General features: G+C 43.5%; 32 protein-coding genes across 70 annotated transcripts; 10 read left to right on the forward strand and 22 right to left on the reverse strand.

The window, feature by feature from the left end:
* Positions 1-24,428: 24,428 nt before the first annotated feature.
* Positions 24,429-25,431, reverse strand: LOC139565357 (hemoglobin subunit beta-1-like). The gene is made up of 3 exons (XM_071385628.1): positions 25,185-25,431; positions 24,736-24,958; positions 24,429-24,625 (listed from the first exon to the last, which is right to left on the reverse strand). Exons 1-3 carry the CDS (start codon positions 25,274-25,276, stop codon positions 24,497-24,499), a joined length of 444 nt encoding a protein of 147 aa, XP_071241729.1. The 5' UTR covers positions 25,277-25,431; the 3' UTR covers positions 24,429-24,496.
* Positions 25,432-26,201: 770 nt separating this feature from the next.
* On the forward strand, positions 26,202-27,162 carry LOC139565360 (hemoglobin subunit alpha). The gene is made up of 3 exons (XM_071385632.1): positions 26,202-26,464; positions 26,658-26,865; positions 26,975-27,162. The coding sequence occupies exons 1-3, from the start codon at positions 26,370-26,372 to the stop codon at positions 27,101-27,103; spliced, it is 432 nt and encodes a 143-aa protein (XP_071241733.1). The 5' UTR covers positions 26,202-26,369; the 3' UTR covers positions 27,104-27,162.
* Positions 27,163-31,479: 4,317 nt separating this feature from the next.
* On the reverse strand, positions 31,480-34,745 carry LOC139565353 (hemoglobin subunit beta-like). The gene is made up of 4 exons (XM_071385625.1): positions 34,613-34,745; positions 32,253-32,453; positions 31,854-32,076; positions 31,480-31,714 (listed from the first exon to the last, which is right to left on the reverse strand). Exons 2-4 carry the CDS (start codon positions 32,342-32,344, stop codon positions 31,583-31,585), a joined length of 447 nt encoding a protein of 148 aa, XP_071241726.1. The 5' UTR covers positions 32,345-32,453; positions 34,613-34,745; the 3' UTR covers positions 31,480-31,582.
* LOC139565362 (hemoglobin subunit alpha-4-like) lies at positions 34,239-35,182 on the forward strand. Its single transcript, XM_071385634.1, has 3 exons — positions 34,239-34,425; positions 34,636-34,843; positions 34,934-35,182. The coding sequence occupies exons 1-3, from the start codon at positions 34,331-34,333 to the stop codon at positions 35,060-35,062; spliced, it is 432 nt and encodes a 143-aa protein (XP_071241735.1). The 5' UTR covers positions 34,239-34,330; the 3' UTR covers positions 35,063-35,182.
* Positions 35,183-39,952: 4,770 nt separating this feature from the next.
* LOC139565354 (hemoglobin subunit beta-1-like) lies at positions 39,953-40,992 on the reverse strand. The gene is made up of 3 exons (XM_071385626.1): positions 40,752-40,992; positions 40,303-40,525; positions 39,953-40,149 (listed from the first exon to the last, which is right to left on the reverse strand). Exons 1-3 carry the CDS (start codon positions 40,841-40,843, stop codon positions 40,021-40,023), a joined length of 444 nt encoding a protein of 147 aa, XP_071241727.1. The 5' UTR covers positions 40,844-40,992; the 3' UTR covers positions 39,953-40,020.
* Positions 40,993-41,508: 516 nt separating this feature from the next.
* On the forward strand, positions 41,509-43,354 carry LOC139565359 (hemoglobin subunit alpha-like). The gene is made up of 3 exons (XM_071385631.1): positions 41,509-42,630; positions 42,833-43,040; positions 43,150-43,354. Exons 1-3 carry the CDS (start codon positions 42,536-42,538, stop codon positions 43,276-43,278), a joined length of 432 nt encoding a protein of 143 aa, XP_071241732.1. The 5' UTR covers positions 41,509-42,535; the 3' UTR covers positions 43,279-43,354.
* A 6,861-nt stretch (positions 43,355-50,215) lies between these two features.
* On the reverse strand, positions 50,216-51,628 carry LOC139565351 (hemoglobin subunit beta-like). The gene is made up of 3 exons (XM_071385622.1): positions 51,433-51,628; positions 50,997-51,219; positions 50,216-50,857 (listed from the first exon to the last, which is right to left on the reverse strand). Exons 1-3 carry the CDS (start codon positions 51,522-51,524, stop codon positions 50,675-50,677), a joined length of 498 nt encoding a protein of 165 aa, XP_071241723.1. The 5' UTR covers positions 51,525-51,628; the 3' UTR covers positions 50,216-50,674.
* An 11,926-nt stretch (positions 51,629-63,554) lies between these two features.
* LOC139565356 (hemoglobin subunit beta-1-like) lies at positions 63,555-64,561 on the reverse strand. The gene is made up of 3 exons (XM_071385627.1): positions 64,354-64,561; positions 63,905-64,127; positions 63,555-63,751 (listed from the first exon to the last, which is right to left on the reverse strand). The coding sequence occupies exons 1-3, from the start codon at positions 64,443-64,445 to the stop codon at positions 63,623-63,625; spliced, it is 444 nt and encodes a 147-aa protein (XP_071241728.1). The 5' UTR covers positions 64,446-64,561; the 3' UTR covers positions 63,555-63,622.
* A 1,603-nt stretch (positions 64,562-66,164) lies between these two features.
* Positions 66,165-67,179, forward strand: LOC139565363 (hemoglobin subunit alpha). Its single transcript, XM_071385635.1, has 3 exons — positions 66,165-66,455; positions 66,658-66,865; positions 66,975-67,179. Exons 1-3 carry the CDS (start codon positions 66,361-66,363, stop codon positions 67,101-67,103), a joined length of 432 nt encoding a protein of 143 aa, XP_071241736.1. The 5' UTR covers positions 66,165-66,360; the 3' UTR covers positions 67,104-67,179.
* Positions 67,180-75,849: 8,670 nt separating this feature from the next.
* LOC139565352 (hemoglobin subunit beta-4-like) lies at positions 75,850-88,517 on the reverse strand. Of its 2 annotated transcripts, XM_071385624.1 has the most exons (4): positions 88,374-88,517; positions 76,636-76,836; positions 76,237-76,459; positions 75,850-76,097 (listed from the first exon to the last, which is right to left on the reverse strand). In XM_071385624.1, exons 2-4 carry the CDS (start codon positions 76,725-76,727, stop codon positions 75,966-75,968), a joined length of 447 nt encoding a protein of 148 aa, XP_071241725.1. In that variant the 5' UTR covers positions 76,728-76,836; positions 88,374-88,517; the 3' UTR covers positions 75,850-75,965. The 2 variants fall into 2 exon arrangements, with proteins under 2 accessions (XP_071241725.1, XP_071241724.1); XM_071385623.1 differs by lacking the exon at positions 88,374-88,517 and having other exon boundaries at positions 76,636-76,947.
* Positions 77,938-79,108, forward strand: LOC139565361 (hemoglobin subunit alpha-4-like). The gene is made up of 3 exons (XM_071385633.1): positions 77,938-78,117; positions 78,594-78,801; positions 78,895-79,108. Exons 1-3 carry the CDS (start codon positions 78,023-78,025, stop codon positions 79,021-79,023), a joined length of 432 nt encoding a protein of 143 aa, XP_071241734.1. The 5' UTR covers positions 77,938-78,022; the 3' UTR covers positions 79,024-79,108.
* On the forward strand, positions 87,687-89,145 carry LOC139565358 (hemoglobin subunit beta-like). The gene is made up of 3 exons (XM_071385629.1): positions 87,687-87,828; positions 88,105-88,297; positions 88,400-89,145. The coding sequence occupies exons 1-3, from the start codon at positions 87,791-87,793 to the stop codon at positions 88,604-88,606; spliced, it is 438 nt and encodes a 145-aa protein (XP_071241730.1). The 5' UTR covers positions 87,687-87,790; the 3' UTR covers positions 88,607-89,145.
* A 1,562-nt stretch (positions 89,146-90,707) lies between these two features.
* On the reverse strand, positions 90,708-94,444 carry LOC139565364 (putative nuclease HARBI1). Of its 5 annotated transcripts, XM_071385640.1 has the most exons (11): positions 94,063-94,444; positions 93,689-93,759; positions 93,425-93,601; positions 93,273-93,334; positions 93,104-93,190; positions 92,975-93,016; positions 92,733-92,906; positions 92,618-92,653; positions 91,965-92,519; positions 91,575-91,686; positions 90,708-91,480 (listed from the first exon to the last, which is right to left on the reverse strand). In XM_071385640.1, the coding sequence occupies exons 1-8, from the start codon at positions 94,218-94,220 to the stop codon at positions 92,618-92,620; spliced, it is 807 nt and encodes a 268-aa protein (XP_071241741.1). In that variant the 5' UTR covers positions 94,221-94,444; the 3' UTR covers positions 90,708-91,480; positions 91,575-91,686; positions 91,965-92,519. The 5 variants fall into 5 exon arrangements, with proteins under 5 accessions (XP_071241741.1, XP_071241740.1, XP_071241739.1 ...); XM_071385639.1 differs by having other exon boundaries at positions 92,618-92,906; XM_071385638.1 differs by having other exon boundaries at positions 91,965-92,906.
* Positions 94,445-95,542: 1,098 nt separating this feature from the next.
* On the reverse strand, positions 95,543-96,419 carry LOC139565368 (hemoglobin subunit alpha-1-like). Its single transcript, XM_071385647.1, has 3 exons — positions 96,278-96,419; positions 95,962-96,169; positions 95,543-95,775 (listed from the first exon to the last, which is right to left on the reverse strand). The coding sequence occupies exons 1-3, from the start codon at positions 96,370-96,372 to the stop codon at positions 95,647-95,649; spliced, it is 432 nt and encodes a 143-aa protein (XP_071241748.1). The 5' UTR covers positions 96,373-96,419; the 3' UTR covers positions 95,543-95,646.
* A 1,196-nt stretch (positions 96,420-97,615) lies between these two features.
* Positions 97,616-98,569, forward strand: LOC139565365 (hemoglobin subunit beta). Of its 2 annotated transcripts, XM_071385643.1 has the most exons (3): positions 97,625-97,768; positions 98,004-98,226; positions 98,329-98,569. In XM_071385643.1, the coding sequence occupies exons 1-3, from the start codon at positions 97,677-97,679 to the stop codon at positions 98,455-98,457; spliced, it is 444 nt and encodes a 147-aa protein (XP_071241744.1). In that variant the 5' UTR covers positions 97,625-97,676; the 3' UTR covers positions 98,458-98,569. The 2 variants fall into 2 exon arrangements, with proteins under 2 accessions (XP_071241742.1, XP_071241744.1); XM_071385641.1 differs by having other exon boundaries at positions 97,616-97,768; positions 98,004-98,569.
* A 1,825-nt stretch (positions 98,570-100,394) lies between these two features.
* Positions 100,395-107,330, reverse strand: LOC139565369 (hemoglobin embryonic subunit alpha-like). Of its 4 annotated transcripts, XM_071385648.1 has the most exons (5): positions 107,233-107,330; positions 106,933-106,987; positions 104,652-104,751; positions 100,742-100,944; positions 100,395-100,615 (listed from the first exon to the last, which is right to left on the reverse strand). In XM_071385648.1, exons 3-5 carry the CDS (start codon positions 104,746-104,748, stop codon positions 100,487-100,489), a joined length of 429 nt encoding a protein of 142 aa, XP_071241749.1. In that variant the 5' UTR covers positions 104,749-104,751; positions 106,933-106,987; positions 107,233-107,330; the 3' UTR covers positions 100,395-100,486. The 4 variants fall into 4 exon arrangements, with proteins under 4 accessions (XP_071241749.1, XP_071241752.1, XP_071241750.1 ...); XM_071385651.1 differs by lacking the exons at positions 104,652-104,751; positions 106,933-106,987 and having other exon boundaries at positions 107,233-107,251; XM_071385649.1 differs by lacking the exons at positions 104,652-104,751; positions 106,933-106,987; positions 107,233-107,330 and adding an exon at positions 107,078-107,168.
* Positions 107,331-110,182: 2,852 nt separating this feature from the next.
* LOC139565367 (hemoglobin embryonic subunit alpha-like) lies at positions 110,183-111,057 on the forward strand. The gene is made up of 3 exons (XM_071385646.1): positions 110,183-110,322; positions 110,427-110,634; positions 110,831-111,057. Exons 1-3 carry the CDS (start codon positions 110,189-110,191, stop codon positions 110,957-110,959), a joined length of 471 nt encoding a protein of 156 aa, XP_071241747.1. The 5' UTR covers positions 110,183-110,188; the 3' UTR covers positions 110,960-111,057.
* Positions 111,058-113,149: 2,092 nt separating this feature from the next.
* Positions 113,150-113,962, reverse strand: LOC139565366 (hemoglobin subunit beta-like). Of its 2 annotated transcripts, XM_071385645.1 has the most exons (3): positions 113,824-113,962; positions 113,492-113,714; positions 113,150-113,389 (listed from the first exon to the last, which is right to left on the reverse strand). In XM_071385645.1, exons 1-3 carry the CDS (start codon positions 113,913-113,915, stop codon positions 113,261-113,263), a joined length of 444 nt encoding a protein of 147 aa, XP_071241746.1. In that variant the 5' UTR covers positions 113,916-113,962; the 3' UTR covers positions 113,150-113,260. The 2 variants fall into 2 exon arrangements, with proteins under 2 accessions (XP_071241746.1, XP_071241745.1); XM_071385644.1 differs by having other exon boundaries at positions 113,150-113,714.
* A 1,276-nt stretch (positions 113,963-115,238) lies between these two features.
* On the reverse strand, positions 115,239-115,844 carry LOC139564847 (hemoglobin subunit alpha-2-like). Its single transcript, XM_071384688.1, has 3 exons — positions 115,832-115,844; positions 115,617-115,729; positions 115,239-115,444 (listed from the first exon to the last, which is right to left on the reverse strand). Exons 1-3 carry the CDS (start codon positions 115,842-115,844, stop codon positions 115,331-115,333), a joined length of 240 nt encoding a protein of 79 aa, XP_071240789.1. The 3' UTR covers positions 115,239-115,330.
* A 7,198-nt stretch (positions 115,845-123,042) lies between these two features.
* LOC139564848 (hemoglobin subunit beta-like) lies at positions 123,043-126,449 on the forward strand (the record flags this gene model as incomplete). The annotated part of the gene is made up of 3 exons (XM_071384690.1): positions 123,043-123,246; positions 123,455-123,458; positions 126,382-126,449. Coding segments are annotated over 3 exons (276 nt in total), but the record flags the coding sequence as incomplete, so codon positions are not given.
* Positions 126,450-129,953: 3,504 nt separating this feature from the next.
* On the reverse strand, positions 129,954-158,137 carry LOC139565371 (KN motif and ankyrin repeat domain-containing protein 2-like). 2 transcript variants are annotated; one of them, XM_071385652.1, is made up of 13 exons: positions 157,928-158,136; positions 148,202-148,310; positions 138,094-138,163; positions 136,214-137,659; positions 135,698-135,904; positions 135,489-135,603; positions 134,620-135,378; positions 134,401-134,488; positions 133,909-134,128; positions 133,507-133,649; positions 132,924-133,124; positions 132,511-132,609; positions 129,954-132,395 (listed from the first exon to the last, which is right to left on the reverse strand). In XM_071385652.1, the coding sequence occupies exons 3-13, from the start codon at positions 138,131-138,133 to the stop codon at positions 132,339-132,341; spliced, it is 3,375 nt and encodes a 1,124-aa protein (XP_071241753.1). In that variant the 5' UTR covers positions 138,134-138,163; positions 148,202-148,310; positions 157,928-158,136; the 3' UTR covers positions 129,954-132,338. The 2 variants fall into 2 exon arrangements, with proteins under 2 accessions (XP_071241753.1, XP_071241754.1); XM_071385653.1 differs by lacking the exon at positions 148,202-148,310 and having other exon boundaries at positions 157,928-158,137.
* Positions 158,138-160,802: 2,665 nt separating this feature from the next.
* On the reverse strand, positions 160,803-201,691 carry LOC139565528 (dedicator of cytokinesis protein 7-like). Of its 8 annotated transcripts, none has more exons than XM_071385943.1 (46): positions 201,514-201,691; positions 198,608-198,692; positions 197,825-198,000; positions 197,413-197,481; positions 196,919-197,258; positions 191,422-191,507; positions 191,150-191,216; positions 190,782-190,931; positions 187,333-187,413; positions 186,878-187,034; positions 185,573-185,703; positions 184,499-184,592; positions 184,148-184,310; positions 179,189-179,306; positions 178,100-178,170; positions 177,854-177,992; positions 177,531-177,632; positions 177,338-177,424; positions 176,967-177,198; positions 176,548-176,712; positions 176,149-176,324; positions 174,449-174,550; positions 173,755-173,841; positions 173,102-173,197; positions 172,709-172,849; positions 172,358-172,471; positions 171,784-171,954; positions 171,484-171,623; positions 171,206-171,375; positions 170,582-170,730; positions 169,992-170,174; positions 169,724-169,850; positions 169,543-169,624; positions 169,146-169,377; positions 168,895-169,047; positions 168,260-168,519; positions 167,648-167,840; positions 167,416-167,559; positions 167,040-167,186; positions 164,644-164,769; positions 164,396-164,485; positions 164,036-164,272; positions 163,706-163,849; positions 163,506-163,612; positions 163,213-163,392; positions 160,803-162,312 (listed from the first exon to the last, which is right to left on the reverse strand). In XM_071385943.1, the coding sequence occupies exons 1-46, from the start codon at positions 201,561-201,563 to the stop codon at positions 162,270-162,272; spliced, it is 6,357 nt and encodes a 2,118-aa protein (XP_071242044.1). In that variant the 5' UTR covers positions 201,564-201,691; the 3' UTR covers positions 160,803-162,269. The 8 variants fall into 8 exon arrangements, with proteins under 8 accessions (XP_071242044.1, XP_071242042.1, XP_071242049.1 ...); XM_071385941.1 differs by having other exon boundaries at positions 187,327-187,413; XM_071385948.1 differs by lacking the exon at positions 174,449-174,550 and having other exon boundaries at positions 201,514-201,690.
* Positions 201,692-214,234: 12,543 nt separating this feature from the next.
* LOC139564908 (ELAV-like protein 3) lies at positions 214,235-234,514 on the forward strand. 15 transcript variants are annotated; one of them, XM_071384808.1, is made up of 8 exons: positions 214,238-214,704; positions 221,996-222,215; positions 222,390-222,493; positions 224,822-224,975; positions 227,455-227,680; positions 227,834-227,887; positions 228,283-228,321; positions 229,191-234,514. In XM_071384808.1, exons 1-8 carry the CDS (start codon positions 214,687-214,689, stop codon positions 229,516-229,518), a joined length of 1,143 nt encoding a protein of 380 aa, XP_071240909.1. In that variant the 5' UTR covers positions 214,238-214,686; the 3' UTR covers positions 229,519-234,514. The 15 variants fall into 15 exon arrangements, with proteins under 15 accessions (XP_071240906.1, XP_071240907.1, XP_071240909.1 ...); XM_071384796.1 differs by having other exon boundaries at positions 214,241-214,704; positions 221,996-222,236; positions 229,170-234,514; XM_071384800.1 differs by having other exon boundaries at positions 214,242-214,704; positions 229,170-234,514.
* LOC139564907 (glucosidase 2 subunit beta-like) lies at positions 234,396-244,426 on the reverse strand. The gene is made up of 18 exons (XM_071384793.1): positions 244,291-244,426; positions 243,737-243,886; positions 243,408-243,524; positions 243,186-243,281; positions 243,020-243,077; positions 242,754-242,871; positions 242,416-242,545; positions 241,997-242,081; positions 241,823-241,901; positions 237,883-237,966; positions 237,527-237,709; positions 237,330-237,420; positions 237,053-237,122; positions 236,743-236,832; positions 236,531-236,605; positions 236,317-236,416; positions 235,889-236,051; positions 234,396-234,988 (listed from the first exon to the last, which is right to left on the reverse strand). Exons 2-17 carry the CDS (start codon positions 243,834-243,836, stop codon positions 235,905-235,907), a joined length of 1,623 nt encoding a protein of 540 aa, XP_071240894.1. The 5' UTR covers positions 243,837-243,886; positions 244,291-244,426; the 3' UTR covers positions 234,396-234,988; positions 235,889-235,904.
* Positions 244,427-246,019: 1,593 nt separating this feature from the next.
* Positions 246,020-315,853, reverse strand: LOC139564906 (3',5'-cyclic-AMP phosphodiesterase 4C-like). 2 transcript variants are annotated; one of them, XM_071384791.1, is made up of 15 exons: positions 314,145-315,853; positions 277,611-277,814; positions 277,008-277,044; positions 276,755-276,825; positions 274,205-274,254; positions 273,668-273,780; positions 259,137-259,230; positions 254,048-254,220; positions 252,003-252,101; positions 251,710-251,874; positions 251,456-251,555; positions 251,044-251,198; positions 250,775-250,897; positions 250,496-250,678; positions 246,020-250,343 (listed from the first exon to the last, which is right to left on the reverse strand). In XM_071384791.1, the coding sequence occupies exons 1-15, from the start codon at positions 314,438-314,440 to the stop codon at positions 249,801-249,803; spliced, it is 2,406 nt and encodes an 801-aa protein (XP_071240892.1). In that variant the 5' UTR covers positions 314,441-315,853; the 3' UTR covers positions 246,020-249,800. The 2 variants fall into 2 exon arrangements, with proteins under 2 accessions (XP_071240892.1, XP_071240893.1); XM_071384792.1 differs by lacking the exons at positions 273,668-273,780; positions 274,205-274,254; positions 276,755-276,825; ... (1 more) ...; positions 277,611-277,814; positions 314,145-315,853 and adding an exon at positions 266,551-268,371.
* An 8,832-nt stretch (positions 315,854-324,685) lies between these two features.
* On the reverse strand, positions 324,686-338,114 carry LOC139564985 (ribonucleoprotein PTB-binding 1-like). Of its 2 annotated transcripts, XM_071384947.1 has the most exons (15): positions 337,754-338,114; positions 335,982-336,048; positions 335,367-335,836; positions 333,734-333,925; positions 333,501-333,621; positions 332,780-332,880; positions 332,581-332,652; positions 332,203-332,281; positions 329,950-330,128; positions 329,739-329,820; positions 329,498-329,628; positions 327,998-328,069; positions 327,713-327,844; positions 327,011-327,070; positions 324,686-326,908 (listed from the first exon to the last, which is right to left on the reverse strand). In XM_071384947.1, exons 1-15 carry the CDS (start codon positions 338,066-338,068, stop codon positions 326,774-326,776), a joined length of 2,208 nt encoding a protein of 735 aa, XP_071241048.1. In that variant the 5' UTR covers positions 338,069-338,114; the 3' UTR covers positions 324,686-326,773. The 2 variants fall into 2 exon arrangements, with proteins under 2 accessions (XP_071241048.1, XP_071241049.1); XM_071384948.1 differs by lacking the exon at positions 332,581-332,652 and having other exon boundaries at positions 337,754-338,113.
* Positions 338,115-338,656: 542 nt separating this feature from the next.
* Positions 338,657-353,916, reverse strand: LOC139565421 (non-receptor tyrosine-protein kinase TYK2-like). Of its 3 annotated transcripts, XM_071385753.1 has the most exons (24): positions 353,765-353,916; positions 352,978-353,186; positions 349,376-349,499; positions 346,907-347,039; positions 346,601-346,764; positions 346,012-346,396; positions 345,695-345,880; positions 345,259-345,416; positions 344,191-344,302; positions 343,870-344,053; positions 343,590-343,708; positions 343,174-343,347; positions 342,952-343,039; positions 342,555-342,682; positions 342,196-342,331; positions 341,668-341,819; positions 341,394-341,544; positions 341,172-341,263; positions 340,822-341,014; positions 340,470-340,588; positions 340,043-340,215; positions 339,810-339,927; positions 339,546-339,656; positions 338,657-339,454 (listed from the first exon to the last, which is right to left on the reverse strand). In XM_071385753.1, the coding sequence occupies exons 2-24, from the start codon at positions 353,162-353,164 to the stop codon at positions 339,314-339,316; spliced, it is 3,528 nt and encodes a 1,175-aa protein (XP_071241854.1). In that variant the 5' UTR covers positions 353,165-353,186; positions 353,765-353,916; the 3' UTR covers positions 338,657-339,313. The 3 variants fall into 3 exon arrangements, with proteins under 3 accessions (XP_071241854.1, XP_071241855.1, XP_071241856.1); XM_071385754.1 differs by lacking the exon at positions 353,765-353,916 and having other exon boundaries at positions 349,376-349,435; positions 352,978-353,095; XM_071385755.1 differs by lacking the exons at positions 349,376-349,499; positions 352,978-353,186; positions 353,765-353,916 and adding an exon at positions 347,258-348,160.
* A 3,681-nt stretch (positions 353,917-357,597) lies between these two features.
* LOC139565423 (hsp90 co-chaperone Cdc37-like) lies at positions 357,598-363,270 on the reverse strand. Its single transcript, XM_071385757.1, has 8 exons — positions 362,900-363,270; positions 362,371-362,652; positions 362,152-362,257; positions 361,954-362,069; positions 361,438-361,560; positions 361,173-361,355; positions 358,575-358,646; positions 357,598-358,392 (listed from the first exon to the last, which is right to left on the reverse strand). The coding sequence occupies exons 1-8, from the start codon at positions 363,008-363,010 to the stop codon at positions 358,252-358,254; spliced, it is 1,134 nt and encodes a 377-aa protein (XP_071241858.1). The 5' UTR covers positions 363,011-363,270; the 3' UTR covers positions 357,598-358,251.
* Positions 363,271-363,390: 120 nt separating this feature from the next.
* LOC139565426 (vascular cell adhesion protein 1-like) lies at positions 363,391-365,919 on the reverse strand. Its single transcript, XM_071385759.1, has 5 exons — positions 365,712-365,919; positions 364,892-365,158; positions 364,386-364,718; positions 364,014-364,265; positions 363,391-363,742 (listed from the first exon to the last, which is right to left on the reverse strand). Exons 1-4 carry the CDS (start codon positions 365,761-365,763, stop codon positions 364,015-364,017), a joined length of 903 nt encoding a protein of 300 aa, XP_071241860.1. The 5' UTR covers positions 365,764-365,919; the 3' UTR covers positions 363,391-363,742; position 364,014.
* Positions 365,920-366,948: 1,029 nt separating this feature from the next.
* LOC139565427 (intercellular adhesion molecule 1-like) lies at positions 366,949-371,221 on the reverse strand. Of its 2 annotated transcripts, XR_011672901.1 has the most exons (5): positions 370,638-371,220; positions 370,213-370,542; positions 369,772-370,008; positions 369,070-369,245; positions 366,949-368,379 (listed from the first exon to the last, which is right to left on the reverse strand). XR_011672901.1 is itself a non-coding variant. In XM_071385760.1 (4 exons), exons 1-4 carry the CDS (start codon positions 370,798-370,800, stop codon positions 369,133-369,135), a joined length of 843 nt encoding a protein of 280 aa, XP_071241861.1. In that variant the 5' UTR covers positions 370,801-371,221; the 3' UTR covers positions 366,949-369,132. The 2 variants fall into 2 exon arrangements, 1 of the variants encoding a protein (XP_071241861.1); XM_071385760.1 differs by having other exon boundaries at positions 366,949-369,245; positions 370,638-371,221.
* Positions 371,222-371,642: 421 nt separating this feature from the next.
* Positions 371,643-378,406, reverse strand: LOC139565424 (intercellular adhesion molecule 2-like). 2 transcript variants are annotated; one of them, XR_011672900.1, is made up of 6 exons: positions 378,158-378,406; positions 375,812-376,087; positions 375,387-375,716; positions 374,943-375,179; positions 374,256-374,431; positions 371,643-373,075 (listed from the first exon to the last, which is right to left on the reverse strand). XR_011672900.1 is itself a non-coding variant. In XM_071385758.1 (5 exons), exons 1-5 carry the CDS (start codon positions 378,207-378,209, stop codon positions 374,319-374,321), a joined length of 1,008 nt encoding a protein of 335 aa, XP_071241859.1. In that variant the 5' UTR covers positions 378,210-378,358; the 3' UTR covers positions 371,643-374,318. The 2 variants fall into 2 exon arrangements, 1 of the variants encoding a protein (XP_071241859.1); XM_071385758.1 differs by having other exon boundaries at positions 371,643-374,431; positions 378,158-378,358.
* A 4,803-nt stretch (positions 378,407-383,209) lies between these two features.
* Positions 383,210-390,465, reverse strand: LOC139565422 (vascular cell adhesion protein 1-like). The gene is made up of 8 exons (XM_071385756.1): positions 389,995-390,465; positions 389,186-389,461; positions 388,766-389,095; positions 388,309-388,659; positions 387,921-388,184; positions 387,496-387,825; positions 387,000-387,242; positions 383,210-386,208 (listed from the first exon to the last, which is right to left on the reverse strand). The coding sequence occupies exons 1-8, from the start codon at positions 390,056-390,058 to the stop codon at positions 385,982-385,984; spliced, it is 2,085 nt and encodes a 694-aa protein (XP_071241857.1). The 5' UTR covers positions 390,059-390,465; the 3' UTR covers positions 383,210-385,981.
* Between the last annotated feature and the right edge of the window lie 46,549 nt (positions 390,466-437,014).

The raw sequence follows: 437,014 nt of genomic DNA on the forward strand, positions 1-437,014 counted from the left end.
AGGCTACCTGCCGCCCAGCATGATTAAAACCCTTTGCTTGATACTGTTATCTATAATAAAACATTCGACATTAGAATCCAGTTTACTTTTAATAACCACCGCCAATTTATCTAAAGAGCTCTAGTGCGCCTAAAGTCGTTTTCCATGGCTTTGTTGCCGTTATATCAGTTCTAGCGTGTCTCAATAATGACCAATCTACACTGAACAAAAATATAAACGCAACATGTAAAGTGTTGGTCCTATGTTTCATGAACTGAAATAAAAAAATCCCAGAAATGTTCCATTTGCACAAAAAAACGAATTTCTCTCAAATGTTGTGCACAAATGTGTTTATTTCCCTGTTAGTGAGCATTTCTCCTTCACCAAGATAATCCATCCACCTGACAGGTGTGGCATATCAAGAAGCTGATTAAACAGCATGATCATTACACAGGTGCACCTTGTGCTGGGGGACAATAAAAGGCCACTTTAAAATGTGCAGTGCCACAGATGTCTCATGTTTTGAGGGAGCATGCAATTTGCACGATGACAACAGGAATGTCCACCAGAGCTGTTGCCAGAGAACTGAATTTTCATTTCTCTACCATAAACTGCCTCCAACAATTTGAGAAATTGAAAGCGAATGACAAGTGACTATTGCTGGTGGACAATTTAATGCGCTCAAATACTTTTAATCACGTTTGAATCACGTTTGCTTACAGTTCTATATGTACTGTTTAAGACATTTTTCTTTTTGATCAACGATGAGTTTCTGCTCGCTTAAAGTCACACTCGCAAGCGCTCAAGTTTAATTTGCGCTCTTGACTGGCCTGTGCACTCGCGGGACCGCTCCTCCGCTCAACTATTTTCTTCTCTCTCGACTCACAATGCAGAGGGCTCCGTATAGCTCCTCATTGACATGATTGGTTGACTGTAGGTAGAGGCGGGAGGTCCAGTATAAAACACAAACTCACTTCCTTGGCAACTTCCTTCACAACAGCTCTGCTTTGCTAACAAAGGAGTATGAAAACCCTGACGACTGCGGAGGCTGCATGGGGCAGTGCAGAGCCTTTTACCCACTAATGCCAGACAGCCTAAAATAATGAAAGAAAAACCTTAATGTAGCCTATAGTTATTAATTGCTCAAGAATTATACATTCATTGATTTTTAAATGTCTTGTTTTCTCTTTCAACCTGCCCGCCAACCACACTGTAAATCCTTATGCTTTACTAGCACAAATATATTGAGTAGACTGAACTTAAATATTTCCAAATGTTTGACACACTCAAACACTTTAAGTGCTACTGTCTGTTTATCATATATGCATAGTCACTTTAACTATACATTCATGTACATACTACCTCAATTGGGCCGACCAACCAGTGCTCCCGCACATTGGCTAACCGGGCTATCTGCATTGTGTCCCACCCACCACCCGCCAACCCGTCTTTTTACGCTTCTGCTACTCTCTGTTCATCATATATGCATAGTCACTTTAACCATATCTACATGTACATACTACCTCAATCAGCCTGACTAACCGGTGTCTGTATGTAGCCTCGCAACTTCTATATTCTCACTACTGTATATAGCCTGTCTTTTTACTGTTGTTTTAGTTCTTTATCTACCTATTATTCACCTAATACCTTTTTTGCACTATTGGTTAGGCAGGGGTGTCAAACATACGGCCCGCGGGCCGGAACCGGCCCCCAAGGAGGTTCGATCAGGCCCGCAGGATAATTTGAAAGTGGAAAAAATGCATAAAAGACATGGAATTAATATTTTTAATTCGCTGCAATTCATGGATTATCCGCTAAGGGGCGCACTCTTTCCATCAGAGTAGAAGACAAGCCGCATCACTGAGACAGACTGAAAACAGCAGACGGTATCAATGCGCCATCTGCTGCTTGTTACGACGTTGTTAATACCTTGGTCTCTACCTCTCCGCTACACCCTCATTAGCCAAAATGTCGTTATCCAAACGGAGAAAAGTAGATAAGGAGTGTAGAATTTTCAAAGAAAAATGGACCACGTCCTATTTATTTACAGAGATGCACGGAAAACCTTCGTGCTTGGTGTGTTTGCAACAAGTTTCGGTATTGAAGGAATATAATATTCGACGCCACTACGAGACTCATCACAGCGAAAAATATGACGGCTTGCAAGGACAACTGAGAAGAGATAAGATTAACGAATTGCTGGCGGGTTAATATTACTATATTTTTCAGTACCAATTAAAGTTTTGTGCCTTTGTACAATCAGTGGGATCAGTTGCAATGCATATTTGTGAATGATAAAAGTAAATTGCACATTTGTCTAAGGAAATATGAGGTGTTTCATGAAATGTTTTGTAAAAGGATAGTTCATTAAATTTCAATATTTTCCTAATGTTCTTGTGCTTCTTTACACCAAAACAAAGGAAAGACATGATATTTTGGTTATTTATAGCAGAGTATGGTATAATTTTAATGGTCCGGCCCACTTGACATCTCCCTAGGCCGTATGTGGCCCACGATGCGAAATGAGTTTGACACCCCTGGGTTAGAGCCTGAAAGTAAGCATTTCACTGTAACCTGTTGTATTCAGCGCACGTGACAAATAAACTTTGATTTGATTTGACTCAAAATTTGATGAGAAGTCATATGAACTTTACATTTTTAAGTTGACCTAAACAAGTACACACTTTTAAGTATTTATAACATATTATTTTTAAGTGACAGTAGCTTAGTTGTATAAGTGAATATAACAAAACACAGCTTGCACATTGAATATTTATTTGCTTGTAGATGCAACTTAAACGCAATTGTCACAAAACAAAACGTGATTTTTACAAGTTAGCATAACATTTGTTTTACTTTAAGTACCTTGAACTCAAATGATTTCACTTTCTCACACAAAGAAATTCTTTGAAACAACAGTTAAGTAATTTTGCACACAAACGTAATTAGTGCAATTTACATAAAAAATATACTTTTATTTTGTTACGTGATATTTAGTTGGCATTTGTAACATTATAATTTTGTGTTCAAATAAGGTAAACATATTGTGTGTTTACAACTTACCTTTTAATTGTCAACTTTGAATTATATACATTTGTTTAGCTGACTTCGCAATAAAAGTATTATCACCTTGCTAAATGTAAGTACTTATGTAGCACTCAAATATTATAAGCTACTTTGAAATTAGAGCAACTTTTTTGTGTTGACTTCAATGTAAAATATTGTGTGTCTTCAACTTACAACCTATTTATCTAATATGACTTTCAGGTTTTCGTCCAGCTGGCTTTGCAATAAAAATAGCCCAATTTAAGTGATATTTTTTTACTTCGATATTCACCGATTTTTGTTACATTATAATTTCATGGCGAAATACCCAGCCTAGATATGTCATGCCATGCAGCGGCTAGAGGATCATTAGCTAACGTTACTCATATTCACAAATGTAAATTTACAAACAAAAAAACACATTTTCTTACCTTACACAAAGAAATTGAACTATATTTTAAGACAATTAAATACTCTACTAACAAAAAAGCTGTTAGAATTATAAGTGTATGTACGTCCCTTAAGGTCCTTGTGTAATGTGATATTGTACCCCCTAGCCCAATTGTCCTTTGTATATTATTCATATATACTTGTGTTCCCACATGTACTTCCTGTATTGATTTGTTGTTAATAAAATAAAATAAATGTTTAAACAGCTAACGTTACTTGCTTCCTGCTAAGAATTTTCAGGGTTCGCCTGCAGCTTCTTGATTACTTCCATTGTACTTGCTCATTTACGATTACGTTGCAACAGCTAGCAAACGACAACGCACGGGACCGGATACGTTTTTGTTCTTATGATACGTAGAAAGCTAATTTGCCGTTCTGCATGTTTGCATGTTTATATAAGCGAATGTGATATGCGAGGTTCAGGCTAGCTAGATACAGCTAACCTGCTGCCCCACAGTAAAGGTAGCTGGATGGAATTGAAGGTTAAGTTTGTGCCCACCTCCAATGTGGTGGGACCATACTTTTTGTTGCATGTGGCCACCGACATCACTCAAAACAGCTTCACATTCACATATAATGAATATGCTTTAATTCGAGCATATGCATATTAATTTCATTACTACTTATTAAATTACAGGCTTGACATCACTCATCTTAATGTAATTGTTATTATGTTCTCTCTGGTTTTGCAGAAATTGATATGGCATCATCTCCCTTCAAACTTAGTGATCTTGGTGGAATTGAAAGGATGATACTGCCAGAATGTCCAGCCACTATTGACCAATTTATCATTTTACTGAGGCAGCAATTTGACATTCATTATGCCATTGACACTCAATTTCAAAACTCACAGTCTGATTCACAGTTTTTCAAGCTGACCTGCATTGATGATCTGCCAAACATGTGCACAATTAAGCTTGTGTTATTGGAGGATGCCATGACTAGCTTTGGGGTGTCATTGAGTAATCCACACTTAACTTCACAGCATCCAGGACAATCGAGTGACAACTTTGAGGTGCCAACCTTTTCACATGATCTTGAATTGTTACTGAGAGAGTGAAATCAAGGGTATGACCAATTTGGAAGACAACTGGTGTTAACCAGAAACCAAAGACAACCGATTTTGGATGGCGTGGCAAGAGCTATGTATCAGAGGAATGAGTATCCAAGTGAGTGTGACTTTGAAGATGCTGCAAAAGCCTTAGTCAACCGACATAAATGCCTTGCTGACAATGGGTCACTAAAAGGGTGGGAGGGATGGAAGAATGCCTTAAGTTTAAAGTAGGCAAATACAGAACGAAACTAGGCAGAGAAAGGTGTCCTGAGGTTGGTAAAAAACGTGCCCAAAAAAGGAAAGATCCAGAAGCACCACTAAAACACATTGTTTACTGTGGCCCAGTCAACCTCTCACAGTTCCCTCAATCAAAAGTTGAAGCAGATCAGGAAAAGCTAAGGACCGATATTGCTCTTGAGATGAAGAAGACACACAAAGACTTGGCTATAATCAATCGCTGTATGGAAAAGACATTTGCCCTGAGAAGACAGGAGATTCTGAACAGCAGTCCTGAAATATAGACAGTGGAGAATAGATGGCCGGCACTATTTCTAGAGTCAAAGGTATTGCTTTGGCCTGGTGGCAGGGTTTACATTTGTCGTGGAAAATCATTTTCAAATACAACGCTTACCAGAACTTTTAAAATCAAACATGCTCTTTATTACAACTGTACAGCCCACTGGCATGTCCCCGCGGAACACACCCCGCGGAACACACCCCCCAGAAGTCCATTTCCTATATTTATACACACATAGTATTATGTCCCTCCCCTATGCAAAGGAAGTTTCCTTTCTGAAGTCATTCCCCACCATCATCCTTTAGTTCAAGCTTCCTACTTGTTCACGCCCTATAACGCCATCTGCTTTCAATTAGTTTATAATGGTGGCTGTTCTCTTAGGCGCCTACATGTCTAGTCTCATGCACTTAAGGGAATCAGCAGACTATATATCTAGGTGTCCAATTTCCCTAGGCGCCTACGTGTCTCTGGTATGTGTCCTGAGTGGAATTTGTCAGACTATATGTGTCTGTTCTAGCATTAGTGTGTCCAGTTGCCCTTTGTTCTGCTCTCCCCTATCCTTAGTGTGTGCAATTGTCTTAGAAGTCTATTTTTAATGTTCAGCTAGCTTATGTTACTACTACAATCCCCCCTCTGGGGCTATTAAGCCACATAAATGATACAAATAAGACTATGGGATAGTAAATGAAAAAACCTATGATAAACAAGAAAATACAAAAAATAAAAACAAAGTGAAGCATATAAACCAACTAGACCAAACATCTCCAATATTCATAAGAGTAAAAGATTCAATCAGAAACATTAAAGAAAACCTAACTAGACCAAACAGTTCAACAACATCCTTACAAATAAGACAATCTCCTCTTTAACACATGGCACAGAAAAAAGGTTCTGGGTGATGGTTATGACCATCCTCATGAATTTTTGTACACCACTTGCAATAGTGACGCAAATGACACTTTTTGTGGACATGTATAAGTAAACATATATCTGAACTGGGTAATTGAACATATACATGGAAATCATCCTTACGAAAATCGTGACACGCATGACCAACCCCCCAATCACTTCATAGAGACAGTTAGGATTACCAAAGGGGCAGTCAAGAGGTCCTCCAACCGCATTGCAAGGCTTTCCATACTTATTGGTATAATTGCCTGGGCTTCCCGGTACAAAATTAATCACCACAGGAGAGTCATCTCTCATTACAGACATCTGTTTAACTGTTGTCTGAACCACAATTAACTTTACCAGGGGTATAACACAACAAACTACAATACCCAGAGTCAATAACCCTCCTTCCAACACGATGGCCATCCTAGCAAACATGGCTCCCCACTTTCCTAACGCTAGGACTAACCAATCCCATACAAGGGAGTCTAAACCAGTATTAGCCTTTACTTCTGCTCATAATCCTTTGAGTTTGTCCATAGCAATATTGGGAATAAAGGTGCAACAGTCATCCCCAAACATGACACAAACTCCACCCTTCTCCGCTAAGAGCCAATGGAGAGCCTGTCTATTTCGCCAAGTCATTTTACTGGTAGCCTGTACCTGTTCCCCCAACGCCGTTGGAGCCGAATCCGTATAGTTAATGAACATCTGTTGGTTATAATATATATAATTAATCCACTCTAAATTTTTATTTGGTGTCATCCACAAAAACATAGATTCAAATCCTGATTTAACTTCATCTCTTGCCTTGAACTCTCGAGGTACACCTCTAGGCTGGCCAATTGCATCAAGGTATACCTCAGGGTCTTCCTCATACTTCCTTTTAACTCTAGAATTAACAGAGTCATCGTGGGGTGATTTAATAATGGTAACCTGTTGAATTGTTCTAACTAAGACACAAAGACCAATCCATTCATTAGGCAATACATTCAACAATTTGTTTTTTCCACACATCCAGAAATTATCCGCAATACCTCTGTCTTGATTCTTTAGCATAGTGAGAGACGGTGCAACCTGAGTTGTGACCACACAACCCCTTTCTATTCATAATCAACCCTTTATCATTACTTTTACGAACTCCCACATTCTCTAACACCCAAATAGTATCACTTCTACTGTGGTGTTTCCTACATCAATTCCTTCGGTGTGGTGTCTGTAAAAACATTCATATTTTCCTTCAATCACGGTACCTCTGTCTAATTGAGGTACAGTTAATTCAGTCCTAATGTTATAGGCATCACAATCATTGTCTCCCAACATGGTCTTATTCAACATAGTTTTACCCCTAGTGCTTACCCAGAGCAATCCTATATTCTATGTCACACAAGGGAATAGAATACTTTCTATTGGTACAATGGTCCTTTTTCCAACTTACACAGTTTTTAAATGACAGTTCAGAAACTATTAAAAGATCAGACAAATGTGATTTTCTACACAAAATACAATTGTCCATTCTGTGTTTGTTTGTCATATACTTAGCCCATTTGGACCACTCGTTCTTCACTACTTCTTCTCGTGTGCTGTCCTTGAGTGGTTCTAATATATCTAATTCTGTCGCTTTTTCAATGTTCTTATCTTGAGGTAGATCATTAGAGTTTATCAGAAAGTTCCAAATGTCAGTAAAAAACTCTCCTGACTCTGATGTCTCAGGTTGCTTTGTGGGTACAGTGATCTGCTTGGTAAGGGAGGTCGATGTCATCTCAGTGGTAGCTACTGTGGTCGTCACAGCAGCCGCCACCCTTGTCGTTGTCACAGGTTCTTCCTGTTCAGGTGCAGGGGTAGGATCAATCTTAATGACCATGGTGCTACTCCCTTCGGTCACTGTTGTTCTTGTTATTTCAACTATTAATTCTTCACCTTCAACTGGTTCAATCTGATTCATGATGAGCACCCTCTCGTCTTTTTCTTTGATTAATGTCAGGTCACATCCTTTCGGATCCCAAACGACTTGTCCCTTTGTTTGGTGATGTGTCCATCCACAGAGTGCCATCTCCGGTAAGGGTTTGATCCTTATGATTGAGATAGACTTCAGTTCTCCAGCTTCTGTTATAAGTTGAGGTGGAACAGAGATTCAAACCTTGTCAGTCTTTTTGGATTGTTCGGCTGATTCCTTTCTACTCTTCCAGCTTCCACCATACATCTTGATTGTGCATTAGTCTGTTGTTTCTATACTAGCATTCACTGTTACTTCTGTTATGTCAATGTCATTATTCTTTTGTGGTTCTAACATCAATTGTCTGTAAAGAAGACCATTCAAAAGTTTGAAAGTCAATTGTGGGGAAATCCCCATGTTCTTCAGCTTGCGGGACTTTTCCTCCTCTTTCTTCACCTGAAGCTCCCTCCTCAGGCCGGACTTAACTTCCATCTGGAAGGTTTCAATTTTTAGGGAAAAGATGTTCTCATTCTGTGCCTTGTGAGGCCTCTCCTCCTCTTCTGGGTGCATTAGTCGGTGCACTTGTCGTATTTTGGCCTTCACTTGATTTGCTGTTTTCTTGGCTCCTCCCTGGCGTCTCAATCGTTTCCGCTGCTCCTGCTCCCTCCGGGCTCCCTCCTGGTGAATCAGCATCCTCTGTGTCCTCATCTCTATGTGGTTGTATCATTCTCTCTGTTGGGACTCAGCTGCAGTGGTTCAGATGGTACCACGTCTGGCTTCCTTTCACTTGGACGGCCGTTCTTGTTGCTTTGGCCACCTCATAGGGTCCTTCTCTCCTCGGTTGATCCCACTTCCTCCGGAACACTCGAACGTGGACTAGATCTCCTGGTATCACTGGGAGAGGTCCTTCTGGTCCCCTTGGATCATCAGACGCGGAACCTCTCGTCCTGGTTCAGGTTTCTGCCTTCTTTCTGTGAGGCATTCATACTTAGAGACTTATGGCCTCTGTTCTATGATTGCACCATACATCCTCTTACTTCCATCACTCATCACACAACAAACTGACATTCCATCTGAATCTGGCAAACCCCTCTCCTTCTGGTTTCCTAAACATAAGACTTGAAAAACAACAGACCAAACATAACAGTATTGACAATGTTATGTGTTATGCATAAATATATTAATGAAAACTGAAATCTGAGACCATGACAATTCCCACTCTCTCTTCACCTGACTCTATGCCTCCAGGATACTTTTCTGCTGGACTCCACAAAAATAAAAGCCCTAAAAAGCTTCCTCATGCTTCCACCCAGTCTTCCCCTTTTGGCCCCAGGTTCTGAGAGGTGTTCCCAAATCATGTCATTTTTTACTTAGTTTCCCATTTGCTCCATTTCAACTGATAATCATGTGCATAACCTACAATTAACATTATCTCTTCTTGAATTAATTCAACACTGTATATGCTTTCATATCAATCCCTTTAACATGTTTGTTTAGAGTATAATATCCTATCATCTATTCTTTTTCACATGATGCATTAAAAAATGAAACAAGTAGCCCCCAAACACAACCCAGTATGTCTAAAGTAGCCCCAAAACTCAACCCAGTATGTCTATAGTGAAATCTAGTCTCTCTCTCTCTCTCTCTCTCTCTGATTCCACGTCCTCTGTCATGGTGTTTTCAAGCTCACCCATTATTCAGCTGGACCTCACTTCTCGTGAGACTTATGCACCCACCAAAGAGAGACATGAAAATCTTTACCACTGCAGTGTTGTAAGAAGTATACCCCCAGCCTGGTGTATCTTGATGTACACTCAGTCTCCAGAATGCAGCCCAAGCCCTTCCATTTCTGGCTGTTCTTTTTTTTTTTTTTCCTGAGGACATACACACTAACACATGGGTTATTTCCTGACAACAGACTTTCTTCTTATAGCAAGATCACTAAATCTTAATATTTAAATAACAGCCTTATGTAAACATTCTGCCTCAATACCTGGCCTCCTGCCACAGAAATATTCATAATGATAATCAAATGATGGTCCCTACAGCAACTGCTGTAAAATACATTCTTAAAACATTCTCAAATCTTTTCTAATCAATTTAAAATAGATATCAGTCCCCCCTTAGGAACATATTCACAACCTTATGTTCCTCAAAACACAAATAAATTGACCAAACGAGAAAAAGAGAAAAAGAAATTACAATAATTGCACAGTTGCAATATTACCACTATTTGTAATGTAATTAAACCTGGGGAAAACGTCCATCCTTTTCAATCTATGCCAATGTTATTGTTGGTCTCTTTCTTCTACATTCTTGGGTATCATCGCACAACAGACTACCTTTATAGTCAATCAAACAATACAATTTATCATTACAATTCCAATGACATTATAAAACAAAAGAAACAAAAAACCTATAATCAAATATTCTGGAAGTCTTGTCAACCTCCTTGTCCCAGGATTAGATTCCAGAGCGGCCCTAGGCCTATTAAATTCAAACAGTGCTATATCTAAATAACTAAACAGTTATGTTTATTGTTTATACATTTTCCAACCCAATATTCAGGATAACAATCCTTAGTGTTTACTTTAACTCAAATTTGACCTGATCAATTCAATACACATCATCCCTTTAATAATTAACATTTATACTAAACACTTTTATTACCAGTATTATCTATTTTCCCAATAGCCCTTTTGTCTCAGTTTTTCTCACATGAGTGGCCTGGTAATAAAAGTTCAATACCCCAATTCCTTTAATTCATAATTCACCCTGGCCCATATCATTTCAACATGTCTATTATTTGATACAGTTCACAGGTCATCAGACACAGTTGTCCCTCACTATTCAGTCGATTAGGGCGGGTATGAGCTCCACACCCACTAGTGGTGATATTCTCTCCCATGCCCTAAAGCATTCTGACGTCACCTTTCATGACAACTCCCTTATTCTACTGGTGATCTCTCAGATGAATTACAGATGATGTAGTTATCAACAAAACCCTCACAGAAACCCACACTCCAACAAACCCTTTGGAGTAACTTACATCACTTTTTATATGCAGAATGAACAAAGCACATTTGTGTAATTACCCAAAGACCATAACCCCAAGGAATTGATAATTTTACCTATGAACACATGTTATAGCAAAAAACAAAAATAAAAAATAAACCTATCTGAATAACTTATTCAATTTAAGGCTACAACTCTTCATAATTTTCCCAGGGACATAATAGATTTTCAAAGTAATTATACATTTTGAATAGAGTCTTGTGTCTTTTAATCATTTAAAAATTAAATCCCACCTGTTCCAACAATTTCTAGTAAAAGGTGATCAGTCTTTCACAGGAAATTCTTAGGAATCAGGGCATTTTGACACCATTAAAATGTTTCCACTCCCCTGTCTTTAGGAACAACTTAAATACATTTTTCAAAAAACATTTCCATCCTTCTGCATACCCAAATTGAAACTGAAGTGGAAAAAGCCCTTCCAATAAACCTACTAATGTATATTCATTCCCAGTACATGGTGCACTTACTAGTAAACCATAGCCAATAGCACACAGGGACTGGACTCACTTATCCAGAACTCCATTTTTTAGCCTTATCCAGATATTTTTATAGCAGCTGACTTTAATTAACTGCTTTCCACAGTAATACAGTCTCCAATGATATTTTGACCAGAGAAGATTAAACCCTTTTTTTTCTGGAAAAGAAAGTATACATATCGTTAATTTCACAACGTCAGCTTTTAATCTGCAAATAATTTTTATTCCATAAACGTCTGAACATTTTTCAGAGAATGACGGTATAGAATGTCTAACAAATAAAATTCCATCTGTACTCTACTATATGTCAAGTCAAAACGTGATCTAATACTTCTTCTAGACCACATATAAACTGTAATCTCTATGAACCACTCATTGTTCGCTCAGAGACAATACACCGCCAAGTAAAAATTCCATTCACACTAACCTCAAACCGATTAGTTGTTTGTTATTTTGACAAGGAAATAAACTCTCGTATATTGGCATTTCCTGCTACCACACTAAGTTCTAGTGTCACCTTACACTAATTTTCCCCATAACCCGCTATATCCATATTCAAAACAGGGAGCTATTTTCTTATTTGTTTTTAGATATTGTCAATAGTTCTACTAATCACCCGCACGTCTGCGAGGACGAGTGGAACCACATTTGTCTTTTATAGTAATGTATTTTCTGAAGATAGAATGTTACCGGGTAATGGCGTCCCCCATTATCCAGTTTTTTCATATTCAATCCGAAGTCGGTAGAACTAATGTGCGCGTCTTTCAGTGACACCATGGCTTTTTAAAAACCCTCTATGCTAGGGAGAAACAATCATTTTTGTTTTCATGCCACTATTTATTCATTTATTTTTCCTAAATACTCCCATACACCTTTTATTTATTATTTTTCCGAGGTAGAGCTAATCTCCTTTCCAATTAATAATTCATTTGTCACATCACTTAATTTCTCTTATCAAAGCCTACTCTTTATAGTACAGACATTATTTCTGAATACTACAGAAGACTTAATGTCTTATTCTAGTACAGTACTTCAAATATCACTGTGTTTTTCCCTTTACAGATATCATTATTAATTCATTTTATCCGTTTGGTTTATTCTATTCTTATAGCTCTAATCAATTTTATGATTACATTTACATTACATTTAAGTCATTTAGCAGACTCTCTTATCCAGAGCGACTTACAAATTGGAAAGTTCATACATATTCATCCTGGTCCCCCCGTGGGAATTGAACACTCAACCCAGGCGTTGCAAGCACCATGCTCTACCAACTGAGCCACACAGGTCCACTGCCCGCTCCGTTAAGATCTCTATCTAACGTCTTACTATTACCTTTATTTATTTATTTTGTCTCTACTTTCTTACCTCTTCTCCATATTCTTATTGTTTGATCCTATGGTCAATTTACTAGTGAGTCAAGCCACCCCTGTTCTCCTTTTTATCCTGGCCACTCGATTTTGCACCGCTGTCTACCCTGCAGGCTATTTTTAGACCGTAGCTTCTGTAGACACAGAGTGTCTTTTCCTCTTTCTTTGTTTCACAGTACGTAAATTCTTATGTCCTGGATTTCACTATTTATCTTAACCTACCTAGATTCATTTTTAACTTTATAGTATAATTTCAATTTATTGGCGCTCCTACTTTCTGTTTTGTTACACACTTTTCTATCCGTATTTATACTATTCGGTTAACGCCTTTTTAAGTATTTTTATTTATTATTTGTTTTGACACCGTTTTTAGTAATTCTACTATGATCGCTTATTACTTTATCACATCAGTGTTTTTATCCTTGATTACAACTTATTTTTACTTCGATGTTTCTTAATTTCGTTCCCTCTATCTTAGTATTTAGAGGCACCCTTCCTCCACGTTCTACTCTGTCACAGGAAGACTGCGCACTCCTCCTCTGGACGCTCTGCCTAAACACACACACACAACTTGTCTTTCCTTCCCAATGTTCCTTTTATTATTTTTTTACACAGATCTACTCATTATTTACAACATTTTCATTCATACTTTTATGTTTCATCCGTTCATTCAATCCCTTTGTTTTTACCTCAAAACAACTTAGTCTTTCTTTATTGACTTAATTCACTTCCTCCTACATAAGCCTAGACTGCTAAGATTTCTACAATATGACGAGACTACTGTCTAATCGGATCAGCTTGTCTTCATATCCTATTCACCCCCCCAATACTGATCTTTTCTTCTATTATTAGAGTAGTATTGTGGCATGACCTACTGAATTACAAAACCTTGTTAGCTAGACAGAGCGGTTTTTTATTCGCAGGATTTCTTTTGCATTTGAACGCCGCACAATCGGGCCAACGTTTTTCCTGCACCTACATATTTCACCCGTACAGTCCTCCTTTCAGAGCGGAAACTATGAATATTTATTTAACTACTGATTTATGTTTTGACCGTATAAGTTACTTTTGCAGTTGAACGCCGCACAATCGGGCCAACGTTTTCCTACAACCTACTGATTTATGCTTTGACCGTATAAGCTACTTTTGCAGTTGAACGCCGCACAATCGGGCTAACGTTTTCCTACAACCTACTGATTTATGCTTTGACCGTATAAGCTACTTTTGCAGTTGAACGCCGCACAATCGGGCTAACGTTTTCCTACAACCTACTGATTTATGCTTTGACCGTATAAGCTACTTTTGCAGTTGAACGCCGCACAATCGGGCTAACGTTTTCCTACAACCTACTGATTTATGCTTTGACCGTATAAGCTACTTTTGCAGTTGAACGCCGCACAATCGGGCTAACGTTTTCCTACAACCTACTGATTTATGCTTTGACCGTATAAGCTACTTTTGCTCTAATGTTCAAAATGCCACCACTTATTCTTTTTACCATATCTTTAGATATGTGAATTGTTCTATTTACTTTTGAATTGTCCCTATATTTTACACAGCCAGCCTTCTCAGCCAGATGCACAAACAACCGCATCATTTAAGCTACACATTCGAACGGTCTGATCTGAACGAGCGCATGCATGCCCACTCTACATCTAACACAAGCAAAGTTCACAGCACCTATTCACTCAGTCTCTATACATGCGCATACATTTATATTTAATACAATTCCCCAAATTACACATACATGCAAATTCATTGAATTTAAAAGTTCTTTTGTATTTACTGGTTTCATTTTAGGAAATTTGAAAGAGAGACTTACGTGGCGCTCCTCTCGCTGAGACAGTATCTCTGAAGCAATCTTACACAAACATTTCAACTATTGTAAGAACTTGCTTACCGTCTAGTTGGGCGGCCACCCTTGTTTGCCAGATTGTCCAAAGAAACTATCTCCAGCCCTGAACGCCATTCCTCAGTCCCTGTCCCTCCTGGCTCAGCTCGCCAAATATGTAGTGGAAAATCATTTTCAAATACAACGCTTACCAGAACTTTTAAAATCAAACATGCTCTTTATTACAACTGTACAGCCCACTGGCATGTCCCCGCGGAACACACCCCGCGGAACACACCCCCCAGAAGTCCATTTCCTATATTTATACACACATAGTATTATGTCCCTCCCCTATGCAAATGAAGTTTCCTTTCTGAAGTCATTCCCCACCATCATCCTTTAGTTCAAGCTTCCTACTTGTTCACGCCCTATAACGCCATCTGCTTTCAATTAGTTTATAATGGTGGCTGTTCTCTTAGGCGCCTACATGTCTAGTCTCATGCACTTAAGGGAATCAGCAGGCTATATATCTAGGTGTCCAATTTCCCTAGGCGCCTACGTGTCTCTGGTATGTGTCCTGAGTGGAATTTGTCAGACTATATGTGTCTGTTCTAGCATTAGTGTGTCCAGTTGCCCTTTGTTCTGCTCTCCCCTATCCTTAGTGTGTGCAATTGTCTTAGAAGTCTATTTTTAATGTTCAGCTAGCTTATGTTACTACTACACATTCTGTTACAATGTCTAAAATAGTGGGAATAGAGGGTGAATGTGTGTGTGTGGGGGGGGGGGGGTATTGAGTTATTGTCATTCAGTAAGAGCCTGGTAATGTATAATCGCATTAAGTACAGAAGACTTCTGTGTCTTTAAAACAAATATTTAATCTACAGATATGTGCTGAGTTTCATCGCATAACTAATCATAACCTGCAGCGATCGTTCTTTGCTGCACTAGACCATCACACTGAACACTTGCTGGCTTTATCCCGGGAGGTGCAGGGACGTTCTCATTTACATATTTGGTCAGTTTCCTTGGTTCTGTGCGGACACTCCCCTATTTATTATTTTATTTTAAAAAATACCATTTTCCAAACCCCACCTGCAGTGTACATAACATTTGTTTGGGGTGAAATGGTAGTAAAAGGGATGTTGTCTCGATTAGTGATTGAGCCTATGGATAGCCATATTGGTTTAAAATCACAGTGCCTATATACTTTTCCCATTTGTCCTCTGCAAGTTGATTTATTAATGTTCTGTCTGTGTCCTTTTAGCAATCAAGGGATGTGAATGTCAGTGGAACGGCTGCCCTTCATTGTCTCCCAGCACTACCTCGTGAAAGCGACTCAGAGGTGTTCAAAACCTGCAAGGTTGGTTAATATACTTCAGGGTTATTACAGAGTTTAAGACTGCTCCTTTTAATATTGACGTGCCCAGAAATCACAACACATCTTCCGCATTGGTTGATCTGTATTTCAAACTCTTCCGGTTGTCATACTGTAGGAACGTGAGTCAAGAAATCCTGCTGTCCTCATTGGTCCAGTCTGCATACTTGCTATCATCTCTGATGATGAAGATGCAGTCTCCCTTCAGCCACACCAAGTCTCCATCATCCACGAAGATAGAGTGGTGATGCACAGCTTCCAATCCTGGCCAGATGCTTTTCTCGCTGTAATTGGCCTGGTTTATGCTCTACATCTGGATTACCCAAAACCCATGTCCAGCTCATTTCTATTCATTCAGCAAGTGTTCCTTAACGTTGATTGCGAAAAGCTCAAATCAAGTTTTGGCCTTGAAAAATAAACTGTAACCTAATTATAACCTGTTTTCAGGTCAAATGTGCCTGTGGTAAGACAACAGAATTTTTTTTCAATTTTTTTCTTCAACCTTAGAAAAGAGAACTTGGTGATTGTTGGACCAAAAAACAGTTGGTGTATGCTTTTTTTGTTATTTCCTTTCACGTGGGTTCTCTTGAAATGTAGCCAGAGGAACAAAAATTGACTGACAACTGTGAATCTCATGTGTTTGAAATGTTGTTGTGTTATTCTCCAATAATAAATAATATTAATTTGTACAGTTCAACATGAAATTTACACATGAACCTAAATTATCTACATGGAAGCACGCTGGGAGGGATTGGCTTGTGTGTTGTTGTCTTAGCAAGGAGGTAGGCCCAGTAAACTATGACTGTGCTTTTGTAGACTTTGTAAAAAATACATTGAATGTGTACTTTTGAAGGAGTTACATTTGTTTTACACAATAATATTTACTTCAGCTATTATGTTTGTTATAGGTTATATTGCCTAACCAACAAATACTCACAATCAGTATTTGAATTATCAGACGTCAATACTCTTATTAATTAACTTGAAGTCTTTAGACGTTTACAAAGCAAAGCATGATGAACCGCTAAATGGGTTGGCTTTGAACTTTGCTCCCTGGTTTACTTTGAGAGAACATGTCATCATGATAACCTCTACTTACAGTATTAATACTGAGCACATTCATATACCAGTCTATACAGTAATATACTCAGTCATCTGTCTGTGTTATAATATTGTGGTGTTAAGGGAGCTCATGGTCTCCAGGTACTACTTCAGGCAGTGTTAACAGCAGAGCTCCAATGATAATTGATTTTGGCATGTTGTGTGGCATCTGCCTGTTCGTTGCACAGCATAAAATTGTTTTCCACAGCAGGGTTAACTGGTGCATCTGAACATCATTGTTAGTAGGCCCAACTTCTAAGACACACCATACACATCATTTTGAAACTAGGGAAATGGAACAGTTAGGAAAGGGGTGGCTAGTGAGGTCTAAGTCAGTCTCTCTTCCTGCCTATCGTTCATTCCCCTCTTATGCCTTGTCATCTTACTTGCCTCCTATTGTCTCCTCCCACAACACACACCAGCCACATGTGGATACAGCCAGATAAGAAATGAAAGGGTGTCAAATGGTTGGTGAGATCTTCTCATGCCCTCTACTCTTTTGTCAATTTTTTATGCCTTACACAATTTGTCCTCCCTATAGTCTGCCATCAGACAGAGTAAATTGTGCTGATGTACTGTCCTCTGCAGTGACTTGTGTGCTGATCCTAGTCTGGCCCTCTATAACATTGTACTCTGTCAGTGCGTGTGGTGTATAGCTGGTAGACATGCTTACTCTCTGGCATGATGTAGGCAGAATTATGTAGGCACCTCAAAGCCTAACGGTGAGAATAATACAGATTGCTAAATGTAGTAATGCCCCAATTGGTTAGGGCCAAACCTATTTGAACGGTGACAGGGTGAAGATGGAGGCCAACTCAAAATGTTGTCAGGAGGCCTATATTCCCCAAATTATGGCGCAATTACAATACACGTTCAATGTGTGCAGGACATGGTCCTTAAGCTCCTGGTGTCCAATTCAATTTAGATTTTAAAACTGTTTTGCATCTGATCGAGGAAGTGGTCTAGTGTTGATTAAATGTAGCTTGCATCTGGGCATAAAAGTGATAAACCTGGTGTTAATTGTTCATTGGTAATTATTAGATTAGTTGTGTGTAAAGTGTTACTGTGGATGTCTGTCTACAAGAAAATGTGGCGTATGACGCCCTGAATTAAGAGTAATGTTTATGTTCAAGTCATATAACCTCTAAACAGTTAGCTGATGTCATAAAAAGCTGGTTAATTTGACATTTTGGGCGGGCATCTGGAAGGATCATCGGCCAAAGGCAACATCTCCTCTGTGATCATACTGCACTTTCTCCAAGTGTGTGTGCAGTAGTATACCTCACACACAGGCGGCTTACTTCCCGCCAAGGTTTGTACAATTAAGTATATATAATTTAAAGCTACATTGCATTAAGGAGCCAATTGTGAGCACGGAAATCTAATGTAGTCTCATTATTTAAGTTAGGGAGGAAATTTCCGGAGCCTGACGACGTAGCGTAGGTAACGTTAACATTAGATGAAGTCGGTTAACTTTTCAGCAGTTCATGTTGGCCAATTAATTTAGCTTCACTAGGGTAGGGGGCAGCATTCGGAATTTTGGATGAAAAGCGTGCCCAAATTAACCTGCCTGCTACTCAGCCGTAAAAGCTAGAATATGCATATCATTAGTAGATTTGGATAGAAAACACTCTGAAGTTTCTAGAACTGTTTGAAGGATGTCTGTGAGTGTAACAGAACTCATATGGCAGGCAAAAACCTGAGAAAAGATCCAACCAGGAAGTGGGAAAACTGAGGTTTTTTAGTTTATCAACTCATTGCCTATCGAATATACAGTGTCTATGGGGTCATATTGCACTTCCTAAGGCTTCTACTAATGTCAACAGTCTTTAGAACCTTGTTTGAGGCTTCTACTGTGAAGTGGGGGCGAATGAGAGGGGATTGAGTAAGGTCTCTCCCAGAGTGCCATGAGCTGACCATGCGCGTTCACGTGAGAGTTAGCTTGCGTTCCTTTGCAATTCTAAAGACAAAGGAATTCTCCGGTTGGAACATTATTGAAGAGTTATGTTAAAAACATCCTAAAGATTGATTCTATACATCGTTTGACATGTTTCTACGGACTGTAACGGAACTTTTTGACTTTTCGTCTGCACCTAGTGATCGCGCCTCATGAATTTTGATTACTGGGCTAAACGCGTGAACAAAAAGGAGGTATTTGAACATAAATGATGGACTTCATCGAACAAATCAAACATTTATTGTGGAACTGGGATTCCTGGGAGTGCATTCTGATGAAGATCATCAAAGGTAAGTGAATATTTATAATGCTATTTCTGACTTCTGTTGACTACACATTGCGGATATCTGTATGGCTTGGTTTTGTGTCTGAGCGCTGTACTCAGATTATTGCATGGTGTGCTTTTTCCGTAAAGTTTTTTTGAAATCTGACACAGTGGTTGCATTAAGGAGAAGTGGATCTAAAATTCCATGCATAACGGTTGTATCTTTTAGCAATGTTTATTATGAGTATTTCTGTAAATTGATGTGGCTCTCTGCAAAATCACTGATGTTTTGGAACTACTGAACATAACGCGCCAATGTAAACTGAGATTTTTGGATATAAATATGAACTTTACCGAACAAAACATACATGTATTGTGTAACATGAAGTCCTATGAGTGTCATCTGATGAAGATCATCAAAGGTTAGTGATTAATTTTATCTCTATTTCTGCTTTTTGTGACTCCTCTCTTTGGCTGGAAAAATGGCTGTGTTTTTCTGTGACTTGGCTCTGACCTAACATAATCGTTTGGTGTGCTTTCGTCATAAAGCCTTTTTGAAATCGGACACTGTGGCTGGATTCACAACAAGTGTATCTTTAAAATGTTGTAAAATACTTGTATGTTTGAGGAATTTTAATTATGGGATTTCTGTTGTTTTGAATTTGGCGCCCTGCAGTTTCACTGGCTGTTGACGAGGTGGCGTCCCACATACCCTAGTGAGGTTTTAAGGAGAAGTGCTGCTGGTTTTCATAACCTAGCCTAGTTAAATACAAAATGACCCGAATGGTAAAAAATTAAGAAAGTTATGTGTAATACATTACATGATTGTTATAATGTTAGTTGCGGAACATTGTGAAAACTCTGTGGCTAGCTTTAGCAAGCATGACTAACGGGTAAAGTTAGCTAGCTAGCCAACTCTGACGGATCAATGCACGTATAACAGGCTGACTACACCGCTGGCGTCGCGTGCGCGAGTGTTGCAAAATATATTTAGAAATCTATGTTATTCAATTATTGCACCCACACTGTTCGCACGCCAACGAGCGTCTGCGTTGCCAAGGGCTAAAATAGAAATCAGTTCTATTTCTGACTCAGATCGCACTGCAAGTCCTGCCTCTCCCATCTCCTCATTGGTTTGTAGAAGCAGGTACCCACGTGCCATCTCCTCATTGGTTATACCCACGTGGGTGACTGAAGACCTAATTTATGAAAGTTGCCAATCATAATATAAAGTCAAGAGAAGAAAAAGCCTGGAAGGAAGAGCGATGACTAGAAACAATTTGGTTGACCGTTTTATGTGTGGATTAATTGTCGGAGTAGAGGACCTTGGGCATTTCAGGTAAAATAACAACTCAATGTTTATATCCCAGGACAAATTAGCTAACAACAGCAAGCTAGCTAAATAGGACAAATTAGCTAGCTAGCTAAATTTCCATAAATGTTTAATGCTTGTCGACCTGTCCCCAATTAATGTAATTGGTTCAGAGTTTGTTTTGATATTTTAACCTGTGTGTCGTGATCGCGTTTGGTGTAGGGGGACAAAATCACGGTTTGGGTTCCGTGTAACGTTAACGTTGATAATTGGATGTTAAAATCCATCTGCCGTGACATGTGCGTATTTATTTGATGTTTTAACTGGTTGGCAGGCTGTCTCAACAATTAGCTAGCCTAGCTAACGTTACTTTGCAGAACAGAGACGCCTCTAGTTTATGTCAAATGCATTACTTGTCCACAGAGCTATGGGGACAATGTAAATGGTGTTTTGACTAATGTGTCAAATGCATTTCCTTTGAGAGTTAATGTTAAGCCTGCTCCTGGATTTGTTTTATTCCATGTTGGACCAACACACAGAACACTTGCTAGACCTATCCAGAGAAGCAGGGGAAGAAATGGACAGAAGATAGCTGCCATTCTGAATTTGTACAGCCAGGTATAGAAATTAAATCAGTAAGCAAAATTAATTGAAATGTTACATTTTAAGATCAGTGATACCCTTACACAAATATATTGTCACGTTCTGACCATAGTTCTTGTGTGTTTTACTTGTTTTAGTGTTTTCTTCAGGACGTGAGCTGGGTGGGCATTCTATGTTGTGTGTCTAGTTTGTCTGTTTCTATGTTTGGCCTAATATGGTTCTCAATCAGAGGCAGGTGTTATGTGTTGTCTCTGATTGGGAATCATATTTAGGTGGCTTGTTTTGTGTTGGGGTTTGTGGGTGGTTGTTTCCTGTCTTTGTGTTCTGCACCAGATAGGACTGTCTCGGTTTTCACGTTTGTTGTTTTTGTATTTTGTATAGTGTTCACGTTATCGTCTCTTTGTTCATTAAACATGTTGAAAACCGGAAGGAAGAAAACCGGTACATATATAGTTCATGTTTGTAATGTTTCTCTGTAGTAACCACGTGATGTGAACACAGATGAACTGTTGTCCTCGGATGTCTTCCAGCAATACTCCAAGAGGATGACTCTGGAGTGTTCACAACTTGCACAGTGGGTTGTTTGAGCGAGGTTGTTAAAATATTATTTGACCCAAAATAAAGAAGGGAGAAATTACTTGTGTCTTCATAAGAGTTTATTGTGACATGATAATAACATTTTCATGTTCTTTTTCACGAGGGAACATCCCAAGACCCTGCAGCCATCAAGAGACCAGCCGCCATCATCTCAGTCATTGATGATGATGGAGACGTAGCTGCTGTGCCATTCTATCCAGGAAGAGTCTACGTGGTCCTTGAGGAGAATGTGATTATGAAGGATTTCCAGTGCTGGCCTGATGCACCTGTATGTTTGTACGGGCTAATGTACTCACTCCAACATGGATACCCGAATTGCACGAAGAACATGTTTGGGTTTATACAAAAAGTGTTGTTAAACTTGGATGGAAACAGAATGAAGCCAAAGGTCCTTGCTTTGAAAAATCAACTGTAAAATACCAATACCAAAAAACATTTATGGCGCTAAACAATTGTAAATAGCTACGTTATCCTATAAGGAAAAGAGATTTAGGGATTAAAAAAAACTGAAGACGACTAAATGTTTTGTATGCAAATGGAAAATAAAATGTCTGCCTGCATTTGATTTGATCTGTGCCTTTAGTCAAACCAGTCACAGAAATGAGAAAGTCATGCAATACTATTGGCCTTTAATCTTAACATGTACAGAGATACAAGAGTAACTTGACTTCAGTTGGTGTAGAGTTTAATTGAAAGGGTTTCTGTTTGGGAAACCTGAACATTGGCATTGTGAAGTTAGCTTACAAATCCTTGTATATAGGAAGCTTTAGAGGCAATGGCCACAAATCTCACATTGCTGACGTCATCGTATGAAAAATGGCCGAGGTCCCAGAGGATGAAAATGGATAGGGAATCTTCATGGAGTTGTAAGGAGTGGTCGTTTGCAGACCTGTGTAGTGTTGTTCACCGGTACATATAAGAACGTTGGGGAAACAGCGTTCGCACACACTGTCTACTTGCATTTAGAACGTTTATATGTACACCTTAGTCAGGATTGAAGGTTTAGGACTGAAACATTGCGTGCATAAATACATTTTTTAATCTGCAAGTATTACTTTGTTTTGTAACATAATGGAGTGAAAATTGTCATGGAGGAAGAAATGTAAATTGTCAACATTAATCTTCATTTTAAACAGTTGAATGTAGTCAAGTTGTTAGACTGAAATGGATGTCGGCACGTCACTAATTCATTATTTTAATTTTAAAACCTTCAGCACAGCTTTTAATTGAATGGAAGCTACCACATCAGTTGAAAGTGTTAATTACAGAAGGAAGGGTCATTATACTGTGCTTATGTTTTAATAGTTAAGTTGATGGGGAATGTTGCAGTGTTACACAGTATTGAATTGATTGAAAGTTGGAGATTTGTTATCGGAGTCTTTTAAAAGTTATGTTCAAATGAGTCATGCTGTACAGAAATGGAATTCATCTATTGATGGATGCTAAAATAGATGAATCATGTTTGGTGCATTCATGTAATTAGAGATGTGTCTCTGAATACGCAGTGTTTTAAAGAATTATTATATATATTTTTTTTAACTGTTGTAAATCTAACTTGCTTTAGACTAGTTGACTGAAAGAACTTGGATTTTAAGAGTAGTTTTTGACCTAAAATGTTAAATTATTTGAGTTACTTAACAAAAAATATAAAGTTACACAGGACTAAAATGTGATACCATTTTTTTTTACTGTTTTATGTTTAATTTACTCAAAAGTTGTATGCAAACTTGAACATGTTGATTCGGTATTTGTTGAATGGACTCCAAAGAATAGAGTAATTAATTACAGTGATACAACATGAATGATTTAAGTTATTAATCAAGTGATATTAACATATACAATAGTAATATTACTTGGAATTGTAAGTAAGTTGTGCAAAAGTTACACAGTTTGGATACTTAAATAATTGAATTCACAGTGACATGATAGAACCAAGTTAAGTGACAAGTTGTTATGGCTTTAATGTTTTGAGTACAAACAGAACTTTACAACAACTTATTGTAGGGAGTAAAAGCAAGTTAATGGACAGACATCTTTTAAGTGTTCTGTACTCAAAAAAATATACTTCCACATGTTGCCCAGACCCCAAATATTTAGTAGATGTAGCTCAAACTACTATGTTTAGGTAACTCTGAAATTACCCTTAGTGGACAAAAAGTATTTAAGTGTGTGTTACACTACTAATCTACTTCATTAGCAAACTATGTTGAGCACAATGTACTTAAAATATTTCTCTACTTACTAAAACGTTTTGTGTTTAATCAACTTTAAATTGTGGCCCATTTGGGATCATGAGACACTTAGAGCTGGCTTTACTCAAACTATAACGTTGTAAGTAACTGTACTCTAGAATCCAAGTGCAGTGGGTTTCCACAAAACTGTAGAGTAATGATAACTAATACGGGTTTACAGTGCAGCCGCCCTTAATTCACACAATAGTCCATGACCCTAAACCATCCGTTCCCCATCGGTCAATGCCCATCTCTATATTGCCTAAATATTGATGTTATGGATTTTGTGGTGGAACTTTCCCCCAAAATTGCTTCCCCCCAATCCTAACACTAATGTTGTTTGTACAAATACGAATAGAGCAGTTTGTTTCGATGTCTTTATTTTCACTCAGGCAGGGATGTCAGAACATAATAACTTGTCTGGGGTGCATTTAGAAGTACCGACTGCCCATTGCTGCGACAACCACTTTCATGAACTTCTGCCAGGTTGCCTGGATTTCAGGAGTGAAAGCGGCTCCGAACTTGGCGGCAATGACAATTGTGAGGACGTCAGCCAACACCTGTAGACAAAAGACAAAGGAGGAAGATGTTAAATTAGACTGCTGTTTTTGTTTTACCTTTGTAATTAGACGTGTAGCCTAAAACATATTGCGCGAGACAGAAGGCATACCCTGAAATTTTCAGGGTCGACGAAGAGTTTGTTAGCGTGGGTCTCGCTCAGTGACTTGTATGTGGCCAAGATGTTGCCCATGTTCTTCACAGCTTTATCCAGAGCTCCACACACGACCTTGCCGTGAGCAGCAACTTTGGGGTTGCCCATGATTGCTGCGGGAGTGGACACATCTCCGAAAGAGCCGAAATAACGCTGAGTCCAGGGGTAGACGATCAGGACTCTGTCATTGCAAGAACACCGAAATATGTGGATTATTTTCAAATCTATTTCAATTATATGCCTAGTTAATAATCTAATATGCGCCATTCAAACTTAATATCAACTCAATATTAATAGTAGTGATAAGATAACAGGACAAGTATAATAGTGTTATAATTACTCATGATCATCTCCACTATAAATTATATTAGATGATATATTTGAATGAGGCTGAAGCCATGACCTACCTTGCCAGAGCCAGTGGTCCGACCTCATTGATATCTACTTTGCCCCAGACAGCACTGATGGTGCTCTTCTCGGCGTCTGTCCAGTCAACCATGTTGTCAGTGTTTTGTTTTCCGGTTTTGCAACAAGATTGAACAATGAATGTGTTGTGTAGGGAGACGCTGCATGCAACTTATATTTATGAGTGCTCTCCGCCCACTGGAGGCGGCGCATGTGATTGGCTCTGGAAAAGATCAGTATTGGCCAAGTGTTTAATGAGCGCTTCAGCTCTTGTACTTGATAATTCAAGCTAATTCCGGCCTACAATTTTGCACAGTTTCTTATCAACGACAATATTTTGCCTTCCTTTTTTATCGGGGTATTCAGACGGGTCCCGCCCATTTTAAGTGATTCATTTCAAGACATTACAAATGATAAGCAGGAATGTCCTGTAATATTTGCAGATAGGTGTGTACCCAGTTCCTCGCATGACCTCTGTCTTCCTCTGACTTTTTTCCGATCATCATTCGAAGTCCAAGCAACCTTTTAATTGGGGATTATACAACTTTAATTGAACAAATGTCAAATATGTCACCTTGAATAAATATTTTCTAAATTGAATGCAGGTCTTGAAGGTGGATTTGATTTGTACAATTTAATTTACTAAGGTGCATCGTCATTTTAAATAGCTAATTAACTAGCAATGAAATATTTATCTATTTTGGCAAAAGCAGCTTTAGAATTAGCCTATTGGAAATATATGATTGATTATACAGAAATATTTCGTTTATGCAACGAAATAAATTATTATTATTATTATGTATTATATTTATCAAACAAATTGTAAAATTGTTGACAGCTCTGGTACAATTTATTTCCATACATTGTTTCACAGTACAGTCAGAAGACGAAAACATAGGCAAAAATGTTTCAGAAAAACGTTAATAATGTATATTATTACAAACATAGCCCTCTGACATCTTATGGGAGGGCCTAATATAGAAATTCTAACTTAACATTTGATAAAAGCCAAGATAACGTTTCTTACTCTTGGATTTTGACCAAGATGGTTGCAGTGTAGGGGGAGTGTACCCTAGTAGCTGGGCGTGTCTGCCGCTCTACTTTAATATAAAGGACCTAGTTGTATAGGCAGTCATCTTCAGTTCATTTCTCGTAGCTTTAACACACGTCAATCAATAAGGAGCAAAATGAGTCTGACAGCAAAGGACAAATCTGTGGTCAAGGCCTTCTGGGGCAAGATTAGTGGAAAGGCAGATGTCATCGGCGCTGAGGCTTTGGGAAGGTAAGCCTTGTTAATGAAAGAATGATGAGAATGGTTGTGTTTAACCTGCTGACAGCGGCCTATGTGCATTTTAACATTAAGTCAACTACTTTCATTACATTGTAGACAGACGATGGGAGGAGTAAGATACGCATAATGCTTAAAAGTTAAGGCATCTAAATACGCCTAAAATGGTATACAAACTCATTTGCAGGATGCTGACGGCTTACCCCCAGACTAAGACCTACTTCTCCCACTGGGCAGACCTGAGCCCCGGCTCTGCCCCAGTCAAGAAGCATGGAGGCGTCATCATGGGTGCAATTGGTAATGCTGTCGGACTGATGGACAACCTCGTGGGTGGACTGAGTGCTCTCAGCGATCTGCACGCCTTCAAGCTGCGCGTTGACCCTGGAAACTTCAAGGTTGGCCCCCAGATAACCTATTGTCTTTATATTGATCACTCTCGACATCAACTCTGTCTGTTGCTATGGCTTAATTCGTTAATATTAACTTTTAAAATATACTTTTCAGATTCTGTCCCACAACATCCTTGTGACCCTGGCTATTCACTTCCCTGGGGATTTCACTCCCGAAGTGCACATTGCTGTGGATAAATTCCTTGCAGCTTTGTCCGCTGCCCTGGCTGACAAATACAGATAAATTGTAGTTCAGTTCCTGAGCTGTTGTTATCACAATAAAATAAACGGGCAATGAATTAAGTTATGTTCTGTTTTTGTGTCCTTATTCCACCATATTTCACCATCAAGGTCATATTTGAATGTTAGCAATACAACAGACTAAATACAGTAGATTCACACATTTAAAAAAAATGGAATGACAAAGGAATGAAGACATAATAAAATAATGGTGCTTTTATTTTTACTAGCTCTATGTTGTTTCCCATCATTTTGTCTAGCCTATCTAATACGTGTAACAATTATTTTGATGAATGTGGAGTAGTTGCTGAATGGGATACTACTAGAGTCAGCATAGGCACAATTTTGAGTATTTTGTCACTTGTATTGGGGTAAAATCAACGTGTAATTTGTAACAAGATAATTCAGAGAATGGTATTTAGTATTTTCAATGTAGTGAATTTGGTCCAAAATTGGGAAGTGGACTCGACTTTGAAAGCGAACACGTTGCTTAACTGAAAGTCCTGCGCAATCTAAAAAAATTACGTGTTGTTTGGTTGGCACAACTGCTGGGCTGCCGGCGTTTGGTATTTAGTTAGGTTGTTTTCTTTAAAAAGAGCAGTGTTGCCTGATGCTGGGTTATTGGTGCTGGGCTATTGAGATTTATAAAATGGGTGGTTCAAGCCCTGAATGCTGATTGGATAACAGCCGTGGTATATCAGACCCTATACCACTATGACAAAACATTTATTTTTACTGCTCTAATTACGTTGGTAACCAGTTAATAATAGCAATAAGGCACCTCGGGGTTTGTGGTATATGGCCAATACACCACGCTAAAGGCTGTATCCAGGCACTCCGCAATGCATAAGAACAGGGAACAGGACATAGCCGTTGTACAGTTGAAGTCGGAAGTTTACATACACTTAGGTTGGAGTCATTAAAACTCGTTTTTCAACCAATCCACACATTTCTTGTTAACAAACTATAGTTTTGGCAAGTCGGTTAGGACATCTACTTTTTGCATGGCACAAGTCATTTTTTCAACAATTGTTTACAAACAGATTATTTCACTTATAATTCACTGTAGCACAATTCCAGTAGGTCAGAAGTTTACATACACTAAGTTGACTGTGCCTGGAAAATTACAGAAAATGATGACATGGCTTTAGAAGCTTCTGAGAGGCTAATTGACATCATTTGAGTCAATTGGAGGTGTACCTGTGGATGTATTTCAAGGCCTACATTCAAACTCAGTGCCTCTTTGCTTGACATCATAGGAAAATCAAAAGAAATCAGCCAAGACCTCAGAAAAAAAAATATCCTTGGTAGCAATTTCCAAATGCCTGAAGGTACCACGTTCATCTGTACAAACAATAGTACGCAAGTATAAACACCATACCGCTCAGGAAGGAGACGCGTTCTGTCTCTTAGAGATTAACGTACTTTGGTGCGAAAAGTGCAAATCAATCCCAGAACAAAAGCAAAGGACCTTGTGAAGATGTTGGAGGAAACAGGAACAAAAGTATCAATATCCACATTAAAACAAGTCCTATATCGAACATAACCTGAAAGGTCGCTCAGCAAGGAAGAAGCCACTGCTCCAAAACCACCATAAAAAAAGCCAGACTACGGTTTGCAACTGCACATGGGGACAAAGATCATACTTTTTGGAGAAATGTCCTCTGGTCTGATGAAACAAAAATAGAACTGTTTGGCCATAATGACCATCGTTATGTTTGGAGGAAAAAGGGGGATGCTTGCAAGCCGAAAGAACACCATCCCAACCGTGAAGCACGGGGGTGGCAGCATCATGTTGTGGTTGTGCTTTGCTGCAGGAGGGACTGGTGCACTTCACAAAATAGATGACATCATGACGGAGGAAAATTATGTGGATATATTGAAGCAACATCTCAAGACATCAGTCAGGAAGTTAAAGCTTGGTCGCAAATAGGTCTTCCAAATGGACAATGACCCCAAGCATACTTCCAAAGTTGTGGCAAAATGGCTTAAGGACAACAAAGTCAAGGTATTGGAGTGGCCATCACAAAGCCCTGACCTCAATCCTATAGAAAATGTGTGGGCAGAACTGAAAAAGCGTGTGCGAGCAAGGAGGCCTACAAACTTGACTCAGTTACACCAGCTCTGTCAGGAGGAATGGGCCAAAATTCACCCAATTTATTGTGGGAAGGTTGTGGAAGGCTACCTGAAACGTTTGACCCAAGTTAAACAATTTTAAGGCAATGCTACCAAATACGAATTGAGTGTATGTAAACTGGGAATGTGATGAAAGAAATAAAAGCTGAAATAAATAATTCTCTCTACTATTATTCTGACATTTCACATTCTTAAAATAAAGTGGTGATCCTAACTGACCTAAGACATGGCATTTTTACTAGGATTGAACGTCACGAATTGTGAAAACTGAGTTTAAATGTATTTGGCTAAGGTGTATGTAAACTTCCGACTTCAACTGTATATTGGCCATATACCACACCCTTATTGCTTAAATTACCCAGTGGGTCAGATCAGAAGATTGGAGACGTAGTTTAGGGGTGTGGCTTTCCGATAATTATGTTTAGCCACCATGAGAGTTAATGTCATTCTTGTTAATCTGTTCTGTTGTGTAGTTATAACATGTTAAGGTTGAACATTCACTTTTTTTTATCTTCAATGAGGCTTAGAGAAGTGTATGAGTTCCCTAAAAGCCTATGCAAATCACATTGTTGGGATAAATACCACCTTATTATAATATGTAATACACAATCTGAATATTCTAGAAGAATGTTTCAAATGCAAACATTTTAAAAACTCTTAAATGTAACTAAATGTAATCTAAAATGTAATCTACATAATCCCCCAAAATAATGATTTATCATGAGAGGGCCAAAAACAATAGTAATACTGTATACTCCAAGAAATGTTAACATCTCCCCTTTCTGTTAAACGTAGTTATAAATTGCTGAGGTGTAGTCACTTTTGAGAACACAAGCTCAAGTACAAAGTACAAATATGATACAAATATGAAAACATTAAATATTTATATGATGTATTTCCTGTTCAACAAAACAGTATGAATAAGACTTCAAATTACTTATATGCTTTCTAAATATAGTATAATCAAATTTAAAATGACTAACTATAAGATTTCACCTTCCTTTTAACTGTACAATACATATTTGTATATACAATGTTAGAGAAAATGTGCATATTTTCTAAAGGTCTCTCTTGATCCAAATGTATTCCCCCATTGCTGTGAATGTCTCACAGAACTCTTCCTGAACTAATTAGGAATTCGACTTTCATCTCATTTTAATCTGGTCCATCTATGACAAACAGAAAGTGGTTTTCGTTTGAAATATATGAATTATTTAAGATTACTGTCTATCAATCGATCTCTAAATGTGCTACAGCGACGAGACCACTATATCATGTTACTTTATGATGTAGGGATTCCAGGTATATGCGTTGTTAGTTGTTAGTGGCTGTGACATAGTGTTCAGCCAGGAGTTGATGGACAGTGAATTGATGCAATAAATAATATATATAGGCCTTTTTTACCCTCCAATTCCGTTATATCAAATTGGTAGTAGCAGTCTTGTCCCATCACTGCAACTTCCATACTACAGATCCGAGTTCGCATGGCTCTCGACCTTCACCTCGCCTCTAGCACTGCGCTGTGCCTTAGACCGCTGCGCCACTCCGGAGGCCGCAATAATACTTGCAGCTCTATTTTGTATTTTATCGGATTTGTTTGAATAAAGCTCTGCATCAGTTGCCCTCGTTTTGCAAGACGGCGCGATCTGTCACATTGCTGTGGATAAATCCGGTGATGGTGAGGGCAAGGCTCCAAAATCATATTTTAAATGGATTGTGTTAGGCTACTCAAGTAATGTGTTGAAAATAATTTCACATGATTGGGCTATGACGTTTAAAATGTTGCTAAAAAGATTGACTTAAATGGGTTTTTAGGTCCAAAAATGGTAAAAGCATTTGTTGACAGTGGATTGCAGTCATTCTAAGGAAATACATATTTAAATATCTAAAACAAAGAAAATAAATATTTAAAAATACTGTAGTTGTCATATTACAATTAGCAAACATTATGTGATGGTCGGCAGGTAGCCTAGTGGTTAAGAGTGTTGTTAACCGAAAGGTCGTGCGTGCCATTGAGCACTTAACTCTAATTCAGCAGACTCTCTGGATAAGAGGCGTCTGCTAAATGTAAAACATGTGATCGTCTGTCCACGTTTTAGGAAATCATTTATTTTTCAAACTTGAAAATGTGTAGGCAAGGCATCGCTTATTTGAATCCACTGAAGGTCTAACTAGAACCCATTTGCCATCAGTGCAATTGCAGGAGAGCATTTACCATAAAAAACAACACTTCAAAAAGATAAATGCTTTTAAATGTATTTTATTATTTTCAGTATGTGTCGCTATGGCACAGCTTCCAGCCTAACAGACTGGAGTTGGAGTGTCATCTCTCTTCCATATTGATGCTCTAGTGGTACTGTCTGCCAAGAGCGGACACAACGACAGCCAGGAACTTCTGGAAGGCTTCCTGAATATCAGCACTGAAAACGGCGGGACCGAGCTTGGCGGCCACGCACACGGTGATGCAGTCGGCGAGGAGCTGTGGAGAGTGGACGGTAAACGAACCAGATGGAGAATGTAATATTGGAATAAGCTTTACATCGGCTCATAACGCTATTTAATTCAAAAGACAATTTATTTTTGTATTTTGTTTCAGTTTGCTAAAGTGTAATACTCACCCTGAAGTTATCGGGATCCACGTGCAGTTTCTCGGAGTGCATCACACTCAGTGCAGCATAGGTGTTCTTGATGTCATCCAGGTTCTGCACAGCTCTGTCCAGTCCGTGCATCACGGTCTTTCCGTGCTTGGCCACGGCGGGGTTACCCATGATGGCAGCGGGTGTGGACAGGTTGCCGAAGGTGCTAAAGTGTCTCTGAGTCCATGGAGACACGATCAGGAGTCTAAAAAGAAATAAAACAGGCTACCATTAAAATTATACTTCACAATCAATATGGTCTGTATCGCACCAAAGGTGAACACCGCGGTTTCCAACTACGCAATTAGTGCTAAATAGTCTAGGTAGCCTATTATCGTGTTATTATTTAATGATGTCTACATAAATATTATAAGAATGTACCTGGCCAGGGCCTGGGGTCCGATCTCATCCACGCTGATCTTTCCCCACAGGCCTACGATGGCACTGCGCTCAGCATCTGTCCAGTCGACCATGTTGACGTTTGTTTGTTGATTTCCGTTGGTACTTGCAAAATGTTACAAGGGATTCCTGAACTGTTTGTCTCCTGGGACTTCCAATTTATTGATGTTCCGTATCTCCGCCCTGAACAGAACACAGAAAATGATTGGATGAACGTCTTGAGGGGGCAAGGTCCTCGAGTGTGTCACATATCGTCATGGTGCCAACTTCATCCCACCTTTAAAGATAATGCTTGGTCATTTAGGCGTTGCCAAATTCAAATGATTATGGATGGAATAAACAAGTCATGATTAGCCTTCATCGGCATTTTTGTCAAAATGTAGTTATTGACATAGCCTTGTTCTGTTCAATGTTCTCTACATACTACATATAGTTCTTAATACCACAATTCATATTGTTTTAAGTTCAAAATAATATCTAACACCACTCAAACCAATGAAGGTTCGGAACTTTAATGCCAATTATCTCAGGATAGAACCTTATTTAGCACAAAATTATATTTTCATTTATCGTTGTAATATTCACATTGAATTGCAATATTATCTTTATAAAATGCTAATTATTGATGTAAGTGTTTATTTAGGGTCTCATTTAAAAAAAAGAAAAGCCTAGATTGGGAGTAAACTATTAAAGAAAGAGCATGACTCAATGTGTTTTATCTTCATATTCAGAAGGCCCCACCCATTTGAAAGTTCCATATTTCTGGTCTTTTTGAATGATTAATCGAAATGTCAGTTGGTGACTAGTCGTTTTATAGGCCTTCATCAGGGGAATTGATACGTTCTAACTGGACACCATTCAATGTGGATGTTAGCCTATTTCATTCAATGAAACTACAGCTTTTTGTTTAACTCCACTGAAATACAATGCACGTAACCTATATATTGTTACAATGTTTAGTGATAGGCCTAGGCTACGCTTTGCAACCAAAACAAAACCTTTCCGATTATCAGGTCTATACTTTGTCTCAGTATTTATGTGTTAATTGTGAATATTGACTACATAGGCCAAATTGGATATAAGCCAACACGTCTTGATTTGGTTGCTAGTTGCCAATCCAATCACGTTGCAACTATTTGTCAGTGTTGCGGAAGCTACTCTGAAAATATAATTTACCAGGTTAGCAATTACTTCACACTGGAAGAAGATAAGCTACACTAAAGCTACCCCTAAGAAAAATATAAAGGTACAATGGCAAAGTAGTTCACTATTCAAACTACTTCGTAAAAAATGATCATATGTAAATCTGAAATGTAATAGAGTAAAAACTGTAAGTCAGAGAACGTTGGGGTAAAATGTTGACAGTGTGTATTTTAGTCTATTAGCAGAAAAACTATGTTTCAAGTCAGAATTAGGCAGGTCTAATGCACCAAAAAAGTAAATGATTGCCTACTTCATCCATATTTTATTTTATTTAGCAAAAAAAGTAGTGTGTAGTTCCAGTAGTTAGCTGCTACATGGGGGGAAAAGTAGTTAACTACTGAAAACCCTAACTAGATTTCAATGTAGATCAACTCCCACCAAGCTACTGCTAAATGTAGTTAAATTACTAGTTGAACTACATGTAGTCCACTACTCCCCAACACTGCCTTGTGTACAGAATCACATATACTCACCAATGAGTATAGGCAATTTTAGACCGTTTGACTAAACCTTAACTGTAAAGAAAATATTGAGGTATTGAGTGTTTCAAAAACACTTTGTTATTCAATCTATATGAAATAAATACATGCAATGTTATGACAGCATTTTTACAAACGAAATCGATTATGTGCAATTGTCATATTTTGGCCATTACACGAAGTGGCTCAGTTCCATAACATATAAAAAAAAAACATGAATCATGTCTTGGAAAAATGCCCAATGAGGGGAGGAGCCGAGATTACATCGGGGTGTGCCTTTTCTTGTGCCTCAATAAAAACAGCCTCTGAGAAGTCTGTGCTCACACGCTTCTTTTCTCAGCATCTTCATTTAAGTGGGTTAACGGACAAGACGCAGCTATGAGTCTCTCAGCCAAGGACAAAGCCAACGTGAAGGCCATCTGGGGCAAGATCCTACCTAAATCCGATGAGATTGGAGAACAGGCTCTTTCCAGGTAATTACATAACGATGTATGATAAATTAGACTAAATTAGATAAATAGACTTGAACATGTATTCAAATTATTAACACAACTCCTCAGTCAATTATATGGAAGCTATGAATGCGTAGCCTATCTCAGCAAAAATATGGACGGGATTTCCGACCGTGTGAATTATTATTTAAGATGAATTTTGTCTCACCTGATTTCTAATGTCCACGACAGGATGCTTGTCGTCTACCCCCAGACCAAGGCCTACTTCTCCCACTGGGCTTCCGTGGCCCCCGGTTCCGCTCCAGTGAAGAAGCATGGCATCACCATCATGAATCAGATCGATGAATGTGTTGGCAACTTGGACGATCTCTTTGGTTTCTTGTGCAAGCTCAGTGAACTGCACGCCACCAAGCTGAGGGTGGACCCCACCAACTTCAAGGTAAGAGAAAAAGACACAAAGAACCCACAAAAAAATCTGAGTTTTTACCTGTGTGAAGGTGAAATAATCAATTTCCCTTTTGCTTTGCAGATCCTGGCTCACAACCTGATTGTGGTCATTGCCGCCTACTTCCCTGCGGAATTCACCCCCGAGATCCACCTGTCCGTGGACAAGTTCCTGCAGCAACTGGCTCTGGCCCTGGCGGAGAAGTACCGCTAAACTGTCATCAGAGCTACTAGCTCTCACAGTCTTATATCAGAATTAGACGTTCATCCATGTTTCTCAAACGTAATGTCCTTCCGATATTGACACACTGACAATAAAGCTAAATTAAACTCATACTGAGGTGTTTGTTTTTCATTTTCGTTATCCATAGGGGGCACAGGGGCACGTACCCCATCATATTTTTCCTCTTAAATAACGAAATAATGATAATAATATTTTTTCTCTGTAGTACTACTAGCCATTTAGCAATTGTATGAAGTTGGCTTTAGCTAGCTCAGATGGGTTCCCAATCTCCCAAACTCATAAATATCTACCAATAAGCCATTTCAGGCTATCAATCAAGTTAGAGAAGCAAGCTTGTCAAAATTCTTCAATTTAGGGACCACCCCACAGCCATCCTCACTTACTGTGTCCCCTCAGATCTTTGCGGTGCATGAAGCCCCTGCTCACATTGTCTTGTGATTTACAGTGCATTCGGAAAGAATTCAGACCCCTTTACCTTATCCACATTTTGTTACGTTACATATTTATTTTAATATCTATTAAATCGTTTATTCCCTCATAAATCTACACACAATACCCCACAATGACAAATCAAAAACAGGATTTAAGAAATGTTTGCAAATGTATTAAAAAAACAACAACAGGAGGAGTCGTGTAGGACCGCCAAAAAAGATGGCAGCATTTTAGAGAGCTCCTACCCGCATGCAAATATTGAAATTCAACGGCATACGCTTTCATTTGTGTCTTAATATATTGACTTGAAGTACAGTTTAATATAAAGATAATTTACATTTTGAAACATTTTAAAGTGGAGTTATTGGAATGTCGACACACGCTAAAAACGTATTCAAGCCTAACACACGGTTTTCACAGAAGGCCACATCGGCTAGCAAACAAACAGCAAGTCTTCCCGAACACCCCCACCGAGACATTGAAAAACACGTAAACCCAGAGAAATCGGTACATATTTAGGATCTATTTGAGCAAATCGGAAATTGAACATGATTTTGTTTGATGTTCCATCTGATTTCTCCACGATAAAAACAAGCAAGAGTCTCACATTCAATATGTACATAATGCATTTCAGAAAATTTCGTGCGTTTAAATTTCGTGAATTTTCGTTAGTTTTTGTGTGGCTTAATTCGTGAGAAAAGACACGAATTTAACCAGTAGGCTACACATAAAGCCATTGCAACAACCATATAGACGCGATAGTCTATATTTCATTTTTGTTCTTCTTTATGGCTAATTGAACGTTATGAATATACAAAAATGTTGTCTTTGTTTAACCATGTTTAAAAATGTGTCGTTGTATGGCTATATGTACTGTTTTAGACTTGCTGAACAGACATTTTGAGAAAAGACACACATTTACGTGCGACTTAATTCGTGTGATTTTTTATTTATTAATGCCAATGCTGTTTTCTATGCTTGATTTCGCTTAAAACTTTAATACTTTGGGATAGTGGTGCACTTGTAATCAGAAAGGCCCTTTTTTTCGTGTAGGCAACAGTACACGATTTTCTTCATAACCCATTTCATATTTCGTTTTCTTCATAATGCATTTATTACATGTTAAACAGGTTAATGTAAAATAATGAATTACGTTCATGTCAATCATGTTATATACTGTAACGCGTTTTTTTTTTTTTTTTTTTTTTTTTACCGTTATTTTACCAGGTAAGTTGACTGAGAACACGTTCTCATTTGCAGCAACGACCTGGGGAATAGTTACAGGGGAGAGGAGGGGGATGAATGAGCCAATTGTAAACTGGGAATTATTAGGTGACCGTGATGGTTGAGGGCCAGATTGGGAATTTAGCCAGGACACCGGGGTTAACACCCCTACTCTTACGATAAGTGCCATGGGATCTTTAATGACCTCAGAGAGTCAGGACACCCGTTTAACGTCCCATCCGAAAGACGGCACCCTACACAGAGCAGTGTCCCCAATCACTGCCCTGGGGCATTGGGATCTTTTGTTTAGACCAGAGGAAAGAGTGCCTCCTACTGGCCCTCCAACACCACTTCCAGCAGCACCTGGTCTCCCATCCAGGGACTGACCAGGACCAACCCTGCTTAGCTTCAGAAGCAAGCCAGCAGTGGTATGCAGGGTGGTATGCTGCTGGCGTTCAACCAGTTAGCAAGTCAAAAATGTCAGTTTCCTAGTACCGACTAGCACTTGAATGGAGTATTATGTTGGCTTCACATTCTCATGGGAAATGGGAAAATGGGAAGTTGAACATGATTGTGTTCAAGTGCTTTTGAAGTCGGAACAATTCTTAAACCAATAAGATTGGCAACATCATTTTCTAACTTCCAATTCCTATTCGGAGGGTCATTCAAGTGAAATTAGTAAGTGTAATAGACAACAGTAGGGTCTGGGTCGCGGCGTGTCCAGCCCTCATACCCATTCACGACCACCGCGGAGTGTCAGTATCCTACTAGGTGTCCGTTCAGTTAACTAGTAGAATTATTGTTTGTGAAGTAAGTATGGGGATTATTATTAAGGTTCTGGTCGTCTGAGATACCAACAGGCTATACAACAAACAATATAACTATAGAATTAAGAAACTAAAGTAAATAAAGTAATAATGAAATCAATGCAAAAACTAAAATATAACATTCACAAATGTTTGGTTGCTTTAAGACTAATAAGTCATGTCTACACAATAATATTGGAGCAGTTCCAATGTTTAGCCTAAATCCAATGTTTAGCCTAAATCCAATGTTTAGCCTACATCCAATGTTAGCCTACATCCAATGTTTAGCCTACATCCAATGTTTAGCCTACATCCAATGTTTAGCCTACATCCAATGTTTAGCCTACATCCAATGTTTAGCCTACATCCAATGTTTAGCCTACATCCAATGTTAGCCTACATCCAATGTTTAGCCTACATCCAATGTTAGCCTACATCCAATGTTTAGCCTACATCCAATGTTAGGCTACATCCAATGTTTAGCCTACATCCAATGTTTAGCCTACATCCAATGTTTAGCCTACATCCAATGTTTAGTCTACATCCAATGTTAGCCTACATCCAATGTTTAGCCTACATCCAATGTTTAGTCTACATCCAATGTTTAGCCTACATCCAATGTTTAGCCTACATCCAATGTTTAGTCTACATCTGTCTTCAGATTTATTTTATGGGTGATTTTTCCATTAAATACATTTCTTTCAATTTTGCACTCCACTCTTCCGATACATTTATTTGCTGTAGACATAAGGATATTCAACAGGTAGGCATTTTGAAACCGTTCAGAGATTATACCTCTCTGACCTTCTCTCCTACAGTACCAGCCCTCATGCTCTCTCCCCTCAACCACAGTTGGCCACCTTGTCATCCCCAGGTCCAAGCTCCAGAGTTTCAGGGCTCTGGAATGCCCTCCCTACAGCCATCCGTGACTCTGAGTCCATCATCATCTTTCAGTCCCGCCTAAGAACCCACCTCTTCACCATGTCCTATCCTTACCTCCCCCTCCACCATTCTCACACACACCTCTTCTGTTTCACACACTTGCACACACACTCACACATACGCGCAACACCTGCTCGCTGTCTCACTCACATACTCACATATCACACCCTTTCCTTCAAATCAAATCAAATCACATGTATTTATAAAGCCCTTCTTACATCAGCTGATGTCACAAAGTGCTGTACAGAAACCCAGCCCAAAACCCCAAACAGCAAGCAATGCAGGTGTAGAAACACGGTGGCTAGGAAAAACTCCCGAGAAAGGCCAGAACCTCGGAAAAAACCTAGAGAGGAACCAGGCTATGAGGGGTGGCCAGTCCTCTTCTGTCTGTGCCGGGTGGAGATTATAACAGAACATGGCCAAGATGTTCAAATGTTCATATATGACCAGCAGGGTCAAATAATAATAATCACAGTGGTTGTCGAGGGTGCAACAGGTCAGCACCTCAGGAGTAAGTTGGCTTTTCATAGCCGATCATTCAGAGTATCTCTACTGCTCCTGCTGTCTCTAGAGAGTTGAGAACAGCAGGTCTGGGATAGGTAGCACGTCCGGTGAATAGGTCAGGGTTCCATAGCCGCAGGCAGAACAGTTGAAACTGGAGCAGCAGCATGGCCAGGTGGACTGGGGACAGCAAGGAGTCATCATGCCAGGTAGTCCTGAGGCATGGTCCTAGGGCTCAGGTCCCCCGAGAGAGAGAGCATACTTAAATTCACACAGGACACCGGATAAGACAGGAGAAATACTACAGCTAAATCAGACCCCGACACAAACTACTGCAGCATAAATACTGGAGGATGAGACAGGAGCGGTCAGGAGACATTGTGGCCCCATACGAATATTTGACCAAATCACAGACTTGACTACAGGTAAACCTAGGTTGTGTAGGCAATCACTTTGACTATGTCTGCAAATAGCCTATTGATTTGGCTTCTTATGCTTTGCAATAATGGACTAAATCACAGATCGAGCACATCATTGCGCGCATGTCACACATCATGGAAACATTGAGGCAAAAAGTACATAGCCTAGTGGCAATATAAATCAATTGATTGAACATGAAATTGAGTTCAATATGATTGAAATAGCCTACATACATGGGCATATAATGGATATGTTTTAATACAGTCATCTCGGTTTTCATTTGAAGCATAATTGTATCCTACACTTGTTTATAACAATTGCAGATACTTCGGCTATTTTTTTTGTAGTCAGCTTCGTTCTGATGTTATCCGCAGTCACAGACAGAATCAAGATGTTTAGCAGAGATCTTCTGTAATTGAAGTGACGCGGAAGGGCAAAGAAAACATCTAGCCATGCACGCCGGCTGGTCTATTAGTGGTCTGTTAATGTTAAGAATTTGTCGTGGACTGTCCCCCCTCTAAAAAAAATACAATGGTTTGTGTCGATGTCTTTATTTTCACTCAGGCAGGGATGTCAGAACATAATAACTTGTCTGGGGTGCATTTAGAAGTACCGACTGCCCATTGCGGCGACAACCACTTTCATGAACTTCTGCCAGGTTGCCTGGATTTCAGGAGTGAAAGCGGCTCCGAACTTGGCGGCAATGACAATTGTGAGGACCTCAGCCAACACCTGTAGACAAAAGACAAAGGAGGAAGATGTTAAATAAGACTGACGGTTTTGTTTTACTTTTGGAATTAGACGTGTTGCTCTGATTGTTATGTGTGTAGGCTTACATCAGTAAAGCCTAAAATATAAGCCTATTTCTCAAGACAGAAGGCATACCCTGAAATTGTCGGGGTCAACGAAGAGTTTGTTGGCGTGGGTCTCGCTCAGTGACTTGTATGTGGCCAAGATGTTGCCCATGTTCTTCACAGCTTTATCCAGAGCTCCACACACGACCTTGCCGTGAGCAGCAACTTTGGGGTTGCCCATGATTGCTGCGGGAGTGGACACATCTCCGAAAGAGCCGAAATAACGCTGAGTCCAGGGGTAGACGATCAGGACTCTGTCATTGCAAGAACCCCGAAATATGTGGATTATTTTCAAATCTATTTCAATTATATGCCTAGTTAATAATCTAATATGCGCCATTCAAACTTAATAACAACTCAATATTAATAGTAATGATAAGATAACAGGACAAGTATAATATTGTTATAATTACTCATGATCATCTCCACTATAAACTATATTAGATGATATATTTGAATGAGGCTGAAGCCATGACCTACCTTGCCAGAGCCAGTGGTCCGACCTCATTGATATCTACTTTGCCCCAGACAGCACTGATGGTGCTCTTCTCGGCGTCTGTCCAGTCAACCATGTTGTCAGTGTTTGTTTTCCGGTTTTGCAACAAGATAAAACAAATTGTCTTGTGTAGGGAGACACTTTGTCTGCAACTTATATTTATGAGTGCACTCCGCCCACTGGAGGCGGCGCATATGATTGGCTCTGGTAAAGATTAGTATTGGCCAAGTGAGCGCTTCAGCTCTCGAACTTGATGACATCAATTCTAATAATTTATCTGTTAAACAGTAATGTTCATTTATTAGTTGTTACAGAATCAAGTCTGTAGGTTAGATCCTAAAAGCTGGAAGCATATGTAAATAGGCATATACAATTTTCTAGATTACCAACGTTTCAAAATTCGCATGATCACTATCTAAAACAGTTGTAATTTATCCAACTGATGCAAGAATAAAAGCAAGGTTATGGCAAAACGCTTCCGAAGATTACATGTCCTTCATTGCAGTGTATAAGGCTATACAAATGAAAAAATAGAAAGACGCAATCAATAAAAACAAATATGAATTAGGAACATGTGATAATTCCAGCCAATTCCGGCCTACTATTTGGCACAGTTTCTTATCTACGACAAAATGACGCCTGCCTTTTTTTTATCGGGGTATTCAGACCGTTCCGCCCATTTTAAGTGATTAATTTCAAGACATTAAAAATGATAAGCAGGAATGTCCTGTATTATTTGCAGATAGGTGTGTACCCATGTCCTCGCATGACCTCTGTCTTCCTCTGACTTTTTAAAATATATATTTAGCCTACCTTTAATTATTTAACATTATGTAGGATAGAACAAAGTTTGCGTCATAATCTAGGCCAATACAATTTCAAATAGCCAATGAACTATTAATGAAATAATTGTATATTTTGGCAAAAGAAGCTTTATCTTTTGAATTAACTTATTGGAAATATATGCTCGATTAGGCTACTCTGAAAGATGTCCCTTTATGCAACGAAAAAAAAAATAGTAATAATTATCTTTATAAAAAAAATAAAAAAATAGTTGACATCTTTTTCATCTGGTGCAATTGATTTAAATGCATTATGTTACAGTACATTCAGAATATAAAATTGTAGGCTACAAAAAGAAACAAAAAGTTAATTAGGCCCTAATGATGGATATTATTAGAAACATAGCCATATCTTATTGAAGGGTTTAATATGGAAATTCAAACTTAATATTTCATAAACGCCAAAATTATTATTTAACGTTATTTAGGATATAAAATCAAATTGCCAATTCACTATTAAATGAAATATTTGGCTATTTTGGCAAAAGCAGCTGCAACACAATATAATATTGGAAATATACGCTTGATTACACTGAAATAATACGTTTTATGCAACAAAAATAATAATCTTTATCAATCAAATTGTAAAATTGTTGCATCTGGTAGGCCTACAATTAATATGCATTGCGCAAAAGAACAAAATGAATGATGGATATTATTAGAAACATAGCCCTCTGACATCTTATTGAAGTTTTTAATATAAAAAGTCTAACTTAATATTTGATAAGCCACAAAAAAAGCTTAATATTTGATAAACAGATCTTACTGTTGGATTTTGACCAAGATGGTTGCAGTGTAGGGGGAGTGTACCCTAGTAGCTGGGCGTGTCTGCCGCTCTACTTTAATATAAAGGACCTAGTTGTATAGGCAGTCATCTTCAGTTCATTTCTCGTAGATTTAACACACGTCAATCAATAAGGAGCAAAATGAGTCTGACAGCAAAGGACAAATCTGTGGTCAAGGCCTTCTGGGGCAAGATTAGTGGAAAGGCAGATGTCATCGGCGCTGAGGCTTTGGGAAGGTGAGCCTTGTTAATGAAAGAATGATGAGAATGGTTGTGTTTAACCTGCTGACAGCGGCCTATGTGCATTTTAACATTAAGTCAACTACTTTCATTACATTGTAGACAGACGATGGGAGAAAAACGATATGCGTAAAGCTTAGAAGTTCAGCATCTAATACAAAGACCTATAATAGGAACTATTCTGTACCTTCCTTTGCAGGATGCTGACGGCTTACCCCCAGACTAAGACCTACTTCTCCCACTGGGCAGACCTGAGCCCCGGCTCTGCCCCAGTCAAGAAGCATGGAGGCGTCATCATGGGTGCAATTGGTAATGCTGTCGGACTGATGGACAACCTCGTGGGTGGACTGAGTGCTCTCAGCGATCTGCACGCCTTCAAGCTGCGCGTTGACCCTGGAAACTTCAAGGTTTGCCCCCAGATAACCTATTGTCTTTATATTGATCACTCTCGACATCAACTCTGTCTGTTGCTATGGCTTAATCCTTCAATATTAACTTTGAAAATATACTTTTCAGATTCTGTCCCACAACATCCTTGTGACCCTGGCTATTCACTTCCCTGGGGAGTTCACTCCCGAAGTGCACATTGCTGTGGATAAATTCCTTGCAGCCTTGTCCGCTGCCCTGGCTGACAAATACAGATAAGACCATCATGCAAGTCCAAAATTGGACTCCAGTTCCTGCTCTGTTGTTATCACAAAATAAACAGGCAATGAATGAAGTTATGTCCTCTGTGTCCTTATTCCACCACAGTTCACCATCAAAGTCATATTTGAATTTCATCACTATCACATCTAGATTGAATACATTGAATGAAGAAAGGAAGGGATTAAGTACTAAATGGTGCTTTAGGTCCACCATCCACTAGCTCACTATGTTATCCTCCATAACTTTGGTTAACCTATCTAATACGTGTAACATGCATATTGCTGACCTCATTTAATATTTGATGAATATGGAGTAGTTACATATAGGGGTTGGTAAACTGAATGGGCTATATGAAGACGGTAGAGGCACAATGAAAACCTATTCAGAGATGAACAGATATGTATTTAAAAAACTTTTAAAAATGACCATGTAATTTGCAGCAAGATACTTAATAGAATAGGCTATTTTGTATTTTCAACGCAGTGAATTTGGTTGGGGAAGTGAAATCGACTTTGAAAAACGAACACGTTGCGTTTTTCTGTATATACCACACCAGCCCAGCCTCACATTCAATTCGCGCATATATGTACAAAATGTATTTCAGCAGATTTCGTGCGTTTTTGTGCATTTTTGGGGTGGTTCAATTCGTTTGAAAATACACGAATTTCTGTGCTACTTAATTCGTGCGAAAATACACGAATTTCTGTGCTACTTAATTCGTGCGAAAAGACACGAATTTAACCAGTAGGCGACACACAAGCCGTTGCAACAACCATAGACGTGATCGCCTGTATTTATTTATTTTACGTTATGAATATATAGATATTTTGTCTTTTTTTAACCATTTAACCATAAGAGGTTATATATATATTGTCTTTATTTAATCCCTATTAAAACATTGTGGTTTTATGCCTATATGTACTGCTTTCGATTTTTCTGAACAGACTTTTCAGGATAGAATGAATGTAAGCAATGCATGATGGTTAATGGTGTTTTATTCGGTTGTAGTTCCATGTATTTCTTAAAAAATAAACGTGTAAACCATTTTTATTGAACAGAATGTAACTGAAAATACAATGGCAGCCTTGCCATTGTCCATCAATAACAAAACATTTTTTTTTCGTATAACATTTGGGGAAACGTATGCAGTCATTGTAGTCTTACATTTTGTTGGCCAACCAAAATTACCAAAATGTTAACCCGTAATAAGGCTAGGGTGGCTGAGTGTAAATACATGGCTCTGAGTGTAAGCACCTTTTCACTAGAAACGTTCTTGTGTTCAAATTACCGTCAGTGCGAAATAGCTAGAAAGCTTTCGTATTTCCACTTGGCTGCACCTACGGTTACGATAACGATAAATCAAGTGCAATACCTGCGTCGACCTGTGTCGAGCAGCAAAACACCGGAAAGCTTCTAGCCTACCGGAAAGTTACAAGAAGAACAAGAATAGTTACCTCATCCGGTCATGTGACACTCTGGATGCCCCCTAAAAGCAATTTCAACCGCTTTGAAAAATGACGCCTGGTAACCCCAAAAAAATACCAGGTGCATGAAAAGTTTGGACTTAGAATATTTTTTGAAAACCTCCATAAATCACTCAGGCCATTGACTCGAGAAGAAAAAACATAAAATATTTTCCAGAAGAAAAAACAGAATATTTTTTGAAAACCTCCATAAATCACTCAGGCCAGCACCCATTGATTTGGGGCGGTAGTATAGCGCTCCCAGAGCGGGTATGGAAGTCTGGATCCCCCCTAAAAGCATTTAAGGCTCTGTGTGTCTTTAAGCACCATACTTTTTCACTCCATCCTTGCTGTGTGTGTGTGTGTGTGTGTGTGTGTGTGTGTGTGTGTGTGTGTGTGTGTGTGTGTGTGTGTGTGTGTGTGTGTGTGTGTGTGTGTGTGTGTGTGTGTGTGTGTGTGTGTGTGTTCTCGTTTTTGAGATCGTATTAGGACCTCAACTTATATAATGTGTGTGTGTGTGTGTGTGTGTGTGTGTGTGTGTGTGTGTGAGAGAGCTTTTCTTTGACATCTGTTTAGCGAAATTACTGATTTACAGTTCATGAGGGTTGACCGATTCACACATTTAAAGTTTTGGAAAGATCTGACTTTTTTAAACCTTCGAAACAGCACCTATGACCCCATTTTAAGGCACTTCCGGTTGGCACAGGAAGCTATAAGTAAATACATATCCTGATCGGGGTATGCTTTTACAGAATCCTGTTTTAAGTCTATACGTTAAGAACGGACTGATTTACACAGGGTTGAATGCACTATATATCACAAACTGCTGGTTGGGTATGGCAAAACACTTTTAGGGTGATTTTATCACTTCCGGTTGCTCCAGGAAGCTTAGAATCAACACAGGTAGACCTCATAGTGGCTTGATGGATTGTCATTGAAGACAGGTTCATAAGACATTCATAACCCACATAGGCTTCAGGTTGAATTTAGGGGTGCAGGCAATGTGTTCCTATGGGGTGAGATGTCATTGTAAACTGTTTGATGTAAACACCTTCTTTTAACTGTTTAGGGTTAATGCCACACGGTCAATGTTAGGCTTGCACAGAGACCTTAGGAACGTTCCTGAGGTCAAATTGTGCTTCTAAACCTTAACAGTTCTCTCTCTGTCTCCCAAAAGCAAAAGACTTGAAATGTAGGTCAAGGGTCATCTTCTTGTCACTGTCGCTGCGCTCAGACCGAGCAAGCTACGGTCAAGCGGGGCATCTCGTTGAACTCGGCACAGCTATGGTGATGTCATTTTTAGTGGTGATTTCAGAATGCTATTTTGGTGGTTTTTCACTGTTGAAACATATTGCAAATGCACAAAAGTCAACTAGCAAGTCAGTGTCCATCAGCCAATTAGATATTTTCAGACACCAAACTGATACCATCTGACTCCAAACTCACTTTTTCCAACTCGTTTAGAAGCCAACTATCACATATTTCAGAGCAGGCCCAAAATTCACAGCGCCTTCCATTTAAACCATAATAAAACAAATAATACGTAGTTATGTTCTAGCTGCGGGTCCAGTTTTCACATTATGTTTAGCCCTATGTGAGGCGACCTCGAATCCCAAGTTTCGGCTCGATAGGTCATTCGGTGCCCGAGCAAAACCTTAATTGGTGCTGAAATTCCACTTTTTTCCATGCCTTGCTACGGGGTCCTTGAATGAGCTATCGGACAGAAATGTTGGGGTCCGTCTCTATGGGCCGAGCCGGTTTCAATGCACCTAGTCTTGCAACTCTGGGACTTTTCTAAATGTCACCATTTTGTAATGCTCAAAATGAATTGAAGTCAATGCAAATGCACCGAGGCTTTTTATCGGTCCGAGAACCTTCTAGAGCCACATAACTCACCGTGCTTAATTGACCTGAGCTCTAGAACAGGTTTGTAAAGTTTCAGAACTCTAGGTCTGACGGTTCTTTAAAAGTTCAAACAAAAGTAACTATTGCAGGCACTGTCTGCCTCTAAGCCCCTCAGTGTGTCACTCCATCCTTTCTGTGTGGGTGTGTAAATTTTCCCTTGAAATCTGATGGGATGAATGACTGATTTACAGTTCATGAGGGTTGCCTATTCACATATATTAAGTTTTGGAAAGATTTGACTTTTTTAACCCTTCGAAACAGCCCTTTTGACATCAATTATGGCACTTCCGGTTGGCACAGGAAGCTGAACCTAAACACATATCCTCATTGGAGTGGGCTTTTACAGAATCCTGAGTTTTAAGTCTTTAAGAACTCACTGATTTACATAGGGTTGAATGCACTATTTCTCTCAAACTGCAGGTTGGGTATGGCAAACACTTTTAGGGTGATTTAACCACTTCCGGTTGCTACAGGAAGCTTAGAATCGACACAGGTAGACCTCATAGTGGCCTGATGGATTGTCATCGAAGACAGGTTCATAAGGCATTATTAACCCACATAGGCTTCAGGTTGAATTTAGGGGAGCAGGCAATGTATTCCTATGGGGAGACATGTCATTGTAAACTGTTTGATGTAAACACCTTCTTTTAACTATTAAGGGTTAATGCCACACGGTCAATGTTAGGCTTGCACAGATCGGGAGGACCTTAGGAACGTTCCTGAGGTCAAATTGTGCTTCTAACCTTAACGGTTCTCTCTCTGTCTCCCAAAAGCAAAAAAATATGAAATTGAGGTCAAAGGGTCATTTGGGTCCTTCTTCTTGTCCCTGTCGCTGCACTCAGACCGAGCTAGCTACGGTCAAGCGGGGCATCTCGTTGAACTCGGCACGGCCTGGAGATAATGGCAATGCCATTGCAGGCTTTGTGTGTCTTTAAGCACCGTACTTTTTCACTCCATCCTTTTATCCCCTTTTCTTCGTGGTATCCAATCGCTAGTAATTACTATCTTGTCTCATCGCTACAACTCCCGTATGGGCTCAGGAGAGACGAAGGTCGAAAGCCACGCGTCCTCCGAAGCACAACCCAACCAAGCCGCACTGCTTCTTAACACAGCGCGCCTCCAACCCGGAAGCCAGCCGCACCAATGTGTCGGAGGAAACACCGTACACATGGTCCCCTTGGCTAGCGCGCACTGCCCCCGGCCCGCCACAGGAGTCGCTGGAGCGCGATGAGACAAGGATATCCCTACCGGCCAAACCCTCCCTAACCCGGACGACGCTAGGCCAACGGACCTCCCGGTCGCGGCCGGCTGCGGCAGAGCCTGGGCGCGAACCCAGAGACTCTGGTGGCGCAGCTAGCACTGCGATGCAGTGGCAGAGCTTCGAGACCCACTTAAAAAATGTTCGTCTGAACACACTGCAACTGGATCTGTAACTTTCTTTTTTTTTTTACTCCTTTTTGTGAACATGACCAATTTGTCAATGTACGATTTCTCTTAAATTACGATAGATAAATGTCTGGTTCTTTTTTTCCTGACACCGTATGCTTATGTACTTTGACGTGAAGCGGTCAAATTAGCACCCTACTTTACGTTTTTGACCTTTAATCCCAGAAAAATGGCCATAACTCAAAAAGCGTTGAGGCCTCGACGCCATCTTGTTCGGGGCCAACTGTCCATTACGTCTTCGAAATATTTTCCGTTTAGGAGAAAAGGCCACATGCATTTGCAATGTGCTTGTGCATTTGCAATATTATTTATTTTCCCTCTGTCGGGAATTTCCTAGACTGCGGAAAAATGACCAAAATGTGTTATTTTTATAAAACGGAAACCGAACGTCCGAGAGATTTAGTTTGATGACTTCCTGAAAGATCTCTCCCCCGCGCACGGCCCGACGCCGTCCGCGAATTTTAGAAACGTTGCAGGACGTCTAGTAAGGGACCTTACATTTGCAATGTGGCGTTTCTCACTAACCATATGGCGAGTGCTAAAATGTTCCCTTAAGGTATGGAAAGGCCTTGGAAAGGCCATAAGTGTAAGCCAACATAATTCATTATTTTACATTAACATGTAATACATGCATTATGAAGAAAATGGTGTAATTTAGGCTCCACGAAATATGAAATGGGTTATGAAGAAAATCGTGTATGGTTGCCTACATGACAAAAAGGCGTTCTGATTACAAGTGCACCAGTATCCAAAGTATTAAGCGAAATCAAGCACAGAAAACAGCATTGGCATTAATAAAACAATATTTCCCACGAATTAAGTCTTTTCTCAAAAATTCTGTTCAGCAAGTCTAAAACAGTACATATAGGCATACAACGACACATTTTAAAACATGGTTAAACAAAGACAACATTTCTGTATATTCATGACGTTGAATTAGCCATTAAGAAGAACAAAAATGAAATACAAATTATCGCGTCTACATGGTTGTTGCAACGGCTTGTGTGTCACCTACTGGTTAAATTTGTGTCTTTTCGCACGAATTAAGTAGCACAGAAATTCGTGTATTTTCAAACGAATTGAACCACCCCAAAACACCCCAAAAATGCACAAAAACGCACGAAATCTGCTGAAATACATTTTGTACATATATGAGCGAATTGAATGTGAGACTGTGTTGCATTATTTTGTAAGGAAACCAATATCTAAATATCTAAAAACAAAGAATATAAATATCTAAATATATTTAGGCCTATATATCCCTTTAAAATTCGCTAATATTTGTCCACGTTTTATGAAATCATTTTGATTTCAAACTGGAAGATATGTAGCCCTAGGTTTAGGCCTGTATCACTAATTTGAACCCTCTGAAGGCCTAACTACACTCTAAAAATAAAAGGTTCCTGAAGTACCCTTTAAGGTTTCTTCAAATTGAAACTGTTGGGGAACCCCTATAAGTTCTTTGAAGAACACTTTAAAAGGGTTCTTCAAAGAACCCCTTTTAATGGATCCTCAAATAACCTTTTGGGGTACATTCTTGAACTACCGCCCCTCCCCAGTTATTTTTCTCATTAATAATAATATCCATAACAATAACACAATATTTTAGTTCTCAGTGTTTATTATGATGTTAGTGGCAAAGCAGAATAAAAAAAATCTAAATATTTTGAAACTCTCAGCAGTGCCCCAAGTCCAATAGATATAACCTCTGGGCACTAAAAATGGCCCCCAAAAGGTTCTTCCAAGAACCCCATAAGAGGTGGGGTTCATCGAGGAACCTCTCTAGTTGGTGGGGGTTCGTGCAGGAACCTAACTGCCCAACTGAAACATTTGGATTTGAAAGGGAAGCAGGAGACGGCACTTATCTGAAAAATGTAAAGATCTCCTCAATTTAAGGTAAGGTTTGTCCCTTGTATGATCTAAATGTATATTGTTTTATGATGAGCTATCTTTTCATATTTGTGCAAATCTTTCTAAAACAGAAAATGGACGCAATTCAATGGATACCAATCAACAAAGAGGTAAGAATATGTAGGCTATAAGAATATGTTGAAGGCTTGGGTGCAGATTGTAAGGGTGCGAACTGGCGGCAGAGTAGTCAGACGCAGGAGAGAAATAGCTGTTTCCAACGGCTCAGTTTATTAACAAAACCCACCAGAAAACAGAATAAATCAAATAAATGGGTACATAACCCAACGCACACCAGGACAGACGTGCACAAGCACTTACAATAAACAATCACCGACAAGGACATGAGGGGGAACAGAGGGTTAAATACACAACATGTAATTGATGGGATTAACCAGGTGTGTTGGAAGATGAGACAAAACCAAAGGAAAATGAAAAGAGGATCAGTGATGGCTAGAAGGTCGGTGACTTCGACCGCCGAACGCCGCCCGAACAAGGAGAGGGACCAACTTCGGCGGAAGTCGTGACACAGATGGCGGATTGGTATTGGTATGTTATGCAGATCACATCTGCCATCCTCTTTCCTTGCTTCATCATTGAATATCCCATAGGCCTCTAGATTATGGACAAAGTATGTGTATGAAAACCATAATCAAAACAGTTTCTTTCATTCACATTCCCCAATTTTTAGAGTGAAGAAACCTTGTACCATCAGTACAGGAGAGCGTTTTCCATAAACAATACTTCAAAAAGATAAATGCTTTTAAATGTAGAGCTTCCAGCCTAACGGACTGGAGTTCTGAGCTTGGACCGAGCTTGGCGGCCACACACACGGTGATGCAGTCGGCGAGTAGCTGTGGAGAGTGGACGGTAAAGGAACCAGATGGAGAATGTAATATTGGAATAAGCTTTACATCGGCTCATAACGCTATTTAATTCATAAGACGATGTATTTTTGTATTTTGTTTCAGTTTGCTAAAGTGTAATACTCACCCTGAAGTTATCGGGATCCACGTGCAGTTTCTCGGAGTGCATCACACTCATTGCAGCATAGGTGTTCTTGATGTCATCCAGGTTCTGCACAGCTCTGTCCAGTCCGTGCATCACGGTCTTTCCGTGCTTGGCCACGGCGGGGTTACCCATGATGGCAGCGGGTGTGGACAGGTTGCCGAAGGTGCTAAAGTGTCTCTGAGTCCATGGAGACACGATCAGAAGTCTAAAAAGAAATAAAACAGGCTGCCATTACAATTATACTTCACAATCAATATGGTCTGTATCGCACCAAAGGTGAACACCGCGGTTTCCTACTGCACAATTAGTGCTAATATATCCTGGGTATAGAACGAGGTTTGTTTTGAGTTATTTAGGTAGGTAGCCTATTATCGTGTTATTATTTAATGATGTCTACATAAATATTATAAGAATGTACCTGGCCAGGGCCTGGGGTCCGATCTCATCCACGCTGATCTTTCCCCACAGGCCTACGATGGCACTGCGCTCAGCATCTGTCCAGTCGACCATGTTGACGTTTGTTTGTGGATTTCCGTTGGTACTTGCAAAATGTTACAAGGGACCCCTGAGCTTTTTGTCTCCTGCGACGTCCAATTTATTGATGTTCAGTATCTCCGCCCTGAACAGAACACAGAAAATGAAAAATGATTGGATGAACGTCTTGAGGGGGCAAGGTCCTCGAGTGTGGCACATATCGTCATTGTGTCAACTTCATCCCACCTTTAAAGATAATGCTTGGTCATTTAGGCGTTGCCAAATTCAAATGATTATGGATGGAATAAACAAGTCATGATTAGCCTTCATCGGCATTTTTGTCAAAATGTAGTTATTGACATAGCCTTGTTCTATTCAATGTTCTCTACATACTACATATAGTTCTTAATACCACAATTCATATTGTTTTAAGTTCAAAATAGTATCTGACACCATTCAACCCAATGAAGGTTCGGAACTTTAATGCCAATTATCTCAGGAAAAAAAGTTATTTAGCCCTACATTTTATTTTTATTTATCGTTGAAATATTCACAATGAATTGCAATATTATCTTTATTAAATGCGAATTATTTATGTGTTTATTTAGGAGGAAGCGTAGATTGTGAGTAAACTATTAAAGAAAGAGCATGACTCAATGTGTTTTATCTTCATATTCAGACAGACTCACCCATTTGAAAGTTCCATATTTCTGGTCTTTTTGAATGATTAATCGAAATGTCAGTTGGTGACTAGTCGTTTTATAGGCCTTCATCAGGGGAATTGACAAGTTCTAACTGGACACTACTCAATGTGGATGTTAGCCTATTTCATTCAATGAAACTACAGCTTTTTGTTGAACTCCACTGAAATACAATGCACGTAACCTATATATTGTTACAATGTTTAGTGATAGGCCTTTGTAAAAAATGATCATATGTAAATCTGAAATGTCATAGAGTAAAAATTGTAAGTCAGAGAACGTTGGGGTAAAATGTTGACAGTGTGTATTTTAGCCTATTAGCTTCTCTGGGATAGTTGGGAAGGTAGTGTCCCACTTGGCCAAAATCCAGAAAAAATGTAGCACGCCAAATTCAAATATATTACTATAAAAATCTATCTTTCATGAAATCATGCATGAAAGACACCAAATTAAAGCTACACATGTTGTGAATCCAGCCAACATGTCTGATTTCAAAAAGGATTTACGAGGAAAGCACACCAAACGATTATGTTAGCTCAGTACATAGCCACAGAAAAACACAGCCATTTTCCCAGCAAAAGATAGTAGTCACAAAAAGCAGAAATAAAGATCAAATTAATCACTATCCTTTGATGATCTTCATCAGATGACACTCATAGGACATCATGTTACACAATACATTTATGTTTTGTTCGATAATGTGCATATTTATATCCACAAATCTCGGTTTACATTGGCGCCATGTTCAGAAATGGCTCCAAAATATCCGGAGTAATTGCAGAGAGCCACGTCAAATAACAGAAATACTCATCATAAACTTTCATGAAAGATAAATGTTTTACACAGAATTAAAGATACACTTGTTCTTAATGCAACCGCTGTCAGATTTTTAAAAAACCATATGAGTTCTGTTATACTCACAGACATCATTCAAACAGTTTTAGAAACTTCAGAGTGTTTTCTATCCAATAGTAATAATAATATGCATATATTAGTATCTGGGACAGAGTAGGAGGCAGTTCACTATGGGCACGCAATTCATCCAAAAGTGAAAATGCTGCCCCCTATATCAATTAACACAAAAACGATGTTTCAAGTCAGAATTAGGCAGGTCTAATGCACCAAAAAAGTAAATGATTGCCTACTTCATCCATATTTTATTTTATTTAGCAAAAAAAGTCATGTGTAGTTCCAGTAGTTAGCTGCTACATGGGGAAAAAAGTTGTTAACTACTGAAAACCCTAACTCGATTTCAATGTAGTTCAACTCCCACCAAGCTACTGCAAAATGTAGTTAAATTACTAGTTGAACTACCAGGCACCAGGCACACAGTGGCAAGAGAATATTGTGAAATGTTATATAATGATGTTCATTAGAGTTGTCACGCGTGATAAATGGGACACTAAACGCTCACAGGCTATAATTACAGGCGGATATTGTGTTCATACAGGAATTTAACAGACACAGAGGCACTGAAATTTAGAGGAGGCTGGGTTGCAGAAAGTTATCATAGCTCATTTAATTTCAAACAAAATGGGGTGATTATTCTGATATGCAAAATACTTAATTTTGTAATGTTGAGGCAACACTCTGATGAGTTTAGCAGGCTTATCTGCATTGAGGCTTTTATAAATGGGATTAAGGTAGTGTTATGCAACATATATGCTCCCAACAAGGAGGACCCTGATTTTAATCATGAGGTCAAAGTTATACTGGGAAATATGGAGGGGCAGATTGTCCTTGCTGGAGACATCAACCAAGTGATGGACAATTTGATTGGTAAAAGTACATTTACAGGTAACTCCATGCCAAAGGATAGACTTGCAATACATATGCTAGCAGTGTATATGGGCCTTATAGATATATGGAGATTAGTCCATCCTAATGATAGAGAATATACTTTTTTCTCCCACTGTCATAAGACACACTCCAGAATAGATTTCTTCTTGATATCTAATTTCATGGTTAATAATGTGTTTGATTGCAAGATTGGGCCCATTGCCCTCGCAGATCATGCTGTTGTAGGGTTACATATTGATATAAACGCCTACATTTGTAGAAGGGTAGATTTAGTCTCAACACCATGCTGTTACAAGATGAGATATTTATCCAATCACTAGCAGATGATCTTAGATCCTTTTTTGAGATCAACATAGGCTCAACTGAAAATATTTCCACCGTATGATAAACCTCTAAAGCATATATTAAAGGGAAAGCACATGCATCCAAAAAGAAGAGTGAAGGGGCTGAAGGAGTAAAAATATTAGAAACTGAGATATGTGATTTGGAAAGGGATTTGGCAAGACATTTCACAGATAGCACATTTCAAACTGCCTGCAAATTGAAATTTCAGTTGCATGAAATGTATAACAAAAAGGCAGAATGTGCACTATTTAGACAGAACCAGTTTTTATGAGGGAGATGAGAAGACAGGCAGGCTACTAGCAAGACACCTAAAAATGCAGAACAAAGCAAATAATTTGTAAAAATCCAAATAACTTCACAGATCTTCATTGTAAAGGGTTTAAAGTGACTATGCATATACAGTTGAAGTCGGAAGTTTGCATACACCTTAGCCAAATACATTTAAACTCAGTTTTTCACAATTTCTGACATTTAATCCACGTAACAATTCCCTGTCTTAGGTCAGTTAGGATCACCACTTTATTTTAAGAATGTGAAATGTCAGAATAATAGTAGAGAATGATTTATTTCAGCTTTTATTTCTTTCATCACATTCCCAGTGGATCAGTTTACATACACTCAATTAGTATTTGGTAGCATTGCCTTTAAATTGTTTAACTTGGGTCAAACATTTCGGCTAGCCTCCCACAAGCTTCCGACAATAAGTTGGGTGAATTTTGGCCCATTCCTCCTGACAGAGCAGGTGTAACTGAGTCAGGTTTGTAGGCCTCCTTGCTCACACACGCTTTTTTAGTTCTGCCCACAAATTTTCTATGGGATTGAGGTCAGGGCTTTGTGATGGCCACTCCAATACCTTGACTTTGTTGTCCTTAAGCCATTTTGCCACAACTTTGGAAGTATGCTTGGGGTCATTGTCCATTTGGAGACCCATTTGCGAGCAAGCTTTAACTTCCTGACTGATGTCTTGAGATGTTGCTTCAATATATCCACATAATTTTCCATCCTCATGATGCCATCTATTTTGTGAAGTGCACCAGTCCCTCCTGCAGCAAAGCACCCCCACAACATGATGATGCCACCCCCGTGCTTCACGGTTGGGATGGTGTTCTTTCAGCTTGCAAGCCTCCCCGTTTTTCCTCCAAACATAACAATGGTCATTATGGCCAAACAGTTCCATTTTTGTTTCATCAGACCAGAGGACATTTCTCCAAAAAGTATGATCTTTGTCCCCATGTGCAGTTGCAAACCGTAGTCTGGCTTTTTTATGGCGTTTTTGGAGCAGTGGCTTCTTCCTTGCTGAGCGGCATTTCAGGTTATGTCGAAATAGGACTCGTTTTACTGTGGATATAGATACTTTTGTATCTGTTTCCTCCAGCATCTTCACACGGTCTTTTGCTGTTGTTCTGGGATTGATTTGCACTTTTCACACCAAAGTACACTCATCTCTAGGAGACAGAACGCGTCTCCTTCCTGAGCGGTATGACGGCTGCGTGGTCCCATGGTGTTTATACTTGTGTACTATTGTTTGTACAGATGAACACAGTACCTTTCAGGAGTTTGGAAATTGCTCCCAAGGATGAACCAGACTTGTAGAGGTCTACAAATCTTTTTCTGAGGTCTTGGCTGATTTCTTTTGTTTTGCCCATGATGTCAAGCAAACAGGCACCGAGTTTGAAGGGTGGCCATGAAATACATCCCCAGGTACACCTCCAATTTTTTATTTTTTTATTTAACTAGGCAAGTCAGTTAAGAAAAAATTCTTATTTTCAATGATGGCCTAGGAACAGTGGGTTAACTGACAAGTTCAGGGGCAGAACAACAGATTTTTACCTTATATTCGATCTTGCAACCTTTCGGGTACTAGTCCAACGCTCTAACCACTAGGCTAAAGCCATGACATTATTTTCTGGAATTTTCCAAGCTGTTTAAAGGCACAGTCAACTTAGTGTATGTAAACTTCTGACCCACTGGAGTTGTGATACATGTGAAATAAGTGAAATAATCTGTCTGTAAACAATTGTTGGAAAAATTACTTGTAGATGTTCTAACCGACTTGCCAAAACTATAGTTTGTTAACAAGAAATTTGTGGAGTGGTTGAAAAACGAGTTTTAGTGACTCCAACCTAAGTGTATGTAAGCTTCCGACTACAACTGTATGATAAACAGAGAGTAGCAGCAGCGTAAAAGAGGGGTTGGCGGATGGGGCGTGGCGGGACACAATGCAGATAGTGCAAGGGCCCTGGTTAGTCAGGCTTTTTGAGGTAATATGTACATGAATGTATAGTTAAAGTTACTATGCATAGATGATAATGATAAACAGAGAGTATCAGCGGGGGGGGGGGGGGGGGCACAATGAAAATAGTCCGGGTAGCCATTTGATTACCTGTTCAGGAGTCTTATGGCTTGGGGATTAAAGCTGTTGATAAGCCTTTTGGTCCTAGACTTGGCGCTCCGGTACTGCTTGCCATGGTGTAGCAGATAGAAAAGTCTATGACTGGGGTGGCTGGGGTCTTTGACAATTTTTAGGGCCTTCCTCTGACACCGCCTGGTGTAGAGGTCCTGGATGGCAGGAAGTTTAGCCCCAGTGATGTACTGGGCCGTACGCACTACCTTCTGTAGTGCCTTGCGTTCGGAGGCCGAGCAGTTGCCGTACCAGGCAGTGATGCAACCAGTCAGGATGCTCTCGATGTTGCAGCTGTAGAACCTTTTGAGGATCTGAGGACCCATGCCAAATATTTTTTGTTTCCTGAGGGGGAATAGGCTTTGTCGTGCCCTCTTCACGACTGTGTGTTTTTGGACCATGATCGTTTGTTGGTGATGTGAACACCAAGGAACTTGAAGCTCTCAACCTGCTCCACTACAGCCCCATCAAATCAAATCAAATGTATTTATATAGCCCTTCTTACATCAGCTGATATATCAAGGTGCTGTACAGAATCCCAGCCTAAAACCCCAAACTGCAAGCAATGCAGGTGTAGAAGCACGGTGGCTAGGAAAAACTCCCTAGAAAGGACAAAACCTAGGAAGAAACCTAGAGAGGAACCAGGCTATGAGGGGTGGCCAGTCCTCTTCTGGCTGTGCCGGGTGGAGATTATAACAGAACATGGCCAAGATGTTCAAATGTTCATATATGACCAGCATGGTCAAATAATAATAATCACAGTAGTTGTCGAGGGTACAACAAGTCAGCACCTCAGGAGTAAATGTCAGTTGGCTTTTCATAGCCGATCATTGAGAGTATCTCTACCGCTCCTGCTGTCTCTAGAGAGTAAAAAGCAGGTCTGGGACAGGTAGCACGTCCGGTGAACAGGTCAGGGTTCCATAGCCGCAGGCAGAAGAGTTGAAACTGGAGCAGCAGCACAGCCAGGTGGACTGGGGACAGCAAGGAGTCATCATGCCAGGTAGTCCTGAGGCATGGTCCTAAGGCTCAGGTCCTCCGAGAGAGAGAGAGAAAGAAAGAAAGAGAGAAAGAGAGTTAGAGAGAGCATACTTAAATTCATACAGGACACCTGATAAGACAGGAGAAATACTCCAGATATAACAGACTGACCCTAGCCACCCAACACATAAACTACTGCAGCATAAATACTGGAGGCTGAGACAGGAGGGGTCAGGAGACACTGTGGCCCCATCCGATGATCTCCGCCACGGCACAACCCGGGGGGGGGGGGGGGGGGGGGGTGCCAACCCAGACAGGAAGACTCAACCCACTCAAGTGACGCACCCCTCCTAGGGACGGCATGGAAGAGCACCAGTAAGCCAGTGACTCAGCCCCTGTAATAGGATTAGAGGCAGAGAATCCCAGTGGAGAGAGGGGAACCGGCCAGGCAGAGACAGCAAGGGCGGTCCGTTGCTCCAGTGCCTTTCCGTTCACCTTCACACTCCTGGGCCAGACTACACTCAATCATATGACCTACTGAAGAGATGAGTCTTCAGTAAAGACTTAAAGGTTGAGACCGAGTCTGCGTCTCTCACATGGATAGGCAGACCATTCCATAAAAATGGAGCTCTATAGGAGAAAGCCCTGCCTCCAGCTGTTTTCTTAGAAATTATAGGGACAATTAGGAGGCCTGCGTCTTGTGACCGTAGCGTACGTGTAGGTATGTACGGCAGGACCAAAGCGGAAAGATAGGTAGGAGCAAGCCCATGTAATGCTTTGTAGGTTAGCAGTAAAACCTTGAAATCAGCCCTTGCCTTAACAGGAAGCCAGTGTAGGGAGGCTAGTACTGGAGTAATATGATAAAAAATGTGGGTTCTAGTCAGGATTCTAGCAGCCCTATTTAGCACTAACTGAAGTTTATTTAGTGCTTTATCCGGGTAGCCTGAAAGTAGAGCATTGCAGTAGACTAACCTAGAAGTGAAAAAGCATGGATTAATTTTTCTGCATCATTTTTGGACAGAAAGTTTCTGATTTTTGCAATGTTACGTAGATGGAAAAAAGCTGTCCTTGAAACAGTCTTGATATGTTTGTCAAAAGAGAGATCAGGGTCCAGAGTAACGCCGAGGTGGTTCACAGTTTTATTTGAGATGACTCTACAACCATCCAGATTAATTGTCAGATTCAACAGAAGATCTCTTTGTTTCTTGGGACCTAGAACAAGCATCTCTGTTTTGTCCGAGTTTAAAAGTAGAAAGTTTGCAGCCATCCACTTCCTTATGTCTGAAACACAGGCTTCTAGCGAGGGCAATTTTGGGGCTTCACCATGTTTCATTGAAATGTACAGCTGTGTGTCATCTGCATAGCAGTGAAAGTTAACATTATGTTTTCGAATTACATCCCCAAGAGGTAAAATATATAGTGAAAACGATAGTGGTCCTAAAACGGAACCTTGAGGAACACCGAAATGTACAGTTGATTTGTCAGAGGACAAACCATTCACAGAGACAAATTGATATCTTTCCGACAGATAAGATCTAAACCAGGCCAGAACTTGTGTAGACCAATTTGGGTTTCCAATCTCTCCAAAAGAATGTGGTTATCGGTGGTATCAAAAGCAGCACTAAGGTCTAGGAGCACGAGAACAGATGCAGAGCCTCGGTCTGACCCCATTAAAAGGTAATTTACCACCTTCACAAGTGCAGTCTCAGTGCTATGATGGGGTCTAAAACCAGACTGAAGCATTTCGTATACATTGTTTGTCTTCAGGAAGGCATTGAGTTGCTGCGCAACAGCTTTTTCTAAAATTATAGAGAGGAATGGAAGATTCGATATAGGCCGAATTTTTAAAAATATTTTCTGGGTCAAGGTTTGGATTTTTCAAGAGAGGCTTTATTACTGCCACTTTTAGTGAGTTTGGTACACATCCGGTGGATAGAGAGCCGTTTATTATGTTCAACATAGGATGGCCAAGCACAGGAAGCAGCTCTTTCAGTAGTTTAGTTGGAATAGGGTCCAGTATGCAGCTTGAAGGTTAAGAGGCCATGATTATTTTCATCATTGTGTCAAGAGATATAGTACTAAAACACTTGAGTGTCTCCCTTGATCCTAGGTCCTGGCAGAGTTGTGCAGACTCAGGACAACTGAGCTTTGGAGGAATACGCAGATTTAAAGGGGAGTCCGTAATATGCTTTCTAATGATCATGATCTTTTCCTCAAAGAAGTTCATGAATTTATTACTGCTGAAGTGAAAGCCATCATCTCTAGGGGAATGCTGCTTTTTAGTTAGCTTTGCGACAGTATCAAAAATACATTTTGGATTGTTCTTATTTTCCTCAATTAAGTTGGAAAAATAGGATGATCGAGCAGCAGTGAGGGCTCTTCGATACTGCACGGTACTGTCTTTCCAAGCTAGTCGGAAGACTTCCAGTTTGGTGTGGCGCCATTTCCGTTCCGATTTTCTGGAAGCTTGCTTCAGAGCTCGGATATTTTCTGTATACCACGGAGCTAGTTTCTTATGACAAATGTTTTTAGTTTTTAGGGGTGCAACTGCAAGGTTAAATTGAGTTCCTCAGTTAGGTGGTTAACTGATTTTTGTCCTCTGACGTCCTTGGGTAGGCAGAGGGAGTCTGGAAGGGCATCAAGGAATCTTTGGGTTGTCTGAGAATTTATAGCACGACTTTTGATGCTCCTTGGTTGGGGTATGAGCAGATTATTTGTTGCGATTGCAAACATAATTAAATCGGTGTCCAATAGTCCAGGGTTATGAGGAAAAACATTAAGATCCACAACATTTATTCCATGGGACAAAACCAGGTCCAGAGTATGACTGTGGCAGTGAGTAGGTCCGGAGGCATGTTGGAAAAAACCCACTGAGTCGATGATGGCTCCGAAAGCCTTTTGGAGTGGGTCTGTGAACTTTTCCATGTGAATATTAAAGTCACCAAAAATGTGAATATTATCTGCTATGACTACAAGGTCCGATAGGAATTCAGGGAACTCAGTGAGGAACGCTGTATATGGCCCAGGAGGCCTGTAAACAGTAGCTATAAAAAGTGATTGGGCAGGCTGCATAGATTTCATGACTAGAAGCTCAAAAGACGGAAACGTCTGTTTTTTTTGGTAAATTGAGATTTGCTATCGTAAATTGTTAGCAACATCTTCGCCTTTGCGAGATGCACGGGGGATATGGTCACTAGTGTAACCAGGAGGTGAGGCCTCATTTAACACAGTAAATTCATCAGGCTTAAGCCATGTTTCAGTCAGGCCAATCACATCAAGATTATGATCAGTGATTAGTTCATTGACTTTAACTGCCTTGGAAGTGAGGGATCTAACATTAAGTAGCCCTATTTTGAGATGTCAGGAAGTCCAGGATCCAGTTGGAAAGGGAGGTGTTTAGTCCCAGGATCCTTAGCTTATTGAACACTGAGCTGTAGTCAATTAATAGCATACTCACGTAGGTTTTCCTTTTGTCCAGGTGTGAAATGGCTGCTGCTATGGTGACCAGTGAGCTGAGATAAGGCGGGGCTTTACCTAGCAGAGACTTGTAGATGACCTGGAGCCAGTGGGTTTGGCGACGAGTATGAAGCGAGGGCCAGCCAACAAGAGCATACAGGTCGCAGTGGTGGGTAGTATATGGGGCTTTGGTGACAAAACGGATGGCACTGTGATAGACTACATCCAATTTGTTGAGTAGAGTGTTGGAGGCTATTTTGTAAATGACATCGCCGAAGTCGAGGATTGGTAGGATGGTTAGTTTTACAAGGGTATGTTTGGCAGCATGAGTGAAGGATGCTTTGTTGCGAAATAGGAACGCCGATTCTAGATTTCATTTTGGATTGGAGATGTTTAATGTGAGTCTGGAAGGAGAGTTTACAGTCTAACCAGACACCTAGGTATTTGTAGTTGTCCACATATTCTAAGTCAGAACCGTCCAGAGTAGTGATGCTGGACGAGCGGGCAGGTGCGGGCAGCGATCGATTGAAGAGCATGCATTTAGTTTTACTTGCATTTAAGAGCAGTTGGAGGCCACGGATGCCATTGTATTTTCAGTTACATTCTGTTCAATAAAAATGGTTTACACGTTTATTTTTTAAGAAATACATGGAACTACCACCGAATAAAACACCATTAACCATCATGCATTGCTTACATTCATTCTATCCTGAAAAGTCTGTTCAGAAAAATCGAAAATATAGGCATAAAACCACAATGTTTTAATAGGGATTAAATAAAGACAATATATATATAACCTCTTATGGTTAAATGGTTAAAAAAAGACAAAATATCTATATATTCATAACGTAAAATAAATAAATACAGGCGATCGCGTCTATGGTTGTTGCAACGGCTTGTGTGTCGCCTACTGGTTAAATTCGTGTCTTTTCGCACGAATTTAAGTAGGACAGAAATTCGTGTATTTTCGCACGAATTAAGTAGCACAGAAATTCGTGTATTTTCAAACGAATTGAACCACCCCAAAAATGCACAAAAACGCACGAAATCTGCTGAAATACATTTTGTACATATATGCGCGAATTGAATGTGAGGCTGGGCTGTGTGGGGATTGATGTCCCTGCTGTAACTGGCCACATAACCGCACAAGGCCATTTATGGAACTATTGTGAAATGGGGCCATCTTGGGAACTTTCCCCCCAGTTGACTGCAGCGTACCAACCTTATTTGCTATCTTGTTGCTCTCTTGGGACAGACTCAAATCATAGTCTATAGTTTGCACACATATCTTTGTATAATTGTATTAAATATTTCAAAGAATCAGGACTCAAACAACCTTGTTTAACATGAAAATATGATGTAAGATGTCTTCAAGGTGTTACACCGTGTTGTCATCGCATTTCAGATTTGAAGGCAATTCATTATCAGTGAGAGAAGGCTACGTTTGCTTGGCAGATCTCAGGAGCTTGTTGGTATTCCAATAGGCCTATGTAGTAGCGGCCTATAAAACCAACAACGATGTTATTACCATTGTTGCTTTAGTAAACAGCTGGTTTATTCATTATCAATCGACAATGATCAAGAGCTCGTTCATGATTTTCAATTAATAAGATTTGACTGCTTATTTGACCAAATCACAGACTTGACTACAGGTAAACCTAGGTTGTGTAGGCAATCACTTTGACTATGTCTGCAAATAGCCTATTGATTTGGCTTCTTATGCTTTGCAATAATGGACTAAATCACAGATCGAGCACATCATTGCGCGCATGTCACACATCATGGAAACATTGAGGCAAAAAGTACATAGCCTAGTGGCAATATAAATCAATTGATTGAACATGAAATTGAGTTCAATATGATTGAAACACCCTACATACATGGGCATATAAAGGCTATGTTTTAATACAGTCATCTCGGTTTTCGTTTGAAGCATAATTGTATCCTACACTTGTTTATAACAATTGCAGATACTTCGGCAACTTTTTTTTTTTTGTCAGCTTCGTTCTGATGTTATCCGCAGTCACAGACAGACTAAACATCTTGATTCTATGTTTAGCAGAGATCTTCTGTAATTGAAGGGACGCGGATGGGCAAAAAGCATCAAACCATGTACTTCGGCTGCTCTATTAGTGGTCTGGATTACTCGTAGATGTGCAAAGGTTTTTAAGAGCGTTTTTAATTAAGAGCCACGTTACCAATGAGGCCTCTGGGAAACGACTCGGCTAAGTAGATTGTAGTAAGGATCATAAGGTTACGAAGGCTCTGGGAAACTCCACTTCCAAATAGGGTATAGCCTAAAATATTGATGTTAAGATGTTTGTGGTTGAACTGTTCCTGCTCCCCCCCCACCATATTTAAAAAAAACTAATACAAATACAATGGTTTGTGTCGATGTCTTTATTTTCAATCAGGCAGGGATGTCAGAACATAATAACTTGTCTGGGGTGCATTTAGAAGTACCGACTGCCCATTGCTGCGACAACCACTTTCATGAACTTCTGCCAGGTTGCCTGGATTTCAGGAGTGAAAGCGGCTCCGAACTTGGCGGCAATGACAATTGTGAGGACGTCAGCCAACACCTGTGGACAAAAGACAAAGGAGGAAGATGTTAAATAAGACTGACGGTTTTGTTTTACCTTTGGAATTAGACGTGTTGCTCTGATTGTTATGTGTGTAGGCTTACATCAGTAAAGCCTAAAATATAAGCCTATTTCTCAAGACAGAAGGCATACCCTGAAATTGTCGGGGTCAACGAAGAGTTTGTTAGCGTGGGTCTCGCTCAGTGACTTGTATGTGGCCAAGATGTTGCCCATGTTCTTCACAGCTTTATCCAGAGCTCCACACACGACCTTGCCGTGAGCAGCAACTTTGGGGTTGCCCATGATTGCTGCGGCAGTGGACACATCTCCGAAAGAGCCGAAATAACGCTGAGTCCAGGGGTAGACGATCAGGACTCTGTCATTGCAAGAACACCGAAATATGTGGATTATTTTCAAATCTATTTCAATTATATGCCTAGTTAATAATCTAATATGCGCCATTCAAACTTAATATCAACTCAATATTAATAGTAATGATAAGATAACAGGACAAGTATAATATTGTTATAATTACTCATGATCATCTCCACTATAAATTATATTAGATTATATATTTGAATGAGGCTGAAGCCATGACCTACCTTGCCAGAGCCAGTGGTCCGACCTCATTGATATCTACTTTGCCCCAGACAGCACTGATGGTGCTCTTCTCGGCGTCTGTCCAGTCAACCATGTTGTCAGTGTTTGTTTTCCGGTTTTGCAACAAGATAAAACAAATTGTCTTGTGTAGGGAGACACTTTGTCTGCAACTTATATTTATGAGTGCACTCCGCCCACTGGAGGCGGCGCATATGATTGGCTCTGGTAAAGATTAGTATTGGCCAAGTGAGCGCTTCAGCTCTCGAACTTGATGACATCAATTCTAATAATTTATCTGTTAAACAGTAAATGTTAATTTATTAATTGTTACAGAATCAAGTCTGTAGGTTAGATCCTAAAAGCTGGAAGCATATGTAAATAGGCATATACAATTTTCTAGATTACCAACGTTTCAAAATTCGCATGATCACTATCTAAAACAGTTGTAATTTATCCAACTGATGCAAGAATAAAAGCAAGGTTATGGCAAAACGCTTCCGAAGATTACATGTCCTTCATTGCAGTGTATAAGGCTATACAAATGAAAAAATAGAAAGACGCAATCAATAAAACAAATATGAATTAGAAACATGTGATAATTCCAGCCAATTCCGGCTTACTATTTGGCACAGTTTCTTATCTACGACAAAATGATGCCTGCCTTTTTTTTATCGGTGTATTCAGACCGTTCCGCCCATTTTAAGTGATTAATTTCAAGACATTACAAATGATAAGCAGGAATGTCCTGTATTATTTGCAGATAGGTGTGTACCCATGTCCTCGCATGACCTCTGTCTTCCTCTGACTTTTTTTTTCGATCATTCGAAGTCCAATCAACCTTTTTAATTGGGAATCATATCCAGCTTCCAACCCCAGAGTAGTCATATAACTGACTTGCCTCGTTAAATAAAGGTTAAATAAGAAATAAAAATGTGAAACACGTCACTTTGAATAAATATTTTCCAATTGAACGCAGGTCTTTGAAGGTGGATCTGATTTTTACAATATAATTTGCCAATGTAATATATATTAAATAACTCTACAATCAAATATATATATAGCCTACCTTTAATTATTTAACATGATGTAGGATAGAACAAAGTTTGCGTCATAATCTAGGCCAATACAATTTCAAATAGCCAATGAACTATTAATGAAATATTTGTATATTTTGGCAAAAGAAGCTTTATCTTTTGAATTAACTTATTGGAAATATATGCTCGATTAGGCTACTCTGAAAGATGTCCTTTTATGCAACGAAAAAATAAATAGTAATAATTATCTTTATAAAAATATAGTTGACATATTTTTCATCTGGTGCAATTGATTTAAATGCATTACATTCAGAATATCAAATTGTAGGCTACAAAAAGAAACTAAAAGTTAATTAGGCCCTAATGATGGATATTATTAGAAACATAGCCCTATGACATCTTATTGAAGGGTTTAATATGGAAATTCAAACTTAATATTTCATAAACGCCAAAATTATTATTTAACGTTATTTAGGATATAAAATGAAATTGCCAATTCACTATAAATGAAATATTTGGCTATTTTGGCAAAAGCAGCTGCAACTTTAGAATATAATATTGGAAATATACGCTTGATTACACTGAAATAATACGTTTTATGCAACAAAAAGAATAATCTTTATCAATCAAACTGTAAAATTGTTGCACCTGGTAGGCCTACAATTAATATGCATTGCGCAAAAGAACAAAATGAATGATGGATATTATTAGAAACATAGCCCTCTGACATCTTATTGAAGTTTTTAATATAAAAAGTCTAACTTAATATTTGATAAGCCACAAAAAAAGGTTAATATTTGATAAACAGATCTTACTGTTGGATTTTGACCAAGATGGTTGCAGTGTAGGGGGAGTGTACCCTAGTAGCTGGGCGTGTCTGCCGCTCTACTTTAATATAAAGGACCTAGTTGTATAGGCAGTCATCTTCAGTTCATTTCTCGTAGCTTTAACACACGTCAATCAATAAGGAGCAAAATGAGTCTGACAGCAAAGGACAAATCTGTGGTCAAGGCCTTCTGGGGCAAGATTAGTGGAAAGGCAGATGTCATCGGCGCTGAGGCTTTGGGAAGGTAAGCCTTGTTAATGAAAGAATGATGAGAATGGTTGTGTTTAACCTGCTGACAGCGGCCTATGTGCATTTTAACATTAAGTCAACTACTTTCATTACATTGTAGACAGACGATGGGAGAAAAACGATATGCGTAAAGCTTAGAAGTTCAGCATCTAATACAAAGGCCTATAATAGGAACTATTCTGTACCTTCCTTTGCAGGATGCTGACCGCCTACCCCCAGACTAAGACCTACTTCTCCCACTGGGCAGACCTGAGCCCCGGCTCTGCCCCAGTCAAGAAGCATGGAGGCGTCATCATGGGTGCAATTGGTAATGCTGTCGGACTGATGGACAACCTCGTGGGTGGACTGAGTGCTCTCAGCGATCTGCACGCCTTCAAGCTGCGCGTTGACCCTGGAAACTTCAAGGTTTGCCCCCAGATAACCTATTGTCTTTATATTGATCACTCTCGACATCAATTCTGTCTGTTGCTATGGCTTAATCCTTCAATATTAACTCTGAAAATATACTTTTTAGATTCTGTCCCACAACATCCTTGTGACCCTGGCTATTCACTTCCCTGGGGATTTCACTCCCGAAGTGCACATTGCTGTGGATAAATTCCTTGCAGCCTTGTCCGCTGCCCTGGCTGACAAATACAGATAAGACCATCATGTAAGTCCAAAATTGGACTCCAGTTCCCGCTCTGTTGTTATCACAAAATAAACAGGCAATGAATGAAGTTATGTCCTCTGTGTCCTTATTCAGCCCAGCCTCACATTCAATTCGCGCATATATGTACAAAATGTATTTCAGCAGATTTCGTGCGTTTTTGTGCATTTTTGGGGTGGTTCAATTCGTTTGAAAATACACGAATTTCTGTGCTACTTAATTCGTGCGAAAAGACACGAATTTAACCACAAGCCGTTGCAACAACCATAGACGCGATCGCCTGTATTTATTTATTTTACGTTATGAATATATAGATATTTAGTCTTTTTTTAACCATAAGAGGTTATATATATATTGTCTTTATTTAATCCCTATTAAAACATTGTGGTTTTATGCCTATATGTACTGCTTTCGATTTTTCTGAACAGACTTTTCAGGATAGAATGAATGTAAGCAATGCATGATGGTTAATGGTGTTTTATTCGGTTGTAGTTCCATGTATTTCTTAAAAAATAAACGTGTAAACCATTTTTATTGAACAGAATGTAACTGAAAATACAATGGCAGCCTTGCCATTGTCCATCAATAACAAAACATTTTTTTTTCGTATAACATTTGGGGAAACGTATGCAGTCATTGTAGTCTTACATTTTGTTGGCCAACCAAAATTACCAAAACGTTAACCCGTAATAAGGCTAGGGTGGCTGAGTGTAAATACATGGCTCTGAGTGTAAGCACCTTTTCACTAGAAACGTTCTTGTGTTCAAATTACCGTCAGTGCGAAATAGCTAGAAAGCTTTCGTATTTCCACTTGGCTGCACCTACGGTTACGATAACGATAAATCAAGTGCAATACCTGCGTCGACCTGTGTCGAGCAGCAAAACACCGGAAAGCTTCTAGCCTACCGGAAAGTTACAAGAAGAACAAGAATAGTTACCTCATCCGGTCATGTGACACTCTGGATGCCCCCTAAAAGCAATTTCAACCGTTTTGAAAAATGACGCCTGGTAACCCCAAAAAAATACCAGGTGCATGAAAAGTTTGGACCATAAATCACTCAGGCCATTGACTCGAGAAGAAAAAACATAAAATATTTTCCAGAAGAAAAAACCGAATAGTTTTTGAAAACCTCCATAAATCACTCAGGCCAGCACCCATTGATTTGGGGCGGTAGTATAGCGCTCCCAGAGCGGGTATGGAAGTCTGGATCCCCCCTAAAAGCATTTAAGGCTCTGTGTGTCTTTAAGCACCATACTTTTTCACTCCATCCTTGCTGTGTGTGTGTGTGTGTGTGTGTGTGTGTGTGTGTGTGTGTGTGTGTGTGTGTGTGTGTGTGTGTGTGTGAGAGAGCTTTTCTTTGACATCTGTTTAGCGAAATTACTGATTTACAGTTCATGAGGGAAGCTATAACTAAATACATATCCTGATCGGGGTATGCTTTTACAGAATCCTGAGTTTTAAGTCTATACGTTAAGAACTGACTGATTTACACAGGGTTGAATGCACTATATATCACAAACTGCTGGTTGGGTATGGCAAAACTCTTTTAGGGTGATTTTATCACTTCCGGTTGCTCCAGGAAGCTTAGAATCAACACAGGTAGATCTCATAGTGGCTTGATGGATTGTCATTGAAGACAGGTTCATAAGACATTCATAACCCACATAGGCTTCAGGTTGAATTTAGGGGTGCAGGCAATGTGTTCCTATGGGGTGAGATGTCATTGTAAACTGTTTGATGTAAACACCTTCTTTTAACTGTTAAGGGTTAATGCCACACGGTCAATGTTAGGCTTGCACAGAGACCTTAGGAACGTTCCTGAGGTCAAATTGTGCTTCTAAACCTTAACAGTTCTCTCTCTGTCTCCCAAAAGCAAAAGACTTGAAATATAGGTCAAGGGTCATCTTCTTGTCACTGTCGCTGCGCTCAGACCGAGCAAGCTACGGTCAAGCGGGGCATCTCGTTGAACTCGGCACGGCTATGGTGATGTCATTTTTAGTGGTGATTTCAGAATGCTATTTTGGTGGTTTTTCACTGTTGAAACATATTGCAAATCCACAAATGTCAACTAGCAAGTCAGTGTCCATCAGCCAATTAGATATTTTCAGACACCAAACTGATACCATCTGACTCCAAACTCACTTTTTCCAACTCGTTTAGAAGTCAACTATCACATATTTCAGAGCAGGCCCAAAATTCACAGCGCCTTCCATTTAAACCATAATAAAACAAATAATACGTAGTTATGTTCTAGCTGCGGGTCCAGTTTTCACATTATGTTTAGCCCTATGTGAGGCGACCTCGAATCCCAAGTTTCGGCTCGATAGGTCATTTGGTGCCCGAGCAAAACCTTAATTGGTGCTGAAATTCCACTTTTTTCCATGCCTTGCTACGGGGTCCTTGAATGAGCTATCGGACAGAAATGTCGGGGTCCGTCTCTATGGGCCGAGCCGGTTTCAATGCACCTAGTCTTGCAACTCTGGGACTTTTCTAAATGTCACCATTTTGTAATGCTCAAAATGAATTGAAGTCAATGCAAATGCACCGAGGCTTTTTATCGGTCCGAGAACCTTCTAGAGCAGGGGTGTCAAACTCATTCCACGGAGGGCCTAGTGTCTGCAGGTTTTTGGTTTTTCCTTTCAATAAAGCCCTAGACAACCAGGTGTGGGGAGTTCCTAACTAATTAGTGATGTTAATTCATCAATCAAGTACAAGGGAGGAGCGAAAACCCGCAGACACTCGGCCCTCCGTGGAATGAGTTTGACACCTGTGTTCTAGAGCCACATAACTCACCATGCTTAATTGACCTGAGCTCTAGAACAGGTTTGTAAAGTTTCAGAACTCTAGGTCTGACGGTTCTTTAAAAGTTCAAACAAAAGTAACTATTGCAGGCACTGTCTGCCTCTAAGCCCCTCAGTGTGTCACTCCATCCTTTCTGTGTGAGTGTGTACATTTTTCCTTGAAATCTGATGGGATGAATGACTGATTTACAGTTCATGAGGGTTGCCTATTCACATATATTAAGTTTTGGAAAGATTTGACTTTTTTAACCCTTCGAAACAGCCCTTTTGACACCAATTATGGCACTTCCGGTTGGCACAGGAAGCTGAAAGTAAACACATATCCTCATTGGAGTGGTCTTTTACAGAATCCTGAGTTTTAAGTCTATACGTTAAGAACTCACTGATTTACATAGGGTTGAATGCACTATTTCTCTCAAACTGCAGGTTGGGTATGGCAAACACTTTTAGGGTGATTTAAAATCGAATCTTTAGAATCGACACAGGTAGACCTCATAGTGGCCTGATGGATTGTCATCGAAGACAGGTTCATAAGGCATTATTAACCCACATAGGCTTCAGGTTGAATTTAGGGGAGCAGGCAATGTATTCCTATGGGGAGACATGTCATTGTAAACTGTTTGATGTAAACACCTTCTTTTAACTATTAAGGGTTAATGCCACACGGTCAATGTTAGGCTTGCACAGATCGGGAGGACCTTAGGAACGTTCCTGAGGTCAAATTGTGCTTCTAACCTTAACGGTTCTCTCTCTGTCTCCCAAAAGCAAAAAAATATGAAATTGAGGTCAAAGGGTCATTTGGGTCCTTCTTCTTGTCCCTGTCGCTGCACTCAGACCGAGCTAGCTACGGTCAAGCGGGGCATCTCGTTGAACTCGGCACGGCCTGGAGATAATGGCAATGCCATTTCAGGCTTTGTGTGTCTTTAAGCACCGTACTTTTTCACTCCATCCTTTTATCCCCTTTTCTTCGTGGTATCCAATCGCTAGTAATTACTATCTTGTCTCATCGCTACAACTCCCGTATGGGCTCAGGAGAGACGAAGTTCGAAAGCCACGCGTCCTCCGAATCACAACCCAACCAAGCCGCACTGCTTCTTAACACAGCGCGCCTCCAACCCGGAAGCCAGCCGCACCAATGTGTCGGAGGAAACACTGTGCACATGGCCCCCTTGGCTAGCGCGCACTGCCCCCGGCCCGCCACAGGAGTCGCTGGAGCGCGATGAGACAAGGATATCCCTACCGGCCAAACCCTCCCTAACCCGGACGACGCTAGGCCAACGGACCTCCCGGTCGCGGCCGGCTGCGGCAGAGCCTGGGCGCGAACCCAGAGACTCTGGTGGCGCAGCTAGCACTGCGATGCAGTGGCAGAGCTTCGAGACCCACTTAAAAAATGTTCGTCTGAACACACTGCAACTGGATCTGTAACTTTTTTTTTTTTTACTCCTTTTTGTGAACATGACCAATTTGTCAATGTACGATTTCTCTTAAATTACGATAGATAAATGGCTGGTTCTTTTTTTCCTGACACCGTATGCTTATGTACTTTGACGTGAAGCGGTCAAATTAGCACCCTACTTTACGTTTTTGACCTTTAATCCCAGAAAAATGGCCATAACTCAAAAAGCGTTGAGGCCTCGACGCCATCTTGTTCGGGGCCAACTGTCCATTACGTCTTCGAAATATTTTCCGTTTAGGAGAAAAGGCCACATGCATTTGCAATGTGCTTGTGCATTTGCAATATTATTTATTTTCCCTCTGGTGGGAATTTCCTAGACTGCGGAAAAATGACCAAAATGTGTTATTTTTATAAAACGGAAACCGAACGTCCGAGAGATTTAGTTTGATGACTTCCTGAAAGATCTCTCCCCCGCGCACGGCCCGACGCCGTCCGTGAATTTTAGAAACGTTGCAGGACGTCTAGTAAGGGACCTTACATTTGCAATGTGGCGTTTCTCACTAACCATATGGCGAGTGCTAAAATGTTCCCTTAAGGTATGGAAAGGCCTTGGAAAGGCCATAAGTGTAAGCCAACATAATTCATTATTTTACATTAACATGTAATACATGCATTATGAAGAAAATGGTGTAATTTAGGCTCCACGAAATATGAAATGGGTTATGAAGAAAATCGTGTATGGTTGCCTACATGACAAAAAGGCGTTCTGATTACAAGTGCACCAGTATCCAAAGTATTAAGCGAAATCAAGCACAGAAAACAGCATTGGCATTAATAAAACAATATTTCCCACGAATTAAGTCGCAGGTAAATGTGCGTCTTTTCTCAAAAATTCTGTTCAGCAAGTCTAAAACAGTACATATAGGCATACAACCACACATTTTAAAACATGGTTAAACAAAGACAACATTTCTGTATATTCATGACGTTGAATTAGCCATTAAGAAGAACAAAAATGAAATATAAATTATCGCGTCTATATGGTTGTTGCAAAGGCTTGTGTCGCCTACTGGTTAAATTCGTGTCTTTTCGCACGAATTAAGCAGCACAGAAATTCGTGTATTTTCAAACGAATTTAACCACCCCAAAAATGCACAAAAACGCACGAAATCTGCTGAAATACATTTTGTACATATATGCGCGAATTGAATGTTAGACTGTGTTGCCTTATTCCACCACAGTTCACCATCAAAGTCATATTTGAATTTCATCACTATCACATCTAGATTGAATACATTGAATGAAGAAAAGAATGGATTAAGTACTAAATAGTGCTTTGGGCGCACCATCCACTAGCTCACTATGTTCTTCTCCATAACTTTGGATAGCCTATCTAATACGTGTAACATGAATTTTGCTGACCTCATTTAATATTTGATGAATATGGAGTAGTTCCAGATAGGGGTTGGTAAACTGAATGGGCTATATGAAGACGGTAGAGGCACAATAAAAACCTATTCAGATATGCTGCCAAACATACCCTTGTAAAACTGACCATCCTACCAATCCTCGACTTCGGTGATGTCATTTACAAAATAGCCTCCAAAACCCTACTCAATAAATTGGATGCAGTCTATCACAGTGCCATCCGTTTTGTCACCAAAGCCCCATATACTACCCACCACTGCGACCTGTACACTCTCGTTGGCTGGCCCTCGCTTCATACTCGTCGCCAAACCCACTGGTTCCAGGTCATCTACAAGACCCTGCTAGGTAAAGTCCCCCCTTATCTCAGCTCGCTGGTCACCATAGCAGCACCTACCTGTAGCACGCGCTCCAGCAGGTATATCTCTCTAGTCACCCCCAAAACCAATTCTTCCTTTGGACGCCTCTCCTTCCAGTTCTCTGCTGCCAATGACTGGAACGAACTACAAAAATCTCTGAAACTGGAAACACCTATCTCCCTCACTAGCTTTAAGCACCAGCTGTCAGAGCAGCTCATAGATTACTGCACCTGTACATAACCCATCTACAATTTAGCCCAAACAACTACCTCTTTACCTACTGTATTTATTTATTAATTTATTTTGCTCCTTTGCACCCCATTATTTCTGTCTCTACTTTGCACTTTCTTCCACTGCAAACCAACCATTCCATTGTTTTTTTTTAGTTTTTATTTTACTTGCTGTGTTGTACTCACTTCGCCTCCATGGCCTTTTATATTTTTATTTATTTATACATATATTTGTTTGCCTTCACCTCCCTTATCTCACCTCACTTGCTCACATTGTATATAGACTTATTTTTTTTATTTTTTTTTCACTGTATTATTGACTATATGTTTGTTTTACTCCATGTGTAACTATGTGTTGTTGTATGTGTCGAACTGCTTTGCTTTATCTTGGCCAGGTCGCAATTGTAAATGAGAACGTGTTCTCAATTTGCCTACCTGGTTAAATAAAGGTTAAATAAATAAATAAAATAAAATAAATAAATAAATATGAACAAATATGTATTTTAGACCTACATGAATTAAAAATATTTTAATAACTTTTAAAAACGGTAAAAACAAAACAAGATACTTAATAGAATAGGCTATTTTGTATTTTCAATGCAGTGAATTTGGTTGGGGAAGTGAAATCGACTTTGAAAAACGAACACGTTGTGTTTTTCTGTATATACCACGCACTCAATCTGGATGTTCCGTGCCTCAACTTTCTTTCAACCGCGGCATTTTATAGTTTATTTTGATACATTAGTATTTAGGATTTTTTAAATTTTGTAATAATAAAGTATCCTTGCGCATCTCTGAACCTAAATGTCTGTAAGTTAAATGGTTTTACTATTTCGTACAAACATGTATTTTTTTATACATATGTGGAGATTTAGTCTAGTAGGCCTACTAGTAGGATAGTCTCTCGGGTTTTTGTTGCACGCCCTTTATCCTGATCGTTTTAACGCGCAGGCTTGGTTTTACCCGCAGGTTAGGCGCAGACGTAGCCTAACATATGGGGGAAAAGATTACACATGAAAGTATTTAAATTCATATGCAGTTTTGCACCGCAAACAGTGTACTCACTGTACACGTCAGAACCGTGGGATAAAAATAAATGGGGGATATAAACAGACAATGAAAGCTCTTACAATATTAGATTATTACATTTCTCTAAAACAGGTTATAGGTTGTTTGTGCACCACCAAGTTAGAACAGAAGAGGACTGGCCACCCCTCATAGCCTGGTTCCTCTCTTGGTTTCTTCCTAGGTTCCGGCCTTTCTAGGGAGTTTTTCCTAGCCACCGTGCTTCTACACCTGAATTGCTTGCTATTTGGGGGTTTAGGCTGTGTTTCTGTACAGCACTTTGTGACATCAGCTGATGTAGGAAGGGCTTTATAAATTTGATTGATTGTTGGATTGAACAGTATGCGAAATTAAGAGGTGAAAATAGACCAAATTATTAGGGTGAGGCACATTGAAGCCGTTTGGGTCTTTACCTGTCAAAAAAGATACACGACATATAACACTATTTGACGCATTAAATACAAGTTTAATTTGACACGTCAAATAATACAATTATATTATAGAATGTTGTGTGTGCTGAATTTGCACGCGCAAGCCAAGCACCACAACTACTATCAGTAGCACTGTCAAAGCTGTACAAAACAATTTGCCAAACAGGCAGAGATCAGGCCACGACCGATGTGTTTACAATACCGCTTTGGAGAAAATAGAACACATTATTAGGGTGAGGCACATGGGCTACTAACATCTTAATACACAACATTCACTAAGTATTACTTTCTTAGCTACAGTAAACATTTCTCCCTTGCATATTACATCATTTATGCAGCAGCATACAAGACATGTTTGGATTCCCCTTGTGAAGGCAGCGCAGCGGTCCTTGGTTGGCACATGTTGTCATCAAACTTTGTTAAAGTCTGGCATTTTCTGGATTTATGGTGGGAACTCGGGAAACACAGCCACTCCATTGAATAGCAGGCTAACGTTAGTGGTTATTGTTGAATTTGCGATTTCCAACTTGTTGTGTAATCTTTATGTCCAATGGCCGATGAGCACCGATACATGTTTTCTATAATTTCTCTTCATTATTTCTCTTCATATGACAATGATTACAAAGGATTTGCCAGTAGATTGTCAACTTGATGACAACTGATGACTGATGATCAGTCCAATCAAAGCTACTGTAGATATAACGTGATTTGATATCGTTCTATTTGTGGCCAATGACCTTGAGCCTTCTTGGATGGGCACTTCTAATATAACTCTATGGCAGAACCCAAGGGGCTACAAAAACATGTTTGTATGCCGCTTTATTAACTCAATTACATTTTTTGCCATCCTCTTTTCTTACCTCATCAATGAATATCCCATAGGCCTCTAGATTATGGACAGAGTATGTGTATGAAACCCATCATCAAAACAGTTTTTATCATTCCCCAATTTTTAGAGTGTAGAACCCATTTGCAATCAGTATAATTGCAGGAGAGCATTTTCCATAAAAAACAACACTTCAAAAAGATAAATGCTTTTAAATGTATTTTATTCATTTCAATATGTGTCGCTATGGCACAGCTTCCAGCCTAACAGACTGAAGTTGGAGTGTCATCTCTATTCCATATTGATGCTGTCGAGTGATGCTCTAGTGGTACTGTCTGCCAAGAGCGGACACAACGACAGCCAGGAACTTCTGGAAGGCTTCCTGAGTATCAGCACTGAAAACGACGGGACCGAGCTTGGCGGCAACGCACACGGTGATGCAGTCGGCGAGGAGCTGTGGAGAGTGGACGGTAAAGGAACCAGATGGAGAATGTAATATTGGAATAAGCTTTACATCGGCTCATAACGCTATTTAATTCATAAGACAATTTATTTTTGTATTTTGTTTCAGTTTGCTAAAGTGTAATACTCACCCTGAAGTTATCGGGATCCACGTGCAGTTTCTCGGAGTGCATCACACTCAGTGCAGTATAGGTGTTCTTGATGTCATCCAGGTTCTGCACAGCTCTGTCCAGTCCGTGCATCACGGTCTTTCCGTGCTTGGCCACGGCGGGGTTACCCATGATGGCAGCGGGTGTGGACAGGTTGCCGAAGGCGCTAAAGTGCCTCTGAGTCCATGGAGACACGATCAGAAGTCTAAAAAGAAATAAAACAGGCTGCCATTAAAATTATACTTCACAATCAATATGGTCTGTATCGCACCAAAGGTGAACACCGCGGTTTCCAACTACGCAATTAGTGCTAAATAGTCTAGGTAGCCTATTATCGTGTTATTATTTAATGATGTCTACATAAATATTATAAGAATGTACCTGGCCAGGGCCTGGGGTCCGATCTCATCCACGCTGATCTTTCCCCACAGGCCTACGATGGCACTGCGCTCAGCATCTGTCCAGTTGACCATGTTGACGTTTGTTTGTTGATTTTCGTTGGTACTTGCAAAATGTTACAAGGGATCCCTGAGCTGTTTGTCTCCTGGGACTTCCAATTTATTGATGTTCAGTATCTCCTCCCTGAACAGAACACAGAAAATGATTGGATGAACGTCTTGAGGGGGCAAGGTCCTCGAGTGTGGCACATATCGGCATTGTGCCAACTTCATCCCACCTTTAAAGATAATGCTTGGTCATTTAGGCGTTTCCAAATTCTAATTAAAACGGATGAAATAAACAAGTCATGGTTAGCCTTCAATAACACATGCGAACTCAATGATACAATCGAACATCATTTCAAAAAAGTAAAATGTATAGACATTTAATGGATTTTGGTTCCTTTAGCCATAAATGCTCTTTTAATTGATCGTTGTAATATTGGCATTGAATTGTAATATTATATTTATAGAATGCTAATTATTGATGTAAGTGTTTATTTAGGGAAAACCGTAGATTGGGAGTGAACTATTAAAGAAAGAGCATGACTCATGACTCAATGTGTTTTATCTTCATATTCAGACGGCCCCACCCATTTGAAAGTTCCATATTTCTGGTCTTTTTGAATGATTAATCGAAATTTCAGTTGGTGACGAGTCGTTTTATAGGCCTTCATCAGGGGAATTGATCAGTTCTAACTGGACACTACTCAATTTCAATATGAGCCGATTTCATTCAATGAAACTACAGCCTTTTGTTTAATTCTTCTGAAATAAAATGCATGTAGCCTACATGTTATTAAAATGCTTTGTGATAGGCACAGGCAACGGTTTGCTACCAGAACGAAACATTTCCATCGATTTTTCCATCTAACCTTTTGTAGGTTACAGAATGACATAGCTTATACTCACTCACCAATGAGTGCTGCAATATTAGACCTTAATATTAGACCTTAATATTAGACCTTAATATTAGACTAAACTTTAATTGTAAAGAAAATATTGAGGTATTAAGTGTTTCAAAAACCCTTTGTTATTCAATCTATATGAAATAAATGCATACATTGTTATGGCAACATTTTTACAAACGAAAGTATTATGTGCTAAGGTCATATGTTGGGCATTACACGAATTGGCTCGGTTGCATAATTATAAAGTAGAAAAAACATGAATCATGTCTTGGACAAATTCCCAATCAGAGGCGGGGCCGAGATAATATCGGGGTGTGCCTTTTCTTGTGCCTCAATAAAAACAGCCTCTGAGTTTTCCACGCTCACAAGTTTATATTCTTAGCATCTTCATTTAAGTGGATAAACGTACAAGACGCAGCTATGAGTCTCTCAGCCAAGGACAAAGCCAACGTGAAGGCCATCTGGGGCAAGATCCTCCCTAAATCCGATGAGATTGGAGAACAGGCTCTTTCCAGGTAATTACATAACGATGTATGATAAATTCTAGACTAGGTACATGTAGGCTGTTGAAATTATTAGCACAAAATTCCTCAGTCAATTTGGAAGCTATAAATACGTGGCCTAGACTCTTAGAAGAAAAGGTGCTATCTGGAACCTCATAGGGTTGTTCAGCTGTCCCCATAAGATAACTCTTTGAAGAACCCTTCTTGGTTCCAAGTAGAGAACCCTTTTGTTTCCAGGTAGAACCCCTTTGGGTTCCATGTGGACCCCTTTTCCCAGAGGGTTCTACCTGAAACACAAAAAGGTTCTACTTGGAACCAAAAAAGGCTCTAACTGGAACCAAAAAGGGTTATCCTATGGGACAGCCGAAGAACCCTTTTGGAACACCTTTTTCTAAAAGTGTATGTCGGCGAAAATAAGGGCAGGAGCCCCGAACGAATGATTATTTAAGATTCATTTTGTCTCACCTCATTGCTAATGTCCACGACAGGATGCTTGTTGTCTACCCCCAGACCAAGGCCTACTTCTCCCACTGGGCTTCCGTTGCCCCCGGTTCTGCTCCAGTGAAGAAGCACGGCATCACCATCATGAATCAGATCGATGCCTGTGTTGGCAACTTGGACGACCTTTTTGGTTTCTTGACCAAGCTCAGTGAACTGCACGCCACCAAGCTGAGGGTGGACCCCACCAACTTCAAGGTAAGATCATTTTTTAAATAAAATAACACAAAAAAAAATCAGAGTTTTTACCTGTGTGAAGGTGAAATAATCTATTTCCCTTTTCCTTTGCAGATCCTGGCTCACAACCTGATTGTGGTCATTGCCGCCTACTTCCCCGCCGAATTCACCCCCGAGCTCCACCTGTCCGTGGACAAGTTCCTGCAGCAACTGGCTCTGGCCCTGGCAGAGAAGTACCGCTAAACTGGAGTTCAGCTGTCAAGCTGTCATCCGAGGAATAATGTCCATCCAATATTGGCACACTGACAATAAACCTAACTGAAACTCATACCGAGGTGTTTGTTGTTTGTCATTTTAATTGTCTTACATTGTCTTGTGGTTTATATTGTAGGCTACATTTGGATTATCTTGTAGAATGGATTTGTCAAATCAAGTATAAAATAAAGTTAACAGCCTATTTCACAGTATTTCAAGGGCATTTCATAAAAATGATGCACTTCACACTAAATGTATATTTCTACTCCACCTTTGCATACACCTTGACATTAAAAAATCCCAAATGAATGTCCCTGAGACCAATATGTTGTGGGCAGACATTACTGTCCATCATGGACGTCACCAGGACCTGGCTTTCAGAGCTTTAGCCCGCTATGATTTGGGGTCAGCCCTGAATCTTTTGCGCAGCTGCAATGGTTTAAAAAAAAAAGTGTAGTCAACTGAATGCGCCACTTAGTTCATGGAGCTGTGCTTACTTGAAACCCCCGAAGTCATCCAACCATTGTAATTAGCAGTGTAGTGCTGCGGGTGCACAGCGAAGCGACGCTCTGCCACTTCTTAAAATGGTGATATGTCTCGCAAGATCACTTCATGATTGATTTGTATTCTACATAACAAACCGACTATAATAGCATGATAATGTCAGGCTACTGTTATACCAAAAACACCATGTCATTTCTTATGATAATTTAGGATGATTGTGCTGAAATGTTTTTTTTTAATTCTCATGTGGTGGCTGTGTTTACTCCGTTTGTTCTAAAATGTGATTAGTTAGGCCGGTTAGCCACCCTTACTTACATCATTCAAGAAAATCGAAATGCACATTCCCATGAAACTGATTGGGATCCAATGGTTGGCATGCATGCAGCATGGACGTTTCACCCGTGCAACGTGAAGAATTATCATTATCATCGACAGTGATGATGGCCTAATTTATAATAAGGTAGGCCTCATTTAGTGTTTTAATATTTAAAAAATTGAAAATTTTCCTTTAGCCACTTACAGTATTTGTAGGCATAGGCAATCATGCAGTTTGGATGATGCGTTGTATGTAGCCTACATTCTAGAATTATTTTATACAATAGGCTTCATGATGGTATGTGTTTGTAACTGATGATTCTAGCACCGTTTTGATTGGACAGCATCACTGCGCTGCTTTGAGACAAGGAACTCAGCTTGATAAATCAAGAAATCAATCAATGTCAGATGTTTGTTTTCACTGGATCTCCGTTTGGATGTTTGGTTACAATTAGACTGGGATATGTTCTCATGATCATTAGTTTAGTAATTGAAAGCAACGCAGATCTTCTATAAGCACACACATTAGGCCTACTGTATAGTCTACCCGATGAGCTTCCCTGATGTTTTCATGAACTTTCCAATACTGCTCTGATGCATTGCAGTCATTTAGTCTACTGATGCGAATACACATTTTACACTTTTCTCGTAGGCTAGTCACTTGACATATTTTTTACTGTTTAGAAATGTCATAAGGCCTACATCGTCTCAACAACAATAGAGCTGAAACCACTATTGGCTTCATTGACTTACTGAGACCACTTGTTGATAGATTATTTAAAATAGTATTGTAACAGTAGACCTAAGTACATAATAACCACATATGGCGTTAATGACCACAATCCATTGAATTATTAAGTGTTGATTCATTTATTTGGCCCTGGGGAGAGCACAGCGCATGGAAGAAAACACAGCGCTACAGAAAGGGGTCCTGGAAGTGATGCAGAGAAATTGGAATACATTTGCCAAATTTTATAATTAGGGTGAGTATTTGTAAAATGTGAAACTTTCGGAAAATGTTTTTTGCAGAACACCTTACAGAATCCTCTCATTGTCTAACCCCTGACACGATACCATTCTAAATAGCTTACAAACTCTTACAAAATAAAATATAAAGGGACCACCTTTTTTAAGTCCATACAGGCAAATTGGGACACCTTGATTGGCAAAGTGGGACACTTAATTCTTTATTGTAAAGAAGGATAAATTAAAGAGTATATGAGTAATTTCAATATTTTAATGATAAACTTAAATTATTCATACAAATTAAACGTATTAAAATATTTATTTATTTATTTTTGTGGAACATTAAGAATTATCATGTACAATAATATTTATTATAATCATTTTTCCTCTTCTTCTTATCATAATCATACCTGATTATAATTATATGATGTAGCCTGTATGTAATTGTATAGACTATAAATAAAATATAATGAACTTCATGTATCTGCTCCCGCTCTTCCCTCCCCATGCGCTTGAGGGCGCCAGAAAGCCTAGCATCACGCACTCCTGCCATCCATCACGCACACCTGCCTTCCCTCGTCACGCGCATCAGCGTTATTGGACTCACCTGGACTCACTTATCACCTGTTTATTTCCTCCCCTATATTTGTCAGTTCCCCGCTGCTGCATTGATTGTTTTTTGTCTTTGTTTTCTGTTTGCTAACGCTGTTCCTGTCTTGTTCAATGTCCGTTATTTATTAAATGTTACTCCCCGTACCTGCTTCGTCTCTCCAGGGAATGTTTTATTGTCACCAGAGTCAAATACCGCAAAATGAACTTTTTTATTATGGATATGAATATAGCTAGGATTTTTTTATGTTGGTGAGGTAATATCTTTCTAAGTAAAATGCAGCTATGCTATTTTTTTAGCAAGCTAGCTGATAGCAGATTTGAGGAAATATATGTTGTACATTTGATCCTATTTAGAAAATCGATTTCTGTTAAGAAAATATGTATTTCATAATCCCCAGGGAAATAAAATCTGCATTAAAATGGCCTAGAGGTTCCCAGTTTGACAGTATATATATATATAGGCGATAGGAATACTGCAACACTCTCCAAATGTCAATATTCTAAAAAGGTTAGGATAGAAACAAAACCACACCCTCGCCCTCCATTTGGCAAATCTGACAATAATTCTATCCTCCTGATTCCTGCTTACAAGCAAAAATTCAGCAGGAATACCAGTGACTCGGTCAATAAAAAGTGATCAGATGAAGCGGATGCTAAACTACAGGACTGTTTTGCTAGCACAGACTGGAATATGTTCCTCCCATGCCATTGAGGAGTACACCACATCAGTCACTGGCTTCATCAATAAGTGTATCGATGACGTCGTCCCCACAGTGACTGTACGTATATACCCCAACCAGAAACCATGGATTCCAGGCAACATCCGCACTGAGCTAAAGGGTAGAGATGCCACATTAAAGGAGCGGGACTCTAACCCGGAAGCTTATAAGAAATCCCGCTCTGACCTCGGACGAACCATCAAACAGGCAAAGCATCAATACAGGACTAAGATTGAATCGTAATACACCGGCTCCGACGCTCGTTGGACATGGCAGGGCTTGCAAACTATTACAGACAACAAAGGGAAGCACAGCCGAGAGCTGCCCAGTGACACGAGCCTACCAGAAGAGCTAAATAACCTCTATGCTTGCTTCAAGGCAAGTAACAAACATGCATGAGAGCATCAGCTGTTCCGAACGACTGTGTGATCACGCTCTCCGCAGCCGATGTGAGTGAGACCTTTAAACAAGTCAACATTCACAAGGCCGCAGGGCCAGACGTATTACTAGGATGTGTACTCCGAGTATGCGCTGACCAACTGGCAACTGTCTTCACTGACATTTTCAACCTCTCTATGTCTGAGTCTGTAATTCCAACATGTTTCAAGCAGACCACCATAGTCCCTGTGCCCAAGAACACTAAGGTACCTGCCTAAATGACTACCGACCCATAGCCCTCACGTCTGTAGCCATGAAGTGCTTTGAAAGGGTGGTCATGGCTCACATCAACACCATTATCCAGAAACCCTAGACCCACTCCAATTTGCATTCCGCACCAACAGATCCACAGATGATGTAATCTCTATTGCTCTCCACACTGCCCTTTCCCACCTGGACAAAAGGAACATCTATGTGAGAATGCTATTCATTGACTACAGCTCAGCGTTCAACACCATAGTGCCCTCAAAGCTCATCAATAAGCTAAGGATCCTGGGACTAAACACCTCCCTCTGCAACTGGATCCTGGACTTCCTGACGGGCCGCCCCGTAGGTAGTAAGGGTAGGTAACAACACATCCGCCACGCTGATCCTCAACACAGGGGCCCCTCAGGGGTGCATGCTCAGTCCCCTCCTGTACTCCCTGTTCACTCATGACTGCACAGCCAGGCACTACTCCAACACCATCATTAAGTTTGCCGATGACACAACAGTGGTAGGCCTGATCACTGACAACGACGAGACAGCCTATAGGGAGGAGGTCAGAGACTTGGCCGTGTGGTGCAAGGACAACAACCTCTCCCTCAACGTGATCAAGACAAAGGGGATGATTGTGGACTACAGGAAAAGGAGGACCGAGCATGCCCCCATTCCCTGTAGGGGAGCAGGTTGAGAGCTTCAAGTTCCTTGGCGTCCACATCACCAACAAACGATCATGGTCCAAGCACACCAAGACAGTTGTGAAGAGGGCATGACAAAACCTATTCTGCCTTAGGAGACTGGAAGGATTTGGCATGGGTCCTCAGATCCTCAAAAGGTTCTACACCATCGAGAGCATCCTGACGGGTTGCATCACTGCCTGGTACGGCAACTGCTCAGCCTTCGACCGCAAGGGACTACAGAGGATAGTGCGTACGGCCCAGTACATCACTGAGGCCAAGCTTCATGCCATCCAGGACCTCTATACCAGGCAGTGTCAGAGGAAGGTCCTAAAAATTGTCAAAGACTCCAGACACCCTAGTCATAGACTGTTCTCTCTGCTACCGCACGGTAAGCGGTACCGGAGCGCCAAGTCTAGGTGCAAGAGGCTTCTAAACAGCTTCTACCCCAAAGCCATAAGACTCACTTTAATATCTCTACCTACATGTACATATTACCTCAATTACCTCGACTAACCGGTGCCCCCACACATTGACTCTGTACCGGTACCCCCTGTATATAGCCTCGCTATTGTTATTTTACTGCTGCTCTTTAATTATTTGTTACTTTTATTTCTCACTTTAAGGTATTTTCTTAAAACTGCATTGTTGGTTAAGGGCTTGTAAGTAAGCATTTCACTATAACGTCTACACCTATTGTATTCGGCGCATGTGACGAATAGAATTTGATTTGATTTGCAATTACTTTGATTGACAATTACATCCCATTACTAAATATGTTGTAATGAGACACGGAATATCCTTTCTTAGTTTTTATAACTTTAACATTATTTACCTCAGAATCCTATGCAGTAGTGACCCGTCATTCAGGGCAGGTGTGGTAGAGCCCCACCTGTTTTATGCCACACATTTTTAACAAAAAAAAGATACACACCATCGGCCTCCACAATCCCCCGACCTCAACTAAAGTGAGATGTTTGGGATGAGTCGAACCGCAGAGTGAAGGTAAAGCAGTCAACGAGTGCTCAGCATATGTGGGAACTCCTTCAAGACTGTTGGAAAAGCATTCCAGGTGAAGCTGGTTGAGAGAATACCAAGTGTGCAAAGCTCAAGGCAAAGGGTGGCTACTTTGAAGAATATCAAATATATTTGGATTTGTTTAACACTTTTTTGGTTACTACATGATACCATATGTGTTATTTCGTAGTTTTGATTTCTTCACTATTATCCTACAATGTAGAAAATAGTAAAAAAAAAAAAAATCCTTGAATGAATGTCCAAACTTTTGAGCAATATTAGAGCTAATCATTCCAAGTCCACATGACTAATAACAATAACCTAATGGAAAATTACATCCCATAGATTTCAATATGATAACTTGAGGTTAGTTAATTTATTGTATTTACAAAACACTTTATGTCCTAAATGTTGAGGTGCCGCTTTTTGTTCAATAGTCATGCTGCTGGTAGCCTGTGTGATGAATTGATCCTTCACTTGATTGCAACTTGTGTATATGAACATCTTTGAGACAAGTCCGACGGCTCTATTGAACAAGGACAACCATAATTACTAGAGTTATTGTGCGATCTGCAATCGGCTAAACACAAAGGCCACAATAATTGCTACAAAACATGACTCCGTATATTTTTAGATCAGACAGCAGGCTCAAACAACCAATGACATCATTGGTTGAACTCTCCCAGGTGCAAAAATGAAATAAATACAGCTATAGCGCATAATTATGTCTGACACACCCTCTCATCACTCATAATTATGTAGTTTCCCTTTATTAAGAACATACATTGTAGATTAATAATATTACATTGTATTGTATTACACACTCTAAACTTATTCCACGGATCCCTTGGCCAAAATTAGTTGAATCTGTTGTTAGAAATACTGATTTGGTGATATGTCTGCGGACCCCCGCAGTACCTCCATGGACCACACTGGTTTGGCTTGATCCTCTGTTCCATATCTGGCCTACGGAAGCTCCACGACATGAACGTAAGATCTCATACTGTACGTTCTCTGGGGTTTCTGGTGTGCCCATAGAGAATGATAGAGGCCTCTAGTTGGCAAAAGGACGTTTAAGTATGGGAAGCGCCATTGAGGGCTTCCCCCATGCTTTTGCCATTTTAAAGTAGACCTAGTCAAAGTAGTCAACTGGGTGGTGATTCCTATGGGCTGTAGCCTCAATGGCGCTGCTGTCACAGACGCTAAAATGGCACAGATATGAAGAAGAGTCCTCTATCTATATCTATGAGTGTGCTTCTTTGATAACTCCATGGTATGCTTAGGTATCTCTTATATGAAAGTGTGAGAGTGCCCTCTGCTGGAGATTTGATTGAGGGGGGAAATTATCCAAGAACTGCTTCCGATAAAAAGAAAGCGCCACAAAGTTCCAGATAGTAACAGCAGAGGGCGCTACTAGATTTGTAATAGTAAGACCTAATTTCGCCTTGATGCGTGGCTGTATTGTACACATTTCTGACCATATTACAACTCTACTAATATGGAACTTATTAGGCCTATGAGAAACATGAAACGTGTCGTATCGGCTATTGAGGATCATTGTCAGTTTGCACTTGCCGACGAACTTACTTTAGTAGCCTGTAATCGTCCTTTATTGAAATTAGAGTGTTCTTAAATATCCATAGGCCTATACCCTACAGGCCAAATAGGCACAATCAATAAAGGAAGAGAATATGCCTAACTCCAAATCCTCCTTGCCAGTTTGCGGTCTATAACAATATGTTGCTATGAGTTAAATCATATTCAAGTGAGTGTGGTACTTGGGGCCCTTGTTAAAGTCATCGGCACAATTAACTTTACCAGGTACCAAGGCATTTTATCCAAAAGCCTGGTTGCCTCTGCCAAGAGGTTGACATTTGGCCACAAGTGGGTCTTTTATTTATTTATTTATATATAAAAAAAAATGATCCACCTTTATTTAACCAGGTAGGCAAGTTGAGAACACGTTCTCATTTACAATTGCGACCTGGCCAAGATAAAGCAAAGCAGTTCGACACATACAACAACACATAGTTACACATGGAGTAAACAAACATACGGTCAATAATACAGTGAAAAATAAGTCTATATACAATGTGAGCAAGTGAGGTGAGATAAGGGAGGTGAAGGCAAACAAAATATATATATAAATAAAAATATAAAAAAAGGCCATGGTGGCGAAGTAAATACAATATAGCAAGTAAAAACACTGGAATGGTTGGTTTGCAGTGGAAGAATGTGCAAAGTAGAGATAGAAATAATGGGGTGCAAAGGAGCAAAATAAATAAATGAATACAGTAGGTAAAGAGGTAGTTGTTTGGGCTAAATTATAGATGGGCTATGTACAGGTGCAGTAATCTATGTGCTGCTCTGACAGCTGGTGCTTAAAGCTAGTGAGGTAGATAAGTGTTTCCAGTTTGAACCCCATTGAAAACCTCTGGTTTGAATTAAAGAGGGCAGTCCAGTCCATAAGAGCAGATGAAGGATATCAAATGATCTGGAAATATTCTATATGGAGGAATGGTCTAAGATCCCTCCCAATGTGTTTTCCAATCTCATTAAACATTTGAGAAAAAGGCTACATTGTCGCTATCCTCGGATGGGGAGGGTGCTGGTACTGAAAACACGGATGCCAATAATGTTGACCCCTAGATTTTTATATGTTTTATTACTTGTATACTCTCTCTGAGCAATTATATTAGTAGGCCTATATGATGAGGAAAAAAAAGAAACCCGCATAATGCTCTTGCTAATATCACTGCTCTTTATTAAGCTTTACGTATCGGCCTCAAGGCCTTCGTGAACTAGAGAACTGATGTGCGAGTGCCTGATGAATTTGGAATATTAGTAGGTCCATAAAATAATATAATTGTCCCATTGTTCTTTAGCATACAATGTAGCTCAGTATTTTTTATTTTATACAGTATTTGGTGCAAATTGTATTTGTCACATGCGCAGACTACAACAGGTGTTAACTTTACCGGGAAATGCTTACTTACGAGCCCTTTCCCAACATTGCAGAGTAAGTAAGAAAAATGGGTGCCAATAATTTGGTCAAAAGTAAACCTTTCCATTCACATTATATTATCTCAGTAAAATCTGTGACGCTTGGCTTTACAGCCTACTAACACGACCCCGCCCATCGCTGTCTTTAGGGAGGAGTGTACTTTAAAAACGCTGCTCAAACAAAGTCTAAGTGCACCGGATTCCTTAACTTCAATTAAGAACCCTGTCAAAGCAACCTCATAGCCAGCAACATGGTTGAGTGGACAGACTGAGCGCGCCCCAATCCAAAGCATCTTCTCAAAGATGGACTACGATGACGTGGGCCCCGCGGCTCTTTCCAGGTAGGCTACCTTTAATACCCTATTTGATGTCAGCGTTATGGTGCCTTAAACACTGTTGCCTACAAATTATTGGAATTAGTCATGTTGTTAACGGTTTTCAAGGCGGGTTATTATTTGACATATGCGCTTAATTTACGCGTAATGGACATCTCCAAACGACAAAATCATTTATTTCTGTACGTTGAGTGTATGCATATATCACATACATATCAGTGTATGCATTTATCACGTATATTATTTCGACAAGTGTCTGGTCGTGTACCCCTGGACCCAGAGGTATTTCGGTAACTTCGGAAACCTGTACAACGCAGCTGCCATCCAGGGAAACCCAAAGGTCGCCGCTCACGGAAAGACGGTCCTGCAAGGACTGGTCCGGGCTGTCAAGAACATGGATGACATCAAGGCCACCTACGCAGAGCTGAGCGTGCTGCACTCCGAGAAACTGCACGTGGATCCCGACAACTTCCGGGTAAAGTTAAATGTTCTACTTCATACAAGGTACTTGCCTATCTATTATAATAGTGTGGCAGAATGGGTTTTCTTACATGTCCATGGCTCCTTTCGTTTGCAGCTGCTGGCTGACTGCCTTACTATTGTTGTTGCTGCGAGAATGGGTGCTGCCTTCACCGCTGATGTCCAGGGCGCTTTCCAGAAGTTCCTGGCCGTCGTGGTGAGCTCCCTGGGCAATCTAGAAGAAAAAGAAACGCACACCTATTTAGGCGAGGTGCTGGCTAGCGGAGTAGAAAACTTAAAAATAAAAGAGAGCCGCACACTTTAGGAGCTCAGATGCAAAAATATTTAATTTACCAACGTTTCGACAGGCAAGCTGTCTTCATCAGGGTACAATCACAGACACTGCGGGATGACTCGTTTATATATAGTGTCAAGACACACAGGTGTCTGTAATCATGGCCAAGAGTGGCCTAATATCATTGGTTAATTTCTCATATTAAAATGGCATAGAAAGAGCAACATACAATAAATACAAATGGATACGATCATAGACTCACTTAAGACCACACAAGCCTACAAACAACCACAATGGCAAAGTCACAACAATCACAAGAATGGCTTCAGATCAAAGTCCACGTTAAGACCGAAGGGAGCAAGGGTCTTTAAATTAAATATCCAAGCAGCTCCCTGGGCAAACAGTACCACTAGAGCAAACAGGACCACTAGAGCAAACAGGACCACTAGAGCAAACAGTACCACTAGAACCCCTCCACTCAGAGACGGACGACCATCAGAGGACCAACATTTGTTTAGAGGCACATGTTGTTCCTTCTACTAAAGCAAATAAAATCTTCCGCAAATGAATATTTTTGATCTGTGCCTTATTTTTCTTGCATGAACATCAATATGGTGGCACATATGGTAGACTATTATGAACTAAGTGTGAATATTGCCACCTTGATAATCAGATATTGATCATGTGTCCCGTGTGGCTCAGTTGGTAGAGCATGGCGCTTGCAACGCCAGGGTTGTGGGTTCATTCCCCACGGGGGGACCAGGATGAATATGTATGAACTTTCCAATTTTGTAAGTCGCTCTGGATAAGAGCGTCAGCTAAATGACTTAAATGTAAATGTGCAATATATACAAATATTTAGCAAATAACTAAAATATTTTCCAATGAACCACTGTCACGTTCTGACCATAGTTCTTGTGTGTTTTGCTTGTTTTAGTGTTGGTCAGGACGTGAGCTGGGTGGGCATTCTATGTTGTGTGTCTAGTTTGTCTGTTTCTATGTTTGGCCTAATATGGTTCTCAATCAGAGGCAGGTGTTTTGTGTTGTCTCTGATTGGGAATCATATATAGGTGGCTTGTTTTGTGTTGGGGTTTGTGGGTGGTTGTTTCCTGTCTTTGTGTTTTCGCTGCACCAGATAGGGCTGTATCGGTTTGCGACATTTGTTAATTTGTATCGTGTTAAGTGTTCACAGTTTATCGTTTTATTAAACATGTTGAGCACTGGCTACCCTGCGTGTTGGTCCGATCCCTGTTACACCCTCTCTTCTCGTGAAGAGAGGGAAGGCTGCCGTTACAACCACACTGACATGTTACATTAGCTGTGCGTGAACTAACCAATGCAGCTAATAAATACTACCTTGTGTTTAATGGTGCAGAATTGATACAATGCGTTTAAATGACATCAGGGGCCTGTTGCACAAAACTAGGATAAGGGATTAAGCCAGGATATCTTGGTGATCCTGGCTCAATTGATCCGTAATCCGGTTGCACTAAAGATGGATAGGGGGCAGGAGGATATGTTATGGTATAAATTACCATGGAGATTTATTCTGTGGAGCTAGCCTGCTCCAGACCAGGCTAAATTCCAGGATCTATTTAATCTCATCCCTAATGTCAGTCAGCAGTCACCACAAATGGAAACCAATAGTTATTTCACTGCTCACTATACATTGTTATCACATATAACTAGACCCACTGTTATTATTTAAACGTTTGTGATCATTAATTTCAATGATTTTGGATAAAAAATGATTTTTAGATGATGTTGCTATCATTAGATAATTTACAGTTTTCCATAGACTATAAGGCTATATATAAAATGATAGAATATTAGGGCCACAGAGGGGAAAAAAACACAAGTCATAATATTGTAACCAGTTGTTTTAAAGGAGGACAGTTGTTAAAATGACAGATGTGGGGCATTTCGTGAAATTGTACTTCAGTATGGTTTCATAAACAAAGACATGCTGATGTGCCAGAATATTAAGTATCACATTGTCATAAGTATCAAAACTGTAAAAACAATATGTAGCTTTTCTGCAGAAAGAACCAGCCTCATAAATTTATGACTTTATCCTTTTTCTTCAGTGTGGCCCTAGTACTCTGTCATATAAACAAATACACATTCCATATGAATATAAAAACACAATGTGTAACATTATGTTCCTTTATTGAATAAGGACAAAACAAAGCAGGTAAACCATCAGCTCCTTTCGAAACTGAAGTCACAGTGACTCTACAAGATGGAAAGCACAGAATCCAAGCATATTATACAAAATGATACATACACATTCAAAGGTCTGTATATAACACACCCTGCATGTCTGCACACTAAAATAAATGCAGGACAAATCCATACACATCAACTGAACAGACAAATGAATGGATGCAGTAGCCTCCCTGCAGCCTTGTATTACACACAGTATACCGCACAAACATCATAAGAGGCCAAATTCGTCAAAAAACGAACCCAAAAAAACCCAAATTCCTCTGCCACCGCAGGACATATTTAACCAAAATTGAAAGCACACATACTAACTAAAATAATTCAACACATATTGGTCCCTCAGCAGCCGACCACTGTCGTCATCAGGGAAGATTGCCGGATTGTCCCAGTCCATGGCTGGTGGCACTCTGGGGGCCCTCTCCTTCCTCAGGCAGGCCACATTGTGGAGGACAGCACAAGCCACAGTAATATCACATGCCCTAACAGGGCTGACCCTTAATTTGTGAAGGCAGTGAAAGCGTGCCTTCAGGAGGCCAAAGGTCATTTCAACTCTGGCCCTGGTCCTGGCATGGGCATGGTTGTAGGCCTGCTGTGCTTCCTGGGGGTCTGTGAAAGGTGTCAGGAGAAAAGGCTGGCAGCCATACCCCCTGTCTCCCAGCAACACACCAGAGAATTCACCTGTCAACACAAAATCTCATCATTACTACCTCATAAACACAGTGATATTCTTGACACAGCCATGATGGTTATAAATAGGGGTTGTGTGGCTTACCTTGTGATAGGCACTGATAGATTTCAGAGGCCCGAAAGATTCTGGAGTCATGGACTGAGCCAGGCCATTTTGCCACAACATTGCTGATCACACAGTCAGCATTGCAGACCATCTGAAATCATAAGATGAGGAATATTACACCAATCAATGCACATCACTGGCAATGCAGAGTGTTCGTCAATGGACAATATCAAAAAGTTATGTTCACCTGAACATTAATGCTGTGAAAGGATTTCCTATTCACAAAATCGGCCTGGGCACCTGAGGGGGCTTTTATCCTTATGTGTGTGCAGTCCACTGCACCAATGACATTGGGGAAACCTGTCACACAAAGTAATGAGTATCCTACTATGTGTTAACAGTTGTCCTGTAATTTGTAGATCCTCTTACCTGCAATCCTATAGAACTCCTCTTTGATGTCACAGAGTCTTCTGTGGCCAGGGAAGGAGATGAAGACATCTGCTAATGCTTTGATAGCCAGACACACACTCCTTATTGTGCGGCAAATTGTGGCCTTGTTCAGCTGTTCTGCATCCCCCACTGAGTACAGGAAGGCTCCACTAGCAAAAAAGCGCAAGGCCACACAAACCATTTGCTCCACACTCAGTGCATGGCTCCGTGCAGTGCGGTGCTTAATCCTGGGACCCAGTAGTCTGCATAGATACCTGATGCCATCTGCAGAAAACCTGTATCTTTCATATAGATGGTCATCAGGGAAGGCCAGTGGGTCCAACCGGTCCCTGAAGACCCTTTCTCGCCTGAAGGCTCTCCTCAGCACAAGTGCTTCTTCATCCACCACATCTCGCACGAATGGGCATGCCATTGTCAGAGCAGAAAGGAACACACAATTTTGGGCCTTCATATAGGCTAGTGGCCACACCTGGTGCTGGGGGGGTGGGCAAAAGAGGGCGATGCCTTATAACGATGACTTGGTTGTACTGATTGCTGGGAAAATAAAAAAAACCTTAGAAAGATGCCACCGTCCTGTGTGCTCACAATAAGAGCTCATATGTCATGGCTCACTTGACTTTACGAGAATATACCTAATTTTTATTTTGAGCTGTGTCATCTTCTTGGAGCTGGGGGAGGAAAGAAAAATAATGATTAATACATTTGTGTTACAGTTAGCATACAGTGTACATTGAAGGCATATCTCACCTCCCTCTCAAGTTTTTTTATTTCAAGGTCCAGTTTCCTAATTGTCCTCTTTTTTATTTCGGACTTCAGTGCAAGATTTTCCATCTTTTTCTTCTTGTACTGAATGTCTATGTCTGCCAGTTCTATTTGGCGCCGGAGGTGGTTGCCATACAACTTTCTGATAGCTTGTGAGCTCTGTGAACACAATACAATTAGCGCAGCTGGAATTTGGCAGGATGTGGTGTCCTTTTATTAATACGCACTATGTTGCCAGGCTGGTTTTCCCACTGTATAGCATCTGGGTCCTGTAAAAGAAATGAGATTTTTTGATTTTGATGAGGACTCCTCACCATTGTAGAGTAAATAGTACTTTCACAGTCTTAACATGATACCTCATGCCTTCTGGAATCCAGAGAGATGGTCTCCTCCTCATCATCGTCTCCATCATGTGCTGTTGCTGCTGCACTGGGGCCTTCACCCTATCACATTTAATCGGATTCATATTGAAGCTAGTAGACAAGACATGCCAGGCCTACAGTATGCCTTTGATGGAGTACTCACTGGATCAGCATCGTCTGGTGCTTGTGCTGGTGGCTCTAACAGGAACACAGTGCTGCCAGACACTGCAAGGCAATAGGTAAACCAAAGTCAGACAGTCCAAATTGATTCAATATGAATGTGGTTGTATCCCATGTAGAGATGGAAGGACATACCTTGAATGAAGCGGGTGGCATCTTGGGAGGAACCTATGCTCGTCTCTTTCCCCCCAGGGATCCCCTCTAAGACGGGCCTGCCTTTATTTAGCTCCAAGGCCATGTCCTCTGCTGGGGTAAGGTCAGCCTTTGGTGACCCACCACCCGTGCCTTGTCTGTGGGTATTCTTTTTCACTGCTAAAACAGTACAGACAATGTGTGAGCAGGCACCTTCTGGGTACAATATATGCTTGTGCTTTGTTAAATATTAGTCAGGGACCATACCATTCTGCAGAATGTTCTTGTATTTGATTTTGACCTGCTGCCATGTCCGTTTTGGCCCGTTCATGTTTAATCTACACACACACACACACACACACACACACACACACACACATTTAATGGAGTCACACTGCAAAAAATTACTTGGTATTTTTGTCTTGTTTTCAGTAAAAATATCAAAAAATGTATCATACCTTTATACAGTGTGATGGAGTTACTTTACACAATTTCACTCATATCTGCAGTGCATTTCAATAAAAAATTTAACCGTTTCATAATTACAGTACAACTGCATTTTTGGAGATGTGAATTAAATATTTGAATTGTAATTGTGATGTTTCAGCGGAGCGGTGAGTGTGTAATTGTGCACTACTTACGCATTCAGGCGGTCTGCAATACTTTGCCACGCTTTTTCTCTTTGCTTTATCACTGTGGCGGTGTTGCCTTTCTTCTTAATTATATCTTTTACCTCCTCGTATGCCTCCATGAGGATTTGTGCTTCCGACGGGGAAAAGTACGCGGCTCTAGTTGCCATGGTAAATCAGTTAATCTGTGATCTGTGGCGGGGTCTATTTGAGTGAGCCGTGAGCGCGCACCTATCCAGGATTGGTTTCACCTGGCTTAATGAATCCGTGTCTGCTCATCCTGGCTTGGTCTTTGTGCAACCAATTAAGCCTGGACGCACATGTTTTGGCTTCATTGAGCTCAGCTGAGTCATTTATCCCGGATGTCTTAATTCTACTTTTGTGCAACAGGCCCCAGGACTGCAATGATTCATTCTTGTTTAAACACACAATCATTTAATTCATAAAAGTTCAAGAGAACTTTTCATAACAGATCTGGTATTCAATGTTAGGTTCATGTATTAGTGTGGCAAGGAATTATTGCGTGATCGAGAGTTTAAACCGAGACTCCCTAGTTGCTACATCGATTTTGGGAATTAATAATATATACCCATTGATTCTTAAAGAATATAACTTGTAAATGCCTCATGAGCTCAGTTCAACTGTCGTACCCCATCAGAACCTAACATATAGGCCTAAGTTTGTTTTACTTTTTTACTCTGTTTGCAAACAAATTAAATGTAAACGGACACTGTATAGCCTGAAAACATGGTTAAAACTATAATTTTTGATATCATGGATAGTCAGTCCTTGCATCCATAGCTCTGTCTATGATTTTGAGAGTGGTCACATTTCTCCAGGCCCATCCCTCAGCTTTTTACCATAACAGACCATGACTGCTTTGTTATTGTTTCAATTAAGGATTCTAGCTTTAACCAGATCAACATGAGATACATTTTTATTTATTAATAACAATAAATCAGTTTGTCAAAAGAACCCTATAAAATACAAAATACATTTATCAGAGGAACCTCCTGTCCTTGCCAACTTTGAGTTTAGGAAATTGTATTAATAAATACTATCAATCCATTCATAATATATATATATATATATATATATATATATATATATATATATATATAGTTCTTAATTAGCCTAATTATATAATATATATTATTTTGTTATATCAAATCGTTTTTTCAATTTTGTTTATGTGGTCCTATGTCAAATAGTTTTTCAATCTTGTTTATCAATAGCAAGTTCTAAGCGAGCCATTTGATTAATCTATAGGCTACTATTTAAACTTAGTTCCACTTCTCTGATTTAGTTTTTTCACTTTTTAAACTTTTACTGCTAAATTCTCTGAGGACCGCTTTTTGTGGAAATGTTTTGCATATAGTCTCCATTTTCATTATGAATACCTTTTCGCAAAAAGCAACATATTTAATCATATCAGGTCATGTGCTCTACAACACAACTCATTAAAAACCAAAGAAAAGACCAAAAAACGTAATTATGCGCGTTTGAACATTTAATTATATTTTAGAACAGTACAGAGCTGAGCACAGTGCTGATCAATGCTGCAATCCGTCTGGTCTGATGCCTTCTGTCCACATCTTATCGGTACTTCTCAGACAGAGCCCGGCCCACCGCGGCCAGGAACTTGTCCATAGCCACATGAGCTTCGGGGTTGAATTCATTGGGGAACATGACAGCCAGCACCACCAAGATGTTGTGGGACAGGATCTACAGGACGAAAGGAATGGAAATTAGTACGCTACATGTTTTAATAGGCTATTTTATTTAATAATCTATGTTGTCCATTTCACTGTAAAGAGTACCCGATATATTTTAAATGCATTTTAACTATACATTTTCATTTGGTGTCAACGGTAAACAAATTATTATAAATAATGCTGTGAATGTCCTGACCTTGAAGTTAGCGGGATCAACACGCAGCTGGAAGGCGTGCAGCTCGCTGAGGGCGAGGAGACCTGCGTTGATGTCGTCGATGCTGGCCACGGCTAAACCGATGCCTCCCATGATGGTCCCACCGTGCTTCCTGACTGGGGCAGAGCCGGGGCTCAGGTCCTTCCAGTGGGAGAAGTAGGTCTTGGTCTGGGGGTACACAACCAGCATCCTGCACCGGAAGAAAAAGACATGGCAAGAAAGATGGAACGCTAACACCAAACAGTCTACATTTTTACTTCAAAAACAGCTATAAGATTAGCAGCACGACAGCCATTACCTAGACAGAGCATCGCATCCGATGTCCTCAGCCTTGCCGGCCACCTTGGCCCAGAAGGCCTTGACCATTTTCTTGTCCTTAGCGGTGAGACTCATGGTTGTCGTTAAAGACGATGCTGGAGTAGAAGTTCAGTGATGAGCTCTTACAAACGAAGGCTTTTTATATTAGCCGCGAGCCCCACCCAATGCAGACCCACCTCCAAGATAAACAAGATACAACATGCCTTTTGTTAATGTTCAATAGGCACAATCCCTATTATTTCATTTATTTGCTTATTTTACTGGACAAAAACACAAGTTGGTACAATCTTCCATACAAGACTTACAAAGACATTGTTAGCACCTTCTGAGCAACACACAATGTCAAACATAAAACACACAGGGTAGAGATGGATAAAAAAAAACATGAAAGAATACATGATTATCACAGTCATTGAAGTCTACAAAGTTATTTAGTATTAGAGATGTGTTGAGTTTTTTTTTAATGCTTGTAGTTTTCACAAGGGAGTCAGTCATTTCCATATTTTATTTCAATACAAAATAATTCAATATTCGTTCATTTATTTATTTCTCACTCTGGCTTTATGGTATTTACCCATTAAAGAGAAAAGTCGAATTGTATTGTCAATAGCTAAATTGCCTGTATCATAAGTAAGAAATAGAAGCCTGTATTCAGAAATATGGAAAAGTTGACAGTAGAGATGCATTACACCAAAATAGATTGGAATAGTGCAATTATAAAAAATAAATATTCAATGGGTTCGACCTTACTAGCACAGAATGAACATAGAGGTGAAATATCAATTCATTTGTTTAGAAATGTATTACAAGGATAAAAATGATGTAATATCTTAGTAGGCTATTTAATATACCTTAGTAATATATTAATATCGTAGTTATATCTTACTAATATCTGACTATAGGCATACACAGAGATAGTTGAAAAATGTTTCTCAGACAAAGTAGTTGAATCCCTACCAAGTTTAATAAATGTGCAATAGGCCTATACCTTCAGATATTAGGCATATTACACATGTATTTGCGTGTGTTGAGAATTGTATATTTCCCCACTATTTCGGGCTTATTTTTGTTAATATTTCTAATAATGTTAATGTAACAATTGTTATGTAACCTAATACTTAAATTAATGATTTCATAATTGATTTTAGGACAGTGTGTTATTGTCAAATTGCTTTAAAACATATATGGTAAACAGTAAACCTTCACATTATTATCTCAGTAAAATCTGTGACTTTTGTCTTATACAGCCCACTACCATGACCCCACCCATCGCTGTCTTTGGGGGGGGCGTTCCGATCCTTTTAAAAACGCTGCTCAAACGAAGACCAAATGTATATGATTCGTTAGCCTCTGTGAAAGAAACTTCAACAGCCAGCAACATGGTTCAGTGGACAGACTTTGAGCGCGCCACCATTCAGAGCGTCTTCGAGAAGATGGACTACGATGACGTAGGCCCCGCGGCTCTTTCCAGGTAGTGCGTTTAAAACTGTGGTCTACAAATTATTGGAAATAGTCATGTTATTATATTGTTATTATATTAGTATGCGCTTGTTATTATGATTTTCAAGACGAATTCGTATTTGAGACATGCGTGTAATTAACGCGTAATTGACCTTTCCAAATGACACATTCATTGATTACCATAAGATATGTGTGTATGCAGATATCACGTTTCTGTCATTATTGACTGTTTATTATTTCTACAGGTGTCTGATCGTGTACCCCTGGACCCAGAGGTATTTCGGTAACTTCGGAAACCTGTACAACGCTGCTGCCATCCAGGGAAACCCAATGGTCGCCGCTCACGGAAAGACCGTTCTGCACGGACTGGACCGGGCTGTCAAGAACATGGATGACATCAAGGCCACCTACGCAGAGCTGAGCGTGCTGCACTCCGAGAAACTGCACGTGGATCCCGACAACTTCCGGGTAAAGTTAAATGTTCTACTTCATACAAGGTACTTGCCTATCTATTATAATAGTGTGGCAGAATGGGTTTTCTTACATGTCCATGGCTCCTTTCTTTTGCAGCTGCTGGCTGACTGCCTTACTATTGTTGTTGCTGCGAGAATGGGTGCTGCCTTCACCGCTGATGTCCAGGGCGCTTTCCAGAAGTTCCTGGCCGTCGTGGTGAGCTCCCTGGGCAGACAGTACCACTAGAGCCCCCCCACTCAGAGACGGACGACCACCAGAGTACCAACAAGCGCTGATCATTTGTTTAGAGGCACATGTTGTTCCTTCTACTAAAGCAAATAAAATCAGCAAATTAATATTTTTATCTGTGCCTTTTTTTTCATGCATGAACATCCATATGGTGGCACATATAGCAGACTAATAGGCCTAATATGGTGATATGATAGGCTATGGGTGTGAATATCGCAAAAACCTTGTTAACCAGATATGGATAATGTGCAAGATATACAAATATTTAGCAAATAGACTGACATGTTACATTAGCTGTGCGTGAGCGAACCATATATAATGAAGACAAACGTGTGTCCAGAGATGCAGCATTGATACATTGAGTCAAATAAGAGCAGAGCTGCAATGATAAATTCCTGTTTAAACACACAATCGTCATCCATAAAGGTTCAACAGAACTTTTCATAACAAGGAATTGTTGAATGGTCGAGAGTTTAACCAGATCAAAATGACATACATTTTCATGTATGAATAATAATACATCAATTGGTCAATAGAACCCTATAAAGTACAAAATACATTTGTCAGAGGCACCTCCTGTCATGGCCAGCTGTGGAACCATGATAACCTTACATAAAGTGTTCAGATAGGAATCTATTAAAGTCATTAGATTACAGATTATTAAATCAATGAATTAATCAACCAATAATCTTAAGAAATTGAACAAGATATACTGTCTGTGTATTTCATTTTACATCGTGTATAAATGCAACATGTAACTTTTCACATTTTATGAAAACTAAACCACATTGGTTTATAAAAATGCATTAACAATATGTTACAATTATAGCATGATCAACAAAACCACTAGGTTATGTTTTACACGTTATGTACGTTTTATGTGTTACACGTTATGTACGTTTTATGTGTATAGGAAATGTGTTTAGGACATTTTAAGTGTATAGAAAATGTAATTAATAAATAATATCAACCCATTCATAATATATATATATATATATATATTTGAGTCCTTAATTAGCCTATTTATCTAATATATATTATTTTTGTATATCAAATAGTTTATGTGGTCTTATGTCAAATAGTTTGTTCAATATTGTTTATCAGTAGCAAGTTCTAAGCGAACCGTTTGATAAATCTATAGGCTACTATTTCAACTTTGTTCCCCTTCTCGAATTTTTTCTTTTTACTTTTTAAACTTTTACTGCCAACTTCTCATTAATAATATACTGATGAATCAATTAATTAATCAACCACTATTGCTAAGAAATTAAAGAAGATATACATTTTAAGTAGTGTAAAATTCGACATTTAACTGTTGACATTTTATGGAAACTGAACCACATTGGTTAATAAAAAAAATAATAAATAAATGTTATAAATGTAGCATGATCAGCCATTCAAAATCATTAGGCTATGTTTTACGTTTAAGTATTATAGACAATATCTGCTTATAATCTATTCATAATATTTACAAATAATATGCTGGTAGTCTATCAAATCCTTTTTCGATGTTGTTTACAAGCATTTCGCCCGAAATAACATCTGCTAAACATGTTTATGTGACAAATAACATTTGATTTGTTTGTATGTCAAATTGTTTGTTCAATCTTGTTTTTCAATAGCAAGTTCGAAGAGGGCTATTTGATTCATCTATAGGCTACTGCCGGTATTTGTACTTTCAGTTCCTCGTTACCACTTTTATATTTTTAGACTACCTACGAAACCTTTACTGCAAACTTCTTAGAGGACTGCTCATGGACATGCGGCAATGTTTTGCACTGTCTCAGTTTTCTTTATGAATACGTTTTAGCATTTCGTCAAGATTTTGAGAAATAGTTATTTCAGCCTTAAAAATAGCAGCGTATTTCATCAGATCAAGTCCAGACGCTACAACACGACTCATTAAAAAGCAAAGTAAAGATCAGATAACGTGGTTATGTGCGTTTGAACATTTATTCATAATTTAGAACAAGACAGAGCATTGAGAACATGCTGCCATATGTCTGGTCTGATGATGACCCATATTTTATCTGTAAATTTCGGCCAGAGCCAGGGCCAGTTCGGCCAGGAACTTGTCCACGGACACATGAACCTCTGGAGTGAAGTCAGCGGGGAACAAAATGGCCAGCATCACCCATATGTTGTGGGACAGGATCTACAAGAGGAAATAAATGGAAATTAGTTCGTATGCATCTTTAATGTAGGCTATTTTAGCCTATGTTGTCTATTGTACTGTAAAACGTAGCCGATTGAAATGTTATAAATATTATACTGTCCTCACCTTGAAGTTGGCTGGATCTATACGTATCTGGAAGGCGTGCAGCTCGCTGAGGGTGAGGAGACCTGCGCTGAGGTCGTTGATCTTGGCCACGGCTTCACCGACGCCTCCCATGATGGTCTTACCATGCTTCCTGACCGGGGCAGAACCGGGAATCAGGTCCGACCAGTGGGAGAAGTATGTCTTGGTCTGGGGGTACTGGAGTACTGCCAATTTTCATAGATGAGAAGTTGAAACACAAATGACTCGTTTTTAAACGTAAGGTTTAACATGTTCATGCCAAGACACATACACATTGAGATGTAAGGGGATGGACCTCGTTTCCCAGGTGCGATGTAACCGATGATCCTACCAGATGCACTCTTATTTACGAGCCAACTTTATAAGAGTGTGTTGTTTCCCAAACAAGCACATAGAGAGAATGTTCGCTAAGTGAGTTGATACTGATATATAAAAAAAAAAAACAGCGCTGCTCTCGGATCAGATTTCTCTCACCTTAACATGAGAATTATTCCACAAGAATACTGACGACGGATCAGCACCTAGAGAGAAATTGCCACCTATGGCTGCAAATAGGCTATTGAGGCGGCTTATTAGCCTATGCTTCACCAATAATAATGCACTAAATTACATATTGGGCCAATCATTGCTCACATGTTGTCACACATCATGAAACACATTGAGACAAAAATGACCTAGTTGCAAAATATAACTCAATTGGCTGAACATGAAATAGTTTCAATATGATTTAAATAGCCTACATAGGCCCATGTAGCCTATATGTCTTTCAATGCAGTCATCTCGGTTTATCCTTCACTTGTTTGTAACAATTGCAAATACTTCGGGAACTTCGTATTTTTTGTCGACTTCGTTCTGCAGTTATCGGCAGTCACAGTCAGACAGATAGCTTAAACATATTGATTATATGTTTAGCGGAGATCTGGAAGTAAACTGACCCGGAAGGACAAAAAAGCGTCTGCATCACTAGTAGATATGCTGTTTTCAAGAGCCACGTTACTGACGAAGGCTCTGGGAAACACCTCGGCTATAAAATATACATCGTAAGAAGGTTCTAACGAGGATCTTAACGCTAAGAAGGCTCTGTAAAACAAGACCCTGCTTAGTCACATATCTTATTAAGGTATTGGCAGATTGGGTGAAAAAAAAGAAAATAATATATTTTGACCCATTTACTTGGATAACATAATAGTTATCGAATATGAGTTCATCATTTTTTTTTGCTCAAAAGTAGTAACTTATGTGAACCAATATAAAAGGAAGTATCTAAAAATGATATCTGGAAATATATTGTACAGTATCCATTAATGTGTTTTCTAAATGATGAAATTACTTTTCTAACCTCGTCGTTAGGTCGTAAATAAAGTAATACATAGGTTGGGGAGATGAGGATAGGAGGCTCATGACTTTGCAGATCTTGAATAACCTACATCAAGATCACTCAATAAACGTATTTCTTTAGTTACTATCTATAGAATGGCTTTTGCGTAAAATTACATGAATGGAGAGAACCTAATTGAATTTAAAATATTCTTTGCGACGTATTAGTCAAATAAATGATCTCTTATTTTTTTGTCTTTTTTTTGTTCTGTTTATTACTGATGGTGTAGTTATTTATTTGGCCATATTGGGGGACAGACTTATGGGGCCAACGTATGACAGAGGTTTCGTTTGGTATATGTCTTATTTATTTGATGCGTAATTATCGTGAACACTGGGTTATAATTGGAATCATAATTTTGTATGATTTTATATGAGCGAGACTGATTTAGATTGACTAAAGTGAATACATTTCTAATCCTGACCCCGCAATTAATGAATATCAATAAAATGATTTACTTATCAGTTAATACCATGTTGCCCAATACATTCAACGTATGGAGATTTTTGTTGGCAAGAAAAGGGTGTTTCTAAAGGCTTATCAGAACAAGGCAACCAATTGTAGCTTTTACGCAGAGGGTGTAACTCATTCAGAACGGCAAGATAAAACGTGAGCCTATACTTCACTGATAAACAGCCCTTTAGCTCGGTCCCTTACAAGAAAGTCAACTTCTTTCTGTTTACCACATGTTGGAGTGACTGGGGATAATTTCCAATCGTTGTTATAGTAATTCACGAAGCTAGCAGTGAATAATATAAAACGACTGTTAACTACAGTTTACGTCTTGATGGTGTTTTTATAAGGTACTAATAAAACAGCCACATATTGCCGGTGTGAAACTTTTCCATAAGTCGACCTCAGTTGACGTTTGGAAATTTAGGCAGAACTATGATTATATGGTGTTGGTCGATAAGACCAGCTGGCTGGCAAGGAATGATAGATTACCATTAACGTTTTGCGGACCTTTGATGTCGTTTTTGGCATGAATCCTCCAAGTTTGATTCGTTCACTGGGTCGGAGGGATTCAATATAAATGAAAAAGCCCCAGTGCCCGACACTTCTCACTTCTCACAGATCAGAGGACACACACACAACACCTTCAACATGGTTGACTGGACTGTTGAAGAGCGGAAGCTCATCATAGAGACCTGGGGCAAAATCAAGGTCAAAGTGGTCGGACTCCTTGCTTTGAGATGGTCGGCTTATAATAATGCAAGGAAATAAAATATATTGATAATATATCATTTGACTGTTCTAGTCTTGTTTTATATGTGTGCGCAATTCTATGGATTAATTGAATTAAATGTATTAATATATACACTGCTCAAAAAAATAAAGGGAACACTAAAATAACACATCCTAGATCTGAATGAATGAAATATTCTTATTAAATACTTTTTCTTTACATAGTTGAATGTGCTGACAACAAAATCACTCAAAAATGATCAATGGAAATCAAATTTATCAACCCATGGAGGTCTGGATTTGGAGTCACACTCAAAATTAAAGTGGAAAACCACACTACAGGCTGATCCAACTTTGATGTAATGTCCTTAAAACAAGTCAAAATGAGGCTCAGTAGTGTGTGTGGCCTCCACGTGCCTGTATGACCTCCCTACAACGCCTGGGCATGCTCTTGATGAGGTGGCGGATGGTCTCCTGAGGGATCTCCTCCCAGACCTGGACTAAAGCATCCGCCAACTCCTGGACAGTCTGTGGTGCAACGTGGCGTTGGTGGATGGAGCGAGACATGATGTCCCAGATGTGCTCAATTGGATTCAGGTCTGGGGAACAGGTGGGCCAGTCCATAGCATCAATGCCTTCCTCTTGCAGGAACTGCTGACACACTCCAGCCACATGAGGTCTAGCATTGTCTTGCATTAGGAGGAACCCAGGGCCAACCGCACCAGCATATGGTCTCACAAGGGGTCTGAGGATCTCATCTCGGTACCTAATGGCAGTCAGGCTACCTCTGGCGAGCACATGGAGGGCTGTGCGGCCCCCCAAAGAAATGCCACCCCACACCATGACTGACCACAGGGTGCCAGGGGCGAATTTACCAATCTTGGTGTTCTCTGGCAAATGCCAAACGTCCTGCACGGTGTTGGGCTGTAAGCACAACCCCCACCTGTGGATGTCGGGCCCTCATACCACCCTCATGGAGTCTGTTTCTGACCGTTTGAGCAGACACATGCACATTTGTGGCCTGCTGGAGGTCATTTTGCAGGGCTCTGGCAGTGCTCCTCCTTGCACAAAGGCGGAGGTAGCGGTCCTGCTGCTGGGTTGTTGCCCTCCTACGGCCTCCTCCACGTCTCCTGATGTACTGGCCTGTCTCCTGGTAAACTTCAGGGTAAGATTTTGGAGTTGAAAAGACGTGTAAATATGAGTACTAATGGAAGTGCCTAAAACAAATTAACAATACGTTTTTCCTCATTGATTTAAATCCAAGAGAATACTGCTGTTGCAAATAAATGACTAACGTTTCAATCGTTTCCTTTTCCCATACTGCCTCACCATTGTTCTGGCCTTCACGCCAGACGTCCAAGCGGCCTTGCAGAAGTTCCTGACCGTGGTCGTCTCTGCGCTGGGCAGACAGTACCACTAGAGACATGTTCTATCGTGAAATACACATATATATTCTTATTATAGAAGACAGTTTGTATGAATAATAAAATATATTGTTAAGCACACATCCATCCTCTTCACTTAATTCTGTTTGATGGGCAGTAAAACAGGAGCCATTACAAAATGTAGCCACGCCTACTTTAACTCTTATGCCGTTGGCCTAAGTGAGATTGAGAAACCTCTCTTTGACGCTCGGGTCACGAGAGAGAGATTTGGTAAAATATCACATGCAGCAACGAATTCTTATCAATGGAATAATCATTATATTCATCAGTATTATGTTATTATTGTAATTATATCAAAACATTCCTTGTTTTCTAATACACTACCGTAGGAAAAGTAAGATAGTCTATCAGAAAATATGTTGCCCAGGTTAACTTTTACTTGCCTCAGGTAGGCGGAATTTGCATATACAGTATCAGCCAAAAGTTTGGACACACCTACTCATCAAGGGTTTTACTTAAAAAAAAATATTTTCTACATCAAAACTATGAACTAACACACATGGAATCATGTAGTAACAAAAAAGTGTTAAACAAATCAAAATATATTTTAGATTCTTCAAAGAGCCACTGTTTGCCTTGATGACAGGTTTCAACACTTTTGGTATTCTCTCAACCAGCTTCACCTGGAATGCTTTTCCAACAGTTTTGAAGGAGTTCCCACATATGCTGAGCACTTGTTGGCTGCTTTTCCTTCACTCTGCGATCCAACTCATCCCAGACCATCTCAATTGGGTTGAGGTCAGGTGATTGTGGAGGCCAGGTCATCTGATACAGCACTCCATCACTCTCCTTCTTGGTCAAATAGCCCTTACACAGCCTGGAGGTGTGTTGGGTCATTGTACTGTTGAAAAACAAATGGTTGTCCCACTAAGCACAAAACAAGATGGGATGGAGTATCGCTGCAGAATGCTGTAGTAGCCATGCTGGTTAAGCGTGCCTTGAATTCTAAATAAATCACTGACAGTGTCATCAGCCAAGCACCCCCACACCATCACACCTCCTCCTCCATGCTTCACGGTGGGAACCACAGATGTAGAGATCATGCGTTCACCTACTCTGCGTCTCACAAAGACATGGCAGTTGGAACCAAAAATCTCAAATTTTGACTCATCAGACCAAAGGACAGATATCCACAGTCTAATGTCCATTGCTCGTGTTTTTTGGCCCAATCATGTCTCTTCTTCTTATTGGTGTCCTTTAGTAGTGGTTTCTTTGCAGCAATTCAACCATGAAGCTCTGATTCGCAATGTCTTCTGAACAGTTGAGATGTCTGTTGATTTGTTTAACACTTTTTTGGTTACTACATGATTCCATTTGTGTTATTTCATAGTTTTGATGTCTTCACTATTATTCTACAACTGTCACGCCCTGATCTGTTCCACCTGTTCTTGTGATTGTCGCTTATTTTTCCCAGTGTATTTATCCCTGTGTTTCCTGTCTCTCTGTGCCAGTTCGTCTTGTATGTTTTCAAGTCAACCAGCATGTTTTTCCCCGTGCTCCTGTTTTCCATTCTCTTTTTCTAGTCTTCCCGGTTTTAACCCTTGCCTGTTTTTTCTGGACTCCGTACCCGCCTGCCTGACCCGTCTGCCTGCCCTGACATCGAGCCTGTCTGCCACTCTTTACCTCTTGGACTCAGAATCTGGTTATGACCTTTTGCCTGTCCACGACCATTCTCTTGCCTACTCAATTTTGGATATAAATAAACTACAAATACTCTAACCATCTGCCTCCTGTGTCTGCATCTGGGTCTCGCCTTGTGCCCTTATAACAATGTAAACAATAAAGAAAAACCCTGGAATGAGTTGGTGTGTCCAAACTTTTTACTGGTACTGTAGCTAAACGTTGGCATTCCAAATGGGTTTGAAGAGCAACGTGCTGTTCGGAAAAGCACCTGATTTACGCAAAGGCACTATTTAAACAAGACGAGTCAAGAGGACTTTAACATTATTATAACATATCGTTGCAACACATTAGGAAGTGAGTAGCGTTATCATTAGGCATGATGCAAATCCTGTAAGTAGGCCTATAATGTTTTCAATAAAAATGCAGATATAGGCTATTTTACTAGTTGCATTTGGTGACGAAATATGTTAATCGCGTTATGCTATGAGATAGGAAATAAAAAGGGTAAAAAGATATTGTGAACATAATAATCATTGGCTCACCTTTCCTCGTTATCTCTCTGGTCGAGAGAAGAGGAGGTGCGGAGGTTAGAGTAGCCTTCACAGTAGTTTCACCAGCGCCACCCGTTGAAAAGCAAGTGAGATATACTTCAATTATACATGTATCATGCAGGGTGTATTAGCTTACCCAAACAATCAATATTCTTCTTGACAAAACGTATTACTCCGATTTTATCCACGCACCTGACAAACGGTGACATGCTCTCTATAAGCTGCTACTACGGCTAGATATTGGTGAACAAAGCCTAAGCTCTCATGCAAAGCACACACATATGCATTTACCTCTTTTTAGGGAAATCTGAGTGACATCGCACGACGTGGTAAGGATTATAGAGGTTCAGCAGTTTGTGACTTGAACAATAGACCTGGCCTAACCATAGAGAAAATGTATTTCAATCAACCTTCAACACACCTTACCGGAAGACGTGCGGTGTCATTGTTGCCTTGCTGTTGCAGAGATAAGACAGCAATCTTGGCACTCAACCTTTGCCAACGAGATGTCCATCATCATTTGTTTGGTACCACCCTTGACAAAACAGGGTCAGATTAATGAGGAATACCGTCTATAATGACTTTGGTTGTTGTAGTAGGCCTATTTACTGAATGAATGAATTAATTTATGTATTATCCAATTAAGTTGAGTTTATTTTATTTTTACAGGGACATTGCACATTAATCAACGTTTCAGTGAAAGAGCCGGTTTTAGCCAGCCGGCTAATTTTCAACCGCAGTCCATGGGCAGGTTATTAAAAACAATTACAATATAGACAATCATTGAGCAGTGAGCACACGCAGAGCAACATAGGACAAGCAAGATGTAGCATACAGACAGAGCAACATAGGACAAGCAAGACGTAGCATACAGACAGAGCAACATAGAACTAAAAGCAGCAAGACAAAATTCATAAAAGCAACAAAGTGTTTCCACACCTCACAAGCTACAGACAACAGACAACATGGAAAGCGGCAATACACAGCTAAGGATTATGTTCACGAATCTGATTGACCTTTAGCCATGTCTTCATGCATTTTGTGAAAGTGTGGTGCAGTTATGTGTGTCTGATGGCAGTGTATTCCAGACATGGGAAGCTCTCACAGAGAAAGCGGATTTACTAAAGGTGCTTTTCCTTTTAAGGGAACTATACAGTCACCTCTCATGGCAGACCTTGACCTGCCATATGTTTGAGTTTTCTGTTTAACAAAAATACTGAGTGGAGGGGGAGCCAGGCCATTTAGGATCTTGAATACAAGACATGCGTCGGTTTATTGCACAAGATTTTCCCAACTCAGACGCTCATGCTTTCTAAGGATGTAACAGTGATGATGGCTATTGCGCTTCCTATCAAGCACTTTGAGAGCCTGTTTGTAGACAGACTGAATAGGTTTTAATGTTGTACAGCAAGCTTGGGCCCAACTAGTCAAGCAGTATGTTAAGTGGGGGAGTATCATAGATTTGAAGTACAGTTTTGCTACATCTGTAGTCAAACAATTTCGTATAAATCGGAAATTAGCTAGGTTGAATTTGGTTATTTGAATTACCTTTTTCACATGCTTTTTAAAAGAGAGGTTGGAATCAAGTATGATGCCAAGGTACTTAAAATCAGATACCACCCAGAGCTTCTCCCCTGACACATAGACATCTGGCTCAGTAGCATCTGTTGCCCTCTTTGTGAAGAACACGCAGACAGTTTTTTTCACATTGAGATGCAAACACGAGTCACTGAGCCACTTTGTAACCTGGACCATTACAGTAGTGAGTTCTTGTGCAGCTTGTTGTTTGCTCTTTGCATGCACATATATCACTGTATCATCTGCATACATTTGAACTTCAGACCCAGTACAGACAGAAGGCAGATCATTAATGTACAGGCTGAACAAGAGGGGCCCCAGTATTGACCCTTGGGGCACGCCCACATCATAGCTAAGAGTGGGTGACAGCTCATTGCTCACTCTGACACACCGAGTTCTGCCTTCAAGGTATGATTTCATCCATCTCAAGGCATCGGGGGAAAAGTTGAACTTGGACAATTTTGTGATGAGATTCATGGTTAACAGTATCAAAAGCCTTCCTTAGGTCCAGAAACACAGCTCCAACAACGCCCCCTTTGTCCATCTTGGACTTCACATTTTCCAGAAGAAAGCAGTTGGCCGTTTTTGTGGAGTGTTTTGCTCTGAAGCCAAACTGCATGGAGTGTAATGTGAAGGGGCTGTTGTTGAGGTGGGCAATCAGTTGTTCTGCTACACACTTTTCAACAACCTTTGACACCACAGGTAGTATACTAATGGGCCTGTAGTTACTCACGTCAGCAGGGTCGCCTGATTTAAAGATGGCCGTTGTTATGGCCGACTTCCATACCCTTGGAAACACCCCGAGACCAATAGATGTGTTGGTGACCTTAGTAATGGGGCCAATGAGTGACTCTTTGTAGTTTTAAAGAAAGGTAGAGTCCAGCCCAAACACATCTTTGACTTTAGAGTTCTTTAGTGAGCTAATCACCTTGTTCACCTTTGACTCAGAAACCTCCCTTATGATGAAGACAGGTTGAGCGTCATTCACTAGCACTGAGCCCAAGAAACCAATGGAGGGGTTCTGTGTCAGTACCCTGACAGAGTCAATAAAGTAGGAATTGAAGGCTATTGCTATTTCGACTGCATCCTGTGTTAGATTGTTATTCACCATGATTTCTATTCTTTTTGCAGTGTTACTATGGTCTTTCCCTGTTAACTTTTTTAGATTCCCCCAGATCAATTTAGAATTTCCCTTTGCTTCACCAATTAATTACTAAATTAATTAATTAATGATTACATCAACGAATTAATCAATGAATGAGTCAATAAAACAAATGAACGCCTAAATAGCCAAAAAATACTAATCAGACAAATTCCAAAGACCATTCCTTGTGCATAAAACGTCCAGCTGACAGTGTTCATTATATTATAAGAAGTATAAAAGACATTGTTGCATCATGCATAATGTAGCCTTTAGATTCATAACAATTTGAAACATGATTCTTCCGTTTTTCAGCACTGTCGTCATGACACTTACACATACTGTATATCCGTGCGTAAAGCGTCACATTTGTGATTGATCATAATGAAATAGCAATATATTGATGGTTATCAATATACTAATGGTTATCACCAAACTCTGACTTCCATCCAATGACTTCCAGTTGAAGGTGGAGCTAAGCCAAAGAGATCGTTAGAGACCATATAAATATTCCCAGTGTCCACTCTTATGGCACCAGTAGTATCTTGTGTCACAGAAACCGCTAGAATGAGTCTCACAGCCAAGGACAAACAGATCGTGAAAGCCTTTTTTGGAAAGGTGGCTGGCAAAGCAGAGGACATCGGAAATGAGGCTCTCTCTAGGTAACGACATCTTTATATATTGAACGGATTGTTTTGTAACAGAGTTATGCGGCGCATTTACTCACGTTAACTCATAATACATGATCACATGTTTTTATTTCCAGGACCCTGGTGGTGTACCCCCAGACCAAGACCTACTTCTCCCACTGGAAGGACCTGAGCCCCGGCTCTGCTCCCGTCAAGAAGCACGGTCTGACCGTCATGGGAGGCGTCCTGGATGCCGTGACCAAGATCGACGACCTGGCCGGTGGTCTTCTGAACCTCAGCGAGCTGCACGCCTTCACGCTGCGTGTGGATCCCGCCAACTTCAAGGTGACTAAATAACTTACTGAAGCAATAAAACGATTCACCCTTTCTCAAAATATCACAGCGGCAACCGTGTCCAAATGTGAGTCCTATGTATGTATTTTGTGAAGGTTCCAATTAAATCTTCAGAAACACCATATTTCGCATATGGACTAGGCCTAAACGCTTGATAATAATAACTATATTCCCTCTACATCTACAGATCATCAACCACAACATTCTGGTGGTGCTGGCCATGATGTTCCCTGACGACTTTACCCCTGAGGTGCACGTGTCTGTGGACAAGTTCCTCGCCAAGTTGGCCCTGGCGCTTTCCGAGAAGTATCGTTAAAAGGCGAGAAGATACATCCTCTCGGTTTTCTGTGTTGATCATAAATGTGCACGTGTTGTATGATATGAATCATGGAATAAAAATACCGCCATCAACAACTGTTTATCTTGATCGTTTTTATTTAAAGGGAAAGCCGATTTTGCAATGTTAACAACTGTGTGGCGAAAACAGCCAGGCCGTTTCTTTCTCACTCCAATGATTGGCATCTTACCATTCAAACAATTAAACCTGATCTAGGATAACTTTTAAAACATGAAAGTATTTGGCTTGCTCTAAAAGGATTTGGCTAAAAGCAAATCTACCCGCTAACTGGGCAGAAAAATAATGTCGCAGTATGATTGTTTTGTAAAGCATAAACGGAATTTCAATCTTACCCAGTTACATTTGAGGACTTTGTAGCATTCAGCCACGAAAGTATCAACAACAATTACATGAACTAACAAGGCACTGAACATCAAACATCAATTAAACATGACACAACGGAGCAGGTTTGGAGAACCCTGTTATAACATGCCTCTTCCAATTGCGACGTCTGCTTATGCCCACGCATGTTGTCTCAAGAACATTTTATATTTGTAATACCCTCAAACACCAAACACCTATTTTGTAATACCTCATTTCAAAATAGGCCATCATCACTGTCAATCGTGAATGAGAGTTATTAATGTTTTACCGGCGAAACTGCATGTGTATTCCAATAACTTGATAGATCTCAATCAGTTTCATGGGAATAGTCTTTGCATTTCGATCTTGTTGAATGACTGTTTAGAGCAGATGGTGTTAACAGACTAACGGCCTTTCCTGTATTTTGTTTCAATCTAAGCATATATCCTGTTGAGTTTTGGCGCACGATACTTTTTTTTTTTAACAAACCATTCTAAAATCTCATTAGAAATGATGAGGTGTTTTTGGTGAAACAGTAACATTAGTCTATAGGCCTATTATGCTATGCTATTATATTCGGTTCTGTTATGTAAACTAATAAGTCATCGTTATGTGATCTTACCAGACATTGATTCAGCTTTGATCTAACTTTACTAAACGAGCACCGTTGTGAGAAGTGATGATCTTCTATTAGTAATAATAGTAATAAGTGATTGGTAGGACTATTAGGCTTAGGCAACAGATCTAGATGAGTGTTATTGTAAACGATTGGAGTGCCCTTCATGGTTCCAAAAGGACAGCACCTAAATAAACTTAGGATTTGATTAGCTTGAACACATGGTTACAATATACCCTATTACAGAATAAAATCAAACAGAGGGGTAAATAATCAATTCATATCATTTATTTGCAAAGATTTAATCAATAAATCAATTGATCAAATAGTGATCATAAATCATTACTATGTAGAATTACAAGATGTTCGTTTTAAAACAGCCATAAAATCATGCTTTTGTGTGTGGTGTATTTATGCATCTCAATAAACTATAATCTAAATGCATTATTACTTCCAACTTGGCCCAATATACATTTCAATTTTCCGCCACGCCATAGCCTACCAAGCTAGAACATTTAACCTTTATTTAAACCAAGAGCCAATACAGGCTAAATATCTTAAGCAGGGCTACGGCAACTTCCAGGGAGGTCAGGCTCCTGGGCTTTGTGGCGGCCACTCTGGTTTGGGTGTCCTCGGCGTTGCGGTGACCAAGTGTTCACATATCGTTCTGGGTTCCAATGCGCAATAGCAGGTCGGTGGACTTTTATGAACATCAAGCAGACACAGTTAATTTAGATTTATTTAATTTTATATACGTTCTGATGCTTTTAACTTTTCACGCCTCCAACCGGCCTCCCCAGTGCACACATGTAATCTACAGTTCTTCATCATTAGCCAGAGAGAGGACAGGGAATAAACATCCATTTACCTACCTCTAGGCTGCTGTAGCCTACATATTTATTGGGTTTGTCATTCTAACGCTATTTATGGAATTTACCCCTCATGTATGTTGTCACAGTTCATATGTGTGAAATGTATTTTAGGACGATATTTGTGCTTTTGGTTGGACAGAGAATTGGGTGCTTTGGAGGCGTACCAGTATAAAGAAGTTGCACAACTTCTAGACATATTTTAACCACAAAAAAAGATGAAGGCCTATTGACGTGGACCTTTCATTTGTTTAAAATAGATGTTAATGTAGGCTATACATGTTGACAAACGAACACATAATGAAAGCGATGACAAATATGTTTTCGATTTAGCACTTTATTTTTCCTTCAGAATCGATACATCTGTTTTGAGACATGCAATGAAGGGCGCCGGATGTTGCTCTGTTTATGTTGACGCAGGCAACGGACGCTCTAGTGGTACTGTCTGCACAGGGAGCACACCACGATAGCAAGGAACTTCTGGAAAGCACCCTGGACGTCAGCGGTGAAGGCAGCACCCATTCTCGCAGCAACAACAATAGTAAGGCAGTCAGCCAGCAGCTGCAAAAGAAAGGAGCAAATGGACATGTAAGAAAATGCATTCGGGCACACTATTGAGAGTAGAATATGACCTTGTGAAGTATAAAATGATAACTCATTTACCCGGAAGTTGTCGGGATCCACGCGCAATTTATCGGAGTGCAGCACGCTAAGCTCTGTGAAGGTGGCCTTGATGTCATCCATGTTCTTGACAGCCCGGACCAGTCCTTGCAGGACCGTCTTTCCGTGAGCGGCGACCTTGGGGTTTCCCTGGATGGCAGCGGCGTTGGACAGGTTTCCGAAGTTACCGAAATACCTCTGGGTCCAGGGGTACACGATCAAACACCTGGAAGTGAATAATGGAATTATGAGTGACTGCATTAATCATATAATATGCACGAGGTTCAATGTAAATGTAGGTCTATTTTTAAGGAGGTATGAAAAAGAGCAAAGACCTGGAAAGAGCCGCGGGGCCCACGTCATCGTAGTCCATCTTCCCGAAGATGCTCTGGATTGTTTGGCGCTCGAAGTCTGTCCACTGAACCATATTGACGTTTGTGAGGTATCACTCAATATGATATGTACTGTTCATGCTACTGAAGGGACAGCTTATATACGCGTTTTGTCTCCACACCAAAAGCCAGCTATTGGTTTAGCAGTTTTGTGTGGGCTGGGTTAACAATGTTTTGTAGAAATTCATTGCAGTACCACACCAGCCCATTCATAGCCTACTGTAAATTACAACGACCGAAAGGAACAAACCACCAAGACAGGGACGATAGTTTTCATGTGCCTTTTATGCTCATTCATTAATGACCATCAATATTTATTACCAATTCATATTTGAAATGATTTAAGTGGCGTTGGTGGAGATGTGGACAGTTTAATGTCCCTGTGACTGCCGATGTATAGACAAATCATTCATACTTTTGTTTTCAATAAGTCAAATTAAGAAAAAAGTTCTGCCAAAAGCCGATAAAGAAAATATGTTGCCTGCCTTTTATTTTATTTTATTTAGGCCTAATAAAACATTAATTATTATTTATTTACTTTTGTAATAATTTATTTTCTTTTTATTAATCTACATTTTATGATGATAAAGCATGTTTTCATTCACAATACATTTATTTCTTATTGTCTTTTATTGAATAATATGACAATTACGATATCAAGATATGTGTGCCTATGTTTTTTCAAGCAAGTGCAAGTTTGAGCAATTATTTAAATAATGATTGTTGTATAATATTAAATGGTTCAAACTAACCTAAATGACCTATTGTAGTTATCTCTATAAGAGCTGGGCCATTATCATGTCAAGTTTGGGTGAGATATCTGATCCAAGACCAGTGCTTCTGGCTTATTGATTATTTCATGAAATAATAACCTGGTCTAAATACTGTTAATGTAGGCATCCAGAAGACAAACAGTAATGACTTATATCATACAAGGATGAAAGGTCATATAATTTATTTTATTTTATTTTCATTTCACCTTTATTTAACCAGGTAGGCCATTTACAACGACCTGGCCAAGATAAAGAAAAGCAGTGCGACAAAAACAACAACACAGACTTACACATAAACAAACGTACAGTCATAATGATTGTGTTATAATAATGATAGCCTGATAATGATGATCATAATAATGATAATGAAGGTGGTGGTTACATATTACCATAATAATTGCTATTACTATTAATGGCAATGTGGACCCACAGTGGAGTAGTGGGAGTTTTCAACTTTGTGGATAGTGGATATATTTGTGTAATTATTTCACTATCAATAATCTAGGTCTATCAATTAAATAAATAAGTAACTAAACATTAAAACACATATAGCCTACGATTAATCAGGACAGCAGGACAACAACGTTTCAGATTCGATCGGTAGGATTCCTTTATTGCATTTTTTCTTTTAAATTTGCACCCTACAAAGATTGTCAAGTGGAAATCTGTCTCATTGCTTAACGGTACTTCTCAGACAGAGCCAGCTGGGCCAGAAACGTGTCCGTGGCCACGTGCACCTCAGGGGTGAAGTCATCAGGGAACATCATGGCCAGCGTGTTGTGGTTGAAGATCTGGGGATGTGAAGGGAGAGCAGAAACATTATTAGAAGCATATTTCACGAGTATGTTTCTGAAGATTGAAATCCATACATTAAGCTATTACAGTATTCAAACTTCAACGGTTGCTAATGGAAAAAAGTTACTAGTGAGAAAGAAAACAAGGTCATTTTTACTATTTACTAACCTTGAAGTTGGCAGGATCCACTCTCAACATGAAGGCGTGCAACTCGCTGAGGGTAACGGAGAGACTCGTTGTTGCTTCAACTTCTTGACTTGCTGCCAACCAACTCAGTAAAGCTCACTGTTTCGGGGCTCTTTTTATGTATTGTCTGATCTGCCCAAGCACAATGCTGCTGCCCAGAAACCACCGCCAAAAGAGACCCGTTGGTTATCTCTTACCATAGCGTGTCATCTTAGTTGTTTACAACTCATGGCACACAGCCAAGTATACATAAAATAAGTCATGGGCGCGTGGCAGGGTTATTAAGCCGTTATTTTCTTCTTTCTTTTAGTGGATTTCTTATTATGACATTATTTTGAATGTTATGAATATCGCTGGCAAAAACAGAATAAACTAATGTTGAATGACATACTGACAGTAGAAAAGAGGAGCATATCTTCTTTTTAATGATGTCAACTTTACTCAACTCCTAATATTGAGCCAATGACACTCACTGGAGTATCTGACCTAGGCTTTGAAAAAGGACCCGCTAATAGGCTAGTGCCGCAAGTGCTGCTGGCTGCTGTTAAGCTTTCTTGACTTGGACATTCATTTTGCCAACCTTTGTTAATCGAGCTAAACAGCTGCTTTTAGTGAAAATGTGTTTGGAGTTTACACTTCCTCTTCCACCTCATTCCCAAAACATGGGCATGAATATGGAGTTGATTCCCCCTTTGATGCAATAACAGCCTCCACTCTTCTGGGAAGGCTTTCCACTAGATGTTGGAACATTGCTGTGGGGACTTGCTTCCAGTCAGCCACAAGAGCATTAGTGAGGTCGGGCACTGATTTGGGCTATAAGGCCTGGCTCGCAGTCGGCATTTCAATTCATCCCATAGGTGTTCAATGGGGTTGAGGTCAAGGCTCTGTGCAGGCCAGTCAAGTTCTTCCACACCAATGTCGATAAACCATTTCTGTATGGTATGGACCTCACTTTGTGCATGGTGACAATATCATGCTGAAACAGGAAAGGGCCTTCCCCAAACTGTTGCCCCAATGTTGGAAGCACAGAATTGTCTAGAAGGTCATTGTATGTTGTAGCGTTAGGATGTCCCTTCACCGGAATGAAGGGGCCTAGCCCAAACCATGAAAAACAACCCCAGACCATTATTCCTCCTTCACCAAACTTTACAGTTTATGCATTGGGACAGGTAGCGTTCTCCTGGCATCTGCCAAACCCAAATTAGTCTGACGGACTGCCAGATGGTGAAGCGTGATTCATCACTCCAGAGAACGTGTTTCCGCTGCTCCAGAGTCGGCAAGCTTTAACACCACTCCAGCCGAAGCTTGGCATTGCGCATGGTGATCTTAGGCTTGTGTGCAGCTGCTCGGCCATGGAAAGCCATTTCATGAAACTCCTGACGAATAGTTATTGTGCTGACGTTGCTTCCAGAGGCAGTTTGGAATTCCAGAGTGAGTGTTGCCACCAAGGACAGACGATTTTTATGCGTTATGCGCTTCAGCACTCGGTAGTCCCATTCTGTGAGCTTGTGTGGCCTACCACTTTGGGGCAGAGACGTTGTTGCTCCTAGACTTTACCACTTCACAATTAACAGCACTTACAGTTGACCAGGGCAGCTTTAGCAGAGCAGAAATTTGACGAACTGACTTGTTGAAAAGGTGGCATCCTATGACTGTGCCACTTTGAAAGTTACTGAGCTCTTCAGTAAGAACATTCTACTGCCGATGTTTGTCTATAGAGGTTGCATGGTTGTGTGCTCGATTTCAAACACCTGTCAGCAACAGATGTGGCTGAAATAGCCGAACCCACTAATTTGAAGGAGTGTCCACATACTTTTGTAGTGTACTTTTGTATATACAGTATAGTGTATCATTCACCTGATCATAAGACAAGATGTGGATTTTTCCCCCGCTAACTTACTGTGGGGGTCCTTGGGCCGCCGGTTTACCTGGGACACGGTCCCTGGGCAAGAACATTTAGAAGACCCCTGGCTCCTGGAGATATGGATATTGAATGAAAATGGGTGAACTCCCATTGAAAAGCAGAAGTCCACAAAACTTCAGACCTGGACGCATAGTCAGTAGGGTCAAAGCCTGTGTCACAATTTAAGCTTGTACTTTGTCAACATTTGGCCATACCACGACAACACAAGGATTCTCTTTAGACTGTGAAAATGTCGTGCTGAAAGGACAGCTCCGCTAATCGGTCAGGTAGCAGCATAGAGACAGCGATGGTCAGGGTGAACTTGGTGGTGCTGAAGAACAGCTCCACCAGTTAGTGAAATCTCACTGATGATGATGGCACACTTTGTCTCAGCAGCTACCAAACATTAGCTACTGTAATATTGTTTGTAGTGTCATCCTAATAACTATATTTATATGGATTCATTGAATTAAATTGATTTGTTTATATTATGTATCTTATAATATAGTTTGTATTTTCCAGGTGTCTTATTGTATATCTTGACACATATTGATGTGTCTTTGTCCTGTCTGTCCCGTGTAAATAGTATTCGTATTTTTCGTATACATTTCGTATATATTTTAATTTCACTTTCCATCTAGGAACTGAATATACATTCCTACATTCCGCCTCACCCAATGTGGTACGGACCTGCTATTTTTTTATACTTTAGAACCGTAACCCCAATCAGAAGCTAGCCAGATAACTAGCTACTAGCTAGTAGTCAGTTAGCCACTGCTGCGGTCTTCGCCCTTAACTCGGACACAGCCAGCTTCAATACCGGGCCAATACCTGCCAGTCTGCAAGCGCGATATCAACCCAGAGCATATAGGACTGCTTTTTCTCTACCACATCACCGGATTCCTGACGCAAGCTCTGGACAATTACACCGTATTATCACAGCTAGCTAGCTGCAACCGAGTGGCTACTACTGGCTAACACCTCTGTCCCGAAGCAAGCACCAGTTAGCCTTGAGCTAGCCTCGAGCTAGGCCCATCTGCCGGCTAGCCGAAGAGGTCTACCAGCGAACTCTTGGGCTACAATACCTCTTTTGCCAATTGGACTGGACCTTTTTTTTTTGCCGACACAGAGCCCTGCCAATCCATCACAACTGGTCTAAATCAGCTACAAGCTAATTTAGCCATTTTTTTGCCGCTGCTAGTAGCTTTTACCTTCTGCACAGACACCAGCCCTGTTATTAGCCTGGATATTACTCACCAATTTACCAGCATCGGACTGTCTCTCGACAACAACGCCGGATTCCTGCCGTAATCCCTGAGCCACTACTTCTGATCCTCACAGCTAGCTTGCAGCTAGCGCAGTTAGCGCCACTGCCACGAAGCTAGCACCAGTTAGCAAACACAATTCTACAATTCACAACCTCTCTTTCGCCATTCGGCTTGGATTCTCTGGATTCTCTGTCGACACGACCACGTCTGAGCAGACCCCCTCCGTCTGAGCAGACCACCCCCCGGGCTACTAACTTTAAACGCCGCGTGCTAGCTTAGTGGAGGCCTCCCTGCTCCATCTACGGCTGCCCCCTGGACACTATGATCACTTGGCTACATAGCTGATGCATGCTTGACTGTCCATTAATTCACGGTACTCCATTCTGTTTATTTGTGTTTTATCTGTCGGCTCTGTGCTTTAACTCAGGATCTGTGTGTAGTTAATCCGACCCTCTCTGCCTAGTCGTCGCCATTTTTACCTGTTGTTGCTGTGTTAGACTAGCACCCTGTTATTGCTGCTGTTATCTTACCTGTTGTTTTAGCTAGCTCTCCCAATCAAGACCTGCAATCACTTTATGCCTTATTGTATGTCTCTCTCAAATATCAATATGCCTTGCATACTGTTGTTCAGGCTAGTTTTCATTATCATTGTTTTGGTTTGCAATGGACCCTGTAGTTCCACTCTCGGTACCTCTGATACCCCCTTTGTCCCACCCCCCACACATGCGGTGACCTCACCCATTGAGACCAGCATGTCCAGAGATACAACCTCTCTTATCATCACCCAGTGCCTGGGCTTGCCTCCGCTGTACCCGCGCCCCTCCATACCCCTGTCTGCACATTATGCCCAGAATCTATTCTACCACGCCCATAAATCTGCTCCTTTTATTCTTTGTCCCCAACGCTCTAGGCGACCAGTTTTGATAGCCTTTAGCCGCACCCTCATCCTACTACTCCTCTGTTCCTCGGGTGATGTGGAGGTAAACCCAGGCCCTGCATGTCCCCAGTCACCCTCATTTGTTGACTTCTGTGATCGAAAAAGCCTTGGCCTCATGCATGTCAACATCAGAAGCCTCCTCCCTAAGTTTGCCTTACTCACCGCTTTAGCACACTCTGCCAATCCTGATGTCCTTGCCGTGTCCGAATCCTGGCTTAGGAAGGCCACCAAAAATTCTGAGATTTCCATACCCAACTATAACACTTTCCGTCAAGATAGAACTGCCAAAGGGGGAGGAGTTGCAATCTACTGCAGAGATAGCCTGCAAAGTTCTGTCATACTTTCCAGGTCTATGCCCAAACAGTTCGAACTTCTAATTTTAAAAATTAATCTCTCCAGAAATAAGTCTCTCACTGTTGCCGCCTGCTACCGACCCCCCTCAGCTCCCAGCTGTGCCCTGGACACCATCTGTGAATTGATCGCTCCCCATCTAGCTTCAGAGTTTGTTCTGTTAGGTGACCTAAACTGGGATATGCTTAACACCCCGGCAGTCCTACAATCCAAGCTTGATGCCCTCAATCTCACACAAATCATCAAGGTACCCACCAGGTACAACCCTAAATCCGTAAACATGGGCACCCTAATAGACATTATCCTGACCAACCTGCCCTCCAAATACACCTCTGCTGTCTTCAATCAAGATCTCAGCGATCACTGCCTCATTGCCTGTATCCGCCACGGGTCCGCGGTCAAACGACCACCCCTCATCACTGTCAAACGCTCCCTAAAACACTTCTGCGAGCAGGCCTTTCTAATCGACCTGGCCCGGGTACCCTGGAAGGATATTGACCTCATCCCGTCAGTTGAGGATGCCTGGTCATTCTTTAAATGTTACTTCCTCACCATATTAGACAAGCATGCTCCGTTCAAAAAATGCAGAACCAAGAACAGATATAGCCCTTGGTTCACTCCAGACCTGACTGCCCTCGACCAGCACAAAAACATCCTGTGGCGAACTGCAATAGCATCGAAGAGCCCCCGCGATATGCAACTGTTCAGGGAAGTCAGGAACCAATACACGCAGTCAGTAAGGAAAGCAAAGGCCAGCTTTTTCAAGCAGAAATTCGCATCCTGTAGCTCTAACTCCAAAAAGTTCTGGGATACTGTAAAGTCCATGGAGAACAAGAGCACCTCCTCCCAGCTGCCCACTGCACTGAGGCTAGGTAACACGGTCACCACCGATAAATCCGTGATAATCGAAGACTTCAACAAGCATTTCTCAATGGCTGGCCATGCCTTCCTCCTGGCGACTCCAACCTTGGCCAACAGCCCCGCCCCCCCCGCTGCTACTCGCCCAAGCCTCCCCAGCTTCTCCTTTACCCAAATCCAGATAGCAGATGTTCTGAAAGAGCTGGAAAACCTGGACCCATACAAATCAGCTGGGCCCCCCTATTTCTGAAACTGTCCGCCGCCATTGTCGCACCCCCTATTACCAGCCTGTTCAACCTCTCCTTCGTATCATCTGAGATCCCCAAGGATTGGAAAGCTGCCGCGGTCATCCCCCTCTTCAAAGGGGGAGACACCCTGGACCCAAACTGTTACAGACCTATATCCATCCTGCCCTGCCTATCTAAGGTCTTCGAAAGCCAAGTCAACAAACAGATCACTGACCATCTCGAATCCCACCGTACCTTCTCCGCTGTGCAATCCGGTTTCCGAGCCGGTCACGGGTGCACCTCAGCCACGCTCAAGGTACTAAACGATATCATAACCGCCATCGATAAAAGACATTACTGTGCAGCCGTCTTCATCGACCTGGCCAAGGCTTTCGACTCTGTCAATCACCATATTCTTATCGGCAGACTCAGTAGCCTCGGTTTTTCTAATGACTGCCTTGCCTGGTTCACCAACTACTTTGCAGACAGAGTTCAGTGTGTCAAATCGGAGGGCATGTTGTCCGGTCCTCTGGCAGTCTCTATGGGGGTACCACAGGGTTCAATTCTCGGGCCGACTCTTTTCTCTGTATACATCAATGATGTTGCTCTTGCTGCGGGCGATTCCCTGATCCACCTCTACGCAGACGACACCATTCTATATACTTCCGGCCCTTCCTTGGACACTGTGCTATCTAACCTCCAAACGAGCTTCAATGCCATACAACACTCCTTCCGTGGCCTCCAACTGCTCTTAAACGCTAGTAAAACCAAATGCATGCTTTTCAACCGTTCGCTGCCTGCACCCGCACGCCCGACTAGCATCACCACCCTGGACGGTTCCGACCTAGAATATGTGGACATCTATAAGTACCTAGGTGTCTGGCTAGACTGCAAACTCTCCTTCCAGACTCATATCAAACATCTCCAATCCAAAATCAAATCAAGAATCGGCTTTCTATTCCGCAACAAAGCCTCCTTCACTCACGCCGCCAAACTTACCCTAGTAAAACTGACTATCCTACCGATCCTCGACTTCGGCGATGTCATCTACAAAATAGCTTCCAACACTCTACTCAGCAAACTGGATGCAGTTTATCACAGTGCCATTCGTTTTGTTACTAAAGCACCTTATACGACCCACCACTGCGACCTGTATGCCCTAGTCGGCTGGCCCTCGCTACATGTTCGTCGTCAGACCCACTGGCTCCAGGTCATCTACAAGGCTATGCTAGGTAAAGTGCCGCCTTATCTCAGTTCACTGGTCACGATGGCTTCACCCACCCGCAGCACGCGCTCCAGCAGGTGTATCTCACTGATCATCCCTAAAGCTAAAACCTCATTTGGACGCCTTTCCTTCCAGTTCTCTGCTGCCTGCGACTGGAACGAATTGCAAAAATCTCTGAAGTTGGAGACTTTTATCTCCCTCAACAACTTTAAAAATCTGCTATCCGAGCAGCTAACCGATCGCTGCAGCTGTACATAGTCCATCTGTAAACTACCCACCCAATTTACCTACCTCACCCCCCATACTGCTTTTATTTATTTACTTTTCTGCTCTTTTGCACACCAGTATCTCTTCTTGCACATGATCATCTGATGATTTATCACTCCAGTGTTAATCTGCTAAATTGTAATTATTCGATTTATTGCCTACCTCATGCCTTTTGCACACATTGTATATAGATTCTCTTTTTTTCTACCATGTTATTGACTTGTTTATTGTTTACTCCATGTGTAACTCTGTGTTGTCTGTTCACACTGCTATGCTTTATCTTGGCCAGGTCGCAGTTGCAAATGAGAACTTGTTCTCAACTAGCCTACCTGGTTAAATAAAGGTGAAATAAAAATAAAATAAAAATATCCATGGACTCAGAGGTACTTTGGAACCTTTGGAGACTTAAACAGCGCAGCGGCTATTATGGGCAATAAAAAAGTTGCCAACCATGGCATCACCGTGCTGAACAGCCTCGAGCGAGCTGTGCAGAATATGGATGACATCAAGAACACCTACGTCGAGCTAAGCATTCTGCACTCTGAGAAACTTCATGTGGATCCCGACACCTTCAGGGTAAGATTTTGGAGTTGAAAAGACGTGTAAATATGGGTACTAATGGAAGTGCCTAAAACAAATTAACAATATGTTTTTCCTCATTGATTTACATCCAAGAGAATACTGTTCTTGCAAATAAATGACTAACGTTTCAATCGTTTCCTTTTCCCAACTGCTTTTCCCAAATTTATAAAATAGCCCTTCTACATCAGCTGATATCTCAAAGTGCTGTACAGAAACCCAGCCTAAAACCCCAAACAGCAAGCAATGCAGGTGTAGAAGCACGGTGGCTAGGAAAAACTCCCTAGAAAGGCCAAAACCTAGGAAGAAACCTAGAGAGGAACCAGGCTATGAGGGGTGGCCAGTCCTCTTCTGGCTGTGCCGGGTGGAGATTATAACAGAACATGGCCAAGATGTTCAAATGTTCATAAATGACCAGCATGGTCAAATAATAATAATCACAGTGGTTGTCGAGGGTGCAGCACCTCAGGAGTAAATGTCAGTTGGCTTTTCATAGCCGATCATTAAGAGTATCTCTACCGCTCCTGCGGTCTCTAGAGAGTTGAAAACAGCAGGTCTGGGACAGGTAGCACGTCCGGTGAACAGGTCAGGGTTCCATAGCCGCAGGCAGAACAGTTGAAACTGGAGCAGCAGCACGGCCAGGTGGACTGGGGACAGCAAGGAGTCATCATGTCAGGTCGTCCTGAGGCATGGTCCTAGGGCTCAGGTCCTCCGAGAGAGAGAAAGAAAGAGATAAAGAGAGAATTAGAGAGAGCATACTTAAATTCACACAGGACACCGGATAAGACAGGAGAAGTACTCCAGATATAACAAACTGACCCTAGCCCCACGACACATAAACTAATGCAGCATAAATACTGGAGGCTGAGACAGGAGGGGTCAGGAGACACTGTGGCCCCATCCGATGATACCCCCGGACAGGGCCAAACAGGAAGGATATAACCCCACCCACTTTGCCAAGGCACAGCCCCCACACCACTAGAGGGATATCTTCAACCACCAACTTACCATCCTGAGACAAGGCCGAGTATAGCCCACAAAGATATCCGCCACGGCACAACCCAAGGGGGGGCACCAACCCAGACAGGAAGATCACGTCAGTGACTCAACCCACTCAAGTGACGCACCCCTCCTAGGGACGGCATGAAAGAGCACCAGTAAGCCAGTGACTCAGCCCCTGTAATAGGGTTAGAGGCAGAGAATCCCAGTGGAGAGAGGGGAACCGGCCAGGCAGAGACAGCAAGGGCGGTTCGTTGCTCCAGAGCCTTCCCGTTCACCTTCACACTCCTGGGCCAGACTACACTCAATCATAGGACCTACTGAAGAGATAAGTCTTCAATAAAGACTTAAAGGCTGAGACCGAGTCTGCGTCTCTCACATGGGTAGGCAGACCATTCCATAAAAATGGAGATCTATAGGAGAAAGCCCTGCCTCCAGCTGTTTGCTTAGAAATTCTAGGGACAATTAGGAGGCCTGCGTCTTGTGACCGTAGCGTACGTGTAGGTATGTACGGCAGGACCAAATCGGAAAGATAGGTAGGAGCAAGCCCATGTAACGCTTTGTAGGTTAACAGTAAAACCTTGAAATCAGCCCTTGCCTTAACAGGAAGCCAGTGTAGGGAGGCTAGCACTGGAGTAATATGATCAAATTTTTTGGTTCTAGTCAGGATTCTAGCAGCCGTATTTAGCACTAACTGAAGTTTATTTAGTGCTTTATCCGGGTAGCCGGAAAGTAGAGCATTGCAGTAGTCTAACCTAGAAGCAACAAAAGCATGGATTAACTTTTCTGCATCATTTTTGGACAGAAAATGTATGATTTTTGCAATGTTACGTAGATGAAAAAAAGCTGTCCTTGAAACAGTCTTGATATGTTCGTCAAAAGAGAGATCAGGGTCCAGAGTAACGCCGAGGTCCTTCACAGTTTTATTTGAGACGACTTTACAACCATCAAGATTAATTGTCAGATTTAACAGAAGATCTCTTTGTTTCTTGGGACCTAGAACAAGCATCTCTGTTTTGTCCGAGTTTAAAAGTAGAAAATTTTCAGCCATCCACTTCCTCATATCTGAAACACAGGCTTCTAGCGAGGGCAATTTTGGGGCTTCACCATGTTTCATTGAAATGTACAGCTGTGTGTCATCCGCATAGCAGTGAAAGTTAACATTATGTTTTCGAATGACATCCCCAAGAGGTAAAATATATAGTGAAAACAACAGTGGTCCTAAAACGGAACCTTGAGGAACACCGAAATGTACAGTTGTTTTGTCAGAGGACAAACCATTCACAGAGACAAACTGATATCTTTCCGACAGATAAGATCTAAACCAGGCCAGAACTTGTCCGTGTAGACCAATTTGGGCTTCCAATCTCTCCAAAAGAATGTGGTGATCGATGGTATCAAAGGCAGCACTAAGGTCTAGTAGCACGAGGACAGATGCAGAGCCTCGGTCTGACGCCATTAAAAGGTAATTTACCACCTTCACAAGTGCAGTCTCAGTGCTATGATGGGGTCTAAAACCAGACTGAAGCATTTCGTATATATTGTTTGTCTTCAGGAAGGCAGTGAGTTGCTGCGCAACAGCTTTTTCTAAAATTTTTGAGAGGAATGGAAGATTGGATATAGGCCGATAGTTTTTTATATTTTCTGGGTCAAGGTTTGGCTTTTTCAAGAGAGGCTTTATTACTGCCACTTTTAGTGAGTTTGATACACATCCGGTGGATAGAGAGCCGTTTATTATGTTCAACATAGGAGGGCCAAGCACATGAAGCAGCTCTTTAAGTAGTTTAGTTGGAATAGGGTCCAGTATGCAGCTTGAAGGTTTAGAGGCCATGATTATTTTCATCATTGTGTCAAGAGATATAGTACTAAAACACTTAAGTGTCTCTCTTGATCCTAGGTCCTGGCAGAGTTGTGCAGACTCAGGACAGCTGAGCTTTGGAGGAATAATCAGATTTAAAGAGGAGTCCGTAATTTGCTTTCTAATGATCATGATCTTTTCCTCAAAGAAGTTCATGAATTTATTACTGCTGAAGTGAAAGCCATCCTCACTTGGGGAATGCTGTTTTTTAGTTAGCTTTGCGACAGTATCAAAAATACATTTTGGATTGTTCTTGGGGCGCGGCTTCATGCCAGACGTCCAAGCGGCCTTGCAGAAGTTCCTGACCGTGGTCGTCTCTGCGCTGGGCAGACAGTACAACTAAAGACATGTTATATCGTGAAATACACATATATATTCTTATTATAGAAGACAGTTTGTATGAATAATAAAATATATTGTTAAGCACACATCCATCCTCTTCACTTAATTCTGTTTGATGGGCAGTAAAATAGGAGCCATTAGAAAATGTAGCCACGCCTACTTTAACTCTTATGCCGTTGGCCTAAGTGAGATTGAGAAACCTCTCTTTGACGCTCGGGTGACGAGAGAGAGATTTGGTAAAATATCACATGCAGCAACGAATTCTTATCAATGGAATAATCAATATATTCATCAGTATTATGTTATTATTGTATTATTATATCAAAACATTCCTTGTTTTCTAATACACGACCATAGGGAAAGTAAGGTAGTCTATCATGTTGCCCAGGTTAACTTTTACTTGCCTAAGGTAGGTGAAATTTGCATATACAGTTTCAGGCAAAAGTTTGGACACACCAACTCATTCAAGGGTTTTTCTACATTTTTACTATTTTCTACATTTTAGAATAATAGTGAAGACGTCACAACTATGAAATAACACATATGGAATCATGTAGTAACCAAAAAAGTGTTAAACAAATCAAAATATATTTTATATTTGAGATGCTTCAAATAGCCACCCTTTGCCTTGATGACAGCTTTGCACAATCTTGGCATTTTTTTATTTAACCTTTATTTAACTAGGCAAGTAATTTAAAAACAAATTATTATTTATAATGACGGCCTACCGGGGAGCAGTGGGTTAACTGCCTTGTTCAGGGGCAGAACGACAGATCAGGGATTCAATCCAGCAGCCTTTCGTTTACTGGCTCGACACTCTAACCACTAGTCTACCTACATTCACTCAACCAGCTTCACCTGGAATGCTTTTCTAACGGTCTTGAAGGAGTTCCCATACATGCTAAGCACTTGTTGGCTGCTTTTCCTTCACTCTGTGGTCCAACTCATCCCAATTCATCTCAATTTGGTGGAGGCCAGGTCATCTGATGCAGCACTCCATCACTCTCCTTCTCGGAGAAATAGCCCTTACACAGCCTGGAGGTGTGTTGGGTCATTGTCCTGTTGAAAAACAAATTATAGTCCCACTAAGCCCAAACCATATGGGATGGCGTATTGCTGCAGAATGCTGTGGTAGCCAAGCTGGTTAAGTGTGCCTTGAATTCTAAATAAATCACAAACAGTGTCACCAGCAAAGCAACCCCACACCATGCTTCATGGTGGGAACCACACATGCAGAGATCATCCGTTCACCTAGTCTGCATCTCACAAAGATGAAAGGACAGATTTCCACCAGTCTAATGTCCATTGCTCATGTTTCTTGGCCCAAGCAAGTCTCTTCTTCTTCTTGATGTCCTTTAGTAGTGGGTTCTTTGCAGCAATTCGACCATGAAGGCCTGATTCACACCGTCTCCTCTGAACAGTTGATGTTGAGATGTGTCTGTTACTTGAACTCTGTGAAGCATTTATTTGGGCTGCAATTTCTGAGGCTGGTAATTCTAATGAACTTATTTTCTGCAGCAAAGGTAACTCTGGGTCTTCCTTTCCTGTGGCGGTCCTCATGAGAGTCAGTTTCATCATAGCGCTTGATGGTTTTTGCAACTGCACTTTCAGAAACTTTCAAAGTTCTTGAAATTTTCCACATTGACTGACCTTCATGTCTTAAAGTGATGATGGACTGTCATTTCTCTTTGCTTGTTTGAGCTGTTCTTGCCTTAATATGGGCTTGATCTTTTACCAAATAGGGCTAGCTTCTGTATATCACCCCTACCTTGTCACAACACAAGTGATTGGCTCGAACACATTAAGAAGGAAAGGAATTCCACAAATTCACTTTTAACAAGGCACACCTGTTAATTGAAATGTATTCCGTGTGACTACCGCATGAAGCTGGTTGAGAGAATGCCAAGAGTGTGCAAAGCTGTCATCAATGCCAAGGGTGGCTACTATGAAGAATCTCAAATATAAAATATATTTTGATTTGTTTAACACTTTTTTGGTGACTACATGATTCCATGTGTTATTTCATAGTTTTGATGTCTTCACTATTATTCTAAAATGTTGAAAATATTAAAAATAAAGAAAAACCCTTGAATGACAAGGTGTGTCCAAACTTTTGACTGGCCTATAAAACGAACACACAATTACAAAGGAATTGAATGTGAATTTCAACTTGTCTAGCAATGAGCTCCTATTTGGACGAGTTGGTGCTCTGACAAGAGGTGGGGTGCACATTGATAAGGGGATCTATCTCTGTCTCTGCATATCTCAAAGGAAACATGCGTCGGTTTTATCACAGTGTTCTGGTTCCACCCTAGTCGCAGTTAGCGTGGCAATGGCATTGTACGTATGTACTTCGATTCAGATAATATTTCCGTGATAGTGTGCCCTGCGACATCAGACATCAGAGTCACTTTCATTGTTTGACGTCAATTGGCTATTAATAGCATACATAGGCACATTCTGAATTTTTTTACCGTTTTGTAAGAAAGTCATGCTGATTGTTATTATCCTGTTCGTACCATGGGCCATACATGGGGCAATCATTGGCCAAACAATCTACATTTAATCAACGCTTTACTGTTTCACTTATTTATTTAACATTTTTGTATCACAATGAAGGTACATTTCGTAATTTCACATAACTCTTTAAAATCGACATACCAATAGACCAGCAAATCAATAAAAACCAATCAATCAATGGGGTCAACTGTGTCAAAATGTAAAATATGATTGATTCTTCTGAGGCAAAATCTATATTCTTCGGTGACATAGCTAAATCTAGAACAACATGTTAACAACTTACAACTTTACTTTACAATAGGCCTATGTGTCACATACAATAGGCATACAACTGGAAATCGTAATGGAACATTTTTAATGCACGAGGTAATGATTTAATAGACCAGATTCAAGTGTTTATAATGTTGATGACATTGGCAGCAGGCGATTTGATTTTGAAAAGGGGTTTATATGCAGCCTAAGCATTGCATTGCGCAGTGGATTTGGGTTATTTGCCAAAGTGGAAGTCTGCTTTTTTGATGGTTTTGTTTTTGTTGTTTTTGAGGGAAATTGGGGAAACAATAGTTTGGTCTCCAACACAAATACAGCTTACCAGCGTCCTCTGCTGGTCTGCTGCAGACACGACAGCGTGCGCAGCGGGCCCAAGAAATCTACGACGACACTAAATGCAACAGCGCGCTCTGTTGGTCAAATCATCCACAATTAGGCTACAGCTGGCTCTAGAAATGCACAATTTAAACACCTTGCCAAACGTTAATTGCGTGCCAGGTCCTGTTCAATACCCACTGCAGAGTACGCTAATAGCCTACTTTTATTATTATGATTATTAGTTTCACGGATTAGTCTAATAGCCTACGTAAGGGCAGAGGAACATTGTCTTGGAATGTATTATAATTACAGTATCATCCACGTTGTACTGAAGATTCAAGAAGGCCTGAGAGACTGGTCCAGTTTCTACTGTTACTAGAAACACACACAGAGACGATTTACGATGAAAGCTGATTTATTATTTTCTTCCAAAAACCCATAAAACCAAAATGGGGAAAAATACAAACTGAGCATTTTACAGAAGGCAAAAAACTAAAACAAATGTGCGAGTAGGTAAACCTATAGTTGTGAACAAGTAATACAAATATAAATGTATAAAAAAGAAAGTAAAACAAATATAAAACGTTATAAAATCCAATTGTTCAGGAAATCCTATATTAAAGGTGGGGGGAGGGGGGGGGGGGGATTGACGTAAAAAGAGAAACCCAAATTGAGACACCAATGAGCATACAAAACATTAAGAACACCTGCTCTTTCCATGACATAGACTGACCAGGTGAATCCTGCTGAAAGGTATGATCCCTTACTGATATCACTTGTAAAACCACTTCAATCAGTGTAGATGAAGGGGAGGAGACAGGTTAAGGAAGGATGTTTAGGCCTTGAGACAATTGAGACATGGACTGTGTATGTGTGCCATTCAGAGGGTGATGCAATTCCACATTAGGAAGGTGTCCCTAATGTTTGGTATACTCAGTGTATCTTTGTATTCTGCACTTCAATCCTTTTTAAATTATAATTTTATGCATCACTACTACTGTAGAATAATGTCATATATTATTATAATTTTGGTATACCTATATTACAATGCAAATTCTTCATTAGATCCATAGTCCATTCTGTCACTTTCTAGTTACCAACCAATCCAAAAAGGGTGACCACTGAACAGGAATGTGAACCTTGCCTACCCCCTTACACACCCTAGTCAGCACCCAACCACCCCACGTCACTCCTTCCCTCAGTACAACCACTCAGAAAACCTTTATTCAAGAAAATAAACAATCTTTCATTTCAGAAATGTAGTACCTTTATTGGAGAGTTAGAGTAGCTACCATTTCTAGTTGCCTTCTCATGAACATTACAACTGTTATTGACGATAATGCTGCTGTTACCAAATCTTTTGTTGTGAGTTATCTGTCTGGTCAATACATATTATTCACTTTACACTCAAATTGATCACCACAACATACAGTGTAACAACAGAGTTGTTATGAGGGGAAGATCTTTGGATAAAAATTGTTAACTGTTACGACTAAAATGTGGTTGGAAGTTAGCCGATAAGACCATACTTTTAAACAGAAACTTGATAAGGGTTCTGTAGGCCTCGTCAATGCTGTGTGTAAAGTTTGTCATCTGTTAACAGTGTTGGAGATCCATACCGTTACCTATGTGAAATTTGGATTGAATAAAAAGACACTATCAAAAATACTCGAGGGTAAATAAAGGTTGTGTAGAAATCTCGATTTATTGTGCTGAATTAAACTGGAGTCCTGTATCAGAATTGTTTTAGCACCAATCAGCCGACTGATACAATCGATAAAGGACACTTCAGAGAGATATGTGTATTTTAGAATGAAATGGGTGATTTTGTAGTTTTAGAATGATATGGGTGAATTAATAATTTTACAGTGATATGGGTGACTTTTGGCATTTCATAAATGATTGTGATGAGACACAACATATTCCTACTGTGTCATTGCAACTGATCGATTATCAATGATATATAGAATGACATATATTGCGTAGTACAGTAATAAGTAACAAATGCATATGAACAAAAAATAAGCTACAATAATGAACTACGGTAAAGTAATACAATCTTGCTTATCTAGCGGCAATAAAAAACACAAAATGAATGTAAGTGGGATTATTGCTGAGTTGAGCGACAGCCCCGAAACCTGAAGGATCTGGAGAAGGTCTGTATGGAGGAGTGGGCCAAAATCCCTGCTGCAGTGTGTGCAAACCTGGTCAATAACTACAGGAAACGTATGATCTTTGTAATTGCAAACAAAGGTTTCTGTACCAAATATTAAGTTCTGCTTTTCTGATGTATCAAATACTTATGTCATGCAATAAAATGCAAATTAATTACTTAAAAATCATACAATGTGATTTTTTGGATTTTTGTTTTAGATTCCGTCTCTCACAGTTGAAGTGTACCTATGATAAAAATTACAGACCTCTACATGCTTTGTAAGTAGGAAAACCTTCAAAATCGGCAGTGTATCAAATACTTGTTCTCCCCACTGTATATGTGAGTATAGCATCACAATCAATTCCTTTTTGTTTAAAGAAAAGATGCGTTAGGATCGTGTCAAGTGCTGGGTTTCATGCTGACGTGCACATACAGTACATACAGAGAGAACAGATAGAGAGAAGAGGAAAAAGACCATTACAATCACTCTCTCACACACAAATACACACAGACAGACTCACACAGACACACACACATATACACAGATATCAACACTTGTGGTGGAATGGTTGAGGAGCTGGTGGAAGCGGTGCTGCTAAATTCACCAAAAGGTATCTTACAGTGTGGTCACTTTGTTTCACCAGAGGGGGGAGAGGATCCCAAAAGAGGAGACTTTGGTGATACCTTGAGGGTAAAACAATATTGTAAATCACCACCTGTTGCACCCACAAGTGAGTGTGTGTTGTGTGTTTGTTTTTGTTCAAATGTTAACGTAAATTCTCTGTTTGACAACACTTACAGGGGAAGGAGGCTTGGCAAAGTTGAGGTGAGCGTAGAGAAGCACAGCGATGTCATTCTGACTGGCCTCCAGGGCTATGGACAGGGCTGAACTGCCATCCTAGAGGAGAGAGAGATAATAACCATAGGTTGGTTGCCAAAGAGAGACAGGGTGAGAAAGACAAGACAAAGTAGGTCAGGCTGAGGGAAGGATGAGAGACAGGGTTGGGAGCTGGTGCACAGAGCTGCACCGCCGAGAGCAAAATAGAGAGACAGAAGAGAAAGTAAAAACCAACAGTCAAAGACGCTGTATTGACATGGGAGACAGACTCATAGATACTGTTAGACAGAGAGTAGGGAAAACGAGGTGGGAAAACCACTAAGTAAAATGCTATGTAAAATCCTAGAAGTTTGGGAGCAGGCTTGTTGACTCACGTTATCAGTGAGGGTGACATCACAGCCTGGCATAGACAGCAGCTGACGAACGATGTCGACGTGGCCGTGCTCGCAGGCACACATGAGCGCCGTGGAGCCGTCGTCGTCGCGGATGTTGACCTGTGCCCCGCAGGAGAGCAGCGCCCGTACCATGTCCCCTCGCCCGTGACTCACTGCCAGCATCAACGCCGTCTGACCCGCCTAACAACATACAACAGTTACCCGTTAGGAAGGCCACGAGTTTTACCAGTCTCCTGACCGTGTGACCTTCTGACCTGGAAAAACTCCAGGCGGTAGTTATAAGAGCTGGCCTAACACCAACAGTCAGCTTTTCTTACACAAAATTACAAAACCATTGGAGGCAAGAAAGACATGTCCTGGCCCAACATAACCAATTGAGAATTTTAATTCCATCAGAACATAGATACAATGTGGAGCTATCAACAACATACATGCAAAGGAGCCATCTAACTGAAGTAGCTGAAATAGCCATTTTGTCAGGGGCTTGGGAGGGATGTCATTGGTCTGCCTGAGCTTGGCTGTGTGCAGGGAGGCCTACTGTCCAGCAGGGGGCATAGTGTACCTGGCTGGCTTTGGCGTTCACGTCTCCTGTGCGCAGCAGCTGCAGGACGGTGTGAAGGTCACTGTCAGAGTGGAAGGCAGCCAGAGCTGTCAGCATGATGGCTGTGTACCCGGCCTTGTTCTGCTTGTCAGCGTTGCACAGGCCTGACAGGGAGAGAGCGACCAGGGCCCGTTTATTATGGGAATTATATTCCTAAGCCATTTCACTAACAGTCATGCAGTACATGAAGGTTATACATACAGTCAATTGTATCTATGGCAGACCACAAGTCTGTGTTAGATTTACACATTCATACAGTGCTGATCCATGTACTGTACAAACAAACCAAACACTTACATGTCCACCATAAAAGTAAACCACTATTCTCTTGTCTGTAAACACACACATCCCCCAGTCACTCACCAGTGTCCAGCAGCAGCTTGACCACAGGGAAGTTGGAGTGGGAGACGGTGTAGTGCAGGGCCGTGTTGCCGTTGCCGTCGGCCATATTGACCACGAACTTCAGCAGCTGTGGGGAGACGGAGGAGAAGGTATCCATATAGGCCCTGACCATGGCAGTGTCAGCTGCCTTGTGACAGGACACACGAAGCCACTCCTGGAGCACCATGGTGTAGGCTGTCCTCTGGGGAGGGAACACACAGAGACCGGTCTCAGACTAACAACCAGACAGGACTGGTCAAAGTAACTCACACTGTTTATGATACACAGATGAATGTAGGCCTAACAGCTTTAACTTAATGGGATAACCCAGTATTGTAAAGTGCAGGAGACCTGAGTTAAAATCCCGCCGGTTACATGAACACAATCTTGTAGAAAGTGACTATATGAAATGACAAGTCACAGATGAAGTCATCTAAACTGGCATGGTGGGCAGAGTAAAAGAGAATAGCAGACCGCTGCTTGCTGGCTGAAAGCATTTGGTTCACCCAGGGCTTTCTGCAGGGCATGGAGAGATGCCATCAGGCTCTCACTGAACTCCAGTCTGACAGAGATGAAAGAAAGCACGGCAAATTCAAACACACACATACATACACAATATCATACTGCACTTGAAATCATTGATGGAATGACGAATCTACTGATTAGAGTTTTTAAATGGTTATGCTGGTTTACCTGGTTTCTTGATTGGCTGCTCCAGCAGCACTTGGGGCGTTTACAGGTGCTGGTGTCGAGGCTGATGATTGGACTTTCCTCTGCTGGGAGCTTTGTTCAGTAGCTGACGATTGGGTGGCCCAATGCTGAGGGGCGAGGTCAGTAGTTTGTGATTTGATGGCATCTAGCTGAACGGTGACATCAGTGGTATTTGATTGGGTGACACCCTGCTTTACTTCCAGGTTAGTGGCTTCTGGTTGGCATCTGGGTGGCTTGGGGGGTGCAGAACAGGTAGCTGCTGATTGGATGGTGCACTGCTCAGGTGTAGTGGGTTCAGTGCTAGTATTTATGGAGGTGCACTCCTGAGGGATGGGGTCTGGGACCGATGATTGGACAATACTCCCCTGACGGACACAGTCATTGGCTGGAGACGGGTAGGTAGTCTCAGTGGGGGCAGAGTCAGAGGCACATTGCTGCACGGCAGTGTACAAGGCTGGTGATAAGGTGGCTACATGCTGCAGTCCTATGCTTATGGTTGCTGATTGGCTGGTGCTCCGCTCAGAGGCAGGTTCGCAGGCTGGTGGTTGGACGGTAGTGGCTGGGAGCGGGGTGGCATGCTCTAGCCTTGTGGAGGAGACTGGGACTCCTGCTGCTTGCTGGTGCTGTCCCGCTGCAGACTCTGGTGCTTCTGGGAGTTTCTCTGTGGTCTCATGATATTCACTGGCATCACTCTCCTCTGAACTCTCACTGCTACTGTCGTCTGAGGAGCTGGACTCATACCTGCAGGACAGAACTGATCTATCACACACGTCAACTCACCATCTCTGTAGTGTAACATGAATACGCTGTTACACATAAGCAATGTCATACACTATCAATAACACACGTACCCTCCATTGACTCCAGTGAACTGCAGGTTCTTCTTGGTGGATGGAGAGCCAGGTTCTCCTTCTGCCTTATGTTTCATAATGGACCTTAGGGCGGTCTGGGGAGAGGCTGCTGCAGCTGGAGAGAAGGCCCAATGTTGCCACAATGTTATGTTACGTCAGGGAGAGTCAGCGGGAGGGTTAAGGTAAGGAGTCGTACGGTCCATAGCTACCTGGTGGGTCTTCTTGAGACTGGACGGTGTTTATGGCAGTGTGCTGGGTTGTCTCTCCTTCCTTCAGATGCAGCAAAGCCATCTGATTACCAATGGTATCAATGGCGAGGGCAGGATTAGTGACAGGCACAGAGGTGGACAGCTCACTTCTTAGGACCTCTCGGACCTGTTTGGAGGAGATGGCGATGGGCAGCTCAACAGCTGCATCTGGAGGAATGGAAAGGAAGAGGACAAAAGATGGAAGGTATCAACAATCAAAGAAAACACATGGTTTTTCAACCTAACAACTCATTGTTATAGAAAACATTTGTACATTTTACAGAAGCATATAGGGGGAAGTGCCTTGGTCAGGGGCACATCAACATCATCTTTCACCTAGTCGGCTCAGGGATTTGAACCAGTGACCTTTAGGTTACTAGCCCAACACTCTTAACCACTAGACTACTTGCCGCCCCATTTAAACCTACTTCATTTAATTTGATATCACTTGTAACTTATCACTGAAGTCAGACCTACCCTCTGGGCCCAGGGCCTGTGCATGTCCTCTTTGGGTTCCCTCCAGGACTATACCACCTGGAGGGAGGGAGGGGGAGCTGCACCCCTCTGCTCGGCGCAACGTGCCCACCCCCACCACAGTGGCTGGTTGCTCCAGCGTGTACACCTGGATTCCCACAGTTCTCTGCGCCCGGTGATGGGGCTGCTGGGTAAAGCTGACTACCGTTTGCAGGCTGCGTCCCTGCTGCTCCTGCCAGCTCAGACTGGTGGCCCTGACCGAGTGGTTTGCCTGGGGGGCCAGAGCCTGCCTCTCCCTTTGAGCTGCCTGCACCTGCTGCTGGGCAGCCTGCAGCTCCTGCATCGTCCTCTTCAGCTGGCCCTCCAGCTGGCCCACCTGGCTCTTCAGGGTCTCTGTCTCTGGCACCAGCCCCAGGTCCTGCTCCTTCACCCCAATGCCCACATCCACCTGCTGGCTGCCCCTCGCCTCCTCTGGTCCCACCCCAATGGTACGCACTTCCCTCTGCCCAGCCGGCCGCGCTCCACCCACGATCACCGTGTCCTCAATCTCACAGCCTGAGTCTGCCTGTGGCCTGGAGCCCTCAGGACTGGTGGGGGTGGTGGGGGACAGAGGCCCTGCTGCAACCCTGGTGGTGGCTCCAGCTCCAGAGCTCACCTCCTCTTCTGGGATGTCGATGTAGAGCTCCCCTCGGGGCCGGCCCACTCTGCCGAAGCCAAGGGTGTGTCCCAGAAACTTCTGACTCTTCAGCTGGACGCTTAGCTGCCTCTTCTCCTCCTCCAGCACAGAGATCTTCACCTGGAGCACAGGGATGGTCTTCACCTGCTCCTCCAGCTCCCGGATCTTCCTGAGAGCCACCGCCATCTGCTCTCTCACATGCTGCAGGTGGGCCGGGGTGGGCGACACGGGCGTGGACAGGCCGGAGCTCATGGGGGTGAAGGAGCCCGTTCCTCCTCCATGGGTGCGGTTGTAGCTGTGGGCGCTGCTCAGGGAGGTGGTGGATCCGGCCATGCTGTTGTGCATGCTACCCAGTGTGCTGGAGAACCTCCTGGGGGCCCCTTCTTTCTCTTCCTCCAATTTCCTGCGGGCGTCCAGCAGGGTCTTCTCCACCCGGGCCGTGCTGAAGCTGGGCCTCTGGGAGTGGGAGCTGTGTGGGTGGTAGCCCGGGGCGCAGTAGGAGAAGGATGATTGGCGGCTGTCCTGGCTGGTGTTGGAGCACAGGGACTCTGTGGAGGTCCACCAGGAGCCTGTGTAGCCATACCCCCGGGGGAGAGACCCGTAGCGGGGCCGGCGCTGACCGTGCACCTTCTTGATGGTGTTTCCCTTCTCGATGTCGTTGACATACTTGAGGAAGTCTAGGTCCAGACGATAGCCGTAGGGGGTCTCCACAGAGTAGGGCGCCTCCTGCTCCTTCCCATGCAGGGAGGGAGGAGTGGACGGGGTAAGCTTCCCTGCAGGGAACAGGAAATAGAGTTAAAACAAGCGGAAATCTGCCATCTAATCTCGGACTTAGACTTCAGAAAATAGCATTATCTCTCGGGGATACTGTGTGCTTGGGTATATACTCTAATAGTAGCTACACAAATTAGATAGAAACAAAGTTTAATAAATAAAGTAGTAGGTTATAGCCAGTCCTTGATTGGTTTAAGATATCTAAAGACCTTAGGTTGATCCAAGTTATTTTGAATGTTAAACACTTTAGGCCAAGACCAATTAAGTTAAATCCTGGACTGAGAAACTCAATTGAAATGACTTTTTAGTCTTAATCTGTGTCTGGGAAACAGTCCCTACATGAGAAATAGATTACGCACTCACATGATAGTTTGTGGGAGATGATTCAGTATTATGATGTTAAGAAATAGAAAGAGTAGAGTTAGGACCATACCTCCTGGGAAGCTGGGGTCCATGTGCAGCACCTGAGCCATGATGTCACACGTTCACCCACAAAACCTCACCTGGGGGGAGAGAAAGACACAGTCACACAAACCTATCAAACACTTCCACAACACATTCAGAAGAACTACTCCTAATGGAGCAACCCACTGTAAGATATTTGCCAATACATTGTACACAAATACCATAGATACACCAGCAGGGGAAAGGCCAGTGAAAAAAAGGTGAAATCTAGAACCTTAAAGGGTTCTTCGGTTGTCCCCATAGGGAAACCCGTTGAAGAACCATTTTTGGCTACAGGTAGAACCCTTTTCATTCAAGGCAGAACCCTTTCCACAGAGGGTTCTACATGGAACCCAAAAGGGTTCTACCTGGAACCGAAAAGGATTCTACCTGGAACCGAAAAGGGTTTTCCTATGTGAACAGCCAAAGAACCCCTTTGGAACCCTTGTTTCTAAGAGTGTAGGGTCACAATGACAACCCTTGTAGTTGAAGAGTCTCTCTTTCTCACGAGGGCAGAGTAGCATAAGCTGGGTTTGTATTGGTCAATATACTGCTTCTTTGTTGGGATGGCCTGAGAGTTTAATTGGTCATACTGTAGGATGGTCATATGGTGGGTTGGCTATATCTTAAAAATAAAGGAGAGCCGCACACTCTAGGAGCTCAGATGCAAAAATGTAATTACCAACGTTTCGACAGCCAAGCTGTCTTCATCAGGGTATAATCACAAACACTGCGGGATGACTCGTTTATAGTGTCAAAAGACACACAGGTGTCTGTAATCATGGCCAAGATCTAACATCTTGTGTATGTCCCTAAGAATCTCTGTGTAATATATTTAGCCTCAATTAGCCATTTCTCTGCCTGCTTATGTTCTTTCTGCTCAATAGCACATCTTTCTGCTCGATAGTACATCTTTCTGCTCGATAGTACATCTCTCTGCTCGATAGCACATCTTTCTGCTCGATAGCACATCTTTCTGCTCGATAGCACATCTTTCTGCTCGATACTACATCTTTCTGCTCGATAGCACATCTTTCTGCTCGATAGCACATCTTTCTGCTCGATAGCACATCTTTCTGCTCGATAGCACATCTTTCTGCTCGATAGTACATCTCTCTGCTCGATAGCACATCTCTCTGCTTGATAGCACATCTTTCTGCTTGATAGTACACCTTTTGTTTGTTTCTGGTTCTAATATTCTGAGGAGGAGAAGAGTTAGAAGGGGAAAGTTTCCTGGCAGCTTATTCCAGGAGAGAGAGGTTGGAGGCTGCCAGTTACAGCCTTATTAGGAATCATTTGTGAACACTAACAGAGGTTCTCGATTTAGGGTTTACAGACACTCTCGCCCTTTCTTTCTCTCCCACTCTTTTTCCATTTATTTTCCCCTCTCTGTTCCCTCTCTCCCTCAGTCTCTCCCTCAGTCTCTCCCTCCCTCCTCTTCCATTCTTTCTCTCCCCCTCTACTCGTCAGCTGACGATAAAGAGATTTCAGCTGACCACTGTCTCCCCTCATCCCCCTTCCCCCTCCTCTTGCTCCAATACACTCAACCCAAGATAGTACATTCACCACATTAAACACAATCAAGACAATGACCAATTGCACACTGGGATCGACACTGGGAAAACCAATGCATATTTCATGTTGTTGTGAATTTTCTTTCTATTAGCCTAGTAGACGTCTTGCTATTGGTGTACTAACATTTCTGTTTGAAAGTTAATAGTGATGGCCGAGCTATTTTTCTGACACCCTTTGCAGTTTCTGTTTGCTTGTGGCAAGAGGAAAGTGACATGCTGCCAGTGATGACATACTGCCCACAATGAAGGGTCTCTGATTACGTGTCTCCCCGGCTGCTAAATATTAACTTTCTAGGTCATTCATTTGTGGGAACTGGGGATGAACTTTTTCAGCATTACATTTCTTGCATTAGCCACTGGAGCCTCACCAGCTGAATCTGTAAAACAGACATCAAAAGTTTGGACTTGAATTGATTTTGTTCTCAGGGCATACTTAGTTCCTGCCCAGTTTTCTGTTCTGTTCCATCAGCAAGAAAGGAGTCTCTCTCTGCTCATTTCAATTTCTGTCTCTCCCCTCGCTCGTCCTCTCCCTCCCTCTAATCTCATGACTCTCGTCAGCGCCTGTTTATGCTCTTGCCCGTTTCAGGGAAAGTAGGGCACTTGGAAACGTTGACTACATTGACTTGGTATTTTTGAAGCCTGAATTTCTCTGTATACTGTAGCTCTCCCTATCTCTGTCTTTCTCACACTGATATGGCAACACATACAGACATGCACGCCCATGCACACACACACACAGATACGCACACACTACGTGCCCACACGAACCCCCCCCCCACACACACACACACATACATACAAACAAAGAAGGCAAACAATTTGATATGATCAAAAAGATGCTAATAAGATCAAATGTGACCTCTGCTAAATGGATGGCAGGACATGTAGTGTTAGTATCAAAGTAGTTGCAACAAGGGCCTCCCGAGTGGGGCAGTGGTCTAAGGCACTGCATCCTCTTTCATTCTTTCCCTCCCCCTAGCTGTGCCACTAGAGATTCTGGGTTTGAGTCCAGGCTCTGTCACAGCCGGCCGCGACCGGGAGGCCCATGGGGCGGCGCACAATTGGCCCAGCATCTTCTGGGTTAGGGGAGGGTTTGGCCGGCAGGGATATCCTTGTCTCATCGCGCACTAGTGACTCCTGTGGCGGGCTGGGCGCAGTGCACGCTGACACAGTCGCCAGGTGTACAGTGTTTCCTCCGACACATTGGTGCGGTTGGCTTCCGGGTTGAATGGGCATTGTGTCAAGAAGCAGTGCGGCTTGGTTGGGTTGTGTTTCGGAAGACGCATGGCTCTCGACCTTCACCTCTTCCGAGTCCGTACGGGAGTTGCAGCGATGAGACAAGACTGTAACTACCACAAAATTGGGGAGAAAAAAGTGGTGAAAAAAATATATATTAAAAAAATATATATATATTTAAATAAAAAGTAGTTTCAACAAATGCTTATGTCTGAGATGTATTGTTTAATGTGCATTTCCTGGTATGAGTACAGTATAAATGCTTATGTGAGCGTATCTGAAATATGGAATGTGAGTGTGTCAGATGTCTCTATGAGAAAGAACAGGAAGGTGGCATGTGTGTGTCATTGAGAGAGTACAGGAAGGTGGAGGTCTGGTTGACAGGGGCACAGTTGATGAGATATAATTAGAGTGTTCAGTTCAGCTACACAGCGTGACAAACATCCCGGCCCTCAGCAATTGACGACGGCCAAAACTCTCCTCTCCACACGCTCCTTCTCTCTCTCTCTTTCTCCTTCTCATACTAACTCTCAATTTAGTTTAATATTCCTATATTTTCCTACTCACGTCAAGTGAACACGTACTCTGTTACGGGCCGCTTTCCTCTCTCTCGCCTCTCTCTATTTAACGCATTGCCTGGTAATCCAATTCCTACCCTCCCCCAAACCTTCTGCATCTGCCTCTACAACAGTGTCTCGTTGGGTGTTTGTGTGCGTGTGTGTGCACATATGTGTGTGTGTGTGTGGTGTGAGAGCGTCTGTGCATGTGTTTGTACGTGCGCGTCCACCCGTAAGTGTGTGTCTGCCGTGTCTGTGTGCTCCACCATGTATGTGGGTGACCTTACTCCCTCTCTCTCTGGGCTGTAAACAGTGTTCCATTGAGATGACAGTGAACAGAGTCCAGTGTACCCCCCTGCTCCTCCTCAGCAGCACCAGCACAGCCAGCCAACCATTCTTCAGTGATACACTCCCAGACCCAGACCTTAACCTCCTCCTTTCCTCCTCCAGCCATTCTCTACCCTCCTCCAGGAGGAATGATTTGCCCCAGACTGATGCCCCCCTCCCCCCTCCCCACGTTCCAGACCAGCGGAAGTTAACATTGCCCGCCTCCAGGGTCCCCCCTCTGACTATTAAGATTAGAAATCAAGGGGAGAAAAACTCAGATCCTTCAAGCACAAAATAGGATGTGTCTCTGAGACTGCTGATGTCCTGTTGGATGCCAGAGAGTGGCTGTGTGATTGCTGCTTTGCTACTTTTAATCATTGTGACTTGTTGCAACATTGATACACCGAAGCACAGTCCCTCAATAAAAGCTACAGATGTCCCTCACCTGTATCAAAACGACATACCACATTTCTTACCACACATACACAATGCACATACAGTGGGGAGAACAAGTATTTGATACACTGCCGATTTTGCAGGTTTTCCTACTTACAAAGCATGTAGAGGTCTGTCATTTTTATCATAGGTACACTTCAACTGTGGGAGACGGAATCTAAAACAAAAATCCAGAAAATCACATTGTAGGATTTTTAAGTAATTCATTTGCATTTTATTGCATGACATAAGTATTTGATCACCTACCGACCAGTAAGAATTCCGGCTCTCACAGACCTGTTAGTTTTTCTTTAAGAAGCCCTCCTGTTCTCCACTCATTACCTGTATTAACTGCACCTGTTTGAGCTCGTTACCTGTATAAAAGACACCTGTCCACACACTCAATCAAACAGACTCCAACCTCTCCACAATGGCCAAGACCAGAGAGATGTGTAAGGACATCAGGGGTAAATTGTAGACCTGCACAAGGCTGGGATGGGCTACAGGACAATAGGCAAGCAGCTTGGTGAGAAGGCAACAACTGTTGGCGCAATTATTAGAAAATGGAAGAAGTTCAAGATGACGGTCAATCACCCTCGGTCTGGGGCTCCATGCAAGATCTCACCTCGTGGGGCATCAATGATCATGAGGAAGGTGAAGGATCAGCCCAGAACTACACGGCAGGACCTGGTCAATGACCTGAAGAGAGCTGGGACCACAGTCTCAAAGAAAACCATTAGTAACACACTACGCCGTCATGGATTAAAATCCTGCAGTGCACGCAAGGTCCCCCTGCTCAAGCCAGCGCATGTCCAGGCCCGTCTGACGTTTGCCATTGACCATCTGGATGATCCAGAGGAGGAAGGGGAGAAGGTCATGTGGTCTGATGAGACAAAAATAGAGATTTTTGGTCTAAACTCCACTCGCCGTGTTTGGAGGAAGAAGAAGGATGAGTACAACCCCAAGAACACCATCCCAACCGTGAAGCATGGAGGTGGAAACATCATTCTTTGGGGATGCTTTTCTGCAAAGGGGACAGGACGACTGCACCGTATTGAGGGGAGGATGGATGGGGCCATGTATCGCGAGATCTTGGCCAACAACCTCCTTCCCTCAGTAAGAGCATTGAAGATGGGTCGTGGCTGGGTCTTCCAGCATGACAACGACCCGAAACACACAGCCAGGGCAACTAAGGAGTGGCTCCGTAAGAAGCATCTCAAGGTCCTGGAGTGGCCTAGCCAGTCTCCAGACCTGAACCCAATAGAAAATCTTTGGAGGGAGCTGAAAGTCCGTATTGCCCAGCGACAGCCCCGAAACCTGAAGGATCTGGAGAAGGTCTGTATGGAGGAGTGGGCCAAAATCCCTGCTGCAGTGTGTGCAAACCTGGTCAAGAACTACAGGAAACGTATGATCTCTGTAATTGCAAACAAAGGTTTCTGTACCAAATATTAAGCTCTGCTTTTCTGATGTATCAAATACTTATGTCATGCAATAAAATGCAAATGAATTACTTAAAAATCCTACAATGTGATTTTCTGGATTTTTGTTTTAGATTCCGTCTCCCACAGTTGAAGTGTACCTATGATAAAAATTACAGACCTCTACATGCTTTGTAAGTAGGAAAACTTGCAAAATCGGCAGTGTATCAAATACTTGTTCTCCCCACTGTATCTTTGTGATCAGAGGAGGGTGACCATCATGGTTAGTAGGTAAGATACAGTAGGTTTAGTTCTGGAAGAAGACAGAAGTACTAGCCCTGAGAGTTAAGTCCAGAATTATTGGCACCCTTGATAAAGATGAACAAAAAAGACTATAAAATAAATAATACAAATATTGAGCTATATTGTATGCAGATGTTTTTTGGGAAAAATTATATTTTATACTAATACAATTGCTCAGAGAAAGAGAGGGGGCAAAATTATTGGCACCCCTGTTTTCAATTGCTTTCAATAGCTCACCTTGTGAGGATAATGGCACTGATTATTTTTCTAAAACGTTTTATGAGTTCAGAGAACACATTGGGAGGGATCTTAGACCATTCTTCCGTAACACATTTTTACAGATCCTTGATATCCTTCCTCTGCTCTTATGGACTGCCCTCTTCAATTCAAACCACAAGTTTCCAATGGGGTTCAAGTCCGGAGACTGAGATGGCCATTGCAAAATGTTCATTTGTGGTCAATTAATTATTTCTTTGTGGCTTCTGGTGTGTGCTTGGGATTACTGTTTTGCTGGAAGATCAACTTGCGTCCAAGTTTCAGCCTCCTGGCAGAGGCAACCAGTTTTTTGGCCAAAATGTCCTGGTACTGGGTAAAGTTATTTTGGATCTCAGTGCTGAGTTTGATACTATTGATCATAACATCCTTGTTGACCAGCTGGATAGGTGGGGGGGATCTCTGGCGTTGCCCTCGACTGGTTCAGGTCATATCTATGTGGTAGATGCTTCTCAGTGAGCATGGGTGCTTCAGTATCATCCCTAGCACCTTTTCACTATGGTGTCCCTCAGGGGTCAATTCTGGGTCCCATCCTTTTTTCCCTGTACATGCTCCCCCTTGGTGACATCATCCACAATAATAACATTCAGTTTCACTGCTCTGTAGATGACACAAAGTTTTATTTACCAATCAGACCCAGTGACCAAGCTTGCGTAGCTACCCTTCACAAGTGTCTTGCTGATATCAAATGTTTGATGTCTGACCATGTTCTCCAGCTCAATGATACGAAATCAGAGAGGTTGTTTTATTTGGTCCCCACCTTGCTAGAACCCAGATTGTAAATAACCTTGGTAATTTGTCGACCAATGTAAAGCCTAGGGCCAGAAACCTTGGTGTCTTCTTTGACCCTGACCTAAACCTTGAGCTGCATGTAAAGAAAGTTGTCCAGTCCTGCCTTTATCATCTAAGAAATATAGCTAAAGTCAACACTTTTATTTCAGTCACTGATCTGGAGAAAGTTATACATTATTTAATTTCCACACGCCTAGATTACAGTAACTCTTTGTATAAATGTCTCAGTCAGAAATCACTCCATCGTCTACAGTTAGTTCAAAATGCTGCAGCTCGGATTTTAACAAGCACTAAAAAATGTAACCATACCACACCTATTTTAGCTACCAGTGACTTTCAGAATAGATGTATTAATCACGTTTAAAGGAAATATTGACCCATTTTGAATGTTAAATCGTTTTTGTGTATCTCTGAGAGATATTCTATCGATTCCTGGGGTCATTTCATGTTTTCATGTGTATTTGATCTCTTGCCGTTCACGCAGGCAGAAAGACAGCTAATATGACATGGCATTGTGACCAGCACTCTCACTACGCTGGAAGTTAAGAGGAAAATTACATTTAACATTTACATTTAAGTCATTTAGCAGACGCTCTTATCCAGAGCGACTTACAAATTGGTGCATTCACCTTATGATATCCAGTGGAACAACCACTTTACAATAGTGCATCTAACTCTTTTAAGGGGGGGGGGGGTTAGAAGGATTACTTTATCCTATCCTAGGTATTCCTTAAAGAGGTGGGGTTTCAGGTGTCTCCGGAAGGTGGTGATTGACTCCGCTGACCTGGCGTCGTGAGGGAGTTTGTTCCACCATTGGGGTGCCAGAGCAGCGAACAGTTTTGACTGGGCTGAGCGGCAACTGTACTTCCTCAGAGGTAGGGAGGCGAGCAGGCCAGAGGTGGATGAACGCAGTGCCCTTGTTTGGGTGTAGGGCCTGATCAGAGCCTGAAGGTACGGAGGTGCCGTTCCCCTCACAGCTCCGTAGGCAAGCACCATGGTCTTGTAGCGGATGCGAGCTTCAACTGGAAGCCAGTGGAGAGAGCGGAGGAGCGGGGTGACGTGAGAGAACTTGGGAAAGTTGAACACCAGACGGGCTGCGGCGTTCTGGATGAGTTGTAGGGGTTTAATGGCACAGGCAGGGAGTCCAGCCAACAGCGAGTTGCAGTAATCCAGACGGGAGATGACAAGTGCCTGGATTAGGACCTGCGCCGCTTCCTGCGTGAGGCAGGGTCGTACTCTGCGAATGTTGTAGAGCATGAACCTACAGGAACGGGTCACCGCCTTGATGTTAGTTGAGAACGACAGGGTGTTGTCCAGGATCACGCCAAGGTTCTTAGCACTCTGGGAGGAGGACACAATGGAGTTGTCAACCGTGATGGCGAGATCATGGAACGGGCAGTCCTTCCCCGGGAGGAAGAGCAGCTCCGTCTTGCCGAGGTTCAGCTTGAGGTGGTGATCCGTCATCCACACTGATATGTCTGCCAGACATGCAGAGATGCGATTCACCACCTGGTTATCAGAGGGGGGAAAGGAGAAGATTAATTGTGTGTCGTCTGCATAGCAATGATAGGAGAGACCATGTGAGGATATGACAGAGCCAAGTGACTTGGTGTATAGCGAGAATAGGAGAGGGCCTAGAACAGAGCCCTGGGGGACACCAGTGGTGAGAGCACGTGGTGCGGAGACAGATTCTCGCCACGCCACCTGGTAGGAGCGACCTGTCAGGTAGGACGCAATCCAAGCGTGGGCCGCGCCGGAGATGCCCAGCTCGGAGAGGGTGGAGAGGAGGTGAAAATGACTTTTAGATTGCGAAAACGTCAAACATACATGTCAGTTTTCAATACTGGGTGGCTAACTAGCTAACAAGCTAGGTAGCTATCCAGCCAACCCATAGAGAGATCATTGCATTGTGGGTTTTGTAGTCGACTTGAGATGCAACAGATTTCCAAAACGATTTTCACATTTCATGTTGCTACCAACCTTACTATAATGACAAAATGAAAGAAAAAAAATCACAACAAACATTGTTATCACATATTAGTGTTATTTAACACGGTAAATTATAGGAATTAGTGGTTTTGAGAGGATTTTTCCTTTAAGACGAGACTTGGTTTTGCCCAATCCTATATCTCAGATCTTTTATCTCCCTACGAGCCAGGACGCAGCCTGAGATCCTCTGGCAGGGCACTGTTGGCCATTCCAAAGTCTAGAGTAGATCCGGCTTGCAGATTCTGTGCCTCTTTTTAAATCGCTGCTACAGACACACTTTTATAAAGATGTATGATTTTAAATGTATGATTTTAGATTTTAGTTTGCTAAACGCCATTGGCACTTGGATTGGAACCAGTGCTATGTTCAGATGACATAAAAATAGAGCTCTTTGGCAACGCACACCAGTGCTGGGTTTTACATCTAAAGAAAGATGCATATGCAGAAAAGAACCCCATAGCTACTGTAAAATATGGTGGTGGATCTTTGATGTTATGAGGCTATTTTGCTTCCACTGGTCCTGGGGGTCTTGTTAAGGTCAACGGCATTATGAATTTTACCCAGTACCAGGACTTGTGGTTTGAATTGAAGAGGGCGCAGAGAAAGAAAATCAAAGATCCGGAAGGATTATATGTGGAGGAATGGTCTAAGATCCCTCCCAATGTGTTCTCCAAATATATATATTTTTAACAGCTCAGTGTCGTTATCCTCGCAAGGTGAGGTATTGAAAGGTATTGAAAACAGGGGTGCCAAACATTTTGAACCCTATCTTTTTGAGAACAATTGCTTTACTTGTTAAACAAAATCTCTTTCTCTGAGCAATTGTTTTAGTATAATAATATATAATATAATTTCCCAATTTCTTTGAGCATACAATATGTCTCAGTATTTGTATTATTTATTTTATAGTCAGTTTTGCTCATCTTTATCAAGGGTTCCAATAATTTTGGACCTGACTGTATGTCCAACACATTGTCTTTATTCATTGTCTTACCTCATTCACTGTCTTACCTCATTCACTGTCTTACCTCAAAGTAAGAAATACCTTGAATCCCACTACCCAGATAAAATCATGGAATTTTCCACCCACGTCTAAAATAGCTGCCTTTTATGTGATTGCTATTCTGCACAAGTTTGAGAATGGGAATGGTTTATGAATTAGGAAAAGAGGGATATATTTTCTGCTCCATTACCAGCTGCTCAGAGTGCTTCAGGGTTGGTCTCTCCTCCTCCCCAATCTCCTCAATCTGGCTTCTCTTCTCTCCTCTTTTTCTTCCCTCCCCTCTTTCTCACGGTCAGCACCTGAGCACAGCATGGAGGAAAATAATGAAAAGATATTAACATATATATTAAGAAATCATAACATCCATTTCATAATCCTACTGAGATAGAGATCCGAAAACAGAAAAGACCAGAAAGACCCACAAAATAAACTTGGGATAAATGCAACCAAGTTCCAAATGAAGCACATCATTGAGGTACCAGGTGAATCTTTAACCAGCCATCAAATCTCAAAACGTCCATGACAACTCTAACAGGTCCACCCCAGCCTCTCCAGAGGGCTACAAACAGGGATTACCCAATGTTTAGGCAGGTTACCAAGGACTGGTTACTGTAAGACTAAAACCCCCAGGTCTGCAGTAGAAAACCAACCCCAGAAACACATTCCACTGCTGCAGAGTGACAGCTCCTCATATGAAAAACATCCTTTCCATCTCACCACAAAATGCTAATCAAACTCACGAGTCGATGGACCTAATTTCAGAGCAACAACAGACCTCCATGCAGCTAGTGCCTTGAGAAAGCTTCTCATCCGTCTGAGTCTGAACCACAACAATACAGACTGCTGTATGGCTAATCAACCAAGGCTGGCTGGGAACCTCCCTGTCATGACACTGAGCAATGTTTTCATGCACTTCTTGACTCACACTCTTGAACCCGGTGCCATGTAACACACCCCTCTGGTTTCACAGGAACACCCAAACCAAATCATCAAATCAAATGTTATTGGTCACGTACACATGGTTAGCAGATGTTAATGCGAATGTAGCGAAATGCTTGTGCTTCTAGTTCTGACCGTGCAATAATATCTAACAAGTAATCTAACAATTTCACAACAACTTCCTTATACACACGAGTGTAAAGGAATGATTAAGAATATGTACATATAAATATATGGATGAGTGATGGCCGAACGGCATAGGCAAGATGCAGTAGATGGTATAGAGTACAGTATATACATATGAGATGAGTAGTGTAGGGTATGTAAACATTATATAAAGTGGCATAGTTTAAGTGACTAGTGATACATGTATTACATCCAAATGTTAATTATAAAAGTGGCTAGAGATTGAGTCTGTATGTTGGCAGCAGCCACTCAATGTTAGTGATGGCTGTTTAACAGTCTGATTGCCTTGAGATAGAAGCTGTTTTTCAGTCTCTCGGTCCCCGCTTTGATGCACCTGTACTGACCTCGCCTTCTGGATGATAGCGGGGTGAACAGGCAGTGGCTCGGGTGGTTGTTGTCCTTGATGGTCTTTTTGACCTTCCTGTGACATCGGGTGGTGTAGGTGTCCTGGAGGGCAGGTAGTTTGCCCCCGGTGATGCGTTGTGCAGACCTCACTACCCTCTGGAGAGTCTTACGGTTGTGGGCGGAGCAGTTGCCGTACCAGGCGGTGATACAGCCTGACAGGATGCTCTCGATTGTGCATCTGTAAAAGTTTGTGAGTGTTTTTGGTGATAAGCCACATTTCTTCAGCCTCCTGAGGTTGAAGAGGCGCTGTTGCGCCTTCTTCACCACACTGTCTGTGTGTGGATGGACCATTTCAGTTTGTCCGTGATGTGTACGCCGAGGAACTTAAAACTTTCCACCTTCTCCACTACTGTCCCGTCGATGTGGATAGGGGGTGCTCCCTCTGCTGTTTCCTGAAGTCCACCATCATTGTTTTGTTGACGTTGAGTGTGAGGTTATTTTCCTGACACCACACTCCGAGGGCCCTCACCTCCTCCCTGTAGGTCGTCTCGTCATTGTTGGTAATCAAGCCTACCACTGCAGTGTTGTCTGCAAACTTGATGATTGAGTTGGAGGTGTGCATGGCCACGCAGTTATGGGTGAACAGGGAGTAAAGGAGAGGGCTGAGAACACACCCTTGTGGGGCCCCAGTGTTGAGGATCAGTGGTGTGGAGATGTTGTTTCCTACCCTCACCACCTGGGGGCGGCCCGTCAGAAAGTTTGGACCAATTGGGGCGGTAAGCAAATTGAAGTGGGTCTAGGGTGTCAGGTAGGGTGGAGGTGATATGATCCTTGACTAGACTCTCAAAGCACTTCATGATGACGGAAGTGAGTGCCCCGGGGCGATAGTCGTTTAGCTCAGTTACCTTAGCTTTCTTGGGAACAGGAACAATGGTGGCCCTATTGAAGCATGTGGGAACAGCAGACTGGGATAGGGATTGATTGAATATGTCCGTAAACACACCAGCCAGCTGGTCTGCGCATGCTCTGAGGACGTGGCCGGGGATGCCGTCTGGGCCGGCCCAGATACTGTTACCCCAGTATCTTGCCAAGGCATCTCCACGACATAACCTATACTTACGCGTGATTTGCAAGGAATACAGCCAATATTCCCTATCTGCAAATCCATGTGATTTCAGATTCTTCCTGTCACAAATACGTGCAAGTTCCAGGAGATAAGCTGCATGATAATGGAGGTTCTTCCTTGTTCTCATACCTTGGCTTTCACTGCAACGCCTGGGACTTAACTAGTGCATTTCATTGTGGAGTTGTGGCCAAATGACGTCAGTCATTTCCATTTACAGAATGTCACATTATGAACTTTTATCTTACTCAGTCCATTGTTGAATACTTTTGTCATGGGACAGAGGGAGGGAAGGAGAGAGTGAGAGAAACAGAGCCTCATAGAGGAACGACAGTCAAATCACAATGAGCCATTCATTCAGCCCCTAGTTCCACAGCTGGTTCTAATATAGAGCTAGGAGGGGCAAAGAGAGAGAGAGAGAGACACACACGATCAACCCATATTTCCATACATAAATAAAATAAAGAGAGGGAGGGAGAAAGAGAGGCAGAGAGATGGCGAGAGAGACACATAGATAGATAGACAGAGAGAGAGAGATAGGAGAGAGAGAGAGACTGTTACAGCCAAGAAAATGAGCCTCAAAACAAACGTAATGGTGTCTGAGGCCCTGTTGTGGATCCAGACACTGTCAGAGAGCGGAAATACAAACAGGCCCAGTGATGACGAGCAACCAATGTCTGGGAGGTCTGTGTACATGTCTTAGACTCCTACTCTTATCAGTCATCACAAATCAATACAAATGTGATTCTATCATCCTAGAAGGCGTCAGTAAACATCACAATAGAGTATAATAACAGTGTAATAACTAGTCTATACAGACTATAAAATGTCATAACTAAACTAAAACGACATACACAGTATATACCAACATACACAGTATATACCAATGTGTATGTGGTGCACAGTGTTATGAGGTAGGAGGTAGGCTAATCAAACTTTTGTACTTTCTTGTTTTTGTGAAAGAGTCAAACAGTTCTGAAGAGATAGGTTAACACACACTCCCACGTCTGCACCCGCTACCCTTTCATCACACAGCTGAAAACACACACACACACACACACAGGCACAGATGCACGCGCACACACACACACACTCCAGGATCCTTTGAACCCATGGGACTCCCACAGATCCACAAACACAGCTGAATAATTTCAGTTCATTGTTTCAGGTATAAGCTCTGAAGAAACAAATGTGGAGGGCATACAGTAACTCTGTTCTCATCTTCCATCTAAACACGCTGGGAAATTGTAGTGGTGAGTATCAAATCCACCATGACAGTAGTAACCTTTCAACAGCAGCAGTGAGATGACGACATATATACAGTACACCCACTCAAAAGATATCACCATGCACAGGCACTCAACACCACAACCCCTCAACACCAGACCCCAGACTGGAAGAGGGCACATCGTGGGTCACCCTTTCTCACTGTTCATTATAAAGGCTATATATCATTGATGTGCCATTAAAATAGCTTATTGTGTGATTGCCTGAGGTCTGATGAAGAAAGGGTTACAGGAAAAGGAGCTCCATCTCTGTATTCCCTCAGGACCCAGAAACAACCCAGTCACTTCCTCCAAGCCCAGGAGAAAAAGTAACAAGGAAAGGGAAAATGAGACGGAGAGGGAGAAAGAATGAGGGAGTAAAGTAAAGAGAGAGCAGGAGTGGAGGTACAGTATGTGAGTGAAAGACGGAGAAAAGAAAGAGGGGTGGGGGTGTGGGTGAACAACAAGAGGGGCGAGACTGGAGTGGGGGAGAGAAAGAAAATAGGGAGGGAGAAGAGAATAACTTTTAAATGGAAACTTCTAGAATGAGAACACCATGACTGTTCTAAGATTTCGAATCCACCAGTATGAGTCATTGAAACTCCCAGCAGCCACACCACAATGTTGTGTCCTCTGCTCTTGCCAAAACAGGGCAGACATCACAGGGATTCAAGAGGAACTCTTGACCAAGGGTGAATTACGTTTCAAAAGACCTTTCTTCATCATCTGAACTTGATGCGCCTGTAAGATTACGATCATATCATATCAACATTCCACTTCTGGTTTAAGGATAAAAAGAGACTCACAATAAAAACCCAGCACACAAAGAGGCAGCACTTCTTGTTCCTAAATGAAGCTGAATGTTATTTTGTCAGCTTACTTATGATTGACCTCAGTCCAATGAGTATAATACCATGTAAAATAAACTGGAACAATACATGGGAAAATTGGAACTATTATGAAAACTATTTTGGAAACCAACAAATACATACATCATGCTGGTGTTACATTATTCACTGAAGGAGAAACCTTCATTACTCTTTCTGCATCTGCTGGGGTCTGCTGTATGTGACCTTAACTCTCATTCTAACAGATGGCTTAATTTAGCCAACTGGTCATGCGTTAATAACCAATGACCAATGAATTGCTGTCTCTACTCAGAAGTGGCAAGGATGGTAGCCATTTACCATCATGTGGTTACTTTACAAGTAAACCACTCTTTCTAGAACAAATGCCGTGCCTCATTCGCATGAAAAACAAGACTTTCACATGTGCATGAGGTGGACAGATGCTCTCATATGACCAGGGTATAACAAATGACTGTGGCCGATGTGCTTCTGAATAACTAATAGTGGGTTTGAACTAGGAACAGTGAAGACATATCAAATTTTTCTATTCAGATTTTATTTCATCAAATGCAACAACAGGTGTTGATGAACAGTGCAATGCTTCCTTACGGGCCTTTCCCAGCAATGCCAAGAGAAAAGAGAGAAATAATAGAAAAGTAATAATAAATACACAATGAGTAACGATAACTTGGCCATACTATATACACACGGGGTGCCAGTACTGAGTCATTGTGCAGGGGTACAAGGTAATTGAGCTAGTACATATAACTAGGAATAAAGTGACTAGGCAACAGGATAGATAATAAACAGTAGCAGCAGTGCATGTTATGAGTAAAAAAACAAAAAATAAAAAAAGGCAATGTTTAAAGGGTCAATGCAGATAGTTAACCAAATAGCTACCTAGACTATTTCAGTAAGTATTTAGCAGTCTTATGGCTTGGGGGTAGAATCTGTTCAGGGTCCTATTGTTTCCAGACTTGGTGTATTGGTACCACTTACCGTGTGGTAGCAGAGAAAACAGTCTATGACTTGTGTGGCTGGAGTCATTGACAATTTTTAGGGCCTTCCCCTGACACGCCTGGTATAGTGGTCCTGGATGGCAGAGAGTTCGGCCCCAGTGATGTACTGGGTCGTCCGCACTACGGCCCAGCTTTGCGTTCGGATGCCAAGCAGTTGACATACCAAGCGGTGATGCAGCCAGTCAAGATGCTCTCAATAGTGCAGCTGTAGAACTTTTTGAAGATCTTTTCAGCCTCCTGAGGGGGAAGAGGTGTTGTCGTGCCCTCTTCATGACTGTGTTGATGTTTTTGAACCATGATAGATCCTTAGTGATGTGGACGCTGAGGAACTTGAAGCTCTTGACCCGCTCCACTACAGCCCCGTCGATGTGAATGGGGGCATGCTTGGCCCTCTGTTTCCTGTAGTCTACGATCAGCTCCTTTGTCTTGCTGACGTTGAGGGAGAGGTTGTTGTCCTGGCACCACACTGCCAGGTCTCTGACCTCCTCCCTATAGGCAGTCTCATCGTCGTCGGTGATCAGGTCTACCACCGTCGTGTAGTCAGTAAACTTACTGATGGTGTTGGAGTTGTGCGCGGCTACACAGTCGTGGGTGAACAGGGAGTGCAGGAGGGGACTAAGCACACACCCCTGAGGGGCCCCTGTGTTGTGGGTCAGCGTGGCGGATGTGCTGTTGCCTGTCCTTACCACCTGGGGGCAGACGTCCAGGATCCAGATGCAGAGGGAGGTGTTAAGTCCCGGGGTCCTTAGCTTAGTGATGAGCTTGGAGGGCACAAGGGTATTTTGAATGCAGCGCTGTAGTCAATGAACAGCATTCTCTTGTCCAGGTGGGAGAGGGCAGTGTGGAGTGCAATAGAGATTGTGTCATCTGTGGATCTGTTGGAGCCGTATGCGAATTGGAGTGGGTCCAGGGTATCTGGGATGATGGTGTTGATGTGAGCCATGACCAACCTTTCAAAGCATTTCTTGGCTACAGATGTGAGTGTTACTGGGCAATAGTCATTTAGACATGTTACCTTGGCATTCTTGGGCACGGGGACTATGTTGGGCTGCTTGAAACATGTAGGTATTACAGACTGGGTCAGGGAGAGGTTGAAAATATCAGTGAAGCCTTAACCCAGCCAAGCTATGTAGCCTATGCCCTGTTACTGCAAGCAAATAGGACGACTGTTTTTAACATGAAGGAGGAGTAGGGTCTGGAGAGAAATAGTCTGGCCCATACAGCCAGGGAGTGGCCTTACTGCTTGACCTGGCCTCAGCCCTGCCTGCCTGCTCACATTAAGTCTGGAACAGGAGAAGAATAAACATCAGCATCACAGCTGCCATTGGTCATTGTGTTGACCCCTCCAAAAGGAAACTGCCTGGCTAAGGGTGGGGCCCAGGGACAGGAATTGCAACAGAAACAAAAGAAGAAAAACTGTATGCATTAGAGAGAGAGAGGTGGAAGGAAGAGACAGAGGGAGAGAAAGAGAGAGAGGGAAAATTCCTGTGCAGAACGGGAGGTAGAGGGATAAGGATTGATGGAGGCCAGAGAGGCAGTGTTCTGGAAGGATTTGGGGAAGGATCAGGGGAGACAGAGACGGAGACCAGAGTAGAGCTGTTAGTCCGGTCAGGCAGGGGAAAGCTGGTCAGACTCACAACAGTTTTGGGGTTAAAACCTCAGGTCAGTGGAGTCAGTCAGTGGTGGTCACATGCAGCACAGTGGGGCAACGGAAGGAAGTAGTCAAGCACTGAAGCACTGTTGATGTGTCTAAGTGACCCGTTCACCGGGATCCTCATTGATTGTTTCCAGACTGACTCAATGAGTGAAGTAAATTAGATAACAACAAGCGGGACTTAAACCACACCTATAGACATGGCAGGTATACACAAACACACAACAAGGCATTGGGAGGTTGTTGCGAGTCAGTGAATAGAACAATCCATCTTCCCTTTCGGAACGATTCATGTATTAAGAAGGATTGTTCCAGAGATTAGTCCAGCAGATAATGATGTCATGCTTCCTTGGACTCTACATGCATGATCAAGGAATATGTTGACTGAAAACGTTAAAGGATTTGTCTCTGGCTGTAGGTCTGGATAAATAAGTAGGGGTATTAACCCCCAACGGCCAAATCCCCCAATCTGGCCCCATTCTAATATCAGAGCTATGTCATCATCCCCTGCTATAGCTAAATACATCTGCACCTCTCCACAGCAATGAGTGATCAGCAGTCATAAGCGAGGCAATATAGCCTACAGGCTTTACAAAAACAGTTATTAATACTGATGGAGAATTTGGTGATAAGTTACTCTCATATTAAAGTAAAAAATATTGATATTCTATCAATAAAAAGGTGCACAAACTGTGATCCATTTTCCCACCAAAACAAGAAACTTATGTTGTGTGAAATTTGCATAAAACTATACATGATGTCCAAATGTGTATTTGAGCTGTGGCCTATTATACACCTTCAATGGCAGTAGGGTAAGGCTCAAGTATAACATGCCTTTCTGTGCAGAAGTAGAAGGCTTTCTGCTCACTGAATCAGTAACAATTGTTCATTGACTGATGTGATAGGACTAGTTCCCAGACTACACAAGAGGACATGAACTGTAAAATGGCAGAGTGAAATATACATTGACAGCCTACACGCATTAACTCACAGAGGGTCTGTAATTATATTCCACTACCTGACTCAAGGTGATAGGCAACTCTAAATTAATTGCTCATGTGTGTAACCATGGTTTCAGCTGAACAGAGGGGTGTCAGCAAGGGGACAGTCTGGCCCGCTACGACCTGTCCGCAAATTCGAATAAATCCAGACAATCACAGACATGAAGCTTCATGCAGGTTAATGGCGTAATTCCATTAGTCTAGCTAAATCATTTAAATGCCCAGCGTGTGGTCCACCGCTACAAATGGGCTTTATAACCTTGCATTCCTCCATTTGGAATTCCACTACAGCGCCCCTCGTTCCAAACGTTGTAATCGGGAATGTGGTCCTGGTCGGTGAGACCGTTAGGCTACGCATTCTATCCCCGCTGCTGTTGGCACGAGCATGGGATAACTCCAACTGGGCACCTTACATTCTAGGACACCTATGGAGACCTGTGTCGGTCACCTATAAAGTAGGCCTAGTCTGTGTGAAAGCAGGCTGCTATCAAGTGATCAATGATTGATCAAAGGACGCCATACAATTTTATGGGTCTATCTCACTTGGGTTGTAACCATCTTCTCCAAAGTTTAATAATGACCAATAGATAAACCGTGAAAATCATTAGTAGGCTATTAAGCCTACAGGCGTTAAATGTTCTTCCAGACACTGCTTCTTCTAGAGAGGAGGAAAACCCGATAGAATGAATTCAACCCTATAGCTTTTGAGGCAGACATCCGTTCACTGAACTGACCACCAGTCACGGACGGGCGGTTAAAGCAGACCAAAGTTAAGGGCAGAGTGGCAATGAGAAAGTGATGAACATCTGGAAGTAGGCTAATGAAAAGAGGAAGAATGGAAGGACCCACCCTCTCCCTGGAGTAACGGCAATCACGGGGTTTTCTTTAAATGAGGGTTTAATCTTAAAGTATTCAGGAATTCAACTTCAAAAGTTTCTTTGATTGAAGAAAGAACCTGATCGAAAAACGTTTTAGTTGAAGTTCCTAATTTTTACAAGTTTAGCCAAAAGAGTGAGGGTGGCAAGTTTCCAAATTGTTCCAGAACGCAAATATTAACTAAAGATCTTCTCTCCAATTTGAACAATAACCACAGTGAAAATGTGAGACCGCTCTCTCAGCTGTCAATAAAATTCAGCCAACATGACCTATTAACACAAAACGTCTCAGGGATAACACACGCGCCAGTACCCGATGCATTGTGTGCGCTCCCTCGAGGAGCGCATTATCGCCAATGATGCTCAGCCAAATAACCTACTATGCACGAGAACAAAACCACTCATTAGGCCATTAATACTTATGGTAATATTTAGGGAAAAGTGCACACGAATTCATACAAACATAACGCAGTTAAATAGGTAGAGAATGGGCAATACGAGACCCGTTACTTCTAGAAGTAAGACACAAACCGGGGAACGGATAGGACAAAAGAAATATTACGCAAGACACCATTTTGGACTTATTAATTGAGCAAACGTTAACATACAGGCTGCTGGGAATTAAGAATGTATGATCTTATCAAAAGGCTGTTGTACTTACCTATCCTTATAAATCCGTTCAGACGTCTTGGGCCAGGAGCGCTCACTGACATGGAGACAAAAACACCGCAGCCAAGCGGTTCAGAACCCCCTCCCTCCGCTCTTAAAGGGCCAGGAGAGCCTTTAGACCAGACTAGTACCTTAGGCTAGAAGCCCCATTCCACTCAGACATCTCTGCATATTCATTCAAAATGGTAAAATGTAAGAGTTGGAATAAGAGAGTCGTCGTATTAATGGCTCAGTGTGTCTTATAGAACTATAGCCCAATGCAAGGGTGACCTAAAGTCCGTCAGCATTGATTTCTTTCCATTCTTTAATTATTATTTTTTATCGGTGACTGCGCATGGGAAATATGGTCCCCGTAACATGACGTCATACTTTAGTCTCCCCTGGAATCTACCCGTGTCTTACAGAAGACTAAATAGTCGATTGGGGGACGTAAATGTGGTTACTGTTTTACAGAGAATGGATACACCACAGCTATATCACTGATTGATTAATGCCTAAAAAGGGTGGGTGTGTTTTTATTGTATAGCGTGTTACATATCAATAACACACACTACATCCATACAATGGGCGTTTACTTTGGCAGACAAACATTACGGCTACAATGTCAGGCACACAGGAAATTAATTGCACGATGAAAAATAAGAGAAAGGGGCGCATACTCCGACTTGAGCCGACATTAGGTTCAAATAGAGATCTGAGGGGTTCGCTCTGCATTGTCTGGCCAATAATTAGGTTGGTTCATGTCTGCAAAGATGCGTCCTGAGAGCCAGATGACTAAACCCGTTCAGTTTCTCCAGGATAACCCATCCACAGCCTATTCATTATCCACTCGAAATGGAACGCTACATCTCTTCTCATTTAAAAAATAAATAAAGCAATAATATGCCACATGTCAATACACATAAAAATTAGATACCCATCTGCATTATTAACACAATATACTACAGGCCTATAGCCTATCAATTAATAAACGAAGGTGTTTAATAATTGAGTTGTTTAAACATTTCCCCTGCTGGCTAAATCCAGTCCTGGGACTCATATTCCCAGGGTAGTAAAACCATGCGTCTAGAATGATTAACCCTCTCAAGGTTATATACAGTACAGTGCATTCGGAAAGTATTCAGACCCCTTGACTTTTTTTCACATCTTGTTACATTACAGCCTTATTCTAAAATGGATAAAATAAAATTCCTCATTCATCTACATTTTACATTTTAGTCATTTAGCAGACGCTCTTATCCAGAGCGACTTACAGTAGAGTGCATACATTTTATTACATTTTTACATACTGAGACAAGGATATCCCTACCGGCCAAGAGCAGACGCTCTTATCCAGAGCGACTTACAGTAGAGTGCATACATTTTATTACATATTATTATTTTTCTTTATTTTTTTACATACTGAGACAATGATATCCCTACCGGCCGAACCATCCCTACCGGCCAAACCCTCCCTAACCCGGACGACGCTATGCCAATTGTGCGTCGCCCCACGGATCTCCCGGTTGCGGCCGGCTGCGACAGAGCCTGGGCGCGAACCCAGAGACTCTGGTGGCGCAGCTAGCACTGCGATGCAGTGCCCTAGACCACTGCGCCACCCGGGAGATACACACACTACCCCATAATGACAAAGTGGAAACAGGTTTAGAAATGTATTTAAAATAAAAAACAAATACCTTATTTACATTAATATTCAGACCCTTTGCTATGAGCTCAGGTGCATTCTGTTTCCATTGATCATCCTTGAGATGCTTCTACAACTTGATTGGAGTCCACCTGTGGTAAATGCAATTGATTGGACATGATTTGGAAAGACACACCCCTGTCTATATAAGGTCCCACAGTTGACAGTGCAAAACTGAGCAATCGGGGGAGAAGGGTTTGGTCAGGGAGGTGACCAAGAATCCGATGGTCACTCTGACAGAGCTCCAGAGTTCCTCTGTGGAGATGGGGGAACCTTCCAGAAGGACAACCATCTCTGCAGCACTCCACTAATCAGGCCTGTGGTAGAGTGGCCAGACGGAAGCCACTCCTCAGTAAAAGGCACATGACAGCCCGCTTGGAGTTTGCCAAAAGGCACCTAAAGACTCTCAGACCATGAGAAACAAGATGCTCTGGTTTGATGAAACCAAGATTTTACTCTTTAGCCTGAATATCAAGCGCCACATCTGGAGGAAACCTGGCACCATCCCTACGGTGAAGCATGGTGGTGCCAGCATCATGCTATGGGGATGTTTTTCAGCGGCAGGGACTGGGAGACTAGTCAGGATCGAGGGAAAGATGAACGGAGCAAAGTACAGAGAGAGATCCTTGATGAAAACTTGCTTCAGAGCACTCAGGACCTCAGACTGGGGTGAGGGTTCACCTTCCAACAGGACAACGCAAGGGTGGCTTCGGGACAAGTCTCAATGTACTTGAGTGGCCCAGCCAGAGCCCGGATTTGAACCCGAGAGAACCTGGAGACCTGGTAATAGCTGTGCAGCAACGCTCCCCATCCAACCTGACAGAGCTTGAGAGGATCTGCATAGATCTGCAATACAGGTGTGCCAAGCTTATACCGTCATACCCAAGACTCAAGGCTGTAATTGCTGCCAAAGGTGCTTCAACAAAGTACTGAGTAAAGGGTCTGAATACTTATGTAAATCTCATATTTCTGTTTTTTTTTATTTGATAAATTTGCAAAAATGTATCAAAACCATTTTTTTTATTTGTCATTATGAGGTATTGTGTGTAGGTTGAGAAGGGAAAAAAACTATTTAATCTATTTTAGAACAAGGCTCTAACGTAACAAATGGTGGAAAAAGTCAAGCGGTCTGAATACTTTCCCAATATATTGTATATCAATCAGCACTGATAAAAGCAGACTGTTAAGATTGAGAGAACATTTTAATACAAAGCAGTACAAAAAAAAAAGAAAAGTGAATAAATAAAAAAAAGTTGTTATTTTCCTGACTGGTAAAAACAGTTTTAGACAAGCCTCGTGAAAACACAATAAACAGAGGAAATACAGTAGTTACAGACGTTGGTACGTAGGTGCGGCAGTGTGAATACAGTATAGTGCAATACAATAAAGGAGACACAGTCCAATACAGTAGTTAAAAAGACCTACATTATATGTTTCCACCAACCACAGGGTTGAAGATTCATTCCAGAACATGTGGAGTGTTTGTCAGCACAGAGGGAGAGAGAGAGAGAGGGGAGAGAGAGAGAGAGGGGAGAGAGAGAGAGAGAGAGGAGAGAGAGAGAGGAGAGAGAGAGAATGTCACTGCCAGTCTAGCAGTGCTTACCATGTGAACATCAGTGATGCAACAGTGTTTTTGGTCAGTTCAGTAAAAATAACATTTCACAGTGTCACCAGAGACCATTTGTAAGGCTCCCTCTCTTCCCAAAGCCACATCTCTCCAACCTACAATGTGTCCATTGTATGTTGATCTAGAGCAGGCGGGCCTCTAATGATCAAAATGTCATACTTCTTCATAATGAATTCCTGTCCTGATACAGGGTGTATGAAAGGGAGAAGTCAGTAGTGAAAGAATGTCAGTTATTTGGTATGAGGATCGTTGGTTACAGAACGACTCCCTGGGAACATTTAATGACTACGTCTGGCAGCAACTGGTCCCCCACCAAAATAATCACACACAAATTCACTAAGGCCACGAAACAGGCCTGCTAAACCACACAGTGTAACCACCCAGGCCCTTCCACAGCAAACATGACACATACACAAGCAAATGGAAAGAAGCCTATATCCTGTGCAGTCGGGGCAAGAAACACACTCAAACACAAACCTCCAAGCGCACACATTCAAACTCGGCCCAAAACAAACACGCAATTAGGGAAGCGCCTAGGAGCTGTTTTGGATTCTCCCGTTCAGGAAAAGCTACATTTAAACAGAGCGGAGATGAACAGAGAGGGAGAGGCATCCTTCTGGGTCCTCCTCAATGCAGAGAGACTCCACCTGAAAGCTGGTCTCTGTAAATGCCCAGGACAAAGAGAGATGGTCCAAACGACTATGTTTACAGTGCAGATAAACTTCCAGTATAAACAGAGGAAGCTTTTCCTATAGGAGTGTGAGAGACAGAGAGAATGGGGGGAGGCAGAGCAGAGCAGGAGAGGAAGACAAGAAACGAGTGAGTGAGGGGGGAGAGAGGTGGTATGGCCTGACACTGGGGGGGTTTGGAATAACAAGCTAGGGAGATGGAGGAGGATGGTGTGAGTGTTGAGGATCGACTGTTGGTGTGTGAACGGGGGTGGGGGAGACAGACAGACCAGTTGAAATCAAGAGTATGTCTCAAGCTCTCGGTTTCTTCTCTGTTGACGAGGTCTGCTGTGCTTCAACAGTCCCCCCGGCGGAGACTGGACCTACTGAAGGAATTTCTGTGAAGACATAAAAAGATCAAAAGACAGATTAAAATGTTGCTATCTGGACGAGGGTTTTGCAATGTGTGGATGAAGGAGCCTCTTAATTGCTGGTATGGTGTATGTCATTTTGTGTTCTGGCAGGTGTGGCTGTGCTGTATCTGGCTGTGATTAGAAATCCTCCAGCCCTCACATAAGACACGCAGCTGGCTCCAAAAACACCCAGTCAAAACCAACCAACAATGTGCTGACACTTTCCAAACCAGATCTGCTGAGATGATTGAAGCAGCAGCTGCATTGTGTGTGGATGAAGGGGTCCTACTAGTGGTACTCAGTGGGGCGTGATGCATGTTTGTGTGACTACGAGTATGTAAAGTGTCGAGTTACTACGGTGTTTTTCAAAGCAGAGGCTGGCAGTGGGGTGTTCAAATGGATTAGCTCACAGCGTGTGTGTTTGCATCTGTGTGTGTGGAAGACGGTGTCGAGTTACTATTGTGTAGGCTGTAGATGTCAGTGCTCTGTAGAGCTGGATGCGCTCATATTGTGTGTGTGTGTGTGTGTGTGTGCGCCTGTGTATTATGAGTGTGTGTGTCCATGCATGTTCAGTGTGTGAATCCAGTTTCTTGTACATAGACATGGAATCACTGGTCACTTTAATAATGTTAACATAATGCTTTACTCATCTCATATGTATATACTGTATTTTATTCTACTGTATTTTAGTCAATGCCACTCCGACATTGCTCGTCCTAATATTGACATATTTCTTAATTCCATTCTTTGACTTTTAGACTTGTGTGTATTGTTGTGAATTGTTAGATCCTACTGCACTGTTGGAGCTAGGAACAAGCCTTTCGCTACACCCGCAATAACATCTGCTAAATATGTGCACGTGACCAATACGATTTGATTTGTAACCTTTGTGTAGCAGACTGAAGCCCTGCAGCCGGCAGTGTCCTGTAGAGCTGGGGGATCTTGCGGGTGATGAGCGGTCCCAGAGACTCTTTCAGCTTATTGTAGTTCCTCTCCATTTCCTTGTGGTACTCTTTCTGGTCTGGACCAATCAGAGTCTTGTTTTTCCTCAGGGCATCCTCACACCTGCAGGAGAGGAAGGAACACACACACGGAGTGTCAAAGTCTGTTCACTGGGTTATTGAACCGTGTGTGTCAGACTGTATAGTCCATGTACAGACTTTGTAAGGTGTCATCACCTCTTAGTGAAGTCTTTAAAGCAGAGGCGTAGTTTGTTGTGATGACGGTACAGCTTGGGGTCATCGGGAATGTCAGAGAGAAAGACCTGGGCCACCTCCAGAGGGCCCTGCACACGAGAACGAGCGCGACACGAGAGAGACAGTTACGTACACGCTCCAGCATGTCAAACACACAAAGGGATATTACACACACACAGTACCTGGTTGACAGTGGTGCCCACGGAGCCCTGCAGCACCATCTGCAGCATCTTGGCGTCGGCAGGCTCCTGGTGGGTAGCGAAGGCCAGCTCCTGGGTCTTCTTCTGCATGTCCTCTATAGCCACCTCCATGGGCACCAGGATGATCTGGAGAGGAGAGGGGACAGCGAACATGATCATGAGCACTGCTTCACTGTGAGTGGATTAAGCTAGTGTTATGTACTGTAAAGCTCTATGAGGACCTGGAAAAACACTGCTAAATATAAATCATTTCACTGTTCACAGTGCTCACCATGTTTCACACTACAGTCATACATGTACACAGTGACCCACCTCCTCTTTGTGGATGACGTTGACGCGTGTCTTGATGTAGGGGAAAGCGTGGGACGTGGTGAGGATGGACTTGCGTTTGTACTGCTCGTGCAGGTCCCCGTGGGCGCGCCCGTCCAGGGTGAAGGGGGTGCAGTACATGAAAGTGCGCAGGTTGTAGTTCTTGTCGAAGTAGGTGATCCTCTCCTTCAGCTCGTACGTGTCGAAGAAGGGCTCCACGTAGGTGATCTGGAGGTAGGCCTGAGAGCCACGCAGATATACAACAAATAGATCAGTACTACGGGGTCATTCCTCAAGTCCCCATGTAAAAACCGCAACACAAACCTTCAGTCGTTTCTCTTTCTGAGACTTTGGGCCTTTTACCTTATTGGGGTCCAGCTTGTTCTTGTCCACATGGTTGGAGTCCTTGATTATCTCCACCACATCATCTCCAAACCGCTCAGCATAGAACTCCTGAACAAGATGTAGAGAGACATTCAAAAGACTGGTATCAGCTTATAACACACAACTCTGCAATGGTCCAGTGAGTTACAGAAAGGATCACTGATGTCTTCGGGTGTTATATAAATGATAATTTTCTTATCCTCCTCGTCATTCTCCTCAGACCGTACCTCTAGTCTGTAGGAGATCTCAGCCAGCTTGGTGATAGAGGGCTCCTTGTACACAAACTCCTGCTCATCCAGGTCCCCAAAGCGACAGCCGTAGAAGCCCACCCGGAAGTAGGTCCCAAACATCCTCTACACACTATAGAGAGGGGAATGGAAGACCGAGAGGGGGGGGAGGGGGAAGAATAGGAAAACAGAACACAGAGATTACTTTCAGAGTCACTTAGTCTAAACTGCCCTAAATTGACATGTTAATTTGGTCTAAGTTGTCCTAAATTTACATGTTAATTTGGTCTAAGCTGCCCTAAATTGACATGTTAATTTGGTCTAAGTTGTCCTAAATTGACATGTTAATTTGTTCTAAGTTGTCCTAAATTGACATGTTAATTTGTTCTAAGTTGTCCTAAATTGACATGTTAATTTGGTCTAAGCTGTCCTAAATTGACATGTTAATTTGTTCTAAGTTGTCCAAAATTGACATGTTAATTTGTTCTAAGTTGTCCTAAATTGACATGTTAATTTGGTCTAAATTGTCCTAAAACGACATGTTACAACCAGGGCTCCATATGCGACAACATATTTTGCTGTGTGACTTGGAGTTTAAATTTAGGAGTGCCTTCGTAAAGTATTCAGACACCTTGACTTTTTCCACATTTTGTTACATTACAGCCTTATTCTAAAATTGATTACATTGTTTCCCCCCCCTCAAATCTACATACAATACCCCATAATGACAAAGCAAAAAAAAAGTTTTAAAAATTGTTGCTAAATTATATAAAATAAAATAAAACGAAATATGACATTTACATAAGCATTCAGACCCTTTACTCAGTACTTTGTTGAAGCACCTTTGGCAGCGATTACAGCCTTGAGATTTCTTGGGTATGACGGAACAAAATAGGCACAGCTGTATTAGGGGAGTTTCTCCCATTCTTCTCTGCAGATCCTCCCAAGCTCTGTCAGTTTGGATGGGGAGCGTTGCTGCACAGCTATTTTCAGGTCTGTCCAGAGATGTTCGATTGGGTTCAAGTCCGGGCTCTGGCTGGGCCACTCAAGGACATTCAGAGACTTGTCCCGAAGCCACTCCTGCGTTGTCTTGGCTGTGTGCTTAGGGTCGTTGTCCTGTTGGAAGGTGAACCTTCACCCCATTCTGAGGTCCTGAGCGCTCTGGAGCAGGTTTTCATCAAGGAGCTCTCTGTACTTTGCTCTGTTCATCTTTGCCTCGATCATGACTAGTCCCCCAGTCCCTGCAGCTGAAAAACATCCCCACGGCATGATGCTGCCACCACCATGATTCACCGTAGGGATGGTGCCAGGTTTCCTCCAAACGTGATGCTTGGCATTCAGGCCAAAGAGTTCAATCTTGGTTTTATCAGACCAGAGAATATTGTTTCTCATGGTCTGAGAGTCTTCAGGTGCCTTTCTGCAAACTCCAAGCGGGCTGTTGTGTGGCTTTTACTGAGGAGTGGCTTCCATCTGGTCACTCTACAATAAAGTGTCATGTTGCAGAGATGGTTGTCCTTCTGGAAGGTTCTCCCATCTCTACAAAGGAACTCTGGAGCTCTGTTAGAGTGACCATCGGGTTCTCGGTCACCTCTCTGACCAAGGCCCTTCTCCCCCGATTGCTCAGTTTGGCTGGGTGGCCAGCTATAGGAAGACTTGGTGGTTCCAAACTTCTTCCATTTAAGAATGATGGAGCCACTGTGTTCTTTTGGACCTTCAATGTTGCAGAACCTTTTTGGTACCCTTCCCCGGGAACATCAGTGCTACCAATAACATTTTTTAATTTAGAGCCCTAGTTAAAACATTGAAACCATATGCTACCACAGCAACCAGTAAATACACCCCAGAGAGTTGGAGCCAGTCAATCTTGTGCAACTGTTTTACACAACTATGTATTGGTTAAGTGTGTGAAAGTGTGAATGCAATGCAATACCGTGGTTTGAATAAGTGTTGGGGAGTTTTATTACATTTCACTTACCAGTTAGGAAACATCATCCAGAAAGGACAGGAAAGGCAGGGAAACCACAGGAAAGAGAAATCAAATATTATTGTTTAAATGCATTTATAAACTGGGTGATTTGAGCCCTGAATGCTGATTGGCTGACAGCTGTGGTATATCAGACCGTATACCATGGGTATGACAAAACATGTATTTTTACTGCTTCAATTACGTTGGTAACCAGATTATAATAGCAATAAGGCACCTCGGAGTTTGTGGTATATGGCCAATATACCACGGTTAAGGGCTGTATCCAGGCACTCCGATTTGCGTCGCGCCTAAGAACAGCCCTTAGCCGTGGTATATTAACCATATACCACACCCCCACGTGCCTTATTGCTTAAATAAACTCAATATCCGTTAAGTTACACAAACAAACAGCATATTTAATTTACTTTACCTCCCATCCAGAACTCTGGTTGTAGATTTTGTTAAAGGCGTCCTGCAACTTTCCATGGACAATAGCCAGCTTCTTGAAGTCTCTGTTGGCCTCGTGGACCGGGAGTAGGATCTTATACACCTCGTTGATGGCCTCGTACATGGAAGCCTGCAGGGGAGATACAGTATGAAACAGTGAGAAGTCTACCTACAGCGCACTACAATTCATATATACTTTTTCAAAAACCTGGCTTTCTCTATGTGAACATACAGCTCTGACTATTTACTAGGTGGTAAGGCAAACGGATGCTGTGTAGGGCGTCCACTCAAAGAGAGATTCAAAAGCTATTCATCACGTATTTAAGGAAATCTCAATGCAAAGAAGATCTGAGTAATACCATGTGGAAGGAGGTTGCAGCTTGCTCCAGCAGCCCCACCAGCCCCAACTCGCTGAAGTACTTCCCCGCACAGATACCCTCCTCCTCCGGGGACAAGATGTCATCAGACACCGCTGACTCCTCCAGAACATTAGACGAGATGTGCTACAGCAGGTAAGGGACAGAGCAGTCAGGAAACGACTAAGGTTTTGAGGTATACTATAATGGACAGGAAAACACACACACTCCTGACCTGGAAGGTGACACAGCCAATGGGCAGGTAGCGGCAGTCCTCCAGCATGTTGAGGTACTCTGCCACCAGGGCGGCGCTGTGCACCAGGCAGTGGGCTGCCTCCGCGTGGTTCCCTCTCTCCGAGTGCTTCCCCGCCATGTTCTGCAGCCACGTCAGACGCAGGTCAGGGGAGTTTTGATAGCCCTTAGCAATCCTGAGGGTGGGGTGGGGTGGGGAGACAGAAAATCAGGTCGGTACATAGCTAATGTAATCCAAGCCGGGGCGGCAGGTAGCCTAGTGGTTAGAGCGTTGGGCCAGTAACCCGAAAGGTTGCTGGATCGAATCCCCGAGCTGACAAGGTAAACATCTATCATCCTGCCCCTGAGCAAGGCAGTTAACCCACTGTTCCCCACACGCTGAAGACGTGGATGTCAATTAAGGCAGCCCCCCGCACCTCTCTGATTCAGAGGGGTTGGGTTAAATGCAGAAGACACATTTCAGTTGAAGGCATTCAGTTGTACTGACCTGGTATCCCCTCTTACCCTTTGGATTTCTCTTTACTCCGTTTGTGGATGTGAATGTGTTTGAGAGAAAGTGGTTGTGTCGATGAGACAGCTGTTGTGTGTGTAATACCTGTACATGAGATCAATGAGCATCTCAGGGTCCTGCTGGTGCTCCTTCATCTTGACTGTGTCAGTCAGAATCATGTGCAGATTGAAGACCAGATCCTGGACCTGTTCTGGGAACGGGGAGTCCCGTAGCTCCAGGTCCTCCTCTGCGTAGGTCAGGATGGTTTTTAGGGAACGTCGGAGGTGCTCCTCGTTGAAGTTCTGAGATGTCCCCACCAGGGAGGACAGGGACATGGTGACCTGCATCTTCACCCGGGCAAAGTTCTACACCAGAGAGAGGATGAGTCAATACTCAAGACTACAGAAGGGATGTGACCAATACAGAATTCCACAACATGTCAGTTGATGGTGTTGAGACTGAACTGGAACCATCTTTACTTCTATTCTTATTGTTGTTGCATTGTTGACAGGTGAACCTGCAAGTAAGCATTTCATTATAATATATACACCACGTATATCCTGCGCATAGGACAAATATACTGGATTTGATTTGTATTATTGTGGGAAGATCTTAGACTGGAAATCCAAACTGAATTCACGCTTCCTTTCACTATTGTTTCACGTCATAACAGTTAAACGGAGTGTGAATGCAGTTTGTCTTTCCAGGCTATGACAAGCTTCTGTATGAGTGAGACTCACGTTGCCGATCTCAAAGTTCTGCCTCATCAGCAGGTAGAGGGAGGCGGAGGCTTGACTCCGGACAGAGCCCACACTGCTGCTGCAGTGGCGGAGCAGACGCAGACACAGGTCAGCACACAGCTCTGTGTCCTCCTCAAACAGCATCTCTGGGAACTACACACACGGGACACACAACACTTAATCCACACACACGAAGACATGTAACTTTGTGTGTGTAACTAACATACGGGCGTGCACACACCCACACACACCTTGAAGACCAGTCCCCTCTGTGTAGTGAAGCAGTGCTGCAGGAAGAGGGCACTCTGACTCCCTGCCATGCTGTGGAGGAGGACTCTCAACACTCCGCCCAAAACACTCTCCTTCAGCTCCGACGCCAGCACCGTCTTCACTATGATCTCCAGCGTGTCCAGGACGACCAGAGAGGCTTCAGTGGCCAGGTTTCCATCCACCACGGACTCCTGCTCCGTCTCCGCCTTGGTTCTGCAACGAAACAGGGTTTACAATCACTCAAGACACACACAAATCCGTACAAACGTCACTATACAACGTGCCTACACAAATACTGAACACAGACCGTTGATGACAAGTTCTATCAAGTCATTGGTCTACCTTCGGCATTCATCTGTGCATATGGCGGGGACCTACTTGTCGACTCTGTCTGTGTTCTGTCTCCAGTGAGTGACGTTCTTCCTCCATCTGACATTCTCATTGCCATATGGACTCCGCTCTGAACCAAAACAAAACATACGGACACTTGTAACAACCACAAAGGAACATTGCATGTAGAAAATCTCAAACACTACGATGGCCCATCCGGTGCTGGTACCTCTGCAGCGACGGACCATCTCCTGTCGGGCTCCGATGGTTCCCAGTATGGCCTCCTCTAGACGAGCCTTCATGTCCTGAGACTTCTTAAACGTCAGGCTGTTGATACGCTCCAGAGCCTTCTTCCCCTGGGACAACCAATCAGAGATGGAACGGTCAGAACAGCTATAATAGGATGTATTCAGGTCGGAGAGTCCAACAGGGGTAACAGGTGAAGGACGAGAGGTACAGCGGTCTGATCAGTGAGGGGGGACAGAAGTGGTGCCTACCTTGTACTCGAAGCAGGACACGGAGAGGTGCAGCAGGTCTAGCAGCCTGTTGATCTGCAGCACAGAGAGGTCTGACACCCAGCTCTCCAGCAGAGCAGCGTCTGCGTTCTTCAGAACCCACAGGAAAGACACCAGCAGAGTCCTACTGCACTCTGCCGACAGAGAGCTGCACTGACGACCAGCCTGGGAGAAAGATGAACGCCTACATTAGGGCTAGGAGTTTTTCCTGATGTCACTTTGAAACTATGTCACTTTGCAAACTATGTCACTTTGCAAACTATGTGGATGGGAAAGAGTGTCAGAGGAGCTCATGAGCAGTGAGCCATCTACAGGTAGTGAGGGGTAGTTCAGTATGGCGGCTGTCATTAGAAGGCATGCTGTACCCCCTCTGGTGTTGTCGATTTGCCCCATGCTGGTACTGTACCTTAGTGTGGAAGTGTACTACAAAGGATCTCAATAACAGAGGGAGGGGGAAAATGAGTTCAATCGTTACCAGGGTTACTGGAGTTACAAAAAATGCCTGAGATATGAAAGCCTGAGGCAGTAAGCTCCACACAGCAGAGGGGGGCTGATGGTGTCTCATTACTCACCACCGTGGGCATGGTGAAGTTGGGGGCTTTGGCATGCGGCAGCGGGGAGCCAGCGATCGCCATGGCGACAGACTGACTGATGGTTCCGTTGTCTGGTTCCCCGTCCTCTTGCATAGCGGGGGCGTGGCGGCCCCGGGCGGGAGAAGTGTCTGACAAACACAGGAACAAAACATACTGCTGATTCTATCAACCTAAGCGAGAATAACTAACTAGCATGCAATCTCCCACCTCCAATCAGGGTTTAAACAACGCCACATGGGCAGAGAAGAGGAAGATGATACTGGTTAACCTACAGCAGGGGTAGGCAACTAGATTAGGCCGCGGGACGATTTTTGTCGGAGCGGATGGTTGGGGGGCCATAACATAATTATAATAATTTATACACTGCAAATTGACCACAACTAAGCCCAAAAACAGATTGTATTTGAGAATAACAATAATTTCAAACCTTGATTACATTGAGACATCGTTTTCTTATTTGTGGGAATACTTGGGAACAGACTTCCTAAATTAATTCCTGGTGATTGGACAGTGTTTTATTACAACCTCCAAAAAACCTGCTGGACGTTTTTGGCACGCGGTCAGCCTGTTGCCGACCCCTGACCTACAGAGTGTCCTTCTCACCTGTGAAGTCATGGAGCTGGGGCAGGGTGTCCATGACGATGGGGATGAGGGGCAGGTAGAGCTGGGCGATGTGGGTTCGCATCTGGGGGTCCGTGTAGCGAGGGTCCGCATCATGACTGCACATCAGAGAGTGGACTGCACTGATGGCCTTCTTATGCAGGAAAAACACCCTGGCGGAGACTGAATGAGTCAGTACGTGCCGTGTGTGTCTAGTTGTGTGTGTGAGCTTGTGTGTGTGTGTGTGTGTGTGTGTGTGTGTGTGTGTGAAGCCTCCTCACCCCTCCGCATCAGGCTCCAGGATGAGGGATAGTTCAGTCAGCAGCAGGCCAGACAGGAAGTGTTGCTGTCTGAAGGGGACGGAGAGCTCAAACATACTGGCCACACCCTGGTCCTGGTGCATACTGGAGAACGCTGAACCCTGAGAGAGGGAGGGAGATGGATGGATGGTGAGAGGAGGGAGAGGAAGGACTTTCTAGCAAGAGTATTACTACAGATGTCTGCAGATGACAAAGTTGGCCCATGGTCAAGATCACTGTGTTGCCTAGTAATGAATGGAGCCTCCAGTCCAGTGGAGTTACCTGGGAGGTGGTGGAGGAGGTGGAGGGGGAGGGCGAGGCGGGGGGGCTGAGGGTGGAGCAGGGTAGGTTGAGGGTGACATAGTGTTCATGGCTGCACACGATGCGGGTGAAGTCCATTCTCAGAGCAGTCAGAGAGCTGGGGTTCTGGGCTGTGTGGAACTTGTTGGCGATCTGACACACACGCACACACACACACACACACACACACACACACACACACACACACACACACACACACACACACACACACACACACACACACACACACACACACACACACAGTTCAGGTATGTGTAAGACAACGTATTCAGGGACTGGTTGCAGTAAAAGCAAATGATGTCATGTGTGTTTGTCATTTGTGATGACTCGGTTGATGACTGACAGTGGGTGTAAATACTGCCTTGTATTGTGGCAGAATAGTGACACTGTCTGTATGCATGTTCGTACGTGCCTGTTTGTAGTAGAACCCGAAACTCACTATCTGAGAGTGGGTGAGTGGGTGTCTGTGTTTATCATTGGAGCAGATGACAGGACCTGTGTGTGTGTGTATGTGTGTGTGTGTGTGTGTGTGTACCTGTTTGTAGTAGGAGCGGATGAGGTTGAAGACAAAGCCACGGTCCATGAGAGACAGCAGGTCATTCAGGAAGAAGGCCAGACTGTTGTTTAACCTCTCCACAAGCTCCACATCCTGAGAGAGAGACAGGGAAGGAGGGCGAGAAAAGGAGGGAGAAAAAGGGAGGGAGCGAGAGAGAGGGAGGGAGAGGTATAGAGGGAGAGAGAGAGGAGGGAGAGAAAGTCCGTGATTAGAGAATATGGGAAGGGTTAAGAGGACAGAAGGTATACTTTGTATTCCCTAAAAAAGGGAAACGTGACTCCTATGTTCTGCAATTCCGTTCTAATGGCCCTTGGGTTGTGGCCACTGTACCTTGTGGTATCGCCCTGCTACATCAGCACTGATAGCCCCCACTAGAGCAGCGATGTCATCCACAAAGCGGTCTGGGAAGCGCTGGCGTCTGGGAAGGTCTATCCGGGAGGACAGGAACAGGTGGTGGGACATACTCTTCGTCTGGGAGAGGAGGAGAGAGAGGGAGGAAAAGAGGGATCACGGATTGTATCTAATTCTTCAAATGAACACTGGCTATGTAAAACATCATATTCCTTCACGCTTTTCTCTGAATGACAAATTTGACCAACTGTTTCTTGATTTACGGAAATCCATAAACGGCCTGTGTGATGAGGACGAGTGAGTAAGATCAAGATCTCATGAACGATGCCATACAGACACAACCTTCATTATCCTCGTCATTCAGATGCGTACCATGAGTTGGAAGAAGAACCAGGCCTGTTGCAGTGCTGCCTCCCTCACTGTGCTGGTGCTCACCACCCACTGTAGTGCCAGCTCCTCATGGAGCAGCTACACCAGGAAGTAAACAGGGTCAGAGAGAAACACCCAGGCAGAGTGCAGTACACCACGGTTAGCAACACAGAGGCTAACGCAGGAAAAGCTAGCTGAAATACGCAGGTAAAAATGTGAACGTGTGAAAATACTGAGCTAACACTAGCACCATACAATCTCTCATAAAAAGGTAGGGCTGTCTGCTAACAAACACAGTGAAAAAAGCTACTACTGCGCTAACAACAGGATTATTGTCGAACACTAACATGTGATAAATCCTGTCGGTAGCATTAGAGGAACATGAGACTCTAGACAGGTCTTATAATGTAGGCTTATTCTGGGAGATCCCAGATAACACACTTTACTCATACCTGGCTTTGATGACTGTGTCAACATTCAAAAGGTGATGCATTAAACAACTACTTATCTCGCTCTCACACACACAGAGACACACACACTTACAATATGAACTGATAAGCACCTGTGTGTGTGTTACACATACTGACAAACACAGAATGGATGAGGATGGACAAGGGTGTTAATATAGTGTTTTAGACAGTGTATGACAACGGTACCTTCTTGGCAATCTGTCTTGTTGGAGCTGAACAGAAGGTGGCGCTGTCCACAAAGGCAGACATGCGATTGCAGCCACGATCACTTGCCTGACAGAGTAGTGGAGCGATGGAAACACAGTGACGAAGACAAAGAGCAGGAGTGAGCAAGGTGGAAAAAGATGAATGAAAAATGTAAGAAATGTGATGGATGGCTAGAGGACTTCCTGGACTCAATTGACTAGCTTGGATAGAACTGACGTTAGCGCCAGTGGCGTTCAGATGTTCCATGCGGTTGATAGGATGAAATGTGATCCTAGTGGAAAGCATAATTGTGAATAACAAGTCGAGCTAAGCCAAGGAGGGGAAAAGGAACAGACCAATGACAGACAGACAGCTGACAAAACGGACCGTAGACAAACAGCGCAGCGCAGCAGCCACATAGGAGTGGAGGAGGGAAGGGCAGCGAGGAGGGTGGTGTTGGGTATGGGGTGAACATGGGGTTTGTTCTAGAGGCCAAAACGTTACAGAATGTTCACATAGAAATGTATCGGGTAGAACAGACTCATTGGCTCGTGTAGAATAGGGAACCATGTCCGCTCTAGTCATTATATTTCTCTCTGCAACGTTCTGAACAATTCTGGTTACTGAATGAACCGGCACCCATGGTGGAGAGGTAGGTAGGTAGTTGAAGGTAGGGAAGGAGGGTTGTTGGCACCTGCTTGAGCTCACAGGTGAAGTTGGGGTTCCGGCGTAGCACAGCTCTGGAGCCCCCGGGGGCATAAGCAGAGTTTACCCAGGAGTGGGAGCGGTCTATCCCCTGAACATCATATCACATCAGCCACCACACCGACACACAGGCAGCCACAGGCCATGGGGGGAGAGAGGGAGCGAAGGAAGGAAGGTTAGGGAGGGTGGGAGGGGTGGAGACAAGGGTCAAATTAGAGGGAGGAGAAGGAAGCAAGAGAGGGAGAGAGAGAGGAGGGGGGAGGGGAATAGCAAGGGATAGAACACAGAGGGACAGACAGACATAGGCACACCACAAGATTGCATAATTGGCAACAGCGGTGGAATCAACCAACATTTGGCACAAACAGACAGGAATCACAGGCATGCACATCAAGATACGACACCGGAGCGTCACTATGGGAGGACGAGGGGAGTCTGATTGTATGTTTATTCACAGGAAACACGTCGGACGGACATTCAGCGTACATTTAAACAGCCAGAATGCCATTTAACCCCAATTTGAGTAAGTGTCTATGTTTAGACTGGAAGAGGCAGCAGCGCTATCATAAGCACACAGATAACATATTCAGGAGTTCGTCACATAGTGCCTTTACTTCCCCAACTAGAGAAGAAACGGAACAGGTTGTATTTACAGTGCCTAGACCGGACAGAACAGGCTGTATTTACAGTACCTAGACAGGACAGAACAGGTTGTATTTACAGTACCTAGACAGGACAGGTTGTATTTACAGTACCTAGACAGGACAGGTTGTATTTACAGTACCTAGACAGGACAGGTTGTATTTACAGTACCTAGACAGGACAGGTTGTATTTACAGTACCTAGACAGGACAGAACAGGCTGTATTTACAGTACCTAGACAGGACAGAATAGGTTGTATGTACAGTGCCTAGACAGGACAGAACAGGTTGTATTTACAGTACCTAGACAGGACAGAACAGGTTGTATTTACAGTACCTAGACAGGACAGGTTGTATTTACAGTACCTAGACAGGACAGGTTGTATTTACAGTACCTAGACAGGACAGGTTGTATTTACAGTACCTAGACAGGACAGAACAGGCTGTATTTACAGTACCTAGACAGGACAGAACAGGTTGTATGTACAGTGCCTAGACAGGACAGAACAGGTTGTATTTACAGTACCTAGACAGGACAGGTTGTATTTACAGTACCTAGACAGGACAGGTTGTATTTACAGTACCTAGACAGGACAGGTTGTATTTACAGTACCTAGACAGGACAGGTTGTATTTACAGTACCTAGACAGGACAGAACAGGTAGTATTTACAGTACCTAGACAGGACAGAACAGGTTGTATTTACAGTACCTAGACAGGACAGAACAGGTTGTATTTACAGTACCTAGACAGGACAGAACAGGCTGTATTTACAGTACCTAGACAGGACAGAACAGGCTGTATTTACAGTACCTAGACAGGACAGGTTCTATTTACAGTACCTAGACAGGACAGAGGACAGAACATGTATTTACAGTACAGAACAGGTTGTATTTACAGTACCTAGACAGGACAGAGGACAGAACAGGTTGTATTTACAGTGTCTAGACAGGAAAGAGGCAATGTCTAAGATAGCTGTATTACCGGAGAGGAGCCAATGAGAGAACTCAATTCAATACCATTTGATTTGTATTGGAGGTAGAACTGACCTTGCTGCCGATGATCCTCTGCACCTCCTCGTCAGGTGACGTGGGGGTGCTGGCCAGGTCAGGGTTGGAGTTACTGATGCTCTTGGAGCGGGCCAGGTGCAGGGTGCTGGGGCGGGCCGTTGCCCTGGACAACGTGGCGTACTGGATGGGCAGCTCGTAGGCCGGGGTGGCACCCCCTGGTCAGGGAGAAGAGGAGGGCACTGATACCAAAATACACACTTATGCTCATTTTAGTAGTTGAGTGAGAATTCTCCAATCACAAGGTGAAATGAATCACACACAAGCACATCAGAGACATGGATAGATTAAAATACTCTTCCTTGAAAGCATTGGGACTACATCATTACAGCTGGTGTGGAGATATAGTGAATCTTCAGTGTATGCTGTTCCATTCCTCACCAGTAGGGGGCATGGCAGGCTCGGCAGTGGGCAGGTGGAAGCAGTAGTGGATGTAGGAGGCCAGCAGGTTGTTCCTGCCATGCTGGTCCTGGTTCCCCTCCAGGTTCTTATGGATCTGGTTGACCAGCAGGGACATGGCCTCGAACGCTGCACGGCCCAGGTTCACTGAGAGATGGGAATGGGGAAAAAGAGGCAGAGATCACACATGGGTTTGCACTTTTGGGACTGTTCCATTTATTCCATTGTACAAGGCAAGCTCAATCGAGCGTAGACGTAAATTATTTTTTAAATGTATCCTAGATCTGGGAGAAATATTTGACCAGGAGTGTTTCTGTGGGAGAGTGGGGATCTTGAAAGGGCGATGAGGGATGAGTCAATCTAAGATGGCCGTCCTCTGTAAAGTCGGCCAAGCCACTCACCGATCTGTCCTGCGATGACGGGCGGGTGGACGATGAGCAGGATGAGTTTGGAGAGCAGCTGGTGGAGGAAGCGGACGCAGGTGTCGAGTAGCGCCCCCCGCAGGCCGGTCATGCTGGCCTTCAGCTCACCCTCCACGTTGGCCTCACTGATGATACAGTCCTTCAGACGGAACGGGAACGAGTACTCCTCCAGGACGTAACACAGGGTGAAGAACTTATCCAGGTGGGGGTCCTAAGAAACAAAGTCACATTGGGGGGGGGGGGGTAATTCATTTAATTTACAATCCCATTGCCGAGAGTATTAGAGTAAGTGAGAGAGAGAGAGAAGTGTGGAGAGAGAGAGAGCGAACGAGAGAAGGAAAGAGAGTTACCTGAGTGTGAACTGAGGAGGCAGCTGTCACCTCCACATTGAACACCTGCTTGTGATTATCCACCCACTTCATGCCTGGAAGCTGCACCTGCAATACACACACATTACCTACATCAAAACTCAGCCACACACAGACTAAGCATACAAACTCGTGAGTTCATGAGAACTAAGCATGCATGTGCTCGCACACTTACGTCAGGGGTGAGGACGGAGTAGCTGGGTGGTGGTTTCTCCACAGAGACCGGCAGACTGAAGGAACCGGCCCGTAGGCGGCCATGTTGCATCAGAGGAATCCACTGTGGACACAGACAATGTAATGCACATTATTACATCACACATAAATAAAAGACACAGCACAGCCAATCACTGATGACACTTCTAGTGTTTCAAAGGCCTAAATATTAGTAGCTTGTAACTGAGGTATGTAATGGGTAGGGAGGCACCCTAACTTGGGTCCATAGTTTCCCCTGGTCAGGTAAGTGGAAAAAACCTCTGGGTCCTAGTGAAGCGTACTCACGGTGTATCCCACGGGGGTCTCCAGGGGCGTGTTCTGTTTGGGCTGACAGCTGATGTGGTAGAAGGTGAACAGGAGGTGGTGGTTGTCTGTCAGGTTGGCTGGAATCTTCATCTTCACCTCCTCATAGAACTCTGGAGACCTGAGGACAGAGAGAGAGAGAGATAGGTGAGAGAGGGAAGGGGAGGAGGAAATAGACAGAATGAGAGGAGTGTAACAGGAAAGGTGTGGAAGGGAACGGGCTCTTACTTGTCATGGTAGATGACGGGTGAATAAGCCTCTGTAAAGAACTCAGCACAGCTGGATTTCCCAAAGATCACCTATTATGATGAGAGGAGACCGTTTTTATTGGATCTATGCCCTTACACAAAACACCCTCCCGCACCAACTTTGTCCTCAGAGCATTCTTGATACACAAGGGAAAATGTTGAGTGTGAAAAACCCAGCAGCGTTGCAATTCTTGACACACTCAAACCGGTGCCTGGCACCTACTACTATACTCTATTCAAAGGCACTTAAGTATTTTGTCTTGCCCATTAACCCTGTGTGTGAATGGCACACATACACAATCCATGTCTCAACTGTCTCAAGGCTGAAAAATCCTTCTTTAACCCGTCTCCTCCCCTTCATCTACACTGTGGATTTCACAATTGACATCAATAAGGGATCAAAGCTTTCACCTGGTCAGTCTGTCATGGCCTAATGTTTTGTAACTCTGTATGTCCATAAAGGAATTTACCAGAATCCTTCTCAGAACTGCTACATAAATAACATGCCATACTAAATGAAATGTAAGGTTCCTTAGCATTACAGTTGGAAGTCTTCCAAATTAGGTCATTTATAATTGCTGGTTTCTAAACATCATTAATTGGATTTGACAGTTTTTCACATTTTATGGACTGGGAATATGTCCAATAGTTGTTTAGATGTCTCCACAGGGCTTCTTCAATGGATTAGGATATTGTTGCCAGGGTCCCAGATTAGATTAGCGTGTGTCCTAAAGGCGCCAATCGGATTAAGAATCCACTGCACTGAACAACACCACAGCTTTTAGACAGGAAGTTAATTCTGCAGTAAAACCCTCCTTCAGTTTGTTATAACCATCAAAAAGGTTGGCTGTTTCCAAAAAACAGGAACTAGGGTTACCTACCCCCAACTCAGTTAAACACACTAGACATTCTTGTAGAGTGACCTACTCTTGTGGGGCACATCATATTTCACAGCATCAGGCTTTTCTTTGTGAGGGGGACGCCATTGTCCTGAGAGCACTGTGTTACAAATCTGTAGAGGTTTCCTGTTTTGTGATTGGCCTGCTTCACCAGTCCACCAATCACTCACCGGCATGGCCAGACTGGGATCCTCTCCTGCCATGAACTGCACCTTGACAGCAATGTTCCTGACTGAGCCCTGCCGACTGCTGAAGTTCAGGCTCTGGGGGTAGATATACAGCAGGTTCCTGGAAGTGGAGAGGAGGAGGACAAGATGAGGGAGAAGAAAGAAATGTCAGTGAATTTGAATTCCCTAATACAACCTGGAAGGCATAGAGGGGTCATTACACTCTAGTTTCAGCTCAGCTAGCCTACACGCTGCGGCTGCCTGCCAACATATCCTACTAACTAACGCACGCACCACAGGGAACATGCATGGTCAAATCAATTCTATCTGGCATGTGACTACAAAAACAGAATATCTAGCCTAAATTAGAGGGTAGTATTAGGACATTGCTGCAGATTTATAACAAATCAAAAGATAAATCTTAACAATTAGGCCTATAAAGTGAGAAGGATTGGGAGAGAGAAACCATGTGTTTCGAGGAAGCATGTGAGTGACCTTCAACTCCTGTCCAAGTCAAACATGTGAAAGAACTTGAGAGCATACCAGTATATTCCAATCCAAAATGTTATTTACTTAGCAAGAACATTGTTAATCTATCTAGTATCCACACACTCACAAACAACACAGAGCAGTGTGACATTATATTGTCATGGTCTGATGGTCAGCCCAATATAATACTGTGCCTGGTTGCATAAAACATCTTAAGTGTTTCTCTTAAGGATTTACCTTCAGGAATAATGTCCCCTTACCTAAGATAATTGTTGAATGGCGCTGCATAGAGCCCCTCAAACGTTTCCCATAGGTGAGGGCATACTTAAGGGTACTTAATGGGTTTTTAGGACCGTTTGAAGGCATGTATGGCAGAAAAAGTATCTGGTTACCATGGAGACGACCTGATTACTGACTGAAGGTCTTGTCAAAGAGCATTTATTTTGGGAGATTGCAAAATAAAACATATACATTCAAAACAAATTGATTCAGAAGATAATAAAACAAGTTTATTTTAGTTACCTTTTTCTCAACTTGTTTCTATTCATTTCTAAAACGTCAAGCTAACTTACAGAGTAGGTAGCTAACTAGCCAGCTGGCTTTGTAGCCATTGATTATGCACCTTCCATTGTTTAGCTAAGTAGCTAGCTAGCTGGTTGATGTTTTCCTTTTGCAACCAGGGCAGAGGAAAACATTCACCTTCACAAATTCTGTTTACATTGAGATCCATACTGAATATAGCACTTAAGGGACCTCATGGGCACCATTAACCTTTTCACTTAATTTAAGAGAGAAATTCACCTTAAAATGTTTTGTAAATCTGACTTAAAGTTAAACTTGAGATGTTTTATGCAACCAGGACCTGGTCCATATCTACCAGGACAAACAGAGACTCAGTTGATGTTAATGTAGGTCATGTGTATTTGACACCTGGAGGCCTGACAGAGTTACTCCAGAGGTTGGGATGAATGCCAAGGTCAGCCTGACTAAGGCCACAGAGCTGATCTCTGATTGGACCACGACTGAGCTAATGTTTCACAGTAATTTTGAACATCCAATATAAAATAGTCGTATCATTACTGATATCCGATGTGAGATGAAAAAGATACTACAGACCTGAGGCACTTAGACATACAGCTGAGAAAAGGTACCTTTTTAACGACAACTGAGGAGTAACAACACCCTTAACAAAGCTTTAAGACAAACAGGCATAGGAAGGGGCACAGGGCGATTCTCACGAGATTTCGAGTCGATAGTCTCTCTGAAGAGACAAAGAAATAATCTCTCCATATAGCCTCTGTCCTCAGATCAGGATGAGGGCCACACTACTCTGCCTGCTGTGTATGGCCATGTGTTTAACAGGGATCCCAGCCAGCCCCGTCCGGAAGGCCCAGAAGAACAACCAGGCTGCCCCCATTGATGACATGAACGTGCTGATGTACGGCGTGCTGCAGTTCAGCGAGACCCTCCACCACGTCTACGAAAGCACCGATTCCAAATTTGCGCGGATTGAGAGGTCGCTGAGGAGACATGAGGAAAGGCTGGAGAGGCTGGGCCAGGAGGCAGGCCAGGCCGCAGAGAAGGAAAGACAGATGAGACAGGTGCTAGGAGAGATACAGGTGAGGAAACATACTCGTCCTGCTCTGACAAAGGTCTACTGTGAACGGAAACTTGCCAATTAAATTACTGAAATGTGCATAGATCTAAGTGTGCAGAGGCTTTTTATTCAGTAGAATTTGGATCTTGCACCTTAGCTACTCTGTCAGGTGTACATTAGATTTATCTGTTTACCGGAGAAAACACACCCAGTCAGACACCTCAAACTAACTCTGAAAGTGTCATCAATTGGTAGAGGGTTAAGCATCTAAAATGATGATCAATTTGTGAAATTCACTCCAGAGCGACAGGGCAGACAGAGATAACCCTGCTTTGCCAACAATCTGAAATCCCAGTCAGTCAGATAAGCTCTATTCCTCTGGGCTCCAACAGGGAGAGAGAACAGCTGAAAAGACACCATTGGCTATTTGGCTGAATGGGCCAATAACTGCCATGAACCGGAGCACTCAATTATCTGGCTAGCTATTCAACATAAACACAGAGCCATGTACATGTTCGTTTTGTTTACTCAATATAGATCCTAATGTTCTGAGAACAGAGAATGGCATTGCCCAGCCAGTGTATGTTGAGGCCAAGGCAGTTTGAGCAGCTGGTCTGAGATCAGTGGGAGGGAGAGGATTTAAAGCCAGATGCTCTTTTCCAAGGGCCAGATGGCTGGGCTGCAGTCAGAGGCTGAGGAGGCCGAGGGCAAGGTGGCCCGGGTGGAGCAGGAGGAGGGGGAGCTTAGGACCAAGGTGATCAACCTGGAGACATACCTTCAGAACTACCCCCCCAACAGCATACAGGAATTAAAGGTAAGGTACACTTCTCAATCACACACAGATTACGCCAAACAATCCAATGACAACACACTCAATCTGTTCTATTCCATTCATAAATTCATATGTGCGTGTGTGTTTTCAGGATAGGGCGTTAAAACACTCCAGTGTTCTGGAGGGCCTGCTAACATGGACACAGTTCCAAAAACAGAGCATTGAGAGTCAGAACCAACAGTTGACAAAGCTACAGAAACTGGTGTGTATAATAGCTGAACATAGTTTGGAAAATGCTAAATAGAATCTGCCCATGATTGATGTAGTGATGGACGCCGTGTTTGACTAAGTTTGCTTTGTTTATATTTCAGAGTGAAGCCAGGAGATAGCCAGTCCTTTGTCACATCACCCGATGGCTCCACTGAATCTTAACACCAGCTACTGTAGCTAATACACTCCATGACTTTACCCTGGTGCATAAATACCCTGCCTACTCATTCTACCATAATTCACACAGAACAAACATTCCCACCCAATAAAATGAATTACAAAAACATTATATATTTATACCACTGTATTATATTTCTGAATACATTTAATTGTGTTTAACACAAGCCCTTTTTTATTGTACATGTTCTTTATTTTAATTTTAATTCATTCTTACTGCTGTCATATTGTATATTTTGTGTGCAAATAAAAATCTGCAAATATAATTTCTGATCTGTGGTGTTTATGCAGCACATGACATGTAAAATCTATGTATGATCTATGACAGTGTTTGAGAGTCTACGTTGTGTGAGGTGTAAAGACTGACCTAATGGTGGTGTGAGGGGGGTAGACTGACCTGTAGGTGGTGTGAGGGGTGTAGACTGACCTGTAGGTGATATAAGCAGTGTAGACTGACCTGTAGGTGGTGTGAGGTGTGTAGACTGACCTGTAGGTGGTGTGCGGTGTGTAGACTGACCTGTAGGTGATATAAGCAGTGTAGACTGACCTGTAGGTGGTGTGAGGGGTGTAGACTGACCTGTAGGTGGTGTGAGGGGTGTAGACTGACCTGTAGGTGGTGTGAGGAGTGTAGACTGGCCTGTAGGTGGTGTGAGGAGTGTAGACTGGCCTGTAGGTGGTGTGAGGCGTGTAGACTGACCTGTAGGTGGTGTGAGGGGGGTAGACTGACCTGTAGGTGGTGTGAGGGGTGTAGACTGACCTGTAGGTGGTGTGAGGCGTGTAGACTGACCTGTAGGTGGTGTGAGGGGTGTAGACTGACCTGTAGGTGATATAAGCAGTGTAGACTGACCTGTAGGTGGTGTGAGGGGTGTAGACTGACCTGTAGGTGGTGTGAGGGGTGTAGACTGACCTGTAGGTGGTGTGAGGGGTGTAGACTGACCTGTAGGTGGTGTGAGGAGTGTAGACTGGCCTGTAGGTGGTGTGAGGAGTGTAGACTGGCCTGTAGGTGGTGTGAGGCGTGTAGACTGACCTGTAGGTGGTGTGAGGGGGGTAGACTGACCTGTAGGTGGTGTGAGAGGTGTAGACTGACCTGTAGGTGGTGTGAGGCGTGTAGACTGACCTGTAGGTGGTGTGAGGGGTGTAGACTGGCCTGTAGGTGGTGTGAGGGGTGTAGACTGACCTGTAGGTGGTGTGAAGCATATAGACTGGCCTGTAGGTGGTGTGAGGGGTGTAGACTGACCTGTAGGTGGTGTGAGGCATGTAGACAGGCCTGTAGGTGGTGTGAGGGGTGTAGACTGACCTGTAGGTGGTGTGAGGCATGTAGACTGGCCTGTAGGTGGTGTGAGGGGTGTAGATTGACCTGTAGGTGGTGTGAGGCATGTAGACTGGCCTGTAGGTGGTGTGAGGGGTGTAGACTGACCTGTAGGTGGTGTGAGGCATGTAGACTGGCCTGTAGGTGGTGTGAGAGGTGTAGACTGACCTGTAGGTGGTGTGAGGGGTGTAGACTGACCTGTAGGTGGTGTGAGGGGTGTAGACTGACCTGTAGGTGGTGTGAGGGGTGTAGACTGACCTGTAGGTGGTGTGAGGCATGTAGACTGGCCTGTAGGTGGTGTGAGGGGTGTAGACTGACCTGTAGGTGGTGTGAGGGGTGTAGACTGACCTGTAGGTGGTGTGAGGGGTGTAGACGTAGCGGGCAGGGAACTCCAGCACCTCCTTGGTGGGGCGCACCCTCGGGTCAGGGTAGGGCTTGACATGAAGCAGCTCAGGAGACAGGCAGTAGTGAGGAGAGTCTGGGGCAGGAGAGATGTCTATCTTCAACTGGGCTATGGACAGAAGGAGCAGGAAGAGAGAAAAACAAGGTTACACTAGTAAACATAAAATATATTCTCTATTCAGCCTGTAGAATTTGTGCAGGTGATTACATATAAACATTTGTATGCGTGTGCTGCGCATGTCAGTCAGAAACTTGTAGAGGTCTTCATCAATCAGCCTGTCCCCCTCCTATAGGTACCTGTGACAGGTCTCAGTCTGCGTAGGACAGAGGATGGTCTGCGCATGTCTGCCAGAAACTTGTAGAGGTCTTCATCACTCAGCCGGTCCCCCTCCTACAGATACATAGAGATCATAGTATATCGGCACACACACATTTGAGATAGGTTACAGTGACTATAACAAGTATTCATAGCCCATGGATTTCTTCACATTTTATTGTTATAAAGTGGGATTTAAAATAGAGAAAATACTCTGCAATGTCAAAGTAGAAGATAAAATCGTATACAAATATAAATTATGAAAAATATATCTTGATTAAATCAGTATTCACCCTGAGTCAACACATGTCAGAAACACCTTTGGCAGCAATTACAGCTGTGTGTCTTTTTGAGTAAGTCTCTAAGAGCTTTGCACATCTTGGTTGTGAAATATTTGGCCATTATTCTTTTCCAATTTCTTCAAGCTAATTGCTAGACAGCACTTTTTTTTTCACATTACATTTCACAAACATTACATTTTCGAGGAGATTTAAAGGGAGAGTACAAGATTTTGGCAAGCAAGCCATTAAACTCTGTTTTAAAATCACAATTGGCCTCATGGTGAAAACCCTGAGTGGTTTCCTTCCTCTCCAGCAACTCAGTTAGGAAGGATGCCTGTATCTTTGAAGTGACAGTGTTTTGATACACCATCCAAAGTGTAATTAACAACTGAATATCCCTCTTTGTGGTTGAATCTGTGCTTGAAATTCACTACGTGACTAAGGGACCTTACAGATAATAGTATGTGTGGGGTACAGAGATGAGGTTGTCAATCAGAAATCATGTTAAACACTATTATTGCACACAGAGTGAGTCCATGCCACTTATTATATGATTTGTTAAGCACATTTTTACTCCTGAAATTATTTAATCTTGCCATAATAAAGGGGGTGAATACTTAGATAACCAAGTCATTTTATTTATTTGTCAACATTTATAACATTTCAATCCCAATTTGTAATGCAACAAAATGTTTTTAAAAATCCTGGTGGGATGAATACTTATCATAGGCACTGTACACCTGGGTAGCACAAACACACAACATTCTGACTGACCTGTTTGAAGAAGTTGGTGACTGTGAGAGTGGCTGGACGGAAGGTGGCAAAGTTACACATGTCCTCTCCTACACTCATCCGCTCAAACCCTTTCTTCTTTCTCTCGTTCCATGTTCCATGGCCTTTCCGCTCTGACCAAAAGACAAGTCATCCGTTTAGAGATTAAATAACAATTATTACATACTTATTATGAAATTATGACACTTTTGTTTTTTCACTATTCAACAAGAAAGTTGTCTGAGGGTGACTGATGTAAGGAATTCCAACATGTATTTCGATGTGTATATTAAGAGAGAATCTGTCAGTCCCTCCAAGATTCTGTGATCGCATAGTTCGATACAAAATCAACCAATCAGCGCATATTATGCGAGAGCTCGCAATTTTGACCAATTCCCGCACTTTTAGCGCATAAAAGGGTCCAATCAAAAGCCGTTTCTTAAATTGTTATCAATTGCTGCACTGTTACCGTGGAAAATGGCCCAATCCAACCACACGTCAACAAAGTTTTCCCCCCCCTGGCCTGTCAGCGTATTCACGTGCAAAGATGATGGGTGATTGTTGATGGCTGACAGGCAGTACAATGAACAGAATTCAATCTCATTTGCCAACAAAAATAACAGCTAACGACCGTGCGAAACAATTCCCGAATGTTTTTGGAAACTAGAGAAAGTCAACAATCAACCGTCACTTCGAATCAGCAAAGCATATGAGAATGTCAGAACAGTTCCCACAGCAGCGGCAGATCACCATGACTGAAGTGGTAGCAGGGAAGACTGTGGCAAGCGCTGAACAAATCAAAGTGAGTGGCGTTTTACTCCGCTAACCTTGGCTTTAGTAGGGTGGTCGGCACTCTGCTCTCCACAGTCTGTCTATGGAGAGCGCTGCTCAAAGCACTGAGTGCAATTTGTCAGCATTGCCGTTTTAAACTCTCTGTAAAACTTAATACGGATTACGAAAGCACCATCTTTCTGGGTTAATTTTTTTGGGAAAATGTTTGTTCAGGAAAATAAACAGAATTGAGCACTTTAGATGTTTAACTGTTTTTGTATTATGTATTCTACTTAAAATCGTCCTAAAACTGAGCACATATGACTTATTGCGTTATATGAAATTAACGTGAAAAGAAAACGCCTCAAAATGTATCGCAGAATTTCAGAAAAGCTGCCGCAAAATCAAGCATGTTTGTCCGCAGAAATCCCAAAAGAATGTTGCGAAATCCTGGAGGGACTGATCTGTGTATGTGCTTGACATCCTAACTGTGATTAAACCAGGGGGCATTTGGTAGAGGTCAGAGGTCATAACTACCAGAGTCAGAGTCAGGGTCAGAGCGCTCCAGCCCCCCCACACTGCTGACGATGTTGACCAGGTGGATGGCTGTCCAGGCAAAGGGCATCCTGTACCTCCCCAGCCTGCTACACGACGTCTCCGCCTGCAGACGCAGCTTCTCCAGCTTCTCCTTGTGCTAAACAGAGAGAGACAGACTGACTGGTGGGGACTGTAAACCCGGATGTGATCTTGCTCTATCAAAGGCCTTGAGAAAAGGCCTTTGCTATGTGATACTGTAATATTTATATAATGTTTCAGAGTTTGTTGGACATTGAGCTTCAGAATAGGGAATTGCAAATATTGCAGTTGTCTGACTAGACAGAATTGAGAAATGCTGATGGCTAACCTGCTGGACAGAGTCCCATGTGCATGACCCCATGCACGCATGCAAAGAAAAGACCAATAGAAGATAGATACTATGAACTTACTGTTACCTTTGATGAGTCCGACTCTTTCATGACCATGTAGGGTTCACAGGATTCCCCTATGTCTCCCTGCTGAAGGACTTTCTCCAGCTGAAACACACACACACACACAAGACACGTGTGTAACGGTGAACATCGCTGACCTGACCATTATTTGCAAATGGTGCACACATCGTGCATGCACACACATTTCTAACGCAATATATGAAATGCAAATATTGGATGCATCCTCAGAATAACTAATGTCACATTCACTAGTTAAAGACAAATAGGTCGTTGCACTTCACTGTCACCTATGTGGCAAAGCTTACAGAACTTTATCTAAAGTAAATAAGTGATATAATGCAGCCATGATAAGGTATTGCAAAGTCACTTGGCATGAATCATTCTGGTGGCTGAAGGATATTCCACTGATTTGTCTGGGATGGTCTGCTCAAATACAGTTTACACAGCAAATTGGCCAGTGTTACCTTGTATTGACTTTTCTGTGTTACATAAGAACCCCAGTGTTGGTGTTAATACCCACAGTGTTGGTGTTAATACCCAGTGTTCTACTGCAGGTAGATTTTTGGAATTGTTTGTTTCAATTGATTGATTAATTAGTCTTATGCTACACTAATCGAATCTGTTAGTTGGATTTATTGCACCCGTTATTGAAATGATTGTTCCGGTTTAGATGGTTTAGGTAGTCTCACATCTTAGTCCTCCTGACCATGGCAGTCATTCTGAATGCAGGTTGTGGGTGAAAACATTTCAAAATGTCTCCACTCTAGCTGGATCCCAATGGAAATTACACCACTTTGCAAGACAGCATAATTTGACTTGCAAATAAAACGCAAAGAATACAAAGGAAAGTTTTACATCTTCCTAAGTCTGAGGGTGGTTTTAACCTTCCAGACATGGAATTGTATCAACTCACCACACAAGTCTTCTACTTGCGACATACATGCACTAAAGAGGAACAATGGGTACATATTGAAGATGCGCATGCTCATCCCCTGAATCTTTCATGTGTCTATTTTCAAAGGATAAAGCTGAGAACATTAAAGCAGCAATACGTAGATTTTTGGGCAACCCAACCTAATTCACATAGAAAAGTGTGTTGTAGATCTGTCATTCTCATTGAAAGCAACACTAAGAAGTGGTAGATCTGTTCTATGTGCGCTATTTCTATGCTCCCCGTTCTTAAGTTTTGTTTTTGCGTATTTTACTTTCAGTTTTGTACAACAGCTTCAAACAGCTGAAAATACAATATTTTTGGTTATAGAAAATATATTTCACAGCGTTTTAGATGGTACAATGATTCTCTACACTATACTTGCTTGTTTTGCCACAAATTGAAATTATGCGAACTTTTAGAATTTTTGCAACCAGGAAACAACTTCATAATTAAAAACACTATAACAATATAGAAGAAATTTAAATATATTCTACAAGAACCAATATCACATTTTAAAAACACAATCCTATGGAACAATCCATGGATAGCTTTTCAGAATTAACTGATAAATTGGTCCACATAGAAAACTAAATGCATAGAAACCGTAAATGACTTGGTAATAGGAGATACATGTATTTCCATTACAGAATTAAAAAGCAATTTTGGACTGACCAGTGTAGATATTTTCAAATACAACTTTAGTTTATTATCACAAAGTTTCGATTTGAAATCATTTGGACATCAGAGCAATCTTGAGGGAATCCTATTTGAGTCAGAAATTGATATTAATATGATAGGTAAGATATACAAAACCCTGCAGAGAGCCTATCCAAAATATAAATGATATTGGCACAAGATGGAGTGAATTTTGGAACATAACTAAATTACAGTTCATGAAAATGTACGCTTAATCCAGTATAAACTAATGTATAGAATTTACTATAGAAGAGACAAAATTCACAAATTCTACAGTACAACGGCAGAGTAATTTCTTAATTATACAACGGGTGGGTCTAATCCTGAATGCTGATTGGTTAAAACGGCATTCAAGCCGGTGTCTATTCCACAAGTTGCCACCGGCTAAATCTATGACATCAAAATACCTTTATACTCTGTTCCATCTGACTGCGCAATCCACTGTCTGATCAGCCCAGCCAGGCAACTTATAAACTTGATCTCCACTATAAAAAGCATCTAGACATGATCTCATATTTCTTTTAGACTAACATTTCATTTTCAACAGCAGAGATTTGTATAAACCTTGCTGTCTGTCTCTCCGACATTTGCAACATTGTTTTAATATTTAAAATTAGATCTCCTGCTGTCCCATAGTAATGAATGAGTCGGGACGAGACAGACACGCAGGCAGCGTTTCTATGCCAGTTGAATCAGCTGGCATCATTTTTATGGATATTTACAAAAAAAGGTCAATTGAAAAAAGGTCAAACGAAACGCAGCTAATTTGCAGTCTTTCCAGCTTCAGTTTGAAGTGATTGTGTTACTATAGCTGTGTTGTTGGCTAGCTCCTCTGAACAACAGTGTCCTGATGAGTGAGCACATTTTCTATGCCTGGCGAATTTGCGCATCATTAGGTCATTGTTATGGATGTATCTACAATAAATGGTCACTAGAAAACAGCTTAAACAAATGCAGCTACTTTGTTGTTATTCTGGCTGCACTTTTTTGACATGACTACAAGTTAGCCGTAGTTGGCTAGCTAGAAAGCAAGCAAGCAAGGGATAAGAACGTTGCCAGCCAGTATGGCAATAGAACATTTATAACAAACGACTGGGTCGCATTCAAAGATACAATGTTGTTGATGTTTGTGTGCGTCTGTACGCTGTCGTTTGTATGTGTATGTTTTGTAAAAAAAAATATATATATCGTACCAATTTTTGTTTTTGACTTGCAGGCCTGACGTGGCCTGTAAACCATGAGTTGCAGGCCACTGTATTAGGGTAAAACTAGGCCCTCAAAATAAGGCTTATAAAATATGTATTGTCTTGTCTTAAAGAATATAATTTTAATGATAACATATTCACTCGGGATCTCACTTAGTGAAGGCTACAGGACTGAAAATGAATGAATGCAACAGCCATGTCTCTGTCACTAACAAATACAGTCATGGGTGGTAACTCTACAACTCACATGAAAGGTAAGGCACACTGTGAAATATGCAAATAAGGCTTTACACTAAGCAAAGTGTTAATTTCACACTTAAAAGTGTGGACCCGTATTGACACTGGAAGATTGTTAAATTTAACACTCTGTGTTTATTTAACAGTGGAGAATTTGCTGTGTAATTCAGTTCACACCTAAAAAACATTGTGGAAGGTGGATAGAAGATAAAAGACTTTGTATCATTAAAAATGTTCACATGGACAGGATTAGGGGTTTTCTCCTGAACATGTGACCAGACCAAGAAAAAGTCCTACAGAGAGTCAGTAGTTTGTAATGTGACGTAGAGCCTCCTTGGATTCTCTGTATGTACCCCCCCTGGTGGCCCTATGCCCAGTACCTTGATGACCAGGAAGATGTCTGCAGAGGGGTACGTGATGGAGAAGATGGCTGAGCGGGCCAGGGTGGAGATGGCTGTGTGGGGCGTGTGGAGACGCAGCAAACCCTTCATCTGATCTGAGTTCAGGTCAAAGTGGAAGTCCTCTGAGATCTGAGAGAGGGAGGGAGATGAGGAAATGTACATCAAGGGATATTAATTAAGTTTTGACTCAGATTTAAAGCACAAGACCTTTCAGGCATACTGAGAGCTAGAATAATGTAATCAGTCAAAGCATGAGCTCAGCATGACATAAGCATAATATGATAATTCAAAAATAAACATGCTGTATATGTACACAGTCTAAACATTTCTAGAAAACTCATCGGTACCTTTTTCTTTTCCTTGACATCATAGAGAGCAAGAGTCCCAAATATTGGCTCAATTTCTATTTCAAATCTGTAGGGGGTACAAAAAGCACAATGTGTGTTTGGATGAGAAGAAAATATGATTGATAAATTAATAAAATGCCAAAATGTATTTACTATTGTGCTAACCTGAACCGTGACTCAGCACTTTACATTAGTGTGAAAAGGATATAAGTGAAAGAGTGACCGACAAGGATCATTTTAGGAACGATAAGGACAGAGAGATGGTCACTCACTTGAGGGACAGACACTTGACCATGATCCTCTGACCACAGTGTTCTTTGGGGACCTCTGGGACAGAACATCTCTCCACAGCCTCATCCTGTCAGACAACACACATAGCCGTGAGAAGATAAACACGACATTTACACAGCCAGACGCCATGGCAACGTGACACAGACACCACAGTAGTGTGTACACAGACATAACGAAAGAGGGAGAGAGCATGAGAAGGAGACAAATGGTATACCGGTATTGACGCACGGACCGGGTATGGGCGTTTACTTTACCTTCTATACGGTATTTGAATGTTTTGTTTGTTAAATTTGATACGCCGGTTGTAACGTCCATTTTTATAGTTTACTCCGCTACTTGAGTCATTTCTCCCCGCAGCTTTCCACACAGACCTAGCCCCTCCCCCTGTCACTCATGGAGCGCATTTGTTGTTCTTCGACCACAAGACACTTCAGTCTGCATTGTGTTCAGTGTTCAGTCTGCATTGTGTTCAGTGTTCAGTCTGCATTGTGTTCAGTGTTCAGTCTGCACTGTGTTCAGTGTTCAGTCTGCATTGTGTTCAGTGTTCAGTCTGCATTGTGTTCAGTGTTCAGTCTGCATTGTGTTCAGTGTTCAGTCTGCATTGTGTTCAGTGTTCAGTCTGCATTGTGTTCAGTGTTCAGTCTGCATTGTGTTCAGTGTTCAGTCTGCATTGTGTTCAGTGTTCAGTCTGCATTGTGTTCAGTGTTCAGTCTGCATTGTGTTCAGTGTTCAGTCTGCATTGTGTTCAGTGTTCAGTCTGCATTGTGTTCAGTGTTCAGTCTGCATTGTGTTCAGTGTTCAGTCTGCATTGTGTTCAGTGTTCAGTCTGCATTGTGTTCAGTGTTCAGTCTGCATTGTGTTCAGTGTTCAGTCTGCATTGTGTTCAGTGTTCAGTCTGCATTGTGTTCAGTGTTCAGTCTGCATTGTGTTCAGTGTTCAGTCTGCATTGTGTTCAGTGTTCAGTCTGCATTGTGTTCAGTGTTCAGTCTGCATTGTCAACGCAGCACATGCAAAAAAAATCTAATAAAATGTTATTGATAACATCTAATAACATGTTATTGATCACATACACATACTTAGCAGATGTTATTGCAGGCGTAGCGAAATGCTTACAATGACAATGTTGATGACAACGATGTGGTTTTCTATTTGCTTCTTAATATAAATGAACTAGTGTTCCAGAATTACACTGTTAGTTGGTGTTTCTTACATTTGCAAACAGCTCGTTTGTCTTTTCTAAGCAAGTTGGGCCTAAATTGTGTTAGTTGCTAATGCTAATCACTAGTTAGCTGGCTAATAAAATGTAGTGAGTCAGAACAAACGTAACTAGCTATACAGTCTGATAATACCAGTGATGGTGTAGACCTAAATCAGCATGTTGTCTGTGCAACAGTATCTTCTAAATCAAAGAGGAATAACCGAAGCATGAATGTTAGCTACATGAAGTAGCTAAAAGAAAATGTTCAACGTAGCCAAAGATTATAGGGTCCCCTAGGAAACAATTATCAACACTTTGATTTCTACTCTGTCACAATAACTCCTCCCTGGCATTTTCATTCAAACAACACTGTATTCAAAGTGCCAACTATCATATTCTAACTACAGAATTAGAATAATCATTCTATTTCCATGATTCCAACAGTTCCCAAGTGGCGCAGCGGTCTAAGGCACTGCATCTCAGTGCAAGAGGCGTCACTACAGTCCCTGGTACGAATCCAGGCTGTATCACATCCGGCCGCGATTGGGAGTCCCATACGGCAGCGCACAATTGGCCCAGGGTCGTCCGGGTTTGGCCCGGGGTAGGCCGTCATTGTAAATAAGAATTTGTTCTTAACTGACTTGCCTAGTTAAAAATATATATATTAACATAACATTTTTTTTTAAGTTCACACAAGTGCAATTGCAACATTTTGTAAAAAATAAGGCATAGATTGTTTGCCCATATCATGCAGCCCTATGTGGTTGTGTGGAAATGATCTCAAATGAGCGCAGAAATTGATGGAAATAAATGTTGGTTGAAGTTGAATAGAACAGTATAAAACAATCAGAATGGAGAAAGACTCATTGAAATCACTTAGAATGTACAGTGCATTTGGAGAGTATCCACACCCCTTGACTTTTGTTACGTTACAGCCTCGTTCTAAAATTTATTAAATTCCTCATTAATCTACACACAATACCCCATAATGACAAAGCAAAATCAGATGTTTTTACTTTTTATCAATTTATAAAAAATAAAAATCACACTTACATACAGTTGACGTCGGAAGTTTACATACACTTAGGTTGGAGTCATTAAAACTTGTTTTTCAACCACTCCACAAATTTCTGGTTAAAAAAACTATAGGTTTTGGCAAGTCGGTTAGGACATCTACTTTGTGCATGACACAAGTAATTTTCCCAACAATTGTTTACAGACAGATTATTTCACTTATAATTGACTGTATCACAATTCCAGTGAGTCAGAAGTTTACATACACTAAGTAGACTCTGCCTTTAAACAGCTTGGAAAAATTCCAGAAAAATGATGTCATGGCTTTAGAAGCTTCTGATAGGCTAATTGACATCATTTGAGTCAATTGGTGTGGATTTATTTCAAGGCCTACCTTCAAACTCAGTGCCTCTTTGCTTGACATCATGGAAAAATCTAAAGTAAACAGACAAGACCTCAGAAAAAAAATTGTAGACTTCCACAAGTCTGGTTCATCCTTGGGAGCAATTTCCAAGCGCCTGAAGGTACCACGTTCATCTGTACAAACAATAGTACGCAAGTATAAACACCATGGGACCACGCAGCCGTCATACAGCTCAGGAAGGAGACGCGTTCTGTCTCTTAGAGATGAACGTATTTTGGTGCGAAAAGTGCAAATCAATCCCAGAACAACAGCAAAGGACCTTGTGAAAATGCTGGAGGAAACACGTACAAAAGTATCTATATCCACAGTAAAACGAGTCCTATATCGACATTACCTGAAAGGCTGCTCAGCAAGGAAGAAGCCACTGCTCCAAAATCGCCATAAATAAAGCCAGACTACGGTTTGCAACTGCACATGGGGACAAAGATCATACTTTTTGGAGAAATGTCCTCTGGTCAGATGAAACAAAAATAGAACCGTTTGGCCATAATGACCATTGTTATGTTTGGAGGAAAAAGGGGGAGGCTTGCAAGCCGAGGTACACCATCCCAAATGTGAAGCACGGGGGTGGCAGCATCATGTTGTGGGGGTGCTTTGCTGCAGGAGGGACTGGTGCACTTCACAAAATAGATGGCTTCATGAGGAAGGAAAAGTAGAGGGATATATTGAAGCAACATCACAAGACATCAGTCAGGAAGTTAAAGCTTGGTCACAAATGGGTCTTCTAAATGGACAATGACCCCAAGCATACTTCCAAAGTTGTGGCAAACTGGCTTAAGGACAACAAAGTCAAGGTATTGTAGTGGCCATTACAAAGCCCTGACCTCAATCCCATAGAACATTTGTGGGCAGAACTGAAAAAGCGTGTACGAGCAAGGAGGCCTACAAACCTGACCCAGTTACACCAGGTCTGTCAGGAGGAATGGGCAAAAATTCACCCAACTTATTGTGGGAAGCTTGTGGAAGGCTACCCGAAACGTTTGACCCAAGTTAAACCATTTTTAAAGGCAATGCTACCAAATACTAATTGAGTGTATGTAAACTTCTGACCCACTGGGAATGTGATTAAAGAAATAAAAGCTTAAATAAAACACTCTCTACTATTATTCTGACACTTCACATTCTTACAAAAAAGTGGTGATCCTAACTGACCTAAGACAGGGAATTTTTCCTAGGATTAAATGTCAGAAATCTGAAAAACTTAGTTCAAATGTATTTGGCTAAGGTGTATGCAAACTTCCGACTTCAACTGTAAGTATTCAAACCCTTTACTCAGTACTATGTTGAAGCAACTTTACAGCTCGAGTCTTCTTGGGTATGACACTAGAAGCTTGGCATACGTGTTTTTGGGGAGTGTCTCCCATTCTTCTCTCCAGATCCGCTCTGTCAGGTTTGATAGAGAGTGTTCCTGCACAGCTATTTTCAGGGCTCTCCAGAGATGTTCGATCAGATTGAAGTACGGGCTCTGGGTAGGCCACTCAAGGACATTCAAAAGGCTTGTCCCGAAGCCACTCCTGCATTGTCTTGGCTGTGTGCTTAGGGTCGTTGTCCTGTTGGAAGGTGAACCTTTGCCCCAGTCTGAGGTCCTGAGCAGGCATTCATCAAGGATCCTTCTGTACTTTGCTCCGTTCATCTTTCCCTCATTCCTGACTAGTCTCCCAGTCCCTGCCGCTGAAAAACATCCCCACATCATGACGCTGCCACCACCATGCTTCACTGTAGGGATGGTGCCAGGTTTCCTCCAGTTGTGACGCTTGGCATTCAGTCCAAAGTGTTCAATCTTGGTTTCATCAGACCAGAGAATATTGTTTATCATGGTCCAAGAGTCTTGTAGGTGCCTTTTGGCAAGTTCCAAGTGGCCTATCATGTGCCTTTTACTGAGGAGTGGCTTCCGTCTGGCCAGCCTGCCATAAAGGCCTGATTGGTGAAGTGCTGCAAAGATGGTTGTCCTTCTGGAAGATTCTGCGATCTCCACAGAGGAACTCTGGAGCTCTGTCAGAAGGACCATCAGGTTCTTGGTCACCTCCCTGACCAAGGCCTTTCTCCCCCGATTGCTCAGTTTGGCCGGATGGCCAGCTATAGGAAAAGTCTTGGTGGTTCCAAACTTCTTCCATTTAAGAATGATGAAGGCCACTGTGTTCTTGGGGACCTAAAATGTTACAGAAATTGTTTGGTACCCTTCCCCAGATCCGCGCCTCGACAATCCTGTCCCGGAGCTCTAAGGACAATTCCTTCGACCTCATGGCTTGACACTGTCAACTGTGGGACCTTATATAGACAGGTGTGTGCGTTTCCAAATCATGTCCAATCAATTGAATTTACCATATGGGGACTCCAATCAAGTTGTAGAAACATCTCAAGGATGATCAATGGAAACAGGATGCACCTGAGCTCAATTTCTAGTCTTATAGAAAAGGGTCTTAATACTTATGTAAATAAGGTATTTATTATTTTTACTCAAAAACATAATATAACATCAAATACCCTAAAAACATACATTTTACAAATACCTTAATATTATATTTTGGCCATATCGCCCAGCCCTAGAGGCAAGATACGCAAACAGATGGTCACATGGCTGAGGAGAAGGCTATTTCATTGATGTGCTTCAATGTCTATGGTGGAACTGCCTGAATTTTAGAAAAATAATCTATATGTAATTAACTTTGATTTTTTTTTTTATATATAATTAAGTTTTGATATAGTTTCCGTAACTTTCTATTTTATAGCTATATCATTCTATACAAAGTCGGCTAGCACTTTAGCAACACATGCTGACAGACAACTGAGCCGAACAAAAGTGAATAGTGTATGGATGATAATATTATTATTTGGGACAGACCTCGTCGGGAGGAGGGAAGAGCCCCAGCAGGTCAGAGTGGCGCCCCTGCAGGCGGGCCTCAGCGTTGCGGCGGTCCATGTCCTCTGCAGCCGTGCGCTCTAGCACCGAGGGCAGCAGGGCGTCCGGCGACGAGTTCTTCAGGTCAAAAATACTGGAGGCCCAGCTACCCCGGGGTGTGTCATCCAGAGAGACTGACCGCCGCTTAGCATCGTCCTGGTCATCCTGGCGGTCAGTGGCCGCAGCCTCGTCCAGTTCAAAGGTCTGCTTAACCAGCCCTCGCTGCCTCTCCCTCTGGCGCTCAGAGTTGTGGGGGGTGTGGGTTGTACTGTAACGCTGATACCTACAGACATGACAAAATACATTATCCTCATCTTTAAATCACAGAGATAATGCACATCATGGGCACCATTGCAACCAAATCACTTGTAAATCAATGTGGATAAAGGAATGGAAAAGAGGGTGGCATATGGGACACATGATAGAGGGACACTCACTTCCTCTGAATGATCAACCAGTCATCTGTGTAGACACCCAAGGCATCTCTCACTCTTGGGTCAAATGTGCTGTGGGAAAAAAACACATGAATTATATAGTATGACATAAATATTACAATGGCATAGGAAAGGTACAGGGTGTTCTGCCTGTCCAGTAGCATGATAATGCTGTGTGTCAAGAAGTCCTAGTTATGTGAGTGAGCATGTGTGTGTCAGTCTTACACTCTAGATTCTTTTCTAGGCGGGGCACAAAGGAATTCAACGCAACATCCAGGCCCGTCTCCAAAATTGCCATTTGAAACGCAATGAAGCCAAACTCTTTTAGGCAGGTGGAAACTAAGCAAGGGGACATAATGCTAGGGGAAACACTGGTGTGTGTACTGTACATAATATGTGTGTTAGTGTGACTCACTCCTCCTCGGGCAGAGGGGGCTCCAGTGTAGTACACTCTCTGTCCTGCAGGAGGAGCTCCAGGTCATCTGGGGGGAACTCCATCAGCTGTCTGAGGGGGCAAGGCTCCGCCCCAGGGGCGTGGCTACTCACATACTCCTCATAGTCCACAGGCTCCACCACCTCTGTCAGCGGCACCTAACAACCAATCAATCAATAACACACAACAATCAATACCTGAGGTGCGTTCAGTGCGCTTGAACGTTTGCGGAACAGTTTGTACGGAACGACACGTTTTCTTGAACAGACTGAGATAGGTTTGCTCCGTTCGGTGGGTGTGCCTTGAAGCAATGAGTGACATATTTAAAGGGCAGAGGTGCATTTTGAACCTCAACTGGTCGTTCAGTACAGCACCGTTTCTGTTCAATTGAACGTTTTTTTTTAATGTACTGAACGCAGCCCCGGAGAAGCATTATATTCATACACCTGAACATTCCACCAGGATCACACAAGCCACAGGCCACACTGAGATAGTGAGCAAAGAAAAGAGATGGATAATATGAGTGATCAAGCCTACGTCACCTAGTTTGACACACTCGTTCGTATACATAGACACAGGCTCCACTTCAGTAAGAGCACTGCGGCGCTAGCCTTTTTATGCACAAATAGATGACATGCTAAGTGGTTGATGACCTCCTTAAGAAGTTGTTCGTTTCCAGAGCAGTAAATTCAACTCAACCATAGCAATTCCGTCCTCATCTTTGACCAAAAACAAGGTGATATACACACACACACTGCTACTTACAGGCTGGTGTGCTCCTCGTTTCTTGGACAGCTGAGGGGAGCCGTACTCTCTGGATACCTGCTTCCTGACCTCTGCAGCCACCGTCCTGACAGAGACAGACGGACAGGAAACGGTAGAGTTACACTCAAACAGGGGAAAAACTGTTTTTCATTCACAGCTGTATCTTCAGGAAGCCAAACAGAAACAAGTCTAGACATAATAAATACCAGAATGATTCTGGTAATCATTCTGTCAGTAGATAAAGACGGTTAACTTGAGGAGAACTGATTTGATGCCCAAACTTGCAAGCGCTAGCCTCAGATTCGTATGCAAATATGCTCCATAATCTAGATACTCGGCTAAAATCTCTCCAGCGAGGTGCCAAAAATCTAATTGCCTCCCCATTATCATGCACATGCAAATAAGCCAATTAACATAGGCTAAACAAAACCCTTGCTGCAGATAACCCAGAGTTAAACCTATTACATTTTGCTTATTGCTGCTTTAAACCATTATGAATATGTAGGCTACTCCCAGACGTAATGCTAGAAGTGTTTTATACATAATTATGTGCCTGCCTTAGATTTCATAATAGCTTTCCAGTTTTGACTTCTTATCAGATGTGAGCAGCCATGTATGCTATCCATTCTCTCCCCACTACCCAGTCCCCAGCAGCTGGTACTAGATACAGTGCTGAATGGCAGCAGCTGTTATGAATGGGAGTCAAGCCGGATCTGTGGGAGAAGAGAGGAGCGGTGGCTGGGCCTAGTACAGAAACCAGGCAGAGAGCCATAACTCTCTCACTACCCCTGGCCTGGGCCTTTATGGACCAATAGCAAATGGGAGGCTTAGAGAGGGGGACACAGTCAAACTAGGCCCCCAATCATCTCAGAGACACAGCATGCAGCCGCTCTTCCACAAACTTATAACGGACTGGCCATCTCATACTCTCAGACGATATATCTCACACAGACATGCACAGATACACACATAACGCTTCCGAAATTCCCTGGTCACGGTCGCGGTGGTCATACTATGTCTTCATTCCACACATTAAATGCTACTGCTCTCAGCTTCAAAAGGAGACCCTCAAATGTAATTTATCCCCATGACATACTACACCCCCCCCCCCCCCCCCAATCCCAACCCATCTCTCAGAAATAACTCTGCTACCCCAAATCACACAACCCTTTCAAGCTGGAACTCTACAACAATCTTTTGACAGAGGTGTCAGTCACAACAATGTTTGTGGAAGTGTTATTCTGCCGTTAAAATGTGCTACCTTCTCCAATCCCCACTTTAAACAGGATAAAGGAAAAGCTATCGCCTCCAAGGGTAATAAACGGAACACCCTGTCACACCCTTTCCTGCATCCTGAACCGATACAATGGACTGGCTCCCACTGGGGAGAGAGAGAGAGGACTGGACGATAACAGAGTTGGGGAGAGAGGTGAAACTGTAGCAATGATTAGGCCTAAGTTGTTGAATTCAGCACTCTACTCGGTTACTACTAAGTTAGGCTATAGCCTAGTAGTAGGTTAGCTGATACAATTTGAACTAGTAGGCTGCCAGTCAACATTCAGAGGGAACAGCACCATTCACCGTTAGCTAGGCTAACTCAATATGATAATCATGTGAGACTGAGAAATATACGTACATACCATGGTGAGTATAATAAGTATGGTTGGGCCAGTCGGAAAGTCCTAACACGAGATACAAGGTATGTGCCTGCTGTGGTGTTGTTGACTGTTTCGCACTGGACTGCTGACATTCCAACATGTCATTGAGATTTCCCTGTTGGTTTTGATGTGACATGTTCACCTGCATGTTGTGATGCTGATAGACATCTCTTATCACATATCCAGTCTGCTCTCAGGAGCCTCCAAGGGCCACTCACCCATAACATGAAGGAGGTTCTCAGATGATTCTACGAAGACTGCAAGGTGAACAGCTAGGCTAGTGATTTTATTCTGAAAGTAAGTATGTGTGTGTGTGTGTGTGTGTGTGTGTGTGTGTGTGTGTGTGTGTGTGTGTGTGTGTGTGTGTGTGTGTACACCTGCTATTAGCATGTACTACCATGTATTGCCTATACCCAACCACCTTACACCACACAATCAATTGCTTAGCATGCAGTTCCCTGATCAAGGCTTTGATGAACGCAAGTATGAACTTAACTCAGCAATGGTGGAACTGGGAAATGCATCATGTCATGCAAGGTGATATTACAGCTATAGGCCTGATCTAACTCTGTGGATAATAATAAAGATACTGTTATTTCCCATAGGAAAGGGGAACTCCATCTTGCCTACTTCTGTTTTCATTGTGTATCAGAAGAACTAGACGTTTCAGTTCCATCTACAGACCTACCCCCAGGAAGAGTTCTACACAGTATGACTTGAACTAGGAGTGACAGCACAGAGGATCAAGCTGAGTTCATTTGCAGAGCAACAATATTAGTGTAACCTAACCCACGCCTTGTTATCCCACAGGTCAACGGGAAAGCGAATTCAACGGCTGGTATGACTAGATAACTACTAATTATAGTTTTATATCCGTTTTACTTGGGTCTCCTCAAGATAATGTAAAATAAAGTAATTTAGGTAACTAGTAGCAAACATGTTTGATGGCTCGAGTGTCAGCCTACTAGCAAAAGGATAGCTGTGATCTAGTTCTATGTCTGTGCAACAAAGTAACAATCGCAAGGTATGAAAAATCGTTTTCGTTTTCTAAACAATGGCAGGATGAATGATAAATTCACATTTCATTCGAAGCCCATATGCTGAACAATAGACTCCGTCTGTCTCCGTTCCTATTCAGTCTGCGCGGTTTACGATCAGCGATACCCTCAAATCCTGCACTACCCGGTCTGTCCGTTATGTCACGCGAACTAGCTGTCCTACTGAGTACATACAAATGATGAGTCTCACCGATTAATTTTGTGAGCAAATGCCCTCCTCTCGTTGGTTGAAGATGCCATTTTGCGTCCCCATTTAGTGTAGTCTTCGAACTATTCTCTCTCTCACACACACACTCCTGCACTTCGATACTGTTGTTTTCCTGCTGGAGTTCGCTTCCTTGTATCACCACGCTACGGTGCCTATCCCAGTGGTCCTCCTAGTGGTTGGGAGCAGAAATACAAGGTTGTGTTGTATGGGATCGTCCGCAGTGCATTCAAAATTCTCACCTGACCGGTTTCAGTAACGCTGTCACGCCCGAGAATGGCCCATATCCTCAACAGTTAGGGTTTCATTACAGTGTGAAAATTGAGGAAGTTTGCTGAACAGCGAGACCTACTTTAGTTCAACATGTATACCAAGTGAAAAACACAACGTCAAAGCCCGTAGGTGTGTCATCTGTTGACAGTTTGGTGGTCCTAGCTACCTGTCAAAACAAAAGCAAAACACTACAATGAATGCATAAATTCATAAATCACACTGCATATATTACAGGCCTATAATACGGATATGAATCTGCAGTATGACATTTTTTTGTTACTATGCACCCATTGGTGAATTAGGAAATCTGCAATGATGCAAGTAGGCAGGTGCAACACAGCAGGCAGGTGGCACCTGAACATGGTCAATATTTTTTTAGCTCAAGGAGGTTGAAGAGGATGGTAGGCTATCAAGCAATGCAATCAGGAGAAAAGGTTGGGTAGTGAAGTACTAGGCAGCTAGGGATTAAAAAGGTTTATAGCCTACTGTTCAACTGCTAGGCTTTTTTGAGCCAATAGACCTAGGCCTGTGTCAACCAGACAGATGACTGTGGTCTGATTACTATTTTCCTCACCCGGCGGTCAACTAATCCAATTGATGAAAAAATAATCTGCCTTTTACCAGGGAGGGAGCCATTTCATTCGTCATTTGGTTAAGTAGATCTAATCCTGTTAATTCTGTCTGGCATGCGCCTACAAGGTCTATCTAAGAGGATGTGTACTGGCCCTATAATTCAGCGGTGCTACATTGTGGTGTGCTAATTTACACCTTTTAAAGCATTGTCTACCTCAATCATGTTGTGTGCTTTAGAATACTCTTCACACTACACAAGGATAGTGTGTTCATATTTTGGATGAATATGTATTATAATCATATGCCCATCCCCTCAAAAAGTTAGTTCCGCTGGATGTATCTCTACAGCAGCATCATATGTTTACCTCACATTCATATTCATAACATGCTCAAGTATTTCAGGTTTATTCCATTATCCCCTTTTGGAGGGAGTTTATGTAATATACTGTATCACATTTCCCACGCCAGCCAGGAGGCAAAATGCTGCCTCTCCCTTCAGCAAGTGTGCTTTACTAACTGTTGACCAGCAGAGGGAGATGTTCACCATGATTGTGAAGAAAAGGGTAGGGCCCAAGCCCCTTCTCTAAGAAAGGCGGGTCTTCGGATTCATGATTCTTTCTGATTTCTGATTTCGTGGTTCATGGTGCTCAACAGAACTAGCTAGTACTGTAGTGACAGATTCTGATTGTAGCGTTATGTTGCACTGTTTCTGATTTTCTTTGTGGCCTTTCAGTATATAGACAACAAACGTTGGTCTTAAGACCCAAAGGAGATGGCCTCCTTTCAAATGGAATCCAATTACTTACAATGAAGCAAATGAAAAGGAGGTACACCAAAGTTCAGGACACAATGTGTCCCCACAGGGTTGTCCCTGATGTCTTATAGCTGGTCCATCTTTCATCTCAAATTGAAATTAGCAGGTAACACTAAATGGGAAATGAATCAATGCATTATTGTATTTACATTTGACGTTTTAGTCATTCAGCAGACACTCTTATCCAGAGTGACTTACAGTTAGTGCATTCATCTTAAGATAGCTAGGTGGGACAACCACATGTCACAGTCATAGTAAGTACATGCTTCCTCAAAGTAGCTCTCAGCAAAGTCAGAGCTAGTAAGGTAAGTATTGTTTTATGTATCTCTCTCCATCCTTCTCTCCTTCTCTTATCGATCCTTCTCCACAGGAACCACTTGTCAATTTACTGTAAAACCACTCCCTCCGCTCTGTCTGCCTTCATTCCCCACCCCCATCTCCTCCATCAGTAAAGTATAACCAAATAGAGCTGCCTGCTGCAACCCTGCCCCCACCCCTCCTCACTCTCCCTCTGCCCCATGGTCCACCAATTCAGCACCAGGGAAAGCAGAGTGCCTGGCATGCTGCTGCAGGTACTCAGCTCCCGCTCTGCTCTGTCTGCAAGATGCCAGATGAATAATGGGGTGTATGGAGGTTTATGAAAAATGAGAGACAGAGATAGAGAGTGGGAGAGAGAGCGAGAGAGAGGGTTGGGGCGAGGGGGGGTGGCTGGTGTGGATAAATTAACCTTGTGTGACAGACAGAGGCTGGGGCTGTAGCAGAGGAAGGGATTTGTGTGTGCATGGAACCAGTCTCTCTCAGAGCAGAGCAGAGCAGGGTAGCAGGCAGGCTCAGTGCTAACAGCAGGCAGGAGTCTGGGCCAGAGACCATGTTAATGAAGACAAATTAATCTCACTTTCTCTCTCTCCTCTATGTAGGTCCACTGCTTCCACTACAATGCCCACACTAGCCATTTCTCTACCATGGTTGTCCTGAGAATGAAGAACGAAGAGTATTGCCCTACAAGGCGACACATGTGCATTAGAGATTGTGAGAGCCTAGGTATTGTATTTGTAATGTATTTTCTCAGGCGGTCAAGAGTCACTGAGCCAGACAATGTAGACCACTATGAGCTTCCATCATGACAACCAGACAATGTAGACCACTATGAGCTTCCATCATGACAACCAGACAATGTAGATCATCATTATCCTTTTCCCCATTGGTAAGTTAGAATACATGATTAACTGGACATTTAATTGGATATTATATAAAGCATCTTGCACACTACAATGCAGCCATCATTACCATCACGCATAGAGACACTGTCCAGACAAATCTATAAATATCACACTGATGTCATATTTGGGAATTAAATGTCAGTATCCAATCAAATCAAAGTTTATTGGTCGCGTGCACAGACTTGCAGGTGTTTTAGCAGGTGCAGTGAAATGTTTATGTTACTAGCTCCAACAGTGCAGTAGAATGTCTAGCAAATACTATACAAATACACAATAATCAACAATTTAATGAAGCGCTCGTATGTTTGGCAGTGACATTGTGGTGCCCTTGCATTGTGTTTGTTCGTATAGCACTGATTAATACTGTCAGTGGACAGTACCTACGCCTGGTCTATTCTTCCCACCTCTCTAGCCTCCTTCTTTCTCTCCTCCTTAGCCCTCCTCTGTTCATCGAAGGCTTTCAATTCCTAGACCGGCACTATTGTTCGAGTCGCTGCCCCTCCCCCACAGCCGAGAGAACCCCCACCCCCCACCCCTTCCATCCCTACTGCATTACCAAAGAACAAAAGAGAGCGTGTCAGACACCACCCACTGGATCTCTTTCACACAACAGCCCCCACCTCACTTCCAGATGGGCTTAGCTTTTTTTCAGGGGTTTCTCGCAACCCCAAGAGTCCTTCAAAATGGATGTCACTTCCCCTCCCCCCCAGAATCCACTCCTCAGCTGCCCGTCATCCACCTGCTCGCCCACCACGCGCCCATGCCCAGAGCACGCCCCATCTCTACCCCCTCCCCTCTACCTCTCCCTATCGGCCTGGGGGGGGGGGGGGGGGGTCCCATTAAAATAATTAACCACTTGCTCACTGTGGCCCAGCTCCAGGACATTACTTCAGCAGCCGTAAAAAGGCTTTTACCATATTAAGTGCTGAGGGAGAGAAAAGGAAGAACAAACCTCTAGTGTTTTTGCATATGAAAGCTCTCACAATTTAGCAAACCACATGTCGGGGGAAGAAAACAAACATGCGTAAAATACATGCTAAAAAGAGAGATGATTAGACGTTTTAATCAATATACAGAGATTCTGTATGATTGGCTACATGTATGAAACTAAAGCAAGAAACAACAAATGCAAAGAAATTATACAAAATAAGACAGGCTCATATGTCTATAACAAGTAATAAAGCATTACACCTGTTGACTATAAGTCAAGTGTTACCAAGGATGACATAATGGTATCACCTTCCCAATCACCTTCACAAGCTGAACACTGATGATGAAGGAATTACCCATCATGACAATAGCTATAATCAATAACGTTAAAGCAAATGTGCAGTAGTATCTCTTGCTGTCCTCTACTGAGGGGCAGGCAGATGCTTATTTGATTGTGTGACTCGAAAGACATCAACACGTTGCATCTTCAGGAGATTGTTTTCTCTAACCTCTACCCCTGGACTGACCCCTGACCCTCCAGGGAGCTAGAGGAGAGGTGCAGCACTAGGCCGCATCTGCCACCCCCACCGGACAGCTGTTAGAACTTTAATGGAACTTGTTCTACCATTAAGAGGGTGGGGAAGCAGGGGGGGGGGGGGGGGGGGGGGTCGGATAATCCCTGCTAAAATCCTTTCAAATCTGGTTAATTACTGTAGAATACAGAAATCTATATCCCCAGTTGCCAGTACACATCCCTCCACTTCTGTACTCCCACTCAGCAGATTTGGCTAATAGACAGAGAGCCATTTAACAAAGTAAATCATGATGCTAGCTAAATTATTTCAAAATGCAGTGCACTAGTACTCAGTATACACACAGAGGGTACAGGATATGTCGAACAACCTGGAGCCATAGCTTAGCCTTCAGTATATGTTGGATGGCGTTGAAGATGTGTGTTGGGAAATTGCGGTTGAGGCGTCACACTCGCCAACCTGAGCAGCAGCAGTAGAAGCTCCACTTTCTCCTGCCTTCATTACATGCATGGCTGCTTACATGGCTGTCACACTAACCAAGATTTATGTGGATATCCACAGTTCTACGCTCAATAATGCCTACCACAAGCCAGCCCTGTTGAAGGGTGTTTCATGGTGAAGGACATGCAGATTGTGGTACAGTATAATGCATGCAATGTGTTTACGATTCCCTCGACTGTACCCTCTATAGATTATTTTATCTGACCAAACCTTCATCCCCATTACCACCACCCCCTCCCAGTCCCTAAGGGTTCAAGCACCCAAATCAGTGTTAAAGAAAAGAGAAGAGGGCTGTGTTCCTCCCCCTACATCTGTCATAGAGAGAGAGGGAGGGGTTGTACTTGTGGGCTGTACAGGGGAACAATATCACACCATCTGTCACAAACCAACTGCTTCATCTCTGAAGGGATAAATACACCTCCTAAAAACATCTACCTTTAGATGATTACAGAGCATTAGTTTACTGGGGGCAACGGCTCCCCCAATCCCCTACAGTATACCCAGCAGACACTCTGTCTGCTTCTGCCTAACCACACCTTACCTCTAGTGTATCCATCCACCCAGCAAGCTGCACATTACACACGCACATAATAGGCTTCTCCATCATCAAAAATCTAGCCATTCTGTGCAAAAGGAACTAATTTAATTTCACAATATTCAATCAGGGAATTGAAATGGTGCTCGACACAATAAGGAAATATATGGAGAGTGTTTCTAGGAGAGTGCACAGAATGGATGTGAAAGCTTGATGAAAAGGAGAGCACATTGTGCTCAGAGGTAATGTTGAAAATGTAAGATGCAATCTGTTCATAACTGAACAGGGCTCTTTCATATTGAAATGATGCTGCTGCCTCTGCTGCCTCTGATACGGGAGGGTGGGCGGGGCTGGCGGATTCTTCTTGCTTCCTTAGCCGTCGCCTCTTTGTGACGTGCCCTTTCACAGTTCACACTGTCCAACTACGCCAAAGCCCTTGTTCAGTACAGAGCACTAAATGACCCTCCTAAACAATATTGGTACAAACATGTATGTCACTGATGATTAGCCTATGACGGGCTAAAGGAGATGCTAGTAAACAACAACAACATCAACAAATCACTGCACACTGCTTCTCAACCGAACAAGACAACAGACACCCCAGAAATTTCACTATGGGGCTGGCTAACAGAATGGGTCTGTATGGAGAGAACTCAGCTAAACCTCATATCCCCTATGGGCCATATGCCTCTCTCTCACTCTCTCGCAGTAGCATGTAGCTCGAGCCGCAATCTCAGTCATTCATATTTAATTCCAGTGGAGTTTCCGGCCGGACTAATGTGCTATTGATTTCAAGTCTCCTATTACTGGAGCTGGGAGATTGGCGTGGGAGAGAGGGATGGAGAGGGACTGATGAGAGAGGGTGAGGAGAAGGGAAAGGTGGAAGATGGAGAGGAAAAAGAGAATACCGTTGGGGGTGCTGTTGAGGAGCACGGACATGGAGAATCAGGATCGTATGTCTTCTCAGACTGACTGTGGTGTCTATTTTGGAGTTCTATTTCTCTCTCTCGTGAAATAATATTTTAGACCAAAGACTTCCATTAGAAACAGTGGAGGGAGAACGTTTGAGACAGTGAAAACAAAAGCGTTTTCAAAGATTATACTTTTTTTAAAGGCCTAATGCAGTTGTTTTTATATCAATATCAAATCATTTCTGGTTAACAATTAAGTACCTTACTGTAATAGATTTCCATTAAAATTGGCATATATATATATACTATTTCTCAAGCACGAATTTAGCTAGGACTGTCTGGGAGTAGTTTGAGTGGGGAAGGGGGGAACTGAAAACTAGCTGTCATTGACAGAGAGGTTTGGAACTCTCTTTGTTATTTACTGCATGGTGATGTCATCATTGAAAGCCCAAACTCCCCGCCCATGCAAACCTACTGATTAGAAGGTCCTGTGTAGATTGTATTTTCAACCAGCAACTATCAGGAAATAACATTGACTTTTTCACACTTTTAAAGTGTTAGTTTCATCAGCTGTTGTACAATATCATATAAAACAGAATTTTGACCGCACTGGGCCTTTAAAGTCAGAACTGTTACACAATATGAATAACAATGAGCTGAAGAAACACCCACACTCTTGCGTTATTGCATTTAGTTTAGCGTCTTAGTGATGGTGTTTGTATGTGACAGATAGACAGAGGAAAAGAGAGTGGGAAAGGGAGAAGAAGAAAAGAGAGAGATTGTCTAAGAGCTGGGTGTATTTAAGGTTTTCTCCCTGGATACCAACGCAGACGGGTCGAGATGAAAGATTAATAACCATCTATATTTAACGAGGTTTAGAGTAAAACATGTTCCTTACCAGAAAGGGTGGTCGCACTCACACCCACCCACTCCCACCTCCCTCCTCTAACCCCCCCCCCCCCCACACACACACACACGCACACACACACACACACACACACACACACACACACACACACACACACACACACACACACACACACACACACACACACACACACACACACACACACACACACACACACACACACACACACACACACACACACACACACACACACACACACACAAATACACAATGCACTATGACTTTTTGGGTTTGCACATTCACAATTAATGTAGTGTAATGCATACACTCCTACGCATGACAAAATATAATGCACTTACACGTTATGCACCTATGGCCCAAATTAACACAGAAGAATACACTACATTAACACTCCGGTTTGAAATCAAACACACACACACACACGCACACTCATCCAGAAGCTTGGAGAGCAGAATATAATCAATAAGTAAAAAGATGACAAGAGGCATCTAAGTTCAGAGTCTTCCTCCCACCAGCCAGTCTACTCTAATAATAGCCCAGAGACAACACATTGAGACAGATAGAGGGATAGAACTAGCCAGAGAGAGAAAGAGAGAGAGAGAGAGAGAGAGAGAGAGAGAGATGAAGAAAGGGAGAGAGAGAGCCCAAGAGAAATGCCAAATAATACATGCGGGGGTTGAATTAAGCCAATAGCTATTATCAACAAATGTAATTTCAAAGAGGGGCTGATTTAATTGTGGATCCATTCCTAAAAGCAGTAGCCCCCTCAGCCCTGTTACCATGAAACCCTGCATCGCCCAGAGCTCACCCCAGTAGAGAGACCACTATTAACCTGAGGCTGTCTGCTCCATCACTACCCATCCCCCAAATACACACACACAGGCATGCGCAAAACACCCACAAAACATACTCATACATGCATCCATTAATACATACTACGGCGTCATAAGGCAACCAAGGGTTGATAATTGAATCAAATGGGAGAGAAATAACTTGTCAGCCATTAAATAAATAACCTTATTAATGCAATGTGACCTTCATGTATGATGTAATGTAATCTTCATGTAATGAAGCGGTAATGTGTATTGTGATATATTGTGATGTAATACTAGTACAGGAAGTGAGCACATTATGAACTTAATGCATAATTGATTCAGACTTCTGGTTGTTCTGTCATTAATGTCATTGCCATTATCATGTGAAACTGAACACATTCCCAGTCCAGATTCCATTATTCTGTTAAAACAAAGAACTGGGATGTTTCTCAGTTAGGAGAACACCGCTAAAAGCTATTGACATTTATCAACCACAAAAAAATCACCAGTTTATATTAAAAAACTAACATTTGATATCCTCATGTAGGCATTTTGCACAGCACCTTTATCATTTGTAATTGTTGTTATTTATGATAATTTTCTCATTTGCAACTAGCAACAGTTATCATTAATGTGTTGATGCACTGTAGTGCCTGCTCTTGCAATTTCATTTATGGTTGATAGGAGTGTGATGTGGATACCGAATTAGAATGGTAATTGTTTAATCACAAGTACATCTTTTCAATGAATCTTAACACTGGCTTTTCTAATCCTCATATCATTTGGGGCCCAGCACTTGAATGTGAATATTCTGTTGAGTGCTTCACTCATTGGACATACCTGACATGACAAGAGAAGTGTCTGACTGATTCAATTAATAGGAGTGCCATGAAATGATCCATCTAAAAAGTGAATAGCTGAACTAGCTTTCAGGTTCTCTTCTATGAAATTGATGCAGAAATAAACAGTATAGTCAATGGCAATCTCATTTTAGTATACACTGACTGCATAGTAATGTATCTCCTACGAATGCAGAAAAACGACAGCATTCTATTTTCACCACCTAAGAGAGAAATTGATATATATCACATGAACATTGTATTTCAGAATCTGTGAACTTTACATACATATTAATAAGCTGCTCAAAATGTATACATTTCTCCCAGTGCCACCAAATATGCATTCTATATGGTTTCTGCAGACATCAAATCAGCACATTAAGCCAGCTATATGACTTAGAACAATAGAATGCCTGAGGGCTCCTTCAGAATCCCAACCCATGCAACAGGATTCCTAATCACCTCTACTGGCGAGAAGGGCCCCTAGAAATAAGAAAATAATCAGTAGAACAACAAAAGGTTTTCAGGCTAAAAGCAATGCTTGATCCTTTAATTCAGAGAGCTGTACAATAGGTGCTTGAGGTGCCCTCTCCTCCTACCCACAGGGAGGATTCAGCTGCAGCCTGCCCTGCTGCCAACCAGGGCCTTCTAATGAGGGACCGCAATTAAGCCTGTTTATTCACACTAAGTGTGAGCTGCAAATGCCAGGGGCTGCAGTCAGTTAAAAGACCTGGGCGCCTTTGTGTCACAAGAGCCGCTTTTATTCAGCAAACAAAGCAGAAAACACAACACACAAGCACCTAATGACAAAATCTGCCTCTCTAGCAGACACTCACATACAGTACATAGGCTACACACACACTTTCACACTTTCACACTTTCACACACGCACACACGTTCACACACACACACACACACACACACACACACACACACACACACACACACACACACACACACACACACACACACACACACACACACACACACACACACACACACACACACACACACACACACACAACCACGTACAGTACATACTGAATAGAGTCAGTGCTTGACAGAACAGTGAACAGTGGGGGCGGGGTTAAGACAGACTGACAGCGGGGCCCATCTCTATCCTCTTATTAACGCTTAACGAGTGCTTTCCTCATGCAATATTCATCTCCGCTAATATCATCCAAGCTCTGAGCTGAGCTGGCTACTTATGTAAGGCAATTATGTAAAATATCAGACAGGGCACACATTCACAAACTGGCTGGGCTGGGGGAGAGAGCTGCAGGACAAGGACAGAGAGAGGAAGAGAGGTACACGAAGAGAGAGAGAGAGGGTGGGATGGAGGGAGTGGAACAAACAGAGAGGGAGGGAGCGAGAGGCAAAAGAGCAGGAAGCTACGATACAATTATGTGGTGAATTAACATCTATTTCAACTCAGTGGAGCAGCTAAGATCAGCCTAGAGCAGCAGGCTTTAGACTAGTTCTGTTGTGTTCAGGCCAGGACCTGTAACCCACAAATACTATGGCCTACAACTGGAAAGTAGTATTGCTGACAACACTGTTTACATTACATTTACATTCGTTTCAGTATCTAGTCTAAATGTATATAGACATAGAAAACGTACATTACACATCTATAAGCATATCGTAAACATCCGCGGACATACTGTAGCTACATAAGGCATTATCACTCTCTCACACACACACACACACACACACACACACACACACACACACACACACACACACACACACACACACACACACACACACACACACACACACACACACACACACACACACACACACACACACACAGTCCCCTCTTTTATCGCCTACACACTCCATACTGTCCGCCTCTTATACGAGCATGTTCGTTTTATGTATGCAAATGTGAGAATATTGAAACACACATAGTGATACAAATGGATAGATATCCTGATATGGGCATCACGACTGTCCTCCACGGCAAAAATAGCATCCACACACTAAATGCAAATGCCTGCTACCTGCACAGTCAATGCCAATAATCATCCCATCCCCCTCCTGCTTCCCCCATCGTTTCTTCAAGGCGGCGACATCTAAGGACACATCAAGGTCAGTCTGGGAGAGGAAGGCAGGAAAACACACCATTGTTGTGGGAGAGTCACATTGTGCAACACCATGCACACACACTCTAACATCATACACAAACACTAAACACATAAGTAGTAATTTTACACATACAAAAATATAATCACACATCAAATCAAATCAAATTGTATTTGATGCACCGTATTACATGCACCGAATACAACAGGTGTAGAACTTACAGTGAAATGCTTACTTACAAGACCTTAACCAACAATGCAGTTTTAAGAAAAATAAAAAAGGGAAAATATAAGTAACAAATAATGAAACAGCAGCAGTAAAATAACAATAGTGGGGCTATATACAGGGGGTACCGGTACAGAGTCAATGTGCGGAGGCACCGGTTAGTCAAGGTAATTGAGGTAATATGTACATGTAGGTAGAGTTATTAAAGTGACTATGCATAGATAATAGACAGGGAGTAGCAGGAGCGTAAAAGAGGAGGGGGGGGGGGGGGAATGCAAATAGTCTGGGTAGCCCTTTGATTAGCTGTTCAGGAGTCTTATGGCTTGGGGGTAGAAGCTGTTAAGAAGCCTTTTGGACCTAGACTTGGCACTCCGGTACCACTTGCTGTGCGGGAGCAGAGAGAACAGTCTATGACTAGGGTGGCTGGAGTCTTTGACAATTTTAGGGCCTTCCTCTGACACCGCCTGGTATATACATATTAATTAACCCTTCAACAACAACAACCCCCTATGTATATATCCCCCCACACACACACACCACACACAAATGCAGTCACACACGCACCCTCAGGGTCAAGGCCCTATGGCGGTCTGTGGAGAAATAGGTCATTTGTCACACATCATGTCCTGGGGCAAAGGATGCATTATAGATGAGACCAAACAGTCTGTCTCAGTCAGCACTGCACTCACCACACACTCACTGCTGTGGAGGAAGGAGGAAGGAAGGAGGGAGGGATGGATGGAGAGATGACAACTCCTCAAAAGAAGGATGTTTCAGAAACATTGAGTACTATCCTGTCTAACACTACCACTGCCATGGCTGGGCTGTTTTTGTCTATACAAAACATGCCTATCTTTATTTTCAGAACATATTATATTAAATATAATCACAGATCAATTCAGGAGCCAAATCCAAATATTCGCATTTGACTCAATACTAGTCCCCCATCTGCCCTGCACATGACTGGAACAGTAGAGGAAAACATAGCCAATAGGAAGGCGTCCGTCATTCAACACATTAGTCAGCTTTGGTGATTTCCTGCTTTGTTATTGGCCACATATTACGCCCTGATTTTAATGGTTTGTCATTTTTGTTTGTTTGTGCTGTGATTGGCTGCATTAAAATGGTAGACGCCCTGTGTGAATGTACACACACAGTCCTTTTTTCACAAGGACAAAAGCTAAAACACTGATTTTGTCCAATACAGCCTCAAACGAGGGAAAATTAGGGATGAAGAAAAGACATGTAGAGAGAGTAGGGAAAGAGAGAGAGATGAGAGAGAAAGCTACTGTCTTCTGCTGCACCCATCTGTTCTGATAGTGCAGGTGGAGGCTCTATTCACTCAGCTCTGCATGTGTGTGTGGAGAGGGGGAGGCAGGAAGAAAGCAGAGAGAAGGAGGGAGTGGATGGATGGAGGGAGGGAGGGGGCAGTGAGATGGGAGGAGAAAGTGGGGGGGGGGCTCCTGGTGATCTCTCCTGAAGGGGATAATGGGAGAGGAGCGCATTGCAATGGCTGCCGTGTAGTACCCTCCCTGCACAATTAGCCAATCAGGAGCGCGCTCTGCCAGCCAGAAGGACGCATAAAAGAAGAACATTGCAGCAGAGGCACAGAAGGAGACTGCAAGAGGAGCTGGGAATATTACACACAGAACACAGCCGAACCATAACACCCTCCCCTGGACACACCCTGCTGGGGATCACTGCTTCTCTTTTTTCTGAACCGTCGCCCACGCCACTCGGAGAGAAAGCTCTCCCTCATCATCATCCTGAAGAAAACCCCTTTCTCCTCATTTTCACCCTACAGAGGACACCTACCAATCTCCAAGGGCTGAGATTCCCCTGGTGAACATTGTCTTTTTTCCTTTTTTCTTTTTTTTCTTTTGGATTTGGACACCGCCTCTCCACAGTAAATACACAGGCCAGCTAATATAAAGACCACAGATCATAGCATTGACTCAACCTACGGCTTGAAGACCTGCGAAACGAAGAAGGACCTAGATCACTCTCATTGTATGTCAAGAATGGTTACTGTACGTATGCCCCATTTTTCTCTTCTATTTGCAAGGATTGTGGATGTTGTAGCAGCAGCATGCATGGCATAGGCTACATTCTGGAGCGCAGACCCTTTGTTTTCCACTTGATTGTATTGTACACAAACATATATACATGCATGCATATAGCCCTATGTGTTAATACACATATTGAATATGATACAATATGGTATCTATGATAGGCTAGCTAGCTATAATACTGGTATAAACAAACACACATGTATTACACACAATATTCATAAGCTATAGTGGCCTAAATAGGCTTATACTACTGCTCTCTCGGTTATGGGATATTGTCTTGACAAGATTAACGATCGATGCTGGCAATTAGTAATGTCATGCTGAGCGATGCGCCACGGCTGCCTGCGCGAGGCTCCATCCCTGCCTGCATCTTCGACACTGGAGAGCAAAATGCTTTATTCTGCCATTTTATAGAGGACGATATATTTGCTTATCATAGGCCCACTAGGCTATATCAAAATCCATGGCTGCATTATTTGTATACACATTTTTCGATAAGGGCGTAGGGGGCAGAGGGTGCTGAGGCCGCGTGCGGCTGCTGCTGCTGAGCGGCGTAGAGAGTGGTGGGGGAGGAATGTCTTTCTCTGCCTGCCCTGCCTGGCACAGCACAAGGATGCTCGAGACGGATTTCTGAGACAAAACATGATGCCTCGGAGGCTGAGGGCCCATCGAGAGCAAGGCAAAGAAAAAGGGTCGAGTCACTCAGTGAGGGGGAGGGGGGATTACGGATACATTGGTTTGGATTGAATCAGGCAAGTCAAAATTCCTAAGGGTTCTTGTTGCGATGCAACTGAGAAAATGGGATGGACATTTCAGAGGCCGCGAAACGAGGGATGGCGACTAGCGTTTTCTTTTTTTACAAGCCCATTTTTACCCATCCGTCATAACAGTTCTTTTAAAAAGCTAGCGCCTATTTGAATCACGCCTGTTAAAGGGTTTATGTAGCCTTAGCATAGTTAAATTAGCCTAGCTCATAGCCGACGGCCGAATTGGGCGTGCCTCTGCTGGACTCGAGCGCATAATAATGGCACGCGCTGGCTATTGGTCTCAAAGCTTTCATCTCCAAACATCCTCTTGACTTAATGGCGCTGCCTCCAATTTATTCCTGTCAGCAGGTGGAATGATTTACCGTTGTATTGTTCTCATGGTTTATTAAAACTGGCGTGCAAGGAGCAAGCTAAATATATCAAATGTGATTAATTAACTACTTTTTATGCTCTATATTTATGCTTTATATAAAAGGCTATATATTTATCAGGTAGGCTTTATGTCTATATTCTATCGACTTAATTTACAGATTTTAATGACAGGTGCAGGTAGAACCCCATTTTCTATTTTAAATAATAGGCTGCTACAATATCCAAAGGGATATAATAATTTGTTGCAACCAAAAACCCAAATACGGCCATTTAGAAATGATACGCAATATAGGCCAACATAAATGATCGAATGACCATTCCATGGGACTTGGTAGCCTACTGCAATGCTCGTGTAGGCCCAAAATAAAATCTAGTAGCCCACATAATATAGCACGAGCACGACCATGTTTATAAACTGAAGAGCAGACTTATTTTGCAAGTCCTTAATCTTTGAGATCATAGTAATGCAATTATTTCAATCAATAGTCCACTTGATAATTACTTAGCCATATAGCCTCAATATGTTTCAGCTGTCCTTATTGAATAGTAGCCTATTTCTATTTCATCAGTGTTTGCCCGTGGAGCTGGGCTAACAGGCAGGCCCAGAGCCCAGTCAGCGTCATGCACGTAGGCCTATAGCTCCTGTCCACATGTTCCGCAGTCCTCCGTGAGCATTGCCTGTACTGCAGTGCCAAGCAAATAAAACAGTTGAGTCAGATAACCTTCCCGGGGCACTTCCGCGATTCAAGGACAAGGACAGCAGAGGCCACCAAGTGTAAACGAGCCTAAATAGAACTGACGCTATGAGTTTATAATATAAGATGTATCCTGTATTTACATGTATTGTCAAATTATTTCGTCTAGAAAATCAATCCACCATGGAGTATGACTGGAGGGCAAAATCAGGTTTAGCCTAAATAGATTTGGATTTATTTTGAAATACTCTATATTTACTTCTTCAAGATGGCCCATAGGGAACTGATATAGACTCGTAGGCCTACATAAGAATAAGAGACCTCAATTGCTATGTTGTCACGCAAACCATGCATGGTATAGCCTAGCCTACTACTGTCCTCGTAAATTGAGTAGCCATGGTCGTGGAAATAATACAGCACAAGGAAAATATCTACTAAACTGAGCGAAGATAATTTTATAGGCCTCATTTGATTTTTTCCCTCTAATATGTCCTAAGAATATATGTTGTACATTATTATTGTTATTATTATTATTATTAGGCGTATGATTGACTTACTGGAGCGAAATTATGTTGGCAATTGTGGCGTTCATTGTTCCGGGAGCGTCCTGCAGCCCCTGGCCATGACACAAAGCGCTACTGTTTACATTAATATTCATAGAGCTGCCATAGTCTCTGCGCGAAGAGAAGAGGAGGAACGGGTGGCTCTTTTGTTTGGTTGTTTCAATACCTTTATTCAGCAAAAAGGCGCTCGGGTTTGTGAATTCCTACAGAGCGCACATGTCTTGTTTTCACAAAATAAGGGGAAGGGGTAGAAGATGTTGCGTAATATAAATGCGAACATTTTTAAATGCGTGAAAAGAAGCGAATGAAGCATTTTGAAATGTTACAGAAAAGGCTTGATGGTTTGGACAATGCATTCTGGCCTCAAACGGAATCGCCTGAAAGCCACTCCCTACTTCAGCACTCTGGATAGCGCCCCTGGTTTCAACGAAAGCTACACACACAAACACACTCACAGGGAATTTGCAACATGTCTTACGTCTGTGTCATAAAATGCATTGACAAACGGGGAAATTATTTTAAAATATCAAATTTGTCTAATAATACACTGAAAGAAAATGATTGATATATATATATATATAGGCCTATTAAAAATGAGTGTTAGTGCAGAGCGTTAGTTACTGACTGTATGTAGGCTAAGGTTGTGAGTGTTGGGCTGTGACTTATGTTGTCCTGTTGTTTTACAGCTGCCACCATGATCCCTTTAAGCTGGAGAGAGTGTGGCTAATGCCTTTTGTTTAGGATAATCCTGTAATCTGTGTTATTTAGAAGGCCCATTTACAACCCCAGCCTAGAATCCACTTGCGATTCAGGCCTTCCAAAATAATGATTGATGTATATTTTAAAAACAAGGGTGAGAAAGAGAAAAAAGGCCTTTCTCTTGAGCTAAACCTTAGTTTAGTGAATTGCCTGTCTTTGGTGGTTCCATGAAATTAGATTTTCAAATGTATTTCCTCGTTTTCAAGTTACTCAAATGAGACTAATGCACTACCATTTTAGGCGGGTTGTATTGTGGTACAACAGTGTCTGCAATAGTGTTTTACTGATGAAAAAGAGAACCCAACAACTCCTAAATAACATGAAATATTCAGAACCTAGTATTTTCTGATGGTGTTGTTGCCAACAGGAAAGAACCTTTTTTAATTCTCTCTCTTACATTATCTCACTCAGAGATAGAGGTTATTTTCCACGACTCGCCCAGTACAGTGCGACTGCATCACCCATGAATGACTGTGTTGTCACCAGTGGTAGGACTAACAGGAAGTGTGTGTAGCAGTAATATAGTTCCCCATATCAGTGGGTAGATCAACAGAGGCCTCCTGACCTCCCATTCTTTGCTAAGAGAGAATTTGTTGTATTTATTTGTTACTGCCACAACCTGATTTATTTTCTCTTGGGTTGATTTACGGATAACAATCTTCCGAGCAATGTTTTTTTAATGCTAGGAATGTTCCTGAACATGAAAAGAGTCGATGCCAAGCACATTTGACATTATCAGAAGAATCTAATGACAAGTCCCTTTTTAGAATATAGAGAGCAGTCTTGACTCCAATGTTTGGACTCCAATGTATGGACCTGTGTTTGATTCCATTAGTACACTTAGGAACAATGAGGCCTAGCATGAGAATCTCAGTTCTATCTGAGCCCAGTCTTCTGGCTGATACAATTACAGTGATTTCCGTAAAGGGTAATCACATCACATGCTTTGACCTTTATCGGGACATGACAAAATCTGTCCTGAATACTGTATGTGGCAGACTGCTGCTTTTCCTCTTAGGACAAGTCTTCACCTTCCATTTGTAGGAAAGCAACAGCAGTCATGTATATAGACAAGGAGAAAGCCAATTTGAAGAAGACGACGCTGCCAGTATCTGTATTTACATTTGGGTCATGTAATGTTGCTGTGTATTGTAATTGAGCATTGTCAAGTGTAGGTGGTCTGTGTGCTGTGCTCGCTCCACTCGGAAGGCAGAGAGAGGAGAGGAGGTAGGGCTCTGGGCTCTTGTTTGCGTGCGAGTCTGGGTCCATGTGTAGGCGATGCTGATGATGCAGTCCATTAAATATTAAGGGAGATCTCTCAGGTCCTAGAAATAGAAAAAGAAAGGCACATCTAGTGCCGGGACAAGGAGAAGAAGAGCTGACCCAATCAACAGCAGAAATCTGAAAGTGTTGGGGGTTGTGTGTTTAATGCGTTTGTGTGTGGTTACTCTCTTTGTTGTCATTCATCATGATTAGCAACAGAATTAATGGACAGAATTAGCCTATCAGAGGGGGGCTGGTTGGGCATTTATCTATGACCTGATGGGTTATTGCCTACATCCTTGCCATATCAGTACTTGGATATTGTTATGGGTGTAGTTGATATTTTCTCCTAATTTCTTTGTAAAGGCTAACATGTTCTGATGAAAATTACGACTTGTTCTATTTGTAGCATCCTAAAAGCACTCTATTCTGTTTTTCTCATCCTCCTGCTTGTTGGCATGGAGATCTCAGGGTGATGTTAGATGTTGCTTGTGTCAGCCAGTCTCTCCCTCTGTGTCTCTGTGGCCAGTCTGAGCCTGGGAATTATATAACTTTAGAACTTGTCACTGTGGATGCCTGGACTGCTATTTCAGTTGACAAATCAAATTTGTTGGGATTCGGTGTCTTTCTGCAAAGGGCTGTAATATTTGGTCAGTTCTGTGGCAAATTCAGAAAATATTCATATTTCTTTTAGTTTCGGACGTTTGTGTGTTACATGGTGACACATATTAGATAGATACATTTTATGAATCTATTTATCATACCCATGTGGACTATTTGTTCTTTCCCATTATGCATGAAGGATGATCTTTTAACTGGGTATTGTAGAGCCTTCTGTCCATGTTCTGTTCCAGTGCAGTACATAGATCAGCAGATCATACTGCTCTAGTCGAGACCAAAGAAGCCCATAACATGTGTACTGTATGATGGATGGCTAGACTACTTTGCAGCAGCTCTCATGTGCTGCTTAGATATGTGTGTTTGCAGTGTTTTATTTTTAGGCTGTCATAATTCACTCCCTTTCCCTCTCCCTCTTCCTCTCCCTCTGATGTTCTCTCCCTGTCAATGTCAATTTGACTTAAATATATTCTCTGCTTCCGCAAAGCCATCGAATATTAATACATGGAGAAAAACAATATCTGCCCAACAGAGATGGATTATTTCGTTCTCTCTGCCTCTATCTTTCTGTCCGCGCACGCACGCATGCACCCACGCGCACGCACACGCACGCACACACACACACACAACCAGAAGTCAGTCAGCCATTAGCAACAGTCTTGAAGCCGCTGTTACCTGGGCAACATGGTTAAAGGTACAGCTCAAGGCAGAAATCAGGTTAGACAGAGGAGAGAGAGAGACAGAGAGAGAGAGAGAGAGACAGAGAGAGAGAGACAGAGAGGGGCATGAGCACGGAGGGGGGAAACAAGATGGGGGACACTAAGAGCTACAACAGGGCTTGGGGAATATCATCAAAGCAATGAATGCTTTTAGAGTAATATGTCCATAGCAGGGGAAAGGAACACTACTCAGTCTCCTCCATTAAGTTGAATGGATAAACATCAAAAGAAAACCCTGCCACGCAAAAGGGAAAATGACGAACATAGGCTATAACCAAAACAACAGACAAACAGTAGTAAAGCTGCTGGTAATATTGTATCTTACTCAAATCATTCTAGAAGCTTAGGCCACGCTGTGAGACCTCTGGAGCTTTGGCGGTAGACGCCTTATAACACCCACCAGTCTGAGACCTGCAGTCACCATGCCAGCCAGGCTCACAGATACCAGCTTGAATAATGGTACTTATTTAAACCACACTTTCCAGGTACACTATACCAGGAAATGGAACAGGGAGACAAAATGAATATTTGTATCAGTTTGGGTGGAGCCCAGGAGGCCAGTAGTACAGGGAGGACATCTTTGTACTAGCTTGTTTACACAGTCTGTCAAAAGATAGTTATATTCTAGACAGAATGGTGAAAAGGAGGAGCGGATGAATGGAATAGATGGAGCAGGGAGAGAGGGAGAGAAAAGAAAAGGAGAGATAGCGGGAAGTTTAGTTTCTGACCTGCACACACAGCTGTTCCATGAAGACAATCCCCTGTGGGTCAAATTAAGCAACATGGTGTACTCCAGAGCAACACACAATGACACCAACACACCTCTAGTGGGCACAAATACACACTCACTCATTCCATCCACTCGCACAAACAAGTTTGAGTCGGAGTCACAAACACGCACTTCCAAAAGAAAGTGAGCACACTAAAACCCAGAATGTATTTTTCCGGTTGAAACGTTCCATGTCGCTACATGACAGCCTTCAGAGACGTTAGGCCTGAGCAGATTAGACAATGTCACTTTCTCTTTTGTCTGCCATGTCAACCTCCCCATCCCAAAGCCCACTGCCCCACCTGCCCCACCACCACCAATACTTAGGACCCTGTAATGATGTAATGCTGTTTGACCCTGTGGCTGGATGGATGGATGGATGGAGGCTGGTGGATGGGAGGAGGAAACAGAGGAAAAAGGACTGTGACATCTGCAGGGCCAGAGGCAGCGAAAGAGAGAAAGAGCGGGGGAGGAGAGGGGGGGGGGGCAGGGAGGGGGTAGAGAGGGGTCTGTGTGTAGCCTACTGCTATCCCTGCCTCGCATCCTTCCACCCCCTCAGCTGATGTCTGACCTCTTCCCTAGCTGACAATGACAGAGCGGACATTCATTCAATGAGTCTATATTAAAGGCCTTCTAACAACACCCCACCATTACTCTACTGTGTGTTATTACTGCGGATGTATATTATTTGTACACAGGGTTCTATATTCTTCCTTTTCCTCAGCAGATAATCAGCACCATGGAAACCCAGGTGTCCAACGGTCCGAGCGGAACCAGCCTGCCTAATGGGCCAGTCATCAGCACCAACGGTGCCACAGACGACAGCAAGACCAACCTAATCGTCAACTACCTGCCTCAGAACATGACCCAGGAGGAATTCAAGAGCCTATTCGGTAGCATCGGAGAGATTGAATCCTGCAAACTGGTCCGAGACAAGATTACAGGTATTCATGATGCTTCAGCAGGTACAGTTGATGAATAGACAGACAAACAAAATAATATTCTAGTTGGAGGATAACAAATAATCACATTCAGCATATGTACCTGTAGGTACAGTTATTTTGGTGCAAAAACAGTTTCTAAAGGACCATTATCGATATCTGTTTTCAACGATTTAGGCCAGAGTTTGGGCTATGGGTTCGTAAACTATGTGGATCCCAATGACGCAGACAAGGCCATCAACACACTCAACGGTCTCAAACTGCAGACCAAAACAATTAAGGTAAGAGCACCTCTCCTTCCTGCTTTTCAACCTGCGCCACTCTCCATCTTCTCTGCTTCAATGCGCTGTGGAAGACCAGGAAAGGCAGGGAGCAACTCAAAGAAAGGGAGGTGGCGAGAGAGGCAGATGTGACAAGAGGGGAAGGAGGAAAAAACAGGAGGGGGTCGCAGGAACAAAGGAAGTGAGCAGAACAAGAAATGAGAGAGGGAGAGTGGAGAGAGGGAGAGTGGAGGTCAGAAAGCAAGGGGCTAGCAGCATGCAGAGGTGATTGTGATGGAAATGTAATCAGGGAGTCTCACTGTGGGGCACGGGGGTCAGTTCAGGCTCCCCCATCTGCCTCCAATCTGGCCTAATTAGGGGGCTTCTTTGTCCCCAATATGGATGGGGGGGAGGAGCGGGAGGGGGAGGAGGTGAGGGGGCAGATTAAACACTACTCCATCCGTCCCTCCGGCCCCCTCCTCCCACCTGATCAAAGTAAATCATAGATTGGGATAAAGTGCAGGCTTAGTTCAAATCAGACTTCTGAAAGACTGGGGCAGAGAGAGTCAACAGCATCAGGAGCTGGGTTGGGCTGTTGGAGTTATACAGACAGGTGACAAATCATATTGTTAATCATTATTTGTACAATATGTTTTAGTTACATTACTGTACAAATACACATATATTGTATTTAGGGGGCAATAATATCATTATTACTACTGTTAGTAATATAATATCAAAATAATTGGGCCGATATAAATTACAGAAAATGTATACATTTTATGGTTGTTATTAATATTGTTGTTAATGTTGTTATTACAATTGTTAAAATATGTATGTTTTTATATTATCAGGAGGGCTATTTTGAAAATCAATGATTATTATACAGCCATAAAACAATGACCAAGCAAATGTCATATTTCCACCAAAGCATTGTAAGATGGAGGGAGGGGGCAGGAGGAGTAAATGGTAGGGGGTAGCTTGGGGAACAGAATGCCAATGGCAGGATTAGGGGCCATATGGGCTGCAGGCACCATCTGTACTGTGGGAGAGACAGGGAGAGGGTTAATTATAGGGTAGCCTCCGCTACCCCTCTCCCATTCTCTAGCACCCCCAATCACTGCATCACACACCCTGTCCACGCGCACTCTACACAATACTGGAGTCCTGCACACTCACTGCACCATTTAGAATGAGTAGAACTTTATTCTCTACACTCAATGGGTCAAATACATCCATCGGCTATGTGTTGTGCGAGGCATGATAATACTCAATATTGTCTGGACATGTCAATCTAAATGTTCACTGTCACTAGAAATGTCCCATATTTATATCTAAAACACATTCATTCAAGTTATACTGTACTTGTATATGTGAGTATGAGTTTATATAATAAGGAGTGAATGTTTTAGTGAGTTGACAGTCGGGGATGCTGTCTTGTGATCTATTTATATTGTTTGCTGGTTGCCAGTGGAGCTGTTCTCCCTCGAGGCTGGAAACAAAGGAAAGAGGCAAGACAGGGAGGGGAGATCAGCCTATCTCTGGCAACACTCGCTCCTTCTCCCTCCATCCGAAACAAACAGACAGACCACTCACAACAATGCACTGACTCTCACTATCTATCATACTCTCTCACTGGCTTTCATACACGCCAACACATGAATATGTAGACGTTTTCATAATCAATCTAAGTCACACTATAGTCTCACCATAGAATACTAATGTTAACTTTGCACAACGGTGGACACAATCAGTCACAAAGCGTTCCAAAAAACAGTCACACACAGACAAAAAAAGACGAGTAAAATGAATATTCATGCATTGCTACAGGGCCAGCAGCATACCACCCTGCATCCCACTGCTGGCTTGTTGCTGAAGCTATGCAGGGTTGGTGTTGGTCATTCCCTGGATGGGACACCAGATGCTGCTGGAAGTGGTGTTGGAGGGCCAGTAGGAGGCACTCTTTCCTCTGGTCTAAAAAAAATATCCCAATGCCCCAGGGCAGTGATTAGGGACATTGCACTGTGTAAAGTGCTGTCTTTCGGGTGGGATGTTAAACAGGTGTCCTGACTCTCTGTAGTCACTAAAAGATCCCATGGCACTTATTGTAGGGGTCTTAACCCTGGTATCCTGGCTAAAATCACAATCTGGACCTCATAATGTCACCTAATCATCCCCTGTTTAAAATTGGATCATTCATCTATTCTCCTAGGTTGTTGCTGTAAATGAGAATGTGTTCTCAGTCAACTTACCTGGGTAAACAAATGACTATATGGTTTTATGTAAAGATATGGGAAACCTTTGATTTGATATCAGTGTTAAAATGTGTGTTTCTTTGATGTGTTGTAGGTATCGTACGCCCGCCCCAGTTCAGCTTCTATCCGTGATGCCAACCTGTATGTGAGCGGTCTGCCTAAGACCATGACCCAGAAGGACATGGAGCAGCTGTTCTCCCAGTATGGACGCATCATCACCTCCCGCATCCTGGTGGACCAGGTTACAGGTACAGCCTTAACTCACTTCTGGCAAAAACTGACCCCTACTCCAACCTACCATTAGCCTATTCTAACGTACCCCTGACCTACTCTAACATACCCCTGACCTACCCTAACTCTACTCTAACATACCCCTGACCTACCATAACTCTACTCTAACATACCCCTGACCTACCCTAACAGACCCCTGATCTACCCTAACATACCCCTGACCTACCCTAACTCTACTCTAACGTACCCATGACCTACTCTAACATACCCCTGACCTACCCTAACTCTACTATAACATACCCCTGACCTACCCTAACTCTACTCTAACATACCCCTGATCTACCCTAACGTACTCCAGACCTACCCTAACTCTACTCTAACATACCCCTGATCTACCCTAACGTACCCCTGACCTACCCTAACTCTACTCTAACATACCCCTGATCTACCCTAACGTACCCCTGACCTACCCTAACTCTACTCTAACCTACCCTAACTCTACTCTAACGTACCCCTGACCTACCCTAACGTACCCCAGACCTACCCTAACTCTGACCTACCCTAACTCTACTCTAACGTACCCATGACCTACTCTATCATACCCCTGACCTACCCTAACTCTAACCTACCATAACTCTACTCTAACGTACCACTGACCTATCCTAACTCTACTCTAACATACCCCTGACCTACCATAACTCTACTCTAACATACCCCTGACCTACCCTAACAGACCCCTGATCTACCCTAACATACCCCTGACCTACCCTAACTCTACTCTAACGTACCCATGACCTACTCTAACATACCCCTGACCTACCCTAACTCTACTCTAACATACCCCTGACCTACCCTAACTCTACTCTAACATACCCCTGATCTACCCTAACGTACTCCAGACCTACCCTAACTCTACTCTAACATACCCCTGATCTACCCTAACGTACCCCTGACCTACCCTAACTCTACTCTAACATACCCCTGATCTACCCTAACGTACCCCTGACCTACCCTAACTCTACTCTAACCTACCCTCACTCTACTCTAACGTACCCCTGACCTACCCTAACTCTACTCTAATGTACCCCTGACCTACCCTAACTCTACTCTAATGTACCCCTGATCTACCCTAACTCTACTCTAATGTACCCCTGACCTACCCTAACTCTACTCTAACATACTCCTGACCTACCCTAACTCTACTCTAATGTACCCCTGATCTACCCTAACTCTACTCTAACGTACCCCTGACCTACCCTAACATACCCCTGATCTACCCTAACATACCCCTGACCTACCCTAACTCTACTCTAACATACCCCTGATCTACCCTAACGTACCCCTGACCTACCCTAACTCTACTCTAACGTACCCATGACCTACTCTAACGTACCCCTGACCTACCCTAACTCTAACTCTAACCTACCCTAACTCTACTCTAACGTACCCCTGACCTACCCTAACTCTACTCTAACGTACCCCTGACCTACCCTAACTCTACTCTAATGTACCCCTGATCTACCCTAACTCTACTCTAACGTACCCCTGACCTACCCTAACTCTACACTAACGTACCCCTGACCTACCCTAACTCTACTCTAACGTACCCCTGACCTACCCTAACTCTACTCTAACATACCCCTGACCTACCCTAACATACCCCTGATCTACCCTAACGTACCCCTGACCTACCCTACCCTAACTCTACTCTAACGTACCCATGACCTACTCTAACATACCCCTGACCTACCCTAACTCTACTCTAACATACCCCTGACCTACCCTAACATACCCCTGATCTACCCTAACGTACCCCTGACCTACCCTACCCTAACTCTACTCTAACGTACCCATGACCTACTCTAACATACCCCTGACCTACCCTAACTCTACTCTAACATACCCCTGATCTACCCTAACGTACCCCTGACCTACCCTAACTCTACTCTAACGTACCCATGACCTACTCCATCATACCCCTGACCTACCCTAACTCTACTCTAACATACCCCTGATCTACCCTAACGTACCCCTGACCTACCCTAATTCTACTCTAACGTACCCATGACCTACTCTATCATACCCCTGACCTACCCTAACTCTACTCTAACGTCCCCCTGACCTACCCTAACTCTACTCTAACGTACCCCTGACCTACCCTAACTCTACTCTAACGTACCCCTGACCTACCCTAACTCTACTCTAACGTACCCCTGACCTACCCTAACTCCACTCTAACGTACCCCTGACCTACCCTAACTCTACTCTAACGTACCCCTGACCTACCCTAACTCCACTCTAACGTACCCCTGACCTACACTAACTCTACTCTAACGTACCCCTGATCTACCATGGACTTATCCTTACCTACTCTAACTTACCTCCCCCTAACCAACTGTAACCCTACTCTAACCTTTCCCATCTCGTTGGACCAAGTCAGAGTCATGACTCACCCCTCAGGTGCTAACATTAGCTTGCTTTCTGACCCCGGAGCAGGTATATCGCGAGGAGTGGGCTTCATCCGGTTTGACAAGCGGAACGAGGCGGAAGAGGCCATCAAGGGCCTGAACGGCCAGAAGCCCCTGGGCGCAGCCGAACCCATCACGGTGAAGTTCGCCAACAACCCCAGCCAGAAGACGGGCCAGGCCCTGCTCACCCAGCTGTACCAGACCGCTGCACGCCGCTACACTGGCCCCCTGCACCACCAGACTCAGCGCTTCAGGTACTGCCCCCACCACCACCCAATCCCTGCTCTGACCTGTCTGTCATCTGACCTGACACACCTGCCCTGCTGGAACGAGCACTACGGCGCTCGCTCATCCTATCTTCCTCTCTTTCTCTCCCTCTTTTTTCTTGACTTTCTTTTAAACTGCAGCCTCATCCCTCCATTTGGAAAGGGACCAGATCCAAATAACAGCACAAAACCAATGTAAGAGACCCCCAATGTATCAAAGCACAAATCAAATGAAAAGAAAGCAAAGTGCTCCAAACCAGTCAAATAACATAGTATCTACTAAACAAGATGAAGAAATTACATTTAAATAATCAGACAATGCAGATCTCCAACACACACACACACACACTTATCTGCACATTAACAAACTGATTTGCATAGTGCGTTGTTGTGGTTCGCCAAGGCTAGGACGTGCGCTCTGTGATGGGTTGCTGTTGGGATAGACAGAGTGCTCCTCTACAGTACAGTGATGGGCGCCCTCTGGAGGCCAGCTGGCAGAGGAGCAGGAGCTGCATGTGAAAAGGCCTTCCTCCTCTCAGACCTCACCACTAACGTCTCCACCCCCTTCATTTCTCCCTCTTGCGTTGCAGACTCGACAATTTACTAAACGCCAGCTACGGAGTCAAGAGGTAAATGCCAAAGGTGTACTTTGTCAAATAAAAAAGATACAAAAAAAATACATCCATGCCTAAGAACAAACCTCAAACAAAGTGACTGGAATACCACCTGCTGCCTTCACCTTGAAATGACAGATTATGCAAATATTCCCTAATTCCCTATTCACACTGCCCATTAAACAGAGAAGTTATGTAACAACCAGTCCAGACAGTATAACAAATCTAAATATGCTAAACAGTGTCTGGGGTTGTCTAACAGCAGGGTATTCTGGCATGGCTTTGTTTATAATCCTTTGGTTCTTTTGGTTTGATTACGTAATGGAACTGATGTGTGTGTATTTCTTTATGAACTAACATTATCAGTTTTGGTTTTACTTTAATGTCCCTTTTATTCCACCAGCATGGACATACCAGATTGCGTTTGCGTCTTCTTCTGTTTGCTCCAATTTTCCTATGATTTGATTGGAATTTGCTTTCATCCCTCTCTAGGTTTCTGTGTTTTGTTCAATATTGTGATTTCCGTTAAACATTGTGATTTCTGTGTCTAATTTTCGCAGAGGCTTTGGTCAGCAGAGACTATGACTAAAATATGCAGAGTGTGGGTGTTTGTGTGTCATAGAAGCACAGTGTGCTGTTTTGTGTGGAAGCAGGTAGTCTGGAACCACTGTGGTGCCCTGCCCACACATATATTTATCTATCTACTCACTGCAGAAAAAATGGGGATGGAGATCGATTGGGTCACCAGACAGACTCCATGCCCCTCCGACTTCCAAGCCTTCAGCGCATATCGTAGCTAGAATCATGGCCAGTATATAGAGAGATGATTGCTGTGTGGAACTTCAGAATGACACCCAATGTAGTTCTCCCTCTCTCCTTCCTAGGTTCTCCCCCATCACCATCGACAGCATGACCAGCCTGGCGGGAGTCAACCTGACCGGGCCCACCGGAGCCGGCTGGTGCATCTTCGTCTACAACCTATCGCCCGAGGCTGACGAAAGCGTCCTGTGGCAGCTGTTTGGGCCCTTCGGCGCCGTCACAAACGTCAAGGTCATCCGTGACTTCACCACCAACAAATGTAAGGGCTTCGGCTTCGTCACCATGACCAACTACGACGAGGCAGCCATGGCCATCGCTAGTCTCAACGGCTACCGCTTGGGAGACCGCGTGCTGCAGGTCTCCTTCAAGACCAGCAAGCAACACAAGGCCTGAGAGAGAGAGAGCTGCTAGCTGACGCCAGCTCCTTCAGCCAGCAGGAAGCGCCACTGAGCTCCCTGTTACTATCACTCTACATGGGCCTGGACTGAGTCTCTCTCTCTGATGCACACTCACCCACACACAGCCCTATACACATACATACACACACTATCAGACATGCACACACTATTAGACATATTTACACATACCAACATACACAAAGTCAGAGTTTCAAACAAATACACTAGTAGAGTTTTTCTTTTCTCTTTACACAACATGCTAGTCCTTCCCTACGTTTGCCTGGATTGAATTAGTGGAGGTGCGTTGGGTAGTTGGTCTCTGGGGGTGGGGGTAAGAGGCTTCGATGAGGGAGACAGTCTAACGAATGTGACAGAGAATGTGCGCTGAGTGCTTTGATTGAATTCAGGCAAATAATGACAAAAACTGCTGAAACAAAATTATCAAAAATCTAAAATGAACTACAAATATGTGCAATTTAAACCCCAAACTCTTACCCCACGAACTATCCCATTATCTTGCTGGAGAGAGTGTAGTCACTTTTTTTTTACACTTGGGCATTTTGAATCAGTGATTTTTTTTAGATCAAAGAAAATTTATTAAAAACAGTGTTCTCTTATATACGTATATTAAAATATAACTATATATTCAATATTTAAGGTGGTTATAATAGCCGAGTATGTAAGCATTTTCTAGAAACTTTGACTACTGTTTCCTGGCTCAACATTAGGTAGGTTGTGACTAGCTTTGGGGCAGTTTCTCTACCCTATTAAGGACAGATCCAATACGATTTAGGTTATCAAACTGAACAGATACTGGTCACAAAGACAAGCAGCCTGAAGGCCACCATAATTACACCCTCACTACACAACACAACACAGTCACACATCCGCCCTGTTAGGGGGAAAACAACACTAGAATACTGAACATCACTGACATCTAAGAATCGCCCTGTATTTTTTACTCTGGTTCTTCTATTCAGAGTAGAATGGATGGATTCCACCACAAACAGAGCTGTCTGTGTGAACAACGTAGAGCATTGTCCCAGCTAGTGTTCCCATGGAGACCGTGTTCATGTACAATTCTCTGAGAGACTAGGGACCGTGAGTTTAGAGCAGTCATTTCACCAAATCACAGAGCCACTTTACCAAAACACCCAACCAGATATAACACCCCTCCAAGGGAATGAGAAGGTTTTTACAATTCAGTGGAAATTTCTAATCACTCTCATTATAACCCTGCCTGCCCTGTCAAAATAGAAGAAACCAAGCCTGCAGAAACCAACAGTGACAAGTTTGTTTATCTCACATTGGAAACTCAAAAAACATTTTTTTGTTGATTTGCAACATCTGATCGGCACTATCACCTAGCTGGAATTTAAAAAATATCAACAAACCCATGAAAATAATTTATGACACCCCTTGATGAAAATATAACGACAAAATAGTCTTGGTGACTGTCTGTTAGAAACATCTGACAAGACGTTTCATGGGGAGAGATAGGATTACAATATAAAGACATCTGCATATAATAGATTAAATAAGGTAAAGTGTGTTCAAGACATTTTTGCTTTTCTAAATAACGCTGTGTTAGCCAAAGAGGACAACCATCTCTTTGAAAGGATTACTTTAGAGATAAATCTATTTTTATACATACAAATGAACAAGACCTTGTGCTGAATTTTTACAGATTCTTAAAACTCTGAAAAACTGGGACACCGCATGGCTGTATTTTAAGCCCTTTGATCTTTGAGAGAGAGGGAGGAGCGCGTGCATGCGGTGTATAGGTGGGGGTCGAGGGAAGGGGGCGATGAAGAAAAGTTCTCACACAACCTTACTTTTTCAACCACAACCTATAAACAAACTATTGAAATAGCAAAAAAAGAACATAAACAAAGACATCGGAATAGAACAAATACCCATCAGCACAAACCAATTCAATGATTAGGAATCAAACGTTACAGAGACAATTCTGCATTACTAATACTGCAATCTTTGAGTGTAAACTAGACAAACACATATCACTTTCTCTGAAGTTGCATACAGTCCGTGTTGCTTCAATGATTGTACAGTGAAGTGTTATCGCTTTCACAGGAGACACTTAAATCAGGCTGCAGTAAAGACAGTCAGTCAGGCCCCATGATTTGTCCTCACAGACATCTTGGGCTGGTTCGAAACAGAAAGGCTTGAAGTAGATTCTCAATAAAGCCTCCTTTCAATGCAAAGATGATTAGGTATATTTGAATGAAGATTTAGCCAAAGAATTTGGAATATGAGTGTCAATAAGAAATAATTCAGTCTATACTATTACTAACTGCTCCCCTGATAATTCTTCTATAAACCATTATCATTTATTGCATGAAGATCCCTTATCATTTTAAATCCCCATAGCGCTTGCAGAAATATCTGTTGTTCATATCAAATTATATCAGAACGGACTAATATCTTTTGGTTAACATATCTGTTGAGTAGATATAATTTAGCCCATTTGCACAGGTGCTTACCACAAACCTACAACAATGTAAACAAAGAATTCACCTTTCAGCAAAAACCACGACAGTTCCACACAAGTGTCTCTTGAACCTCAATACTGTAATACTCATACCATCCACTCACAATAGGAATCCAATACATCAGAGTATGACAGCATTGTTTCAGTTTAACCCTCAGCCTCTGTCTAACTCTGACCATTCCATTTCTTACTGTGCCCCAGTAGTATATTGGTGGTGTGCCAACCAAAACAAACATGAAAGGTCATACATTAACACCCTGTCATAATCTAACTCCACACCTCCCTTCCCTATTCAATCAGTTGTGCCCATACTCAAGAGAAGGTAGCACAGTAGGACTGATACAGCATCACTTTAAGAGACCAGATGTGAATCTTGGGAACAGAACAGCAAATAGGCCACGTTGTTGAGCTGCAGTTGAAGAAGTAGTCCCACTGGTGATATGGGGTAGAGTTCCAGCCCAGTTCCCCCACACCCTAGACTAACAACAGGCCCTAGGCCACACCCTAGACTAACAACAGGCCCTAGGCCACACCCTAGACCAACAACAGGCCCTAGGCCACACCCTAGACCAACAACAGGCCCTAGGCCACACCCTAGACTAGAGCAACAACAAACTGTCCCATCTTACACAGCCAATACAGAGACCCTCTTCTCTTCCCACACCTACGTATGGTAGAGAGCCAAGGACAATGGCAGGAGACAAATGTACTGCACCGCTTGAGCAACAATAAATAATCATCTAAAAAGACAAAAAAACTTTCCTATGGAACAGTAAGTGCAATGTGCTTTGTTTTTATATTGACTGAGAACAAAAAGATATATATATTTTTTAAAAGAAAAAGAAATTAAACATCACACTGAAATGGTTTGCGGAAAAGGCGGAAGGATCAAATGTAAAGAAATCTAAGTGTTAATGCACCGATTCATTAAAGAGAATCAAACAAGCACCGATGGAGAGCTCTGAAAATGTCCAGAATCCCAGCCCCGGATTAGTGCTCTGAACATGCAAGCTAAAACTAACCGCATATTATTATTGGGTGAATAAAAAGAGCAATTTAATTGAAAAGACCTTGAAAGGGATACTGTCTAATATATCATCAGTTTTAGCCCACGTCGATTTTAGAATATCATTTTTCCTGTAATTTATTGATTTTCTTTTACATATCAAGACTCACATGTTAACTTAGCGTATTTGTGTTGTTGACGTTACCATATAGGACACACATGGGTCCAAGATTTTATTTGGTTGCTTTGATTGGGTATTTTTTCTTTCTTCATTCCATTATTTAATTAGTTGCAGTTCTTAGTGTATGCAGATTTTAGACTTAGTTAGAACTTTATTTCAATCAAAACGTGTTCAATTGTGTTTGTAAAAGTCTGTGGTAGCTTTTGTTGCAACATAAATAATTTAAACAGAAAAAATTCAAGATAGCGCCAACAAACTTGTATTATTTGGGCGACTTTAAGCTTGTAGTTTTAACTTATTGTTAACTTAAAAACTATTTATTATTATTGCCTCGTATAAAGTATGTTTTGTGTATATTTATGGTTTATTTCATTATATTTGCAAGTTTAAAAGATTTTAAGTTTGCCAAAATTGTGGTTACATTTTCTTTCTTAAAAAGGGAACAAATAGATTAAAAAACAGCTTTAGAAGTACGATTTGGAAATGTTCTCCATAGTCAAAGAATGCACTGCTATATTTAACTAATTGAAGTGTATAAACATACATGCTGTGTGCTAGATGTTATGCCTTTACTGCCTGTGTTCTGTTTGTCTTGTTAAATGAAAACCTTTTGATTATTTAATCTAATCACAGTCTTGTTTTTCCAGCCACTGAGAACCCTGGGGAGTGTCAGTCAGGACATGGGCTGGGCCTGGGGTGTGGCCTATTGTAGGCTCCAGGGCGGAGCCTGGACCTTTGGCAGTGCCTGAGGCTCCATGTGCACTCAGCATGCTTTCCCTCCGACTGCTGATGAACAGAACTACTGTAGTTATTAGAAGGGACCATAGTACAGAACTCCAACATGACAGCTGAGTTATGTACAGTAGTTCCAACAGCAGCCAGGAGGAAAGCATCGTTGGGGGTTACTCGTATAGGAAAGGGGTCAGTGGTTCTTCTGTTTCTCGACCAACTGTATTTTGTGTCTATTTATTTAGAAGAGGGGACACAGAGTAACTTAGTGACGTTCTTCTTACAACATTTTCCTGGAATGGTAGAACAAATCAAAGGAGAAAATGATCAAAACAGATCTACTGGCATCAATGTATCAATGTCAGTAGGAAGATATCAAAATCTCATACTTCCAAACATGACCAAATGAACAATGACAAAATGTAACAAAGAAAATAAACCTTTCAGTTTAGTTTAGGATATTTATTACTGGGATTTCAGCTGAAGACGCTTGAAGACTTTTTCATGGAATTGTTTAATTATTTGTACTTTACATGCCAGAAAAAAATAAAAGGTTACAAATCTGAGTGACCCATGTTATTTTTACAAGATGGCATTGAGCGTTGTTGTCGTTTCCAGAGGGTAACAATGCAAAACCATTGATGCGCATATGACAAACTGCCCACCATCGTCATAATGCACATCATTGGCATAGTCATCTACTGTAGTATTAGAGCCAACAGAGCATAGTTAACATTATACTGACTATCCTGCTTAGATACAGTACAACTCTTGTTGATTGGCAAAGTAGAACACCGGAGAAAACGATTCAGCATATTCAAATTCTACTTCTTTTTTTTGTTAATGGAATGACTATTTTTGAATCTAATTGAATCACTAAACATAGACAAACAAGTTAAAGCAACAACAGACAAGTAGGAGTAAAGAACAAGCAACCATTTTGAATCTTCATCTTCCAGTTTGTGAATCCAGAGTGCAGCAGCTGGTTGTTGCAGAGCAGAACAGGGTGAGAGGCTAGCATGTAGTCCATAAAGAGAAACCTGAGAGAGAAATTACTATGTTATTTTATTTTCAAGCAGAAGTGACAAGAAATCCTCTCAGAAACAAAATGGTTTTGACCGCTTGGAAATGTTGCACAGTGCCTTACTTCTCATAAAATGTTTGCTTTTGCCATCGCGAAATTACCAACTTAAACCGTTTTTATGTAAAAATGATCAAATACATGTGCAAGGATGTCCTACCAAGTCAAGACTGGCTCCTTGCACAATGCAGGTCTTCCTTTGTCCTGTTAACATCTTCTGTTTCAGTGTCTTCTCATTTTCCTGCTTGCTTGTGCCTCCTTGCTTTTTGTACAGTAGCTAGCACTTTATTATTATTATTATGTATTTTTTTTTAAATGTAACCTTTAACTAGGCAAGTCAGTTAAGAACAAATTCTCATTAACAATGACGGCCGACACATATTTGCACTGTTTTAATTAAGCTACTCAACCAGATGAGGGAAGTAACCATTATCTAGATTGGCTCGTCCTACTAGGTGGACTTGAATGCCATTTATGTCAGATCTATTTGAAGATAAATGCAGCAGAAAGTTGACTATACACCCAAAACACTTCTCCCCTGCACAAATACAACTATGTGGGCTGGAGCCAACAGTTGATACAATGTTTCTAAGTTAGCTAGTGAGAGCCAAGCTCAAGACAGACATGCAGAGTAGAGTGATGATTGACAGACAACTTGAAGTTTAAAAAATGTATGTATTAAAACGATTATGAAGGTCATTTCCCCCCCAGTGGTTGTAGTCCATAATTGTAGGGTACATGATTAAACAATTACCGTGCCAGGCCGAACATGTGGATATCAACTTTTTATAAATACTGTACATGTAATTATAAAGTGCTCTACTGCTCTATAAGTCAAATGGGCCTGGCTTGTAGCTACCTGTTGGTGGGGAACGCTACAGCTCTGTGTGTCCGTGCAGGACTTCGTCCAGGCTGGCTGGCTCCTGGCACACAGCAGGGGTGGTGAACTCCATGAGGTACTCACAGCGACTGGGCTCTGACGTGGACGTCACCACCGTCTCCTTCCCACACGTCAGCTTCACCTGACCCACACAGAGGGACAACATTAACCCTTCACTATATTCACAGGACATGTAGTGGGTCAGCAGTACCTCAAGAGTAGCGACCTGTGCACTTAGTGTGCACAGATTGTGTGAATTATCATGCACATTCCCCCACCCAGCACCCCCGCACCGTATGAAACATGATTTGACTTAATACCCTTCATATGCTCTCAGCATATTAGACTGTCATAAAGGTCCAGCATTGGGCTGGGAGGGAAGTGGACTGGAGAAGATAGAGACTTACTGTGGTGGACCTGTTGGGTCCCTGCCAGCACCCCTGCCCATGGTCATACTTCATCACTGAGTATAAATTGTCTTCAGGACCAGCCCATTGTCCCCACAAGCTACAACGAGGACAGAGACAGAGAGAATGACCACTAACATTCCTAACGGTTTTAGAAGGACCACAGTCATTTGAACAGTTAAAGGCTCCGGTAAAATTAAGGAGGTTCTCTTACCCAAGGTTGGTCTCTGAACCCCCAAACTTAGGTTTCTGGGAGACCCTATTGAATGGACACAGCCTGTAGATGTACCTGATGAAAAAGAAGAGGGGCACAGTCTTAGATGTAATCTTTGGTAGACTCAAACAGTTTCACATTAACACATTATTTCTCTCACGAAGGCATAAACAAACTATGGGTATTTACAAAGATAGATGAAGTATACGTACTCGCTTGTGGATAATTCGTAGCACTGGCTGTAGAGGTATGCAAATTCTGCACTTGGCCCAAAGTCAAAACCAATCTCCTTCTCAAGATTCCTGCAGATCCAAATAAATTCAGGATCACAGATTAATGATTCACTTGCAGACACAGGGTACATTCATTTGTGTTTTCAAACCTAATAATACAACCTGCACTTGTATGCCTGTGTAGTGTTTGCATGTTGAGTATCATCATGAGATGTTTTTGTGTTGCAAGGACTAACATACAGTTGTTGCCAAAGCCAGCAGAGATTTTGCAACCACAATGCTTACTCACTTCATTTGATCGTCCACTTCCCGGAGAGCCCTCTCAGCTTCATCAAAATCATCCCTGGCTTTCTGGGCAGCTGAGGAACAAAGACAACGAAGCACAACCTCAAAAGGACAGACCAATGAGACATACAATTCCACAGCACGGAAAATCACAATTCAGACATTTACGCTTAATTTGATCTGAACCCCCTACTTTGTATATTCAGACAAACACAAATTGTGTCCCTGTTTAAGGTAGTGCGGGACTAAGCCCAGACTGTAAAACAGATGACTGTATGCACCATCAATAAGGCTCTGGGTCTCTGTGTCGTACGGTGGCATGGACACCTCATCGTCCTCTCTTTTCTCTGGGGTCTGCACGGTGGGAGGGACCTGATAATCAAACACGGGTTACGTTACTGGGACAACTGACCACCCAAGCCCTCCAATACTAGCCTAGTTCAGGCCCTTCCCCTCAAATGTGAGGATTGCCAACTACCTTCTCTTCTTCCTCCTCCTCCTCCTCGTGATCATCATCTTCCTCGTCGTCCTCCACATCCTCCTCCTCTCCAGCGTAATCCTCGGGGTAGTGGTCAGAGTCATGGTCAGAGACAAAGTCCCTGGTCTCCTCCTCCTGGGGGGTCTCCACTGGGGCAGGGGGGTCAGACTGGCCCTGAGACACCTACACGGTCACATCAACCAAATCACACACACTGATATAGCCCTTTAAAGCACATCTCACAAAGTGCTCGACAGTAACCCAGCCTAGACACCCAATCTGAGGCTCCAGGACACAGACCATTCTACTAAGATATGGAAATGACTGTGGAACATAAGTGTTCATGTGGTGCTGACCTCTGACAGGTACTTGTCTTTGATGCCGCTCCACACAGTTTCAAATGCAGACGTGTCCACTTTGTCTGCTCCTCCCAGCAATCCCTACGGGAATGGATTAGCAAATCAGAAAAAGGGTAAGACGTCTATCTTGAAATGATTTTTTTATTTTTATTATCTTAATAAGACATCTTACTGCACTGGCAGATCATGTGCTCATTTTAACCTACAAAGGCACGATACAAGTCAGAATATCTTGATACAAGACAAATGACCTTGATGTATTTTCTGGGCAACTCAAAACAAGTACATGCAAATGCTTTGGGTAAGCAAGATCATTTTGACTTAATTAATATGTCAATCTCTGTGAGTAAAATAAAAAGTGGTTCATGTGAACCTAACTCACAGCAAAAAAATGTAAAGAAAGCAATCAAATGTAATTTGTTGCCTAGACTTTACTGCAAATGACACTAAAATCCTGAGGGGAAAAAAACAATACACTAATATTGCAGTTAGCCATAACAGCCTTTAAAATATAATGCTTGTGACCACACACATCTATAGTTGAAGTCGGAAGTTTACATACACTTAGGGTGGAGTCATTAAAACTCGTTTTTTAACCACTCCACAAATTTCTTGTTAAACTATAGTTTTGGCAAGTCGGTTAGGACATCTCCTTTGTGCATGACACAAGTAATTTCCCCAACAATTGTTTACAGACAGATAATTTCACTTATAATTGACTGTATCACAATTCCAGTGGGTCAGAAGTTTACATACACTAAGTTGACTGTGCCTTTAAACAGCTTGGAAAATTCCAGAAAATTATGTCATGGCTTTAAAAGCTTCTGATAACTCAAATGATGTCAATTAGCCTATTTGGAGGTGTACCTGTGGATGTATTTCAAGGCCTACCTTCAAACTCAGTGCCTCTTTGCTTGACATCATGGGAAAATCAAAACAAAATCAGCCAAGACCCCAGATACATTTTCTTTTTTTTTTTAGACCTCCACAAGTTTGGTTCATCCTTGGGAGCAATTTCCAAACGCCTGAAGGTACCATGTTCATCTGTACAAACAATAGTACGCAAGTATAAACACCATGGGACCACGCAGGAAGGAGACATGTTCTGTCTCCTAGAGATGAACGTATTTTGGTGCAAAAAGTGCAAATCAATCCCAGAACAACAGCAAAGGACCTTGTGAAGATGCTGGAGGAAACACGTACAACAGTATCTATATCCACAGTAAAACGAGTCCTATATCGACATAACCTAAAAGGCCGCTCAGCAAGGAAGAAGCCACTGCTCCAAAACCGCCATAAAAAAGCCAGACTACGGTTAGCAACTGCACATGGGGACAAAGATCATACTTTCTGGAGAAATGTCCTCTGGTCAGATTAAACAAAAATAGAACCGTTTGGCCATAATGACCATCATTATGTTTGTAAGAAAAAGGGGGAGGCTTGCAAGCCGAAGAAATCCATCCCAACCGTGAAGCATGGGGGTGGCAGCATCATGTTGTGGGGGTGCTTTGCTGCAGGAGGGACTGGTGCACTTCACAAAATAGATGGCTTCATGAGGAAGGAAAATTAGAGGGATATATTGAAGCAACATCAGTCAGGAAGTTAAAGCTTGGGTCTTCCAAATGGACAATGACTTAGCATACTTCCAAAGTTGTGGCAAAATGGCTTAAGGAAAACAAAGTCAAGGTATTGGAGTGGCCATCACAAAGTCCTGACCTCAATCCTACAGAATAATTGTGGGCAGAACTGAAAAAGCATGTGCGAGCAAGGAGGCCTACAAACCTGACTCAGTTACACCAGCTGTCAGGAGGAATGGGCCAAAATTCACCCAACTTATTGTGGGAAGCTACCCGAAATGTTTGACCCAAGTTAAACAATTTAAAGGCAATGCTACCAAATACTAATTGAGTGTATGTAAACTTCAGACCCACTGGGAATGTGATGAAAGAAATAAAAGCTGAAATAAATCATTCTCTCTACTATTATTCTGACATTTCCCATTCTTAAAATAAAGTGGTGATCCTAACTGACCTAAGACAGGGAATTTTTACTAGGATTAAATGTCAGAAATTGTGAAAAACTGAGTTTAAATGTATTTGGCTAAGGTGTGTGTAAACTTCCTACTTCAACTGTAAATATTGCACTTGGGTGGCCTCCCGGGTCGCAGTGCTAGCTGTGCCACCAGAGATTCTGGGTTCGAGCCCAGGCTCTGTCGCAGCTGGCCGCGACCGGGAGGTCCATTGGGCGACGCACAATTGGCCCAGCGTCGTCCGGGTTAGGGAGGGTTTGGCCGGCAGGGATATCCTTGTCTCATCACGCACTAGCGACTCCTGTGGCGTGCCGGGCGCAGTGCACGCTGACCAGGTCGCCAGGTGTATGGTGTTTCCTCCAACACATTGGTGCGGCTGGCTTCCGGGTTGGATGTGCGTTGTATCAAGAAGCAGTGCGGCTAGGTTGGGTTTTGTTTCGGAGGACGCATGGCTCTCGACCTTCGAGTCCGTACAGGAGTTGCAGGAATGAGACAAGACTGCAACTACTACCAATTGGATACCACGAAATTGGGGACAAAAAATGGGTAAAATATAAAAAATATTGCACTTGGGAAACAACCTTAAAGTAGAAATAGAATGAAACAAACAGGCATTCTATTTTTGCTCTATTATTAGTGGCCACTATAGTAGACATTGATCAAGTGCACAAGGCTACATGTGTGCAAATATAACATTCACTGAGTAAAAACATAATAATCCCCCCTCACTCACACACAAGTGTTACTGTCAAGTTCAACACAACAAAAGCAAGATCTTTGGGCTACATTGCACATTATTACATTGTACACTTTATGCCTGTGGACATCTGTTCTACACAGCACAGCATGATACCCTTTGTTGGCATAATTGATCTATTTCAGGCAGATAGTACACCTGGCATACCCCTTTCATCCACTGTATTGAAAAAGTGAGAAAGAGGGAAAGTGTGTGGTGTTTCTTTCACCTCTATAGTGGCATCCAGCTTAAGCCAGGCCCAAGCTCCAGCTACACTAAGCTGTTTAACAAGCAACGCCTCATTTTCACCTAATTCTCTCATTCTGAAAATTAACCACATACTGTAGAAGGAAAACATTAGTTCGTTAACTAGCTAACATTTCACACAGATTGCCAAGGTCCAGTAAGCAACTAACGCGTTGTAACTTGAGGAACAGCAAGGAGTCGTATAACGTTACCAGTTAATACTATAGCGAATTGGTTAGGTTGTTAGCTAACGTTAGCTGTTGGACTTTATTAGCCAGCTAATTTTCACACCATAAACTCAATTATTTAATCAGTTAAGTTGGATAATGTTGCTCAACATTTCTCTGGCTAGCTAACGGATAATTCGATCCAGCTCGCAAGATCCTTAACAATGCTAACAATACTTGTTCTACCACACTTTCTACCTCACCTCAAACTTTCCAAATGCCAGTTGTTTTTCAGTTACAGCTCATGAAGTACGCTTCATCACCTTCTCACCCCCATCTCCGTGGTCAGGCTTCTCACCTACCTCTTCGATATCGTTCAGGAGACGCGCTGCTGTAAGTTAACTGGCCAACTGCCTTTCCACTCTCTTTCCAGAGTGCGCACTGATGCTGTAACTAGCAAATTGGTTGTCTTTTCTCTCTTCAATTGCGTGCTGCATTCTGTTGTTATGTGAAGGATTGGCTGAACCTTGGATACAAACAGTATTTCTCCAAACGCGCATCACTCGTTCGCATACAGCCAGTAGTCATCCAAAGCCACCCAGGCTTGTCTCATTGGATCTACACGAATCACATAGATCACCTATTTTGGATTCAAAACTGCGAATTTTGCCAAAAGGAGACTAGTTTGCATCCCTGTAATTTACTAGTGTGATAGAAATTATTATCTTGACTTGAGGAGGAAGATGACAGACATCTTACCTGAGTCTCTGTTTCTGTCAGAGAGCCATCTGAATCTGGATCCAGCTCTAGATGGGACTGCAGCTCAGCCACAGAAACACTGGGAATAACAAAAACACCGTATTAGTCACTCACTGAATCACACTGAAATATCTCGGAATATCTCCAACGCTGACAGTTACACTACACACTCACTAGCCATCTGCGTCATCATCCAGCTCCAGAAAAGCCTCAGCCATTCTAGTTTTGTCCTTCTCCATACGGATTAGTTCTTTTTGTTCTGAAACAGACAAAAATCAAATCAATCACATACAACTTAGAAAGAGAAATCTTCAACAGGACTTTTGTAATTGACTTCCAATTCATTAAGTTAACTACATCAAAGACGTATCTGACTTGGAGAGATGATTTGCACTGGGCATTTAACAACATTTAACAATATTTCTGTTTTTTTAACTATACCCTAACTATATGAATATACTTAAATATCTTGGTTTTACCAAATAGCACAAAAACACATTTTTTTGTGTGAAGAAAACAAATACATTGAGAGAATTGTGCATTGGTTAAAAGCAGAGAGATAATGGTTTCCAGTGTAATACCAGTGTACTTACCCTCCCAAGCCTTCAGGTGGAGCTCTTTAGCCTCTTTCTCTGGATCCTCCGCTGTTTCTTTCACAGTCCTCAGAGCCTCCACCTTCTCCTCCAGACCCTTCTTACTACCCTGAAGCTCAGTCAACTTGCCCTGCAAACACATGGATAGAAGTATTTACAAAAAACGTTGAAACATACAAAGTCTTGTCATTTCATGAACACGTTCAACGGCAAGGATTTATACCAATCCCTCTATATATGAAATGGTCTCTGTATAGGCCCTAGCCATGTCCGCTGCCTAATCAACCCCAAATACATCTACTACCCTTTTCACACCCTTTGGTTGGTTAGTCTCTTACCTGTTTGTCCTCCTGTCCCCTTTTAGCTTCATGTATCAGTTGTTGTTTGAGCATAAAGCCTTCCTTGGTGATCTCAGCCATTATCTGCAGACTCTCCCTCTCCTTGCGCCCCATCTCCCTAGGGGTCACACAGCCAACACAATCAGTCTTCACACACACATACTGGGCACACACTGGAGGAATCATTCGGCAACACAAAGGCCAATGTTAGTGTTGTAGTCAATATTAAATGTTTGCAGAATGCTGTACATTTTACTACTGCTCACCTGCAGGTGTTTTGACAAGTGGCACCACTGTTGTACTCGTCTGTCGTGTCACAGCAATCTGAGGAGAACACACTTCATCAGCACACAGCACTTACACACAACAACAAAAAACTCTGAGAGAACGGGACGACTGATCCATGGAAAGATACTGTGACCATGTCCTTACCACAGATGCCGTCGTTGATCCGGGAGGAAGGGATGAAGGTGGGTCTGAAGCCAGCATTGGTGCAGTGGAAGCTGCCGTTGGGGCAGGCAGCAGTACCTGTAGAAAAAATGCAAAGACATTCATTACAGTCAAGACCTTAGTGATAACTGTGCACAGTAGTGTGTAGTGTCTTGATAGTGGGTTCAGTCTGGCTTTATTGATGAGACGTGAGCAATACTGTACCTGGTTCATCTGAGCCATCCCTGCAGTCGCAGTAGTCATCGTTGACCCGGTCAAAGGGGATGGTGCTGGAGCCGTCCAAACAGGTAAAGGGCTTGTTCTCCTCATAGAACTGTCTCTCTGTCGGGATCGATGGGGACAGGTAAGGGTTGGGTACATAAGAGCAAATCTGAGAGACAATGCACACCTGCCAGGTTAAAATCCATGCTCACAATGGGATTCTGACAGCTAAAATAGCATAGACTGCAATAGACTTGGCCTACCTCACTGGCTGTGATAAGAACCATAACGTTATTTGTCTGAATTCGGGTTAGAATCAGATGCCAACTCACTAGATAGTGGTACTCCGCGTGGACGCTGGATCTCGACCGCTGCGCCAGTGCGTATCGCCAAAGCCAAGCTCATCAACAACAGTAGAAGCGCACAAGACATGATGCAGTATCAACGGGGCCCAGCTACACTTTCAGGAATTCGCGGCGCTCCTGCAAACACAACTCAAGGCATTAGACAATGTACTTGAACCCAATACAGCTAGTCCTCAGACACACCATCATTCACAACATTGAAACAGTCGGCCCCATATGAAACCTCTGATACATTGCGTTAGAACGACATTTTCAGAATCATTTAGTCATAATTCAATACATGTAAAGATAGGTAACGTTAACTTAGCTAAGTAACGTTAAGTTAGCTGATGGGACTACAGTAGTAGCAGCTAGCTATCACCGGTCTTGATTTAACGCGGTACAAACTTCCTTTTGAACAATATTTATGAATGTTGTATATGCAATAAAGTATCATGTTCACAATAAAATGTGAAAAAAATACTAAAACCCTTATACAAATCGTTATTTTCGAAGTAAAAATATGACTAATCATTCACTACCTCTCTTCCGCAATGCTTCAGGAAACGTCTCGTGCGCTCATGCACTGTAGTGTTTTTCTCTGATTGGACTACCTCTCGAATCCGACCTGTGATTGGAGAATACTTGTGGCGTGGTGCATGATGGTTAATGAGTCAGCGAGTCAGAGAGGGTGGAGAACCTCTTTTGACCATGTTATGTGGATTTGAGGTTGCAGACGTGTGTGTGTCTGTCAAAATACTTAGTTGTATAAAGTACACTTTTTTTCAGTTTGAGCCTAAAATGACATACCCAAATCTAACTGCCTGTAGCTCAAGACCTGAAGCAAGGATATGCATGTTCCAGGGACCATTTGAAAGGAAACACTTTGAATTTTGTGGAAATGTGAAATGAATGTAGGAGAATATAACACATTAGATCTGGTAAAAGATAATAAAAAATTTTTGTACCATCTTTGAAATGCAAGAGAAAGGCCATAATGTATTATTCCAGCCCAGGCGCCATTTAGATTTTGGCCACTAGATAGCAGCAGTGTATGTGCAAAGCTTTAGACTGATCCAATGAACCATTGTATGTATGTTAAAAATGTTGTATCAAGACTGCCAAAATGTGCCTAATTGGTTTATTAATACATTTTCAAGTTCATAATTGTGGACTCTCCTCAAACAATAACATGGTTTTCTTTAATAGCTACTGTAAATTGGACAGTGCAGTTAGATTAACAAGAATTTAAGCTTTCTGCCCATATCAGATACGTCTATGTCCTGGGATTTTTTCATTTTCTTCCGATCTCATGCTAATCACATTAGCCTATGTTAGATCAACCATCCCGCGGGGGGGACACCCCGTAGAGGTTGAGTAAATATACTTTTAAGTACTACTTAAGTAGTTTTTGGCCGATTCTGTACTTTACTATTTATATTTTTGACAACTTTTATTTCACTACATTCCTAAAAAGAATAATGTACTTTTTACTCCATACATTTTCCCTGACACCCAAAAGTACTCGTTACATTTTGAATGCTTAGTTGGACAGGAAAATGGTCCAATATATGCATTTATCAAGAAAAGATCCCTCTGATCTGGCGGACTCACTAAACACACATACTTAATTTATAAATTATGTCTGAGTGTTGGAGATAGCGCCTGGCTGTCCGTAAATGTAAAAAACAAGAAAATAGTGCCATCTGGTTTGCTTAATATAAGGAATTTGAAATTATGTATACTTTAACTTTTGATACTTAAGTATATTTAAAACTAAATACTACCATAGTACTCTTTTACTGGGTGACTTTCACTTTTACTTGAGTCATTTTCTATTAAGGTATTTTTACTTTTACTCAAGTATGATAATACGGTACTTTTTCCACCACTGACAATACTTCATAATTATAAGAGAGGTAGCTATGATCAAGGCAAGCCAAATAATTAGACAGCATAGCCTGAAACTGTCAGGCTGAAATGAGTCCATCAATTCCTGCGATGGGGTTTATCATATATATTGAGAATCCTCATGGTGTCAATGGAAGTCTCTGTAGCCCATTCTTACTAATCATTTAGATAGTCTTTGATAAACATGTAGGCCTACTCATACACTGATTCTCTCGAAATAAAAATATGGTGTGGAAGCATAGTATTCACATTCACTTTATAAACCACAATAAACCAGACTATTGAAGACCTTGACCTTTTAGTCTACTCCTTTTTTATAATCTCTGATACCATTATTAAGCACACACAGTAGCCACAGTATTTCTCTTTGCTTATATTATAAAAAATCTTCCTTTATTTGTAATTTTAACACACTTTACAGTACCGAACAGTGAAATAAAATAAAAATATACTGATATATAATTGTATTATATAGCTGTTTGCTTATTAAATGCATTTTATTCACAAAATAACACCTCAGCTCTCTCAGAAGAAAACCTTTCATAAAAATAATATAATAAAAAATAACTTGGACACATTTTACACATTACAGCAATATAATTTACAAATATTACAATCATTTCATGGTGTTTTTTCCATTTATATAATTTTCCTAACTTGTGAACAAGTAACACATGATTTAAAGCCCAGATAATTGTTCTCGGATGGAGTCTAATATGACAAAAGTGACCAAGAAGTGGAGGTGCTCATTTCAAAATGGCTACGCAATGTCTCTCTCAGAACCCTCTTGTTTTTTACCTCTCGCTTCACCCATACATATCTGTCAATTACTCACAATCACTCCTACATGGCATATTGATAATGAATAGTTTTCATTGATTATGACTTGAGCAATATGGAATGGGCAAACATGGAATAGCACAATAGAAAAAAACTAAGGCTTGAAACTAGGTCCAACGGAACCAGTGAGAGACATAACTACCAAATCCTCCAACAAACACATACTGTACCCACATATTACTTTAAAACCACATTGTCTACCCTACAACCTCCCTTAAAATAAAGTTCTGGTACAAAACATTTTACTTTTTCTGATGATTAATCTAATCCTGATTCATCCAATCCATCTAATTAATCAAATAATGAAATTTACACATTTCTCTGTGTGAGAAAAATGATAGCACAAAAGAGAAAGACAGAGGAAAGATGAGGACAGAAAAAGAGAAGGAAAGCGTGATGGTGTGGCCAGTAGTGTTTTACTGATTTAGTTATTTTCTTAAAACTAAACATGGTTAATTATAAATGATAATGACCTGAATACATTTCTAATTTACAATCCAACATTACAAAATATACAAAACAAGCTGTGATAATGCTAATAGTTATATTATCAATATGTCATTATAGTTTCGTTTCTACACCATCCACCAGAATGATACAAAAATAAAAACTGTACACAAACTGTTCAAAGAAAACACTTGTGGTATTTTCCATGGTTTTCTTTTCAATATTTAAAAAGAATGGCAGCAATTCATCAACAGAATAATTTCTTAATAAGAAATGATCGCTACAGTATTGTGTTAAAATGGCAATCAAATATTTATTTGTTTTTATAGCTCATGACCAAACAAAAAGCCAGATAAACAAAGCCGTATATCTTCAAAGACAGGGGGAAGCTTCATGGAAATCTCCTTCTCCAGGTACTGAGACAGTAACTTGGATTCCCATTCCAACAATTAAAGGCCTGTGCGGTGACACCGCAATGCTGCTCCAGCCAATCACAGAGCTGGACTGGACGGATCTCAGGCCTCTGTTCCATCAGGCACAGGCTGTTCTTTAGACGAGCTACGTTACCGACCAGCAGAAACCAGCTATACTTATGTTGTTGTTTTTTACCCTGTGAACAACTCCAAGTCAAACTGAGACCTATTCAAGCTGTGTGCTGATCAATCCTGTGACCATGACCTCATACAGCCAGGATGATGATTCTAGTGAGTGATGACACACAACACATGACAAGAGAAAGGTCTCTCTCTCTCTCTCTCAGTCTCTCTCTCTCTCTCTCTCTCTCTCTCTCTCTCTCTCTCTCTCTCTCTCTCTCTCTCTCTCTCTCTCTCTCTCTCTCTCTCTCTCTCTCTCTCTCTCTCTCTCTCTATCTCTCTCTCTCAGTCTCTCTCTCTCTCTCTCTCTGTCTCTCTCTCAGTCTCTCTCTCAGTCTCTCTCAGTCTCTCTCTCTCTCTCTCTCGTTATTTTCAACCAGAAAAAGTATTGTGAGAAAATATACTTACTTGACATCCGGTATGCAACAGTTCATGTTTACCACTCATTTGACCTGCATTCCCTGGAGCTAAATTGGCCTATTTATTGTGCCCTCGTAACTGACACAACACATTCTTAATATTGCCCATAAAATGTTCCTGTCCATATGCTGATGCTGGGTACATTGTGTATAGACACACAGACACTCACAGATAGAGGCATACAGACATGGTATAAATATACTAGGATATTTTGAATTTATCTTATAAATCTACATAGTGGCAGGTATGTATCCTGCATTTGACATTAAGGCAGAAAAGCTTAAAACGTAACAAGAATGGCTGTGTGTGACTGTCTGAACAGCCTCCTTTCTGGCCAAGCTCGTTGTTTCGATTCCCTCCAATCCTGAAATCACCCTGACAAAATCCTCTGTCTGCCCCGTCAAAGCATCTCTCCCCTCATCAGTTTCCAATCTGTTGCTTTGGTGACAACTGATGCAGTAAGCGAGAAGAGACTGGTGAATAAATACAGTGTGAGTGGGTAAGAGATGGAATGTGAATTTGTGCTGCTGATGATATTATCCTAATCCTTCAAACATATTTAGCAACAAACGATAATAAATAGAAAACAGGCAGAACATATACTCTAAAGTATCTCATGGCTTATCCTCAGAAAGTAAAAAAGTCAAATAATTTTCGTATGTAAAAACTGGAGAGTCCACAAGCAGCAGATGTGGTGGTGTAGTGGTAGTGACTGCTCCTTATATACGAGTTCTGAAACATCTCATCAACTTGAAAAGCAACAAAGGAAGACTTACAGCTGAAAACCTGTCACCACAGACACGGACTGATCATGTGACACACACACACACACACACACACACACACACACACACACACACACACACACACACACACACACACACACACACACACACACACACACACACACACACACACACACTAAATCATGAACAGTTATAATAGATCTTTGAACAAGAGACAATCAAAAATGAAGACAAAAGCAGACACTCCTGTCCCACGATGCATTGCTTCACGACAGCTTCATGTTTCAGGAGCTGGTGTTTCCAGAAAGGCACACAGCCATCTTGCACCGGTAGCACTTCTTCATAAAGGGAAAATGGGAAAATGGAGGCGGGACCCTCAGGTCCCCTCATCACAGCATCTTCCTTTCTTTATTAAACTTAATCCTCTCTTCTTTTCTCTCGCCACTCCTCCTCTATAGATAGATATCTGTAGTTTTCTTTCCGACAGAAATGGAAAATAAGTCACTCAGAAAAAAACAGAGTTCTTGTTGAATTCTAACAAACATGAACTAGTAATACTGACTGACACTAGTTAATACTCCATATAGAGATGGCTTTTTCCAAAGAGATTCGTTACCAATCAGAGTCCTCTAAACACACACGCACACATAGGCACGCGCAAACACACAAACACACACATTCTCGTGTGCAGACTTCAGAGTTTTTTCCCCCATGAATCAAAGTGTGTGAGTGAGGTGTGTTTGTGTGTGGAGGTGAGTTTGTGCATGTTTATGTGTGTGTGTTTCAGTTCCAGTGCTACACTGTCTTCAATGGCCCATTATTAATGCTTCTCTATGTTCCTCTTTGTCCTCATAGCTGTTCCTCATAGCATCAGCTATGAAACACCTCCAGCTCCCACTCCAAATCTACAGTTGCTGTGTAAATAGCTTTTCTTTAAGCAATATTATTTGTGTTCCCTTTTTGAAAAATAGATTTAAAGGTCTATTGTTTATGTAGTCTTATTTGATCTTGGGTTTTGGCCATTGGAAATAAAGGATGGACAACAGGGGCGTGGTGTGTGCATGTGGGGTGTGGCCAGGGAGAGAGGAGCGGGACTCATGTGTCATCAGCTGGTGAGGAGGAGTCTTCCTCCTCGCCGTCCTCCACGGGGCTTGTGTCAGAGTGTATCTCCACTTCTGACTGAGCTTGCTGAAGAACTCCCCTCTTCTCCACCTCCTCCTCCATCCCTACTTCCCCTTCCTCCTCTATGATGTCTCCTTCCCTTTCATCCTTTAACACGTCCTCTCCTTCCTCCTCTTCTTTCTTGTCTTCCTCCTCTCCCTGACTGCAGTCCAGCACCATGTGATTGGGGGTGGTTTTCCCCTCCTCCTCCTCCTCCTCCTCTTCCTCCTCCTCTTCTTCCTCCTCCTGTCCTCCCTCTGTGTCGTCATCCAAGGTGAGCTTGAACTGGAACTTGTCGATACAGGCGTTGAGCCTCTTGTCTGGGATTGGGGGTGGGGAGATGGGGCTCTGGGGGATGGTGCTCTGGTACCAGTCCCTGTTGTCCTCCAGAGTGTCCAGGATGTCCTGGGCGTCAGGGTGCACCAGGTCCCCCCACGTCTCCCACAGAGGGTGCACGATGTAGTCGATGAAGCCCACCTACAGCACACAACACCAGGAGAATCAAACACACTAACGAACATCACACTAATAACAAGCACATTACACGGCTAAGGAATTTGTGTAAGCAACATGAGATGACATTTATAAACATCAATCATTATTAAGAAAGCGTATATAAGTTTCCTAACCTGACTCTTCTCCACAGAAGCAGTGTGTTTGTCACACATGGGGCTGATCTCCATGCCTCTCTCCCTCTCCTTGTCCCCCTGTCTAAAGAACTCCTCCATGATGCGCTCAGTCCACTCTCTGTACACGACCAGGGGCTTGGTGGGGTTACTTAGGTCCGCACAGTGCACCATGTTCCTCAGCACCTGCAGACACACACATAAGGTCAGGTATCACCAGTGCACGGTAGGCGTTGTGAATTTTCTCCAGCTTATGTTTAGAGGTCAGAGGGGAAAGCTCACCTGGATGCGGTCATTGTAGTGGTCGAGCAGGAGCACTCCTGAACTGGTCACCTTCTTCGTCTCCACCATGGTCTTCAGATCAGCCAGCAAACTCATGTGCTTGGACATATCCGTCGCCAACACCTTGAGAGGTCAATTAAAGGAGGAGGTCAAACAAAAACATAAAAACCATCAGAAAATAACATTTAAATAACTCTTATAAGCCCCGCCCCTTACTGAGCCAGCGGATCAGCCCATTAGTGGGTGAGTGTGAGGGGCAGGAGCCTCACCATATCGATAACGAGCTTGCGCAGGCTCTGTCTCTGCCTCTTGCTGAGGTTCTGGAAGATGTCACAGTTGTCCTCGTGGAGCAGCTTGAAGCCCACGGCCAGGTGGTGGTTCTCCAGGACTGACTCATCGTTGTACATCAGAGCCAGCTCCGAGTCTGGGGGAGAGGACAGACAGAACACACCAGGTCAGTACAGAACACATACTAGGTCAGAGCACCTGTAGACACACCCCACTAGTACCGTTTTCACATTACAGTGCTGACTCTGACATTTTCTTTTTACGTTATCAGCTGTGCTACACTGACTAGTGAGCTGAGCCCAACTGAGATGTGGTTCAGGGAGCCTTATTCAGTTATAATGCAGTGTACTGTACAGCGTCCTGTCTCCTCCTATCTCCATTGTAAGGACTCACTGGTGTTGATGAGGAACTGGTTGGACACGCCAGGATGATCCACATCATGGATGGCAGCAGCAAATAACGCAGCCAGGATCTCCAGATCAGTGAACACAGCCTGACAGAGAGAGAGATAGAACACAGTGTAACCAATCACGTTTTAGAACACCCTACAGGACATGGATGTGCGATGGGAGTTAAAGTGCACCTGTGTGCTTCAAGTTCGTTGTTCTTAGACGTAGCCTCAGTGTGGGGTGAAATTTGGTTCTTACGTCCAGAGCCGGTGTGGACAGCAGGACGTGGGTGGACTGTGTGACGTCAGCGGCGTGGAGGCTGTTGTGGTAGGCCACGTTGGCATGGTAGTGGTCCTCCAGGGTCATAACGTAGGTCACAAACGTGTCGACAGGGATTCGAAACGTCTTCAACAGATCCCTCTCCTACAGGGAAGGAAAACAGTGTCACACAAACACTCCTATACACGTATTCGAACAGCAAAGTCTACATTAAGTCTGTATGACCACTCTTACTGAAAATCTAATGGATAAAACCACTGCTTTTCACCCACCTGGAAGATAGCGAACATGATGCAGCTGAGAGGCCTATTATTGGAGAACTCAGCCAGACGAAAGATATTAAGGCCCCACTTGTTCAAGTCATCCAGCTCCTGGTCAACAGACATCAGAAACAGAATCACCTTTATTTGCCAAGTAAATTTACACATACCCAGAATTTGACTTGACATATGACTCCATTTAATCCCTCCAGAGACTAATACAGATCAATAAATCAAAGCAATTCATTTTTGTCCACTCTAATGGAGATTGATTTTTTGGGCCGTATCGCTGAGGCCATACATGCCACTGTGTTAAATCCTGTTGTACCTTTGAGAGGACATTCTGGGGTATTCAATGATATCATGTGGGGGGTGTGACTTTGTACTTTCTCATCCTGTTTTTAAAAAATGGCTGCCATCTCAATTTAGCACATTTTATTTAAAAAAGAAAGTACATGTATGTAATTGGGTAATCATCATTTTTGTGAGTTTGATATTCAAATTGTTTCCAGTAAGTAAATACAGTACATGACCAAAAGTATGTGGACACCTGCTCTTGTCGAACGTCTCATTCCAAAATCATGTGCATTAATATGGAGTTGGTCCCCCCTTTGCTGCTATAACAGCCTCCACTATTCTAGGAAGGCTTTCTACTAGCAGTTGGAACATTGCTGTGGGAACTTGCTTCCATTCAGCCACAAGAGCATTATTGAGGTCGGGCACTGATGTTGGGCGATTAGGCCTGGCTTGCAGTCGGCGTTCCAATTCATCCCAAAGGTGTTCACTAGGGTTGATGTCATGGCTCTGTGCAGGCCAGTCAAGTTCTTCCATACCGATCTCAACAAACCATTTCTGTATGGACCTCGCTTTGTGCACGGAGGCATTGTCATGCTGAAACAGGAAAGGGCCTTCCCCAAACTTTTGCCACAAAGTTGGAAGCACAGAATCATCTTGAATGTCATTGTATGCTGTAGTGTTTAGCCTGAACCAAGAAAAACAGCTCCAGACCATCATTCTTCCTCCAGCAAACTTTACAGTTGACACTATGCATTGGGGCAGTTAGCGTTCTCCTGACAGCCGTCAAACCTAGATTTGTCCATCAGACTGCCAGATAATGAAGCGTAAATCTCGCCAATGGTGGCGTGCTTTACACCATTCCAGCCGACTCTTGGCATTGTGCATGGTGATCTTAGGCTTGTGTGCATCCGCTCGGCCATGGAAACTCATTTCATGGGTTTCCAGACTAAGAGTTATTATGCTGACGTTGCTTCCAGAGGAAGTTTGGAACTCAGTAGTGTGTTGCAACCGAGGACAGACGATTTTTACACGCTACGTGCTTCAGTACTCAGCAGTCCCGTTCTGTGAGCTTGTGTGGCCTACCACTTTGTGGCTGAGCCGTTGTTGCTCCTAGACATTTCCACCTCACAATAACAGCACTTTCAGTTGACCGGGGCAGCTCTAGCAGGGCAGAAATTTGACGAACTGACTTGTTGGAAAGGTGGCATCCAATGACGGTGCCACGTTGAAAGTCACTGAGCTCTTCAGTAAGGCAATTCTACTGCCAATGTTTGTCTACGGAGATTACATGGCTGTGTGCTCGATTTTACACACCTGTCAGCAATGGGTGTGGCTGAAATAGCCAAATCCACTAATTTGAAGGAGTGTCTACATACTTTTGTATATATAGTGTATCTGTGGAAAAGTTTGGTGAGTTTTCAGAGCAGTGTAATATATTTTACTCACATTAAATTAGAGCTAAATAAGAGCTTGTGTAAATATCCTGTGTTTTTCACCTACTGTACACATATTTACTGTAATGTAAAATTTTACAAATATAATATTCACCGCATCATAATATCCACTACAGTGCACATACAATAAAATAAATGTTGTAGAATGTTTATTTCACTCCCAAAAAAGAAATAATTCAAAAAGCTTTTTTTGGCTGGGTCTCAGCAGGATATGTCATTTTAAATCATCTTCGAAGTGACCGAGTGTTCATGTGTGAGTATGTGTAAGGGTCCACAGATCCCAGATCCAGTACAGGTATACAGTACCCTGGCCAGTGCGTCCTCCTGTTCCGTCTTGACTCCGAAGCGTGGCATGGTGGTGTTGATGGACAGGCTGGAGCTGTGTGTCAGCTTCTTCACTCCACTGATATGACACATGGGCTTGTCCCGCTCCCGCTCCCGCAGGGTCGGAGACGGGATCTCTACCTCATTCTGCTTATCTGGAGGAGACATGGAGGTCAGAGGTTAATTACAACAATTTAGAATGCTTGTTATAAGCATGCATTTATAACTTATTATTATAAAGGCTGTAGTGTGCTATATCTCTATAGTATGCATCATTACAGGGCTCACTTGTAAAGAGACCCGGGTCTAAATGACTGCCTGCACTGTAAACCCCAAGGCCTTTTTAACTCAAATACTTCTAGTAAGTTGAACTCAAAGTCATTATTACATAAAATGTTTATGTGGTACTGACTCAAAACGAAATCACATTAACTCAATTTTCTAAAGTTATGACAACAAATTTTAAAAAATCCCAGCATGCTCTACTGCAGGTTGATTTTTGGGAATTGTTTTTAATATCTGTGTTTTTGCATGTACATTGAGTGATTGATTGATTCATCTTATGTAAAACACAGTTAAATAACATACATTTTTCTAAACTAATCCAATAAATTAATTTGATTTTTTGCACCCGTTACAGAAATGGTTGTTCCAATTTAAATGCCTTAGGTAGTCTCCTCACACAGTTCCTAACCCTGGCAGTCATTATGAATGCAGGTTGTGAGTGAATACACAGTTCTACTGTTGGATAGCCTAACTCTGGCTGGATTCCAATAGGAATTACACATCACTTTGCAAGCCAGCATAAAGTGACTTGCAGGTAGGGTTGCAGAAGTCTGGTATATTTCCCAGGTTTTCCAGAAATCTGGGTTAGAAGATTGCTGGAAATCCTTCAACCTAGATTTTTTTGAAGGCCTGATGTGGCCTGTCAACCATGAGTTTCAGGCCACTGTATTAGAGTAAATCTAGGCCTCAAATGAAGGCCTTATGAGATATGTAATGTTTAATTATAATGATAACATTCAACTAGGAATTCACTTGGGGAAGGCCATAGGACTGAAAATGAACGAATTCAACATCCATGTTTCTGTCACTAACAAATACAGTCATGTGTGACGATTCCACAATTCACTCAAAAAGGCAAGGTACACTGGGAAATTATATTGGAGGCGTGGTTTAGAGGGGCCATCACTCTGATACAACTCAAATCAGGACCCCTACAAGCTCACAGTAACTCGATCAGTTTGATTAATAACTACAAAATCACTTTAAGTAATTGTACTCAGATATATTAAGTTTAACGCGTTTCCTCAAACGTTTTGAGTAATCAAATCAAATCAAATCAAATTTTATTAGTCACATACACATGGTTAGCAGATGTTAATGCGAGTGTAGCGAAATGCTTGTGCTTCTAGTTCCGACAATGCAGTAATAACCAACAAGTAATCTAACCTAACAATTCCACAACTACTACCTTATACACACACACAAGTGTAAAGGGATAAAGAATATGTACATAAAGATATATGAATGAGTGGTGGTACAGAACGGCATGGCAAGATGCAGTAGATGGTATAGAGTACGGTATATACATATGAGATGAGTACTGTAGGGTATGTAAACATAAAGTGGCATAGTTTAAAGTGGCTAGTGGTACATGTATTACATAAAGATGGCAAGATGCAGTAGATGATATAGAGTACAGTATATACATATGAGATGGGTAATGTAGGGTATGTAAACATTATATTAAGTGGCATTGTTTAAAGTGGCTAGTGGTACATTTTTACATAATTTCCATCAATTCCCATTTTTAAAGTGGCTGGAGTTGAGTCAGTATGTTGGCAGCGGCCGCTAAATGTTAGTGGTGGCTGTTTAACAGTCTGATGGCCTTGAGATAGAAGCTGTTTTTCAGTCTCTCGGTCCCTGCTTTGATGCACCTGTACTGACCTCGCCTTCTGGATGATAGCGGGGTGAACAGGCAGTGGCTTGGGTGGTTGTTGTCCTTGATGATCTTTATGGCCTTCCTGTGACATCGGGTGGTGTAGGTGTCCTGGAGGGCAGGTAGTTTGCCCCCGGTGATGCGTTCTGCAGACCTCACTACCCTCTGGAGAGCCTTACGGTTGTGGGCGGAGCAGTTGCCGTACCAGGCGGTGATACAGCCCGACAGGATGCTCTCGATTGTGCATCTGTAGAAGTTTGTGAGTGCTTTTGGTGACAAGCCGAATTTCTTCAGCCTCCTGAGGTTGAAGAGGCGCTGCTGCGCCTTCTTCACAATGCTGTCTGTGTGGGTGGACCAATTCAGTTTGTCCGTGATGTGTACACCGAGGAACTTAAAACTTTCCACCTTCTCCACTACTGACCCGTCGATGTGGATAGGGGGGTGCTCCCTCTGCTGTTTCCTGAAGTCCACAATCATCTCCTTTGTTTTGTTGACGTTGAGTGTGAGGTTATTTTCCTGACACCACACTCCGAGGGCCCTCACCTCCTCCCTGTAGGCCGTCTCGTCGTTGTTGGTAATCAAGCCTACCACTGTAGTGTCATCCGCAAACTTGATGATTGAGTTGGAGGCGTGCATGGCCACGCAGTCGTGGGTGAACAGGGAGTACAGGAGAGGGCTCAGAACGCACCCTTGTGGGGCCCCAGTGTTGAGGATCAGCGGGGTGGAGATGTTGTTACCTACCCTCACCACCTGGGGGCGGCCCGTCAGGAAGTCCAGGACCCAGTTGCACAGGGCGGGGTCGAGACCCAGGGTCTCGAGCTTGATGACGAGTTTGGAGGGTACTATGGTGTTAAATGCTGAGCTGTAATCGATGAACAGCATTCTCACATGGGTATTCCTCTTGTCCAGATGGGTTAGGGCAGTGTGCAGTGTGGTTGCGATTGCGTCGTCTGTGGACCTATTGGGTCGGTAAGCAAATTGGAGTGGGTCTAGGGTGTCCGGTAGGGTGGAGGTGATATGGTCCTTGACTAGTCTCTCAAAGCACTTCATGATGACGGAAGTGAGTGCTACGGGGCGGTAGTCGTTTAGCTCAGTTACCTTAGCTTTCTTGGGAACAGGAACAATGGTGGCCCTCTTGAAGCATGTGGGAACAGCAGACTGGGATAAGGATTGATTGAATATGTCCGTAAACACACCAGCCAGCTGGTCTGCGCATGCTCTGAGGACGCGGCTGGGAATGCCGTCTGGGCCTGCAGCCTTGCGAGGGTTAACACGTTTAAATGTTTTACTCACCTCGGCTGCAGTGAAGGAGAGCCCGCAGGTTTTGGTAGGGGGCCGTGTCAGTGGCACTGTATTGTCCTCAAAGCGGGCAAAAAAGTTGTTTAGCCTGTCTGGGAGCAAGACATCCTGGTCCGCGACGGGGCTGGTTTTCTTTTTGTAATCCGTGATTGACTGTAGACCCTGCCACATACCTCTTGTGTCTGAGCTGTTGAATTGCGACTCGATTTTGTCTCTGTACTGGGACTTAGCCTGTTTGATTGCCTTGCGGAGAGAATAGCTACACTGTTTGTATTCGGTCATGCTTCCGGTCACCTTGCCCTGGTTAAAAGCAGTGGTTCGCGCTTTCAGTTTCACGCGAATGCTGCCGTCAATCCACGGTTTCTGGTTTGGGAATGTTTTAATCGTTGCTGTGGGTACGACATCGTCAATGCACTTCCTAATGAACTCGCTCACCGAATCAGCATATTCGTCAATATTGTTGTTGGACGCAATGCGGAACATATTCCAATCCGCGTGATCGAAGCAGTCTTGAAGCGTGGATTCAGATTGGTCGGACCAGCGTTGAACAGACCTGAGCGCGGGAGCTTGTTGTTTGAGTTTCTGTTTGTAGGCTGGAATCAACAAAATGGAGTCGTGGTCAGCTTTTCCGAAAGGGGGGCGGGGGAGGGCCTTATATGCGTCGCGGAAATTAGTATAACAATGATCTAGGGTTTTTCCAGCCCTGGTAGCACAATCGATATGCTGATAGAATTTAGGGAGTTTTGTTTTTAGATTAGCCTAAAACCCCAGCTACGATGAATGCAGCCTCAGGGTGTGTGGTTTCCAGTTTACAAAGAGTCAGATAAAGTTCGTTCAGGGCCATCGATGTGTCTGCTTGGGGGGGAATATATACGGCTGTGATTATGATTGAAGAGAATTCCCTTGGTAGATAATGCGGTCGACATTTGATTGTGAGGAGTTCTAGATCAGGTGAACAGAATGACTTGAGTTCCTGTGTGTTGTTATGATGATCACACCACGTCTCGTTAATCATAAGGCATACCCCCCCGCCCCTCTTCTTACCGGAAAGATGTTTGTTTCTGTCGGCGCGATGCATGAAGAAACCAGCTGGCTGCACCGACTCCGTTAGCGTCTCTTGAGTTAGCCATGTTTCCGTGAAGCAGAGCACGTTGCAATCCCTGATGTCTCTCTGGAATGCTACCCGTGCTCGGATTTCGTCAACCTTATTGTCAAGAGACTGGACATTGGCGAGTAGTATGCTAGGGAGTGGAGCGCGATGTGCCCGTCTCCGAAGCCTGACCACGAGACCGCCTCGTTTGCCCCTTTTTCGGCGTCGCACAGGGTCGCCGGCTGGGATCAGATCCATTGTATTGGGTGGAAGGCAAAACACTGGATCCGTTTCGGGAAAGTCATATTCCTGGTAGGAACGATGATGAGTTGACGTTAATCGTATATTCAGTAGTTCCTCCCGACTGTATGTAATGAAACCTAAGATTACCTGGGGTACCGATGTAAGAAATAACACATAAAAAAACAAAATACTGCATATTTTCCAAGGAACGCGAAGCGAGGCAGCCATCTCTTTTCGGCGCCGGAAGTGACAGCATATTGGGGTTAACAGTGTGGATAAATGTTATATAACAATACATGCATTATACTGGTCAGTATTAACTAAAATATAACCCTCTTTCTAAATGGCAGCCGTATAGTGCACTACTTTTGACCAGAGCCACATACATAGGGCTCTGGTTAGTTTTCTAGAGGATAGAGGACTGAGGTGTATAAGGGATAGAAGACAGACAGAGACCCAGTCAGGAGTGCAGGTGAAAGGGGGGGTGTGTGACTCACCCAGGAAGGTAGTGGAGATGTATTCAGACACCTGGTTCCCTGAACGACTCATCTCTGACAGGTGAGATAGCTCCCGGTTCAACATCCTCTTAAACTGGGGGAGTAAACGGAGAGAGAGATGGAGAGAGGGATAGAGAGAGGAAGAAGGAGATGGAGAGAGGCAGAGCATGATATTATTACCAAGAACAGGAGAAGACAGAAGTTAGAGGTATTGCTTGAATAGTGTCCCTGAAATAATGTTAAAACTGGATTTCATACCATGCCAAAAATAGCACATCATACTCCATAAGAAAGGAAATCTGTACAAACCCCTTTTTAGCAAAATACATCTAACACATTGTTTTGAAAAACAAAACAATGGGGAGCAGGTAGCCTGGTGGTTAGAGTAAAGATATTTATAACTAACCCAACATAGTTCATCTGTGTCATTTTCAAAGCGCGCAGAACAAGCAAGGAGGTTGGCAGAGCCAAGCATGACCTAACAACATCCCATTGGCCCGTTCTAGCATGTCCTTGTGCAATAACTCAATTCGCCCTTGCACTCCTTGTAAACGTCATTTTTTTTAAACTTTGTCAAATTATCATGTCTACAAACTTAGTGCACTCTGTTCGAAACAGATTGTAGTTTTGGGAACAGAAAACTGTAGTGAGATCAGGCTTTGATGAGATTGGGCTTCGAAAAGAAAATCTGCATAATATCGTCCCAGTTCCAACTCGTGCCATACTCTCCCATACTGACGGCCGCCGAGCTTCCTCTCCTCACCATATATTGGTGGGGAGTGGAAATTCCAACCAGAGGCTTCAGATTTATACATCTGGTGAAACATCTGGCTCTATCTGTGGTTAGAGCATTGGGACAGTAACCGGAAGGTATCTAGTTTGTATCCCCGAGCCGACAAGATTAAAAATTGATCATTGTACCCTTGAGCAAGGCACTTAACCCTAATTGCTGGGATATACAAAACCTAATTGCTGGGAGTTGGGATATACAAAACAAACATTTCCAATTCACACATGCGCATTCAAGTTTTTATTTCAATCAATTTGGCACATTGTTTCAGGTATAAGTCGTTTCTTTTCAAAACTCTAAGTACAAACCTCTAACCTGATAACACTTGTAATGCCCCCTATCTTATGTTCAGAACCTTTCATTGTGCATTCATTGGAGTTGAACACATCTTTCACCCTTGAGTCACTCATGCAAAATCTGTTTTCCGTGAAATACCATGAGAACGTTTAGTTTAGTCATCAATACATCAGGCTCACCATAAAGTCATTTTAACTACCATTTTTAACTAACTAACTAACTAAGATACTTTCTTTTTGAAGTGCTTTTTGAAGTGCTGATAAAAATAATAGTAATTGTATTGTTAACAAATCATATCAAAAGTACAGTGAATATTGCATTTTGAAAAGTAGATACTTAGGTTGAATAAGCTTCCAAATTGAAGGAGTGATTTGGTGCAGTGAACAAGTGACTGTGAATTTGTTTGTTGTACTACTCAGTCAATTGAAGATGTACTTAGAGTTTATATTTTTGTGCTTAGACTGTTGAAAATGTACCACATACTTGTGAAAATTGCACCAACGTGATACGCACTTGAGTATGTGTGAAACAGAACAAATGATTATTATTAATATGAACCACTATACCTCATTCAGGATACAGGTCATACCAGTAAACAAAAACGAATACTGTACATCGGCTCTAACCTCAATCAAAAATGTCAACAATGTAGCAAAATATGAATTGTGTTTGATACTGATGTATCACACATCTACTGTAAAATAGTGAAATACAATTCCTAAAGAACACATGGGTTTACTATACAACATTCATACGGTACGGTATGACCTTGTCAACAGACAACCACTGCAGGAGCCTGACAAAGCAACAGCATGTTGGAGCAATGGTCGAAGAGCTGCCGTTTTTATACATCACATTCTGCGTCTGTTGGTGATGATGTCACACACCCTGCCTGCACAATGTCTGCTGGAATGCAGGTGAGAAAAAGACAACGCATGAATAGGATACATATGTTCCATATGGCTAAACAGAAAATGTACTGTTGCATAGACTTCATGTCGCGATATCTCAACCAAACATGAGCGGATCTTGAAGACTGGTATTGGAATGTGTTTTGTTACTAACAGAGGCAGTCACGTGCAAGCAGGCGCAGTGCGATTCGGACAAGTCCCCTCAGTCTGTGTCCTACTGACTGATCCTTCACACATAATAATCTCCATGGCAACCATAGAGGTTGCCCTAGCAACTGCCTCCTCACAGTCAGTCCTGCAGCATGATGGGAGTGAGGGAGGGAGGCGGCTGCTGCTTGGGTGACAATCTCAGAGACTAGGCAGGTGTCTCTGACCTTTCTCAAGGTCAATCCTCTCCTCTCCTCTCCATTCCTTTCCTCTCCTCTCATCTGCTCTTCTCTCCTCTCCCTTGTTCTCCACTCCCCTCCCCTGTGTTCTCCTCTCTTCTTCCCTCCACTCTTCTCTGCTTCTCTCTCCATCTCCTTATTTCTCTTACTCCTCTTCTCTGCTCTACTCCCCTTTCCTCTCCATTTCCTGCTCTCTCTTACTCACCTCTTTTACTACCTTCCCTCCCACTCTCTCAACCTTCCCTCTCTCACTCCTTCCTACTTCTATTTTTAATTACTCTCTCATCCCTTATTCCAGTCCAACCAGGTATTAGTGACAGTTCGACACGGTTAGAACAGTCAGGTCCCTTTCCCTCCGTCAGAAGCCACTACAACAGATAGATAGATAGATAGATAGATAGATAGATAGATAGATAGATAGATAGATAGATAGATAGTCATGATAATGCACCAGGTAGGTACTGTAGACTAGTTAGCCAGTCAAGCCCAGTGACACAGTTATGCTGCAGGATCAATCTCTCACCATCTCTCTCTCCATCTCTTTACTATATTGAGTCATAATCTGCCAACCAACACAACCCCAGTGCCAGGACACACAGACAGACGCCACACCACGCTACCGTGCTTCCTCATATGGCCCCCTGACTGATGGAACACAAGATGCCGGGGTGAAGCTGTGAGAGACGCAAAGGGGCATCATCAACCCTCTGATAACTGACTAACATATGGACACCCAGGGAAATGTGACATATATTGTAACAGGCAGGCTCTTCCTGCACTTCTTGTTTTTCAAATTACAATAGCAGTTTACAGTAATGCTCTTTGATGACAGCATGATGAATCAGCTTTCACAACCAACCATTCAATTTCACTTTGTTAATCAAAGTACTGTATATGCATGTATTTTGTGTTTGTTGCTAATGGTAAGGCTGTTGTTGGACTCTATCTTGTATCAAAACAAGAGTTGTCATATTGCAGCAGATTGCTAAAAACACTGTATGTAGAGAGATGGGGGAGTGGACCCAGCTAGCACATTTGGTTCCTTGGAAGTTGTGGGAGCGTCATTTTTTGGTTTCCCATTGGTTCTGGGAACGAAGCCATAAGTTTCCTGACTGGTAATACGTACGTTTTAAATAAAACTTTCTGAGAACGGAAGTGAAAATGTTGTCTGTTCTGGGAATGTAAATGTTTAGGTTGCAAGGAGGTTCTGAGAAGGTTTTACTATGGTTCCTTGAAAGTTTTCCTGGGCGTTTTAATTAATCTTCTGAGAACAGAAATTATAGGTTATTTGAAGGTAATTAAATAACGCTCTGAGAAGATGTTTCAATAAGACTTTTAATTACACTGCTAGCTTAGTTTGGGTTAACTGTTTTTAACTGTTTAGAAACTGTAACGATCGTCTTCCTCTTCTGATGAGGAATATGAAGGATCGGACCAAAATGCAGCGTGGTAAGTGTCCATGTTACTTTAATATAACAGAACACAAAAAAATACAAAAATAACAAAGTGAATGACAAAGAAAATCGAAACAGTCCTGAATGGTGAAACAAACACAAAACAACTACCCACAAACACAGGTGGGAACAGACTACCTAAGTATGGTTCTCAATCAGAGACAACGATAGACAGCTGCCTCTGATTGGGAACCATATCAGGCCAAACACATAGAAATACAAAACAAGGACAACATAGAACACCAGACATAGAATGCCCACCCAAACTCACACCCTGACCAACCAAAATAGAGACATACAAAGGATCTCTAAGGTCAGGGCGTGACAGAAACAGTTCAAAATTGCACACACATGTATTTTTTATTGTGGCAAGGTGTCAGTGAAATTCTAACCTATGATCTTACACTATGTATACAAAGGTATGTGGACACCCCTTAAAATGAGTGAATTCGGGCTATTTCAGCCACATCCGTTGCTGACAGGCATATAAAATCGAGCACACAGCCATGCAATCGCCATAGACAAACATTGACAGTAGAATGGCCTTGCTGAAGAGCTCAGTGACTTTCAACATGACACCAGAGCTACCCTGGTAAACTATAAGTGCTGTTATTGTGAAGTGGAAATGTCTAGGAGCAACAACGGCTCAGCTGCAAAATGGTAGGCAACACAAGCTCACAGAACGGGACTGCCAAGTGCTGAAGCGCGTAACGCTTAAATATCATTGGACTCTGGAGCAGTGGAAACACGTTCTCTGGAGTGATGGATCACGCTTCATCATCTAGTAGTCCGACGGATGAATCTGGTTTTGGCGGATGCCAGGAGAACGTTACCTGCCCAAATGCAAGGTGCCAACTGTAAAGTTTGGTGGAGGAGGAATAATGTCTGGGGCTGTTTTTCATGGTTGGGGCTAGGCCCCTTAGTTCCAGTGAAGGGAAATCTTAACGCTACAGCATACAATGACATTCTAGACAATTCTGTGTTTCCAACTTTGTGCAAACTATTTGGGGAAGGCCCTTTCCTGTTTCAGCATGACAATGCCCCCGTGCACAAAGCGAGGTCCATACAGAAATGGTTTGTCGAGATCGGCGTGGAACAACTTGACTGGCCTGCACGGAGCCATGACTTCAACCCAATCGAACACCTTTGGGATTAATTGGAACGCCGACTACGAGCCCGGCCTGCCCGACTTCACTAATCCTCTTGTGGCTGAATGGAAGCAAGTCCTCACATTACATTTACATTTACATTTAAGTCATTTAGCAGACGCTCTTATCCAGAGCGACTTACAAATTGGTGCATTCACCTTATGATATCCAGTGGAACAACCACTTTACAATAGTGCATCTAACTCTTTTAAGGGGGGGGGGTTAGAAGGATTACTTTATCCTATCCTAGGTATTCCTTAAAGAGGTGGGGTTTCAGGTGTCTCCGGAAGGTGGTGATTGACTCCGCTGACCTGGCGTCGTGAGGGAGTTTGTTCCACCATTGGGGTGCCAGAGCAGCGAACAGTTTTGACTGGGCTGAGCGGGAACTGTACTTCCTCAGAGGTAGGGAGGCGAGCAGGCCAGAGGTGGATGAACGCAGTGCCCTTGTTTGGGTGTAGGGCCTGATCAGAGCCTGAAGGTACGGAGGTGCCGTTCCCCTCACAGCTCCGTAGGCAAGCACCATGGTCTTGTAGCGGATGCGAGCTTCAACTGGAAGCCAGTGGAGAGAGCGGAGGAGCGGGGTGACGTGAGAGAACTTGGGAAAGTTGAACACCAGACGGGCTGCGGCGTTCTCACAGCAATGGAGGCTGTTATAGCAGCAAAGGGGGGACCAACTCCATATTAATGCCCATTATTTTGGAATGAGATGTTCGACGAGCAGGTGTCCACATACTTTTGGTCATGTAGTGTATGTTCTTAATCCATTGAATAAGTCTACTGCGCCACCAGGATGGTCTATTTTAGTCTATTAAAATCGACCCCATTTCAAAGGAAACAAGCACTCATTAGGATCAGGTGTGGCCAATTACTGGGCGCGGCCAACACACCTGAACACACTTAACAAGAGAGAGGATAGAGAGAGTTCTGTTGACGCTTTGAACGGAATGTATGTATTTTTCAATAACATTCGCAGAACATTCTTTGACCGTTACTAATGTTTTCTTGTGTTTTTTATGGAAAGTGTTCTTAATGTTCTGAGAACATGATTTTAAATTGAACCGTGAGGAAACCTGTAGAAAACGTTATGCTGAAGTACTGAAATTCCCACGTTGTTTCTTAACGTACTCTGAACTATTTGAGAATATTCCCCATGTTAAACCAGTTGGAGAACGTTCCTACAACATTACCAACATTATTATTAAATCTAACCATGTTTGCACTTTTAGGACATTTTTGTGCTGAGAATGTTCCAAAGCCAAGCAACTGTTCTGCAACATTCCCACAAAGTTGTAGGTAGGTTGTATGCAAAATAGCCATAAGACAACCACGCTCTCACCAAGCTCTAAGAAACATACGGTTCTGAGAACGTTATGTGCTAGCTGGGTAAGATGTTGTTGTATGTTTCTCAGTAAAGCACAGACAAGACAATGGTTCACGAGGGCACAGTCACTGCCACGGACAAGAGAGCTCGGTCAAAATAACAGGGTCAGTAGCTGGTTTGATAGAGACATCTGCTATCAACTACACGCTGCAACATTAATAATATCTCCGTAAGTCCTATCATGTCTCGGCCTCTCAAAGAAAAATACAAAACTATTCTGACATTGACTAAGATCACCGGACAACACTGAGATAAACACACACAGCATTGAGCTGAGATATCCTTCACTGACACTGACACTGAACCTGTGTGTGTGTGTGTGTGTGTGTGTGTGTGTGTGTGTGTGTGTGTGTGTGTGTGTGTGTGTGTGTGTGTGTGTGTGTGTGTGTGTGTGTGTGTGTGTGTGTCGATAATGGAGATGGACATCTTGTGATAAAGCAGGCTACCTGCTGTAACAATAGGACAATAAAGATTTTCTTAATAGGAATTTCTGTACGATTTCAAGGGAATATTGTCTGTGGTTTGAATGGAGGAAATGAGTCTCTAAGGTGAACAGTTTTGAGTTTATATCTTCAGGTTGAAGTGTACTGCAGCTGAGGTTTAGTGCTCTCAGCACCACGGGCAGCATGACGACACATTACAGGGGGAGTTTAGGGTTAATAAATTCTGAAAACTCAATGCCTTTTCCACTTCAGTGCCCACATGCATAAATAATGCATAGAATATGAAAACAGAGTTGCTGAGGGAAAATATAAACACACAGTCACTCAACATACATCCTGTTATGCCTGTCATCTTTAGGTCATCTCCTCCCTGTCCCAACTGGTCCCTGCAATCCACACAACTAAAACGCACACAACTGACATGGTTCTCTTTTCAACATGAAACTTCAACGGCTTAACAAAATCACACCTACTAAGTAGAAAGGACAGATAACAGCCTAAATAATGCACTAAACAGCAAGGGTGGAAAAATAGTTAATCAAAACAGCTATCCAAGATGGCTGTCTGTCTGTCTGGCCCGGTTCCCTTCCCCTCCCAGCCCTACCTGGTCCCACCATCCGATGAGCCAGGGTCTCGAGCAGGTCTCACAGAACAGGTCTACTAGAGGTGTCCTGCGCTCCGTTGCCATCCCAGACCCTTCCAGAACCCCTCCGGCAGCCGCACCTAGGTCCAGCTCCAGGTCTGGCCCTCCTCCCCTCCCCTGCAGCTGGCTGTAGCTGGTGGAAGAGCGGGGCAGCCGGTAGCCGCCTGGCACGGGCGAGGGGCAAGGGGACGGCGAGGCGGGGTCAATGGCCTCTACCACGCCCATGCTTAGGGTGACGGGGGGCGAGGGGCGCTTGCCCAGACAGGAGGACCGGTAGTGGAGCGGGCTGGGGGTGGGGGCGCTGCAGGTGTCCCAGCAGCATGAGGAGGGATTCGTCGTCAGCGTGTGGGCAGCGTGTAGGCCGCAGCCGGCCAGGCCGGGACACTCCAGAGCGACAGCTTCCCCCCGCCGAGGGTGGGGGGCGAGTGGTGGAGGGGGAGAGGGACAGGGTCCACTGGTGCTCACAGTCCGTCCCTACATGCAGTTCTCCTGGAAGCAGGCCACCCACCCAGTGCGTCCAGATATGGGCCCCAGTGTGAGGATGGTCCACAGATGAGGATGCCCTGCAAACGGCAGGCCGGGAGCCCCCTGGATCCCCAAGCTCCAGAGACTACATCTCATCCCAGCTGGTGAGCAGAACTGACCCAAATCAAACAGCAGAGTGGGGAGAGGGGGAGGATAGGATGGGAGAAGATGGAGAGTGAGAGGGGGACCGTCTGAAGGGCAAAGAGAGGCAATGGAGGAGAGGGAAGAGAGAAAAGCCAAGATGTTGTAATGAAAGATAGAAGGTCAGACAGACAGACAGATGGAGATAAAAGAGCACAGAGGAGCTTAGAAGGATGGCGGGATGGAAAGACGGTGATGACAGGGTGGGAAAGATGACCGTAGTATTGAGCGATGGGACAGAGGAAGAGGACAGAGAGTGACAGAGAGAGAGAGCAGGAGACAAATGGCAATGGAGAGAGAAAGAGAATGAAGGAGACAGAGAGAGAGAAAAATAGGGAGCCAGGCCTGTGATGTAGCTAGCAGACGGGTGATCAGGCTACAGAATCACAGCGGAGCTCTCGGTGTGGGGAAAAACAGGCTCTCTCCTCGTCTCCCTGCGTTGCGTCTACTCTGCAAAGTGCCCCTCCCCCACAGTGCACCGGATCCAGGGGCCGGGCCCAGTCGTCCTCCTGCTGCATCAGCCCCGTATGTGCCTCAGCAATGATCCCAACACACACACAGTCCACAGTCCTCCTCCCAGTAGCTTCCCCCGCAGTATCCCAGTCACTCCATCGTGTCTACCTGGGCTGGTTAAATTATGTCTGAGGTTGAAACTAATCCAAGAGCTTCAGGCTTCCCTTATTTTTCCTTCCTCTTTCCTTCCTCCGCCGTAGCAAAGCCCTGCTGCCTCCTGTAGCGCCGTCTCCCTGGATGCTGTAGACAGCCCTTGCAAGCTAATCAGCCAGACAGCATGCACTTGTGTGTGTGTGTGTGCATGCAGCCTGAATGCGCATGTGCTGCAGACAGCATGTACACCTGTCGGAAATGTGTGTGTGAGAGAGAGCGAGTACGAGGGAGGGTGTTCATATGTGTGTGTGCATGTTGGTGTGGTTTTGTGTGTATGTGTCTTTATGGCGCCCGTCTGCTCTTAAAGACCACAGCATTCTCTCTGCTTCTCTGTCAGCCAGGAGCACACACACACTCCCCCCTCTCTCACTCCATCTTTCTCTCTCTTGCCCTCTGTCTGTCTCTCAAACACAGGCATCCTTACACACATACAAATCCAAACTGCTGTCTTTTGCGTTCTGAAACAGTTGCAACATGCTACATTCCCCTCAGGGTGACAAGAAAAACAAGAATACCACACTGTCTCTTTTAGACACAACACTGTTGAAGGAACCTTGCCTCTTTTTAATTGGTCGCTTCCCGGACCACAAGCCTTGTGGTCAGAGTGGTGAGCCAATGAGTAAAAGGGAAGGGCAGACCCTGTTGTTCGATAGCAACCAAGGTTACAGCAGAGACATCAGCATCAGGACCCCTCCTCCCTCTTCTCCTGTGCTCTGTGTCTTCCATTCCCACCCACAGACCCCCCCCCCCTCTCTCTCTCTCTCTCTCTCTCTCTCTCACATTTTAAGCGGAACATCTCGCTGCAGCTCATGCATTCATGTGCAGGAATACACATCCGCTACAAACACAGACTCTAAACAGCAGTATACAGTATACACACATCACACATACCTTTGTACATATAGAGCATCTGACAAATCTTTTGGACATTCTGTGTACATGCACACATACATTCCCTTCGGCCTCAAAAGGACAATACACAAATCTCAAACATCACTGGGACTAACAGCTCCTGCGAGCCACAAGACTGTGATAGCCCACTGAGCTAAAAGCAAGACATTATCCTGGGGAGCTAACCCAAGTCGTCACATGTCAGACAAGGTTACTCATCACGAGAGTGTGGCTGACCGAACCACCTCTGTTACATTAGCTTGTCCAGTCCACAGTCCACATTCACACAGTTCAGTTCTGCCAAATGCAAACAAGCCTCTCAGACATGAATGAAACATACAGTATGGGAGACTGATAATAGTATTGATATTTAGTTATGCACAGTTGGACTAGGAAACACAAATACGTTGAGGTTGTGGTAGAGGGTATAGGAGAGGGGCATGGACAGATGAAGAGGCCAGGTGTAGTATAGGGTTGTGGTGTGTGTAGGGTAGTGGCAGTTATAGTCTAGGGTAGTGGTAGTTGGGGTAGTGGTAGTGGTGGTGTAGGGTAGTGGCAGTGGTAGTCTAGGGTAGTGATAGTGGTGGTGGTAGTGGTAGTGGTGGTGTAGGGTAGTGGCAGTGGTAGTCTAGGGTAGTGGTAGTTGTGGTGTAGGGTAGTGGTAGTGGTGGTGTAGGGTAGTGGCAGTGGTAGTCTAGGGTAGTGATAGTGGTGGTGGTAGTGGTGGTGTAGGGTAGTGGTAGTTGTGGTGTAGGGTAGTGGTAGTGTAGGGTAGTGGTAGTGGTAGTCTAGGGTAGTGGTAGTGTAGGGTAGTGGTAGTTGTGGTGTAGGGTAGTGGTAGTGTAGGGTAGTGGTAGTGGTGTAGGGTAGTGGTAGTGGTGGTGGTAGTGGTAAGGTAGTGGTAGTGGAAGTGGTAGTGGTGGTGGTAGTGTATGGTAGTGGTAGTGTAGGGTAGGGTAGTGGTAGTGTAGGGTAGTGGTGGTGGTAGTGTATGGTAGTGGTAATTGTGGTGTAAACTAGTGGTAGTGGTGGTGTAGGGTAGTGGTAGTGGTAGTTGTGGTGTAGGGTAGTGGTAGTGGTGGTGGTAGTTGTGGTGTAGGGTAGGGTAGTTGTGGTGTAGGGTGGTGGTAGTGGTGGTGGTAGTTGTGGTGTAGGGTGGTGGTAGTGGTGGTGGTAGTTGTGGTGTAGGGTAGTTGTAGTGGTAGTGGTGGCGGTAGTTGTGGTGTAGGGTAGTTGTAGTGGTAGTTGTGGTGTAGGGTAGTTGTAGTGGTAGTGGTGGTGTAGGGTAGTGGTAGTGGTGGTGTAGGGTAGTTGTGGTGTAGGGTGGTGGTAGTGGTAGTGGTGGCGGTAGTTGTGGTGTAGGGTAGTTGTAGTGGTAGTGGTGGTGTAGGGTAGTGGTAGTGGTGGTGTAGGGTAGTTGTGGTGTAGGGTGGTTGTAGTGGTAGTGGTGGCGGTAGTTGTGGTGTAGGGTAGTTGTAGTGGTAGTGGTGGTGTAGGGTAGTTGTGGTGTAGGGTGGTTGTAGTGGTAGTGGTGGCGGTAGTTGTGGTGTAGGGTAGTTGTAGTGGTAGTGGTGGTGTAGGGTAGTGGTAGTTGTGGTGTAGGGTGGTGGTAGTGGTGGTGGTGGCGGTAGTTGTGGTGTAGGGTAGTGGTAGGGGTGGTGGTAGTTCTGGTGTAGGGTGGTGGTAGTTGTGGTGGTAGTGGTGGCGGTAGTTGTGGTGTAGGGTAGTGGTAGTGGTGGTGGTAGTTGTGGTGTAGTGGTGGTGGTAGTGGTGGTGGTAGTTGTGGTGTAGGGTGGTGGTAGTGGTGGCGGTAGTTGTGGTGGTAGTGGTGGTGTAGGGTAGTGGTAGTGGTGGCGGTAGTTGTGGTGTAGGGTAGTGGTAGTGGTGGTGTAGGGTAGTGGTAGTGGTGGTGGTAGTGGTGGTGTAGGGTAGTGGTAGTTGTGGCGGTAGTTGTGGTGTAGGGTAGTGGTAGTGGTGGTGGTAGTTGTGGTGTAGTGGTGGTGGTAGTGGTGGCGGTAGTTGTGGTGTAGGGTGGTGGTAGTGGTGGCGGTAGTTGTGGTGTAGGGTAGTTGTAGTGGTAGTGGTGGTGTAGGGTAGTGGTAGTGGTGGCGGTAGTTGTGGTGTAGGGTAGTTGTAGTGGTAGTGGTGGTGTAGGGTAGTTGTAGTGGTAGTGGTGGCGGTAGTTGTGGTGTAGGGTAGTGGTAGTGGTGGTGTAGGGTAGTGGTAGTGGTGGTAGTGGTAGTGGTAGTGTAGGGTAGTGGTAGTGGTGGTGTAGGATAGTGGTAGTGGTGGTGTAGGCTAGTGGTAGTGGTGGTGTAGGGTAGTGGTAGTGGTGGTGTAGGGTAGTGGTAGTGGTAGTGTAGGGTAGTGGTGGTGTAGGATAGTGGTAGTGGTGGTGTAGGCTAGTGGTAGTGGTAGTGTAGGGTAGTGGTAGTGGTGGTGTAGGATAGTGGTAGTGTAGGGTAATGGTAGTGGTAGTGTAGGGTAGTGGTAGTGGAAGGTAGTGGTAATGGTGGTGCAGGCTAGTGGTAGTGGTAGTGGTGGTGTAGGATAGTGGTAGTGGTAGTGGTGGTGGTAAAGGTTGTGGTAGTGTAAGGTTGTGGTAGTGGTGGTGCGGGCTAGTGGTAGTTGTAGTGGTAGTGGTGGTGTAGGGTAGTGGTAGTGGTGGTGTAGGATAGTGGTAGTGGTGGTGTAGGATAGTGGTAGTGGTGGTGTAGGGTAGTGGTAGTGGTGGTGTAGGGTGGTGGTAGTGGTGGTGTAGGATAGTGGTAGTGGTGGTGGTGTAGGATAGTGGTAGTGGTGGTGTAGGGTGGTGGTAGTGGTGGTGTAGGATAGTGGTAGTGGTGGTGTAGGATAGTGGTAGTGGTGGTGTAGGGTGGTGGTAGTGGTGGTGTAGGGTAGTGGTAGTGGTGGTGTAGGGTGTAGGGTGGTGGTAGTGGTGGTGTAGGATAGTGGTAGTGGTGGTGTAGGGTGGTGGTAGTGGTGGTGTAGGATAGTGGTAGTGGTGGTGTAGGATAGTGGTAGTGTTGGTAGTGGTGGTGCGGGCTAGTGGTAGTAGTAGTGGTAGTGGTAGTGTAAGGTTGTGGTAGTGGTGGTGCTGGCTAGTGGTAGTAGTAGTGGTAGTGGTAGTGTAAGGTTGTGGTAGTGGTGGTGCTGGCTAGTGGTAGTAGTAGTGGTAGTGGTAGTGGTGGTGTAGGGTGGTGGTAGTGGTGGTGTAGGGTAGTGGTAGTGATGGTGTAGGGTGGTGGTAGTGGTGGTGTAGGGTAGTGGTAGTGGTAGTGGTGGTGCGCGCTAGTGGTAGTAGTAGTGGTAGTGGTGGTGTAGGATAGTGGTAGTGGTGGTGTAGGCTAGTGGTAGTGGTGGTGTAGGGTAGTGGTAGTGGTGGTAGTGGTAGTGGTAGTGTAGGGTAGTGGTAGTGGTGGTGTAGGATAGTGGTAGTGGTGGTGTAGGCTAGTGGTAGTGGTGGTGTAGGGTAGTGGTAGTGGTGGTGTAGGGTAGTGGTAGTGGTAGTGTAGGGTAGTGGTAGTGGTGGTGTAGGATAGTGGTAGTGGTGGTGTAGGCTAGTGGTAGTGGTAGTGTAGGGTAGTGGTAGTGGTGGTGTAGGATAGTGGTAGTGTAGGGTAATGGTAGTGGTAGTGTAGGGTAGTGGTAGTGGTAGTGTAAGGTAGTGGTAATGGTGGTGCAGGCTAGTGGTAGTGGTGGTGTAGGATAGTGGTAGTGGTAGTAGTAGTGGTAGTGGTAGTGGTGGTGGTAAAGGTTGTGGTAGTGTAAGGTTGTGGTAGTGGTGGTGCGGGCTAGTGGTAGTTGTAGTGGTAGTGGTGGTGTAGGGTAGTGGTAGTGGTGGTGTAGGATAGTGGTAGTGGTGGTGTAGGATAGTGGTAGTGGTGGTGTAGGGTAGTGGTAGTGGTGGTGTAGGGTGGTGGTAGTGGTGGTGTAGGATAGTGGTAGTGGTGGTGGTGTAGGATAGTGGTAGTGGTGGTGTAGGGTGGTGGTAGTGGTGGTGTAGGATAGTGGTAGTGGTGGTGTAGGGTGGTGGTAGTGGTGGTGTAGGGTAGTGGTAGTGGTGGTGTAGGGTGGTGGTAGTGGTGGTGTAGGATAGTGGTAGTGGTGGTGTAGGATAGTGGTAGTGTTGGTAGTGGTGGTGCGGGCTAGTGGTAGTAGTAGTGGTAGTGGTAGTGTAAGGTTGTGGTAGTGGTGGTGCTGGCTAGTGGTAGTAGTAGTGGTAGTGGTAGTGTAAGGTTGTGGTAGTGGTGGTGCTGGCTAGTGGTAGTAGTAGTGGTAGTGGTAGTGGTGGTGTAGGGTGGTGGTAGTGGTGGTGTAGGGTAGTGGTAGTGATGGTGTAGGGTGGTGGTAGTGGTGGTGTAGGGTAGTGGTAGTGGTAGTGGTGGTGCGCGCTAGTGGTAGTAGTAGTGGTAGTGGTGGTGTAGGATAGTGGTAGTGGTGGTGTAGGCTAGTGGTAGTGGTAGTGGTGGTGTAAGGTTGTGGTAGTGGTTGTGCGTGCTAGTGATGGTGGTAGTGGTGGTGGTGGTAGTGGTAGTGGTTGTACGGGCTAATGGTAGTGATGCTGTAGGGTAATGTTAGTGGTTGTGTAGGGTAGTGGTAGTAGTAGTGGTGGTGGTAGTGGTTGTGTAGGGTAGTGGTAGTAGTTGTGTAGGGTACTGGTAGTGGTAGTATTAGTGGTAGTGATAGTGGTAGTGGTGGTACGGGCTAGTGGTAGTGGTAGTAGTAGTGGTGGTGGTAGTGATGGTGTAGGGTAATGGTAGTGGTAGTGGTGGTACGGGCTAGTGGTAGTGGTAGTAGTAGTGGTGGTGGTAGTGATGGTGTAGGGTAATGGTACTGGTAGAAGTGGTAGTACCTTGTTGGATGCCATGTCACCGACGCTGCGGTGGGTCTGGATGGTCTCCAGCTGGTCCAGACACCAGTCTAACTCCGCCAGAGTCTCCCTTGCCATCTGCTGGTACGTCTCATCTACACACATACACAGGAGAGAAGACGGTGGCATTAATGTGCTGTATGTATTATTATAACCGGTATGACCTCAGCATTGATATAATATAGTGTATCATAATATAATGGTCTGTGTAATGGGTCATATTCTCTGCATCTGTTCTCTTGAACTGTATCAGCCAAATTGCTACATTTGTCATTTCTTAGAATTGTTCAGTTGAGACTCCAGATTGACACTTATTATTCAAATCATCTGCCGAATTAAATGCAGCCTATCGGTATCCATTATTGAGAAAGCCACAGGCCATGGTGCTGCAAATTCTCCTATTAATATCGGTGCATGAGTTTTTGGAAGCTTGAGTGCACACTACCAAAACACTGTGAGTTGTGTGGGAGAGTGTTCCCAATCAGTAGCGACTAAAGTTCATTTTAGCAGGAAACCTACCAGAGAGTGTTGCCTGGGGAACAGTGGGTTGGCTTGTCACTGGTGACCTCCTGTGGACAAATATATCATTACATCATCAGACGAAATGATAAAGCGCGCTCTCTAGTGGACTCTAAGAACATTACGGTTGTATAGGGCATGAATTGTGTAGTGTAACAACATAACAAAGGAAATAGATAAGCAAACATATTTAACCTCATCTGTATTATGGACAATAACATTTGTGAGGAATCATAAACTATTTGCATAGATCTGCATCGCAGTCTTTTGAAATATTGTTGAAGCCAATAATATTAAAAACAATGCCTCGTTTAAGCGAGGCTCTCTCAGCTCTCAGCTGTCTCTTCCTCTACATGGAGGTTCAACTTGCAGTCTAGTGAGGGAGGATTCTGTTTGGAGCTGAGAGCATCATGCTCACTAATTATGGTTCTAGATAATTCCACGGTGCATTGTTACTGCTTATATTGACGTACTGCTAAAAAGCCTGCCAACTCATGCTCTGCCTGTTTCTTGCATTACAAAGGAGGATATATTTAGCATTATTGACCACTTCTATCCTTGTGAATACCCAGTCAGTCAGGTAGTCAGGCAGTCAGTCTATCTGTCAGTCTGCTGGTCAGTCAGTCAGGTAGTCAGCCAGTCAGGCAGTCTTTCAGTCAGTCAGGGACTTCCACTGGGGACATGATGATCTCAGCAGAACACGATAAAGACACAATGTGATGAGAGTATTGCCACATTATAGCCTACTGATAAGACACAGTTCTGACAAAATAGAAGGAAGAAATGTCATATTTACTAAAACTACATATGAAGAGTTTAACTCAAAAACACTACATATCCATTTTCAGAAATGTTGGTAAATGAACTGTTATTGTTTAACGAAATAATGAACAGATTGTTGTTTTTTTCACTATCTAATCATGGCATTTGGTTGTTCAATGACAGACATGTATTTGTTTAAATCTATCACTTGATCGTTTCATTTCAGAGAAACAAATAATAATGTGTTTTTTTTTGCGAAATTCTATATATCCGCCTCATTCTCAGAGAAATAAGGAGTACTGTCAGGTTTTACACAGTCAAATGTAACAAATAACTACATTTTTTATAAAGAAATGTGCTAATGATACATTTCTGACATCAATATAATAAAAAATAACTATTATAATAATTCAATACAGTAATATGATATCTGTATATAAAACATTTACATTTAACATTTGAGTCATTTGGCAGGTGCTCTTATCCAGAGACGACTTATAGTAAGGCATTCATCTTAAGATACAGTAGCTAGGTGAGACAACCACATATCACAGTCAAATATACCGGACACAAACATTCCATTCCAGCTAAACAATGGATATATAGCGTTTTGCAAAAAAACACATTTCCATACACATCTAAAATCTATTAAGAAAACATCTGAGAACAGTAATATTTTCCACACACATGAAGGTACCCACAATTAATCATTCCTGATGAAAAAAACACAAGTGTGAAAAATTGGTTGATATAGAGTTTTGGAAATAAACTCTTGATATTCCAGAGAGAATAAGGACTGCACAGTTACAATATAGACACAGTGGGAGGATATCATTCATGCTTCGGTAGAGAAGAGAGATGTGACCACATTAAGAGGGGTTGAAAGGGTAACGTGGCACAGTTACAATATAGACACAGTGGGAGGATATCATTCATGCTTCGATAGACAAGAGAGATGTGACCACATTAAGAGGGGTTGAAAGGGTAACGTGGCACAGTTACAATATAGACACAGTGGGAGGATATCATTCATGCTTCGGTAGAGAAGAGAGATGTGACCACATTAAGAGGGGTTGAAAGGGTAACGTTGCACAGTTACAATATAGACACAGTGGGAGGATATCATTCATGCTTCGGTAGAGAAGAGAGATGTGACCACATTAAGAGGGGTTGAAAGGGTAACGTGGCACAGTTACAATATAGACACAGTGGGAGGATATCATTCATGCTTCGGTAGAGAAGAGAGATGTGACCACATTAAGAGGGGTTGAAAGGGTAACGTTGCACAGTTACAATATAGACACAGTGGGAGGATATCATTCATGCTTCGGTAGAGAAGAGAGATGTGACCACATTAAGAGGGGTTGAAAGGGTAACGTGGCACAGTTACAATATAGACACAGTGGGAGGATATCATTCATGCTTCGGTAGAGAAGAGAGATGTGACCACATTAAGAGGGGTTGAAAGGGTAACGTTGCACAGTTACAATATAGACACAGTGGGAGGATATCATTCATGCTTCGGTAGAGAAGAGAGATGTGACCACATTAAGAGGGGTTGAAAGGGTAACGTTGCACAGTTACAATATAGACACAGTGGGAGGATATCATTCATGCTTCGGTAGAGAAGAGAGATGTGACCACATTAAGAGGGGTTGAAAGGGTAACGTGGCACAGTTACAATATAGACACAGTGGGAGGATATCATTCATGCTTCGGTAGAGAAGAGAGATGTGACCACATTAAGAGGGGTTGAAAGGGTAACGTGGCTGACGGAATGCTACTGACTTGTTAGTGGGTGTCGTGACATTGGCGAGGATGGTGAAGTTGCTTCTTACAGTTCGCAGACTGGCCAACACCTGGGGGATGGACGGACGGTGGGTGGTGGGGGCGGCGGGGAGAGGGGCAGAGAGCGGAGCGAGACAAATTCACTACATACTCAGTTTAGCCCCTTTCAAGTTCTTTACTGCATGTTCTATCTTTAGGCAGGAAGGAGGAAGTGTACACCACTTCATCAACAAACTGCAGAGCTGGTGCTTACCTGAGCAAAAGGGGTGACTATGAGATCTTCTGCATGCCTGTAGAAAGAGAGATAGAACATGAACAAAGGAAGGAGATGACAGTCAGCAGGATAGATGGAGAGTTATCGCTGAAGTGTAACCTCTATGACAGTTTACATTAACACATATGGGATATATATGTGAACCAATGGTATCCATAGCCCTATCTGAATCTAAACCAAATGTTTTTGGTTCTGACCAAAAAACATCTTTCTGAAAGGGAAGCAGACCAAGACAAATTACACCGCTGTGAAGCGAAAAAGATTTGAGTATATACATTAGCATAATACTGCCATAATCATAAATGCCAAGTCGGCTGATTGTGATTGTATAGTGAGTAATGTATAGTGTTGCAGCAATCTGGAGTGTCAGTGAGGCTACTTTCACTCAGAGTGGTTTTAGCCATGTGGATTAGCCAAGGTGGTTTTGATGGCATGTGATGAACACAGGAAGTGGAGATTGTAAGGGGGTACATACTCACCATACCAGGGTTCAATTAGCACAATACTTTAGCTGGGCCTGGTGCAATGGAACCAATGGAATAGTCTTATAAGTTCAAACCCCCGCCCAGGGTTGATACTCACCCCTCACTGTTGATGGAGGAGTTGCGTGACATGTTCTTGGGGGACATGTCATAGTCGGAGTCTGATCGGTACAGGAAGGACTCCCTGCGCTCCCCGCGACTCCTGCACCCCTCTGTGGTGAAGGAGGGGTGCAGCCCCAGCACAGGACTCGCCTGCGAATCCATGGGGCTGCGGCCGGGCGAAGGACCATTCTCTGAGTCAAAACTGAAAGACAAAGTGAGAGAGACAGGAAAGTTGTCTGGATCAATGCTTCATTAAAGGCATTTTCCTGTGTTTTATATATATTTACACACTAAGAGGTTCGAATAAATCTGTGAATTTGTAAAAAATATGATAATGCCCTTTTAGTGTAAGAGTTGTTTATTAAAAAGACAGCCTGAAATTGCCTTTGAGGAGTCTGGATTTCCTGCTTATTGTCTCCTGATTCCGTGAAACCTCCAACCTCGATTTTGGAAAAACCAGTGAACGTATTGAATGTTCCCGGAATTTTGCAACCATAGGTGGGAAGAAGTTGTGGCCTGCCTGGTGACATCACCAGACGGTAAATTAGGTAACAGACCAATAAGAAAGAGAGTTCCAAACCTCTCTGCCAATAACACCTAGTATTCCTCTCCCCACTCAGACCCCAGACAGACAGAGAGACAGACAGACAGAGAGACAGACAGACAGACAGAGAGACAGACAGAGAGACAGACAGACAGAGAGACAGACAGACAGAGAGACAGACAGACAGAGAGACAGAGAGACAGACCTAGCAAAATTCTTGCTTGAGAAATTGCTCTTTGCTAAGTAGCTATTTTTGTATCTTTTTGACCATTTTAACTTAAAACAATCTCACCAAGGTACTTATTGTTATCCAGGAATTAATTGATATTGAGATATTTAAAACAATATATATGGGGGATTGGAAATGATGCAGACAATTACTTTGATGGAGCTACAATTTATCTGCAATATTAAAGCTGATCCACCCCACCCCAAAACATTTTTAAGAAAATGATGTGTTGAAGGAGAGACAGACATGTATAAACAAGAGTTCAGCCCAGGACAGCTGATCTGCATATACACACAAGAGCACCATAGCAATCTAGCGTTACAGACAACCACATGACCCCAAACACAAGATTAGGAATAATCTCAAAGAGATCCAGTCAAACGGAAGCTTAGTGAGAGTTTAGCCAAAGTGTACACAGAAACATACTTCTTTAGGTTTAGAGGGGGGTTTCTCTTTATGGAACCATGAATGTTTCTCCAGCTTCATCAACAATGAAAAGCACATCATGGAGGGAGATATTGTGAAGACACACACACACACACACACACACACACACACACACACACACACACCACAGGGCCTATTAACTGTGCATGGCTACTTGGACACCATGAATACCTGAGAGGAAGGTGGGAGTGAGACGACCGTCTGCGCTCTATACTGCGGTTGAGCTTCATACGGCGGAAAAACACGGAGTTCCCGTGTCCCCGAGTGTGGTCGTGATCAGGGGACACAGGTGAGTTAGCGGAGGGGACGTAGGGAGAGGTGGGGGTCAGGCTGGGCGTGGTCAACTCCTCGGGGGTTTCCCACAGATTCATCTGTCGTGTCAGCTTCCTCTGACTCATCTCTGGAAGCTCTGGGCACGACGGAGAGGACTGACGGAAGAAACCACCATCTCTCCCTCTTCTTCTCTCTCTCTCTCCCTCTTCTTCTCTCTCTCTCTCTCTCCCTCTTCTTCTCTCCCTCCCTCGCTCCCTCCTCCCTCCCTCCCTGCCTCCGTCCGGACCAGAAAAAACTCTGTCTATCAAACTTTGTCTGCTACTGCCAACACTTCAACCTCCCAATCGGTCTGTCAGTCACTCTCCCTCCTACGCTCCCCCTGCCCCCTGCCCCCTGCCTTGTTCCACGGTTCAGTAGCCCAGCTCACGTCCCAGACAAAGAGAGTTCTCCTGCACACACCAGCACAAAATCCTGCCAGTCAGAAAGCCCTTGATAACAGACCCTAATCCTATAGTTTTATTCCTGGTCCCAATCCTCAGAGTCCACGTTCAGTTGAAGTCTTCAAGCTTTGATCATGAAGCCCTGGAGTACTGCTGCATTGGCTCACTTCCTGTGTTCACCTCCACACCACTTTGTTCCCTGTTTCTCAGCAGCTTGTTCTTCCTGTGTAGGTTTGTTTTTGTTTATTCTGTCACTGAAGGGCGGCGGTGCAGCTGTAACCCACAGCCTCTCTCTCAGCTATCAGCTATCTGAACAGGGCCACTCTCAGGAGAGGGCTTCTGATATTTCACTAGCTCAGCTCTCACTCTCTATCGCTCTGTCTGAGTCCATATACTTTTCCTGTGTGTCCTCCTCCTGCCTCGCTGTCCTTGTCCTCCCCGACCAGGCCCCTCAGGGACACTGTGGCTGCCACTCTGCCCGGGCGTCTGCCCCGTGTCTCACCCACACTCACACCACCTGGAGGACACACCTTTTCTTCGCTTTCTCAGCCTGTTTTTTTCTCCATTACTTTCTTCACCTCCGCCTGCTTCAAGCGTGTGCTCTCTTTCTCTCTCCTTATCTCACTGCTCACCGTTTCTCTAGCAGCAACAGACCACCGGCAGTAGAGAGAGAGAGAGAGAGAGAGAGAGAGAGAGAGAGAGAGAGAGAGAGAGAGAGAGAGAGAGAGAGAGAGAGAGAGAGAGAGAGAGAGAGAGAGAGAGAGAGAGAGAGAGAGAGAGAGAGAGAGAGAGAGAGAGACAAAGTGGATGAGGATGGAGAAAGGAGTCAAGGAGAAAAAGGAGGGAAGGGCAGAGGAGAAGAGAAGGAGGAGTGACTCATGGCCTGTGGAACTGTTTACAAGAGCATGCATGATTTGTTTCCAAAACATTATTTTTTAACATCAACAGCCAAGCCAACAGCCAAGCTTCTTGACCTTTGCAGTACACCGAAAGACATAGGCCCACTGACCAAGTACAGAGCTACTACACAAACAGACCTCTACTCCGAGAAAATCATTTTGTGAAGTTTAAAATGTACTGTATCTGCATACACATCAGAGTGTGTGTGTATGTGTGTGTGTGTGTGTGTGTGTGTGTGTGTGTGTGTGTGTGTGTGTGTGTGTGTGTGTGTGTGTGTGTGTGTGTGTGTGTGTGTGTGTGTGTGTGTGTGTGTGTGTGTGTGTGTGTGTGTGTGTGTGTGTGTGTTTTTTCTGAAAAAAAGAAGAGAGACAAGAGAAGAGTTTATCTGCATGTATGCATGGAAGCTTGTGTATGTGCATGTGTACAACAGTGAGTTTGTGTGTATCTGTTTGTTTTTTCATGCTAATGTGAATCTTGTGTCATCCGTTTCTTTGTTTTTGCAGCAGCAGAGGTAAATCCCGGTGCATGAATTCTACATACCACTAGGCTGACTAGACAAGGCAGATAGCAGCACAAAGACTATCCACAGAGTAGAACACTATAGAGATGAGATGCCTTGTCAACCACCCATTTCCCCCTCCTCTCTCTCTCTCTCTCTCTCCTCCCACACTGTCACTGTCTGCTGTCTCTCAAGAGCCTTCCTTTCCCTTTCTGCCTCTCTCTCTCTCTGTCATGTGTCTCTCTTCCAGTGACTCACCCCAGAATAATGAAGGGAAAAGAAGAAGGCACCAGCAGGATGGTAGAGAGGAGCTCAGCTCCCATTTGTTTGTGGGGCACAAGGGACCCGCCTGAGCATAGCCCTCTCAAGTCACTCATGAACAGTCCTTTATGAAATGCGGGCTATGGGAACATTGCTCTGATCTGACATCTCTGACTGCTGAAGGATTCCTACTCATTGTGACGAATGCAATTAAAAGCTGCGGGGGGTCGATGCTTGTAAAAAGTCAATAATCAATTGATCAGTTATTAAGTAATAAAGCTGGACACAACATTTCAGTGTGAATTTTTGTGAACAAACACACAAACACAGTGCACATACGCGCGCACACACACACACACACACACACACACACACACACACACACACACACACACACACACACACACACACACACACACACACACACACACACACACACACACACACACACACACACACACACACACACACACCCTAACACAGTGTGATTTTCTACCGCAAACACTCCAGTATCCCTGCACATTGTCAATTTGGTATTGGCACTGTCCCTGTACATAGCTTCCTATCTTATTTGTTATTTATCGTGTTGTCTTTATCATATACAGTACCCGTCAAAATGTTGGACACACCTACTCATTCAAGGATTTTTCTTTATTTAATTTTTTTTTCTACATTGTAAAATAATAGGGAAGACATCAAAGCTATGAAATAACACATATGGAATCATGAGTAAGCAAAAAAGTGTTAAACAAATCAAAATATGTTTTAGATTTGAGATTCTTTAAAGTAGCCACCCTTTGCCTTGATGACAGCTTTGCACACTCTTGGCATTCTCTCAACCAGCTTCATGAGGAATGCTTTTCCAACAGTCTTGAAGGAGTTCTCACATATGCTGAGCACTTGTTGGCTGCTTTTCCTTCACTCTGCGGTCAAACTCATCCCAAACCATCTCAACTGTGTTGAGGTCAGGTGATTGTGGAGGCCAGGTCATCTGATATAGCACTGCATCACTCTCCTTCTTGGTCAAATAGCTCTTACACAGCCTGAAGGTGTGTTTTGGGTCATTGTCCTGTTGAAAAACAAATGATAGTCCAACTAAGCCCAAACCAGACGGGATGGCGTACCGCTGCAGAATACTGTGGTAGCCAAGCTGGTTAACTGTGCCTTGAATTCTAAATAATTCACCAACAGTGTCACCAGCAAAGCACCCCCACACCATCACTCCTCCTCCTCCATGCTTCACTGTGGGAACCACACATGTGGAGATCATCCATTCATCTACTCATCTCACAAAGACACGGCAGTTGGAACCAAAAATCTCAAATATGGACTCATCAGAGAGATTTCCACTGGTCTAATGTCCATTGCTTGGGTTTCTTGGCCCAAGCAAGTCTCTTCTTATTATTGGTGTCCTTTAGTAGTGGTTTCTTTGCAGCAATTCGACCATGAATGCCTGATTCACGCAGTCTCTTCTGAACAGATGTGTCTGTTACTTGAACTCTGTGAAGCATATATTTGGGATGCAATTTCTGAGGCTGGTAACTCTAATGAACTTATCCTCTGCAGCAGAGGTAACTCTGGGTCTTCCTTTCCTGTGGCGGTCCTCATGAGAGCCAGTTTCATCATAGCGCTTGACAGTTTTTGCGACTGCACAATTGTACGTATTGACTGACCTTAATGTCTTACAGTAATGATGGACTGTCATTTCTCTTTGCTTCTTTGAGCTGTTAACATAGATTTGGTATTTTACCAAATAGGGCAATCTTCTGTATACCACCCCTACCTTGTCACAACACAATTGATTGGCTCAAACGCATTAAGAAGGAAAGAAATTCCACAAATGAACTTTTAACAAGGCATACCTGTTAATTGAAATGCATTCCAGGTGACTACCTCATGAAGCTGGCTGAAATAATGCCAAGAGTGTGCAAAGCTGTCATCAAGGCAAAGGGTGGCTACTTTGAAGAATCTCAAATATCAAATATATTTTGATTTGTTTAAAACTTTTTGGGTTGCTACATGATTCCATGTGTGTTATTTCTTAGTTTTGATGTCTTCACTATTATTCTACAATGTAGAAACTAGTCAAAATAAAGAAAAACCCTTGAATGAGTAGGTGTGTCCAAACTTTTGACTGGTAATCTACATGTATTTAAAAAAAATGTTTTATTAGTTACTCTATTTTGATATTGGATTACTGCACTGTTGGGTAGAGCATGCAAGTTAAGCATTTCACTGTACTTGTGCATGTGACAATAAAACTTGAACGTGATTCCAGGATGGGATGACTGTGGACAGCTACTCGCTCTTTCATTATGTGATAACAGAACCCCTGGAGAGGATGACTGTGGACAATGACATGATGATCAGAGGTCTCACAGGAAAAGGGACGTGTGCCAGCTGGGTGACTCCTTCCTTTGTAAGATAACAACCCTCACAGCTCAATGAGGAGAGAGAGCGAGAGAGGAGCTGGCTAATTAAAATGTCAGTTTATCATGTAGCTCACCCATGTTTTTCTACTTCTTCCAGTTGGGAGGTGACGTAGCGTAGCGTCAACACATCTCACACTAGACACAAGCACAGTAATGGACACAGCAACAAGACGGCAGTTACTGCCAGTTCAAATTGCATGACTATTGGATATGTTTTCATTGCCATGGGAAACCTATAAACCATCTTCATCGCTTGAGCAAATACTATAAAATGCTCAGCTCAATGGTATAATGGCAGAGTAGGGACCTTTGTACTGGCAGGTGCTGTAAGCAGCTTGTCTTATTGAATTGATAAATCAAGATGATGTTCTATCTAGGCTTTTCTTGCAATGAATATTGCAGTGTATGCTGCTCCGTAACACTATGAGTATCTAAACCATTTTCCCTGCTCTGCAGCCATACTCCTAACCCTCCTCTCTATGCAACACATTTCTATAACAAAGGGGGAGAATTTGATTATATTCCATTAATAACGCGGCTTTGAAAGGCTTTGAAGCCTGAGTCAATGTGCTGATTAGTTTAATTAAACCTAAGAGTCTTTTTTTTTTATTTTTTTTTTAAATTTTATCCCCTTTTCTCCCCAATTTTCGTGGTATCCAATCGCTAGTAATTACTATCTTGTGTCATCGCTACAACTCCCGTACGGGCTCGGGAGAGACGAAGGTCGAAAGTCATGCGTCCTCCGAAGCACAACCCAACCAAGCCGCACTGCTTCTTAACACAGCGCGCCTCCAACCCGGAAGCCAGCCGCACCAATGTGTCGGAGGAAACACCGTGCACCCGCCCCCCTCAGTTAGCGCGCACTGCGCCCGGCCCGCCACAGGAGTCGCTGGAGCGCGATGAGACAAGGATATCCCTACCGGCCAAACCCTCCCTAACCCGGACGACGCTAAGCCAATTGTGCGTCGCCCCACGGACCTCCCGGTCGCGGCCGGCTGCGACAGAGCCTGGGCGCGAACCCAGACTCTGGTGGCGCAGCATAGCACTGCGATGCAGTGCTCTAGACCACTGCGCCACCCGGGAGGCCCAAACCTAAGAGTCTTTAAGGGACAAGAAAGATTTACACTCTCACTCCTTCCAATGAACCCCCCTCCCATTGATTATATATTAACAACACACTAGGAGCTTATGAGTGTGTGTGTGTGATGGAGAGCTGCTGCCACATCAGCGGTTTCCTACAGCACAGTCCTCTCTCTCTCTCTCTTTGAGAGGCTTGAGCTGCAGTTGGTCCGGCCCAGGCAGCCAGCATACAGCTCACATTCCCTTGTTGGGTGGGGAGGGAGGAAGGGATGGACGGGAGCTGGAGCCTTCATTTATTAAAGTCACTTTCCAAAATCGATCCCTCTATCCCACTCATTCTTATCCTCTCTCTCCACAAGTTAATGATTAACCTTCCCCAACCACTCCATCCCTCCATCCCTCATGCCTCCTCCCCCCGCTGCCCAGGCCTACCCTCAGCCTGAACGGGGGATGAGAGTGATTTCCTGCCTCCGCTTCCTTTTCTGCCAAGCACAGATGCTAATATCCACGTGCTATGTCAATCTCTCTCTGTGCATTGCCTCACCCAGGCGTTTAGCACCTGCCTGATTGCTACATGCGTGGGGGGAGAGTGGAGGGAGGGAGTGAGGGGGAAAGGAAGGGAGGGGCTACTTTTAAGGCCCCATCGTACAAACACAACTGTATTTATTGCTACGGTTGAATCCCAAACTGAATGTTGAATCAGCAACTGATCAGGCAGGGTAATAGGGCTTTTATTACAGAGCAGCTTTCACTCTGTTGCAGCAGAGCAGGGGCATGTGTCTATATCAGGCTAGAACGCCCATCACCGACTCAACTCAAAGCACTCAAAGCACACAATTTCAAATGAGATGGCCAAGCCAACATCAACACACCCTCTACTCTCACCATTTCTACCTGCCCCAGCATGCCCTCTGTTTCACGCCAGTGCACGGTGCCATGACACAGACCTGCCTGCCATGGCTGTGTTTTAAAGGCCAACATTTACACTGCTGCCCTGCCCAACTGCCTGAGCTCTGAGCCCTATGAGAAGAGGAGAGTTTTGGCCTGGCTGGAGCCTGGCGCTGCGCCACCCTTGGATCAGGGAGGGCATCTGGCCGTCCCAGCCTCACACAGAGCAGGGGGACACTGCAATGCAAGCAGGGTGGTCGGGGGTAGAGGACAGGGGGAGCGAAAGAGGGATAGAGAGAGAGAGAGAGAGGACAAGAGAGAGAGAGAGAGATAAAGGAGAGATAAAGAGAGTAGTTAAAGAGGAAGAGAGAGGGGATTCTCTCTACAGAGTGACAGGCTGGTCAGCTGGTCATCCCAGCGATGTCCTGACTGGCCGACCGGCTCCATCTGAGACAGAGAGAGAGCGAGAACAGAGGGAGAGAGTTCCCCCGTCCACTGTGCTGCATGCGGTCGGTCTGATAACAGCCAGAGGATTACAGAGCCATAATCCTGCCCACAGGATCAGCGACACCCTCCTGAGGGGCCTGACTCAGAGAGCTACTGTACTGGAGCCATATAGAGTTTTAGCAAGGCAGCAGGCAGGCACACACCTTTAAGCTTAAGGATGACATACTGTGTAGCTACAATTGATTCCTCAGACAATCACTCGGCCGACTGACCCTCGGTGGATAGTGGTGTCTTTCATTCAATCCAGAGATGCGCTCTAGTGCATATTCAGTCTCCTCCATCAAATGTAGTGTGAAGCCACAGGCTCACTACAGTGTGAAGGAATGATGGGTTCAAATACTATTCTGTACCACCACTCATTCATATATCTTTATGTACATATTCTTTATCCCTTTACACTTGTGTGTGTGTGTAAGGTAGTAGTTGTGGAATTGTTAGGTTAGATTACTTGTTGGTTATTACTGCATTGTCGGAACTAGAAGCACAAGCATTTCGCTACACTCGCATTAACATCTGCTAACCATGTGTATGTGACTAATAAAATTTGATTTGATTTGATTTGATTTAAATCTTTCAAATACTTTAAGCGTTTGCTTTAGCCTGCCTGAAGTGCCAGATGGGCGGGGTATGCAGCCTTTGCGACTATTCTATTAGTTCCATGGCACCAGGCAAGCTCAATCCAACCCAGCTAAAGCATTTCATATAATTACAATAGTACTTAAATCCAGGTCTGCTAGATTAGCACCTGGCAGCACTCAGAATCTATAATGCATTGTACAAATCCAGTGGTTGTAAATTTAACAGATCCCATAACACTGTATTACACAAGCACACCGTTCCCAGCCCCATGCTGTTCCTCCTCCTGTGTAGTTGTGTCTCTGTTGTCGTGTGGTTTTGTCCAGAACATCTGTATTCTCCCCCAAGACACCAATCCCACCGCATTACCATCACCACACCAGTTACTCCAACTCTCTGAGAAACTTTGTCGAGGTAGAGAATAAATCGACAGTCCTTTTTCTGTTTATCTTCCATCCTTAACTCTACCTCAACTCATTGTCTGCACGTCGCTGTGAAATATGCTTCCTCTGAACAAAACTTTGGCACAGTCTGATGAAATGACCATCAGGCTCACTACAGTGTGAAGGAATGATGGGTTCAAACAAGTTAACATCAGTTATGTTGACTGTTCCTCTTGTAATGGTGAACGATGTCTCAACTGTTACAGCGCCTTCAAAGTATTCACACCGCTTGACTTTTCCCACATTGTGTTGTGTTACAGCCTGAATTTAGATTGTGTGACACTGAATTTGTTTGATTTTGTGTCACTACACACAATACCCCATAATGTCGGTGGAATTTTTGGGGCGGGGACAACTGAAGAGAAAATGAGAAGCTGAAATGTCTCGAGTCAATAAGTATTCAACCACGTTGTTATGGCAACCTGAAATAAGTTCAGGAGTACAAATGTGCTTAACAAGTCACATATTAAGCTGCATGGACTCATTCTGTGTTCAATAATAGTGGTTAAAACATTTTTTTTATGACTACACCATCTCTGTACCCCAAACATTTACAGAGTTTAATGGTTGTGATAGGAGAAAACTGAGGATGGATCAACAACATTGTAGTTACTCCACAATACTAAAAGTGAAAAGAAAGAAGCCTGTACAGAATACAAATATTCCAAAACATGCATCCTGTTTGCAACAAGGCACTTTAGTAATACTGCAAAAAAATTGAAAATAAATGCTTTTTTTTGTCCTGAATACAAAGCGTTAAGTTTGGGGCAACTCCAACACAACACTTCACTGAGTACCACTCTTCATATTTTCAAGCATGGTGGTGGCTGCATCATGTTATGGGTATGCTTGTCACCGGCAAGGGAGTTTTGTTGGATAAAAATAAATGGAATACAGCTAAGCACAGGCGAAATTCTATAGGAAAACCTGTTTCAGTCTGCTTTCCAACAGACACTGGGAGACTAATTGATCTTTCAGCAGTACAATAACCTAAATCACAAGGCCAGATCTACACTGGAGTTGCTTACCAAGAAGACAGTGAATGTTCCTGAATGTCAGTTCAGACTTAAATCTGCTTGATAATCTATGGCAAGACTTGAAAATTGCTGTCTCGCAATGATCAACAAACTTGACAGAGCTTGAAGAATTAAAAAAATAAATGTACAATCCAGCTCTTAGTGACGTGTGTGTAGCTCTGGCCCTCAGTCTACTGAATCAGTGTCCCAGCCAGTCAGTGGGTCCCAGGAGGCTCGGCTCCATCGGCCCCATGCTGCCTTTAACCTGACCAATGACAGCTGACTGACACACCCACCACAGTTATTATACACTCTCCCTCTCCTGCTATCTCTCCTCCCTCTCTCTCTTTCACACAGTCCTCCGCTCGCTCCACTAAGCTTCCTAACCTTTTTTATGTAAATTATCCCTGTGGAACCAGGGGCTGTTTAGTGTAAAAGGGAAACTGTTTAAAACCGTGTCTCAAACATCCACATATTTTAGCCAGCATTACTGAACTGGAATGTCAGGGGGAGCCTGAACAAGTGCTTGGTTTAATGAGGGCTGCCTTCTTCAGAGAGAGACAGGGGGGGATGAGAGAGAGAGGAAGAGAGGGGCAGAGAGAGACTGAGACAGAGAAAGAGTGAGTGAGGAGGGAGGAGAGAAAGAGAGCAGCGTGTCTCTGTGTTTGGGGAGAGGAGCGGGGTCTCCATTGTGCCTTGTTTTGCAGCATGTGATTGGAGCCTCAATTAAACAGATGGGTAGAGTGACATGGAAACTGGTCCAGAGAGAAGACAGATGGAGGAACGTTTTCAATTGGTGTTTCTAATTCATTTGTGCCAGCCGCATCTAAACAAATTAGGAGTTGTAAAATTGTAATGACTTGCACTCAGCGCACAGAGATACGTCTATAGAGAAATACATGTTTTGGCATACAGAGAGCTAGAGGCTTATTCTGCGGCGATATTGATTTGCTCACAATGCCTAACGGAGTTCATCTCTCTCTGTGATGCACTGAGACATGCACTTCCAGGGGTGTGGGTGGGCACAACGTGGAGACTGGTGGATAATTGGATCAAGAATCAGGGGGATTCAACTCAATGAACTAAATGGCATCAGCACAAATAGTTGAACACAACCGAGTGACCAGCAGCAGCTCTCCTGGAAAGTGGATTCAGAGTCCAAAACAGGCATTAACCCAGAGGCTCGATCCTGATCCTGACCATATGTTGCATCTGATATATTTGTACTTCCGGCACAGTAAATATCAGTAATGTGTAAAGCAGCCATCCGCCCCGCTGTATGCAGCCCACACAAGGAGGGGTATTTTTAGCGGATCACCCTGTCTTTGAGATGGAGCGCGTAACTCCCTCTCTGCAGGCTGAGGCTGCTGGGCTCTTTTATTTTCATCCAAACTGGAAAGAGAGAGAGAGAGAGAGAGGGAGAGAGCGAGAGAGAGCGAGAGAGAGCGAGAGAGAACGAGAGAGAACGAGAGAGAGAGAGAGAGAGAGAGAGAGAGAGAGAGAGAGAGAGAGAGAGAGAGAGAGAGAGAGAGAGAGAGAGAGGGAGAGGGAGAGATGGAAGGAGAGAGAGAGACGGAGGGAGGAAGACAGAGAGTGTGAGTCATCGAGAGCTACCTTTGTGTCACTGTCACTCTGCTCCTCTTCTTCACCATCTCTCCCTCTATTCATTCCTCCCTCATCTAACCATCTCTCTTTTCTCCACTACTCTTTCTCTATCTATCTATCTATCTATCTATCTATAGACTGTATCTCACATCTCTTATCTCTTGCTTTTCCACCTCAATGCCGTCACATCAAAGCCAGTTTAAAAGTGAGATGCACACTAATACGGCAATCTTAGCAATCATTTAGTTAAACATATTTCATACCATGAAGATGGATTCTAGGGTGTTAAGCTGATATTACAGATAATTACTGATATAATGTGACATAATAAGAAGCACCGGATAAGAAGCTGTAGGAGGATGATATTAATGGTTCCGCTTTATGTGTTCTTAGAGGAATACAAATTGCGGAACAACTCAAATGTGTATTAACATCTCTTCCTTACATTAAGATGTTGGTATTGCTTAACAGTACAGTAGACCTATATTCACTTACAGACAAGATCACATTACAAATAGTCATAAGTAAACCAGTAATAGCAGAACAATAGTGGGAGCACAGTGATTATCCTTGATTGAGGTAAAATAGTCATTAGAGAAGGTAAGACTGGATTATCTAGTGGATTAATGTCCCTTTAAACTGCCTGCCCTCTCACAGGCTGAGACTGAGACTGAGACTGAGAGACAGAGAGAGAGACAGAGAGAGAGACAGAGAGAGAGAGAGAGACTGAGAGAGAGAGAGAGAGAGACTGAGAGAGAGAGAGAGAGAGAGAGACTGAGAGAGAGGGAGAGAGAGAGAGAGAGAGAGAGACTGAGAGAGAGAGAGAGAGAGAGAGAGAGAGAGAGAGAGAGAGAGAGAGAGAGAGAGAGAGAGAGAGAGAGAGAGAGAGAGAGAGAGAGAGAGAGAGAGAGAGAGAGAGAGAGAGAGAGAGAGAGAGAGAGAGGGGTGGGGATTGGCTGGTGTGGTAACTTGGCCTCCGCTGTCTGTCATTCTTATCACTGTTTTAATTAGTGTGTTTTCAGTCTTTTAAGTTATTTCTCCCTTTTTAGAAAAAAAACAACAACTAATTTTAGACTTCAAATGTTTCCTAAACTGGAGCAACATCAGAGCATGTTGTTTTGAGCAGCAGGTCTCCTACTTCAACCAATAACAATGTTGTCCCTACACCTGTCCATGGTCAGGACCAATCACTCACCTCTGTTTGGCAAGGTTAAGAAGCTCTAAAAGTCTGAATTCCTCAAATGGGACGTTTATTTTGGCATCGTCTTCCTGTCTTAAAGAAGATGCAAATATAGTTTTTAGGGCTTGCTGTATATTTTGGCTTTGAAGAAACTGGCGGTGGTGTATATCCTGCAGCCGGTGAATCTACCATTTCCTTTGTCTGTGTTCTTGGTAAAACCTCTACATCTGTGTCCACAATCTCTCTTTAACATTTGTCTCCTTCTCTACCACCATCCTGTCACTCAAGCTTCCTCATCCTCTTCCTCCTCCGTCTATCTTGTCTGCCATACAACCACACCTCTTTCACTATCATCATACCGTCCAGATTTCTCCTTGCTGCGATTGATGGATGTCCTTTTAATAGAGCTCAGCTGTGCGCTACATTCATGTAGATAGACATATTTCTCGTTATCTGTAATGAGAAGGGGATGAAGGAGACAGATAGCTTATGCTGTCTGGCCGTGCTTAATGCCTGGCTGGCTGGCTGACTGGCAGGCTGGCTGAGAGCAGATCAGACTGGAACCAGGGAGCAGAGAGCACTGGTAATTGATGTTGAAATGAAGGGATGATGAGAGGCTATTTGCTCATGAGACCTGAGGTATGGTCAGAGAAGGAGGAGCTCCAGTTCAACTAGAGACTCCAGAAGTATTGTAACACCCAGGCGGGCGGGCAGGCAGGCGGGCGGACAGGCGGGCGGGCGGGCAGGCGGGCAGGCGGACAGGCGGGCGGGCGGGCAGGCGGGCAGGCGGACAGGCGGGCGGGCAGACGGGAGGGCAGGCGGGCGGACAGGCGGGAGGGCAGGCGGGCGGACAGGCGGGAGGGCAGGCGGGCGGACAGGCGGGCAGGCGGGCGGGCAGACGGGAGGGCAGGCGGGCAGACAGGCGGGCAGGCGGGTGGGCAGACGGGAGGGCAGGCGGGCAGACAGGCGGGCAGGCGGGCGGGCAGGCGGACAGGCGGGCAGGCGGACAGGCGGGCAGGCGGGCGGGCGGGCAGACGGGAGGGCAGGCGGGCAGACAGGCGGGCAGGCGGGCGGGCAGACGGGCGGGCAGGCGGGCAGGCAGGCGGGCAGGCGGGCGGGCAGACGGGAGGGCAGACGGGAGGGCAGGCGGGCAGGCAGACGGGAGGGCAGGCGGGCGGGCAGACGGGAGGGCAGGCGGGCGGGCAGACGGGAGGGCAGACGCGAGGGCAGGCGGGAGGGCAGACGGGAGGGCAGACGGGAGGGCAGGCGGGCGGGCAGACGGGAGGGCAGACGGGAGGGCAGACGGGAGGGCAGGCGGGCGGGCAGACGGGAGGGCAGGCGGGCGGGCAGACGGGAGGGCAGGCGGGCAGACAGGCGGGCAGGCGGGCGGGCAGACGGGAGGGCAGACGGGAGGGCAGGCGGGCGGGCAGACGGGAGGGCAGGCGGGCGGGCAGACGGGAGGGCAGGCGGGCAGGCATGCAGGCAGGCGTAACACATGGAAGTGGGTGTGGACTGCATGGTGTTGTGAATGAGCAGTATGTCCAAAACAGACTGGATGTCTCCCACACTACATATCCCCAGACAGACTCACAATAGCATGGCTCAAAACACACAGGAACACATACGCTCAGCCAACATGGCTGTTCCATCGAGGAACTTACTCTGCATGGCATTCATAGTTTATGATTTAACAATAACATGGCAAATGCCTTTATACTGAGGTATTTGTTACCTACCTCCTAATAAAGACAGAATACAAAAAAATAGAATCACTTTTCCCCGAGAGAACTTGGTTGAACAAAGGCCAGTCCCATAGCGCTGAGTGAATACAACACACACTGGGGGAAATGTGAGAGCCTGTCGACAGTTTCAACTCTGAGGTTGCAAATACAACATCCCGATGGCAGAATGCTATAGTGACAAATGCTTAACCCTCATGACAAACATCTTTAGAAGATGTGCCATGCCCAGAGGGGTGCAAAATGAGGACATTACACACTCACTCACACACACACACACACACACACACACACACACACACACACACACACACACACACACACACACACACACACACACACACACACACACACACACACACACACACACACACACACACACTTTCAAATGCATATACAGCACACACACACGTATCAACACACTCACTGACACACAAACAGATGATCCAAACGCGAATGATCAATCCGCAATCTTCCTCCACTCATGCAACCGCAGCAGCCGGCACAGTCAATATCTTGCGTGCACACATTTAAAAGCAGAAAGGAAGCAGAAATAAAGCTCAACCAACACTGGAAGCTGAAGCTGGTTGGGTTTAATCTCATTACAGTTGGAGCCTTGGGCCTCCTGTCTCCTCTTCTCCACCTATTTATAGCCCCCTCACAGAGAGGAGGGTGGGCCCTGACATAAACTATGCTCCACTGGCTGGGGCTGATGTGGCCGGATTACTGACGGGCAACACAACCAATCACGGCTGGCTTGAGGTTCGGCTTCCTCTAATTTGAAGTGACAAAACGTGAGAGAGCCCCGAAATCATTCATGACAGCTGGGCCACGGTCTCCAGCCACAATCTCCTCCTCTCACCCTCTGTTTTCCTCTACTCTCTAGTCTGTCTACGCCCCCTCTCCTTGGAGTCTCCTGTCCTCATCCCACCTGCCCTCCACAAAAGGCTGGTCTCCAGTGTCACCCTGGATGACAGCAAACAGGGCCTAAACACACAACGACATGTCCCTTCATCTGTCACTGGGAATAAAACTCTCAGGAGCAGAACCAGAGGAAGAAGGGGTGTGTGTGAGAGAGAGAGAGAGAGAGAGAGAGAGAGAGAGAGAGAGAGAGAGAGAGCGAGAGCGTGCGCATGGCGTTAATGTCACCCTCAAAGACACCTCATTAGGCTGTTACTGTAGGTTATGTCTCTCAGCATGGCCAGAATTACACTGGAATATACTGTAGACTCCCCACCCTGACAGTTTTCACAGTAAGTGTATGTGCATAAACTACATAAATCTCCAGCGTATTTGCATATGTGTGAGTCTGTGTACGAGAGATGGGGGCAAGAGATATTTATGTAGTAGGATGGAGCTGAGAATGGACTGATACGGGTCAAGTGACAGAGAGAGAGAGAGAGAGAGAGAGAGAGAGAGAGAGAGAGAGAGAGAGAGAGAGAGAGAGAGAGAGAGAGAGAGAGAGAGAGAGAGAGAGAGAGAGAGAGAGAGAGAGAGAGAGAGAGAGAGAGAGAGAGAGAGAGAGAGAGAGAGAGAGAGAGAGAGAGAGAGAGAGAGAAAGCGAGAAAGAGAGGGAGAGAGAGAGTCAAGGCCAGGATGGCTCATCACTGTTGTTGATTCATTTGCCAGTGTACGAGTAAAACCCAGCCTCCAGCCTCCCTCCTCCATCCGCTCTCCACGAATCCCATTCCGGCTTCGTGCTGATGACCTGCACTGACCGCCACTCACAGTGCACTGCAGCATATAGTGCTGCTGCTGCATATGGCCGCGGCCCAAGAAACAGTCATGGTATTTTAAAGAGGATCCGGCTCTCAGACTGACAAGTCCAGTATCCACCGGGAATACCATGTCCAGTCCGCAGGGACCTTTTGACCAGCTAATAGCCTGGATGGTGGTGAGCAGGATTTTAAATATTTTAGTAATTTAGCATACGCTCTTATCCAGTGGGAATTACAGTAGTGAGGGCATACATTTTCATACTTTTTTCTATGGTAAGTCTCTAAAAGCTTGACACACCTGGATTGTGCAACATTTGCCCATTATTCTTTTCAAAATTGTTCAAGATCTGTCAAATTGGTTGTTGATCATTGCTAGACAACCATTTTCAGGTCTTCCCGTAGATTTTCTAAGCAGATTTAAGTGAAAACTGTAACTCGGCCACTCAGGAACATTCAGTGTGTTCTTGGTACTTGTAGATTTGGCCTTGTGTTTTAGCTTATTGTCCTGAATTCATCTCCCAGTGTCTGGTGGAAAGCAGACTGAACCAGATTTTGCTCTAGGATTTCCCCTGTGCTTAGCTCCATTCCGTTTCTTTTTTATCCTGAAAAACTCCCCAGTCCTTAACGATTACAAGCATAACATGATGCAGCCACCGCTATGCTTAAAAATATGGTGATTGGTACTCAGTAATGTGTTGTATTGGATTAGTCCCAAACATAACACTTTGTATTCAGGACAAAAACTTAATTGCTTTGCCACATTTTTTGCAGTATTACTTTAGTGCCTTGTTGCAAAGAGGATGGATGTTTTGGAATATTTTTTATTCTGCTTCTGTCACGCCCTGGCCTTAGTTATCTTTGTTTTCTTTATTATTTTAGTTAGGTCAGGGTGTGACATGGGGGATGTTTGTGTGTTTTTGTCTAGTCGAGGGTGTTTGTAGTGTCTAGGGGGTTTTGGTAGAGTTTATGGGGTTGTGTTCAGTGTAGGTGTCTAGGTATGTCTATGGTTGCCTGAGTGGTTCTCAATCAGAGACAGCTGTCTATCATTGTCTCTGATTAGGGGGCCATATTTAAGGCAGCCATAGGCATTAGCCGGGTTGTGGGTAATTGTCTATGTGATGTTGCATGTTTGCACTCAGTGTTATAGCAGTCACGTTAGTTTTGTTATTTTGTATTGTTTGTTAAGTGTTCTTCATTATTAAAAGGAAGAATGTATTCTAATCACGCTGCGCCTTGGTCCTCTCTTTCACCTATAGACGATCGTGACAGAATTACCCACCAACCAAGGACCAAGCAGCGTGGTAAACGGCAGGAGAAGCAGCAGCAGCAGCAGCAGCAGCAGCAGGAGAGGCAGCAGCAGGAGAGGCTGCACTATTTGGAGGAATGGACATGGGAGGACGAATTAGACGGCAAAGGACCCTGGGCAGAGCCAGGGGAATATCGCCGCCCCAAAGAAGAGCTGAAGGCGGAGAGGCGCTATTATGAGGCGCTAGCACGGCAGAGCGGCTGGAGGCCCAAGAGGCAGCCCCAAAAATTTCTTGGGGGGGGGCACACGGGGAGTGTGGCAGAGTCAGGAGTCAGACCTGAGCCAACTCCCCCTGCTTACCGTAAGGAGCCGGTCAGGGCGGAATTGGAGGTGAGCGACGCAGAGACAGTGAAGGAGTTAATGGGGAAATTGGAGGAAAGAGTTATGAGGGAGGTGCTGGTTTGGTGCATGAGGCACGACATCCGCCCGACTGAACGTGTCGGGGAGTTGATGTCACCGGGGACAGCTCTCCATACTCGGCCTGAGGTGCGTGCTAGCCGTCTGGTTAAGACTGTGCCAGCCTCACGCACCAGGCCTCCTGTGCGCCTCCCTAGCCCTGCACGTCCTCTGCCAGCTCGGCGCTACAGCTCTCCCAGCCATGCTTCCAGTGGAGAGAGGGGGCGTCGTACCGGGCAGGCACCGTGTTATGCGGTGGAGCGCACGGTGTTCCCGGTGCGTGTGCTTAGCCCGGTGCGCAACATCCCAGCTCCCCACATCTGCCGGGCTATGGTGAAGATCCAGCCAGGGCGGATGGTGCCAGCCCTGCTCTCAAGATCTCCAGTGCGCTTTCACGGTCCGGTCTACCCAGTGCCACCTCCATGCACCAGCCCTCCGGTGGCAGCCCCCCGCACCAGGCTGTCTCTCCGTCTCATCGCTACAGAGTCTCCCGCCTGTCCAGCGCTGCCAGAGCCTTCCTCCTCTCCAGCGCTCAGTCCAGAGGCGCCAGAGCCAATCTGCCCAGAGCTGTCTGAGCCGTCTGCCTGTCCAGCACCGTCTGAGCCGCCCGCCTGCCCAGCGCCGTCTGAGCCGCCCGCCTGCCCAGCGCCGTCTGAGCCGCCCGCCTGCCCAGCGCCGTCTGAGCCGCCCGTCTGTCCCGAGCCGTCAGAGCCGCCCGTCTGTCCCGAGCCGTCAGAGCCGCCCGTCTGTCCCGAGCCGTCAGAGCCGCCCGTCTGTCCCGAGCCGTCAGAGCCGCCCGTCTGTCCCGAGCCGTCAGAGCCTCCCGAGCCGTCAGAGCCGCCCGTCTGTCCCGAGCCGTCAGAGCCGCCCGTCTGTCCCGAGCCGTCAGAGCCGCCCGTCTGTCCCGAGCCGTCAGAGCCGCCCGTCTGTCCCGAGCCGTCAGAGCCGCCCGTCTGTCCCGAGCCGTCAGAGCCGCCCGTCTGTCCCGAGCCGTCAGAGCCGCCCGTCTGTCCCGAGCCGTCAGAGCCGCCCGTCTGTCCCGAGCCGTCAGAGCCTCCCGAGCCGTCAGAGCCGCCCGTCTGTCCCGAGCCGTCAGAGCCGCCCGTCTGTCCCGAGCCGTCAGAGCCGCCCGTCTGTCCCGAGCCGTCAGAGCCGCCCGTCTGTCCCGAGCCGTCAGGGCCGTCCGCCAGACAGGAGCAGCCAGGGCCGTCCGCCAGCCATGACCAGCCGGAGCCGTCGGCCAGTCCGGTGCTGCCCCTCAGTCCGGTGCTGCCCCTCAGTCCGGTGCTGCCCCTCAGTCCGGTGCTGCCCCTTAGTCCAGTGGGGTTATTATGGAGGGTGGCCGTTAGGAGGCCACGGAAGCGGGTAGTGACTATGGTGAAGTGGGGGCCACGTCCCACACCCGAGCCGCCGCCATAAGAAGGCCCACCCGGACCCTCCCCTTCGGTGTCAGGTTTGCGGCCGGGGCCCGCACCTTTGGGGGGGGGGGGTACTGTCACGCCCTGGCCTTAGTTATCTTTGTTTTCTTTATTATTTTAGTTAGGTCAGGGTGTGACATGGGGGATGTTTTTGTCTAGTCGAGGGTGTTTGTAGTGTCTAGGGGGTTTTGGTAGAGTTTATGGGGTTGTGTTCAGTGTAGGTGTCTAGGTATGTCTATGGTTGCCTGAGTGGTTCTCAATCAGAGACAGCTGTCTCTGATTGGGAGCCATATTTAAGGCAGCCATAGGCATTAGACGGGTTGTGGGTAATTGTCTATGTGATGTTGCATGTTTGCACTCAGTGTTATAGCAGTCACGTTCGTTTTGTTATTTTGTATTGTTTGTTAAGTGTTCTTCATTATTAAAAGGAAGAATGTATTCTAATCACGCTGCGCCTTGGTCCTCTCTTTCACCTATAGACGATCGTGACAGCTTCCTTCTTTCAATTAGGTTGGTATTGTGTAAATACAACGTTGATGATCCATTCTCAGTTTTCTCCTATCACAGCCACTAAAGTCTGTTTTAAAGTCACCATTGGCCTCATGGTGAAATCCCTGAGTGATTTCATTCCTCACCGGCACTGAGTTAGGAAGGACACCTGTATCTTTGTAGTGACTGGGTGTATTGATACACCATCCAAAGTGTAATTAATGCTTAAAAGGATATTCAATGTCTACTTTTTATTTATTTTTACCCATCTACCAATAGGTGCTCTTTGTGAGGCATCGGAAAACCTCCCTGGTCTTTGTGGTTGAATCTGTGTTTGAAATTCACTGAGGGACCTTACAGATAAGTGTATGTGTGGGGTACAGAGATGAGGTCGTTATTTAAAAAATCATGTTAAACACTATTATTGCACACAGAGTGAGTCCATGCAACGTATTATGTGACCTGTTAAGCACATTTTTACTCCTGAAATTATTTAGGTTTGCCATAAAGGGGTTGAGTACTTATTTACTCAAGACATTTCAACTTTTCATTTTTTATTAATTTGTAAAAAAAATAAAACATAATTCCACTTAGACATTATCGGGTATTGTGTGTTGGCCAGTGACAAAACATCTCAATTTATTTATTTTTTAATTCAGGCTATAACACAACTAAATGTTGAACAAAAATCAAGCAAAGGGTGTGAATACTTTCTGAAGGCACAGAACAGATGGACAGGACACTGTGACAAGACAAGCTGTGTTTACACTTTGATCTAACAGAGGTCAGGAACTGTATAAGTGAATCCTCTCTCCTGAGGCTGAGGGAGAGACCAAGCAGAATAGCGGTGTGCATTACCAGGTTCCACTGTACACCTAACAGTGGGCTGTATGGCTATACATCAAGGCTTCTCATACATTATGTAGAAACCTTGAGTGTTTTCAATAACCTTGTCAAGACGCTATGTCTTGGAAAGTGCTGCTCTATATTCCAAAGCCATACATTGCTGTTTGTGCTTGGATGCCTTTTGTGGTAGGATTTCTCAGAATCATGCCTATGCTTTAGCAATAGCAATGATTTGTTTTGCTTGCTACAGAGAATGAGTAAGGTGCTACGGATGTAGGATCTTAATTTGATCAGAGAAGCAAACGTTAACTTGTAGTGTATTCAAGGTTTAAAAAGGCTTCTAAAGTTTGTAATTTACACTTTAAAATGTCGGTCTTGATTTGCCCTGATGAAAAATGTATCAACCCCTTACAAAAAATGTCTATTAATTATAATCCACATAATAATTCACATTTCCTGTTGCTGCAGGATTATTTTCCTGCTGTAGCAAACTGGCTCAAATGAAGATCCTACATCTGTAGATGCTGCACTCATATATGCGTGCACATCCACCCACACAAACACTTACACACACACACACCAAACCCACAGACAGCCACCGACAATCAAAGTTGAAATATGAAGAAAAAAAGTATAATCAAATTCATGAAGCATTTCAAGCCAGTCAGTGTGTTTCTACGTCAAACATTATTAACTTAAAAATACTAATATGTGCAAAAATCTCAGGTTTAGTCACATCTATCTATAAATACCATAGCAAGTAGTACACTTTAACATTTCCTGGTGCCATCAACTAAACATATATTTGTGAACAAAATGTTATTTGTCTGGCGGTTATGTAAAGATGGTGAGTCAGAAACAGTTGCTTCCAGTTCAATTCCCATACAACCACAGCAGAGCAGAGCCAAGCAAGACCAAGACAGGCCAACGGAGGCCAATTTCTCCTCCATCTCTACACACACACTCACCATCTCTCTCTCTCTCTCTCTCTAGAGAACACAACCTCTCCGGCATTTCAAAATCAACACATTAATCATGTCATATGTCAGATGTGTTCTATTTTCTCAATCAGAATGTATTGCTAAATACTGTACATGGTGATATTATGGCAAAATGATCAACGTGTATTATTTCCAATCCAATAGGGAAAAGAGGACATATAGACAAGGCACGGCCATGTATTGGCTCTGCTGAAGCCAGAGAGTACAGTATAGTTTGATAGTCAGCCAGTGACATATTCTGCTGCCTGCGATGGCTGCCATCTGTCCTTCCTCTGTAAGCGGGACCCGGGATCGCCACCTTCTACTAATTATCCACTGAATTGGGAGATTGAGATCCTGCCAGTAATTCTGGGAAAGATGTATCCCATGGGGCCTGGTGTATTAGGCAGCAGAACGACAGGAAGTAAAACTGCCGTTCCCTCTGCCTGCATACTCTATACAGATAAACACAGGACTGACTCTCTCATGTCTGGCTGCATTTGCTGTGCTGTGGCTAGCCACATTCCATTCCCAGGTGATGTCATTCACTCAGTTCTGCCCTGATTCGTTGTGAGTTGCTGACCTAAATGAGGTACTTTCTCCACCTGTGTGTGTGTGTGTGTGTGTGTCTGTGTGTGTCTGTACGTGTGATCCCTTTTGTACCTTGCATTAGTTTTCCATTCTGCTCTGCTTCTTTCCGCTCCCGTCTCCAGTATGACTACTAGGTTATTGATGGATGGGAGATGTGCTGTGACATCCAGTCTCTCCTCTTCAGTCAGGCAGCCTCTCCTCTGAGAGAGAGCAGCAGACTCCTAAAGCGCACTCCAGGGGGTTGTCCTCTCACCAAGCTGCTGTTGCATCTCTGCCTGTGCCCCCCTGCCCACCCACCCGCCGCACCAGCATCACAATTTGACAATGGGATTGTGGGCCGCTACGCTTCTGCTGGGATTAGAGTGGTCTCTCTAGAGTGTAGAGTCTAGTAGTTCACTGGGTAACATGGGGGAGAAATAACTCTTCACACCTCTAAATTGCTGTGGAGTTTCTAAGATGGGGTGCTTGGCAGTGTCACACAAGGGAATTGAAATGATGAAATAATACTACAGGTCTCTCTCAGGAATATGACTTGGTCTCAGTAATAAAGGTGCAAGTTACTTACCAAGAAAACTAGAAAGTCAGGGACTGTAAGGTATTTTAAAATAGAAATATCTTTGAGGGTACATAAATATCACCCTGTCTAGACAGCAATTCTGTGACTCGAGTCCCGAATGGTACTGTCAAAGCATCACATTTCAGTGACACATGGTCACACATGTGAGGGCATCATGATCATTGATGCCCCACGAGGTGAGATCTTGCATGGAGCCCCAGACCGAGGGTGATTGACCGTCATCTTGAACTTCTTCCATTTTCTAATAATTGCGCCAACAGTTGTTGCCTTCTCACCAAGCTGCTTGCCTATTGTCCTGTAGCACATCCCAGCCTTGTGCAGGTCTACAATTTTATCCCTGATGTCCTTACACAGCTCTCTGGTCTTGGCCATTGTGGAGAGGTTGGAGTCTGTTTGATTGAGTGTGTGGACAGGTGTCTTTTATACAGGTAACAAGTTCAAACAGGTGCAGTTAATACAGGTAATGAGTGGAGAACAGGAGGGCGTCTTAAAGAAAAACTAACAGGTCTGTGAGAGCCGGAATTCTTACTGGTTGGTAGGTGATCAAATACTTATGTCATGCAATAAAATGCTAATTAATTACTTAAAAATCATACAATGTGATTTTCAGGATTTTTGTTTTAGATTCCGTCTCTCACAGTTGAAGTGTACCTATGATAAAAATTACAGACCTCTACATGCTTTGTAAGTAGGAAAACCTGCAAAATCGGCAGTGTATCAAATACTTGTTCTCCCCACTGTATGTCACTGTTTTAACTTATTTAGCAGACTACCAATCTGTATCTAAACAAACAAATCCACTTCCATTCCTCTCTCTAGGTATCCATAATAACAAGGCTATTCAGTTGAGTCATTAGGGCAGATTGCAGTACTATGGATTCTTGGAAGGGTGATGATTTAAATGGTAGCGCTGCATGAACAGATATGAAGTATTATTAACAGAGGTGTGACTTTAGGGGAAGCAGGAGTTGAGATAATGCACAGCACAATGGTAGTGGTGGGCAGCTCATCTCACCTGGGGAGATGGAGCGATGGAGAGGAGAGCGAGAGAGATTGAGATTCAGAAAATGCACGGTGAACAGAAGAGATAGTCTGCTATCTAGATCACGATGAACTCAGTGGACGAGAGGAGAGGGGGAGTGGGGAGAAGAAGAAATGAGAGAGTTAAGATAGAGGGAGGGAACAGCAGTGTGATTAACACAGCAGTTGGCAAGAGAGAGAATCTGAGAGGCATCGGGGATCTTATGAAGAGGACAGAACCACAGAATTGGGAGAGAAAGAGAGGAGAGAAAAGCCAATATTTCTACCATTTAACAGCGCTGAGGGGAGAGTAGACCAGTGCTGGGAGACTTGCTGTGATCGAAGTTAGCAATTACAGTGGACAAGGAGTCATATTAACAATATTATTATATAAGGAGAAATAGAAGAGTCGACAGGTCTTATCAAGAATAACAAGCCAGCTGAGAGGATGACGGGGTGTGGAACACCTGATATTCTGGAGAGAGAGAGAGAAGGGGGGAGAGAGAACGAGAGAAAAGGACAGGGAGAGAGAAATCACTGGAGACAGGTAAGTGGATTCAAGGCGCTTGAAGAGAAAAGAAGACGACTAACCGGAGGTCAAGTGTAAAACGCTGAATATCATAAAAGAGAAAATGTGTTGAGAGTCATGCAGACTAAAGAAGATAACCAAACAGCAAGGTTATAAATAGCTGATATGCAGCAGAATGTCCAATAGACAGACAGCAGGAGAGATGGAGGCTCTGGTTAGTAGAGATGATGGATCTAGACTAGAGAGAGAGGGAGAATATGGAGGAAGCCAGAACAGAGCCTGCAGGTACTTGAGCAGAGGACATAGTAATGAGCAGGAAAAGCTACATCTGGAGGGGCCCTGAAGGACCCCTGTTTTACTCAGTGGCCTGAGCTAGTGTGTAAAACAACCTGTTAGGTGTCAGTGGAGAACGCCTGAACGTCTGGCTTTTCTGGATCAGCCTGAGTGAACACTGAACAGATAGAGTGTACTCCGGCTGTATGAGCAGCCATCAGACACTAATTAGAACCAAAGGTTAACATGGAAACACACTGTATGTGCAGAGAAAAGCCTAACCTGCATCTGAACCAAACCGTTTACACTACATAAATGATAAAGGACAAATTATGGTTATCATACATTATGTATTGTTAGTATAATTCATGCACAGTACATGAACCGTATGTGCATATTGTCGTGGAAAATTGTAAGATTATGTTATAATGTTTGTATTACATTATAATAGTTGTTACATTCGACAGAATAGAGTCTTGTGTGTGTATTTCACTGAGGATGGGCCTCTATGAGATAGCACTGACAGAGGAGATTTACGATGTCTTTGGGTAATAAAGCCTAAAGAGCATTCCAGATAACATGAGCTAATGGTTCTGTTCTATGCCGTATCAGGGAGAGACGGTTCCTTTTCGGAGTGAGGGGGCCAGACACTGGTCTTTACAATGAGAACTGTTGACACAGCAGTAACTGTCTGCTATGTTTTATAGATATCTTTCATACAAATCTTAACCTTTGTGAACTGTTCCTAAGATCTGTGATTCGTCATGTAAGTTGAGAGGGGTGTATCTTGGCTATAAAAGATCTTTGTACTTTTCTGTTGGTACTTGTCAATGGTTCATTAGAGATAGTGCATCATTGAAAGTCAAAAAGGCCATTGCAAAGCTTATTATTATTAAAGATGGAGTTTAAGTATAACTCTGACTGGTGTGTAGTTTGTAACTCTCCTCATTTGGTAAAGCAGAAAAATGTCACCACAATATGTAGAATATATGGTATTTGTTGTTGAGTCTGTATATCGGCAGTATGGGAACCTCACAACGCAGCTGGATGTGATCACCTGCAGGTCTATCTAATTAGGTGCTAAACGATTATGGCAGCGAGCCAATCAGCAGTTACAAGAGCAACCACAGAGTTTAGCGCTCACTCCTGGATAGCGGCGGCATGGGAGTGTAACGATCGTCGTAGTGATGAGAAGAGGAGGACCAATGCGCAGCGTGGTAAGTATCCATTTTAATAAGAATACTAGAACAATGAACAAAAACAATAAACTGACAAACGACCGAGACAGTTCCGTATGGTGAAACACAGACACAGAAAATAACCACAAAAAACAAAGAAAAACAGGCTACCTAAATATGATTCTCAATCAGAGACAACGAATGACAGCTGCCTCTGATTGCGAACCATATCAGGCCAGACATAGAAATACAACACAAGGACAACATAGAACACCAGACATAGAATGCCCACCCACATCACACCCTGACCAAACGAAAACATAGAAACATACAAAGCAAACTATGGTCAGGGCGTGACAGGGAGGCGGAGGCGTAGGGAATGCCTCAAGCCGTAGGAGGGAGGGAGGGAGGGGTGGAAATGGTTGGAGACTCAGGCGAGTGAATGAGATACTTTCAGAGCACTGTGACTTATCCGCGGGGGGTTCAGAGGGCAAGGCTACAGAAATATCCCAACAGCACTCATAATGTATGTGTGGAGGTCATGTGCCGAAACATCACGAGTAATACCCATCAGAGGCTGAGGCTTTTTAGGTAAATTTAGCTATTATACACATCCATAAAACAAGTAACCATAGCAACAGGTTCCTCTTTCAGCGTCTGTCATTCTTCTGGTAACTAACTTTCCAGCATGTATTGGGCTTGGGACAGTGACTGATAGATTGAATGACTGTCATACAAAAAAGAGAGAGAGAGATAGAGAGAAAGAGAGAGCGAGAGAGCGAGAGAGCGAGAGAGCGAGAGAGCGAGAGAGAGAGAGAGAGAGAGAGAGGATGAACAGTCTGATACACATGGGGAGACACAGTCAGCCACTCAGACTCTATTACAGATAACATTATACAGCAAGGACAAGATAACTAGTTGAATTTGTAAAACATTTATGAAAGCAGTCTCTACTCAGGTTGACTCCAACTTCCACACACATGGTTGGTTTCCTCCACATGATGACCATGATGATCGACTGATGTGGTTTCCGTTTGCTATCACTGACATCTAAGCTATAACGTATGTATTTGAATTTTGCAGCACTATTTACTTATTAGCGTCGATGACCCCTATGTAAAGTATTCATGATGAGGACGTAAAGTGTTTGTTCAAGCCACAGAGATGTCAAAAAGCAGGAAGAAAAGATTATTACAGCACCGCTCTCTCCTGGATGGAATGATGGAACCGCTCTCTCCTGGATGGAATGATGGAACCGCTCTCTCCTGGATGGAATGATGGAAAATAAGATAAGGGCAGAGGGATCCTTCAACATAGCAACTGCATGTAAACATCCATTTACCAGTAAAGGTCTAAGCCTTTCGAGGGGGGTTCTACTAAGCTAACAAATTGAATTGTTTTAAGATGGTTATACCATGGATCATTTTTCTATTTGATTTTGAATTTTAGGACCCCTGTAGGTATAAAATGATTTTATTAAACTTGGCCTTACTGTTATTAGCCAATAGAAACGCATTGAATAACAAACATGTTCATATTCACACCACCCGATGTCACAGGAAGTCCAAAAAGATCATCAAGACATCAACCACCCGAGCCACTGCCTGTTCACCCCGCTACCATCCGGAAGGCGAGGTCAGTACAGGTGCATCAAAGCTGGGACCGAGAGACTGAAAAACAGCTTCTATCTCAAGGCCATCAGACTGTTAAATAGCCATCACTAGCCGGCTACCACCCAGTTACTCAACTCTGCACCTTAGACGCTGCTGCCCTATATACATAGACATGGAATCACTGGTCACTTTAATAATGTTAACATAATGCTTTACTCATTTCATATGTATATACTGTATTCTATTCTACTGTATTTTAGTCAATGCCACTCCAACATTGCTTGTCCTAATATTGACATATTTCTTAATTCCATTCGTTTACTTTAGATTTCGCAATAACATCTGCTAAATATGTGTATGTGACCAATACAATTTGATTTGATTTGATACATGGCAAAGCAGACAGTCCAAAAATAAATTAAAATGAAGATTGTTTTAAAGTCTGTATCTTAGAGCTTTAAGAAAGATCAGGATTTACATATATTTTTACACATAATTAACCCTTTATTTGTCACTGAACTACTTCCATATACGTATCCTTCCATCCAGTTTTTTAACTGGTACTTGGCTACCTTCAGACGAGTCTTGTGGGCATCCTATTGCTAAACAACCAACACGTATGTGTTTGTGAGAGTCTCACCTTTTGACAGTAGGGGTGCGTGGTTTAAAATCACTGGGGAAGCCAAGCCAGGGGAAAAAATACATAATACCACATATGTGTTGTGATAATTAACCTGTGAGTTCATAAGCCTTGCCACCGTGATATGTCGGCCTAAAGGCTGAGACAATAAGAAGACACAGTGGCAGAATAAATTCAACCACACCTTTGTTTATCACAAAACAGGAGAGCATCTGTCCAGTGAAGTCCACAAAGCATAATGCATGTAACAGACAGTTACATGACCTACAGCAGGGTCAAGCAAGTTAATGTTTCTGAAATATTCAGACAACTAAACAACTATTAATTTAGAACCATGGAGAGTTCCCGCAAGTCACAAAGAAAACAGGAACTGCCTCCACTATTCCAGCACCATATCAACTTCAACATTTCAACATCGTCAAATCACCTCTGCTTAGTCTAATACAGTGACAACTAAAAGATTAAAAAACAATTTAGTCCAATCAACGTAAGCTAAATATCAGGTGGCTGTCCATGGTACTGATTTCTGTGTATGTGCGTGCATATGTAGAAAAAACATGTTAACTCACCCAAATTGTACAGAAACACCAATGCCATTCTCCTTTCTTTCATGCTGCTGAAACAGTCTATGATGCTGTCATACAGTACACACTTTTAGTTTTTGTTGTCCTAGGCTACCTGGCTAAATTGCTTGCTCGCTAGCCTAACTTCCTTTCATGGGCAACAATTAGTCAGCTAGTTAACATTAGCCTACTACATCTAGCTACATATTGAACTTCCATCCTCTCAGGCCAGAGGCGCTGAATCTATTGATCAGAATCGGATCAGAATCGCCGTTATAATCAATGGCCAGTTTGGAGAATTAAGTAAAACTCCAAGTCCAAATCCCTATTTCCGTCCATGGCTAATTTAGGAAAGGGCCCATCTTAGCTAGCTAGCTAGCCACAAGAGCACAACAACACAGCAAGATGCAACAATTCAAGTTTGTTTCTGTTAATGGCATTTGGCTTGATGTGATGTGATTGGTGTGAAGCCAAATCCAAGCTGGCTTCCATTGACACTTTTTTTGGTGCGCCAGGACCATTCACAGTTGAGCTCACTCAGTTTATCAAGGCCAAATACTCCCTGGCTGCCCTTGCCTTCAATGCTACAGGTGGCAACAATATCATACACTTTTTGACCAGACCGCATCAGATAGATGGGCTACACATACAGAGACAGAGGGGCGCTGTTTTGCTCGGATACCTTCTCTCCGGTGAGATACATTCAGCCTCTTGTGAATTGATGGGAAATTATGAAACACAGAGAGATGAAATATACATTATTTGATATTTTTGGGAAGCCTGGCTTCCCTTGGCACCCATGGATACACGCCACTGCCTTTCAATGGTGTGGTCATATTAGTGTGTAGCCCAACTGTTCGGACTCTACAGACAGAAGTTGGCGCTTGGGGGGGTCAAATGGTCAAAGCGATCATTTTGCTAGGACTGTAGGAGTGGTCTGAGTGAGGGACCTAATGGGAGGGGCCTCATAGGATGGATATGTAACCTGAAAACTAGCTGTTGGTAGAGGGGTTTGGACCTCTCTTTGTGATTGGTCTATTAACTTATACCGCCTGGTGATGTAACCAGGCAAGCCAAAACTCAACCCATGCAAAACCTGCTGATTAGAATGTCCTGCATAGATTGTATTTTCAACCAGCAACTATCAGGAAATAACACATTTACAGTATTCCATTCATCAGCTGTTATACAATATTTTACTAAAAAATGGAAAAACTGAATTTTGACTGCACAGGACCTTTAGAAATGCAGGCATATGCCATCAACAGGACATCCGTAAGGGAATGAGCAGATGTGCGTGAATCTGTGTCCCCTTAGATACCATGGGCCTGAAGGAAGCTACACTAGCCCTGGGTTACAGAGAGGGAGAGCTGCCTGCTAGAGACAAACTGTCAGTAATAAAGCTTGATAAATCCAGAGAGGGGCCCAGGCACCCAGCTCACAACTTTCATTATTATTCTGATGTCAGCGCGGGGGGCGGGATATTGCTCGAATAAATGAAAAGAATGAAAATGGTGTGACTCCCCCCATCCCAACCCCCCTTCGATATGAATGTAGATAAAACAAGCCTTATTACCATCCAGACACAGCTAACACACCATCCTGCCACCGACACACAGACACACACACAAACACACACAGCCACACATGCACAAACACAATTGATTAAAAACAAACCACTCCCAAAATATTTATTCATACAAACGTTCGCATATTCATACATACGCTGTCCTAATTGCAGACACCCACAAACAGATGCACACCATTTCACTAATGACCTAAAGTGCACACTTAGACACAGACATATTTCTGACCTCACCCCAACCCCACCCAGCCAACTTGTCTCCACACAACCACCCCAACCCCACCCAGCCAACATGTCTCCACACAACCACAACCACCCCAACCCCACCCAGCCAACACCCCAACCCCACCCAGCCAACATGTCTCCACACAACCACCCCAACCCCACCCAGCCAACATGTCTCCACAAAACGACAACCACCCCAACCCCACCCAGCCAACATGTCTCCACACAACCACAACCACCCCAACCCCACCCAGCCAACACCCCAACCCCACCCAGCCAACATGTCTCCACACAACCACCCCAACCCCACCCAGCCAACATGTCTCCACACAACCACAACCACCCCAACCCCACCCAGCCAACACCCCAACCCCACCCAGCCAACATGTCTCCATACAACCCCCCCAACCCCACTCCCTGAAACCATGTTTCCCACCCTTAGCAACTAAGGTTACTTGTCAGTCACCCAGCGGTAATCGTCTATGATTGATTGAGAGATTCAAAGAGCTATCATTGTTAAGTAACATAATAGATGCAAAACATAGAATATTTACATTCATGCACTTCAAAATTAATGTTGTAACTTTGGCCCAGAGGCAATTAACTGCAGGGCAGTTTAAACCAAAAACATCTGATCTTTTCACATCAGATCTTTTTCAGAGCTGATCTGATTGGTCAAAAGACCAATTAGTGAAAAAAAATATCTGAATTGGGCTGCCTGTCTAAACGCAGCCTTACACTCACTCCCCCTCTCTCTCCATCTTTCTCTTTGCGCCTTGCCACCCACAGTAAGGGAGTAGGGTCAGACAGAGTTAGCCCTGCTGCACTAATGCTTGGACTGGCTGTGAGCTTGTCCTGGAGACTGGAATACAAATCAGGCTTTTCCACTCCAGTCAGTGTTGAGCTGGCCTTATTCCCAGGAGCCTGCCGTGCCGGCAGTCTGTGGCCCAGAAGAAACCTGACAGGAAGGAAGCTAGGACTGGGCACCCGGCTCCCCGCAGCCCGCAGGGGCCCATGACACCCACAGGACTCTGTTATTATTACTGTAATAATCACTGTCTTTACTGGACTACTGCTCTGGAAACCACCGATTTGGAGAGAGAGAGAGAGAGAGGGAGAAACAGAGAGTGAGCGGGAGAAACAGAGAGAGGGAGGGAGAAACAGAGAGAGAGAGGGAGAAACAGAGAGAGGGAGGGAGAAACAGAGAGAGAGTGGGAGAAACAGAGAGAGAGGGGGAGAAACAGAGAGAGAGGGGGAGAAACAGAGAGAGAGAGGGAGAAACAGAGAGAGAGAGGGAGAAACAGAGAGAGAGAGGGAGAAACAGAGAGAGGGAGGGAGAAACAGAGAGTGAGCGGGAGAAACAGAGAGAGGGAGGGAGAAACAGAGAGAGAGAGGGAGAAACAGAGAGAGAGGGGGAGAAACAGAGAGAGAGAGGGAGAAACAGAGAGGGGGAGGGAGAAACAGAGAGAGAGAGGGAGAAACAGAGAGAGAGAGGGAGAAACAGAGAGAGAGAGGGAGGGAGGCAGAAACAGAGAGAGAGAGGGAGAAACAGAGAGAGGGAGGGAGAAACAGAGAGAGGGAGGGAGGGAGAAACAGAGAGAGGGAGGGAGGGAGAAACAGAGAGAGGGAGGGAGGGAGAAACAGAGAGAGGGAGGGAGGGAGAAACAGAGAGAGCGAGGGAGAAACAGAGAGAGAGAGGAAGGGAGGGAGAAACAGAGAGAGAGAGAGAGAAACAGAGAGAGAGAGAGAGAAACAGAGAGAGGGAGGGAGGGAGGGAGAAACAGAGAGAGAGAGAAGGAAACAGAGAGAGAGCGGGAGGGAGAAAAAGAGAGAGAGAACCACAAACACTCCAACACACTCTTTCACGCCCACACACACACATTCAGGAGAAACATCTGGGGGTATCAGTGTGTCACATGGGAGGAACAGCTTGGAATAACAGCATGAAGGCCTGCCTCTTTTTCTCACTCTAGCTTTCCTACACACAAACACAAACAGTACACAGACACACACACACACACACATTCTCTCTTATGCTTCTGTGTTGAATACTGAAAATACAATTATACAACGTGTGAGTCAGTCAAACAGAGGTGGCGTTCAGATCTCCTTATTTCCCCCCTGTTCTTTCAACATTTGGGAAATAGCAGCTCAAGAGTTGCCAAAGAAGCCATCGTCATATTGATGAAGTTAAAGATTGATATTGGACTGGGAGGACTTTTAATTGTTGTGAGAGAAACAACAGTCAGATATAGATTTTTGTCTGACTTGGCTCATCCAATTACAATGGTTCATTAGGAAAGCTTTAACAGAGTATAGCTTTCAGTCCTGATGACGCTTTCCTGTGCGACCGTTACTATCTCGAAAAAAAAAACAAGTACTTATGTGGTAATTCTATCGCCATATTGGATTGAAGCATAATGCATCACTATTTCATAACCTGTGGGCTATGTCGTTGTGTCACTGTGGCGATCATAAAATGAAGCATTGTCAGTAATACCCAACCTAGCCTTGTCCAGAATCAAGCTTCCCTAATCAGAAAGCCTGTTGATGTCAATGGCCGTGATCGAGAGCGTCAACACCGTGATGTACCATGGGTAAACTGTGACGGACTGACTGACTGATATCCAAATAATATTGACTGGTTATTTAGGATGCAAGGTGATTTGTGGATCAGTCTGTCTCACCTCGCCTTTAACGTCAGCTCAAATCACATTGTATTTGTCACATTGTTTGTAAACAACAGGCGTAGACTAACAGTGAAATGCTTTCTTACGGCCCCTCCCCAACAATGCAGAGAGAACAGAGAAATAATAGAAAGAGAATAACACAATGAATAAATACACAAGGAGTAGCGATAACCTGGCTATATACACTGAGTACCAGGACTGACTCGATGTGCAGGGGTACGATGTAATAAAGGTTGATTCTGTATGTACATACAGGTAGGGGTAAAGTGAGGAGGCTACAGGATACATAATAAGCAGAAGCAGGAGCGTATGTGATGAGTCAAAAGAGCTGGTGCTAAAAGGGGTCAATGCAGATAGTCCGGGTAACTATTTGGTTAACTATTTAGCAGAGGCATTGTCGTGCCTTCATCACGACTGTGTTGTTGTGTGTGGACCATGTTAATTCCTTAGTGATGTGGACGCCGAAGAACTTAAAGCTCTCGATCCCCTCCACTACAGCCCTGTCGATGTGGGTGGGGGGGTGCTTGGCCTTCCATTTCCTGTAGTCCGTGATCAGCTTCTTTGTCTTGCTGACATTGAGGGAAAGGTTGTTGTCCGGGCACCAAACTGCCAGGTCACTGACCTCCTCCCTATAGGCTGTCTCATCGTTGTAGGTGATCATGTCTACCACCGTGGTGTCGTCAGCAAACGTATTGATGGTGTTGGAGTCGTGCGCGGTCCCGCAGTCGTAAGGTGAAGAGGGAGTACAGGAGGGGACTAAGCACGCACCACTGAGGGGCCCCCGTGTTGAGGGTCAGCATGGCGTATGTATTGTTGCCTACCCTCACCAGCCCAGGGGTGGCCCGACAGGAAGTCTAGGATCCAGTTGCAGAGGAAGGTATTCAGTCCCAGGGTCCTGAGCTTATTGATGAGCTTTGATGGCACTATGGTGCTGAATCCTGAGCTGTAGTCAATAAACAGCATTCTCACATAGGTGTATATCGGTCCACTAATACAGGACTAGTAAAGGCACTACTTTTGTGAGATTTTTTTCTTCATGTATATATAGTTTTTTATTAATATATATATATTTTTTTATTCTGTTGTTTCAGGGATGCTGCAGCACCCTCGACACCCCTACTTCCTGCAGCTATGTCGGCTTGTGTCAAGAACTGCAATGCTGCTGGGGTTTTCACGCTCAACAGTTTTCCGTGTGTATCAAGAATGGTGCACCACCCAAAGGACATCCAGCCAACTTGACACAACTGTGGGAAGCATTGGAGTCAACATGGGCCAGCATCCCTGTGGAAAGCTTCCGACATCTTGTAGAGTCCATGCCCCGATAAATTGAGGATGTTCTGAGGGCAACTCAATATTAGGAAAGTGTTCCTAATGTTTGGTATACTCAGGGTATGTGCATACTGTATTCTCGACATAGCTCATCCTATATAACTACTGCTGTACATACCTTTTTAGTATTTATACATTGAGCTCTAAAAGTATTGGGACAGTGACTTTTTCTGGGCTCTGTCCTCCAGCACTTTGGATTTCAAATTATATAATGACTTTGAAGTTAAGTGCAGACTGTCAGCTTTAACTTGAGGGTATTTTCATCCATATTGGTGAATAGTTTAAAAATGACAGCGCTTTTATACATAGTCCCCCCATTTCAGGAGACCAAAAGTATTGGGACAAATTCACCTATATGTGTATTAAAGTAGTATTCGGTCCCATATTCATAGTACACAATGACTACATCAAACTACTGACTCCACACATTTTCTGGATTCATTTGCTGTTTGATTTGGTTGTTTCAGATTTTTTTGTGCCAAATTGAAATGAATGATAAATAATGTATTGTGTCATTTTGGAATCGCTTTTATTGTAAATAAGAATAGAATATGTTTCTAAACACTTCTACATTCATGTGGATAATCCTGAATGAAATCGTGAATAATAATGACTGAGTAAATTCACAATAGCAGGGGAGTACATGACAAATAAACTTTTATACAATTTCTTGAAATGTAACATCCAATAAAAATTTAGCAGCTGGAAGCCCGCGTACCATTTTAGCCGTTTCGGGATAATACAAAAGTCCCCGGACCTCCAAGAAGGAGTGACAACAGCGTGATTTTGAGGTATGGCTACGCTACCGAGACTATAGCCAACCCAACCCAGGTCAGTTCCACCCTTCAGGGCAACAGAATCTGCTGGTTCTCATCTTAACATTTAATTTGATTCAATTCAATAAGAAAGATGATATCATACTGAGGCACTCAAGCACTGAAATGAGAACCACTGCCTGTAGGTGATGCACCTGACCTGTCCAGGTATGTTACATGGAGATTCCCGACCTCTATGTGAACTGTACCCATGGATGGCGTATCAGCTATGCCTACATTGCAAATAGCCGAACGTTTCAGTGGAAGATTATCTGAGTCAAGTACGCACGCACGAACGCACCCACTAGACCTTTGAATCCATTAGAAACGCGCAAAACAAATACATTTCTGTTATCTATATAATATGTTTGTCATGGTCATACAGGCCTAGGCTACTCTTAAAACGTTATTGATATTTTCCCTTGTTATTCCTGTTTTTGTGTGGGCGGGCGGGTTTACAGACAGTGCCAATCCGAGTGCTTAAACTCATGTTCTCTGACATGCCCAAGACGCATAAAGCATCACCACCGAGAACCCACGCGTCCCGCCTCCCAATACCAAACACCTCGTATCAGTTAACCCTTCCGGCATACTTTAACACAGAGCACCACCCACTCATTATTAGTGGCTCTATTTATGCATATGTACGGCGATTATAATGTTTGGAAATGTTTGTTGGATGCACGTCATACCGTCTATTTCCAACACAATTGCCGATGGAGGGGTTCGTGGTTCCTTGGAACGAGGATGGCCAGGACATCCGACACTTCCTAAGCCCCGGTCTGTCGCTCGTGTCCATGGCATTAGAGCGCTCTATCCCTCGGTGGTGATGGCGGTCGGTGTCGGAGTATCCCCGGTGTTTGATTTTGATGGGGGTCCGTGGCTGCCTCCAAAGATGTTGCGGAGGCTTTAGGGTCGCCTGCTCCCGGGGAACGGGGAGCGAGAGGGAAAGGCTCTTTTTCGAGCATGGTGGTGGTACTTCCATCATAGTGCAAATTAAAATATCCCTTTTATATCTCAACTTATTGACACAAATAATAATATGGCTATATATTCTTTGACTTCAAATGACTAACCTATTAATGTCCATCATTGCCACTTAATCGTAGCCTACCCTGTGTAATTGTGTAGACAAAAGTGACCAAGTCAAGTGCAGTCCGATGTTATATGTAATAGTCTAAATAATAACATTTAAATCTTTCGACCATTATCACAGTGGTACTGTCAGAGAGAATGTGACTAATTTCACCCAGAAAGTGTCTTTCTTTTTCCTACCGTTTATCCAATTAAATTCCCAACCAAAAGTTAATCTCTCTTCTAAATGTAAAACGCTTCCCTTGTTTTTTGCTGAGAGCTTCGCCAATCGTTAAAGTATCCGTCTGGTAGGTGACGATAGCCCCTCGCCGGTGCTTCCCCTGAAGTTTGACGCCTTGTCGTCCATTGCGCACTGGATCACTTTAGTTACAGAACAATGTATTGCTTTTATCAGCTCCTTATTGCAGAATCACAGACCGCTGGCTCCTGTGCGACGAGGGATATTATTGCTGCTCCCGACCGCACATGTCTGTTAAAGCTCGCTCGTAACCGTTCGGTCTCCAGCTGTAGCCATAAAAAGTAACACAGAATACCGTCGTGCATCTGGGACTACATAGGCTGAGCCGCACGCGCGGAGCCCACTGTCTCGACTTTCCCCTATATTAAAATGTTTGATGCAATTATTTCAGTTTGAGATTAAAGTAGACTTCGAGCAATAGAACATCTCCATTAATTACATAATTTCGGTTGCCTTTGGAGTTGTGGTTGTGCCTGTATCCAAAACCCACGCGATGTTATTTTCTTTGCCGCTCTTCTTCACACAATGCATTATCAAAAGCAAAAGGCTACCAGAAAAGCATTGCCTGTCGAAGTCCTGTAGTCGCTGCTTCCATTATCTGTCCATTGTCACGTCTGAACTCCAGATTGACGACAAATGTTACATTAACCATAACGCATCATCAACCCCTCCAGTCTCTCGCTCCTTTCTCGCTCTCTTTTTTCTCTCCAGCAAGCCCACACTCGCGGCTCCTGTCCAGTTGGTTTATGTCTTTGGACTGAAAGGAATTTAATAACGTATTAATATTTCCCTCATATTGACGATATTCTCTTGAAAAGCATAAAATCAAAAGAACTGATGTATTTTAATAGCCTACTAAATCGTCTTTCACCACTGTCTGCTTTCAGTGCACTGCCGACGTGGTCAAAAGTGTAAGCCGTAGTAAATGGATAACCACTTCTCACAAACGCGCTATTTGTTGTATCCGTTTTAGCTATTTGTCAGAGTCGTTCCACTGATGTGAGCTGTCACTTAGATTTCTCTGACCGTTTTCAGCATAATTGGATCATATCTAGACACGCAGGGTTGAAACCAAGAGCACTCTCAATGCAAGATGCGTTTGTAGAGCGCATTCACAACTGCATCTCATAGCATTAATCATATTATCATCTCATCTGCTGATGCATAATGATCAGGGATTCTCAGCTCCAGTTTTTATTAAATCTCCAGGCACCGTGCGCCATCGAATGAAGTATTTGTAATATCACATATGAGCACGTCTGCTTACCCATAAAAGCATTAAATAATTTTCTTTTTAATCTGCAGAAATGCTCTCACATCAAACATCTTTTTTTGTTTATCAGTTAGATATTCTACAGCTGTGGAGAGAGATGGCTATAGGCTACAGTAATCATTTAAAGTCCCAGTGCAGTCAAAAACGTGAATTTCTGTGTTTTATATATATACACAACATGACCAAAAGTATGTGGACACCTGTTTGTCGAACATCTCATTCCAAAACCATGGGCATTAATACAGAGTTGGTCCCGTTGCTGCTATAACAGCCTCCACTCTTCTGGGAAGGCTTTCCACTAAATATTGGAAATTTGCTGCGGGGATTTGCTTCCATTCAGCCACAAGAGCATTAGTGAGATCAAGCATTGATGTTGGGCGAATAGGCCTGGCTCGCAGTCAGCCTTTCAATTCATCCCAAAGGTGTTTGCCGGGGTGGAGGTCAGGGCCCTGTGCAAGCCAGTCATGTTCTTCCACACAGCTCTTGACAAACCATTTCTGGATGGACCTCACTTTGTGCATGGGGGCATTGTCATGCTGAAACAGGAAAGGGCCTTCTCCAAACTGTTGCCACAAAGTTGGAAGCACAGAATCGTTTAGAATGCCATTGTTTGCTGTAGTGTGAAGATTTCCCTTCACTGGAACTAAGGGGCCTAGCCCGAACCACGAAACACAGCCCTAGACCATTATTCCTTCTACCAAACTTTACAGTTGGCACTATGCATTGGGGCAGGTAGCGTTCTCCTGCCAAACCCAGATTCGTCCGTCGGACTGCCAGATGGTGAAGCGTGATTCATCACTCCCGAGAATACATTTCCACTGCTCCATAGTCCAATGGCGGCAAGCTTTACACCACTCCAGCCGAAGCTTGGCATTGCGCATGGCGATCTTAGGCTTGTGTGCGGCTGCACGGCCATGGAAACCAATTTCATGAAGCTCCCGACAAACAGTTATTGTGCTGACATTGCTTCTAGAGGCAGTTTGGAACTTGATAGTGACTGTTGCAACTGAAGACAGACGATTTTTACGAGCTTCAGCACTCGCCGGTCCCATTCTGTGAGCTTCTGTGGCCTACCACTTCACGGCTGGGCCGTTGCTGCTCCTAGACATTTCCACTACACAATAACAGCACTTACAGATTCAGGTTCAGAAAACTTTTAATGTCCTCAGAGGAAATTCATCTTGCAGCAGTCATAAAACATATCACATCTAAAAATGAAAATAAGTAGCAAAGGATATTTACAAACAAATATGCAGAGTAAGTGCAGTTTCATAGTGCAAGTGCTAAGTGCAATTAGTCCAACATCTTGGCTCTAGCGGGGCCGAAATTTGACGAACTGACTTGTTGGAAAGGTGGCATCCTATGACGGTGCCACGTTGAAAGTCACTGAGCTCTTCAGTAAGGCCATTCTACTGCCAATGTTTGTCTATGGAGATTTTATGGCTCTGTGCTCTAATTTATACACCTGTCAGCAACGGGTGTGGCTGAAATAGCCGAATCCACTAATTTGAAAGGGTGTCCACATACTTTTGCATTTATAGTGTGAGGTTGGAATAGTTCTGTGAAATTGTGAAAACGATGAAAATGCAGTTTAGTGTAAGAACTGTTTGAAAAGAACACCTGAAATGTCCGCCTGTTTTGTTGAGATGAAGTTTTGGCCTGCAGTATAAGTTAATGGATCAATAACACATAGAGTTTCAAACCTTTCAGGTTACATATCCCTCCCATTAGGCTCGTCCAATTAGGCCCCTCACTCAGACCACTCCCAGACAGTCCTAGCAACATTCTTGTTTGAGAAATTGTTCTTTGCTAAGAAGCTATTTTCGTTTCCTTTTTGTCATTTTTTTTTTTAACAGTAAGGTACTTAATTGTTACCCAGAAATGATTTGATATTGAGATCAGTGCACGTCATTCAGGGCAGGTGGGACATATTTATTTGGGGGGGCTTGCCTGTTTTGCATGTTATTTTGGCATTAATACGAGTCACATATCAGTTTTCAAACAATGTAAAAAATATAAATATATAATTGAGTGAATAAAGCCGCATACAAACATGGTCTCTTTTTTTGATTTCTTTAGTAATGCAACTGGTGTTTCAGCCTAGCTCAGTGCTTTCTGTTGTGGTGGGGCAAGCCAGCAGAAAATAGGAGTGTTGTGCTGTGATTGGCTCAGTGTCTTGTCACTCATGGGGAAACTAAGTCACCAGTCCTTAGTAAGGGTAGACATGGAAAATTCTAGCCCTCTGCATATAGTTACATTAGTAGTGCCTTTCCAAGAAGGCTCAAGGTCATTGGCCACAGATGAAATTACGTCAAATCACGTTATATGTACAGTAGCTTTGATTGGACTGATCATGTCAACATCTTACTTTCAAAATCTTAGCTAGCAGTCATCATCATGAATCAAGTCGACAATCTACTTGCAAATCCTTTTTAATCCTTGTCATATGAAGAGAAATAATGAAGAGAAATTATAGATAAAATGTATCGTGCTCATCCGCCATTGGACATAAACATTACACAACAAAGTTGGAAATCGCAAATCCAACAATGAGTGGTTTGAAAGGAATCAGTGACAGTGGCTAACCGCAAGCATTGCAACTGGGAAGTCGGGAATAAACGAGCTCAGACTGGGAAAATACGTTTTGAACGGTCATCCAACTCGGAATTGTCAATCTTTCTCCTTCTTTGATGACAAAATTTGCCCACGAAGGACCGCCGCGCCACCTTCCTGTTTAAGTGAGCACTTCACCACAACGTGAGTCCAAAAATGTCTTAAATGCTGCTGCATAAATGATGTAATATGCCAGGGAGATATGTATACTGTAACTAAGAAAGTAATACGAAGTGTATGTTGTGTAGTAAGCTGTTAGTTGCCCATGTGCCTCACCCTAATAATTTGGTCTATTTTCACCTCTTAATTTCGCTAAACGTAACTGTTCTGACTCAGTGGTGCACATGTAGCCTATAACCTGTTTGTGAGAAATGTCATCATCTAATATTGTAAGAGCTTTCATTGTCCCCTTTATTTATCCTATGGTTCTGACTTGGTGAACAGGGAAAATACTTTAAGAGCAGCCCATTTTTCTGCATTCTGGCGCTGTACATTTCAAAAGTGCTGAACACATAGATCTATATATATTTTCTTTATTTTGTTTAACTAGGCAAGTCAGTTAAGAACAAATTCTTATTTACAATGACGGCCTACACCGGCCAAACCCGGACGAAGCTGGGCCAATTGTGCGCCGCCCTATGGGACTCCTAATCACGGCCTGTTGTGATATAGCCTGGATTCCAACCAGGGTGTCTGTAGTGACGCCTCTAGCACTGAGATGCCATGTCCGTTTTAGCTCGCTCGTTAATGTTTCAGTAGAAACCACATTTGTTTAAGCAAGTCAGCCATATCAGCTATGTTTTTTAAAAAGGCAGTAAACAAGGCTGAATTAATTGTTTCGATGCCAAACAAGGCTCCACTGACAGCCAGTTGTAGCAGTGGTAAGGATTCACTCCATTGTGCTGAAAATAAATCTCTGCTGTTGGGACAGCTTTATGTAGGCCCTAACAGTTTGTGGGCACCGTTTGTCTCTGTTATAGTGCAATTAATGTATTGTTTAGTGTTGTGTTGTGTCTTGGCTTTGCTGGCATGCATCTAAAAAATGTGGGGGTATTTTCCCCACCAAGATTTACATGCTAAAATCAGCACTGATTGAGATAAAAACAACTACATTGGGCCTTTAATACAAAAATAATGGAACCTTGTATATTCACATTTTATAAGTCTGGATGCATTCTCCAAATCATAACCAAGATACCTGAGCCCTTTACCCACAGGACAAGGAATCTACACAGCATCGAAAGAATTCCACAGGGACGTTAGCCCATATTGACTCCAATGCTTCCCACCGTTGTGTCAAGTTTGCTGGATGTCCTTTGGGTGGTGGACCATTCTTGATGCACACAGGAAACTGTTGAGCATGAAAAACCCAGCAGTGTTGCTGTTACATTTGAGTAATTTAGCAGACACTCTTATCCAGAGTGAATTACATTAGTGAGTGAATACATTTTTCATTCTTATTCCCCATGGGAATTGAATCCACAACCCTAGCCATTCTCTACCAACTGAGCCACACAGAACCAGTTCTTCACACAAACTGATGCTCCTGGCATCTACTACCATACCCCATTCACAAGCACTTAAATCTTTTGTCTTGCCCATTCATCCTCTGAATGGCACACACACAATCCATGTCTCAATTGTCTGAAGGCTTGAAAATACTCCTTTAACCTGTCTCCTCCCCTTCATCTACACTGATTGAAGTGGATTCAATAAGGGAAATCAATAAGGGATCATAACTTTCACCTGGAAAGAGCAGGTGTTCTTAATGTTCTGATATGCTGATGAGGTAACATTATGAACACTACCATAGATACCTGCTATGCCGATGAGGTAACATTATGAACACTACCATAGATACCTGATATGCTGATGAGGTAACATTATGAACATTACCATAGATACCTGATATGCTGATGAGGTAACATTATGAACACTACCATAGATACCTGATATGCTGATGAGGTAACATTATGAACACTACCATAGATACCTGATATGCTGATGAGGTAACATTATGAACACTACCATAGATACCTGATATGCTGATGAGGTAACGTTATGAACACTACCATAGATACCTGCTATGCCGATGAGGTAACATTATGAACACTACCATAGATACCTGCTATGCCGATGAGGTAACATTATGAACACTACCATAGATACCTGATATGCCGATGAGGTAACATTATGAACACTACCATAGATACCTGATATGCTGATGAGGTAACGTTATGAACACTACCATAGATACCTGCTATGCCGATGAGGTAACATTATGAACACTACCATAGATACCTGATATGCTGATGAGGTAACATTATGAACACTACCATAGATACCTGATATGCCGATGAGGTAACATTATGAACACTACCATAGATACCTGATATGCCGATGAGGTAACGTTATGAACACTACCATAGATACCTGCTATGCTGATGAGGTAACATTATGAACACTACCATAGATACCTGATATGCTGATGAGGTAACGTTATGAACACTACCATAGATACCTGCTATGCCGATGAGGTAACATTATGAACACTACCATAGATACCTGCTATGCTGATGAGGTAACATTATGAACACTACCATAGATACCTGCTATGCCGATGAGGTAACATTATGAACACTACCATAGATACCTGATATGCCGATGAGGTAACATTATGAACACTACCATAGATACCTGCTATGCTGATGAGGTAACATTATGAACACTACCATAGATACCTGATGAGGTAATGTTATAAACACTACCCTATGAATACCGGCTATACTGATGAGGTAACGTTATAGACACTACCTTATAAATACCTGCTGGTAAGTGAGATAGGAATCAATGTGAATTATATGAGTTTACTAGATTCATGAAAAGTGACGATCCATTCAGACCAGCCTTACTGACTGAACTTTCGTAAATTATATTACATGCTGCTGGCGAAACAATGTGGAGGTTATTCACATTAGTCCTCTGAATATAGTGTATGCGTGTCTGTCTGTGAGAGAGTAAGAGATAGAGAGCCCAACATAAACCTGTGCCTGCTGGGTATTTGATGTTTTGGAATATTGATATTAAGATGATTCCGGAAAAGGAGCGCTCTCGCTCTTTGATGCATCACCAACACATGAAAGACTCCTCTATTTATATCTTGCCAAGAAAGCCCTGTGTCTGTCTGGCCTCTGTCCCAAGCTGTGTGTAGTGTAACGTAGTGTAGTGTGTGCACCAGGGAATTGGAGCTCCTCTTAGGGAGGCCCATGAAATATTAATCCACACCACTTTTCTGACAGTGAAGAATAATCTGGCATGGCCACTCACTTTGTGTGTGTGTGTGTGTGTGGTGATCACGTGTATCAGTAAATATGTGGTTGATCATTTGTACTGTAGGACAATGGGTGGTGGAAGGTAGTCCATACATGCTCATATGCCGATGGTGTCAGAATGGCCACCATGTGAATGCAGCCATGCATAAGAATGTAATAGATGTATTTTCCTCCAGCGGGGTATCTGATGTATTTTGTATTACATGGTCTGATACAAACCTAGAAATAACCAGTGTCTACATTTTATTTTTCTGCAACGCTGCAGTGGTGATGAAGCAGCGTGTTCATATTGGCTATGAGCCCGTTACCGACCTGCGTCCTCCTTTAAACTCCATTTGAACCTGCACTGCAGTGTCTCTCTGTGTGTGTTTGTGTTCCAGGGCCGAGGTGGGAAAGAGAGGGAGATGACGTGATATAACGTATTAGGAATGGGAGACCTTGAGGAGACTGTGGTTTACTTCGGGGACCAGCTGAGCAACATCTATGACTTTAAAGGCCAGATAAGTAGATTTAGGAGCTTCTTAAGACCATATTGATGAGGCTGGAGAGGATATCTGAGAGCAAAATCCAGTAGCTGACCCATCCACAAGGCTGTCCAATTTCCTCACTGCTGCTCTCCCATCTCCCCATCCACTGCCATGGCTTCTGTTTCAAACACAATTAGTAATGATGCTGATACTGCTTCTGTATGGAACATGGGCACTGGACACCACAGAAATGGAGCGTACATGGCAAAGCAATTGATTTTTATTTTAACTTTGGAACCAGACCCATTGGCCACCACATAGATTCCTGATTAATAAAACATAGCATGCAGCCTTACATTTTTCACTTCACCTACCAAAGCTTTTATAGTCAGCAATGCAAGCCATGTAGTGAAAAGGGGGGGGTCCAAGAGGTATTCATGCTAAAAACAGCTCCAGTATCTGAAAATTAGTGTGATTTGTAAACCCCCTAACAGTCTCTGGTTGATTGAGTGTTCAATTGTCATTTCACTATACTGATTATAAACAGAATTGATCCTGCATAATAGGCATACTTCATGTATGTAAGTGTAGCACAGGGAAACCATTGTTTTCTCTGCTGCTGATATTTACAGTGCAGTCCTCTGCTTTTCGTAGCACTTCCCTCCCTCCTGTATTTTGGAAAATCACAGGTTTCTGCAGCATTCAACAGCAACTGCGTGCGTGGGTGGAAATATGAAAGGCAGAAATCTAAATGTGTCTGACACACCGTCCACTGAGCCACGTTTGGTGGTTCCCCCAGAGCGCTCTGGTTACAGACAGCAGGCACCACAAGAGAGATTAGGGGCACTAAAAGTATCAACAAATATACAAATACAAAATGGGAGGTGAGCAGATTTATCATTTCCAATATGCTAAAATGATGCAACCATGTGAGCAACGTTCCATTTCTATGGTAACATTTGTTTCCTTTGTCATAAAATTGATATGAGCGTTCCATTTAAACCATATGAGAATGGTGTTCAGCCAATGTTCGCTGCCTAAATGTAAATCACAAACATTTCCTCTACATGGGATCTAATTTGTTTCACCTCAGTGCCCCCAGTCAATAACTGCTGCTGCTTCTAGCAGTTGTGACCAGGCGACAGTAACAGCCAACCAGTCACCTTGTAGCCTGATTACAGAATAGAGGACCTCTTCAGTCCCCCTTGTTTCTTACAGTAGAGGAGCTGATCAGTAAAACGTTAGGCCGTGGTGTGCCCTAACCCAACGGTTTTCACAAGTATCAAAGTGCTGATGGCCTTAACCTCATCAGCTCTTTTTCTGCTGTAAGACAAGGAAACAGTAAAGACATTTTATTGGACAAGCTCAGTTAGTAGTACTTCCGTTTCAAAACATTTCCCCCCTACTGTACAACCATGATGTCCACAATATAATGTACCCTAAACACCAGTCATAACTCCCCCTCCTATTACCCACTGACTAGTCAGAGGGAGAACTGGACAAAACTAAGAGTTAACCTTTCCACACTCATGTCAGTCTCTCCATTGGGATTTCTCTCCATTTCGTATTGACATTTATCCTCCTCGCCACAAAACGCACCGGTTTTGTGTTTATTGATACGAGTAGTATTTAAATCTTAACCTTTGGAGTTCATAAACACAGCCATGGCCCTGGGAGGCAGGCTGCGTCAGCCAGTATATGAATTGCCAGAGCCACGTTCACCAAGTCTAAAGTAGACTAACATCCTTCTCCATGTCTGTGCAACTCCAGGACTGTATTGTGCATGTGGGAGACGCTTTGTGGCCCAAGGCACAGAAACAAGAAAAACATAACTATCCTCACCCCCTAACAGCCATCCTACGCAGCAGTCATGACAGAAGACATACTTGGTCAGTTTGTATCTGTATTCTGAAGCCATCTATTGTATCATTGATTTACCTTGACAGTGGTTTCAAGGCAGCCAATGAAAATGTCAGTTGATGAATAGCAGAATTGGTTTAGGAAAGACTATTGAAACAGTCCTTGTGCATAGGGTAGACCTACAACCAAAAATGAGTGCTGGTCTGCATGCCAACCATCTGGTATTTGGAATTATGGGGTTTCTTTAAGCCAGTTGCATGAGTAGAGGACTCTAAATGTATTCATTTGACGGTTAATGATTATGGAGGTAGTGTTATAAATAACATGAACAACCCAAAGGGGTACTAGAGAGCCATAGGAGTAACAATCATTTATTTACAAGTTTGATCTGTGTTCCTCACTTATGAGAGAAGGTGGGGGGGGGGGCTCAGGTGTGGTGGCTGCATCCATGGCAACGCTGTCAACCAAACTTTGCAAGTCAGTGTTTTCCTGAGTTAACTGAGCATCAAAACGTAACACAAGCGCGGTCGAACACAGCCAGCATATTGACCATGTAAATGAACTAACCACAAAAAGATTAATTAAATAACATTTACTTGCTCCAAAACAGACACATATCGCAGTACAGATGACAGACAGCATGTATGAGGAAAAACAAAAGCAATCTTAATTCATATAGAGCAGCACCTATTGGTCAATACAGAACATGGGGAAATCTACCATTAGACAGGTGGCTGCACTTGGTAATGGTCACTAAAACACACAAAATATTGAGCAGCATATTCAATCTTAAAACAGACCAGAGGCCAAAGATATGATTGAGAAAACAAGAGTTTAGGACTCCGAGGAAATGATCAAGCTTTAAAGTATGTACTCGGCAAAAAACAATGGGATGTAGTCAAAAAGCCCACAGAGGGGAAGATGAGATGACAGAAAAAAAAGAAAACTTAAGGCTCAAGTGTAATTGCAGTTCCCATCAGAAGTCAAGAGGTAATGGTGATCACGATCAAAATGTCAACCAGATTATTCTTCACAGACTAAGAACTCAATCACTGACCAATCATAAGCTTAATTTCCATGCAAACCTTCGAGGCAGACCGAGTAAACACCTGTTAAGAGTCACTGGACACTCCCATCATAGTAACACTTCAGATAGGAAGTCAACTTCTTCTGGACTGGAAAACTGGATAAAAATTCTACAACCTGTTTCAGTTTGTCAACCATCAGTGTGAAACTGTCAAGCTTGATTTAATTTCAGTTTTGCCTGAGGATAAACAGCCCCCCCTGCTGGTCTACAGGGGAGGGACAGCCAGCCACAGGAGAGCCAACCTAGCCATGGCTCATTAATAAATGAAAGTACAGTTAATTAATGTTTAGGCTTGGTGAACAGAGGCCACTTACTGTTATAATCTGTAGATATTAAAGTCTGGATAAGGCACTGCTACCATCCCCTCCAAACGAACGAGAGCAAATCAGGTGCCATGGTGGTTGAGATGCAAATACTCAGCCGACAAAGAGCTCACGTCAAAACAGAATATACAAGATTCTGCAGAGAACAGAATGGGGGGTAAAAATAAAAAAGTGGTGAGAACAATAGAAATGCAACAAACCTGGAGAATTGTGACCCACCCGTGTCCTCCAAGTGCAACACCAAACATTCAGTGCAGAGAACGGGCTCCCAAATGAGATGGAGGGGTGGAAGAGTAAAGGGTTGAAAACAGCATATTCCAGACTAGTTTTTTGGTAAGGGGACAGTTTTTCCAAAGGACAAAAGACAAAGGCAGTACTGCTACACAGATCTACATGAATCGAAGGCCTGAATCCTGTCCAGACAGTCAGTACATAATCCCTGTAGGAGGAAGGAGCGTGAAGAAAAAAAACATCCCATCAAACTAATGAAATATATACAAAAATATTGGGAGGAAAAGCTTTTAAAAATAGAAACCCGTTGACACCATCACAACAGGAAGAAAAAACTAATACAAAATATAAAAATTTAAATAAAAAGCGCTCAGCCAACCAATGAAGGGAATACGCAGAGGAAAAAAAGACCTGAAATCAGATTTTACAATTATTTTCTTATAGTACAAGGTAACTCCCCATTTTTAAACAAAGGGATTTCCTGATAGAAAAAAATAAGACATTAAAAATCAAAGGATAAAACTTCATTTACAAGCACACTGAAATCATATATTTACACAAAAAAAAAACACATCAAAACTCCCATACACTGGCACGCATTGTTATGTCCTGATTAGCGACAGGCTGCAACCCCAGGGCCCTCCAGGGGGGGGGGGGGAAATCGCTGGCAGGAACACAAGTGAGAGACACTGGACCGCCAAGCCCAAAACCTAAAAGCTGAATGGAGGAGCTCCTGGGGGAAATAGAGCCATATCCTGGCTGTTAATTGGCAAATCGTACAAGAAGCTTTGATTGGTTTACATTAGAAGACACGCTTGCGTTTCAGGTAGGAGTCAGCATAGTGGCCCCCCAGGCCCTGGGAGTGTTGTCCCACGTAGCCCCCTTCTGGGCTGGGCTCTGGAGACGGGATCAGACGCTTGTGCCCACCAATGGGAGTCTAGAGGGGGCAGAGACATAACTACTGTAAATGCCATGGTGAAAAACGGGGACAGAACAGGAAATGGCAGACCAACCGACAATGACAAAGAGGCACACTGACCTTCATCCCCAGACCAGATGGGTACAGGTTAGAGTGGCTCACAGGAGGCATGCCCACAGCCTGAACAGACAAACAGTGTTCAGTGATCAAAACAGAACCACAATGCATTGGTCTCATCTAAAAAAGGCACAATATGTACGTTTTGATTTCCAGTAAAGACGGGCGGCTTGGGTCTTTGTGAGCGCAAAACTAAGAGGAACAAACAGGCACAGTACAGCCCGATCTATCCCTTCAACTTTGACACAGTCCACTCAAACAGAAAGATGCAATATCGAACATCCACATGTGACTTCACAGGATTCTGCTACAAAATCTCTGCAGGACACTCCTCCGCCATTTTGTTTGTCATCGTTCTGCCAGCATGGCTACTGTGGTTATGCAACAATGTACGGCTTCAAGCATATCAGATCATGTGTTGTCCGCATTCGTCTGAGTGGACCAAGGACACCCAGATTTAGCCAATAATTTGACTTAACATTTTCAGCCCAACTGTTACATAACGTTTCAGAACTTAGATTGTCCCCAACATGGGTGCTAGACTAGCCAACAGATGTCAAGACATCTCCGCTAAGTCTAAATAACAGAGGTCATCCTTTATATTTTGATCAGACACTCAATCCTCATTAGATCTGTTGATTACATTGGGAAGAGGCAGAGGAAAAGTCTAAGCAGCAGTGAGGGTGGGTGTCAGTGTGGGCCTACCTTGTTGAGATGGCTGGAGGGGAGGCTGCCGGGGCCGGGTGCCACCGAGCTGTAGTAGGAAGACGAGGGCGGGCTGGGGGGGTAACTATAGTGGGAGGAGGCCTGCTCACTGTAGCCGGGGTGACCAAACCGCTACGGAGACATTCATCAAGTTATTCTATGCTGCATGTAGTTACACATGTATATATAAAAATTCAAGATAACAAAGGAGAGTGGAAATTAAAAAGGCAAGAGATGCCACAGTTTGAAGGCTGGATGTGAAGTGGAGATGGTAGTGTCTCTTACCTGCTGCCCGAACCCTGCCAGAGCTCCAGTGTCCAGAGCCTCCTGCTGTTCATACAAATGGGCCAGAGGGTCCTGGGGAGAGAGGAGCCAGACGCCATTAAACCTGCTGCTCATGTAACCAAGTTAACACCTGTTAGTGATCCAATCCCGTTAGCGGGATCGATTTGACAACATCCAGTGAAATTGCAGAGCTCCAAATTCAAACCAACGAAAAATCAATTCACAAAAATATAAGTAATACATAAAAATAAAGCTCAACTTCTAGTTAATCCAGCAGCATTGTCAGATTTCAAAAAGGCTTTACGGCGAAAGCAAACCGTGCGATTATCTGAGGACAGCGCCCCGCTGGCAGGTGGCGACACAAGTCAGAAATAACGATATAATAAATGCCTTACCTTTGAAGATCTTCTGTTGGCACTCAAATGTCCCAGAAACATCACAAATGGTCCTTCTGCTCGATAATGTCCTTTATATCTCCAAAATGTCCATTTGGCGAGTTTGGTCAGAAATACACCGGTACCAACTCGCCCAACATGACTACAAAGTATCTAATAAGTTAACTGTAAACTTGGTCCAAACAACGTTCCTAATCCAACCTCAGGTATCCTAAAACATAAATAATCGATAAAAATTAAGACGGGATAAACTGTTTTCAATACCGGGATAAACTGTTTTCAATACCGGATAAAAACGTGAAGCGCGTTTCAGTTCACGCGCACCAAACAGTAGAATCCATCTGGAATGACACTTACAAAGAACAGCCGTACTTCATTTCTCAAAATAAAAACATCAAGCAATTTCTAAAGACTGTTGACATCTGGTGAAAGCTATAGGAACTGCAACCAGGTTCCTATTAAATAGGGCTTTCAATAGAAAACCAATGGGAAATACTATGACCTCAATTTTTCCCCCCTGGATGGTTTGTCCTCAGGGTTTCGCCTGCCAAATCAGTTCTGTTATACTCAGACATTATTTTAACAGTTTTAGAAACTTGTGTTTTCTATCCAAATCTACCAATTATATGCATATCCTAGCCTCTGGGCCTGAGTAACAGGCAGTTTACTTTGCGCACGCTTTTCATCCGGATGTGAAAATACTGCTCCCAATCACTAAGAAGTTATTAAGATCGTATCGTACTCTTACTCCACAGCTGCAAGCTTTTTGGTGGCGCATCTGGCTAGTACGTTGTCAAGCGGGCAGGCCCATGTTTGAGAGGCAGAGGACCCTAGGTTCAAACCATTGTGAGGACAGGGTAGCCAGACAGGAAGTGGTGCTGATAAGCAGGCCCACTGTTCTATCACACTAGAAAAAAGTCTATGCACTGACCACTGGGCAGCCAGGGAGGTAAAAAACCCACCTGTGGCCACAATGACCTTAACCAAGACAGCAGTGTCCTCAGATATCAAATAAACATCAATGACCAGGCATTCTATCACAACACATTAGCCATGCCAGGCACTAGGGCTGGACAGTAAAGGTTAGAGGATAAGGGGAACCTACCTGGTGTATTGGGGGGTAGTCTGGGGTGTAGGACTCCTGGTAGCGCAGCTTGTAGTTACAGAGGATGTTCTGTGTGCGCTGGTTGCCTAGCGCTGGTCTCTTCCTGTAAGGGTGGGGCCTGCAGTTGGCGCCTGTGTGAAGGACGGCAGGAATGGAAGAGGTGAAAAACCCTATGGGTCAGTATTGGGAAGAAATCAGAGCCAAACTTCACAGGCTGCAGACAGTAGGAAGGGCAGCTCACCTGAGGATGGGAACAGGCTGTGGACATTGAAGGAGTTCTGGGGAAGATTTACATCGTTGGGAGGGTGTCCTAGTATGGACATCTATTGGAGAAAACATTGTAAAAATAATAAATCAGAGGACTTGATGTTATGTAATGAGGCACAATGACTTGATCATCCCTGCTAGTAGGGACAATATTAAAAGTATACAGAGCATTTTAATCATCATACCCCAGGTGCTGTAAACCCCTCTGTCCCCATCACTCCACCCAGGTGGGAGATTGACATGCCCTGGAGAGTGGGGGAGGGGTTCTGGGAGAAGCTGGTGGGAGACTCTCTGCCCAGGGGGTGACCCATAGAGTGGAGGTTTATAGGGTCTGACTGGAGGCCCAGGGATGGAACCACACCGCCTGGGGACACGAGACAAACACCTTATTAATATAACACCCCATCACTACACTGTAGAGAGCCCTGAGATTACACTGAAAATCAATACAACACTAACAGTAAATAACCTAGATGTAATAAGCACAAGAGGTCGACCGATTATGATATTTCAACGCCGATACCGATTATTGGAGGACCAAAAAAAGCCGATACCGATCGGCCAATTTGTAATAATGACAATTACAACAATACTGAATGAACACGTATTTTAACTTAATATAATACATCAATAAAATCAATTTATCCTCAAATAGATAATGAAACTTGTTCAATTCGGTTTAAATATTGCAAAAACAAAGTGTTGGAGAAATAAGTAAAAGTGCAATATGTGCCATGTAAGAAAGCTAACATTTAAGTTCCTTGCTCAGAACATGAGAACATATGAAAGCTGGTGATTCCTTTTAACATGAGTCTTCAATATTCCCAGGTAAGAAGTTTTTGGTTGTAGTTATTTCATATACCTTTGATTATTGGATGTTCTTATAGGCACTTTAGTATTGCCAGTGTAACAGTATAAATTCCATCCCTCTCCTCGCTCCTACCTGGGCTCGAACCAGGAACACAACGACAACAGCCACCCCTCGAAGCAGCGTTGCCCATGCAGAGCAATGGGAACAACTATTCCAAGTCTCAGAGCGAGTGACGTTTGAAACGCTATTAGCGCGCACCCCGCTAACTAGCTAGCCATTTCACATCGGTTACACCAGCCTAATCTTGGGAGTTGATAGGCTTGAAGTCAGAACAGCGCAATGCTTGAAGCATTGGGAAGAGCTGCTGGCAAAACGCACGAAAATGCTATTTGAATGAATGCTTACGAGCCTGCTGGTGCCTACCATCGCTCAGTCAGACTGCTCTATCAAATCATAGACTTAATTATAACATAACACACAGAAATACAAGCCGTAGGTCATTAATATGGTCGAATCCGGAAACTATCATCTCGAAAACAAAACGTTTATTCTTTCAGTGAAATACGGAACCGTTCCGTATTTTACCTAACGGGTGGCATCCCATAAGTCTAAATATTCCTGTTACATTGCACAACCTTCAATGTTATGTCATCATTACGTAAAATTCTGGCAAATTAGTTCGCAATGAGCCAGGCGGCCCAAACTGTTGCATATACCCTGACTCTGCGTGCAATGAACGCAAGAGAAGTGACACCATTTCACCTGGTTAAAATTGCCTGCTAACCTGGATTTCTTTTAGCTAAATATTCAGGTTTAAAAATATATACTTCTGTGTATTGATTTTAAGAAAGGCATTGATGTTTATGGTTAGGTACATGTTGGAGCAACGACAGTCATTTTTCGCAAATGCCACCGCATCGATTATATGCAACGCAGGACACGCTAGATAAACAAGTAATATCATCAACCATGTGTAGTTAACTAGTGATTATGATTGATTGATTGGTTGTTTTTTTATAAGATAAGTTTAATGCTAGCTAGTAACTTACCATGGCTTCTTACTGCATTCGCGTAACAGGTGGGCTCCTCGTGAGGCAGGTGGTTAGAGCGTTGGACTAGTTAACCGTAAGGTTGCAAGATTGAATCCCTGAGCTGACAAGGTAAAAATCTGTCGTTCTGCCCCTGAACAAGGCAGTTAACCCACTGTTCCTAGGCCGTCATTGAAAATAAGAATGTGTTCTTAACTGACTTGCCTAGTTAAATAAAGGTGTACATTAAAAAATACAAATAAATAAAAGGCTAAATCGGCATTCCAAAATCACCGATTTCCAGTTGTTATGAAAACTTGAAATCGGCCCTAATTAAATCGGCCATTCCAATTAGTCTGTCGACCTCTAATAAGTACTGCCCAAATCCACTACATGTGTAAAGAACCTGCAATGGAATCACTAACAGAGCAGCAGGGCTAGCATAGCATGCATATGCTCAGCATCAATGTAGAACATTGCTGTATGTGATAAATAAGCCAAACTAGAGAAACGGCTACTAGTGAGTTGTATTGGCAATACAAATAGACTTTAGTCTTGCCAATAAAGAATTTTAAAATGAGATGAATAGAAGGCCAAACCTTGAGGCAGGTCTCCCAGCAGATGGACTCCCTGCTGGAGAGGCATAGCAGCCAGAAGGTTGTCCCCCATCAGTCCTGCCTGTAGGAGACATGAGTTAGACACACGCCTCAGTGACCCACAAGATGCTAAAATAGTCTACATATCCGATATTTACTGAACCAAAAATGGCACATTTCAGAATTATGTCAGTCAACAGAATTCACAGTAAAACACTTCAAAACCAAACCAGTTGCACATTAATATTACTAGAAAAGCACCACAAAAAGGCAGCAGCTTTCCCGAGGGAGAGCATTTACCAGCTTTGGTTTAGGGAGCAGTCTCTTCACGACAAACCTATATCTACCACGCACATCTACACGCGTTCAGTGATCACTCACACAGGGAAGTAGTCGATTCTCTTTATTGTGCAGCACCTGAGCCCAGAGAAGATGATTCCCCAAAAAGGCTTGCTGATAGTAGAGGAGAGAATAAAGTAGGAGAAGTGTGGATGAGAGAGACTAATGAACCAACAAAAGAGGGGAGAGGAGCTGGAGGAGAGGGAGGTGGTGAGTATGCAGGGCATGGTATGCAGGGTACCTGTTGAACTTGGGCCTGGTTCTGGAGGAGGAGCTGGAGCAGAGCAGCAGAGAGGGCGGGGTTAGCCAGCAGGGGCATGGTGGGAGCAGCACCAAGGAGACCTGCAGAGAAACCATTTGACCTTAAGACATGACAACCTATTCATTCACCATGCATTAAAAGGTGCAATATGCATCCCTGTTGTTAAAATTCTAATAGTTTGCCAAATTTCAGTTGTGACAAAACAAGCAAGTGTAAAGAATCATTGTGTGATCTAAACCGATGTGAAATATATTTTCAGCTGGTGTACAAAACCAAAAGTAAGACTCAAAAACAAAAACCTTAATGAGAAGCATAGAAATTGTGCGCATAGAAAATATCTACCACTTCTTAGACTTGCTTACAATGAGAAAGAAATGTGAGTTATAGGTCTGTCAATGTGAATTTGGTCAGGTCGGCAAAAAAGTTACTATTGTAGCTTAAAAGCACGTGTCAAACTCATTCCACGGAATTTCTACGGGTTTTGGCTCCTTTGTACTTGATTGATGAATTAAGGTCACTAATTAGTATAGAACTCCCCTCACCTGGTTGTCTAGGTCTTAATTGAAAGGAAAAAACAGCAGACACTAGGCCCACCATGGAATGAGTTTGACACCCCTGCTTTAAAGCTTACCCCCACACCAGGGTAAGAGACTCAAACCATACATTGTCTTCCTTTAGAAAATGGCATGTTCTTACTCACCTTGTTTCCTGCCCTGGGTGAGGGGGTTGAGCAGCATCTTGAGGGTGGCAGGGTTACTGAGGCCTGTGAGGATCTGCATGGCTGTGGGCTCAGGGAGGAGACCTTTCCCTCGGTTCAGGGCCTGTGGAGGAGGAAGGGGAGGACAGCCATTCAGAACAGTTGTTTTACCACAGTAACATAAGGGAGTACTAGTTCAAACATATGGTCTGGTGTGGCAACCAAGAAGTCTTTACCATGGTCTGGGCAGCGATGAGGGCAGCCAGCATGCTCCTTCCCGGGGGTCCAGGGGCACAGAAGGAGACGCGGATGTGGGTCCCACCTAGCGCCCTGCCGTCAGCCTCTCGCTGCACCTGCTCAGCCATCTCTGCCGAGGAGAACTCCAACATGGCAAACCGCCGGAAACTGTCATCCTGGCCCTGAGCCAACTGAATAAAGGACAATTAAGTTAAATATGCATTCAGTCCAAAACTAATGACTACGTTTGCCATTTAAATAGGTTTACACAGAATTCAAGTAGAATGATGGTAGACAGTAGGTGGGATTAAACTGAATCATGCCCAGTGGCATTCTGTAATATAAAGTAGAGCAAATACTTGGGACTTCATGTTCCCAAATCTTCTCTCCAGTTTGCCACAGCTACTACTGGAGTCTCAATGTTTAAAAGCAATTACCAATCAATTCTCTCCCGTTTGTCGATCTACAAAGGCAATAAACAATGTAACAAGACCAAGTGAGCTATGAAAAAAATTAAGAGCTGAGTTTATTCCTGAGTCTTAACCTGTCCAATAGTTAAATTGTCTCACTCACACTATTACGCAACAGTGTTCTGCCAGACCTCAAACTACTGTGCCCTATAGGTATATGAATGACTATGTGTGCTTGTGGTGCCAAAAGGACACTGCTGTCTCATTCCAGAAAGGCCTGTAGGGTCAGAGCCCTGTTGACTGACACCACCTGGGAGTCAGGTGGTCATCACCATAGAAACCAGCAATGCTCATTGCTATAGAAACAGAGTGGCCACAGGAAAAGCAGGTCAAAGGTGAGGGCTCGAAAGCCAGATTCATACAAAAATACTCCATCTATAGCCACGTGAACTGCCCAAGATCCTGTCATCACTACGGATGCCCCATGTTACATGATAACACAACCATCTGAACCTTGTAGCACAGCTACCTCAAACACACTTGCTCAGTGTAAACAAAAGCAGTTGCAGTGTTTCCCCTACATGCACATAGCAGCAGTCCACTGCAGTTTTTAAATCGTGGCCACCACTGAAACTGTAATTAATATATAATAAAAATATTTCAGGATGGTAAAACATTCAGTGTAAACCAGATATAAAGTATGTAGACAAGACAATGGAGATCTATATCTTTAAGAACTAACAATCAAAGTTTAAAAAAGTCCAGAACAATCAAAAATTCTGAAAATGGCATGGCATTGGCACTCAATTGATTTTGTTATACGTTTGAGTCACCCAGATAGCATAAGAAAAAAGGTATAAGCAATGGCAATGTGCAGAATTGCAGGAAATTAGCTCTAAAACTAAATGGTTTTTGAGGCCAAGAGGGCCTCTAATACCATGCCCACGTCAACTTTGCCACCGCTGCTTCAAAAAAAAAAGAAAACATAGGGGGAAACTTTCATGACTAACAAAGTATAAAGTGCCAAAGGTACAAGCAGGTATGTTCTGCTTGCTACTAGAGTATCCTGGAGCCACTCAGATACAAATTGAACTGAGAAAAGCTACTAGATATATATACTATTCATGAGTCAGATACACATGTTAAATCCTCTGAAAATATCAGTGCAAGTTTGCGTGCGAGGGCGTTGGAGTTCCTGTGCGCGTGTTCGCATGTGACTGACCTGGCAGAAGATGGGTGCGTGCGTGTCGGCCAGGGCATTGCTGAGGTCCTGGGCGGTCAGCAGGCTGGGGGGCAGACGGTCCACACAGAGACACCTGGAGTGCAACAGGGGGTAGGTGAGGGAGCCCACCTCAGTCCAGTGGACATACAGCATCCTGGAGCCCAGCTGCTTCCCCAGCAGCTCAGACTTAGCCCTAGCCGCAGAGTCCTTCTTCATGTACTCCACGAAGCCGTAGCCCTTGGAGTGGCCAGTGGAGGCACTGTGGACCAGGAAGCAGCGCTCCAGGTTGCCGAAGGGTCTCACCAGCTCCTCAAACTGCTGCTGGGAGAAAGCGTGGGGCAGGTTGGCGATGCACAGCAGCGAGTCGGTGGGCTGCAGCTGCACAGAGATCTCCCGCTCCCGCAACATGTGCTGGTGGAACTCTTTGATGGCACATTGTGCCTGCTCCCCATGGAGCAGTGTGACGAAGGCTGAGGGGGGAAGAGGAGAGAATATGAGCTAAGACTGTGAAAAACTATGTGGAAGGTTACATTGCTCAAAATAGGAAGAGAGTTGAGGAATGTTTGTCAAGCTCTGTCAGAGCCTGCTGCATCCAATTAGTCTTTTTTTACCTACCTGTTCCCTTGTATTTGTCCACAAAACAGTACTTCAAGTCATAGTTGCGCAACAGCTCATGTACCTCCTGAAAGGGAGAAATTGTGGTTAGCTACAATCAGTGTTCCCCCTATAATTTTTCCCACAGAACTCTCATGCTAATATTTTTAAAAGTCCTCCTTGGCCTGAGAATTTGTATGTTTTGAAGCTAATTTCCTGCAATTCTACACATCTTGCCTGGGCTTATGCAGTGTTCTTATGCCATCTGAGTGACACAAAAATGGGGGCCTTATGCCATTTTAGATTCTCCCCATCTAGTTTTTATTTTTGTGATTGTTGGTTCTATCATATTTTTGGGCATGGAAGCAACGATTTAGCAGTGGCAGCCCACCGCTGCTAAATTATTTACTTGACTTAAATGAATACCATTACCTTTATAATACATTAATGGGTTATTCTCCAACTACCACAGAACACGTAAAAACATAAATGTGATATTCCCAGATTAGTACAGGTCTACGTTTAACCATACAATGGTGTAGTATTGTAGGCATAAATTATGCTTAAAAATAAGTGTTAGACACTACAATCCCTTGAAAACATGACAAACTAATGTGATGTGTGAACATCACTAATCTAAAGCCATCTGTTGTGTAGCTCCATCTACATGTCTACTTTTATTCACTGACCTGCTGTTCCATTCATTGGGGGGGTCGAAGCATGCTGCTATCCGTTTTTTAAATGTCCAATTAGGGATAGTGTGACATTGGCAAGTGTTTTCCACAACAATATTTGAGTATACACCATCTGTAGTACCTAAATGCTCATCAGTATTGATCAAAACAATTTAAGATGATTGCTTGCTTACAACAGGTGTCTTTGCCAATAAGAAACAAAAGCAAAGTCATCACCAGCTATTGGGCAATGGTGGAAAAAAAGTCGCCCATTCACTGTGCTAGGAGAAATGTTGTTCCACAATGCTGCCTGTTCCACAAACGAATCGCAATGCTGTCTAGCATTTTCTGAAAGCGGCTACGTTGCCTCTACACCTTCAACCCTTTGTCACTGCTACTCACGTTCCCATCTCGAACTCCCAATATGCACCCAAGCAAACAATGAAACGCGCACAGGCCACAGTTCCCCACGAGTCAAGCATGTTCCAACTTTTTTTTAAACAAAATGTTCCAGGGCCATGAAATTGGTTTCAATGAGGGACATTAACTGAAAATAATTTAACGACAGACTTCTGAACCAGTCACATAAAATGCATGTCAATCCATAGCCTGACAATTACTGGTCAAAACAAAACAAACAGTTTTGCTAACGTTAGCAACTAGCATTGCCTTTCCGCACGAGGATTTTAATTCTGCACTTTCAACTTGTCCATCAACCACGCGCGATGTTGGAGTGGGCAATAGCAGTCAGGCGGTGAATAACCACCAAACATCACCTACCACGTAGTAGATACTTTGAGAACTCAAATAAAGTTTATTCGCGACATAATTAGGAACGACAATTAGTTCGCAAATCGTTGTTACTAGGAAACTATGCTAGCTAACGTTAAGATAAGCTAGCTAACTAGAATACATACATCACCAAGTCAGCGAACTCCGTTAAACTACTGGTAATATAGCTAGATGTCAATTTCATGGCAAGGGTATAGTTATTTATCTTTTACATAACGTTACTAGATTAACGAGCTGCATCCTGGGCTTGATCTGATGAAATTACTGACCCGCGTTAGATTTCTACGTTAACGCTTGTGAAAACTAAAAAAAGTTTAGGAAACTTACCTGATTGCTAACATCGGATGGCAGGTTTTTAATTATGATTTTCCGGCGATTGTAAAACTCTCGACGAGTTCTGTCCAAGCGACTCTCAATCTCTTCAGGGCTAAGCGTCGTCAACTCTTCATCGACCCTTCGCTGACACTCGTTGTCCGATGATGCATCCCCATCACTGGGCTCGAGTTCGGGATCCCTGGATACCCAATTCTCGTGTTCGACAGCGGGGTCATAGTTTTCGTGAAGTGTACGGCTAGCGAAATTGGGCCCTGCATTTGGATTTTCTTCTCTGGGAGCTGCGCTAACGGACACCGCGGCCGCCATCACCTTTGCTTGAAAGTTTTCTGAAACTGACAACACCTTCAGATTTGAGCAGTTTAAACAATACACACATGGGCGCAACTCGGTTTCTAATTGGACGAGAGGATGCATTTTTTTTATACCACGTCACGTCATGAGCGGGGCGGGTAGTTGTAGCTTGCCTGTCATAAATCAAAACCAGTGATGCCCACTGCAAATTCAACAAACCCACATGATCCAGTACATTGAATTGAATTACCGGTATGAACATATGGAGAAAATCACTATATAATTTCTGATTCAATAGAAGTTGAGGTGTTTGCATTACATTCAGCTGTGTATGTCGCTGATTGACAGGAAAATTGATTTTATTTGGAAAAGCTCAACTAATAGGGAAATTATTTAGGCATAAAATCAAATTAGCTTTCGCCTCGAGGCACACTGGACCTTAGCATGTTTATCATACCACATCTGAGTAGACAGTTTGCTCAAGTTGGCAAACAGACTTCCCTTAGCTTTGCACTCAACCCTCTTTTTTAAATAAATACACAATTGGTCATTTACATTCGGTGAAAGTGTTACAAATGATGAACTAACAATTCACAACCTGCATTTTTTGGGCTTTGGTCAAATTTATTAAACACAGTCAAGGGATACAAATGCTTAATTTTCAACATTCGCCCACTCAAACATTTAATACATACAAACATAAGGAAAAACATGATATGATACAATACAATCAGTAAATGTTTTATATTTACACCAATACAGAAATAAAGAGAAACTGTTGGTAATATACATGCCTCAATTGAAGTGTTATATTAATCATGTGAACATTATGAGTGACAAATCATGTGCAATGACAACTCCTCTCCTGTTCTGGATACTAAATATTTCATATGAATGGGATCCTCCAACTCGGGCTAAAAGGTAGAACCTAATTTGATCAGTCACGGAACCTGGACCCGGTTCTCCTCCCGAGACAGCACTATAGCTGCCATTCAGGGAATTTCACACCTAAAAAAATAATATCTGTCACATCAAAATAAAACAGGTGCCATCACTAAGGGCTCATCTATATGAATGAATGGATGAGAATTACTAAAAACCTGAGTTCCTATTTATTAATACAAAGAGCAGTCTACTCCTTCAGAACAGACAGAGGGCACTGTGGTTCAGGGTGTGGTGTAGACTCTAGAGTAGACTTATGTAGCAAAGTGCTGAGTTATACAGGAGTAAGGCCAGCTGGCCTGTGAAAAAGTAAGGTTCTCATTGGCTAATTTGGGCCAGCCGCACATTGGGTTGCCGTTCGTATGTCTTGCGAATCGCTTCGATGGACTCAATGAGGGATTTGAAAGATGGCCTTCTCGCAGGGTCAAAGTCCCAACAATGCTGCATCAACATGCGGATCTGTTGAAAACAAAGACAGGTTTGTTTCCCTAGGTGCATCTGGCTTACAGAAATAATGATGACTGTGTGAGTGTTTAGCTGTATGCTTTACCTCACTAGGACAGTCTCGGGGGCAGGGCAACCTATTGTGTTTCTCCAGCAGCTTGATCAGCACCATCACCGTCATCTGACCCTGCACGTTACCCATCATCTGAACGAACTTCTATAAAAAAAAAACACATACAAAACGCACACGTCACAATTAATACACTCAGCAAACCACACACTGACTGCATCATAATTATGTAAAGGGTTGGTGGCCTTGATTAAATGGATCATGCGGATTTAGATGGAGACAGAGGGTGTCATTTCGTACCACTGGAGGGCTCTGACGATATTCACCGTGGGTCAGGACCTCATAGAGCGTCACGCCAAAGGACCAAATGTCTGAAGAGAAGGAAAACTTGCTCTCCTTCAGACACTCAATTGCATACCTGTAAATAAAGTAAAAGTTTACTGTAAGACACCTTTTAATGCACACATCTGGACTCTAAATTAGCAGCCCAGAGCCCAGCAGGGAAGTAATTACTCAATGGCTCCAGGACTCACCAGAACACAGGACTGTCTCCATCCTCACGCACGCGGTAGTAAACATCTCCCTCTGGGATGTATTTGGTAAGGCCAAAGTCCCCGATCTTCACCAGATGCTCATTCTCCACCAGTACGTTCCGGGCAGCCAAGTCCCGGTGGATGTATCGCTTCGAGTGCAGGTAATCCATCCCCTTAAAAAGGAAAAAAAGCAGAAGGAGCAGAAGGAGAGATGAGGGAGACCAAGGTGAAAGAGAGTAGCGGTTAGAGAAGAAAATAGAGTACTTTAATCTATTGTTGTATAAAACAATACTCCAATATTGGATAGCAAATCTTTAACTTGAACCCAAACAGTGTACCTGCTACAGAACTAAACAGAACCCTAGAAGGAATCTAGATTACATATATCTTTATATTACCAGCCCCCCGTGCAGTGCTCTTGTCTCACCTGGCAGATCTGCTGTGCAAAGAGGAGGCTGTGAGCCAAGCCCAGGCGGTGTTTGACTAGGTACTCTCTGAGGCTGCCCAGCGGTAGAAACTCCATAATCAGCTGCACCGTCTGCCCTCCTGTAGAGACAATGAAACAGGCATTTCCAGCAGTCACTCATACATACAAATGCTACCCTACACATGTAAATGTGAACAGATGCTGGAAACCCCCCACACATGAACATGTCATATGTAGGAAGGAGCCAAGCAAGAAATGTAATAAACAAGCATTGTATGAAAATGAGACTGCCAGTCATATACAGCAGGTGGATGGCAGACAGGTGAGCTTGGCTGGATCACATGCCACTCACCCAGCTCAGAGCAGCAGCCCTTGTACTTGACTATGTTGCCGTGGTAAAGAGACTTGAGGATCTCAATCTCCTTCATCCAGCCTTCACGGAGATGGCTGCCTCCCTCATGCTTCAGGGCCTTCACTGCTACATAGTCCCCTGTCCCGTCGTTGGCTGGGTCATACACATAGAGAATCACCTTCCCAAAGTGACCCTGGAGACAAAGAGAGATCACAAAGCATTCTCTCAGTTAGAGGGAGGCCAGGGAATAATGTTTTACATAACGCTAGTAGATCACAAAGTACAACAGAAGATGAAGAGCACAGAGGTGTTTATAAGAGTCACGTTGTCCTGCGGGGAAATTAACTCACCTCTCCTAAGTCCCGGATCTTTTTCAAGTAGCGTTTGAGGAAAACGTTGGGGTCAGCGTCCGGGAGAGACTCCAGGGGGGATATGTCAGGATCTGATCAGAAACCAGGAGAGCAACATTAAAGCAACACTAATCAATCACAAAAATGTGGTCAATCTAAATGCTAGAGGAGGAAACGGAGAGAAACAGACTGTGATCCAAAGAATAAAAGGAGAGGACATACTCTTGATCTGTAGTTCAGTGAGCTCTCGAAGCACAGTGCGGAAGGACGGCCTCTCCCGGGGTTCGTAGGTCAAACACATGCTAATGAAGCTGGCCAGTTCCTGCGACGAGGCCTCGGTGAGGCGACTCCGCGTCTCGTAGAAACGCTCTTTCTGTTGGCAGGAGAGAGGTCAGGGGTCAGCATGAATCACAGGCATGGTAAGAGGATGGCAGATAAATGAGTTATGATTAGAGGGAGGAGAATTGAAGGGCAGTGACGATAGGGCCGTAGGTACCTCAGTGAGCGTGCTGCCACTCATGGGCAAATCTCCATTGTTGCAGATCTCCAGCAGTGTGGCTCCAAAGCTCCACTGGTCGGCAGCACTGCCGAATGGGGCACCGCTTGGCACACACTCCGGGGCGATCCATGGGATTCGCTCGACACGCTCTGTAGGGCATAGAGACAGTCTAAGTCAGACCAGGCTATATAATACCACTACATTCAGTAGGTTCATGAATCACATGGTCTCACAAGACAAACTAAATAACCTCTAAAGCCTTCCTGCTAAGTGTCAATATGATGGCAAGTGCAAGACAACCAGGAAGTGGGCCTCACAGCAACCAGGAAGTGGTTTGCATAGGGCTTCTTGTGACTCAATCTGATCTAAAAGAATGAAGACCAAGCAAAATCACCAGAGACGGAAATTGAGTGTTGACAAAATAACTCACTGTGAAGAGATTCTATTTATCATGTAGTGAGTGTTGCCCAACACGGAAGTGGTCTGGTAGGAACTAACTGTTTTATTGGTCAAGTAGGAACTAACCTTCTCTGGACAGCACGCTGAGGGCGATGCCTGGATCGCTCAGCTTGACGAAGGGAAAGGAGCCCTCCTCCAGACCACGGCGAGCCACCAGAATGTTTTTGGCACAGACGTTACCGTGTACCAGTTGTTTAGTCTCCTGCAGTAACCAGGTGGTAGAGGTAACAACATAAAGAACATTCAGGACACTCAATAGTGGGAGATGAGGGTTGGCAATACATTAACTATGGACACAAGGGTTTACAGTTTGAAACAGAGGGACTATCACAGAAGACAGGAGATCAACATCCTAAAAGATCACTGTTTCATACAATGAGTGAGGAGTAATCTTAGTTTGTTGTGAGGGTATCAGGCTGACTTACGAGGTAGCTCAGGGCACTGGCCAGCTGTTTGGCTACAGTAAATTTCCACTGAGGAGTGACCAGCGCCCTTTCCCTTCGCAGGAACACATCCAGAGGCCCAAACTCCACAAACTCCTCCACCATGATGTCTGCAGACAGGTCAAAGACAAGGAGTATTATCAAGGATCACACCACTCACTGTTAGAGATGACCGACACTTCACTGTATTGAGTCTAATTTAAAGGCTATGGTTTGGCTGAGAGTCAGGCTTGTGGTTGTACTGTACACCAGTCCTGTTGCCTAGTAATTCAAACAACCAATACAATTAACCTTCTGAGAGGGAAGTGTCAGTGCTGAAGAAGGAAGTTGCACAGCTGAAAGAGGAAGTGTGAGGTTGAGTAGTGCCATGGTGACTTACTCTCAGATCCTTTGACAGACACTCCGTGTACAAAGACCAGGTGACTGTGAGATACTTGGCTCATCAGACTGGCTGTTTCAAAGAACGCCTACGAGAGGACAGGAAAGAGGAAGGATTATCATGACATTGTAAACAAAGGTTCACATTCAACAGAGTTGGTAAGGTTACTCATCACGCAATCAATTCCTGTAAGAGGATAATGATACATTAATGGTAACTCACTAACGCTATGTCCTTGTGGCTCTGGTCCAAGATCTTAAGAACCACTCGGATCTCTTTGCGATCAGTAAGATTGTTGTTCCACTTGTCCTCCTCATCCTCCTCCTCCACTCCGCCCCACACCAACAGACTGCCCGAGTAGATGTTGGTCCTGGTCCCACGGCCCAGATGCTGCTCCTAAGCACAGGGACAAACAGACGTACAGGCATTTTAGAAGTACTGGGTACAAACCGGACAAAGATAGAGAAGAGCATCAGTGTTCAGTAGGGAAAATGTATTGGAATTTAGTGAAACTGGGAGGTACCGCTGCAAAGTGTTTCGCTACGGTGTGCCCTAATGAATATAACCCAGGTGAAACACACACAAAGGAGGGCGCTGACAGAGAGATGTATAGAAGAGAAGAATGCCCTCTCTCTCACCCGGGTGATCTCCTTGTCTTTGATCTGATGGAACCTCAGCTGAGTCAGACAGAGGGCCACAGAGTCAGGCTGAACACACTGGTCCGCACCCTGCCTCCTCACCAAGAGGTTGGACAGTTCTGCAGCACACAAACACTCATTTAAATACAGTATAGGAAAACATGGACACACAACACTTCCTTACAGAATAACATCTCTGTACATATGTTGAGCTGTTGTATGTTAGGGTCAGAACAACACCAATGCACATCTATAAAAAACACATCACACACAAACTAACCTGCAGGTCGGGGTAGGCAGCATTTCTTCACAGTGAAATTGTCCGTGCCAGACTTGAGCACAAAGGTCTTGAGGCTGTCGGTGAGCTCCTTGACACTGGAGAACTCCCGGTCCAAGCCTTCCAGAGCAAACACTGAACCACTATGCAGGATCCTGAACTGCTTGTGGATTGCAGCTTGTCCATCCTACAGGAAGCCAGCAAAGAGACACACATGCATCCAAATATAGAACTTCTACTGACATTGTATTGCTTTTTATATTTTTGGACTCTACATTTCCCATGTTCCTCGTCCTTCAGGGCTTGGTGTGGAGGCACTTTTACCTGACTCTTGTTTAGAACAGCTAATATGATGCGGTGGTAGTCGAGGACGCTCCAGCGCACAAGAAAGGCTCCCTCTGCTTCCTTCCTCAGTCTCTGCAGCACAAAGTCATCACTGAAAAAGACAGTCAGAATTGTAGTGGGAGCCATGGCTGGCTGGCTGGCTGGCTGGCTGGCTGGCTGGCTGGCTGGCTGGCTGGCTGGCTGGCTGGCTGGCTGGCTGGCTGGCTGGCTGGCTGGCTGGCTGGCTGGCTGGCTGGCTGGCTGGCTGGCTGGCTGGCTGGCTGGCTGGCTGGCTGGCTGGCTGGCTGGCTGGCTGGCTGGCTGGCTGGCTGGCTGGCTGGCTGGCTGGCTGGCTGGCTGGCTGGCTGGCTGGCTGGCTGGCTGGCTGGCTGGCTGGCTGGCTGGCTGGCTGGCTGGCTGGCTGGCTGGCTGGCTGGCTGGCTGGCTGGCTGGCTGGCTGGCTGGCTGGCTGGCTGGCTGGCTGGCTGGCTGGCTGGCTGGCTGGCTGGCTGGCTGGCTGGCTGGCTGGCTGGCTGGCTGGCTGGCTGGCTGGCTGGCTGGCTGGCTGGCTGGCTGGCTGGCTGGCTGGCTGGCTGGCTGGCTGGCTGGCTGGCTGGCTGGCTGGCTGGCTGGCTGGCTGGCTGGCTGGCTGGCTGGCTGGCTGGCTGGCTGGCTGGCTGGCTGGCTGGCTGGCTGGCTGGCTGGCTGGCTGGCTGGCTGGCTGGCTGGCTGGCTGGCTGGCTGGCTGGCTGGCTGGCTGGCTGGCTGGCTGGCTGGCTGGCTGGCTGGCTGGCTGGCTGGCTGGCTGGCTGGCTGGCTGGCTGGCTGGCTGGCTGGCTGGCTGGCTGGCTGGCTGGCTGGCTGGCTGGCTGGCTGGCTGTCTGTCTGTCTGTCTGTCTGTCTGTCTGTCTGTCTGTCTGTCTGTCTGTCTGTCTGTCTGTCTGTCTGTCTGTCTGTCTGTCTGTCTGTCTGTCTGTCTGTCTGTCTGTCTGTCTGTCTGTCTGTCTGTCTGTCTGTCTGTCTGTCTGTCTGTCTGTCTGTCTGTCTGTCTGTGTGTGTGTTACTCACTTCATTGGTCCATGGAGGCCATTGGTGGCACTGAGCACTACTCTGGGCGGAGCCACCTCGTGACACAGGTAGTGGTGTGCGTCTGCAGTAAGCCGGAAGTACCCGTCCAGGAGGGAGACGAAAGACAGAGCCTCAAGGCTGGAATTCATTTGAACCTCCTACACACATATAAACACATCATCCTCAGAAAACACCACCTACACACATTTCGCAGTCAGATACTCTGCTTCCATACAGACATACATCATATAGTAAGATGCAACTTCACACACACACACACAAACCTAACTTGAGATCTGCACACTTGACTTAGGTTTTCGCATAAATCATGCACTGTTGTCAATGGGGGATTTGCACAAAACATGGAGCTACGTGTGTGTATGTCAAGATAAGTTTGGGGCCCAACAGAAAGCAGTTGAGAGGCAGGTGCTCGAACCATAGAGAAGTTGTCCTGTTTAATGATGCTGACGTTGGCTCCAGTGATGGTGATGTGGGAGATTCCAGGGAAGTCGCAGAAAGACGTCCATGTGTCAGAGGATTTAGGTTCTTGCTGGAGAGGCGATTGCTTCACACTTTTCCGATTCCCTAAGTAATCGTTCCCAAAGTAACTGTTGGCCTGGGCCTAGAATGGATAGACACAATTTACAGAGCATCCCACAGAAGGCATACTACGAGAAACACACAAAGGCAACTCACAGTTTTAACTAGCAGTCAAAGAGCTTGATAGACATCCAATGAGACAGACAGACATACCTTCTGCACTGTGATCTTCCTCCACTGAATCCCCTTGGTACCAGACACCATGACCTCATGCATGGCCTGAGGACCAAAGTTCTCAGGGTCAGAGGCCCCGTGAGCGTGGCTGGTGTTGAGGTAGGAGCCGCTCCCGTCGCCCCCGTCCTTCCTCAGCTCCAGGTGGGCCGTGAGGAAGGTCTCGGTGCCGAAGCGGGGGGCTAGGTGCTCCAGAGTAGACAGGTATTTATACATGACCTCCTGGGAGCCCAGGCGTCCTACGTCCACAGTGTGCTCCTGGAAGGTCCTCACAAAGTCAGCAAACACACGCCGGATACGGATCTTCGTCAGGAAGTTGTCCCTCGCTATGTGTCTGGAGAAGGATCTCGGAATGCAGCGCAGGAAGCTACAGTATGGCAAGGGGAATAAGGAAGTAAATCAAAACATTACGGCTGTGTTTGTAAAGGCACTAGTTTCCCTATATAATGCACTAGTTTTGATAGTGAATAAGGTACCATTTTCAACACAGCCTCAGACTATAGTAATGTCTGAAACCTTGTCAAAGCCCTTCCTAAAGCAATGCACCCATCCCCTCTGACTCATGGCTTACCTGACAGACTTGGCCACTTCCTGTAGCGTGCAGCCTGAGCACAGGGCCTGGTGAGAGAGGTGCAGCACAGCCATCCCCAGACTCTCATTCTTAAAGCTACTCAACTCTTCTTTTCCTTGAGCATCCTCCATCGGCGTGACATCATTCACAAAATCAAACTTTGCCTAAGAGAAACAAAAGGGAAATGACTTATTTCACAATATTAAAATGTCCATGTGACAGGAATATTATGTTAATGCACACTTCCACAGGAATATATGAATACAAACACATTTTGGATAAAACACGCCTCATTCTGAAACTCACCTGGCAGAAGAGGTATTCCAGGGAGGTCATTTCTAGTAGAGGTGAGCCCCCGTGCTCTGTCCCTGACCGTGGGGCATATCGCGCCACTGACGGCTCCTTCTCACTCAACCCATGCCAGTTCCGAAAGTAAAACCTGGGAACAGAAAGAGAAAATTCCCTATATAAATATGCCTGTACGTAAAAGCATACAGTGCATCGTCGACCCATACAGACCAATTCTAACTCTCACACACACACACACATACACACTATAAAAACAGTTGGCTGGTATGCCCTCGCCCTTCTGAGCGGTCGGCTGTGAATGCCCTCACCCGCTAGCACAATTATACTGACTGGGATTTGGGTTCTGACCTTCCACAGGATGTTCATACAGAACAATGCTAATGCTTCTCTGGGTTCTGATCCTCCACAGGATGTCCGCTCAGAACAATGCTGATGCTTCTCTGGGTTCTGATCCTCCACAGGATGTCCGCTCAGAACAATGCTGATGCTTCTCAGGGTTCTGATACTCCACAGGATGTCCGCTCTGAACAATGCTGATGCTTCTCTGGGTTCTGATCCTCCACAGGATGTCCGCTCTGAACAATGCTGATGCTTCTCTGGGTTCTGATACTCCACAGGATGTCCGCTCTGAACAATGCTGATGCTTCTCAGGGTTCTGATACTCCACAGGATGTCTGCTCTGAACAATGCTGATGCTTCTCTGGGTTCTGATACTCCACAGGATGTCCGCTCTGAACAATGCTGATGCTTCTCAGGGTTCTGATACTCCACAGGATGTCCGCTCAGAACAATGCTGATGCTTCTCAGGGTTCTGATACTCCACAGGATGTCCGCTCAGAACAATGCTGATGCTTCTCTGGGTTCTGATACTCCACAGGATGTCCGCTCTGAACAATGCTGATGCTTCTCTGGGTTCTGATCCTCCACAGGATGTCCGCTCTGAACAATGCTGATGCTTCTCAGGGTTCTGATACTCCACAGGATGTCCGCTCAGAACAATGCTGATGCTTCTCAGGGTTCTGATACTCCACAGGATGTCTGCTCAGAACAATGCTGATGCTTCTCAGGGTTCTGATACTCCACAGGATGTCCGCTCAGAACAATGCTGATGCTTCTCAGGGTTCTGATACTCCACAGGATGTCCGCTCAGAACAATGCTGATGCTTCTCTGGGTTCTGATCCTCCACAAGATGTCCGGTCAGAACAATTGTTTTATTTTATTTCTCCTTTATTTAACCAGGTAGGCCAGTTGAGAACAAGTTCTCATTTACAACTGCGACCTGGCCAAGATAAAGCAAAGCAGTGCGACAAAAACAACAACACAGTTACACATAAACAAACGTACAGTCAATAACACAAAATAAAATAAAAATAGAAAAATCTATGTACAGTGTGTGCAGATGTAGAAGAGTAGGGAGGTAAGGCCCTAGAGGCGAAAATAATAAAAATTTAGCATTAATACTGGAGTGATAGATGTGCAGATGATGATGTGCAAGTGAGATACTGGGGTGCAAAAGAGCAAGAGGGTAAGTAATAATATGTGGATGAGGTAGTCGGGTGTGCTATTTACAGATGGGCTGTGTACAGGTGCAGTGATCGGTAAGCTGCTCTGACAGCTGATGCTTAAAATTAGAGAGGGAGACATAAGACTCCAGCTTGCATTTTGTTCCAATCATTGGCAGCAGAGAACTGGAAGGAAAGGCGGCCAAAGGAGGAATTGGCTTTGGGGGTGACCAGTGAAATATACCTGCTGGAGCGCGTGCTACGGGTGGGTGTTGCTATGGTGACCAGTGAGCTGAGATAAGGCGGGGCTTTACCTAGCAAAGATTTATAGATGACCTGGAGCCAGTGGGTTTGGCGACGGATATGTAGTGAGGGCCAGCCAACGAGAGCATACAGATCGCAGTGGTGGGTAGTATATGGGGCTTTGGTGATAAAACGGATGGCACTGTGATAGACTACATCCATCACAGAATGATGATGCTTCTCTAGGTTCTGACCCTCCACAGGATGTCCGGTCAGAACAATGACGATGCTTCTCTTTTCAGGGTTTTAATTTCCTTTTCCTCTTCACACACTTCTGGTCATATAACATGAATCTAGACTGGGAGTAAATCTGGGTGGAATAGTACTTGTGTTACTCCGAATGAATTATTTATTCCGAATGGTTATTTTGATGCACGCACCACATTCAGGTATTCTTGTTGCTGTCCACAATAAAAATCGACGTCAGAAATGTGCGTCTTCTTTCTTCGGACAAAGATAACACTCTGACTTGAGTGGGTGCAGTGTCCAGTTGCGCCTTTCCAAGAGCTCTGATTGGTTGGGAACGGCAGGGCTAACTAAGGTAGGCTGAACAGCCAAACTAACAGGACTCAAGGGAAAATGAAGGGAGTGTGAGGGAAATGTAGGTTGAAAGGAGGGGACGGGATGGCCTTTTTTAAACACACACACGCACACACTAACCTCATGCGATAATGGAGTGTCAGGCTTGTCTGCTCTTCTGGGTTGAAAAAATGGTTGGGACTGTACCAGCAGTGGGATTCAGGGTCATACATGGAAAACAGAACATGGCACAGTGGAGTGATACCTAGGGGGACAGATATATAGGTTACGCACACCTTGGATTCACCCTTTTAAAGACATACAGTGCATTCAGAAAGTACACTTTTCACTTTTTCCACATTTTGTTATGGTACAGCCTTATTCTAAAGTGGATTAAATAAAAAAAATGTCCTCATCAATCTACACACAAAACTCCATAATGACAAAGTGAAAATAGGTTTTTAGACATTTTTGCAAATGTAAAAACAAAAAACTCTAATACCTTATTTACATAAGAATTCAGACCCTTTGCTATGAGACTCGAAATTGAGCCCAGGTGCATCCTGTTTCCATTGATCATCCTTGAGATGTTTCTTCAACTTGATTGGAGTCCACCTGTGGTAAATTCAATTGATTGGACATGATTTGGAAAGGCCCACACCTGTCTATATAAGGTCGCCCAGTTGACAGTGCATGCCAGAGCAAAAACCAAGCCATGAGGTCGAAGGAATTGTACATAGAGCTCCGAGACAGGCTTGTGTCGAGGCACAGGTCTGGGGAAGGGTACCAAAACCTTTCTGCAGCTTTGAAGGTCCCCAAGAACACAGTGGCCTCCATCATTCTTAAATGGAAGAAGTTTGGAAACAGGACTCTAGGACTCTTCCTAGAGCTGGCCGCCCAGCCAAACTGAGCAATCGGGGGAGTAGGGCCTTGGTCAGGGAGGTGACCAAGAACCCGATGGTCACTCTGACAGAGCTCTAGAGTTCCTCTGTGGAGATGGGAGAAACTTCCAGAAGGACAACCATCTCTGCAGCAATCCACTAAATCAGACCTTTGTGGTAGAGTGGCCAGATGGAAGCCACTCCTCAGTAGAAGGCACATTAAATCCTGCTTGGAGTTTGCCAAAAGGCACCTAAAGCCTCTCAGACCATGAGAAACTAGATCCTCTGATCTGATGAAACCAAGATTGAACTCTTGGGCCTGAATACCAAGCATCACGTTTGGAGTAGAGGTCGACCGATTATGATTTTTCAACGCCGATACCGATACCGATTATTGGAGGACCAAAAAAAGCCGATACCGATTAATCGGACGATTTTTAAATATGTATTTGTAATAATGACAATTACAACAATACTGAATGAACACTTATTTTAACTTAATATAATACATCAATTAAATCAATTTAGCCTCAAATAAATAATGAAACATGTTCAATTTGGTTTAAATAATGCAAAAACAAAGTGTTGGAGAAGAAAGTAAAAGTACAATATGTGCCATGTAAGAAAGCTAATGTTTAAGTTCCTTGCTCAGAACATGAGAACATATGAAAGCTGGTGGTTCCTTTAAACATGAGTCTTCAATATTCCCAGGTAAGAAGTTTTAGGGGTTAGTTATTATAGGAATTATAGGACTATTTCTCTCTATACCATTTGTATTTCATTAACCTTTGACTATTGGATGTTCTTATAGGCACTTTAGTATTGCCAGTGTAACAGTATAGCTTCCATCCCTCTCCTCGCTCCTACCTGGGCTCGAACCAGGAACACAACGACAACAGCCACCCTCGAAGCAGCGTTACCCAAGCAGAGCAAGGGGAATAACTACTCCAAGTCTCATTTGAAACGCTATTAGCGCGCACCCCGCTAACTAGCTAGCCATTTCACATCGGTTACACCAGCCTAATCTCGGGAGTTGATAGGCTTGAAGCACAGCGAAGAGCTTCTGGCAAAACGCAGGAAAGTGCTGTTTGAATGAATGCTTACGAGCCTGCTGCTGCCTACCATCGCTCAGTCAGACTGCTCTATCAAATCATAGACTTAGTTATAACATAATAACACACAGAAATATGAGCCTTAGGTCATTAATATGGTCGAATCCGGAAACTATCATCTCGAAAACAAGACGTTTATTCTTTCAGTGAAATACGGAACCGTTCCGTATGTTATCTAACGGGTGGCATCCATAAGTCTAAATATTCCTGTTACATTGCACAACCTTCAATGTTATGTCATAATTACGTAAAATTCTGTCAAATTAGGCGGCCCAAACTGTTGCATATACACTGACTCTGCGTGCAATGAACGCAAGAGAAGTGACACAATTTCACCTGGTTAATATTGCCTGCTAACCTGGATTTCTTTTAGCTAAATATGTAGGTTTAAAAATATATACTTCTGTGTATTGATTTTAAGAAAGGCCTTGATGTTTATGGTTAGGTACATATTGGAGCAACGATACGCACCGCATCGATTATATGCAACGCAGGACACGCTAGATAAACTAGTAATATCATCAACCATGTGTAGTTAACTAGAGATTATAATTGATTGATTGAATGTTTTTTATAAGATAAGTTTAATGCTAGCTAGCAACTTACCATGGCTTCTACTGCATTCGCGTAACAGGCAGGCTCCTCGTGGAGTGCAATGTAATCAGGTGGTTAGAGCGTTGGACTAGTTAACTGTAAGGTTGCAAGATTGAGGTAAAAAGGTAAAAATCTGTCGTTCTGCCCCTGAACGAGGCAGTTAACCCACCGTTCCTAGGCCGTCATTGAAAATAAGAATGTGTTCTTAACTGACTTGCCTAGTTAAATAAAGATTAAATAAAGGTGTAAAAAAAAAAAATCCGATTGTTATGAAAACTTGAAATCGGCCCTAATTAATCGGCCATTCCGATTAATCGGTCGACCTCTAGTTTGGAGGAAACCTGGCACCCTACGGTGAAGCATGGTGGTGGCAGCAATATGCTGTAGGGATGTTCTTCAGCAGTAGGGACTGGGAGACTAGTCAGAATCGAGGGAAAGATGAACAGAGCAAAGTACATTGTTGATGAAAACCTGCTCCAGAGCGCTCAGGACCTCAGACTGGGGTGAAAGTTCACCTTCCAACAGGACAATGACTCTAAGCACACAGCCAAGACAATGCAGGAGTAGCTTTGAACATCTCTGGAGAGACTTGAAAATAGCTGTTCAGCGACACTCCCCATCCAACCTGACAGAGCTTGAAGGATCTGCAGAGAAGAATGGGAGAAACTCCCCTGATACTGGTGTGCCAAGCTTGTAGCGTCATACCCAAGAAGACCCGAGGCTGTAATTGCTGCCAAAGGTGCTTCAACAAAGTACTGAGTAAAGGGTCTGAATACTTATGTAAATGTGATATTTCAGTTTTTTTTTTATACATTTGCAAGCATTTCTAAAAACCTGTTTCTGCTTAATCATTATGGGGTAATGTGTGTAGATTTATGAGGAAAATAAACTATTGAATCCATTTTAGAATAAGGCTGTAACGTAACAAAATGTGGAAAAAGTGATGGGGTCTGAATACTTTCCCGAATGCCCTGTAAAACCCAGATTCCTGGAGTCATCAACTCAAACACACCCTTACGTGCCAGGCTGCCAATGTCCTCTAACATGAGCAAACAGAACACCACACAGCTAACCGGAGAGCCCTAAATTCTTTCTCAATACTCACACCAAATATTGTTTCTGTTTCATGAAAAAAATAAATGGCACTTGTTCTTACCCACAGTCTGCGCTGCAGAGATGGAAAGCTTCTCAGCTGTCACTTTACCCTCTGTGTGGGTCAGATAGCGCTCCCCTCCCTTGGTCCAAAACAGATAGACATGGACGCCTGGTCCCTGAGGAGGCTCACACTGGCCTGTGGATGACCCTGTCCTGGTACTCTTGGAGTGGCCACTTCGAGACATCATGGACCAGGCTGGGTCACTACACCTGTCCCAGGGAGGAAGTAAGAGAAAAGTATTTCACTGTAATCAATTACATGGTAACAAATCCAGAGAACAAATAAGGACATGCGTTTTATACTTTATACATGGGTTTTGTTAATATCAACAACAAAATGTATACTCAAATACAATGTAAGCCTTATTGTAGCGAGTAAGCACATCTGGATCAAATAGATTTGTTACCATGTAATTGTTCAGCATTATTACCATGTTCTGAGAACTCGCGATATGATCCAATATTTTCTAGTAAGGCCTTCCGGGTATTGCACATGAACATCAGTAAAGACGTAAATTTAACTATTAACATGACACGAAAATCCGGATATAATTTATCCAATGTTTCCACATCATTTTCTAAATATATTCTCACCAATACATTGATCACTTCGTCATCGAACTGATTGCTCACGGATATGGTGGAATATAGCCTTCTGTGTACTGTAAACAATTGTAAACCAGAGGCATAATGCCTACTTCCTATAATACTGATATAGTATGCTTTATCCGCCAATGCCGGGTATTTGTAAATTGTATTGCACATTTGTCAAACTACAGGTTTCTTACCATTTAGTTGCGTCCCTAAAACGTGTAGTTAGAAAATCCAATACAGGTTGAACCGAAGTCCACTCTTCGTATGATTTCCTAATGCGTGTTTCCCCTACTCCTACGCATTCCCGTGAAGCGCATAGATAGAGAAGTCAGCTACCAGACGAAAACACCGAAAGACACTTTTGGCCACTCCCCTTGAACCAGCTGTACTACAGTAGTCTTGTGGCATAGCTCAAATCAAGTCGTATTTATCACATGCGTCGAATACAACAGTTGTAGACCTTATCGTGAAATGCTTACTTACAATCCCTTAACCAACATTACAGTTCAAGAAATACACTAACGTTCAAAAGTTTGGGGTCATTTATACATTTATTTGTTTTCCATGAAAACATACATGAAATGAGTTTCACAATGAATAGGAAATATAGTCAAGATGTTGACAAAGTTATAAATAATGATTTTTAATTGAAATAATAATTGTGTCTTTCAAACTTTGCTTTCATCAAAAAATCCTCAATTTGCAGCAATTACAGCCTTGCAGACGTTTGGCATTCTAGTTGTCAATTTGTTGAGGTAATCTGAAGAGATTTCACCCCATGCTTCCTGAAGCATCTCCCACAAATTGGATTGGCTTGATGGGCACTTCCTACAGTACCATATGGCCAAGCTGCACCCACAACAGCTCAGTAGGGTTGAGATCCGGTGACTGCTGGCCACTCCTTATAGACAGTTATTAGTTATTGCATAGTTTGGAGCTGTGCTTTGGGTCATTGTCCTGTTGTAGGGGGAAATTGGCTTCAAGTAAGCGCCATCCACAGGGTATGGCATGGCATTGCAAAATGGAGTGATAGCCTTCCTTCTTCAAGATTCCTTTTAACCTGTACAAATCTCCAACTTTACCACCACCAAAGCACCCCCAGACCATCACATTGCCTCCACCATGCTTGACAGATGGCGTCAAGCACTCCTCCAGCATCTTTTCATTTTTTCTGCGTCTCACAAATGTTCTTCTTTGTGATCCGAACACCTCAAACTTAGATTTTCTGTCCATAACACTTTTTTCCAATCTTCCTCTGTCCAGTGTCTGTTCTTTTGCCCATCTTAATCTTTTATTTTTATTGGCCAGTCTGAGATATGGCTTTTTCTTTGCAACTCTGCCTAGAGGGCCAGCATCCCGTAGTCGCGTCTTTACTGTTGACGTTGCGGGTACTATTTAATGAAGCTGCCAGTTGAGGATTTGTGAGGCGTCTGTTTCTCAAACTAGACTCTAATGTATTTGTCCTCTTGCTCAGTTGTGCACCAGGGCCTCCTACTCCTCTTTCTATTCTGGTTAGTGCCAGTTTGCGCTGTTCTTTGAAGGGAGTAGTACACAGCGTTGTACGAGATGTTCAGTTTCTTGGCAATTTCTCGCATGGAATAGCCTTCATTTCTCAGAACAAGAATAGACTGATGAGTTCCAGAGGAAAGTTCTTTGTTTCTGGACATTTTGAGCCTATAATCTAACCCATAAATGCTGATGCTCCAGATACTCAACTAGTCTAAAGGCCAGTTTTATTGCTTCGTTAATCAGAACAACAGTTTTCAGCTGTGCTAACATAATTGCAAAAGGGTTTTCTAATGATCCATTAGCCATTTAAAATGATAAACTTGGATTAGCTAACACAACGTGCCATTGGAACACAGGAGTGATGGTTGCTGATAATGGGCCTCTGTACGCCTAACTCAGCAAAAAAAGAAACGTCCCTTTTTCAGGACCCTGTCTTTCAAAGATAATTAGTAAAAATCCAAATAACTTCACAGATCTTCATTGTAAAGGGTTTAAACACTGTTTCCCATGCTTGTTCAATGAATGATAAACAATTAATGAACATGCACCTGTGGAACGGTCGTTAAGACACTAACAGCTTACAGACGGTAGGCAATTAAGGTCACAGTTATGAAAACTTAGGACACTAAAGAGGCCTTTCTACTGACTCAAAAACACCAAAAGAAAGATGCCCAGGGTCCCTGCTCATCTGCATGAACGTGCCTTAGGCATGCTGCAAGGAGGCATGAGGACTGCAGATGTGGCCAGGGCAATAAATTGCAATGTCCGTACTTTGAGACGCCTAAGGCAGCGCTACAGGGAGACAGGACGGACAGCTGATCGTCCTCGCAGTGGTAGACCACGTGTAACAACACCTGCACAGGATTGGTACATCCGAACATCACACCTGCGGGACAGGTACAGGATGGCAACAACAACTGCCCGAGTTACACCAGGAACGCGCAATCCCTCCATCAGTGCTCAGACTGTCCGCAATAGGCTGAGAGGCTGGACTGAGGGCTTGTAGGCGTTGTAAGGCAGGTCCTCACCAGACATCACCGGCAACAATGTCGCCTATGGGCACAAACCCACCATCGCTGGACCAGACAGGACTGGCAAAACGTGTTCTTCACTGACGAGTTGCGGTTTTGTCTCACCGGAGGTGAAGGTCGGATTCGCGTTTATCGTCGAAGGAATGAGCGTTACACTGAGGCCTGTACTCTGGAGCGGAATCGATTTGGAGGTGGAGGGTCGGTCATGATGGTCTGGGGTGGTGTGTCACAGCATCATCGGACTGAGCTTGTTGTCATTGCAGGCAATCTCAACGCTGTGCGTTACAGGGAAGACATCCTCCACCCTCATGTGGTACCCTTCCTGCAGGCTCATCCTGACATGACCCTCCAGCATGACAATGCCACCAGCCATACTGCTCGTTCTGTGCGTGATTTCCTCCAAGACAGGAATGTCAGTGTTCTGCCATGGCCAGCGAAGAGCCCGGATCTCAATCCCATTGAGCACGTCTGGGAGCTGTTGGATCAAAGGGTGAGGGCTAGGGCCATTCCCACTTGAAATGTCCGGGAACTTGCTGGTGCCTTGTAGGAAGATGGGGTAACATCTCACAGCAAGAACTGGCAAATCTGGTGTAATTAATGGACAAAAAAAATGTGATTTTCTTTCAAAAACAAGGCCATTTCTAAATGACCCCAAACTTTTGAACGGTAGGGTAGGTGTAGACCTTATCGTGAAATGCTTACTTACAAGCCCTTAACCAACAGTGCAGTTCAAGAAATAGAGTTAAGAAAATATTTACTAAATAAAATAGCAAAAATAAAAAAGGAACACAGTAGAATTACATAACAATAAGAGGCTATATACAGGAGGCACCGGTACCGAGTAAATGTGCGGGGGGTACAGGTTAGTCGAGGTAATTTGTACATGTAGGTAGGGGAAAGTGACTATGCAAAGATGATAAACAGCGAGTAGCATCAGTGTCAAAACAAAAGCGGGGGTCAAAGTAAATAGTCCGGGTGGCCATTTGATTAATTGTTCAGAAGTCTTATAGCTTGGGGATAGAAGCTGATCAGGAGCCTTTTGGACCTAGACTTGGCGCTCCAGTAGCGTCTATGACGTCGGTGACAGGAGTCTTTGACAATTTCTTGGGCCTTCCTCTGACACCGCCTGGTATATAGGTCCTGGACGGCAGGAAGCTTGGCCCCAGTGATGTTTTGGGCCGTACGCACCACCCTCTGTAGCGTCTTATGGTCAGATACCGAGCAGTTGCCATATGAGACCGTGATGCAACCAGTCAGGATGCTCTCGATGGTGCAGCTGTAGAACTTTTTGAGGATCTGGGGACCCATGCCAAACCGTTTCAGTCTCCTGAGGAGAAAAAGGTGTTGTCGTGCCCTCTTCACGACTGTCTTGGTGTGGTTGGACCATATTAGTTTGTTGCACTAAGCATTATAATGCGACGGAAGACAGGTGATACGATCTTAGAATGTTTCTAATAAATCTCAATTCAATAACACCCTATCCTGACTCATGTAAACCACATCAGTGTTATTTTTAATAGCAAATAATACTCAAAGTGATTCTCCCATCAACTTAAAAGTTGATGGGAGGTGACACCTGCTGGTCAAATTAAGGAGAGAAAACAATGAGCAAAAAGGTCCTAAGGGGCAAGTACACTGGATTCAAAATGTCACATGTTGATATGATCCAATTTCAACCTCAGTTACTAGGCTATCCCACGTTACATCACTATGTATAATTCTATCACATCAAGAACTAAAATCCTGCCATGCCTATACATGTAGAACCAGTAGTGAGACTATTGAAAGAAAAAGAGAAAACAATGTTCCCCAGCAACTGAAAGCACATAAATACAAGGTAAACAACAGATTGGCTGGCTGGCACACACACACACCCAAAGAGACTATGTACAGGCACACACACGTTTAAGAATACAGCTTTACTAATAAGGCCCAAGCAAGAATTATGTTTAAAAAAAGAAAAGCATTCAGCAAGTGATATTGGTGTGATACTGTTGTCCACAAAGAGTGGACATCACCACAGAGAGGTTACATAGTTCCAAAGCGTTAAGGAGAAATTCATGAAAAAACACTGGGAGTAGCAATAGAAGTGATGACTACATAGATGAAAATATCATCATCGTAAAGTCAATTAATGTCAATCATTCTATCTTCTGTTCACCCATCTCCTTATTCAGCTCTTCATAAGTAGCGTCTTCCTCCTTGTCATCTCCCTCGTCTGCCCGTGAGTTAGGGACCCAGAGGCCAGAGTCAATGCATCTCTTCATGTGGACCTTAGCCTCCTGACGGGTGGGAACAATGACATTCAGAGCACCTGTTTATAACAACTTCAGGAAGTTTTATGTCACTATTCAGTGTGCCTTTACATTTTTAGTACAATGTATGTTGTCGTATGCTTGCCCTGAGCACGTGGAAGACAATATAACAAAAGAAACACAGGAATGGATTTGGTTTTGTAACCTACCGTTGGGTCCAGTTTAGTGATGACAGTCTGCAACATTGCAATGTCCTTCTCGTCAAAACATTTCTGCATCTCCTACAAAAAGGACAAAATAAACAAAATTATTTCACCTTTATTTAACCAGGTAGGCTAGTTGAGAACAAGTTCTCATTTACAACTGCGACCTGGCCAAGATAAAGCAAAGCAGTGCAACACAAACAACAACACAGAGTTACACATGGAATAATGTCCCAGTTCCTTGGGACGACAGAGGCAGATATTGAGATCCGGCTCGAAGGACCAATTGTTAAGAGAATTTTGTTCTCAAGGTTCATAACCCAATTTTATTATATTACTCAGTCTGCAAACCAGAATTTGTAAGATCCTGGTCGAATGAAACAGACGGAGCCCCAGCTGAAATTGTCAAAAAGGTTTATTCACGGAACGTTCTAAAGTCAAGAATACAAAACAATTCATTTTATACTGACTTCTCACGCCCACACATTCACAAAACCATACACACACACATACACACAAACATACGCACACACATACACACAAACAGACGCACACACATACACACAAACAGACGCACACAATGTCCTGCTACGCACACATTGTCTCACTACCCAGCCGACAGAGATTAGTGACCTTGTCCTTGACACGTAGTCCCTGTTCTCTCCCAAATCTCTAGTCAGGTCGTTACCAAGCTCAGACAGTCTGTGTTTATAATACCATAAAGACACATTGTCTTTACCCTAATTCTGACTAGGACTACACATTTACTGATTATGATTTTATACATTCTAATCACTTCCATACAATTATATGTTTCAGGGCGGAATATTCTAATCATTCAATTAACAGATAATTCTCACCTATCAAATAAACAAACATACAGTCAATAATATAATAGAAAAAGTCTATACAGTGTGTGCAAATGAGGTAGGATAAGGGAGGTAAGGCAATAAATAGGCCATAGTGGCGAAATAATTACAATATAGCAATTAAACTGGAATGATAGATGTGCAGAAGATGAGTGTGCAGGTAGAGATACTGGGGTGCAAAGGAGCAAAATAAATAACAGTATGGGGATGAGGTAGTTGGATGGGATATTTACAGATGGGCTATGTGCAGGTGCAGTGATCTTTGAGCTGCTCTGACAGCTGGTGCTTAAAGTTAGTGAGGAGATATGAGTCTCCAGCGTCAGTGATTTTTGCAGTTCGTTCCAGTCATTGGCAGCAGAGAACTGGAAGGAAAGGCGGCCAAAGGAGGAATTGGCTTTGGGGGTGACCAGTGAAATATACCTGCTGGAGCGTGTGCTACGGGTGGGTGCTGCTATGGTGACAAGTGAGCTGAGATAAGGCGGGCTTTACCTAGCAAAGACTTATAGACGACCTGGAGCCAGTGGGTTTGGCAACGAATATGAAGGGCAATATGAAGGGCCAGCCAACGAGAGCATAGAGGTCGCAGTGGTGGGTAGTATATGGGGCTTTGGTGACAAAACGGATGGCAGTGTGATAGACTGCATCCAGTTTGCTGAGTAGAGTGTTGGAGGCTATTTTGTAAATGACATCGCCGAAGTTAAGGATCGGAAGGATAGTCAGTTTTGTTTTACCAGGGTGTCTGGCAGCATGAGTGAAGGATGCTTTGTTGCGAAATAGGAAGCCGATTCTAGATTTAATTTTCAACTGGAGATGCTTAATGTGAGTCTGGAAGGAGAGTTTACAGTCTTACCAGACACCTAGGTATTTGTATTTGTCCACATATTCTATGTCAGAACCGTCCAGAGTAGTGATGCTGGACGGGCGGGCAGGTGTGGGCAGTGATCGGTTGAAGAGCATGCATTTAGTTTTACTTGCATTTAAGAGCAGTTGGAGGCCACGGAAGGAGAGTTGTATGGCATTGAAGCTCGTCTGAGGGTTAGTTAACACAGTGTCCAAAGAAGGGCCAGAAGTATACAGAATGGTGTCGTCTGCGTAGAGGTGGATCAGAGAATCACCAGCAGCAAGAGCGACATCGTTGATGTGTACAGAGAAAAGAGTCGGCCCGAGAATTGAACCCTGTGGCACCCCCATAGAGACTGCCAGAGGTCCGGACAACAGGCCCTCCGATTTGACACACTGAACTCTATCTGAGAAGTAGTTGGTGAACCAGGCGAGGCAGTCATTTGAGAAACCAAGGCTGTTGAGTCTGCCGATAAGAATGTGGTGATTGACCGAGTTGAAAGCCTTTGCCAGGTCGATGAGTACAGCTGCACAGTATTGTCTCTTATCGATGGCGGTTATGATATCGTTTAGGACCTGAGCGTGGCTGAGGTGCACCCATGACCAGCTCGGAAACCAGATTGCACAGCGGAGAAGGTAAGGTGGGATTCGAAATGGTCGGTGATCTGTTTGTTAACTTGGCTTTCGAAGACCTTCGAAAAAGCAGGGTAGGATAGATATAGGTCTGTAGCAGTTTGGGTCTATAGTGTCTCCCCCTTTGAAGAGGGGGATGACCGCGGCAGCTTTCCAATCTTTGGCTTCGTTAACTTGCAAAACCAAAAACAGAGATAGGGATGATGATTATGATGGAAGGACGGTGCTAAATGATGGAGGTGCAGCAGTAGATGTTCCGTACCTCAGGTAGGGACTCATACACCTCAGCAGGATCCAGTCCTCCGGGCCCCAGGCGTTTCTGTCTCTCCTCTTCTTCGTACTCCTTCATGGCCCTCTCGATGCGAATCTTGGCCCTGCCGCGCACCCTCTCCTTAAAGGACTCCAGCTCATCATTGAAGGCATCCTGATACTGCTGATCTGCAGTCTGAGAGAGGGAAATGTAACTGTCTATATGCTTTGCTATTGAGTGCAAGTGGGAAATGTATTACCTTTACACACAAACAAACCTTTATCTTGGCGAAGAACTGACGGAAGCAACCGCGGGGATCCACCTTTAGGCTCTTAGCCAGCTCCAGGACGAACTGCATCACTATGGTCTGGTGGGCCACCTGCTCCATCAGCGCTTTCTTCTACAGGAGGAAAACATCAACAGGACACTGACATTAACCCTTGTCTATGCTCATCTGTATCAAGAAAAGGAAACTGCATGTGTACTTCGTACTGAAGCATGTTTGGGCAAATAAAGAGGATCAGACGATCACTTACTAACCTACTTCATAACCTTCTCTACACCAGGATTGTGTTCATTATGCACCAAACGTAAGAAAATGGACTGAAACAGGGAGGGACTACCTGGACTTGTTCAACAAGAAACACTATCGTTTTCTGTTTCAAAACATTTTGCTACCCTGTGCCCTACTGAACATGACCCTGATGAGTGTCCTCTGGGGTAATGTATAGTGGATGAAATCCCTGATGGGTTATTAGAGGTGAGGTTTGTCGTATTACGGTTCTGCTCTCACCTCCTCCACCTCCAGGTCAATGCACATGATGACTAGGTAGTTGGCCGTCTCCTCACACACCAGGTGAGGGTTGTCTGATAGGTACTTCTGGCTGTCATCCCAGCGTTTCATCATACCTGACAACAGAGACAGAGACCATGGCCATGACAACTACCCACAAAGAATGGGGACAACAAAGAATGGGATAATGACTCTCACCAAAGTGTTTGATCTCTTTCTCATACTTCTCCACAAAGGTCTTGTGTTTCTGCTCTTTCTGCTCCTCGGTCTCCTCCTTCACATCTGGCTTAACGTTCATAACACTCTGGGAGGGAGGGGTAGAGAGAGAGAGATCGGAGTGGGGCAAGACAAGTGGCATCAGCAAATAACCATAACCTGCAGCCAGGGCGCACCAGTGGTTCCACACACTAAACCCACCTTGCTGAAGCCCTCCTTGCAGAGTGTGTCTACGCTCCATGGCATCTTCTTCTCTTCCCGCCGGTGGTCCTCCAGTTTCTTCTCCCAGTCTCGCTCCTCCTTCTTCAGCCTCTTCTCCTCGGCCTGTGCCTTGCTCAGCTCGGCTTTGGCATCGTCCGTGACTGAACTGGACAGATTCTTTGTCTTCTTCTGTGCTTCAGTCAACTTGCGCTTAGATTCAGCTAGCCCCTTCTCCAGGTCCTCACCAGCCTTTATGAACTGGTCCATTCGTTCCACACGCGCCTAGGTGATGGTGGGGAGAGGGGTCAGGACAAAGGGATCTCATCACGGATAACTAGATATACAACACATAACGCCAAATGTTATGTTTATCTTTCCATTGCGTTTATCTGCAAAAGCAGGCTGTTTACATAACGTAGCTAGCTAAAGCATCTGCAAATCTAGAAAGCTAGCTAACAATGTGATGATTAGCTAACTTACAGAGACCAAGTAGCTATCAAATGCATCCCTTTAATCGACATAACGTTACCTCATGTCTCCATTTGAAAAGGCTGGGTGTATCGATGTTTGGATGAGTGTCATCTTCATCATCTGAAACCTCAATGTGGTCCCACACGCTGTAGTCTATCCTACTTGTCATTCTAGCTACCTAGCTAGAAGGCTAAAATGTGCTTGTAGCAAGAGCACGTTAAAAGTGAAAATAATAGATTTGAGTCTAATGATACAACGTAACTAGCTAACTTAAAACCTTGTTAGAAATTATATCGGAAGCTAATATATTTACTATTGCTTAACAACAATAGTGCACAATATAGCTTTAGCTAGCTAAGGAAGAAACCCTGGAAGTTTCCGTTTAGACGTTTTCCACGTCTCTACGTAAATTCGTCATTGAAGAACGTCAAGGCAAAGGCATGTGGGTGGGGCATAAGATTTTTATAATTAAAAATATATATATATTATTTAGTAGATTTAATAATAATAGCCTACCATCATTGATAATAATAAAACCAACTGGCCATATAAATATACATTTGTCATTTTATTAGTGTTTTTATGACACATAAAAAAGAGAGAAAGAACATAAACAACAACGTAGATTTCCAAAATAAAGTTAATGGATAGCTTATTAAGGGATATAATTATTCACACTACCTCGCGTTCTAGGGTTCTCCACACTGAAAGTGAACTGTATACCCTACATATATATTTAAACACATCAAAGTATACGTTATGTTGCAATAACAACAAGAATCAATCATAACACAATAATATGCTACTATAAACTATTACATGACCAAAGTCTTTGAAAATGTAAGGCGATTCCTTTTTTTCCTGTGTGATGGTCTGGCTGACAATGATGACGCTCTCACACCTGTAACAAAACCGTGCAATTGATATTAGAGACAGACAATATCTTCCCTCTGCTAATCCCCCAAACGTGGACTTTTGTTTTGTAAAGCCAACACTCCACTGTGGGAAAAGTCACATACCTCCAACGTGGCCCGTTTTACCTTCAAGAGACTCCTCACATTACATACCAAATAAGATCAATGGCTTCTATAACAAGTATGATTGTAGAGAGTGCTAGTTCTATCCTCTAAATGTTTGCATTTAACAATGCCCCCTTCACTGTGTCCTCCTACCTTAAGACTTAGTCTTGATGATGAACTGCTTACTCTTCTTGCCAATCTTATTAGAGGAAATGCAGGTGTAGGTCCCTGGAAGCAAGGAGGAAGAGGTAAAAACAGGTTGGTCCTCCATCTTCTCTTTGGGATCTGAAGACTGCCAGCTGTACACAGGACTGGGGCTTCCTGTAGCCGTGCAGTTTAATGTGATTTCATCCCCCACACCGATGTCCAGGGTCTCAGCCTCAGGACTGAGGAAGGATGGGGGGTCTGAGGAAATAAGTACAAGGGAAAGGGATGGATATTGCATATAAACGAATACACAAACACAATTGGATTTCATTGTTTCTCATGAAACTATTAATGGTTGGGTTGAGTGAATAGACTCACAGTGCACAGAGACGTTGAGAGGCTCTGATGTCACTGAAGGAGGCGGTTGTGGTCCCTCTGGTCCCAAGTCCAGCTGAGCCACACACTTGTACTGGGCTCCGTTATCAGCTTTGGTTGGGGTGATCAGGAGGATGGAGGATACTTGGACAGGGGAGGCAGGGGTCAGATCAGAGAAAGAGTGGTTGTAAACTTCAGTCTGCCCTCTGTACCACCTCAGAGTGAGGTATTGAACGGGGGCGATGTTCTGGACATCACAGAGCAGCTGGTACTCTTTCCCCTCCAACATGGGACCAGTGTGGTTCGCTGAGCTGATAGTGACACTGTCTGGAGTCTCTGTGAAAGATCAGCTGGTTAGTGTGTTAAGCACAACACGTACATGTAGTAGTAGTCGTCACAAATAGAATTCATCATTATGAAGTATGGCCTGATGCATGTACTGCAGCCATGCTCTGCCTTTAATTGAGCTAAGATAAAAAGCCAGCTTTATGTAGGCCAGGTTGACTCACTGTAAAGGATGAGGTTGAGCTTCTCCTCACACTGTCTGGGTGCAGTGAAGAAGACTCCGTAGCAGATAGGCTCCTCGATCCAGTCGATCAGACTGTCCACCTTCCATTGGACAGCACGGTCCTGTTGGGTGTGTGATGCCCCGATGGCTGACTCCCAGCCTAGGACACGCACCGGGCGAGAGGCCTCACAGCTGACAGACACAGGCTCCCCAAACCCCACCACCACCCTGGAGGGTTTCAGCTCCAGAGAGCATCCTTCACCTGACACTGAGACATGGACAATATCATCTTCACCATCATCATCGTTACATTGTCTTCATCTGCATCATTTTCACAATCTTTTTCATTATCATCATGATCATCACGTAATCTAATTAGAAAGGTCTATTATTGCCGGGATATCCGCAACATTCATATTTGTTAAATAAAATCACATTTACAGATACAAAGAAAATGTTGCTTGCAGTGATTTGATTGTGTGACTTTAGCAGGTGTTTATGATCGGTTTGTATCACTGTGGATATAAGATTGGGTGGGATGCAGGTTCCACTTTGCCATCATCTCTGGGTTGCAAGTTTAATTTCAGTGGACAAAGCACAGGTAAATAATTCACACACTCATATGTGCAATATTATATAAGAGTATTTCGCCGAAGAGCTTTAAAACCATTTATGACCAATTCTATTGCCAAAATCGTCTTCAAACTACAAACTCGTCGATACAAAGGGGGCCTCTACTGCAGATGTCCCATAACCCTCGACTCCACAGAGAATAAGAAAATCTTATGAATAATATAATGTTGTCTCTTGCAACATCTTACCGGTGCAGAACATGCAAAAGGTTAGGATCCATTTTAGAAAGTAGTTTTCCATCTTTTTGCAGACTTTGATGAGGTCCACTATGGTCGGAGTTGAAAGGCGAGTGGAATTCCGACTTGGTCCTGCTTGGCAACTCCAAAGTGAACTGTGATTACTAACAAAAGCCCTCCCTCACCAAACGAGGGCTCTCATACCGTAGTCTGTGTCTGACTGCAGGGCCCCGAGGGGGAGAAGAGGGGGCTAAGGAAGTTTGACAGGCATCAAGGCCAGACCTCAATGGTAACTCATTAGGCCTACATCTCACAGGGGAAATTCTTCCTTTAATCATTTATTTGTGGTTTAGTTAGAATCTGTATTTTCATGTTCAATGAGAGTTAATATATCAGACCCATGATATATTTCAGCCCAAAATGTATTCCTACTCCTAGAATCTCAGCCTAGATCTTTTGTAGTTCTGTTCGCTGTCATGTATTGTTACAGCAGCACAACCCCAAGCTATTCAGATGACATCCCTTTTCTGTTTTTAGAAAATACCCATATAGAGTTCTGACTTCAGAATGGTGCTACGGTTACAATTTTCAGTTCTTTAATCTGAAATGAAACTTCAATGACCTATGTTAATTTGCCTCAAACTAAACAATTCCCGTGTGACTGTGGATTCATATACATAGGTGGTTTGAGAAAACTCACATTGCAGTTCTACTCTCTTTTCTGCAGGCATGTTTGATTCCCATGCGCACACTGCTTGGACACCCCATGCTTTGTCAAGACTCAAGCAGGTTGGATTGTTGGACTTGAGTTGTCCGGCATGTAGTGTGTAGGCCTCACACTGTGATCAGAATGTACCACCACTGCACAACAGCACCGGCCGTGACCAGGCTGCCAGAAACATTGCTCAGTAATTGGATGCTTATTGGGTGTATTTATAGAAGGCTCAGCTGCCAATCCTCAGTGTCTACAGTATGTCTACTCTGTTTTGTGTTTCTACGCTGTGCCTTTGTTTGTTGTGGAAGTACACTACTGTACACTTGTTTCTGAAAATGATCATGTGTGTATAATATAACATGTTTTTGCTCAAGGACTAAATGTGCTGGCAAATTGCCCTTATAAGTCTACACTGCAGCCAGGTTGTTATAGCAACAGTCAGGCTGCACACACAAAGTGTTTCTTGGCAAGGCAGAAGTCCCCTTCACCAGGATGAAGCAGAACCCGAAAGACACAAAAAGGACACACACTCAATTCTGAAAAAGGAAGTATTTATTTGAGCCACCGTAGGCAGGATAACAGATGGACTTTCATGCTTCGCTTTACATGGATCTTAGTTTGTAGTGATTAGTATGAATGTGTCAGTGTTACAGTGATGTATGAGAGAAATGGCATACAAAAGACAGTAGAGGAACATGTCACAGTGAAAGACTGGTCATTTCAAAACTTTAACTCAATGAGCATAGCTGGTTGATGTTGGAAAGTGAATGCTGTGTATGCATGGTAAACATCACCTGCATTGTCGATGCGAAACATTCAACCAATGTTGCAGCACTATTGAAATGGAAATTAAAGACGGCATGATTCTCACCTAAATATGTTGCAGTAGAGCAACGCCTGAAACTGAATCTAACACAATGCTGAGCCTGACAGTATTGACATTCCGAAGAGAGAACTAAATGTCTGAACGGAAGAGCAGTCAGATGGAAACACACACATCACAGGTCATATAAACATAAGCAAGCTGACAAAAATGTCTAAATAAAGCAGAGAATGAGTGTTAGTGACTGTGAAAGAGAGCATATAACAACATTCAGTGCTGAAATAAAATGGACAATATACACATAATTAGTTAGCGACACAATACACAAACATCACATGCAAAAAGCTAGTTAACATAGTGCAGCTCAAACAGTGTCCTGTGCACCTTACAAGCACCATTTCCAACTGTACCAATGCTATTCCAGCCCTGTGCAACGTGAACTGAACATACTTTGCACTTAACACTGTAACCATACCTTGAAATATCTAGCATGAATTTGTTTTAAAATTGTAATAAAAAATAAACACAAATCTCTAATTGTGATTCAACCTAAAAAGACAACGATTGAAGGACTGTGCCACTCCACTCGTCAAAACCGAGAATTGTTTCTACTAACACACAGTATAGCAACGTGTTAAAGGACCATGTGAGCCACCTATGGTGAGATATGACTGTGTAGCCTATTAAAATTCCTGAGATAGATAAAACACATTAGTGGCCTTTCTCTCCTCACAGCCCTGAGACTGTGTCCATGGGATTCATGTCGGTATGCATGTTCGCTTCCCTATGGTCCGCAGACATAGGTTGAGAAAGTGAAAGACAAACGATTAAAGCTATCATCAAACATACTGACAATACTGAGAATCAAGGGTGCTGTGACGGTAAACGAGAGAGATAAAGTGGAAGAATGTGGGCAGAGAACAAAATAACCAATAGTGAAGAGTGCCTGTGGCTCTTGGAATAGCAAACTTAAATCGGTTAAAAGGCTCTGGTATCACCATTTTAGAGCAACAAGAAAAAAAGCATTAGACAGGAAGTGATGCATTGCATGGCTCATTTCTCACTGTACAGTCACATAAGGTCACTTGGTGCTGTCATCGGACTACAGCGATCAGGCTAGCCTGTTTCCACAGCCGCTTTACCTGCGTGACAGAGACACAGTGGCTGTGAGAAGAGAGACTACATTCAGGCATGCTTGATGATAAAACAAATAATAAAACAGGACACACATGCATGTGAATTAATGATTTGTAGTGTGGCGCAACATGCTCACAGGCACACAACCCAAGACACATTCAAAACAACGCACCTGTCACGCCTTGACCTTAGTTTTCTATGTTTTCTGTATTATTTTGGTCAGGTCAGGGTGTGACGAGGGTAGGTATGTGTGTTTTTGTCTTGTCTAGGGTTTTTGTTTATCTATGGGGATTTTGTAAGTCTAGGTAATGTAGGTCTATGGTGGCCTGAATTGGTTCCCAATCAGAGGCAGCTGTTTATCGTTGTCTCTGATTGGGGATCCTATTTAGGTTGCCAATTTCCATTTAGGTTTTGTGGGTAGTTGTCTGTAGGTAGTTGCATGTATGCACTCGTTTGATTAGCTTCACGTTTTGTTAGTTTGTTTAGTGTTCTTCGTCAATAAAAGAAGAATGTATTCAAATCACGCTGCGCCTTGTTCTCATCACCATGACGAACGTGACAGCAACACCACATCCAAATGGCACAAAGCTATTGGTTGGAGAAGGCTAATAGAAAGCACTCTTTGGATTTATAAGCCATGCAGGATTGAAGCCATCCATCATAATAATTCAATAAACAACCATTCTTATTCATACAGTGTCTGTTGAGGAAGTCCTGCTGGTCACACTGGCGATAGAATTGCTCTTCCTCTGGCCTGGTCAGATGATGGAATTGGGACCTGCTCTGCGTTTGACAATGACATAGACAATCACGACCACAAAGGCCAGGCCCAGGCCCGATCCTATGATAGCCCAGAACGTTGTGCTGCCCCCTGTGGGAAGAGGGTGTGGTTAATGAGGGTTTATTTATTTGTTTGTGATGCACCACACAGACAGACACAAGAGCAAAGAAAGCCAGCACGACCACTACTATCCCTGCAGTGGTTCCACGACTGCCTGGAGAAACAGGAGCAATATTAGACATTTAAATATACTGTCAAAGGAGAAATTTATCAGAGCAGTCTATTTGGGAAATATTAAGAAAGAAACACATATTCATGGTACAGGAAAATTGGGTCCCACTTCACATGAAGTGTCCTGAAAAACATATTTCCATGGTAGCCAATTTCATATGTACAGTGTAGTTACAATGTAATAATTGCAAAGTAACAAAGTACTTGTTGTCACCTGATGTACCCTTAACAATGGACACAGTCTCATTCTGGTAAAGGGTAACATGAATGCCACTAGTAAGTGAGTGAAGGGGGAACGAGAGGGGAAGAGTGACGGGTAGCAGGTGAGAATAGACGCATTTGTGAAAAAGATAAGACTAGGTACTAAATAGAAACATGATCCTACCTTTAGGTTTGGGATTCACAGTGAATGTCTTGCTGATCTGGCCTATCTGATTGGAGGCAGTGCAGGTGTAGTTTCCTGGGACCTCGGACGGTGGGGAGAAAAGAGCTTCTTGGACATGTGAAGACTGCCAGCTGTACAGAGGACTGGGCCTTCCAGTAGCCGTGCAGTTTAAGGTGATTTCCTCCCCCACTCTGATGTCCAGGGTCTCAGCTTCAGGTCTGGAAAAGGTTGGGGGGTCTGAAGAATGAGGAGAAATAAGACAAGCATAACCAATCAACATGGACTGTTCCCATAAGATTCAGTGTTTGGGGAGGGTGAAATCATGAAATAACAGATTATTGGAAGACTCTGTTAAATATCATAGTAGGGTATCAGATCAAACAAAATGATCAGCTGTAAACATGAATGGAAGGATTGAAAATAAGACTAGAGGGAACTCACAGAATATAGTGAAATCAAGAGGTTCTGATGTCATTATGAGAGGAGGTTGTGGTCCCTCTGGTCCAAGGTCCAGTTCTGCTCTACATCTATACTGAGCTCCATCATCATCTCTACTGGGGATGATCATCAGAGTAGCTGACACATCCACTGGTGTCTTACTGAAGTCACTGTAAGTTACATTATCTAAGAGTTCATTCCCTTTGTACCACTTCACAACCAGGTTCTGTTGAGGAGCGATGTTCTGGATGTCACACTGCAGCTGGTACTCTGTCCCCTCCACCATGGGACCAGAGTGGCTCAGAGGAGGGATGGAGACGCTGTCTGGAGTCTCTGTAGAGGAGGTCAACAATATAAAAAACCCTCAATGCTGATATACAGTTAAATAGAAACATACCTTTCTGATTCACAAGGAGGAAAATACTCACTGTAGAGAATGACTGGAAGTACTTTTGAGGATTGATCGCCGTCACTGAGAGTGATGTAGCATTTAGGTTCTATTGTCCAATCAGTAAGGTCCTCCACAGTCCAGGTGACAACGTTGACATCTTGTTCAAAACCTGTACCTCCGAATGTGGCTTCCCAGCCCATCCCCTCATGGTCTGTGGATGATGTGCTGCAGTTGACTGAGACTGAGTCTCCATATCTCACCACCACTCTGGGAGGGTTGAGCTCAAGAGGAAAGGAGGCATGTGTAGGACCACCTACAGGTCAGAGCACATGACATGTGAACAACATGGCAATGATTACATGCAACCATAAAATAACACTGACATAACAATACAATGTCTGTCAATAAATATATATTTGATAGTATTTTTGCTGGTTTGTATTACAATCTCCCTGCTGACCAAGACAACTGGTTTGACTGTGGCCATACATTTCACTATCAGAGGGTGAGAGAAAGTTGCCTATTGCTTCTGCTTGTTGTTAAAAAACAATGTCACTCAGTCAAGTCAGGAACAAGGGAGTAAATGAATGAAACTTGTTTTAATATTGATAGTGCTCTAAGGCAGGGATTCCCAAACGTCAGAATGTACCACCACTGCACAACAGCACCGGCCGTGACCAGGCTGCCAGAAACATTGCTCAGTAATTGGATGCTTATTGGGTGTATTTATAGAAGGCTCAGCTGCCAATCCTCAGTGTCTACAGTATGTCTACTCTGTTTTGTGTTTCTACGCTGTGCCTTTGTTTGTTGTGGAAGTACACTACTGTACACTTGTTTCTGAAAATGATCATGTGTGTATAATATAACATGTTTTTGCTCAAGGACTAAATGTGCTGGCAAATTGCCCTTATAAGTCTACACTGCAGCCAGGTTGTTATAGCAACAGTCAGGCTGCACACACAAAGTGTTTCTTGGCAAGGCAGAAGTCCCCTTCACCAGGATGAAGCAGAACCCGAAAGACACAAAAAGGACACACACTCAATTCTGAAAAAGGAAGTATTTATTTGAGCCACCGTAGGCAGGATAACAGATGGACTTTCATGCTTCGCTTTACATGGATCTTAGTTTGTAGTGATTAGTATGAATGTGTCAGTGTTACAGTGATGTATGAGAGAAATGGCATACAAAAGACAGTAGAGGAACATGTCACAGTGAAAGACTGGTCATTTCAAAACTTTAACTCAATGAGCATAGCTGGTTGATGTTGGAAAGTGAATGCTGTGTATGCATGGTAAACATCACCTGCATTGTCGATGCGAAACATTCAACCAATGTTGCAGCACTATTGAAATGGAAATTAAAGACGGCATGATTCTCACCTAAATATGTTGCAGTAGAGCAACGCCTGAAACTGAATCTAACACAATGCTGAGCCTGACAGTATTGACATTCCGAAGAGAGAACTAAATGTCTGAACGGAAGAGCAGTCAGATGGAAACACACACATCCCAGGTCATATAAACATAAGCAAGCTGACAAAAATGTCTAAATAAAGCAGAGAATGAGTGTTAGTGACTGTGAAAGAGAGCATATAACAACATTCAGTGCTGAAATAAAATGGAAAATATACACAATTAGTTAGCGACACAATACACAAACATCACATGCAAAAAGCTAGTTAACATAGTGCAGCTCAAACAGTGTCCTGTGCACCTTACAAGCACCATTTCCAACTGTACCAATGCTATTCCAGCCCTGTGCAACGTGAACTGAACATACTTTGCACTTAACACTGTAACCATACCTTGAAATATCTAGCATGAATTTGTTTTAAAATTGTAATAAAAAATAAACACAAATCTCTAATTGTGATTCAACCTAAAAAGACAACGATTGAAGGACTGTGCCACTCCACTCGTCAAAACCGAGAATTGTTTCTACTAACACACAGTATAGCAACGTGTTAAAGGACCATGTGAGCCACCTATGGTGAGATATGACTGTGTAGCCTATTAAAATACCTGAGATAGATAAAACACATTAGTGGCCTGTCTCTCCTCACAGCCCTGAGACTGTGTCCATGGGATTCATGTCAGTATGCATGTTCGCTTCCCTATGGTCCGCAGATATAGGTTGAGAAAGTTAAAGACAAACGATTAAAGCTATCATCAAACATACCGACAATACTGAGAATCAAGGGTGCTGTGACGGTAAACGAGAGACATAAAGTGGAAGAATGTGGGCAGAGAACAAAATAACCAATAGTGAAGAGAAGCTGCCTGTGGCTCTTGGAATAGCAAACTTAAATCGGTTAAAAGGCTCTGGTATCACCATTTTAGAGCAACAAGAAAAAAAGCATTAGACAGGAAGTGATGTATTGCATGGCTCATTTCTCACTGTACGGTCACATAAGGTCACTTGGTGCTGTCATCGGACTACAGCGATCAGGCTAGCCTGTTTCCACAGCCGCTTTACCTGCGTGACAGAGACACAGTGGCTGTGAGAAGAGAGACTACATTCAGGCATGCTTGATGATAAAACAATTAATAAAACAGGACACACATGCATGTGAATGAATGATTTGTAGTGTGGCGCAACATGCTCACAGGGACACAGCCCAAGACACATTCAAAACAACGCACCTGTCACGCCTTGACCTTAGTTTTCTATGTTTTCTGTATTATTTTGGTCAGGTCAGGGTGTGACGAGGGTAGGTATGTGTGTTTTTGTCTTGTCTAGGGTTTTTGTTTATCTATGGGGATTTTGTAAGTCTAGGTAATGTAGGTCTATGGTGGCCTGAATTGGTTCTCAATCAGAGGCAGCTGTTTATCGTTGTCTCTGATTGGGGATTGTCACGAACGTCAAAGGGAGAGAGAGAGGACCAAGGCGCAGCGTGTAAAAAATACATCTTCTCTTTATTTAGGAGATGAACGAACGAAGCAAAACAACAAATAGACGACCGAGAAGCTATAACCGAACAAAATGCAAACATGCAACCTAGACACAGACACAGACACAGACCTAGACAATGACCCAACAAAAACCTGATGCCTATGGCTGCCTAAAATATGGCTCCCAATCAGAGACAAATGAAAGACATCTGTCTCTGATTGAGAACCACTCAGGCAACCATAGACATACCTAGAAACATTCACTCAACCATAGACATACCTAGAAACATTCACTCAACACAAACCCATACACTAAACCCAACACCCCCTTTTCCATAAAACCACCCGAAACGAGACGAAACACAAACATTCCCCATGTCACACCCTGACCTAACTAAAATAATAAAGAAAACAAAGATAACTAAGGCCAGGGTGTGACAGGGATCCTATTTAGGTTGCCATTTTCCATTTAGGTTTTGTGGGTAGTTGTCTGTGGGTAGTTGCATGTATGCACTCGTTTGATTAGCTTCACGTTTATTTTGTTAGTTTGTTTAGTGTTCTTCGTCAATAAAAGAAGAATGTATTCAAATCACGCCCCGCCTTGTTCTCATCACCACGACGAACGTGACATCAACACCACATCCAAATGGCACAAAGCTATTGGTTGGAGAAGGATAATAGAAAGCACTCTTTGGATTTATAAGCCATGCAGGATTGAAGCCATCCATCATAATAATTCAATAAACAACCATTCTTATTCATACAGTGTCTGTTGAGGAAGTCCTGCTGGTCACACTGGCGATAGAATTGCCCTTCCTCTGGCCTGGTCAGATGATGGAGTTGGGACCTGCTCTGTGTTTGACAACGACATAGACAGTCACGATCACAAAGGCCAGGCCCAGGCCCGATCCTATGATAGCCCAGCGCGTTGTGCTGCCCCCTGTGGGAAGAGGGTGTGGTTAATGAGGGTTTATTTATTTGTTTGTGATGCACCACACAGACAGACACTAGAGCAAAGAAAGCCAGCACGACCACTACTATCCCTGCAGTGGTTCCACGACTGCCTGGAGAAACAGGAGCAATATTAGACATTTAAATATACTGTCAAAGGAGATATTTCTCTGAGCAGTCTAATTTGGGAAATATTAAGAAAATAACACATATTCATGGTACAGGAAAATTGGGTCCCACTTTACATGAAGTGTCCTGAAAAACATATTTCCATGGTAGCTAGTTCCATATGTACAGTGTAGTTACAATGTAATAATTGCAAAGTAATAATGATGTACCCTTACCAATGGACACAGTCTCATTCTGGTAAAGGGTAACATGAATGCCACTAGTAAGTGAGTGAAGGGGGAACGAGAGGGGAAGAGGGACGGGTAGCAGCTGAGAATAGAAGCATTTGTGAAAAAGATAAGACTAGGTACTAATTAAAAACATGATCCTACCTTTAGGTTTGGGATTCACAGTGAAAGTCCTGCTGATCTTGCCTATCTGATTGGAGACAGTGCAGGTGTAGTTTCCTGGGACCTCGGACGGTGGGGAGAAAAGAGCTTCTTGGACATGTGAAGACTGCCAGCTGTACAGAGGACTGGGCCTTCCAGTAGCCGTGCAGTTTAAGGTGATTTCCTCCCCCACTCTGATGTCCAGGGTCTCAGCTTCAGGTCTGGAAAAGGTTGGGGGGTCTGAAGAATGGGGAGAAATAAGACAAACATAACCAATCAACATGGACTGTTCCCACAAGATTCAGTGTTTGGGGAGGGTGAAATCATAAGATGATAATAGATTATTGGAAGATTCTGTTAAATATCATAGTAGGGTATCAGATCAAACTAAATGATCAGCTGTAAACATGAACGGAATGATTGAAAATAAGACTAGAGGGAACTCACAGAATACGGTGATATTAAGAGGTTCTGATGTCATTATGAGAGGAGGTTGTGGTCCCTCTGGTCCCAGGTCCAGTTCTGCTCTACATCTATACTGAGCTCCATCATCATGTCTACTGGGGATGATCATCAGAGTAGCTGACACATCCACTGGTGTCTTACTGACGTTACTGTAAGTTACATTATCTAAGAGTTCATTCCCTTTGTACCACTTCACAACCAGGTTCTGTAGAGGAGCGATGTTCTGGATGTCACACTGCAGCTGGTACTCTGTCCCCTCCACCATGGGACCAGAGTGTCTCAGAACAGAGATGAAGACGCTGTCTGGAGTCTCTGTAGAGGAGGTCAACAATGTAAAAAACCCTCAATGCTGATATACAGTTAAATAGAAACATACCTTTCTGATTCACAAGGAGGAAAATACTCACTGTAGAGAATGACTGGAAGTACTTTTGAGGGTTGTTCGCCATCATTGAGAGTGATGTGGCATTTAGGTTCTATTGTCCAATCAGTAAGGACCTCCACAGTCCAGGTGACAACGTTGACATCTTGTTCAAAACCTGTACCTCCGAATGTGGCTTCCCAGCCCATCCCCTCATGGTCTGTGGATGATGTGCTGCAGTTGACTGAGACTGAGTCTCCATATCTCACCACCACTCTGGGAGGGTTGAGCTCAAGAGGAAAGGAGGCATGTGTAGGACCACCTACAGGTCAGAGCACATGACATGCAACCATAAAATAACACTGACATAACAATACAATGTCTGTCAATAAATATATATTTGCTAGTATTTTTGCTGGTTTGTATCACAATCTCCCTGCTGACCAAGACAACTGGTTTGACTGTGGCCATACATTTCACTATCAGAGGGTGAGAGAAAGTTGCCTATTTCTTCTCCTAGTTGTTACAACGCAAAAAAAGGAAACAATGTCACTTAGTCAAGTCAGGAACAAGGGAGTAAATTAATTAAATGTGTTTTAATATTGATAGTGCTCTAAGGCAGGGATTCCCAAACGTTTGCACTCAGACCCCCCTTCCAGCATTGGGGAACAACACGCGCCACCCTGTGCACGAGCCGCGTCTATTTCTATGGGCAAAAGCACTTTTCATTACAAAAACTGTTCACACCCCTCTTGTTGGCGAAGAGAAAATCATGCAGGTTTAAAGCTTATTTTCTGCAATTCTACACATTTTGTTATGAGGTCCAGAGAAAATTTAGCATTTTTATTCTATACATTTTGCCATGTCTAATGTGTATTTAAGTGACTCAAACATTACAACAAAATCTATGGGGCAAAATAAAAATAAAAAAAGTTTGCTGACATGTGTCCCGACTTTAAAAATAATTTTAAAAAACTCAGGCTTTCAATTTATTAATGTGGTTGTGTCACATCCTGACCATAGGGAGCCTTTATTTTCTATAGTAGAGTAGGTCAGGGCGTGACTAGGGATTTAGTCTAGTTTATATTTTCTATGTGGGGTTCTAGTTTGTTTTTCTATGTTGGTGTTATGGTATGATTCCCAATTAGAGGCAGCTGGCTATCGTTGTCTCTAATTGGGGATCATACTTAAGTAGCATTTTTCCATCTGTGTGTTATGGGATATTGTTTGGAGTTAGTGCACGTAGCATCTCGTTAGTCACGTTTGTGTCTTCATTTGTTTTGCTCTGTTCTGGTCTATATTGTTTTGGTGAGTTTCATTTATTAAACATGTGGAACTCTAGGCACGATGCACCTTGGTCCGACCATTATTACAACGTACGTGACAGGTTGAGAGTTGTAACAGTAGAATGCACAAGGTGCCATTTTGAAATGTGGTAGTATATGGGAAGTTTTCCTCTTATGTCATTCATTGACAGACATTAGATTTTTTCTAACATGTCAGTAATGTACAGTTGATCAACTAGCCCATGTTAGCTAGGTAGGTATGTTAGACTAACCAGCGATCTAAATCTTGTAGTTATCATGGCCATAATGTGTGCCTTGACCCCCAGGAGGCCCCCATTGATTTTGTTGACTCAGGTATCATATGAACACATTTAAGACATGGCTAAATTTGTATAATTGCAGGAAATTTGCTTTAAAACGGCAAATAAATTCTCCCCGCCCATAGCAAAATATGGAGCATTTTGAGGAAATTACCTTAAATGCTAAATGTTCTTTCTATCAACAAGAGGATTGTGAACAATTTGAAGTCATATGGGTCGCGACTTGCGAGGTGGAGGTTTGTTACTACGCAGATAAAGACTATACCAACCCAGAATTTTCCCGCCTAGGAAATTTGTGTGACCGGACCTTCTCAAATTGTAGTTGAGTACACCTGGGCTAGTTGATCTGGACATTTCTGACAAGTTATAAATAACTCTAAGGTATACAATGACTGACATGACAAGAGGAACTGATGATACACTACCCTATTTCGAACCTTGCATTGCACCCTAGGGGGACCGCCCCACAGTTTGGGAAACTGTTCTAAGGGACCGAATTCGAGAGAGAAAAACAATTGCTTTTCTTCCAAATGAATCTACCACACCCATCAATAGAGCTCTTTCTTGATCAGAGACATATTGATTCAGTGGGAGAGATTGGACTTGGACTTCAAATAGTCAAAAACAAGTTTACTATGACTTCCAGAAAGTTAATCATCATACCTGGAAAATACAATGAAATAGTAATTGAGTTGTTTAAACATAATGGGAAATTCATACGGTAACGGGAACAGCAAACATCTGTAGTTTAACAAAAAAGTAGTAACATCGATCTGTAGACCCTACCTGTAAACACCAACACACCGAGTGTCAGAAATCCATAAAGTCCTTTCACCATATTTATTTTATCCAGCAAATATATCCCAATGTTGACCGTCAGCTTGAAAACGTCTAACTCCGGGAATCGAAACTAAAAGCAGCAGCGCACACAAACGCTTTCCCACACGAGAACACATCCATCTGTCCATCCATGGGTTGCCATGTTAGGCTCAATTGCTAGCCAAATCATATTTAAAAAACCCTCCCCACAATGCCTGAGAGGAGTTGCCACATTTAGTCAATAAAAGCCTTTTCCATAACGTCATCGAACGAATTAAGAATGAATATCAACGTAACTTGTAATGATGTATGGAGCTAAATTCGGTTTTCCATCAAAACAATAATTATTGCGAGCTAACTTGACTAAAATGAATTTAAATATGGTGCAAGAGAAATTATAATTAGCCCTCCTTAAACTCGCCAGATATTTTTTTAGCATTGGATGTTGATTTAACTTGTTTGACTGCTATGATTAAGCAATAAGGCCTGGGGAGGTGTGGTACCATATATGGCCAATATACCATGGCTAAAGGCTACAATGCAGAGTGCCTGGATACCACAAACCCGCAGAGGTGCCTTATTGATATTATAAATTGGTTAACAACATAATTAGAACAGTAAAAAGTATTTTTTTTGTCATAACTGTGGTATATGGTCTGATATACCACAGCTTTCAGTCAATCAGCATTCAGGGCTCAAACCACACACTTAAAAAAAATATTTTGGGCAATTTTCTGGCATTTGTGACTTTATTATGTGCCAGATGTTAAGACTATAAACAGTTATAAATGGCCTATTTGCGAGATTGACTTGTCATTTCAATAGGCATAGGCTAGGCCTACTGACTAAAATCTGGGTTCATGACTGTAATGAAACTCTGCCATGGTTTGGTTAACTAGATGCAGGTAGCCTAAAGCCCCTGATTGAACTACATCTCATTTGAAATAGCCTAAAGTAGCCTAGGCAAGATGTAGGCAAGATGTAAAATGAACGATTTAGCAGCTTGCTTAGTTCAAATTGACAGACTAATATATTCAACATGAGTAGCGAGGCGATTTTGAGGTAAGAAGTGTTTCTGTTGCCCTGTTGGAACAGGCTAGTAAGAATGGGGTCGTAATTTCAAACACGGAATCAAATATTAATAATATGGATATGAACTGAATAGGCCTATGCTTGTCATTCAGTGTTTTATTTAGTTTTACTTGTAGCCTAATCTGACGGACTGTTACCTTCAGTCTAATGCATTCTAATAACAGCTGATCGGCAATTGCGATTGAACTGTGACCATGATCACAATTGATAACTTCCCATTTCATTAACTAAACATGGCCATTAAGAATTGCACACGGTTAAAACAACAATAAACTGAAGGTATAGGCTATTTATTAAAACCGTTTGCCAGATCTAGGAAGGCTACATAAGTGGCACAAATTGATTTGCAATGACTTCAGTGTTATAGTCATTGTATCAAATGCTAGGCTACAGTAGCCTACATAGACATAGAAATTAATAGGCTACATGATGGCCAACAGATACAAATGTAGGATATCATTTCCTAATTTAATATCAGTTCCATTGTGGTCTTTTTCCCTAAACAAAAGCATGCGAGGGAGTTCCATAACTTCCATTTAAATTTTCCACTGTGCATGCGTAAAACACTTTGCTTACTATGGTTTTAGATAAGCAAAGTGGACATTAGAATACAGTTTAAACAACTTAGCAAATTTGTTTAATGCGCTCTAGACCAACTAAAGTTGTTTTACTGTGGTTTGTTGCTGTTATTACTTGATGCGCATCAGTTGTAGCGTGTTAATGTTTTATAGAAAAAGGTTTGGAAATTGAACTCCATAATGACAATCTAAATAGCCTACCTACAACTGCTAGAAATTCAATTTCAATTCCATTTCCATTCAATTTCAATTTACGGGCTTTATTGGCATGGGAAACATATGTTAACATTGCCAAAGCAAGTGAAGTAGATAATAAACAAAAGTGAAATAAACAATACAAATTAACAGTAAACATCACACTCACAGAAGTTCCAAAAGAATAAAGACATTTCAAATGTCATGTTATGTCTATATACAGTGTTGTAACGATGTGCAAATAGTTAAAGTACAAAAGGGAAAATATCTAAACATAAATATGGGTTGTATTTACAATGGTGTTTGTTCTTCACTGGTTGCCCTTTTCTTGTGGCAACAGGTCACTCACGTGACTTAGCTGTCCACTGAAGCGCCCAGTCTCAACACACACACACACGCAACCCTCTCTGGCCCTCCCCCTCCCCCTCCCTACCACTCACTCACTCACTCAGTAACAGCTGCCTCACTGCCTGATAGTCAGCAGGTCACAGTGAATTAGGCTACATTTTCACGCGACATCGTTTTCAAAGTAGCCCAATTGTACGAAAACAGCGAACATGGCAACCCTGAATCACCGCCCTCATACTGGTGTTAGCAAGCCAGATACTGCTAAGTATCAACAGCCAATCCAGTAGGGGCTGGAAAACATGGTGAGCTTCGATTGGTTAATAGCAACGCGATGTCGCGGCGACAAAAGTTCAATAGTTCAACTTTCCCAAAGATAACCGGTATACAGACTTTCCACAATTTTTGTCCCGCCCTGTTCACGCTCCCTCGCCCTGCCCACTTCCCTTCATTGAAAATGAATGGGCTTTCGTTGTTTAATCGATGACGTACTTTCCAAAGCGCGCGTCGCAAAGGAACTGTTGCGCAAGATCAGAATGATGACCGGCTGTTTTGAAATCCTGTAGATTCCTCATATGACCAACGTACAATAAAAATAAAGTTATGCAAATCACACAACAAATCTTATGAGATAGATTATTTGAAATTAGCAAATTAGTGCGTGTTCAGGTCTCTTCTATAATTCATTAGGGCTAAGGCTATGATTGTTTTTCGAAACGAAAAGCCTATTTAAATATTTGATATATTTTTCACAAGTTACATTTTAAATACTCAGAGCATCATAAATTGATATGCAGGGGGCGCACAAAATTCACCCAAAAAATCCTGTAGTGTGAGGTATCCTAGGCCTATTGGGGCTATAAAAAGCCATAGGGGCCGCAATTACATTTTGTAACAGTAAACAAATATTTAAAAATATATAATTTACTATCTGAAAAGGACATTTCGACGTTTGTGTTAGATAAACCTATTTTTAGAGCAATCTTAACACATTTTGCTCAATTGTTTTTTCAGTCATTTTCACAATACAAGTGGCGATTTTATCATGTACATCTTGGGGGAAGTGTGATGGATGCCAGCAAAGCCACTACACAACACAACACAAAACAATACATTAATTGCACTATAACTATAACAGTGGCAAAAGGTGCCAACAAACTGTTCCTTCATAAAGCTGTCCCAACAGCAGAGTCCCAACAGCAGTCCCAACACCTTACCACTGCTACACCTGGTTTTCAGCAGAGCCTTGTCTGGCAACGAAACAGCTCGTTCAGCCTCATTTACTGCCTTTTAAAAAACATAGCTGATATGGCTGACTTGCTTAAACAAATGTGGTTTCTACTGACAATTGAAATGTACAAACTATGGCATAAGGGGACGACAAGCGGATAAGAGGAAATCCGTAATTTCGATTAAGACATTAATGATTTCTTAGTGACAGTATACATATCTCTCTGGCATCCTACATAATTTATGAAGCAGCATAAGACATTTTTGGACTCACAATGTTGTGATGTGCTTGAACAGGAAAGTGGCGCAGCGGTCCTTCGTGGGCAAATTATGTCATCAAAGAGAAAGATGCAATTCTGAGTTGAATGACCGTTCAAAACGTATTTTCCCAGTTTGAGCTGTTTCTTCCCTACTTCCCAGTTGCAATGCTTGCAGTTAGCCACTGTCACCGATTCCTTACAAACCACTCATTGTGTCACGATCGCCATGGGAAGAAGTGGACCAAAGCGCAGCGTTGTGAGCGTACATACTTATTTATTAACGATGTCGCCAACAAAACAATTAACATACTAACGAAACGTGAAGCCAACGTAGTGCTCACAGTCAACTAAAACATGGACAACTACCCACAAATACAGGTGGGAAAAAGGCTACCTAAGTATGGTTCTCAATCAGAGACAACGATAGACAGCTGTCCCTGATTGAGAACCACACCCGGCCCAACACATAGAAATACACAACCATAGAACATAGAACATAGAATGCCCACCCAAATCACACCCTGACCAAACCAAAATAGAGACATAAAACGCTCTCTACGGTCTGGGCGTGACACATTGTTGAATTTGCGATCTCCAAATTGTTGAGTAATGTTTATGTCGAATGGTCGATGAGCACTGATACGTTTTATCTATATTTTCTATTCATATGACAAGGATTAAAAAGGATTTGCCAGTGGACTTGATTCATGATGATGACTACTAGCTAAAATTGTGAAAGTAAGATGTTAACATTATCAGTCCAGTCAAAGCTATTGTACATATTACGTGATTTGACATAATTTCTGTGGCCAATGACCTTGAGCCTTCTTGGAAGGGCACTTGTAATACAGCTCTATGGCAGGACCCAAACGCCTGAAATGTTGGATGTCTACCCTTACTAAGGACTAAAGCTTGGCGATTGCGTAAGGTCCCCATGAGTGACAGAACACTGAGCCAATCACAGCGCAATGCTCCTATTTTTTGCTGGTCCGCCCCACCACCACAGAAAGCACTGAGCTAGGCTGACACACCTGCATTTTGGAGCTGCCTTACTCAAGAAAGCAAAAAAGAGACCATGTTTGTATGTGGCTTTATTAATTAACTCAATTATATGTATTATTTTTACATTGTTTGTAAACTGATATGTGACACGTATTAATGCCAAAATAACATGCAAAACAGGAAAGCCCCCACCCCAATTTATTTGAATATATATATATATATATTATTTTTTTTGTATTGTTTTTTTGCTAAAAATGTGGGTCTCAAAAAAGCCCCACCTGCCCTGAATGGCGGGCCGCCACTGAATACAACAACAATTAGCATAAAAAAACTCTATATTTTAATGATAACTCAAAGCAATATTATACAAAAGGTTTCTTAACACAGGAGTATTGACATGAGAGGACTGGGAAACAAAAGATCTCCACAGAAGTTTGTGTACACTACATACAGTGGCAGAAGGGGATCAGGGGAGATACTTTCTCTCCTAACAACCAGAGGACCAATATTGATAGAAAATCGATACTGACCATCCCTTTGTACAATTAATTGTTCTCTCCTTCCCTATAAGCCCCCCCCCCCCTTTGAAATCTATTATCCAGGTACTCTATGGGACCTTAAATGTTGAGGCACTCATTTTTACAGACTTCAATAAATACACAGTTCTATATTTTATATTACATACACAAAAGGTTTTGAGTTTACATGAAGTAGCCTAAAACATATGCATTTACATTGTAGTCACATACACTCACCGGCCAGTTTATTAGGTACACCCATCTAGTTCCGGGTCAGACCCCCTTTGCCTCCAGAACAGCGTGAATTATTTGGGACATGGATTCTACAAATCAAAAACGTTCCACAGGGATGTTGGTCCATGCTGACGCGACGGCATCACGCAGTTGCTGCAGTTTGGACGGTGATACACCACCGCCACCAGCCTGTATTGTTGACACCAGGCAGGATGGGTCGTGGGCGCCCGTTTCTGAGATACTGGATCTGGTGTGCCATGCTCAAAGTCGCTTAGGTCATTCGTTTGGCCCATTCTAACATTCAATCGAACATTCATTGTATGCGTTGATGCCTGTCTGCCTGCTTTATATAGCAAGCCACCGCCACGTGACTAACTGTCTGTAGGAGCGATCCATTTTCGTGAACGGGGTGGTGTACCTAATAAACTGACCGGTGAGTGTATATGGGCACCTTGTAATTAAAGTGTTACATACTTGTAACTGTATAACAAACCAGTATAACAGCTGTAAGTACCATGTAACAATGTAACAACCATGTAATTACAAAGGTTTTAGGCCACTCAATATGAAGTGGGACCTAAAAAGTATTGACATTACTCTTAAGCTCCAGGCTTTCTCTTGACTCCTGCATGTGATAATAATGGCTTGATTCAATCTGCTTACAGGAAGAGACAACAACACACCAACTGCCCCTTCCACACATTCAGAACTCACATGCAGTCAGGCATTACAGTGATGCAGTTAAAACACTGAACACTCCAGATGCAGTTCTGGGTGAGTAGGAGCAGTGTAGAGTAGTAACAGAGTAGCTCTGACCCCCAAATGAGACATGAGCTCCCCTAAATGAGCTCCCCACTGGTTTAAACCAGTTCAGGTTCTTTCAATCGCATTCATTCTCCGCCTGTCTGCCTCTCTGATGTCTGTTTTGAGCTTTGCAACAATGTTTCAACTGGGCCCTCACATGAGCTTGGGACAGACAGCTGTAGTTGCGTCCCATATTTCAGCCCCTTTTCAGGTGTCCAGATTTTTATATTTTTTCTGTCAATTTGTCAGCAAGACGCATCAATTAATTCAGGCTACAAGAGTGTAGGCTTCCTGACAATCGCCGAATGTCATCACACTTTTTGGTGTTATGTAACAGATGTCTCTTTCCCTTCATGAAACGGCGGGTGCACTGTTGGAAGCTAGAATTGTTTTGTGGACAAAAGTGCACAGGTAGCTTCCTTTTTGAAGTGATTTGTTTGAGAATCAGATGAACGCATCATGACTGTTTGTGCTCATGCCACATTAAAAGGTAATAATGTTTACCATTACAATACATCTTTACTATTAGTCCCCCAAATTATTTTTAGGAAGTCGCGTAAAAAAAATGGAGACCCCCTTAATGTCACGATATAATTCGTACTCTAGGGAAATAATACTTTTCACATGTAGGCTACATTAATTGGTTTCAGTGATCATTGTGTTCACAACCTAAAGAGGTTGTGTGCATATACTGTAGCACAGGAGGTTGGTAGCACCTTAATTGGGGAGGACGGGCTCGTGGTAATGGCTGGAGTGGAATTAGTGGAATGGTGTCAAATACATCAAACATGGTTTCCATGTGTTTGATACCATTCCATTCACTCTGTTCCAGCCATTATTATGAGCCGTCCTCCCCTCAGCAGCCTCCACTGTACTGCAGGTTTACACTCCAAGTTTCTTGTCACGAGCAAGACATCACATCCAGGCAAAGGGGACATTCTCACAATTTCAACCATGTGCTGCTCTTCAAGCAATTGCATAATGTGACAGAAATGACATTGTCATCAGACCATACTAAAAAAAGACATTCAAAATGGCATAACAATTCCCTTGTTGGTGTTTATGCAACACAAACCAGTTTTTCCAAAACCAGTCATATAAAACATTTATTTCAATTCAGCCAATTTCCAAAAAGGGATTTCACCTTGTCCATTTGCTGCCTCTTCTTGTCCTTCAGAGAAAACATCAGCTACACTTTGAATGTGTAGAATAGATCATAAAGCTTACACTAAAAACAGAGGTTATTCTACCTCATCAGGTTCTTCAGTAGAAGGGGAAATAGAGGGACTGATCTGTACTTAAAATCTTAGTGCTAAAGAGGAAAGGGAGTGCATATGAAGCATAGGGAGGTTGGAGGAGAGTCAGGAGACACTCCAAACTATCACAATCCAGACCTGAGTCTGCCAGCTGAATGAGTTGTGACCAGCCCCTCAACCACCTCAACCACTTGGTCTCTCACTTAGTCACTTAGTCTCTCAGCGGGGAAAGAGGACTCTTCATTCAGAGTGGCCCATCCCAATGGAACTCGTTCTCCTAGAAGTAGATGTTTGGCTGAGACAGTTTAGTCATCGGGAACGGAGTGTCCCGGCCGCCGTTCTGCGCTACGTTGCCGTTGGGCGTGCTGCTGAGCTTGGCCTTCTTCAGGCTGTAGCGGCCCATCTTGTTGTTCTTGTAGTAGATGGAGTAGATGAAGACGAAGATAACCGAGATGACCACGACCATGAAGGCCACGAAGCCCGCTATGAGGGGCAGGTAGTCCTCTGTGACGAGAGAGATATAACAACAAACACCCATTAATCCATCACACTCTGTTAACGTTCTGGCGCCTCCTCAGAGTGAAACATTTTCACCATCAAATAGAGAAGCATCAATACACTGATTTATCCTACTTCATCCAACAGGAAAGAATAAGCACGTATCACTTAACATAATATTACATGATCCCACCAGTCAGAGTAGATTTACAACATACCCTAAGAGTGGGGACATTGCTCAACTTTAACCTTGAAATAGTCCTCTACAAGGCAACAGTCAGTACTGAGCTAAACTGCCAAATATTCAACAACTTTACCCAACACTCTTCAATGAATGATGGATGATGCTCAGTTCTACCTAGCCTCACCAGGTGCCCTTCCCAAGGAGGTTGTTTAATGCGTGATCTTATATGTGCACAAAAATATACTGTCCCCTCATCATCTCATGTTTTGCAGCTTTGGTTCAAACTCCCTCACACAACAGAGATGTACTACATGTATCTGACTACAGAATGTGGCAGGAGGAGAGCAGTTCAGAAACCAGTAACAAAGCGGTATTGGATTGGTCAACGGGTAAAGGACATGTGAGAAAAACTGCATTGTTAAAAGTTAATAATACAATTTGTTCAGAGAACATTAATCAGTCAACCAAAGAATAGCAGACACAGAGAGAGAAAGGAGACCAGAGAGATGGGGGGAAGCAGACCAGCAAGAAGAAAACGTCCTACAAGACTTTCATAAACAGTAAATAATGGGTTAATAAAGGGTTTAATACAATTTAATAAAGGTTCCATTACCATTTAAAACCACCTCTACCACAATGAAGCTCGTCCCCACATCGTTGGTGGCGGTGCAGTTGTAGAACCCTGCCTCAAAGACAGTCAGGTTGCCTCCCGCCTCTCTGACATGCTTCGCTGGGTCATAGACCCACTTTATCCTGGGCTGTGGGTAACCCTCAGCCTCACACACTAACTCCTCAGGATAGCCCCTGAACACTGGTATCCTCACTGGCAGTCGAGATGCATTGATGCATGGCTTATCTTAGAGAGAGGGAGGGAGGAAAAAGGCAGGTGGTGAAAATATGACAACACATTTCTTGAATGAATTACTGCAGTGAAGGAAACAAACACAATTGTAAGTTTTTATTATTTTCTTCTAACATTAAAAGTCAGTGGAGTGAGACTTCACCGTAGAACATTAGGCAATTATGGAATGTGCTTCGAGACAATAAATTATCACACCTTATACAACGTTAGCATGGTTTGTATATATGAACAGTTCTCAGAAACTCACAGTGCACAGTAATGTTGAGAGGTTCTGATGTCACTGTAGGATGGGGTTGTGGTCCCTCTGGTCCCAGGTCCAGTTCTGCTCTACATCTATACTGAGCTCCATCATCATCTCTACTGGGGCTGATCATCAGAGTAGGTGACACATCCACTGGTGTCTTACTGACGTTACTGTAAGTTACATTATGTAAGAGTTCATTCCCTTTGTACCACTTCACACCCAGGTTCTGTTGAGGAGCGATGTTCTGGATGTCACACTGCAGCTGGTACTCTGTCCCCTCCACCATGGGACCAGAGTGTCTCAGAACAGAGATGAAGACGCTGTCTGGAGTCTCTGTAGAGGAGGTCAACAATGTAAAAAACCCTCAATGCTGATATACAGTTAAATAGAAACATACCTTTCTGATTCACAAGGAGGAAAATACTCACTGTAGAGAATGACTGGAAGTACTTTTGAGGCTTGATCGCCGTCACTGAGATTGATGTAGCATTTAGGTTCTATTGTCCAATCAGTAAGGTTATCCACAGTCCAGGTGACAATGTTGACCTCTTGTTCTAAACTTGTACCTCCGAATGTGGCCTCCCAGCCCATCCCCTCATGGTCTGTGGATGATGTGCTGCAGTTGACTGAGACTGAGTCTCCATATCTCACCACCACTCTGGGAGGGTTGAGCTCAAGAGGAAAGGTAACTACTGTAAAAACATACAAGAATGAAGACATCAATGTGAAATCCACATCAAATATAAACTGTTCTGCCTTGTGAGATAAGTGAGGGTTAATTAAATAGTGTGAGCACAGAGATGAGCTGGAAAATACCTTTTGACTTGGCTGTTGCTGGGAGGGTGGTCATAGTTCCTGGAGTTGAGGGTGCTGTGGAGAACATCGTTGGGTGTTGTTGTGGAGGTACATCTACTAGGACATGTATCTGCTTGGTGATGGAGCCCAGTCTATTTGTGACTGTGCAGTTGTAAGTTGCATTAGCTGTTACTCTGGAGATATAGAGAGTACGCAGGTGCCCCACAGTGGTCTCAATGGCATTTCCCTCTGCAGTGTTGTTGGTCCACCTCAGCTCAGGAGGAGGGTTCCCCTCAGCACTGCAGTCCAGAGACACATCACTGCCTGCACTCACCTCCACTGTGTCATTCCCTGGAAGGAACTCAGGAGCATCTGAGGAGAAAAGGAGGTGCTTTTAGACAGTTTTAAACGTATACAGTCGTAGAACTTCCCTCCTGGTCAGGGGTAAAGAGGCAAGATCGAGTATTGATGAACTCACAGTGCACAGTAATGTTGAGAGGTTCTGATGTCACTGTAGGATGGGGTTGTGGTCCCTCTGGTCCCAGGTCCAGTTCTGCTCTACATCTATACTGAGCTCCATCATCATCTCTACTGGGGCTGATCATCAGAGTAGGTGACACATCCACTGGTGTCTTACTGACGTTACTGTAAGTTACACTATCTAAGAGTTCATTCCCTTTGTACCACTTCACAACCAGGTCCCGTAGAGGAGCGATGTTCTGGATGTCACACTGCAGCTGGTACTCTGTCCCCTCCACCATGGGACCAGAGTGGCTCAGAGGAGGGATGTAGACTCTGTCTGGAGTCTCTAGAGACAAAATAGTTACATATAGTGAGAACAAAATAATAGTTTTCACTGACCAAACTCACTACAAGACGCAAAAGAAAAACAACCTACTGTATAGAATGACAGGGAATGTTTCCAAACACTGCTCTCCATCTTTTGTGGCGATGTAGCATTTAGGTTTTATTGTCCAGTCTGTCAAATATTCCACATTCCAGGTGACAACGTTGACATCTTCTTCTAAAGCTGTACCTCCGAATGTGGCCTCCCAGCCCATCCCCTCATGGTCTGTGGATGATGTGCTGCAGTTGACTGAGACTGAGTCTCCATATCTCACCACCACTCTGGGAGGGTTGAGCTCAATAGGACAGGCGGCATGTGTAGGACCACCTACCGGTCAGAGCACATGACAGAGACCATAATCAGCAAATTTGCATTCTCAAGCAGACATACTGTAGCTTTAAACAAAAATTATCCTATGTCTAGGACTAGAATGCAGAATGGTAAACTAACAAGAGGTTAAAATTAGTTGCCTTTTTCAGAAGGCAGTTGCTAATCAGTAATTGAAATATAGGAAAGACATTTTATAACGTAGTATATTGGACAAAGACATAACCATTGAGACACAAAAAAAAAAGACATTTTGTGTCATATGTCACATCATCTTCACTGCGAGCATACAGATTTTATTCGCTACTACATTGCCCTCTCCTGGTTATTCCAAAACGTGTTATTGGTTCTTAGTTTATCTCTCTGGCCACTATGAATTACGATCCAGTTATTGGGAATTTTAATGCGAACCAAGGCGGCTATTGTTCTTATCCCTCTTAACTGGAATGTCAAATATTTTAGCGTTATCTGTGTTCCTATTCTGCTTGAAATTCGTAAATCTTTCAATACCGGTATAACAAAACTAACTGTACCTGCCATCCAGAGTAGAAGTACGGGAAACCCAAGAAAAATCCGACTAAATATTATTTCACACATTTGATATTAAACTAATATTTTATTCCCAGAAAGACGTAGAAAAATGTAGGTATTCCTTGCGGTCAGCGTCTGATGTCCAAGTGTCCAGTCCCCACATGCATACTACAGCCCAACTCTTCAACAGGCGCAGCGGTCAGTTGTCTCACGTTATATTTTGGCTCTGTATTGAATTACAAGAACAGGACCGGGAAATAGTGAGAAGTCACGTGCTCTTTACTGGAAGGATTTCAGCCATCAAGCGCAAGAAACCGATCAATATAAACTTTGGGAATTTCCATGGAACAGGACCCGGCACCTCGTTTGGACTGTTTCATTCCGGAACCATTTTCCATGATGCGGTAGCTCTCTTGGCATGAACAATTATTTCCACTGTTTGTAATGTAAAAAGTATAATAAAAGCAATCAGAGTTCATTCAAGTTGCCTGCTCTGTATTTATCCTGCCCCCTAAAAAACGTAATGTGAAAACGTGCCTGATATTCTACAGTAAGAATTTATTCGAGTTGGGCCGGACCGGGTTTATGGTTTGCGAAACATTGTAGCGTCTACAGACCAACGCGTGGCCATTGCTGTGGTCGGAGAGAGAAGCGCGCCTGTATCTCATAGAACTACATTTGACATTCACTTTGTGACCTCTCTCTGCTCTGATAGATACGAGCCAGCAACTGTCATCTCTCCAGCGTTGCTCTTAATCATTTATTTCACCGCTGATAAATTGAAATACATTTGCCAAAATTATATAATTACTGTTGTCTGTTCAGAAAGAAATGAAACAATTCAGAAAACACCAGTAGTAGGCATATCATTTATCCAAAGAGGATCAATAGTTTTTATTTCTTTTTATAGCCTAGTTGTGGATTGTGTGTAGCCCAATCACAAGGCATGCCTATAGTCAGGGAACTAAAAAGATTGATGGAAAATGACAAGATAGTTACACGGAGTGGAACAGGGGAACCCAAGAGTAGACTCAGACGAGGAGACTGGGATGAAGTAACCAGTGTATTTATTGAAACACAGGGGGAAGATGGAGTGCAGGCCAGGGGAAGCTCGGGTGGGTTGCAGGAAACCAGGTGCGGAGGCTGAGGCTGGAGCGAGAGGGGTTGGGACAGGGTAAGCAGGTCCGGAGGCTGAGGCTGGAGCGAGAGGGGTTGGGACAGGGTAAGCAGGTGCGGAGGCTGAGGCTGGAGCGAGAGGGGTTGGGACAGGGTAAGCAGGTGCGGAGGCTGAGGCTGGAGCGAGAGGGGCTGGGACAGGGTAAGCAGGTCCGGAGGGGAATTCAAAGGAGTAGTAGAGTGGGGAATCCAGGACAGAGTAGCAGGATGACGAGATGTGGAACTGGAGACAGGGACCAGAGTCAGAGCGGGCGGAACTGTAGCAGAGAGGAAAACAGCGTCAGGCAAGGAAAACAGGCACAACAGGCTCTAACGGTAACAAACGGCGAGAAGCGTAGACTGACTGAGCAGAGATTACAATCTGGCAGAGTGGAAGTGGCAGGGCTGAGTATTTGTAGAGGTTTTGATTATGGAACAGGTTGCAGCTGGTGGGGATCTGCTCTGACTCCAGCACACCTGTCTCCGCCCACACAATCACACACACACAGGGAGAGAGTACTGGGGGAGTGGCGGCAAGTCAAGGAGACACAGGATGAGCAGTAGAGGGCTTGGCAGAAGACCCTGCTGTCGGAAAAAGCCCTAGCCTGGGCTACTGCTGTGTGGGATGCCCAAAGTCCCTGCTGTGCCAGCTACTCTACCTTTGCTGAAGAATTCAAGCGAGTGTTTCAAGATCCCACCAGGGGTCCTGACTCAGCCAAACAGCTCCTGACTCTCAGCCAAGGTGAGAGTCAGGAGCTGACTAGTGACGGACTATGCCATCCAGTTCCGCACGGTGGCAGCAGCGAGTGGCTGGAACGACGAGGCGCTCACAGTGTGTTTTTTGAAGGGTCTTTCCGACACCATCCAAGATGAACTGGCCACTCGGGAACCACCGGACAACCTCGAGTCCCTGATCAAGTTGGCTTTACGCATAGACCAGCGTCTGAGAGAGAGAGAGAGCTCAACCGTAGATCTCTCACCCTAGCTCCTATCGGTCCTAGCTCCGAGTCTCCACCTTTATCCTCGCTGACTCCACCGGAATCCATGCAGGTTGGACGCATCTCCCAGGCTGAGAGAGACCGTTGTTTGCACCTGTGTGTCGTTCCCTTGTTAGTATTTAAACCCTGTGTGTTCCTCAGTTCTTTGCTCAGTGTTTGTATGTTAGCACCCAGCCCCAGCCTTGTTGTGAACATATTTCTCTTATTGGATTTTCCAGAGGTTCTCTGGTTTAGTGCTTGTGTATTTTTGAGTAGTCTTTTGAGGTTTGTTTTTCCCTGCTGTTTTTACCACTTTGTGGAGTTTCTTTGTATTTTGGAGGATATCCATTTTGTGCCTCTTGGCTTTATTTTTGGACGTGGTGGATTTATATTCTTTGCCTGAAGATCTTGTCCTTTTATTAAACCACCATTTCTAGTACTGCTGAGTCTGCCTCATCTTCTGGGTTCTGCCGACTATTAGTGACTGTTTCTCTCACCGGGTCCTGACACAGATGTAACAAATATAGAGATTTAAATAGCAATATACATTTTTTGCTGAAAGGCTATATGCCTAATCATCTCAGGTCACCAGCTCACAGATTGACACCCACTCAACAGCATTAGGCAATGTGATGCAGTGTTTGTGTTCTTCCATTTTAAACAACATTAACAGTTCCATCAAATTTACATAATAAGTTATTTGTCTTTTAATTTGGTTGTGTATATTATTTATTTCAGGGGAACAGTTGCTCAATTGATTGCATCTATTTAATTTCAGAATATTTATATTCATATTTTTATTATAATTTTTCATAGTGTTGACATTAGCACCGTAGGGCGGAATCTCTGTGCATTCTAGAATGACCTGTTATTTCCAGTTTCTCTCTGCAGTTTCCTGTCTATTTATGAGACTCGTGGAAAGTACTAAATATCTTGATCATGTGATGTGTGCTCTGGTAGAGTTGATGCAGAACTGAGTGGTGAAGTGGTGATGATATAATCAGATGAGAGGGAGGTAGTGGGCGGTGGGATGGCTCCATCCACAAATAACATCTCTGTTGGCTTAGACAGTTAGAATAGAGATGTTGAGAACACAGAAATGCCTCACTATCTTATACACTATACAGGCTTTATAGCAACTCACAGGTGGGCAAGTGCAGGTGGGAAGAAACTCAAGAGCTCCGTCCAATCAAAAGGCGGATCTGCTACTCGTCTGAATAGGACCCTCAGTCTAGTCACAGTAGCAGTCTGGACTAATATAATGGAATTAGCTCTAGCCTTTTAGATGATTTCTTAGCCCTACATCATCCATCAGCCCAGGTCTGGTCTGTGTTTATAAGATACGGTGAGGATAAGTCATACCAGGGGATCAGAACAAGGAGTATTTACAAAATACCAGCTGCTGCTATTTCTAAGCAGAGCTCTAGACTTGAGTTAGGGTCAGAGGCTGTTCTAACTAGTTGTCAGAGGAAGGGGAGGCGAAGGGAGAGGAGAGACAAAGTGATATGCAGGGGAGGACTGGACTCCCCGTAAGAACAAACAGTGTCTTCTTGTTGCAAAACAAGCATTTGAATTCCAGTCATGTCTCCGACACGCTCACTATTCAATAGTGCTCTCATACTGTAGTGCTCTCAAGACATTCTGAGTCTGTGTTATATGTCCTGCATCCACATGTAAAGTTTCTATTCAATGTCCAAAAACGCTATAGAAAGTTCATACACAGACACTCAATGTGAACAATAGTATTCAATGTAAATGGATAGATCAAAGATATTGTTATTGACCACCAGCCAAAAGGAAACTTTAATCTCCACTCAGGGGCTCAGCGTATCTAAGCAACAAGGTCAAAGGCAAAGTAAATAGTTGCCAAATGGGACAGACATTTTCAGAGCTGTAGCTGAGGAAACCAAAACTCAGTTTTCCCCTCGCCCCCCTTTGTCAGCCCTGTGTATGTTTTGATACTTTTCCACCAGAGATCCTGTAGCTACCCTGTACGTGTACGTTAAAGCAGAGAGACCTGGAGGGAGTTGACACGTTGCATGTTGGGTCAGACCTCAAACATTACAGTTTCCTGTGGATCAAACATTTCAGTTTCCTGTGGATCAAACATTTCAGTTTCCTGTGGATCGAAGGTTCAGTTTCCTGTGGGATCGAAGGTTCAGTTTGCACCTCAGTGTACTCCGATGTTTCAGAGAGCGACATGTCAAACAAATGCAAATATACTAGAGGATATGAAACACAGTAGCTGTTCATCCCACACATGACTTCCCCTTAACATGATTCTTTCATTCCTTTTTTAGCAACTTTGACACCAGAACACATGGCAACAGTGCAGCCTTTGCAGGACAGTATATCCCTGCTGGCAACATAAAAAGAAGAGAGAATGCACCAGACAAATGAATACACTAACACAGAGGAAAACAGTACAGTGTGTTCAAGAAGGTAGAAATTGGGGAAAAGGAAAATGTTGGCACCCCCTTTACACTGTTTCTGAAATGTAGAATGTGGCCCCTTGTCCCTTGTGTCCCTCTTACAGTGTATTCATCTATTCACCCTTCGGCAGGCCTATCACATTCCATTCCTCTCTCCTCACTGTTTCATTGCTCTCTGTGCCCCTCAGTGTGTACATGTGTGTGTGGGTGCGTGCGCGTGCTTGTGTGTGTGCGCACAGTCAGTGTGTGTCCCACTCCAAGGCCAGCCTCTGAGAGCTTTGTAATGCCTTGATACAGGACACTGATGGCGTGACCTTGTACCCTGTTGACAAACTAAAGACCACGTCAGCTTTGGTGACCAGACTGTATTTTCTCACACTTCTGAGTACAGTCAACAGTCTCGTTGTTAACACAGTTCAGCAAGCTGTTTGAAAGTGTGAAAGATAGCAAGTAAAAAAAATGGTTACATTTTGTGGAGCACATTAAAACAATCTGGTTGTTGTTCGTTTAATCCCTGACGCAAACCTCTGAAATATGATTATGTAGAATACATGAGCTCAACAAACGCCCCTCTGTGTCTACACATTCTTCATGGGGATACTGGAATTTAGAAGCCATTCCCATATCTTGCCAATTAGAATTAGGATGAGTAAGTGGGTTGAGTACTCTCTGGGTAGCGGGTATTTTCCCAAACAGTATTTAGAGCTTTTGAAAGGGGGTTTCTAACTAAACACCCACAAGGATGATTCAGGATCTGTGAAACACATATTATTCTCAGAACACACACTCACAACCACGTCTGCACATGCTCTACGTTTAGTCCTGAGTTTTAGAAAGATAAAACAACCCTGACCTGTCAGCTGCCCCAGACTGGTCTCATAGACTAGACGTAACATAGTTAACGTCAAATCAAGGACACTCAAATTAGTTTGATATGTTATGTTTGGTACGGTTACATAAGATTGTAGGTTACTTATGACAAAAATGAAAGGATGGTAGGTGGGCGTGTAACGCGAACGTCTAGCAACCCAAAGGTTGTGCGTTCGAATCTCATCACAGAAAACTTTAGCTAATTAGCAACTTTGCATCAACTTACTACTTTTTAGCATGTTATTTAACCCTTCCCCTAACTCCTAACCTTGACCCTAACCTTAAGCCCTAACCCGTAGAGCTAGCCAATGTTAGTGTTAGCTGCCTAGCCATCTAGCTAACATTGGATTGGAATTGGAATTCGTAACATTTAGAAAATGTGTAACATATTGTACGAATTGCATTTCGTGCATATTCTATGAATTGCAATTCGTAACATATCAAACTAATTGTAACGCGTAACCTATCATACGAAATGGATGATGGAAGGTCCACAAATGAATACTTACCATACGAAACATAACATAGCTTACTAAATGGAGTGTCTCGGATTTACATAGAGAATAATATGAAATGCTCTGAGACCAGGTTGCAGAACGATGGCTGCCCAGAGGACTATAACTACTTCCATAATGATTCTTGCCTGGAGACTCAAACTGAATTCTTCCGCTGCTCTATGTTTGCTACATAGTGTACTACATACAGAATTTTCAAAACGCCGCTTTGCCCACGTGTGTTACGACTCTGGCTCAACCCATTGGTTTCTGGAACCAATCAGAACGGTTAGAATGTGATAGCGTTCTAGAAATCGTTGGGGAGGTACTCAGATCCAGACTAATAACAGAGAAGAAACTAACGTCTGTGGGCGTATCATTTGACTGGAGCAAAGAGTTTGGGTAGCCAGGCAATAAGGATTAATGATGACAACAGAACTGCAGTCTCGATCATCTGCAATGGTGTGATCGATATCAGCTAATCCTAGCTCAGTCACATACATGAATGTCCAGTCGGCCTACATGATTCACATGGCCATATTCTTATTCAAAGTTAACATGATTGCCATTAACATTGTCACGTTCTGACCTTTATTTTCCCTTGTTTTGTCTTTATTTAGTATGGTCAGGACGTGAGTTGGGGTGGGCAGTCTATGTTATTTGTTTCTATGTTTAGGTTTGTTCATTTAGCCTAATATGGTTCTCAATCAGAGGCAGGTGTTTTGCATTGTCTCTGATTGGGAGCCATATTTAGGTTGCCTGTTTTCACTGTTGGTTTGTGGGTGTTTGTCTTCCGTGTCAGTGTTTGTCGCCACACGGTACTGTTTCGGTTCGTTCACATTTGTTATTTTGTTATTTGTGTAGTGTTCAGTTTATTATTATTAAAACATGGACAATTACCACTCTGCGTATTGGTCCTCCGATCCTTCTCGCCTCTCCTCGTCAGATGAGGAGGAAGAGATAGACAGCCGTTACAAACATTTAAAAAAATGATTTTGTTCAAAGAAAAGTTAACCTGTAAATGTCATTTGACGTTGGTATGTCCTAGGGAGAGCACAAACGGTTGTTTTGGGCTTCTCTGACAGATTCGTCTTGGTAATAGTGATGGAGGCTGACGTGAGCCTGACATACCCCCATCCTGAGTCTTATGGACTAGACAGGTTTGTCTGCTCCAATAAGGCATTTTCTTTTCATTGACCAGTTAAATTGTGAAGTTTGGAAATAAACTTTTTTTTATATTGATTTGTAAATATTGATATTTACAAAATACAATTGCACATCTGAACCACCATCCTCTTCTGTAAATAAAAGTCAACTTCTGCACCGGATTCTGTCTGACCCCTGAAACTCTTCTGCTCTTACGCCTGCAAGGTCCCTATTTTACAATGATGTAAACGTTTTCTCCTGATCAATCTTTCTCTATCACTCGCCCCTCAGTGCTTATGTAAGTTAACAAACTTTCCTGGCCAAAACCAGTCACTTGTTTTCCCTGATTGGGTCCAATCTGGACTACATGCTGTATGTGCTCTGAGGAAAGGTATACTCTAACTCCATACGAACTGTTCTGGGAAGGATCCAACTATCCAGATGTTGCCGTTCTTTGTTTGCCAATCATCATGAGGAGTAATTCAGGGAAAAATCACTCACGGAGAGCACAATGTTAGCCAACACAATGTTTGAGTATTATAAATTAAAGATTGTTTGGCTGCGTTAACACAGGCAGACCAATTCTGATTTTTTTTCTACTAGTGAGTCTTTTGAGCAATCAGATCAGCTCTTTTGACAATTGGGCAAAAAAATCAGAATTGGACTGCCTGTGTAAATGCAGCCATAGAGCATAAACTTGGTTCTGTCTGAACTTTTAAGAATACTCGTATCACATGCTGATAACTAGATGTGTTTTTAATCATGCAATATACTAGAGTCATACTCCAGAAGGGTTTAGCCATTACTCCCCATATCCACTGTAATTTGGGTGGCCGTGGTTGTTAATTGCTCAATCATAGACTTCCCAGTCGGGATACTTAGAAGTCGTTATCAACGTTACTTCCACTTTTCCAGTCATCTTAAAAGAGAAAACATTCAACATATTAAGAAACACTGTACAGCAAATAGATGGGTGGGGAACTTTCTACACTCTAATGGACAATGGTCGAGGTACTTAAAACTTCTCTAGGGTAGGGGGCAGCATTCGGAATTTTGGATGAAATGCATGCCCAAATTAAACTGCCTGCTTCTCGGGCCCAGAAGATATGATATGCATATAACTGATAGATTTGGATAGAAAACACTCTACAGTTTCCAAAACTGTTAAAATAGTGTCTGTGAGTATAACAGAACTGATTTGGCAGGCGAAAACCTGAGAAAAATCCATTCAGGAAGTATTTTTTGGGTGGGTTTGTAGTTTTCTATTCAATGCCATTACAGTATCCATTGACTTAGGACTCAAATTGCAGTTTCTATGCCTTCCACTAGATGTCAACAGTCTTTAGAAATAGTGTCAGGCTTGTATTCTGAAAAATTAGGAAGTAAGAGCACTCTGAATGAGTGGACCCTAAAGTGTCACAGAGCTTTTTCATGTGCGAGACCGAGAGAGTGCCTTTCTTGTTTACCTTTTAAATTGACGACGTTATTGTCCGGTTGAAATTTTATCGATTATTTAGGCTAAAAACAACCTGAGGATTGAATATAAACATCGTTTGACATGTTTCTATGAACTTTACGGATACAATTAGGATTTTTTTGTCTGCCTGTTTTGACTGCGTTTGAGCCTGTGGATGACTGAAGAAAACGCGCGAACAAAACTGAGGTTTTTGGATATAAAGAACCTTTATCGAACAAAAGGAACATTTATCGAGTAAATTAATGTCTGCTGAGTGCAACCATATGAAGATCATCGAAGGTAAGGAATTAATTTGATCTCTATTTCTGACTTGTGTAACTCTTCTACTTGGCTGGTTACTGTTTGTAATGATTTGTCTAGTGGGCTATGTTCTCAAATAATCGTAAGGTATGCTTTCGCCGTAAAGCATTTATTAAATCTGACACCGTGGTTGGATTCACAAGAAGTTAATCTTTAAACCTATGTAAAATATGTTTTGTTTTCTGAATTTTTATAATGAGTATTTCTGTATTTGAATTTGGCGCCCTGCAGTTTCACTGGCTGTTGACGAGGTGGGACGCTACCGTCCCACATACCCAAGTGAGGTTAAGGAAATACAAGCAAAAGAACTGTCAGGAACCAGATAACAGACATGTCTATTTTACAAGGATATTGTAAGGACAGGAAGGTTAGGAGCCATGGAGCACAAAGAGTCTCCTCCAACCAGAGTCAAATCAGGAGTTGAGTCAAGAGCAGCAGAAACAGTCTAGTGATAGTTGATGACACTGACGGAGGATACAGCTCTCTTCCTGCTCTTATTTGTATCAGGGTCACTTAAGCCCAGTTGCTCTGGATAAGAGCGTCTGCTAAAAATTACATTTTTTTAAAAATAATTTCTTTTTTTAAAGTAGTCAACAGGATACAGAATATGAATGAAAGGAAATAGAATTGAATTCAGTGAAATTCAATGAAATCCAAATACCTCTTCTATTAAGGTTAGGGTTAGATCTTCGACATCAACATCAAACATGTTGTTATATACATATGTAACAGATGTCATCACACTTCGTAACTCTCTTGTGTTGTGTTTTTTTTTAAAGGGCTGTCCAGCCAGCAATCCCAGTTGATTGAAGCAACTCAGGTGTGCAGCAACAACAGTATGTTGATGGCTGTATATTTGTGATTTGCCTCTTGCATGTCAATATCAGACTGGGTATTTTGTAATCAAACGTCATAACAATAACAAAAATAGTACAAAATACAATAAATGTAAGTACCTCACGATAGACACATTAGATGTGCAGGACAACAGTATTTTGATGGCTGTAGATTCGTGATTTGTCTGTTAGCATGGAAATAACTGAATTAGCAGGGAGCTAATGCGACCATTACAATTAGAGCATGCTTATTAACTTGCTCTTACAGCAATAACATACAAAAGCACATCCAAGGAAGCCCCCAACATTTAACAGGTACCATACACACAAAATGCTTTATTTCAGAATGTGACCTACCGCATGTCAATATCAGACTGGGAAGAATTGAAGTTTGTGATCGCCCCCTTCCTTATTTCACTCTGTCATGCAGTTTAGTATTGTGGATTCACTATGTTGTTGATCCATCCTCAGCTTTCTCCTATCACAGCCATTAAACTCCGTAACTGTTATAAAATCACCATTGGCCTGATGGTGAAATCCTTGTGCGGTTTCGCTCCTCTCCGGCAACTGAGTAAGGAAGAACGCCTGTATCTTTGTATTGACGATTAACCTGTACCCCTCAGTACCGGTACCCCCTGTATATAGCCTCGTTATTTACATTTATTGTGTTACCTATTGATTGATTAGATTTTTATTTAGTAAATATTTAATTTACTCTATTTCTTGAACTGCATTGTTGGTTAAGGGCTTGTAAGTAAGCATTTCACGTTAAGGTCTACCTACCCCTGTTGTATTCGGCGCATGTGACAAATAACATTTGACTGGGTGTATTGAAAAACCATCCTAAACGTAATTGATAACTTCACCATGCTCTAAGGGATATTCAGTGTCTGCTTCTTTTTTTTACGCATCTATCACTAGGTGCCGTTCTTTGCGAGGCATTGGAAAACAACTCGACTGAGGGAACTTACAGATAACGGTATGTGTAAATTCAGGCTGTAACACAACAAAAAGTGGAAAAAGTCAAGGGGTGTGAATACTTTCTAAAAGCACTGTATAAGGTATTGTCTAATATACAGTAACTGCATTGCTTGTCGAGAAAATAGAATTGGCTCTTCTTATCACTAAGGAGTAAATTACCATTGTTTTCAGAGGAAGTGAGTGATATATTCTTTGGTATGAGGAAGTGTGACCTGTCAGTGTCACGTTCTGACCTTTATTTCCTTTGTTTTGTCTTTATTTAGTATGGTCAGGGCGTGAGTTGGGGTGGGCAGTCTATGTTTGTATTTCTATGTTTTCCTATTTCTGTGTTTGGCCTGATATGGTTCTCAATCAGAGGCAGGTGTTTTGTGTTGTATCTGATTGGGAACCATATTTAGGTAGCCTGTTTTGTGTTGGGTTTTGTGGGTGGTTATTTTCAGTCTTTGTGTGTCTGCACCAGATAGAACTGTTTCGGTTGTCACTTTTGTTGTTTTGTATTTTGAGTGTTCCCCTTTATTAAAATAAGATGAACAATTACCACGCTGCGCATTGGTCCTCCGATCCTTCTAACTTATCCTCCTCAGACGAGGAAGACGACAGCCGTTACAGTTAGATTCAATAAAACTCTCTCATGTTCTATGACAGTGGAATTTCTTTGAATTGCACTGAATTAAATACTACTCCCTGTCACTCAAACTCTAATTCTAATTCTACATCCTGTGGGTTATGGCTAATTCAATTCGAATTTCAACTCAACTCAATTCAACTCAACTTCAACTCAATTCCAAAATTCTGAATTGAGCCCCACCCTGAATCCTATAATTGAATGATCTCCTCCTGTATGTCCATCTTTCTGGATCCATCCTGAATGTGTCCCTTTCCCCTTACTTTTTGTGTTTGTCTTTTGGTCTTGTTCAGTAAGTTTCTATATTGTCTGAGCCGGTTTCCCTCTTTCTCCTTCACTTTCAGCATGTATGTGGTAAACCAATAAGGACCTGAGTTTCACAGGGAGAAAATATTTCATAATGTTACACTTCAGCCCCCGTTCCCCAATTCAGATTGGGCTGCCCTGAATATGAACAGCAGTATTATGGGTGGGAACTAGAGGGGCTGGCCCGCCCTACCGTACGTCCTTGCCGTCCAAATAAAATATTGAAATATTGATTATTTATTTGACCGAGACACGCCAGACAGAAAGACGCATCAATCTCAGATAAATAATTTGAATGAGCAAAACAGCTCCCCTCTGTCACGATATGTGTAGACCATGTATCTGATGCTGTCTGGACAAAATGAGTATGGCATGACATCATTTTTCTGTCCAGACAGCATCAGATAGTGTCGAAGCGAGAGGGCTCACTCTCACCAAAATCTTTGCTCAATAAGCCCAAGACATTTCTATGGGAATAATATGCAGACCTAAGTTTGTTGCCTGCATTCCCGCCTTTGGGAAAACGACTAGCATTGTTAGGGCGGAGACATGAGCATCTCGTCATTATATACAGATCTCTGGTTTCAGCCATTTGCGAATTAGAAAGTAGAATTGGTGGGTTCATGGTGCACTGTTTGGATGCTGGCTTCCCCTAAAGTAAATTGATGTTTTGCCAACATTATATAATGACTCCTGTCTAAATAAAATGACTCAAATTAATTTACATTTTCAGATGGGATTTTAAATGGGTGTCCTGACTCTCTGTGGTCACTAAAGATCCCATGGCACTTATTGTAAGAGTAGGTGAGTTAACACCGGTGTCCTGGCTAAATTCCCAATCTGGCCCTCATACCATCATGGCCACCTAGTCATCCCTAGTTTCCAATTGGCTCATTCATCTCCCCTGTAACTATTCCCCAGGTCGTTGCTGTAAATGAAAATGTGTTCTCATTCAATTTACGGGGTAAAATAAATAAAACAATTGTTAAAAATACATTTTGTCCTACGCCGAATTGTAGTTTAGAACACCTTTTATTGAACTGCTACAGAACTAAAGAAATATGGAACCTGATGAGAAGTATTGATTTTGATGTATGTTTAAATCCTTTCACAGTGTTTTTGATACTCACATGGATGACAATCCTGAAGATCTATGGTGGACAATAATATGCATTGTGAACAATAAGATTTGGAAGAGAAGATGTCTTCTGACTATAAAACAACTTTTTGTCACCTCAAACATTATTTTAAATAAATCAAAACGGAATTAAAAAGAAGAAAAAAGCTGGAGTATAAAAAACAAGCTGACGTACAAGAACTTCCTATTAAACATGTAAATCATGTTAAGTAGCCTAATAATGAACATATTGATGTGAAAACAGATTTGTATTTATTTGAACTAATCTGTTATGTTTGTAAAATGTGAGATCAAACTTCAATAAAGATTATTTGAAGAAAAAAAAGCAAAGGCTGGTGCTCTTGTTTAGTTGAATATTAACTTTTCGATTTTTATCATTTAAATTAAGATTTATTATTACATTATTATTGAAGTGAAACTGTTCCACGAAAATGTGCATATCAAAATAATCATACACATGTGCAACACGCTGGTAAAACCTGACAAAACAAGACGAACTGGCAACAGACAAACAGAGAATACAGGTATAAATACACCCAGAGGGGCAGATCCCGAGTGGACAGCCATACCCTCTGCCCAAGATGGTAGCGGGGAACAGGGGTCCGGTGGCGGTCCGCCTGTCATTGGTACCTGGAGGTGGTCTTGAGAAGAGCGGCCCAGGCTCTCTTCCAGGTACGGAGACAGCGACGAACAAACATCTGGGCAGAAGGTGTGTTGACCTCTGCTTCTTGGTCCGCTGAAGAGCGGGCCTGATAACCTAGGGAACACTCAAAAGGCGTGAAGCCCATAGCGGAACAGGGAAGGGTGTTGCGAGCATATTCCAACCACACGAGTTGCTGGCTCCAGGTGGTGGAATTAGTGGAGACGAGGCAGCGAAGAGTCTTCTCCAGGTCCTGATAGGCTCTCTCTGACTGGTCATTGGAATGGTGATGAAAACCAGAGGACAGGCTGGCCAACAACCCAATAAGGGTGCAGAACGACTTCCAGAACCGGGACGAGAACTGGGGACTGCGATCGGAGACCATGTCGACCGGCAGTTCATGGATCCGGAAGACGTGCTGCAGCATGAGCTGGGCCGTCTCCTTAGCCGATGGCAACTTAGGAAGGGGAATAAAATGGGCTGCTTTGGAAAACCGATCCACCACCGTAAGGATGGTGGTGTTGCCATCAGACGGAGGGAGGCCCGTGATGTAAGTCCAAAGATATATGGGACCAGGGGCGGTGAGGGACAGGAAGTGGTTGAAGGAGGCCAGCCGGAGCTTGACGCTGAGTCTTGTTCTGGGCACACACAGTACAGGCAGCAACAAATGCAGAGACATCAGGAACTATGGTGGGCCACCAAAAACGTTGTCGGACAAAATCCGAGGTTCGACGGGAGCCAGGATGATAGGTGAGTCTTGGGAATATTCCCATTCCAGAACAGGAGCACGGGCAGAGTCCGGGACAAACATCTGGTCAGCTGGGCCCCCCCTGAGGTCCGGCTGGGAATTCTATGCCTTGCGGACCTGACTCTCGATTTTCCAGACAATAGCAGCCGCTAGACAGGAAGTAGGGAGGATGGTCTCGGGGTACGAGGGTGTAGTAGCGGGGCTGTACAGACGTGAAAGCGCGTCAAGCTTCACATTCTTGGACTCCGTGCGGTAGGAAATTGTGAAATAGAAGTGAGTTGGCAGCCCTCTGTGATTCCCGAGAGAACTCGGGTGACATCAGGTTTACTTGAACATGTAAACTTCGGGGGTCTCCAGGATTCCTCGGAGGCGAGGTGGGAATCGAGGGCGAGCGAGGGCGACAGGGCTCAGATTCCCTCTCCCTCCTACGTTCTCGTAGCCTCCCATCGATCCGGATGGTCAAGGCTATGAGGGAGACAAGGTCCATGGGCAGCTCCCGGGCTACGAGCTCATCTTCGATCACCTCTGATAATCCGTGAAGGAATATGTCGAACAATGCTTCCGGGTTCCAGGCACTCTCTGCCGACAACGTGAGAAAATCCCTGTGTAGTCTGCCACACTACGGGAGTCTTGACGTAGCTAGAGCAGCTTACGAGCAGCCTCTCCCCCAGACAACGGAGAATCAAACACCTTACGTACTTCCGCCACGAACTCCTCCAGACTTAGGCAGACGGTGGACTGCTGCTCCCACATCGCCTTAGTCCAGGCGAGTGCCCTCCCGGACATCAGCGTTATGAGGTACGCTATCTTTGACCGGTCCAAGGGGAATGAAGAAGGCTGCAGTTGAAAGATGAGGGAGCACTGGGAGAGAAAGGCCCGGCAGGTTCCAGAGTCTCCAGTGTAGCACTCCGGAGGAGGTAAGCAGGGTTCTCGGGAAACTGGGGTAGGCTGGGAAGAAACGCCACTGGTGGCAGGGTTGCTGAGAGTCTTGGGGATTACTGGTGTGGCCCGCTGCCTAGTAGGGAATCTGTGGTATTGCTCCAGCAATGTATTGAACGACTGGTCATGGCATTCTGCCAGGGTATGGAGTCCCTCCATAACTCCTCGTGTCATCCAATGGTGGCTCCTTGCTGGGAGACATCGTTTTGGAGCTGGTCTGAGTCTGCTGGTTCAGTCATGGCTAGTTCGTACTAGCCATGACTGAACTAGCCCAGTTCTCAGATGATTTATTGTAAAAACGGGGCAGGCAAAGGGCAGGCAAAGAGCAGGTTGAGGACAGGCAGGGGTTCATGATCAGGTCAGAGTCAGGCAGGTACAGGACGGCAGGCAGGCTCGGGGTCTGAGCGGGCAGAGGTTCGTAATCAGGTCAGAGTCAGGGAGGTACAGGACGGCAGGCAGGCTTGGGGTCAGGGCAGGCAGAATGGTCAGAACCGGGAAAACTAGGAATCGAGAAAAAGGAAGACTGGAAAACACGCCGGTAAGACCTGACAAGACAAGATGAACTGGCAACAGACAAACAGAGAACACAGGTATAAATACACCAGGGATACATTGAGGAGACAGAGGAGACATTGAAAATTCTGGCCCTTCGGCTGCTGCCATAGAAGTGCCCATCCAAGAAGGCTCAAGGTCATTGGCCACAGATAAAATGATGTCAAATCGTTATATGTACAGTAGCTTTGATTGGACTGATCATGTCAACATCATACTTCCACAATCTTAGCTAGCAGTCATCATCATGAATCAAGTCGACAATCTACTGTCAAATCCTTCTTTTAATCCTTGTCATATGAAGATAAATAATGAAGAGAAATTATAGACAAAACGTATCGGTGCTCATCGGCCATTGGACATAAACATTACACAATCAAGTTTGGAAGGAATCAGTGACAGTGGCTGTGTGGTCCCAAATCTAGGATTAAGGGGCTCTTTCCAAGTTTAAAATGAAAAACATTCAACATTGGCCATGCTGTCAAAGAAGCATGATTTGTGCCGCGATCTAAACAACTGTTAAATCGGAGGACCGCCGTGCCACCTTCCTGTTCAAGTGAGCCGGGCACAAAAATGTGAGTCCAAAAATGTATTTTATGCTGCTTCATAAATGATGTAATATACTAAGGAGATATGTATACTGTAACTAAGAAAGTAATACGAAGTGTATGTTGTGTGGTAAGATGTTAGTAGCCCATGTGCCTCACCCTAATAATTTGGTCTATTTACCCCTCTTAATTTCGCCTACTGTTCTACTGTAGCCTATAACCTGTTTTAGAGAAATGTAATCATTGAATATTGTAAGAGTGTAACAGTCGTTTTCCTCCTCGTCTGTAGAGGAGCATGGATCGGACCAAAACGCAGCGTGGGTTGAATACATATTTGTTTATTAATAATAACGAAGACGGAAAAACTCTTAAACAAACTACAAAACAATAAACGACGTGAACAGACCTGAACTTGTGAACATATAACATGAACGCACGAACAGGAAGGAACACACGAATGAAATAAACGAAACGAACGAAAACAGTCCCGTGTGGCACAAACACTGACAAAGGAACAATCACCCACAAACAAGCAGTGAGAACAGCCTACCTTAATATGGTTCTCAATCAGAGGAAACGTAAAACACCTGCCCCTGATTGAGAACCATATCAGGCTAATTGAACATGAACCCAACATAGAAACACATAACATAGAATGCCCACCCAGCTCACGTCCTGACCAACTAAACAAAGACAAAACAAAGGAAATAAGGTCAGGAACGTGACAAAGAGCTTTCATTGTCTGCTTATATGCCCCCTTTATTTATCTTACGGTTCTAACTTGGTGTACAGGGAGAGCACTGTAAGAATGACCCATGTTCTGAATTCTGTCGCTGTACATTTCAAAGGTGCTAAACAATTATTTTGACTAACATTATGTCTGTCTTAGCTGGCTCATTGTCTTAATCAAAATTACGGATTGCCTCTTATCCGCTTGTCGTCCCCATAGTTTGTACATCTCAATTGTCAGTAGAAACCACATTTGTTTAAGCAAGTCAGCCATATCAGCTATGTTTTTTTTAAATGCAGTAAATGAGGCTGAATGAACTGTTTCGCTGCCAGACAAGGCTCCGCTGATAGCCAGGTGTAGCGGTGGTAAGGTGTTTGGACTGCTGTTGGGACAGCTTTATGTAGGCCCTAACAGTTTGTGGGCACCGTTTGTCTCTGTTATAGTGCAATTAATGTATTGTTTAGTGTTTGCCCCACCAAGATTTACATGCTAAAATCGCCTCTGATAACACCCACTAATTAGCAAGCGCGTGCACACAGGAAGTCCCGTGAAATAAACAGGCCGGCCTATAGAAACCAAATTCCCTTCCAACTGATTCATTCTGGAGCCGGCCCTGAATATGAATAAATGTCTGGCACATCAGCATGAGGTAAGCATTGGCTTGATGAATCAGAGGCTCATTCACCCTTTCCCCTTTTCTCTTTGCTTTTAGTCTTCCCCTCTCTTATCTTATTATGTCCTCTCCCCCTCCTCCTTTGTCCTTTACTCTCTATTATCTATCTGTTCTTTCCTACCAGTTCTATAGAATCACGGCCTGGATCTCCAGCTTTACATGAGGAGGGGTTGGGGGGGGGTAGTGATGGCTGTTGAGGGACAGGATATTACACCCCCCCCCCCCATTGCCTTCAGATTAATCACATGGTTTCAGGAAAGGGACCTCTCTCTCTCTGCTGAGTCATGGGAAAATGAACACTCATGCATGAAGAATTTGCTCTCTCCCATGTAGGAGTTAGCCCTCCTCCCTTTTCTCCTCCCTCCTCTCCTCCTCACTGACAACAAGCAGATCCAGCCAGCACCTCCTGTGTGGTAGAGGAAGCGCTCCATCATAAACTGCAGCTGCTGGCTGACTGGCTCTTATCATGTTATCATGTGACTGAATAAAGATAGACCCTGTAACTATGTGCGTGGGGGTGATATGTACAGCTGTGCCCAGAACAAAAATAGCCTGGGCTTTATTACCCCCATCAAGCCCAGGCAACTTCTAACAGGAGTCAAACTGCCTGACATCATACTGTGGTCATCTGGGAATGGTTAGTAGAAAGGTTGAATGGGAGGGTTCTGAATGATGGCAGCTCCAGCATGCAACTGTTGCTTGGCACTGCTTAATTAAACACAGAAGTCTGATGTGTTAAGTTTTATGGAAGTATGGACCTGGCTGTGCTGGGTGGTTTATGTTGAGTTTTTGTAGTGGGGGGGGGGGATTGTGGAGATTGTGGAGGAATTATAACAGATTGTGTAATGCATTAGGGGATAATAAAGCGTAAATATTTTCAGTCAAGAGACCTTTCAATATCATCTGATGATGCTGCTCCTAGGAGAAATTCCAGCCATGTTGCGTGAAATAATATATGCTTAAATTCACTACACTTCACTCACAGGCACACAAGCACCCAGGTGCACAAACAAGCACGCACACACCAGAGCCAGCGCCCGAAGGAATCAGTTGGATGGGCATTTGATTTCTATAGGCGTCCCGTTTTTCTGTATAATATACCCATAGAAACTCATTGGGCTTATTCAGGACAGATTTTGGCGAGAGTAGGTCCTCTCGTCTTCTCTGCTGAAACTAGCGAGCAAAACAGCGCCCCTCTGTATTACTACATCTAGCCCATGTATCTGAGGCTGTCTGGCCAGAAAATGTATGACATGCCATGCTCATTTTGTCCAGACAGCATCAGATACATGGTCTACACATACGGAGACAGAGGGGCGCTGTTTCGCTCGCTCTGAAATGTTATCTGAGATTGACGCGTCTTTCTGTCGACATGCATCACGGTCAAATAAATTATCAATATTTCAATATTTTATTTGGACGGGCAAGGAGGTATGGTAGGGCGGGCGGGCCAGGCCCCCTAGTGGCAGCCCACAACTCCGACCCTGGCACACACACAGACACGCACACACAGGTAATGTACATATTGTACAGTATACTGCTGTAGATGAACAATACAATGGTTATCCTGGTTCAGAGTCATGTCCTCAGTCATTGTAGTTGTGTTTCTATAACCACTAGATGGCAGCCTCTTATCATATCAAAGACCACAGCTAACCAGAAGCTAAAAAACCTTTGGCATTAGGGTGTTTATTTATCCTGGAGAATGATTGATGTTGTTTCTTATTTTCTGTCAGCAAGCTGTTCTACTACTTGAGAAAGGGGTGTGGTGGTGGGTATGGGGAAGAGGGAAGGTGGTTCTCACAGCCAACAGTCTCATGTATCTTACGGATTTTTTAAAAACTCAACAGTGGCGACCACATAGACCACAGACAATCACACTGAGGTCATGTATGTAACTAACCTCATGGGGATACAAATAGGTCAGAGCGCGCACACACACACACACACACACACACACACACACACACACACACACACACGCACACACGCGCACACGCGCACACGCGCACACACGCACACACGCACACACATGCAAGCACACATGCAGTGCACACACCCACATATACACACATGTAAAAATGGCTAAATCCGTCTGTGTGTCTCAGGCACACTGAGGTGGAGAAAAAGAGACGACACAGAAATAAGACGGTATACAACTGGGGCTCGGAGACATGATACTAGACAACACAACATCATGGTAGTGCAGCGGGTCCAGCGGCTCCAGGGGGCATGAGCATGGCCGGGGCCACAAACCAGACGAGACGGGCCGGAGGCCGGAGGGCGCAGGGCGGAGAGCAGAGAGCAGAGAGCGGGAACAAACTCCAGCCTCCAGACCGAGGAGCTGTTCTGTGAGAATGTGTCCATCTGCAGCATACGCTGGAGCCCGCCCAAAAGAAACAGACTAAAATTAAACCACAGCAAGACAGCCAAGCTCCATGTTTAAAGTACTCACAAACAGAGGATTACTGTGTTATTCCATCTGTAAGCTCTGAGAAATGGCCAATAATGCTGTCAAAATCCTACCACAATACAGCCAATGGTCTTGCTAAACAGAAGGTTGTCATGTACTGTAATAATACACTATTGTTGAGTATCTATCATAGAGCAAAACTGGGATTATATATGTTGTTTCTGGTCTGGACATAATGTAGATTGCATTTCAGCTCAGACTTTTGATCTTGATCTCTAGGACTTGTTGGGGGTATACATTTACTCTGACAGGTGGTGGGTTTCATTTGCAAGATAATGCTTTTTCTTCAACCACCCAGCAGCACCATATGTACAAACCACCCAGCAGCACCATATGTACAAACCACCCAGCAGCACCGTATGTACAAACCACCCAGCAGCACCGTATGTACAAACCACCCAGCAGCACCATATGTACAAACCACCCAGCAGCACCGTATGTACAAACCACCCAGCAGCACCGTATGTACAAACCACCCAGCAGCACCATATGTACAAACCACCCAGCAGCACCATATGTACAAACCACCCAGCAGCACCATAAGTACAAACCACCCAGCAGCACCATAAGTACAAACCACCCAGCAGCACCATAAGTACAAACCACCCAGCAGCACCATAAGTACAAACCACCCAGCAGCACCATATGTACAAACCACCCAGCAGCACCATATGTACAAACCACCCAGGAGCACCGTATGTACAAACCACCCAGCAGCACCGTATGTACAAACCACCCAGCAGCACCGTATGTACAAACCACCCAGCAGCACCATATGTACAAACCCCCCCAGCAGCACCATATGTACAAACCACCCAGCAGCACCATATGTACAACCCACCCAGCAGCACCATATGTACAAACCACCCAGCAGCACCATATGTACAAACCACCCAGCAGCACCATATGTACAAACCACCCAGCAGCACCATATGTACAAACCACCCAGCAGCACAAAATGTACAAACCACCCAGCAGCACAATATGTACAAACCACCCAGCAGCACCGTAGGTACAAACCACCCAGCAGCACAGTATGTACAAACCACCCAGCAGCACCATAGGTACAAACCACCCAGCAGCACCATATGTACAAACCACCCAGCAGCACCGTATGTACAAACCACCTAGCAGCACCATATGTACAAACCACCCAGCAGCACCATATGTACAACCCACCCAGCAGCACCATATGTACAAACCACCCAGCAGCACCATATGTACAAACCACCCAGCAGCACCATATGTACAAACCACCCAGCAGCACCATATGTACAAACCACCCAGCAGCACCATATGTACAAACCACCCAGCAGCACCATATGTACAAACCACCCAGCAGCACCATATGTACAAACCACCCAGCAGCACCATATGTACAAACCACCCAGCAGCACCATAAGTACAAACCACCCAGCAGCACCATATGTACAAACCACCCAGCAGCACCATAAGTACAAACCACCCAGCAGCACCATATGTACAAACCACCCAGCAGCACCATAAGTACAAACCACCCAGCAGCACCATATGTACAAACCACCCAGCAGCACCGTATGTACAAACCACCCAGGAGCACCGTATGTACAAACCACCCAGCAGCACCATATGTACAAACCACCCAGCAGCACCGTATGTACAAACCACCCAGCAGCACCATATGTACAAACCCCCCCAGCAGCACCATATGTACAAACCACCCAGCAGCACCATATGTACAACCCACCCAGCAGCACCATATGTACAAACCACCCAGCAGCACCATATGTACAAACCACCCAGCAGCACCATATGTACAAACCACCCAGCAGCACAATATGTACAAACCACCCAGCAGCACCATATGTACAAACCACCCAGCAGCACCATATGTACAAACCACCCAGCAGCACCATATGTACAAACCACCCAGCAGCACCATATGTACAACCCACCCAGCAGCACCATATGTACAAACCCCCCAGCAGCACCATATGTACAAACCACCCAGCAGCACCATATGTACAAACCACCCAGCAGCACCATATGTACAAACCACCCAGCAGCACAAAATGTACAAACCACCCAGCAGCACAATATGTACAAACCACCCAGCAGCACCGTAGGTACAAACCACCCAGCAGCACAGTATGTACAAACCACCCAGCAGCACCATAGGTACAAACCACCCAGCAGCACCATATGTACAAACCACCCAGCAGCACCGTATGTACAAACCACCTAGCAGCACCATATGTACAAACCACCCAGCAGCACCATATGTACAACCCACCCAGCAGCACCATATGTACAAACCACCCAGCAGCACCATATGTACAAACCACCCAGGAGCACCATATGTACAAACCACCCAGCAGCACCATATGTACAAACCAGCCAGCAGCACCATATGTACAAACCACCCAGCAGCACAATATGTACAAACCACCCAGCAGCACCATATGTACAAACCACCCAGCAGCACCATATGTACAAACCACCCAGCAGCACCATATGTACAAACCACCCAGCAGCACCATATGTACAAACCACCCAGCAGCACCATATGTACAAACCCCCCAGCAGCACCATATGTACAAACCACCCAGCAGCACCATATGTACAAACCACCCAGCAGCACCATATGTACAAACCACCCAGCAGCACAAAATGTACAAACCACCCAGCAGCACCATAAGTACAAACCACCCAGCAGCACCATATGTACAAACCACCCAGCAGCACCATAAGTACAGACCACCCAGCAGCACCATATGTACAAACCACCCAGCAGCACCATATGTACAAACCACCCAGGAGCACCGTATGTACAAACCACCCAGCAGCACCATATGTACAAACCACCCAGCAGCACCGTATGTACAAACCACCCAGCAGCACCATATGTACAAACCCCCCCAGCAGCACCATATGTACAAACCACCCAGCAGCACCATATGTACAACCCACCCAGCAGCACCATATGTACAAACCACCCAGCAGCACCATATGTACAAACCACCCAGCAGCACCATATGTACAAACCACCCAGCAGCACCATATGTACAAACCACCCAGCAGCACCATATGTACAAACCACCCAGCAGCACAATATGTACAAACCACCCAGCAGCACCATATGTACAAACCACCCAGCAGCACCATATGTACAAACCACCCAGCAGCACCATATGTACAACCCACCCAGCAGCACCATATGTACAAACCACCCAGCAGCACCATATGTACAAACCCCCCAGCAGCACCATATGTACAAACCACCCAGCAGCACCATATGTACAAACCACCCAGCAGCACCATATGTACAAACCACCCAGCAGCACAAAATGTACAAACCACCCAGCAGCACAATATGTACAAACCACCCAGCAGCACCGTAGGTACAAACCACCCAGCAGCACAGTATGTACAAACCACCCAGCAGCACCATAGGTACAAACCACCCAGCAGCACCATATGTACAAACCACCCAGCAGCACCGTATGTACAAACCACCTAGCAGCACCATATGTACAAACCACCCAGCAGCACCATATGTACAACCCACCCAGCAGCACCATATGTACAAACCACCCAGCAGCACCATATGTACAAACCACCCAGCAGCACCATATGTACAAACCACCCAGCAGCACCATATGTACAAACCACCCAGCAGCACCATATGTACAAACCACCCAGCAGCACAATATGTACAAACCACCCAGCAGCACCATATGTACAAACCACCCAGCAGCACCATATGTACAAACCACCCAGCAGCACCATATGTACAACCCACCCAGCAGCACCATATGTACAAACCACCCAGCAGCACCATATGTACAAACCCCCCAGCAGCACCATATGTACAAACCACCCAGCAGCACCATATGTACAAACCACCCAGCAGCACCATATGTACAAACCACCCAGCAGCACAGAATGTACAAACCACCCAGCAGCACAATATGTACAAACCACCCAGCAGCACCGTAGGTACAAACCACCCAGCAGCACAGTATGTACAAACCACCCAGCAGCACCATATGTACAAACCACCCAGCAGCACCATATGTACAAACCACCCAGCAGCACCATATGTACAAACCACCCAGCAGCACCATAAGTACAAACCACCCAGCAGCACCATATGTACAAACCACCCAGCAGCACCATAAGTACAAACCACCCAGCAGCACCATATGTACAAACCACCCAGCAGCACCATAAGTACAAACCACCCAGCAGCACCATATGTACAAACCACCCAGCAGCACCGTATGTACAAACCACCCAGGAGCACCGTATGTACAAACCACCCAGCAGCACCATATGTACAAACCACCCAGCAGCACCGTATGTACAAACCACCCAGCAGCACCATATGTACAAACCCCCCCAGCAGCACCATATGTACAAACCACCCAGCAGCACCATATGTACAACCCACCCAGCAGCACCATATGTACAAACCACCCAGCAGCACCATATGTACAAACCACCCAGCAGCACCATATGTACAAACCACCCAGCAGCACAATATGTACAAACCACCCAGCAGCACCATATGTACAAACCACCCAGCAGCACCATATGTACAAACCACCCAGCAGCACCATATGTACAAACCACCCAGCAGCACCATATGTACAACCCACCCAGCAGCACCATATGTACAAACCCCCCAGCAGCACCATATGTACAAACCACCCAGCAGCACCATATGTACAAACCACCCAGCAGCACCATATGTACAAACCACCCAGCAGCACAAAATGTACAAACCACCCAGCAGCACAATATGTACAAACCACCCAGCAGCACCGTAGGTACAAACCACCCAGCAGCACAGTATGTACAAACCACCCAGCAGCACCATAGGTACAAACCACCCAGCAGCACCATATGTACAAACCACCCAGCAGCACCGTATGTACAAACCACCTAGCAGCACCATATGTACAAACCACCCAGCAGCACCATATGTACAACCCACCCAGCAGCACCATATGTACAAACCACCCAGCAGCACCATATGTACAAACCACCCAGCAGCACCATATGTACAAACCACCCAGCAGCACCATATGTACAAACCAGCCAGCAGCACCATATGTACAAACCACCCAGCAGCACAATATGTACAAACCACCCAGCAGCACCATATGTACAAACCACCCAGCAGCACCATATGTACAAACCACCCAGCAGCACCATATGTACAACCCACCCAGCAGCACCATATGTACAAACCACCCAGCAGCACCATATGTACAAACCCCCCAGCAGCACCATATGTACAAACCACCCAGCAGCACCATATGTACAAACCACCCAGCAGCACCATATGTACAAACCACCCAGCAGCACAAAATGTACAAACCACCCAGCAGCACCATAAGTACAAACCACCCAGCAGCACCATATGTACAAACCACCCAGCAGCACCATAAGTACAGACCACCCAGCAGCACCATATGTACAAACCACCCAGCAGCACCATATGTACAAACCACCCAGGAGCACCGTATGTACAAACCACCCAGCAGCACCATATGTACAAACCACCCAGCAGCACCGTATGTACAAACCACCCAGCAGCACCATATGTACAAACCCCCCCAGCAGCACCATATGTACAAACCACCCAGCAGCACCATATGTACAACCCACCCAGCAGCACCATATGTACAAACCACCCAGCAGCACCATATGTACAAACCACCCAGCAGCACCATATGTACAAACCACCCAGCAGCACCATATGTACAAACCACCCAGCAGCACCATATGTACAAACCACCCAGCAGCACAATATGTACAAACCACCCAGCAGCACCATATGTACAAACCACCCAGCAGCACCATATGTACAAACCACCCAGCAGCACCATATGTACAACCCACCCAGCAGCACCATATGTACAAACCACCCAGCAGCACCATATGTACAAACCCCCCAGCAGCACCATATGTACAAACCACCCAGCAGCACCATATGTACAAACCACCCAGCAGCACCATATGTACAAACCACCCAGCAGCACAAAATGTACAAACCACCCAGCAGCACAATATGTACAAACCACCCAGCAGCACCGTAGGTACAAACCACCCAGCAGCACAGTATGTACAAACCACCCAGCAGCACCATAGGTACAAACCACCCAGCAGCACCATATGTACAAACCACCCAGCAGCACCGTATGTACAAACCACCTAGCAGCACCATATGTACAAACCACCCAGCAGCACCATATGTACAACCCACCCAGCAGCACCATATGTACAAACCACCCAGCAGCACCATATGTACAAACCACCCAGCAGCACCATATGTACAAACCACCCAGCAGCACCATATGTACAAACCACCCAGCAGCACCATATGTACAAACCACCCAGCAGCACAATATGTACAAACCACCCAGCAGCACCATATGTACAAACCACCCAGCAGCACCATATGTACAAACCACCCAGCAGCACCATATGTACAACCCACCCAGCAGCACCATATGTACAAACCACCCAGCAGCACCATATGTACAAACCCCCCAGCAGCACCATATGTACAAACCACCCAGCAGCACCATATGTACAAACCACCCAGCAGCACCATATGTACAAACCACCCAGCAGCACAGAATGTACAAACCACCCAGCAGCACAATATGTACAAACCACCCAGCAGCACCGTAGGTACAAACCACCCAGCAGCACAGTATGTACAAACCACCCAGCAGCACCATAGGTACAAACCACCCAGCAGCACCATATGTACAAACCACCCAGCAGCACCGTATGTACAAACCACCTAGCAGCACCATATGTACAAACCACCCAGCAGCACCATATGTACAAACCACCCAGCAGCACCATATGTACAAACCACCCAGCGGCACCATATGTACAAACCACCCAGCAGCACCATATGTACAAACCACCCAGCAGCACCATATGTACAAACCACCCAGCAGCACCATATGTACAAACCACCCAGCAGCACCATAAGTACAAACCACCCAGCAGCACCATATGTACAAACCACCCAGCAGCACCATAAGTACAAACCACCCAGCAGCACCATATGTACAAACCACCCAGCAGCACCATAAGTACAAACCACCCAGCAGCACCATATGTACAAACCACCCAGCAGCACCATATGTACAAACCACCCAGGAGCACCGTATGTACAAACCACCCAGCAGCACCATATGTACAAACCACCCAGCAGCACCGTATGTACAAACCACCCAGCAGCACCATATGTACAAACCCCCCCAGCAGCACCATATGTACAAACCACCCAGCAGCACCATATGTACAACCCACCCAGCAGCACCATATGTACAAACCACCCAGCAGCACCATATGTACAAACCACCCAGCAGGACCATATGTACAAACCACCCAGCAGCACAATATGTACAAACCACCCAGCAGCACCATATGTACAAACCACCCAGCAGCACCATATGTACAAACCACCCAGCAGCACCATATGTACAAACCACCCAGCAGCACCATATGTACAACCCACCCAGCAGCACCATATGTACAAACCCCCCAGCAGCACCATATGTACAAACCACCCAGCAGCACCATATGTACAAACCACCCAGCAGCACCATATGTACAAACCACCCAGCAGCACAAAATGTACAAACCACCCAGCAGCACAATATGTACAAACCACCCAGCAGCACCGTAGGTACAAACCACCCAGCAGCACAGTATGTACAAACCACCCAGCAGCACCATAGGTACAAACCACCCAGCAGCACCATATGTACAAACCACCCAGCAGCACCGTATGTACAAACCACCTAGCAGCACCATATGTACAAACCACCCAGCAGCACCATATGTACAACCCACCCAGCAGCACCATATGTACAAACCACCCAGCAGCACCATATGTACAAACCACCCAGCAGCACCATATGTACAAACCACCCAGCAGCACCATATGTACAAACCAGCCAGCAGCACCATATGTACAAACCACCCAGCAGCACAATATGTACAAACCACCCAGCAGCACCATATGTACAAACCACCCAGCAGCACCATATGTACAAACCACCCAGCAGCACCATATGTACAACCCACCCAGCAGCACCATATGTACAAACCACCCAGCAGCACCATATGTACAAACCCCCCAGCAGCACCATATGTACAAACCACCCAGCAGCACCATATGTACAAACCACCCAGCAGCACCATATGTACAAACCACCCAGCAGCACAAAATGTACAAACCACCCAGCAGCACCATAAGTACAAACCACCCAGCAGCACCATATGTACAAACCACCCAGCAGCACCATAAGTACAGACCACCCAGCAGCACCATATGTACAAACCACCCAGCAGCACCATATGTACAAACCACCCAGGAGCACCGTATGTACAAACCACCCAGCAGCACCATATGTACAAACCACCCAGCAGCACCGTATGTACAAACCACCCAGCAGCACCATATGTACAAACCCCCCCAGCAGCACCATATGTACAAACCACCCAGCAGCACCATATGTACAACCCACCCAGCAGCACCATATGTACAAACCACCCAGCAGCACCATATGTACAAACCACCCAGCAGCACCATATGTACAAACCACCCAGCAGCACCATATGTACAAACCACCCAGCAGCACCATATGTACAAACCACCCAGCAGCACAATATGTACAAACCACCCAGCAGCACCATATGTACAAACCACCCAGCAGCACCATATGTACAAACCACCCAGCAGCACCATATGTACAACCCACCCAGCAGCACCATATGTACAAACCACCCAGCAGCACCATATGTACAAACCCCCCAGCAGCACCATATGTACAAACCACCCAGCAGCACCATATGTACAAACCACCCAGCAGCACCATATGTACAAACCACCCAGCAGCACAAAATGTACAAACCACCCAGCAGCACAATATGTACAAACCACCCAGCAGCACCGTAGGTACAAACCACCCAGCAGCACAGTATGTACAAACCACCCAGCAGCACCATAGGTACAAACCACCCAGCAGCACCATATGTACAAACCACCCAGCAGCACCGTATGTACAAACCACCTAGCAGCACCATATGTACAAACCACCCAGCAGCACCATATGTACAACCCACCCAGCAGCACCATATGTACAAACCACCCAGCAGCACCATATGTACAAACCACCCAGCAGCACCATATGTACAAACCACCCAGCAGCACCATATGTACAAACCACCCAGCAGCACCATATGTACAAACCACCCAGCAGCACAATATGTACAAACCACCCAGCAGCACCATATGTACAAACCACCCAGCAGCACCATATGTACAAACCACCCAGCAGCACCATATGTACAACCCACCCAGCAGCACCATATGTACAAACCACCCAGCAGCACCATATGTACAAACCCCCCAGCAGCACCATATGTACAAACCACCCAGCAGCACCATATGTACAAACCACCCAGCAGCACCATATGTACAAACCACCCAGCAGCACAGAATGTACAAACCACCCAGCAGCACAATATGTACAAACCACCCAGCAGCACCGTAGGTACAAACCACCCAGCAGCACAGTATGTACAAACCACCCAGCAGCACCATAGGTACAAACCACCCAGCAGCACCATATGTACAAACCACCCAGCAGCACCGTATGTACAAACCACCTAGCAGCACCATATGTACAAACCACCCAGCAGCACCATATGTACAAACCACCCAGCAGCACCATATGTACAAACCACCCAGCGGCACCATATGTACAAACCACCCAGCAGCACCATATGTACAAACCACCCAGCAGCACCATATGTACAAACCACCCAGTAGCACCATATGTACAAACCACCCAGCAGCACCGTAGGTACAAACCACCCAGCAGCACCATATGTACAAACCACCAAGCAGCACCATATCTACAAACCACCCAGCAGCACAGTATGTACAAACCACCCAGCAGCACCATATCTACAAACCACCCAGCAGCACAGTATGTACAAACCACCCAGCAGCACCATATGTACAAACCACCCAGCAGCACCATATGTACAAACCACCCAGCAGCACAATATGTACAAACCACCCAGCAGCACCATATGTACAAACCACCCAGCAGCACCATATGTACAAACCACCCAGCAGCACCATATGTACAACCCACCCAGCAGCACCATATGTACAAACCACCCAGCAGCACCATATGTACAAACCCCCCAGCAGCACCATATGTACAAACCACCCAGCAGCACCATATGTACAAACCACCCAGCAGCACCATATGTACAAACCACCCAGCAGCACAAAATGTACAAACCACCCAGCAGCACCATAAGTACAAACCACCCAGCAGCACCATATGTACAAACCACCCAGCAGCACCATAAGTACAAACCACCCAGCAGCACCATATGTACAAACCACCCAGCAGCACCATATGTACAAACCACCCAGGAGCACCGTATGTACAAACCACCCAGGAGCACCGTATGTACAAACCACCCAGCAGCACCATATGTACAAACCACCCAGCAGCACCGTATGTACAAACCACCCAGCAGCACCATATGTACAAACCCCCCCAGCAGCACCATATGTACAAACCACCCAGCAGCACCATATGTACAACCCACCCAGCAGCACCATATGTACAAACCACCCAGCAGCACCATATGTACAAACCACCCAGCAGCACCATATGTACAAACCACCCAGCAGCACCATATGTACAAACCACCCAGCAGCACCATATGTACAAACCACCCAGCAGCACAATATGTACAAACCACCCAGCAGCACCATATGTACAAACCACCCAGCAGCACCATATGTACAAACCACCCAGCAGCACCATATGTACAACCCACCCAGCAGCACCATATGTACAAACCACCCAGCAGCACCATATGTACAAACCCCCCAGCAGCACCATATGTACAAACCACCCAGCAGCACCATATGTACAAACCACCCAGCAGCACCATATGTACAAACCACCCAGCAGCACAAAATGTACAAACCACCCAGCAGCACAATATGTACAAACCACCCAGCAGCACCGTAGGTACAAACCACCCAGCAGCACAGTATGTACAAACCACCCAGCAGCACCATAGGTACAAACCACCCAGCAGCACCATATGTACAAACCACCCAGCAGCACCGTATGTACAAACCACCTAGCAGCACCATATGTACAAACCACCCAGCAGCACCATATGTACAACCCACCCAGCAGCACCATATGTACAAACCACCCAGCAGCACCATATGTACAAACCACCCAGCAGCACCATATGTACAAACCACCCAGCAGCACCATATGTACAAACCACCCAGCAGCACCATATGTACAAACCACCCAGCAGCACAATATGTACAAACCACCCAGCAGCACCATATGTACAAACCACCCAGCAGCACCATATGTACAAACCACCCAGCAGCACCATATGTACAACCCACCCAGCAGCACCATATGTACAAACCACCCAGCAGCACCATATGTACAAACCCCCCAGCAGCACCATATGTACAAACCACCCAGCAGCACCATATGTACAAACCACCCAGCAGCACCATATGTACAAACCACCCAGCAGCACAGAATGTACAAACCACCCAGCAGCACAATATGTACAAACCACCCAGCAGCACCGTAGGTACAAACCACCCAGCAGCACAGTATGTACAAACCACCCAGCAGCACCATAGGTACAAACCACCCAGCAGCACCATATGTAAAAACCACCCAGCAGCACCGTATGTACAAACCACCTAGCAGCACCATATGTACAAACCACCCAGCAGCACCATATGTACAAACCACCCAGCAGCACCATATGTACAAACCACCCAGCAGCACCATATGTACAAACCACCCAGCAGCACCATATGTACAAACCACCCAGCAGCACCATATGTACAAACCACCCAGTAGCACCATATGTACAAACCACCCAGCAGCACAGTATGTACAAACCACCCAGCAGCACCATATGTACAAACCACCCAGCAGCACCGTATGTACAAACCACCTAGCAGCACCATATGTACAAACCACCCAGCAGCACCATATGTACAAACCACCCAGCAGCACCATATGTACAAACCACCCAGCAGCACCATATGTACAACCCACCCAGCAGCACCATATGTACAAACCACCCAGCAGCACCATATGTACAAACCACCCAGTAGCACCATATGTACAAACCACCCAGCAGCACCGTAGGTACAAACCACCCAGCAGCACCATATGTACAAACCACCCAGCAGCACCATATGTACAAACCACCCAGCAGCACCGTAGGTACAAACCACCCAGCAGCACAGTATGTACAAACCACCCAGCAGCACCGTAGGTACAAACCGTCCATCAGCTTTCTAACAACTGTTTACATCTCTATCTCTCTTTCAGGTGAAATATGTCACCGGAAATGTGCCTATCAATCATGTTTCCTGTCCTGTGTCCTGTTGAACCATTATTCAGATGTTTGTTTATATCAGTGAAGTGTTTGATGACAGGATAAGAATTGTGTATTGCCTAATGGTTTCAGTTAGAGGGAGAACACAATGACCACAACAGAGACTCTTTCTCATTCTCCTGTTCCTCTGCTAATAGTGATGAATATAAGGTGAATGTGAGAAACAGGAACATCATGTTAGTGTGTGTGTGTGTGTGTGTGTGTGTGTGTGTGTGTGTGTGTGTGTGTGTGTGTGTGTGTGTGTGTGTGTGTGTGTGTGTGTGTGTGTGTGTGTGTGTGTGTGTGTGTGTGTGTGTGTGTGTGTGTGTGTGTGTGTGTGTGTGTGTGTGTGCCACAGCCATCCTTGATTTCAGTTCTGTACCATTCATATTTCCTCTTCCAACCACTCTAAGGTTGTCAAGCACAACAACATGAATAAAACACTCCATTATAGTGGAGTCTGGCGGCCGATTGAGATGTCTCGTCCTTGTTTTAAAGAAGGGGATTAGAATTATAAACACGGGCTGACTGGAGTGACTGGGGCTCTGGGACTGGAGGGACTGGGGCTCTGGGACTGGAGGGACTGGGGCTCTGGGACTGGAGGGACTGGGGCTCTGGGACTGGAGGGACTGGGGCTCTGGGACTGGAGGGACTGGGGCTCTGGGACTGGAGGGTCTGGGGCTCTGGGACTGGAGGGACTGGGGCTCTGGGACTGGAGGGACTGGGGCTCTGGGACTGGAGGGTGTGGGGCTCTGGGACTGGAGGGACTGGGACTGGAGGGACTGGGGCTCTGGGACTGGAGGGACTGGGGCTCTGGGACTGGAGGGTCTGGGGCTCTGGGACTGGAGGGACTGGGGCTCTGGGACTGGAGGGTCTGGGGCTCTGGGACTGAATGGACTGGGGCTCTGTGACTGGAGGGACTGGGGGGACTGTGGCTCTGGGACTGGAGGGACTGGGGCTCTGGGACTGGAGGGACTGGGACTGCGGCTCTGGGACTGGAGAGTCTGGGGCTCTGGGGCAGAAGGGACTGGGGCTCTGGGACTGGAGGGACTGGGGCTCTGGGACTGGAGGGACTGGGGCTCTGGGACTGGAGGGACTGGGGCTCTGGGACTGGATCCCTTGTGGTCCTTATGAGGTTTCATACTGAGGAGCAGAAAGAGCCTAATGATGGAGCTATTCACACTAACGATTACAGCATGTACCCCTGTATGACACACAGAGATCTAAGATGGAGGTTTAATCTTACTGGTTTAATGATCCTCTCCCATTAGCAGGGTGTGGGGAGGGAGGGCAGTAAACCAAACCAGCTTTTGAGACAACACTGGCCATTGATTTTCTACAGTGGATAGATGTGCATCATTCAGACTGGGCGATACAGTAAGAGGAACGAAGACAGAGGGAGCGAGGCACCTCACTGAACAGCAGACCACCGACACCAGATACCCCACCATGGTTACAGCCAATAACCTAAGCCCATCATCCAGTGGCTGCAGACAGCTGGAAACCCAATATGAACATCACTAACCATCTGGAGAAAGGACAGTAGTGGACTTTTCACATATGCTTTAGAGCTGATCTGTGTACTGAAATACTGTCAAAATGTCTTTCAACTCCGTCACAGCCATGTACTGTATGTAACCCTGCAGATCACCTTTGTGAAAGGGAAAGGAGGGAAGGGAACTGTTTTAGCAGCTCAGTGGGAGCATGAAAGGGCTGCTGACCCCTTCCCCTCTCAGAGGCCCCCTGGGCACCATTAACGCCTTGAGAGGGGGGCATTTCCAAAGCTGGGTAAGGGTGGAGAATATACAGCATCTGGAAAGCATTATGCTGTTACTGCCCAGGGGTGAGACATAGGAGGAATAAGAGCAGGGAGAATGTGTGTGTGTGTGTGTGTGTGTGTGTGTGTGTGTGTGTGTGTGTGTGTGTGTGTGTGTGTGTGTGTGTGTGTGTGTGTGTGCGTGCGTGCGTGCGTGCGTGCGTGCGTGCGTGCGTGCGTGCGTGCGTGCGTGCGTGCGTGCGTGTGTGTGTGGTTTGTTTTTTACTATCCTTGTGGCGACTGCTTTTTTAGGCTGAGGGGTTAGGTTTAGGGTTAGGTTTAGTTTTAGGGTTAGGGTTAGGATTTTGGGGTAGGGTTAAAGTTAAGAGTTAGGGTTAGGTTGTGGGAAAATAGGATTTTGAATGGGAATCAATTGTTTGGTCCCCATACGGATAGTAAAACGTGTGTGTGTGTGTGTGTGTGTGTGTGTGTGTGTGTGTGTGTGTGTGTGTGTGTGTGTGTGTGTGTGTGTGTGTGTGTGTGTGTGTGTGTGTGTGTGTGTGTGTGTGTGTGTGTGTGTGTGTGTGTGTGTGTGTGTGTGTGTGTGTGTGTGTGTGTGTGTGTGTGTGTGGGTGTGTGTGTGTGTAGTCAATTACATTTGTGGGTCAGAGAATGTATGAGCAATTTTAAGAAGACAGAGAGAGAGAGAGAGAGAGAGAGAGGACGATGGAGGAGGCTGAGAAGGAGAGAGGGAGGGGAGATAAGGATCAAGGGACAGAGCGATAGTGTGTACATAGGCAGTGGGAATGTGTGAGTGTGTGACCTAGCGCCATGCAGTTTACTGTATGAGTCTTTGTTCCTGCTAGTCGTTTGAAGACTGGACCTTTTCACTGGGAGGCAGGATGTAGAGATCAGGAACCTTGGCAACAGAACAGTTCCATCTGGGCCTGGGCTAGAAACAAAATGGCTTTGTGTGAGTGTGTTAGAGAGAGACACCCTTATACCATCCTCACCCCCAGCCGGCCCGGCCCAGCCTCAGGCAGGGTACACGAGGTGCTCCCCCCTCATCAGTCGTCCCAGCAGCCCAGGCCCAGCCAGCTGCCCTGGGCCTGGGGAGAGGGAACAGAGTAGCTAATGGATCACACACAGCACCTGACCTTCACTGAGACACATGCAGACACAGAGCAGGTCCCACTCCAATCAGCAGCACCTGACTTTCACTGAGACACATGCAGACACAGAGCAGGTCCCACTCCAATCAGCAGCACCTGACCTTCACTGAGACACATGCAGACACAGAGCAGGTCCCACTCCAATCAGCAGCACCTGACCTTCACTGAGACACATGCAGACACAGAGCAGGTCCCACTCCAATCAGCAGCACCTGACCTTCACTGAGACACATGCAGACACAGAGCAGGTCCCACTCCAATCAGCAGCACACACTTCTATCATCATTTCAGGGAGACGGGGAAGCCAGCTGATTGAGAACAGATTGTGATACAACAGGTTACATAGGGGTTAAATGGGACAGGGAGGGACATTTGACGTAATACTCATAGTTCCTTTTATCCAAAGGAGCTATTGTGGGGATTTTGGGGGTTGTCAGGAAGATATCCTAGGTTGGTGAAAGGTTCAACATTGTCAGATACGAATGAAGCAGGCCCCAGGGAGAAGTAGAGCATGCTGGGTATTGGAGTATACTGATCCATATCTCTCCCCATAGGTCATAAGACTGATCACAAAGCAAATACTCCCCTAGTCTCCACTCACAGAGCAATTTACTGTTATGGAGCCATCTGGGATAAATGAAAAGAAGAGGGTTTCTCGGCCAACTCTGGAACTCGCTCCCCCATTTTGTGAGATTTTCCTGGCTGTGGTGCGTTCACACCCCCACCCCCTTGGAGTAATTTTTTAAGAGCTAGTCGAGCCTTTTCCATAACATGAGTACATGCTGTGCTAGGCCAAGTGCCCGCGGCACGCTAGAGACAATCGCTGGACGATAAACCTACCTCCCCCTACCCTAGCACCACCAGCTCTTTCCCCAGCCACCCTCCACTACCACCTCACAACCTCTAGTACTCTAGTCCTCTACCTCTCTCTGCCCATCTCTCTCCTCCACTCCCTCACTCTCTGCCCCCCCCCCCCCCGCATCACTCTCCACCCCCTCCCTCTCTTCCACATACTTATTTTCTCAACCCCCCTCTCTCTCCTACACCCCCCCCTCTCCTCTCCTCCCTGCCATCCATCGCTTGGGCTGATATTGAGCATGCATTTCACAGACACTCCCTTAGAGACCGGTGACCTCATCACTGGACAGGAAGTCAGGGGCTCGTGTTCCTCCTTTTGTGAAAGTAATCCCACACTCAATATTTTATTCAGGAGGGAGTGGAGTGGAGGAGTGGAGAGTGGTCTGGCGGAGGGAAGGAGGGGGTGTGGAGGAGTGGAGAGTGGTCTGGCGGAGGGAAGGAGGGGGTGTGGAGGAGTGGAGAGTGGTCTGGCGGAGGGAAGGAGGGGGTGTGGAGGAGTGGAGAGTGGTCTGGCGGAGGGAAGGAGGGGGTGTGGAGGAGTGGAGAGAGGTCTGGCGGAGGGAAGGAGGGGGTGTGGAGGAGTGGAGAGAGGTCTGGCGGAGGGAAGGAGGGGGTGTGGAGGAGTGGAGAGTGGTCTGGCGGAGGGAAGGAGGGGGTGTGGAGGCCCCTAACTCAGTTGATTCTCAGTAGTGCTCACTGCTCATGACACATCATCATGATCACTTGACTATACTTATAGACTAGAGCTTTAACTGCATTGAAACCACAGGAGGCTGGTGAGGGGAGGACGGCTGATCATAGTGTCTGGAATGGAGTGAATGGAATGGTATCAAACACATGGACCATGTGTTTGATACCGTTCCATTTATTCCATTCCAGCCATTACTATGAGCCTGTCCTCCACAATGAAGGTGCCACCAGGAACCAAAAGGAACCAAAAGGCCCCCTGTGAAAAGCATTTCTAGATCCAGGTCCGAGTAGCTGAACTTTCACACCTGGTCTAGACTGGACTGCAATGTGACAGTGGAACAATGTTGAAGAGGAAGGACTGAAACAGGAAAGAAAAGAGAAGAACGATTCGACATAGAGAAGTTGTAAATGAAGCACAAAATATCAAAAGGAATGGAGAACAGATCAGTCTGATTGGTTAGACACATGCTGTAGGCTACTGTATCTCTCTGTGAAAACCCACGTCAATATGTCGTAAAAACATGGAGACAGAGAGACAAACTGACTGGAAACTTCTGTCCCTGATGAATGAATGGCGGTTTATTGCTGCCAGGGTGCTATTGCTGTATTCTGATGACATGAAGGAAACGCCTAGGCAAGGCTGTAGCTGAGCTGATTCAACTCTACAGCTGCTTCTCCTCAGGCAGCAGCAACAGGAACAGACCCACCTGCCCTGCTGCCTTATACACAGAGGAGGTGTGGGGGTAGTCATCAGCTCTTTCTCTCAGGGGGCCCTACTGTGGACTAGGAAGATCACACACATACGTGCACACGCACACAGACATATATGCACGTGCACATGGACACATATATACATGAATGCACACACAAAACACACACACACACACACACACACACACACACACACACACACACACACACACACACACACACACACACACACACACACACACACACACACACACACACACACACCTTTGACAATGTGAGTATTTTTACTGCATTCTGGAAAGATCCTCTGTCTTCTGGACAAGAAAACCATTCCCCATTTAGAGAAACGCTCGACCTGTGAAAAGAAAGATCATTCCAATCCATTCCAATTTCTAAGTGATTCTAAAGAAGGAATGGAAAGTACCTGACTCCCTGTTGGACTTCATTGTTGCCTTTGAAGTGGCAGCAGTGGGTCCGCACCAGTGTGCACATTAGATTAGAGTAGAATAGATTATTAGTCACATTACATTTACACGACCAAACTCTTAGATTTCAATAAACACTGTCTGTAAAGTCTATGGAACTAATTGGTTATTATGATTTTGGCTACGATTTACATTAGTGGGAGTATTTATTTTTGATGTAAGTATCAATATATACATTGCAATGGTTCGGCCTATTTAAATACACGGAGCACACCAAACATTAGGAACACCCTCCTAATTTTGAGTTACACCCCCCCCCCCATCAATAAGGGATCATAGCGTTCACCTGGATTCACCTGGTCAGTCTAAGTCATGGAAGGAGTGTTCTTAATAGTTTGTAGACTCAGTGCATGTTACTTTATCATCAGGTCAAGCCCTACAAGATGACCTTTCCTTTTACATTTCTCACAATAAGTTTTACCTAAGAAAGAAGATAAGAGAGTGAAAAAGAAAGAGAGAGAGAAATGGAGCGGGAGAGAGAGAGAGAGAGAGAGAGTAGTGAGAAAGCCCATTTTTGATCCAGTGTGTTTCATCCAGCTGGTATGTGAGAGCTGCGAGCAGACATTCACGGCAGATCGATTCAGCACTGGGGGGCACAAGCATCAGGATTTTGAGGCTAAACTTTGCACGCACAGTCACTCACAAGAACAAAGTCAAACTGACACATACACTCACCTATCATTTATATTTCACAGACACACCTGCATTCCCTCCTTCCCTCAGTCTCCAGGACAGTCATCCCCAGTGAGTCTGTACATGTCTGTTACCGCCAGGTCTGGCTTTCCGCTGACGGTGCACAAACACACACTGTTGCTCCAGAGGGGTGTGTTGGGGCCTGGCCACTCCCGGCCCACACGACACAAAGACAGCAGCGCTGCCAGAAAGCAACACACAGCAGCTCCACAGAAAAGGAGAAAAACAGACAGAGCAGGCCAGGGAAAGAGGGGGGCAGAGAGGAGAGGGGTGGGGGTGAATTCACTGAGGAGGCTGTGGAGTCTGAGCACTCTGCCTGCAGGGACATTGGTGGGTCTGTGCCCAGATGTGAGGGAGGGAGGGAGGGAGGGAGGGAGGGAGGGAGGGAGGGAGGGAGGGAGGGAGGGAGGGATGGAGGGATGGATGGATGGACACAGAAGTGACAGTAAGATCCAGTGTGTCTGAATCCCTGCCAATCCCTCCAGTCATTCTCCTGGTGCTGCTCTGCTGCCTCTACAACAAATCTCTTATGTTTCCAGGACATTTCATTCCCCACCCGCTGCTGATTCTGGCACACACCACCTTAGGGCCTTCTCACATATTATAGTGTTGGACACACACTCTTAGTACACACCACGCACGCACACATACAAACGCACGCACGCAAACGCACGCACACACACAGCGAGTCAGTGGAACATAAGGCAGCAACAACACATACTCTGTCATCCTCTATCTCCCAGAGATATGCTAATTAGCAGTGACACAGTCGTCCAGTGATAAGGAAGTACTATAAATGTCATCAGTTACGCTCTCAACCAGCCCTTTCTGCATTGTACTCGATGTGGAGTCCCTGTAGTTTGATAGCATCTCTCTCTCTCTCTCTCTCTCTCTCTCTCTCTCTCTCTCTCTCTCTCTCTCTCTCTCTCTCTCTCTCTCTCTCTCTCTCTCTCTCTCTCTCTCTCTCTCTCTCTCTCTCTCTCTCTCTCTCTCTCTCTCTCTCTCTCTCTCTCTCTCTCTCTCTCTCTCTCTCTCTCTCTCTCTCTCTCTGTGCCATGATTCATGCTGTAGTGAAACAGGACATTTAGATAAAATAACTGCTAGGAGACCGGGAGGACATTCACAGATAAACTATGAACATACTCCTTACACAATAAGAACATTCAGATAGGAACTGCACTCACTCACTGACACTCAGTCCAAGATGGTGCCTCGTCCTCTGTTGGCCAAGTGGAGAGTCTGTGATTAGTACGTGTTTACATCATTGGTTAGAAATCTAATGATGCAGTTACTGCCATAAGATTGTCCAATTAGCATAGCCCCTCACTGTCTAATTATATATCAAACCTTTATTTAACATGGCAAGTCATTGAAGAACAAATTCTTATTTATAATGACGGCCTACCCCGGCCAAACCCGGACAATGTTGGGCCAATTGTGCACCGCCCTACGGGACTCCCAATCACGGCCGGTTGTGATACAGCCTGGATTCGAACCAGGGTGTCTGTAGTGATGCCTCTAGCACAGATGCAGTGCCTTAGACCGCTGTGCGCATTATCTCACAAGCTGAAAAGCGTTACCTCAAAACTAGGTCAAGGAAAAATAGCACATAAGATGAAGTGCTTGCCAAGGGCCAGAGTGATACTAAAGTGTTACAGGGATGAAATAATCATCAAGAGAAAAGGGGGTGATGGAGTGAGTGAGGTAGGGAGGGAGGGAAGGATGGAGGGAGGGCAAGAAAGAGAGCATGTAACTGTGAGAAGAGGAGCAGGGTCAAGGGGGAGATTGGGAGTGAGAGATAAGCAAAGGTGGGTGGGCGTCTGGTGGCTCCAAGGTCACAGAGGTCAGCCAGAGCGGAGGAAAGGTGGAAATTCATGACTCATTGCTATGTGGGAAAGAAGGAGGGAGAGAGAGAGGAAATAGTTTCAGGTCTATTTGGGATAATTGAAGTGCATCCCTCAGCTGTAGTTGCTTGTGGAGTATGGGAGTGTAGGGAGAGAGGGAGGGAGGGAGGGAGGGAGAAAGAGAGAGAGAGAGGGAGGGAGGGAGGGAGGAAGGAGAAAGGGAGAGAAAGGGAAAGAGGGAGGGAGGGGGAGGGTTCAGTGCCTGGGCAGGTCTGGTTCCCATTAGACAAGAGGCCCAGAGGGTGGGTTTGTTTGTCCAGCAGAACGTCCCATAGGAACAGGGGAGGTAGAGGAAAGCTGATGACGTCACTCTGCCCTATTGGGCCCCTACAGAGGGAATATCAACTGCTCTGGTTCACTCTTTCACCCCTCCAATCCCCTCATCCCTACATCCCACCCACCCGTTTGGAAAGAATTGAAACAAACGGCTAACTTCTAAACGGTTTACGGATGTTCTCTGTTTGTGTGTTATTCATGAGAGCTGAGGTGAGAGTTCCTGTCATGACTCCTCTTCTCCTTGGTCTGGCCCAGAACAGAGGATCATCTGCTGCTGCCCTTTGACGGATGTGTCATTCACCTGTGAACGAACCAACCTAGCCCTGCAGATGATTCAGCCTACTGCCTCACTACGGCCTAATAGGCATGTGTAGACAGGTCTATCACTCACATGGCCCATGGGCTGGGTTGTATCAAAGCCAGTTACACACACACACACACACACACACACACACACACACACACACACACACACACACACACACACACTCCTTTTACACATTATAATTACAGGCCAATTAATTACTGATGTGACTTTCCATCATTTCATGAATCCTAACTTTCCATCATTTCATGAATCCTTTCCACCATTACATGTGTGGGTGCTGTTATTGACAGCTGTTATATTGCATGCTATCCCCAGCTCATTCATTATCTCCGCTGACCACCATCTCCATAGTTTGTGTTATTTTCCCCATGACAACAATGGTTTCCTTGGTGTTTGTGACCTAACTGTTTTTCACTTTTCCCTGCTGGTCGATGGCTGTTAGAGAGAGCAACAGCCTGAGGCACAGAGGGATGAATTGAAGGCACCGCCGTTGATTGCGGCCTACAAAGGAGTAACAAGGACACTATGACTAACACGCAGCAGCATTAATAGGTTAATAAGGCCTGTAGGGTCTGATTGGAGCAGCATGACTCTGACTCAAATATGGTGCAACAGACAGACAGGACCAGAAACTGTTGTGGTTAGAGCAGAGACAGAAGAGGAAGCAAGACATCCCACTCCCTCAATTTTTCTGTTTCAATGTGAATCAGTGAACTACGTAGACCAGACCCAGCTGCTATCGCATTGGTGTCTATGGGAGAGCCAACACTTAAGCTCCCGAGTGGCGCAGCGGTCTAAGGCACTGCATCTCAGTGCAAGAGGTGTCACTACAGTCCCTTGTTCGAATCCAGGCTGTATCACATCTGGCTGTGAATGGGAGTGCCATAGGGCGGTGCTCAATTGGCCCAGTGTTGTCTGGGTTTGGCCCGGGTAGGTCATCATTGTAAATACTAATTTGTTCTTAACTGACTTGCCTAGTTAAATAAAGGTTAAATAAAAAAAGTAGACCAGTACTGACCATTTTTTCCAATGGGTAAACGGCCTGAGTGAACTATCTTCATTTATCCACCATCTTAGGTTAGAGTGTCTGAATCAAAACTGAGCAGACACCTGGTTAGGTTGGGGTTAAGGAGTGGAGGGAGTGGTGATGTTTCACTCCTGGTTCCTCTGAAACAAGGTCCGGTTCGGTAATGTAGCACTGATTTATAGAGCCCAGACCAAAACTTCACTCCAACTTTTCCTGGAATTCGAGGCATTTTGGGGGGAGAAGGAGCAGGGTGTTAAGGGGTGAGTGTGGTCCGAAGGCCAGGGAAGGAGCTATATGTCACCCATGGCCGTTAAATCAATTCTCCTCCAGATGGGTTTCAGGAGGTTGAAAGCTAATGAATGATTTCTTCCCCCTGCCTGTCCATTGCATTGAGTTACACACTTCCCCCTGTCTATCCCTATAGGGTAGATCTGTTTCTCACAGATGGAACCCTACAGTTCAACTGTGTTATTTGAGCTAAGGGGTCAACACTGCACATGATTAGGTAACTAGCATTTCCCTGGCTCAAGTAGTCAGCTGAAGACTGTAGAGGATAAGTCGACTGGTTTGTAACAGTCCAACTGATTACAATAGTTCAGACTGAACATTATGCACATTGAGACAATGAATCAGCCACACTGTTGTTCTGTTGGCTGTGGATGCACATGCACGTAGAGGCAAGCATGTGTAACCTTATACGTATATAGAGTCTCTTGAGCAACTGCATATGAGTTTGTGTGTGTGTGCGTGTTTGTGCATGCACCTGTAGGTGTGTGTGTGTTAGTGTAATAATAAAAAGGACCAGAGTTGATCTCTATTAGTGTATTGTTCTCCCCTTTGAGCCAGTTTCTCAATGAGTCACACCAGCGGCCTAATAAGTTATTGTCAGCACCAATGCCTCTTATGCAACAGAACGAGGACAAACCCTCCAGCAAGTTACCAACCCCCACACAGACCCACAGCGTATTAGCATTATAAGCCTGTTGCTGTTATAGTTTCACCATGTAGTCGTAAAACTATCAGAACCATCTCAACCAATCTGCTTCAATTTAACATGATCACTGATCGCCCTGGAAGAGGGGTTCGTGTGAGCCTTTAATGTAAGCCAGCTTTCTTTTGTGTTAGCTAGCAGCGATGTTCGTCACTTTATGGAGCATTCTTCAGGACAGTTGCACTGATGCCAAACTCTGACTTTCAAGATAAACACTGGATATTTTCCAGCATTACAGCTCGGTCCATGGTCACAAAACACTTCCATACCACCACAGCTTGTTAGTGTCTCTCTCTCACACACACACACACACACACACACACACACACACACACACACACACACACACACACACACACACACACACACACACACACACACACACACACACACACACACACACACACACACACACACACACACACACACACACCTCCCGCTCATGGGGTTGTGTAGTAGGAATCTGAGGCTGAACAGGCTTGGTTCTAACAGGGATCTAATGTGGCCCCTGTCTCTTACATTTCCAATAGGCCACCCCTAATTCCTAGCGAGGGAAGTTTCCATAATTCCTTGGAGGGACGACTGCTCTGCTCGGCCTGCCCTCCTCACAATGAACTCTGTCCCATGTGTCAACTGCTCTCTTTTCATTAATAAACCAGTCTTCCTGGTGTGTGTGTGTGTGTGTGTGTGTGTGTGTGTGTGTGTTGCAGTGACTGTTCTATCTGCTGCCCTAGATTAGCTTTGACTTTTGTTTGCCATGGATAAAATGGCATGACTCACATCACACTACCCAGTGAGTCCAGCTGGCAGGCCTGGAGGCTGAAAGTGGGTTCACAAACGAAACTACTTACAATCTTCATCATGTGGAAACCTCAGTCACAGTCTCAGTGTATGCCAGGCAGACAGCTCTGTTTGACACCGTGACTCCCATCATATTATTCAATAAGAAATCCAATATATGGCGGCACACTCGGCTCATCTGTCATCATCTACTTAAGCTGGAAAAGTGTCGGCTCGGGTCTGGGGTTTAGTGGGGAAAAATCGACGTATTAATGCAATATGGCCGGAGTCAGGTTTCCTCATCAATGTTCAGTATGATTGTGAGACGGCCAGAGTGTTAGTTTTGATTATAAACTGGGTTGAATGAATGCTGATTGTCTGACAGCAGTGGTATATCAGACCGTATATCACGGGTACGACAAAACATTTATTTTTACTGCTGGTTGATGCTTATTTATAAAACCCTCTTAGGCCTCACTCCCCCCTATCTGAGATATCTACTGCAGCCCTCATCCTCCACATACAACACCCGTTCTGCCAGTCACATTCTGTTAAAGGTCCCCAAAGCACACACATCCCTGGGTCGCTCCTCTTTTCAGTTCGCTGCAGCTAGCGACTGGAATGAGCTGCAACAAACACTCAAACTGGACAGTTTTATCTCAATCTCTTCATTCAAAGACTCAATCATGGACACTCTTACTGACAGTTGTGGCTGCTTTGTGTGATGTATTGTTGTCTCTAGCTTCTTGCCCTTTGTGCTGTTGTCTGTGGCCAATAATGTTTGTACCATGTTTTGTGCTGCTACCATGTGTTGCTACCATGTTGTTGTCATGTTGTGTTGCTACCATGCTGTGTTGTCATGTGTTGCTGCCTTGCTATGTTGTTGTCTTAGGTCTCTCTTTATGTAGTGTTGTGTTGTCTATCTTGTCATGATGTGTGTTTTGTCCTATATTTATATTGTATTTATTTATTTATTTTAATCCCAGGCCCCCGTCCCCGCAGGAGGCCTTTTGCCTTTTGGTAGGCCGTCATATTTAAATAAAAGTTAAATAAATACAAAAAATGTCTTGACTATATTTCCTATTAATTTTGCAACTCATTTCATGTGTGTTTTCATGGAAAACAAGGAAATATCTAAGTGACCCCACACTTTTGAACGGTAGTGTATATAATTACGTTGGTAACCAGTTTATAAAAGCAGTAAGGCACCTCGGGTGTTTGTGGTATATGGCCAATATACCACGGCTAAGGGCTGTGTCCAGGCACGCCGTGTTGCGTCGTGCGTAAGAACAGCCCTTAGCATGGTATATTGGCCATATACCACACCTCCTCGGGCCTTATTGCTTAAGTAGACCATGTGTGGGTGGAATCTTAGCTTTGAGTATTTGAAGCACACTGTGTAATAGGTGAGTGTTTACAATTAACATTGTGTTTATACAGTGGTGTCTACAGTTTATGTAATAAGGGTGCTGGCGTTCAATTTTCTATTCTCTTTGGGCTCCTAGTCTTTCACTCCTTTTCTTTGAATTGCCAATGTGTTTGCCGTTTTGATTGGCTGTGGCTGCCGTGTTATTTCAGTTCTGATTGGATGTGACCGGTGAGGTCATAATGTAATTACGGTACAGCTGTATCAACATCACCAAACTCTGCCAAACCCTCCTTCCCCTCCTCCATCCATCCCCCTCGTCCATCCTCCACTCTGGTCTCCCCTTCCCTGGCCTGGCCTGTTCTGGTCTGCAGCCTTCCTGCTCCCTGCTCACTGTCTCAACACCCAGTTACCAGGTCATGGGAAGGAAAGAGGAGTAGAGGCAGCAGCAGCAGGAACCAGAAGGAGAATCAACACAACAGACCCAACCTGATGACGACTGTGGAGACCAGGTGGAGAGAGAGAGTGCAGGAGAGAGAGTGTAGGAGAGAGAGAGAGAGAGAGAGAGAGAGAGCAGGAGAGAGGGAGCAGGAGAGAGAGAGAGAGAAAGACAGAGAGAGAGAGAGAAAGAGAGAGAGAGAGAGAGAGCAGGAGAGAGGGAGCAGGAGAGAGAGAGAGAGAAAGACAGAGAGAGAGAGAGAAAGAGAGAGAGAGGGAGAGCGAGAGAGAGAGAGAGAGAGAGAGAGAGAGAGAGAGAGAGAGAGAGAGAGAGAGAGAGAGAGAGATAGAGAGAGAGAGAGTGCAGGAGAGAGGGGGAGAGAGAGAGAGAGAGAGAGAGAGAGAGAGAGAGAGAGAGAGAGAGAGAGAGAGAGAGAGAGAGAGAGAGAGAGAGAGAGAGAGAGAGAGAGAGAGAGAGAGAGAGAGAGAGAGAGAGAGAGAGAGCAGGAGAGAGGGAGCAGTCATGATCAGATGATCAGATGAGCTCCTGCATTTTTCAGCATTTTCTTTAAAAAAGATAGATTTAGAGTTAGTTAAACTTGGATTTTTTGTGGAACTGAGAGAGATACAGCTTCAACTGTATTCAACTGTAACTGACTTGATACAGCTTCAACTAGCACTGACGTGTCAAGTGAGAGGTGTCAAAGACCATTAGCCCAACAATGGCAGGAGAGTCGAATAGTCTACCCCAACCAAATGGAGAGGCCTTAGAAGCTCCCTCCTGCTGTTCAGAGGTAATTAAAATACAGTACCCTGTGAGTGTAAAGAATGATAAGGCAAGAAAAGAGCACAAAATGAAGCTCCTTATGGAAAATCAAGAGACACTTTTTGCTGACTATTACAAAAATGGGAACATCAGCAACCTTATCTTCCACACAAACCATCCCCTGGCATGGCACAGTGCTATATTAGCACACTACCCCTCTGTTAAGAGAGGGGGGGTTAACGAGGGGTGGAAACTCAG

Source organism: Salvelinus alpinus, chromosome 36 (genome assembly GCF_045679555.1).
Source record: "Salvelinus alpinus chromosome 36, SLU_Salpinus.1, whole genome shotgun sequence".
Classification (NCBI taxonomy): domain Eukaryota; kingdom Metazoa; phylum Chordata; class Actinopteri; order Salmoniformes; family Salmonidae; genus Salvelinus; species Salvelinus alpinus.

What these genes read in the sequence shown, in the direction of transcription:
- LOC139565528 (XM_071385941.1), bottom strand. Translation starts at nt 201,563, where the DNA reads ATGGCATCTTCAACCAACGAGAGGAGGGCATTTGCTCACAAAATTAAT. An exon ending in TAGCAGGGCGATACCACAAG is followed by an intron (nt 172,472 to 172,708) that starts GTACAGTGGCCA and finishes TCTCTCTCTCAG; the next exon opens with GATGTGGAGCTTGTGGAGAG. An exon ending in ACTTCACCATGCCCACGGTG is followed by an intron (nt 170,175 to 170,581) that starts GTGAGTAATGAG and finishes TCTTTCTCCCAG; the next exon opens with GCTGGTCGTCAGTGCAGCTC.
- LOC139565366 (XM_071385644.1), bottom strand. Translation starts at nt 113,915, where the DNA reads ATGGTTCAGTGGACAGACTTCGAGCGCCAAACAATCCAGAGCATCTTC. An exon ending in GGCCCCGCGGCTCTTTCCAG is followed by an intron (nt 113,715 to 113,823) that starts GTCTTTGCTCTT and finishes ATTCACTTCCAG; the next exon opens with GTGTTTGATCGTGTACCCCT.
- LOC139564907 (XM_071384793.1), bottom strand. Translation starts at nt 243,836, where the DNA reads ATGTCTTGTGCGCTTCTACTGTTGTTGATGAGCTTGGCTTTGGCGATA. An exon ending in ACTTGTCAAAACACCTGCAG is followed by an intron (nt 242,872 to 243,019) that starts GTGAGCAGTAGT and finishes TGTGACCCCTAG; the next exon opens with GGAGATGGGGCGCAAGGAGA. An exon ending in CCACCTGAAGGCTTGGGAGG is followed by an intron (nt 242,082 to 242,415) that starts GTAAGTACACTG and finishes TGTCTGTTTCAG; the next exon opens with AACAAAAAGAACTAATCCGT.
- LOC139565352 (XM_071385624.1), bottom strand. Translation starts at nt 76,727, where the DNA reads ATGGTCAACTGGACAGATGCTGAGCGCAGTGCCATCGTAGGCCTGTGG. An exon ending in GGACCCCAGGCCCTGGCCAG is followed by an intron (nt 76,460 to 76,635) that starts GTACATTCTTAT and finishes ATTTCTTTTTAG; the next exon opens with ACTTCTGATCGTGTCTCCAT. An exon ending in TGGATCCCGATAACTTCAGG is followed by an intron (nt 76,098 to 76,236) that starts GTGAGTATTACA and finishes CACTCTCCACAG; the next exon opens with CTCCTCGCCGACTGCATCAC.
- LOC139565369 (XM_071385648.1), bottom strand. Translation starts at nt 104,748, where the DNA reads ATGTCTCTAGTGGTACTGTCTGCCCAGCGCAGAGACGACCACGGTCAG. An exon ending in GCGTGAAGGCCAGAACAATG is followed by an intron (nt 100,945 to 104,651) that starts GTGAGGCAGTAT and finishes GAAAATTGGCAG; the next exon opens with TACTCCAGTACCCCCAGACC. An exon ending in TAGATCCAGCCAACTTCAAG is followed by an intron (nt 100,616 to 100,741) that starts GTGAGGACAGTA and finishes TTCCTCTTGTAG; the next exon opens with ATCCTGTCCCACAACATATG.
- LOC139565367 (XM_071385646.1), top strand. Translation starts at nt 110,189, where the DNA reads ATGGCACCAGTAGTATCTTGTGTCACAGAAACCGCTAGAATGAGTCTC. An exon ending in GGAAATGAGGCTCTCTCTAG is followed by an intron (nt 110,323 to 110,426) that starts GTAACGACATCT and finishes TTTTATTTCCAG; the next exon opens with GACCCTGGTGGTGTACCCCC. An exon ending in TGGATCCCGCCAACTTCAAG is followed by an intron (nt 110,635 to 110,830) that starts GTGACTAAATAA and finishes CTACATCTACAG; the next exon opens with ATCATCAACCACAACATTCT.
- LOC139564985 (XM_071384947.1), bottom strand. Translation starts at nt 338,068, where the DNA reads ATGGCGGCCGCGGTGTCCGTTAGCGCAGCTCCCAGAGAAGAAAATCCA. An exon ending in CATCCGATGTTAGCAATCAG is followed by an intron (nt 336,049 to 337,753) that starts GTAAGTTTCCTA and finishes TCTCCCTTTCAG; the next exon opens with GAGGTACATGAGCTGTTGCG. An exon ending in CACCCAGGGCAGGAAACAAG is followed by an intron (nt 332,881 to 333,500) that starts GTGAGTAAGAAC and finishes GTTTCTCTGCAG; the next exon opens with GTCTCCTTGGTGCTGCTCCC.
- LOC139565358 (XM_071385629.1), top strand. Translation starts at nt 87,791, where the DNA reads ATGGACTACGATGACGTGGGCCCCGCGGCTCTTTCCAG. An exon ending in GGCCCCGCGGCTCTTTCCAG is followed by an intron (nt 87,829 to 88,104) that starts GTAGGCTACCTT and finishes CTGGACCCAGAG; the next exon opens with GTATTTCGGTAACTTCGGAA. An exon ending in TGGATCCCGACAACTTCCGG is followed by an intron (nt 88,298 to 88,399) that starts GTAAAGTTAAAT and finishes TTTCGTTTGCAG; the next exon opens with CTGCTGGCTGACTGCCTTAC.
- LOC139565363 (XM_071385635.1), top strand. Translation starts at nt 66,361, where the DNA reads ATGAGTCTGACAGCAAAGGACAAATCTGTGGTCAAGGCCTTCTGGGGC. An exon ending in GGCGCTGAGGCTTTGGGAAG is followed by an intron (nt 66,456 to 66,657) that starts GTAAGCCTTGTT and finishes CTTCCTTTGCAG; the next exon opens with GATGCTGACCGCCTACCCCC. An exon ending in TTGACCCTGGAAACTTCAAG is followed by an intron (nt 66,866 to 66,974) that starts GTTTGCCCCCAG and finishes TATACTTTTTAG; the next exon opens with ATTCTGTCCCACAACATCCT.
- LOC139565365 (XM_071385641.1), top strand. Translation starts at nt 97,677, where the DNA reads ATGGTTCAGTGGACAGACTTTGAGCGCGCCACCATTCAGAGCGTCTTC. An exon ending in GGCCCCGCGGCTCTTTCCAG is followed by an intron (nt 97,769 to 98,003) that starts GTAGTGCGTTTA and finishes TTATTTCTACAG; the next exon opens with GTGTCTGATCGTGTACCCCT.
- LOC139565364 (XM_071385637.1), bottom strand. Translation starts at nt 92,436, where the DNA reads ATGAAGGCCCAAAATTGTGTGTTCCTTTCTGCTCTGACAATGGCATGC. An exon ending in GGAGTTCTATAGGATTGCAG is followed by an intron (nt 91,896 to 91,964) that starts GTAAGAGGATCT and finishes TTTGTGTGACAG; the next exon opens with GTTTCCCCAATGTCATTGGT. An exon ending in CTATCAGTGCCTATCACAAG is followed by an intron (nt 91,481 to 91,574) that starts GTAAGCCACACA and finishes TTGTGTTGACAG; the next exon opens with GTGAATTCTCTGGTGTGTTG.
- LOC139565422 (XM_071385756.1), bottom strand. Translation starts at nt 390,058, where the DNA reads ATGTGTGAAATAATATTTAGTCGGATTTTTCTTGGGTTTCCCGTACTT. An exon ending in ATTCCCTGTCATTCTATACA is followed by an intron (nt 389,096 to 389,185) that starts GTAGGTTGTTTT and finishes TTTTGTCTCTAG; the next exon opens with AGACTCCAGACAGAGTCTAC. An exon ending in ACTTCCAGTCATTCTCTACA is followed by an intron (nt 387,826 to 387,920) that starts GTGAGTATTTTC and finishes CCTCCTCTACAG; the next exon opens with AGACTCCAGACAGCGTCTTC.
- LOC139565359 (XM_071385631.1), top strand. Translation starts at nt 42,536, where the DNA reads ATGAGTCTGACAGCAAAGGACAAATCTGTGGTCAAGGCCTTCTGGGGC. An exon ending in GGCGCTGAGGCTTTGGGAAG is followed by an intron (nt 42,631 to 42,832) that starts GTGAGCCTTGTT and finishes CTTCCTTTGCAG; the next exon opens with GATGCTGACGGCTTACCCCC. An exon ending in TTGACCCTGGAAACTTCAAG is followed by an intron (nt 43,041 to 43,149) that starts GTTTGCCCCCAG and finishes TATACTTTTCAG; the next exon opens with ATTCTGTCCCACAACATCCT.
- LOC139565368 (XM_071385647.1), bottom strand. Translation starts at nt 96,372, where the DNA reads ATGAGTCTCACCGCTAAGGACAAGAAAATGGTCAAGGCCTTCTGGGCC. An exon ending in GGATGCGATGCTCTGTCTAG is followed by an intron (nt 96,170 to 96,277) that starts GTAATGGCTGTC and finishes CTTCCGGTGCAG; the next exon opens with GATGCTGGTTGTGTACCCCC. An exon ending in TTGATCCCGCTAACTTCAAG is followed by an intron (nt 95,776 to 95,961) that starts GTCAGGACATTC and finishes TTCGTCCTGTAG; the next exon opens with ATCCTGTCCCACAACATCTT.
- LOC139565361 (XM_071385633.1), top strand. Translation starts at nt 78,023, where the DNA reads ATGAGTCTCTCAGCCAAGGACAAAGCCAACGTGAAGGCCATCTGGGGC. An exon ending in GGAGAACAGGCTCTTTCCAG is followed by an intron (nt 78,118 to 78,593) that starts GTAATTACATAA and finishes TGTCCACGACAG; the next exon opens with GATGCTTGTTGTCTACCCCC. An exon ending in TGGACCCCACCAACTTCAAG is followed by an intron (nt 78,802 to 78,894) that starts GTAAGATCATTT and finishes TTTCCTTTGCAG; the next exon opens with ATCCTGGCTCACAACCTGAT.
- LOC139565354 (XM_071385626.1), bottom strand. Translation starts at nt 40,843, where the DNA reads ATGGTTGACTGGACAGACGCCGAGAAGAGCACCATCAGTGCTGTCTGG. An exon ending in GGACCACTGGCTCTGGCAAG is followed by an intron (nt 40,526 to 40,751) that starts GTAGGTCATGGC and finishes TTGCAATGACAG; the next exon opens with AGTCCTGATCGTCTACCCCT. An exon ending in TTGACCCCGACAATTTCAGG is followed by an intron (nt 40,150 to 40,302) that starts GTATGCCTTCTG and finishes TTTTGTCTACAG; the next exon opens with GTGTTGGCTGAGGTCCTCAC.
- LOC139564847 (XM_071384688.1), bottom strand. An exon ending in TGGATCCTGCCAACTTCAAG is followed by an intron (nt 115,445 to 115,616) that starts GTTAGTAAATAG and finishes TCACATCCCCAG; the next exon opens with ATCTTCAACCACAACACGCT.
- LOC139565421 (XM_071385753.1), bottom strand. Translation starts at nt 353,164, where the DNA reads ATGATGTCTCGAAGTGGCCACTCCAAGAGTACCAGGACAGGGTCATCC. An exon ending in CTCTGCAGCGCAGACTGTGG is followed by an intron (nt 349,500 to 352,977) that starts GTAAGAACAAGT and finishes CTGTCCCCCTAG; the next exon opens with GTATCACTCCACTGTGCCAT. An exon ending in CAGCGTGCTGTCCAGAGAAG is followed by an intron (nt 341,820 to 342,195) that starts GTTAGTTCCTAC and finishes TATGCCCTACAG; the next exon opens with AGCGTGTCGAGCGAATCCCA.
- LOC139565423 (XM_071385757.1), bottom strand. Translation starts at nt 363,010, where the DNA reads ATGACAAGTAGGATAGACTACAGCGTGTGGGACCACATTGAGGTTTCA. An exon ending in GCAAGGAGGGCTTCAGCAAG is followed by an intron (nt 362,258 to 362,370) that starts GTGGGTTTAGTG and finishes CCTCCCTCCCAG; the next exon opens with AGTGTTATGAACGTTAAGCC. An exon ending in GAAAGAGATCAAACACTTTG is followed by an intron (nt 362,070 to 362,151) that starts GTGAGAGTCATT and finishes CTCTGTTGTCAG; the next exon opens with GTATGATGAAACGCTGGGAT.
- LOC139565356 (XM_071385627.1), bottom strand. Translation starts at nt 64,445, where the DNA reads ATGGTTGACTGGACAGACGCCGAGAAGAGCACCATCAGTGCTGTCTGG. An exon ending in GGACCACTGGCTCTGGCAAG is followed by an intron (nt 64,128 to 64,353) that starts GTAGGTCATGGC and finishes TTGCAATGACAG; the next exon opens with AGTCCTGATCGTCTACCCCT. An exon ending in TTGACCCCGACAATTTCAGG is followed by an intron (nt 63,752 to 63,904) that starts GTATGCCTTCTG and finishes TTTTGTCCACAG; the next exon opens with GTGTTGGCTGACGTCCTCAC.
- LOC139564908 (XM_071384794.1), top strand. An exon ending in CCTGGTGGACCAGGTTACAG is followed by an intron (nt 224,976 to 227,451) that starts GTACAGCCTTAA and finishes CTGACCCCGGAG; the next exon opens with CAGGTATATCGCGAGGAGTG. An exon ending in GCCAGCTACGGAGTCAAGAG is followed by an intron (nt 228,322 to 229,169) that starts GTAAATGCCAAA and finishes CACCCAATGTAG; the next exon opens with TTCTCCCTCTCTCCTTCCTA.
- LOC139565371 (XM_071385653.1), bottom strand. Translation starts at nt 138,133, where the DNA reads ATGGCTCAGGTGCTGCACATGGACCCCAGCTTCCCAGGAG. An exon ending in ATGTCACCCTCACTGATAAC is followed by an intron (nt 132,610 to 132,923) that starts GTGAGTCAACAA and finishes TCTCTCCTCTAG; the next exon opens with GATGGCAGTTCAGCCCTGTC. An exon ending in TTGCCAAGCCTCCTTCCCCT is followed by an intron (nt 132,396 to 132,510) that starts GTAAGTGTTGTC and finishes TTTACCCTCAAG; the next exon opens with GTATCACCAAAGTCTCCTCT.
- LOC139565357 (XM_071385628.1), bottom strand. Translation starts at nt 25,276, where the DNA reads ATGGTTGACTGGACAGACGCCGAGAAGAGCACCATCAGTGCTGTCTGG. An exon ending in GGACCACTGGCTCTGGCAAG is followed by an intron (nt 24,959 to 25,184) that starts GTAGGTCATGGC and finishes TTGCAATGACAG; the next exon opens with AGTCCTGATCGTCTACCCCT. An exon ending in TCGACCCTGAAAATTTCAGG is followed by an intron (nt 24,626 to 24,735) that starts GTATGCCTTCTG and finishes TTTTGTCTACAG; the next exon opens with GTGTTGGCTGACGTCCTCAC.
- LOC139564906 (XM_071384791.1), bottom strand. Translation starts at nt 314,440, where the DNA reads ATGATGGAAGTACCACCACCATGCTCGAAAAAGAGCCTTTCCCTCTCG. An exon ending in AATTGTGTTGGAAATAGACG is followed by an intron (nt 277,815 to 314,144) that starts GTATGACGTGCA and finishes TTTGTCTTTCAG; the next exon opens with TTTTGACTCAGAGAATGGTC. An exon ending in CTTCTGTGGAGAAGAGTCAG is followed by an intron (nt 250,344 to 250,495) that starts GTTAGGAAACTT and finishes TGTGTGCTGTAG; the next exon opens with GTGGGCTTCATCGACTACAT.
- LOC139565427 (XM_071385760.1), bottom strand. Translation starts at nt 370,800, where the DNA reads ATGGGCTGGGAAGCCACATTCGGAGGTACAGGTTTTGAACAAGATGTC. An exon ending in ACTTCCAGTCATTCTCTACA is followed by an intron (nt 370,543 to 370,637) that starts GTGAGTATTTTC and finishes CCTCCTCTACAG; the next exon opens with AGACTCCAGACAGCGTCTCC. An exon ending in TGTGAATCCCAAACCTAAAG is followed by an intron (nt 369,246 to 369,771) that starts GTAGGATCATGT and finishes CTCTTCCCACAG; the next exon opens with GGGGCAGCACAACGTTCTGG.
- LOC139565360 (XM_071385632.1), top strand. Translation starts at nt 26,370, where the DNA reads ATGAGTCTGACAGCAAAGGACAAATCTGTGGTCAAGGCCTTCTGGGGC. An exon ending in GGCGCTGAGGCTTTGGGAAG is followed by an intron (nt 26,465 to 26,657) that starts GTAAGCCTTGTT and finishes ACTCATTTGCAG; the next exon opens with GATGCTGACGGCTTACCCCC. An exon ending in TTGACCCTGGAAACTTCAAG is followed by an intron (nt 26,866 to 26,974) that starts GTTGGCCCCCAG and finishes TATACTTTTCAG; the next exon opens with ATTCTGTCCCACAACATCCT.
- LOC139565424 (XM_071385758.1), bottom strand. Translation starts at nt 378,209, where the DNA reads ATGGTGAAAGGACTTTATGGATTTCTGACACTCGGTGTGTTGGTGTTT. An exon ending in ACTTCCAGTCATTCTCTACA is followed by an intron (nt 375,717 to 375,811) that starts GTGAGTATTTTC and finishes CCTCCTCTACAG; the next exon opens with AGACTCCAGACAGCGTCTTC. An exon ending in TCTTAATATCACCGTATTCT is followed by an intron (nt 375,180 to 375,386) that starts GTGAGTTCCCTC and finishes CCCATTCTTCAG; the next exon opens with ACCCCCCAACCTTTTCCAGA.
- LOC139565351 (XM_071385622.1), bottom strand. Translation starts at nt 51,524, where the DNA reads ATGGTCGACTGGACAGATGCTGAGCGCAGTGCCATCGTAGGCCTGTGG. An exon ending in GGACCCCAGGCCCTGGCCAG is followed by an intron (nt 51,220 to 51,432) that starts GTACATTCTTAT and finishes ATTTCTTTTTAG; the next exon opens with ACTTCTGATCGTGTCTCCAT. An exon ending in TGGATCCCGATAACTTCAGG is followed by an intron (nt 50,858 to 50,996) that starts GTGAGTATTACA and finishes CACTCTCCACAG; the next exon opens with CTACTCGCCGACTGCATCAC.
- LOC139565362 (XM_071385634.1), top strand. Translation starts at nt 34,331, where the DNA reads ATGAGTCTCTCAGCCAAGGACAAAGCCAACGTGAAGGCCATCTGGGGC. An exon ending in GGAGAACAGGCTCTTTCCAG is followed by an intron (nt 34,426 to 34,635) that starts GTAATTACATAA and finishes TGTCCACGACAG; the next exon opens with GATGCTTGTCGTCTACCCCC. An exon ending in TGGACCCCACCAACTTCAAG is followed by an intron (nt 34,844 to 34,933) that starts GTAAGAGAAAAA and finishes TTTGCTTTGCAG; the next exon opens with ATCCTGGCTCACAACCTGAT.
- LOC139565426 (XM_071385759.1), bottom strand. Translation starts at nt 365,763, where the DNA reads ATGGAAAACTACTTTCTAAAATGGATCCTAACCTTTTGCATGTTCTGC. An exon ending in CTTTTGCATGTTCTGCACCG is followed by an intron (nt 365,159 to 365,711) that starts GTAAGATGTTGC and finishes TCCATGTCTCAG; the next exon opens with TGTCAGGTGAAGGATGCTCT. An exon ending in GCTCAACCTCATCCTTTACA is followed by an intron (nt 364,719 to 364,891) that starts GTGAGTCAACCT and finishes GATCTTTCACAG; the next exon opens with AGACTCCAGACAGTGTCACT.
- LOC139565353 (XM_071385625.1), bottom strand. Translation starts at nt 32,344, where the DNA reads ATGGTCGACTGGACAGATGCTGAGCGCAGTGCCATCGTAGGCCTGTGG. An exon ending in GGACCCCAGGCCCTGGCCAG is followed by an intron (nt 32,077 to 32,252) that starts GTACATTCTTAT and finishes ATTTCTTTTTAG; the next exon opens with ACTCCTGATCGTGTCTCCAT. An exon ending in TGGATCCCGATAACTTCAGG is followed by an intron (nt 31,715 to 31,853) that starts GTGAGTATTACA and finishes CACTCTCCACAG; the next exon opens with CTCCTCGCCGACTGCATCAC.